Raw genomic sequence first — 474721 nt, 5'->3', positions numbered from 1 at the left:
CTTGAGAGTCCTTTTTTGACCCATGTGTTATTTAGAAGTGTGTTGTTTAATCTCCAAGTATTTTGTGATTTTCCAGCTATCTTTCTATTATTGATTTCTAATGCAGTTCCATTGTGGTCTGAGAGCTTTGTATAGTTTCTATTTTTAAAACTTGTTAAGGTGTGTTTTATGGCCCAGAATGTCTGTCTTGGTAATATAGTACATTTTTTACTTTTTATTATGTGAAGAAAATAGTATAATAAGTTATATTTTCATCACTCAGCTTCAACAATTATCAACACATGGCCAATCTTATTTCATTACCGATTTCTCACTTCTTGGCCTTTTAATTTAATTTAATTTTTTAAGTAGGCTCCATGCTCAATATGGGACTTGAACTCAACATCCTGAGATCAAGAGTTGCATGCTCTACCGACTGAGCCACCCAGGCGCCCCCTGGCCATTTTAAATCAAATTTTAGACACGATATAATTTTATCCATAAATACTTCAATACATATTACAATGTAGTCATCACCTTTGCAAATGCAATCCTTTGGAGTTCAACAAAATCAGCCCATACTGAGACCCACTGATACCCTGCTTTTATCCACCGCCCTCCATGCCCTCACCCTTGGCCAAAGCTAGATAAATCTAATTTGGTTCTGTGCATTGAGAAGATGCTAGAGACTGGTGATGTAAACACGCCTTTAGGTAGCTATTTTGGGTGGGCAAGGGGACAGTGTTGCAGTTGGCAGTCTGAATCCAGCTGTCACCACCTATGAACCATGTAAACTTGAGCAAGGCATTTAACTTTTAGAACTGTGTCTTAATTTTCCCCCCATTAGATGGAGATCATAAAACCTAGTTCAACAAATTGTTGTGAAGCTTAACTAAGATAGTAGAAGTGAAAACCATGTTAGTCAATATGGTTTATGTAGCAACAAAACCACGTTAGGGAAGATTTTCAATTAGCCTTTGGTACAAGAACCTCTTTTGTACACAGGAAGGCCTGTGCCTCTTTAGAGAAGAGAGTCCAAACACGCCTCCCCCCCCGCCCCCATGAAACCACAAGCTCCCAGGGCACTGATTCTCAGAACAAGGCTGAATTTTGAACACCGGACACTAGGCAACCCACCCACACCGACCATCATGAACTAAGGTATTATCTGATCCACTGAGTCATAAAGACGGTTTTATTCTCTTAGACTGGCTGCTCTTGGGTGAGGGGACATAACCACGAAAGTCCCAACTTTACATCTTCAGAGCGTGCAACCAGAGAGAAAACAGGGTTCTTTTCCAAGTTCTAATGAGAAAAATCCCACAGAAAAACTCTGATTGTCTGGATTGTCATGTGTCCATTGCTGGCTCAATCATGATACCTTAGGAATTAATGCCCAGCTTCTGCCATCAACCCTGACTGGTGGCCAGAAGCAGACTTGTGGCTGGGGTGCAGGGATAGTTTCCTAGAGGAAGGAGGTTGCTGTTACAAGCAGATGATAGAAATAATTATATGCCACACAGATGAAGGAAATACATGCCTGTGGAATAATTAGTATTTTTAAGTTCTGTTTTCTTTTTTTTTTTTAATGGTTGAATATCAGCAATTTCTTTTTTTTTTTTTAAATATTGTATTTATTTATTTGAGAGAGAGAGAGAGCAAGCACAAGGAGGGGGGAGGGATAGAGGCAGAAAGAGAAGCAGACTCCCCGCTAAGCAGGGAGCCTGATGCAGAACTCAATCCCAGGACCCCGGGATCATGACCTGAGCCAAAGGCAGATGCTTAACTGATTGAGCCACCCGGGCGCCCTTAAGTTCTATTTTCATGGTATCACTAATAATTGTCTTTTACTCAGAACAAGGTGTTTGTCTTTTAATATAAATAAGCAAATTACTTAATTCAAAGGTTCAGAATAAAAGTATTTTGATTCAGTTATTATCAGCAAATTACTGTGATTTTACAACATGGTTCATGTCCATGAGATGAACATTGGTCTCATTTACTTTGTAGTAACCTTTATAAAGGGCCTTATTAAGCCACGCTTAGGGGGAATAGACTTGAAGTCACCTTTCTCGTCTACTCCATAGTACATAGGGCTTCTTTCTTTCTGTGGCCATTAATGCCTATAATTGCCAGTATGATGTGAGATTGTCAAGTGAAAAAGTATAGCTGGAAGAGAAGACAAAAGAACTCTGAGGAACACTCCCTTCACGGGTGGAGCAAGCCAACGAAGCCAGGGAAAGAAGCAGAGAAGGAGGAGTTAGAGAGGAGGCAGAGGCTGGAGCACACCGTGACAGGTGTTACAGAAGAGTTGTGCGAAGGCGAGTGGCCTGGACTCTGGCAAGTCCACGATCGAGGTGCTGGCAGACTCAGTGTCTGGTGAGAGCCCTCTTCCTGGTTCGTAGATGGCCATGTTCTCCTTGTAACCTCACATGGCAGGAAGGGAGAGGGAGCTCCCTGGGGCCTTTTCTTATAAGAGCACTAATCCAGCTCAGGGGGGTCTACTCTCATGACCTAATCACCTCCCAAAGGCTCTACTTCCAAAGGCTATCACATTGGGGATTAGGTTTCAACGTATGAATTGGGGGGGGGAGGGGAGAGGAGGGATACCAACATCCAATCTATGGCATGTATCATGGCAATGGGCTCCATTAGTGATGTTGTCATTTGGGTGGGTGGGGGTCTTTTTGGAAAATACACCGTGCAACTTGCCTTGAGACCAGACAGGAGACCCCCTGGACTCTAGGCCCTGGAGAGACTTTGATATTAACCAGGTGGCTGACAGGCTTTTTTGGAGATCCTCTGACTTAGAACAGCATTTCCCTGCTCAGGGTTTAAAGGTTGGGTTGGGTTGTGACCTCTTCAGAGTCCTGCAGCAGCTGGAACTGCGGCCCAGAGCCTAAGATGTTGGGAGTAGGAGGCAATGACAGCTATAGTTTGCTGCTAAGAAAGTTGTTAGGCTAGGTAGGGGCAGCCAACATGAGCAGGAGGGCCTGGGATAGCCTGGCTCTACTTTTCCCACCCCTAAGGATCCAGTTCTTCTGGAACAGGGTTTTTTGTCTATGGGACAGCTGAGATTCAGAATCACTGCCCAAGAAAGCTATACTCTGAGCTGGGGCCAGGCTCACAGTGGGGTCTGGAGGTAAATGTTGTGCTGTGCACTGTGGCCACATGGGCATGCGCTGCCCCAATGAAGTCCAGGTGTGTCCAGTGAATGAAGCAGAGAAGAGAACATCACCTCGGGGAGGCCTCCATCCTTCCTGACTGAAGAAGCAGTACCATCTTGACTTGCCAGCAATGCAAGACAGGGACAGCAGGTCCTCCATCCTCTTTGTATCATGTGTAGGGCCCTGCCCCCACCTCCATAATGTCTGGCACAGTGTTCGTGGAAAGGCCAGAAGCTTTCTGTGACATGCTTGGCCCATGAGCAGTACTAACTGTGAGATGATAGAAAATATGTATATTAGTCTCTGCCCGTGGTTCCTGGCACATGGATCCTAAAACCCTTGTAATTTCCTAAGTAAGAGCACTAGGAGCATCTTTTGTTCAAATATTTGGACTTTGACTCTGGTTTCTGACACAGAGCACCAAAATCTCCTGGAATTTCCTAGGTGATAGGAATATCTTTTGTTCTAATGAGGTGACTCTTGTTGGGCTCCTCGTTAAAAACTGATCACCAGAAAGTCCAAGCTACAATTAGAAGTTTGGCATTTTCACATCAGAAAGGATGAATACCGAACTTTTACATCCACATGGATGGGACTGGAGGAGATTATGCTAAGTGAAATAAGTCAAGCAGAGAAAGTCAGTTATCATATGGTTTCACTTATCTGTGGAACATAAGGACTAGCATGGAGGACATTAGGAGAAGGAAGGGAAAAATGAAGGGGGGGAAATCGGAGGGAGAGATGAACCATGAGAGACTATGGACTCTGAGAAACAAACAGGGTTTTAGAGGGGATGGGGGTGGGGGGATGCGTTAGCCCGGTGATGGTTTTTTTTTTTTTTAATTTATTTTTTATTCTTATGTTAATCCCCATACATTACATCATTAGTTTTAGATGAAGTGTTCCATGATTCATTGTTTGTGCACAACACCCAGTGCCCGGTGATGGGTTTTAAGGAGGGCACATATTGCATGGAGCACTGGGTGTTATACGAAAACAATGGATCGTGGAACACTACATCAAAAACTAATGATGTATTGTATGGTGACTAACATAACATAATAAAATTTTTTTTTTAATTCCAAAAAAAAAAAAAAGTAGAAGTTTGGCCTTTTCAGCCCCACTCCTTGTCTTCCAGAGAGGGGAGAGGGGCTGGAAATGAAATCAATGATCAGTCATGCCTATGTGATGAAGCAAGCCTCCATAAAATCTCAAAAATACGAAGTTCGGGTTGCATCTAGGTTGGTGAACACGCAGAGATGCCAGGAGAGTGGTGTGCCCGGAGAGGGCATGAAAGTTCTACACCCCTTCCCATACACCTGGCCCTATGCATCTCTTCCATCTGGATGTTCATCTGGATCCTTTATCACATCCTTTTAAAAGAAGCTGGTAAGCGGTAAGTAAATGGTTTCCCTGAGTTTTGTGAGCTGCTCTAGCAAATTAATCGAATCTGAGGAGGGGGTCATGGGAACCTCCAATTTATAGCCCATTCGTGAGAAGTGCAGGTGACAGCCTGGACTTGTGATTGGCAACTGAAGTGGGGTGTGGGCAGTCTTGTGGGACTGAGCCCTCAACCTGTGGGACCCAACACTTTCCAGGTAGATAGTGTCAGAAATGAATTAAATTACAGGACACACAGCTGGTGTCAAAGAATATTGCCTGGTGGGGGCAAAGCTCATATGCATCTGGTGGCAGAAGCACTGTGAGTTTGGTAGTTGTGTGAGAGTAAAGGAGACGTGCAGGAGGAAGAGTGAGTTTTTTCTACACAATAACAAACTTCAGTGTGTATGGCCCAGTGTGTCATCCAAAGCACCTTCCCAGATTTTCTAACTCAATTTTTCTAACTCAACTTTCTAATTTTCTAAGCCTATAACATCAACGTTATTATTACTACTTTATGGATGGAGGCTTTTATAGGTCAAGTGACTTGCCCATCTCCAAAAAGCTAAAAATTAGCGGAGTTAAAATGCAGACTTGAATTCCCCTGCCCTACCAAGCTTAGTTAAAATGAGGTGCTGGGGTGAGATCTGGGGGTACATGTACAAGGCTGAGTTCCAAGAGCAATTTTTAGTTTGCTGCTTTCTGATGACAATCTCAAAAAAATTTCCTTAACTGTTTCTAATGACATGTCTTCCTATTTGCTGTGAAAAATCCCTGAAGTGTGCATAGAGTTAAGACTTTTTATGTGCTTTTCTCAAACTGGAAATGAGGAATCTGTGGGTCCACGAAAATAGTGTCAGGGGTTTAGTGGGATAGTTTTTGTGTTGAAAACAGTTGTAAATAGTATTCAAGGTGAGAAAGACTGGATCAGATGCTTATGAAGGGAGATTCTGGCTCTAACATCTATTTTGTAGATTTACTGTGAAGTAGGAGCTGAGTGACTGGTTAGATTCATTTGTTTAATTAACCAACATTTATTGAATGCCTAGTATGTCTCAGGGCTACCGAAGCCAGGAAGAATTAGATCCTATTCCTGACTTTGTGGAGCAATGGTCCATTAAGTGGGCGAGACATGAGACAAAAACATAATATAAAAATGAAATAATACGGTGCCCTGTGCACTGCAATGGAATTGTTTACAGAGTTTAGTGATGCACAGAAGGTGAGGAATTGCTTGTGCCTCAAGAAGGAGTCATTGATGGGGTAAAAGTCACAGGTAGGTCTAACAGGGGGAGTAAAGGATGAGTGGTATCAGGGCCCCTAGGATGAGGCACCCAGGGGACAAGACTCCCATGCTCAGGCATTCAGCTTGCATTTGCATGATCCTAAGAGGGAGTGCCTCTTTGAATTCTGCATCCTAAGTGCTTCCTAGTCACCTTGCATCCTCGTCATCTCACCCTAGGCCTAGCCCAAGTAACAAAGTAGAATTCTTTTGTGGTCTCCCCAGACCCCTTTTGTTTGGGCAGGACATCCAACCCCTAGCTACTGTAGGGTCAGTGGCGAAGAGCTCACAGCAGACCCTCTTTGAAGAGACTTGCCTTCAGCCAAATGGAAGCTATTATGCTTCTTGCTTCTTTCCCACTTGGGATATATATTATGCTTCTTTCCCAGTCCCCATCCAAGGACCCCCCCACAACCAAGGTTTACTGGCTTGGAGATATAAAAAGAGGGAACCTGAAAGAGGGACTCCTGGAGTGGACCCACTCCCAAATGAAGCTGGTGAAAATTATTTTAAATAAACCCCCAAACCACAGAAAGCCTCTGGAAATGGTCCTAAGCAACTGAAGAAATATTTGTTCAAGAAAACCTACTAGAATTCAGTATGAATAGCAAGAGTCGGTAGTATTTGAACCCAGGTATGCTCCTGGCCTCCACTTTCCCAACTCAAAGAGATGGAATCTCCACTCCAGACTGGTTCAGTCAAGAACACGGGGCTCCTACCCCTCCTCTCCAGCTGCTGGTTGGAGAGCTCTCTTCCCTAGCTGGCTCAGAATTTCTCATCCGGCCCCCAGCTACTTGTCCAGGTGAGAGTGGCTAACTGGTGGGGACCACCATCTTCCACCCAGCCCACACTCATGAAAAGGAAGCTCTACTTCAGTGGGAGATCCCAATTGCTCTTGTTGCCACTCTAAGGCAGTGATTTCATGCCAGGAGAGATAAGTCAAGGAGAATGAAACCTGGCCATGGAAGACATACTGGGTCCCTTCCACTGCATTCAAAGCATTCAAAGTCTAAATGAGTCAGAGAGCCAGAGAAGTATTTTTCCTTCTAGGTACATATTCCAGCAGCTCAAGCTCCTCCTGGGCTCTGGAAGTATACAGTCATCCTGACACCAGCATAATTTGCAGGTTGAGACCCTGGGACCCAATCCCTCTCCTATTCTTAACTCTTAGGAGGCACTGAGAAATATGAGAGAATTGGGGGGGGGGTTGTTTGTTTTTGCTTTTGTTTTGATTATCAGTATGGGAAGGCTGCTGGCATTTAGTGGACAGGAACAGTCCTATGCATCAAAGAATTATCCCACTGTTGTAGTCCTTTGAGAAAAAACCCTCCAGATTGTACCCCAAAAGTACACCAAGAAATTGAAGAAAGCAATACTAAATTTCCAGAATGTATATTTCTGACCTTGCTTTAATATGTAGCTAAAGATGGGGCACCTGGGTGGCTCAGATGGTTAAGCATCTGCCTTCGGCTCAGGTCATGATCCCAGGGTCCTGGGATCGAGTCCCACATAGGGCTCCCGGCTCAGCGGGGAGCCTGCTTCTCCCTCTGACCCTCTCCCCTCTCATGCTGTTTCTCTCTCACTCGCTCTCTAAAAAATAAATAAAATCTTTTAAAAAAAATATGTAACTAAAGATGGATTTGGTGGCATAGCTAATAAACCATCTAGCCCCAAACCCTTTTTAGGTATGACAAACCAGGTACCAGAGGGCATGCTAAGCCAATATTCCTGGACCTCCAGCATGGGATGGATACGGATGGGCATTATGTTTCTGTCTGTTAGGGTCCTCCATTCTCAGAACCCGCTTCCTGGTCTAATCTTGGAATGGAATGTGCCTCCCAGATCACCCTCTCTGACCCAGGTCCTACAGAAGGGGGGAACTTTGGGTCTAGCTCTTGTCACTTACATGAGGTAAGCTTCACTCTACTTGCCCGAAGATAAATTTTAAATGACAGAAGAATCATCCCTAAACCCAAAAAGCCTATAGGAAAGGAGGCAGAGGAGAAGGAGGGCCAGGGAGGAAGTGAGTCTTTAGGTTTGGAAGGAATGGGTACCCTCGTCTTTTTGTCAGGCATGGAGCAGGAACATATCACAGCCCTGGCTCAGATGACCAATGACCAGATAGACACCCTGCACACCCATCTCTTGGACACAACTTTATGGATCGGGACCCCAAGCCATGACTCCTGTTAGATTCTTCTGGTAGGCCAGAGACAGAGTTTAAGGTAAGGATGTAGAGGATGTAAACGGGCTTAGGTTTCTCACATACCTATGTTTATGGACTGAATGTCACAACTACTTGCTTGCTGAAGAGATTTTTTCAGGAGCTTAGGGGCCAATGATGTGAACATCAGCAGAAAATAATCCCTGTTGCACTCCCACCCCTAGCCTCCATGTGTAGTTCTGGTGATGCCTCTGCGGCTTTGTCTCAACACACTGCTCCCCAAACTCAGTGACGTGTCTATTAAATCCATGCCCCCCCAGCCGGTGCACAGCAAGCTGTCTGTAGCAGAAAGACAGTCAGAGGAGTGATGTGTTTCTCGTATAGCTATTTTTTAAATCTTCAGAACAGTGCCAAAGAGCATGTGAAATCTATTAAGAGAAACCAGAGGGACAGCTCTAGCCGTGGCTGAAAAGAAGTCTTCCCAGTTTATGTGAAGAGTTTTTGCTGACACTTCCAACTTCCCATCGACTTCCTAATTATGAAAACAAACAGTAAAAAGTAGAAGTTAAGAATAAGAAGAAATAGATAAAACTATTAAGATGATGTTACCCTTTCAAGCGCACGAAGGAATCAATGAAAAGGGGAGGAAAAGAATCATGGTTCAAATGCATGAAACAAATTCAAACCAAACAAAACCAGAGCTTAATAATTCATGTGGTACAAATAATGGCATGATTTAAATATAAATTTCTTTTTAAGGAATTTAAAATAATGTAAATATGAAAATGAATTCCAACAACAAAATACCAAGTGACCTTTAAAAATGAATGAATAAATCCCAAGCCAATATAATGTGTTCAGATAACAAAAGAGACTAACAGTTTAAGAATAGAAATTATGAAAGAAATAAAAATAAGGAAGCTAATTAATTAATTAATTTTTTATTGAAGTATATTTGACACACGATGTTATATTAGTTTCAGGTATACAACATAGTGATTCGACATTTATCTATGTTACACAATGCTCACCATGGTAAGTGTTGTTACCATCTGTAACCACACGTTATTCCAATATTAGTGACTGTATTCCCCATGTTGCTTTTCATCCCTGTGACTTATTTATTTTATAACCGGAATTTTGTTTCCCCTCTGGCAACTACTAGTACTCTGTATTGATGAATCTATTTCTGTTTTTTGTTTGATTCCACATAGAAGTCAAATCATTTGGAATGTGTCTTTGTCTGACCTATTTCATTTAACAGAATACCCTCTAGGTCTATCCATGTTGTCACAAATGGCAAGGCTTCATTCTTTCTTATGGCTGAAAAATATTCCATTGCACACACACACACACACACACACATCTTCTTTATCCATTTATCTATCGATGGATACTTGGGTTGCTTTTATATCTTACGTATTGTAAACAATGCTTCAATAAACATAGATGGCACGTATCTTTTCAAATTAGTGTTTTTGTGTTCTTTGGGTAAATACCCAGAAGTGGAATTACTGGATTGTATGGTAGTTCTATTTTTAATTTCTTGAGGAACCTCTATACTGTTTTCCACAGTGACTGCACCAATTTGGATCCCCACTAACAGTGCACAAAAGTTCCCTTTTCTCCATATCTTCGCCAATACTTGTTATTTCTTATCTTTTTGATACTAGCCATTCTAAAGTGTGGGGTGATCTCTCATTGTGGCCTTGATTTGCATTTCCCTGATGATGAGTGGTGTTGAGCATCTTTTCATGTGTCTATTGTCCATCTGTATGTCTTCTTTGGAAAAATGCCTATTCAGGTATTCTGCCCATTTTTTTAATTGAATGATTTTGGTTTTTTAGTGTTGAATTATGTAAGTTTTTTAAAAATATATATGTTGGATATTAGCCCCTTCTCAGATATATGGAAGCTAATTAATTTAATGTAAAGAATTTCTTAAAAATTTTAAATGTAAAAATTTTAAATGTAAAGAATTTCTTAAAAATTGAAACAAGTAAAACCAGAAGATCAAGAATATTGAAGATAAAATACTGACTGCTAAAGTATAGCAGGGTAAAAAAAGAAAAGAAAAAGATTAAAGGGAGAAAAACAGTTATAAAAAGGTTAAAAGGGGGAATCTGGGTGGCTCACTTGGTTAAGCAACCAACTCTTGATTTTGGCTCAGGTCATGATCTCAAGACATGAGATCGATCCCTGAGTCTGGCTCTGTGCTGGACATCAAGCCTGCTTAAGATTCTCTCTCTTCCTCTCCCTCTACCCCTCCCCCCCAAAAAAAAGAAAAGCAAAAAAAGATTAAAAATTAAACGCAATGTTAGAAAAATAAAATATTGTTTAAATGCATACAAAATAAAAGCTTAAAAGATTAAAAGCTTTAAAAGATTAAAAGCAAACAAATATGAAAACATCAGAAAGATAAAACTAGGAAACTGATGAAGACTTAAAGGGTGAAAAAATAATACCATTTAAAATAGTTCAAAGCAACATAAGTCAGAATAAAAAGCATACTAAGACAATACAAAAGTACACAAGTAAAAGGATTTCAGACTAAATCCTTAAGGAAAAATATCCTCATGACATATGGTCAAGGGTGAGTGTTTAAGCAGGAATTTAGGGCTGAAGCAACCCTACAAGGGAGGTGAAAAAGGGGTCCAGTGTGGGAGCAGGGAAAGGGGGCGGGACCCCCTCAAAGGATGCTCCAGGAGGAGCCACACTGCAGAAATGAGCAGCTGACAGCCAAATCTGTCAAACCAAGTGGGCTGCCAGGAGGCCCCCTCACCCCTTGTATGTGCTTGTCACAGCTGCAGTAGTCAATAATGGTCTGTGGTGGTGTCAGGCACCTTTTTACACTGAGGGTCACAGAGAGTATAGGACAGTGGTAAATGAACACACCACCTTTTGAATGCAGATTAACTCACTCTTCTTAGCTACATGCTCTTAGGTAAATTTCCTAACCTCTCTAAGGCTCAGGTTTCTTACGAGGAAAGTAGAAATAATATACCTACCTTATAATGTTATTTGGAAGATTCCATAAGCTAAAGCTTCCAAATTATGTTGCATACAAGCAATCAACAAAGGATAGCCTTTATCATTAACTCACTAGGAGGAAAAATGTCCATTTGTTTTACAGCTATACAGGAAATAAATTTTTTTTTAAGATGGGAAGATTTCTTGAAAGAGAACCAGAAAAATTTCAACCATGCCATCCTTTTTGGGGGGGCTTAAAATAACATAAATTTTTAAAAAGTTTTATTTATTTTATTTGAGAGAGAGAAAGAGAGTAGAGGCAGAGGGAGAGAGAAAATCCCAAGCAGACCCAGAGCTGAGTGCAGAGCTGGACATGGGGCTTGATCTCACAACCCTGAGATCATGACCTGAGTTGAAACTGAGTCAGAGGCTTAACTGACTGAGCCACCCAGGCTCCCCAAAATAACACAGATTTATTATCTTACATTTCTGGAGCTCAGAAGTCCTAAAATCAAGGTATTGGCAGAGCTAAATTCTTTCTGGAGACTGTAGGGGAGAATCTGTTTCCTTGTCTTTTCCAGCCTCTAGAGGCCATCTCTCTCTCTCTCTCTCCCCCCCTCTCTCCCTCTCTCCCTCTCCCTCCCTTCCTCCCTCTTCCTTCACCCCCAACTCTCACCCATTTCTGTAGTCACAATCTCCTTCTCTGACCCTCCTGAACCACCCCCCCCCATCCTCACACCAAGGACTCTTGATTACATCAGGTCCACCTGGACAATCCAGGATAATCTCTCCATCTCAAGATCCTTAACTTAATCGTATCTACAGAATCCTTTTGCCATGTAAAAAAAAAATAGATTTACAGGTTCTGGGGATTAGGACATAGATGTCTTTAGGAGACCATTATTCTGTCTATCATATCCCCTATAAAGATTAACCTAGTATCCATCCTAAGGTGCCCTAATTCTTTAAGCCCTAACTTGTATTAGGGGTAGATTATTCACATCTACCTCAGAGGAACTTCTACCATGTTAGATCTCAGCAGTTGAGAATATTCCTTTGACATATGCAAATGGGGTCCAGTGCCTAGTACCCAGTCCAGTGGCAAACAGAGAGCCCTCCCAAAAAAGGAGGAGTGGGGCCCAGTGGTTTGTGGTGAAAGTCAAGGGAATGCTGTGCTCTGGGTATGTTACTGCTCTAGTTCTCTAGGAATTCATAAGAAAGGTAAAAACAGTGAGAAGAACCTATTGGAGGGAGGAAGGAAATTCAACAGCGTCCTTAACTTTCACAGCTCCACTTATATAGATTCTTGTGTGTGCAGTAAAATTCACATAACATAAAGTTCACCATCTCAACCATCTTAAAGTGTACAATTCAGTGGCATTAGTATGTTTACAGTGTTGTTCAACTATCACCACTATGTAGTTCCAGAACATTTTCATCACTGCAAAAAGAAACCCTGTACCCATTAAATAGTCACTCCCCATTTCCCTCTCCTCCAACCTTGGGCAACCATTCATCTACTTCTATCTATGTAGAATGTCATATTCAGATATTTCATATAAATGGAGACATACAATATGTGGCCTTTTGCTTTCACTTAGCACAGTGTTTTCAATACTGTGTATCCATATTTGTAGTGTGTATCAGTACTTCATTATTTTTTGTGGCCAAATAATATTCCATCGTATGGGTATACCACATTTGTTTATCCATTTATCAGTTGATGGACGTTTGGATTGTTTCCGACTTTTGACTATTGTGAATAGTGCTGCTATAAACATTCATCGATGAGTTTTTGTTCAGGCATCTATTTTCAGTACACAACTAAGAGTGGGGTTGCAGGGTCATATGGTAATTATGTGTTTAATGGGCCATCTTTTAAAAACACAACATAAATAAAAACTTAAGTAAATTTAACAAAAACCATTATCATATTCCAGTGGGGAGTACATGCTCTCAAGGAGAAGATGACAAAAATGGAGAGAGGGACAAACAAGGAGAGGAAGAGAAGATGAAAGGAAAGAGAAAAAAAAAGAAAGAAAAGGAAAAAACCACGAATTTGTTGAGATATAGGTTTGGCACTGTACAAGAAACCAAAATAACAATAGCCTGAACAAAATAAGAGTCTATTTTTCAATGATGTGAGAGGGCCAGGGGTTCAACAGCTTCCAAAATAGCTACTCCAGTCTCTACCATCACACCTACACGTAGGGTGGCCAACTCGTCCCCGTTTGCCTGAGACCTTCCCAATTTTAGCTTAGAAAGTCCTGAGTCTCAGGAATCTGTACAAACAGGGATTGTTGGTCACCCTTTAGCACTGCATCCAGCAGGAAGGGGAGAGGAAGAAGTGGTGGTCATGCCCTCCCTTTAAAAGCATGACCTGGAGGCACAACTATTATTTCTGTTAGTCTCCTACTAACCAACACTTAGCCATATGGCCACATCTAATTAGAGGGAAGGCTCAGAAATTTAACCTTGAGCTGGACAGCTATGGGCCCAGCTAAAACTTGGAGATTCATTACTAAAAGAGGATAATGGATATGCAGAGACAACTAGCTGTCTCTGCCAATGTACATAACAAAGAGAGGTACAAGGGACACAATGGAAGTAGAGCTGTGCAAGAAAAACAGGGAAATATGTCATTAGGTTTGTCATTACTGAGGCTTGTAAGTCTAATTGTTAAGAGATTATTTCTTCTTTGTATACTTTATGATTCTACCAATTGGTAGTAGTACAACTAACAGGTGACTATTAAATTGTAACTCTTCCCTCCTTCCTTCCTTCCTTTCCTCTTTTCTTCCTTCTTTTTAATAAGGAACATCCTTTCTCAGTGAAGATCCTGGCAGCAAATGGCACGTTCAAGTGGGATAACTGAGGGGCATGTAATGAAGGGACTATCTACGGGATGAGGCCAGGGTTAAGTTTGACCACAAGGACAATACTCGAAGGCTAGCAATAAGGTAGAGCCATCATGGCTCTCCTTTCAAAGGGCAAGAGGAGGAAGGGGTTACTGGGGCCTGGAAGGAGCAGCTGTGGTTGTAAGAAAGGGCCACCCAGCAGGAGATATGACCTCCACTAAAGGAATGTAGTTAAATCAGGGCCCAGGAGGGAAGGAAGAGCCTGGGGAATAAACTCTCCAACTGCTCTCTCCTCCTACCCTCCAATCTCCTCTCCAATAGGAGGGTCAGCCTCCTGGGGCATGGAAGGAGGAGGAGGCAAATCTGGAGGGGCAGATACAAAATACCCACCAAATCAACTTTTCATTAAAACGGCTCAAGTGTACAGAGCTAATAAGCATGATTTAAATGAATTAATAAACAATAAATAGAAGTAATAGTTACTTTACCTTTTAAATTAGCCTTAATATTATTAATTGTAACTTCATCTAATGCTGGTCTCATATAGAGACCTTGATTTGCAATTCCCTTTGGAATTCACCTTCAATCTTATTTTGAAGCCTGCTCTAGGACTTCTGCTTATCCACCAGACTCACTTTGTAGGTTCCTAGCTCTGTTTTTAATAGAGTATTTTACCATATTGTGAAAAGTATTTTGTTTGCCCCTGTAATAATCCCCTTGACATGGCTTATGAACTAGGAATGCACCCCCCCCAATGAAAACAAACAAATAAACAGAACAAAACAAACCATTTTTTAAAATTTTTTATTCTTATGTTAATCCCCATACATTACATCATTAGTTCTAGATGAAGTGTTCCATGATTCATTGTTTGTGCATAACACCCAGTGCTCCATGCAGAATGTGCCCTCCTCAATACCCACCACCAGGCTAACCCATCCTCCCACCCCCCTCCCCTCTAGAACCCTCAGTTTGTTTTTCAGAGTCCATCGTCTCTCATGGTTCGTCCACCCCTCCGATTTCCCCCGCTTCATTCTTCCCCTCCCGAAAACAAACCATTTTTGTGTGCATGTGTTCATGCTGGGCTTCCAGTGATATGTTTTAAAATAGATTCAAGCTCACAGAAGGTCACTGATCTTTAAAATTCTAGCTTTCATTATAAAGAAGGCATGTAAATTAGTATGATAAGCACTAACTCCCTAACTGGTCAATGGAAAAAGGATATGAATAAACAATTTTTAGAAAAAGGATAAGAAATATTCAGCCTTACTAGTAATCAAAGAAAAGCAGATTGTAAATAACCAGATTCAAATTTGGTCAATAGCAAATTAGAATTTGTAAATCTTATCCAATACTATCAAGGGTGCAGGGCAAGAATATAACTTGTCCAATTTTTTTGGAAAGCGTTTTGACAATATGTATCAAGACTCTTTAAAATATTAATAATATTTCCAAAATTGAGCATTTACCATGTGTCAGGCCCTGCAGGGGTTTTCACCAGGTTTTCTTTTCTTTTTTTTTTTTTTTAAAGATTTTATTTATTTATTTGAGACAGAGAGAATGACAGAGACAGAGAGCACATGAGAGGAGGGAGGGTCAGAGGGCGAAGCAGGCTCCCTGCCGAGCAGGGAGCCCGATGCGGGACTCGATCCTGGGACTCCAGGATCATGACCTGAGCCGAAGGCAGTCGCTTAACCAACTGAGCCACCCAGGCGCCCTCTTCACCAGGTTTTCTATAGTTAACAAGACACACATTTCTTTTCTGTCTGGTGTGTGAAGAGGGGGTAGAGATGGATAATAAACAAGTAAATAAATCAACAGGATAAGTTCAGGAAATGATAAATTCCATAAATAAATGTGTTCATTGGAGGCAGGGGAAAGAGGAGAGGCAATGCAGAGAAGGACTTGTCAGGGAAGGCCCTTTCAAGAAATAAATGCTAAGTTGAGACCTACATGAATAGGAGAAGTCAGTCTTGGGAAGATCAGGGAGAACGGAGTTCCAGATTCGACTGCAGGTGGCACCATTCTACTTGGGAGCCAGGCTGTGCCTCTAGGAGGTGGCTGAAGGCCTGTGTGGATGGTACCAGGAGGTAGGAGAAGAGACCAGAGGAGTGTCAGGCCAGTGCAAGGGGATGTGTGGGCCATGATAAGGGCTGGGTTTTACCTAGAACAAGATGGAAGTCAGTGGAGCAATGGGAATTAGGAAGGTCACTCTATAAATCCATATCTACTAACTTAGAAGTATGTCCAGGATATACTGTTTTAGATGCAACCCTGCACTGGAGTTTATAGCACTGTGATAGAGTAGAGGCTTGAAACAGAAATGAGGCCAAATTATCAAAAAAGTTGTGTATGTTGCTTGTCTGAGTTGCCGTGTGCTACAACTCTTGTGTTTACATCAAGAGATAGTGTTTCTCTTCAGGCCCCTTTTGTCTCAGTGGCAGAAGCAAGGGGATAAAGAGGAGGTAATCATTTGGAAAGCCTGGCAATGAGACACACGTGTGGTGCTGCTGCTGTGACTTTAAGGTCTACCATCTTTAGAAGCTGACCTGTGGCAAGAATGGCTTCCCTGCTAAGTAGAAGAGAAAGTATAACTGGAGTGCTCAGGTTGAAAGATGAGGCACCCAAAGATTATATGCTGCAGATTGAGGCATGGATTCCATGAAGGAAGAACACTGAAACCCAAGAGAGCAGGTGTTGCAGGATCTAGTACATCTTAAGGATTTCAACAATTAGTCACAATATGTGTTCTAGTTTAAGATAATAATAATAATAACAATAATAAATAGTCAGTGTTACATATTGCTAGGGGTGCACCAAGCCACACTGCCCAGGTTTGAGGCCCAGAATCTCAGCAATCCTGCTGAGTGGTTAGATATGTCTCACTAATAAGTGAGTATATCAGTCAGGATAGGCTAGGTTCTGCTGCAGTAACAAAGGACTCCCAAATCTCAATGGCTTGTAGCAGCAAAGGTTATTTCCCCCTCATGCTACATGATTTTTGAGGACTAGGCTATGTCTGTATTCCATGTTCTTTTCACTTCAGGACCCATGCTGATGGAGCAGCCTCTATGTGGAATACTGTAGGCCATTGTGGCTGAGGGAATTGAGATGTGGAGAACCATGGGCTAGTTCTTAAAGCTTCTACTTCAAAGCAATCCACTTCCCTTTGCCAACATATTATGTTACCCCTGAGTTTAACAGTATGGGGTTGGGGACTTTCACAGAAGAAAGAAAAAGGGGAAAATTCGGGGAGAATAAAGGAGTTAAATATTTCAAAGTATCATGCAGCACCTAAGAACAGAAAACACCTGCTTCTTGTGGGTCACGTTAAGAGGATACTGAACATGGATCAATTATTTTGTGGTGATGTTAAAAATACCATAATTGGCACCATCAAGCTCAAATTCTCATGGAAATGGACTTTGTGGTTAACCACAGAAGTGAGCACAGCCACCAAGGGAATGCCATTCATGAAGAGCATCTGCGAGTAAGGTCACTGTGTAAAAATGGGGCAGTATGTCGGCATGGGTTCTGTCCGTGACTCTTCTCTTTCTTTCATACCTCACCTCTAATCATCAGCGAAGATTTCAAAATACATCTATCATCTGACTGCCTCCCACCACCTCCACTGCTACCTTCAGCTCCCACCTGGACCACAGCAATAGCCTCCTAACTGGACTCCAAACTTCTGCTCTTGCCCCAAGGAACATCCTGACCAAACATATCTCAGGTCATCTCTCTGTTAGTCTGAAAACCTTCCAGTGGCTTCCCATTTCACTCACACTAAAATCCAAATTCTTATAGTGCCTGTAAGGACCAACACTGGCCTCCTGTTACCTGTTAGGCCTTAGCCCTCTTTAGTCACTCTGCTGCAGTCACTCTGGCCTTCGTGGGACATGCCAGGTACACCTCTGCCTTATGGCACTTTCTGGTCCTTCTGCTGGGAACACTCTTCCCCCAGGTTACTCACATGCATGTTCCCACACATCCTCAGGTCTTTATCCAGATGTCACCTTCTTACTTAGAACCCCATTCTAGCCTCTTTTTCCCCTTCATAGCCCTTATCATCTTCTGATATTCTGTATAATACACAAATTTATTTTTCCCTATCTCCCCACTGAAAGCACCAGAGGGGCAAGAATTTTTTTCTGCCTTATTTTTTTACTGTACCCCAGTGCCTAGAACAGGGTCTGGCACACAGTAGATGCTCAGCTAATCTTTGTGAAACATTAAATGACTCCACTGTAGCTGAGAAATAAAAAAAAATTAAGCTGTAAGTGTCCTTAGATCAAGTCATATCTGCAATAAACCAGCTTTCTCACCTGTCTCCCACCTCATGGATAGGGTCACCATCCACCCCATGGCTCAAGCCAGAAAAACTGGAATCATCCTGAAGTCCTCCTATACTTTTAGCCCCTCTCTATGCATCACCAAGTCCTACTGATTATTCCTTACTGTTTTCCAAGCCCTTCCATTACCCTCCACCTCCTCTGTCAGTAACCTAGGTCATCTCCCCTCTCAATTAGGAGAACAGTCTCCTGACTTCTCTCTCTGCTGCTGCTCTCATCTCTTCCATTTTATAATTCAGGATCACCTTAAGCTTGCCTAAACCATCTAATGACTGCTGTTTGCTCTCAGCATAAAGTCCAAACTCCCTGGCATGGCTTAAATCCCCTTTCTATCTGGGTCAGTATAACTCGTTAGCCTCCTTTCTCTGGGCCTTTACACATGCTCTTCCCTTGGCAAAAAAAACTGTCTCTCCATCCCCTCTTTGCCTGGCTAACGTTGCAGTGTCACTTCTTCCACAAACCTGGGGCTCAGACAAAAGCCTGTACTTCGCCATCCTAGCATTCATCAACTTCTCTGTTGACTATTCCCCCACCCCACCTACCTACCCTAATCTCTGAGCTCTGAGGGCAGGAGAATGAAGGCTTGATGCTCAGCCTACTCTGGGAGGGTGAGAGAGGTGGCACTGGAGTTGTGTTTCAAAGGTGAACAGGAATTATTATTCCACCTTACTAACATTCCCCACAACCATGGTACATTTGTTACAACTGATGAACCTACACTGACACATCAAAATCACCCATAGTTTACATTATGTTCGCTCTTGGTGTTGTACATTTTATGTACAATGTATATGACGTTGTAGAATGACATGTATCCATCATTATGGTATCACACAGAGTATTTTCACTGCCTTAAAAATCCTATATGCTCTACCCATTTATCCCTCTCCCTGCCCTCCCAATCCCCAGCAACCACTGATCTCTTTACTGTCTCCATAGTTATGCCTTTTCCAGAATGTCACACAGATAGAATCATACAGAATGTAGCCTTTTCAGATTAGTTTCTTTTACTTAGTAATATGCACTTGAGAATCTTCCATGTCTTTTCATGGCTTCATAGCTCATTCCTTTTTAAGTACTGATTGTCTAGATATACCACAGTTTATTTATCCATTTATCTGCTGAAGGACATCTTGGTGGCTTTTAAGTTTGGGCAGTAATGATTAAAACTGATACAAACATCTGTGTGCAGGTTTTCGTGTAGTCATAAGTTTTCAACTCCTTCGGGAAATACCAAGGAGCAAATTGCTGGATCCCATGGTAAGAGTATGCTTAGTTTTTAAAGAAACTGCCAAACTGTCTTCCAAAGTGGCCATACCATTTTTCATTCCTGCCAGCAATGAACGAGAATTCCTATTGTTTCACATCTTCACTACCATTTGGTATTGTCAGTGTTTTGGATTTTGGCCATTCTAGCAGGTGTTTAGTGGTATACAAGATGGTTTTGAAGATGCCACATGGCAGGTAAGTGGACCAATGAGAGGATTTCACTTTTCTAGAGCCTCTCATCATGGCAACTATGTCTTCAAATCTGCCTTACTATTGGTTCTAACAGGCATGTTCAGCTAAGTCAAATAAGCCAAAATATGATTTTTTTTTGAAGTAAGAAGATGTTTAAACAGAAAAGATATTTAAGATGGTCTATTCAATAATTTGTTTTTTTCATAAACATTTCCTCGACTTTCCAAGGTTAGATATTACTTCCCTATAGCTCTTGTTAAACCAGGAACTGCAAGGATGAAACCTGTGTTTCCCTAAATATGGAATGGATAAAACCTGTTTTACTTTCCAGAGCTTTGTGATAAGAAATGAGAGGAATGCCTCTCTCACTTTAGGCAAATGAGATGGAGTTCTGAAAGGCTATCACTGGTAAAAATCACTGACAGTGAAAACCTTTTACTATCTTAATTTTCTTAACCTCTTGATCTCATCAGTTCAATGTGAGTCCTTGATGGTTTAAAATGTATGAGTCTTTGTGCCTTATGTACATGTTTCCTATTCCACAATGCAAACCCTGTCTCCCTTGACATATTAGGATAATTTTCCTCATTTTCCAAAGTGCTATGATACTTTGCTATTTTAAAATTAATTTTATAAATAATGTTGGGCATATGTATGCATTAAAATATGCATAACTAAACATACCTTGTTTCATGAAAATAATACATATTTATAATCTTAATTTCATTAATAATGAATAATGAAAGGTGAATAATAATGAATAATAATTTTCATCAATTAATGAAAATAACATTATATATAAATATATGAGTTAATTTATTTTATATATATATTTACATATATAGATAGATAGACACAAACATAGATATATATAACTCTGTGTGGTAGGTATTACTGGAGCAATCTTATCTGTGAGGAAACTGAGACCCATAGAGATTAGATAATGTGCTCAATCATCCAGTAAATGATGGAGCCAGGGCATGACCCAGGGTTATGCATGAGTCAAAGCCCTGGTTACTTCCACTATACCAGTGCCTCTCCTTGTGTCTGCTGTTTGATCAATGTAACTAGGAACTTTCAGCAGCACTCTTAATAACACCACAAGAAAGACCCTGTCACCCCCCAGAAAGCTCTTAGAAGCTAAAAAGCCTCCATGGGAAATGTATGTGATGACAAAAATAGGGACCTGAGGGGGTAAGACCCAGAAATGCAGTCAATTGGTTGTGGATACTTTGTCATACAGATGAAAAGCTTTGTAGAGTCTTTGGAACACCTCCCAGATGCTATTAATACAGGCTACTCCTAAGGCAGAGTCATTGAGTTGGATTTATGTTCATTTCATAGGTCATCAGCATTTCATTGGTCTATTTTAATGTTGTTTATTTTAAATCTATAATAAATCTATAAATATTTGATTAAAAGATAGAGATGTAAAAAAATAAGTTATTTTTTAAAAATTTTCTTAGTTTTCTTTTAGTACTGTTACAGTTTTATTTTTTCCTGCTTAAATCTTTCAACTTCTGGTGTAAAATATGAGGTAGGGATTCAACTTTACCTTTTTTCAGATGACTATCCAGTTTTTGCTGTGGGATCATCTGTCATATTTGTATCATTTGAATCTCATTTCTGTATTTGGGGCCGCTCTTATGTTATGTGCCCTGCCTCCTCAAAGTATGAGGCAACATTCAATTCCCCAACTTCTGTTGTGGGTAGGAGAAAGGCACATGACCTAGGCTTCATCATCTAGGCATGTACAAGTGAGGTCTTGATTTGGTAAAGAGCATCATGGGGAGGCAGGTACTACTACCCAAATGTAGTTCCTGAGGAGGGTGATGAAGCACAGCAGAAAGATAAGAAGTCAGCGGCAGCAACAGCACATCTATGCTGTAAAGTGTGTTGCCAGCACTAGAAATGGTGCGACCATTCCTGTGAGCAGTTGAATAGGCTAACTCAGTTTTCTTTTCTTTTTTTTTTTAAATATTTTATTTATTTATTTGACACACACACACAGAGAGCACAAGCAGGGAGAGCAGCAGGCAGAGGGAGAGGGAGAAGCAGGCCCACCACAGAGCAGGGAGCCCAACGCCGGGCTTGATCCCAGGACCCTGGGATGCTGACCTGAGCTAAAGGCAGCCACTTAACTGACTGAGCCACCCAGGCGCCCCCTAACTTAGTTTTTTCAAATGCTTCACCTCAATGCCCAACTCAATGACCGTTGTAGGAAAAATTTTAACCTACTTAATATTACTTGATACATTTCTGTTAAAACGATCTCAATTGGATTCTGTGATTGCAAATTAGAACCCTGATTAAGAGGTGTTGACTACATTTATTGAATAATTCATCTTTTTCTCCACTGATCTGAATTACATGTTTGGTGAAATTCTGCTTTTGAAAAAATGAAATATCAGGGACCAGATTTACTCCTTGCCTGAAACAAATAAAAAAACAGACAAGATATATGAAACAATGGGTTTCAAACATAACATTATGTGGCGCAAGGCCATGATTCCTGAAAGAGGGGAAACAAATGAGATGAGCCCTGCAATTGCCCAAGCTTAGACTTTTGAGAGTTTTTAGGCCACAGTTCAGGGAGTGGGAACCCAGGCAAAGCCTTGGGTTTCCTCGAGCTAAACAGATAGACTTAGGAGATTGGGGAGGCCAAGACAGCTCAAATTCACAGAGCAGAGTACCAGAGGGGAAAGAGCTGCACAAAGAAAAAGTTCTGGATAATTGTAAAAGGTTCACTTCAAGTGGTTAGCTAAATGCTCTAAATACTCAGAGTATATGACTAACTGATCTGCCCCAAACTAGGGAAATAACTGTCTGAAAGGAACACTATCACCAGAGCTTGCAGAGAGCCAGGAATAGCCAATGACTGTACCAGACAGAGTAGAATACAGCACCATTCATGGGGTGTTAGGTAAAGTTCTCAGAAGAGCAATATAAGCCTTAGACTAATTGCCTCAGTAGTGTGATGAAACACTATAACAAAGCTCAGTACTATTTGTAGGAATACAAAAAATATCTAGGATCCAGCAAAGCAAAATTCACAATGTCCAGCATCTAATAAAAAACCACCAGACATACTATTCACAATGAGAAGAAAAATCAAGCCACTGAAACAGACCCATAAATGTCATGGGTGATAGAATCAGTAGACAAGGACATTAAAATGGTTATAACCAGTATATCCCATATAATTGAGAAGGTAGAGGAAAGCAGAAACATGTGAGGGAGAGACATGGAAAATACACAAAAGACCCAAATTAAACTTCTAGAGATAATAAAAACCAATGTCTGAAATGAAAAATACCGTGGAACAAATTAGCAGAAGACTAGACACTTCAGAAGAAAAGTTAGTAAGCTGGAAGACATAGCAATAAAAATGATCTAAAATAAAACAGAGTGAGAAGATTGAAAAACTATTTAATAGGGCATGATATAGCTGTGGAACAACTTCAGGTGGCCCAATATATGTTCAATTGGAGTAAGAGAAAGAAGATAGAGAGGAAAACAAAACAAAACAAAATCTGAAGTAATGACCAGTTTTTTCAAATTATTTGAAAATTGTAAATCTACAGATCCAAGAAGCTCAATAACTTCAAGTGTAAGAACATGAAGAAAACTATCTCGAGGCACATGATAATCAAATTACTTAAATTCACCAGCATAGCCACACTATAAGAAATGTTAAGGGAAGTTCTACAGGCAGGAAAAAAAAAAAATGCCAAATGGAAACCTGGATAGACATAAAGGAATGAAAAACCCCAGAAATGGTAATTCTGTGGGTAAACATTAAAGATTTTTCTTATTATCTTAATCTCTTTAATAGATAATCTCTTTATCTTAATCTCTTTAATAGATAATAGACTTTAAACAAAATAATAAAATGTATTTTGGGGCTTATGATGTGTAAAAGTAAAATGCATGAAAATCAAAATATCATCAAGGACTGACAATAGCAGAGTAGGGAGGTTTAAAACTCTGTTCCTCTTTTAAAGCAATGACTATGTTCACAAAAGCTGTCTGAATGAACTTTAACAGAACTTTAGAACATAGTAAAAACATATAACAACCAGAGGAATGCTAAATGTAGAATTAAGCGGCTAAATTTTTGTAATATAGTATTGTTTGGCATTTTTACTTACATACCTACCATCTCCCACTTCTCAAATCAGCAGCAGTCACAAAATGTCTCAATAAATTTAAAAGCATTGAAACCAAACAAAGCATGTTCTTTAACCACAACAGAATAAAATTATAAATCATTAACAAAAGAAAAACAAGAAAATTCATGAAGTATGAATTAAACAACACTCTTAAATAATCACTGGGTCAAAGAAGAAATCACAAGGGAAATTAGAAAATATTTTGAGACAAATGAAAATGAAAACACAACATACCAAAATTTATGACATGCAGCAAAAACTGTGCACAGAGGGAAATAAAAGATCTCAAATCAATAATTGTACACCTTAAGAAATTAGGAAAAGGAGTACAAACTAAATCCAAAGCTAGCAGAAGGAAGAAAATAATAAAGATTTGAGATCATTAAAATTAGAAAAACAATAGGGAGATTAATGACCCCAAAAGTTGGTTCTTTGAAAAAACAGCAACAAATTTGACAAACCTTTAGCTGCACTAACCAAGGGGGAAAAAAAGACTCAATTAATAAAATTAGAAGTGACAGTGGGGATACTACTATAAATAAAAATAAAAATAGAAATAAAAAGAATTATAGAAATAAAAAGAATTATAAGAAAATACTATGAACAATAATACACCAACAAATTAGATAACATATGTGAAATAGACAAGTTCCTGGAAACATACAAACCATTAAAATTGACTGAAGAAGAAATATAAAACCTGAACAGACCTATAATAAGTAGAGATCAATCGAATCAGTAATCAAAAACCAGCAAAGAAAACCCAAGGACTAGATGACTTCCCTGGTGAATTCTACCTGGTTCATTTAGGCATATTGTCCTGCCTTCTCCCTTTTTTCTTTCCACGTTTTTGTGCCCTGTATTTGAATGCCAAGCCTCTCTGATTTTTTTCTATTGTGTGTATTTGTGCAGACTTTTCTGTGGTTATGTTGTATTCACCTGAGAAATCTGCCTGGCACATCTGCTGACCTCACAGATCTGCCTGGTATCTGGTTCCTCTCAGCCATGCCTGGTCATGTCCACTAAGCTGTAAATGGATCCTGGGCATGACAGAGAGAAAGGGAAGGATTCAGATAATCTGGGTAGAACTGTGTAAAGAAGGAAGTTGGTTCAGAATATACATGGAAGAGGAATCAGCAAGGAATTTGGGAACAATAGATTCAAACTGTCAAGGGTCAGCTCAATATTTATTGAGCAACTGCTAGTAACTAGTGCTAATAAGTATAGTTTCAAAGAAAAACAAGACAAGATAGAAAAATCCCAGGCAGGATCTTTGAATGAGAAGGTAGGCATGCCTAATTTAAATGCAGGGAATGCATAAAGATCGGGGTCAAGACTGAGTCAAAGGCAGGTGTATCAGAGATCATGGTGATCTGAGGGCCAGAAGTTTCAAACAGTGGATCAGAGTCAGCCCAGTTGTTATCAAAAGAGTAAAAAAACAAAGTTACCTTTTGCTTTCTACTTTAGGTGTAGAAATCTTCAAGAGAATGTTGTTCCCACTGTAATGATGAGAATGAGCTGAGTAATCTACAGAATCATGGTTAAGTCCATTAGAACCTCTCAAAGAAACCTAGTAAATGAAAATCCATGAAGTGGCAAGCCTTCCTAGGAGAAAGGAACCCATGGCTGATTTCAGTCATGGTAGAGTAGCAGAAACAGCAGAAGGAAGCATCTGTGTATGGAGGCAAGAAGAACAAAGCTGAATTTTAAATGAATTTTAAAGGCAGGATGTGGTCTAGAATGACAGTTTAGAATTCCTGGAATGTGAAGACACAGGGGAGTCTGAACAAAACTGCCAACTCTTTTCCATAGACTTTGTCGCTGACTTCTCAGAAGAAAGGTTAAGACAGGCCATTTGAGAGACACTCTCTGGGGTGCAGATGTGTTAGGCCTGTTGATGTCTGAGGGTGAAGTGAGAGAATGGAGAATCACTCTGGGCTTACACTGAGTATGAGGTCAAGAAGTTGCCCACCGGGGAGAGACAAGCTGAGAGATCCCCCTGAAGAAACCCCACAAGCATTTCCAGCCTTACACTGATTATCAGGCAGTATCTGCTGCTTGGAGGCGATAGAAAAGCTCTCAACAGGACCCCTGAAATACTGTCACATGGGATCTGCTGACATCTGTGGGTAGATGAAGAAAAAGAAGACGAGTCTTCCAGACACTCAGATTAGAAGTCCTGTTAAATGTTCTCACACCAGACGGTCAGGACTAGAGTGAGACCAATGAAGCAAATGAGGAACTTACCCTTGGCACAAAAAAGGGGTACCCAAAAAACTCAGCAATTATAATAAATGACATTTTAATGCAGTATTTACAAAACTGAAAGTTATGTAAAAAAATCCATAAGCAAAATCTAAAAATTTTAAATAATGACAGAGATGGTATTACTGATTTTTCCTTCTGCCTCAGGTTCCAAAATAGCTCAGCACAGCATTTATGGATCCTGTCTCATTGTGTGCCTCAGCAAATGCCTCACGTCTTTTACCTTAGTCCTGGTCTTGACCTTCTCTCAAATAATTCAAAGAGACCAAGAGATAATATATTAGCATCTTTTGTTTTTTAAGATTTTATCCATTTATTTCACCGAGAGAGATAGCGAAGCACGAACACAAGCAGGGGGAGTGGGAGAGGGAGAAGCAGGCTTCCAGCTGAGCAGGGAGCCTGATGTGGGGCTTGATCCCAGGACTCTGGGATCAAGACCTGAGCCAAAGGCAGATGCTTAACAACTGAGCCACCCAGGCGCCCCTATATTGGCATTTTTATTTTTTTTAATTTTTTTTTTTAAAGATTTTATTTATTTATTTGACAGAGACAGAGACAGTGAGAGCAGGAACACAAGCAGGGGGAGTGGGAGAGGGAGAAGCAGGCTTCCTGCCGAGCCAGGAGCCTGATGCGGGACTCGATCCCAGGACCCTGGGATCATGACCTGAGCCGAAGGCAGTCGCTTAACCAACTGAGCCACACAGGCGCCCCTAAATTTTTTTTTATATTGGCATTTTTAAATGAATTTTAAATGAAAAAAAAAAATCCTGTCAATCCTGAATTCCGTATCTAGCAAAAATATCCTTCAAAAATGAAGGTGAAATTAAGAGTTTTTAAACAGACAAAAGCTGAAATAACTTATCTACAGATCTGTACTGCAAGATCTAAAAGAAGTTCATTAGCATAAAAGAAGTGCTGGGCTGTATCTGAAGGCTGCAGAAATTAATGGTTTGGATATATTTATAATAAACTAAATTAAACTTTTTCTATAAGAAGAAAAATTAAGATCACTTATTTGAAAACAAAGATGAAGCTCCACCTTCCAATTTGCTTTCTTATTAGTTCCTTCCAAAGTAAGGTCTTAAAGCTGTGACTGACATTTTCCTCATAATGAATCCTCACAGAACATTGCTTAGCTTGTGGTAAGCACAAAGGGAGAGGAAGACATATTTAAGAGCTTTACTATCAGTATAATCCTTCCTAGCTGAATGTTGTCCTTCTCTTATTCCATTAAGTCAAAAAACAAATCAGCACTGTTACTCAGCTTCCAATATTTTTAAATGTATTGTTGTGAAAAGTATTCCTTATACAGTTGTGTATGTATTGCTTATATGACTCAAGCTAAATTGATGGCTTTGATGTATGCTCTAAAGCAGAATGAATAATGCAAAAATTAATATTATTACTTGTAACCATGAGACGAATCCTGATACCAGTGTTAAGTACCATTTTGTATTTTTCCCCTTATGTTCTCTATAGTGTACATACTCCCCAAATCATTGAGCTGCTCTTAAAAACAAAGAAGAAAAACAGCTTGACATTGTGTACATATTTTCTTCTTGTTGATCAAACCACACATGGAAACATGCAATGAAACTAAATGGAGTATATATCAGTCTTGTCTTAGTATTATAGGTGGGCAGAATTGCACAGTGAACATTATTACATTATTCCTTTGATTGGTCCTTAAGCTATCTAAATCACTAAAAAATTGTTAATCCATTTTAAAAGTTCATTAGGCTGAAGGTAAATTATATTGGATAGAAAGCTGGCTTTGAAGGAGGGAAAGAGGAATAGCAGAGTTAAAATATTAGAAAATATAATGGCAGGACAGATAAGACAAAAAAAATAAAACTTAGTAGACTTAAAGTCAAACATATTTGTAATTATATTATTCGTAATAGCCAAGAACTGAAAAATGGATATAGAAACTATGGCATATTCAGACAATGGAATACTAACTAACAATGAAAGGGAATAAACATGTTACAGATGTAATCACATGGATGGATCTCAAAAACATGCTGAGTAAAGGAAGCTAGGCACAAGAGTACATACTATATTATGTCATTTAAATAAAATTCAAGAACAGGCAAAGCCAATTTATATGGATAGAAATTGGAACAAAGGTTACTCTGGGCAGGAGTATTGACTTGAGAAAAGCACTTAGAAATCTTCAGGGGTGATGGAATGTTCTCTATCAGGGTTTGGCAAACCTTTTCTATAAGGGGATGGAGAGTAGATGTTTTAGACTTTGAGGTTCATACGGTCTCTAGTGCAACTGCTCAACTTTACCACTGTAGCATGAAATTAGTCATAGATAAAACATAAACAAATGGGTATGGCTGTGTTCTAATTTTATTTGGGTATGGGTTATATGGATGTAGGCCTTGGTAAAACTAATGAAACTGTTCGCTTAAGATCTGTGCATTTCTCTAGATGTAAGTGAACAGAAAAAGTCCTTATAAAAAAGAAACAAGGAGCTTACTTAATTCTGATGCTCTGCTTGCTTCATTAATTGTCACAGGTGCACTGCATTAGCAAAGAGCATAAGATATTTACATTTTCACACAAATACACCATTCTCGTGCAATTTAAGAATTTTTTTTTTTTTTTTTGAGAGAGAGAATGAGATAGCGAGAGCATGAGAGGGGGGAGGGTCAGAGGGAGAAGCAGACTCCCGCTGAGCAGGGAGCCCGATGCGGGACTCGATCCTGGGACTCCAGGATCATGACCTGAGCCGAAGGCAGTCGCTCAACCAACTGAGCCACAGGCGCCCAGGAAAGAATATTTTTTATTATTTTTTTTTAGAGAGAGAGTGTGCACACCCCAGAGAGTGTGAGGGAGGGGCAGAGAGAGAGGGAGAGAAAATCATAGTAGGCTCATGCCCAGGGAAAAGCTGATGCAGGGCTCGATCTCATGATCCTGAGATCATGACCTGAGCTGAAATCAAGAGTCTGATGCTTTTCTTTTCTTTCTTTCTTTTTTTTTTTTTTTTAAAGATTTTATTTATTTATTTGACAGAGAGACAGCGAGAGAGGGAACACAAGCAGGGGGAGTGGGAGAGGGAGAAGCAGGCTTCCTGCTGAGCAGGGAGCCTGATGCGGGGCTCGATCCCAGGACCCTGGGATCACTATCTGAGCCAAAGGCAGGTGCTTAACCACTGAGCCACCCCGGTGCTCCTTCTTAAAGTCTTTTAGAAACTTCTGATGTTCTTTGGGGTAAAATTCAACTCAACTGGTTAGTGACAGGATTTGACTGGAAGGTATGTGCTGGAGCTTATTAACCAGTAGAAATGATTTCTGATAATACCTCTAGGCTAAAATATATTTGTTGGAAATGTCAATAACCTGCTGCTCAGTTCTTTATCTGCCTTGACCTTAGCATATCCTTTGATCGCTCTGAATAGTTCTCCAAATTGGAATTCTCTCCTGCCTTCTTTCCAGGATGCACCTCTCTCCTGATTCTCCTCCTGCTTGAAACATCTCTCTTGGTCTTTTCATTATCCTTTGCAGGTCCTTGAATGAATGCTCTCCTCACCTTCCTTAGGCTCTAATACCCTGTGCCAGGCTTTCCCCCAATGTGGGCAGTCTCTTCATCCTGGTTGGACTCCAACATACCACACTAGGTGACTCCCATTCATGGATGCCCTCCTCACCTCACTTAGCCTCTAGATGTTCTTTGTTGGTTCATCTTCTGTGTGTCTACCCTTCTCACCCCACTTGAGCTCTCCCTCCCCATGTGAGGCTACAACTCCTTATTCTTTCTAGTTCAATCATTCCATGCCCAGGCAGCCTGTCCTTATGAAAATATACTTTGCTCTGCGCTCCTACTGCCTTTAGGACCGAAATGTTCAGGAAGAGGAAGGGAAATAGAAGGGGGAAGGAAAGGGAAAGAAATTTTAATTACTATATTTTTATTTAGCTCTTTGATCCATATAACCAATAAACCCTAAAGCATATATTGAATAGTTTATTCACACTCATTTGAAATACTGTGTTAATCATAAACTAATTTTCATATATACATGGCTCTGTTTCTGTATTCTCAACAATTTTATATTTCTATTTTGGTTCTTTCATTCATTGATATTGTAGCTTACTTTAAGAAGAAATGACATTTTTACCAAGTCATATAAGGAGACAGAACTTTTCAAATCTTCTTTTATGCCTGTCAGTAAAGTCTTACAGTTTTCTTCATATACATTTTATTGATTTCACCTTATGTTTTTTCCTTATGTAGTCTCAATTTTCAGGACCATAGATCGTTTCTTTTTTTCTATTGTACATTCTAATTGGTGCTTAAGGAATAGGAATTCTTTTAATTTTTGTTTGATCTTGTATTGCACCTCCTTTTTGACTCTTATATTAGCCTTAACAATTTGGCACAAATGCTCTTGGGTGTTAATGTAGTAGATACCATTCACAGGATTTGAAAATTAACTTTCAGGGACGCCTGGGTGGCTCAGTCAGTTGGGTGGCCAACTCTTGGTTTTGGCTCAGGTCATGATCTCAGGGTCCTGGGATCCAGCCCCATGTTGGGCTCCACGATTGCAGGGGAGTCTGCTTGTGGATTCTCTCTTCCTGCCCCTCCTCCCCGCTCATGCTCTCTCTCTAAAATAAATAAATAAATCTTAAAAAAAATTTAACTTTCAATAGTAACATATGAATACATTTGCCTTATAAAAATGAGAGAATTACAAATAATGCTAAATCTCCTTTGACCAATACCCCCAATCCTATTGTGCCTCCCCAATACCAGTAACTATTATCATGAATTTAAGTATGTTTCATAGAACATACGTAGTGTTATTTGTGTACATTTTCAAATATTACCAAATGCAACTTTCTTTTTCATCCAAAATGTGTTTTGCTAACCTATCCTTATTGGTACATCTAAATATATTTCATTCAAAAAATATAAACATATTTCACTCATTTTCAAATGCTCTACAGCTTTCTATTAGATGTATTACACTCCATTTATTCATTTTATCTATTCATTCCCCAACTGAAGTACATTTAGATTATTTTGAACTTTCACAACCACAAACAATGCTGAAACGAACAAACTTGATGCCTCCTAGTTCACATGCATGGATGTTTTTCTAGGGTAGATATCTCATATTCATAAGTTTCTGGGAAGTTTAACATTATTTTAAAAATAATTAGTATTAAATATGTGTGTCTCTTAACATTCCTAACATTCTAGGCAGTTCAGTGTTCAATATGAATGTTTGGTCTTTTTAGCCTCTACTAAAATGAACACATGATTTTTTCTCTTTTAACCAGTTTTGGTGAATTATAGTAATTTTCTAATCTTGAAATACCCTTGTATTCATATAATCCTAATTAAGCATGGTGATTATTTAAAAAAAAAAAAGACTTTGATTTGATTTTTTAAAAAGATTTTATTTATTTGAGAGAGAGAGAGAGCGAGCGCACACACAAGCTGGGGAAGAGGCAGAGGGAGGGGGAGAAGAAGACTCCCCCCCGAGCAGGGATTTCAACGCTGGGTTCAATCCCAGGACCCTGAGATCATGACCCAAGCTGAAGGTAGCCGCTTAACCAACTGAGCCACCCATGAGCCCCAGTTTGCTGATATTTTATATAAGAATTTTCCATCTATGTTCACGAGCCTCATTGATGTAAACTTTTCCTTTTTTGTATTCTCCTGATCAGATTTGATAATAGGGTATTGCAAGTTTTATAAAGTGCTTTGGGGCACCTGGGTGGCTCAGTCGGTTAAGTGTCTGCCTTTGGCTCAGGTCATGATCCCAGGGTCCTGGGATTGAGTCCTGCATTGGGCTCCCTCCTCAACGGGGAGCCTGCTCTCCCTCTCACTCTGCCTGCTGCTCCCCCTACTTGTGCTCTCTCTCTCTCCGTCAAACAAAGAAATAAAATCTTGAAAAAAAAATGCTTCAGATATCTTTCCTATGTTCTGGAACCACAAATAGGAATTATATGTTCTTTGAACCTTGGTAGAACTTATCCCTTTGTTTTTCAAATTAATAATTATGTAATCAAAGTCCTCCATACCCCCACTTATTTTTAAAATCTGAGATGCCTATTTCTGGGGTAGATATATTTGTGTCTTCTGCTTCTATTACAAATTGTCAAAAATTTCCCATAATTCTAATAGTCAGTCTTAGCTATGTTCTCAGAGTGACAATAGTTTAAGAGTGTATATTATCTTTGTGGACTTTTTCCTTTATTAATATAAAATCCTTTTCTCTTTTGATGCTTTTCTTTTCAATTATATTAACATTGCTATATTGCTTTCCTTTGATCACCATTTGGTTAGTAAATCTTTTAACCTAATATTTTCAAGGTTTCTGTGTCATTGGTGGAGCTTGCCTGTGGTCAAGTTATAGCTGGATTTTGTTTTTAATCCAGTCTGTCTTTTTAATTTATGAGTAAAATTAACCCATTTACATTTATTGTAAATACTGATGTTTGGACTTATTTTTCTCGTCTTATCTTTTTCTATTTACTATACTTCCATCAAGTTTCTTTTTCTTTTCTTGTTCTCGTTTCTGACTTTTGTTGGACTAGATAGGTTTTCTTTGTTCCATTCCCCCCCTTTTAATGGTCTGCAAATTATAAATCCAATTTAATTCTTCAGTGTTTAGATTTTTAAATTTATTTAATGTCACATATTCAGAACATATATGTTAAAGCTCAACACCTGGCATTAACCTGTACCTATAATCCCTTTCTGAAATTTTTTTGATTCTCAGTTTTCTGCAAAATTGGGACTTTGCGTTCTTCACTTAATTTGCTTAAATGTGATGCCATGTCAAGCTCTAGTCTTTATTAAGTAAGGGGTCTTCAATTCCTTCGTTCCATTTCGTCTTTATTCAAGCAAAAAACTTCAGGTCCAAAAGACACAATCGCCTTTTATCTCCTTTGTCCTTCAAAGTCACCTCTTCTTATTTCTTACATCATTATGGCCTTCATCTAGTCTTTCAATTTCTCTATAAGACTCAGAATATCTTCTCAACTTCCCTTTACATAAAAAAAATCCCATTCAGCATTGTACTGAATGGCCTCTTTTGCTCTAGATTCAAAGAACGTCATTTCCCAATGACTCCATGCCTTTCTTCATTTTTCCTTCAAAATGGCGGACTTTAGACGTTCTACGAATAACACCACGTGCGCCTGCGCCTCCCGCGGCCATTTCGCCCAGCAGCCCAAACTCCAGCCTCTGCTCCGCGAAGCGCCTGCGCAAGAGCCTCCAGAGCCCAGTGGCTCCTCCCCCTAGCTGAGTACGCTTGAAACCGCACGTTCCCGTCCCTTCCCTCCCCCGCTGACTCTGCACCGCCCTTACCCCTTTCCTGTGAGATTCTTCCGCCAAGTGGAAAACCCATCTTCCGTCGACAGCCTACGCAATTGAAGAGCAATCCAATAGGCACATACAGCCTTGGGGCTCGTCACTCAGTCTTATCTATGCACCCCTGCAATTTTCCTCTGGGCCCTAAAGTTGATAAGCGATTTCGCGGGACTTTTTTGCATACCGTAGGCAACAAATGGAAAGAATGGCTGTGGCGGAGGGATCTCTCGCTTACGCTCTGTGTACTTTAACCTAATGGGGGTCGTCCGGGAGTCGGAGGGGGAGGGGAGAGGGAGGAGGCAGCCAAGGAATTGTTTTTTTCTGTCGCCCCGCCTGCGCCAGGCCGGCCAATGGAGATGGGCTATTTACCCACGAGCCTCGCCCAGCTTCTTGGATTAGGCCAATGAGCGGCGGAAGCGGCTCCGAGGGGGCGGACCCAAGAGGCTGTGCGTGTCTTGTGAGAGCTCTTGAACCAAGTCAGAGCTAGAGCTGGGCGGCTGGAAACGGCGGCCGCCGCTGGTGACTCAGGGAGGCAGGAGGCGGGGTAAGAGCGCCGCGGCCTCGGCTGAGGGGAGAGGAGGAAGAAAGATGAAGGCGCCGAGCCCGCGGCCCTGCCGCCCCCGCCCCGCGGCGCAGGCCGGGGCGAGGGACGCCCGGGGGTCGGCGGCCGGGAGAGCGCTGTGTCGGGGCGGGGCGGCGGGGCAAGTGCGGAACCGCGGGCTCGCCCCTCCCGCGGGGCCGCCCGGGGCGGGGACGCGGCCGCCCCGGACGGGCCCTCGCTTCTGGCCTTTTCTTTCCCAGGGTGGGGGGGCGAACACTTTAAAATCCACTTAGGCTACAAAATAATTCTCCCGTCACTCCCTCTGCGTTTAGGTTTAAGGTTTTGGAAAAGCGAAACTTGGGAGAACGAGGGTCACGCGGCGCTTGGGCCCGTGTTTGCGGTGGGGGAGGGATCCGGGGGGCGGGGGAGGACGCCGGTGTAGAGATCGGGTGTTGGGTCCTCCCTCGCACCGGCCGCCGCCGCCGCCGCCTAGGGTCTGGTGCTCCGAGCGGGGTTAGGACCCATCCCTCCGTCCCCGCTTCCCCCGCGTCCTCTCTTCCCGGCCCCCTCCCACCGGCAGCCCCGGTTGCATTTTGTTTTTGTATTTTTGCAGGGAGGAGCCCTTCCTGCAGGCGTGGAAACCATGGTGCTCACGCTCGGAGAAAGTTGGCCAGTATTGGTGGGGAAGCGATTTCTCAGTCTGTCCGCAGCCGACGGCAGCGACGACAGCCACGACAGCTGGGACGTGGAGCGCGTCGCCGAGTGGCCCTGGCTCTCTGGGACCATTCGAGCTGTCTCCCACACCGACGTTACTAAGAAGGACCTGAAGGTAAAATCAGCTCCCGGGCCTCAGCTGTCGGGCGTTTTGTAGTTACCTTGGTAACGAGACAGCCAGGGGGGGCCCCCCTCCCCTCTTCTGAAAAGGGCGACCAGAAAGTTGGCATCTGATCTGAAGGTGCAGAATACTAGACCTTGAAAGTCTTTGAAATGGTTGTGTAGAACCGAGGTGTGTTTGGTTTCCAGTTGCTTGAGTTTAATGACGGCCTTGGGGTTGCTCAGACACGCTTCGTTACTGCCCGCTCTGTGCCCTGGTAGGACTGTATGGTTATTTTTCCGAAGGGGGAGTATTAATATTAGATTGGTCAGGTAGGTGATGTTAGGAATCCTTAAGAATTGAGAACTATCGCTTCCAGGTGGTTTTTTTGTTTGTTTGTTCCTCTTAATTTCTTCACCCAACTTGTTAAACTTTCAGACTTGATAGAAATGAAGTGCGTTAAGAGGGAGGAGCCTAGTTCTGTTTGGCATATTAGGGTGGGTACTTGTCCGTATATGGTGGGTCAGGGTGGAAGTGGGTTCCTGGTCGCCTGTGATCAGCCTGTAGGTAGGTGTGGGCTTTGACCATATATGGAGGGCAGGGGTGGAGCCGACCCTTATATGGTGTGTTAGAGGACCGGCTTTGAAATATTCCACTTTGGTGTTGGGGGGGGGAGGGAGAAAACGGGAACAAGTGTGGACAGTGATTTTTAATCAGAATGACACTCAGAACCTTTTTCAGTTAGATCTTTTCAAAAAGAGATGAATTCTAATTGTACTCCCTAATTGAAGTATTAGTGGCAAAGGATTGTCTGGGAACAACCAGTGAGGAAGCTATTCTACCAACAAAGACTCCTTTGTGCAAAAATAACTGGAGAAAGGTCCTTAACAAAGACTCCAAAGTGGTGATAATTTGAAGGAAGCTTGTTAGAAGAGATTTCCACCCTGGATAGTGGATATGTTTTAGCATCTTCACTGGATCATTATGGCTTTTTCTTGAAAACTGTGTTCAGATTGGAAAGCAAGTTTTAGCATTGGCAGTTGAATACATGTTGATTTCTGACACCCCACTCATTTGAACACTTTAAGGTGATAGTACATGTCCAAACCAGTTTTAGTCTGCAAAGGGTTGTTGGAAAAGGATATGTGGTCATATATTTTTAAAGCTTCCAGCATGCCTTGTCTTCATGTTGAAAAGGAGTGACTGTTGAGCACTTAGCCACGTGCCAGGCATCCTACTGAACACTTCTTAGCCATGATCTTATTAATCCTTACAGCAGCTCTTCAGGAGTAGGTACTAATATTGCTGCATTTTACAGACAAAAATATCGGGGTTGGGGGAATTAAGTATCTCACCAAGGTCACATACCTAGAAATTGGCATAGCCTGTGTTCTAACCTAGGAAGTTTTGATACTTGAGCCCACCGTCTTTACCATTATTCTCCCTGTGCCACAAAAGGACTCCTGTCATACACTGTGAAGTTTGGTTTTTCATTCCTCCCAGCAAACTGGATTTTGCTGTTTATAGAAAGAAAGTAGTGTGGTACAAAGATGGCCAACCTATTTGCTTCGGGCTAATCTTTCTCCATAAAGTGGGCTTTGTGTACCAGATTTCAGTCCTAGTTGTTGTGGTTTATTTCACCTGCCAAGTAGAGTTTTCTCTAGTGCGTTTGTTTTTATCTCGTTTGAATGGAAACAAGATTTAAGTCTTTAGTTCTTTGGCAGATGATGACAGACTAGGTGTTCTCTTCCCCAACAGGACCTAACTATAGACCCATTGGATTAGGAAGGCAGTCTAGGAGGTCCTTTTTGGATATTCTTTTTAATCTCCACTTTTCTGCCACCCCCAATCATTGAGGTGGTGGTAATATCTTCGTTTTCAGAATGAGAAGCTAGATTTGGGAAAAGGAGTGTTGTCCAGATTTGCATAATTAGCTACTCAGTGATGGAGGGAGGATTTGAATCTAGATTTGGCTTTGTCTTTTCCATTGCACTAAGGTGCCTCACCTGAAGATAAACAGGGATTTTTCATTTGAAGAACAATTTTAACTATATTTGGTTTTTGGTTTACCTGCAGACTTTGTAATTCAGCCTTCATATAAGGTGCAAATTACTTGATTTCTTTTATCTAATCATGATTTATCATTATGTTCCTCAATTGAGTAACAGATGGTTTAAGTTTTAAGGGCATCTTGTATTAGCAAAAACATAGACTTTCAAAATACTAGAACCAAATCCTGGTTGGGGAAATGCAGGCAGGAGCTAGTAACGAAGACCATGATTACAGTTGGGCTTAATGTATTAAGTTTTTGCGGGTAAAATGGGACTGGGGTCTAAGATGAATATAAATGAATAAAATTCAAGTAGTATGCAACTGGTTTGGTTTTAGAAGTACAAGTTTGTCTAGATTGATTTGCTGTTAGTTGAGGATGATGTTAATGAGGCCAAGACTTGTTAACTTTGTTTCACCTCGAGAGAGACTTTATAACACAGTCACTCATTCAGATACAATATGTCTAGTTGTTGATTACAAAGAGGGTGAAGACAAAGTAATGATTAAATGCTTATTATGTGGCACCTTATTTAATTCTCACAAACATCCTAGATGGTAAACCACATTTTTTAGTGTTAGAAATTGAGGCTTGAAGAAATTAAAAAACTTGCCTAAGTTTGTCTCTAGATCTTAAACAGAGGACTTTAATATTCAGGTAGAGTGAGATTAAAGCACTGTATTTTGTGGGCCTTTATATCTTTAACACTTAGAACACTGCTTGGCATGTAGTGTTTGCTGAAATACTTGAATGAATAAATGCAAGGAATCACAATTCTACATTGAAAAGCAGTTTTAGAAATAATCTACTGATGGAGCAGTGGCATTCTCTTGCTCTAGAATAACAACAAATCTTTATTAGTATGGTTATAAGAACCTCTTTTTATTTTACTCTTTCTACTTGAGTGTGAGACAAGTATCTTCATTGTACATGCTGGGAATGTCTTTCTTCCCCAACTTGTCTGTCTAGGTCTTTCTAGTTTCCTTTCTTCGAACCTAACTTATACTTGAGTCTTCTGCTGCTTCTTAGTTCTTAGGGATATCCCTAAGTAGCAGATGAGTAGTACTTGCCATCTCTGTGTACTATTTCCTGCTGTTAAAATTCCCTTTTTGGCAGTTGGGTGCTTTGACCAATGCCTAGCCTTTTCATCCTTACATGCAATTGGAATTCTGCTGCCAGTCAAACCATGTAAAATGAGAAATTCCTACCAGTGTAATAAAATCTGTTTACTCCCATAATTGAATGCTAAACTCTGTGATTTTAGGTAAGTATTTTATTTAGGTGTAAGAAGACATAAGCAGAAGCATAAAGTAATAATTTTCTAATTTGTGGAGACTGGAGTAAGTGGTATTCTGCATTATTAGTGCTGAGCATAGAATAGATATGTCATTAAAAACTTGACTAACAACCATGCCATTCTGTAAGTGCCTACTTTTAAACTTGGAAATATTTTACTTGGCCTTTCTGATGGTTTTCATAATCATATACTCAGGTGAGATTAATGTATGTTAAGAGCAGGAGGTTTTGAGATTAGCTTGATTAGATATAATATTCATGTATTAAAAAGATCTTCTGTTGGGGAAAAATTAACTTGAAATAATTAATTTGAAATATTCAACATCTGGTCCAGATATTTAATAGGCTAATAAGGTACACATTTACAAAATGTCCTATTAAAAAAATAGCAAGTTTGGAAATTATAGGTAGTGAATCATAATTAATCGGCCTCTTTTTGGCCTTTGGAATCAGACAGCATAAATAACATCTACTTTGTGTGCCAAAGGAACATGAAGGGAATAACACAATTTAAATGAGAACTAGTTACATCATTAAGCTTGCAGAAGCTTGGTCAGGTCACTTTAGTTCCCCCTAAATTTGAATTTTTATTGGTGTCCCTTTCTGGGGGGGGAGGGGCAGAGGGAGAGGGAAGGACAGAGAGAGAGAGAGAATCACAAGCAGGCTCCATGCCTAGCGCGTGAGCCCAATGTGGGGCTCGATCTCACAACCCTGAGATCATGACCTGAGTTGAAAGCAAGCAAGAGTCAGATGCTTAACCCACTGAGCCACTCAGATGTCCCTGGTGTGTGTTTTTATAGAAATTTTTGCATAGGAGGCTTGGGGGGGTTGGTCCCTTACATAGAGATCCTCAAGCTTCAAGGCACAAATGAGAGACCTTTGTGGTTATGATAGGAAACTTTTGAAAGAGTGAAGAGAGCTTACAACTTGTTGGTTTCATTCTATTTTTTTAAAAAGTCACCTTTTTTCAAGGTAAAGTTACTGTGAGTTTTTGACCAATGCAGCCTAAACTCCGAAGTGATAAACTAAGTTATTTTTAAGGAGCTAAACTTAATTTTTGAATCACTCAAAAATTGGGATATAAAGAAGAAGGGGCCGTGTCTAAATTCTGGTTTAGGGTTGATCATAAGCTTTATAGATATAGTGATAAGTTTTGGAAAGCTACTGAACATCTTAATCCTTTACTTTTTTTTTTTTTCTGAATAGATATTGGATAATCATATTTAGGATCTTCTCTCCCCCATTCCTAACTGAACTGATACTCTGATACAAAGTAAGATTTGAATTACCATGGAAGTCTTAAAGCTACCTGATCTCCTTGCCAGATACTTTACATACCTTGTCTTAAGATTTTACTAACAATTCAGTGAGGGGTAGGTGTTAGTATTTTCATTTTGGAGCTAGCAAAACCAGTTTCAAAGAGCTTAGATTTAAGCAGGGGTTCTTAACCTGGCATGCAGGCTAATTGGTTTTCTTTGTAATGCTACATATATTATTTTATGCAGGTAAAATCATTCTAAAAAAGCTTCAGCATAGCTGGGATTCAAACCCAGATTTCTCTGGTGCTGTAGTTTGTATATGCTCATTCCTCTTACACCACATTGATGGGAAAACTCATCTAAATCTAGTGTGGGTTTGAGGTTAATGTGATGTGGGGCAGAAAGACTACCCAATTTAGGGGAGCTATCATAGGACCTGTATTCTGTGACTGGGAAGGCAGGAAGATGAGCAGTCTCTAAACAGTTCTGTGAAGGACCATTGGATTGGGTATAGTGATGGATGGAATTCCTAGAACCAAGGAGAGTGACAGGGCCTTGTCACATAATAGGTGCTGACACATCGGTATGGATTCTGTGATAACTGGAAGATTAAAAGCCTGCCATACCAAGAAGAGCATCTTCTCAGGGGGAGTTGCCTGAAAGTTAGGGATGCAGATTTTACTGTAGCGGGAGAAGGGTAGGATGGGTTTTAAATTTCATTGATTTTTAAAGATTGATATTATAAAACCATAAAACTGGAGAAGGTTTGGGATTGGGACTAGTGGTATACCAGTTGGGAATGTCCTACCTGCTAAATGGTTGAGAGTAACAGAAGGTAAGAGGCTAATGCAGAGAGAAATTTATTCATTCAACAAGTATTTGAGTACTGACTGGGGACTGGATACCAGTGAAATACAGTGGTAAGTAAATACAGATGTAGACTTCGACCTATTAAAATTCATGTGAATCAGTTAGCCACAAATAAATAATTCAAAGTGTGGGTAAGTGCTAGGAAGGAAAAGTATAGGGCTTTGGGTACAATTAACAAGGGGAACTCTTTCTGTGGGGGGGTTGCTCATTGGTACGGGAAGGCTTCTTTGAAGAAAGGATTTTTTAATTTGAGTTCTGACAGATGAATGGAAGTTAACTCAACTTTTTTTTAAGTTAAAGCTTGGAAAGGGAGATGTGATTGTCTATGAAATTATGAACAGGGTTGATGTGTTCATTAACTGATTCTTTGAAGCCAAAACTGAGAGGCCTCTCTAGTAAGAAAAGGGATTTTAAGTCAAGTAAAAATAGTGATTTTTACACCAAATATTGAAGGAGTTTAGGGTCAGTTTATCAACCATTTGTTTCTATATTTAGCAAAGTAGTGTTTGACTCCAAACTCCCAGTTTATTCAACTGAAAGGGATGTTGAGGATGTGCTGTCTACTAGGCCTTGTAAGGCTAAATCCTATGCATACCAAAGGGATTCAAAACAAGTGGTGGATTATGCTGATGGTGGGGGGGTCATCTTAAGCCCACAGTGTCATTTTAGAATCACAATGACGCCCAATAGGTATTTTTTTTAGGGTTTCAAATTTCTTTCTTTTGATTCTCAAAACTCTGATGTCTGACATATGTAAAAACCTTCTACATGGGGGTTCTTTGCTGTATGGGCTTCCTAGAAGTTACTTTTGGGGCAGATATTGGCCTCCTTGACTGCTATTTCCCAAAATGATGTGGAAGCCAAAGCTTGATGGTTAGATTAACCTGTTAGGTTGGTTTATTGTGGACTGTGAAAGGAAGTAAGAGTGGGAAAGAGGGACAGCACATTTAGATAAAGATTCAAGTAGAAAATTAAGGGTATAATTCAACTTTGGCATTTTTCATGTTTATTTTCGTTAATTGAATCTGCTGTTTTTCACTTCTGTTTAGGTGTGTGTGGAGTTTGATGGGGAATCTTGGAGGAAGAGAAGATGGATAGAAGTCTACAGCCTTCTAAGGAGAGCATTTTTAGTAGAGCATAACTTGGTTTTGGCTGAACGAAAATCTCCTGAAATTTCTGAACGAGTTGTTCAGTGGCCTGCAATAGTGAGTACAGCTTGGGGTTATGAGAACAGGGTATTAAATCCATTATGAGTGAAACAAGGGAAATGTATATGGCCTTTAGAGAATAATATTTGGCCTTTGGAGAATAATAGTACAGATATATGGCAAGGTAGAGGAGTCAGAAGAGCACCCAGAATCTCCTGTCAGCCCTGCTAGGCACCCTATTACTCTGGGCCCCTGACTTTCTCCCACCTCATTTTCTTCACTTGAAAAATGGGGATGGAGGTAATGTGGGGAATGTCTAGGTCAGAGGTCAGAAATCAGCATATGTATATAGGCATACATATATATGTATATTTGACTTGACCTTTATAGAGTTTTAAGAAAATTTGAATTAGTTGTTTGCTTTTAAAATATGGAGAGTATACCTTAAAATCTGGCTGTTTCCTGGCTCCTGTAGGGGTTGCCAGTCTTGGCCTAATGATCTCTGAGGTTCTCTCTGACTCATAATATTCTTTGGCTCTGAAGGTGCTGGCAGTCAGTACATGATTATGCCATTTCCACATCGTAAATCTGGGTGTAGTTAGAAGATGAGAGTGATCACAGTGTCTGGAGAGGACAATTCAGGTTTTGTGAGACATAGGGCTTAACAGTGGAAGTGCCAGGTTTAAACAGTTGGAAAAGCTAGAAGGTGGCTGAAAGGCTGACTAGATTGTGAAGGGTCTAGCATGCTGTGCTAGCAAAGTTAAGATTTTGCCTGTGGGTGAGAAGAGCTGCTGGAGGTTTTTGAGTGGTATAGGGTTTTGGTTAAAGTTGTATTTTGCTCTTTGTATCCCCACCCCCAGCTATTAAGGATTTCCTAAAAACATGGCCCTGTCTCCCCAAAAAAATGTATACACACAATTTTTCACATAAATTTTGGAGAAGCCATGTATGTCTTAACCCAGACCTATATGTTAATGACTCCCAAATGTGTGTCTGGTTTAAATGATTGATTTTGGATGAAAATTGTGCAATCTTGTTGTGGTTTCATAAATATTTGTTAGTGAGATACCAGCAGTAAGTAAAAAACTTAATGGTTTTATCTCTCTGCATGTGTAGAAAATTGCTAGTCCCCATATTCAGAATTATACTGATGGCAATTGTGACGCCCAGACATTTTGTTTTGTTCTAGGTGTATAAGTCTCTGTTGGACAAAGCTGGTTTGGGATCCATAACCTCTATTCGCTTTCTAGGAGATCAACAAAGAGCGTTTCTTTCTAAAGACCTTCTGAAGCCTATACAGGTAAAAGATAAAAACAGTATTAAACTCTAAAGATAGAAATATAAATTTTTTAATATGAGAACTGAAATACTGATTCTGATTGCTCTAATTCTAGTAGATAACACAGAAAAGGACCCATCTCATCAGAAGTTAGTTGTTAGACATCATCCTTCAATGTTAACCATTGGGTTGGTGCTGCCCATTTGGGGTTGGAAGGACAGAGGTAGTACAGTTGATGGTGTGTGTTTATGTATGGAAACACTAGGTGATACAAAAATAATTTTTAAAAATTTGTATATATATACATGTACATATATCCATATCCATGTATGGCGGTCATTATTTATGTATTCTATGTGTGGGAAGTTGCCTGCTTGCTAGAATATATTTATAACCCCCAAATCAGTACTTAGGCACTTTCATGGTCATTCACAGACATTGGCAGAGTGGTGAAAAATTTGAGTTACCTGACAAGTCTTCCCAGCTGAAGTCAGATAAAGTGACACATTCTGCCTTCTTGTTTCATCTCTCATACTGTAAACTGATGTGCTTTTTGAGGTCTCTTTAGTGCTGAATTTTTGTGTTTTTTTTTGTTGGTGGTTTCACTATACCAAATGTAGTGCTGAAGTGCTATCTAGTGTTCCTAAGTGCAAGAAGGCCATGATGTGGTTAGGGAGGAAATACATATGTTAGATAAGTTTCATTCAGCTGTGAGTTACAGTGCTGTTGGCTGTGATTTCCAGATTAATAATGCAGTGGGATAAAATAATGTGTCTTCCACAGAAACCCACTTAAAACATGATTGTAGTATATAGGTTGGTTGATGAAACTGACCAAGAGGCTCAAAGGAACCTAACCCTATCTTTCCACTAGGAACAGTGGTTCACTATTCATTTGTGGTGACTTAGTGAAACATAATTATCATGAATAATGAGAATTGAGAGCACATGCATGTTTCCACTTAGCTTGCAAAACTCCCACCCTTCATAACATTTAGGCTCTTGGGTCTTGCTTATATGTGATTATTTTCTTTATGAAAATATTTGGGAGAGAGGGAAAGAACACACAGATTATCTCTAGCTTACTCCCTTAGGAGTAATGTTGGTCATATAATAACATTTGTCTTCTAGATGTCATTTATGAAACTTAATCTCCTTTACCCACTTGGATTTGGTGACCTGACATGTTTCTGTGGACTGTACAAAAATTAAAGTCACTTATTTGTTAAAAGGCAGTTTAGGGCCCATGGTCATTGCCATTGATGTGCCTGTATTGGAAAACCCAAAGCCCTGGCTTTCTCCCTACTTAAGTCTCATTTTCGTATCGTGGAAGTAAGTGAAAACAAAGTCCACATTCTGAACCTTCTTTTAATGTTTAAGTAAATAGGACAAAGAAGGGGTTTTTGCTTAAGTTAATTTCAGATGCAGGTTACCTTCGTGATGTCAGGTAGGCATGTTGATATTTTTCCTGCCTTAAAAGGAAGAATGACTTGCTCTTAAGGACCAAGGAAGATACAGGAGGGGCTTTGGATACCTTGCTTTACTTAGTGATAGAGTAGTTTTTACTTCTCAGCATTGTTTTCTGGACAGTTCTGCTTTACATCTTTTGTGTGTCCAAGCTTTTCAGTCAAAGTAGAACTTGTAGAAACAAGGTAGGAACTTTAGTTTCTTGAGATTGGAAATGCAAGGTCTAGATCAGTTAGTTTTTATTTGTTCTCAGTGAGATGCACTGTGGCTATCAGTATGAATATTAATATTAATTGAGGGAGATTATGATGTGTGCTCTTAACTTTTACTGATGATAATAGTGGCCAAAGTTCAGTGCTCGGGGCATTCTCTTATAGATATGATCATATTAGGCTTCTACTGTATGAAACTATGTTGAGGACTGTGATTACTGTAGTAGAATGCTTGCCCTAAATAATGCACAGAGAACCTGAAAATCATTTGGCATATGTAGAAGTTGGATTTGAAACTTAAGGTCTGTTTTTTGGATTGAATTTGACTTACCCACCTGTGGGTGAGAAAAAAGACAAAATACCCAGGTCAACTGTCTGGCGTTCAAACTCTCCTAGGCAGAGTAGAATTTTTCTACGTTGTTTTAAGAGCCATTTGTGGCTTTCCCCATTAATGTGCTATTTATCTTTTAGTAGGAATTGGAGCACACATTTACATTATTTAGAAATTGCAGCAGCATGAAGAAATAAAAAGCCCCCACCCATGGCCCATTCTGATAATTAATGTTGAGCTCTTCTGAAGACCCTGGGTTAAGTCTAATGTTATTTGGCTTAAGAAATGCATTTTTCCAGCAGGGCCTCTCTTAAAGACTAGTTATTCCCAGCGGGAGAGATGGATGAACTATTTTTGGCTACTATGTATCCATTTCACAGTGGCGGGCAAGCGAGAAGGCCTGCTACTAGAAGGGCTTCTGTGCTTTTAAGTTTGTGTTTGGCAGGTTATTCCTATTGACAGTTTCTGTATACGTTTATTGTAACTTAGTGTGCACACAAAGCCAGAAGACTATGGAATAGTGCCCCAAATGGAGCTGCTGCCAAGAATTGAGTGTTTTAAAACTGGCTTGCTGAAAACTTAGGCTGTTCCTTCAGATTGTGTCCCTCCCCATCCCCCCTTTATCATTTGTAAACAAGATTGCATTTGGAATTCAGTTAGGTTAAATCAGTCTGTGTGAAGTTATTTGTTAAAAACAGTTTCAGTGAATTGACACTACGTATCTGTGTGCTTCTATGTGTGTGTGTTTTGCCCCTGGGAATTCCCATGGGTTGACCAGCTTGTTTGTTTCCTTATTATATTTCCCATAGTCAAAGTTGTGTCATATTTAAAATTACGCTTTGAGCCACTCTTAGTATTTGTCATGCTCTTAGCTTGGGGTGACTTCACTTTAGTCTCCCCTATATCTGTGATTATTTAATGGATTCCTACTATATTTGACCTATTAAGTTCATTGGAGTTGCAGTGGTTTGGTGCCATCAAATGGCTAATGACAGTACTTTGACATTAAGCTGGTTGAAATGTCCACTGGAGTTTAAACAGCTCTTATTTGTTACCTTAAAATGTAATGCTCTTCCATTTTTCAGGATGTAAACAATCTTCGACTTTCCCTTATGGATAATCAGAATGTCAGTAAAGAATTTCAAGCTTTGATTGTGAAACATTTGGATGAAAGCCATCTTTTACAAGGTATGTAGCTTATTTGTTGGTGACAGTTCATGAGTTGACCAATGATTAGCTTGTAAGAAGGTACATTTTAGTCCTCACTCATTCTCTCATGATGAGATTTCTAATTTTTTAGAGATTTCCTTTTGCTTTCCTCATGCAGCTAGATGATTGAAGGACTTTATATATTCTGAAGTCTCTGAAATTTGGAAAGCTCAGGGCTTATGTGAAAACTAGTAAGGTAAATATTAAAAAAGCTCAGCTGTATTTTGACCTGGAATTTGATATGTTTGAAATTTCAGTCTTAAAAAATCGGTGAAACATGAATTTGGTAATCCTGATCCTCCCGTATATTACTGAGTTTCCTGGTCAGTTCCACAGTCAAGGATTTTAGAAGACTTACCATTTCTGTTGGGGTTCCTGAATTTGGATCCGCTAAAACTGCACAGGACAGTGAGTTAGGGCTCAGTGAGTTATCTGGTACTACTTGGTCTTATACAAATGCTGGAATAAATATATTGTTTCTTTTTATTCCATTTTCCTATTAATTTACCTAAAAGTTTAAAATAAAAAACTTAAATTTTCTCCTGGCTTTGCTGAAATGTCATCTTCTCATGTTTATAGCAGTATCTTTTAATGTTTATTTTTGCTTACTGCTTTTTTTAAAGACTTGAGAAAATATTTATCCTGGATGATGGTGTGTTGGGAAATAATGCAAATTGCTCTAAGGATTTTTTTTTTTTTTTTCAGGTGACAAAAACCTAGTTGGTTCAGAAGTAAAAATTTATAGCTTGGACCCATCTACTCAGTGGTTTTCTGCAACCATTGTAAATGGAAACCCAGCATCAAAAACTCTGCAAGTCAACTGTGAGGAGGTAAAACATGATGCTAATTGCATGTAAGATAACTTGACAGAGGAAGATAATTCTAAAAAGGAATTACAATATCTTATAGGAGCTAAACAGCTTTATTATCTTTATATTAAAATATTAGAGCAGAAAAATAAATAGAACTATTGTTTTTAAAAGAAATTATTTGTAAGAAGCTTCTGTTGTATGTTAACAGAGCTAATTTCTGGTATGTTTCTGAGCATTTTTAAGTTTTCTAGTGTCTTTGTTTTATTTAGATTCCAGCACTGAAAATTGTTGATCCGTCACTGATTCATGTTGAAGTTGTGCATGATAACTTTGTGACGTGTGGTAAGATACATTATTTGATTGAAGCCTTTGTTCTCCTTCCTATCTTTCCTCTTTCTCCTTTTCATGTTAAGAGAAACAGGAAGCCAACCTACCTATTTTTAAATATTTTAGGTAATTCTACAAGAATTGGAGCTGTAAAACGCAAGTCTTCTGAGAATAATGGAAGCCTAGTTTCCAAACAAGCAAAATCTTGCTCTGAGGTAACCTGACTTACGTTTGTCACTTATGTGAAAGTTTCCTTAATTCTAACGGTGCGTGGCCAGCTTGTTAGTGGTTTATTAAGCTCTCTTCTCTACTATTCTGTGCTGTCTTGTCTGCTCTTCTTTGCTGGTTCCAGATCTTGGCCATAATTTCTACACTCAAGCAGATGGAGATAATATAAGTTTCTGGTTAACTATTTTTTTTGTGTAAAACATGTTTTATTTTTTGATATTTGCTGAAAATTCTCAATAGATTTGACAATTTCACCCATAAGGAGTGTTTTTGAGGGTAAACTAGTTGTGTGTATCAAGCTGGAAGAAAGCCTGGCATGAGAGGAGGGGAAGAACCTTAGAAATCTGAGTAGGTATTGAAATGGGACTCCCCTTCCTCAGTAATAGAGAGGTTTGATTGATAATTTATGATTGGTTAAACAAACATACTAGTTTTTTAAAGGAAGTGGTTAGTTTACCATTACTAATTTATGTCCAGGACAGTATAGTTTGGTATGAATGCCACTGTGAGTTCAAGTACTGGATTTAATTCTATTCTGAATTGGTTAGGATTTAGATCAAGAAACTTAAGGCTGTTTCTCCTTTTAGGTGAGTTGAATCCTTAGGACCTATTACAATACAAATAATTTTTTTACAACTTAGGTATCCAGATGCGTTTGCGTTACCATGACAAAAACACCTTTATGGTGCTCTGCTCCAGGCTGGAGTCCAGAATTTTAAAATTGACCAAGTTGGTGTTAAGATTGTTGACAGCACTTTAGAGGGAACTTTGGGGTTTGTGGGAGTAAGGCAAGGAGAAATGGTATGGGAGTGGGGCAGAGTCAGTTAATGAACCTAGGGCTCTGGATCGGGGCAGACTGGACTACAACATCAGCTAGAACCAAAGTAAGCACTGTGCTACACAAATATATAAGAATCTGACTGCTAAGATGATTGGCTTTCCTGAGTCTTAAGCCTATGTATAGGCAACAGGAACTTTGACACTTGACCAAAAACTTTGTAAAGCAAGATATATCTCTCTCTTCCTTCCAAGTCTGTAGGCCTCACCTCAGGTTGTTCAGGAAAGAACGAAGAGGTTATTATTGGAAATTAATATTACTACTTTCATTTTTACCTTAAAGTTTACAAGGGAGAAGTAATGTAGTAGGGACTGTAAAGTGAGGATGTCAAGCAAGTGATTCTTGTATCTTGGAGTTAAACTCACAGAGGATATTTTCAAGTACTCCACAGTATCAGAAGCTGAGAAAGAAACAGAGTAGAATAATAACTTGTTAGGTTTCAACATTGGATAAATTGTTGGCAATCTAGGGTAGAGGTAATAAAGGCCAGTTTGGAGACGTTAATCGGGGGTAGCCTGTCATGGAGAATGCATCAGTGTAAATAGTTGGTGAGATGAAAAGGAGCACCACATGATGTGTTGAGGAGGGGGCTAGAGAATAGGAAATGGCATCCGGATGGATCACTGAAGAATCATCCTGGGGTACAGCCTGGACTGGGGTCAGGGAAACTCCTATGGAAGAAGGTGCCAGTTCTTCACAGTGACAAGTTTATCAGTGATGGGACACATAATTGAGCAAGTAAATGTATAGCCTTCAAGAAGGCATATGTAAATTGTGGTAATATATACGTACATAAGTGATCCTCCCTGCCTGACTCGTACTCTTCAAGGGTAGGGAGCATGTCTTTTTGATCTCTTGTCAGCATTTTGTCCAGCTCAGTAGCTTTGTGTGCTACTGATTATTGGGTACCATACAGGCTATTTTTGAAAAAAGCCTAAACTTTGGCTAGGAGATAAGTTCCCATAACCTATTTGAGCTTAATTTCTGCATCTAAAGTGAGAAACTGAATTTGATGTTTTAAAAATGTGTGTTTGAGCTCTTAAACTCTGTACTAGTCAAATTCTCATTCTAAAGGAAATTGGGATGATAGATTTGGCTGGAGGTGGGTATTGGCATTTTTAGAAATTCTTTTTATTATGGTTACTGTAAAGGTTATTCCCCTTTATATTTTACTTATTTGTCAAATAAAGATTCTCACATTAAAAAAAAGTTACTCTCATTTTAAAATTTTTAGTTAACCCAGAAAAACAAAAGAAACATCACTTACAATTATACTTCTCACAGACTCTCACTATTCACGTTTTGGAATACCTGCCCTCCTCCTGTCTTTTTTTGTTTTTGTTTTTTTCATGTATAATCATGGAGGCCTTTTAAAAAAACAAACTAAAAACCAAACTGTTTTATAGCCTCCTTGATTCCTTTCCAGTATGTTGTGAATATTCTTCCGTATCAGTAAATATTCTTTTTTTATCCTGGGTGGTTCTTGTAATCAGGCAAATTTTGGAAACACTGGCTGGGGCTAGATTCAGAGAGCTAGACAGGTTAAAGGAAGAGGTGGGGAAAGAAAGTTCATTTAAATATGGGAGGGAAAGGTGAGTACGGTGACATACTTGGCACACACCTCACTGTTAGCACTTCCCAGACATGTTGGACTGGCGTGGAGTTTACTTTTAGGGTGGTCTTTGGAAGACAGGTGTTTGGGACTAGGTAGTCAAGACTCTTGATTGCCTTGGTGAATACTTTTGCGTAGCATCAACCTGTTTGCCAGTAACGTCTGGTTCCTTGAAGGTCTTCTCTGCCTTGCAGACTATTCCTCAGAGTTAGGACATTGCTTGGTTAATTGAGAGAGTCTGCTGAGTAGTGTGAGCCAGCAGTGTCCTTTTTAGAATACCGTCATACACTCAATTATATTATCTCCGTCTGCTGGCAGGGAGGAACTATTGCCATGACTGGTATAGAAGACCTTCAGGGAAAACTCTTCAGGTAAGAAGAAGCCTTGACCCTTGTCAAGTCAGAGGCCAGGGCAGCGGTATGCACGTGAAGATGGGTTTTGGAATTGGAGCCCTATCCCTGTTGAGCTAACTCTTAGAAATTTCTAGAGTGATATATTTTATTCCTAAAAGGAAAAGCATCCTGAGTTATGCTGTTCGTAACACATGGTGACCATACTGAGAAAATTTTTGTATTTCTCTGCTTTGAGTCCGCTAATCTATATGCCAGGCACTGTGGCAGAGCGCAGCCCTATAAAAAGTATGCTTCATTATTCTCATTTTACAGTTGAGGAAACTGAACTCAGAGAGCTTAAATAATGTGCTAGGAAGTGTCAGAGACCAGATTCCAACCAAGGTCTGCCCAGTGCTCTTAACCACTGTGCTGGTGTTACCACTCCTCTCCAAATCTTTTCCTTGGTGTGGTGAGTCACCATTGTAAAAACAGCAGATTCCTACTTCCTTCCCTCTGTCCTTCTATCCGTCTTTCCAGTGAATATTTATTGAGTATGAAATATATCCTAGACACATTAGTGAACATTACTGCCTGGCTCTTGAGGGTAAGTCATAGGACTAACATAGCTATTTTGAAATAACTGAGTGCTAACAGCATTCATTCATTCATGTATTCCACCAGTCTTATTTGAGCATCTGCTATGTGCCTTGCTTTATAAGGTTTAACAGTGGACACAAGAGTAGGGTCTGCCCAAAGGAGTGTGCAATTCATTGTGAGGAGACTGACAATAAAAAAGTAATTTATAAAGCATAAGTACAGTATCCTAGTGCGGTGACAGTTATAAACATAGTAATATGATAAAGAGTAAGGGGGTGCCTTGTGGGGCACTGCTTTGGAAAGAGTAATCAGAGATTCTGAGGAGGTGACAATAGAGCAGATTTTTTTTTTTTTTTAAAGATTTATTTATTTGACAGAGACAGCTAGAGCAGGGACACAAGCAGGGGGAGCAGGAGAGGGAGAAGCAAGCTTCCCGCCAAGCAGGGAGCCCAATGCGAGGCTCAATCCCAGGACCCTGGGATCATGACCTGAGCCGAAGGCAGATGCTTAACTACTGAGCCACCCAGGCGCCCCAATAGAGCAGATTTGAAGAGTGAAGGGATAGAACTAGCCAGCCACATGAAAACTATCTAGAGAGGGAATAACAAGTACAAAGGTGCAGGCAAGAAAAAGTTTAGACCATCTGAAGACCTGAAGGGAAGCCGATGTAGTGGAAGCTCTGTGAACAAGTAGAATAACACGAGTGGAGAGGGTTGGCGACCAGACCACATAGAATTCTTGTAGGCAGTGAAGTGCCATGATCTGATTGATTGATATATATATATATTTTTTTTTCTTTTAAGATTTTATTTATTTATTTGACAGCATAAGCAGGGGGAGTGGCAGGCCGAGGGAGAGGGAGAAGCAGGTTCTCTGCTGAGCAGGGAGCCTGATGTGTGGGACTCGATACCAGGACCCTAGAATCATGACCTGAGCTAAAGGCAGACGCTTAACCAACTGAGCCCCTTAGGTGCCCTGATTGATTTATGTTTTATAAAGATTGCTCTGTGGTAGAATAAAATTCTCAATAAAATTGAGTAGGAGGCAGAACATTTAGGCAAAAAATGGAAGTCAGGCCAGTTAGGAGATACCTGATAGTCTAGGGGGAAATTGGTGGTAGTGGTGGCATGGAAAAAAGGCTAGATTCCATAAATATTTTATTTTTTATTTAATTTTTTTTTTTTTTAAATATTTATTTGTCAGAAAGAGAGAGTGAGAGGGAGCATAAGCAGGGAGCCCGATGCGGGACTTGATCCCAGGACCCTGGGATCATGACCTGAGCTGAAGACAGATGCTTAACTGACTGAGCCACCCAGGCGTTCCTCCATAAATATTTTAGAAATAGAGGCAGGACTTACTGGTTCATTGATTGGATATAGTAGATGAGATGAGATGGTTTTTGACTACAGCACAGTGGCTTTCATGGAGAAAAAAAATTTATTCAATCAAAATTTCTTAAGTGGGTTACACTCAGGAAAGTAATTTAAGAAAAGGTATTGTATATATTAGTGCATCAGTTCTATACAATTTGGAACAAGGAAGGATGATGCTTGGTGAAAGTGAGCCTCGAGTAAGCATTTTGAAATGACTTGGCAATTCAACTTTGGGAGGGTAGTGTTTTATAGGTGATTACCAGAATTCTAAAACAGAGTCAAAAAGGACTTTAGGACTAAACTTCTCTAATTACCTCAGCTTAAGGATTAGGAAACTGAGTGCCAGAAAGCTGAAGTTGACCATCCCAAGGATATTCTTAGAATAACCAAAGTCTCCCCCTCAAAAAAATTTTTCTGGGGAACACTAGGTTAATATTTAACCAAAATTGAGTTGACTAAAATAATATACAATCTGATAGTTTTGTATTTTAAAATAGTTTGAAGGTATGCCAAAACTTTGATGTGATTAAGTAAATTCTTATTTTTCAGATGTTTCTATTTAGCATACATTAGGCACTCTTTTCAAGGCTGCCAGAGTTAAATGTCTGAGAAAAAGATTCATGAATGGACTACATGTAAATACACTCAGAATTGTGAAGTTTTAAAAACTTGCTAAGTTTTAAGGTCAGGTTCTACCTCAAATTTTAGAAACTAATTCCTAGAGGATGAAGAAACTTTGAAGATTCTTCAAGTGTAGATTTGGTAGTAAGATAAATGTAAAGGTCATTGTGTGTAAAGGTCATTGTGGAATGAAAGAGTTGCAACTGGGAAGGGCACGGGACTTGATGTATAAGTGTGTACAAAGAGGCTGGTGAAAAGGGGGAATGATTTCCCCTTGTTTAGCCGGACACTGCCCATGTGGAGTTGAGTTTAATCCCTTCCTTCTTTTACCCTGATGGGAAGTTTACTTTTGTGGAAAGTGTAAATTGGGAAGAAGTGAGGTCCATTATTTATATTTTTGTGAAGATAAAACTACCTGAAAAGAGAACGTGTCCCAACTCCCATAGGTTTGTCATGACTTGATATTTTTTGTAGCTTGGGGTGGCCTTCGTGACTTGAAGAGCCATATAAGAGCAAGAACCGTGTTCTCAACCTTTATTGCGTTGTAAAGGCTTCTCTTGGTACCCAGTAGGCACCACTGCCTACAGGAGTCCTACGTGGTCTGGTCTCCTGCCAGCCAATGCAGTGAGTGTGTGGTAGGCACTCAAGTAATGCTAAACTGAATGCATGTGAAGCTGCTACCATCTGAAGACCGTCGTTGAAAACTCACTTTTGTGCATTGCATTATTAAAGTAATTGCCACATGGCTGCATTTTCCTGACATAATGATTCAGAGGTCTGTAAAAGATCAACTGGTGATCTTTTATAGGAAGACTCAAATTTTGTGAAAAGCTGGCGTGATTTATTTAACAGCCTGTGGATAGAAGTCCTTAATTTTGTGATTTATCACTTGTTTTACTGTCCTGTTCTTTTTATTTGGAAATGGTATTGTGCTTATTTAGTTCTAAACCAAGCAAATAAATTTGAATCTTGCTAGGGCTTCATAATTCCCCAACTAGGAACTTTCCTTTTAATAGCTGTTGGTTTGGTGTCTTTTAGGCCTCTCCCAGTATGTGTCCTGTACAGTCTGTTCCCACAACAGTTTTTAAGGAGATACTGCTTGGCTGTACTGCAGCAACTCCACCTAGTAAGGACCCAAGGCAGCAGAGCACTCCCCAGGCTGCCAACTCTCCACCTAATCTTGGAGCAAAAATTCCTCAAGGGTAAGTAAAGCTGTTAAAGGTGTTCATTTGTAATAGGAGGAAAAATGATTTTAGCCATGGTTCATCGTGTGTGAGCTTATCTTTGCTCAAGTGGCAAGAATTAACCTGCATTTGGTGTTTCATAGAGCGTTAGTATAGCTGTGTTTGATGTAATGACCAGCTATTCATCACATCTCAGGTTGTCCAGGGAGGTTTTTCATTAGAGTTTTCAAATTGGTCACTTGCCTTCAGAGGTAAAAAGGGTGATAGGCATACAGAACAATGTGGAAAACATTTAAAAAAATGAAAGAGATGTGAGAAAAGAGCAACTTTCTTGACTTGATAAAGTGAGAAGAGTCCATTGAAATACTATAGATAGTTGTAGAATAAATGTCTGCTTTAAGGAAAAGGGAGCACGTTGGTTGTATGTAGAAGACTGAGGTCAATGGGAGTGTGGAGAACCCAGAGACATGGTGATAGTGAGTGGTTCTTATCAGCCCAGATCTCAATTTTAGGTGAGAAACGTGGCTATGGAGAAAATAAGTCATGGAAATGAGGATGCAGTTGTAGGAGGAATAGGTTGCTAATTTGTAGGTGAAGAAAATGAGTAAGAAATGTGAAGTGTAACCAGAGATTTAAAGTGGCTACAAGGTTACAGAGACAAGACTTTTAAGGGAAGACTCTCTCTTAGAAGGGGTGGTGGCCTGTGCAGGCAGTTGATAAAAGCTTAAGATACAGGTCAGAGAGACAGTGGTATAGAAAGGTGGGCTTGGGGCACCTGGGTGGCTCAGTCAGTTAAGCATCTGCCTTTGGCTCAGGTCATGATCCTGGAGTCCCGGGATCGAGCCCCACATTGGGCTCCCTGCTCAGTGGGGAGTCTGCTTCTCCTTCTGCCCTTCCCCCTGCTCATGCCCCCTCTCCCTCTCTCTCTTTCTCAAATAAATAAATAAAATCTCAAAAAAAAGGTGGGTTTGGAAGAGCGCTGCAGTAAGAGGGGAGAGTGGCTGAGCACATTGGTTCATTGGGAAGAAAGTGGGCTGTCCGAGATGAGCTTGGAAGGTGGCCGCAGAGCAGTTAGACGGAAGGAGGAGCAATCTTCAGAGTAGAAGGAGGGAATAATAAGAAGTACAGTGTTACCCAAGTCTAATGTGAGTATTTAAATGAAGAAATTCTTGGAGTGCCCTAGCTGGATCAGTCGGTGGGGCATGTGATTCTTGATCTCAGGATTGTTAGTTCAAGCCCCAAGTTGGGCATAGAGCTTACTTAAAAAAAGTTGTTTTTTTCTTCTCAAGGATGAAATCCCTTATTAGAGACATGGGAAGAAAAGTTTAATAGGAAAAAAGAACTTTGTGTTTTGCTGGGGAAGCAACTTTAGGATGAATTTCAGAGAAACAAAAGTTCTTTAAGGATACCGCCTTTTAGGGTAGAGGATGGGAGATCATTCTATGAACAAGCAAGTAATCAGTTGGCTCTTCAGTTGCTTTGGGTCCTGATCACTAACCAGACAAGAATGGAATTACCCAGTGTCAGGGCTGGTTCCATGTTGTTCCATGTAGCCGGACCGGGTTTCGTGCTGCTGGTGGTTTTGGTTCCATATGATACCCAGTTTATTTTGAGGGAAAGCTAAGGTTCATTATGTTGTAATGTATAGAACTAACTTGAAGTAGTGAAGGATTTATAAGAACATACAGATAGGATTTAGGGTTATATTTTCCTGAGTGTTTAAGATGTTTTTGCAGAGCCATTGACTGATTATTTTTAACTCCAGCTCACAGAAACCTATCCTACGTTCTCTCATAACATAAGGATTTTTTTCTCTTTCATACTGGTTGCCTTAGGGTACCAAACAATTGTTTTTGAAAGGTAGAGGAGAGGTAGAAGAGACCTAGATGCTAGTTTTTCATATTCTTTGTTTCAGATGTTATAAACAGATTTTACCAGAAGAACTTTCTTCCTGTCTCAATACAAAGCCTGAAATACTGAGAACAAAAGCAGACGTTGTCTGCAAAGTAGGATTGCTGTCTTCAAAGTTCTCTCAGATTGGAACGGGAGACTTAAAACCCCTTAGTGAACCAAAAGGTAGCTGTACCCAGCTGAAGACCAACACTGATAAGGAAAACAAATTGGAATCTGTTTCTCAATCATCGACTGGCCTTCCTAGGAAGTGCTTACCTACAAAGCCTTCTACAGCAGAACTGGAAATTGCTAGTACTCCTGAACTGCAGAAGCACCTAGAATATGCACCTTCTACATCTGATGTCCTTTCAAATAAACCAGAAGAGAAAGTAGGTGTCAATAGTAATAGCCCTAATAGTTGTGTGGAAAAGAAGATAGAACCTTCAACTTTAGGATGCCAGTCACAGAATTTGAAGGAATCTTCAGTAAAAATAGATAATGAAAGCTGTTGTACAAGAAGCAACAATAAAATCCAGAATGGTGAGTGTTTGTACATGTCTTTATTGGTAGAAGGTAAGAGATGGTAGTGGGTACATATATATTTTCTTACCTTATGAGAAAATAATATGAAAATGGCTCTAGAAAAAGTTCATACGGGGCACCTGGGTGTCTCAGTTGGTTAAGCAGCCAACTCTTGATTTCGGCACAGGTCATGATCTTGGGGTCCTGGGATTGAGTCCCATGTTGGGCTCCTTGCTCAGTGGGGAGTCTGCTTGAGGATTCTCTCTCTCCCTCCCTCTCTTCCTCTCCCCCCCCTTCCTCTCCCCTGCCCCTCCCCTGGCTTGCGCACACTTGTGTGTGTGCACGCACTCTCATAAATAAATAAATCTTTAAAAAAAAAGGAAAAGAAAAATTCCATACAATTGGAAAAGTTCAAAGGAGAAAATAACATCCCAAAATCTCCTCAGAAATGATTACCGTTAATATCTTGGTGTACCTAGTCCCACGTATATTAGAAGTACAGACAAACTATTACACAAATGGGTTTATACCAACAGTTTTATCCTGTGAATTAGTGTAGGTGTCTATCAACATTTTAAAGGCTGCAAGGATTCCATTATGTATGCATTTATCAGATGACTTAATTGGTTCCTATTAGATGGGTAATTAGGTGGTTCCCAGTTTCTGGTTGTAAGCAAATAATTTTGAAACAAAATGTAAAGTAATCTGATGATTATTTCATCTTCAGCTTATCACTGATTTTTGTGTGATGGGTGGCTCAGTTGGTTAAGCATCCAACTCTTGATTTCGGCCCGGGTCATGATCTCTCAGGGTTGTGAGATCGCTCTCCGTTCAGGCTCTGCACTGGGCATTGGAGCCTGCCTGGGATTCTCCCTCTCCCTCTGCCCTTCCCCACTCCCATTCCCTCCCTCACTCTAAAAAAAAAAAAGAGAGATGGAAGAGATGATTGATACTTTATGCTCACGCAAGTAGTTCAGAGCTGCAATTTTCTTTTTCCTTTTTTTTTTTTTTTTTAAAAGACAGAGAATTATACCACCACCTCTAGATAAAAGGACTTTTGGTTAAAGATTTTAACGACAGACTGGAACACCAGGCAGAGTTTCTTTGCCTAAGGGGAAGTCCTACTGCATTCACAATTTAAAAACTGTGTACAAGCATACCTCATTTTATTATGTTTTGCTTTATTGCACTTTGCAGATAACTGCATTTTTTTTTTTTTTAACAGATTGAAGGTTTGTGGTATCCCTGTGTCAAGCAAGTCTCTTGACACCATTTTCCCAACAATATTTGCTCACTTGTAGTCTCTATGTGACATTTTGGTAATTCTTGTAATATTTCAAGCCCTTTCATTATCATTATATTATGGTGATTTGTGGTCAGTGACCTTTATGTTACTGTTGTAATTATTTTGGGGTGCCACAGACCGCACCCATCTAAAATGAGACTTAGTTGATAAATGTTGCATTGTTCTGACTGCTCCACCAACCAGCCATTTCCTCATCTCTCTCCCTCTCCTCCGGCCTGCGTATTCCCTCAGACACAAAAATACTGAAATTAGGCCAGGTAATAACCCCACAGTGGCTTCTAAGTGTTCACGTGAAAGGAAGAGTTGCACGTCTCTCACTTTGAATCAAAAGCTAGAAATGATTAGGCTTAGTGAGGAAGGCATGTTGAAAGCCAAGATAAAGCTAGGCCTGTCACGCCAGACAGTTAGCCAAGCTGTGAATCCAAAATAAAAATTCTGGAAGGAAATTAAAGAGTACTACTCCAGTGAACATGTGAATGATAAGAAAGTGGAACAACCTTACTGCTGATACGGAGACAGTTTTAGCAGTCTGGATGGCAGAGCAAACCAGCTCCAACATCCTTAAGCCAAAGCCTAGCCCAGAGCAGGGCCATTACTTTCTTCAGTTCTATGAAGGCTGAGAGGTGTGAGGAAGCTGCAGAAAAGTTTGAAGCTATCAGAGGTTGGTTCATGAGGCTTAAGGAAAGAAGCACCTCCATAACATAAAAGTGCAAGGTGAAGCAGTGAGTGATGGAGAAGCTGCAGCAAGTTAGCCAAAGATCTAGCTCAGATTATTCATGAAGGTGGCTACACTACACGACAGATTGGAGGAAGATGCCAGCTCAGACTTTCATAGCTAGGGAGGAGAAATCAGCGCCTGGCTTCAAAGCTTCAAAGAACAGGCTGATTCTCTTATTAGGGGCTAATGCAGCTGGTGACTTTAAGGTGAAGCCGTGCTCATTTACCATTCTGAAAACCGTAAGGCCTTTAGGTTATGCTAAATCCACGCTGCCTGTGCTCCATAAATAGAACAACAAAGCCTGGATGATAGCACATTTGCTTACAACATGGTTTACTGACTATTTTAAGCCCACTGTTGAGGCCTACTGCTCAGGAAAAAAAAATGCCTTTCAAAGTATTACTGCTCACTGACAATGTACCTCTCCACCCAAGAACTCTGATGGAGATACACAAGATTAATGTTTTCATGTCAGCTAACAGCACCCATTCTGCAGCCCATGGATCAAGGAATAATTTTGACTTTCAAATCTTATACGTTTTGTAAGACTATAGCTACCATAGATAATGTTTTTTCAATGGATCCAGGCTATTGCACACTTAATAGATTGCAGTATAGTATAAATACAATGTTTACATGCATTGGGAAACCGAATATTCATTTGATTTGCTTTACTGTGATACTCGCTTTATTGAAGTGGTCTGGAACCACACACCTGCTGTGTCCCCAAGGTATGCCTGTACTCTAGAGAAAATGCTACATTGTATTTCATACTGCTTCTGTTAAGTTTGAGGATGCATTACACTGATGGTAGTTAACACAAGTTCTCCTGTTAGAATTAGTAGAACTAAATGGCTTCGGTATGCAAAAGGTTCAGAGCTATTACAATTTAAAAATACCTTTGATAATTGTCAGCTGTGTGGGAAAATTAGCATGGATTTTGATAGCTTTTAAAAAAAACTTAATACAAAACACTATGCACTTTGATAAGTAGGAAACGAAATGTATGCACAATTAGCTTTTACCTCAGGCCTCTGAAGCTAGAGAGAAAATGGATGGATTTGACTGTTGGTCTTTGGATGCAGAGTTAAAGGAGTAGGAAAACCTGTCTTTGCCTGTAATAACTTCTAGCCCAGCTTCTACATTCTTGGGCTTAAGTTGTGATAGGGCTGTTAATTTGCATAAAATTAATTGCATAAGATTATACTGTTTCTCTTGAATTATATAACTCCCCAAAGAAAGTGAATATTCATAACCATATTTCTGTTCTTTTTTTTTTTCTTTTTGAGTCATCAGGCCTTACATTCAGATAGTTTTTGGAGGCAAATTAATGTTGTGTAAAGAAACAGTAAAAATTCTGTATCGATAAGCACATTATAGGTCTATAAATGAGTTACGGAGTCTCGCTTTGTCTCTTTATGTGTTGTACAACTGTACACCAGCTAAAGTGATTTTTAGAGAAATGAAAAACCTCATTAAATGTCCTGGTGCATGCTGTCTACTGGGACGTCTGGTTGAAGAGCGAGAGAGTGTGATCAGGATCTCTGTGCTGTGTCCACTGGTACTGCTTGTGGGTATGGAAAGACTCGACTGGAAGCTATTTTGTCCCCTGCGTCCCTCTCCAGTTTGGGGCTAGAAAACAAACGCAGGCTGAGTCGAAGAACAGCTGTCTTTTTTCCTGTTAGGTGAATGTGTGACTCCTTAGAAGTTGGCATATCTTTTTTCTCTTGGCTCTCCTCCAAATTTGTGAGAATCATTGATTGGGTCAACTATTGCTCTCCTCGCTAAAGAGCTAGATTTAGGTAGTTCAGCTTGCTTATTTATAGGTATTTCCTCTTGTAAGTGAGGGCAGAACAGATAACCTCTGGACTCTTTGCCCATGGTCTGTGAAAACGTGGTCCAACCTGGAGGGTGATGTTTATTTCAGTATCTGAGTGATAAAATTACATCCTTGAACTATTGATCACTTTTATTTTCTGTTCTTGCTGTACCTTTTCTTTCACTATAACTGAATAAGAATGCTAAAGGGATCACGGCCTGACAGCCAGCATCCATTTAGCATTTTGTAGTGTGCTCTGGCTCTACTTTAAAAGAGAGGTAAGATGGGATGCCTGGGTGGCTCAGTCAAGGATTTGCCTTCAGCTCAGGTCATGAACCCAGGGTCCTGGGATCGAGTCCCGCATCGAGCTCCCTGCTCAGCGGGGAGCCTGCTTCTCCCTCTGCCTGCTGCCTCCCCTGCTTGTGCTCTCTCACTCTCTCTTTCTCTCTGACAAATAAATAAATCTTTAAAAAAATAAGGGAGGCAAGATTAGAATACCGCTAAGGTCATTATTAAAGATGCTTATTTTATTTAAAGCCTTCTTTGCTTTGAGATCTTTCACTTTTCCTCCACAACTACTAATCTCTCCCAGCTTGTCTCTCAACTGGTTCCCCAAAAGTTGTTTCTTGGGTTTTGTTTTTGTTTTTTGTTTGTTTGCCAAATAATCTACATCCTTGCTCCCTTGTCTTTTCTGTTGCTTTCATATGAAATACTCCTCAAGGCTCCTATTATAAATAAATAAATAAATAAATAAATAGATTCATTTCTGTGTTATTTGGGTTGATGCAATTGACGCAAAGATCACTCTTCCTGTCAAAACTCTACTTTTTCTCCCCTTTTTCTTTAGAAACTGTGTTAACATTTCCTTTGAAGTTCTCCTGCCCATTACACGTTAAGACTTAAAACATGCCTTTACTTAAAATCATAATCCTATCTTTAGTCACTCCCTTCATCCTGAATGGAACATATGTGTGAAGGACATTGAAGAAGTATCAAGGGTCAAGTGACACTTCTTGGAAGCATTTAGAAGATAGTTCTTATTTTATAGACCCAGGGGCCTGTGTGGGAAAACTATTTGGCTGTTACTGTATTTAGAATGGTTAGCTTTTGCACAGTGCTCTAGAAAACACACTTGTGTGCTTTGAAACACAGCCTTTGCAAAGTGACAGAATTGACTTGCACACGGATCTCTGTTGAGGTGAATCTGTCTCTGGGCATTGTTAGTGTTGCAATGAGTTTAAGTATCTGATTTGGAAGTCTTCCTAAAATAGTTTTTTATCTAGGGTTGTGAATAGAAGTACATGCTACCTCGGAATTAGGAGTCTAGTTGTTGAATTTGGGGTTTTAAGTTGCCTTGCCAAAAGGATATTACCAAATGAGAATTATTCTATAAAGCTAGTAAAGCTTTCCAATTATTCTGTTGGTTGTTTTATGTTAAGCCAGTTTTAGAAATTACAGTTGAATCAGTATTTAAGGAGTTCTCCCTTTGGGAAAGCTGGCCTTCGGAAAAGAATTCAGTCAAACGTTGGGGTGACTTAAAAATTTGAGGTCTCATTTCTTTAATCTTCTGTTTTCCTAGCCCCCTCCCGGAAGTCGGTTTTGACAGACCCAGCCAAGCTCAGGAAGCTGCAGCAGAGCGGTGAGGCCTTTGTGCAGGATGACTCCTGTGTCAACATTGTCGCCCAGCTGCCCAAGTGCAGGGAGTGTCGCTTGGACAGCCTCCGCAAGGATAAGGAGCAGCAGAAAGACTCGCCTGTGTTTTGTCGCTTCTTTCACTTCAGGAGGTGAGGCATTCGGGGAAAAGCTCAAGTAATCCGGGCCCCATAGCATACTTTTCCCCCCTCCTTTTCTATCAACAGTAAATCTAGAACTTACAGAGGGTGAGGATTGCATCCTTAATCTCTGGCTTTGAATGTCTAGATCTTATCCCATGTTATTTCCTTCTCAATCTCCCTTTCAGTTTGCTTTTAAAGGAGAGAAGCCTAAACATACAACCTTCTCTTCTTAAAACTAATAAATATTATAAAAAATGCTGAAATTTCTAAAAAAAAAACAAAACAAAAAATGAAAAAAAAAAACAACCACCCCCTACAAATAAACACTGTTAACTTTTCAGTGCATTTTAGTGTTTGTATGGTCATAAAATATATTCAAGCATACCTATTTGGGTATATAGTATATACTGTGTGGAATCTTACTTTCTCAGTACATAGTAGGAACCCCTTGGTCATGGTAGCTTTTTTCTGCAAAAACTTTGATTACCTAGGTAGGAACCCATAATAGTATTTGAAAGTTCACTTAACCAATTTTCTTCCTGGTGTTAAGATTATTTTGTGGGGGGGCGCCTGGGTGGCTCAGTTGGTTAAGCGACTGCCTTCGGCTCAGGTCATGATCCTGGAGTCCCGGGATCGAGTCCCGCATTGGGCTCCCTGCTTGGCAGGGAGTCTGCTTCTCCCTCTGCCCCTCCCCCCTCTCATGTGCTCTCTCTCATTCTCTCTCTCTGAAATAAATAAAATCTTTAAAAAAAAAAATTATTATTTTGTGGGGTTTGTCACTAAAAATAATACACGATCATCCTGTCTCCATCTCTCATTGTTGACTTTGGAAGGATTACTGGAAGTGGCATTACCAGGTCAGAAGCCTTGTGTGTTTTAAGGCGTTGATATATATGTTCTGCCAAATTGCCCTACAGGAAGCTTGCACCTGTGGCCAGGCCCTCAGGCAGCATTCCTGTTGAAGCATTCCTGTCTCTGTGTACTTTTGCCAGCAGAAAGAGGCATATGTTTTTTTAAAAAATCTTTCCTAATTTTATAGGCAAAAACTTTCATTTTTATACTGTATTTTGTTAAGTCAGATTTTCTCTAAATTCTTCTATCCTTAGTGAAGACAAAAGCTGTTTCTTCTTTTTTGTTGTCATCTACTTTTTGATAAATGAGCAGTGTTATTCTGGGTATGTTTCACTTTCTCAGAAATGTAGATACTTTCAGGCTCGACTAGTCCTAAGCATAAACACAAGTGTTGACCTGAATTTCTTCCTATTCACCTCCACCCCTTTAGTTTTATCAAGATTAAAGAGTTGCTGAAGAACTGAATTAAATGCACAGGTATTTTAGGTCATTGATTATATCACTTCTGGTAACTTTTAGATTTGGGCTTATTTTAATGAACTCTATAGAGTCTTTTAGACGGTAGCTTGCCCCATTCGTTCCTGAGTAAATTGCAAATGTACCATGATGAAGTATGTGTCTAGTATTTAGAACTGTAATAATTGGTAGCATGTTAGCGTAGCCTTATGTTAACATAGCTTGAATAACACGTGGCCCAGAATAAGTTCTTAATAAAGGTTAGTTCCACTTCCTCTCCGGAGAATTTTTTACACAGGTAGATGTGTTAAGATGCATATGCCATGGGTTCTGACATATGTTTTGAAGAGAGCACAAAATGTTATGCTTTGTACAGATCTATGTATTCCTGTTACACACTTAGCCTCATTATGGTTCCTTTGCTCTGAAAGGTGTAAGTGGACTGGAGGGGAGAGATTGTTTGATTTTGGTTTTAAGTGGCAGAGGCCTTTTGAGGAGGAGACAATTAGTTTTTTCTTTTGAATATTACTAGAGCTTTTTTTTAAACCAGTATTTTGTAACCATCTAGAAATCACTGATTTTATGACTTAGCTGTTTTCCCATTTTTGACTTCTTTGAAGAGGAAAGTGCCTTTGCTTAATGTTGCGTAGTAGAAGCCAGTCTAGTGGAAATTAGAACAAATTCATTTCTTGGGTAAAAAGAATGTCATAATTTAGGGGCGCCTGGGTGGCTCAGTCGTTTAGCGTCTGCCTTCGGCTCAGGTCATGATCCCAGGGTCCTGGGATTGATCCCCGCATCAGGCTCCCTGCTCTGCGGGAAGCCTGCTTCTACCTCTCCTACTCCTCCTGCTTGTGTTCCCTCTCTCGCTGTGTCTCTCTCTATCAAATAAATAAATAAGATCTTTAAAAAAAAAAAAAGAATGTAATAATTTAAAGAATAGAGCCTTTTTTCCCCCCCCTGATGTTTAAAGAGAAGATTAAGGCTGTCATTATTAGCCTCCTCCCCAAGTTTGTTTCTTAATTACACTCCCTGCAGATAAAATAGGAGGGTTAGGGTCTCAGTCCTAAAGCCCAATTGCCAAAGCCTATTTGCCATCTCCCCCTTTGAAATAGCTTTCGAATTCGTTTTTTAGTATTGAAACTGTCTCTTAATTTGGGCTGTCGATTAAAAATTTGCATCTCTCCTTTGGACCGCTTGAAATTAATTCTCATCTGTTAAGCAACTCCCAGTGTCCTTCCAGTTCATTCTACACTCTTCTGGACAAATGGTTTTTCTAAAATACAACTTTAGTCCCACATCGGGCTCCCTGCTCAGCAGGGAGCCTGCTTCTCCCTCTGACCCTCCCCCCTCTCATGTGCTCTCTCTCTCTCTCATTCTGTTTTTTTTTTTTAAGATTTTATTTATTTATTCATGAGAGACAGAGAGAGAGAGAGGCAGAGGGAGAAGCAGGCTCCCAAGGAGCAGAGAGCCCGATGCGGGACTCGATCCCAGGACCCTGGGATCATGACCTGAGCTGAAGGCAGACGCTTAACCATCTGAGCCACCCAGGCGCCCTCTCTCTCTCTCATTCTCTCTGTCTCAAATAAATAAATAAAATCTTTTAAAAAATAATAAAATAAAATACAACTTTAGGTGTATCTCATGGGCTCGAAGACTTGGTAGCTGGCCAGTGACCAATGGAGAAATCAAGATCCCTGCATTTTTCTTTCTTTTGAATGAAATACTGTTTCCTTGACATGCTTCTCTTAGCTAATGTCTACCTTTTCTGGTAAGGCCAATCTTAATCACTATTTCTACTATGAAGTCTTAATATTAGTCCTACAAAACTCATAGTCAGTACTTCCTCCTCGGGCTCCTATAAGATTTAATGATTGTTACGATATCCTACCTATTTCACTGTGTATTTTATGTCTACTTCTGTGTCTCCAACTAGATTGACATATGTCATTTCGAATGAATTTTGAAAAAATTCAAAACTAATATGTAGCTTAGGAAAAACAGGTGTCAAAGATATTGAAAGAGAATCTTGAGAAAGTATTCTGCCTTTTTGCTCCACTTCAGGTACTTAGGTCCGTCTTAACACTGCCTCTCATTCCAGAAGCTTACACAATAATTTGCAGCTAGGATTCATATGGGTGCTGACTTCCTCATGGATCTGCGTGGTCATGGCTTCAGTGACTGCTTAGGGTTAGCCTTCCTTTGCTGAGCATTATTCTTGAAGGAGTGGTTGTATTCAAATCTGATCAGATTATCTATCACCTTCTGTTTTCCGTTTTCTTCTGTGGTGACTTGTGATTGTCCTTGCTGTTAAGTCCCAAGTCTGGAAGGTTCAACAGCTGCCTCTGGAGGCAGTATGATTAGATCTTGGTTGAAGTGCAAAACACCTCTCCCCTGCCTCCCTCCCCATGTCCTCCGAGGGAAAACTTGGAAATTTTTAAATCTTTTAAATCTTTCCCCTGACATTGCCAAGTAACAATTGGCTATAATTAGCCATTGAGATTACAGAAAACTGGGAAGGAATTCGTTGATCTTAAATAGTAACTACAAGATGTAAATCCAATTTCGTGTGTGTGTGTAACACACTTTTTTTCCTCCACTTCCTCTAGGTTACAGTTCAACAAACATGGTGTATTGCGGGTAGAAGGCTTCTTAACACCAAACAAGTACGACAGTGAAGCAATTGGCTTATGGTTGCCTTTAACCAAAAACGTTGTGGGGACTGATTTGGACACTGCGAAGTATATCCTGGCCAACATTGGAGACCACTTCTGTCAAATGGTGATTTCTGAAAAGGAAGCTATGTCAACTATTGAGCCACACAGTAAGAGCATCTCTTAGGGGGTAGGATTTTTGAGTCCAACTTGATTTTGTTCCTAAATGACACCTAAGTTCTAATTGTATGAGTTTCATTTTCACCCAGAAGTTTGGATGACTTTGGTATAATGAAGTTGTATTTTCCCTTTTATAACTGCCTGTTGGTTTCATCAGAGTCAGTCACCTATCTCTGGGGTTTATTTTGGGGCAGGTATCAAAGGAGTGAAACTCCTTTTTTTAAAGAAAGGTGAAGGTGAGGTAATGGTAGAATTTGCACAGCCTTTATCAGCAATGTGGGCTCATCAAAAGGGGATGAGGCCTCAGGTTGGGTTATTTTTAAGACAAAGGTTCATAATCAGGAATGCATTTCAAAGAAAATAAGAACGGACAGGCTCTGTTCTGTACCTACTAAATCAGAATCTGGGGGGCTGGGTCCCAGGCATGAGAATGGGCATAAGCTCAGGTGAAAAGGATTCTGTTAGAGTCAAGGTTTTAACAGGATACTTGGAGGTTCCAGCTGGGTGAATGCCGATGTCTTCTCCTCTTTAAGAGCACTCTAACAGTGATCCACAGGGATCACTGTGAGTGACACATGAGAACCGTATGATAACCTGGGAGAACAGCACACCTCTGTTTTTTATGCCTCTAAAAGTGAGGTATCCAGCCAGAAGCACCCAGGAGCAGCTGTTTTTAAAGTCTCATGCTTCCTTCCATCATTTTATCTTTCCCAAATGATTGAAACTTAAAAGTGAAGCCTTTTCATTTCTTGTATATATCTTTTCAGACTTTGCATAACCAAATATGTTTCGATACAAGCATCCGCACATACCAGTCTTGAGAAATTTGGTTGTAGGTACCAGAAACTAATTGAAGCTAGCTTCGCAAAAATAATTTATTGGATAAGTACGGATATTGTTAAATTTCCAAGTCCATGGAATGGGAACTGAGGCATTCGGAGGAGCAGGAATTCAGAGCTAGAAAGAGAATGGGATCGTGAGCTCTGGGGTGCAGCCAAAGTCATGAGCCAGAGTACTCGGCCAAAGTAAATCACTGTAGAATCACTCCATTCTGTTGGAGTAGTAGAGACTCTTAAAAATCAAGAATCTTATTGAAGTTGTTTTTCTGTAATTTTCTATTTAGGATGAGTGGCACTGGTTTCTAATTTTAGTAGAGATAAAGAGTTTCCTAATTACATACATTTAAGTAAAAGTAGTGAGGTTAAAGAAAAATTCTTAAGTAACTGATCTAGAGGTTATTTAGGTAGGTATATAAATGACTGGAATGTAGAAACACTTCTTTGAAATATATTAGTAACTTCACTCCTGAATTAGCAGGACTTGTTAAAAGCAACTGATGTTTTTTTCTTTGCTCAAGAGAAGTCATCTGAATAATGGTACAGAAAAAGGTACAGATGGGGCGCCTGGGTGGCTCAGTTGGTTAAGCGACTGCCTTCGGCTCAGGTCATGATCCTGGAGTCCCTGGATCAAGTCCCGCATTGGGCTCCCTGCTCGGCAGGGAGTCTGCTTCTCCCTCTGATCCTCCCCCCTCTCATGTGCTTGCTCTCTCTCATTCTCTCTCTCTCAAATAAATAAATTAATTAATTAAAAAAAAAAAAGAAAAAGGTACAGATAGCTGTCATTTAAGAGTATAATTAAGAAACTCTGTCCTTGAGGGTTTAAATAGGATTAACTTTTCCTCCTTGCCTTTTTGATTATCCTGTTCCTCTCTTTCCTCTGTGACAAGCTGGTCAGTTGAAGAGAGGAACTCACTGTGAATGGTATTGACAAATGCACCATAAGATGTTCCTAGAGGGCTTACCCTCTGATCCTAATATTAGGAAGCAGGTGTCAACCTTTATACATTTGTCCTGTCTTTTCAATGACAAATAATCATTAAATGGGTGGCTAAGAGATCTAAATACTCTCTAATAAAATAGTCTAATCCAGGTGACCAAGGAAAAGTTCATAAAACCTCATTTATAAAATGCCTAAAGCTCTGTGTATTGTACGCTGAGCTATTACATTATAATGAAATGGCAGAAGTTCATTTAGCAGTTGGATTAATTTGGTAAAAACTGAAGTTGATCATTTCTGTTTTGATCAGTTGGAAGAAGGAATGAATAAACCACAAATTGGATTAGGAAAAAGGTATTTTCCATAAAACAAGAATGTGACAGTATTGATCCAGTCTTGTTCGAGAGAGAGGAAAAGAGCTTTCTGGTTAACAAACATTGGGCTTTTCTGTGACCCAGGAAAATGTCTTCACTTTGCACATACTCCTTGAAGCTTTCTGATACCTGATTTGGCATTCCTCCATACTGGGGGAAGGGGTATGATGTCTTACCCAGTCCTGGAAGGCCCCTCCGTCTAGTTATCAGGGCTTGGCCACTGCTACAGAAGATACCAGTTTGTAGAATCTTGAATTATGCCTCAACCTATTGGTTATTTGGTTAGTGTGAGTCAGTCCTGGATGCCTGCAGCATCACTATTGACACTAAAAAAAAGTCAAGTTTCTGACTCTGGTCCATGAAGAAACCAACTTTGTACTATTGTTAAGTTAATGTGCTGCTCCCTCCAGGTTCCTTAACCCCCTGGAGTTCTTCATAGGCTGTGTGTGAGTGGATTCAGGGCCTGTGTGAATAATCTGACAATCTATGTTGGCTTTGTGTATCTGAGTCATTTTTTTTCCTTTGGAGAAAGCATGGTCCGTGCTGTCTTCAGATTCTGAAAAGGGCTCATGATCTGAAAGGTGAAAGAACCACTGCTGTGTAATACCTGTGTCTGAACTGCAGCTTCTGTAATTACTGCTGCTTTTTTCATTGATTTATTCTGCAGTACTTAGTATGTACCATCACTGTGCAGAGTGGGTGGGGACTAGGCTCAGCCCTTCAAGCAGGGATTCTGCTTGTACAGAGCTTCGTTTCCTAGGGAGAGGTAAAACCACACCTGACTGCATACAGTGTGAAGAAGCCTGAGTCTGAAGTACAAATACAAGTTGATGAGAGTGCTGAAGGAATCCAGGAGAGCTTCATGGTGGAGGTGGAAAGGTTGGAAAGGGGGAGCATTTGAGATGGTCTTTGAAGGCTGAACAGAGTTGATGAGAACTCCAAGAAGAGGGAGGAATGACATCAGTTTCCCTCCCCTTTCATGTTTTATTTCAAAAACCCTCTCCTCCCCCAAGACTAAGTGATTTATTGATTTTTTAGGACAGGTTGCTTGGAAGCGAGCTGTCAAAGGTGTTCGGGAAATGTGTGATGTGTGTGACACCACCATCTTCAACCTGCACTGGGTGTGTCCTAGGTGTGGGTTTGGAGTGTGTGTGGATTGCTACCGGATGAAGAGGAAGAATTGCCAACAAGGTGAGAAATGACTTGATTCTCCTCCAAGCCCCTCTTACACTCTTAAATTAAGCTTTTTATTGATTTGTGGTAAATGGATTTCTGAAATATTTGGGGCCAGAGTCCATGAGGAGCAGTTACTATAAATCATTTATTTGCAGGTGCTTCCTACAAGACTTTCTCTTGGCTAAGATGTGTGAAGAGTCAGATACATGAACCAGAGAACCTAATGCCTACGCAAATCATTCCTGGGAAAGGTATTTCGTGTGGTGCATTGATTTTCTTTCCCCCTTCTTTTGGTTAGCTTATAGGGTCTGGTCGTTTGGTTTTATTTTATGTAGTATAATTACTTGATAACTTATTTTAGTATGTACCATAAATTGTTCAAAGGTATATTAAATCATGCCCCAAAAACTTTTTGATTAAGGTCTTGTGAATGGTTTTGTAGAAGGAAGGAAAATGATGCATTGCGGGGCAAGGCATACTTAGGAAGAAAAGGAGAGAATCTAAGCACCATGTTGCCTAAAAAAAAAAAAAAAAAAAGTAAAGTAATTCTGTTGGAAATACCAGTTTCTGCTTTGTAATGTTGAGGTTGAAAGTACCTAATACCCTTGTTGAGATGTTTGTCTCTGCCCTTTTTTTAGCCCTCTATGATGTTGGAGACATTGTTCATTCTGTGAGAGCAAAATGGGGAATAAAAGCAAATTGTCCCTGTTCAAACAGGCAATTCAAACTCTTTTCAAAGCCAGCCTCAAAGGAAGACATAAAACAGGTATACTATTTATGCTAGATTCACCATCCTTGAGATTGTTGTCTGTCTTTTCAAACAACCCAAGGATTTCTGTAGTATATTTGAAAGGAACATGGGGACAGTGTTCAGTGGAAATAGACAACTTCTACATTTTATGTGACACTTCATGGACCCATTCTCACTTTTCACATTTTTGTGGACCTCATCTGTAGCCTCTTTTAGTAGGTTTTAATTTTTGTTCCTTGAAAAAGCAAAAAGTCTTCTATTTTAGTTTACTTAATGAGTTGCTGTTGAATTTTATGTGGGTTTTTAAAAAACTTCTCATGTTTTACAGAGTTAAGATAATCTTTTAAAATTATTGAGTATATATTATCTATATAAGATATATATTTGGGGGCGCCTGGGTGGCTCAGTCATTAAGCGTCTGCCTTTGGCTCAGGTCATGATCCCGGGGTCCTGGGATCGAGCCCCGCATCGGGCTCCCTGCTCGGCAGGAATCCCACTTCTCCCTCTCCCACTCCCCTGCTTGTGTTCCTGCTCTCTCAGTCTCTCTGTCAAATAAATAAATAAATAAAATCTTTAAAAATATATTTATATTTGAAGGATTAAAGGAAATAATATTGAAATGAACTTTACCACTCGCTCACCATAAAAAATGTTCATTTCCATGGTGCTCATGTGCCTCTTCCTGGTAGCTTCCCTTCACCTCCACCATCACGTCTGCCCTGCTCTCTCTCCCTTCTTCCCCTTCACCCCACTGTCTTCTCCCATGTTGTATTTGATAGCAGAATTCCACATTTTCATAAAGCTGTGGTGTGAAAGGCAGTAGAGGTAGAAGAGCTGTGCTTTTTAGATTCAGAACTGAATTTGAATTCTTCTGCCATTTTCTAGTTGCATGACATCAGCTGATTTACATATGCTTCTGCGTCCTCATCAGTAACAGAGGAATTGGGGCACCTGGGTGGCTCAGTTGGTTAAGCGTCCGGCTCTTGATCTCAGCAGCTCAGGTCTTGATCTCAGGGTCATGGGTTCCAGCCCTACACTGGACTCTGTGCTAGGCATGGAGCCTCCTTTAAAAAAAAATAAGTAACAGAGGAATAATAAACAATACTGATAATTGAGTATCACAGAAATCCATCACACGTAAAAGAAAGGCTGGGACCACAGCAGAAATTTGACTGTTTTTCCTTCTTATGTTTGTATAAACTCATCAGCTAAGTCAAGGCAGTTAAGTAACACAAAAATAAGTGGGGTGCCCTGTCTAGTTTTTTAAATGTTTGAGTTCTTTTAAGAGCTGTTCATCTCATTTTTAAAGCCTACTATGCTATGCTAAAACAAAAGAACATTGTTTTTCTCTGCATCTCATTTCCTTCTGAAATCATAGCTGTACCTTTCCTACCCTGCCTCACTCACTCACTCACTCACTCATTCATTCAGCAACCATGTTGTGAGTGCTTATTCAGGATACTGTGAATTCACAGGGGAGATAGGCACAAACTGGTCCTTTTAAAGCAACATGATAGGTGGAGTGATAGAAATATGTATGAGCAGGAAATGGTTGATTAAGGGTTAGGGAGGGATATCTTGCTGTATTTTGTTTTCACCAGTAATACTTAAAAGCTGAAAAAAAATTAAAATCTCTTCTACTTTAATAGTTTTGCTCTATTAGTATAAGATTACTGCAATTGTGATGTCCAGGGCTGTTAGGTGGTTTTGTTCGGGATATTTCTCTCTTACTGGTGAGCTGTTAGGGGAGAAGATAAGGAAAAGGAAATGTAATGTTTCAGCTTGTGGAAAACTCTCTTTTTAAATTCAACACAGACTTCTTTCGCTGGGGAAAAACCTACTCTTGGTGCCGTGTTCCAGCAGAATCCCTTGGTGTTGGAGCCAGTGCCTGTGGCTGGGGAAGCCGCTTCCAAGCCAGCCAGTAGCATGAAGCCTGCTTGTCCAGCCAGCACCTCTCCCTTAAACTGGCTGGCGGACCTGACCAGTGGGAATGTCAACAAGGAAAACAAGGGTGAGGGTTTCCTGCTTTCCTGTGGGTTCCTGAGAACTTGAGTCCATTCTCGGAGGGGATTGGCGGCCTCAGTTGCTGTGAGGACAGTGTGATTAGAAGTGTGTGGAATGGAAAGGAGTGGTTGCCTGTAGTCACCAGGGAGACCTGACCGAAATTCAAGTATTTTTAAAATGCAGCCCCAAGGGGCACTTGGGTGGCTCTGTTGGTTAAGCATCCAACTCTTAACTTCAGCTCACTTCTTGATCTCAGGGTTGTGAGTTCAAGCCCCGTCTTGGACTCCACACTGAGTGTGGAGCCTACGTTAAAAAAAAAAAAAGAAAAGAAAAGAAAAATGCAGTCCCAAAAGGGAGAACTTCTGCTGACAGTAGGACTCTAGGCTGAGACTTGTTTGTTTTAATAAATGATTTCTACTTTTCTGTCCTTACCCTGTTGTTCCTGTTTTGTCTAATTGGAATGTTCTGGCTTCAGTTTTATTTTTCTCATTTGTGCTGTTGTCTTAGGATACTGATGACAGTATAAAGAATACAGGCTTTAGAGTCAGGTAGTTAAATTAGAATTTATGTGATTCTGCTTTTTTAGCTATGTTATAAGAAAGAAAAATTGGAGGTTAATTTCTTTCATGCAAAGATCCTAAACAAAGTTTCAGTACTCTAGATAAAGGAATTCTACAGTATGACCAAGCAGGGCTTCAGAAGAAAAGTCATGTGCCAAGACACAGAAAGTAGTAAAATTCAATACCTATTCACGATTTAAAAAAAAAAATAACTTTTAAATTAGGAACAAAAGGGAACATCCTCAGTCTAATGAGTTTCTACAATAAAACTGACAGCAAACATCATAATGATTTTTTTTTTTAATTGGTTGAGTATTTTTAACAGTGTGCCTCTATTCAGCAATAAGAGGATACCTGGCATCACTATTTTATTAAACATTGTACTGGAAGTCCTGGCTATTGCAGTAAGGCAAACAAAAAAAGATGTTAGGATTGGAAAGAAAGTGATAAAGCTGTTGATATTTTAGACAATCTGATTATACCTGTGAAAAATCTAAAATATCTGTATTTAATAAACACAGATCTATCAAGTTTGCTAGTTACAATGTTAATTTATAAAAATTTTATTTTATATACCAGGAGCAAACAAATAGAAAATGGAAGTTTAGGGGCGCCTGGGTGGCTCAGTCGTTAAGCGTCTGCCTTCAGCTCAGGTCATGGTCCCAGGGTCCTGAGATCGAGCCCCGCATCAGGCTCCCTGCTCGGCAGGGAGTCTGCTTCTCCCTCTCCCACTCCCCCTGCTTGTGTTCCCTCTCTCGCTGTGTCTCACTCTGTCAAATAAATAAATAAAATCTTTAAAAAAAAAAAAAAAGAAAAAGAAAATGGAAGTTTAAAAAATACCATTTGCACCATATGATTTCATGCATGTGGAATCTAAAAAAACAAATGAATAAAAAAATCAGACCTATGATTGCCAAAGGGGGGTGTAGGGTGGAGGGGTGGGTGAAGGGGAGTGGGAGACGCTTCCAGTTATGGAATGAAGGTGACATGGGAATAAAAGGCACAGCAATAGGGATTACAGTCCATGGTCTTGTAACAGTGTCCTATGGTGACAGATGGGAGCTACACTTGAGTGAGCACAGTATAACAGAGAAGTTGAATCACAATGTTGTACACCTGAAACTAAAGGAACATTGTCAGCTATACTGGGGGGAAAAAAATTAAAACAAAAAAACCAATATCACCTTGAATGTTGGGTACTTACTGTTTTAATACCAGTGGAAAATCCTTGTCTAAATCAGTGATTTCATTAGGATTTATCCTCTTAAGTTTTTTGGTTCTGAAGTAAATGAAAACCAAGTTCCAAAGTAATTCTACTAATAGAAGACAAGTAAGGGATTTGCCTTTCAGAATGCTTTTCCATCTGGATGTTTTTGGTTTTGTTTCTAGAAAAACAACCGACGATGCCAATTCTAAAGAATGAAATCAAATGCCTTCCACCCCTTCCCCCTTTGAGCAAATCCAGCACAGTCCTCCACACCTTTAACAGCACAATTTTAACACCTGTAAGCAACAACAATTCTGGTTTCCTCCGAAATCTCTTGAATTCCTCTACAGGAAAGGTATACATTTGCCTTATTGTTTGTATTCCGTCTTGTAAAAATGAATAGAGTCAGAACAGGAAGAGACTAGAGAAATTGAAACAGACAGTAGAAAGAAGATACGAATCTTAGGCTTTCCACCTAGGTGCAGAAGGTTTCATTGGCAGGTGGGCTTCACAGGGTTATAGTACCGAGCTGGGCCATTTTTTCATTAAACTTTTTCTGTACCTACTTCTATGAGTTGTAATGTCAAGTGGGGGAAGGGAATTTACCTATTTGTCTTAGGGCCCTGACTTGGACTCTTCTGGATATTTGATCTTTATCCTAGCATTATAGGAGTGGGTTTTTTTGATGGTAGGCAATGACCTATTTAAAGACTTGTGTTCTTTCTCAAATTCAGACAGAAAATGGACTGAAGAATACACCAAAAATCCTTGATGACATCTTTGCCTCTTTGGTGCAAAATAAAACTTCCTCTGATTTATCTAAGAGGCCTCAAGGACTGACTATTAAGCCCAGCATTCTGGGCTTTGACACTCCTCACTATTGGCTGTGTGATAATCGCTTGCTCTGCCTCCAGGATCCCAACAACAAGAGCAACTGGAATGTGTTTAGGGAGTGCTGGAAACAAGGGCAGGTAAGAGGGGCCTCTGCTCCCCCAACCCAGTTCAGAGCCCCTTTCTCAGTTCTTTTAGTAGGCTTCTGACAGTCCTGCCCCCCACCCCACCACCCTTCATTTGTAAGTGGTATATACCTTATTTGCTCTTTTTGTACTTTATTGTTTAGGGTGAATATAATTAAGGCACTGTAGCTCTGAGTTATTTTTTACAGCAGACATTCCTGAGCTCTCTTCCAGTGAGGTTTTGACTGCTTCTAAACCAGTCATCTTTGGGTTTTTGATGAATGCTTTCTGGGCTATGTGATTCTTGGGTGATAAACCTCAACAGGAGGAGTGCGAGCAAGACTAACAGGCTGATGGGGCTTGGGGGATTAGACAGAATACAATCAAAATCACGTGTCCCTCTTCCCTGAATTAAAACGCTTATGCTGAAGGCAATTTTAGGTGTGCCAGAGCCATGTGGTGTCCTCTTGGAGCTGGTGTGTGGTCTCCAAGGGGCCTGCATTGTTCCAGCTTACATTTTGGTTGATGGTTTGGGAGATGCATGGCTTTGTGGACTTGCTCCTTTGCTTTCTTGTTTTGGTTTTTGTATTCTGGATCTTTGGCTTCTCTTTGGAGCCAAATGGAGTCCTCACTAAAGGGACACTATGTTCTTGGACAAGGCCAGGACTTGGGGAATTGCCAAATAGAGAAATGTATGTATTTAACCAAAAAAAAGTTCCTGCCTTTTTTTTCAGCCCTGTATAACTAACTAATAAGATTTGCTCATGATGACAACGACAGGCTGAGTATTATCCACCAGCCAAGTTTTGTTTGGATTCCATAATGTTTAAAAAAATTGAACTTCTCAATATTTTAGTTAGGCTGTTGCACATAAAGATTGGGATGGCAACCGCAGGTCCATGTTCCTGCCTGGCAGCAACAGGCTGGAGACCAATGGCAGCACCCCTTTTGGACAGGACACTCCTACCACCTTTGTCTCTCCTTTACATTCCCTGCCTGGTCCTGAGACTTGCTGTTGGTATTCTGTGAGTAATGGCCTCTGAGTCATAAGATGGGATCCTTGCTTCTGGAAGCTTACTAATGTAGTTTGAGAGCAAGGAGCACATGAAAACAAGAAGTGGTATGGCAGCTCAGAGCACTAAGCTGTCACCTCGGGATCTGCCACTGAGGACCAGCCACAGAGAAACAAACAAGCAGCAGTTTGAAAAGGGGCTGCCACTGGTTTGGGGACAGACCTAGAGGAGTTCAAACTAAAGTCTTCATTCTCTTTTAGCCAGTGATGGTGTCAGGAGTGCATCATAAATTGAACACTGACCTTTGGAAACCTGAATCCTTCAGGAAAGAGTTTGGAAATCAGGAAGTCGACCTAGTTAACTGTAGGACCAATGAAATCATCACAGGAGCCACAGTAGGAGACTTCTGGGATGGATTTGAAGATGTTCCAAGTATGTATTAAAGCCCTTTTAAGGGAGTTAGAATGTGGAAGGAGGGCTCAGGAGTAGCAGGAGTCTGAAGCCCCTCAGTGGCAACAACAGCATTGTCCGTGATCTTGGAGTTTAAAATTCGTGTCTTATCTCTTCTTCCCCTTTCTTTTTAAAAGTTATGCTTTCAAACCAAGGCAACATTCACTTTGTAGTTCCTTAGAGAGGTGAGGTTTTGGTCATCTGTACTCCAGGTGGCTCCACGTCTATCCCATGACAGAAATTCTGTGCTTTCACTTGTGCCCAGGGGGAGGGGAGCACAAAGCCGGGGCCTGTGACTCAAGGCTGGTGGTTTTATGTGTGTCTCACCCTCATACATCCTTTTTGCTTTTAAAAATTTTAACTACTGTTTAACAAGATAAGTAGACCTGAAGATGCCAGGGAATGTGAATGCATTTAACACGGGGTATCCTGGTCACTGCCTACTGCATCTGGGCTAGGGGCCGTTGAGGCAGTAAGGTTTGTGTGTCTAGTGCTGAGGCTTGGCCCTTTCTGTGTATTGGCCAGTCAATAAATTGTTTCCAGGAACATCGAGTTCATGATAGGCCCTAGGGATTCACATCAGCACAGGCCCCCATCCCCACTGGAGGGTTTGGCCAGTTCATTCATCAGACTTTCCGTAATTCAGATTCACTCATTCATCACTCTCATTTTTTTAGACACACACCTTTTAATCTATTGCTTTCTTATTCCATTTTACCCACATTTATAGATTATAGCTCATACTTTCAACAAACTTTATAACAAAGTTGTAGCTGACTTTTTTTTTTTTTTTTTGACAGAGAGAGAGACAGCTAGAGAGGGAACACAAGCAGGGGGAGTGGGAGAGGGAGAAGCAGGCTTCCCGCCGAGCAGGGAGCCCGATGCAGGGCTTGATCCCAGGACCCTGGAATCATGACCCGAGCCGAAGGCAGGTGCCTAACGACTGAGCCACCCAGGCGCCCCGTAGCTAACTTTTTAATACAAGGCATGATGGGGTTTTCCACAAGTAGATGCTAAGAATGGAGTTTCAGACAGAAGATGGTTACTTAGGGATCAGCATCTGTGAAACAGAGGAGAGAGCAGGAAAAGGAGTCAGCCACAGTGCAGACTCAACAAAGCCTCGGCCAGTCTTGCAGGGAGTTCTGAAACACATACTGCCCTTTGTTGTCTCAGGTTGGGCTAAAGTTAGAAATGTCAGGGCCTTTGTCCCCCTGCCTCCCTCAGTCCCTAGATACTGGTGCCCCGGGAAGGGACCTGACCTGGCAAGGCAGTGCTGTGCAGCTGACCCTAAACTCTGTGTCTGGGCAATAAGTCTTTTGAAGCTTTCCAGTGAGGCCTGAGTTCAAATCCTGTCTCTTGATATGTCCTTGTTGTGTATAGGAGCTTGGTAACTTAATTTTCCTGGGACTCAAACTTCCTCATGCTGGCAGATGGTGAAAACAGCTCCAAGTCAACTATAGCTTGCCCGTTCTATACTGATGATTCTGTTGCACACACCCCCAACACACCACCCACACTAACATACTGCTGGTATTCTGAACATACCCTGTTACCCTGTATTTTTCTGTTTCCTCCTGGAGTGTGCACTTATTTAAACTAGGTTATGGGACAGTACTTGGTTGACTACAAAACATTATACAGATGTTAGTCCTCAAGAGTACCGGGTCTGAAGTCAAACCTGGGTTCCAGTCCCAATTCTGCCACTTAGTAGCTGGATGACCTTGGGTGTGTCTGTCAGTTTCCTCGTCCCCAAATGGGAATATTAAATGGTGTCTAATCTCATTGAGATACTGGGTTTAGTTGTAAGGATTAAATGGTTAAGGCACTTGGCAGAGACTGGAGCACAGCAAGAAATGAAATAATAGTTGTCATTGCTGTTGATCATAATTACCAACATCTTTTTCGATTAGAGTTCCTTGGTTCTTGATTCCTTGCCATTACCTGCAACGGGTAACAGTTCTGACTGAACTACATGGTGCTATTGGCCCTACTTGTCCCTGGACAGAACGTCAGGTGGTTTCAGTCTCTTTGAACAAAACAAGTCATTTTTATTTCATGGTAGCCTTAGAAAACCTGGGCTACTAAACATCTGTGACCTCTTACTGTTAAAGTTCATTGCTGTTTATTAGTTAAGGAGCTGCTCACTTCTTCCAGAACACTGTATAGAAGGAAGATACTGGATCTGAGACAGACAACTGTCAAAACACCACAACTATGTATAATGGGCAAAGGGGGTGGCTGAAATCTCAAAGAATGAACTGCAATTTTAAGAAGCATCTAGAAAAGATTAGTTGGTAATTTTTATTTTGCTACCCCCGCTGCCTCCTGGGTACGAATGGATTTCTTGGCAATGTAAAAATAAAACAGTTGGCAGGAGGGGAATATTAAAGAAAATAATATTTGTGTACTAGGTGGTCTGTTTCTGAGTTATGAATAGTAAAATTCAGTAATTCTGGTTACCTTTCAGACCGCTTGAAAAATGAAAAAGAACCAATGGTGTTGAAACTTAAGGACTGGCCACCAGGAGAGGATTTTAGAGATATGATGCCTTCTAGGTATGATTATTGGCAGGGGGGAGGGATGATTCTGTCCTTGACTTGGTAGGATAAATTCTTCTTGAGGTGGTGAGAAAAGTTTTCAAAAGGGAAAGATGAAATATGGAATAGTTTTACTGGTGCTGATATTTTATTTTTAGACTACAGTCTTTGGATATGTGTGTTTTAAATGAGATAAAGAGGTTACTGACTTTGAGATTTGGCTGACTGATGGAATCTTCACACATTTCCACTGTAGTACGTGGCCAGAGAGAGGCCACATGAGCTGTGCGGCCTCTGACTTGGAGGCAGTATTGGGATTGGACCTCTCAGGGTTCAGTGTAACGATATTGCATTAGATAGCAAGACAGCTGAATTGGTAGATCCATTTTCCTAATTTGAGCTTGAACCTTGGAAAGGATCCTTAGAACTAATGAATAGTAGTACATTCCTGAGTGTCACTTCTTATCAGGAAGTTACTGACGTATTTCAGATCATTTTGATAAAGATGCATGCTGTGGGAGAGAAAGAAGATATCTTTGTTCATAACTACTATAATTCTACTCTTAAATATTGTTCAAGGAAAGCTTTCTCCATTTTTACAAGCACAGATATTTTTATTTGTTCCTTTTGGTAAGAAGGAACAAAACAGATCACACAATGATGGTTGGTTCTTTTGTCCTAGGTTTGATGATCTGATGGCCAATATTCCACTGCCTGAGTACACACGGAGAGATGGCAAACTAAATTTGGCCTCCAGGCTGCCAAACTACTTTGTGAGGCCAGATCTTGGTCCCAAGATGTATAATGCTTACGGTGAGGAAGAAATGGCTAACTTGAAAAAATTTTAATGGGAATAGAGCATGTCAGAATGTTTGGAAAATTGCTTTTGAGGGAGTTGGAGATGGAAGACCTCTATAGTCCTAACACTTCACACAGCAGTGGGCTTCAGTTTCGCATATTTCCTTTCATTCCTTTTCATGTGTAGGTGTATTTCCTTTTCATAGTTGCAGTTATAGGGCGTGTGTGATTTTTTATTTTTCTCTCTTCTACATCTTATGTTCTATCATAAAATCTTTGTGTTGTTTAATAGTTTTTAGTGTGATAATTTTTTAGTGGTTGTATCATTAAATTAATCTAATTTTGTTACTCATTATTTTTAAAATTTTTTATTATTTTTTTATTGTTGAAATTTCAGGTAGTTAACGTATAGTGAGTGCTATGTGTTTCGGGAATAGAATCCAGTGATTCGTCACTTACATATAACACCCGGCACTCATCATAACAAGTGCCCTCCTTAATACCTACAACCCATCTATCCCATCCGCCACCCACCTCTCTCCAACACCGTTTGTTTTTTCCTCTGTAGTTAAAAGTCTCATGATTTGTTTCCCTCTCTTTTTCTTCCCCTGCCATATGTTCAAGCATTTGTTTCTTAAATTCCACATATGAGATCATGTGGTATTTGTCTTTGTCTGACTTTGTTTCACCTAGCAAAACACCCTCTAGCTCCATCCATGTCATTGCAAATGGCAGGATTTCATTTTTTTGATGGCTGAATAATATTCCATTGTATATATATACCACATCTTCTTTTTTTTTTTTTTAAAGATTTTATTTATTTATTCGACAGAGAGAGACATAGCGAGAGAGGGAACACAAGCAGGGGGAGTGTGGGAGGGAGAAGCAGGCCCTTCACGGAGCAGGGAGCCCGATGTGGGGCTCGATCCCAGGACCCTGGGATCATGACCTGAGCCAAAGGCAGACGCTTAACGACTGAGCCATCCAGGCGCCCCACCACATCTTCTTTATCCATTCATCTGTTGATGGACATCTGGGCTCTTTCCATAGTTTGGCTATTGTGGACATTGCTGCTATAAAATTGGGGTGTATGTGCCCATACAAACATCACTATGTTTGTATCCTTTGGATACATACCCAGTAGTGCAATTGATGGGTCACAAGGCAACTCTGTTTTTCACTTTTTGAGATACCTCCATACTGTGTTCCAGAGTGGCTGCACCAGCCTGCATTCCCACTAACAGTGCAAGAGGGTTCCCCTTTCTCCGCATCCTCGCCAACACCTGTTGTTTCCTCTGTTGCCAACCTTAGTGATTCTGACAAGTGTGAGATCGTATCTCATCATGGTTTTGATTTGTTGTTACTCATTTTAAAGTCAGTCTGCTGGTTTTAACATCTGCCACACTTAAATACCCCCATGTTGGGGGTAGTAGTTTGTTACTTAAGTTAGTATCAGAAGCACTCTCTGAATTGGATTTTCATTGTTTAGACATGACTCAGTAAACTATCCAACACGGAGGATTGCACAGGATAGAGAATGATTTCCTCGGAATGATTTCCAGAGTTGTCTTTTATCATTATTGCTGTGACCTTGACCAATTTTCTGTTGGGTCTTTATTTAGATCTTGATTATAGTTGGCCATTTTGAAGGAATTGTTTACTGATTGATTGTTGAATGAAGTTTCAGTTGTTTGGATCATTTACTGACTGTTTTAGTCTTTTATACTATTTGGGCCCCATTTTTCCAGTCCTCTAGAATTACTTCTTTGATTTTATTCTGTCTCCCATAATTACTCTGACGCCCAGTCTCTCAGACCTGAGGGTGGCAGCCCTCCTGAAGAAAGGACAGAACCCTTTGGTATCTTTGCTGTGTTCTCCAGAGACTGTTGGGGGATGAGAGAAGCAAGGGCTTGCATCTCAGCCCCACAGTTTTTCTGTTATGGTGTCAGTCCGGGTATCCACCTGGAATGGGGTCAGGGAACATTTCGAGAAGGGAGTTTATATTGGGAAGCTCCCACAGCCTAGATGCCTGAGAGCATTCTGCCAGGGTAGGGTGAGAAATGGTCTGTGAGAGAGAGGACACAGCAGGCGAAGTCCCCCAGCCTATTCCCTTTACTTTTCAGGTCTCAGTTTAGAGAGCCCTGCACACGCTGTGGGGCTGCTGAGTTTCCTTCCCTCAAGCCCTTCAGAGCAGCTAGTTGGTTGGGGTCTCGGGATGTACGCTGCTCCCAGCGGAGATTTGCGATGAACCTATGTGAATGAAAGTTATGTTTCCACTAAAGTAAATGGTGTAGTGTTGCATAGTGCTTATCCATGCCTTGTAGGCCTCATGAAGCTCTATGGGGGAGAAGTGGTTACCTGAGAAGTTTCAGAATAAATTGCTTGGTTTAAATCGCTTGGTAGCATAGACACCAACAGATAGATGGCAGTGTTACTCTGTACAAGCTTTACCTCTGACAGAATTGTTCCCATCCGGAGTCAGCAGTTAGGGATTGAAAATGATGAAAATGTGTTCATTTTCAAACATCTTACACCTTATCATAAACAGTAAAGAGCAATCATTTTGAAAGGTTGGATGATTGATTGAGCTGGGACTCCTCAGGCAGAGTAGCGTGAAAAGGCTCTTTAGAGAGAGAGTCCGCATCTCTCCATCCCCCGTACCACCACCAGTTTTCCCCATGGGGGCCAGGACTTCAGGACAGTGGCAGGGACAGTGACCTGCTCAGGATGTATGAGGGGCAGTCAGTAGCAGGTCTGGGACTAGGACGTTGGGTCTCCTGATTTCCAGGCTGGTTCTACTGCTCTCCCTGCAACCCCAGTGCTGTCACCCAGCAGTCCCTGTTGTGTCAGCTCGTGTACTCTTCATAACTGTCCATGGTGTTATGTTCCAGGAATTTCTATATTCTGGGAATCCTTTCCCTGGGAGCTTTATGTTTTTATAATCTTGCTTCCGTTTAGGCTCAGGCTCTCTTCATTCAGAGACCGTTTTATCAGCTTGCAGTGGCCCGTAGCTGCCTGTGGATGAGTGTGGGGCTGATAGCTGGGGAGGTGTCGCTTCCTTCCTTGTTTGGCACAACTCTTTTCCTCCGTTTGGCACTGGCCAAGGAGCAGGCAGCCTGACAGAGCTCTGAGACCTGTTCGTCCTTCCCCCCTCTTCTCCCATCACATGTCTTCCTTCCTCCCGCAGGGTTGCCTGCTGTCCTGCAGTTTGTACGTTTGTAACGCCGCTGTATGTATTTGTATTCCCACAGAATATTCTTTCAGTTTTAACCTATGTTTGAGCTTTACATAAATAGAATCAGACTTTTGGATGATCATCCATGCTATCATTTATAACTGTCCATTTCATTCATTTTCTTTCTATTTTATTAATTGCTTTTTCTTCTTACATTTTAATTTTTTTATTTTTTATTACAGAAAGAGTTTCCAAATGCACTCAGAACTTGGAAGTCTAATACAGTGACTCCCCATGTACTTACCCCCCAGTTATAGCAGCTATCAATTTTTTGCCATGATTTCATTATTCCCTCCCGTTCTGTTTTTCCTTTACCATTTTAAAGCAAATCTTGGGGCGCCTGGGTGGCTCAGTTGGTTAAGCGGCTGTCTTCGGCTCAAGTCATGATCCCGGGGTTCTGGGATCGAGTCCCGCATCAGGCTCCTTGCTCAGCGGGGAGCCTGCTTCTCCCCTGCCTGCCGTTCCCCCTGCTTGTGCTTGCTGTCTCTTTCTCTCTCTGTGTCAAGTAAATAAGTAAAATAAAAACAACAACAACAAGGGCGCCTGGGTGGCTCAGTTGGTTAAGCGGCTGCCTTCGGCTCAGGTCATGATCCTGGAGTCCCTGGATCGAGTCCCGCATCGGGCTCCCTGCTCGGCAGGGAGCCTGCTTCTCCCTCTGACCCTCCCCCCTCTCATGTGCTCTCTGTCTCTCTCATTCTCTCTGTCTCAAATAAATAAAATCTTAATAAATAAATAAATAAATAAATAAATAAATAAAGCAAATCTCCTTTGATAATCCTTTAAAGCCTATCCTTTGATTTTGCCTAAATATTTAAATGTTCAGCCCTCTCCTAGGGCTGATAGTTCAGCTAAATGGAAAGAAAGGAAATCGCTACAGTACAGGGCTCTTAGGGCCACTGTCCCAGGGTGAAGTTACGGGGTGTCCTGTCCTGTGTCAAGCTGCTCCTCAGACTGCAAGGCTCTGGCAAGCCGGAGGGAAGTCCCTTGGCCTCCTCCAAACAAAACAGAGCTGTTTCAGGGGCTGGTGGGTTAGCAGACAGCCTCTGCCTGCCCCCTATGAGCCATGCTTCTCGCCCATTCAAGGGTCTTCACATCAGGGCGGGCCGTCCACAGTGAACACAGGGCTCGGTGAGCCTCAGCGTGACTGCCGAGAAGGCGAGTCTTTTTCTGGGGGTAAGAGATGAAAGTTTCAGACTATGAGCACCAACCAGGACTTCATGCTGTGGCTCACTACCCCCACTCCCCACTTTTCTTTCTTTCTTTCTTTTTTTTTTTTTTTTTTACAGTTGAAGGAACCAAGGAATGCGTTGGGCAGTGTTCTGTCTTGTTCTAAGTGTATAGCCATTTGAGGTCCCAGCTTTATGTGTATGTGAGGGGGCTTTCTGTTAGACTCCCCATCTTGAGTGGGTCCTGGGCCTTTTGTTTTGCCCCAGAGTACTCTAGGCTGTGACAACCAAAGCTTGAGAACTGGTCGAGCACATGTCCTTTTGGCAAATTCCAGCTCTAGGAGCCACTTTACCATTCCCGAGTCCTGCTTTCTTGTTTTTTGGCTTAGGAGTATTTCTTCTTCTCTCGCCAGCACATTGTTTCATTAAAAAAATTTTTTTCAATAATTTCATCCTGGACTTTTAGTTGCTCTTCACAGGAGGGTCTTTCAGGGACCTACTTTGCCTATCATCATAAATAAGTCCTAGTGGTAGGACTTGGTTTTTTATTTTTATAATTAAATATTTGATGAGATTATTTTCTATCAAAGTTGAAAGGTTAACATAACTTAATATTAAATATTGTTCTCTTACTTTTACATGATTATATAAGAGGCAGCTTTTAAATCTTGTGACCAGGTATCTCACAGGGAGTGGGAGAGACAGTGGCAGCCTTCGTCATCTCCGTAAATTTAAGGTGTTTTCTGTTGACAGGATTAATTACTCCAGAAGACAGGAAATACGGAACCACAAATCTTCACTTAGACGTATCTGATGCAGCTAATGTCATGGTATATGTGGGAATTCCCAAAGGACAGTGTGACCAAGAAGAAGGTAGGGTGCTAAGTGTAGAAGTGAGGCTTACTCTCTGAGTTGGAGACTGGGGTCTGATATTTGCTTTCTCTTGCTCTAGAAGTCCTTAAAACCATCCAAGATGGAGATTCTGATGAACTCACAATAAAGCGATTTATTGAAGGAAAAGAGAAGCCAGGAGCCCTCTGGCACATATATGCTGCAAAGGACACAGAGAAAATACGAGAATTCCTTAAAAAGGTGTGCTTTCTATCCTATGGCTTGTGAAGAGAGGCGTGGAGAATAGCACTGTTAGAAATTACTCCATGTTGAGAACTGACTGGCTACTGGGCAATAATCATAACCTCAGAAGTTTAATCTTTGCATATCAGATTGACTAGGCTGAAGCTGTTCGCTGAGGAACAAAGATTTCAAATGATCAGGCTCACACCTCTGAAAAGAGGAGGCCTTGTGTTATGACTGTGTTTTACAATATAGTGCATTTGGAGATTTTTGTGCTCTCCCTTCAGGTTCGAACCATTCCTCTGATTGTTTAGCATCTATTTGTTTTTATTGCCTTAAAAATCTAAGTACCTCAGAAGTTCATGTGTAATTCCTTGGCCCTTGATACCTGTGTTCTGAGTGAGTTACTTAGGTCCCTGTGGGTTTTGTCCACCCTCATTTAGTAGTAGGTCAGGAAAGCCTCAGGCATTACTTGTGGCCCTTAGCTTGCAAAGGGCCATTGGAAAGGGATACAGGGGCTTTTTTTTTTTTTTGAAGATTTTATTTATTTATTTGACAGAGAGAGACACAGCGAGAGAGGGAACACAGGCAGGGGGAGTGGGAGAGGGAGAAGCAGGCTTCCTGCTGAGCAGGGAGCCTGACGCGGGGTCGATCCCAGGACCCTGGGATCATGACCTGAGCCGGAGGCAGACACTGAACGACTGAGCCACCCAGGCGCCCCAGGATACAGGGGCTTTTACGATTCCAAGTTTCCAGTGGTTGTCAGGTTGTTCAGCAAGGGCTTTGTGTGGAAGTTCTAGGCAGCTGGAAAGATGGGTGCATCCAGTATCTGTGGCTGATACTCTTCAGTTCATAAGGATTAGATGTGAACACCCCTAGCCTGTTTCCTGGTGCCAAGTAGGTCCTTAAACAGCATTGGTTTGAATCAAGCTGTTTCTGACTTAGGATCATTTGACTCTTCCAAAACCTGCTGGTCTCCATACTGCTGCCAAATACTGTGTCTAGAATAAACCGATTTAATTTATAGCTGTCTTTGGGACTGCTCTGTAACTCGGGTTGTTAAATGAATATAGATTTTTAATAACGGCAGTACAACAGTCTGTTTCTAAGGAACTCGAGCCTACTTACATTCAAAAGTCTAGACCAAAATATTGTCCAAACATAGTATATCTAGAAAAATATGCAGACTGCCAGTCAGAGATTATTGGAAATGACAGAAGGAAAACCACATTTTCTTTCAGTTTTCTCTTGGTTCTTTCAGTTAATGTCTTTGAGTATCACCTGTCTCTTTCTGCCAGGGGGGTACCTGTTAAGGAAGGCCTGACATCTACTGACTGTCCACACTATTCGGGGGCCTGGGGGTGGGGTTGGGGAATGCCCTCATTGTGCCTCAATGTGTTGCTCAGTTTCATAATATTTCAAATGTGTTCTAGGTATCAGAAGAGCAAGGTCAAGAAAACCCAGCAGACCATGATCCCATTCATGATCAGAGCTGGTATTTAGACCGATCACTAAGAAAGCGTCTTCATCAAGAGTATGGAGTTCAAGGCTGGGCTATTGTACAGTTTCTTGGGGATGTGGTATTTATTCCAGCAGGAGCTCCACATCAGGCAAGAAACATTATTTTATTCTTTATTCTCTTTACACTGAGAACTTTTGCATATGTGTTACTGATATAACTTGTGTTTTCTAGGTTCATAACTTATATAGCTGTATTAAAGTGGCTGAAGATTTTGTTTCTCCAGAGCATGTTAAACACTGTTTCTGGCTTACTCAGGAATTCCGTTATCTGTCACAGACTCATACCAATCATGAAGATAAATTACAGGTAAAAATAGCACTGATTCTTGGCATTCTCTCTCTCTGGCTTCATGGCCCATTACTGACCTAAAGAGAGTCAGTGAACTTGGCCATGTCACAGTTGGTACAGTGAGTTGATAAACGGGCTTCATGTGTAGTTTCACTGTCTACTTAGGCCAAGGAGGAATGAACATAGAGGAAGTCTCACTTTGGTTTGTTATTGTTTATACTCTAAAGGACTATGCCCCAAGAGAAAGACTTTAGTACTGAAAATGAATAGATCTTTGAGGGGCCTGGGTGGTGCAGTCGGTCGAGTGTCCGACTCTTGGTTTCAGTTCAGGTCATGATCTCAGGGTCATGAGATTGAGCCCGATCTACACTGAGTGCAGAATTGGCCTGGGAATCCCTCTCTCCCTCTCCCTCTACCTATCCCGCTTATGCTTGAGTGCACATGGTCTCTCTCAAATCTTTAAAAAAGAAAGAAAGAAAGAGAATAAATAGATCTGACTTCTGATCCTGGCTCAACTGCCAGACATTGGTCTTGAACAAAGACTTTTAGTGCTGTGTTCTCATCCTTGAGTAGAGCAGCACAGAATCTCTGGGATCCAAAGAAGATCTCGGCGAGTGGGTTTAAAGATGCTTTCAGTAGTGAATTATGTAACAGTTTCATGTTTGGAAAACTAGGGGAACATAAAAGTTTTGAAAAATTGTACCTTGGGGCTTGCCTCTCCCTGTACTCACCAGGCTCAGGTTTATGGGACATCAAAACCTGTGGAAGGGGGAAAAGGAGGCATGGGTTTAAAGTGTGTATGACATACTAGCCTAAAGGAGTCTAGGTGCCTTTTAAGTACCGACATTTTGAATACCAAGTTTTAACTGAGAGAATGGTAGTAAAACTGGCAGGGGAAATGTTTGGTCTTAGTGACAGATTTTAGATATAGTGGTAAACTGACCATAATTTCTCCCGTTCTTTTAGGTGAAGAATGTTATCTACCATGCAGTGAAAGATGCAGTTGCTATGCTGAAAGCCAGTGAATCCAGTTTTGGCAAACCCTAGGGGTCCCAGAGACTCCTTAACCCCTGTACATTGGAAGTGAATTCCTGGCAGCTGATCAAACTCTTCAGGCAGGATTCCTGTGGACTTTGAGATTCATGTTACCTCAGCTTCTTTTTTAAACTGTACCCAACTGGTAAGGGTACTCTGTCTAATGTATATTTCTAGTGTTTACACACACTAAATGTGTATATGTAGGAACTATTTACAGAACATGCATCCTTAAACTGTGACTTTTCACCTAGTGCAGAACTTCTACCATACTCTGTAAAAACAAAACCTCTTATCTGCTCTGGAACAATACCTGCAGTTACTCCCCAGCTGTGGGGTTGGACAGCTTAGTCAGAATGGGTTTATAACTATTAGGAATCACTGCGCAGTTTATTTGGTTGTATTTTGTTTTGTGTGTGTCGGCGTACCCTCTCCCTCAGCCTGTAGGGCTCAGGTGAGCGACGGAGGAAGTGACAGCTAATGATGCAGTTCCTGCTGTGTTGCATTAGGACTGGCATTATATAGCAGAAATCAACTACTGTACAATTCTTGGGTTTAACCATCTTTATTTAGTTCAATGGAGTTTTAATTTAAATGAAGCTTTGCTAATTTTAAGTGTTAAGCATTTTGCATTAAAGTATTCATATAATATTTTGACTCCACTTATTGGCATTGTTATCCTCCGGTTGTAGGTTCAACAGACTTTTCTCAAATGTTACAAGTGTAAGAGGTTGCTGCAGGAGCTCATCTTAAAAGCAAAGAAATTAGATGCTGTAGTGATTTGTGGTTATTATAATGCTAACATGGAAATAAGTTTCTTCCCAGCCAAGTGGAAACCTTGTCACACCTCTACAAAGAAACATCACCAATTAGCTAAATTCAGAGTGGAAGTTAACAACAACAACAACAAAAAACAAATAGTGACTGGTTAAATGGTTCTTCTAAAAAGGTATTTCAGAGCGATCAAAACACATTGTTTTCTGGCCTTTCATAAAGTAAGTTTACAAAGGAAAAGGAAATTACTAGAAGTTTTAGAATAGTAGTATCTAAAATAGTCCTTTCTGATGGAAGAAATTCATCAAGAAGCCACCTTTCTGTATCTCCCTGATTCTCTTAGACAGCTATCGTTATACTAAATAAAAGGAATAAAGTTGAAATCAAGTAGTAGAGACAAGGCCTAGAGCCTGGGTTTTTTCCTATGTGCTCAGGTAGGAGGTCAAAGATCCCTGCCTAATGCCAGCCCCCTCTTCAAGCCAAAACCTGTAAAACATAAATTTCCTGGAAAAAATAAGTAGACATATCTGCCCATATCAGTGGGAAACATCTTCCCTGGGAATTTATCAGAAGCTCCTTTATACAGGTTTGGCTCTCAAATTGGCACTCCTACTTAGAAATCTCCCTCAGCTGAAATAGGAAGACTTGGATCCTCTGTAGAGGAAATCAGCTTCAAGCCAGGCCTCAAGGGAGTGACAGTTCCAAGACTGTTATTCACAATCAAATAGATTGTAAAAACAAATATGAAAACTGAAAGCCACCATGAACAAGAGTCAGCCAGGACCTTCAGATTGCCATGTTAAACCTGCAGAGGTTTACAGACTGAAATGATCCTGTATTATTTTATATTCTGAAATGTTTTCTCTGTTAAAAGAAATGAGAGTATAGGAATATGAAGAATGTGATTTCCAGAAATGACAAGATACAGAAGAAATGAGACATGTTTAAAATTAGAAACTTAGCAGATGAGTTAAACAACAAAAAAAGCTCTTCTATGAACTGCGAGATTGGTAAAAATACAGAATACAGCATTGAACAACAGGATTCTATAAAGAGGTGTTAACTGATAAGCAGAATGCCAAAAAATACAGATTTGGTAATCAGGGGCTGAAAAGAGGGATGGGGGGTGGGGGATGCTGTCCAGAGACAGAGTTTCCTGGTACTCGTGAAGTCATCAGATTGAAGAAGCCCATCTAAATCAAGCAAAGTAAATAAAAAATCCACATATAATAATAAATTAAAAGAAAGGCAGGCAGAGTGGGGAAAACATGATCCTCAAAGAAGTGACAGACTAACAGGTGACTTCTCCACGTCAACAGTGCAGGTCAGAAGAAAGTAAACGCTTTTCTCACTGTGCTCAAGACCAGAGCCTGAAACAGCAACACAGACACAGCCAAATTCTTTCCCTGTTCTTTATGGAAACTGTCAGACAAAAACCAGAGTTTATTTTCAGGCCCTTACTGAAGGAAATTTTAAGGATATCCTTAGGAAAGAAAACCCACAGCATGCCAGAAAAAATGGAGGACAAGGGAAATTACAAACTCCTGGATACATTTAAGCAATAATGGCATTAAACGATATTTTTAGAAGTCAGGATAATTTTTCTTAAAAAGTTAAACAGAATTATGATCCAGCAACTCCACACCTAGGTTTACTCAAAAGGATTGAAAGCAAGGATTCAGATACCTACATGCATGTTCATAGCAGCATTACTCACAAGACCCAGCCCAAGAGTTCATCACAGATGAAGGGATAAACAAGATGTGGCATATACATACAATGGAGCATTTTTCGGTCTTAGAAACAAAGGAAATTCTGGCATGTGCTACAACATGGATGAATAAGACCCAAGAGGATAAATACATGATTCCACTTATATGAGAAATAATCATATAATCTTAGACAAATTTCATAGAGACAAAGTAGAATGGTGTCGCCAGGGCTGGAAGGAAGGGGTAATGGGAATTCCTGTTTAATGGGTACAGAGTGTATCTGTCTGGGATGAAGTTCTGGAGATGGATGGTGGTGATGGTTGCACACATTGTAAATGTACTTAATACCACTGAATTGTACACTTAAAAATGGTTAAAATGCTCAATTTTTTATTATGTATATTTTACCAAAATAAAAATCAACTCCCAAGTAGGGAAAACCTTTGGAGTTGAATGAGAAAATGACATTTTTGTTTTTTAAAAACTGATTAGAAAGTCAGGAAAGAAGGAACAAATGGGACTTTTCTGAATATTCCAAATACAAGATAAAGATGGCTCGACTGTAATAAAAGACTTGACTGTTTGCTGCTTATGAAAGATACGGTTTGACTGTAGGTTAAAAGTACAGAAAAAATTATACCATGTGAACACTAGTCATATGAAAGTAAGTAGGGCTATATTGATTCCAATTTTAAGATTTTAAGATGAAGAGTATTACCAGAGAGAAAGTGTTTTTTGTTTGGTTTTTAGAAAAAAAAATTTTTTTCTTTTAGAAATTTTTTTAATTTGCTTATAGTTGACACAACGTTACATCAGTTTCAGGTGTACAACATGATGATCGGACAACTCTATACATTATATGTGCTCACCACAAGTGTAGCTGTATCTGTCACCATACAGTGCTATTACAGTATCATTGACTACATTCCCTATGTTATCCCTTTTATTCCTGTGACTTAATCATTCTACAGCTTGGAAGCCTGTTCTCTCCCCCTCCCCTTCACCCATCTTGCCCATCCCCCACTTCCCTCTCCTCTGATGATCATCAGTTTATTCTCTGTATTTATAGGTCTGGTTCTTTTTGTTTTATTCATTTGTTTTTTAGATTCCACATATGCGTGAAGTCGTAAGGTATTTGTCCTGAGAGAAAAAGTTTCAGCAATCATAAAAGGGTCAACTCAGTGGGAAGATATTGGGTACACACCTAATAGCAGAGCTTCAAAATAAAATGAAGCAAAATTTGACAGAATTAAAGGGGAAAAGAGTTGGTGATTCTCCCTCTTTCTGTAGTTGCTAGAATCAGATATAAAACCAGTGTAAGTACAAAATAATTGAACCTATCAACCAAATCAACATTTATTAGAACACTAAAGCCAGTGCTATAAATAACACATTTCTTTCACGTGCATGTTGATTCTTCACCCAGGAAGACCATACACTGTAAATAGATTTCAAAGGACTATGTAAATTGAAATTGTATAGAGTATGTTCTTAATGTGGTGATAATGGAATTTAACTAAAAATCAGTAAAAAGATTTACTTTTTTAATCAGCAAAATTCCCAAATGCTGAGAAAATAGGCAGCTTACTTCTAAGTAACCCATTGATCAAAGAAGAAATCAGAATAGAGATTAAATATTTGTAACTGAATAATAAAAATACAACACTTAAAAAATAGTGGGATTCAGTCACAGCAGTGCTTAGGGAGGAATGTATAGTTTTCAGTGTATATATTAGAAAAAGAAGGCTTAAATTACACATAAGTAATATAGAATATTTTGGAGATTTTTGCATCTTTGTTAATGGAAGGGTATTGGTCTAACATTTTGAAATGTCCTTGTAATGTCAGGTTATGATATCAAAGTGTTGTGATCATCTAAAACAAGTTGGGAAATGTTTTTATCTACTCTCTGAAAAAATATATGTAGTTGGCCCTTGAACAACAACAGCCTTTGAACTGCACATGCCCACTTACACATGGGTTTATTTCAATAATTATATTGGAAAATTTTTTGGAGATTTGCAACAATTTTAAAAACTCAGATAAACCTTGTAGACTAGAAGTATAAAAAAAATTAAAAAGGTCTGTCATAAATGCATAAAATATATGTAGGTACTAGTCTATTTTTTCATTTATTACCATAAAATATACACAAATCTATTATGAAAAGTTAAAACTGAGGCACATAAACACAGACTGTACATGCTGCCATTCCCAGTCAAGAGTAAACATAAAGATGCAGTCTGAAACTAACTGCACAAAATTAGTTGTAGGTATTGTACTACTTTAATAATTTTGTAACTGCCTCCTCTTGCTGTTGAGGTGAGCTCACCTAAAACACCACGTGACACTGGTCTCTGCATGAGCAGTTCATGTCTTCAGTAAACTGTCTATTACAAAGTGCTCTCGGAGTTGTCACGTATTTTTGTGTTTAGCGCAATACCATAAACTAACACCAGGGGACCCATATGAAGTGCCACTAATGATGTTGGAGGTGCTCCCAAGAAGCAAAGTCATGACATTACAAGGAAAAGTTGAATTGCTTGCTATGTACTGTAGACTGAGATCTGCAGATGCCCACCATTTCAGGATAAACGACTCAAGCTTAGGGACTGTTGTTAGAAAGAAAAGGAAAGGAAATTCATGAAGTCATGGTTGTGCTACACCAGCTTGTGCAAAACATTTTTTGTGAAATACCTTTTTAGCTTATTGAAAATAAGCATTTATGTGGGTGCAGGATTGCTATAAGAAAGGCATACCTATAGACTAATACCATTTGATGACAAAAGGAAGCAAAAGGAAGGCAAAGGATTTAAAGCTGGAGACTTTAGTGCCAGCAAAGGATGGTTTTAGTTTTAGAAGGGTTTGGCCTTAAAAATTCTAGAGGGGAGGGGGGTGGGGGATGAGTTAACCTAGTGATGGGTATTAAGGAGGGCACGTTCTGCATGGAGCACTGGGTGTTACACGCAAACAATGAATCATGGAACACTACATCAAAAACTAATGATGTATGGTGATTAACAACATAATAAAATTTAAAAAATACATATCAAGATAAAAGCAGTTTCTACTGACCAAGAGGCAGTAGAGGAGTTCCCAGGAGTCATTGAGAAGATCATTGAGAGAGGATATCTGCCTGAGCAGGGTTTTAGTGTAGACCAATGGCACTATTCTGGGGGAAAAGTCACAAAGGACATTTATTAGGAAGAGAAGGACCAGGATTTAAGGCAGGAAGGGATAGATAGGCTAACTCCACTGTTATGTGGAAATGTGGTTGGATTTCTGATCAGGACTGCCCTTACCTTTAAAGCTCCTAACATCCAAGCATTGAAGGGAAAAGATAAATACCAACTGCCAGTCTTTTGGTTGTACAGAAGGTCTGGACAAATGAGAACCCTTTTTCTGGATTGGTTAATTCATACTTTGCCCCTGAAGTCAGGAAGTACCTTGCCATCAAGGGACTGGGTTTTCAAGTTCTTTTGATACTGGGCAATGCCCCTGGCCTCTCAGAACTCTGCAAGTTTAACGCTGAAGGCACTGAAGTGTCTACTTGCCCCCAAACCCAACGTCTCTAATTCAGCCTGTAGATCAGGGAGGTATAGACATTTATGGCTTATTACACATGGCACTCTATGGAAAGGATTGTCAATGCTATGGAAGAGAACCCTGATCGAACATCATAAAGTCTGGAAGGATTACACCATTGAAGATACCATTGTTGTTACCGAAAAAGCTGTGAAAGCCCTCAAGCCTGAAATAATGACTTCTTGCTGGAGTAAACTGTTCAGATGTTGTACATGACTTAATGGGATTTATGACAGCCAATCAAGGAAATTATAAAAGAGATTGTGAATATGGCAAACATGGTAGGGGTTGAAGGGTGTCAAGATAAGGGTGTTGGAGAAATTCAAGAGCTAATAGACCCTGCATCAGAGAAATTATTGAAGACTTGATAGGAATTAACAGTGCCAGACATTGAGGAAAAAGATGCAGACAAAGCAATGCCAGAAAACAAATTGACATCAGACAATTTGCCGGAAGGGTTCTGATTATTCAAGACTAATTTTGCCGCCTTCTGTGACATGGACCCTTTGATGATACATGCACTGGAAATGAGGCAAATGAGGGAAGAAGGATTGGTACCAAAGAGAAACATTTAGAGAAATGAAATAAGTTAGACACTGTGATGTATACCCATAAAGTCACTCTGAGTGTGCCTGCCTCCCCTGCCTCCCCTTCCCCCTCATCCCCCTCTGCTCCCCCGAGACAGCAACAGCATCTCCTCTTCCTCCTCCTCAGACGACTCAGCATAAAGATGAAGACATTTATGATGATCCACTTCACTTCGTCAATAGTAAGTAATCATGCCACACAGTTAATAAGCTTATCTGTTGTGTCTGTGTCTGTATTCGAGAATATAATAACCTCATGGCAAGAATGGTATTAGGCGTTCTTGAGTCATCATCATCAAATACGCATTGCGTAGAACGTTACGTGTAAGACTTGTATGGAAGTGGACAGCCTCTCCTTACATAGGCATAAGGTGAGTAATATTTAATATGAAATTAATGTCTTAGTTTTTTTACTGTTCTATAACTGCTTTCAAAGACTTACATTACTGTATAGTATGCCTGTAATTTGAGAAACTGTGTATCAGCCCATCATCACAGGTAAATGGTTTTAATGTAACATTCCCAATACTATGAATATGACTATAATACTCTGTCATGAAAATTTTATAGTGATTCCTTCATTAGTGCGTAAGCTAGGGTATTGTGAAGCATTTGTATCAATTACACTAAGTGACCATAAAGCAATCATATTGCTGCTTCATTATCAATGCATGAATTGTTATACTTGTAAATATATATGAATTTTTCACAGCGTTTCATTTTTTATATCTAAAGTTAGTCATATGTATAACATTTACAGTGTTGTGTATCATATGAAAGAATATTGATGTAAGTTACTGACAAATGATCCCATCTTGTAAACAGATGACAAGTTTACAGTATCCATAAATACTGTATGGTACTGTAAGTGTATTTTCTCTTAATGATGTTCTTGACATTTTCTTTTCTCTTATTTTATTCTAAGAATGTAGTATAGAATACAAATAACATACAAATCTGTATTAATCAACTGTTTACATTATCATAAGGCTTCTAGTCAACAGTAAGCTATTAAGTTTTTGGAGAGTTGAAAGTTATATGCAGATATTTGACTGCTTGGGAGGTCAGCACTCCTAACCTCTGTGTTATACAAGAGTCAACTGTACTAGTAATATTTCTTTCTTGAATATTTAGTAGAAGCATTTCATTAGTGAAAATATGGGGTAGGAAGACTTTTTAACTATGGATTCAATTTAACAGATCTAGGACTATTCAGGTTTCATATTTTATATTTTTAGTGTTTTATTTTAGCTACTGGCTTGTCATATATGGCTTTTATTGTGTTGAGGTATATTCTCCGTATACACACTTGGTTGAGAGTTTTTAATCATACATAGATGTTGAATTTTATCACATGCCTTTTCTGCATCTATTGACATAATCATCTGATTTTTAAGCTTCATTTTGTTAATGTGGTGTATCACGTCAATTTGCAGAGGTTAAATCACCCTTGTACCCTTAGGATAAATCCCATTTGATCATGGTGTATGATCCTTTTAATGTACTGTTGAATTCGGTTTGCTAATATTTTTAAGATTTTATTTGTTTATTTGAGAGAGCTCAGGCACAAGCAGAGGGAATGGCAGAGGGAGAGGGAGAAGCAGGCTCCCCACTGAGCAGGGAGCCTGACGCTGGGCTCAATCCCAGGACCCTGCGATCATGACCGTTTAACCAACTGAGCCACCCAGGTGCCCTGGTTTGCTAATATTTTATTGAGATTTTTGCATCTATGATCACCAGGAATATTGGCCTGTGATTTTCTGTGGTGTCTTGTCTGTTTTTGATATCAGTATAATGATGGCCTTGTAAAATAAGTTTGGAAGCCTTCCTCTTCTATTTTTTTGGAAGAGTTCGGAAAGGATAGTGTCTCCAAAGGATAATCCTTTGGAAAGGATTATTAATTCTTCTTTGAATATTTGGTAGAATTCACCAGGGAACCCATCTGGTCCTGGACTTGGTGGTGTTGGGTGGTTTTTGATTATTAATTCAATGTCCTTACTAGTATTCAGTCTGTGTTGATTTCGTGATGTCTATTTCTCCATGATTCAGTCTTGGTAGGTTGTATGTTTCTAGGAATTTATCCATTCTAGGTTGTAAAATTTGTTGGTGAATAGTTGTTCATGGTAGTCTCTTATGATCCTTTGCATTTCTGTGGTATCAGTTGTAACATTTTCTCTTTTATTTTGGATTTTTATTTATTTGAGTCTTCTCTTTTTATTTGGTGAGTTTAGCTAAAGAAAGGTTTATCAATTTTGTTTGTCTTTTGAAAGAACCAGCTCTTAGTTTCATTGATTTTGCTCTATTGTCTTTTTAGTCTTTATTTCATTGATTTCCACTCATCTTTATTATTTCCTTCCTTCTACTAACTTTGGGCTTTATTTGTTGTTCTTTTTCTAGTTCCTTAAGGTATAAAGGTAATGTTAGGTTGTTTGAGATTTTTCTTGTTTCTTGATGTAGGCATTTATTGCCATGAAATTCCCTCTTAGTACTGCTTTTGCTGCATCCCATAAGTTCTGGTAGGATTTGTTTCCATTTTCATTTGTCTCAGTTATTTTTTGATTTATCTTTTGATTTCTTCTTTGACACATTGTTCATAGCACGTTAATCTCCACATTTGTGAATTTTCTAGTTTTTTTCTTACAGTCGATTTCTAGTTTCATACCATTGTCACTGGAAAAGAAGCTTATGATTTCAATCATCTTAAATTTATTAAGCCTTGTGACCTGACATATCTATTCTGGACAAGTTCCATGTACACTGAGATGAATGTGTATTCTTTTGCTTTTGGGTGGAAAGTTTCTGGTATATATCTGTTAAGTCCATCTGGTCTAATGTGTTGTTGAACACTGATGTGTTCCTTACTGATTTTTTTGTCTGGATGATATATTTATTGGTGTAAGTTGGGTATTAAGGTCCCCTTCTACTATTGTATTGCTGCCTATTTCTCCCTTGAGATCTGTTAATATTTGCTTTATATATCTAGGTGCTCCTATGTTGAGTGCATAAATATTTACGAATGTATATCCTCTTGTTGGATTGACCCCTTTATCAATATGTAATGCCCTTTTTGTCTCTTATTACAGTATTTTTATTGTGTAATATATAATTATTAATATAATATATATTATATCTATGTGTGTATTACATATAGATATATTTAAAGGGTAATATGACCATGTGCAGTTTATCCCATGGGTGCAAGACTAGTTTAATGTTTGAAAATCAGTGCATTAGCAGAATAAAGTGGAAAAACTATATTGTCAGTAGATCAGAAAAAGCTTTTGATAAAATTCAGCCTTTTTTGATAAAAATTCTCAGTAAACTAGATATGATAAAGGGCATTTATTAAAGACTACAGCTAAAATGATACATAATGATAAAATATTTTGCACTTTCTCCCAAGGGCAGGAATAAATCAGTTATATTCTCATTCTAACCATATACACTCAGTATTGTACTAGAGATCCTAATCAGTTCAATGAGGGAAGAAAAATATTTGAAAGTAAGAAGTAAAATTGTCTTTATTCACAGATGGCATGACTGTGTACACAAAAAATCCAAAAGAAACTATAAACTACAATAAATTAATTTAGAAAGTCATAACAATATATAAAAATCAGTTGTATTTCCAAATATTAACAATAAACAAGTTTAAGATGAATTTTTTTTTTTAAAGATTTTATTTATTCATTTGAGACACAGAAAGAGAGAGAGCATGAGCAGTGGGAGAGGTAGAAGCAGGCTTCCCGCTGAGCCAGGAGCCCGATGTGGGGCTCGATCCCAGGACCCCAGGATCATGACCTGAGCCAAAGGCAGACGCCCAACCATCTGAGCCACCCAGGCACCCCTAAGATGAAAATTTTAAATGACATTTACAATAGCAGCAAAAGAAAAGTAAAATTCCTCAGAAGAAATATAATGAAAGACATGCCAGATTTTTACATTGAAGACTATTAAGTATGACTAAAATTAGAGACTTACATAGAAGGAAAAGTATACCATGCTCCTGGGTTAGAAGACTCAGTGTTGTTCAGATGTCAGTTTCTCCCAACATTGTTAGAAGACAACATTTTCTGGTTCTCTCATGTTTCTGCATACACTGTGAGTGAGGCACTGACTGCCTTTGGGACTATCTTCTCAAAGCTGTTTGACAGTAAACAGCCTTATGAGAGACTGCATCCCTCTGGAAGAAAACTGCCCATTATAAAAGATTTGGATACCCTAAGCTCAGTATCCCTCTCCTATTAAACAAAACAAAACAAAACAAAAACAAAAACACCCCTCTGTATATGGAGGTATCATCTGGCCCTCTTGACATCACTGTAGGAATTGGGACTTGCACTGCTCCCCCCCCCCCAAAAGTGAATATTGAGTCTCAAATCCTTTACTAGCATCCATGAAAATGTGACAGGCTTACTTGTTAGTGTGTATATAGGGTAAGATGCTTGTAGAATGCAGCTGAATAATTACACAGAAGGAAAATATGTCACTTTAAAACACTTACTAGAAAACAAAAAGGACAGTAAAAAAGAAGAGTTAAACATTTAACTCAATAAACTAGAAAAATAAGGTAATCTCACAGTACACAAAAGGAAGAGGTTAATACAAGCAGAAGTTAAGAAATAGAATGAACGACAAAATTGAAGCTGAATTTGAGAAAAATTAGTAAAATAGACAAACTTCTGGCAAGACTGATGAAAAAGTACAAGTGAACAATATTAAGAATGAAAATGAAAATATAACTACAAATATGGAGATTTAAAAAATCTTAAGTGAATTATTGTTAATAATTTAAAACAAATGAAATAGTATTCTAAAAAAATTACCAAAATTGACTCTGAAAATCTGGATAAATAGTATTAAAATAACAGAATGGTTAATTAATAATTTTGCACCATCCATATGCCCAAAAGGCAGCAAGCACAGAGAGTTTTACAAGTGAGTTTGTACCAAGCTTAAAAAACAATCCTTATTTTATGTAAAATAGCCTAGAGGATAGAAAATGGAGAACACTACTTAGTGGATTTTATAAGGCTAGTATACCTGATACCAAAATCTGACAAGAGTGGTAAAAGAAAAGGAAATTAGAAGCCAATATTACTTATAAACATACTGGAAAAAATCCTAGATAAATTATTGGCAAGTTCAAATGTAGCATGTATAAAAAATGGTGTGTCATTACCAAAAAAAAAAAAAAAAAAGATTAAGGAATAAAAGTCTAGTTTAACATCAGAATATTTAGATATTAATTTACCACATTTAACAGAAGGCAAAAATCCATGTGATCATCTCAAATACACAAAAAAAAATTTAGTAAAATTCAACATAGATTTATATTTAATTGTACAATTGAGTGGCATTCACAGATCTCTGTAACCAGCACCACTTTCTATTTCCAAAATATTTCATCACTCCAAATAGAAACTCTGTACCCATTAAGCAATAACCCTTTTCTCCCTTACCTCCAGCCCTTGGTAGCCTCTAATCAATTTCTTTCTTTTTTTTTTTTAAAGATTTTTATTTATCTGACAGAGAGAGACACAGCGAGAGAGGGAACACAAGCAGGGGGAGTTGGAGAGGGAGAAGCAGGCTTCCCACCGAGCAGGGAGGCTGATGCGGGCCTTGATCCCAGGACCCTGGGATCATGACCTCAGCCGAAGGCAGACGCTTAACGACTGAGCCACCCAGGCACACCAACCCTCTATAATCAATTCCTATCTATGAATTTGTAGGTTTTAGATATTTCTTATAAATGGAACCATATAATATCTATGCTTTTGTGTGTAGCTTATTTTACTTCAGCATAATGCTTTCAAGATGCATCCATATTGTAACATGTTTCCAAACTTCATACTTTTGTATAGCTGAATAATCCTTTGCGTAACAGTTTCCACCTTTTGGCTATTGTGAATAATGCTGCTGTGAACACTTATGTACAAGTATCTGAGTCTGTGTTCTCAATCCTTTGGAGACTATAACCTGTGAGTGGAATTTCTGAATCAAATGGTAATTATATATTCACCTTATTGAGATACCACCAAACTGTTTTCCACAGTGGCAGTACCATTTTACATTCCCACCAGCAGTACATGATGGTTCTTTTTTTTTTTTTTTTAATCACCAACATGTGCTATTTTCCATTTTCTCGAAGTGTAGCCATCTTCATAGGTGTAAAATGTCCTCTCATTGTTTGATCTGCTCCTCCCTAATGATGTTGAGTATATTTTTGTGTGCATATTGGCCACTTGAATATCTTCTTTGGAGAAATGTCTACTTAGGTCTGTTGCCCATTTTTTAACTGGGTTGTCTTTTTGTGGTTATGAGTTCTTTATGTATTCTGGATATTAAACCATTAACAATTAAGACATGCCATTTGCATATATTTTCTCCCATTCTGTGGGTTGTCTTTTCATTGTCTTGCTAGTGTCCTTTGATGCAAACAGAAGAATAGGTCTGACTTACCTATTTCTTACTTTTTTGGCAGTGCTTTTGGTGTTATATTTAGGAAAACATTGCCAAATTCAGGGTCATAAGATTTGCTCTTACGTTTTCTTCTAGGAATTTTATAGTTTAACTCTTAATTTAAGTTTGATTTATTTTGAGTAAAGTAAGGTTCAAAGTTCATTCTTTTGAATATGGATATTTCAGTTTTCTAGCACCATTTGTTGAAGAGATTGTTTTTTCCCCATTGAATGGTCTTGACACCCCATTCAGAAAACAGTTGACCATAGATGTGAGGGTTTACTACTAAGCTTCCAGTATATTCTATTAGACTATATATCCTTATGCCAGTGGTGCACTGTTTTGATTCTTGTAGCTGTGTAGTAAGTATTAAAATCAAGAACCATAAATCCTCTCTGTTGTTCTTTAAGATTTTTTTTTTTTTTAATTCAGGGTCCCTTTAAATTCCACATGAATGTTGAGTTAGGTCTTTCCATCTCTAAAAAATAAAACCTGTCTTGAGTTTTGAAAGCGATTACACTGAACTGCATATATTGGTTTGAGTAGTATTATCTTAACAATGTTAAGCCTTGCAATCATCAACATGAGATGTCTTTCAATTTGTTGGTGTCTTCTTTTCCCTCCCAGCTTTTTTGAGACATAATTGATATATTGTGTAAGTTTAAGATGTGTGAGGTGTTGATCTGTTTACATATTCCTAAGTGATTACCTAGTGGTGTCTTTAACTTTTTTCAGCACTGTTTTCTAGTTTTCAGTGTACAAGTCTTATGCTTCCTTGGTTAATTTAATTCCTATGTATTTTATTCTATTTGATGTTATTAAAAGTGGAATTGTTTTAGTAATTTTCTTTTCAGATCACTCCTTGATAGTATATAGAAATGCAACTGATATTTCTTTCTACCAATTTTAGCATGATTTTGTATCCTGCAACTTTGCTGAATTCATCAGTTCTGTGTGTGTGTGTAGAATAGTTTTCTACATATAAGATCATATGAGCAAAGATAATTTTACATCTTCCTTTTCAATCTTAGTACCTTTACTTTCTTTTTCTTACCTATTTGCTCTTGTTAGAACTTCCAGTTCTGAGTTGAATAAAAGTACTTCAAAGCAGGCATTCCTTGTCTTGGGATCTTTTTTTGCTTCCCTGCTCATGCTCTTATATTCAGATAAACCCAAACAGCTCTCCCCTTACTCTTTTCCCTGTATTTTTGTGGCACACTTTCTTACCTATTTCAGACAGTTAGGAAGGCTGTTTCCCTGGAGGATTAACTCTGGACTCCATTTTGCACTTAACTTTGTAATCCCATAGTTTTTTTTTTCCTCCCAGACTTCCAGTTTCCCTTTTTTTAAAAAATTTTTTAAATTTATTTTTTGACAGAGAGAGGGAACACAAGCAGGGGGAGTGGGAGAGGGAGAAGCAGACCTCCCACTGAGTGGGGAGCCCGACTGGGGCTCGATCCCAGTATCCTGGGATCATGACCTGAGCCGAAAGCAGACGCTTAATGACTGAGCCTCTCAGGTGCCCCTAGACTTGCAGTTTCCCATCTTATCATCTTCATTTTCAGTGTCTGGTTAAACAATTTTCTTTCTCTAGGACCTGAGGCTGGGAAATTATTTTACTTTTTTCTCTAAAGGAAAACTAAGTTTGATCACTTAACAAGTGTGCTATGTGTGGAAGATGCAAGAGGAGTAACCTAGTTCAGATACTAAGATACTAGTTTATATACTAAGTGTGCTGAGTGAAATCAATAGCAAGGTTTTTTTAAAGTCCCTCATCACTTGTTTTATTAATTTTTGTTTTGTTCCTTTTACTTGTGACGTCAGATTCAAAAAAAAAAAAATCCTCGCCAAGACCTATGCCAAGTGGCTTACCACCTATGTTCTCTTCTAAACATTTTATGGCTTCTGGTCTTATGTTCTAATCTTTAATCCATTTTGAGTTAATTTTTGTGTATGGTGTAAGACAGTGGTCCAGTCTGATTCGTTTGCCTATGGCTGTCAAGTTTTCATGACACCATTTATTATATATTCATTTTTCATCCTTTTAATGACTTGGTTTTATTATTATTTTTTTCATATAAGCTCTATACCCAACATGGGGCTTGAACTCTCACAACCCCAAGATCAAGAGTCACATGCTCTACCAATTGAGCCAGCCAGGCACCCCAAATTAAAATTTCAGTCTGATAATAATATAGGTACCCCATAGTGTATCACATTTGAGTACTATTCATATGGATTATCTTTTTTCCATTTTTTGCCTTTTTTTAACATTTGTACTGTTCAACACAACACTGAGTTTTTTTCTTTTATTCCACTATAGTTAACATACAATGTTATATTCATTTCAGGTTTACAATATAGTGACCCAACAATTCCATCCATCACCCAGTGCTCATCGTAGGTGTACTTCTTAATTCCCATCACCTATTTTACCCATCCTGGTAACCATCAGTTCTCTATAGCTAAGAGTCTGTCTTGGTTTGTCTCTTTTTTTCCCTTTGTTCATTTTGTTTCATAAATTCCATATATGAATGAAATCATATGGTATTTGTCTTCTCTCATTGACTTATTTTGCTTAGCATTATACCCTCTAACTCCATCCATGTCATTGCAAATGGCAAGATTTTATTCTTTATTATGGCTGAGTAATATTCCATTGTGTTTGTGTATGTGTATGTATATATATGGCGTATCTTTATCCATTCATCTTATTGATGAACACTTGGACTGCTTCCGTTATTTGATATTGTAAATAACACTGCTATAATCACAGGGGTGCATGTATCTTTTTAAATTAGTGTTCTTGTATTTTTTGGATAAATACCCATTGGTGCAATTACTAGATCATAAGGTAGTCCTATTTTTAACTTTTTGAGGAACCTCCATTCTGTTTTACAGGGTGGCTGCACCAGTTTGCATTTCCAACAGTGCAAGACGGTTTCTTTTTCTCCACATCCTCACCAACACTTGTTTCTTGTGTTTTTGATTTTAAGCATTCTGACAGGTGTGAGTGATATCTCGTAGTTTTGATTTGCATTTCCCTGAATGATGAGCATCTTTTCATGTGTCTGTTGACCATCATCTGGATATCTTCTTTGGAGAAATGTCTGTTCATGTCATCCCATTTTTTAATTGGATTATTTGTTTTGTAGGTGTTGAGTTGTGTAAGCTCTTTAAAGACTTTGGATACTGGGGTGCCTGGATGGCTCAGTCGGTTCAGCGTCTGCCTTCAGCTCAGGTCGTGATCCCAGGGTCCTGGGATTGAGCCCCGCATCGGGCTCCCTGCTTGGCGGGGAGCATGCTTCTCCCTTTCCTTCTGCCTGCTGCTCCCCCTGCTTGTGCTAAGTGAATAAATAAAATCTTTAAAAATAAATACATAAATACATACATACATACATACATACATACTTTGGATGCTAATCCTTTATCTGATATGTCATTTGCAAATATCTTCTCCCATTCAGTAGGTTGCCTTTTAGTTTTGTTGATTGTTTCCTTCATAAAGCAGAAGCTTTATGTACAGAAGCTTTTTATTTTTATGTAATCCCAATAGTTTATTTTTTGCTTTTATTTCCCTTGCCTCAGGAGATATATCTAAAAAAATGTTGCTATGTCCAGTGTCAGAGAAATTACTGTCTGTACCCTCTTCTAGGATTTTCATGGTTTCACATTACTTCTTTAAACCCATTTTGAGTTTATTTTTGTGTGTGGTGAAAGAAAGTGGTCCAGTTTCATTGTTTTGCATGTAGCTGTCCAGCTTCCCCAACACCATTTGTTGGAGAGACTGTCTTTTTCCCGCTGGATATTCTTTCCTGCTTTGTCAAAGATTAATTGACCATATAATTGTAGGTTTATTTCTGGGTTTTCTATTCAGTTCCATTGATCTATGTGTGTGTTTTTGTGTCGGTACCATACTGTTTTGATTACTACAGCTTTGTAATATAACTTGAGGTCTGGAATTGGGATACCTCCAGTTTTGCTTTTCTTTTTCTTTTTTCTTTTTTAAAGATTTTAATTTATTTGACACAGAGAGAGAGATAGCGAGAGCAGGAAAACAAGCAGGGGGGAGTGGGAGAGAGAGAAGCAGGCTTCCCGCGGAGCAGGGAGCCCGATGTGGGGCTCGATCCCAGCACCCTGGGACCATGACCTGAGCCGAAGGCAGATGCTTAACAACTGAGCCACCCAGGCACCCCTGCTTTTCTTTTTCAAAATTGCTTTGGCTATTTGGGGTCTTTTGTTGTTCCATATAAATTTTAGGATTTTTTTCCTAGTTCTTCTAGATCTGTGAAAAATGCTGTTGGTATTTTGATAGGGATTGCATTAAATCTGTAGATTGCTTCTGGTAGTATAGATATTTTAACAATATTTGTTCTTCCAATCCATGAGCATGGAATGTCTTTCCATTTCTTTGTGTTATTTAGTTTCTTTCATCAATGTTTTATAGTTTTCAGAGTACAGGTCTTTTACTTCTTTGGTTAGGTTTACTCCTAGGTATCTTATTATTTTTGGTGCAGTTGTAAATGGGCTTGTTTTCTTAATTTCTCTTTTGGCTACTTCATTGTTAGTGTATAGAAATGCAACATATTTCTGTATGTTGATTGTATCCTGTGACCTTACTGAATTCATTTATCAGTTCTATTTTTTTGTGTGGAATTTTTAGGGTTTTCAATACATTGTATGTCATCTGCAAATAGTGAAAGTTTTGCTTCTTCCTTACCAATTTGGATGCCTTTTATTTCTTTTTGTTGTCTAATTGCTGTGGCTAGGACTGCTAGCACTATGTTGAGTAAAAGTGGTGAGAGTGGACATCCTTGTCTTGTTCCAGACTTTAGGGTGAAAGCTCTGTTTTCCCCCATTTGAGTATGATGTTTGATGGGGCTTTGCATATATGGCCTTTATTATGTTGAGGTATGTTCCCTCTAAACCTACTTTAGTTGAGGATTTTTATCATGAATGGATGTTGTACTTTGACAAATGCATTTTCCTGCATTTATTGAGACGTTCATATGGTTTTTTTATCCTCTTAATGCTGTGATGTATCACATTGATTTGCAAATATTGAACCACCTTTGCATCCTGGGAATAAATCCCACTTGATCGTGGTGAAATTTGTTTTAATGTATTGTTGTATTTGGTTTGCTCATATTGAGAATTTTTGCATCCATGTTCATCAGGGATATTGGCCTGTCGTTCTCCTTTTTTGTGGTGTCTTTATCTGTTTTTGGTATTGGGGTGATACTTGCCTGTGAATGAATTTGGAAGTTTTCCTTCTTCTATTTTCTGGAATAGTTTGAGTAGAATAGTTATTAATTCTTCTTTAAATGTTTGGTAGAATTCACCTGTGAAGCTGCTGGTCCTGGCCTTTTGTTTGTTGGGAGTTTTTTTGATTACTGATTCAATTTCATTGCTGGTAATCGGGTCTGTTTAAATTTTCTTTCTTCCTGTTTCAGTTTTGGGAAGTTACAGGTTTGTAGGAATTTGTCCATTTCTTCAAAGTTGTCTAATTTGTTGGCATATAGTTCTTCATATTGTTTGTATTTCTATAGTGGTGGTTATTTCTCCTCTTTCATTGGTGTTTTTGCTCATTTGAGTCCTCTCTTTTTCTCTCTCTCAATGAGTCTGGCTAGAGGTTTATCATTTTGTTGATTTTTTTCAAAGAACCAGCTCCTGGTTTTATTGATCTATTCTATTGTTTTTTTGTTTTGTCTTGTTTTTTGGTATTTTTGTTGTTGTTTGTTTTTGTATCATTTATGTCTGCTCTAATCTTTGTTATTCCCTTATTTCTCCTGGTTTTGGGTGGTGTTTGGTCTTTTTCTAGGTCCTTTAGGTGTCAGGTTAGGTTATTTGAGCTTTTTCCTGCTTCTTCAGGTAGGCCTATATTGCTATAAACTTCCCTCTTAGAACCGCTTTTGCTGTATCCCAAAGATTTTGGACCATTGTTTCTTCATTTTTGTTTCCATGTACTTTTTGATTTCTTCTTTGATTTCTTGATTGACCCATTCATTGTTTAGTAGCATGTTATTTAACCTTCATGTATTTGTGGTCTTTCCAGATTCTTTTTTGTGGTAGATTTCTAATTTCATAGCATTGTGATCAGAAAAGATGCATGGTATGACTTTGATCTTTTTCAATTTGTTGAGTCTTGTTTCATAGCCTAATAGGTGATCTGTTCTGGAGAATGTTCTGTGTGCACTTGAAAAGAACATGTGTGTATTCTGCTTTTTTAAGGGTGGAATGTTCAGAATATATGTGTTAGATCCATCTGGTCCATGTGTCATTCAAAGCCAGTTTCCTTTTTGTTTATGGATGATCTATCCATTGATGTAAGTGGGGTGTTTAAGTCCCCTACTATTATTGTATTACTATTGATTAGTTCGTTATTAACTGTTTTATGTATTTGGGTGCTCCCATGTTGGGTGCATATATTTATTTACAATTGTTACATCTTGATGGATTGTCCCCTTTATTATTATATAGTGTCCTTCTTTGTCTATTACAGGCTTTGTTCTGACATGTGTTTTGTCTGATAGAACACACTCTGAAATCAGTATAAAAGATCTCACTCCCGTTGTGCAAGCTATCACCTCTACATTGCCTCTTGTTGGGCTGTTGTCTCTTTCACTGGGCTGGGACCCCCAGCTGTCATTCACTCTCCCAGCTTGCCCAGGGCTGAGATGGCTGACTTTTAAAGTTCCAGGCTCCAAGTCACACTGGTTATACCAACTAATGGAATTCAGCCCCTCTGGTTTTCAAGGCCAGTCATTATGGGGATTCCTTTTCCCTGTGTGGGCTCCCTGGTGCTTTCTCCTGTGACTGCAGCTCTCTCCCTGCTGTGGGCAGCTCCCAACCACCATTTTCTGCCCTTCCTAACCTTTCTGATGGGGCTTCTTCTCTAGCTTTAGCTATGGAGTTTATTCTGCCAGTCTTCAAATCACACTCTGGTTTATTGACTTGGATGTGAGTGATAATATAGTTGTAATTGTGGGACAGTGTGGGCTTAGCGTCCTCCTACTCCAACATCTTCCCTGGTGGCACCCCCTCCATTTTTTTTTTTTTTTAAGATTTTATTTATTTATTTGACAGAGACAGAGATAGCGAGAGCAGGAACACAAGCAGGGGGAGTGGGAGAGAGAGAAACAGGCTTCCTGCTGGGCAGGGGGCCTGATGTGGGACTCGATCCCAGGACCCTGGGATCATGACCTGAGCTGAAGGCAGATGCTTAATGACTGGGCCACCCAGGCGCCCCAACCCCCTCCATTTTTTACTTTCAATCTTTTGTCTTTCTATCTAAAATGAGTCAGCATATAGATGTTTTTTATCTGTTCTCCCAAACTCTGCCTTTTAGTTGGAGAGTTTCATCCCTTTATATTTAATTACTCATAAAGGACTTACTTCTCCTGTTTAGCTGTTTTCTGTGTATGTAATTCAATTCCTTTTTTTCATACTTATCTGAAACTTTGTACTGTGCCATTTTTATTCCCTTGTTCTGTATTAGGTATAGTCTTAGTAGTTACTTTTGTGATTACAATTAACATCTTATAACAATCTAGTTTGAATAATGCCAGTTACATTTCAATAGTATCCAAAGACTCCACTTCTATATCTCTGTCCCTCTGTATTGTTATTGTCACAGCTTACATCTCTATCCATTGTGTGCTCATTAACATGGATTTATAATTATTTTATATGTATTTGCCTTTAACTCATACGAAAAAAGAAAAGTTATAAACCAAAAGTATAAAGCTGGCTTTTATTTTTCAATGAAGTTGCCTTTACTGGTGTTCTTTATTCATATGGCTTTAAGTTATTGTCTACTGTCTTTTCATTGCAGCCTGAAGGACTCCTGTTATCAGGGAATACCTTAATTTCTCCTTCATTCTGGAAGGATAATTTTGCTGGATATAGAATTCTTCATTTACACTTTTTTTTCTTTCAGAACCTTAAACAGGTCATCTCATTGCCTCTGACTTCCATGGTTTCTGATGAGAAATTAATCTGAGGCTCCCCTAGCACATGAGGAGTTGGTTCTCTTCTGCTGCTTTCATTATTCATTGTCTCTACTGTTAAACAACTTGACTATGTGTCTCAGTGTGGATCCCTTAATTTTATTGTTTGTAATTTGTTGAGATTCTTGGATGTGTAGATTGATATATTTCAGATATGGAAGGTTTTAACCATTCTTCCTTTAAATATTGTTTCTTTCTCTCTTCTCCTAGAACTCCCATAAAGTGTATGTTGGTGAGCTTGATGGTCTCACAGGTCCTTTAGGCTGTTCGCTTTTCTTTCTCCTCCTCAAACTGGATTTCAACTGTCTTCAAGTTCACCAGTTCTTTCTTCTGCCTACTCAAATCTGTTGAATCCCTCTAGTGTATTTTTGCACTTTAATTATTGTACTCTTCAGGTCCAGAATTTCTATGTGGTTTCCTTTTTATTTTTGAAGATTTTATTTATTTGACAGACACATCGAGAGAGGGAACACAAGCAGGGGGAGTGGGAGAGGGAGAAGCAGGCTTCCTGAGGAGCAGGGAGCCCGATGCGGGGCTAGGCAGACGCTTAACGACTAAGCCACCCAGGTGCCCCTGTGGTTTCCTTTTTAATAACTTCTAATTAATATTCTTTTGTTCATTGTCTTACTGGTTTTCTTTACCTCTGGAGTATTTTTAAGGCAGTTGGTTTAAAGTTTTTGTCTAGGAAGTGCCGTGTCTGGGCTTCCTTGAGGATGGTTTCTAATTAATTTTTTCTTTTGAAGGGGCCATACTTTCCAATTTCCTTGTATGCTTTGTGATTTTTGCTGAAAACTGGACGTCTGAATATTCTGGAATAATTCTGGAAATCAGACTCTCCCCCCTTTCCCAGGGTTTGTACTTCTTAATTTAAGGCTTTGCTGTGTTCCGTCAGTATTTTGACAGAGATCTCTTTGAATGCCAGGACCTGAAAAACAAACCAACAAAGACACCTGTCCCAGTCTTCATGGACTGGCCCTGTGCTGGGACATACTTAACACTTAGCCAGACTATTGACAATTCTGTCTCAGCCTTCAGTTCCTGTTTGCACCAAGCCTGCAGATCAGCCAGTGGTGAAAGTTTGGGGTCTTCTCAGATCTTTTCTGATATTTCCTGTGCTGGACATGCATGTGGCTTTCTACATGCTTTTGAATGTCCTAATATCCCAAAGAAATCCTCTCTCTGGCTTTTCCTCCCAGGTTTTAAGCAAGCTATTGTATGTCTCAACTGTAATATGTTGCCCCAGGTGGTTTCACTTTTTAAAAATTGTTTCCTTAACATGTTTTCAAGCAATGCTTGCTGCTTTTCCACCTGAGTAAGTTACAAGATAGGCAAACCAGAGATGAGCACCTTGTGTTAGCCCTTCAGGATGGCCCATAGGTAAGGGAATTCAGATAATTTGTGACTAAGTCTACTCTGTTTCACTGGAACTAGGGACCAGAATCATACACTGAGAAAGTGAGCTCCTATCTATCTTATCTTCAAGACAGCTGCCAAGTTGGGAGAGGGATTTGGCAAGGGCAAGTAAAATGCCATAAGGCTTTCTTACTGTTTTTTTTTTTTTTTTAAGATTTTATTCATTCATTTGAGAAAGTCAGAGATAGTGACAGAGAGCATGAGTGGGGAGGAGAGGGAGAAGCAGGCTCCCCGCCAAGCAAGGAGCCCCATGCGGGGCTCGATCTCAGGACCCTGGGATCACGACCTGAGCCGAAGGCAGATGCTTAACCAACTGAGCCACCCAGGTGCCCCTTTATTACTGTTTTTAAGTTTCTTTTTTCTAATACAGTGTTCACTTGGTTGAAGTAAACCCTTGCTTTCTAGTTCTGACAAAGTTGGTTGGTTCTGATAGTTTCTGGTACTTTTTTAAAATGTTTCTCTGGAGGTATGGGTGTACGGAGCTGTCTACTCCACCATTTTGCTGATGTCACTCTATATTTTTTAAAACTATAATTAATTACATGTAGAAGAGAAATTCATTAGCTTAAAAGTATTTCCGTACTGTGGTTTAGATTTGCATTTCTGAAAAGGTTTCAGTGGCTAAGGAAATGCTGTTTGGTATCTCAAAAGAAAACTGTTTTGGTCGAATAAATTTGGGAAAAGCATATGAAAGGCTCTGAAAAGTTGTAAAGAAACCTGCTTTATGTTTATTTGAACCCAAAATTTCCCATTTATTTCATTTAAGAGCCTTTCCTATTGACAATTAGCATCTGATAAATATCTGTGTCACTACAGTAGGACAAGAAAAGTGGTCCTAGTTCTTCAGCTGGGAGTTGGGTGGCAGGAAGAGGTCCAGAGGCAGGCATGGTTAGTACTATTTAGGAATAAATATAAGTCATAACCCCTTCTCTCCAGAAGTTCTGAGACAGACACGGAAATATATGAGGCCTAAGGTCATGTGAGCTGTACAAGTGGTAAGTGCTCAGGAAGGCATGACAGACAACATGGGGAGAGTGGGGAGGGATGGGGAAAGGGAGGTCACAACCTGTCCAGAGGGAAATGGTGAGTGATCATCACAAGCTGGATGGTTATTTTTAGAGTAAGCTATATTTCTGAACAAAAAAAAAAACATGGATTGGTGGTGTGGGATGTTATTTTAGGTACTCTTGACACTGATTATTTTTTTTAGGGCACCAAGTAGATTCAGTCTGCAGTTGGGGTGGAAAGAGTGGTAGCTGGTGCTGCTAGTTCTGGACCTAAGTTGAGAGGCTGAGGATAGAGGAGAACTTTTACTGCAGGTATTTACACCATTATTTCCCTTCCTAGATTGTGGACCTTCCAGGGCCAGGACAGTATCTAACTCTCCTTGTTTCCAATGATGCCCAAAAGAATACTGAGGGAAAATGGACTACAGGACATGATAATAAGCCAACAATGCTCTTTCCTTAATCTGAAAGCAGGAATGGAGAAAACAGGACCTCGTCAAACAATGAAAACAAACCAACCCTACATTTAGATCATTTTATTTGAATGGCTGGAAGAGTGGTTGTAAATATTCTGTCCATCCATCCACCTGAATAAATTTTGATTATCCACATTAGACAAAAATGCTCAGGGATTATGAGCATCCCTTAATTCCATTATCATTCTGTGAATAAACTAGCCAGATAAATGCAATCATGAAACTATATCCTGTCAATATGTCAGTTTGTCTCAAGTTGATTTATAGATTCAAAGCAATCCCAATCAAAATCACAGCAAGTTTGTGGATATTGACAGATGAATTTTAAAATTTATATGGATAGGCAAAAGACCCAAAATAGCCAACACAATACTGAAGAACAAAGTTGAAGGACTGATGCTCTCTGACTTCAAGACTTACTATAAAGGTACAGCAATTAAGACAGTGTGGTATTGGTGAAAAAAGAGGCAAACACATCAATGGAACAGAACTGACAGCTTGAAACAGGCTCACATAAATACAGTCAACTGATCTTTGAAAAAGGAGTAAGGACAATACAATGCAACAGTCTTTTCAGCAAATCGTGCTGGAACATGCAAAAAATAATAATCCAGACACAGACCTTAAGCACTTTACAAGAATTAAATCAAAATGGATCAAAACCTAAATGTAAAACACAAAATTCCTAGGAGATAACACAGGAGAAAATCTAGGTGACCATGGGTATGACCATGACTTAAGCTCTAACACCAAAGGCATGATCATGAAAGAAATCACTGGGAAGCTGGACTTCATTTAAATTGAAAACTGCTCTGTGAAAGATAATGTGAAGGAGAAGACAAGCCACAACTGGGAGAAAAATCTTCATGAAAGACACATCTGAGAAAGAACTATTACCAAAGTATGCAAAGAGCTCTTCAAACTCAACAATAAGAAAATGAACCATCCAATTAAAAATGGGCAAAAGACCTAAACAAACACCTCACCAAAACAGATATACAGATGACAAAAAAAGCACATGAAAAAACGTTCAGCATCATAAATCACTAGGGAATTGCAAATTAAAACAACGGTGAGATACTACTACATACCTGTTAGAATGGTCAAAATCCAAAACACTGATAACATCAACTACTCGGGAGGATGTGGAGGATTAGGAACTCTCAGTCATGGCTGGTGGGAAAGCAAAATGGCACAGCTACTTTGGAAGACAGTTTGGCAGTTTCTTACAAAAGCAGACATGGTCTTACCAGTGATCCAGCAACTGTGCTCCTTGGTATTTACCCAAATGAGTTGAACAACAGCAACAGCAGAGAAAAGCAATCCAAGGATGAGAGAATCCTAATCTCACAGCTGTCTGCTCTGGGTCCAACTTGCACTGGGAAGGAGGGCAAGGAAAACTACATACACACACCTGTTTTAGGACATAATACAGCCATCCAGACAACAGGACAACGAGTCCTAATTCTCGAGGATCCTTTTGCTTAAACAGATGACAGAAAGCAGAAGTGTGGCTCCCACACCACATCTGTGAGGCTGGGGAACAGCGTCCTCGGAGCAGAAGCCTCTTGTGCTGAGCTTCCACGTCCCGTACAACTGGCTGTAGCACCTCCTCTCCTTCCAAGGTCAACATATAACTTGAAACTGCAAAACACCTTGAAAATTCACTGCACATGACAAGCTACAATGAGACCAAGTGTTAAAGCAGAAATTTATTAAAATCCATTTTATATAATAGTGTTTTAGGGACAAAAAACGGTAGAGTCCTCAACATTCAGGCAGTCAACTCTATCCTCAGAAGTGCTTCGGGAGAAGACAGATTCCTTTGCCCTTTCCTCCAAAAGATACTTCTGTTTATATTCCTGAAAATGATGCATTGTGAGAAGACAGATTCCTTTGCCCTCCCCTCCAAAAGATACTTCTATTTATACCCCTGAAAATGATGCATTTATAACCCCACCTCTCAAGGACAATCCTGTTGAGATCCCAAAACCTCTGCAAAGAGTGAAAAGATAGGAGCAGAGAACCTTCTCAGAATGCAGTGCCTCATTTAGAGGTGTAGTGCAAGAGGTACAGAAAATGGTGCTGCTTCAGAGGGGTGTACCCGCTCCTGGCAGGTGGGCTGGGAAAGAGCCCGAGGGCCCAGCGGGGCGGACCCTAGCTGCGGAGTGTGGCCAGACGGGACTGCATGGCCTCCAGGGCCTCTTCCTCCTCCTCCTCATCTTCTGATGCCGCCATCGCTCCTGGAGGTTCAGGCTCTGGAAGGGCGTCGGTCACTTTACTAGGTGCTTTGCCCAAGGCCCCTGAAAAGAAACAGCAAATAAATTAACCAAGTATCATTTTAAAGAAGTGGTCCCTCATCCTCTCTGCCTTTCGTGCCTGGAAGAGTCCAACAAGAAACAGAAAAGGGGCAATAAAACGAGCTGTTTGCATGAGCTATATGCAAACACCAGCTTGTGATGAGACCAAGGTTACAATAACTGAGGATTCTGGTTTTTAGAATTTTGGTTCTGACACTCTTAGTCTAAATTCCTAAACACTACTGAATACTTAATTTTCAAGATGTTAAGTGTTAAGATGAAGATGTTAAATGTCTCTCAGTAAAACTAAATTGTTTCTAAACCTTCACAAAATGTTTTCCTGAAGCAACTAGTCTTTCTCCCAATAGTTTTAAAACAAAGAAACAATTTTAAAACAAATAGATAAAAATTAAATGTCACCACTTTTTTTATTAAGCCTAAGACCCAATATCCAGAAGTAAATAATAAAGTTTAAAACCTCATTAACTTTCAGAGATAACTACTATTTTTTGTTATTCCCTTTCCAGACTTTTTCTATAGGCCTAGTTTTTACACAAGAGTATGGATTGCAGTAACAAGGCTTTTCCCACACATTATATTGTGGACATCTCTCCATGTCAACGAATGTACTTCCACATTACCACACCTATAAAGTATTCCATTAAAACAGATATAACACAATACAACCACTACTCTATTATTAGGCATTTAGCTTGTTTCAAACTTTTCAGTATGATAAATAATACTACAGACATCCTTGAATTAAATCTTTCATCACATCCTTAATTACAGAATAAACTCCTGGAAATCAATCTGTTAGGTCCAGGGCTTTTGACAGCTATCGCCAAACTGCTTTCAAGAAAGTCTATCCCAATGTTAAGCTCCCAACGGCAGTGTTGTGAGAGCAGTGCTTCTCCTTACCATTTTGAAAACTCTAGGAATTTTTAAAAAGATGTTATGGATATTGTGTTTATTTTTCAAGAACTAACTTTATAATCTAAAAAATGTGGAAGTAAGAGAGTCCAAAAGAAAAAGCTACTAGATAACTTAGTGACTGCAAGAAGAATGACCACAAAAGGAGGGGAGAAAGAGGAAGAATCTCAGGGCCATACCTGCTGTGATTTCAAACAGAATTTTGTCAATTTCCATTTCTGCTGCTTCTTCCATTTCTTCCTGATCATCCATGCTTTCAAAAGTGTCCTCTAACATTTCTTCTATGATGCCAGCCTAAAGGCAGAACAGATCACATCAAATCTGTTCCCCAGAGACTCCTCTGTGGGTCTAGTTCCACCCGAGCCCTAGTGTCTCCAAGTCCAGACCACCCTTCTGAGGGCTAATACCTAGACAGATGGCCACTAGAAACACTGATGCTGTCTCTCCTCTCTGAAGAAAGGCAAAGGCCACAGGGAAATTGTTCTCCATATTCAGTACCAGGGCTGGTGGGGGCCCTCTCTCAGCAGAGCCTCACATAGTAACCCAGACTGTAATGACAGCACTTGAGGAACAACCTACTGAAAATGAGTGTGCTCTGGGCTCTCTTAGGAAGCATGTACCCTGGGGCGCCTGGGTGGCTCAGTCAGATAGGCGTCTGCCTTCGGCTCAGGTCATGATCCAGGGTCCTGAGACTGAGCCCCCGTCGGGCTCTCTGCTTAGCAGGGAGCCTGCTCCTCCCTCTCCCGCTGCCCCTTCTGCTTGTGCTCTCTCTCTCTCTGACAAATAAATAAATTAAATCTTAAAAAAAAAAAAATGGAGTGGAGTCTTCATGGACACTATGATTAACAAGTACTAAGAGCAGTTGGGGTTCTATGGACCCCTGAAAAGGCCTGAAGAGTACTTAGCGTGTCCAGGTTACACCTGCCGGTACAGGGCCAGTCCAAGGGGTTCTGGGAAGGATCAAACAATTCACCAAAGACTGATCCTCCATTCCTGAGAGAACTGATAAGGTTTCTGGACCCAACAAGGTAACGCCCAGACTTTACTGGAAGCCCCGTGCCTGGCAGCCGGAAGCCAGCCACTCAGCCTCCTGTGTCCTCAGTGTGGGGGCACAAGAAAACCATTCTCGAACACTGCCCAACACAAGCCGGACCCACAGTCTTCCCAAGTAAAACCCTACTGACGGTCTTTTGTTTGGTTTTGAAGCAAAAGGTCCTAACAGCACCCTCCAGTGACAGAAAGAGGCCCCTGGTATCCCTGGGTAGAAGAGATGGGAAGGGACTGAGAGGCAGAAGGAAAGTATGGGTTCAGGCTTCTGAGAAGCTGCCAGAAGAGAAAAATCCTAATTGCTTTGCCACTTGCAAGAGCTGAGCCCCTTGACCCAGGGGTTCAAGGAGCAGAGGGGCACTTGTGGCAGCTCTGGCCCTGGCTTCCCCGCACTTAGCAGGGCACTTAGCAGGGCATGGCGCTCAATGACCATGCTGATGGCATCAGATGTAAAGCAAGCCCTCTCTCCTGCCTGCCTTTCCTGTCCAAATGACATGAATCAGACTAATAACCATATTCTACCCCCTCTCAGATCCTTTCCTCCCAACCTAAATTTACAAATAAATTCAATTCACACAGGTGGAGACTTCTGACCTGAACGAATGGATGTCATCTTACTGTTGGAGGCTACCGTAGAGGAGGTTCAGGACATGCTCTGTAACTGGCTAAAAGAGCCTACTGGAATCCTGACTGTAACAGTCTTCCACATCCTGGAGGTAGAAGTCATTCACTCATTTATTCACTTATTCAGTCAGCAACCATTCATCAAATGCCTGCTCTGTGCCACACACAGGCCAGGGTCTGGGAACAAATGGAATGACTAACATCATGTCCCTGCCCTCAAGGAGCTGGGCCCCTACCAGAGGCTTCAGTTTGTACTTGGCGATGTATCCTGGAATGAGTTCAGTAAATATTTATTATGTATTACATGCAAGCCTTCCTCCCAATCTATATTACTCTCAGCATTCAGAAACCATTGTGGAAAAGACCCCAGATTCTAAAAGGGTCTTCCCCTCAGATTCTGGTGGCTACATAAGTTAGAATGAGCAGGCCTAAAGTCATTCTAAGAATTACCTTTTTATCCAGTTCTACATGGACAGTCATCACAACTTGGGAAAAAAGATCCACACACCACTTTTAAAGGACACACGCTCCTGACCCCATTTCCTCCCTACTACTGCCCAAGCACTTCTCGTTCCAAAGACCTGGGTTCTGGGCATTATGTTGTCGTTCCATCAACTTTCTCCCGTTCCTCTCTCCCACGCCCGAGAGCCCTGCGCAGAATTCAAGTTCACAAATGCAATTCCCCAGGAGGAAGAAAGGCAATTTCTATACGTAAGCTAATATAGAGGAATCTGAGGTGTACAAAGTTGGCTCTCAGGTCACAAGTCCAAAGTGAGAAACACAGCTGTCTGAGGAACTCACTGTCGCCACCTCTAACACAGCTCAGGCAATAAGGTCAGACGTGTGTGCTGCAACCCCAGGTCTGTCACTTACTGCCAAGGTCACTTAGGTAGATTACCTGGCAACTTGAAGACTCGATTTCCTCCCGTGTAAAATGGGGTAAAACCCAGCTCCCCCACAGGGTCACCGGGAGGACTCTCTAGGACAGCACGTGTCACACAGCACGGGCTGCAGGGGCTCAGTAACAGTGTCCTCCTGAGCCTTATCCCTGCCTGAAGGCCACCAGCAGAAGATCTTTCTAGGCCCTGATCCTGGGACACTGGCGATCTGACCCAGCCTCCGCTCTTGTCAGCTCAGACGGTCTCAACCAGTGTTAAGAGCTGCTCCTCTGTCTTCAAAATCATTCTGTCTGGCAACAGTGGTCCGTTCATTCCTGCCCACCCCTGGCCCTAGCCGCCTACCATCTGCTGGGAGTGACCTCCAGGAATGGGATGCAGGGGTGGCCCCAGGTCACCTTCATCATTTCTTTGGATAGTTCCCTCATGGTGGCCTGGATTTCTGGGATCTTCACAAGACTCTGCATGGCCTTCATCACTTCCGTGCTCTTCTGCAGGGAACCAGCCACTCGCAAAACCGCTGAGAGGGAAAAGTAACAGGACTCTTTAACAGAATGTGACGCAGAATTGGTATAAAGAGTAACAGTCATAAGGTATTCTTATAAAAGAGATCAGTAATAGGTGGACTCCCAAAGCTATTTATGAACTGGCAGACTACATTACTGTGCTAGTTGACCAAGAGACTGACTTTTCCAAATTGTATGTGACTTTGGCTACAATAGGTACACATTCTCTGAGCATGCACACAAACCGGCTGATCTAGAAAGCTGCCTGAAGGCATGCATCTGATCTTGAAGGAAGAAGTCAGCTAGGAATGACTGTGACACCCAAGACAAGTCACACATGGGAGGAACAGCTCTAGACCTTGCCAGGCCACAGTGGAAAATTCAATACCTTAGGATACCCAACATGGTGCTCCCCATAGACCAGCTTATGGATGGCGACTGCTCTGTGAGAGACCTGTCACTGGTCCTCAGGAAAATGAGAGAAATCAGGATAAGATACACAGTGAGTCTATGTGTTGCAGTATGGTGGTTACTGTTCCTTGTTAAGGACACATTTTTGGTAGTCTGATCATATCCATACTACATATTCTATCTAAGAAATCACGATAATAGCAACTGATCATCCCTCTGCCCTGCCCCCCGGCCACACACACATCTTTAACATGTCAAAACAAAGATTTAGCACCCCTCCAAATCTGTTCTGGAATTTCATGAGACTTAAAGTTCTGAGCTGTTCAACAACAGCTTTCACATCTAAAGGAAGATGAGAGGCAAGGAAACAAGAGTGACCAGGAAATGACTGTCTAACATACACACAATTTTATGATTTTTCCAAAGGAGTCAGGAAGTTTGCTAGTTGCAGAGAATACTTCATTTCCCTTAACATTAGAATGGAAAACTAAAATATTGATCTATTTATTAAGATTACTGGGGCGCCTGGGTGGCTCAGTCGTTGAGCGTCTGCCTTCGGCTCAGGTCATGATCCCGGGGTCCTGGGATCGAGCCCCGCATCGGGCTCCCTGCTCTGTGGGAAACCTGCTTCTCCCTCTCCCACTCCCCCTGCTTGTGTTCCCTCTCTCACTGTCTCTCTATCAAAAAATAAAATCTTTAAAAAAAAAAAAGATTGGGCACCTGGTGGCTCAGTTGTTTAAGCAACTGCCTTCGGCTCAGGTCATGATCCTGGAGTCCCGGGATCGAGTCCGCATCGGGCTCCCTGCTCAGCAGGGAGTCTGCTTCTCCCTCTGACCCTCCCCCCTCTCATGTGCGCTCTCTCTCTCATTCTCTCTCTCAAATAAATAAATAAAATCTTAAAAAAAAAAAAAAGATTAAGATTATTATAATTATAGCAGAAATACCAAGAATCTGTATGGTTGAAATAATTATATATGCCATTATAATGGTACAAAAAAGTTCTAAAATATTAAAGTTACTATTGATTATTGTAAAAAAGTAAGTGATGGGAAGAAGGGCAAAAGTAAAGCTAATTCCATACAGTTCTTTTTGAACTATAATGTTTGATGTCTACACAGGCCCATGTTTTATCCTAATTTGGATCCTGCGTCTATACCAGAGTGTGTGCCTGAATGTGACATGTGTTCAATAAACTTTTTTGAGCTGAGTTAGTAAAAACAAAAAGATGGGAGACAGAAAAAAATGGTGTGACAAGTGTTAAAATACTAAAACATTTGTACTTTGAAAGAGGTATAAATTTCTAATTGTTGAACAAGAAAGGGAAGAGTCAATATAGTGGGGAAAAGAAGAAGCAAAAATAAACTTAGAAATAAAACTAATTCCAAAAAATTTAATTTATAACCAATCAAGATTGGGGTAAGTGGATTTTTAAAAGACCAAAAATATATGTATGTGCTACAATGGAAACTCAAAGAAGATACGTATACAGAGAAAAATAAAAGACTAGACTAAGATGTACTTTCTATGTTCCACAAGGAAAGAAGCAGGTGAGGCAGATAAAAATTATTTTATAATAAAAATAGTCACCCCTACAAGAGAATGAGAAGACAAGCCATAAGCTGGAAGAAAATATTTGCAAAAGACATATCTGAGAAAGGACTGTTACCCAAAGTATGCAAAGAACTCTTAAAACTCAACAATAAGAAAATGAACAACCCAATTAAAAATGGGCAAAAGACCTAAACAGATACCTCACCAAAAAGATATACAGATGGCAAAAAACAAAAACAAAAAAAGAGCAAACCAAAACACAACCACCAACCCACATGAAAAGATAATCAACATGTCATCAGGGAACTGCAAATTAAAGAAATACCACTACACATGTATTAAAATTGTCAATATCCAAAAACACTGACAACACTCAATGCTGGCGAGGATGTGGAACTATAAAGGAGCTCTACTTCTTTGCTGGTGGGAATGCAAAATGGTAGTACAGCCACTCTGGAAGACAATTTGGCAATTTCTTACAAAACTAGACATATTCTTACTATATGATCCAACAATTGTACTCCTTGGTATTTACCCAAATGAGCTAAAACACATATCTACACAAAAACCTGCAGATTAGAAGCTTTCTTTGTAACTGCCAAAACTTAGAAGCAACCAAGATGTTGCTTGAAAGTGAACAATAATGGATAAAGTGTGGTACATACAGACAATGGAATATTCAGCACTAAAAAGAAATGAACTCGCAAGCCATTAAAAAATGAAGGAAACTTACATGCATATTACTAAATGAAAGAAGCCAATCTGAAAAGCTTACACACGGGGCGCCTGGGTGGCTCAGTTGTTAAGCGTCTGCCTTTGGCTCAGGTCATGATCCCAGGGTCCTGGGATCGAGCCCCGCATCGGGCTCCCTGCTCGGCGGGAAGCCCGCTTCTCCCTCTCCCACTCCCCCTGCTTGTGTTCCCTCTCTCGCTGTGTCTCTGTCAAATAAATAAAATCAATCTTAAAAAATAAATAAAAGGCTTACACACTGTATGATTCCAACCATATGACATTCTGGAAAAGGCAAAACTAGGGAGACAGTAAAAAGATCAGTGGTTGCCAGGGGTTGGAGGAGGAAGGGGTGAAGAGGCAGAACACAGAGGATTTTTAGCTATGTATATTTCACAATAACAAAAGAATCTCTGGGGCACCTGGGTGGCTCAGTTAAGCAGGGGAGCATGAAGCCTGCTTAAGATTCTCTCTCTCCCCCTCTCCCCGCTGCCCCCCACCCCACTCACATGCATGCTTACGCGCGCATGCTCTCTAAAGAAGAAAAACAACAAAAGGTTAAAACAATACAGAAAACATTAATAAGCTAGCATTATAAAAACTAGCTGACATCTAAAATTAGAAAGATCAAAGTCACACAGAAGGGATCAGGAAGTAAGCAGCATTTCCTGGTTGTAGCTCTTTCTGCTAGCCTCTCCCCAACCCACTGCGAGGCCTTCCACTGCTCTTCCAGTGTTCCAGGCTCCTCCCACTGTGGGGTCTCTGCACATGCTCCTCCCTCAATGTGCAGTGCAGGCCCCCACTAATAGCTCTCTGGAGTGGGGACTTGATGGATAGATTTCTTTCTTTCTTTTTTAATGGTATGCTACATGAATTTGTATGTCATCCTTATGCAAGGATCATCGAATCTTCTTCTCATTAAGGTTATCATTCTGGTAATATGTGCTTGCCCAAGAGAGGACAAGATTTCTTTTTTTATTTTAAATGGACTCATAGTTTTACTCCCGGTGCCTAGCATTGTGCCTGACACAGCTGACACTCAAATATTTGTTGAAGAAAGCAATAAATGAACTCAGAAGACACAAGGAAAACTATAATATTCAAATATGACTTTTAAAAAATGTTAAACATATTCATGTCTTAATAGCAAACAACACTGAGGTGGTTAAAAAAAAGACTCAAGTGCTTCTTTTATATATATATATATTTTTTTTCTTTTTAAGATTTTATTTATTTGACAGAGAGAGACACAGCGAGAGAAGGAACACAAGCAGAGCGAGTGGGAGAGGGAGAAGCAGGCTTCCCGCAGAGTGGGGACCCCGATGTGGGGCTCGATCCCAGGACCTTGGGATCATGACCTGAGCCAAAGGCAGACGCTTAACAAATGAGCCACCCAGGCACCCCAAAAGACTAAAGTGTTTCTACATACAATGACATAGTTAAGTCAGAAATGTGTTTCCTTTTTTGTACTGACCATAAAAATTCCAGAACTTTTTTTATAGAAATAAAATCAATTTCATATAGCAAAGGAAGAGGAGGGACTTCAACAAAGTAGTTCTCCCCAAGTTTTCAATTACAGACATAGAATGGCTACATATTAGTGACAATAACAGACCAAATGATCTCAGAAAAGAAACTAAAACCCAGAAATAAACACAAAAACGAAAAAAAGCATTTAAAACCCAGAAATAAACATAAAAAACACTGAAGTATTTAAAGGATTAATCTTTTAGCATTTCACTGTGGAAATTTCTAACATACACAAAAGTGGAGAAGTGTCATTTCACCAAAGAGGAGATATGGCTGGCAAGTAAGCACATGAAAAAAATATTCCTACTCATCTACCACTAGGGAAATGCAAATTAAAACCACGATCAGCTCCACACACCCATCAGAACTGCCAAAATAAAAAATAGTGACCAAATGTTGTGGAGGATGCAGAAAAACTGGATCACTCATACACTGGCATGTGGGAATTTAAAATGTACCACCACTCTGGACAACAGTTCCTTATATACAAACATAAAACCCAGTAATTGTTCTATTGGGCTTCTAGCTCGGAGGAAAGATTTATGTTCTTGCAAAAACCTGTATACTTTTAGAGCAGCTTTACTCAAAATATCTGATAACTGGAAACAACCCAGAAGTCCTTCAACAGGTGAATGGTTAAACTGTGGTACAGCCATACCACGGAATACTACTCAGCAATAAAAAAGGAATGAACTACTGATACAGGCAAACCCTGAGTTAATTTCCAGAGAATTACACTAAGTGGAAAAAAAAAATCAATCCCAAGAGGTTACATACTGTCTGATTCCATTTATATAACATTCCTGAAATGATAAAATTATGAAATGGAGAACAGATTAGTGGTTGCCAGAGATGGGCTGGGAGGGAGATGCCAGAGATTAGGTGGGTAGGTGTGGTTATAAAAGGACAACATGAGGGATCCTATCCTTGTAGAAATGGAAACTGAAAACATTCTGCAGCTTGACTATATCAATGCCAATATCCTGGTTGGGATATTGTACTATAATTGGGGAAAATTGGCAAAGGGTACACAGATCTCTGTATATTACTTCTCATAACTGCGTGTGTGTGAATCTACAATTATCTCAAAATAAAAACCTTAATTAAAAACTCTCATGGGGCACCTGGGTGGCTCAGTCATTAAGCGTCTACCTTCGGCTCAGGTCATGATCCCAGGGTCCTGGGATTGAGCCCTGCATTGGGCTCCCTGCTCAGTGGGGAGCCTGCTTCTCCCTCTCCCTCTGCCATTCCCCCTGCTTGTGCTCTCTGGCTCTCTCTCTGTCCAATAAATAAAATCTTAAAAAAAAAAAAAAAAAAAACCTTGGAAAACAATATAGGTAGGGGGCGCCCAGGTGGCTCAGTCGGTTAAGCATCTGCCTTCAGCTCAGGTCATGATTCCAAGGTCCTGGGATCAAGCCCCTCGTTGGGCTCCCTGCTCAGTGGGGAGTCTACTTCTCCCTCTCCCTCTGCCCCTGTTCATGTTCTCTCCCTCTCTCACACGCTCTCTCTCTCAAATAAATAAAACATTAAAGAATATATAAAAATAAAGCAATAATATATTCCCATGCCTGCCTACTAAAAAAGATATACACAAAAAATACAAGTTCTGCTATGAATACTACTATAATAACCAAAGATGGAAACAAAAGTAGCTAAATACAGGCTTCACTTCATAATCAGCAATGCAAAAACTAATGTAGATATTCTGAAAAGAATTTGACACCAATAATAAAAGCAACAAAAGCACAAAACTCTACGTATCATAGGTTCTTGTGGAAATTACAGTTAAATTTAAAAAACAGAAAAGGAAATTAAAATAAATATAAAAAAATGGCATCAACACCAAAATTCTGCAGCTCCTTGATATCGAGGGCCCAGGGAAGCAAGACACTCACAAACTGGACTGACTGTGATTATTAAAAGCCAATTCAAACATGGCAATCACAAACAGAACGAATACAATTTGGAGAAAATATGGAATCTTACAATATTTCACAATAACGACAAGTGAAAGCTCAGAGAAGTGACAAAAACATTCAAGCCTCAAAAATAAAAGTATCTTTGAAGAGAGTAAGATACTTCTTCCTTATAATAGGGTTCAGAAAAAGAGTTAAAAGATAAATGATTTATAAGAAACATCCGATACATAATAAGAAATAAAGAACAGAAAGATAAAAATTAAAAGGAAAAGGAGATAGTACACATTCTATAACATGGGAAACTCAACCAAAGGCCATGAAAGAGAATTACAGTCATTAAAAATGATTGGCACCATGCACCTTTGGGAAACTTTTAAAATTTAAAATCAAGTTTATTTATAATTTATATGCTACCACTTGAAAAAATAATTTGAAACGGTTTATTACAAAGACATTGCATTAGCAGGTATCATAAAATAAATAGAGAAGCAGGACTCCTGGGTGGCTCAGTCGGTTAAGCGTCTGCCTTCGGCTCAGGTCATGGTCCCAGGGTCCTGGGGTGGAGCCCCGCATCCATCGGGCTCCCTGCTCAGCGGGAAGCTGCTTCTCCCTCTCCTCCCTGCTTGTGCTCTCTCTCACTATCCCTGTTGCTATCTCTGTCTCTCTCTCTCAAATAAATAAATCTTAAAAAAAAATAAGTAAATAGAAAAGCTAAAAAGGGTGAGTTGACTCCACAAATGTAGGCCTTAAGTTTCTCAACAGTGGCACTGCTGAATGGTTTGGGCTGGACAATTCTGCTGTAGGTGGCTGTTTGATGCATTCTAAGTGTTTAGCAGCATCCCTGGCTTCCACCCACCACATGCCAGTAGCATTTCCCCCATCCTCCAGTTGTGACAACCAAAAATGTCTCCAAACACTGCCAAATGTCCCCTGAAGGGCAAAACTGCCCTCTGTTGGGGATCAGTAACCTAGGCTGGCAGAGCTACTACAACTGAGAATAAATTTAGCTTTAGCATCTCAACAGCTGGGGCACAAAGGCTAACCGTGTTCTGAGCCTTGGTAAGGAGGCTGGTAGAAGCATACTGTCTCGCTGGGAAAGATCATTTTTTTCCAGCACTGGGTTCTAACAGAAATTTCATACCCCAAGCTTTACTGACTATACCAGTAATTGTATAGAAGTTATAGAAATAGTCTTCATATAGCTGTCTCTTTTCCATCAAAAAAACAAGCAAAGGAACACTGCAAATATAGCTCAGGAAAGGCATTTCTGTGGGAAGCAAAGCTAAGAGGGATGAAAATGTGGCTTTCTGATGATCCAGCCTGCTACAGACAGGACCTTGAAAATTCTAGAACTACTATGTCATGTCATTCACTTAATGTCAATTATATATTCTTGTACACTCACAGCTCCGTAAAAGAAGTATTCATATCAACAATAACTAAAATTAAAAAGGAAACAAACAGAAGCAATCAATTTGTTAGGGAGGTATGCTTTTACCCTTTTAAAAATTTCTATTACTGTATTTTGTTTGTGCAAAGGAAAAATATTTCATCTGAAAAAGACAATTTGCTCTATAGATTTTGAATTTGTGCAAGTTTTGAAGGAAAACATTTAAAACCACTGAATAAACACATGGACAATACATGACACAGATACATATTTTAGAAGATTATTATTGTTCAGCAAATCTTACAGAAATTGAATTTTTATCTTGTATATGCTAGATCACATTTTAAACGCCAAATAAAGGGAAAAATCTGTTCCTATGTGTTTATTTATGGGCTTGGACTTGGAGACCTGGGTAAGAAATATGTATGTATGCATATCTATTACTGTATTGCCCATTGTATGTAATACGTGTAATTATATGTTTATGTAAGAACAGTATGTCATTATATATACATGTCATTTATATATAAAATGACACACTATTAGAGTAAACAAAGCAAACTGCCCGCCACTCCAGATGGCGCTGTAACAGTAGTTATTGGTGGAGAGGGCTGAGGCCAAAACAAGGGAATTGGTGAACACTTACTTTTTATTTTATATATTTGTGCAGTATTTTTTTTTTACAGTAAGCCTGCGTAACTTTTAAAAATTTTTGATTCAACATCAGTTTAAATTTCACAAACGTTATGTTTCACTTCAAAGATCTATACTTTGCAAACTCACTTTCAAGTGCTCCTATCAAAGCAAGGAAAACAAACAAAGAGGCCACAGAAGGAGATCGGAACAGGTCCCTAAGTAGAGAGGCTGCCCTAGCCTGACCCTCTCTTTTCATTGCCTTTCTTGCTCCTCTGGCAACTCTGCCTCAACTACCCATGGGCTCAGAGCTCCCTTTCAGTCCCTGCCTCCAGGACTCCACGATGGTTCAGCATCCAGGCCTGGCCCACCTTTATTTTTACTGTGACAAAATATGCATAACATAAAATTTACTGTTTTAACCATTTTTAAGTATCATATTCACACTGTTGTGCAGTTGTCACCACCGTCTCTAGAACTTTTTTCATCTTCCCAAACTGAAATTCTATCTCCATTAAACGCTCAATGTCCCATCTCCCCTCCTTCCAACCCCGGGCAACCACCACTGTACTGTCTCTACGCATCTGACTGTTCTAGGTACCCCACCCAAGTGACATCATATAGTTGTTACCTGTCCTTTTGTGACAGGCCTATTACACTTAGCATAACGCCTTCAGGGTTCATCCACATTGTAACAACGTGTCAGCATTTCCTTCCTTTTTAAGTTAAGGCTGAATAATATTCCATTGCGTGTACACACATTTTGTTTATCCATTCATCCTTCAATGGACACTGGGGTTAACCTTTACCTTTTGCCTACTGTCAGTAATGTGACAATGAACGTGGATGTACAAATATCTGTCTGAGTCCCTGCTTTCGATTCTTTTAGGCATACACCCAGAGACGGAATTTCTGGATCGCACGGCAATTCTATTTCCTGCCCCACCTTTGAACCTCTCTCTTGATTTACTCCAATTAAAGCATACTCATCATCTGTCTTACTCTGCAAGAAGCTGCTGTCAGAAAGCGATCACTTGGAAAGCATCTAACCATGACAATGTATTAATAGCTGACAAGGTTTAACATATTACCCTTCCCAAGGACATCTGCATTTTAACTGAAGAAACATCTTAAGGAAAATGACTTCATCAAATGGTGGCTTTTCCAAGCAGCAGCAGGCTGGGGGCGGAAGGGGGGGCGGACATCGAGGGCAAGACCCTAATATCTCAGGAACTCTCAGTACAGTATTCCTAATTTCCTCTTTTCTATTCCAAAATGTAGACTTCTCCCTCCTGCCCTGTCCTTGATGCCACCTTCAGTTACCTTCGCCGCTGTATTTATTAATTTGCCAACAGGAACATCCTACTATAGACCCTCTCAACAACCCTCCTTGGGGGTTCCTCCTACCAGGCATTGTGCTTAGGTGCTAGGGAAGCAGGGCGATCCTGCTGGAGTCAATCTGGTCAGCCCCAAACAGAATCTCCGTTCTCTCTTCAAAGCCGCCTCCTTCGCCTGGGTTTCCAGTGTCTTTTAATGGCCCTGCATTCTTCAGGCTCAAGGGCTTAGAGCATTTCCAGCTTATTTATACCTTCACTACGTCCATTTAGTCTGCATCCAGACTGGGTCTTCCTAGCGTCCTCTCCTCCACTGCATCCCGTCGGACTGAGCTACTCAGGCCCTGCCTGCCGTGGGGGCTCAGGTCCCCCTGCCCACCATCCCGCTGTGCCAGGCCCTGGCACACTGCAGTCTGGGCTCGCAGGCAGCCGCGGTGCTCCACTGCCTACAAGATGAATGACAGCTCCTCAGTTTAACTTACCAAACTGACTCCAAATTACCCTTGGAGCTTTACCTCCCACTGCCCCCCTTAATGTGCTCTTGTCAAACGGAATCAAGTGCTGTCTGCTGAACACAGCCTGAAAGATTTCACCTGTGCCTTTGTACATCCTAACCAATCAACTGAGAGGACTCCGATTCTCCCCAAAATACTTTTCCTCTGAACTCCCCTTGCATATTATCTCGCCATCACTACCGCCTGTCTCAACCGGAACTTGTCTCTGAAAACCCTTGCTCTCCTAACAGCTGTAAAAACCGTCTTCTTCACCTTCCTGCTCAGCCTCTCTGGCCATCCCTCCCCCTTGCTCTCAGGCACCCCAACCGCCCAGAACTTCCTTCAGTGCTTTAAGTGCACAGTTCTTTTTGGCCCCAGGGCTTTCCGGCAGTCTGGCTGGCCCCGCCCCCATCCGCCACCACCCACGTCCTCCAGCAGGTACCATCAGTCCCTGAAAGGAGCCATCGCTGACTGCAATTCCCTTGATCACATGAACAGTCCCCTGGTGCTTACTGCAAATTTGCAAGACATCCACTCTTAAATTAAATTCATTATTTATTAGGTATTTTTATTTTTATTAAATTTATCTGATTATTTGCTTTCCACCCCATATTCTAGAGGGCAATGACTGTGCCTGTAATGTTGATTATTTCATCCCCTGTGCCCAGCAATATATCCGGCACATAACAGGGGCTAAAAAAAAATGCATTTATTAAATGCATTATCATTTCGCTCTTTGTAGCTTCTATCTGCCTGAGAAGACTGGGGAAGGTCCTGACGCAGCCTACATTTAATCCAGCCTCCCCACCCTCTTCTCCCTCTCCCTTTCTTCCTTAAAAAAAGAGGAGACAGAGGGAAGAAAGGGGTGGAGAGAAGGAGCTCTGAGAAACAGTTCAAGGAACACTAGAACATTTCAGAAAGAAGACTGTCGATAGGAGGAAAAAACTGTGTTCACGAAATAAGAACAGGATGATTTAAAAAAAAAAAAAAAAGATCAGAGAGGGGCGCCTGGGTGGCTCAGTGGTTAAGAGTCTGCCTTCGGCTCAGGTCATGATCCCAGGGTCCTGGGATTGAGCCCCGCATGGGGCTCCCTACTCTGCGGGAAGCCTGCTTCTCCCTCTTCTCCCACTCCCCCTGCTTGTGTTCCCTCTCTCACTGTGTCTCTGTCAAATAAATAAATAAAATCTTAAAAAAAAAAAAAAAAGATCAGAGAACTCTTTTCTGTAAATAAAATTAAGACAGCCAAAATAAAGCATTCAAGAAAAGAAACAGAAAATAAAGTAGAGGAAATTTCTCACAAAGGAAAACGCAGTGACAAAATCAATGACAGTGATATTCTGAACCCACATATAAAGCACTCACCACGTGCCAGGCGGTGAACAAGCCTCACACCTCCCCTATGAGGAAGGTGCTATTATGATTTTCAAAATGGAAAACAAGAAAGGTAAGAAAATTCAAGGATCAGTCTGGGAAATCTGACAACTAAAATCTTTTGCTTCCAGAAAGAAACAGAAAACAAAATGACAAAGAAGTGATCACATGAACACATCCAAGAACTAAGAGAGCAGGGAATAGAAGGGACAGAACCCCTGTCTTTTAGGAATCCATGTGGAATTATTCACAGATGAAAGCGTGTGAGGTCTTGGGCTCCCAGGGGAAGATGCAGGCAGGAAGTGCGCGTACAGCTGAGGTCCGACCCGCCAAGATTTCGGTGCAGGTGCGGCAACTGTGCCATGCCCACTAAGAAGGGGAGATGCCACCCATACACGAGGTGACAGAAGTTGGGCTTGCACATGAAAATGTGGAAAGCAACATTTGGAGGAACAAGGTTAGGTGAGGTCACCTGGGGGACAGAGAACATGGAAAACAGCAGGGGATCTAGAACAGAGCTTCGGAGCACTTTGACATTTAAAGACCGAACAGCAGGTATTTTACTTTTCCGTTGTGATAAAACCACAAACAATATATATTTGAAACCAATGATAAGGTATATTATTATGGGTGGATAAAGGATAACAAGCTTCTGACTTCTCTACAGTACATACGAGAGCTTTTGTTACCTTTACTACTGAAAGAACATGCTACAGAAGAAGAGATTTTTCAGGCATATTGCTTGTGAGCTGTAACTGAAAAGGTTTTTAGGAATCAGTATACAGAAAGAAAAGGTGAACAGAAGACCCTGATCAAGTACACTAGTTCCCTGAGAAATGTTATCTGCTATTAACAAGGTAACATTTCTCAAAAATTACAAAGTCTGACAAAGATTGGTGAAGAGGTATGGAAAAAAGAACTCTCATCTGCTGCTGGTGGGAATGTAAATTAGTAAAGCCTCTTTGGATAGCAATTTTGCAATTCTACCAAAATTTAAACACAGTTATTTTTAACCCAACAATTCCACTTCTGAGTATATAACTGTCCTAAAGAAACCTTAATGCACGGGCGAAAGTGAAAAGACGTTCACAGCTGCACTGTAATAGCAAAAAATTAAAAACAGCCTAAATGTGCATTAATGGGAGAAGGAAAAAAATGTGACACATCAGTCGGATGGAACACCATAAAGTAGTTTAAAAATATATCATTATCGGTATACTTCAAAAACACAATGATAAATGGAAAAAAACAATGCAGAATTGTATATATAGTATAAAAACATTTCTACACATTTTAAGATTCATGACAGCGGTTACCCATGGGGAGGTTGAGAGAGAAGGGACTGGAACTGAGAAGGCATATTAAAGGAGCTTCAACTTTAGTAATACGGCTTCTTCTATAATATAAAACTGAAGCAAATATAATAAGATGTCAAATTTTATTGATTCTGGGTGACAGGTACCTAAGCATCTACTATATTATCCGGTGTACTTTTATCTTTGCAACTGGGGAAACGAAAGAGGCTGTGCATACAGTGCTTTATTCATGGGAGAAGTGGGGGAGCAGAGTAAGCTAGATGTTTTCTAATGTTGATTCAGTAAAGGAAATACTGAAAAATTTTAAAATAAGTTCACCGTGGTCAACTGAACATGTATCTTACCCTTACAGCATGTTGCAGAAAGAAAAAGAAGTAAATATAAAACCTTCCTTGCTGGCTATGAAAGGCAAGAGTATACTTAAGCTTTCAAACTGACAGGTTAAGATTAGATTATTTCTTCCCGGTACTCTATGGTACTCTGGCTTCTTCAAAGGCATGTATCTAGATTACATAGCCAGTATTTAAATTTAAAGAGTGTGTATGTGTGTGTGTGTGTGTAATTACTTAGAGCTTAAGTAACAGATTGTAAAAGTTAAGATGATGTGGTATGGTTGGGTTTTTTGGGTTTTTTTTTGGTCCTTCCCAATCCATTATTAGTGTCTTCAGTATCTGGAGAAAGAAACTGATGATATATTCATTACTAGGCATTTTTAACAACTACATCTAAATGTTAACATTGAACACAAAGGAATACCTTCAGAGCCAAACACAACCAAATAATGGATTAGGTACTCATTTGGCACCAGCCTCTAAACTGAAATAGTCAAGCCTCCTCGCTTTTGAGTGTGATATATCATCAGTGTCGTATCTGACAGAGAGCTGAAAACATTCCTTAGTGAAAAATTTCACTGTAATTCCTGAGTCAGTACTCAAGCCTAAATATCTGACAGTCACTTGCTGCCATTCTCAAGGAATGATACTTCTGAGTTAGGACTTCTTAATTTAAAACCAGAAACCAACTGGTTGTAAAATTTAACCTATGACTCAAGCTGCCACTGACCTGAAGACTGATTCATGTAAAAGATCACAGAAGTATTATACTGGACAATAAAAGAAAACTTAATTATGTTTATTTTAAATATTATAAAAATTTTTAGAAATTAAACTGATAATTCACATGTGTGCTGAATACCCATTACATAGTCTACAGATTCCTAAGATGTAAGGAAGCATTAGGTAGGCAGCCAGAGATAAGGCAGAAAAGGAGGTGGTGTGAAAGCCAAAGACAAACGTGGACTATTTTAAAATTCTGCCTAGGGTGGTCTGTACCCAGGTGGGGTGAACACTCTTCCTCCTCCTCTAACGCACTTCTTAACTCCCATGATTCAACGCTCAGGTCACTTTACAACGCTGTTCACACAAGGGAAAATATTCTAAGTAAAGGAGATTAATATGCATATTTTGCCATTATTATAACAACTCTGGCAAAAGAAAATGAATCCTAATATGATAGTGATAATTATATTTTGCATTTGTGTAACACCCCAACCAAGACAATATAAAGAACAAAAACCAGAGCTGAGACTGTTTCTCCTACTCGAGGAAACCAGCCAGTACTGATAACAAGAGCAAGAGCATCAGCATTAATGAGGAAGCTATAAGGTAACTGCTCTCTTACCTAGCTGGTTCTTCATCCCCATGAGCACAGAGTTCATGTGAGCTTTGGAAGCATAGAGCTTGCTCACAGCCTTCCTTGACCTGATCATCTCCTTGGCTAGAACCACACAGACGTCCTTCTGACCCTTCTTGGCAGCATCTTTCACTGACCGTTTCACTTTTTCTTCTTCTCTTTGGATATCTAAATTTAGATCATAACACAAAACACCAAAAATTAAAGGTAAACCAGGAAATGTATTGGCACTCAAATCTGTTCTTATGGTGACCTAACTGTGTCTATTAAAAGGAAAACAGGGGCAGCTGGCTGGCTCAGTCAGTGGAGCGTGCAACTTTGGATCTCAGGTTTGTGAGTTCGAGCCCCATGTTAGGTGTAGAGAGTTCTTAAAAATAAAATTTTTTAAAAAATTAAAAATACAAGGAAAACAGAGAGGAACATATAAACAAAATTAAAATAATTAATGTAATAGGTTTTCATTTTTTCCAGAAACATTAAAGTAACTTAAAAGTAAATCCTACTATAGCAAAATTTCAAAACTGCTTTGGTAAGGGCATCTGTTGGTACTGGTACTAAGGAACTTTAAAAATACTGTAAATGAATATATTCCAGAGCTTGCTCTAATAATCAACAGTGTTCCCACGATTATGGGAGTATAATCTCTACATTCGTTAATGATTTATAAAATCCTCCAACTTAAGGAAAACCCAAACATATTAAAAGTATCAAAACATCATCAACTAGAGGTAAGATAGGTCTATATTATGTGTTTGATGAACAGTAGAGAGATTTTTATTGTGGTAAACACACATAACATAAATTTTCCATCTTAACCATTTTTAAGTGCACAGCTCAGTGGTATTAAGTACATTCATATTATTGTGAACCATCACCACCATCGCTCTTCAGAACTCTTTATAACCTTCCAAACTGAAACTCAGGCAATGTGCCCAGGGTGGCGGGGATCTGTCTCTTGCTCCAACAGTGTGCGGACAGAATAGGCTCCAACCACCTTTCTAGTTGCAATCTTTGGAATTGTCTCTCAGCCATCCTCCACCTAGGGGACCAGCCAACATCATTATTTCGATCTTAGCTCTTTACTGCCATCAACCGTGAGTGCCTAGACTGGTCAGAATTATTCCACTGAGGGTCTGTGATTCATAAGAATTATTCCGCCGTCAACCTCCTGGTCAACATTCACCTGCAGGCCTCCCATACCTACCTCTCTCCTCAGCTTCTATTTCAACCACTATGATGTGGCTCAGCAGGGAGGGGGCCACTTCCTCCACAAGTGGGCACCAAGCATCTCTTGAAGATGCAGAACCAGTGCCCTCTTCAGGAGGTGCAGAAGCCACCCCAAGATGAGTGGGGCAAAGTCCTGGATACCACAGAAAACACCATGCCCCTGGAGAAAAACCCGAACCACGCCCTTTGGCATCTGCAAGCCCCAGCTTCTGCCCATGCAGACCTCCACTTCTGGGAGAACCACTTCCTAGATAAGGAGGTGACACTCGTCAAGAAGATGGCGACCACCTGACTCACCTCCGCAGGCTGGCCAGCCACCAGGCTGGGTGAGGATCTCTCATGTAAGACTAAGAGCCTGCAGAGCCTAGCAGCCTTTGAGGGGCCCTTCTTGCCCCCTCTGGTGTCTGGGGTTCTGCCTGAGCCTTTCCCTACAGGCACCTGGAGCCCTTGCCCAAGCCCTGGACCATCTGGAAACATTTTTCGTGGCAAAAACAAGACACCTGAAACTCACACCCATTAAACAATAACACGCCATTCCCTCCTCTCACCAGCCCCTGGTAACCATCATTCTATTTTCTGCCTTTATGAATGACTACTCTAGGTACCTTATATAAATAGAATCACAGACTATTTGTCTTTTTGTGACTAGCTTATTTCACTTAGCAGAACATCCTTAAGGTTCATCCATATTGTTGCATGTATCAGAATTTCTTTTCTTTCTAAAACTGAATAATACTCCATTGCGTGTATATACCAAATATCAAATTTTGTTTATCCATTCATCCATCAACAGACATTTGGGTTGCTTTGAACTCTGAGCTATTGTGAATAATGATGCTATGAACATAAGTGTACAAATATCTCTTGGAAGCCCTTTCAAATCTTTTGTGTACATACCTATATTACCATAGACTGGGTGCCTTAAACAACATAAATTTATTTCTGACAGTTCTAGAGGCTGGAAGGTCTAAGATCAAGGTGCCAACAACCAATCTGGTTCCTGCTGAGAGCCTGTTTCCTGGTATGCAGATGGATACCTTCTTGCTGTATCCTCACATGGCCAAGAGATACTAACATTCAGTCCATAGCATTCTGCCTCCACCCAAATTTATGTCCTTCTAAATGCAAAATGTATTCATTCCATCCCAACCACCTCAAAAGTGTTAACTCGTTCCAGCATCAACTTGAACTTCTAAAGTCCGAAGTCTCATCTAAATATCATCTAAACCTTACACCTGAAACTAATGTAACATTGTGTCAACTATACTAGAAAAATAATCAATCAATAAACATCTAAATCAGGTATGGGCGAGACTCAAGGTATGATTGATCCTGAGGCAAAATTCCTCTCCAGCTATGAACACATGACTGGCGTAAGATAGACATTTTCTTTTTTTTTTTTTTAAGATTTTATTTATTTATTTGAGAGAGAGAGAGAATGAGAGAGAGCACATGAGAGGGGGAGGGCCAGAGGGAGAAGCAGACTCCCTGCCGAGCAGGGAGCCCGATGCGGGACTCGATCCAGGGACTCCAGGATCATGACCTGAGCCGAAGGCAGTCGCTTAACCAACTGAGCCACCCAGGCGCCCAAGATAGACATTTTCATTCCAAAAGGGAGAAAAAGGAAAGAAGGAAGAGGTGACAGTCCCAAGCAATTCCAAAACCTAGCAAGGCAAACGCCACAAGATCTTAAGATTTAAGAATAATCCTCTTTGACTCAATGCTCTGACTTCCAGACCCACTGAGGTGGCAATATCACCCCCATGTTTTGGTGGGGCACCACCATGCTGTGGCTTTCTGTGGAGGCCCCACCCAACCTGAGGGTCTACCAGGCAGGGGGTCACACCCCCAGGGCCTGCCAGCAGTCCTTCTCTATGGCTTTGACTGGAGGCAGTCTGGATTACTAGAACCAAGACGGCAGCCCTGATGATCTCTGAATCAGCTTTTGGAACATTCTTTCCTTTCCTTGAAAATAGTGCAGGTTTAAAGGCTAATGGTTTGTTTATCGTCCTGTCCTGTAGAATCTAAGTCTGACAGCCTTCCTTCATTCCGACCTGTATCCATTTCCTTCAGTTCAAATTGGCAGTGATCTTGCTGGCGTCACTGAAGAAGTCCACGGTTAACACATGTTCTAATCTCCTTACCAAACAGTTGGTCATCCATACCCTTGTTGTCTTCTTCCAAACATGCTTTCTCATTTTCTGCAATATGTGCAGATTGAGGCTATGCCAAATCTTTAAGTTCTGGTTCCTTTTTGCTTAACAATTCCTTCTTTGAAATAATAAATGAATTCAGTAACATTGCAGGATATAGTACGCAGAAATTGGCTGCATTTCTATACATTAATAACAAAATAACAGAAAGAGAAAGTAAGAAAACAATTCCATTTACACTTGCACCAGAAAAAATAAATACCTAGGAATAAACTTAACCAAGGAGGTGAAAGACCTGTATTCTGAAAACTATAAAACACTGATGAAATCAATGAAGATGACACAAACAAATGAAAAGATATCCCATGCTCATGGATTGGAAGAATTAATATTGTTAAAATGTCTATACTACTCAAAGCAACCTACAGATTCACTGCAATCCTTATCAAAGTACCAAAAGCATTTTTCACAGAACTAGAACAAATAGTACTAAAACTTCTATGCAACCACAAAAGACCCTGAATAGCCAAAGCAACTTTGAGAAAGAACAAAGCTGGGAGTATTACAATCCCAGATTTCAAGATCTATTACAAAGCTATAGTAATCAAAAGACTATGGTACTGGCCACACACAAAAAAGACATATAGATCAACAGAACAGAATACAGAGCCCAGAAATAAACCCATACTTATATAGTCAATCTATGACAAAGGAGGCAAGAATATACAATGCAGAAAAGACACGATTTTCAGTAAATGGTGCTGGAAAGTTGGACAGCTACTTGCAAAATATGAGACTACACCACTTATACCATACACAAAAATAAACTAAAAATGGATTAAAGACCTAAATGTTAAGACCTGAAACCATAAAACTCCTAGAAGAAAACACAGGCAGTAATGTCTTGGACATTGGCCTTAGCAAGATTTTTCTAGATAGGACTCCTCAGGCAAGGGAAACAAAAGCAAAAATAAATTAAGACTACACCAAAATGAAAGCTTCTGCAAAGTGAAGGAAACCATCAATAAAACAAAAAGGCAACCTACTGAATGGGAGAAGATATCTGCAAATAATATATCCAAATAGGGGTTAATATCCAAAATATATAAAGAACTTATATAACTCAATGCCAAAAAACTCCAAGCAAACACAAACAAAAAACCACCCCAAACAATGATTTAAAAATGGGCAAAGGATCTGAATAGATATTTCTCCAAATACATACAGATGGCCAACAGATCCATGAAAAGATGCTCAACATTACTAATCATCAGGGAAATGTAAATTAAAACCACAATGGGGTATCACCTTACACCTGTCAGAATGACTAGAATAAAAAAGACAAGAAATGACAATTGTTGGCAAAGATGTGGAGAAAAGGAAACTCTCATGTACTCTTGGTGGGAATGTAAATTGGTGAAAATGGAGAAAAATAGTATGGTCCCTCAAAAACTTAAAAATAGAAATACTATATGATCCAGTAATTCCACTACTATTTACCCAAAGAATACAGAAAGACTAATTCGAGGAGACATATGCACCCCTATGTTTATTGCAGCATTCTTTACCATAGCCAAGATTTGGAAGCAGCCCAAGTATCCATTGATACATGAATGGATAAAGATGGGGTATAGACACACAATGGAATATTACTCAGCCATAAAAAGGAATGAAATCTTGTCATTTGTGACAACGTGGATGAACCTAAAGGTTATTATGTTAAGTGAATTAAGTCAGAGAAAGACAAATACTGTATTATTTCACTTATATCTGGAATCTAAAAAGTAAAACAAATGAACAAACAAAAAGAAACAGACCCATAGAGAACAAACTTATGGTCTACGGCCATACCACCCTGAACGCGCCCGATCTCGTCTGATCTCGGAAGCTAAGCAGGGTTGGGCCTGGTTAGTACTTGGATGGGAGAACAAACTTATGGTTGTCAGAGGGGTGGGGGGAAGGTTGGAGGGTGGGCAAAAATGGGTGAAGGGGAGTGGTAGATACAGGCTTCCAGTTATGGAATGAATAAATCACTGGGATAAAAGGTACAGTGTAGGGTATTTTAATAGTGTTGTATGGTAACAGATGGTAGTTACACTCAAGGTGAGCATAGCATAATGCATAGAGAAGCTGAATCACTAAGTTGTAAACCTGAAACTAATGTAACATCATGTGTCAACTATACCTCAATAAAAGAAAGAAAAACAATACTTCAGTTCCTTTCTTTCTCCTTGCATTTTACTATAAACAGGAAGAACCAAGCCTCCCCTCCAATACTTTGCTTAGAAATCACTTGAGCTAAATATACAATTTCATTGCTTGCAAGTTCTAACTTCCACAAAACACTAGACCCCAAACACAGTTCAGCCAAATTCTTTGCCATTTTATAAACAAATGCCTTTTCTCCATTTCCAGTAACATATTCCCCATTTCCAGCTGAATGGCCTTTAACATCCGTATCTTTACCAATATTATGTACACAGTTATTTAAGTGTTCTCTAACAAGATGGAGGCTTTCTCTCCAGCTTTTTTTTTTTTCCTAAGCCCTCCCCGGAATTACCGTTGAAGTTCCATTCCTGGCAAAGTAGGCTTTTCTTAGCTTGCAACTCAACACTCTTCTAGCCTCTACCCGTTCTGGACCCAGTTCCAAAGCTGCTTCCACATTTTTACATGTTTGGTACAGCAGCACCCCACTTCGTGGTATGAATATCTTATTAGGTCAGGCTGCTATAACAAATACCATAGATTTGGTAAATTAAACAACAGAACTCATTTCAAACCATTCTGGGGACTGGGAAGTCCGAGATGAATGTGCTGGCTAATTCAATTCCTGATGAGAGCCCTCTTTCTAGTTTGCAGATAGACACCTTCTTGCTGTATCCTCACATCATGGACAGAGATTATCTTTCTTGTGTCTCTTCTGAAAAGGGCACTAATCCCAACCATAAGGGCTCCACCTTCATGATCTAATTATTCCCAAACCCCCACCACCTCCATATTATCACACTGGGGATTAGGACTTCAACATATGAATTTTGGGAGCAAAACAAACATTCAGTCCATAGTAATACTCAAAAGTGTAATTGTGGAATCACATGGCAATTCTATTTTTAACTTTTTGAGGAACAGCCATACTGTTTTCCACAGCTGCTGTCCTCATTTTACATTCCCACCAACAGTGATCACTGGTTCCAGTTTCTCTATATCCTTGCCAACACTTATTTTGTTTTGTTTTGATTAATAGCAGCCATCCTAATGGGTGTGAGGTGTTCTCTCATTGTGGTTTTGATGTGCATTTCCCTAATGATTAGTAATTCTGAACATCTTTTCATGTGCTTACTGACCACTTATATATCTTCTTTGGAGAAATATTCTAAAAGGCTTGAAAGTCTATTTGAGCCCTTTGTCCATTTTTGAATAGGACGGTTTTTTCAGTTGAGTCCTAAGAATTTTATATATATATTCTGGATATTAATCCCTTATCAGATATATGATTTACAAATATTTTCTTCCATTTGGTGGGTTATCTTTTTATTCTATTTATTCTTTTTACTATGTTTTGCGATTCGTGAAGCTTTTTAATTTTCATGAAGTCCAATTTGTTCTATTTTTGTAACAACAAACAAAACCTGTGGCTTTGAGGTCATATCCAAGAAATCACTTCCAAATCCAATGTCATGATGCTTTTGCCCTATGTTTTCTTCTAGGAGTTTTACAGTTTTAGCTTTTACATTTAGGTCTTTGATCCGTTTTGACTTAATTTTTATATATAGTGTTAGGTAAGAGTCCAACCTCATTCTTTTGCTTGTGGATATCCAGTTCTCTCAGCACCATCTGTTGAAAAGACTCTTTTCCCCATCTTGGCACCCTTGTCAAAAATCATTTGGCCATATATGTAAGGGTTTATTTCTAGGCTCTCTACTCTATTTCATTGGTCTTTATGACTGTCTTCATGCAGGTAGTACACTGGTTTTATTTCTATAGCTTTATAGTAAGTTTTGAAATAAGAGGGTGTGAATCCTTTTTTTTTTTTTTTTCAAAACTGTTTTAGCTCTTCCTTGAGATTCTATACGAATTTTTAAATGGATTTTTCTATTTCTAAAAAAAAGTCATTGGGATTTTGATAGGGATTGCATTGAATATGCAGATCAGATTGGGTGCTATTGATATCTTAACAATATTAATTATTCCAATCCATAGACACAGAATGTACTTCCATTTATTTATACCTTTAATTTCTTTCAGTAATGTTTTTATAGTTTTCACTGTACAAGTCTTTCACCTCCTTGGCTAAGTAAATTCCTAAGGATTTCATTCTTTTTGTTGCTACTGTAAATAGGATTATCTTCATATTTCCTTTTCAGATTGTTCACTGTTAGTGTACAGAAATGCAACTGACTTTTGTGTGTTTTGTATCCTGCTAATTTGCTGAATTCATTTATTAGTTCTAACAGTTTTGTTAGAACTAATAGATTTGTTTGGAATCTTTAGGGTTTATACACATAAGATCATATTATCTACAAAGAGGTAATTTTACTTCTTCCTTTCCAATTTGGATGCCTTTTATTTTTTACTTAGTTGCTTTGGTTAGATCTTCCAGTACTCTGTTGGGGAGAAGTAGCCAAAGGCAGACATTCCTGCATTGTTTCTGACCATAGAGAAAAACCTTTCTATCTTTCACCATTGAGTGTAATGTTTGCTGTGGATTTTTCACATACGGCTTTTATTACATTGAGGCAACTTCCTTCTATTCCTAGTTTGTTGAATGTTACCATAAAAGGGTGTCAAATTCTGTCTGCATCAATTGAGATGATCATGTTTCTTTTCCTTTATTTTGTTGATATACTATATTACATTGGTTGATTTACATATATTGAACTATCCTTGCATTCCAGGAATCCCACTTTGTCATGGAGTATAATCCTTTTGAATTGTCTGCATTTTTTTTAATTTATGCATCAGTATTCATAAGGGATATTGGTCTATGGTTCTCTATTCCATTTTTTTTTTTTTAAGATTTTATTTATTTGACAGAGAGAGACACAGTGAGAGAGGGGACACAAGCAGGGGGAGTGGGAGAGGGAGAAGCAGGCTTCCCACAGAGCAGGGAGTCCGACGTGGGGCTTGATCCCAGGACTCTGGGATCATGACCTGAGCCAAAGGCAGACACTTAATGATTGAGCCACCCAGGCATCCTGGTTCTTTATTCCTGTGGTGTATCAAGGTAATGATGGCTTTATAAAACAACTAAGGAAGTGTTTTTTCCTCTATTTTTTGGAAAAGTTTGAGAAGAACTGGGGTTAGTTCTTTAAATATTTGGTAGAAATCACCAGTGAATACATAAGGTCAAGGACTTTTCTTTGTCAGGAAATTTTCTATTACTGATCCAATCAAGTCTGTTCAGATTTGCTCTTTATTTCAGTCTTGGTAGGTTTTGTGATTCTAGGAATTTGCCCATTTCAAAATGTGTTATCCAATTCATTGGTACACAACTGTTCATAGTACCCTTATATATATTTTTTAATTTCCGTAGAATCATAGTAACGCTCCCACTTTCACTTCCGATTTTAGGGACTTGAGTCCTCTCTCTCTCTGTCCTCCCACTTTTAGTCAATCCAGCCAAAGACTGGTTAATTTTCAAAGAAAATTAATTTTCAAAGAACTCACTTTTGGTTTCTTGTTCTCTACTGTTTTTCTATTCTCTATTTTATTTACCTCTGCTCTAATCCTTATTATTTCATTCTGCTAGTTTAGGTAAGTTTCTTGTTCTTCTAAATCTGTGAGATATGAAGTTAGAGGTGGTTGATTTGAGATCTTTCTTCTTTTTTAATGTTAGCATTTTTATAGCTGTAACTTCCCTCTGAGCACTGCTTTTGCTACATACCACAAGTTTTTGTTTTTGTTTTTTTAAGATTTTATTTATTTATTTGAGAGAGAGAGAATGAGAGAGAGGGCACATGAGAGGGGGGAGGGTCAGAGGGAGAAGCAGACTCCCTGCCAAGCAGGGAGCCCGATGCAGGACTTGATCCAGGGACTCCAGGATCATGACCTGAGCCGAAGGCAGTCACTTAACCAACTGAGCCACCCAGGCGCCCCATACCACAAGTTTTGATATATTGTGTTGTGGTTTTCACTCATCTCTAAATACTTTGTAGTTTCCCTTGTGAATTTTTTTGACAAATCTGTTGTTTTAAGAATGTGTTATTTTCCCAATATTTGTGAATTTTCCAGTGCTCCTTCTACTGATTTCTAGTCAACCCTTGTAGTCAGAGAAGATACTTTATATATTTTTTAAATTGATCGAGACTTGCTTTTTGAGTCAACATATGGTCCATTCTGAAGAATGTCCCATGATCACTTGAGAAAAATGTGTATTCTGTTGTTGGGTATTCTATAGTGGTCTATTAGATCTAGTTGATTTATTGTGTTGTTCAAGTACTCTTATTTCCTTATTTATCTTCTGCCTGGTTGTTATATTCACATTTTTAAAAAGACTTATTTATTTAGAGACTGTGCACATGAGTAGAGGGAGAGGGAGAAAGAGAATCTCAAGCAGACTCCACACTGAGTGTGGAGACCCACTCGGGGCTTGATCTCACAACCCTGAATCATGACCTGAGCCAAAATCGAGGCTTAACCAACTGAGCCACTCAGGTGCCCCTGGCTTTATACTCACCTTTGAGAGTAGGTTATTAAAATCTCCAACTATTATTGTAGAATTATTTCCCCCTTTAATTTTGTCAGTTTTTGCTTGACATATTTTGACAATCTTTTTAGGTGCATAGATGTGTATAATTAATTATTATATCCTCTTATTCTACTGAAACCATTAGTAATATAGCATGTCTTTTTGACTTGTAATCTTTTTGATTTAAAGTTTGTTTTATATTAGTATAGCAACTTCCACTCTCTTTTGGTTACCATTTCCACGGGACATCTTTTTCTGTCCTTTCACCCTCAACCAATTTCTACTTTTGGATCTAAAGTGAGTGACTTATAGATAGCATAGAGTAGGATCATTTTTAAAAATCAATTTTTCCAAGCTCTTTCAACTGAAGAGTTTAATCCATTTACATTTAATTACTGACAAAGAGGTGCCTACTTCTGCCATTTTGCCAATTTTTCTGTAAGCCTTACAGCTTTTTTGTCTTTTATTTCCTTCATTAATATCTTCTTTTCTGTTTACTTTTCTTCATAGTGAAACTTTTCAAATCCTATTTCATTGGCTTTTTTGTATAATCTATAGCTATTTTCTTTGTGGTTACCATAGGGATTACAGTTAATACACTAAAGTTATAACACTAATTTGAATTTATATGAGCTTAACTTGAATAGCATATAAAAACTTTATTTCTATATAGCTCTGTCCCTACCCCCATTCAGTTACTGATGTCACAAAAATACATCTTTCTGTAGTGTGAGTTCAAAAACATAGCCTAATGTATTTCTTCAAATGCCCAAGTCTCCTAAATCATGTAGAAAACAAAAAAAGGAGTTACAAACTGAAGTTACAAAAATACTAGCTTTTATAATTGCCCATGTATTTACCTTTAACAGAGATATTTATTTTTTCATATGGCTTCAAGTTACTATCATACTTTAATTTCAACCAGGACACCCTACAGGGGTGACACCCTGACTTCCTGCCAGGCTGGTCTAGTGGTAACAAACTCCCTCAGCTTTTGTTTATCTAGGAATGCCTTGATTTCTCCCTTGTTTTGCTGAATATAAGATTCTTGGTTGATAGTTCTTCTTTCAGCATTTGAATATATCAACCCACTGCCTTCTGGCCCTCAACACTTCTGGTGAGGAACCTGCTGAAAATCTTACTGAGGTTCCTTATATATGGTAAGTCCTTACTCACTGCTTTAAACATTATCTATCTAAAGTTTGACATTATAATGGGGCATTATAATGTGCATTGGCATGGGTCTCTTTAAGTGTACACTATTTGGAGTATGTGGAACTTCTTGGATGATTATATTCATGTCTTTCATAAAATTTGAGTTGTTTACAAAGTATCTGTTGAGTAAAATTGATCTCAAATGATCAAAATGATCTAAAAGTCACTAGTCTTTTAAATCATCTCCCTGCCCCTTTCTCTATTTTCCTTCTGGGACTCCCACAAAGTGTACGCTGGTCCACTTCACAATGTCCTACAGATCCATTAGGCTCAATTTACTTCAATTTTTTCCCCTTCTCTTCAGACTTGATAATTCCAACTATACTATTTTCAAGTTCACGGACTCTTCTGCCCGCTCAAATCTGCTTCCAAGTAACTCTAATGAATTTTTCGTCTCATTTATTGTACTCTTCAGCAGCAGAATTTCTTTTTGGTTTCTTTTCGTATTTTCTCTTTTTATTGATATTTCCACTTTATTCATGTTTAATTTTCTTGCCTTTGTCCACATTTTACTTTGGCTCTTTGTCCATCTTTAAAACAGTTGTTTACAAAGTATCTGTTGAGTAAAATAGTCATCTGGTCTTTCTCAGGGACATTTTCTGTTCATTTGTTTTCCTTTGGATGGCCATATTTTCCTGTTTGTACATCTTGTGATTTTGTTGTTGTTGAAAATGAGACCTTTGAATCTTACAACTCTGAAGTCAGACTCTCCCACTTCACCAGGGTTTGCTATTTTTTTGTTTTTATTGCTGCAGGGTATCTCTGTGTTGAGGATCAATCTACATTGTAAACTTAAAGTCTTCTCAGGTCTTTGCAGAGCAGTAGCTTGCCCTGGGTGTGCACAGCGACCTTTTCTATTCCACCATATATGTGGTTGCTTTTGAATGTCTTTTGATATTAGGAATGTAAGATGGTACAGTGTGCTATGGAAAGCACTATGGTGTTTCCTCAAAAATTAAATATAGAATTACCATTTGACCCAGCAATTCCACTAGAGTATATGGTACAAAAAAAAAAAAAAAGATGACAGCAGGGATTCAAACAGATACTTGTACACTCATGTTAATAACAGAATTATTCACAATAACCCAAATGTAGAACAACCCAAATGTCCGTATAAAGATGAATAAACAATGAAGCATGCATACAATGAAGTACTGTTCAATCTTAAAAAGGAAGTTAACTCTGATTCATGCTATATAACATGGATGAATGTTGAAAACATTATGGTAAGTAAAATAAGCCAGGCACAACGGGACAAATATTCTTGATTCCACTTATATGAGGTACTCAGAATAGTGAAATTATACACAGAGACAGAAAATAGAATAGTGGTTACCAGGGGACTTGGGTGTTGGTTGCAGGGGTGGGGTGGTGGGGGCAGACAGAGAGTCATTATTTAATGGGTACAGAGTTTCAGTATGGGATGAAGGAAAAGTTTGGAGATGGACAGTGGTAATGGTTGCACAGCAATGTGAATGTACTTAATGTCACTGTATACTTAAAACTGGTTAGTTTTAGGTTATGTATACTTTACTATAATAAGAAATAAATCAATGTGGGGCACCTGGTTGGCTTAGTCAGTTAAGTGTCTGCCTTCAGCTCGGGTCATGATCCCAGGGTCCTGGGATCGAGCCCCACGTCGGGCTCCCTGCTTAGTGGTGAGCCTGCTTCTCCCTCTCCCCACTGCTTGTGCTCTCTCTCACTCACTCTCTTTCTCAAATAAATAATCAATCTTAAAAAAAAAAGAAGCAATCAATGAAACAGCAACTAGAGAAGTATGAGCCATTCATAAGTAAGTGTGTGTGTGTAAATAGAAGTACAGACAGACCTATCTGAAGGGATGATTACCAAAATATTTATGGTATTATCTTTGAGTGGTAGAATTTCAGGGTGATTTTAACTTTCTTATTTATACTTTCCTGCATCGATATGTATATTATTACCTTTATACTCATGAGGGAGGGATGTAGAAATGAAGCTATTTTTATCTGAAGAGAGGGGCAATATAAATGATCAAAATTCATACTAATATTGCCCATCATGAGTGCTCTAAATGTGTTTCACATCTAACTGAAAGCTAAAAATATGGAATATCTTGAGTCCTTCATGAGAAGATGAGAACTACCTGTAGTTATACTTTGGTTTATTGAAGTTACTATTTTCTCTTTAAACTTTTTATTTAAGTATAGCATACACACAGAAAAGTATACTGTAGAGCTAAATGAATTTTCACAAAGTAAACACACTCATGTAACCAGGAACCAGATCAAGAAACAAAGTATCACAAAGTATCTCTTTATGTCCACCTTAATTCACCATGCCCCAAAGGGTAACCAATATCCAGACTTAAAGATCATAGGTTAATTTTGCAGGTTCTAGTTTTTACACTGGTATTTCTTTAAAAAAATCTATTCACCTTGACTGCTAATATAAAACCAAATGAAAGACAATAAAAGTTTCTATGATAAATCTTCAAATGGAAGTAATATTTAAAGCAATCACATTACTTCAAAGTCAGACTTTGTCTAAAGCAACCCCCTCCCCCCCCTTTTTTTTTTGGTATCACCATCAGTGTAGTAAACCCTACTTTATGCCAGGTACTGGCATAAACACTTTACATACATTTGCAAATTTAAATGTCATAACAATTCTATGAGATTCAAAGAATTTTAGTAGGGATGGATGGCTAATTGACAGCAAACACGGGGTTTAAATTTGGTAGTGTTGACTCCAAAACCCATGATCTTTTTCTGATACCATGTTAGAGTTAGTTAACTAATGAACTGCTACAAATGAAAAATAATAGGAAATATCATGAAAGAGATAGGGCTTAAAGATAATTTCATAAATAAGAATGTATAAAATGAGCAAATAATAAAGTAAAATAAAATCAGCAAAGCACAAAACAGGAATAAACAAGGCTTGTGAGACACTACCTGCATTTACAAGGTTTCTAAAGATGACACTGCAATTGTTTGTTCTACTATACATTTTATTTCTACCTGTTCCAAGCTTCACATTATTTTTACTTAAAACAGTAAATAATGTTTAAAGGAAACTTTAAAAAGAAAAAAAATAATATATTTACTTACATACCTAATATTTCCAGCATGCTTCATGCCTCTGGGTAGATCCCAGTTTGTATTGGTTATAATTTTCTTTCAGCTTACAACTTCCTTTACCATTTCTTGTACTGCAGATTTCCTGGCAGCAAATTCTCTTGGCTTTTGTTTAAAAATCTTTATTTCAGGGCGCCTGGGTGGCTCAGTCGTTAAGCATCTGCCTTCGGCTCAGGTCATGATCCCAGGGTCCTGGGATCGAGTCCCACATTGGGCTCCCTGCTCGGCAGGAAGCCTGCTTCTCCCTCTCCCACTCCCCCTGCTTGTGTTCCTGCTCTCGCTATCTCTCTGTCAAATAAATAAATAAAAATCTTAAAAAAAAAAAAAAATCTTTATTTCACCTTCACCTTTGAATGCTATTTTCATTGGATATAGAATTCTAGGATAATGTTGAGTTCTTTTCTTTCATCATTTTAAAGATGTTTTGGTTTACACTGCTTCTGAAAGAAATTTTTCATCATCCTTACCGTTTTCTGTATTTAATGTGTCTTTTTTTCTCAGACTGTTTTCTCTCTTCTTAACTTTCAGTAATTTGAATATGATATGCCTTGGTATGCTTTTGTTTGTGTTACCCTCTTTGAAGCTCACTGAGTTCTTGGGTCCGTGGGTTTACAGTTTTCATCAGCTACTATTTCATGTGGTCTTTTCCAGACTCCTCTCCTTCCGAGAGACTCAAATGAATGAGATGACTTGATATTGTTCTGCAGGTCACTGATGCTGTATTCATATCCATTTTTTTCCCCTCTGTATTACAGTTTAGATAGTTTGTACTACTCAATTTCACTGACCTTATTTTTTATACTGTCTTATCTGCTTGTTAAACTCATTCAGTGAAGTGTTCATTTTATTTCATTTTATTTGGTTTATTTCATTTTATTTCTAAATTCTTTAAGTTTCATGTTATTCTTTTCTACATCTTCTATTTATCTCATTATGTTCACGTTTTCCTTTAACTTCTTCAACACATTGATAATAGCTGTTTAAATCCTGTCTGCTTATTCAATTATCTGTTTTTTTCTGGGTCTAATTTACATTGCCTAATTCTTCTCCTGATTTTGGGTCAGACTTTCTTGCTTCTTTCTAGTCACTTTTCACTGGATGTTGGACACTCTGAATGTTCCATTTTTGAGTGTCTGAATTTTGGGGTCTTCCTTTTTTTTTTTTACTTGCAGTGTATTTTTTTTTATTAAGTTCAATTTAGCCAACATATAGTACATCATTTGTTTTTGATGTAGTGTTCAATGATTCATCAGTTGCATATAACACCCAGTGCTCATCAGATCACATGCCCTCCTTAATACCCATCACCCAGTTACCCCATCCCCCCACCACCCTCCCTTCTGCAACCCTCAGTTTGTTTCCCAGAGTCTCTCATGGTTTGTTTCCCTCCCTGATTTCTTCCCATTCAGGTTTCCCTCCTTTCCCTCCCTCCTATTGTTCTCTGCCCTATTCCTTATATTCCACATATTAGTGAAACCATATGATAACTGTCTTTCCATGCTTGACTTATTTCACTTAGCATAATAACCTCCAGCTCCATCCATGTCAATGCAAATGGTAGGTATCCATCCTTTCTGATGGCTGAGTAATATTCCATTGTATATATGAACCACATCTTCTTTATCCATTCATCTGTTGAAGAACATCTCGGCTCCTTCCACAGTTTGGCTATTGTGGACACTGCTGTTATGAACATTGGGACGCACATGCCCCTTCTTTTCACTATGTCTGTATCTTTGGGATAAATACCCAGTAGTGCAATTGCTGGGTCATAGGGTAGCTCTATTTTCAACTTTTTGAGGAACCTCCATACTGTTTTCCAGAGTGGCTGTACCAGCTTGCATTCCCAACAACAGTGTAAGAGGGCTCCCTTTTCTCCACATCCTTGCCAACATTTGTTGTTCCCTGTCTTATTAATTTTGGCCATTATAACTGGTTTAAGGTGGTATCTCATTGTGGTTTTGATTTGCACTTCCCTGATGGCAAGTGATGTGGAGCATTTTTTCATGTGTCTGTTAGCTATTTGTATATCTTCTTTGAAGAAGTGTCTGTTCATGTCTTCTCCCCATTTCTTGACTGGAGTATTTGTTTTTTGGGTGTTGAGTTTGAGAAGTTCTTTATAGATCTTAGATATTAGTCCTTTATCTGTTATGTCATTTGCAACTACCTTCTCCCATTCCGTAGACTGTCATTTAGTTTTGTTGACTGTTTCCTTTGCTGTGCAGATTTTTACTTTGATGAAGTCCCAAGAGTTCATTTTTGGTTTCCCTTGCCTTTAGAGACATGTCTTGCAAGAAGTTCCTGTGGCCAAGGTCGAAGAGGTTACCGCCTGTGTTTTCCTCTAGGATTTTGATGGATTCCTATCTCACATTTAGGTCTTTATCCATTTTGAGTCTATCTTTGTGTATGGTGTAAGAGAATGGTCCAGTTTCATTCTTCTGCATGTGGCTGTCCAATTTTCCCAGCACCATTTATTGAAGAAACTGTCTTTTTTCCATTGGATATTCTTTCCTGCTTTGTCGAAGATTAGTTGACCATAGAGTTGAGGGTCCATTTCTGGGCTGCTCTGTTCCATTGATCTATGTGTCTGTTTTGTGCCAGTACCATGCTGTCTTGATGATCACAGCTTTGTAATATAGCTTGAAGTCAGGCATTGTGATGCCTCCAGCTTTGGTTTTCTTTTTCAACATTCCCCTGGTGATTCAGGGTCTTTTCTTGGGTCTTCCTTTTTTAAAGAGGGTCAGCTTTATTCTGACAGGCAGTTAAGCTGTGTGCAGATCAGTGTTCAAGAACTATTTTTAAGCTTTGTTGGTGAGGGTTTAGGCAGCCTAGGCCTACCTTAGCCTTAATAGTAAAGGCATGATCTTTCTGGGTTCTCTAATGTCCAAAATGTTCAACAATGTCTCTTTCCTGTGTCTGATCAGAACTCTACCATCTCTCAATTCTTTGTTAGCTCTAAGAATTGTTCAGTTTATAGTGTCCTGGTATTTGTTCTGTCCCCAGTAATCATTCTTTGCCTAACCTCTTGAAATCTCATTCTAAGTTTGCACAGCTTAGTATTCAGCTAAGAGTCAATGGTACACTACGTAGACATTTAGAGCTCTTTCTCTGGGTACTGCCCTTCTCTCTGTTGTTATGCCCCACAAATTCCAGTGACTATAGCCTTCCTGAACCCTGATCTCTGTCTCCTCAACACCATGCTCTGCTTGGAACCTCCTTCCATGTGCTATGATCCAGAAAGTTTCTCCAGGCTGAAAATCAGGACCATATTAAGACTCTGTTTCCCTCTTCCTGGTGATCAAAATCCTTCACTGTCAGTTGTCCAAGGTTTGAAAGCCAATGTTTCACAGATTTTGTCCAGTTTTTTATTTATGATGGGAGTGCAAGTACAAGTTCAAAAACATTATTCCATCATGGCTGGGAATAGAATTGCCCTCTCCAATTCCTTTCTTAAGGTAGTGATGCTGAAAAATCCTTATGGTATTAATTTTTCTCTAATCATTAAAGTGTTAAAAATCATAAAAGTTTTAAACATTACTATCTCTGTGCAAGTCATCTTAATTTTAAATTGTACTTCCTAATAATCAACTCTATTTAGAAATGTATTTTCTTCAATTTATAGCCATGCTAAGATAAACAGAGTCGTGAAAATGGAATTGCATTCCTTATGTACACTTAGTTTAATCTGAATTTCATAAAACATTTCTTCTAAGTAGGAAGAGGTTTCTTTAGTTCTTTTTTTTTACAATGGCTTACAACACAACTGATTCTTTTACAATTCTGATGGTCAGAAGTCTAAAATCAAGGTGTTGCAAGGGCTGTTTTTTAGAGTCTTCAGGAAGGAATCAATTTGTTGCCTTCTCTAGCTTCTAGAGGACAACTGCATTCCTTGGCTCATGGCCTCTTCCTCCATCTTCAAAGGACATTTCCCTAACATCTGGTTCCATGGTCACATCTCCTTTTCTCTCACTTTTTCTCAACATATTATTTCCTTCTTGTAAAGACCCTTGTGATTACATTGGGCCCACCCAGACAACCTAGCATAGTCTCTCCACCTGAAGATCCCTAATTTAATCACATCTGCAAAGTCCCTTTTGCCACATAAGGTAACATATTCACAGATTCTTGAGATTAGAATGGGGACATCTTTGGAAGGCCACTATTCTGCCTATCACAGTATGTGAGCACCTGCTTTGTTTCCAACACTAACCTGATCTCTAGGAAACCAGAGATAAAAAAACATGGCCCCTCCCCCTTGCAGAGCTGAATTGCAAGCCAGAGGAAAGATTTAGTTCTTATAAAATGTAAAGGTTTTTCTTAAAATGATTAAAAAGCAAAATAATTAGGACAACTATAAATAATTAATGTACGAACAAACTATGTCTTACAATGGGTAGATGCAGTTTATTTTTATGAACTAATATAAAATTATCAAGAGGGTAAGGAATAGGAGACATAAAATTATAATTTACCTCTTATTTGCCTGTCAACAACTCTCATTTCCTTTCTTATCTTCAATGACCATTCATTGACCTGGGAAAAATTTTAGAAAATAATTATAAGAAAAGCCAACACTCCTAATGCACCAAATGTTAAAGTATTTTGTATTAATTCTACATTTATTCCAGATAAAAAATAAATAAATCCATTTTCAAACAAAAGCTTTAAGGCCAAATTCTTTTTTTTTTTTTCTTCATCTTTTTATTCACAGTACAGCAGTCCCAATCTATTTTAAGATTCTTATCTGAAGGCAGGCCGTAAGAAGTACTTTATACAAGACCTCGGAGAGAGTTCAGGACCCTGCAGGTACGTAAACATTTTTCCAGAGGTGCATGGGCATAGTAGAAAATTATGGTTAAAAGCCAAAAATCAGGGCGCTTGGGTGGCTCAGTCATTAAGCGTCTGCCTCCGGCTCAGGTCATGATCCCAGGGTCCTGAGATCGAGCCCTGCATCGGGCTCCCTGTTCTGTGGGAAGCCTGCTTCTCCCCCTCCCACTCCCTCTGCTTGTGTTCCCTCTCTCCCTGTGTCTCTGTCAAATAAACAAATAAAATCTTTAAAAAAGTAAATAAATAAAAGTTGAAAATCCTGGGGCGCCTGGGTGGCTCAGATGGTTAAGCGTCTGCCTTCGGCTTGGTCATGATCTCAGGGTTCTAGAATGAAGCCCTGCGTCAGGCTCCCTGCTCAGCGGAAAGCCTGCTTCTCCTTCTCCCTCTACTGCTCCCCCTGCTTGTACTCTCTCACTCTCTCTGTCGAATAAATAAAATCTTTAAAAAAAAAAAAAAAAAAAGTTGAAAATCTTTTGAAACCTATTTCAAAACCTATTCTGCCTGTGTCAAGAGTTCACCTTTTCCTTCCCCTTTTTACACAATAATGCTTTTTCATTTTACAAGGGACAGAAATTCTTCTGACCTATGTCTATTACCATGATATATTTCCCTCAGAGGCAAAAACCCCTAAAGCACTAAACATAGGGCCAAATGGAAATACCAGTGTAGGTGTTGACAAAGCACTGAACTACTCTAATGACTATCAAATTTGTATGCAACTAAAGTGTTTTCTAATTCTTCAGTTTCAAAAGAAATTGAAGGAAAATCTGAGTTGTCAGCTGATAATCATTAAAACTAAATTTACATTAACTATATGCTCTTTGCCATATGACACAGAATTACAAAGAACTGAGTGACAATGACATAATAAAACTTCCATTACCTTCTATTTATTTATGTTAATGTTTCTCAGCACTGGAGTCTAATAAAACATAAAACAGGGCTTTCTTCCAGTTGTAGCACCTTGTGATGAGGATCTCTTGTGTGTGCCCATAGCCATGCAGTCCACAGACTCTGCAGTTGGTGCAGGTCTTTGGAGGCAGGAAGATGGTCACAGCTGTGGCACACTGCAAATGGGGCAACAGCCTCATGAGGTGAATGGGTGATCCCTGGAGATGATCCAACTATGCATGCTGCAATACAAGCTACTGAAACCTGTTCTGCTTCTGGGCAAGGAGTGATTAGCTGGCACGGAACCCTCAGTCTGTATGAAGGGTGGTGATCATAAGGCACAGATTCACACATTCAGTCTACCTCCAAGCCATGGTGGCCTGTTACCAGAAATAGGTGGTTAGGCTTCCAAGAAGATTAAAGACATCTTCATCTGGTATGACTAGACGATGCTGGTAGCTGACTCCCATCACTGCAAATCCCAAAAGTTTGCCTGTGATCACTACCAGAAATCCAACCAATAAGCCCATCCTGAGGATCAGGATTCACCTTTATAAGAAACAATGATGGCGGGATTTAAAATTAAAAATAATAAAACAGGAATAGAATTGATGCTGAACCTTGTAGAATTCATCCATGGGCACATGAACTAAATAGCATTAAAAAATCTATACAATTGGGACACCTGGGTAGCTCAGTAGGTTAAGCATCTGCCTTTGGCTCAGGTCACGATCCCAGGGTCCTAGGATCGAGTCCCACATCGGGCTCCATGCTCAGTGAGGAGTCTGCTTCTTCCTCTGCTTGACACTCACCCCACTTGTGCATGTGCACGCACTCTCTCTCTCTGACAGATAAATAAAATCTTAAAAAAAACCTATATAATTAAGAGAAAGTATACTTCCAATAAATTTCACTTCTTAATGATTTCATTAAAATCCTTATTTAACAAAACCTATAAAAAACTTATTTTGCAACAGCTGTAATAACTCCAACCAGAAGAAATATTAAGGTACTTAAAATCGTATGGATATATAATTTTAAAAATTTTAACATTAGATTTATATACTTTTTTAATGTAAAATTCACATAACATAAAAATAGCCATTTTGAAATATACAATTCAATGGCATTTAATGCCTTTACAATGCTGTGCAATCGTCAACTCTCTTTAGTCTCAAAATCTTACTAACATGTCAGAAGACCACACTATACTCTTTAAATAATCTCTCCTGATTTCCCCTCCCCATTCCCTGGCAACCACTAATTTATCTCTTTTGATCTGCTTATTTTTACTATTTCATATAAAAGGGATCATACAATATGTGGTCTTTTGTGTTTATTTAGTATAGTGTTTTGGGGGTTCATCCATGTTGTAGCATATATCAATATGTCAGTCCTTTTCGTGGCTGAATAATATTTGTTGTATGTATACAACACAACTTGTTCATTCATACATCCTTTGATGGACTTCTGGGTTGTTTCCATCTTTCAATTACTGTGAATAGTGCTGCTATAAACATTTGTATACAAGAATTTATTTGAATTCCTATTTTTAATTCTTTGGAATATGTATCTAGTGGGAGTAGAACTGCTGGGTCATATGACGATTCTGTTTATCTTTTCAAGGAACTCCAGAACTATTTTACAAAGAAGTCTCACCATTTTACATTCCCTCCAGGAATGTTCAAGGGTTCTTATTTCTCCACATCTTTGCCAATACTTGTTATCCTCCAATTTTTTAATAATTGTTAATCTGTTGGACCAACTGAAGCAGTATTTCATTAGGGTTTTGATTTGCATTTCCTTAAAGACCAATAAAGTTAAATATCTTTTCATGTGCTTTTTGGCCACTGGAAAATAATTTTTGGAGAAATGTCTATTCATGTCTATTTTTAATTGTCTTTTTGTTGCTGGCTGTATGAGTTCTTTATACATTCTGATAGCAGAACCTTATTAGATATATCATTTACAAATAAATCCTCTGATTCTATAAGTTATCTTTTCACTTTCTTGATCACGTTCTTGATGCACAAAAGCTTTAATTTTGATAATTTTCCATTTGCCTATTTTTTCTTTTGGTGCTTGTGCTTCTGGTGTCATAGTTAAGAATCCATTGCCAGACAGGAGGTCATGAAGATTTACCCCTATGTTTTTATCCGAGAGTTTTATGGTTTAATAAGAGTTTTAATTTCTATACATGGAATGATGTAGGGGTCCAGCTTCACTCCTCTACATGTGAATACCCACTTGTCCCAGCACTATTTGTTGAAAAGACTATCCTTCCACTATTAAATGATCTTAGCACCCTTGCAGAAAATCAACTGGCCATACATATATGGGTTTACTTCTGAACACAATTCTATTCCACTGGTCTATATATCCTTACGCCAATACCACACTGTTAACATTACCATAGCTTCACAGTAACTTTTGAAATCAGGAACTGTGAGTCCTCCAAATTTGTTTTTCTTTTTCAGGATTGTTTTGGCTATTCAGGGCCAGTTGTATTCCATATGAATTTGAAGGTCAACTACTTCTTTTGGAATTTTGATAGGCATTGTACCGAATCTGCAGACTGCTTTGGGTGGTACTGCCATCATTAACAGCATTAAGTTTCACAATCCACGAATTTGAAATTTCTTCCAGCAGTATTTTGTAATTTTCAGTGTACAAGTGATTTGCTTCCTTGGTTAAATTCTTTCCTCGTATTTTGTTCTTTTAGATACTTTTGTAAATGATTTTCTTAATTTCCCTTTTAGATTTTTCATTGCAGGTATAAAAAACACAACTAATTATTTTATGCTTGTCTTAAAACCTGTCAATTTGCTGAATTCACTTAGAAGTATTTTGTACATGAGGATTCTTTGTGGAGTTTTCTATATATGGAATCATGCCATCTGCAAAGAGATAGTTTTACTTTTTCCTTTTCAATGTGGGTATCTTTTATTTCTTTTTCTTGCCCAAGTGCTCTGGCTAGAACTTCTAGTACAATGTTGAATAGCAGTGGCAAAAGCAGGTATCTTTGTCTTGTTCCTGATCTTAGAAAAAAAGCCTTAGTCTTTCACAATTTATTATAAAACTAGCTGTAGTTTTTCATAAATGCCCTTTATCATGTTAAGAAAGTTCCCTTCTATCCCTAGTTTGCTGAGTGTTCTAATCACAAAAGGTATGTACATATTTTGTTCCAAGTATAATAGGATGATTATTAAATTATTTAAAGCATAAAAGTGCTACATTAGGAGAAAGCCATATGGTGAAAATAGAATGGAAGTAAATGGCATTTCTCCTTTCAAGAAGAAAGAGAATAATTAAAAATGTCGGACTATAAATAAGAATGTGTGCATGTATGTTTTAAATGAATACTGATGGGGATCAAATTGCTGTGATACTTTTGAAAGAGTGATGTAACCATTTTACAATATTTACATTATGTCAAAAATTACATCCTGTGCAACTGTACTTAAAATTATGATAAAAAATATTAAATGTTGATTTATAACTGTTCAAAAGGGTACACGAGTAGTCAAAAGTATTTCAGGAGATATATGAAAAAATTTGAAGACACTGTTATAATCTAATCAGAACTTTCAGAACCAGCAGGAAAGGAAATTCAAGACTCATACAATTCAAATATTTACTGAGCATCTGCTCAATGTGCTAGTGATGCAGCAGGAAACAAAGACTCCACCTTATGAACTTACATTCTAATGAAACAAAGTAAGTAAATAAACAAGTTACTCTGTCACAAAATGAGTGCTAGGGAGAAAATGAAGCAAGGAAAATAGGATGAGGGCAGGTGGGGGGGGGGAGGTTTGCTATTTCATACAGGGTTGTGGAAGAAAGCTCAACTGCTAAGGTGACTTTTGAGCAGACTTCAAAAAGTCTGCAAGGTGGGGCACCTGGGTGGCTCAGTCGTTAAGCGTCTGCTTTCGGCTCAGGTCATGATCCCAGGGTCCTGGGATCAAGCCCCACATCGGGCTTCCTGCTTGGCAGGAAGCCTGCTTCTCCCTCTCCCACTCCTCCTGCTTGTGTTCCCTCTCTCATTGTGTCTCTGTCAAATAAATAAATAAAATCTTCAAAAAACAAAATAGACAAAAAGTCTGCAAGGGAACCATGTGACTATCCACTACGGTGGGTGGTGGCAGGGAAGAGGGGACTGTAACATTTTAATCAGAGTGAAAACAAACACCACTAAGGGACCTAAACAAAAGAGTGTCCTTCCCTATATACAGACCAAAGGGGTGCACAAATGGGGTACAAAAATGAATTTGGTTAAATAATTTCTGTTTGAACTAGCAACATTGATGGGTAAAGCTATTTGATTCAGGTTTATAGAAAAAATACTGGGACACCTGGGTGACTCAGTCAGTTAAGCATCTGACTGTTGATTTCAGCTCAGGTCATGATCTCAGGGTTGTAAGACTGAGCCCTGTGTCCAGCTCCACACTGAGCATGGAACCTGTTTAATATTCTCTCTCACCCTCTCCCGCTCCCCCTCCCCCAATGTGCACTCTCTCTAAAAGAAAGCAAAAAAAGAAAAAATATTTATCATCTTTTATATCATACCAGTGAGTCTTATAAGGCAACAAGTTACTCCTAATCCTGTTTATAATAAAGCTAAAAATAAATTTTAGATTTTTATTCTCATGAGTCAAAATACTGATTAGCTCCTATTATTTTTAATGCTTTCAACTGCTAATCCCTGAGGATAGCCAATCAGCTGGAAGCAATGCACCCATGAGGAGTACAAACCTGTAGCAGTCACTAGAATTCCAAGAACCACATGTAAGATAAGTTTCACAATTCAAATTCAAACCTTAAAGCGAGGCAGAATGAAACAGTGCAGTGATTTTTAAACTTGTTTTTAGTGACAGAATCTTTCAAATAAATCTAACATGGAACTCCACAAATACAAGGAGTATTATGCCAACACACACGTAGAATCAGATTGATAATAGCTAATCTGTCTTGATGAAAGATAAAATTTTAAATGAGTTGTTACAGTGTTATACCCACCTTAGCATCCAATTTATTTCCATATTTTGTTTACATGTCCAGTATTGAGAAAATTGTAGTTCAAAAAGATAAGAAGCTATCTATTTATTATTACAGCTATTTAACAGTTTGTCTTTCAACTTAAGGTTATCCATTGCTTAAATAAATCCAGAAGCTCGAAATAAAAGTCATTAAAAACTGGTTGTTTCAGGGCGCCTACGTGGCATAGTTGGTTAAACATCTGACTCTTGGTTTCTGCTCAGGTCGTGATCTTAGGGTCGTGAGATCAAGCCCCACAATGGATTCTAAGCTCAGCGCAAAGTCCGCCTGCATTTCTCTCTCCTTTTCCCTCTGCCCTTCCCCCCAACATGTGTGCACACTCTTTCTCTCTAAAATAAATACATCTTTTTTTAAAAAACCTGGTTGTTTCAGAGCTTCTCATCACAGTGCCTAACTGCTCATATTCCCTTTTTTTTTAATTTTTAAAAGATTTTATTTATTTATTTGACACAGAGAGAGCACAGCAGGGGGAGCAGCAGGCAGAGGGAGAGGGAGAAGCAGGTGGCTCCCCACTGAGCAGAGAGTCCGACAACATGAGGCTCAATCCCAGGACCCTGGGATCATGACCCGAGCCAAAAGCAGACACTTAACCAACTGAGCCGCCCAGGCGCCCCAACTGCTCATATTTCTTAAGAGGTGAGTACGCAATCTAATACCTTAGATGGCAATGGTGAAATGATTTTTGTAAAAATGCATTGTTGCACTGTTCGTAGTAGCAAAAGACTACAAAATAACCTGACATATATCAATAGAACACTAAACAAATTAGAGAATTTCCATAAACTGACATTATACTCTAACTAAAAAGAAAAAAGCAATGCAATGAGGACTACCCATGGAATTAATTCCCAAAATATAAATGAAAATGGCAATGTAAAGGACATTTACAGTATGACATATATGTTAGAGAAAGAAGGATAGAGAGGAGAAAGAGAAGGAAGGAACAGAGAGGAAAGGAAAAGAAAGGTGGAAAAAGGGAAAGACAGAGATATTTATATGTTCATATGTTCTAGAATATCAATGGGAGAACCCATAAGAAATTAGGCTGCTTTCAAGGATGGAAATTGAATAATTCGTGAACAAGAGTGAAAGATTTAGTTTTTAGTATACATAAAGATACACTTTGTTGCCTTTTGAATTTTATAATATATGAAAATATAATCTATTTCAAGAAATATTTTTTAAAAATAAGACATAAGATAAAAAAGAATAAGGAAAAATATCGGGTTCTGGATTGGAAGAATACTGTTAAAATGACCATACTACCCAAAGTAATCTACAAATTCAATGCAATCCCTATCAAAATACCAACATCCATTTTTCACAGAACAAGAACTAATACTAAAATTTGTATGCAACCACAAAAGACCCTGAATAGCCAAAGCAAACTCAAAAAAGAAGAAAGCTCAAGGTATCATAATCCCGTATTTAAAAATATACCACAGGGCGCCTGGGTGGCTCAGTTGGTTAAGCGACTGCCTTCGGCTCAGGTCATGATCCTGGAGTCCCGGGATCGAGTCCCATATCGGACTCCTTGCTTAGCAGGGGGTCTGCTTCTCCCTCTGATCCTCCCCCCTCTCATGTGCTCTCTCTCTCAAATAAATAAATAAAATCTTTAAAAAATAAAAAATAAAAAAATACCACAAAGCTATAGTAACAAAACAATATGGCACTGGTAGAAAAATAGACACATAGATCAGTGGAACAGAAGTGAGAGGTCAAAAATAAACCCAAGCATATATGGTCAGTTAATCTTGACAAAGGAGGTAAGAATATACAATGCAGAAAAGACAATCTCTTCAATAAATGTTGCTGGGAAAACTGGACAGCTACATGCCAAAGAATGAAACTGGACTATTTCTTTACACCATACACAAAAATAAACCCAAAATGGATTAAAGACCTAAATGTGAGACCTGAAACCATGGAACTCCTAAAAGAAAATTTTAGGCAGTAGTCTCTTGGACACCAACTACAGCGACATTTTTCTCAGGCAAGGGAAACGAAAGCAAAAATAAATAATTAGGATGATATTGAACTAGAAACCTTTTGCACAATGAAGAAAACCATCAGTAAGTTGGAAAGGCAACCAACTGAGTGGGAGAAAATATTTGCAAATGATATATCCAATAAGGGTTACTACTCAAAATATATAAGGAACTCCTATAACTCAACACCAGATACACAAATAATGTGATTAACAAATGGGCAGGAGACTTAAATAGAATTTTTCCAAAGAAGACATACAGATGGCCAAAAAACCCATGACAAGATGCTCAATATGACTAATCATTAGGGAAACGCAAATCGAAACCACGATGAGATATTATCTCACACTAGTCAGAATGGATTACATCAAAAAGACAAGAAACAAGTATTGGAGAGGATGTGGAGAAAAGGAAGTCCCAAGCATTCTGGTGGGAATGTAAACTGGTGCAACTGCTATGGAAAACAGTATGGAGGTTCCTCAAAAAATTAAAAATAGATCTACCATACAACCCAGTAATTCTACTTCTGGGTATTTACACAAAGGAAATGAAAACCCTAATTCAGAAAGATATATACACCCCATGTTTATTGCAGCATTCTTTACAATAGCGAAGATACAGAAGCAACCTAAGTGTCCATCTATAAATAAATGAATAAAGATTACACACACACACACACACACACAGAATATTGCTCAGCTGTAAAGAGGAATGAAATCTTGTCATTCGTGACAACATGGATAGACCTAGAGAGTATTCTGCTAAATGAAATAAGCTGAAGAAAAACAAGTATCACATGATTTCACTTATATATGGGATCAAAAAAACAGAATAACAAAAGAGAGAGAAACAGACTCATAAATATAGAGTACTGGTAGTTGCCAAAGGGAAGAAGAGTGGGTGGATGGGCAAAATGGGTGAAGGGGATTAAGAGGTACAAACTTCCAATTATAAAATAAATAAGTCATGGGAATGAAAAGTTCAACAGAGAATTCAGTCAATAATATTGTAAAACATTTATCATGGATATTCATAATGTTGTATATGATCACTGGATCTCTATGTTGTATACCTAAAACTAATTTAATATTGTATATCAACTATATTTCAATTAAAATTTTAAAATGTAAGACTTACGGATTTTTTTAAAAACCCAGTTTATAAATGCTTTAAATCATTTTTGTTTGGAAGAAATACTTTAAAATTCTCTCTCATAATATTAGGAAGACTCACTGAATCTCTTTTTTAAAAAATTGTTTTAGGGGCGTCTGGGTGGCTCAGCTGGTTAAGCGACTGCCTTCGGCTCAGGTCATGATCCTGGAGTCCCGGGATCGAGTCCCACATCGGGCTCCCTGCTCAGCAGGGAGTCTGCTTCTCCCTCTGACCCTCCTCCCTCTCATGTTCTATCTCATTCTCTCTCTCAAATAAATAAATAAAATCTTTAAAAAAAATTGTTTTAGATACCACACTCCCTTCTGTTTATACAATCACCCAAAACTTCAAAATAGTTAAACCCAAATTTTGTTTCAGTTTCATAACTGACATTTAATCAGCTTCTTCTAAAATAAAAAGTTGAAAAAAGTAAAATGCATGACAAATGATAACTGAAGATTAAAGTCAATCTGTCTTCATTACAGGGAAAAATAACAGTTGATGGATTACCTACACTTATTTCCAAACCAGAGCAAAATAAAGTCACAAGTTTTTTGACTTAGTGAAAAATAGATTTTCATCTCTAAAAAAGACCTCAGTGTTGGGGCACCTGGGTGTCTCAGTCGTTAAGCGTCTGCCTTCGGCTCAGGTCATGATCCCAGGGTGCTGGGATCGAGCCCCACATCAGGCTCCCTGCTCAGCTGGAAGCCTGCTTCTCTCCCTCTCCCTCTGCCTCTGCTTGTGTTCCCTCTCTCGCTGTCTCTCACTGTGTCAAATAAATAAATAAAATATATATATAAAAAAAAGACCTCAATGTCATAAGGACCAATATAGAGGGTAGCAATAGGAAAACAATACCAAGAAAGAAAATTGCGCAAATGACTGCAAAATGGAGAAAGATATAATATACACTTGTTGAAAAAATAAAAAACTTAAAGACACTTAAGAAACAGGTCTAGGGTGCTTTTGGGTGACTCAGTCAGTTAAGTGTCCAACTCTTGATTTTGGATAAGCTCATGATCTCAGGGTCATGAGATTGAGCCCCACATCAGGCTCTACACTGAGCATGGGTGCCTGGGTGGCTCAGTCGGTTAACTGTCTGCCTTCGACTCAGGTCATAATCTCAGGGTCCTGAGATTGAGCCCCATGTCAGGCTCTCTGCTCAGCGGGGAGTCTACTTCTCCCTCTCCCTCTGCCCCTCCCCCCTCATTCTGTCTCAAACAAATAAAATCTAAAAAAAAAAAAAAAGCAAGCTGTACTCCTACCTCCAATATATAAAAATTAAGATGAGTCAAAGACCTAGCTATGGGAGCTAAATCTATAAAACTCTCGAAGTATCAAATTTAGCAATGGATAATTAGAAATGTCCCAAAAGCATGAACAAGAACAGAAAAAATACACAAACTGAACCTCATTAAAATGAAAAAACAACTGGGGCACCTGGGTGGCTCAGCTGGTTAAGCCTCCACTCTTGGTTTAGGCTCAGGTCATGATCTCAGGGTCCTGGAATCGAGCTGTGATAGGCTCTGCGCTCAGTGGGAAGTTTGCTTCTCTGCCTCTCTCTCTCCCTCTACCCCTCCCCATGCTCATGCTCTTTCTCTCAAATAAATAAATCTATTAAAAACAACTGTGTAAAGAATATTATCAAGAAAGTAAAAAGATAACCTATAAAATGGGAGAAAATATTTGCAAATCATGTATCTGATAAAAGCTTACTATAAGTATGTAATGAAGTCCGACAATTCAACAACAAAGTCAGCCCAATTAAAAATTGTACAAAGGACATAAATAGACATTTCTCCAAAAAAGATATACAAATGGCCAACAAGCACATGAAAAGATATTCTACTTCATTGGTCACTAAAAAAATGCAAATCAAAACCATGAGATACCCCTTCACCCCCAGCAGATGGCTATCAAAAAAAAACCAAAAACCAAAAAACCACCCAAAAACAAAAACAAAAAACATTGTTGGCAAGGATGTAGAGACAAACAGACACATAGATCAATGGAACAGAACAGAGGCCTAGAATTTGACCCACACAAATATACTCAACTATATACATGAAAGTAAATACTTTTTTAAAATTAACTGAAGCAAACTCATTTTTAAGCGGTCTAAATTCAAATCTTCCAGATAATGTTGATTAAGCTCAATTTTCATTTTATTAACATCTTAATATGATAAATTATACCTTCTATTTATACTTGAAGTATTTCGACGACTAGAAGCACTGAGGCATGAATTGGAGCAATTTAATAACTATGTTGAAGGTGGCAACTACGGACGCCTGGGTGGTGCAGTCAGTTAAGTGTATGCCTTCAGCTCAGGTCATGATCCCAGGGTCCTGGGATCCAGTCCCACACTGGGCTCCTTGCTCAGCGGGGAGCCTGCTTCTCCCTCTGCCTGCTGCTTCCCCTGCTTGTGCTCTCTGACAAAGAAGATCTTAAAAAAAAAAAAAAAAAGAAGGTGGCAACTAGCTGATAGAACAATTTCATATGACCAGCAGGAAATATTTCTTTCACCAAATGTCAGCAGTAGTCAGAAAAAATAGTTAAAGAACATGTTTTCTGAATGTGTTCTTCAAGTCTCAGCTTAAATGATACTTTGAGGAGGCCTTCCTTGACCTCTAGGATGGGTTAAACCCCTTGCAATATAATTACACACAATGCTCTACCTCCCCTCTTTTATAAACCATATTATACTTATAAGTTACTTATAGACTGTCCACTCCAGAGGTCAAAGATCTTTTCTTATTCACTTAGCCTTTGCACAATGTCTGGCACAAAGCAGATGCTCAATAACATGTTGAATTCAACTGCATGGAATATGCGTTGTGAAGGGGCATAAAATTTGAGCCATTAGTAACAATGAAAAATCTAAAGAAACTTTCTATATTTGTTTTTAAATGTCAAAGAGAAAGTTTCATAAAATGTTGTCAAAAAGAAAAAAAAATTAACTTCAAATATCAAAAGAGATTTTGCAAAAGAAAAACATACCTAGGAGAAATGGGAACAACCAAAATTATCCAGCCATGTCCCAGGTTCTCAACCTGACTGTACATAGAATTCACCTCTGTACATAGAAGTCTCCCCCTGCTTGTGCTTGCTCTCTCACGCATGCTCTCTCTCTGACAAATAATCTTTTAAAAAGACAAAAATCGAGGGGCGCCTGGGTGGCTCAGATGGTTAAGCGTCTGCCTTTGGCTCAGGTCATGATCCCAGCGTCCTGGGATCGAGCCCCGCATCGGGCTTCCTGCTCAGCGAGGAGCCTGCTTCTCCCTCTCCCTCTGCCTCTCTCCCTGCTCATGCTCACTCTCTCTCTCTATCTCAAATGAATTAAAAAAAAAAAATCTTAAAAAAAAAAAAAAAGAGGGGCGCCTGGGTGGCTCAGTCGGTTAAGCGACTGCCTTTGGCTCAGGTCATGATCCTGGAGTCCCGGGATCGAGTCCCGCATCGGGCTCCCTGCTCAGCGGGGAGTCTGCTTCTCCCTCTGACCCTCCTCTCTCTCATGCTCTCTGTCTCTCATTCTCTCTCTCTCAAATAAATAAATAAAATCTTAAAAAAAAAAAAAAAAGTTAAAAAAAAAGAAGTTAAAAAAAAAGAAAAAATCGAGAGCATAAAGGAAAAGACTGATATTTTTAACTACACTGAAATTAAGAATTTCTATTCATCATAAGACACCATTTAAAGAAAGGGGAAAGGCCACAAATTTGGAGATCTTGAGATCTAAAGATATAAATGGTAACAAATAAAAAGCACTTATAAAGAGTTGGTATCCAGAATACATAAAGACATATTCAGAACAGAGATTTCCTAGGAGTCAATTTTTTTTCCCCGAATTCTGAATACTGTATATGAAAAATCCAGAGGATAATTTGTCTCTGGATAATGTTATCTCCTTCCAGAGAAGACTCACATTTGCTTTTGGCAAACACCTAGCCTAAGGGCACTGTCGATTGGTTTTTAATTAAGCTTAATAAATGCAATCAGGGATCTGAAACTGGACTTCAATATTTGTGAAAGCCAGTTTACTCCCAGATCACTGCCACTGCTGAAGCGTATCCTTTCAGAGTCGAACCAAGAGCCTTGGAAATTTACCTGAATCCCTTACCATTGGTATGCCCTGAACTCTAATCTCTGAACTATCTAACCATAGGGTCTGTGAAGAACTCCACTCAAATTCTCAGTTTCTTAACCACTGCATTAGGAATTAGAGGATCTCTTTAGTGGGAAAGTGGTCCCAAATGACTGGGCTCATGTAACTGAACTTCCCTTTTCTCTGGGATTTTGATTTTGCAGTTCTTTACTGCCTAGATAGTTTTAAGTGATTACATATAGTTATGCTTTTTATCTAGCTCTTCTAGTTATTTTTGGCAGAAGGGCTGGTTCAAAGCAACCTAGTCTCTAATCACCTCATGATTTTTTTAAAGAATGATTTCTGAGTTCTGTCCAATTAAAAGGCCTAGAAGGAAGAACACTTGAGCAGGGTATCTCCAGCACCAATTAAAATAAATATACTAAAAATCCCACTAAACAGTCAAGAACCAATTCACAGGAAGGAGATGTGTGGAAAACATGACAGTAAAGGGCCAAATCATTTCTGATCACCCCAGCCTGGGGGTGATCACTCCAACCTCTGAGCTCCTGTAACTTTATATAGTACCCAATCCAGACTTGTTCTTGAAATGCTTATTTTACTTGCTAGATGATACATTCCTTGGCTGTTTATTTCATCACTATGATATCCCACTGGCAGGCATACATATACATATATATGTATTTTTTTTTTTTTTTTTGACAGAGAGAGATACAGCAAGAGAGGGAACACAAGCAGGGGGAATGGGAGAGGGAGAAGCAGGCTTCCCACCGAGCAGAGCAGGGAGCCCGACGTGGGGCTCGATCCCAGGACGCTGGGATCATGACCTGAGCTGAAGGCAGACGCTTAATGACTGAGCCACCCAGGCGCCCCAGGCATATATATTTTTTAAAGATGTATTTATTTATGAGAGAGAGAGTAGAGGGAGAGAGAAACCCAAGCACAGAAACCCAAGGAGACCGCACTGAGAGCAGAGTCCCGCATGAGGCTTGATTTCATGATCCACGAGATCATGACCTGAGCCGAAACCAAGAGCTGGATGGCAAACGGACTGTGCCAACCAGGCACCCCCTGGCAGGCATATTTTAAAAACCAATCTCATGCATAACCCTAAAATTTTCTGGTGTTGATTCACTTTCCTAGGTAGGTTACCCTACTGGAAGAGTATTCTGACATCATGTTCTTAGCAATTATATTTATCATTTAAAACTACTCTAAGTGTTACGCAAGTAACACATATACAAGAGATCAGTTTAAATAGTAATAAGACTGTTTTCCCAGAACCTTATCTCATTTTATGAATGGCAAAGCTAAGGTCAAACACTGAAGGAAAATAATCTTTTCCTAACATCAAAAATACACTTCTACAGTAACAAGCATCTTTGAATACATACACACCACAAAATGTGCATCTATATAATGCTCTACAGCTTACAAAGTAATGTCACACAGTCTTACCTCATTTAAGCTCCACAATTTTTATTCTACCAGGGAGTAAAACTAAGTAAGTTGCCTACAGAAACTAATATTTATAGAGGATGTAGTGTTCTAGGACCTATGGTTAACAAATATAACCAACATTAACACACATTATGTGTCAGCAACTTCATAATGTAGAACATTGGTTTTTAAAAACATGCCTGCAAAAGCTGAACAGGTGAGATCATTTATTAAATGAAGGATTTCAGGGTGGGTTTTTTATCATTATGGGTAAATTTGTACTGGGTGTTGTAAAGCAATGCTTCTCAAACTTTAATGTTCACACAAATCACTGAAGATCTTGTTAGAATTCAAATTATGATTAAAAAGGTCTTGGGTAGGGCCTCAGATTCCGAAGTAGCTACCAGGTGATGCCGACGAGGCTGGTCTGCACTTGGGTGGCCAGGTTGTAGAATATATAAAGAATTAACCCTAACTAGCATTACTAAAAAACTTAACAGTCTTTCATCTTCCATGACTCTGAAGTGAAACTACTATCATTCCTACCTGACAAGACTAAGGCACAGAGAAATGAACTTTCTTAGATCACCATGTTTGGTCAATGGGGAACCAGGATTCAAACTTAGGAAGACGGACTCTGCAGGGCACTCAAACGCTACACATTATCCCATTATCTCTGTTTACAGGCAGATCCAGATGATTCGAAGCCAGGTCCTGAGTTCTCCTCAGTACCATTCCCACGAGTCGGGTCCCTTCTGTAATTGACGTGTCTGCAGTCCACATAATGTTGTAGGACAGGGAAAGAGGAAACAGACCCTCCCACTTACTACAGCGGGTTAGGTGGAAGGAGCGGCGGTGGCGGGGCTTCCAGGGCACCACTCTCGGGGTAGGGGCAGGTCCGCCAATTGTCCCGAGGCGGGCGTTAGGGGCGGGGCGTCGGCCAGGGAAAGGTTCCAGGCGGGACGCACCAACGCGCGCAGGGAAGAGGCTTTCCAGAGGCCCAGAGCGCCTTGCTACCTCGGCGCCCAGTGCCGGGGCTGAGAAACTTTATCTGGCCCTCGGCCCCCTTACGGAGTTCTGACGTAGCAGGGCTCTCTTTAGCCACAGCCACCTCCTTAGAGATTCTTCCTCTGGCCCCTCGGTCGAGTGGAAGACCCCGGAAATGGGGGCCGACGGCACCTGGCCGGCCGGGAGGGACAGTGACCAGTCGCTTACGAACTCCACTACGCCCCACGTAAATCCCCCGACTCTTTTGCCATCACCGTAGCCCTTACCAGCTCTTTGGGCGGCTTCTCCTGGGTTTTCCCAAACAGCCCCATGGCGAATGAACTCGTCTTGCCCCTTCCGGCTTTCCGTTCCCTGCGCCCAGGCAGGTCACGGGCAGCCGCCTGGGCGGGGCAGGCGATAGGAAAGGAGCCCAGACTCCCAGAGAAGGGAGCGGCCGCAGTGAAGGTGGTGCGCATGCGTCCGGCGCATGCGCAAAATTGGGAGGGGCGGAGTTTCGTCAGAAAGATTGTTGCAATTGCGCACCTTCTGGGAAGGCATTTGTAGATCCTTTGGACGAATTAGGCTTGTTTCAGTTAGGCGTGGAAGTGATTCCTTTGGAAGTTAGGAATTTACTAACTGCACGTGGTGATTACAGCTGCTCCTGATACTTCCACTAGACCTGTATGTTTTTGCACGGAAATCTTTATCTCCACCTAGACGAAGTCCATTTACAACCACTTTCCGAATAGCGTGTATCGCCTAGGCACGTCGCATGCAGCAAAGCCAGAAATGACCCCTTCTTCCTCCCTCTAGGCCCACTCCTCCCTTGTCTTGTCGCCACCATCACCTAATCATTCTAACCTGGGCATCATCTTCTCTCCCCCTCTTACCAAGTCCCAACAATGGTAACTTTTCAATGTGTTTGAACTCCAGCCCTCTTCTTTCGCCCAGGTGTCACGGTGTTCATCGTCATTTCCAGCGTGGGTGATTCCTACCTGGCATTTGTATGTGTGTCGTCCTATACGCCACATGGACCATGCCCTTAATCAAATTCTCAACGGCATCTGTGATTAAAAAGGACTAGACGCATTTTAGCCTGGCAATCTGATTAAACCTACGCAGTGAGCTGATGGTCGCTGTCATTACCAAACGTCTTGGTGAAGAGACCACTCATTTAGTGCCACAACCCCATACTCCATCTCTTGTGGGAATGTAAAATGGTACAACCACTTTGAAAATGTTTTGGTAATTTCTCAAAATGCTAAACATACACCTAACTGATGCCATTCCACTGCTAGCTAATGGAGATTAAAGCATATGTCTTTACAAACACTTGTAAATGGATGTTCATAGCACCCTTATTTGTAATAGCCAAAAACTGGAACTAGTCCAAAGGCCCATCAAAAGATGAATGGATAAATCAATTGTATAGATCCTTGCAACAGAATACTACTCAGCAATAAAAATTAACAAACTATTGATACATGCAACAACATGGATGAATCTTAAAATAATTATGCTGAAAGAAGCCAGAAAAAAAAGGAGTATGTACTGTATGATTACATATATATAGCATTCTAAAAAATGCAAACTAGTCTATAGTGACAGAAAGTAGCTCAGTGGTTGCTAGGGGACGGGTTAGTTTAGGAAGAGGCAGGAAGGAGAGACTACAGAGACACATGAGTAAGCTTTTGGGGGTGATGGATATTCTCTTGATTGTGGTGATGGTTTCACAGATGTATACAATGTCAAAACAAATGGATGCTTTAAATATGTGCACTATATGTCAATCATACGTCAATAAAGTTCTTTTAAAAATAGCAGTACAGGTTCATTGTAAAAATTAAAATCCCATTCTTAGTTCCTCAGGGGAAAAGATCTCAAAGGACCTTGTAATTAAATTATTATAATTATAAGAGCACCTGGGTGGCTCAGTGGGTTAAGTGTCTGCCTTCGGCTCAGGTCATGATCCCTGGGTCCTGGGATCAAGCCTGGAGTTGGGCTCCCCACTCAGTGGGGAGCCTGCTTCTCTCTATGCCCTTCCCCTGCTCATGTCCTCTCGCTCACTCTCTCTCAAATAAATAAATAAAATCTTTCAAAAATTATTATAATTATACATAGTGTGAATCGTTTGAGATCTTTTCCTTTGGAGAATATGCTTTTATATATTTTTACTTAGTTGGGATCATATTATACATATTGTTTTGCAATCTCCTTTTTAAAAAAATTTTACATAGATTTTCATTGATGTTAATATTTATAGCTAAGGGATTCTGTGGCAGGAATGCGCTAAATTTTTTTAGCCATTTCCCTATTGTGTGAGGTCAAATGGTTTCCAATTTTTCCTATTAAATAATAAATATAGACAGTTTTAATTTTAAAAATACTACCAATGTTCTTCATACAGATTGCACTAGTTTTGAACAACCAACAGTGTATGAGAGCATCCTATTCCCTAAGTCCTTGCTAGCAATGAATGTTATCAAAACTTTGCAATTTTACCAATCAGAGGGTATAAAATATTGTTCTTAATTTCCATTTCTAGGATTACTAGTCTAGATGAGCATCTTTTTGTATATTTATTGGCTATTTGAATTTCTTCTGTGAATTATTTCTTTTATCCTTTACCCATTTTCCACTGAATTGTTTTCCTTCTTTCCTTTCTTCCTTTCTTTAATGTGAAGGAACTTTGAAAACGAGAAATCTGTGGAAATGTTTTTAAGGTTTTCTTCACCATATCCCTCCTCTTCTTTTTCTTTCTTTTTGGATGAACTATAAGGCAGCACTTTTTCATATAGGAAGACACTGAACTTAAAATTAGTCAACAATATTTCTCAAATGCCTACTATGGGTCAGGCATTCTATAGGGTCTAGGAAAACTATAGTGAACAAAAAAGAACCTCATACAATCTGGTGAGGACAGGTATTAAACAATGGTGATCCATAAAGTTAAGTGAATTACTACAAATGTGCAAAATTCTGACCATAAGAAGAACATGGTGATTAGTGAATCCTCCCTGAAGGTGATATATAAGTGAGCCTTGAAGGGTGAGCCAGCAGAGATATGAGGAGTATCCCATACAAAAGAAACAGCATGTGCCTAAGACCCTTCCCAGTTTCTGGGTGTGGGTTTTGGGCCACAGGCACTTCAATTCCTAAAGCTGCACTTGTTTTAAAGCTGGTTATCAAGGGCAGAGAGGCCAAAGAGAGTGTGAAGGAAGGTTGGATTGGGCATCCACTGGCATCTAACTGAAATACAGAGCCCATAGCTACTGACAGAGCCCTATAAACACATCAGTGCAGTTTTCCTCGGTGACTAAAAGGGCACTGTGCATCCTCCACACATTCTCCAGTCTTCACCCTCAGAGCAACATATCCTCTGTTTATGTCCTGATACTGGTTTGGCACTAGACAAAACTGTGGCTGCAGCTATAGTTTGTCCTTCATCCATGGACCTCAGGAAGCATGCACCAGATCCTCCCACTTGCTAAGACTCACATCTGAGGGGGTGGGAAGAACTAAGTGAGCAGGCATTCTAGCTCTTTGCTCCTGCCAAACACAGCAAGTGTTTAACAGGATCACACTCCCTTGCCATATGTTCACAAAGACGTTTATTCACACACAATTTCAAAGGTTTTATGTGTGTTCTCCTGATCCCTGAAAAATATTATAAATAGATGCATGTCCTTCACTTGAAAGGTATTACAATGCCCAATGCTTTGAATATTTCCCTGAATTTGAAGTGAAAAATAGAAAGGACTCTTTTTCCTCCATTCCCCAGTTTGTCCTTGCTCATTTCTGTGATATTTCCCATCTTAGGGAGCATTGTAGCTCACAACTGCTCCCCATTCACCAGGTAGACTGTGAAATGAAATGCTTTAGGAAAGAAAAAATCACAACCCAATTCCTAGCAGGAATTTTGGCCTAATAAAACCAAGATACACTTTGTTTTATACAAAAGATGAACTCTGAAAATGTTAGATATAAACTGACCTTTGGAAAATTGAATTCCCTCCCATGCCTTATATAATAATTTGGGGATGGATTTATCTGCATTCCTGACTAACCTTCAGACCTCAGGGGCTTCTAGCCACCGCTTATGACTTGAGAGAAGGCAGAGAAAGACCTTGAGTCATCTGCCCATTTCCAGCATTCCTCCACCAACCTTACCATTACCCTGTACTAGTTTCTGAGGGCTGCTGTAACTAAGTACAACAAAACAGGTGGTTTAAAACAACAGAAATTTATTCTCCCACTGTCCTGGAGACTAGAATTCCAAAATCAAGGTGTCAGCAGAGCCACGCTTCCTCTGAGACTGTGGGTAGAATCCTTCTGTTCCTTTCCCTAGGTTCTGCTGATGGCTGTCAATCATTGGCATTTCTAGGCTGGCAGCTGCATTACTCCAATATCTGCTTCTGTCATTACGTGGTGTTTGTACCAGTCAGCTTGTGCTGCCATAACAAGATACCAAAAGTTGGCTTAAACAACAGAAATTTATTTTCTCACAGTTCTGGAGGCTGGAAGTCCGAGATAAGTGCCAGCAAGGTCAGGCTCTAGAGAGAGCTTTCTTCCTGGTTTGGATTTCTTGCTGCATCCTCACGTGGTAGAGAGAGCAAGCTGTGGTGTCTTTTTCTCTTATAAGGGTACTAAGCCCATCATGAGGTCCCTACCCTCATAACCTCATCTAAACCTAATTATCTCCCACAGGTTCCCTCTCCAAATACCAACACATTGGGGGTTAGGGCTTCCACATATGCATTTTGGAGGTGACACAATTCAGTCAATAACAATGTTCCCTCTGTGTCTTTCTTCCTCTTCTTATAAGCACACCAGTCACATTAAGGGCCCACCCTAATCCACCATGACCTTGTCCTAACTAATTATATCTACAATGATCCTATTTCCAAATAAGATCACATTCTGAGGTAACGGGGGTTAGGACTTCAACATATCTTTTGAAAGGGTACAATTTAAACTACAATTCTCATTTATACATGAGTCCTCCACTTTAGAGAAGAGAGAAGGTGATAGAGGATGGAGGGAGACTGGTTAGCTGAATCGTTTCAAAATAAACAGACTTCTATCCTCCATGAGCGGCCCCAAAGTAGGGACAGTTTCCACTTGGAAGGGGTAAGTAGATATCCGAGGCCTGACTCTAGCTTGAAGGATGACCTTTCCCTGGGAAATCACAGTAATCACTACAGCCCTCACATATTGCCCTCTAAAGCACCATTTCCACCATTAAAACTCTGATGGGAGATTCACATCACTTTTCTTATTTCTGCACAGCATAGCAGAGACAAAGCCTGGACTTTGATGAATCCAGCTGGAACATGTAAGCAATACTTTACTAAAGTTGCCAAAAATAGTATCAGAATATCAGAATTGGAAGAGTAGCATGTGACTCAACATTCAACATGATGTTAGGCTGAATATTCTGAAAAAGTCACTACAAACACATAGAGAGTCTTGATAAAATATAACCAGAACTATTTTTTGTGCATGGTTGATCTCAAAAAATGTAAGAGAATTTAGTAATATCTGCCAATAACAGAAACTTAGAACTTTGTTGGGTTTTTTTTTTTATTATATATAGTTTATAGATGGTAAAGTGCACAGGTCTTAAGTGTATGAGCTGATGAATTTTTACATATGTATATATCTGTAAAACCACTTGTAGATCAACATTTAAAACATTTCCAAAATCAAGGCACCTGGGTAGCTCAGTCGTTAAGCGACTGCCTGCGGTTCAGGTCATTATCCCAGGGTCCTGGGATCCAGCCCCGCATCGGGCTCCCTGCTCCGAGGGAAACCTGCTTCTCCCTCTCCCACTCCCCCTGCTGGTGTTCGCTCTCTCGCTGTGTCTCTCTGTGTCAAATAAATAAAATCTTAAAAAAAAAAATATTTCCAAAATCTTAGAAGGCTCTATGATGCCTATTTCCAGTTGATACCCACCAAACATAATCATTATTCTGACTTGTATCTCCATCTCTTCTTGAACGTCACACAAGTGAGATCACATAGTATGCTTGGTTTTAAGGATTGGGCAGAAGAACAGGAGGCAAGGCTTTTAAAGGCTGGGAAAATGGTGAAGCAAAATTGAGACCCCCTGACTATAAGATCCTTGAAGACTTCACCCTCAGTGAAAGGACAGACTAGGGAGAGAAATCTATCTGTTAACAAAGAGGGCTAAGAAGAAAATGTTTGTTTCAGGCCACATATCTGGTGAAAAAATAAAATTAGAAGGCTTCCTTAAGAAACCATAATTATAAGGTTGCCTTCCTGTGGGTTTAAATTTATACTACTTCCTTTGTGTTGCAAATCCTAGGCCTAGATATTCAATTAAACTGTTCCTAATTTAAACTGTTGAGAACTTCATGGGGACCTGAGCGGGGTGGGGGAACCAAACTGTTAACTTGTAATTGTATACCCTGCTAAATTATCATTCCAAAAGGAGGGCAAAATAAAGACATCTTCAGGAGTAAAAATGACTAACAACAGACAAAAAAAAAAAAAAATCCACAAACTGATAGATTAACACTAAACAAAAGTCTAAAGAATGTGTTTTACAAATAATAGTGACAATCTTAAAAGGAAGGCCTTAGATACACAAAGAAATGATAACAAATAATTTAGTGAATACTGTGGTCAATCTGAAAAGAATTAATTGAATAAATGATAATAATATTGAATTTGGGGAGATTAAAAGGGTAAAACTAAGACATTCCACAACAGTAATATGAAAAAATGGGTGGGAAGTCATTGGAATTAAAATGATCACAGGGGAATCACACATCTTCCTTTATTTCCCCACAACAGTGAGATACTGAAAACAAGATATACTTTAATATTCTTTGGGAAGGAGTAAAGATATTGAATAATTTTAAATATTAAGTAAATTTGTTAGAATTTTAAGGATAATCACTAAAAAGCAGTACTTCCAGAATAGTAGAGGAAAAAATGGAATTAAGAATATTAATCTAGGGGTGCCTGGGTGGCTCAGTCAGTTAAGCGGCCTTCGGCTCAGGTCACTGGGATCAAGACCCATGGCAGGCTCCCTGCTCAGCAGGGAGTATGCTTCTCCTCTCCCTCTGCCTTTCCCCCCACTCGTGCTCTCTCTCTCTCTCTCTCAAATAAATTAAAAAATCTTTAAAAAAGAATATTAATCTAAATAAGGTAGAGGGGTGCCTGGGTGGCTCAGTCGGTTAAGTGTCTGACTTCAGCTCACGTCATGATCTCGGGGTCCTGGTATTGAGCTCTGCATCAGGCTCCCTTCTCCCTCTCCCTCTGCCCTTCCCCCCACTCGTGCTTTCTCAGTCTCTCTCTCAGATAAATAATTAAAATTATTTTAAATAAATAAGGTAAAAAAAGAGACAGAAAAGTCAGGAAAAGTAGGAGACGCAAAAGACAATGATAGAAATAAAGATATATCAGTATTCATAATGAAATGCGCTAAACTCACCATTGAAAAGAGATTCCAGACTAGGTTTTTTTACATTTAGTTTTAAGCTACTTAAAAGGGACACAACTACAACATAAAATACAAAAAAAAAAAAAAATTGGAAGAAAGACTTGCACAAACATATTTACCAGGCAATTATTAACCAAAACAAAACTGTTATAGCTATATTATTATCGGACAAAATAGATTTTATGGCAAAATAGCTTTTTATGTATAAAGAAGTTTATTTATAATGTGCAAATTTCAATCTACCAGGAAGCTAATCATATAGTCTAAAAAAAAAAAAAAGAAGCAGCAGCAAGAACTGACAATTTCTTTTTTTTTTTTTTTAAGATTTTATTCATTTATTTGACAGAGAGAGAGCACAAGTGGTGGGGAGGGGTATAGGGAGAAGCAGACTCTCCACTGAGCAAGGAGCCCAACACAGGGCTCAATCCCAGGACCCTGGGATCATGACCCAAGCCAAAGGCAGACACCCAACCGACTGAGCCACACAGTCACCCCAAGAACTGAAAATTTCAAAGAGAAATACATAAACCCACTATCATAGGGGGAAATCTGAACTTTTCTTTCACTAATTGATAGATCAAGAAGACAAACATTTGATGAAGACAGAGAAGACATGAAAACAAGACATGAAGACAAGACATGAAAACATTTAATCTAATTGTCATATTTTGTGCACAACAGACAGAATAAGTTATTACATATCAAAGGTTTACCAAAATTGACTATGTACTAAAATATAAGGCAAGTGAAGAAACCGTTTTGATACACATCCCACTAAATGAGACCACATTTCAACTGGGTTAAAAATCAATGACAGAAAAGAAAACTTAAATTATTTTTGAAATGTGAAAACATATTTCCAAGTAATTCATAAGTCAAATAATAAATCTTAACGGAAATTGGGGAGCCTGAACTCCCACCACACCTGGTAGTCACAAGGCAACCCGCCCCTCTCCCCACTGGAGTGGTGTTAGAGGAGACCTAATGGAGACTCAGGACTTTCATCACCACCCAGTGATACTGAGACCACCCCCCATAGTGTCAGTGGAGAACTGAAACTCTCATCCCTACCTAGCATTAAAGAGGAACTCCTCTCAGGGTTCCTGGTTGGCTCAGATGGAAGAGTATGCAACTCTTGGTCTCAGGCTCATGAGTTCAAGCCCCATGTGGGGTGTAGAGATTCCTTAAATAAATAAAAACTTAAAAAAAAAAAAAGAACTTAAAAAAAGAGGAACTCCTCGCATGAGGAGTCTCACTGAATGAAGGTTAAGTAAGGAACTTGGACTCCTACGTTCACTTGTAAGTAATGAGGTGGTACCTCCACTTTTCCTACCAAAGAAGTGTCAGAAAAAAAAAAAAAAACCCAGCAGAAACAGGTTTAAATAAGATGCAGAATCTCAGAACATAATATGAAATGTTCAGGTTTCAAATGAAAATCACTCATCTTACCAAGAACCAGGAAGTTCTCAAACTAAATGAAAAAATATAATCAATATATGCTTTACTACGTTGAACAGGGTCTCCCAAAAATCCATGTCCACTGGAACCTTTGAATGTCACCTTATTTGAAAATAGGGTCTTTGCCCATAAATTAAATTGAGTAGAGATCATATGGGATTAAGGTTGGTCCTAAATCCAATAAAACTGGTGTCCTTTAAGAAGAGGGAAATTTGGACACAGACACATAATAGAGAAAACCATGTGGAGACAGAGGCAGAGATTGGAGTGTGTATCTGCAAGTCAAGAAACACCGAAGACTAAACTATCAAAAGCTAGAAGAGGCAAGGAAGGATTATTTCCTAGAGCCATCAGAGAAAGTATGGCTCTGCCAAAAACCTTGATTTCAGCCTTGATTTCACCTTAATTTCTAGCCTCAAGAACTGTGAGAGAATAAATGTCTGTTGTCTTAAGCCACCTAGTTTGTGGTCATTTGTTGTGGCAGCCCCAGTAAACTTAATATAGATGCTAAGAATGAGATAACAAAAATGTTAAAATTATCTAATAAAGATTTTTAATATCCATGATTTTTAATCTTTTTTTTTTTTTAAGATTTTATTTATTTGACAGAGAGACACAGTGAGAGAGGGAACACAAGCAGGGGAAGTAGGAAAGGGAGAAGCAGGCTTCCCTGCGGAGCAGGGAGCCCGATGCGGGGCTTGATCCCAGGATGCTGGGATCTTGACCTGAGTCGAAGGCAGACGCTTAACGACTGAGCCACCCAGGCGCCCCTAAATTCCATGATTTTAAAAATGCTTCAATAAACGATTTGTAACATGATTGAAACAAATAAAAAAAATCTCAGGAAAAAGGAACATACAAAGAAGAACCAAAGGGAAATTTTAGAATTAAAAAACACAATAACCAAAATAAAAAGCTCACTGAATAGGCTCAACAATACAATGAAGAAGACAGAAGAAAGAATCAGTGAGATGGAAAATAGAACAATAAGACAGTACCCAATCTGAATGACAGAAAATAGACTGAAAAAGAATGAACAGAACCTCAGAAGACCTGTGGAACTTTAACAAAAGATGTAGCATTTGTGTCATCAGATTCATGGAAGAAGATAAATATAGCAGGACAGAAAAAGTACTTAAAGAAATAATGGCCAGAGGCGCCTGGGTGGCTGTCGGTTAAGTGTCTGCCTTTGGCTCAGGTCATGATCCCAGGGTCATAGGATCAAGTCCCACATCGGGCACCATGCTTAGCGGGAAGCCTGTTTCTCCCTCCCCTTCCCGCTCATGCTCTCTCACTATCTTTGTCTCTCTCAAATAAATAAATAAAATATTTTTAAAAAAGAAAGAATGGCCAAAGAAAAGCAAAGAAATAATGATTGAAAACTTCTCTAAATTGGCAAGGGACATAAACCTGCACATTCAAGAGACTGAGCAAACCCCAAAAAAGATACAGCCAAAGAAATACACCCCAAGATGCATGGTTAATTCAACTTTTGAAAACCAAAAACATCTCAAAAGCAGCCAGAGAAAAATGACATCTTATCTATTGGGGAAAAACAACTCAAATGGCAATGGATCTCTTATCAGAACCATGGGAGATAGAAGGAAATAGCACAATATTTTTCAAGTACTAGAAGAAAAGAACTGTCAACCCAGAATCTTATATGCCAAGATAATATTCTTCAGAATGAAGGGGAAATAAAGACATTTTCAGTTGAAGGAAAACTAAGAGAATGTGTCTCCAGAAAACTACCTTAAGAGAATAGTTTCTTTTTTAAGATCTTACTTATTTATTTGAGAGAGAGAGAGAGATTGAAAGTGAGCACACGAGTGAGGAGTGGGGGGTAGAGAGGGAGGGAGAAGCAGGCTGGACGCGGGGCTGGACGCGGGGCTGGACGCGGGGCTGGACGCGGGGCTGGACGCGGGGCTGGACGCGGGGCTCCATCTCAGGACCGTGAGATCATGACGCTTAACTGACTGAGCCACCCAGGTGCCTCAAGAAAAGAGATTTTCTAAACAGGAAGTTCTCTAAACAGAAAGGAAACAATAAAAGAAGGAATCTAGGAATACTAGGGAGCAAAAAAAGAACAGACTAGGCAAAAGTATGGATTAAATGCAATGGGCTTTTACTCTCCTTTTGAGTTTTCTAAACTGTGTCCAACGGTTGAAGCAAAAATTATAATATTGCCTAATAAGATTCTAAATATAGATAGAGGAAATACTTAAGATAATTATATTATAAATGGGGGGAGGAAGCGACCTAAAGAGAAGTAAGGTTTCTATACTTCACTTGAACTGGTGAAATGATAACACTGGTAGACTGTGATAAGTTATGTACATATAATGTAATACTTAGAGCAACCACGTGTACATATAATGTAATACTTAGAGCGACCACGTGTACACGTACTGTAAAACTTAGAGCAACCACTAAAAAACTATACAAAGAAGTACACTAAAAAATACCATAGAGATATTGGCCATCAGGGAAATGAAAATCAAAACCACAATGAGATGACTTCACACACACTCTGATGGCTATAATAAAAAAAAGACAGACAGTAAATGTTCCTGAGGATACAAAGAACTGGAACTCTCATATCATACACTGACAGTGGGGATGTAAAATGATGCAGTAACTTTGGAAGGCAGTTGGGCAGTTCCTCAAGAAGTTAAATATGATACCATATGATTCAGCAATTCCACTCTAGAAACATACAAATCAAAATGAAAATATATGTCCACACAAGAACTTGTACACAGATATTCATAGCGGCATTATTCATAATAGTAAAAAAGTAGAATGAACCTAAATGTCCATCAACTGATAAATAGATACATAAAATATATTATCCATGTAATCAAATCTTATTTGGTCATGAAAAGGAATGAAATACTGATTCATGCTACAATGTGGATGAAAAATTGAAAACACTATGCCAAGGGAAAGAAACCAAATCCAAGGACACATAATTTTGTATAGAATCGGCAAATCCATAGTGAGAGAACATAGATTAGTGGTTTCCAAGAGATGGGAAAAATGCAGAATGGAATGTGATTGCTAATATGTATGGGCTTTCTTTTTGGGGTAATGAAAATGTTCTGAAATTACATAATGGTGATGGTTGCACAATTTGTGAATGTACTAAAAGTCATTGAATTGTACATATGGAGATGAAAAGTACAGCATAGGAAATATAGCAAATAATATTGTAATAAGTTGTATAGTGACAAATGGTAACTACACTTATTGTGGTGAGCAGTAAGTACTGTAAAAATTTTTAAGTGAATGAATCATATGTGAATTATATTTCAATAAAGCAGTTTTAAAAAACACTATAGATATGTAAAAATGGAATTCTAAAAAATGTTCAAGTAATCCATAGGAAGAAAGGAAAAGAAAACAGAGAGAACAAACAGAAAATAAAATATAAACATTCTATGTTCTCAGGCTCAGATGGTTAAACTGGAAAATTCTATCAAATGTTTAAAGAATAATTAATACAGAGATTGATGCATAAACACAGAGAGCAAACTGATAGTTGCCAAGGGGTGAAGGGGAATGGGAGGTTCAGGCTTTCAGTTGTAGAATGAATAATTCATGGGGATGAAAGGTACAGCATAGGGAATATAGTCAGTGGTACTGTAATAGTGATGTAAGGTGAGAGGTGGTAGCTACACTTGTGTTGAGCATAAGATAATCAATAGAGTTGTGGAATCACTATGTTGTATGCCTGAAACTAATGTAACATTGTGTGTCAACTATACTTCAATTAAAAAAAGGAAACAAGAAAGAAGAAAGAAGAAAGAAAGAAAGAAAGAAAGAAAGAAAGAAAGAGAAAGAAAGAACAATTAACACCAACTATACAAAATCTCTCCTAGAAAATAGAAGAGGGGCAAACTCTCCTAGAAAATAGCAAATCTCTCCTAGAAAATAAAAGAGGAGCAAATGCCCCAATTCACTTTATGCAGGTAATATTACCCTGATACCAAAACCAGACCAAAAAAAAAAAAAAGTATAAAATAAGAAAACTACGGACCAATATCCCTCATGAATATAGACACAAAAACTCTTAACAAAATATAGCAAAGAAAATTCAGTAATATGTGGGGCGCCTCGGTGGCTCAGTCATTAAACGTCTGCCTTCCGCTCAGGTCATGGTCCCGGGGTCCTGGGGTCAAGCCCCACATGGGGCTCTCTGCTCAGCGGAAAGCCTGCTTCTCCCTCTCCCACTGCCCCCTGCTTGTGTTCCCTCTCTCGCTGTATCTCTCTCTGTCAAATAAATAAAATCTTAAAAAAAAAAAAAAAGAATTCAGTAATATGTAAGAGGAATTAAACACAATGACCATGACCAAGGGGTTTATTCCAAGGATGTGGGACTGGCTCATTATTTGAAAATTAATCAGTATAATCCAATGTAACAGGCTAAAGAAGAAAAATCACATGACCATATCACTCAATGCAGAAAAAAATTTTGACAAAGTTCAATATCCATTTGTGATAAATAAATAAATAAACTCTCAAAAAATAGTAACAAGGGAAGTTCCTCAACTTGATAAAAATCATCTACAAAAAACCCTGCAGCTAACATTAAATTTATTTTTTAAAAGATTTCATTTATTTATTTGAGAGAGAGAGCATGAGCAGGGGTAGGGGCAGAGGAAGAGGGACAAGCAGACTCCCGGCTGAGCATGGAGCTTGACATGGGGTTCGATCTGAGGACCCTGAGATCATGACCTGAGCTGAAGTGTATATATATACCACATCTTCTTTATCCATTCATCTGTCGATGGACATCTTGGCTCTTTCCGTAGTTTGGCTATTGTGGACATTGCTGCTATAATCATAGGGGTGCACGTACCCCTTCTGATCCCTACATTTGTATCTTTGGGGTAAATACCCAGTAGTGCAATTGCAGGGTCCTACGGTAGCTCTATTTTCAACTTTTTGAGGAACCTCCATACTGTTTCCCAGAGTGGCTGCACCAGCTTGCATTCCCACCAGCATTGTAGGAGGGTTCCCCTTTCTCCGCATCCCTGCCAACATCTGTCGTTTCCTGACTTGTTAATTTTAGCCTTTCTGACTGGTGTGAGGTGGTATCTCATTGAGGTTTTGATTTGGATTTCCCTGATGCCGAGTGATGTTGAGCACTTTTTCATGTGTCTGTTGGCCATTTGGATGTCTTCTTTGGAAAAATGTCTGTTCATGTCTTCTGCCCATTTCTTGGTTGAATCATTTGTTCTTTGGGTGTTGAGTTTGGTAAGTTCTTTATAGATTTTGGATACTAGCCCTTTATCTGATATGTCATTTACAAATATCTTCTTCCATTCTGTTGGTTGTCTTTTGGTTTTGTTGACTTTTTTTGCTGTGCAAAAGCTTTTTATCTTGATGAAGTCCCAATAGTTCATTTTTGCCCTTTCTTCCCTTGCCTTTGGTGATGTTTCTAGGAAGAAGTTGTTGCAGCTGAGGTCGAAGAGGTTATACAAAGCTGTAATCATCAAGACAGTATGGTACTGGCACAAAAACAGACATATAGATCAATGGAACAGAATAGAGAGCCCAGAAATGGACCCTCAACTCTATGGTCAACTCATCTTCGACAAAGTAGGAAAGAATGTCCAATGGAAAAAAGACAGTTTCTTCAACAAATGGTGTTGGGAAAATTGGACAGCCACATCAGAAGAATGAAACTGGACCATTTCCTTACACCACACACAAAAATAGACGCCAAATGGTTGAAAGACCTAAATGTGAGACAGGAGTCCATCAAAATCCTAAAGGAGAACACAGGCAGCAACCTCTGTGATATCCACTTTCACCACTCTTACTCAACTTAGTGCTGAAAGTTTTACCCACTGCAATAAGATAAGAAAAGGAAATAAGAGACAAACAAATCAGAAAGGAGGAAATTAAATTGTTATTTACAGATGACATAATTGTCTATGTAGAAATTTTGAGAAATCTACCAAAAACCTCCTAGAACTGAAAGTGATTTCAGTAAGGTCACAGAATAAAAGACAAATGTACAAAAAATATTTTACATGATATTTCTATATATATAGCATTGAACATGTGGACACCAAAATTAAAAATACAATGCCCTTTACAACCACTCAAAAAATGAAATACTTAGGTATAAATCTAACAAAACATGTATAGGACTTGCATGCTGAAAATTACATAACACTGACAGAATCATGAAAGAATTAAAGATCTAAATAAAATGGAGACGCATACAATGTTCACAGATTGGAAACCCAACATAGTGAAGATTATCAGTGTTCTGCATATACACATACAGGTTTAACACAATTCTTGCTTAAAAAAAGCTATCTACAAAAACACATTCTTTCTATATACAATCAACAACTAAAAAATAAAAGTTGTTGGCCATAGCAACTTCTTACTAGATATGTCTCCCGGAGCAAGGAAAACAAAAACAAAAATAAACTGTTGAGATTATATCAAAATAAAAAGCTTATGCACAGGGGCACCTGGGTGGCTCAGATGGTTAAGCATCTGTCTTCAGCTCAGGTCATGATCTCCAAGTCCTGGGATTGAGCTCCATGTTGTGCCCCCAGCTCAGCGGGGAGTCTGCTTCTCCCTCTCCCTCTGCCTTGCCCCCTGCTTGTGGTCTGTCTCTCTCTCTCTCAAATGAATAAATAAAATCTAAAAAAAAAAAAAAAAAAGCTTCTGCACAGCAAAGGAAAGAATCAACAAAACTAAAAGGCAACCTACAGAATGGGAGAAGATATTTTCAAATGATATGTCTGATAAAGGGTTAGTATTCAAAATATATAAAGTCATAAAACTCAACACCTAAAAAGTAAATAATCCATTTAAAAAATGGGCAGAAGACATGAATAAACATTTTTCCAAAGAAGACATACAGATGGTTAACAGACACATGAAAAGATGCTCAACATCACTCATCAGGAAAATACAAATCAAAACTACAATGAGATATCACCTCACACCTGTCAGAATGTCTAAAGTCAACAACACAAGAAGCAGCAGATGTTGGTGAGGATGTGGAGAAAGGAGAACCTTCCTGCACTGTTGGTGGGAATGCAAACTGGTGCAGCCATTCTGGAAAACAATGTGGAGTCTCCTTGAAAAGTTAAAAATAGAACTACCCTACAATCCAGTAATTGCACTACTAGGTATTTACCCAAAGAATACAGAAATACCAATTCAAAGGGATACATGCACCCCAATGTTTATAGCAGCATTATCTACAATAGCCAAATTATGGAAAGAGCCTAAATGTCCATTGACTGATGAATGGATAAAGAAGATGTGGTATATAAATACAACGGAATATTACTTAACCATAAAAAAGAATGAAATCTTGCCATTCACAATGACGTGGATGGAGCAAGAGAGTATTATGCTAAATGAAGTGAGTCAGAAAAAGACAAATACCATATGACTTCATTCACATGTGGAATTTAAGAAAAACAAATGAGCATAGGGAAAAAAAAGAGAGAGAGGCAAACCAACTCTTAACTATGGAGAGCACACTGATGGTTACCGGAAGGGAGGTCAGTGGGGGGTTGGGTTAAATAGGTGGTGGGGATTAAGGAGTGCACTTGTGATGAGCACCAGGTGTTGTATGTAAGTGTTGAATCACTAAATTATACACCTGAAGCTAATATACTGTATGTTAACTAACTGGAATTTAAATAAAAACTTAAAAATAAAATAAATAAACTTAAAATAAAATAAATAAAATGACACTATTATTGATAATGTCATAAAAGTCAATTAGGAATAAATTGAATGAAAATATACAAAACTCCTTTATAGACAACTATAAAACACTGCTTATAGAAATTAAAGAATATCTAAATAAATGGAGAGATATACCATATTCATGAAATGGAACTCAGTACTGTAAAGACATCAATTCACCCAAAGTGACCTATAGATTTAATGCAATCCCAACACCTAGAAGGGTTTTCTGAGGTGAATTTTGATAAGCTAATTTGAAAATTTTATTTGGAAATGCAAAATACTAACATTGGAAGATTTATGCTACCTGATATCAACAGTATTATAAAATTCTAATAACTAATGTTGTGTGGTGTTGGTGTGAAATTATTATAGAGACTAATGGAACAGAATAGAGAACCCAGTAGCAGAACCTGGTTTATAACAAATACCACCACAATTCAGTGGAGAAAATGATATTCTTTCCATTAAATTCCATAAGGTCAATTTAGATACCCATAAGAAAAAAAAAAAGAACTTTGATCCCTACCTCATACTAAATTCATTTGAGATGGAGCATAGACTAAAATATGATAGGTAGGGGCGCCTGGATGGCTCAGCCGGTTAAGCGGCTGCCTTCGGCTCGGGTCATGATCCTGGAGTCCCAGGATCAAGTCCCGCATCGGGCTCCCTGCTCAGTGGGGAGTCTGCTTCTCCCTCTGACCCTCCCCTCTCTCATGCTCTCTGTCTCATTCTCTCTCTCAAATAAATAAATAAATAAATAAATAAATAAATAAATAAATCTTTAAAATATGATAGGTAAAAAAGCAAAGCTGCTAGAACAAAACAGGAAAATATCTTTACGACTTTGGGGTAGGCAAAGATGACTTAAACAGAACACAAATTTTAAACAGCTATAAAACAATCATTAAATTGGATTTCTTTAACATTAAGAACTTTTATTCATCAAAAGATGAGGGTGAAAAGGGAAACCAAAAACTGCTTTATATTTTCAAAATAAAAACACTCATATCTAGTATATATAAAGGACTTTTTCGTATTAATAACAATAGGCCCACCCCAATTTTTTAATGAGCAAAATACCTGAATAGACACTTCACAAGAGAGAACCTTCAAATTGCTATTGAGAATATGAAAAGATGATCCACTTCATGATTCATTGGAGAGATAAAAATTAAAGCCATTAAGTAAATACTAATACATCCCCACAAGAATGGTTAATATTAAAAGCACTGACAATATCAAGTGCTGGAAAAAAATATGGGGACTCATATACTGCTGGTTAGAGTATACGTTGTTACAACTAGTTTGGAAAATTCTTCAGCAGTAGCTACTAAAGCTAACTATATGTGTTAACTTTATGATATAACAATTCCATCCTTTATTATATACTCAACATAAGTGTTTGTCCATTAAAAGACATGTATAATATTCAAAGCAGCTTTATTCATAATGGCAAAAACTGGAAACAAACGTCCATCAGCAATCAAATGAATATATACATTATGATATATTCATATAATAATATACTAATTAATACAGCACTACAAAAAATGAACTGTAAATACATACAACATCATAGCTGAATCTCAGTGGAACTTCTCACTGTGCTTTGTTTGGACTTGAATTCTGTGTACTGCAGTCAAGAAATTGCCCTAGGCAGAGAGCTGAGTAATCATGGGGTTTTTCCCTGTCAGTTTCCCTCCTCTCAGCAATCTCAGCCTTATATTGCCTGTTGTCCACTTCCTGAAAATAATTGCTCATGTATTTTTGTCTGGACTTATAGTTATGGCAAGAAGACCAGTCCAGTACCAGTTACTCCATCATGGTCAGAAGTAGAAATCCAGAGTTATTTTAAGAAGTAGTAGGAACTGCATTTAGGAAAACTGGTTGAGACAGGTACACTGACTAGGTAACTGCAGGAGCTTTTATTCATAATGGACCTATAGACATAGGATATTTAGGTGAAAGGATAATCAGCAAATTTTGGATATGATGTGATTGACATGTTGTCATAGTTAAAGGTTAATCTGCTATCATAGAGAGGCCTCAAAATGCAATGACTTAAATTAAATGGAAGTTTGTTTTGTGGAAGAGTCTAGTAATCTCCATAGCCAGGTAGCTCTGTTTGAGGTCATTCAGAGACCCAGGTTGGTAAGGCATTTCTGTGCACTTATTTCACCCAACTTCTAAGTTATCACCATTATCTGGCAGGTTGGAAGTAGAGAAGAGAAAGTGATAACACATATACCCAATGTTTTAAGTCAAGATCCCAAAGTGGCACGTATCACTTTTGCTTATATCGTACTGTCAAGATTTAGTCAATTGGTCACACCTAACTACAATATGGGCTGAGAAATATTGTTGATAGCTGGGACTTTATTCAGCTAAAATTCTAGTGTAACAGAAGAATGGGAGAATAGATAACAGGGTAGGGGGAGAACAATAGTCAGCAAGTCTACCATGGATGCTTATGGGTCATCCAAGTGAAATGCCCAGCAGATAGCTCTATAAAGGGACCTGGTGTTGAATAGAGTGTTCTGAACTGGAGATGTGGATTCAGAAGCCATCAGCATATAAGTAGGAGTCAAGGACATGAGTATTGATGAAATCACCCAAATGAATTGAGAACTGGAACAGAACTCTAGAGGAACAATAACTCTGAAAAAGCAATGGAGGAAGATCCCAGGAAGGAAATTATTTTTTAAAAAGGATCAAAGAAGTAGGAGGAAAACCAGGTAGAGTAGTACCAAAGAACTACCTCAGTAGTTCCCAAACTGAGGGAAAGGAATTTCAAGGAGGGAGTGGTCAATAAAGTCACCATATGCAGAAAGCACAGGTACTATAAGCACAAAACGCATTCATTAATTATTAATTCAACTGGGGGTGTGTGGGTGGCTCAGACAGTTAAGTCCCGGACTCGTGATTTCTGCTCAGGTCATGATTTCGGAGTTGTGGGATCGAGCCCCTCGTGGGGCTCCATGCTCAGCGTGGAATTGGCTTGTCCCTCTCCCTTTGCTCCACCCTCCCACCGCCACCGTGCTTGCTCGTGCTCTCTCAAATACATAAAATCTTTAAAAAAAATTCAACTGGAATTAATCCAAATATATGTGAATAATAAACAAATGAATGTTGAATAAAGAAATAAAGGCCTAAAAGGTTAATAATGAAACAAAAGGAGAGATTAGGGCAATGCAAGAGAGTGATTTTATTGGGGATAATAGCTGAAATTGATTGGCCAGGAGTTGAGACTTGTTAAAATTGGCTACATGGGAATTCATTGTATGAATTCATTGTATGAATCTCTCCACTTTTGCATGTGATTTAAAAAAAATTTTTTTTAGTAGGCTCCATGCCCCTCATGAAGCTCAACACGGGGCTTGAACTCACAAACCCAAGATCAAGACCTGAGCTGAGACCAAGAGTTGGATGTCTAACCGAGCCACCCAGGCACCCCTGGGATTAAAATTTTCTGAGGAAAAAAATGGTTTATGGGCACCTAAGTAACTCAGTTGGTTAAGCATCTGCCTTTGGCTCAGGTCATGATCTCAGGGTCCTGGGATCGAGCCCTGCAACCCTGCTTAGCAGGGAGCCTGCTTCTCCCTCTCCCTCTGCCCCTCCTCCCTGCTCATGCACTTGCTCTCTCTCAAATAAATAAATAAAGTCTTAAAAAAAAACACACACAACAGTTTAAAAAAATCCCTCTCTTCTTCCCAAAAGGAAAGACACAGACTGAGAGAAAATATCTGCAATACATATATTTGACAAAGGACTTATATCCAGAATATATGAGGAACTCCTATAATTCAACAAAAAAGACAAACAGCAACCCAATAGAAAAATGGGCAAAAGATTTCACAAAAGAGGTAATTCAAATGGCCAGTAAACATAGGACAAGGGTCTCAGCCTCATTAGTTGTTGGAGAAAGGCAAATTAAAATCACAAAGAAATATCTCTATATACCCACCAGAATTTCAGAAATGAAAAAAATTATAACATCAAATTTTAGCAAGAATGTAGAACAACTGGGACTCTCATATACTGCTGGGGAGGATACAAATTGATACAACTACTTTAGGAAACTGCCAGTGTCTACCAAAACTGAACATAGGCATACTAATTCAGAAATTCTACCCTCAACAAAAATGTGAACCGAAGTCACATACAAGAATGCTCATAGTGGTACTATTTGCAATGGTCAGAAACTGGAAATAAGCTAAATGTCTATTTTAGTATATGTGCTGCTGAAGCGAGCACAAACTAGATGTCTATTTTGATAGAATGGATAAACTGTGGTATGTTCAGATGATAGAACACTATGCAGTAATGAAAATGAACGAAGTACTGCTGTACATAAGAGATGACACTCACAAATACAATTTTAAATGAAAGAAGCTATACACAAAATACAACATACTACAGGATTCCATTCACATATCATTCAAGAATAAGCAAAACTACCCCAGGATTTAAGAAGTTGTCATAGAGATTAAATTTGGGAAGGATGGTGAAAGTCGTGACAAGGAGGAAACCAGGGGAGGTTTCTAGGATGTGACAGTTACTCTGTTTCTTGATATGGGTGATGGGTTATGTGAGCGTTGAGTTTATGAGAAATTAATAACCTGCACATTAAATATTTATATACTTTTATGGAGATGTATTGCCTTTCAGTAAAAACTTTAACTAAATGGAGAAAAGAATGTATTTTCCCTGAATGACTGGAAGTGGTTAAAGAAGGAATAGATGGAGAAGGTACTGTCCATTTGTTCCATCCTTCTCTTGTCCTCCTTCTCCCCTTTTTAGTTAATCAATAAAGTTATGAGGCATCAAAAGCCTTTTTTGATTTCTACCTATGGTTCACCATTTGGGAATATTATTTCAGAAACACTAGTCCGCACTCAAACTATGTACTAATTCTCAGATAAACAAGCATCTTATAGCTAACACCACATTCTCCTGGACCAAGAACTCCAAGCTGTTTGAGTAAACTCTAGGTCTGATTACCAGATTCTAAATAAAATGCATGTATTTTCCCAGAATGGGTTAATTACATATATTCCTCCTTAGCATTAAAGGAATATAACTGAATTAATTCCTGTAGTCTTTTTTAGCTGTCAGAAAATTCTGAAATGACGGGTCCTTTCTCCAATTCCTATATAACCCAGTCTGGTGCATATTATGCCGTAAGCGATCTTTTACCTCTCAACCATTCCCCAGTCATGAAAATACAGTAGTCTGTGTAGATCTGCCCTGATTCAGTAACAGCAGAGAATATGTCAGTGGAAGTAGAAGAAAGCTGATCTCATGTCTCCCCTGTTCCCTGTTTTGGAGATAATTCAGGGTAACTGGATGAGTTGGTCGCTGAACTCATGAGGCTGGGCTTTAATACCTTACAGTTCACAGGTTTCTCTCTAAATAAAAATCGTGGTTAAATATGTGCCATTTTGATGAATAGATGTAGATATCATATTATATTTCAGAGTGAGGTTATATTAGAACTAGCTTTTTTTTAACAGATGAACTCCTGATTTTATTCTCCTTCCCATGGTGATGTGGAATGTATCCAAATCTGGGCATTCAGCACCTGTTATGGCTATATTGCCAGGTAACTGCATGATTTTGTGAATCCTGGCAGGTGGACTGTTTGTAGGTTTTTGCAAATGTAGCATGCCTTTTGTTAGATGATGAGTGTGCCAATTTATTCATGACAGGGACATCCACAACCTAAATTAAGGCAGAAGATTGGACAAAACACATTTGCTTCTGACACTCAGATTCTATTATTTTAAACAGGAAAACAAACAAACAAACAGGAAAACTGTTAAGAACGACACACTTCTTTCTTTTTTCCTTCTCATCAGACAAGATAAAGTGCTTTTAAAGCAAAGCAATATACATCAAGTTTGGTCACAGTCCACCATGTTGATACTAACAAATAATTTGAACAATACTGCTTTAAAAGCCCAAAATATTGCTGTGTTTGGCAAGAGGGCTCTCTTACCCAAGCCTCTGGCAACAAAGCTGGGAGTCAGCTTGAGGCATTTTGTTCCAGAAACCTACTGTTTTAGCCACTTGACTCAGGAATTAAGTAAAACTAAATGGGGAGCATTTAAACAATAAAGACAAAAGCAGCCCTGAAAATACCAGAATTCTAACTTCTGTTTTGCTGGCCTGAAACCCAACTACTTTGTTTTTGTGAAAGGACTTCATAAAACCCCAAATAAGTTACCCATGTGGAAATATATCACCAGACCCTGCTTTATCAACAAATATATGATGGTCTCAAAGTACATTCCCAAATGAGAAGAGCTCATAGAATTTTACCAACAGTAGTGAGGGTGACTAAATATACATTGTACATGAACATCATCTTTCGATTCTACAACTGGCAGCATGTTATGGATAATTGGTGAGACTGCCAGGAGTTAACCTTTTATAAGGGAGGCAAGGAACAAGATTTCTGTCTTTCCAAACCCATCTCCCTAAATGGGTTTTCCAGGAAACAGAAACTTTTTACTTTGTTGAAACATTTTAAGGTTTCAGAACATTTTAAAATTTAATAGTTTTAAAACAATTTTGAATATGAAAAAATGAATTTTTCTGACTTCTTGTGCAAGTGGCAGTGGTAAAATGTTTTTCTGGAGGAACACAGAATCGGTTGGTAAGATAGTGATATTCTCTCAGGAGACACTGTACTTACTGGCCACAAACTACTGTTTTGTGTTTGGGTCTTTTTTTTTTTTTTTTCTTAATACCTTTTACCTCTAACTGTCAAACTACTGTAACTATCACTTCTTTGCCTGCCCTGCCTCTAATAGGGTCTACCTCTTACTTCAAACTCTCTGTGTAGTTTCTATTCTATAGATTGGGAAGCTAAATCACCAAGCTCATTCAAGTTCTTTGTAAAGTAAGAATAAATTCTGAGTAAGCATCTGTGTGATTCTTCATTCACTCAGTAGATGCTTATAAGAAAACACTAAGTGTCCATCAACAGATATATGGATAAAAATATGGTATATATTCCACTGTATTTGGACCACCACATTGTATATACCACATATATGCAATGGAATATTATTCAGCCACAAGAAACAAGGAAATCTTGCCACCATTGACAACATGGATGGGTCTGGAGGGCATTATGCTAAGTAAGTTAGACAAAGACAAAAACTATACGATATCACTTATATGTGGGATCTACAAAAAAAAAAAAAAAAAGAACAAAAAAGCCAAACTCATAGAAACAGAAAGCAGAATGGTGGTTACCAGGGACTGGAGGGTGGGGGAAATGGGGAAATGTTTGTCAAAGTGTATAAACTTCCAGTGAGAAGATGAGTAAGTTTTGGGTATCTAATGCACAGCATTGTGATTATAGTTAAAATATTGTATTTATTTACTTGAAAGTTGCTAAGAGAGTGGATCTTAAATGTTATTACAAATCATGTGGTGTGATGGAGGTATTAGCTAATGCTACCATGGTCATCAAACTGCAATATATATCTATCAAGTCAACACATTGTATACCTTAAACTTACACAATATTATATGTCAATTTTATCTCAATAAAGTTGGAAAAAATGAATTAAAAAAGAAACAAACAAAAAAAGAAAACCCTCAGGTAGTACCTGACCTTTGACATCTGTTTGGGTGCCTCTCTACTTTTAAGCTTATTTTTGTTCTTATTAGGTAAATATGTTATAAATTCAGTTAGGTATTGTCAATTCTAAGAGTGTGTTTTAAAACAGACTATAAATGAGAATATTGAAGCACCATTTGTTCAGCATATAATATAAAGAACCTATCATTCCATCATTACATAAACTAAGAGAACTTGACAGTAACAAGTACACCATTTAGCATCAGCATAAAGGATAATGTAATTTTGACAAAAGACTATTCCTATTGTCTTTTCCACAAATGCACTTATTTCTAAGTGAAAATATGGTAGAGACTTGAACAAGATAGAATCTTATCCAGAGGTTTTAAAGAATCCACCACAGCTTTGACTTGCTGACGTCATCTTTTAAGAAAATATTTGGGTACGTTTAGGTGGAGCAAACACACTGTTACCCCCCCCACTCCTCCTTAAGCCTGTTTCACTGGGCCCTGAAGACGTTCAGATTTGGAAGCTGTGTCCTAGTCATATCTTTAACTACCTTGGTTGTCCTGAATTTCAATCACCTATTAAGTGGGGATTCCTTCTTGTCCACCTGTTGCACAGGGATGATTTATTATATACGAATCGATAAAAACTTTGGGTGAGTAGATGGCACAAAAAATTAAGCAAAGAGATTGCCTAAATTGAACATTAATCAGTATACTTAAATTTTGGCAACAAGAACAAGAATAGAATGATTAAAAGATGATTCAAAATGTCATTTTAACAATTAAATTTCCATTCTTTCTTCTCTAAATTTTAATCAAATCCAATAGCAAAAAGGACCCAACACTTCTGCTACCTTTTGTCCCTTGGATAGTTTTTTTTTTTTTTAAGATTTTATTTACTTATTTGACAGAGAGAGACACAGCGAGAGAGGGAACAGAAGCAGCGGGAGTAGGAGAGGGAGAAGCAGGCTTCCTGCTGAGCAGGGAGCCCGATGTGGGGCTTGATCTCAGGACTCTGGGATCATGACCTGAGCCGAAGGCAGATGCCTAATGACTGAGCCACCCAGGCGCCCCTGTCCCTTGAATAGTTTTAAGTAATAATAAAATGGTCAAGGGGAAAAACGTGGGAGCAAAGAGAAAGACTACATGAATAATCTTCCAGGCTCCCAAATAATCTGGAGATGAAAAGAGGTATGGGACTACACACACAAAAATAATAATAAAATAATAATAATAATAATATTTTTGTCTTGGAGCAGGCCATAAATACTGAGGTCTTTGTCAGTACTAATGGGTACTAAAAATATAATTTATCTTTTCTACCTACACTAGATGGGTGGTAAAAAGTTTGGTAAAGGGCAAAATTAAAATAGATTTTTAAAATTCAAGCCAATAATTACTGAATGTTGACTCTGGGTCTAATATGTTAAGGATATAACAGTAGATTATAGCATTACTCCTGCCCTCAGGGATCTCTTATCCTTAAAGAAAGACTTACACAAAAACATGAGAGAAGACTGTAGAAAAACTTTTGAACAGAACACAATCATGTATCCTACTATTACAGTTAACCAGCGTTCAGTAACTACAAAGCCCACATACTTGGAAAATTTAGTTCATTAAATTCAATAGGTTGCTCTACGAATTCGAACTTTCTTTTTAAACACAGTTCAAGTTTAGAGTCTGTCAACCTTGAATATTTCCTTCAATTCTCCACCTCCAGGAAAATCTGACAAAAGCATTATTTGCTATGCTTAACAATTAAGGGATGAGTCAAGCTTCCCTGGAGACCTGACCCTCTGGCAATTATTTCCTCCCCAATTTCATTATATTATTATTATTTTTTTTAAAGATTTTATTTATTTATTTATTAGAGAGCGAGTGAGAGAGAAACAGCATGAGAGGGGGGAGGGTCAGAGGGAGAAGCAGGCTCCCTGCTGAGCAGGGAGCCCGATGTGGGACTCGATTCCGGGACTCCAGGATCATGACCTGAGCCGAAGGCGGTTGCTCAACCGACTGAGCCACCCAGGTGCCCCTCATTGTATTATTTTTACTATGTGTCTAACATTCACAATGTGTATCTATTTTATGCCCTGCACTGTGGATATTTAGATTAGTGCACAGGTGCTCCCTTAAAGTAGTTCACCCAAAAGACGCACATGCATGGTTTCAAGACAATGCAGTTAAGTATGACAGACGTGTGCAAGGTATCAGTGGGATGTAAGAAGGGCATGTACCAAGAAAGGGCAAGATACCACTAAGATTAGAAGAAGGGCACGTATCAATCTGCTCCATTGTTGGTGATACTAAGTTTGATCACTTGAGTAAGATGACAGCTGCCTGAGCTTTCAGTGTAGATATCTTTGTCTCTTTATAAGCCTGGTGGGGAAGGAAAAGATGGGCAGGAGGGTGTAGAATTTCTGGATGAGGTGGGATCTAGCCAGACAAACCAGAGAAGGGATGAGAACACTAGGTAGAGGTGAGAGCAAAGCACCAAACTGAGAAAAACCAGAGCATGGGCCTGGAGAGATAAGCAGTCCAGAGTGTGATGATGTCTCTAAGAAGTCAACCAGGAAGATTATGAAGGGCCTTGAAAGCTGGTTGTAAGGAGATTGTGGTTTATGTTCTAGGGTAGTAGTCTCCAATGTGTGACGTGTGTGCCCCAGGATGGAGAAATTTTAATTGTCTTTTAAAATGTCTATACTTTTGTGTACATTTCATAATGGGACAATATTATGGGTCTATGACCCATTGACTGAAATCAGGACCCTAAGAGGACTGGGGGTAGGGGAGAAAATGAAAAGCTGTTTTACTAAGTACTGAAATGCACCCAGGAGAAGCTGTTCAGCAGATGGCTGAATATAAAACTGGAGACGTGGGAAGGGGACTTTGGCCATGTAGACTGGGGACATCCACTGAAAACATGAAAGAGCAGTGAACCAACGGTAGAACTCTAGGACATGATTACCTTTTTTCAAAAGAAAATTAAAAGCACAAGGAGCAGTGTTTGCATTTTTATTTAAAAATTTAAAAGAGCTCCCAAATATTAATAGCTGGTCCTTAATATTTTCATTAATGTATGAAAATGAGGCTCCGTCTACCATGAAACAAACAAACAAAAAAAGTTTCTGCTAGTAACCCAGCAGTAATTCAGAGTAAGAAAATTATATTTTCTTACCATTTTGGGGGGCAGTCAAGAAAAGATTTTAAAAGTGCACCATGAAACTCAGACCTGATCACAGTGCTGGGCCAGAGAAAATATAAAGTGAGCTTGGGACACCTTGTGTCAAAAAGCAAGCACTTCAAGATCGAAAGGGATAGGGGCGCCTGGGTGGCTCAGTCATTAAGCGTCTGCCTTCGGCTCAGGTCATGATCCCAGGGTCCTGGGATCGAGCCCCGCATCGGGCTCCCTGCTCCGCGGGAAGCCTGCTTCTCCCTCTCCCACTCCCGCTGCTTGTGTTCCCTCTCTCACTGTATCTCTGTCAAATAAATAAAATCTTTAAAAAAAAAAAAAAAAGACTGAAAGGGATATATCAATAGCACAGAAGAGCCTAGAGGGGCTCCCACTTACCAAATTTGGGATTCAGAAATCAAAAAGAATAATGAATTTTAACACATTGAATATAAAAAGACAGTAAGTCCAATAATATTCAAAGTATGTGAGAAAGAAAAATGGAAAAATAGCTGTTCTTCACACACACACACACACACACACACACACACACAAATGCCAGCTAAAAAATGTAGAATGAAGGATGCAATTAGAGAATCCCCACGTTATGGGGCGCCTGGGTGGCTCAGTCGATTGAGCATCTGACTCTTGATTTCAGCTCAGGTCATGATCTCAGGGTCGTGGTTCTGAGCCCTGAGTCAGGCTCTACGCTCAGCAGGGAGTCTGCTTGAGATTCTCTCTCTCTCTCCCCCTCTGCCCCTACTGACCCCACCCCATCCCTGCCCCCACGCTCAGTCCCTAAATCAACCATTCTTAAAAAAAAGAAGAAGAAAATCGCCATGGTACAACTCCTATTTAATAACTGATTTAGACTAATAATCATCAGTGGATGTTAAAACCATTGGGTTCCTAACATAACACTGAATGTTAACTATACTGGAATAAAAATTTAAAAAAAAATTGGATATTCACAAGCCTCACAGGTTCCCTCTTAAGTGAAAAAGTATCTTACAATGGAAACATATTACTTTAACCAAATTTAGCTTCACCAATGATGGGACAAACTGATACAAAATGTCTTCTGATGTCATACAAACGGGAGGTAGATACCACCCAGGCAGTATTAATTTAAATCTAATCATGAGGAAACAGACAAATCCAGAATGTAGAACATTCTATAAGCCAACTAGCCTGTACTCTTCAAAAATTTATCAGGAAAGACTTAAAAAAAAAAAAAAAAAAGGCAGGGAACTGCTTTTAGAGAGAAGGATGAAAGGAAGAAGCCCAAACCCAATGCACGAACCTTGCCTGAGGTTCACAATAAAAATAAAATGAAAACATATAGAGGATATTTTTGGAAGCAAGTGGGAAGTAGGGATTGGATATTAAATATTACTGAGTCAATGTTAATAAATTTCTTGGGTGTGATAATGGTATGGTGGTTATGTAAAAAGAAGTTCTTGTTCTTAGGAGATACATGGTGATATATTCAGTGGTAAAGAAGAATCAGGGTGACTAAAATTTATTTTCAAAGGGATCAGCAACAAACAAAAAACAAACCAGAGAAAAGAAAAAAGATAAATATACACATAGAGAAGATAAAGCAAAGGTAACAAAATATTAACACTTGGTGAATTAGAGAAATGGATGTTCACTGTACTGCTTCCAATTTTTCTGTAGTTTTTTAATTTTTCAAAATCAAAGTTAGGAAAAACATAAGTAATCAACATGTGGCTAACATGGTACAGTTGATTTTACTTAGATTAATATACTACTCATAAACGACTTAATACTTAAAAAAAAGAGCCCACCATGAAATTCCTTCCCATCAACGCTAACCAAGCTAAGAGGCTGACTAATGTCACCTCTGGCCAGTATAAGCAGCATACTTATACTTACAGTCAAGGATTCCATTTGACTTACCTGTGAAATTAACAAACCAGCAAAACACCTATAGCATTCAGTCACCTCATCAAAAACAATTTAACATTGGAAAAACTGTAATCTTCTGGTTTTAAAATAATTTATTTCATAGGTCTGTTTTAATTTCATGTCTCAGAGCATACATTATTTAACCAAGAGGTGCTGGACAGAGATTGTAAAAAGGGAGGAAACATTTAGGATAAGAAACTGCCTCAATTCCATTAGAATTTGATCCTACCTCGTAAAGTCTTGCTAGGATAAATTTCTATCATACTTCTTTTGTGCTTACAAAGAACATTAACTTCTGAATTTCCAATGTTGTAAATAAAAATTTTTACAATTAAGTATGCATTCAATTGACACACAAGGCAACCAAGTAATTATCAACATTAGCATAATGTGTATTTCCTGTCACTGCACTAACATTAAACTAAACTTCAAACCACAAAAACATTGTGACTAACATTAAAAAGGCAAGCTGTAAGATACTCAAAGCTTATAAAGGACAAATTGCACATGGTTAAGATGGGACATCATTTGACAAGGGCTGGTGTTGTGCATATGGCTGCTTTTTTTTATAAGAAGGCCACCGGCAAACAGGGCAACAGTGTCGGCCCCCAGCCAACCACATCACAATGCAATTCTGATGGAACACGTGACCACAAGGCAACCCCATTAGCAAACATCCATTTTCAAAATTCTCTAGGCAAACAACACATTCAGTACAGTGCAGCATATCAGCAGGCCAAGCTAACCAATCAGGTTCCATATCTTCATTAGCATTATATGATCCATATGACCTCCCCTTCCTTTCATATGGGCTGGTCTGACAATATTTATTGGCACATGAACAAGCCTCAGCATCACAGTGACTTGCTCTTCCTGGAGAATTGTGAACTATGCTTTGTTTATCTTCAAATACTTCCTTTTCACTGCTAAAAGTGTCTGTGCTCTCACTGTCTGAGTCATTTTCAATATCTTGAGAACCCTCCGACATTTCCTCTTCAGACTGGACTCCAAGACATTTAAATCGCCACATTGGCAAATTTTTTATATAATCAGTTGGTATCAGAGGGTGAAGCCAAAGGTCAGGGAAAGCTAACCGCTCCAAGAATAAGTCAGGGTCTTCGTCCCAATCAGATTCTACAGGAAAGTTCTGAAAAGAAGCAATCGGGTGGAAGAGGTAGCTGGTGTACCAGTCCCACAGACTTGATAACCATTCCAAGTTATTGGCATTGACTTCATCATTGTTGTTGCTGCGCCGTCTCTTCTTCTCAAAGTAATCGATTAGTAAACCATGTCCAAGGTACGTACTGAGAAACAGGGCCGGGTGTGAGGAATAGAACATCCAGTCTGCCCTTACCCATGAAGCCAGTGTGGTTGTATTGGAATATCGCAACAATTTTAAGCTATATTCATAAAAGCTATCTAAGTAAGGGAGCTGTAAAAAGCCCAACACAGGTAGCCAGGAAATAATTAATAGAGAATTATATGTCCCTAAAGTGCTTATGAGAACCACAAATCGCTTTATGGTTGCTCCTTGTGTGATAAATAAGTCCATCCAAGCCATAAGATTAACTAGAACCAAGCTCAAAACAAACAGATCATTTACTTCAGGTTGCAATGAGCGCAAAAATGAATCCATGGCCTGAAGGGATAAAAATTCACCTGTGTGGTTTCCGTATCTGTAAATTCCTTCAGGAGTTCTAAGAATGTATGATGGCATGTTATATACACCAATATCTGTCATGTAACTCTTGTTGTCCCAATTTTCCACATTAACAAAAATAAACTCAACTCTTCCGGTAAACTTTATACTTAGTGCAGAGAAGAAAGCTGGGGGTTGGTCAAGGTTTGCAAATAGGTATATTTTTACCCAATACTGATCACTTTTATTCCATTCTTCTTTCAAATGTTCAGCATTATAAATGGTTTTGATCCGAGAAGCTGCATGAGCAGTTATCCACTTAAAAATGTGTTCTACTTCAATTTTGCGTCCACTATATTCTTTAAGCATGACTTTCCCTTTAGAAGTGCTTGTTTGTGGGACAGACATAATGAGTGTGGATCGTACCCAGCCTCTTCTCCTGCAGTATCTGTAAGAGAGTAAACTGTAAGTAAAAGGTAGGCTCATGGATGAGCTAGCTTGCTCATCTTCACTATTGCACAATTTGTTTCCCCCTAACAAATTTCTTTGGCACTGAAAGATACTCTCTCCTCAAAACCAAATAACCTCCAAATAATCAAAAGTAATACCAATACCTGGCAGTCGTACAAGAACAAAAGCAAGCTCTCTTTTTGTAGTTTTGTTTCATATCTCTGTCTTTTTTTTTTTTTTTAAAGAAAAGGCTTTAGTCAAGGAAATCAGCAAATACTTCAGCATCTATTATGTACCTACTACTTCATTATGTGCTTATAAGATCCAAAAGAAAGAAAATAATTCCTGCTCACAAGGAATTTAAAATCCTATTAAGGAAACAAAACAGAAGTATAAAACCATATATATTAATTACTAAATAACAAAAAAGAAGTTCAAAAAAAAGGAGTATCACTGAGAGTTTGAGCTGGTGAAGATTTCCTGAAAGGTTTGGGAACTGAATGAGGTCTTGAAGGTGGTTAGATTCAAATGGGCAAAGAAGAGAGAATAGATTATCCTACATGCTGAGTCCCTGACTTGAATGCAAGTTCCTTGAGCGTAGGTGCCATGCTGTACCCATTTATTAACCCAAGCACCTACCCAATACCTGATGCACGCAGGCACGGTTACAAAGTAATCCATACAAAAGCTCACCTAAGAAAGAGCAAGTCCCATACTTTTTTGTATTCTTTCATCTCCTTAATGAAGATCATGAAGAAGAGTATTTAATACAGATGAAACAAAGTAAGTTTTCAGATTAAGAAGAGATTCAGTTAGAGGGTAGGTAAGTATAGAAGAATTTAACTAAAATTCAATCATTTGTTCAGACTTTTTAAAAAAAGATTTTATTTATTCACTTGAGAGAGAGAGCGAGAGCGAGAGAGAGCATGAGCAGGGTGAGAGGCAGAGGGAGAAGCAGGCTCTCCACTGAGCAGGCAGCCTGATGCGGGGCTCGATCCCAGGACCCGGGATCATGAGCTGAAGGCAGACGCTTAACAGACTGAGCCACCCAGGCGCCCCCATTTATTTAGATTTAACCAGTGTGGTCATGACTCCAATCCTTTTGGAAATGGACAAGTTCTTGCTATATTATTTGTGACATCACTCTCCCCCTAAAAAACTAGATGAGAAATGAAATACTGAAAAATAAAAAGTTGTTGTATGACAGTGGAGAGATTGTAAGTGCAACATTTCCTTTTTTAAAAAAGTATTTTTTTTCCAAAAACCTACCATGTGGAGTTTTATGATATGTAAATTTACCTCAATAAAGATGGGAAAAAGAAAATTTACCATGCAGGTACATTTTGTTCGTTACAGATTTGTAAATGGATGGTAACAAACGTTCAATTTCTTATTTTGCTATTCAAAATATAAAAATCATAAAATCATAAGTGTTATGCTTTACTTAGTAAACATGGATCGTGTGTGTGTGTGTGTGTATAAATATATATTTTAAGTTTTATTTATTTCAAGTAATCTCTACACCCAATGTGGGGCTCAAATTCACAACCCTGAGATCAAGAGTCGCATGTTTCTCTGACTGAGCCAGCCAGGTGTCCCAGCATGGATTATATTTTATTTAAAATAAGCACATTACACATTTATATGATCAGACTGAAAGTCTCAACATAGGTCATATGGTTTTATAATGATAATACAATTAGTTGTATCTCAGGAATTTTGTGATATAACTTCAGATAAATCAAGATAGCATGTTATGTCATAAAGACAAAGTTAGTAACAACTCTGAGAAACTATCTGGGTGACTCGGAATCACAGACCATGATTCAGCTTCTTGCTGAGTTGATTTGCTTCCTTAACAGCGTAGATTCCACTAATATCAATATTGCTTTAAGTGAAATGGTTTGAGAATTATGAATTCCTACAAAGACAGTATCTTTAAACCCTTAACACTGTATTTGTATAATGCAAAGTAATAACTCATTGACATGAATTCTATTTTTACCCTCCACCCCCAAAGCAACAAGTCAAATAGATAATTGCCTTATTTACATCTTAAATTTCTTTAAGTAGCTTTAATTTTTAAACTTAATATGATACTTGTGATGACACATTTCTACTCTTGATCATTCTTTTATCTTTCTATAACTACCTCAGAGAATACTGGCTTCTGAGTTGTGCCATAAATTAAATGCCAATCTTTCTAACAGAAAACCTTATTGTGTAAAACAGGCAAATAAGGTCTTAGTGCATACTTTTCTTCATGTAAGAAAACAAATGTATCATGTGCTTTCTTTTCAGTTTACAGTTAGGTGATAGCTTTAAGGTTTAACCTTCCACACTGATAATACCCTGAAAATAACCTAAACCTTTTGAGATCTCAGAGAATTTGAAGACTAAAAATGATAGAAAACATGTTTAGTGAGTTTGTTACTCCAGTTTCTTGTGTGACATTCAGTACTTAAAAAGAAACCTTAGTACTTCTGTTTACGTAATGTGGTTTCTTCAGAGGTTATTGGCCTCATTGGCCTTCAGGCCTGCTCTCCAATCTCCCCTTCACTTTCCCTTCTCTGTTTATGCCACAGGCCTTCTACCCTTTTACTCTCACCATAAGCCCTCCTGACCCACTTGCCACTCAGCTCCTGCAATTACAATGTTTTCCATCTGCTCTTTACTATCCCCCACCTCTCTAATTCCTTAAAGACACACCCCATCATGTTTTCTACTTTCTCAAAGAAAAGAAAAGAGAATAGACATACCAGAGGGCTTTTTAGCCCTGTAAGCTATATTGCTTGGTTGGGGAATGAGAGAAATTGGGCCAGGCAAGCTGAGTATGCGGGGAAAGAAATTAAAACTGTTGCCCAACAGAGTCAGGTGCTGCCCAGAGGTGGTGGTCCTGAATATTCTTAGGGGAGCTAACCAAGTCAGGAAAGTACTGTTGTACAATGCAACCAGCACACCGGAGGAGGCTGCCCAGAGGCCACCCCAGAGAAGGAACTCCGGTAAAGAAAGCAATATAAACAGTGGAGTAGAGAGTTTGGTGTTTCTAAAAATGTGAAATCAAGATGATGACTCAATTATTCAACATACGATTAAAACACTTGCTGAAAAACACTATTCCCTGCCCAGTTACACCCTGCATTGACATTCCTTTTTTTTTTTTTTTTTTTAAGTAGGCTCCATACCCAACATGGAGCCCAATGCAGGGCTTGAACTCACAACCCTGAGATCAAGACCTGAACTGAGATCAACAGTTGGACACTTAACCAACTGAGCCACCCAGGAGCCCCTGCACTGACACTCTGAACACACTTTTCTATATCTATTTTGTTCTTCTGTATCTCCAAAATCCTCAAAAGAAGAAAAAAAAAATCCTGACTAAGCACAGCTGTTATGGCAAGAATAGTTCTTACTTTAGTTGTAAGACCTTCCCAATAAAAGGAAACATGAATATGATGATATTGAAACTGATATGAGTAACTATGCATCAAAATCTTCACCTTTGTGATGAAAATGAAGGTGAAGTAAAAGTGTTTTTTTAAAAAGATTTTATTTATTTACTTGAGAGAGAGAGAGAGAGACCATACATGCGTAAGCAGAGGGAGGAGAAGGAGGAGAGGGAGAGGCAGAGAATCCCAAGCAGGCTCTGCGTTTAGCACAGAGCCTAACACAGGGCTCGATCTCATGACCCATGAGATCATGACCTGAGCAGAAATCACAAGTCAGATGCTTAATGGACTGAGCCACCCAGGCGCCCCTAAAAGTGTTTTAGTAACAAAAAATAATAGATGCAATCAACAAAAAAAATCAAAATTGGCTAAAAAATGACCTGTTCCATCATAAATAAGAGGTGAGATTATCTGAAGATGAAGGATTTAGAGGAAAATAAATGGAAGTTGCTTATATGTATCTCTTTACCATTCTTCAGCTAGTATAGACTCAGAGTTTTTCCAAAGAAAAGCTAGAAAAATTTGCATTAAAATCTGCTAGACTCAATTATGATACTTCTGATGCATCTTGCTTTATAAGATTACATCAAAAAAAGTCAAACACTACTATTTCCTTTAGTTTTTCATGTTAATAGATTATCATTTTCTGTTTTGCTTAGTTTATTTTTGAATTCTTAATGTTATGTAACAATTTATATTAGACTGTAATATGTGTTTAACCTTTATATTTTGTAAATTTATTTTTACTTGATATTTTCTAATATATTTGTAAGTTACAGTATTGAAATATATTAATTAGTTCACAGATTTTTTACAAAATCAATTCTGAATATTTTTCAAAAAAATAGTGATACTGACTTTCGGCATTACCTGAAAAAAAAAATCAAAATATTGGCATTATCATTTGTTCTGGTATTGCAATCACTAGTAAGGGAGAGAAAGATCTTTCACTCCGAGTCTATTTGGGAATGATGGGATCACACCAAATGCAATTGTCTTTGATAAACAAAGGACAAAAATAACAACGATTTCCTTTTCATTAGAACATTAACACTAAGGCTGTTTTGGACATTTCAACAAAAGGCATTAGAATATGATCAAGATTCTGTGGTGAAGAGAATGTGAATTTTGTGGGTAGATGAGGAGACTGTGAGTTAGTAGATACAAGAACTTTCCTTCTTATCTCCAACTCTTAGGGGATTCTATACCTTAGGGTGTGGATCACCCTAAGGTGTGGATCACACCCTGTAATACCAGCAAAACAATCTTGAGGTAAAATAAAGCAAACATGGGCTTAAAGAAGAAAGGAAAATCTGATGTTTAACAGTTTAGGAGGGTTTTCTACCACTAATGGGCTTCCCACTGGGGCCACATGTAAGGGACATAGATAAGTCAGGTGTATTTCTTACCTTAGAAACTACCTAATGTTGTGAGGTTTTCTTTTTTTTTTTAAACCTTTTTTTTTTTTTTTTTAGATTTTATTTATCTGACAGAGAGATACAGCGAGAGAGGGAACACAAGCGGCGGGAGTGGGAAAGGGAGAAGCAGGCTTCCCGCGGAGCAGGGAGCCCGATGCGGGGCTCGATCCCAGGACCCTGGGATCATGACCTGAGCCAAAGGCAGACGCTTAACGACTGAGCCACCCAGGCGCCCGTTGTGAGGTTTTCTACATATACATCATATGCCCCCTCCTCAGCACTAAACAGAACATGCTGTACATGCTAATCTTTTATGAACTATTTACTGAAAGAGTAATTAAATGAATGAATATATGTAAGTTAAAACTTGATGGCACTAGAAGTTGAAATAAAAAGCATTTCAAAGAAATAACTTAATAATGAAACAAGAAATAACACAACAGATGAAATACTGGAGATGATGACAAAAGAAAAGAGAAATGCCTGCAAGGATTCTTGTCTGAGAAAATGGGAAAACAAAACAAAACACAACAGTAAAGAACAGAAAAAGGAAAGGTAGAAAGGGTATCTGTCTGATTAAAGAAAAAAAGAATGAAATCTGAATTTGGACATTGGGTTTACAGAAAAGGACACATCTAGGGGTGAGGCAGATGGAAATGAGTGTCCTCATGCAAACTAGAGGTCAGAATTATGACAAAAGATTTCAATCAGTACAAAGCTATAAATGTGCTACAGTCTTTTGGGGAAGAAAATTGAAACCAAAAGTACTAAAGACATACTCAAGAGTCACCCCCATTAGAAAGAATATAGAAGAATGGAATAGAGAGAGAAAGTCTTCTCAGAAGGAAAGTAAGTACCTGCCAGTTTATCTATCAAAAACTATTAATCAAGCACCTGTGTAACTAACAGTGTGCTAAACATAATTAGCTTTCAGTTCAAATAGGCTTCTAATATCACTGTCTTCATTAGTTAAAACAATTCTGGTCAGAACTCAAATTCTAAGAAATGCCTAATCAACTCACCTGGGGTCACTGGAACAATTAAAAGTGCCTGTTCGTATTCCAAATCTTGACACCTTTTTCACCATTTTCTCCCAGTGGATTTTACCAACCAAGGGACTTCTGTCATTTGCTATGACCTATTTGCCCAGAAAAAAACAAACAGAAACTTTAATTACCTAAAATGAAGTCAAACCAACCAGTTATTATCTATAATACATCTTTATCTTTGGAAAAAGATTCTGTTCCCAGTTATATTACCACTGCAATTCTCGTAGAAGGAACAACTGCCCAACTGAAAAGGCTTAAAACACTGAATACAGTGCATTAAACTTCCACACTCTGCGGCAGTTACATCGAGGGGAATCAAAACCATATTAAAAAGCTAGCCACATTCTCCACCCTGTAGGCCTATTCTCTAGAAATAAGTTACACAGGAAGAAAATGGCCTTTGGAGGCAATTTCTATGCTCCAAAAATTTTAAACAATAATGTAAATAAAGCTTCCTAGAAATTATTACATGTGGGTTCAATGAGTTCAAATTTCACTTTTTAAAAATATAATTATGGAGCCAAGAGTCAAACATATGTTTTCTTTTAAACTATGCTTTAACTAAATGAATACTCTTACTTCAAAGGCTTTTTCTTAACAATCATGAAAAGGATCTAACACATAAAAAAAAAGTTACCATAATGAATTCTACACTCTTGAACTTCTACTTCAAACTTGCAAATAGCTTTCAAACACAATCAAGATTGGGAGAAGTAAAAGATTTTTTAAAAAATAAAAGGAAAAAGGAAAACTGTAAGTTAACCTTCAAAATGTGTCATGGCTTCTTAGCCTTTCTAATCGTTAACACCTTTTCCTTTTATTCCCTAATCGTTCTGCTCTGAATGAAGGCAGGACTTCAACAGACATACCAGTAAAAAACAAAATTATATGTTAAGAACAAAAACACAAAAACAACTAAATGGGAACTTAAAGGAAAGCCAAAATGTCTAAAGTCTTCACGAAACCATCTGTTTGATTTATTTTAAACCTAGGGTATATAGGCCAAGTTTATTTTCACAAAGGCTATGTAACTGATGTTATCTAGTCAAAATTACAACACTATACTCTGGGGTCCTTTCTGGGAAGAAGGGCCATTTTCATGTTCACAAAGCCTCCAGGAAATGAAATCCCAGGTGTGCGTGTGAAGTGAGTGCCAATATGTACCCCTGGGAGAAACAAGAGTGGTATAGCTACCTCATTGTGGCCCCTCTGCTGGGAAGCCTAATAAATTTCAAGGACAGCAGAAAGAGAGCATGTGGTGGTGACAAATGACTTGAAATTCACTTTATGTCCACTAACCCCTGCCATATACCATTGCTACCATCATCCCCACATCTACAGAGACATACATGCTACATGTAACATTTTGTAAGAACTCTGATGCTTCATAAATACATCAACGCATACACAATTGAAAGCATTAAACAAATGGTTTTGATGTGCTTTTTAAAAAAATTTTTATTTTATTATGTTATGTTAATCACCATACATTACGTCATTAGCTTTTGATGTAGTGTTCCATGATTCATTGTGTGCTTTTTAGTGAAAATAAAGGCCTTATTGAGGGAGACACGAATCATTTATTCAAATGCTCAGATGGTGGAGGTAACCGGGAAGAGGGCAATCTGAGGACATGAAAGCTCTTTCTGAGGAGGTTCACGCCAGTTACGGTACCCACTAAGTCCCTAGCTCTCATTTTTCCATGGTCCAAAAGGGTTGGATATATTTTATCTGAATAATCAGGAAGAAAAAGCAGGGCAAGCATTTCTTTTCTTTTTCCCCCTACTACTCAAGAGTCAATATGGTAATTCTTGTTTCCATCAAGTAATCAAAGAAATCTTGACTTATTTTTCAGATTAGAGAAGGTTTGAGAAGTCTCTGTGCAATCATACCACCATACTCCCTACTTTTTAAAAGAATTCTTAAAGAACTTCTTTTCACTCCCATTTCCTGATCAAGGCTGCAAATAACCCAAACATTTCAGATCAGTGTTTATAATGACATTGCATCAAGGGGTTAATTAAGAGGTTGTTTTAATCAATGTAAGGTATGGCCCTAAGTCTAGGGGCATCATCTATCCTGACCACTTTACAGGTATCTTTCAGACTTCCAAGAGCTCCAATGCTAGGAAAGGAAGTAGGAATGAGAGGGGGTCATTGGCAGGCACTGCTGGTTACAGCACAGAAAATAGAAGTCTGTGATCAGAGGTAGGACATCCGAGCAGGTACATGACAATGTTTAACCCCAGGGCCTTATTTATTCAGCAAGCTGTACCCACACCTGCTTTTGAAGAGTTTAATGATCCCTAACACAGAGAGCCTCACAAAAATGAAAACTCCCCTAGGCATTCATTGCATGAAAGCATTTTATTTGACTCTGAAGTTAGATTTATGCAATTAGAAATTGCTCTGTTCAATGCCCTATATAGTTCTATTATTCAACTTAAGGTTTAGCATAAATTAAATTTTGTAGAGGCTGAATTAAACCACTACTAAAAATGTAGTATTTTCACAAAATAACGCATCTGGCTGAGTCACATGGCACAATCAAATACTCTAAGCCTATTACTACTGTGTCACACCAGTAAGAGTTCCCAACTTACAGCTCATATCCAAAAGTATGCACGATGATTCCGAGAGGCACTCACATTGCTGGTCTTACTAAAAGCAGAGATATATTCCTCGGCAGTTCAGGAAAGATATTGTGTTCTCTGTGGGGAATATTTTCAGAGACTAGAAAAAAACTAGATGAAAGTACAGCCCAAGTTCCAAGTCTGGAACAGAGTTGGCAGCATAAGCTGGAAGTAAAGGAATCTTTCCCCCCTCCTTCCCTGGTATCTGCCTCTCTAACTGGCATCCCTACACTTGCTCACCATTGCATTTCCTGCAGCTAGTATAGTGCCTAAATCATTTGGGTACTCATTAAATATTTATCTTTAACTGAACTATTTCAGCTTTTTACAGCTTAGTAACTTCATTCTTCTACTTCTGACTATACAAGTTCTCTAAAGCCACCAAGTTTTTGGTATCTGTTATAAGTCTCTTCCTTAGCAACCTATCATCTGGAATACTTTCCGGACAAACATTAGCATAAATAGTACCTTGCTATGCAACTGCATATTAATGTTCTTTTTTTTTTTAAAACAGATTTTTTTTTTTTAAGTTTTATTCATTTATTTGACAGAGAGAGACACAGCGAGAGAGGGAACACAAGCAGGGGGAGCGGGAGAGGGAGAAGCAGGCTTCCCGCGGAGCAGGGAGCCCAATGTGGGGCTCAATCCCAGGACCCTGGGATCATGACCTGAGCCGAAGGCAGACGCTAAATGACTGAGCCAGCCAGGCGCCCCGCATATTAATGTTCTTGACCCCGGTCAGACATAAGGACTTTCAATTCAACGAATTTAAAAATATACTTTTTCCAGAAAAAAACTACCACAATTTTCCTAGGTCCCACTTCACTATCTAATAGAGTTCTTTAGGATCTCTCAAGATGCTAGCACCATCACGGGCCATCTAACTCAGCTGAAAGATAATCATATACTAAGATTTTTACTGGTCTACACATTTTAGTAAACCATACTATAAGCTGTCTTAAGGCACAGGCTATAGGTTATTCATCTTTGTGCCCTCAGTGCTAATCCTAAGGTTCAGTTGGCACACATTAGATTTCAATAAATATTTGTTAGATGGTTAGATGAATGGATGGAACCAGTGGTTTGCTGGGTAGAGGTTTAACAACTAGCTCTCCAAAAGAAAAAGGGACTTATTTCTATTACTTGCTGATTTCCTTGGTATAAATACTACCATATGGTGATTTCAAGTTACCAACGTGTTATCTTATTTATTTATTTATTTATTTATTTGACAGAGAGAGAGAGGGCACAAGTAGGAGAGCGGCAGGCAGAGGGAGAGGGAGAAGCAGACTCCCCACTGAGCAGGGAGCCCGACATGGGGCTCGATCCCAGGACCCTGGGATCATGACCTGAGCTGAAGGCAGACACTTAACCGACTGAGCCAACCAGGCGCCCCATCCAACATGTTATCTCTAAACATGGAGCTGGGAAGAGATGTTAACAATCACCCTTCATGAAGCAGTATGAGCTGGCTCCAGCACATCACGCATGGAACTGTGTCGAATAGTGTGTGATGCTAAGTGCCCATATTTTCTGATGTCAACCTTGTGTAGTCCAGTTAAACTTACAAAGAAAAACTAGGCCTCAGATTATTGTCTATTCCCTTCCACATGTATTATAGGTGTTACATTGGTATAAGAAAAAAAACCATATACTTTTGCCTAATTTTTAGAGGTGGGTTTTATTACTAATCAGAACATCTGCCATATAAATCTAGGCTAAATTAAATAACAAAACTCCATAGAACAGGAGTGCTGGGCTATGGTATTTTCTGCAGCTCTCAGTATTTCATTATTTTTTTCCCCAAGATTTTATTTATTTATTTGTCAGAGAAAGAGAGAGAGGGAGATAGAGCACAAGCAGGGGGAGTGGAGGGAGAAGCAGGCTTCCCGCTGAGCAAGGAGCCCAATGCGGGACTCAATCCTAGGACACTGGGATCCTGACCTGAGCCAAAAGCAGACACTTAACCGGCTGAGCCACCAGGCATCCCCCAATATTTCATTATTAATGGGGAGTTTCTACTTTAAAAATCACAGACCAACTTAAATAAGTATATGCAAATTGTATAAAATCATTAAAAGTGAGGACAAGTGATTGACAGAAACAAAATTCAATGGCATTTAATTATTTCCTTGGTATCCCCACTAGCTTTCTTTATGAATAAACAGAAATAAAAGTTTTTCACCATACAAAATAAATGATAAAATGGCTTGCCATGTATTTCACCTTCAGAGTAGTGTCAAGAAAGGAATAAATAGGTTAGAATCTCCCGGGACAGAACTATTGTCTAGAACAAAGCTAAACAAGTTTTAAGATAGCTATTAACTCTTTTTACCCAAACAGGAAATATAGTAACATAATACTTCAGTAAATATTGACCCAAAGCTTTACTTTAAATCACATGATGCTTTTCACTGCTACCTCAATTCCAGTGACAGTAAATTCCTTATGATGTGGATAAAGACAGTAGGGAACAAATACCACAATCCTTCATTGAACAAGGTCAAAAAGGAGAAATACAAATGTTAAGACAAGGATGAACCCGTAAAACCCAAAGAGTGTGCTAACTTTTCCATTTCAGAAGCCTAGCCATTGTTCCATCTGCCTCTCTAAGAGTTTTCTGGAGAGAAAAAAAATAATAACCGTCTTCAATTTGTGATGCTCAGAAGACTGGGTGGTGGTAAAACCAAAGAATCCAGAACACCAAAAGATAAATAACTGACGAGAGATATGAGCTGAGGTTAGGAACAAAGCAGGAAAACTTAGAATGTTAGAAAGAACTATTAGGAAAAAAAGAGGACTCAGTTGTTCCATGGGTTACATAGTATATTGATGATAAAGATGTCCCATATGTGTTGCTGCCTGGAAAACTAAAATTAGTTCTTTTCACCTCATATTACAGAGAATATAGGATAGACATGGAAAAACTTGACACGAAAAGGAGCATCCTAATACTCTGGTTCAATGTAAGGATAATTTATGAGCATTAATACATCTTAAAACAATTAAGAGAAAGATAAGAAGGCCATTAACATGTATCATGCAGAAAATAAAAGTATGAATTGCACAGAAGATAGAAATTATAAGAAATATAGGATGAATTAAATAAACTGTACAAATTCAATTTTTCTCATGTAGTATCACCATTCCACATTGGTGTCACCAAAAAAGATAATCAACCTAGATTACCAATCCATTCCAGAAAAATAATGAGCTGATCATGTGATGGAATAGCTAAGTCATATACCCATTTATTAAAGTCACATTTTCTCTGAATAAGTAAATCCAGACATCCTTTCAGTGACATGATTTATGAAGCCTAAAGTGCTAATTTTCAACTATATGCCATCTAACTACATTTTTTTCTCAATAAATACAAAAGAAAACCATAATTCATAGGAGTAAGGAATGATATTAGAAAAATGGGAGGAAAAGAAAGAATTCTGATGTGCTTAAATATTTCTTACACAGCATACCTAAAATAAAGGCAATCTGAAGAGGATTGAACTGGCCGGGATCTATGCATATTCAAAAATTAAAAAAAAAAATGACAGAGCAAACTGAAATTAGTCAGCTTCTTTTAAAATAAATAGAAAAGAATGATAATTCAAGTTACTAAGAACAGAATTTTAAAAGTTATCCTTCAAAAGAGATTAGATAAATATGACCTAAGCTGAAAGAATGACAAGCAACCAAGAGAATACTTAATCTTGTTTCTAACAGACATTTTCAATTTAAAAACAAAAAACCAACAGCCCTCTTTTAAGTGCTTACACCACTGTCTGTGCTGTTTAGCTTAGCTGGTGACTTCAGAATGCCTGAAGACAGGGTTTCAATCTCAATCTTCTCAGTTGTCCTGCCAGAGATTGTTCTTCTAACGCAAGCCAGCCATCTGACAGATGTAAGCGACTGGCTCCAAGAGACACAAGCCAGACACTGGCGATCAGTACAAATCCTGAAGGTCACTGGAAAAATTAAATGTATGTCCTACTACCGCGAACACATGGAAAACCACATACATTCCATTTTTCTTAGGAGTCATTTTCAACTACTAATACCTTGTGAGGCTTATTTAATATTTTCAGAGGAAAATAATTTAGTGATTAGAATTTATAATGCTAACATTCACTATCCTTCATTATTTGTTCTTCATTTCATTCAAGTGTCCCCTTATCAGAATTTTTTGCCACTCTCTGTCTCATTTTTCTTCTTAGCATTTTTTACTAACTTGATGCTATATTAAATATTTACTTATTTATTGCATACGTCTCTCAACTGGAATGTGAGCTGCCTGAGGAGCAAGGACTTAGCCTGGTGTATGTTCCTAGTCTATCTCCAGGGCCTGGCATACAACTAACTGCTAAATAAACTATTTGAATTTTGTCACCTATTAACAGAGTTTAATGCATGTTTATCTTTATTATTTTTTTAGATTTTATTATTTGAGAGAGAGAGTGAGAGAGCAGAGGAAGGGGCAGAGGAGGAGAGGGAGAGAGAATCTGAAGCAGGCTCCACGTTCGCATGAGGGGCTTGATCCCACAACTGTGAGATTATAACCTGAACCAAAACCCAGAGTCAGAGGCTTAACCGACTGAGCCACCCAGGTGAACCCCAGTGGGGGCGCCTGGGTGGCTCAGTCGATTAAGCATCTGCCTTGGGCTCAGGTCATGATCTCAGGGTCCTGGGAACGAGCCCCACATCAGGCTCCCTGCTCAGCCGGGAGTCTGCTTCTCCCATTCTATCTGCCCTGCCTCCCCTGCTTGTGCATGTTCTGTCTCTCAAATAAATAAATAAAATCTTTTTTTAAAAAGTCTTAAAAAAAAAAAAAAAGAACAGTATATCATTTATAAGCCTAGAATATATGTTAATTATTGAACCAGAATGTGTTAATTATCTATAGGTAGAATCCTATATACCAAAAGAATATACTTAGACTTTTGAAATGGCTTTTCCAAGTTTGGAAGGTGTTCAGCATCTATTTATTATTCATCTCTATGGGATCATTCAATGTATGGACAAACATTTAAACAGAGAACACAGGTAAATGGGACAGGCTATTCAACTCAACCTCAGTAAATAAAACTAAAAATGATCAAAGCCAACAAGTCTTTCTTGATCAGACCATCAGATATAAATATCTGGGAAAGGAAATGGAATAACTATTTACTTATAAATTAAAGCTTTGGAGATGCTAGTTTATTTTCTAATACCAATTAATTCACAGAGAAATAAAGTAGAATTTGATGGATAACGTATAGACTATACCCATAACCTCCCAGGTTCTCCCTTTGCTGAATTTAAAAATTACAGACTTAGATTATTTGGCAGGTAAAAGGTCAAACACAATAGGAAGACTGCATGTAAAGGGAAGTCATGAATAGTTAATGTAATCACCCGAAGAATTCCCAAACCTCAACTCTTTAATCTTTAGCTCCATGGACCACAGTATTATTCCATCCTCTTTAGAGGTATATGTTTTATTTGAGGCCAGGTACAACAGAAAATCTGTCTATCCATAATTATATTGCAAATCTATGACAGGACCAGATCTGCATCTAAGTTCTCTGAACTCCTAGCTTTTTCTACCATATTTTGACATCATTGTCCTCAGAAAGAAATACGAAGAAGCAATTTGGATTTTTATACCCTGAATCAAACAGCTAACCCCAGTGTGAAATGACAAGAGTACTGGACAAGAAATCGGGGTCCTGGGATTTGATCCTGATTCAATAATCATAATGTTAGCCAAAATCATGCTGTTAATTTACTTGATATTTTACTTTAAGTGATCTTATATTTTTAACAATTTAAATAACTTCAGCCTTGCCCTAAATCATATTTATGACATCTTCAATATAATATTGAATTTTCTAATTTGCATTAAAATCCTTAAATGATAATGTGTGCCCACTCATTTACCATCAGTGGTACATAAAGCACACTTTGCGAAGCATAAAAGACTATTTTTTAGGCCTTTCATAGCTCTACAACTCTAATATGCTAATTAATTTCCACAGTTTTGATATCACAAGAGTTTAGGGTTTAAAATTATCATTTCACCAATTTCATAAGCAGAGTAATGAGCACTCCCCACCACTCCCCACAATATCTCATCCTCTATAGTCACAAAGTTGGCTATTTCCCTAATAGCAGGATTTTCTTACTTCTATTTCAGGGTTCTTCCTTTAGATACAAAAATCATTTGGATCACTGAATTAAAAACTGGTTAACCAAAACTAAAACAGGGCAAATCACTCAACAAAAGGAATATATCCATGTTTCTTAACTTTAATGAAGATCCAGCAACTACAATGGATTTGTCGACTCTCTTTCCCCAAAGCTTCCTTTCCCCCTCTCTTCACTTCTCATTTTTCTTGGTCTGCAAAACCTCTTTCAGAGGACACTGGAGCCTCCCTATGAGGACTGAGTTATGTTTAAGAAACATGACACAAGTACACAGAAGTGTCACTAGCTGGTGAATACTAGTCTGGTAAAAATAATTTCACTTCTGTCACTGTTTCTGATACCTGAACCAGCCAGATGCCATCTTTTGTGTCTTCTACAAGCTCATAGAAGTGCATTTCACCACTGAAATTGGTACTAGAAATGGATTCAGATGCTTCTTCTTCCTTGAGTGCAGAATAGAGCTCACCTTCCATCAAGTCACCTGAAGAAAGGAAAAAAATAACACTAGTAAGATTTCAAAAATTATACATTCTCAGGGTTCCTGGGTGGCTCAGATCTGGGTTAAGCATCTGTCTTGGGCTCAGGTCATGAGCTCCAGGTCAGTAGGGAGTCTGCTTCTCTCTCTCCCTCTGCCTCTCCCCCTGCTTGTGCTCTCTCTCTCTCTCTCTCAAATGAATAAAATCTTAAAAAAAAAAAAATTCTACATTCCTAACTTCAATGATTAATTCCATTTTACACTGTTAAAAATCATGTCACAGTACTTCTATTTCAGTCTATAGAAAAGAAAAGTAGAACCTGAATATACCTACCCATTTAAGATTCACTCAGTAAAAATGTCATAAAAACCTACTACGTGTCAGGCAAAAATGAACAGACAAAAATCCATCTTCTCATGGAGCTTATATTCTAGTGGGGTCATCACATAATTTGTTAGGAAATTACTTAATTTCCTGGTCAGTCCAAAAAGCCATCACAGTATTATTTAGTTTTGTGTATAACATGCCGGGCTTCAAATAATTTTTAAACAGCATGATTTATATACTTCTGACTTACAAGATTTAGAAATGGGTTTACAGAATTTGCCATTTCCACTTGCTTAAAATAGCAATAAGGTTTATAAGACTTGAAGGTTAGATACAAAAGATTACCTATAAGAAAAAAACCCTCCACATTCATACTCAAATTTACTTTGTAAATTGAGAGTTTGTATCATCAAATAAAAAGTAAACACTAATGTCGAATTATTTTAATTTTTGCCTTAAATGTGAAAACAAGCATGACAGCAGCAAAATCGTTCACAACGAATATTTAAATGATAAAGTTAAATTGCTATACCAAGACTTCTTTGCTATAAAATGTGTGATCTGAGTCATACTTTTGTGGGCTGTGTGTATTCTTTAAATGATACGTGCATTCCTTGTACACCCGAAGCGACAAGTATTTTTAGGCCCAAAGGAAGCAACACTAAATAAAAGTCAAAAGAAAAAAGTGTTGTTAAATTTTTTTTTACCATGAGAAATGATTTAGCTTTGGCACTTAAGATACTTCTAAACCTAGAAAATTCATTTATTAGAGATCTTTACTCCATTTCTCATCCCCCACCCCTGTGGTAGAAGTAAGTCACCATAAACCAGTCAGTAAACAAGAGGCAAGAAAAAAAATGGATTTTATGTCTTCTCTTAAAAAAAAGCATCGCATCTACAGAGGGTTCCCTCCTCTACCCCCGTAGTGAGATACAAATTTGATAACCCTCAAGGTTGGCAAATATGTAGTGCTAAAGTCCTCTGGAGTTAGTATTCTCGTCTATCCCACAACAATGGCTATAGGGTACTAAATAAGGAAAAAAAAAACTGTCTTGTAAAAGACACAGCAGATATATTTGAAACAAAAAAGATAACCATCAGTTTCAACTGCTTCCTACAGCAACCCAGAATGTCTTTCTCAAGTTACAGTACATTCCCCTTCTAGGACATTTACCTAAACAAAGATATATTTTGTCCAGGGGTGAAAAAATTAACCATATTTCTTATTCAATCCTACCCCCAAACCAACAGTCACTGACAAGGCACTGCTTAAGATGTTAAATAAATATTCTCTTAGCACTATTTCCATTCTATTTCTCAAACCACTTAAGCTGATGCAGCTGTATCTGTGACTTCTAAAAGGAAAAAGAAAAGCTTACATCCAAGACGTAAGGATTTTTTTAAATGCTGAAAGAAATATAAACTCTTCCAAAACAAAACAAGATACGCATTCACAAAACATATTCACTTTATTTTCGCCAAACTTGAAGTATGAAAAGCTAATGCTGTACAGTTTACACTTTCTCTATATTTAAACTCATGATTTAAAATTTAAATCTTAGCCCTAAATTCCTCTTTAATATTAAGAATTCCAATATTTCCCCCTCCTGTTATTACGCTATGATTACTATCGTGACAAATACTGCTATCTACAGACAACTTTTTGGGGTTTTCCTTTTCTTATATCCCTGTGAATTTCAACCGACAAAAAGTGCTTTCCAGTTTGTCTGTAACCAGCTGACATTCCCTATTTTTTAAAAAATTGTTTCTTAGTAAACAATGCTAAGAAGCTGCACTTATATGTTATTTAAAAAACAAACACACCTTAAAAAGATACAGCAACACCCGTGCAAATAATTCCAGCCCCCTTCTCAAAACTGGGATTCATTTTCTTTTTCCCCCCAAGAAAACCTGGACAGCTCTCGGAGTAGTCTGCTTAACCCTTCCAGGTAATGCCTCATTCTGGAGGAACCACCAAGTACGAGGAAGTACAAGTCGCCCCCTCCACCGGGTGGAGGGGACCCCAGGGGCGCCCGATACTCGCCTGACTTTTCCACCAGCTCCCGGACATCCTTTTTCTCGGGCAGCCCCGAATATCCCAGCCCCCGGCACTCCAGAATGGTCTTCAGCTTCTTGAAGCTCAGCGCCACCGGATCCACCAGCTGGGTGGCAAAGATGCCAGTTTCATACCACACAATGGCCTCAAAAAACCTGGCCAGGACGAACAGGACCAGAAAATAGAGGAGCAGGAAGAAGAGCTTCAGCCACATCTTCCCCTGCGTCTTCTCTCTTCTCAGAGAGCTCGGAAGACGAAAAAGGGGCGCAGCGCGGGGGAGTGTGTGCTCACGCCCGCCGGGGCGCGGGCACTGTCCCAGCGTGGTCCGGCCTCGCCGCCCTCACTGTCGCGCCATCGCCGGCCGGGGGGCTGGGGGGTTGGCTATTTGTGCGAGGGTGAGGAAAAGACGAGGAGGGGCCGGGCGCAGAGCCTCGCGCGGGGCCTTCCAGTCAGGAGACGAGAAAAATAAAAGGGCAAAAACTAAAAAAACCCATCAAGCACCGAAAGGAGCGGGGCGGGGGAGGGCCGGCGGGGAGGAACAAAACGAGGGACGTTACCCGGGCGGGGGGCACTGACCGAGGCGGCGGGCCGGCCTTCCAGCACCGTAATCTCAAGAGGGAGGGAGGAGGCCCCCCCAAATCATTCAGATCCACAAAGGAAGCTGGGTCCTGGCGGGAGGTCGGGGCCGGAGGGGCGGCGAGCCGGGGAGGCGGTTGGGGCCGGCCGGCGGCGGCCGGCGGCCGGTCAGGAGGGCGCGGCGCTCGGCCAGGCCCCGGGCCCAGCGCGGGGAGGAGCGGCCGCCGCAGCGCCGCGCCCGGCGCCCAGGCCCCAGGCCCCGCGGGCCGCCCACGCTCCGCGAGAGGCGCGGCGGGCACGGCGACAGCGGCTCCAGGTTCTCTCAGGCCGGCGGGCGGCGCCTTTCAGGCGGGCGGGCACCGCGGCCCGGCCCGGGAGGGGGCGTCGCGGTCTCTGCAGGGAGAAATAGGGCGCGCGGGCCGACGGTCCTGAAGAAGAAAAGCAAAAATAGGCCCGAGACGGCTCCCTGGGCGGCCCCGGGGCGGCTTCCTAGCCACGGAGCGCCCGCCCCGCTCAGATGGGCGGCGCGGGTCTCGGCCGCCGTCCCCAACGCCCCAGCCACCTCGCGAGGCCGCGACAGTCGCCTCGGGAGCAGAGGACCAGCTGGGGCCCCTGCCCGGGCCGAGACATAACAACTGACGTCGGCGGCGGGGCGGGGCCTCGGGCGGGGCCGGGGCGGGGCCAAGATGGAGCGCTCGACCCGGCCGCTTAGGGGAGAAATGGGTGCGGAGGGGGAAGGAGGCGGCTAAGCCAGGGGGCTGGAAAGCAGTGCGGCGCCCCAACCTTGGCTGGGCTTCGGAACAGCTCCCAAAGTTGCTTCTCCGGTGTCTTCTCCGCTGTCTTTCCTTTTGCCCTGAAGATGTTTAGTACATGATTTTGGCTAAGGGTTGGACTTTGGACTGTCACTTTCTGTGTATTTTTCGTACAAATAGGGCAGTTAATGATCCTCTTAAAATCGGTAAAACTAGGGGCGCCTGGGTAGGTCAGTCGTTAAGCGTCTGCCTTCGGCTCGGGTCATGATCCCAGAGTCCTGGGATTGAGCCCCGCATCAGGCTCCCTGCTCAGCGGGAGGCCTGCTTCTCCCTCTCCCACTCCCCCTGCTTGTGTTCCCTCTCTCGCTGTCTCTCTCTCTATCAAATAAATAAATAAAATCTTTAAAAAAAAAAACCGGTAAAACTAGATGAGTACGTTTATGCTAGGTTCTGGTGAATTGGAAAAATTTGGGCACTCGTTTGAGCGGGTAGAAAACAATGATTTTCCGTTTCTCGGTGAGAATGTAGTTTGTGCACAACGTGTATTGGAGGAGGTTTGGCCGAACCAGGAGTTAGAACTAGGCCCACTTGTCCCGCCTGTTATAATTTTTCCTCCCCCTCTTCAGTGTTAGGGGTGTTAAAAGCCAGGTATTGAGGCGGTGAGTTTCCAGGACAAGGGTTGCTAAGTATTGATATGTCCCTGTACAAAGTTTATATGTCTTTTCTTTTGTTACCCTCCCTGAGTGTGGCCAGTGCCAACAACAGGAAGATATATAAAGTGAGTGATGTGGGTGACTATGCACTATCCAGTTTTGCATTTAACCTCAGTGGAGCATACTCTTTCTGCCAGTCGTGAGGGAGAAAAGGGTTGCATAATTAAACTGAGGAGGCTGGCTTCTACCAGCTCCCTTGATGAGGAAGGAAAAGACCCAGGAATTATAAGAGAAACGTTAGTCATTGTGCAAAGCTGTCAAATGTCCTGAACTGGGGGTGGGGGGGTGGGGGTGGGGGTTAGGAAGAATGGAGATGTGATCCTCCATCATGGAGCAAATGAGAAATGGAAAGCAAAGAATGGACCATGAGAATGTAACTTCAGAATGGCATCCCTTTAAAATAAAGCACACAAAGGCATTTCAGTGACCAGCTAGTGGAGGAGGACTTAGGAGGGGATGGGCCCAGGGAGCAGGGAGGAAGAATCAAAGGAGGAGGTGTAGGAATATACAACCAGCTCTAGGCCTCTGATCCTGTGTCTTAACCAGCCTCAATGTGGCCTTGTTTCCATGGCTGGCAGATCAGTGTGGGAGATTGTATTAAACAGTTCATTCTAACAAGGCTGTTTCTGAAATTTCGGAATCCTTAGGCATGTCAAGGTGACCCTGTTACTGGGCAATGTTGCTGTCCAAACCTTGACATATAAGGTGAACCCTCATCTCAAAGCAATGTGCTCACTAGTAAAGAGAGACTGACCCCTAATCAAATAATATAAAAGAGGGACAGGTGGGGAAAGTTGGGCTGTTAGCTGAGGATGGAACCATCCAGGCTAGAGTTTCAAACTGGAAAAGTACCAGAGTGTGGGAGGGGCTCCAAAGAAGGAATTAAAGAACTCTTTTGGCATTTCTTTTTGTTTCAACTGTGTCCGATCTCAACCCGCTTGCCTTGTTCCCTCCTGGTTAAACTCTTAGAAAAGGTAACAGCACTGATCAAAAAATGCACAGGGTTGGTGGGATACATTGGTACAGGCATTTACATCCTTTATCAATAGGATGTACAACTTTTCAGGAGGGCAATTTACAATAGGAGTTAGAAGGCACCCTGAATACATGCTCTTTGGCCCAGTAATCTCACTTCAGGGAAGTTATCCTGAGGAAATAATTGGACAAGTGCACAGAGATGTGTGTGCAGAGTTTTGTTGTTGCTGTAGAAGAATAATAATAGAACAAAAAAATAGAAAGAAATAATGGGAAAAAACTATTAATTGTTAATAATAGAAAAAAAGAGGAAGAACAAGCAACCCAAATATCTAGTGACAGAAGATTAGTCAAATACAGTAATCTAAATGGTGAGCTACTAGGCAGCTACTAAAAGAACCATATAGACAAATGGCTGTAGACATGAACCTATGCCCAAAATAGAGTGTTTGGGGGAGAAAAGCAGGTTACTAAGAAGTTTGCATCATATGATCCTATTTTTTTGTGTTAGTATTAGACAAAGGTAGAGATACATACACTGAAATGTAAGCTGTGTTCATTTTTAGGTGATGGGATTTAGATAATTGAAATTTTTTAATTTTGTGTTTTATCTCTATTTCATTATTTTTTTCTGAAATAATCACGCATTGTTTTTATAACTTTAAGATATGTTTTGAAAAATAAAACAACCACTAGGACTGTTTCCTTGGTCTGGAGATTTGCAGCAGGGATTCATCCTCTGAGACTCCAAGGGAGGGTGGGCTGTCCTCCCATGAGGGTGATTTCAGTTTCCACGATGCCTAACTGGGCAGACTAATTATAATTTCTGTTCAAAGACCAGTCTGACAAAAGGATGTTTGAATTATTCACTGGTTTTCATAATCTGTTTCTCTAACAGCCAGACTATTAACCTGAGTTCTTGATTTTGCATCTCAGGTTCTGTTTGTGGAATGACTTAAATCCTTATCATTTGATATTGTGGCAAGAGCATGGGAACCATCATTAGTGGGCCTGGTCCAGTGTCTCCTAGTATCTACTAGCTGTATCACCGTGTTAGAAAGTCACAAGATCTGTTTAAACCTCATTTTTATCATCTGTAAAATAGGATGGTATATTTATCCCGTAAAGCAGTTGTAAGGATTAAATGAGGCAGTGGAGGTAAAAAGTGCTTTGAAACAGACATATTGCTTGTATGTTTGTAGGTAGGTATTTTGCATTCATTCCTTTATTCAAGCAGTATTTATGAGCAAGTCACTGAGCTTTGTTACTGAGACATGTGCATGGATGAAGTCAAACAGGACCTTGTTGCCAGGTTATTTGAAGTCTAGTAGGGGAAACTTTCCAAAATTGAATATTTTTTAAAAATTAAAAAAAGGGGGCACCTGGGTGGCTCAGCTGGTTAAGCGTCTGCCTTCAGCTCAAGTCATGATCCCTGGGTCCTGGGATCGAGCCTGGCGTTGGGCTCCCTGCTCCGCGGAGAGTCTGCTTCTCCCTCTCCCACTGCTGTTCTCTCTGCTTGTGCGTGCGCTCTCTCTGTCAAATAAATAAATAAATAAAACCTAAAAAAAAAAAAAATTTAAATTTAAAAAAAATGTAGGCCTCTTGTAGACCTAATAGCAGAAATACAAGAAAAAGACAGATACAAATTCTCTAAAGCAATATAAAGTGCAGACTCTATTGAGAGGTACAAATGAAAATATAGAAAAAAAATAGAAGCTAGTTCCTGGCTTTAAAGGTTTCAATTCAATATATATCATAATTTGTTTTCTTTTATAACTTTCATTTATTTTTTAAAATTTTGTATTTGAGGGACACCTGGGTGGCTCAGTCGGTTAAGCATCTGCCTTTGGCTCAGGTCATGATCCCAGAGTCCCAGGATCAAGCCCTGTATCAGGCTCCTGGCTCAGCCGGGAGTCTGCTTCTCCCTTTGCCCCTCACCCCGCTTGTGCTCTCTCTCTCTCTCTCAAATAAATAAATAAAATCTTAAAAAAATAATTTAAAAAATTTTTGTATTTGAGTATAGTTGACACATAACGTTACATTAGGTTCAGGTATTCAACATAGTAATTCAGCTTCTCTGTACGTTATGCTGTGCTCACCACAAGTGTAGCTACCGTCTGTCACCATACAACACTATTATAATGTCATTAACTATATCCCCCGTGCTATGCCTTTTACTTTTGTGACTTCATTCCATAACTGGAAGCCTGCTTGTATTTAATTTAAAATGAAGAATTAATTTTAGAGAAAAGAAAATCAAAGTCTTCGGCTGAGCTGGATGAAATATGGTTATTTTATTTAGGATCCAAAGAGTTCTCTCTTTTAATTTTATTTTTATCAAAGTATTACCTATCCATAGTTTAAAAAGTCAAATAACAACAACAAAAAAGTCAAATAACACTTCAAGGCTTCATCCACATTGGAATAATTTTGAAAGTGAAAGGGACAATGGTAATAACATTATGCCAGACTAACAAGAATAAACTGGGACTCTTCCAACAAACCCTGTTTATGAAAAACACATCCTCTGCTTATCCTTACCCACTCCAAAGCTACCATGTCTCAGAGACACTACCTTCAATTTTTTGAAGCATTTTTCTCATGTTTTCTTTGTAAATCCCAAATTAGAGGTTTCTACTACTTTTCTTGATCTTTTCATTTGACACATTATCTATTGATTTCTTACTACAGAAAATGAGGAATGATTTCTTTTATGCCCTCCACTCACACACCATTTCCCTCCCTCATTCCCAAAGTGATTATATTCTCTATTCATTTTTATATTAATGGGACCACATAAATCTTGTTGATGGCTGAACCACATCATTTATATTTCCTTTCTTGTGCAATTGTTCATTTTCCCTGGAGTTAATAATTAACTCGGATTTTGGTTTGTTCTATCTTTGAAGGCCCTGTCCATTTATTCACCCCCAAATTCTCTGTCTGAACTATAAAACTACTCAAATGGTTAATGTATCAATTCCATATTTTATTGGAAATAAATCCTCTGTCTGGGTCCTCCTGCTCCGGGCTAGACTGGCTCCTCTCCAGACTATGATGCAGCTTCATCCCAGGACTTCCCTTTCACAACCCTTCTATGTTGGATTCTGTTTTCTTGATCCCATGGTTGCATGTTTGTTTTTTCACTTCCTTGTTTGCTTGGAACACATCTCATCCTGCAGTGACATATTAAAAAAGTGGACATTGAGATAAACTTTGGAGACCTTATACATCTAAAAATCCCTTTACTCTGGGCGCCTGGGTGGCTCAGTTGGTTAAAAATCCCTTTACTCTATCCTCATTCTTTTCTTTTTTCAAACTTAGAGAAGACTTGCAAGAATATTACCAAAACCTCCTTTATACCCTTCACCAATTCACCAGTTAATGTTTTTGCCATGTTTGCTCTCTATATTGTATATACATTTTTTTTCTTGAGCCATTTAAGAGTTAGTTGCAGTTACCCTTCATGTTTAAATGATAGTTTGGCCAAGTATAGAATTCTAAATTGGAAATCCCTTCCCCTCAGAATTTTGAAGGCATTGATCCATTACCTTCTGGCTTCTGTTGTGACTTGTTTTTTTTCTGTCTGTAAGCTCTCAGCTTTTCTTTTCATCTTTGGTATTCTGAACTTTTATGATAATGTGCCTAAGTGCAAGTCTCCTTTCCTTCATTGTGTTGAGTGCCCAGTGGGGCCTTTTAATATGGCAACTTGTTACCTTCAGTTCTGAGAGATTCTTTGATAATTTCCTTTGTCCGTTTCTCACTTTTCTGGGACTCCTGTTAATGAGATGTTGAAACTCCTACATTGATCCTATAATTTTCTTCTCTTCTTTCTCCAGTTTTCCTCTTTTTGCCTTTTGTTCTACTTTCTGGGAGTTTTTTTCAACTTCATTTTTCACCCCTTCTACTGAATTATTAATTTTGTCTATCCTGTTTTTAATTTTCAAAAGTTCTTTCTTGTGACAGGGATGTACCTTTTCTGTAACACTATGTTCTTTTTTTTTTTTAATGCATGCAATACATTCACATATCTCTCTGAAGATATTAATTAATAGTAATTTTCCCAAGTTTTCTTTTGCTTTTTGCATTGCCTCTTAGACCTGGGTTCATTTTCAATCTGTTTATTTTGGACTTAGTCTTTTGCCCTAGAGGCTGTCTTTAATTACTTGGTGATCCCTGGCTCTCTCCTTGTTCATAGGTTCATAAATGTGAGGTACTGAAAAGTTCTCTGAGAGTGGGTGGGGCTCACTCAAGGGTAAATGGTAAACATACAGCCATTTCACTAGGAGGATCTGTAAGTTTTTCTCCTCAACTGTTCACTTTCTTCAGAGAGGAATCCTGCCTGGAAAATTCAGGTATGATTATCAACATCCTGGGCCTGAGTGGGAGAAGGAGGCTGGGAATATCAAGTCTCAGCCATTAGGGTTCCTCATCTCCCTCACATGACCATGCCAGGAATCTCTAAGTCCAGAACCGGTATGTTCATTTCAGAAGACAAACCTCCCACCGTCCTCCGGGGGCAGAGAGGGGCAAGTGCTTGGCTGTACAGGGTCAAACTGTACCTCATGAAATTTTTCACAAATCCTCCAGTTTTCAGCCCCACCCACCACCTTTGGCTTCCAAAGTGTCATGCTTCCAATTTCTGAACCTTTCCTGGATTCTGTGGCACCAACTGTTTAGTGTAGTAGAGGTAGTGATGCAGGTCTCCTACACCATGGCCTCTGACCAGCAGTCTAGACAGAGAACAGCTTCTAGCCTTTCTTGCAGTTAGATTGGGTAAGTGACTGAACTGAAAGCAGGGGAGGCAAGTAGGGATGTATACCTCTTTCAAGACTGGCCCTCATAAGCAGCCTTCAGCCCTCTCCGGATTAGGTAGCCAGGGGGAGAGGTGACCAAGAGAACGGCCCTGAGACCTTTGTACTATAGTAGGCTCGGATTTGTTCTTATCTTCAGTTTCTATTTTTTATCTATACATCTCTAAATATGAGACACGATCCATTCCCCTGAGCCAGAGGAGCAAGAGAGGGGCTTGCAAGAATCTCAGAATTGTAGACAAGGAGCGTAGGAAAAGGGATGCCAACATTTACCAATTTACCTTCTGGTGAGGACAAGGAGAGTGGCCTATGAAAAGGAAATAACCCCATTTTCTTTGCTTTGATCTCTAACCCCATTATGAAGAACACATTTTGGTTAAAAAAAAAGGGGGCGGGAGAGTGGTAAAAATGGCCAGCAATGGTTTAAAAAAAAGACTAGAAATCTAAGTCTTATGTAGGCAGGTTAGGTGCTTATCATCTTCTGTCTGATTGATACACCCCGCTACGCACAGATTCAAGGCAGGTAAGGGAATCATTTTAAGTCTGTCTCCAGCATATAAACATATTTGATATTTCCCATTTCAGCACATAAATGTAAATTTCATTCATAACTACTAATAAAATGATGCTATGGGTAGCCCTTGACTTAGATCAGCTCACCTTTCAGATATGTCTTCTGGGAGATCTTTGCCCTGTTATGAGATGATGCCAAGCAGTGCATACGTACCACCCGCTGAAGCTACTGTCCCCTGGCGTTCCCCCTCTCTGTCCATAGCAAACAATTGTCAAACAACCAAACAAAGATAACTGAAATGATCTATTTCTTTATTGCCAGTCCAATTGATTCACATTTTGAAAGCTTACTATTGGACAGTGTACAATTATATACTTTCTAGCCGATTTGTTTATGGCATTTATGTTCATTAAAAGAGAAGCGTTAAGATTAAGGTTTTAGGCATGTAGCTACTACATTGTTTCCATGAGAAAAGCAGTTTCCCAAATGCCTCCCCCAGGAACATCCCCTGCTGTGATTGTGAGAACTGTACAGCCTGCCCTTTCTGTGTAGAGAGGACCCTCCTGACTATCACCACAGCACTGGTACCAAGTTGTGTTTTCCAGTGCATTAAGGCCATTATTTGCTGGAATGAAAGATGTCCCAAAGCAATATTCAGAGACCTATTTGGCACTCAAGCTGGAATCTTCAAAAAAAAAGAAACGTCTTTTCGCCAGAGAGATACCTGCAGGAAATAGCTTTCAATAAAGCTGAGATGAATGCACCCTGGGGCAGGCTGCTCCACACTGCCATCCATATGGTAAACAGCCCTTCTCCGCTGGCGGGCTGGCCAGCCAGCCAGAGTCTCCAGAGCCCCCATCTTCAAACCCAGGAACAGCAAGCAGTGCAACTCTAAAACACTCTGCAAGACAAAGGTAAATAAGGGAGGAGTAAGCAAATAGAAAGTCACCTTGCCTCCTGGAGTAAACTGTTCCTCCTCTGATGACCTGAAGCTACAATGACACAAGGTCTGACCATAGCACAGCAGGGATGGCTACGTAAGTAACACCCCCACCCCTACCCCCGCCCAGTACAAAATGAAAATGCATGCCCCTTGTTCAAAATGCAGGAAAAAGGCACCCTTAAGAGGCACTGTATGGGAGCACCTGGATGGCTCAGTCGGTTAAGTGGCTGGCTTTTGATTTCCAGGTCATGATCTCAGGGTCCTGGGATCAAGCCCCCCCTCTGGCTCTGCGCTTAGCAAGAAGTCTGCTTGAGGATTCTCTCTCCCTCTCCCTCTGCCCCTCCCTGACCCAGGGGGGTGGGGTGGGGAGGGCGCACCCTCGCTCTCGCTCTTGCTCTCTCTCTCTCAAATAAATAAATCTTCAAAACAAGGGTACTATATAAAGTTTTTCCTTTCTTTTCTGGTGGCTTTCTTGACCTGTCATGGTGTTTTTGATTTGCCATTTAATGTAACTCTTCCTTGGTCAGGGGCTACTCACAGGGTAAGTGCAGGTCTTCACAGGCACTCAGACTCCCTCTCTCCAGCTGTAGACCCCGCAGCTGACGGTGGGCCCCGAAAGGATTGCAACCTCAGCACTGGGACTTGCTCAGTACCTGGACTGGAGGTGGGCAAAAGGCCTGTCCCCCGCGAGTCACCCTCCAAACAATTACGGTGCTGCCAGCCCTCAGTAAGGATGGTTGCTGCCATGCCCTGCCTCAGAACACCCCAGGTGAGCATGCTGGACCCCAATCCTTGCCAGGCCTGAGTCCAGGGCCCCACTGGGTGCAGAGGGCCACAGCAGAACATGGACACCCCCACACCCCCTTCCATACTGTGAAAAAACAGCTCTGTTGCTGCCCCCTTCACAAGGGAAGGGTCGACCTGGGGAGGGGGTGGGGGGTGGGGGGGGACAGGGCCCCAGGCACCAGGTGACAGAAAGCAGACTGCCAAGGAGATGGGGAGCTGGCTGCCAGGAGGTGGGGAGCTGACAGCAGGCAGACCGCGTGTGAGCTGAAGGCTCCAAGGTCTTGGCACATGCTCTGATGTTCATCAGATTTCACTTACAAAACACAAATTCAAAGGAAAAATTACTTAGAATTTCAAGACGACAACTGCAGAACATTAAACTCCAAGTGTTCAGGGTCCTTCCGCACTTGGGTTCCTGTGCAACTGCTCTGTTCACACACCCATGAGGCCGATTGTGTGGGGCAGACTTACTGAATTCAATGAAGGTCCAGAAAATTCTACATTTTTTATCACATTTGTGGCATTTCTCATAGGCTGCCTGTACATAATTTTATTTCTGTACATAAACTGCTTCCCTTCCTGGATGCCATCTGCAAGGCTTAGCTTACCAGCTCTTCTCTGGCACATTACAGCCCTTCTCGAAGACTTATCTGTTAAATAGAAATAATAACAGTAATCTCATAAAATCGTTGTGAGTACTTAGTGAAGCCAAGCTTATAAGGCACGAAACCCAGGGAGTGGCACATGTTTTATACAAATGGACATACACACATATATGTATTTACTCACATACACTGATACCCATACATTTCTTCTGTAACAGTATCAGAATACCTAAAAGGTACTTAATAAGTCTATCTTTTTGGATAAAAGAACACAGTATAACATGATCTTAAATGTCAGTCTGGCTAATGGATGCTTTTGGTGAAATGCAATGCAAATATAACTTTATTATTAGCACCACGCTCTAACCAGCTGAGCTAACTGTTGGCCTGACTACCTTTATTATTTAAAAGAGAAACCAGAAAGCACTTTTCAAAAGTTCAAACCAGTTATGGTAAAATGCTTTAGAAAGTAAGCTCAATTGAGTTAAGGACATAGAGAAAATGAAGAAAGTTCTGAAAATCTTGATAAATAGAATTTCAGAATGAAAAAAGGGCTTGTACGAAAAGATGAAAGAAATTGGAATTGGTTAGCATGGAGAACAGAAGGATAAGAGAGAACTTTAAAAAAAGCAATATCGCTTTCAATTAAAAGTGTTTGTTTCGTTACTAAAGTGGTATGTGGTTATTAAAGAAAACTTAGAAGATGTATATTAGCGAAAAGAAGAAAATTGAAAATATGCCCAAACCCACCACTCTCACACAATGAACAAGTTTGTACTAATTGATTATCCTACTGTGAATATAGGTGGGATACCCTTGATAATACTGGACATTTTCATTTTAAAAAATATTTTCCAATTGTACACCTGAAGTGGCATCTAATTTCTATTTTGACTTAATTACTTCTTTTGAATAATATATTACTTCTTTCCTTACCTCTTATGTTTATTGTTCATATACATATTTTTTTCTTTTGTGAATTGCCTGTACCCTTAGACCATTTTTAATTAGGATGTTTGTTTTTCTTTTAAAAAATTAGAAATATTTAGGGCGCCTGGGTGGCTCAGTCGGTTAGCGACTGCCTTCGGCTCAGGTCATGATCCTGGAGTCCCGGGATCGAGTCCCGCATCGGGCTCCCTGCTCAGCAAGGATTCTGTTTCTCCCTCTGACCCTCCTCCCTCTCATGCTCTCTCTCTCTATCTCATTAAAAAAAAAAAAAAGAAAAAAAGAAATATTTAAAAGTACATATAAAAAGTACAGAAGATAGGGGCACCTGGGTGGCTCAGTCGTTGGGCGCCTGCCTTCGGCTCAGGTCATGATCCCAGGGTCCTGGAATCAAGCCCTGCACCAGGCTCCCTGCTCGGCGGGAGGCCTGCTTCTCCCTCTCCACTCCCCCTGCTTGTGTTCCCTCTCTCGCTGTGTCTCCCTCTGTCAAATAAATAAATAAAATCTTAAAAAAAAAAAGTACAGAAGATAATATAGCAGACACAGCATTTCAATGTGTTTTTCAGAAAGAAGGCCCGCTGAGGTGAGATAGGAGCTGTATTAACACAGTCTGCCATGTTGTTAGAAAAATAAACAAAATGTTTGTCTTTTATGCATACTGATGTGCAAGAGTTTTTAGTATATTAAGAATGTTAGCCTTTTTCTATGCCATAGAGCTTTTGCTTTAATATGTCAGACCAGTACATCAAAGTGACTGATAAGAACAGAACAAAAGGAAATTAGATTAAATAAAAAAAAATTTTTTTTAGTTGGACATGAGAAACAATTTCTTAACTGTGAAGAGAATAAATGCAAGAAAAGGAACTTGTCATAAAGGAATCTCTAACCCTCCATTTCTCTTGTAGGCCTTAGGTTACACTTAATTGACTGGGAAACAGAAGCTAGACCAAATGGTGGTTCACATTTTCTCCTAGTTCTATTTATTTTCTTAGATTCTAAGAAGCACTAATTTCAGAATTAGTAGCAAAAGGTCTGGGTTACTTGGCCAGTTTGATTTAAATTATAAACAACCAGCTGAATCTTTGCAGGACTTTTGAGTTAAGGGCTACTAAGTCTACTATTGTCTGTGGTTCTGCAAATGGGAATGTGAATTCTATTACGTAACAACTGGGGCTAGTGTTCTATTTATAAAAAACCAGTGCTCGCTTAGGCAGCACATATAATATTTATAAAAAAACAGCATGCTTACTGCTGAGTATGGTGCCTTTTTTTCCTTTCCTGATTGCACTGGCTAGACCCACTAGTACAGTGTTGAATTAAAGTAATAATAGCAGCCATTCTTTCTAGCTCCTTTAGATGACCTTTATGAAGTTGAGGAAATTCCCTTTTAATTTTAGTTTACTGAGAGTATTTATCAGGAATGAATGTTAGATTTTGTTAAGTCCTTTTTTGACATTTATTTAGATAAGCAACATGATTTTTATTTTTAATTTGTAAGCTGAAGTATATTGAATGATTTTTCAAATGTTAAACCACCTTGCATTCCAGGGATAAACTTCATTTGGTCACCTGATATTTTATCTCTTTAATAGAGCGTTAAAAATATATATATAGGGTTGAATTCAATTTGCTATACATTTTGTATGGAATTTTTGCTCATAAGGGATTTTGGTTTACAGTGTTCTTTTCTTGTAATGTCTTTGTCTTGTTTCATTTTAAATGTACTACTTTATCCTGGCTTCCTAGAATGAGTTGGGAACTATTCTCTTCTCTTTGCTATTTTTGGAAGAGTTTGAATTGGCATTATTTCTTCCTTAAATGTTTGATAGAATTTACTCATGAAGTCATCTCAACCTAGAGTTTCTTTGGAGGAGGTTTTGAACTATCCCATTTTCCTAAATAGATATAAGGAATATAGATATAGATATTTATCTCTTCTTGAGTAAGCTTTGATAACTTTTGTAATTCAAGGAAACTGTTTTTTTATCTAAGATGTCATATTTATTGACATAAAGTTGTTTATAATAATCCTTATTGGGGCGCCTGGGTGGCTCAGTTGGTTAGCGACTGCCTTCGGCTCAGGTCATGATCCTGGAGTCCCAGGATCGAGTCCCGCATCGGGCTCCCTGCTCGGCAGGGAGTCTGCTTCTCCCTCTGACCCTCCCCTCTCTCATGTGCTCTCTCTCTCTCAAATAAATAAATAAAATCTTTTAAAAAAAATAATCCTTGTTGTCCTTTTATATGTGTAGAATCTGAAGTGATGTCACCTATCTTGTTCTTGTTGTCATTTGTGTATTCTTTCTTTTTTCTCTTATAAGTCTCACAGTGTTTTATCTTTATTGATTTTCTCAAAGAAGCAGCTTTTGATTCTATTGATTGCTCTATTGTTTTCTATTTTATTGATTTATATTTTGATATTTACTATTTTCTTTCTTTTTTTTTGCTTACTTTTAGTTTAATTTGCCGTTTGTGTGTGTGTCTTAAGGTTATTGATTTGAAATCTTTCTTCTATTTTTTTTAAGATTTTATTTTTTATTTTTTTGAGAGAGAGAGTGAGAGAGAGAGAGCACAAAAGGGGGTAGGGTCAGAGGGAGGAGCAGACTCCCTGCTGAGCAGGGAGCCCAATGTGGGACTCGATCCCGGGACTCCGGGATCATGACCTGAGCCAAAGGCAGTCGCTTAACCAACTGAGCCACCCAGGCGCCCATGAAACCTTTCTTCTATTCCAAAAAGGTGTTTGATGCTATGAATTTCCCTCTCAAAACTATCTTAGTAGCACCCTACAAATTCTCACTTGTTATGTTTTTATTTTTATCAGTTCAAAATATGTTTTAATTACCCCTTTAATTCTTTCTTTCACCCATGTGTTATTTAGAAGTGTGCTAGTTAGTTTCCAAATGTTTGGAGGTTTCGCTAAGAAAAATTTCTGTTATTAGTATCTAATAATTAATATTAATTATAATAATTTATAATAATTCCGTTATAGTCAAAGAACATACTATGTAGGACTTGTGAGTTTTAATAGGAAAATTATAACTTAATATCAACCAAAGAGAAATTCTTATTTCTCAGGAAGCCCTCTCAGCCAACAAAAGTGCTGTAATCATCTAGTTCCCAGTTTAATTCAAGTTGACAAACATTTGTTGAGTATTGATTATATATGCTAAAGATCTGGGTAGTGCAGGCTACAGAAATAAAGCAAGCAGAGCTCTTGATCTCAAGGAACTTACAAGTTAGACATGAACTACTGATAGTAGGAAAGACATGGTAAAATCCCAAAGCTGATTAAACAAAGAACAGAGGGGACTCAAAGAAGAAAAGAATCAGGAAAGGCTTCATATAGGAGGTGGTATTTAAGAAGGGTCTTGACAAAAATGTCTAAGTTTGACAGGTAGAGATGGTAGAGACAGACCTCCATGCAGAGGAAATGGCATAATCTCAAGACAGGAAGACATAGCGCATGCTCAAGAAACTTCACTTTGACTAGAGGTTAGGGGAGTGGTGGGAGATTAGGCTGGAAGGATAGTTTGAGAATAGTTTATTAGGATCCCGACGTCTTTATACTTAGCTGAATAGGTATTTAGGTGCCACTGAGACTTTTTTTTTTTTTTAGCAGAAAAACCCTTTCCTTCACCACATTTGCTCCATCAAATCCTGTTGAGGCTACATCTACCATAGAGGTCTGGAAAATGTTGAGTGGGTGGAATACATCACTGACTCCCTTACTTAAAACACTTCACTGGCTCCCCACTGCACTTACAATAAAATCAAAACTTCTTTTCAGCCCTGCATGGTCTGCCTTCTGACTACCTAATCTCCTACTATTTTTTTGTTTTAACTTGATTTAGTCCATTCTACCTCCATTGGCTTCCTCAAACACAAGTAGGATGTCCCCCACTCAGAACCATTGCATTTTCTCTTTCTTCTGCCTTAAACACTCTTTCCCAGTTCTTTGTATGGTGTTGTAGGCAGCCTCTGAGATGGCCCTGACCATTCCTGCCTCCTGGTATTCATACCTTTGTGTAATCCCCTCCCCTAGAGAATGGGTTGGATTTAGTGACTTGCTTTTGGCAAGTAGAATGCAGTAGAAGGGATGGGTTACAGAGAGAAGGTGGTTCCCATTTGGGATGCACTCTTTCTCATTCTGTCACTGGCTTGCTCTGAAGGAAGCCAGATGCCTGTTGTGAGCTGCCCTACAGACAGGCCCATGTGGCTAGCAACTGATATTTCAGACCAAGAGCCATCAAGGACCTAAGGCCTGCCAACAGCCATGTGGGTGAAGTGGTAAGCTGATCCTTCCCCAGTAGAGCCTTGAGTTGACTGCCTGCCCACTTAATATCTGGATTTCAGTCTTGTGAGAGGCCGAGTCAGAGACACCCAGCCAAGCCACATCTTGATCATCAACCCAAAGAAATCATGAGGTAATAAACATTTATTGTTTAAAGCTGCTAAGTTTTGAGGTAGTTTGTTATGCAGCAATAGGTAACTAACACAAATAGCTGGATCAGTATCATCCTTCATGACTCAGCTCAAGTGTTACCTTGTTAGAGAGGCCTTTCCTAACCATCCTGGCTTAAGTAACTTTCTTCCCGCTCTGCCTCTTCCCCAAGTCACTTTCTAATATAGTGCCCTATTTTCTTTCTACCATAGCGCTTATTATAATCTCTAATTTATTCATTTACTAACACATTATCTAACATCCCACAACTAGAATGTAAACTCTTAAAGGGTTTTATTAATTAATTAATAAAGTTAATTAATTTATTTATTAATACCTCTTAAAGAGCTATTGCCTGATTTGTTCTCTGCTCTATCTCCAACAGCGAGAATGATACCTGGTTCAAATACCTGTTGAACAAATGTAAGGGGTTAATAGCTCTGTATTATTTACTCCAGAAATTTCCTGGTGCTTAACAGAGCCAAATCCTATGAACTGAGCATAATCTGTGCTTTGACAAGAACTTTGACAGCCAACAAGGTCCGAGGCTGTTTTCAGGTTTTAGAACAAGATCTGCTTTTATTTTACAGATCAGGAAAGTAACTTGCCAGAATCACAGAAGTAGGAAGAAGTAGACCTGGGATTCAAACCATGATCTATCTGAGTCCAAATGCAACACCCAGTTCCACAGAGCCTTCTTTGGAAATGTCTCCCATATCTGATCTCCTCTTTACATTCACCTTTACTTCCCCACATCTTAGCATTTCTTCAAACTATTTCCTTGGAATATCTTCCTCTGTTCTCCATTTGTCCACTCTAGAACCATTTTTAAATTTTCAGCTCTTTTCCTCTCCATGAAGCTACTTCAGGTCCCCATCATGCTGCTTCTTCTGTCACTAGAATCTCAGCTAATGGTATCACCCACTAGGAGATAACCTCTCCTGAAGTTGCTCCCAGGCCTGCTTCTTCCTCTACTGAGACTAGCTCAAGCCCCGTATCATCCAAGCCACAAGCAGCTGCTTCAGCCCATGCTGACAATCCCCTTTTCTCAACACCCATTGTAGGCTAAATCCATGCCTCTGAACTACTTATATATCCTTAAACATTTAGTTATACAATTGTGTGTATATGGGATGCTCCTTGTCTCAACTTGCTGTGTGGGGAGAGTTTCAAGGCAATGACAGGGAGGAGGAGCCCAGGGAGAGGCCAGTGGTCTGCTTGAATTGAGGAGATGAAGCTGAGTTCATAAAGACCAAAGGGGCTAGAGTTTGCAGGATAGAGTATCAGGAGGAAGTTTCACAGAAAGACTACTCTGAAGATTTTCAGAATAATCCCCTTGATTACTGATCAGCACATGTGTATTAGGGAAGTACCCAAAGTCAGGTAAAGAACCACCTACAAAGATTAATGGTAACAGTGACTGGCATTTTCCACCAAGGACTGCCTCTTTCCACCAGCCAGACTGAAAAACATCATGATTTACAGGGCATTGAGTAGCATACAAAGAAGGATGTTACCTCAATAGGGGAACACTTAACTCCAAACTAAGCAGTGGTCTGGTCCCACCTGGCAAATCATGAAAGTAAGACTCCAAAATATTAAATTGTTTCAAGTAATGTAACTGCATCCCAGAACAAAGCTTAAGAATATTTGTAGGGATCAAAAATATTCACCTGGGAAAGGGACTGAGGAGGGGAAATGAGTAAGCAGAGCACAGAGGATTTTCAGGGTGGTGAAAATACTCTGTATAATATGATGATGGATTTGTATCACTATACTTCTATCCAAACACATAAAATGTACATGAAAAGTGAATCTTAAGGTAAACTATGGACTTTGGGTAATTGTGATGTGTCAATGTAGATCCATCCTTGGCAAATGTACCATGTTGGTGAGTGATGTTGAAAATGAGGGAATCTATGCATGTGAGGGAACAGGGAGTATATGAGATCTTGGTACTTCCAATTTTGTTGTAAACTTAAAACTGCTTTAAAAAGATAAAGTCTTAAGAAAAATCTATCTCCCAACAAGGTGAAATTTCCAATGTCTGTAATCCAGTCAAAGATTGCCAGACATGCAAAGAAGCAGGAAAATATGTCCCAAAATGATGAGAAAAATCAATCAATCAAAAATGAACTGGAACTGATACATCTGTTAGAATAAGCAATCAACTAAATTAAAAGTTATTATAACTGTATTCTCCATGTTCAAAAAGTTAAGTAGAAACATGAAGATAGAAAACCACCCAAACTGAAATTATAGAGATGAAAACTACAATGTCTAGGATGAAAAATACATTGGAATGTGATTAATGGCAGATTAGACATGACTGAAAAAAGATTAATAAGATTGTGAAGATCTAGCACTAGACACCATTCCAATGAAATACAGAGAGGAAAGTTGAATTTAAAAAAAAAAAAGGAGGGTTCCAGAGAAGATGGCAGAGTAGGAGGACCCTAAGGTCACCTTATTCCATGGATATAACTAGATAACACCCACATCAGTGTAAATAACCCAGAAAATGACCCAAAGAATGGGAGACAGACTCTCCGTAGCTAAATGTAGAGAACCCACACTGAAAAGGATAGGAAGGGTGGAGGTATAGTTGGGAAGTTGAGGGGGAAGAAATAGACACCCCAGGCACCCTGGGCATGGGAAATATGAACCCCCATAAGGTTTGCCTTTGAAAACCAAAGGGCCAAATTTTGCAAGTTCTTAGTATTAGCAGGCCCTAACACCTGGAACTTTAAAAATCAGCACAATGAGCTCTAAGAGAGCTGGAGGGTGATAGGAAACTGAGTCCCCACCCTTAAAGAGATAGCACAACAAACAGCCCTGGGGAGATACAGTAGGCAGCAGTTCAAAAAACTCCCAGGATGTATTGGGGGGTAGTGGGGGGAAGATTTGTTTACTAATCTCAGTGGTGTGCTGGAGGAGCAGGAATTATTGGGAGACCACTTCAGGAACAAAGGAGCTGGGAGCGTCAATTCCCTCCCCCCACCCCCAGCCTAGACAAGTGGACACTTGCAAGAACAAGCCCAGGGTCAACACTCTTCACCTAACTGCTAACACCACTTGCTCTGCCCATGTGCTTCTGTGGATTTGCCACCTCCAACCTGGTGATCTTGACAGGAGTTTTGGGCAGGCCAGCACAAACCTTGCTGGCACTGCTGGCTATGCCCACCATGTTCTCCTGTGGACCTGCCCTCTCCTATATGGACTGAGCCTATCCAAAATGATGCCACATGCCTGGCAGTGTGCAAGCGGACTCAACAGGGCCAGAACCACTCCAAAGTGACTTCTATCCTGGAAAGAGGGAAAGATAAGCAAAAGCACCAGTCTGACTGAGATCCCCGCAGTGGGCTGGGAGCATACATCTGGTCTGACTGCAGGTCCCACTCAACGAAGAAAGCTTATCAAGGGAAAGTGCCCTGGAATTTGATGCTACTGCATCTCTGGCAAACATTTGATCTGACTCAACTCAAACATAAGGCAGCCCCAGACTGGCCCACTAACAACAAAGGACCAAATCCTGTCCACAACAGGCAAAGAGAGCCATTGTAGATGACTGAAGGCAAAAGCAGCTCAGCCACAACAGTAGGGTGCATGCAACACACATAGGAGACACCCCTGAAGCACCAGGTTCTCATGAACAGGGGAAACTGCACTGCAGGGTACTAGAGGACCTCTTCTCTGTAAAGTCACTACTTTCAAGATCAGGAGATGTAGCCAACTTTCCTAACACATAGAAACAGACACAGGGAGTTAGACAAAATGAGGAGACAGTGGAATATGTCCCAAATGAAAGAACAGGAAAAAAATCACAGCAAGAAACCTAAACAAAATGGATATAAATAATATGCCAGATAGAAACCTAAACAAAATGGATATAAATAATATGCCAGATAGAAAATTTAAAGTAATGGTCATAAAGATACTCACCAGACTTGAGAAGAGAGTGGAGAACCTCAGTGAGACCTAACAAAGGAAACACATAAGAAAAAAACAATCAGAGGTGAAGAACTCAATAGATGCAATTAAAAATACACTAGATGGAAGAAATAGTAGACTAGAGGAAGCAGAAGAATGGATCAAAAATCTGGAGGACAGAGTAATAGAAAGCAATTAAGCTGAATAGGAGAGAGAAAAAAATAATAATAGAGAATGAAAAGAGACTTAGGGAACTCAATGACACCAAGGAGCATAATATTTGCATTATAGGGATCCTAGAAGGGGAAGAGAAAGAAAAGGAGGCAGAAAACTTATTTGAAAAAACAATAGCTGAAAATGTTCCAAGACCAGGGAAGGAAACAGAATCTAGATCCAAGAGACACAGAGACACAACAAAATCAACCCAAGGAGGTCCATGCCAAGACAAATAGCAATTAAAATAGAAAAAAGTAGTGATAAGGAGAGAATTGTAAAAGAGTAAGAGAAAAGAAAACAGTTACATACACAGGAAACCCCATAAGGAAAGACCATAAGTAGGAGTAAGAAAAGTAGGAAGCACAAAAGCAATAAAAAAAGTATATCTATAAAAATCAATCAAGGGATTGACAAAATAAAAGGATGTAAAATAAGACATAATATACCTAAAACGTGTGTATGTGTGCAGGGGGAGAAGTAAAGAATGGAGTCAACTCAATATAGACTGCTATATGCAGAAGATGTTACATACACACTTAATGGTAACCACAAATAAAAAACCAGTAATAGAGATGCAAAAAATGAAGAGAAAGGAATTCAAGTATATCACTAAAGAAAGCCAGCAAACTGAGAAAAGTTAGCAAGGGAAGAAAGAAACAGAAAAACTAGGAGGAAAAAAACACAAAACAATCAACAAAATGCCAATAAGTACATACCTATCAATAATGACTTTAAGTGTAAATGGTCTGAACTCTCCAATCAAAAGACATGGAGAGACAGAATGGATAAAAAAGTAAGACCCATCTATATGCTACCTACAGAAGATTCATTTCAGGCCTAAAGATACATGCAGATTGAAAGTGAATGTATGGAAGAGCATTTATCATACAAATGGAAGTGAAAAGTAAACCAGGGTACCAATACTTTTATCAGACAAAATAAACTTTAAAACAAAGTCTGTAAGAAGAGACAAAGAAGAACACTATAAATCATAAAGGGAACAATCCAACAAAAAATATAACAATTGTAAATATTTATGCATCCAACATGTGAGCATCAAAATACATAGAGCAGCTAACAACAAACATAAAAGAACTAATTGATAGTAATACCATAATAGTAGGGGACTTTAATAACCCACTTAAATCGATGGATAGATCATCCAAACAGGAAATAAACAAGAAAACAGTTGCTTTGAATGACACATGGGACCAGATGCATCTAACAGATACATTCAGAACATACTATCCTAAAACAACAGAATACACATACTTTTCAAGTGCACATGGAACATTCTCCAGAATACATCACATATTAGGTCACAAAACACGTCTCAACAAATTCAAAAAGATTGAACACCCCACAGCTAACTTCACACTCAATGGGGAAAAACTGGGAGATTTCCCCCTAAGATCACGAATAAGACAAAAATGGCCATTCCTATCACTTTTATTCAACATAGTACTGGAAGTCCTAGCCACAGCAATCAGACAACAGAAAGAAATAAAAGGCATCCAAATTGGTAAGGAAGGAGTAAAACTTTCACTATTTGCAGATGATATAACACTACATACAGAAAACTCTAAAGACTCCACCAAAAAACTACTACAACTGATAAATGAATTCAGCAAGGTTGCAGGATACAATCAACATACAGAAATCTGTTGCATTTCTATACATTAATAATGAAGTAGCAGAAAGAGAAGTTAAGAAAACTATCCCATTTCCAATTGCACCAAAAATAATAAAATACCTAGGGACAAACTTAACCAAGGAGATGAAAGACCTGTACTCTGAGACTATAAAACATTTATTTAATTTTTTATTTATTTATATTTATTTATTTTTTTAAAGATTTTATTTATTTGACAGAGAGAGACACAGCGAGAGAGGGAACACAAGAAGGGGGAGTGGGGGAAGGAGAAGCAGGCTTCCCGCGGAGCTGGGAGCCCGATGCGGGGCTTGATCCCAGGACCCTGGGATCATGACCTGAGCCGAAGGCAGGCGCTTAACGACTGAGCCACCCAGGTGCCCCTATTTAATTTTTTAAAGATTTTATTTATTTATTTGAGAGAGAGAGAGACAGTGAGAGAGGGAACATAAGCAGGGAGAGTGGGAGAGGGAGAAGCAGGCTTCCCGTGGAGCAGGGAGCCCAGTGCAGGGCTCGATCCCAGGACCCTGGAATCATGACCTGAGCCGAAGGCAGATGCTTAAAGACTGAGCCACCCAGGTGCTCCAGAGTATAAAACATTTATGAAAGAAATTGAAGACGATGTAAACAAATGGAAAGACATTGCATGCTCATGGATTGGAAGAAAAAATATTGTTAAAATGTCCATACTACCCAAAACAATCTACAGATTTAATGCAATCCTTATCAAAATACCAATAACATTTTTCACAGAACTAGAACAAATAATACTAAAATTTATATGGAATAACAAAAGACCCTGAATAGCCAAAGCAGTACTGAAAAAAAAAAAAAACTGGAGGTATCAAAATCCCAGATTTCAAGATACACTACAAAGCTGTAGTTAATCATAACAGTTTGGACTGGCACAAAAATAGACATATAGACCAACAGAACAGAATAGAAAGCCCAGAAATAAACCCATGATTGTTTAGTCAATTAATCTTTGACGAAGGAGGCAAGAAAAAGCAATGGGGAAAAGATGTCTCTTCAACTAATGGTGTTGGGAAAACTGGACAGCTATATGCAAAAGAATGAAACTGGACCACTTTCTTATATCATACACAAAAATAAACTGAAAATGGATTGAGGACCTAAATGTGAGACCTGAAACCATAAAAATACTAGAAGACAGCATAGGCAGTGTTCTTTCTTTGACATTGACCATAGCAACATTTTTCTAGATATGTTTTGAGGCAAGGGAAACCAAAGCAAAAATAAAGTATTGGGATTACATAAAAATAAAAAGCTTCTGCATAGCAAAGGAAACAAAACTAAAAGACAACCTATTGAGTGGGAGATAATATTTGCACCAAAAAACAGACTCTTAACTATAGAGAAGAACCTGATGGTTACCAAAGGGGGAGACGGGTGGAGGATGGGTAAAATAGGTGAAGGGGATTAAGAATACTCTTACCACCATGAGCACTGAGTAACATATAGAATTGTTGAATCACTATATCGTACACCTGAAACTAAAATAACACTGTATATTAACTATACTGGAATTAAAATTTGAAGAAGGAAAGAGCATCACTAAGCTGTGGGACAATTTCACACCTAAGACATATGTCATTAGAGTCCTCAGATGAGGTGGAAAGGGAACTAGGGGAGCTCAAAAGTATCTGAAGAAATAATGACCAAAAAATTTTTTTAAAAATTTGATGAAAAATATAAGCCCACAGATCCAAGATACTCAGTGGACCTCCAAAACAAGAAATATGAAGAAAACTATATCAGGACACCATCATCAAGTTGCTCAAAAACAGTGATAAAGAGAAAATCTGAAAAGCAGACAGAGGGGAAAGCTACATCACAGGGGAAAACATATAAGGAAAATAGCAATTTTCTTGTAAAAAATAATATGAGACAATAACAGAAAAATATCTTTAAAGAACTATAAAAACAAACAAACACGCAATAACTGTCAGAATTGTTTACCTAGGAAAAATATCTTTCAAAAATGAAGGACATGGAGACAGAAAATAGATTAGTGTTTAGTAGGGTCTGGTAGGAAGGAAGAATGAGGAGTGACTACTAATGGGTATGGATTTGGGGGTGGTGGTGATGAAATGTTTTGGAGTTAGACAGTGGTAATAATTTTGTGTACTTTGCCAACATATGACTTTGTGAATATACTAAAAACCACTGAATTTTAGGCCATAGTGAATTTTATGGTATGTGAATTATATCTCATTTAAAAAAAACCTAAAAAAGGGAAAGAAAAAGGAAAAATCATAAAGACTTTTTCAGACATACCAGATGAAAGAATTTATCATGAGCCAATCTGCATTTTAAGAAATGTTAAAGAGGAGGGGCGCCTGGGTGGCTCAGTTGGTTAAGCGACTGCCTTCGGCTCAGGTCATGATCCTGGAGTCCCGGGATCGAGTCCCGCATCGGGCTCCCTGCTCGGCAGGGAGTCTGCTTCTCCCTCTGACCCTCCTCCCTCTCATGCTCTCTGTCTCTCATTCTCTCTCTCGCAAATAAATAAATAAAATCTTAAAAAAAAAAAAAAAAAAGAAATGTTAAAGAGGAGGAGGAGCTAAGATGACGGAGTCGTAGGAGGACCCTAGGCTTGCCTCATGCCTCGAACACAGTTAGATATACATCAGATCATTCTGAATATCCAAGATACTCATTCTGAATACCCAAGAAATCGATCCGAGAACAAACTGCACAACTAGAGGGAGGTAGGAGATGGAAGGGAGGAGGTGCAGAGACATGGTTTTGGGGAGAAATGGGATTGTGGGTGCTATGGAGGGGAGGGAGCGCTCCTCATGGTGGTGGAGCGGGGGGAGAAACAGATGGACACAGAGAGAGAGGGAGAGGAGTGCACAGGGGATCACACAAAAAAACACTTCCCCAAAGCCACTGACTAGGAAAACCAGAAGGGCTGATTTTGTTGAGTTTTCATAAGCAGCAGGGCTCAAAGACTGGAGTTTTAGAAGTCCCTGGTGGCCAGTGTGGAGCCCTGAGGGCACTGCAGTGCCCCTATGGAAAAGGAGGGCAAATAGCCCCAGGGCAAATGGCTCAATCCAATGATCCCCTGGGACGCACTGGAAGAGATAGTTTCCTCTTCTTGGAGCACATCTGGGAGAAGTAGCATTGCCTCTCCAGGGACAAAAGAGCTGGTAGGTGCCATTTCCCTCCCTGACCCAAAGTGTAGGTGCAGAGACATCTGCTGAGGGCAGCTAACCCAGACACTGGCTCTTTGCTGTGCTTTACTTCAAATTCCACATGCCTGTGCTTTGGTGCAACTGCCCTTCTTGGACAAACCTACATCAGTCCCAGCATGGCAAGACCCTCCCCCAGAGAACCAGCGTGGGTCCCTGCCATACCAGGTCCCTAGTCTGGAGTTTCAAAACTCAGCTGGCCTGCCTAGGATAGAGCCCAAGGAGTCCTATCTTGCCAGCGCCAACAGTGGTGGCCTAAACCGCTTACACCAAGCATGCCCCCCTGTGCCCTGCTAGTACTGCTTTTCTCTGGCAAGTGTGCCTGAGAACCAGTGCAGGAGGCCCCTCCCCCAGAAGACCAGCACAAACACCTACACACATGACATCTGCTGACCATAAAGTCCTGCAATGCTTCAGTTGCAGTGGAAATAGCATCAGGTCTCTTTTAACAAGCAGACCAGAGCACACCTAGTTAAAACTCACCATATTCTGGCCAAGGTCCAAACACTCCCACTGCAGTCAAGTAGAAACTCTGCAGAGGACTGACCTGAGGGAAAGAGCAGCCAAAACACAGCAGCAGAGTGCATACAGCATATACCAGAGACACTTCCTGAAGTGCCAGGTCCTGGACAGTATATGACCTCTTCTTCATAAAACCATTACTCTCAGGAGCTGGAAACATAAAAGGCTTTCTTAATACACAGAAGACAGAGACCTAGACAAAATGCCAAGACAGGAATTCATCGCAAAAGAAAGAACAAGAAAAGGTCACAGCCAGGGATCTAACTGAAACAGACATAATATGTAATATTATATATATTATATATATATTTATTATGTGTAATATTATACATATAATATGTAAGATGCCTGATCCAGAATTTAAAACAAGAATCAGAAGGATACTAGCTGGGTTTGAGAAAAGCACAGAAGACACCAGGGAGTCTCTTACCACAGAGATAAAAGACCTAAGAACTAGGCACGCTGAAATGAAAAATGCAATAACCAAGATTTGAAACCAACTGGATGTAATGACCACAAAGATGGAAGAAGCAGAGGAATGAATAAGTGATACAGAAGATAAAATTATGGAAAATAATGAAACTGAAAAGAAGAGTGGAAGAAAAATATTAGATCATGAATGTAGACTTAGGGAATTTAGTGACTCCATAAAGCATAATAACATTTGTGTCTTAGGAGTTCTAGAAGAAGAAAAGAGGGAAAAGGGGGCAGAAGGTTTATCTGAGGAAATTATAGCTGAAAACTTTCCTAATCTGGTGAAGGAAACAGACATCCAAATCTAGGAGGCACAGAGTATGTCCATCAAAATCAACAAAAGCAGGCCAACACTCAGACATATTGTAGGTAAATTGGCGAAATATAGAGATATAGGAAAAAATCCTAAAAGCAGCACGACAAAAGAAGTCCCTAGCTTACAAGGGAAGACAAATAAGGTTAGCAGCAGATCTATCCACAGAAACTTGGCAGGCCAGAAGAAAGTGGCATGATATATTCAATGTGCTGAATGAGAAAAATATACAGCCAAGAATACTCTATCCAGCAAGGCTACCATTCAGAATAGAAGGAGAGATAAAGAGTTTCCCAGACAAACAAAAACTAAAGGAGTTCATGACTACTAAACCAGCCTTGCAGGCAATATTAAAGGGGACTCTTTGACTGGGAAAGAAAGACCAAAAGTGACAAAGACTGGAAAGGAATAGAGAAAATCCCTAGAAACAGTGACAAAACAAGTAACAAAATGGCACTATATTCATATCTATCAATAACTACTCTGAATGTAAATGGACTAAATGCTCCAATCAAAAGACATAGGGTGTCAGAATGGATAAAAAAAAAAAAGATCCATCTATAGGCTGCATAAAAGAAGACTCATTTTAGACCTAAAGACACCTGCAGATTGAAAGTGAGGGGATGAAGAACTGTTTATCATGCAAATGGACATCAAAAGAAAGCCGGAGTAGCCATACTTATATCAGACAAACTGGATTTTAAACCAAAGACTATACAAGAGATGAAGAAGGACACTATATCATAATAAAGGGTTCTACCCTACAAGAAGATCTAACAATTGTAACTATTTATGACCCCAACTTGGGAGGACCCAAATATATAAAACAATTAATAACAAACATAAAAGAACTCATTGATAATAATACAATGATAGTAGGGGACTTTTAACACCCCACTTACAGCAATGGACAGATCATTGAAGCAGAAAATCAACAAGGAAACAATGGCTTTGAATGACACACTGGACCAGATGGACTTAATAGATATATTCAGAACATCCTCAAGCAGCAGAATATACATTCTTTTTGAGTGCACATGGGGCATTCTTCAGAATAGATCACATACTAGGTCACAAATCAGGCCTCAACAAGTGCAAAAAGATTGAGATCAAACCATGCATATTTTCAGACCACAACACTATGAAACTTGAAGTCCACCACAAGAAAAAATTTGGAAAGACCACAAATACATGGAGGTTAAAGAACATCCTACTAAAGAATGAATGGGTCAACCAGGAAATTAAAGAAGAAATAAAAAAATACATGGAAACAAATGAAAATGAAAACATGACCATCCAAAACCTTTGGGATGCAGCAAAGGCAGTTCTAAGAGGGAGGTATATAGCAATATAAGCCTACCTCAACAGGCAAGAAAGATCTCAAATACTACATTATACCTTATACCTAAATAAGCTAGAAAAAAGAACAATGAATGAAGCCTAAAGCCAGCAGAAGAAGGGAAATAATAAAGATCAGAGCAGAAAGAAATGATACAGAAACTGAAAAAAAAAAAAAAAAAAACCCCACAGTAGAAGCGATCAATGAAACCAGGAGCTGGTTCTTTGAAAAAATTAATAAAATTGATAAACCCCTAACCAGACTTATCAAAAAGAAAAGAGAAAGGACCCAAATAAATAAAACAACAAATGAGAGAGGAGAGATCACAAGTAACACCACAGAAATACAAACAATTGTAAGACAATCTTATGAAAAATTATATGCCAACAAATTGGACAATCTGGAAGAAATGGATAAATTCCTAGAAACATATAAACTACCAAAACTGAAACAGGAAGAAATAGAAAAGTTGAATAGACTGATAACCAGCAAAGAAATTGAATCAGTAATAAAAAAACTCCCAACAAATACAAAAGTCCAGGGCCAAATGGTTTCACAGGGGAATTCTACCAAACATTTAAAGAAGAATTAATACCTATTCTTCTCAAACTGTCCCAAAAAAATAGAAATGGAAGGAAAACTTCCAAACCCATTCTACAAGGCCAGCATTACCTTGATTCCAAAACTGGACAAAGACCCCACTAAAAAAGAGAATTACAGGCCAATATCCTTGATGAACATGGATGCAAAAATTCTCAGCAAAATACTAGCAAATCAAATCCAACAGTACGTTAAAAAAATCATTCACCACAATCAAGTGAGATTTATTCCTGAGTTACAAGGGTGGTTCAATATTTGCAAATCAATCACATTCTACATCCCATTAATAAAAGAAAGGTTACGAACCATCTGATCCTCTGAATAGATGCAGAAAAAGCACTTGACAAAGTACAGCATCCATTCTGAACAAAAACCCTTAGGGGCACTTGGGAGGCTCAGTTGGTTAAATGTCTGCCTTCAGCTCAGGTCATGATTCTGGGGTCCTGGGATTGAGCCCCACATTGGTCTCCCTGCTCAACAGGAATCTGCTTCTCCCTCTCCCTCTGCCCCTCTCCCAGATCATGCTCTCTCTTTCTCTCACTCACTCTCAAATAAATAAATAAAATCTTTAAAAATAAAACCCTTAACAATGTAGGATTAGAGAGAACATACCTCAACATCATAAAGTGGCAAGGAAGAAGTAAAACTTTCACTACTTGTGGATGACATGATACTCTATGTAGAAAACCTGAAAGACTTCACAAAAAAATTGCTAGAACTGATGCACAAATTCAGTAATGGCACAGGATAAAAAAATGAATGTACAGGTATCTGTTGCATTTCTATATACCAATAATGAAGCAACAGAAAGAAACCAAGGAATTGATCCCATTTACAACTGCACCAAAAACCATCATAAGATACCTAGAAATAAACCTAACCAAAGAGGTAAAATATCTGTACTCTAAAACTATAGAACACTTATGAAATAAATTGAAGAGGACACAAAGAAATGAAAAAATCTCCCACACTCATGGATTAGAAGAACAAATATTGTTAAAATGTCTATACTACAAGCAACCTACACATTTAATGCAATTCCTATCAAAACACCACCAGCATTTTTAACAGAGCTAGAACAAACAATCCTAAAATTTGTATGGAAGCGGAAAAGACCCTGAATAGCTGAAGCAATCTTGAAAAAGAAAAGCAAAGCTGGAGGCATCAAAATTCTGGACTTCAAGCTATATTACAAAGCTGTGGTGATCAAGACAGTATGGTACTAGCACAAACACAGAAACATAGATCAATGGAACAGAGTAGAGAACTCAGAAACAGACCCACAACTACATGGTCAACTAATCTTTGACAAAGCATGAAAGAATATCCAATGGAAAAAAGACAGTCTCTTTAACAAATGGTGTGGGAAAACTGGACAGCAACATACAGAAGAATGAAACTGGACCACTTTCTTATACCATACACAAAAATAAATTCAAAATGGATTAAAGACCTAAATGTGAGACAGGAAACCATCAAAATTCTAGAGAAGAACACAGGCAGTAACCTCTTTGACATCTGCCATAGCAACTTCTTACTAGATACATCTCCTGAGGCAAGGGAAACAAAAGCAAAAATGAACTATAGGGACTTCATCAAGATAAAAAGCTTCTGCATGGTGAATGAAACAATCAACAAAACTAAAAAGCAACCTACAGAATGGGAGAAGATATTTGCTTCAATGACATATCTAATAAAAGGTTAGTATACAAAATCTATAAAGAACTTATTAAACTCAACACCCAAAAAACAAATAATCCAGTTAAAAAATGGGCAGAAGAGGGCGCCTGGGTGGCTCAGTTGGTTAAGCGACTGCCTTTGGCTCAGGTCATGATCCTGGAGTCCAGGAATCGAGTCCCACATCGGGCTCCCTGCTCCGCAGGGGGTCTGCTTCTCCCTCTGCCCTCTTCCCTCTCGTGCTCTCTGTCTCTCATTCTCTCTCTCTCAAATAAATAAATAAAATCTTAAAAAAAAAAAAAAAAAAACGGGCAGAAGACAGGAATAGACATTTTCCCAAAGAAGACATACAGATGGCTAACAGACACATGAAAAAGTGCTCAGCATTGCTCGGCATCAGGGAAATCCAAATCAAAACCTCAATGAGATACCACCCCACACCAGTCAGAATGGCTAAAATTAACAAGTCAGGAAACGACAGATGTTGGCGGGGATGCAGAGAAACCGGAACCCTCCTACACTGTTGGTGGGAATGCAAGCTGGTGCAGCCACTCTGGAAAACTGTATGGAGGTTCCTCAAAAAGTTGAAAATAGAGCTACCGTACGACCCAGCAATTACACTACTGAGTATTTACCCCAAAGATACAAATTAGGGATCTGAAGGGGTACATGCACCCTGATGTTTATAGCAGCAATGTCTACAATAGCCAAACTACGGAAAGAGCCAAGATGTCCATCGACAGATGAATGGATAAAGAAGATGTGGTATATATGTACAATGGAATATTACGCAGCCATCCAAAGGAATGAACTCTTGCTATTCGCAATGACGTGGATAGAACTGGAGGGTATTATGCTGAGCGAAATAAGTCAATACATGATCTCACTGATACGAGGAATTCTTAATCTCAGGAAACAAACTGAGGGTTGCTGGAATGGTGGGGGGTGGGAGGGATGGGGTGTCTGGGTGATAGACATTGGGGAGGGTATGTGCTATGGTGAGCACTGTGAATTGTGTAAGACTGTTGAATCACAGACCCGTACCTCTGAAACAAATAATACATTATATGTTAAAAAAAAAAAAGAAGAAGAAGATAGTAGGAAGGGAAAAATGAAGGGGGGGAATCAGAGGGGGAGATGAACCATGAGTATTAAAGAGGGTATGTATCGAATGGAGCACTGGGTGTTATACGCAAACAATGAATCATGGAACACTACATCAAAACTAATGATGTAATGTATGGTGATTAACATAACATAATTTTAAAAAATGGCCATAACATCGACAGTACAAAAAAAAAAAAAAAAGAAAGAAAGAAATAGTACCAATTTACAACTCCCACTGTTAGCGCACATACTATGATTTTAAGACAAGCTCCATAAGAGAAGATTCATGCATTATTAGTATGTCATTTTTTATCTGTGAACAGCCACATACAATGCAAATGGAGTTGCTTTCTACTGGGATTAGAGTAGGCAGCTCACAGTAATCAGGGCTAGGCAGATGGATTTCTCCAGGGTTGGGGAGCTTGAAACATTAAACAATGGATAAAAATAGAAGAAATAGAAAAAAGGAAAATCCTACTCAAGGAAAGGCAAAGAAATCAATAATGTATTTTTGCTGTTGACCTTGTAAAATTGCTTTTATCAATATATTTTTTACAAAAGAACAAAGGGGCTTCAGGGAAGTCTGTCCCTGCCTTAATCTTGGACTCCTCAGCTTCCAGAACTGTGAAAAAGAAATGTTTGTTGTTTAAGACACCCTGTCTGTGATATTTTTTGTTATAGCAACCTGGATGGCCTAAGATACTAGCTCTCTTTTACATGTAGGCAAATACTATCCTAACTTACACAAATGATGAAATAATTTATAAAATTCCTAAGGGTTGGTTGTTAAATGAAAACAGTGAATCGTGGATCACTACGTCAAAAACTAATGATGTATTGTATGGTGACTAACATAACATAATAAAATAAAATTAAAAAAAAATTCCTAAGGGTGGTTGTCGCAAGATTTTAAATGAAACTTGGGTAAATCCTGTTAGAAGAGAGTCAGAAAGAGTCCGAAAGCATAGGAAATGCTGGTGTGCTAATGATAGAGCAGTGGGCAATGCTAATTAACTCAGAGAGAATGTGCATAGTGAAGAAAAAGGCCAACATTTTGGGGTAGGGCAAGGTCCAGGGAAGAAAGTTCAGAGGGGGAAGAAGGAATGGCTAGATACCCAGGCAGAAACCAGCAGTGGAGTCACTGGCTGCAGAAGGGAAGAAACAAGGAGAACACATGCAATGTTAACATATTTGAAGGTTTTCTGATGAAAGAGAGATTAAACTTACTTAAGTATTTATATAACAGAAGGGGCAAAACCAAACCCAGAGGATAAAGGGGCAGGTAGGGGAATCTTCTAATTCAACATGGAGTAGTATTTAGTGTTTTTATCTTTTTGGGATACCTTTGCCTTCCCACTTTCTTCTGTTAATAACCTGGTGCTTGGGCAATAATATTATTCCATCTCTCTGGCACAATGACTGGTTCAGAGATAGGCATATCACCTCAGCTAGAACAATCAGAATCTTTGTCCGAACATTTTCTAACTGGGCTGGTCTTCTTTTCTTCTGTTTGGTCACTGAATTCTTTGGCTGTGGGCCCAGAGATGTTTGAGGGCATGCTCCCTGCTGGGGATGGAGAGTCCATCTGCAAGAGGAGAACTTCAGCACAAGTTTTTCTAATCTGAATTAGTTATGAGGTGATTGATTAATTAGAGAACACGATCTTTGACATGCACCAACTACTGTTGTTATAGCCTCATTTAGAACTAGTGAGCAGAGCAGGAAAAATGTTGTTGGAAGCAACACCAGGTGCAATGTCTGAGTGATTTCATGCTTTGCTATCAAAGCTGTAGGTTGTAAAGTAGGTAAGAATATGTACAGATTGTGCTAATGATAATGATGGTGGAGATAGTAAAGGAAGGGTCACTACTGTTGATTAAGAGCCATGTATAATATGGAAATAGAAGATAGTTATAAACCTAGAAAGCTTTAGATTCATACAAGGTTAATATAATGATGGGAAGTATTGGAATAAAAGAATATAGGTCACTAAATGCTGTGCTTGTCGGTTATTAAAGAAAGAATCTTATAGGAAACCAAAGAGGTAGGGGAAAGTTTTATTTAAATTCAAATCTATTATATTACCCATATGAAATGACATTTTTAAGATTTTATTTATTTATTTATTTATTTGAGAGAGAGAGTGCTAGCAAGTGAGCAAGTGGGGGAGGGAACAGAGAGAGAGGGAGAGAGAGAATCTGGAGCAGACTCCACCCTGAGTGTGGAGCCCAACATGGGGTTCAGTCCTATGACCCTGAGATCATGACCTGAGTGGAAATCAAGAGTTGGACACTTAACTGACTGAGCCACCCAGGCACCCCTGAAATGCCATTTTTAAGTCAAAACTATCAAATAACAGCTATTCCAAATGATTTTTCCCTAATATATAGAGTCTGTCTTTTGCTATGTCAAATAAGAACCAAGACACTTTCCGACATAGTAAACAATTACAGTTTAATTCTAAAGTGCCTGTTTAATTTCCCAAGAACATAATCTTTCATCGCTACTTGTGAGATTTGGGAAAGCTTCAGGGAGAGGTATTTGCAATGGGTGTCAAAGACTGCTTGACTTAGTGATGGAGATGCTATAGAAACATATCCCAGACCAAAGACAGTAACATAAGTAAAAGGATGGATAGAACCGTGAGTCTACTATGCTATCTTTTGTGTAAGAAAGGGAAACAAAGTACATATTGTTTACTTGTATAAATGTTTAAGTTTTCTGTATACTCAGAAGAAACTAATATCAGTGATTTGCTATTTGGAGCTGGGAATGGAATCCAAGTGGAGGGGGGACAGGAGTGGATGGAAGACTTGGTACTAGGACTGGAAAGACAGTTTAGTGGACAGCAGGACTAGGGTGCTGTTAGATCACACAAGACCTTGAATGCTTTACTAGAGGGTTTGTATTTAGCTTCCTGGTAACGGAGAGCCGCTACAGAATTTTTTTTTTTTTAAGATTTTATTCATTTATTTGACAGAGAGACACAGCGAGAGAGGGAACATAAGCAGGGGAGCGGGGGTGAGAGAAGCAGGCTTCCTGCCAAACAGGGAGCCCGACGCGGGGCTCGATCCCAGGATCCTGGGATCATGACCTGAGCAGAAGGCAGACGCTTAACGACTGAGTCACCCAGGCGCCCCAGAATTTTTTTTTCACTACAGAATTTTAAAGATTTTATTTTTTTAATTATTATTTGAGAGAGAGAGTGAGAGAGAGAAAGATAGCCTGAGAGGGGGGAGGGTCAGAGGGAGAAGCAGACTCCCCACTGAGCAGGGAGCCCGACGCGGGACTCGATCCCGGGACTCCAGGATCATGACCTGAGCTGAAGGCAGTTGCTTAACCAACTGAGCCACCCAGGCGCCCCTATGGATATATATTTAATCAAATTACATATTATATAAGTTATATATTACATATTAAATAAAAATACAGTTTTAATCATTTCTTCCTGTAACCCAATGACTTTCAGGTGTGCATACACCCACTTTAGAAGCTACTATTCTAATCATAGAGTTTCAGACAAAACCCATACATCTATGGTCAATTGATTTTCAACAAAGGTGACAAGACAATTCACAATGGGGAAAAGAATAGTCTCTTTGAGACAGGGAAATTGAAGGACTCCATAAAAATCTTTTTGCTCCTTTTCCTGCTTCTATTCTTGCTAGGACCTGTATCCCACTGCACTCTACACATGCCTTTTTAATGCAAATAGCATATGTCCTCCTTGTAGGGGACAAGGAATTAATGATTTCCCTAGAATAGATAACATCTAAGGAAGGACGGTGAGAATGACTAGATGAAGAAATCATACGCATATTCCAGACCACCAGAGCTAGCCAACTTGATGCCAAGGCCTCCTGGCTCCTGGGCCCTGTCTTTGTTCTAACCAGTTCCTGGATCCCTGAGTGGATGTGTACACCAGATCACCATATCAGACCACCATTCTCAATAAAAAAAACCCAGACCCTGAACAAAGACAAGACTCCTGCTCCTTTCCTTTCTAGTCTCCTGGATGCTCTGTATATTATCTGCTCTCTCTATATCTTCAATAAACTCTGCTTTCACCTTCTGCTGGCTCACATTTTATTTCCATCTTGCGTGAAGCCAAGGACTCTCTTGGCCAGTCCTGCAAGACACCCTCTGCTCCCACTCTGTCCTTGGACCCAGCCTGCCGGCATCATCTTCAACAAATGGTGCTGAGAAAACTAGATATCCACATACAAAAGTTGAACCCTTAACTCACACCATATTCAAAAACTAACTCAAGGGCGCCTGGGTGGCTCAGATGGTTAAGCGTCTGCCTTCGGCTCAGGTCATGATCCTGGAGTCCAGGGATCGAGTCCCGCATCAGGATCCCTGCTCGGCGGGGAGTCTGCTTCTCCTCCCTCTGACCCTCCTCCCTCTCCTCCTCCCTCTCCTGCTCTCTCTCTCGTTCTCTCTCTCTCAAATAAATAAATAAAATCTTAAAAAAAAAAAAAACCTAACTCAAAACGTACCGAAGACCTAAATATAAGAGATAAGCCTATAAAACTATTAGGAGAAAACATAGGGGCAAATTTTCATGACCTCAGTCTGGCAATGGATTCTAGATATGACACCAAAGGCACAAACAACAACAACAAAAAATACATAAAGTAGATTTCATCAAAATTAAAACTTTTGTACCTCAAAGGACACTGTCAAGAGAGTGAAAAAACCCATAGAAAGGGAGGAAAATATTTGCAAATCATATATCTGATAAAGATCTAGTATCCAGAATACATAAAGAACACTTACAACTTAACAAAAAATAGACAAACAACGCAATTTAAAAATGGGCAAAGTGCATAAATAGTGATATAATAAGAAATATATTTGGAGTTTGTCCTGGGTTCCAGGTTCAAAGCATCTAAAACCCTGGGAATTTCCTAATAGGAGTGTCTTTTGTTATTCATATGGCATCCTTTTAAAACACACTGGAGTTTATGCTAATGAAGTAATTAGGGTGTAGCGCCTAGATAGCCTCAGGTTGGGACTGCTCACCAGAAAGATCAAGTGGAACTTTCAGCTCCATCTACCAACCTCGGGGAAGGGACAGCGTGGGGGCATGGGAGAGTGGAGTGGGGAGGATCTGCAGATAAAGCTCTATAAAAACTCTTGAACATATGATTTGATGAGCTTCCGGGTTAGTGGAAGGATCCACATGCTGGAGGGTGGCACATGCCACCTCCACAGGGACAAAAGCTCCTGTGCACAGAACCCCACAGGACTTTGCTCTACGAACCTCTTCGTCTGGCTGTTGATCTTTATCCTTTATAATACCCTTACAATAAGCTGATAAACCTAAATTAATGTTCCCTGAGCTCTGCGAGCCGTTCTAACAAATGACTGAACTGGAGGTGGAGGTCGTGGGAACCTCTGGACTTGCAGTTGGTATCTGATGGGGGAGCAGTCTTGTGCAACTGAGCCTTTAACCTGTAAGATCTGATGCTATATTCAGGTAGATAGTGTCAGAATTGAGTTAAATTTGTAGGACACTCTGAGCATCTGCTGAGAATCAAATTGCTTGAAGGCTTTGAGAAACACTCCAGAATGGGCATTTTTCCAAAGAAGATATGCAAATGGCCAACGAGCACATGAAAAGATGCTTAATGTCATTAGTCATTAGGGAAATGCAAATTAAAATCACAATGTGATACCACTTCACACATGGTGGGATGGCTATAACAATAATTTAAAAAAAGGAACAACAGGGCGCCTGGGTGGCTCAGTTGGTTAAGCGACTGCCTTCGGCTCAGGTCATGATCCTGGAGTCCCGGGATCGAGTCCCGCATCGGGCTCGCTGCTCGGCAGGGAGTCTGCTTCTCCCTCTCCCGCTCCCCCCTCTTGTGCTCTTTCTCTCTCTCAAATAAATAAATAAAATCTTAAAAAAAAAAAAAAGAAACAACAAAAAACAATAGGAAAATAGCAAGTGTTGGGAAAATAACAAGTGTTGGCCAAGAATACGGGTAAAGTGGAAACCTTATACATTACTGGTGGAATGTAAAATGGTGCAGCTGCTATGAAAAAGAGTTCACAAGTTCTTCAATAAGTTAAAAATAGAATTGCCACGTGACCCAGTAATTCCACTCCTGGGTATATACCCAAAAGAACTGAAAATAGGTGTTCATTCAGAAACTTGCACTTGAATGTTCATAGCAGTACTATTCATGATTGTCAAAAGATAGAGGCAACCCAACTATTCATCAACTGATGAATGAATAAACAAAATGTGATATATCTATACAATGGAATACAATTCAGCCATCAAAAGGAATGAAATATTAATACATGTTACAACATGGATGAACTCTGAAAACATTTTGCTAAGTGAACAAAGCCATTTACAAAAGGCCCTGTATCATATGATCACATTTATATGAAATAAAATCCATAGAGACAGAATGCATTTATGGTTGCCAGGATCTGTGGAGAAGAGAAATAGGGAATGGCTGCTTAGTGGGAATAGGATTTCTTTTTACAGTGAGGAAATTCTCTGGAATTCTATAGTGGTGATGGTTGCACAACATTGTGAATGTACCAAATGCTCCTGATTTGTACACTTTAAAGCTGTTAAAATGGTGACTTTTATATTATGTGTATTTTACCATGATTTAAAATTATATAGAGGAATAGCATTCCTGGCAGAGGACATGGCAAGCACCAAGGTCCTGAGGCAGGAATAAACATGGCATATTTAAGGCAGTGCATGAAAGCCAGCAAGGTGGGAAAGGTGTAATTGTAGAAGGTATAAGGGTAGAAGATGAGATCAGAGAGGTAGTAGAGAGGCAAGCCTTGGATGTAGTGCTAGCTCATGGGCTCCAGGGAATGAAAAGCATCTCCTATGTCATAGCCAGGCTCCTGCTTTGAGCACAAGGTCTCAGTTGGGACTAGATGGAGGCCCTGCACACTAATGTGCTTGACTGAATCCTGGTACATGGCCACACCCTCATCCAGAAGTGCCTCAGTGTCAGACAAGGATAATTGACAAACATGCCTGGTGTGCCATCCTCACCAGATAGCAGCTGCTTTGGTTTCACCAATCCTATCCCTGTATTCTCCTCCTTCTGTTCCTCTCAGGTAGTGTTGAAGCCCCAGTGTGACTTGAAGTCCTGAAAGTGTGCTATTCAGGAATGAGTGCTAGCAGGATATAGCTGGAGAACAGAGTGCCTAAAAGGATTTGGTTGCAGACAATGACAGAGAATCGAATGCCAGGGCAGGTGTGGTACAGGAGGTGGGGAAGCACAGAAGGTGTTTGCAGAAAGGGATGAAATGTATTTTAGGGCGCCTGGGTGGCTCAGTTGGTTAAGCAACTGCCTTCGGCTCAGGTCATGATCCTGGAGTCCCGGGATCGAGTCCCGTGTCGGGCTCCCTGCTCGGCAGGGAGTCTGCTTCTCCCTCTGACCCTTCCCCCTCTCGTGTGCTCTCTCTCATTCTCTCGCTCAAATAAATAAATAAAATCTTTAAAAAAAATGTATTTAAGAAATATACTTTTGGTAGCATTTTGAAGGATGGAGCAGGAGAGAGAAATGGAGAAGGGAAAAAAGAATTCCTAATCATAGAATATGCATATATTCTATGGATTAGACACTAATCCATATGCTGGATTAGTGTCTGAGTGATGGTAATTGTATTATTTTCCCATTGCCACTCTAACAAATTACTACAAACTCAGTAGGTTAAAACTCAAATTTATTCTCTTACAGTATTGGAAGACAGAGATCTGTAGTCAAGGTGTTGGCAGGGCTGTGTTCCTTCTGGAGGCTTCAGGGGAGAATATGTTTCCCTGCTTTTTTCAGCTTTTATTTATTTATTTATTTATTTATTTATTTATTTATTTATTTTATTTTATTTTATTTTTTTAATTTAATTTAATTTTATTTTATTTTTAAAGATTTTATTTGTTTATTTGACAGAGAGAGAGAGAGAGCGAAAGAGGGAATACAAGCAGGGGGAGTGGGAGAGGGAGAAGCAGGCTTCCTGTGGAGCAGGGAGCCCGATGCAGGGCTTGATCCCAGGACCCTGGGATCATGATCTGAGCCGAAGGCAGACGCTTAACGACTGAGCCACCCAGGCACCCCCTTTTTCAGCTTTTAGAGGCTGCCTGCGTTCCTCAGCTTGTGGCTCCTTCCTTATACCTCTGCAGCCTCTTGCTTCCATTGTCACATATCTTACTACTCACCCTGATTCTTTGGCCTCTCTCTTTTTTTTTTTTATGTTATGCTTATCACCATACATTACATCATTAGTTTTTGATGTAGTGTTCCATGATTCATTGTTTGCGTATAACACCCAGTGTTCCATTCAATACGTGCCCTCTTTAATACCCATCACCAGGCTAACTCATCCTCCCACTCCCCTTCCCTCTAGAACCCTCAGTTTGATTCTCAGAGTCCATAGTCTCTCGTGGTTCGTCTCCCCCTCTGATTTCCCCCCTTCATTTTTCCCTTCCTACTATCTTCTTCTTCTTCTTTTTTTAAACATATAATGTATTATTTGTTTCAGAGGTACAGGTCTGTGATTCAACAGTCTTACACAATTCACAGTGCTCACCATAGCACATACCCTCCCCAATGTCTATCATCCAGCCACCCCAACTCTCCCACCCCCACCACTCCAGCAACCCTCAGTTTGTTTCCTGAGATTAAGAATTCCTCATATCAGTGAGATCATACGATACATGTCTTTCTCTGACTTATTTTGCTCAGCATAATACCCTCTAGTTCTATCCACATCATTGCGAATGGCAAGAGTTCATTCTTTTTGATGGCTGCATAATATTCCATAATATTCCATCGTGTATATATATATATATATATATATATATACACACATACATACATACCACATCTTCTTTATCCATTCATCTGTTGATGGACATCTTGGCTCTTTCCATAGTTTTGCTATTGTGGACATTGCTGCTATAAACATCGGGGTGCACGTACCCCTTCAGATCCCTACATTTGTATCTTTGGGGTAAATACTCAGTAGTGTAATTGCTGGGTCGTACGGTAGCTCTATTTTCAACTTTTTGAGGAACCTCCATACTGTTTTCCAGAGTGGCTGCACCAGCTTGCATTCCCACCAACAGTGCAGGGGGGTTCCGGTTTCTCTGCATCCCCGCCAACATCTGTCGTTTCCTGACTTGTTAATTTTAGCCTTTCTGACTGGTGTGAGGTGGTATCTCATTGAGATACCAATGCCGAGCAATGTTGAGCACTTTTTCATGTGTCTGTTGGCCATTTGGATGTCTTCTTTGGAAAAATGTCTGTTTATGTCTTCTGCCCATTTCTTGATTGGATTCTTTGTTCTTTGGGTGTTGAGTTTGATAAGTTCTTTATAGATTTTTGGATACTAGCCCTTTATCTGATATGTCATTTGCAAATATCTTCTCTCATTCTGTCAGTTGTCTTTTGTTTTTGTTGACTGTTTCTTTTGCTGTGCAAAAGCTTTTTATCTTGATGAAGTCCCAATAGTTCATTTTTGCCCTTGTTTCCCTTGCCTTTGGTGATGTTTCTAGGAAGAAGTTGCTGTGGATGAGGTTGAAGAGGTTGCTGCCTGTGTTCTCCTTTAGGATTTTGATGGACTCCTGTCTCACATTTAGGTCTTTCAACCATTTTGAGTCTATTTTTGTGTGTGGTGTAAGGAAATGGTCCAGCTTCATTCTTCTGCATGTGGCTGTCCAATTTTCCCAACACCATTTGTTGAAGGGACTGTCTTTTTTCCATTGGACATTCTTTCCTGCTTTGTCGAAGATGAGTTGACCATAGAGTTGAGGGTCCATTTCTGGGCTCTCTATTCTGTTCCATTGATCTATGTGTCTGTTTTTGTGCCAGTATCATACTGTCTTGATGATGACAGCTTTGTAATAGAGCTTGAAGTCCGGAATTGTGATGCCACCAGCTTTGCTTTTCTTTTTCAACATTCCTCTGGCTATTCGGGGTCTTTTCTGGTTCCATACAAATATTAGGGTTATTTGTTCCATTTCTTTGAAAAAAGTGGATGGTATTTTGATAGGGATTGCATTAAATGTGTAGATTGCTCTAGGTAGCATTGACATCTTCACAATATTTTTTCTTCCAATCCATGAGCATGGAAAGTTTTTCCATTTCTTTGTGTCTTCCTCAATTTCTTTCATGAGTATTTTATAGTTTTCTGAGTACAGATTCTTTGCCTCTTTGGTTAGATTTATTCCTGGGTATCTTATGGTTTTGGGTGCAATTGTAAATGGGATCGACTCCTTAATTTCTCTTTCTTCTGTCTTGTTGTTGGTGTATAGGAATGCCACTGATTTCTGTGCACTGATTTTATATCCTCCCACTCTACTGAATTCCTGTATGAGTTCTAGCAGTTTTGGGGTGGAGTCTTTTGGGTTTTCCACATAAAGTATCACATCATCTGCAAAGAGTGAGGGTTTGACTTCTTCTTTGCCAATTCGGATGCCTTTTATTTCTTTTTGTTGTCTGATTGCTGTGGCTGGGACTTCTAGTACTATGTTGAATAGCAGTGGTGATAGTGGACATCCCTGCCGTGTTCCTGACCTTAGGGGGAAAGCTCTCAGTTTTCCCCCATTGAGAATGATATTCGCTGTGGGTTTTTCATAGATGGCTTTTATGATATTGAGGTATGTACCCTCTATCCCTACACTCTGAAGAGTTTTGATCAGGAAAGGATGCTGTACTTTGTCAAATGCTTTTTCTGTATCTGTTGAGAGGATCATATGGTTCTTGTTCTTTCTTTTATTAATGTATTGTATCACGTTGATTGATTTGCAGATGTTGAACCAAACTTGCAGCCCAGGAATAAATCCCACTTGGTCGTGGTGAATAATCCTTTTAATGTGTACTGTTGGATCCTATTGGCTAGTATTTTGGTGAGAATTTTGGCATCCATGTTCACCAGGGATATTGGTCTGTAATTCTCCTTTTTGATGGGGTCTTTGTCTGGTTTTGGGATCAAGGTAATGATGGTCTCTGGCCTCTTCTTATAAGGACCCTCATGATTACATAGGGCTCGTTCAGATAATCTGGTATAATCTCCCCATCTCAAAATCCTTAAATTAATCACATCTGCAAATTCCCTTTTACCACATAAAGCAATATATTCACAGGTTCCAAGGATTAGGGTATGGACATATCTGGGAGGCTATTATCTAGGGTAACAGTACCTATTGTGGATGCTGTGGGGTTCTACCCAGAACCCCAGGAGGACCAGGGTGCTCATGGCCTCAGCTACTGTTTCATGCTAAGGGCTCATAGTTGAGTCTCTCTCTAGAAATTATCCTTGACTGAAAGGGGCCACCTCACCCAGGATTATGTCCCCTCTTCAGGGATAGCGCATATCTAATAACTGGTCCACACAAAGATACAAAGTCCTGGCCCCCTTGCCTTAGGGCCATTCTAGCTCCCAAAATCCCCAGTGGTTTTAGCTGGGCCTCTTTTGCAATTGTATAGCGGTTCAACTTCTTTTTCTGCTGAATGCTACTTTTCTCCCTCTTTACAAGAGTTGTTCCCAAGCACACTCCCCAATAACCCTATACAGATTTCTGTCTCAGAGCCTGTTTCCTAGAGAATCAAGGTATATCATTACCAGTTTATGCTATTGCTAGCAGAATATGAGAATTCTTGGGTTTCACATCCTTGCCAACACATGGCATTATCAGATTTACTAACTTATGCAAACCCAAAGATGTAAAATGGTCTTACATTGTTTTATTTTGTGCTCTTCTGATTACTAGTGAGGTTGAACATCTCTTCAGCCCTTTATTGGCCACTCCAATTTTTCCTCTTGTCAATCAACTGGATACATTTCTTTCTTTCTTTCCTTCTTACTTTAAGTTTTCTAAATTTCATTGCATAATTTTTTCCCAAATACTGCTTCTATTACAAAGTAGCATATGTTCTTTGCAGAAAATGTAAAATACACACTCACCCCACAGAGAAAGAGATAAATAAAAGTTACCTGTAATCCCATCCCCCAATGATAACTATTAAGTAATATTTTGGCTACATCATTTCCTTATATATATTTATGAGTGCAATATCTTCTTTCTCATTTGGGTCTTCTTAATTTATGTACTTTCTGTGCCTTTTAAAAAGTAGTTGGGCTGGGGTGCCTGGGTGGCTCAGTTGGTTAAGCATCTGCCTTTGGCTCAGGTCATAATCCTGGGGCCCTGGGATCGAGTCCCACGTTGGGCTCCTTGTTCCGCAGGGAGCCTGCTTCTCCCTCTGCCTCTGCCTCTCCCTCTCTCTCTCTCATGAATAAATAAATAAAATCTTAAAAAAAATTAGTTGGGCTGGTGGTTTACTTGCATTTTAATGAGTTCATTTGTAGTTTTATTTTTCATACTATCACTTTTTTTTTAAGAGTTAATTCATTTATTTGACAGAGAGACCTAGAGAGAGAGAGACTGCACAAGCAGGGAGAGCGGCAGGCAGAGGGAGAGGGAGATATCCCTGAGAGATAAGAAAGAAATGAGATAGGCACTACAATTGCTAGGGACTTGGGTCTAGGATATATAAATACTCTCAAAACCATTAAAGTTTTTTTTAAAAAAATCTGACAATGTGAGGAGTGCCTGGATGGCTCAGTTGGTTAAGCATCTGCCTTTGGCTCTGGTCATGATCTTGGGGACTTGGAATCCAGTCCCATGTTGGGCTCCCTACTCAGCAGGGAGTCTGCTTCTCCCTCTCCCCCTCCCACTTGTGTTCTCTCTCTCACATAAATACACAGTCTTTAAAAAAATCTGACAATCTGTCATAGAAATGGATAAAAGAAGACACTTCTCCACCGAAGATCCACAGATGGCAAATAAGCATATGAAAAGATGCTCAAAATCATTAGCCATTAAGGAAATGCAAATTAAAAACCACAGTGAGATACTGCTATACCCCAATTAGAATGTCTTAAATTTAGAAAACTGTTCACACCAAGTGTTGGGAAGGATGTGGAGGAAGGATGTGGAGATAGGAGTGAAAAATGGTACAACCACTTTGAAAAACAGTTTGGCACTTTCTTAAAATTTAAGCATACACGTAGTGTATAACCAGTCCATTCTATTTCTAGGTATTTACCCAAGAGAAATTAAAGTATATGTTCACACAATAATTTTTACACAAATATTCATATCAGCCTCATTTGTAATAGTGTCAAACTAGAAATGACCCAAATGTTCATAAGTGGGTGAATGGATAAACAAATTGTGGTATATCCATATAATGGAATACTACTGAGCAATAAAAAATGGATGAACTATTCATATATGCTATAACATGGATGAATCTCAAAATAATTATGTCAAGAGGCCAGACAAAAAAGAGTACATACTATATAATTACATCTATATAAAGCTCTAGAATATGCAAAGTAATTTATAATAGCAGAAAGTAGATCATGTAGATGGGCAGAAGGCAGGGCAGTATAGGAGAGAGAGATTATCAAGGGGCACAAGGAACCTTTTGGAGGTGATGACTTGTGCTCATTGTGTGCATTGTGGTGATGGTTTCATGGGTATATACCTATGTCAAAACTTATCAAAGTGTACACTTTATGTGTATTTTATTATATTTTAACTATACCTCAATAAAGCTAATTAAAAATTCCATTATTATATTCTGTGTTTCCTCTCTGAATCTTTTTAAAAATAATGTTTTACCATTTTCCTTATGGTTGGGTAGTTTAAAAATTTGAAATTATATAAAGTCATTTATAGAGTGAGGCTATTTATGCTTATTGTGTAGTTCTTATAAAAGATTCCTTTGAATTTTTTCATTTGAAAGGAAGTACATTTACAGATTTTATATCAGTTACATTTTATTCATTGTATCATTCAAATCTACTGTGTCTTTATTAACTTTATTATCATAATCTTTTGAAAATGCAGATTTAATCTCTAATTACAATTATGCTTTTGTTTATGGCTTCATTTATGTTGGATTATTCTTTCATATTTGCTTGACTAGCAATGGAGAGTGGTGGGAGTCTTTCTCTTGAGGATTATTCTTAGAGACAACTTAAATTTTACCTGTATATTAAGTTTTGTTTTTGCTTCAGAATTTTTTCTTCAATTATTTCCTTAAATTGTGAATTTTGCTTGACTTCACTTTATTGCATACCTCTATGTCTTGCCAATTAGAACTTAGATGCACAGAGCCACATCATTTTAGAAAGAGATCTCAGATACCATGATTTTCCAACCTCTTCAATTTATAGATGAAGAAACAAAGTCATAGAGAAGTAAATGTTTTACCTAAAGCCAAACGACCAAGAGAACTGGGCTAGAACCCCAAACTTTTGATTCCCTGTTTCTTGCCCTTTGAAATATATCATCTTCCTTTTTCTATAATGGATGGTCAATTTCTTTTTAATGGCTTTCTGCTTAATCTTTCCATGATTTGTGACTGATGTTTTAATTTTTTTGTTTATTATTTGCTACATTGCTGCTGTGAAGATTAAGGAAATCTTGTTAAGGTGTACATGGGTGAAAGCTCCCCCTTCAGGGCTTCCTGACTCCATTATATATGAGGTTTTCTTAAACAAAACAAAAAGGCAACCTAGTTAATAGGTTAACTTAGTTATGATATTTGCAAATGATATATCTGATAAAGGGTTAATACCCAATATATATACATAGTAGTTATACAACTCAACACCAAAAATCCCCAAACAATCTGATTTAAAAAATGGGCAGAGGACCTGAATAGATATTTTTCCAAAGAAGACATACAGATGATGATATACATACAACATACACATGACACATCAAAAGATGCGGGATATCATTAATGATCAGGGAAAAGCAAATCAAAACCACAATGAGATATCACCTCACACCTGTCAGAATGGCCAGTATCAAAAAGACAAGAAATAACAAGTGTTGGGAAGGATCTGGAGAAAACAGTATGTAGGTTCCTCAAAAAATTAAAAATAGAAATACTATACAATCTAGTAATTCCACTACTGGGTATTTACCCAAAGAAAATAAAAAAAATAATAATTCAAAAAGATATATGTACCTCCTATGTTTATTGCAGCATTCTTTTTTTTTTTAAGATTTTATTTAGTTATTTGACAAAGAGAGACACATGTGTGCGAGAGAGGGAACACAAGCAGGGGGAGTGGGAGAGGGAGAAGCAGGCTTCCCACTGAGCAGGGAGCCCGATGCGGGGCTGGATCCCAGGACCCTGGGATCATGACCTGAGCTGAAGGCAGACGCTTAACGACTGAGCCACCCAGGCGCCCCTTATTGCAGCATTCTTTACAATAGTCAAGATATGGAAGCAACCCAAGTGTTCATTGATAGATGAATGGATAAAGAAAATGTGGAATATATATACACTGGAGTATTACTCAGCCATAAAAAAAGAATGAGATCTTGCCATTTGTGACAACATGGATAGACCTAGAAGGTATTATACTAAGTGAAATAAGTCAGAGAAAGCCAAATTCCATAAGATTTCACTTATATGTGGAATCTGAAAAACAGAAATGGACAAACAAAAACAAACTCTTTAATGCAAACTGGTGTTTGCCAGAAGGGAAGTAGGTGGGGGGTGGGTGAGATAGAAAAAGAGGTACAAACTTCCAGTTATAAAATAAATAAGTCACAGAGATGAAAAGTACAGCCAAGGGAGTATAGTTAATATTGTAATAATGTGTAGTGACACATGGTAACTACACTTACCATGGTGAGCACTGAATAATGTATAGAATTGTTGAATCAATATGTTGTATACCTGAAACTAATATAACATTGTATACTAATTATACTTCAATTTAAAAGGATCAGAAATCAATTGAAATGATAATGAAACACATGATACATTCTAATTGAGTGTAACATTCATGTAAAATAAAATGTGCTTACTTGTTTGCAATTCTTTCTTTTTTTTTTTAAGATTTTATCTATTTATTTGAGGGGCGCCTGGGTGGCTCATATGGTTGTGTCTCCCTTTGGCTCAGGTCATAATTTCCAGGTCCTGGGATTGAACCCCATGTCGTGCTCCCAGCCAGCGGGGAGTCTGCTTCTTCCTCTCCCTTTGACTCTCCCCCTGCTTGTGCTCTCTCTGTCTCTCTCTCTCAAATGAGAGAGACAGAGATAGCGAGAGAGAGCACAAGCCAGGAGAGGGAGAAGCAGGCTCCCCACTGAGCAGGGAGCCCGAGATGAGATGCTGGCCTCAATCTCAGGACCAGGGGAACATGACCTGAGGTGAGGGCAAGATGCTTAACTGACTGAGCCACTCAGGAGCTCCACTTGTTTGCAATTCTATGTATATATTGCAATTCTACATATATTATATATATTCTCTGAATATATATATATATTCAGATGCTGAGCCAGAACCACCCAGGTAAGCCACTCTTGGATTTCTAAACCTCAGAAACTATGTGAGATAATTAATGTTTGTCATTTTAAGCTGCTAAACTTTGGGATAATTTGTTATGTAGCAATAGAAAACTAATATAGCAACTCTATCATGACATTTACTCTCAACTAATTTTGGGTCCAGAGGGCTGGATATTGAGAGAGGAAGACCAGCCTAGGAAATTGTTAAGAGTTTTCATTCTTGGGAGTTGTTGGATCAATGCTTTATCACTTCTATAGTATGTTGAGTCATGGATTTTAGGCAGTCCATTAATTAATTTTTATTTTTAGGCACTCCGTTAATTCTAAAGAAAGAACTGAGGCTCAGATCATAGCAAGAACATGAATTGTTTGAGAGAGCCTTTTTCTCTTTTTGTGTGTGTATAGGGCAATGTGTTAAGAAATTAAGGAGTTTCACTGTCTTAAACCCTCATTATCAGATATTTAAAATGTAATTTGTCAAATTGCTAACTATACATTAGTCTTAAAATTAAAAATTTCATTTCTGGCAAATGAAATTTATAAAATTATGGTTAATATTAATGGTAATTAATATAGGGGAAGACACCTAAAAACTTTTTTTTTAGAAGATTTTATTTTTTAAGTAATCTCTATACCCAACGTGGGGCTCGAACTTACAGCCCTGAGATCGAGTTGCATGCTCCACCAACTGAGCCAGCCAGGTGCCCCTAGAACTTTCTGTAATAGTCAATATCCTGACATATTACAATTTTTGTATTATGAACAGAATATTAATTCAGTACTACTGTACTACTTAAACACTTGTGCTAAGTTGGGAGAGGTTCAGGAAAGAGAAAATTAAAAAGAAACCTACAATTTAGTCATAGAGTGTGATAAAACCAGCTATTTTTCTCTTCCCCTGAAAGGCAGACTGTCACTTTAAATTTAAGATGAAGCAAACTACTGAACCAAGACACACACACACACACACACACACACTATAATTTTCCAGGGGAAACTGGCAAAAGTTGTTAAATTGGTAACTTAGGTCTGTAAACAAAAATTGCCAAACTGGCTCCTTGCCTGAGATGGCCATGGGAGAGGGTGAAATTAAGATGGTTTTTCATAAGTGGCTTAGAACTACCTTCTGTTTGGTGGAGAATAGACAAGCAATTTTGGCTGCTGACTGTAAAAGTGTTTTGTGTATTTTATATGGAGCAATGGATGGAGAGCAAAGTAAGAGAGATAGGAAAATTATGTGAGAAGCCACCCAAGGAAGGGTAAAAATCCCTGTCACTCTTAGTACAATTTAGTTCAGAAGCATGTAGATATTAACTTCTGAGCCTCAGGAGTAGCTGCATAAAATTCTTGCCAGAAAAAGTAGCAAACTTGACAAAATGACCACAAACGGACTTAGTTTTAGTCAATATTCAGGAAAATCTGAAAATTAAAGAGGTTTTAAATATAATTAAGAAACCATGAGGAGAGGAATCCATATGTCATAGAATACAAACATACAGATGCATGTGCATGCACATGCACACACACATTTTTTAGTATGATGCTTTAAAGATATATCGCCTTTAGGTGACTGTGTAATTGCAAGTTGTTTTAGTTTATTTAGGCACTCTGATTTGAAAGTCTGAGTTTGATATAAGGTCATGCAGAAACCCACTATTTAATTAGGGAAAAACACATTCTTCGTGGGGTCCTGTACCTTTCTTTTTTTTTTTTTTAAGTTTTTATTTATTTATTTGACAGAGAGAGACACAGCGAGAGAGGGAACACAAGCAGGGAGAGTGGAGAGGGAGAAGTAGGCTTCCTGCTGAGCAGGGAGGCCTACGGGGCTCCATGGGGGGCTTGATGTGGGGTTCGATCCCAGGACCCTGACACTTAACGACTGAGCCACACAGGAGCCCCTCCTGTACCTTTCAATTTCAAGAATATGCAGCACTGTTTACCACCATTTGGTATCATTGTACAGCATCTGTAGGAATAACTGACACTTCATAACCCATTAATCTCCAAAAGTCTAAAATTGCAAAACAAATATCCTGACACTATAGCTTTCGGATAGATGCTCACTCATGAAAAGGTTATATGATAACTAAAAAGAGGGAATTTGATTAGGAAACAAATTAAGCACTGAAAATTCTATCTATAAGAGAAATCCACAGGGGCACCTAGGTGGCTCAGTCGTTAAGCATCTGCCTTCAGCTCAGGTCATGATTCCAGGGTCCTGGGATTGAGCCCCACATCGGGTTCCCTGCTTGGCGGAAATCCTGCTTCTCCCTCTCCCACTCCCCTTGCTTGTGTTCCTGCTCTCGCTCTCTCTGTCAAATAAATAAATAAAATCTTAAAAAAAAAAGAGAGAGAGAGAGAGAGAGAAATCCACAGAAGGGAGATCCAGGACAGCTCTCATGATGTGGGGAGGCTTTGAGGAAAAATCATCTGGGCTCTGAGGCATAGGATGACTTCAGGGGATTGAGAGAAGGGCATTAGATTAGCAGGGGGACGGGGACAGGAGCAACAATAGTGTGAACAGAGGAAAGGAAGAGACTGATTTAGATTAGAACTGAAAGTTCATGCTAGGAAGTAGTTTTGAGAATAAACAGGTCAGTAGTGAGCAGCACAAGAAAGGCTACTGGATTTAATAAGTGCAAGGAGATCCCTAGAAGCTCTATTTCAGGAGACTGGTGGTCCATGGACAGAACTATTTTTTTCTATAATACATTGTTTGATTTTTTTGTGAATAATATCCTTCATAGTTTCTCATGAAAAATAACACCAGTATCCTAAAGATCCCTACAGGTTTTTTGTTTTTTTTTTTTTAAATAACTTTCTGGGGGCAGGAATAATAAGAACAGGGTACCAGGATCTTTAGCGGTATTAATGAAGTAATTTGAAAACCTCCTGTTATTTAGATAACTTAACTCTACAAACTTAAGCTAAAATCCCATAGTTTTTAGAGAGAAAAATATGTTTTCTGGCCCAATGGACTGGGAACAAGAAAAATAGATTTTAATTATTTTGCCATCAAAACATACACTTTGTTGCCTCCAGGTTCAATTCCTTCGGTTTTCCTCATGGCATTGAATCCAGCTCTTCATAAAAAAAATCCCCTTCCCCTGTCCCTTCTCTCAATGTCCTGCTCCAACAGGCTGCTGAGGGTCGAAGGAGAGGCTCCAGGGCAAAGCAGTTGGTTCTGTGGCTTTTGCTTATACCTCAGAAAAATGTGCATGATGAGAAGAGGGATAAAGACAAAGAGTCACTTGGTATGGCATATACCTACTGTGTTTCTTCCATATCACAGGTGAATGCAACTATAGTTAGAGATTGGAGAAATGCCCTAGATAAGGGTGGATGAGAAAAGTTCTATTTCAATGCCATGATATGTTTTAATTGGTTGTACTTTATTGGACATCCATGATCAGGAATTGATTTGGAAAAAGGAGTTGAAAATATTGACATTCTTTGCTATCATGAATCCAACTGTAAACAGAGAAGATAAACAATATATGGATGAACTTATAGAAATTTAGGATGCAATATTAGGTTTTGCTTTCTGATTTCTTGAAATATCTTCACACTCAAACCAAACATGGAAATGAAATAAAATGATGAATGCTTAAAATCTGTGTAGTGATTAAATTCTCCAACAATTTCAGGGCATTCAAAATAATAGCTAAGAGAAATCTTTCTCTTTTTTAAAAAATTTATTTACTTATTTGAGAGAGAGAGAGAAAGAGAGAGAGTGAGTCAGGAGGAAGGGGCAAAGGGAGAGAAAGAGAGAATCTCAAGAAGATGCCCTACTGAGCATGGAGCCCGATGCAGGGCAGATTCTCATGATTCATGAGATCATGACCTGAGCCAAAATCAAGAGTCAGATGCTTAACCGAGTCACCCAGGTGCCCCCCAAAATCTTGTTCTTTATTACATTTTTATTTATAGAATTTTATTCATATGGCTTAAGTTTTAGTGACATGAGATTCTCTTCTTTCATTACAAAGAAGAATATTACCTTTTTTCTTTTGATCAAATCAGTAAAAAAAAAAAAAAGTGGCTGTAGTTACAAATATGAGTAAGATATAGTCCCTGCCTATACTGGGATGAGACTTTTGGGAACTTTGGGAGGCAATGAGTATATTCTGCATGTGGGAGGATGGGAATAATTGGGAGGCAACCTCTAACATGGCTCCTAATGATCCTGCCTCCTTTTATTCTTGCTCTTGTGTAATCCCTTCACCTTGAATGTGGGCTGGACCTAGTGACTCACTTCTAACAAACAGAATGCAGGAAAGGTGAGGGATGTCACTTCTGAGATCAGGTTATAAAAATAGGGTGACTTCTGTCCTGCTCAACCTCTCTTGCTTGTTCATTCATTGGAAACCAGCTGCCATGTTGTGAGCTACCCTATGGAGAGGCCCAGTGGCAAGAAACTGAGGGTGGCCTCTGAGGAACTGAGGCCTCAATCCAACAATCCATGAGGAATTTAATCCTGGCAGCAACCATGTGATCCTTCTCAGTTCAAGTCTTGACTCAGGGGTTTATGAGTTCAAGCCCCATGGAGCCCATTTTAAAAAATCTGGGTGTGGAGTCCACTTAAAAAAATTCTTTCTGGTGTGACAAATTCTCTTAGTTTTCCTTCATCTGAGAATTTCTTGATTTTCCTTTTATCATTGAAGAATATTTCACTGGACATAGGATTCTTGGTTGACAATCCTTTTAATACTTGAAGAATATTGTGCCACTTCCTTCTGGCCTCCACAAGACATTAGGTGATTCATATTGGTGTTCCCCTATAAGTAAATGTCATTTCTCATTGGCTGCTTCCAAAATATTTTCTTTGTGGTTAGTTTTCAGAAATTTAATTGTTGTATGTTTTGGAGTGGATTCCTTTGGGCTTGTCTTTTTTGCAATTTAACTTCTTGAATTTGCAGGTGTATGTCTTTTGCCAAGTTAGGGAAGTTTTCAGCTATTATTTCTTTGAATATTTCTTCAGTTTTCTCATTCTCCTCCAGGGATATTGATTGTTACCTTTTTTTTTTAATATCCCATAGTCTTTGAGATTCCATTCATTTTATTCCAGACAATTTTATCCAGTTGTTCAACTTGAGTAAGTTCCATTGGTCTGTTCCTCAAGTTCACTGATTCTATCATCTGTTATCTTCACTCTGTTATTGAGCCCTTATGGTAAGTTTTTTATTTTACTTATGTATTTTTCAGTTCTATAATTTCCATTTAGCTTTTTTGGTAATTTCTATTTCTTTGCTGAACTATTTATTTTCACCTTGTTTCAAGAGTATTTGTAAATGATTGATGAAGTATTTTTATGATAGCTGCTTTAACGTAATTATCAGACAATTCCAACATTTGATTCATCTCATTATTGGCATCTGTTGATTGTCTTTTCTCATTCATGTTGTGATTTTCTTGGTTCTTGGATGAGTAATTATTTTTTGTATCTTGGATATTTTAGATATTAGATTATGAAGCTCTGGATCCTATTTAATCAATCAATTGATCAATCATTTATTTATTTTTAAAGTAGGAAGTCTCCTGTTGAGACATGGGCTGCTGGGTGTGTATGTTTAACTTCTCTCTGAGCCCTGCCAACACCACCTTAGCAAAAGTGGAGCACTGATTCACACTGCCTTGTTGCAATTGGGTGGGGTGGAAGTTCAGCTCCCCCCTTACTCCACCAACAACTTCACAGTGAAAGTGGGGCACCAACTCCCTCTGTCTTGTTGCATCTGAGTGGGGATATAAACTCAGCTCTCCTCTCAATCTGCTGATACCACCTGCTGAGGAGAACTGGAGCACCACCTGCTTTCACCAGGCAGAAGATGGAAGGTCAGCTCCCTACTCCAGCCCTGCCAAAACCATCCTGCAGGGGAATTGGAATGCTACCTCTCATGTCCATGGATTAGGGAAGGTTGAATGGGAAATTAACTCCTTGCTCAGCTCTACTGAAACTACGCTGTGATTAGAGGGTGCAGTTTTCTGTATTTGTCTGGAGTAGGACAGAATTGCCAATAAGCTTTCCATTGTTAGGCCATTCTTTTTTCCATCCTTTGCGTAGGGAAAACGGACTTTTCTTGGAGTTTTTATTGTCTGTGCCTGTTCGTAGTGCTGGGTTGGAGGATTTTGCATTGCCCTGAGATATGAGAGGAAATAAGGGAACCTGGAAACTTATCATCGTGTCATTCAAGTCTCCAGATTCCTATGTAGCCCAACTTCTTTCTACCTTCCAAAATATTATTATGCTTGTTTTCTGTAGTATGTCTAGGGCTTTTTAGGGACAACCTAAAGGAATGGGATTACTTCATGTTAGTTGAGCTGGAAGTCGCCTTAAAAGGCCATTTTTTTAAACATTACCTTAGTTTACTGCCTGGAATCTCCCCAGGTTGTCAGAAGTCATGAATCTTGTATTTTAGCAATTTACAACCTAGACTCTGCACTGAACAGATGCACAGAAAGATCCATAAACAGATGAATCAAATGCATACATAATAAGAGGAAATAACAGCACCCTAAGCTTTTATAGGGCTTAATGGTTTACAGAGCACTTTACATATATAATGTACATACACAATGCTCTTATAGATTTACAATTAAATATATACATTTACTATATAAAGTATATTCATGTTACTTTATAAATATATATGTACATATTACTCTCAACAATGTTGCAAGGTAGGTGGAGCAGATATTGTTATTTGAAAAAAATAAAGGCTGTTTGGTTAAGGTTCTTGCCTGAGGTTGAAAAGCTGGTAAGGAGAAGTGTTACAATTTTTGTGAATCTTAGCCCTGAGCTCCTGATACCAAACCACACAACCTAGGGTAAATAACCCTCCGTTGTAGTAGAAATCCTCTGCTTAACAAATAATCACAAAGCATAATTTTGCCTTTTTGAGGTATAGTGGCTTGTTGGTTATAGAGTCAGATTCAAATTCAAATTCTAGCTCCACCTGTCCTATTTGCGTAATCTTGGAGAAATTACTTAACCCCTGCATACCTCAGTTTCTTCATCTGTAAAATGGGGATAACTATAGTAATATTTATTTCAAAAGGTTGCTTTGGATAATCACACATTTAAAGCAAAGTGCCTGGCATATTGTAAGCACTCAATAAATGGTAGGTAGCTATTATTATAATTAGGGATAAATAAAGCAAAAAAAAAAAAAAAAAAAACAAAAACACAAAACAAAACAACACCACATTTCCACGAGGAAATAATGATTCAGACACAAAGCTTTCAAAAGCAGAGAGGGTGCATCTGTTCATTCCTGTTTGGTTGTGTCATACCTCACGTATTGCTTAATAAACATTGGCATCTCTATAATTTTAAAACTGGAAGGACCTAAAAGGTCATCTATTTCAAGCTTCTCACTTTATAGATAAGGAAATTTAGGTTGGGAGGGGTTGAATGAATTACTTTGGTGTTAGTACACTTCTTTCTACACCTAGTAAAGCACACAAAAGAGTGAGCAGGACATAAAGTATAGAAAGACACCCCAGAATCCAGAAAGGAAAAGATTTGGGTCAATAAAACCTGGAGAGGTGGGGGACAGGTCCAAAAGGTATAAATACTTCCCTACAGGTTGGGTACCATATAGGTACCATACCATACAACAAGATTTTTGTTTGTTTGTTTGAAAATGATGAAAACTGACTTTTTTTAAGTGATGAGGAGGAATATATTTTGTAACTCAGTATGTCATTACACATTTTGTCAATTTACTCTTACTTTTATATTAGCTGTGAGCTAGAACAGTCAGTAAATTAATAAGCTCCTTTCTACAAGGTCTTTTTTAATAAAGTCTTTCTTACCCTTATCAAAAGTGTATTTTGCATAAAAGTACATTTTTAAAGCAGTTTTTAAAAATAGATTCTCAAATCTGAAAGATGAAATTTTGACTTTTCCTATCTTGCCTCTGTGTAATTTCAGATTTCTAAGAATAAATGAAAGTGAAAAGTATAAATATGACATATGTTGAATAAGGGTGAGTGCTAAGTTCTAGTAATGTGCAACAGCTATTAAGCATTTCAAAAGATGTCAAAAGCAGTTCTAGGGGTGCCTGGCTGGCTCAGTCAGAAGAGCGTGTGACTCTTGGGCACCTGGGTGGCTCAGTTGGTTAAGCGAATGCCTTTGGCTCAGGTCATGATCCTGGAGTCCTGGTATCGAGTCCCACATCGGGCTCCCGGCTCAGCGGGGAGCCTGCTTCTCCCTCTGGCCCTCTCTCCTCTCATGCTGTTTCTCTCTCTCTCAAATAAATAAATAAATAAAATCTTAAAAAAAAAAAAAAGAAGAGCATGTGACTCTTGATCTTGGGGTTGGAGTTCGAGCCCCACACTTGGGTGTAGAGATTACTTAAAAAAAAAAAAAAGCAGTTCTAAAGACTTTTGTTGTTGTTAGAGAAAAGTTGTTAAGTGGACAACAAAAGCAGTTTACAAAATGTATATAAAAAGAGCTATCTTTTATGAAAATGCACATATGGGTATATGTGTATACATAGGAAAAACTCTGGAAATTCACCCCAAATGTTAAAACTCATTTTTTTTCTGCTTCTGGGATTTCATGAAATTATTATTTATGTACTGTTTTTTTCTAATTTCCTTATGATGAATATGTATTTTAGTCAGAAGACAAAGGGTTTCCTCTTTCCTTTGGATTAATATTAGTTAAATGTTACAGAGAATCAAATTTAAAGTTAAGGGAAGGACCAGAGCAAAGTCCAGAATGATTACAAATTGAGAGGTTCTCTAGATTGAACAGAATATGGGGACAGGAGTCCATTTGATACTGGAGTAGGGTTTTGTTTGTGTTTGTGTTCGTGTGTGAATTTTTTGTTGTATGATGAAAATGCAACCACAGAAAAATAATTTGCAGTTGTTCTGAAAACTGATTTTTTTCCCTCTTGCTTCTAGAGACCCTCCTCTGAGAAACCAAGGTATGGGCTTAAAGCAATTATGCACTGGATAGGAAGGGCCAATACAAACTAAAGAGGGAACATAAAGATCTCTGTCCTTACAAGTACTGTTTTTCTTTCCTCGGTTAAATTCGAAACCTCTTCTCTCTCTCTCTCTTTTTTTTTAAGATTTTAAGTAATCTCTAAACTCAACATGAGGCTCAAACTCACAACCCCGAGATCAAGAGCCCCACGTCCTAATGACTGAGCCAGCCAGGTGCCCTGAAGTCTCTTCTCCTCTTATTATGGTCTTTCCTTTAACAAATACCTAAAGCACTTTTTCTATTCTGATTAAATCATGTGAGAGAAAAAGAACAGTCAGCCCTGACCTAGGAGCTAACAATCTAATTGAGTAAGCAAATTGGAAAAGTTAACCAAGAAGAGAAGAGCACTAGGCACTTAGGAATTAAATGACTTAACCCAGAGAAGTCATATAGCAGGTCAAGGAATGGCTGGTAACTGTACTGTGGTCATGGTCTAGATCAGCACTATTCAATATAACTTTCTACAGTGATGGATTAGCATAGTAGCCACTAGCCACATGTGGTTAATGAGTACTTGAAATGTGGTCTGTACAACTGAGGATTTTAATTTTTAATTTTATTTAATTTAAAAAGCTACGTAGAGTTGGTGACTTACCATATTGGAGAATGCAGGCCAAGATCTAGAAGGTATCAAGAAAGTAGGACTTGTCTTGTTACTTGAAGAAAGGGGAGGGTTTGAATGGCTTTGGACAAAGAAAGGCATTCCAAGAGAGGAAAAAGCATGGATGAACTGTGCTCACTTCACCCTGAAAATGTGAACGTGTCCGGTATTTGGATGGGGGATTATGATGGGTTGCTACACTGGGCAGACCATGCAGCTGGGAATTATGATTTGAAGCTGTCAATAATGGGGAGAAATTAGTTCTTCCTTTTTTCTTAATTGAGGTATAATTGATATATAACATTATATTAGTTTCAGGTGTACAACATGATTTGATATTTGTATGATTATTTCTGATCAGTAGATAATAAGAGCTCTTACCATGTGTTAGGCATTATGTTGAGTGCTTTAGATAGATTATCTCATTTAACTATAATAACCTTTTGAGGGGAATGAAGATTCATTTGGTGGCACTGTAGGAGTAAGAGAAACAATTATAATCTTGGAAATATCTCAAGGTACTGATGATGAGGATGTAGAAGTTAAAAAGCCTCATGAGGACATTAGGAAGTCATACTCTATAGAACTTGATGTCTGACTTCATGTGGAGGATGAATGAAAAAGGGACAAGACAATCTGCATCCCTAGGGATACTGATGAGGACAAAATCCGGAGGAACACCAATGATTCTGGGGTGAATGAAGGCAGTTGAATTAGCAAAGGGATCTTGGGAAGGATGTAAAGGGGTGGCAATGGAAACAAGTTAGTAGTCGAGGAATTTGATAAAGGGTTTTTGAGAGTCCTATAGGTAAGTTAAAGATGAGGATGGAGGGGCATCTGGCTTTAACTGGTGGAGCATGTGACTCTTGATCTTAGGGTTGTGAGTTCAAGCCCCATGTTGCGTGTAGAGATTACTCAAAAATAAAATCTTAAAAAAGATAAGGATGGAGAAGTGGCAGCTGTAGCTGGGAGTTAAGGTAATGCTGATAAAAACAGAGAAGTCAAAGGGAGGATAGTCAATTTTGAAAGGAAATGTGAACTTTTTTTGACATGTTGACTAGAGGTAGTCAGTCTCTGGATGATAATGTCTTACTGGTTGGAGAATGTGAAGCTAGAGCTTATGAGGCACATCAAGGCTGGAGAGGGGCAGATTGTAAAGTGCTATCTCAGGACAGCAGGTATTGAGGATAAAACCTGGAGCAAATGCCCACTCACATAGAGGGCTAAATGAGAAAGAAGAGCCAGCAAGGGAGAAGGGGTGACTGAACCATACTAGGACAATATCAAGGGAGAATTTTACAGGTGAAAGTGAGTCAGAATTTTCTCGTGTGGCAGTGAGGTCAAAGAAAAAAAAAAGACTGAGAAAAGAATGAGCTTATCAAGGAGATCAGGGAGGAAAAAGTGTAAAGAATTTGGGCAGTTTGGCCATGAAGGGACTGAGAGGAAAAGGGAAACAGCTTGAGAAGGGATAAATAAAGATCATCTCTCCCCCAATTCCCCAGGTAGGTCAGTCCCATTCAGTCTGAAAGCAGAAAGGAAGGACCTAGTACAAAGGAGGGGAAGACGTCTGGAGGGAGGTGAGATGAAGCCAGCAAGCCAAGGGTTGGCAACTTAGAAGGGAGAAAAGACTCTTGTTCCTTTAAGTACACAAAATAGATGGGACGGACAGAAATACTTTGAGAAGAGTGGCAGAGGATGCTGGAGCTGGATTTTTTTTTAATCTTCTCAGTGAAAAAGCAATCAGGGCCATCTGCCAAGAAAGAGGAGAAAGGAAAATGCGTTAGGTGGGGAGGAGAAAGATTTATAACAGCAACAGCGAGGGCAGCCCTTGAGAATCACCTGAATGAAAGGATTGCGGACTAGACCAACGTGATTCCATTTTAGGCTGCCATCTCAGATTTACTTATGGGAACAGACAACTAACAACCAGCATTTATCATACGGCTATTCCCTGCTTACTATGAGTGTTTACATGTATTATCTCACTTAATTTCCCAAGAAGCCAATGAAATATTATTAATTGCAATTATTTCCAAATTACAAAAAGGGAAATTGAGACTCAAAAAGATTTCGCCTTAATTAAAAAAAAAAATTGCCTACTATGTTGCCAGGCACCGTTCTTGGGCAGAGAATTAGACAAAGGCTTGCCTTTATGGAGATTTACTGAAGAGGTGCAGGCTGAAAAGTAAACGAAAAATTAACCAGATCACTTCAGCTTTTAATAAATGGTGTGAAAATAAGAAAACTGGTGATACGGTTGATATAATTATGATAAATACGACACAACACTGGAGGAGTGAGGCAAGGTGGAAACTCTCTTAGTGTGGTCAGGGGAGGGCCCTCTGAGGGGGCAAGTGAGCTGAGAAGTTTAGGATGAGAAAGGTGGACGGGTTTTCCAGGCCAACGAAAAAAAGCTAAGTGCAGACGCCGTGAGGCAATTACTAATGTGGCTTTTGGAAGAAAGCTAACATTAGCGCAACTGCAGCTTAGTGAGCAAGGGGATATGGGCCAAGGTTGGAGGCACCACGGCAGTCCGGGAAGAATTTACGCAGAGGAGGTAACTCAATTCGTATCAATGGAATAAGGCGCCCGAGAGCAGGGGCAGGCTGTGCCGCTCCTCCCACGCGGGTTTCCATTGCGTGAAGCTGCCCGCACACGGCGCAGAGAGGAGCTACCTGTCGGGAGAGGTTCCAAGCCCCGGAGCCAAGGAGCTGAGGCCCGCGGGGGGTGGGGAGTGTGACCTCCCCGCGGCACCAGCGTCCCGGCAGCACCCACGGCCGCGCGGGACTCTTCCCCGCGCCGACTCCGCGCAGCTACCGAGCAGCCCTCCTCCCCCGCCCTCCAGCATCGCCCCCGCCTGGCTTCTTGTCAGCGACCTCCGCCCGCCGCACTACCGGCCCCGCCCCGCCCCGCCCCGCCGGGCTTGGTTTTTCGTCCGGGGCGGCAAGTCCGTCTTCCAAAACTTCGGAACGACAGTAGCCCTAGGAGTAATGGGGAGATGACATAAATTGTGACCAGGGCGAACTCCTGTAGAAAACAGACCTTTTAGTCTCTGCCTTGTTTTCCCTCATGGCTTTCCAGAAATAACTTGCTTCCCACGATGCACTCTAAGTCACCCCCTCCAACAGCGAGACTATTGGTTTGGCCCCTATACTCCGATTGGCTGAAGGTTTACGCCTCGGTCAGGGATTGGAGAACGTTGGCTCCTTACGTATTCCCCGCGCCCATTGGTTCTTTTTCCCCTTTTCTGGGCGGAGTGGTTAGGGACGGTTTCCACCCTCTTGTTTACGGGGAGCGTAGTTGTAGCGCTCTCTGAGCGCCGGGGCTGTCTCCGAAGTTCCCTATTTAGCTCCTCGGACCAATTGGGTTCTTGCTCCACCCTCGCCCTCTCCCTTGCACGCTTCCCGCGTGGTACTGCCCACACCTTTAGAGCGGCGGCGCGAGCGGACGCTCGTCGCGTTCCTCCGCCCGCATTCGCCAGGCTGCTCCCCCTCGAGGGTGCGCTTGGTACGGCCCGCGCCGCCTCTTTCCCTTGCTGGGGTGGCTGCCCCCCCCTCGGGTCGGCGGCGCTTGGTGCCGCCCGGGAGAACCAGGTCATCGGTCGGTTCCCGTGAAAACAAAAACAATCGGCGGCGCCGCCGCGGGCAGCCGAACGCGGCGAGTGAGGACCAGGGGTGCGGGACCGGGTGGGGAGAGCGAGCGGGAGCGGCGGCGAGTATCCGGGGGCCGGGGGGCCATGGGGCAGGCGGGCACGGGCTGCGCGGGACTCCCCCGGCGCCGCGGCTAGCACGCCCGCTCTCTCGGCCGCCTCAGCCGCCCGCGCCGCCCGCCTGGGGGACGAGGAGCAGGACGCGGCCTCGGCCGGGCCCGGGCCGAACGGCTGCGGACACCCGGGCGCCAGGGAGCCGAGCGCCGCCGTCGCCGCCGCCTCCGGGATGGATCAGTGCGTGACGGTGGAGCGCGAGCTGGAGAAGGTGCTGCACAAGTTCTCGGGCTACGGGCAGCTGTGCGAGCGCGGCCTGGAGGAGCTCATCGACTATACGGGCGGCCTCAAGCACGAGATCCTGCAGAGCCACGGTAGGGCGGCCCGGGTGGGCGCGCGGGGCAGGGCCCGGCCCCTTGGGCCACGGCGGGCCAGGAGGGGTGTCCCGGCGCCTCCCCCACCCACCCCAGCCCTCTGTGACTTTTCTTCCTCGCGATTTGCCTCGAACCTGCCCCGACTTCGTTGTCAATTAAGAGTGAGCGCGATCCACCCGGAAACCCAGCCCGGAACCACGGGTTCCAGCCGGGTTAAACATGTGTGGGGGCCGGTCCGTGGCACCTGCAAACTGCCGCCGTCCCGGGGTGGGCGCCCCCCGCTCCCGACCCCGTGCTTTCTGGTCCCTGCGGGCTGAAGGTGCGCTGATTGCGTTGGACCGAGGGTCTGGGTGATAAGAGGGTCAGTGCAGGAAGCCCCTTCTTCCTCTCCTGCCCCAGATCCTTGGCCCGGGGACTTACTTTCCAAGTCTTTCTTTTTTCTTCTTTCTGTTCTTTTTTTTTAAATTAGAAAGTCGAGTGTTATTCTTAGCTGTGGGTTAGCAGAACAGCCGCTGCTGCAACTTCACGATTTGCTGCTGTGTGGAAGCAGCTCTTCTTCAACGTCGCAGCAGCGCAGACGATTCCTAGGAAACGAGCTCAATCAAATTGTTCGGCTCTCCTTGTAGCCTGAGGAAGAACAGGCAACTTTCCTGAAGCAAATTGTGGCACAAGTAGTTAGTTACTTGCCTTACCTGACCAAGTTTTTACTTGCTTTCCTTTCAGAAGACAGATTTTCTATGGTAGAATGTTTTACCTAGATTATTTCATTATTGCCCTAGGATCCGGGGGCAGATACTTTGCCGAAGTTAACTTGTGGAAGCTGGTTGAGAAGGGGTTTTGGTTTTGGTTTTTTAGTAACAGGTTAAGGTCTGGTGTCCTTAGACTGACATATTCATAGTGGTGATTCCTTCTGGTCAAGAAAGAAATGACTTTATTTAATGGATTCATTCAAGAGTTTGAAGGAGCCTTCTCAATCCCTAGGCTGAACAGCAGTTTATGGAAAGGAAAGTTTGGTAGCTGAGGTGAAATGCGGATACTTGGGCAGGTGAGGTGAAGGCAGTGGCGCCATCTGAGCTTCTCCCCTCTTCCACCTTTCTTTTCAGACTCCTTTCAGTGGGGGAGTAAGTGCTAGCCCGTGATAAGGGAGTCTTAAAACATCTTATTCTGAACATGGCAGTCACTTTTGAACTCGGGAGAAGAAGCAAGCCTGCAACCATAATACGAAAAGGAGTTAGAATATTAATATGGAAAAATAAACAGACATAGATGGCTGCTTGGGAAGGGGAAGTGGAGGTGGAGTTGGGTGGGAATCCTGGGAAGGCTCTGGTGAATTGGGTTTTTGGACATGCGGGATAAAGCTGAAGGGCTGATGAAGACAGAGCCAAGGGCTAATGTGTACTGTTGGCTAAAGATGCAGTTAGACTTGGGGGGGAAAGTAAGGTCTCAGATGGTTTCTTACCGAGGAGACTGAAGGAGGTCACGTAGGCTGCAGGGAAGAAAGATTGTAGGGTCCACCCGCACCTTGAACTCCTCTTGGAGAGTGGAGGGCCATGGAGGAGCCAAAAGAAACAGAAAAGGCAGGAGCTTAGAAAAAGAGAAGTTGGTCAGCTGGTATTTGGCTGTTGGGAGTCAGTGACCGTCTGCTTGCAGCTTCATAGAGTTAAAATAAACTAGATTAGTGGGGATTAAGAAAAATATGCAAACTGAAGTGTAAGAAGGCCCAAGGCTGTTTAAGTACAAGGGTGGGAGGTGCGTGTGTCTGTGTCCCTCTGTCTCTGCCTGCCCACCCGCCCATCCGTTCCAGGAAATCTATGTCTTGTTCAAGGCTGAAAGGAAAAGAATGAGTGAAGGGTCTAGACTTGGAGAGGTGGAAGGAGCATTTCCTTTTTAAGGACCAGGTCAGAGATTGAGGGGTTGGATAGGCAGAATTTGAGAGAGAAGATGGAAAGTAAAATACCTTCCTATAAGAGGGAGGGGGGTATTAGTTGATGGGGGAGTGTGATTGCAAGCCTCGTTTTAGGGAATTTGGGGCCCATCTCAGATGGATAAAATAATTGCCAGAAATTGCTGAAGTACTAGTTTGCTTTAGACAAATTGTTTTTTGCTTGGTATCGGGGAACTTTGCAAGGAATGTATGGTGTGAGGGTATTAGCCACAGATAATGCCATGCTATTCAAATGGTCTGACTTGGTGAATTGCATGTGTTCCTTTCTCAGCCTCCTATTTTTTACCTTCTTGTCTACCAAATTGCAGTTTGATATTGGTATTTCTTTGATTTTCTTTAATTCTTTAATAATAGGATTAAGTGACTAAAGGCAGTTATGAAACATGAAAGAAAAATAAATACCACAAGTGCCGGGTCTAGTTTCCAAAGTAAACTCTTTTTTCTAATGGTGTCTTATGTGTGGAGGCAAACATCATGCTTTGGTATCTTGGTTATGGTAATTTTCAAAGCAGATAATTTCTAATGTTCTTTGCCAGCGATGATGTGGATATTACATTTGTATCTTAAATATACCCTTCCTAAAGTTATGCCTACTGAAATCTGAGTTTGGAACTCCACTTTCAAGTTTGAATGTACTTGTTTGGGCAATTGATCTTGTGGGCTCCTGTGACTTGAGAGAGGAGCTCCAACTGGGACCATCTGTCAGGGCTTTGGATCTCATTCTCTGGGGTTATTTGTGGTAATATTCTTGTAAGAATGTGATGTGAATAAAGTAGAATCTTGGGAACCGTATAGATCCCCCAACATGGCATCATACCATGGTGAGTAACTGCCTGATTCGGAAGTATCTTTTTAGCTAGGGTCAGGGGATCAGTTCAGTTTTTGAGGATGATTTATATTTCCTTATGTTTAAGTATCTTTGTTCTAAAGTGAGTGAACAACTATACTAAATGAGGACAGTTAGAATAGTTTGTGGTGGAAACATCATACGTAAATGAAGATTAGTAAGCCCATTGACAACCCATATCCACTCTCACCACTTTTATTCCAGATTGTGAAACTGCCCAAAGGGGGCTAGCCTGGCAGCTGGCTTGGAAGTAGTCCTGCAGTGAGCCCTAACATTTCTTTCATCGGCTCTAAATTGCCTCTATATAGCCTGAAATTCTTTCATATAAACTTTCCCTAGTTATTTCATTTAAAATGTATTTTTCTTAATTCACTTACCTTTGGGAGAATAAAGGTGATGTGGATGGTCACTTACACCTGGTGGATTAGTTGATACTCTGCCATTTAATCCACCTCTAACCAACTCCAGCCTGGGAAAAGGAAAATCTTTTTTTTACGTTAATTTATTTTTTTAGTGGGCGTGAGGCCAAAGGCAGAGGAGTACTTTCAGAGTAGAAGGCTCTGACTGAAGGCCCCAATTGATACGTGCGGGCTTTGACTAGGTCACAGCCGGCCATGCAGTTGTTGGTGGTTGAGGGGCAGCATAGCAGTAACAGAAGAGCAAAGGGGTAGTAAAGAATCACACAGAATACTAAAAAGAAGTTCTGTTGAAGCCTGATTCATTCCTCTTCTGGTGACTGACTTAAAGGCTTTCTTTAGGTCCAAGAACTGCCTGGGAAACCTTAGGGTGGTAGATTGGATGATGGATGGGAGAGTGATCCAGAGCCTGCTGAGTGAGGTATCTGAGGTAAAAGGGATTAGAGATGACTGTTCACAGCAGATGAAAGGTCTGTGCTGAGGTGTTTGGGCTGGGAAAGGAATACCTTTTTTTTTTTTATATATATAATTTTATTATGTTATGTTAATCACCATACATTACATCATTAGTTTTTGATGTAGTGTTCCATGATTCATTGTTTGTGTATAACACCCAGAGCTCCATTCAATGCATGCCCTCCTTAATACCCATCACCAGGCTAACCCATCCCCCCACCCCCTTCCCCTCTAGAGCCCTCAGTTTGTTTCTCAGAGTCCATAGTCTCTCATGGTTCGTCTCCCCTTCCGATTCCCCCCCTTCATTTTTCCCTTCCTACTATCTTTTTTTTTTTTTTCAACATATAATGTATTATTTGTTTCAGAGGTACAGGTCTGTGATTCAACAGTCTTACACAATTCACAGCACTCACCATACATAGCACATACTCTCCCCAATGTCTACCAGTTTTAAGCTTAATTTGCCAGAAGTTCAAGGATTGTACCAAACTCTGAGTCTTACCCTTAGTTACTTTGATTAAATTTCAGGTTCACTTAATTTCCTCAACTCTTGGGAAAGAGGAGAGCACTGTCATATAGTTGTACCAGCTTTTCAGTGAGTTTCCCTGTGCACATGAAGTTTGGTCTAATTTTCTGTATGGTTGATGCTGTTTGGTGATCATTCCCAGTGTGCCCTTGATCTAATTTGGGTAATGCACTAGTGCTTCTCAAACCTCACTCACAAATGTGCACTCTTATTTTTCAGATGAATTCATGATTTCTCTTAAGTGGAAGTGAAAGGCACTGTAGGCACTGATATTTGTGAAATCATAGGTTTGGTGTATTAGATATAATAAACTATTAAAAGCAAATTCATAACTATTAAAATGCTTCACATACAGCTAAAATCACTATTCATATCAGTGGTGTGGGAACCACACTTTGGACAACCCTCAATTAGCAGGCAGATAGTATGGATAAATGTTCGGGATTTGACTTGTGATTGTTTATATGCTTTTTAGCTTTTTTTTTTTCCTATTGGCAAATATATTTTGTTTCCCATTAGCACTTCTGTGGTGGAAGGAGAACAGAAGAGAACTATATATCACGTATTGCTGATATTCTAATTTCACATTTGGTAAATGGAGATTAGACTGAAACAGTAGGGTAGCATTTATGACATGATTGACGTGTACTGGGAAAATTACAATCTTTGTTAAGAGGCAAGGGTATGCAGTTTGTTTAAAAGTTATTTCTAGGGTAGGGGCACCTGGGTGGCTCAGTCAGTTGAGTGTCTAACTCTTGATCACAGTTCAGGTCTTGATCTCAGGGTGGTGAGTTCAACGCCCATGTTGGGTGTGGAGCCTACTTTAAAAAAAATTTTTTTTAGGCTATTATAGGGAATTGTATTATAGTTTCTGAAAATGATTCTCAGTGACTTTTTTAAAATGAATTTTCTAAATTTAAATTTTATTTGTTTTGAGTAGATAATTTGTTCAAATGGTATAAATTCAAATGATAAAAAAAGGATACCCAGTAAGAAGTCTCCCTCCTACTCTTATTTGTGGGCCACCTAGTTGCCCACTTCACAAAGATGCTAGCTTCCAGAAAAATTTTTAAGAAAAATCAGGGAAGTAATAATTTGTCACTATTCATTTTTACTTTGAGGCATTGGACATGTAGTTCTACTTACTGTGATTTAGGCTTAGTATTATTGCAATTTACAAGTTGGTAAAGACAACTTAATTTGTAGGAGTGGTCAACACATATATTAGCTTCTAAAACTCCTTTTTTTGTGCGGGTATGTGGTCTGACTCCCAGTAAAACTCATTTAAACCATAATCCTCCATCTTTCTTTCTTTGGTGAATCAAAGAGAACTTAGTTACTAGTTGCAGAACCGCTTCCAGTTTTTAAAACTTGAAGGTAACAAGAAGGTAAATAGGCAATCAAGCATGGAAGAGAAAGCAAATTGTGGCCACGTTTTAAACTAATTTCTGTGGTATGGTTTTTATCAGTAGACAGAAAACAGAGATTCAGGGTCCTATGGTATGGATAACTCTTCATTCTAAAATTTGAGTTGTATATATTATATATACTTAACTGAAAAGTATGCTTATTTATACGTATAAATCCCTGTGCTTTTCAGAGCCTCCCAGGGTTGTGAATGTATTATGTTGAATGAATATTAAAGGATCAGGGTTTGGTAGACAAGTGATTTGCTTATTCAGCCTTTTTGTTTGGTGTACTTGAAGTGGGCTACAGTATCTGGTCTCTCAGTTGTCAATGAAACTTTTTGCTAAATATTAACAAGACACTATTGGGAGAGAAAAGGATTTTATTTATGTATGTATGTATGTATGTTAGCCACTGTATAGTACATCATTAGTTTTAGAGAGAGGAAGGACTTTAAATTTTTAATTGAATAAAATTTGATAGCTACTTTTAACATCTAGTCTGGAAAGTAGCAGGTAAGTAGGTCAGAAAAGTTTGGGTGGATAACAGTAGTCATTGTTCAAATACTCTAAGAGAAGAATAGACCACTTAGCAAGCTACTTGGGCTGTTTTAGATGGTGAGAATAATAGGTTAGTGTGGGCATTTCCAGTTAAGGTTTAGAAGCTGATTTAACTTTGTCAGCCATTCCTTTCCAGGCTCTTTTAGGAGATAATTCTTTATTTGACACCTTATTCATTGAGACTAGAATCTGTTCAGGATTCTTTTGATTGCAGGTGGCAGAATAGTTTTAATTAAAATGGACTTTGTTGACTCATAACTAAATAGGCTGAGGTAAAGCCAGCTGGCTCCAGAAGCAGTGAGGATGTCATAAGGATTGATCTTTTTCTCTTCCTCACTCAACTGTGCTTTCCATGGTTGGCTTCATTCTCAGAGGAGCTTTCTCCACATGGAGGTAAAGATGGCCAGTGGAGTTCATATCATTCTTAAATTGCTAGTGATCCCAAAGACAGGAACATGCCTTTTTTTCCTGCATTTTCAAACATAAAATTACCAGGGAGTATTCCATGCTGTTTTGGTTCGGGTCTAACCCTCTCCCTGAATCAATAACTGGGGCCAGGGCATGGAGTTCATTGGCTACCTTGGGCAGTGCTTATCCCATGTCAGAAGATGTATGGCCATGTGATCATAGAGAGGAGAGAGTTCTAGAAGGGAAAACTTGTACCCAGATTAAGGTGATAGATGTCTATTATAGTTGAGCAGCTACCAGTTACACCAATAACAATGTTCTTTGAGGTGTTTTCTTGACTAGCCCAACCTTTATTTCTTAGTTTTTGCCTTGCCTCCTAACTATAACGTTCATACAATTCAAATACTGAGTTGCTGGTGCAACTTAATTTGTAGACTAAAAAAAAAAATACAATTTGGTTCATGTTACCTTTGGGAACTTACTTGAAATTGCTTGTATGCTTGGCATAGTAAAATCATTTTACTAAGGTTATTTTATCTTTTAAGTAGTTTCTAATTCTGGATAATAACATTGGTGAGGGAGAAACTTGCCAACGCTTCTGTGATACGATACTAGAAATTTCCATTCTTTCCATGTCTTAGTCACTTAGTTGTTAGGATAGTGAAAATGGTGTTTTGGTAAATATTCACTTAGGACCTTAAAACTGATTGTTTTTATTTGGGTTCCTGCTTTTTCATCTGTAAAATCTTTGAAAATAACCCCAAAATGTGGGATAGGGGAGAATTATGGAAAGCTGTAGTCCTGAGCTATGTACTGGAGCGCCATGGTGCTCCATGTAATCCCCAGAAGTTGATAGATACCAAGGACCTGATGCTCTCTAAACTGGGCATTTTTTTGAAAGCTTCAGGAGTTTGTAGAAGAATGGCAAAATGTTTGGCCTTCCTCTTAGATTAGGTGTAGTCTAATCCCTTAAAGAACAGAGACTAGAATCTCCAGCAAGACTTGAGACTTTTAGAAATATACTTCCACCTTATTTGGGTTTGGTGATTGTATGGCTCAGCTCAGAATGGTTCTTAGGGAACATTGTTCTCAGAATCCATAAGGCTTTAACACTTAAGATTGAGCCTGAATACTTTCTTCTCATTTTGAGGTATAGCATCTGGCTGTGTGTTATCTTTGATGAGTTTGCTATATCTGTGGGATCCATCTAGATTTAATATCTCATTATTGATTATATGAAGGTATTCAGGAGGAGATAAGGAGTGACTTAAAAGAAACATTATATATGGCTTTGGCCCTCCAGGAACTTGGAGGCTAGTTAGGGAGATAAAAAAATGAGTCTGCCACTTGGAGAGTAGACCACAAAATTTTGTCCTTGAGCTTAGGAGATCTGAGTTTGAGTCCTTGCTCTGCCACTTTACTGGTTCTATAATCTATAATCTTGCTTAACCTATTTCCTCTTCAATAAACTGGTAACTTATATCACAGAGTTATGGGAATTAAATAGGTAGTAGATGTAAACTGGCTTTAAAACCTGAAAACAAGGTATATTTGTTATTTTTAATGTCTGCCTTTTTTGTTTGTTTTTATTTTTGTTAAGGTCTGTGCCTTTAAGCAGTGTTAAGCACTATGGAGACACTTTGACTATTAGGTATCTTTTGCACTGGTATATGTTAGCTGCCATTCTGTGCCCAGTAGTCTGCCTAACACCATAAGGAATTTTCAAAAGGCATAAGATACAGTCTTCAAGGAACTTTAGTTGGATAATGAAACCAGACTTTTACATTTGAGAGGGGAAAAAACCATGGCCATGACACAGTATAAATAGCAGTACTTCTGGTTGGTATGAATACTAGCAGTTCAGAGAAATAGGAGAGAAAAAGCCCTTAGAAAGAACTGCTCGGGGGTGTGTGTGTGTGTGTGTGTGTGTGTGTGTGTGTGTTATTTCAATTGAACTTCAGAGCACCTGGTCAATAGTTATTAATTGCCAATTAAATGTAGAACTAGGCTAAATCTTGTGGGAGTTAACAAAGGGCAAGCAATCGTTCTCATGCTCTAAGAACTTTCTGTCTAGTTAGGGAGATGTCACTGGTGTGTTTTTAACCAACTATGCCCAGTAGTGCAAGGCCATGTACATAGGCCAATGCTGACTGAGTGGTACAGGCAAGAAGGGGTGGGATTTGAGACAGAGTCCTTTAACCTGTCAAGTTTCAATAATAGAGATTGAATGTGGACAGTAGGAAGATAGGATGGGGCGCCAGAAGTGGTGGTTGGCAAGAACAAAGGTACAGAGGAGTGAGAGAACAAGAGGCATTCTGGGAACAGGGAAGGACCAGAGCAGGGAGAAATAGAAGAATTAAAATTAAATTGGAATCAGGGTTTATAGAGTCACACATACCAGGGAAAAAGTAGACTGGGAAAATGTTGAATGACTTGGGTGGGGAGTACATTTTGAACAGGGACTGGACAGGGACATTATATTGAGACCAGTTAGCAGCATTTAGGTTGATTGGAGTTGGGAGTGCAGTTTGGCTAGAGGCAAGAGGACTAGTTAAGTGTCAACTCAGACCTGATGAAAGAGGGACCTGTCTTTGGGTAGTGGTGGTAGAGATGTACAGGGACCCAGGCATGGGATTTCCTGAGGGAAGGAATTACCAGGACTTGTTGTGTGGATGTAGTCTGGCAGGATGGGCGAGAAGGGTCAGAAAAATCAAAGCTTAATCTAAGGTTTGAGCATGAGTGACAGGTAGACAATTATGGAATCAGGAAGAAAATAATTTTATGAGAGGGGAAGGTAGAAATTTGAGTTTGATTTCTAAGTATGAAATTTACATTTAAAGACTACAAGAAACCTCATCTGTTTCAGCCATTCATTTCAGAGATATAGAAGGAGATAGCTAGAGATTAATTCTCTATTTTGAATTTGAAGGGAATGACTAGGCTCTCTAAGGAGGACTGTTTAGCAGACATTTGAAAACTGGTGCAATGTGTCCTCTTCTTCTTCTGTCATCTCCCTCAGTTCTTGCCTCATCATGTATTTTTGAAGCCTTCCCTTTCTTCCCTATGCCAGTCATTTTGGTCTAGCTTTCTGCTCTAGGCGCACTATCAGTCTGTACCATGTAATTTAGCTTTTATTTTTATTTTTTAAAGATTTTATTTATCTGACAGAGAGAGAGACAGCGAGAGAGGGAACACAAGCAGGGGGAGTGGGAGAGGGAGAAGCAGGCTTCCCGCTGAGCAGGGAGCCAGATGTGGGCTCGATCCCAGGACCCTGGGATCATGACCTGAGCCGAAGGCAGACGCTTAATGACTGAGCCACCCAGGTGCCCCGTAATTTAGCTTTTAAATATAAACTTTCTTTTTTTCTTTTTTCCCCCCTTATGGTTGGTTTTGCAGCGCACTAGGCTGTGATTTGGTGCACTGGATCAGAACACACCTGTCTGAATCTGTGTTCTGTTCTGGAAGGTCAGGGGTTGACCCCAAAAATACTGTGCTTGGTAGATTTGCCACCTATTAATATACTGAAAAAAGTTTGTTTTGTTTTCAGTGTGTACTGCCCGTAGAAAAAAAATGAGTGTGTTCTCTTTGTGTGTTTTTCTTCCTCTGAGTGTTGAGCAGCTGCTGTGTCCTAGGTGCTGAGGTAGCTGATCAGAAGCCCCAAATGCCAATAGGCCACAATTTAGTTTGTTACTCACAGTATGAAACAGTCCTTTTATTATTATTTTTTTAATACCAACCTTACCTTTTCAAGTTTCAGTTTTTTCTATTTTAATATTTTGCAGTCTTTTCCATGTTCAGCTTGCCAGTGACTTCTTTAGGATCAATCTTAGACCCTTTTATTCTTTGTCTTCTTTTATTCCCATCCTAAATTTCTTAATCTGTCTAAAATACTTGATCTGTACCCTGAACACTGCCGACAGGCATTCAGCACTCAGTAAATTGACTCTGAGTGTCATGGTTCTCTCTTCCTTTTGACTTTAGTCTTTTTTCCTGTTTTGTCTTTGTCTAGTCTCATTTTGTTTAAGATATTAAGACTTCTAAAAAAATAAGAGCGGGATAAGGGAGCCAGGGTGGTTCAGTCGATTAAGTGTCCCGACTCTTGATTTCAGCCCAGGTCCTGATATCAGTGTGGTGAGATCAATCCCTGTGTCTGGGGGGGGGGAGGGGTGCGGGGAGCAGAGAGCCTGCTTAAGATTCTCTCTCTCCCTCTGCCCCTCCCCCCCTTAAAAAGAGTGGGATAATGTAGAATTTTTTTTCCCCTTACAGAGTTCTTTTGACTTTTTCTATTTTAACTTTTTTTAAGGAATTAATCTAGAATGTATTCTGGAATATAGCTCTATGTGGCCCCAGTTTTCATTTAGGTATAGTTAGGATTATGTTTACTAAATGGATTTTTTTGCATTCACATCAAAACTTGTGTGCCATTTTGTTTTCCACTTAATTCCAAATTTAAGGTCTCTGTCCATTTTATGAAGCAGAGTTAACTTTTTTTTTTAAAGATTTTTATTTATTTGACAGAGAGAGATAACAGCGAGAAAGGGAACACAAGCAGGGGGAGTGGAGAGGGAGAAGCAGGCCTCCCGCCGAGCAGGGAGCCCGATGCGGGGCTCGATCCCAGGACCCTGAGATCATGACCTGAGCCGAAGGCAGATGGTTAACGACTGAGCCACCCAGGCACCCCCAGAGTTAACTTTTAATAATGCAAAAGAGCTCAATGCAATATGTGTAATATTTATAAACTTGGATATTTAAAATGTTTTCTGTCTCTGTGATGTTCATAAGATTGTTAAGTCAGGTCTTAGTGATTTCTGGGGAATGCTACTATTTGCTTCTACCAAAATATTCTAATCCTAGGTGGTGGTGTTTTCAGCCATTTTGGACATCTGAATAATAATCATCATAGTAATCACCTTTCTGTGTTGTGCCTCACCATTTTTTATAGAGTGCTCTTAATTATAGGGGGTCTCATCTCTCATGTGTTTGACTCTTAGGCAGCATGTACTTCATGGTGTAATTGACACCTTTAAACTGCCTTTGGGCGCCTGGGTGGCTCAGTTGGTTGAGCGACTGCCTTCGGCTCGGGTCATGATCCTGGAGTCCCGGGATCGAGTCCCACATCGGGCTCCCTGCTCAGCGGGGGGTCTGTTTCTCCCTCTGACCCTCTTCCCTCTCATGCTCTCTGTCTCTCATTCTCTCTCTCTCAAATAAATAAATAAAATCTAAAAAAAAAACAAAAAAACCCTGCCTTTTACAGGCCAGATTAGAACTTTTGATTATCTGTCCATGAGCAGATAAATCAAGCTACCCCATTATAGTGCTGCCTGCCAACCAGCTGTTTAATTTGAGCAACATTATCTTTAATAGTGTGTACAATTATTTGAGGGGTTTCTTCCCTTCTGATATCCTAAAAATAAGTGGCAAACAAAATTGCAAATGCGAACACTGAGTAGGGATGAGAATATAGTTTTCAGTCTTAATTTCTTTGTCTTGATTGTGTTAGATGAGCCAAAATGATGAGTAAATGTTGTCCCATAATTGGACATATGGTTGTTTTAAGCCGTGTGATTATGAAGGAAAATAATTGAACAAATAAATGTACAAAATGATAGAACTGTATTGAAAAGCTATTTATAAAACCAAGGTATAATTAGGAATTTTGTAATTTTTCCCTGTGTGGGGATTGGGCACTCCTTTTATTGTGTAAGTTTGTTCTACCTTGCCACATTCTGACTTGGGGTATAATTTTACAGGAACACGTTATGTATGAAAGTTGAAATGTATTTCCTTTTTTTGACACACTTTAGCATAGTTTTCTTTTACAAACACAGAAACTGTGGCTCAAAACACAAACCTGTTAATTTTTTCCCCAAGTCTTTACCTACATATTTAAGATTTTAGAGGGGAGGGAATGGTCATTATTTGGAAAAGGGAAGGAACTTACAACTGGGGGGACTCTGTTCTATGAGTGTGTTTTATTTGGACCTTGGTGTGTGTGTGTGCGCGTGCGTTATTTATTTGGTATTTGGAAAATTTAGGCCATAGTGCTTTGCATAGTACACACTAAATACCCTGGAAGGGAGTAGAAGGTCAGTGAGCTGCTGAGTGTGAAACTGCTGGCAGTTCAGAGGGTATTGGTTCAGTGTGTTGGCAGGGCCAGAGTCTCCAGTGCTGGGCTTGAAAAGAAGAACATGTAATTTACTAGGGGCCCTTGGCTGGCTCAGTCAGTAGAGCATGTGACTCTCGATCTGGGGGTCGTGAGTTCAAGCCCCGCACTGGGCGTGGAGCTAAACACCGAAGATTAAACAATCATTATTTCCTATCTTCAAGTAATTTCATGAGGGTGATAGACAAATATTTACAATGAAGTGTGAAACTCTAATAGAGAAGTACAAGATGGTATGGAAACAAACAATTTATTGTTTCTTTGAAACTAATGGACATAAATCCTGAAATGGCTAGGCAGTGAAGCCCAAGGGCAGAGCTTGAAGTCTTAGCTGGGCTCTCTAAAAAACGGTTTAGGAGTTAACTCAGATGAAAGAAGCCAGTCTGAAAATGCTACATGCTATATGATTCCAACTCTCCAGCATTCTGAGGAAGGCAAAACTATGGAGACAAAAGGATCAGTGGTTGCCAGGGGTGGGGTGGAGGAGAAAGATGAATAGGCAGAGCACAGAGGATTTTTAGGGCAGTGAAAATACTCCGTATGATACTATAGTGATGGATATATGCTGTCAGAATCCATGGGTGCAACACCAAGGGTGAACCCTCAGGTAACTATGGACTTTGGGTGATAATGATGTGTCAGTGTAGGTTCATCCTTGGTTTAAAAAAAAAAAAAAGTACCATTCTGGTGGGTGATATTGATAGTGGGGGTGGGAGGGCCAGTTTATCGGGAAAAGCACAGTAAACAAAAGTAAGGACTGTTGTGCAGATAGAAGTCTGAACCTTCTTCACTGATAAGTTTCATATGATTTAGAGCCATTCTTCTCTTCCTGGTGTAGAGAGACACTCTTACTAATGGAGATTTCCCTCATAAATGTAAATTTCCCTTACAAAAGGGTGACTTCTACTCTGTTTTTAGAACTTTTCCTGTATCTGCTGTTTCTCACAGTAACATGCTCAAAATAATCCTCATGCCAAAGAAGCATATTTTGGGGTGGCAAATTCTGCTACCCTTCATCCCCACAGTAGCCCCATGGCTGGTTCCTTCATTTCTTTCAAGTCTTTGCTGAGATACCACTTTCTCAGGTATATGGGGAATCTCTGTACCTCACCAGTTTTGTTGTAAACCTAAAACTACTCTTAAAAAACAAAACAAAACACAACAATCTTTAGGGCGCCTGCGTGGCTCAGTCGATTAAGTGTTTGCCTTTGGCTCAGATCATGATCCCAGGGTCCTGGGATTGAGCCCCCATTGGGCTCCCTGCTCAGCAGGGAGTCTGCCTCTCCCTCTCCCTCTCCCTCTCCCCCTGGCTTGAGCTCTCTCTCACTCACGCCTTCTCACTCTTAAATAAATAAATCAGTAAATAATCTTTAAAGAAAAGTACATGTGGTCACTGTAAGTGATGAACACTGCCTCAGAACTATTTCTTTCATGCTTATGTATGGGCCATGAGTTCAGGGAAGTTTATTGCATTGAAAGACACAGTTGGGGGCACCTGGGTGACTCAGACTCTTAATTTCAACTCAGGTCATGATCTCAGGGTTGTGAGATCCAGCCCTGTGTTGGGCTCCATGCTGGGCATGGAGCCTGTTTGGGATTCTCTCCCCACCCCCCCTCCACTCTCTTTTGCTCTCTCTCCCTTTTAAAAAAAAAAAAAGAAAGAAAGAAAGAAAGAAAAAAAGACACAGTTGGCACAGGACTTCATCCTGGGTGAAAAGTGATCACCGCAGTGGCCGACTGGGATTCTGACATTGACCTCACATCTAGTTTAGTTATGGTAAAGACGGCTGTTAGTAATTCCCCAGCTTTATTTCTAGGAACTGAATCCATTTAGATTTCTTTCACAGAAATGTTCTTCTAGAAGCGGGTTTTGTTTTCAGACAGAGAAATCAGAAGAACATTAGAACTCTCCCTTTAGGACTTAGAGATTTGGTCTCAGTTTGATTATTACAGTGATTTCTAAACCTGTTTTTACCTTGGCCGCTTTCCACTAAATCCATTTGAAAATGCATTAGTGGAATCTTTCTCTTTGAACAGGGCTTTCCCAGGGTTCTCTTTCAGATTATTCCATTCTACTTTTCTTACACTTCCGAATACAGTGTAGAAATTTTTCCTTGGGGTGTACTGAGAATTCTCAGTGTTAATTAATTGACCTTATACTGCTAGTATCTGTCCTTTATAAACTTGAAAACCAGAAAGTGTAGGGTCTTATAGATGGTAAAGGAAAAAGAAATGATAGCAGCACCAAACGACAGACATTTAAGTTGCTGAGATTTGAAAATATCAATGAATTTTAAGGTTGGGGCATGGAAGTTCAGTTGGTAAATTCCAGATGACCTCTGTCCTCCAGCTTGGTGTCTGCTTTTTTGTTCTTTAACCTTTTGTTTACTTTGTTGTCTACTGACTGTAGAAACAAACATGCTAGAATGAATAGGACTTATGGCTTGCATTTTTAAGATTTTTTAAATTGAGAAATAGTTCACATACCATAGAAGTCACCCTTTTAAAAGGTATGATTCACCAGCTTTTAGAGTATTCAGAGATGTGGAGCCATAACCATTATCTAATCCCAGAACATTTTCATCACTCCCAAAGAAACCTCATACTTACTAACAGTCACTCTCCGTTCTACCCTTTGCCAGCCGCTAGCTCCCATGAATTTACTTCTGTCTATGGATTTGGAGATTTCATATAAATGAATCATACAATATATGGCCTTTTGTAACTGGCTTATTTCAGTCAACAGTTTTTGTTTTTTTTTTTAAAGATTTTATTTATTTATTTGAGAGAGAATGAGACAGAGAGAGAGAGCATGAGAGGGGGGAGGATCAGAGGGAGAAGCAGACTCCCTGCTGAGCAGGGAGTCCGATGCGGGACTCGATCCTGGGACTCCAGGATCATGACCTGAGCCGAAGGCAGTTGCTTAACCAACTGAGCCACCCAGGCGCCCCTCAGTCAACAGTTTTTTTAAGGTTTGTCTATGTTGTAGCATGTGTCAGTGCTTTATTCCTTTTTATGGCTGAATAATATTCCATTATATGGCTATGCCACATTTATCCAGTCATCATTTGGACATTTGGATTGTTTCCACTTTTTGGCTATTATGAATAATGCTGCTGTGAACGTTTGTGTGTAGACATATGTTTTCATTTCTCTCAAGTATGTACCTAGCAGTGGAATTCCTGTGTCATATGGTTATTCTCTTTAGCTTTCTGAGGAACTGTCAAATTGTTTTCTTCAGCCACTGCACCATTTTACATCCCACCAGCAATGTGTGAGGGTTCTAAATTCTCCACATCCTCCCCAACTCTTTTTGTTGTCCATCTTTTTCATTAGAGCTATCCCAGTGGGTGTGAAGTAGTTTTTCATTTTAGTTTTGATTTGCATTTCTTATTTATTTATTTATTTATTTGAGAGAGAGAGAGAGAGCACATGAGAGGGGGGAGGGTCAGAGGGCGAAGCAGACTCCCTGCAGAGCAGGGAGTCTGATGTGGGACTCGATCCAGGGACTCCAGGATTATGACCTGAGCTGAAGGCAGTCGCTTAACCAACTGAGCCACCCAGGCGCCCTGCATTTCTCTTTTGACTAATGATGTTGAACATCTTGTCCTGTGTTTGGTTATTTGTCTTACCCTCTTTGGGGAAAAAACGTCTATTCAAATTCTTTGTCCATTTTTATTTTTTAAAGATATTTATGTATTTGAGAGCACGAGCAGGGGGAAGAGCAGAGGGAAGAGCAGAGGGAGAGGGACAATCAGACTTCTGTGCTGAGTGCAGAGCCCAACATGGAGCTTGATCCCAGGACCCTGAGATCATGACCTGAGCCAAAATTAAGAGTCGGACACTTAACCAGCTGAGCCACCCAGGCGCCCCTGCCCATTTTTAAATGGGGTTGTCTTGTTGGGTTGTAACAGTTCTTTGTACATTCTGGATACTAGACCCTTATTTGACATATGAGTTGCAAATAGTTTTTGTCATTCTTTGGATTGTCTTCTCAATTTCTTCGTAGTATTTGAAGCACAAGAGTTTTTTTGATAAAGTCCAATTGAATGATGAAGAAGTTATCTATCTATCTACCTATCTGTTTCTCTATCTACCTATTTATTTATTTATTTATTTATTTTTAGATTTTTATTTATTTATTCATGAGAGACAGAGAGAGAGAGAGAGAGGCAGAGGGAGAAGCAGGCTCCCAAGGAGCAGGGAGCCCGATGCGGGACTCGATCCCAGGACCCTGGGATCATGACCTGAGCCGAAGGCAGACGTTTAACCATCTGAGCCACCCAGGCGCCCCTACCTATTTATTTTTGTTACTTGTGCATTTGGTATCATACCTAAGAAACCATTGTCCAATAGAAGGTCAAGAATACACCCATGTTCTTCTAAGAATTTGATAGTTTTGGCTCTTACATTTAGGTGTTCATTCCATTTTGAGTTAATTTTTGTATATGGTATGATTCTTTTGCATCTGGGTATCTGCTTATTCCAGCACCACTTGTTGAATATGGCATTCTTTTTAACTGTTCTTTCCTTGCTTTATTTACCATCAATCCAAAGACTTATATTAATAGTGCATGAAACTCTGCAAGGCATGTGATAAGACTGGAATATGTAGTTTACAATAAGAACCTATCTTCCCTCAGGACTTACATATCTAGTTGAGACTGATGATGGAATTATACACAAAATTGTTGAGTGGGATACAATTCAGTGCTAGAGGAATGGTGGAGAGAACAGAATTCATTAGAAATTGAGAAGACTGAGTAACTCTATCAGCAGAGAGGTTCATAGAGGAGATGAAGGTACTGAGGTTGGGTAAGGTTTAGATACAGAAATGGCCAGAGTAGAGCTACTGAAGCAGTTAGATTCATTTGGCTCAGGGTATGGAATACCTTTTAGACAGATTTTGAAATTTTCCTGAATTACCAAGTCTTCTCTTAGCCTAAATTATATTATTAGAAGTTGGAAGCACCTGATACATACGTTGTGCAATTGTATCTAGAGAAGAGGGCAGTTTTTATTTTGGTTACATGATATTGGATTGGGTATCTTATGGGCACTATCTTCTGTTTGCTTATCTTTTTACTTCTCTCAGTGGTTGTCACTGAACTAGACTTAAATTCCCTCTTCACAGTCCCTACAACCTTCTAGGTTTCTTTTCTTGAAACTTTAGAGAAACTCTTTGTCATGGTCACTGATAACTTCCACATTGTAAATCCAGTGGTCAGTTCTCAGTCTGTATCTTACTTGACATAGCAGAGCATTTAACAGTTACTTCTTCCTCCTTGACACATTGTCTTTACTTGGCTTCCCCAGCACCCTGCTTGATTTTCCTCCTACCTCACAGTGTTTTCAGTTGTCTGTTAGTCTCCTTTTCCAGTTCTACTTCATCTTGGTCTCATAAACTTGGAGTTTCCAGGATTCCCATCTTTTATCACTTCTTTTTGTCTGTACTTACTGCCTCTTTTGATGATTTCATTTAGCCTCATGGCTTTATGATTTTTTTTTTTAAAGATTTATTTGTTTTAGAGAGAGAGTGCAAGAGAGTGCAGGGAGGGGGGCAAAGGGAGAGGGAGAAGAATCTCAAGCAGACTCCCCATTGAGCACAAAGCCCAACATGGGGCTTGATCCCAGGACTCATAAGATCAAAGCTGAAACCAAGAGTTGGACACCCAACTGACTGAGCCACCCAGGCACCCCTAACCTTCTGGCTTTAAGTATCATCTACATGCCAGTGGCTCACAAATTTGTAGATCCAGCCCCATGTTTGCTCTTGAACTCCATTTTTATAAATCTAACTCACTCCACATGTGTACTGGGGTAACTACTCACATACCAAATTTAACAAACCCAAAAGTGAACTCTTTCTCTCTTCCTTCCTCTCATACCTGCTCACCTTTTAATTTTTATCATTCTAATTGAAGACAACTCCATCTTTCCAGTTGACTTAAGCTAAAATGTTTGGAGTCGTCTGTGAGTCCTTTTCTTGCCTCATACTCAGTCAGGAAATCCTATTGGCTTTACCCTCCGAATATATCCAGAATCCAACCACTTCTCACCACCTCCACATCTAAATCCCGGGGCTGATCGCTTCTCGGCCTTTTGGCTAAGATCAAGTGTAAAACCCTGGGCTGAGCCACTGCCCTCTTATCTGGATTGCTGCCACAGCCTCCTAACTTCTCTTCCTGCTTCTGTTCTTGTACTTCTGTCTTGAGCTAGAATGACCATACTAAAATGTGTTAGTTTATGTATCTGCTCTGCTCAAAACCTTGCAGTGGATACCCTTTCACACAAAATAAAAGCTAAAGTCTTTACAGTGCCAAAAAGGCCTGCAAGATCAGGACCCCCATTATCTCTTAAACTTTTTCTCCTTCTGTTTTTCTTTGCCAGACATCTACTTTAGCCACACTGGCTTTTTTGCTATTCCTTAAATAATCTGGGTATATTTCTGTAAGGGCTTTTGTCCTCTCAGCCTGGAATGCTTTCCCCTGAAGGGGAGGAGAAATAATTTTTCCTTTAACCTTGTGAGTTCTTGGCTGAGACCCCTGTAATAAAAGGCAGATTAACAAGAGAAAAACAGCTTATTAACATGTATACCTTATGTATACAAGGGAAGTTCTCAAAGAAAAGTGAGTAACTCAAAGAGGTGGTTTAGAGTTCAGGCTTAAGTACCATCTTCAGCTAAAGATGAAAGAAAGGTGTGGGGAGGCCAGTTTATCAGGAAAAGCACAGTAAACAAAAGTAAGGTTTGTTGTGCAGATATAAGTCTGACCTTTCTTCACTGATAAGTTTCATATGATTTAGAGCCATTCTTCTCTTCCTGGTGTAGAGAGAGAGACACTCTTATTAATGGAGATTTCCCTCATAAATGTAAATTTCCCTTACAAAAGGGTGACTTCTACTCTGTTTTTAGAACTTTTCCTGTATCTGCTGTTTCTCACAGTAACATGCTCAAAATAATCCTCATGCCAAAGAAGCATATTTTGGGGTGGCAAATTCTGCTACCCTTCATCCCCACAGTAGCCCCATGGCTGGTTCCTTCATTTCTTTCAAGTCTTTGCTGAGATATCACTTTCTAAGTGAGGCCTATCATATCCATTCTGTTTAAGATTGTAATTGTTCAGCTCACATACACTCTCCATCTCTTTTACTCTGCTTTTTTCTCCCCCAGTAGAATATATCCTCTTTTGTCATAGTATATATAATTGACTTATTGTGTTTTTTATCTTGCTCATCAGAAGGTATCTTGCTCAATAAATATTTGTTGAATGAATGAACATCCTAGGGCTGTTGTACTTTTGGGGTTGTTATTGTTCAGAATCTTGAACCCCATCCCAGACCTCTTGAATTAGATACAGGGGGTGGAGGTGCAACTCCTTTGTCTTAACTAGACCTTCAGGTGATTCTGATGTAAATTCAAGTTTAAGAACCACTGCTATATCATAGTGAGTAGTTCAGAAGCCAGGCCTGTTGCTCACAGGTGGGGATATATAGATGTATGAGGTAATTGATAAATGTTTGCTTTTCTTCCCATCTTCTTCTCTTCCCTTTTTCCTGAGGAGATAGCACTGGGAAAGATGATATAAACTGTAGCAACTTTCAGTTGATTTAGCATGTGTATCAAGGTCCCCAAGACCACCTTTAGGTTCCAGTTATCACTAGGAGGACACACAGGAATTAGCCTGTAGTCACACTCATGGCTAAGATTTGTTACAGCGAAAAGGACACAAAGCAAAATCGGCCAAGGGAAGAGGCTCATGGGGCAAAGTCCAGAGGAAACCAGGAGAAAATTTCCAGGAGTCCTCTCTCAGTGGAGTGTCACACAAAGCAGGATACATTTAATTCCTCCAGCGTCAGATTGTAACAAGTGTGAAGTGTTGTCTACCAAGGAAGCTCATTAGAGACATAGTGCTCAGGGTGTTCATTGGGGACTGGTCATATAGGCACCCTCTGCGTAGCACATACCAAAACTCCAGACTCTCAGAAGGAAAGCAGGAATTCGGCTTAAACCTCATTGTACAGTTTAGGCATAATGAGCCACTCCTATCAGTTAGAGTGGTGGGAACCCTGATAAGAATGGCTCACTGTGCCTTATAGATGGGGATATGTTAACTCTTTTTCTGCTATGTTCACTCTTTTCATCCTGGTATCCAAAGAAGTTTGTTGGGTTTTTTTCCTACTTCTTTATATAGATTATAAAGCATTTAGACTAAATCTCTCTTTTAGGAAATTGAGTAACAATGAAAATGTTTTGAGGATAACTTGAACAGTTTACTTTAAGTGGATTGAATAACTGAGTTTATTCAGTTAGACATATTTTCTGAAAAATGCCTTGGCAGTATCATTCACAGTCTGTGCTATTTTAGTAATTACAAAAGTGGCTTATTTCATAGTAAAGTTTTCTTATTTATTCCAAAAAATAAGATAACTTTCTTAGCATTCACTTGAAAAATGTTATCTATGAATGTGACCATCTGTTTCAAAGCAGATATTTGTTTTTCTTCACTTTTCTTCCAACTTTCATGTTCTAAAGGGCCTATTTGAAATTTGCCATCTTTGGGTTTGCTTTTGTGAGTAACCAATCTTTCTTTCTTTCTTTCTCTCTTTCTTTTTTTATAGGCCAAGATGCTGAATTATCAGGGACACTTTCACTTGTTTTGACACAGTGCTGTAAGAGAATAAAGGACACTGTTCAAAAATTGGCCTCAGACCACAAAGACATCCACAGCAGTGTTTCTCGGGTTGGAAAAGCCATTGATAAGGTATGGTGTTGAAGGAAGTGTCTGGGACTTTTTAACATCATCCTTCATCTCCTGTCACTGCTCTGATAACATTTGCTTTCTTCAGTTCTTTTATGCTATTCCTTTCATCCTGGCTTTTATTAATTTTTTCAGATTTGGTTTTACTAGTTATTCTTAAAGTTTGCTCTTGATATTTAAAAAAACAAAAATAAAAACATTTGCTTATATGACTACAGTTCCTGGTATGATGAGTGAATTTCCAAAGAAATTTTAACTCCTGTGAGGGAGCGTGTTTATAGAAGTAACTTCCTACTTCCTGAATAGTTCCCTGGTAGTGACTCTGTCTCTCTTATGGGGCGATTAGGATAATACCCTTGCATCTGTCTCCCCTGCATCATCCTGTTGTCTTCCTGTGTGCATGCTAGTCGCTTTTCTCCAGTGTTGCTTTCTGTGTGAGTGAGTGGGTTGGTTGCAGTCTGCTTCTGTTGGGTGATCGTTCCAGTGACATCTCTTGAATCTTTGACTTAGTGGTTTACTTATAAGTGGTTATTATTAGCACTGGGCCAGTTTTGCCCTTTGAGTTCATAGTGGGGCCTAAGAGATAGGGCCTAACTACCTCTGTGTGATACCTCTGACTACATCAGCCATTGGGGAATTTGTAACTGTTTATGGATGTTTCTTTGACACAAACTTGTGGGAAGGTAGGAAGAACTTTTGGGAGAGCTCTTTGTAGAAAAAACGAGTCCTATGAGTTGCTTAGTCTGAATGTAGGAGAGCTAGTAGCTGTGATGTAGATAGAAACTCATGGAATCCAGAGGGTGACTTTGTCTAACTCACGGGTAAGCCTACCTGTTAGAAATTATTCTGTAGAGCAGTAGTCTTGAAGGGCTAGTCTCCAGGCAGTCTAAGGCGGAACTATCTGCTTCTAAGGAGTTATTGCTAACTGGTAGGTACAGTGTGACTGGACAGTGTGTGGCAGGGGCTCTAAGGATTGTTTGGGTAGCTGTGGTTTACAGAAGTGTTAGTGACCTTTCAGAGAGCTTTCACCACTCCCATAGTGCTGAGGGTTTCAACTTGGCAAAAGAGGCCTGAGAAGTAGTCTTGGCAGCAGCAACACGATATTTGGATTAGTGATGGCATTTGCTAGCAAAGGCTGGGAAGGCAGTATTCTCTGAAATAACTTTGAGGTTGTGATGCCTGTTTGGTGACTCCAAGAGCGTGAACAAGCTTTGGAAGTGGCTTTGGCATCAGACTTTTTGGGGGCTATGGCATTGGAAATCTTCAGTTGGTATGTACTAGCTTAAGGGCTTACTGGAATGGTGGTGGGGCACTTTAGAGAGGATCTTAAATCGCTGTGGGTGAGGGACCTTCAGGTTCTCTAGGTGGTGGTTAGGAAGCTTTGGGTTTTGGTGGCTGACAATGACCAAGGCAATCTAGTGATTCTGATGGTTCAAGCCCTTGGAGGTAACAGGAGGCATCTGCTTGACCACCAGGCTGCTTGTAGTTATGACAGAGGGTGGGGACAGCAAGACCAGAAGATGCCATGATAGTGGGAAGAGCTGAAGTTTTCATAGCAGCCAATCAGAGAAAGTATCTGAGAAGAGATCCCAGATTCAAGATAGGTGAGGATGGCCTCAGCAGCCATATCTCAAGTGTGTGGACTGCTGGCCACTAGGATCTAGAGCATTTGGGCCAGTAATTGACCAGCTTTGTATTCTACCACTGATAGGGTGACCGTGTGTCCCCATTTCCTAGATTGTGCCTGTTGTCCTGTCACATTATTAGAACCTTCTTTTTACTCTTGTCCCCCTAGTTAATGGTGACTTGCAGAGCATGTCTTCCTGATCTAGCAAGTCTTTACAAATACTCATAATTGTTGTCAAATATTTTGGCTAATTTTGAGACAAAGCATTTAAGTGTATTTGGTACTAGAAACAAAAGAATCCCTTTGAGAATGGATACCAAGGGAATGCATAGTGAGTAATGTACATTGTGGCTTTTTTGGTGTGAATATGTTTGAAGTGAATGTTCCTAATTATATATTTTAATTTACTCATTTCTCTTTGGAGGACATTTTTGTCATGTAAGTTATAAGGGCTTTTTCAAGTAAAAAAATTTTTTTGTGTGATTTTATGTTGCTGTGAAAGTAGTTTAGGTTCTAGGTGACCTGGATTCCAGATTCTTCTGATCCATCCTATGACACTCCATTGTTAAGTTGATACTGTTAAGTGTTTGTTGAATTATGGTCCTGGGGCACAGAAGAAAGCCTGGATCTTTTAACCCAGTTCTGTACCATTTTTCAGTGCATTTTCTCCCTCCCTCTTCTTTGGGATGGGAACATCTGTTTGGCCTGAGCTATAACAGGAAGCTGTTACCTACACTAGAACTACCTAGACACTGTGCTTCTCACATACTTGAGGAATTCTGTGTAGGCTGTTGTCGTATAGGACTCCACTGACTTGTAGTTTGGACCTGGTAAATTTGTACAAGCTTCCAGGGCCACCCATTGTAACAAGGCTGGGTGGACTCCTATGGGCTGGTGGTGAGCAAACAAGATGAAGCTGAAGCCATTGTGGCACACAGGCCTTTATGTACCACAAACAGACTTGAGTAATAAACCGGAATGCTGTCCAGCAGCCTGTGAGCACCTTGTTCTGGACACATGTTCCCACCCTGCCAAGAGGAGGACAGAGAAGCTGGTGACTCCTTTATGAGCAGGCTGGTTTTGAGTGAGGAACATTAGTAAATTTTTGACATGCTTAATGATTTTTTCCTTTAATGTTTTAATGCTTGTTTTAAAGTTCTTTAGTCATCGCTTAATGTAAGCATAAAAAAAGTTTGTGGTGTTAGCCAAGACACTTTCTGGCTTTTAATTTTGTGAACATAAAAAAATTATTGAAGATTTCTGCCTTAATGTGTTGACTATTTTCAGATCATAGTATGATCACTATTTAAAATAAATAATATCAGCTATTGGGTTCTGTGGCAAATCATTTTTAGTAAAAACAATGTGTTGGCCTATTTTTAATTTTCTCTCCCATTTTAAGAACATCTAGAATTCTCTCCTGCTTAGGGCTTTTACTTCAGTGTTTAAGTCTTTTGACTTTTTTTGAGTTTACTTCCTAAGTAAGAAAAGTCAGTAAAACCATTACTGCTTTAGATATGTGTGTGTGTGTTTATGTTAAAATAAATAGTGCTAAGATTTTAAATTGTCTAAATTTAGACACAGTTGTGGGATAGTTGAAAGCACAATACATAGTCCATGTTCTCTAGAAGAGGATGGTCTAGTTCGGTTATGTAAGAGTGCTGCTTGTACATGTGAAAGAGCTGGGAAAATTCTGAGGCAACGTAAGATAAATTTGCATGGGATGCACTCTGTTTACTGTAAAGTAAAGGGAAGATCATTGTGCTCTTATTTAGTCTAAGTTTTGTGGAGTTGGTATCTTAAATTTGAATTGGGGGGCGCCTGGGTGGCTCAGTTGGTTAAGTGTCCGGCTCCCCTTCGGCTCAGGTTGTGATCCTCGGGGTCATGCTCATTGTGGAATCTGCTTCTCTCTCTCTCCCCCTTTTCCCCTCCCCCTGCTCACATGCATGGTCTAAATAAATAAATAAATGAATAAATAAATAAAATCTTTAAAAAAATTTGACTTGGAAGAACAGTTAAGATTTCAAACAGCAGAGGTGCAGTTTTCTGTAGGACTGAGGAAGAGGCTAAACAACTGAGAAATGCTGGACTCCTGTGAAAGATCCTCGGGGACTGACTCTATTGGAGTGGCTGCCTAATCAGGAATAGGGTTGATGGAAGGCCTAAGGATTTGATTCAAGGAGATTAGGGAAAAAGGGGGTGAATGATATAAACAGTTGAGGATTTGCTTGCCCTCATTAAATAGGATGAAATTAGACTAAGGAGAAGTCCGGAGTAGGAAGATAATAGCTGTCATGTATTGAGTGTTGACCATGTTCCAGCTATTGAGCTGGGCGCTGTACGTATATTTATATTCTATGGTATAGGAACATTGTTCCCATTTTAAGACTCAGATATTAAGTAACATATCCCAGGTGTACAGCTTGCAAGTGGTGAATCAGGATTTGGAAAAAGATCTCACTCATGAGTGCTACACTAGGAAATCAGGCCATTGCAGGGCTGGTAGTGTTTTAAGGGGGGAAATAAGGGTTAAAAATAGTTTTTAAAAAGCATCAGCCTAAGCTGATCTGCCAGTAGATGGAGCATCTACATGGGTGAGTTAAAATGCTGACTGTGTTAAAAAATGGAGTAATGCCATAAAAAGCAAAATATAGAATATTTAAGATAGTTCTGGGTGAGCCATCTGGAACTTCCTTTTATGTAGGTATGACTGGGGTATGAGAGGAGAAGAAGATACCAATGGGAGAAAAGGTGTTGGATTTGGCCTTAAATAGTAGCTGAGATATAGAGTGGGTGAGATCAGGTATGTACTAGCTCTGAAGTTCTGTTATTATGTAATGGATAAATCTTTATATAGTAGAGCGATGTTATTGTTAATGAAAGAAAAAGGAAATTAAATGACTAGAAATAGAAAATACACTCTGATTAAGAAAAAGAGCTAAGTTGAGTTCTGAAATACAGACAGATAATTTGATAATATATTTTGAGTATTGTATTTTTAGAATTACTGAAAAGGAATGGTTAACAAAGTTATAAAAAAGACAACAATGATAAAAAGCCAGGAACATATTCCCTAAAAATAAAATAAAACATGTCAAACTAACTCTTCTCCCTGAACTACTAGTGAGTAATCCAAGAAAATGCACTAGACTTATGTGTCTAAATTTTTGGGAGGCATTTAATAAAAATCTCATATCTTTGTAGTCAAGATGGAAGGCGTTTCTTTTTAAATTATGTGATTTGGATTAGGAGCAGCCACATTCTCAATACCTTGTTGGGTTTGGCCATAGTTGCATGGTCTGAGGATCGATCTGACCTACCCAGGCTTGGCCACAGTTGTTTGCTCCAGGGTGGGTACCTCAGAGTCCTCTCTAGGATCTTTCTCATTAGAGCTCTTATGGAAAGAAGGGCTGGGAATATGTGCACCTAGATGTGATTAGTAGTCCCTGAAAGAATGTGGTCTGTTGTGGGAAACAAAATTCTTCTTCAGAGAGAAACAGAGCAAGAGGTGGGGGAGGGAACATCTTTTGAGGTTCAGCTACCCTCTTACCTACCCCTGGTTACCTGAGCCTTTCTTCAAATCCAGCTTGTTTGGGCAAAGGAGATTTCTGTTTGTAGGAACCAAGAGTCCTGACTCATACAAGCAGCTAGATGCTCTCTGGGTCTCTTCACTTATATCAGGCTCCAGTTTCTGTGAAACAACATTGGTTTTGTCTTTTTCAGTCTGAAGATCATTCTCAAAAGAGAAGATGAGTTAAGTTCTGGTTTTTTTTGCCATCTGTTACACAACATCATTAGCTCTAAGCTCTGGGCCTATCTTGTTCTTATTCTGCTCTGAGCTGAATGAAACTACATTCTTTAGTTGATAATGATAATTGTTTGCATTATAGTCTAGTCCACAGAAGAAAGCCTAAACCTTTGCAATCAGGTGTCATATTAAGATGCAGGATCAGAGAATCCCACTGGGCCTGGAGGTGTTATGGACCCACTTTTGCCTGAGGCTAGAAGATGAAATAGCTTGCTTAATCTAGCATCCCAAGTCAGGTTGGGTTGAGAGGGAAAAGGGACCTTACAACCCATTAAGTTGTGCCACCTAATGCAGTGTGTAATTGTATTCGAGTGATTTTTAAATTAATGAATTTGTTCTTAATGCCTGTGTTAATGTGTTTTTTGTTTTTATTTATATTTTCTAAAATGAAGACTTTTCAGTGTAGAATCAGAAGATTTGGTGGCAAGGCCTGGTTCTCCAATTCAGCTACTGTTGTATTGAAGGCTTTCTGTGGGATAAGGTCCTGGTAGATATTTTGGTGTACATTATTTAGTTAGTCTTTACCAACACTTTGTAAGATAGGGATTATTGTCCACAGATACAGGTGTGAAAACTTTGATCAAAGAACTAGAAAGCAGATGGAGGAACTGGGTAAATACTAAGATTTTATGACTTTGAAGAAACTTCCTTAACTGGAGTTCCTTGAGAGAATTAACTCCCGGTGAATGTCCTTGGTCATCCTCTGTATGTATGAATTTCTCTCTTATGCATCTAGAGTGGTAAGAGGTATGTGCCGTCTTTGGGAAGATTAGTAAAATAGTTCCTCAAATTTCTGTCATCTGTTCAGATAAGGAGGCAGTTGGGAAAGCAGATTGACCAGAGCAGAAAGGTATGTAAAATAATTGTGAGGGGTAGGGATGCAAATGTGACAGATGGTTAGATTATGGAGCATTTTAAGGATTTTAAAAGCCCAATGCTGGAGTTTGGCATATCTCTGACCATGTCACGTTGCTCTCCCCTTTGTTTATAAAGTAAGAACTTACTAGGATGCCTCCCCCCCCACCCCGCTCCTTCCTTGATCTGGCACAACCTGCCTCTCTCTTAACTTTGAAAACCAAAATAGAAGTATGAATAGCATACAGAGGACAGAATGGAACGTTTAAGAAGGTAGCATCTCCATCTAGAAATGCATCTACAAATGCTGATTATGACACACTACTGAATTTATTTTCCAACCAGTTTGCAAGGCACCGCTGGCTGGTATATGCCCAAATATGGATTATTTCATCTGAGACCATGTGCCTCATCATCAGCTTTACCAGGTTTGCTATATTTTTCCCTGAAGGGCTTATACTAAATTACCGTCCTACCAAACATGTATTAAACACAATTCTGTTTCTCATCTACACTTGGTACTATCAGACTTGAAATTTTCTGAATATTTCACATCCATCTGATTAATTTATCTAGTTGTATAAATTTGCATTTCCATCATCATCTTTGGGGTTGAGCATCTTTTCATGTTTTTGACTATCAGAATTTCTCCCTTTTGTGAATTTCTTGCTCATCTTTTGTCCACTTTTTTTCAATTAGGTTGTTTGTCTTTATTGTTTGGGAGGAATTTTGGTTGTTTTGTTCTCATATTGGGAGGAATTAAAAAAAAAAAACACACCTCTTTTGGATGTATGTAAAGTATGTATGTATATATGTATGTTAAGTAGATATCTTTTCCCAGACTGAGTGGAACCAGAATCCAGGTCTTCTTAATTCCCTGTTAAGTATCCTTTGTGGTCTACCTCTGTCCCTCACTGCTAAACCAGATTAATTGGATGCTTAGAGAAATTGATTCCTGCTAGGTGTAACAATAGCACATTGTTAGGTTCATACACCAATTTTTCTTCAAAAGTAGGTGGGGGAGTTTTTTTTTTTTTAATTATTAACAGTATTAAAGAATTGACACTTAAGAATTAAAATAATTACTGAGTTTTTTCTTGTATTGTTACCATTGCTCAATAATTAAAATTTCAGGGGTGCCTCGGTGGCTTGGTCGGTTAAGTGTCCTACTCTTGATCTCAGCTCTGGTCTTGATCTCAGGGTCGTGGGTTTGGGCACCATGCTGGGCATGGAGCCTACTTTAAAAAAATACATAATTTCATAAACTTTATTTCAGAAATGTATTGGTTTTGAATGGTGAACAATCAAAACCAGTCTTCAAAGTCTAACCAGTTTGTAAGCATGTTCATGATGTGGCCAAGGAGATAGGATGATCTGTTTAGATTTCATAGTTTCATAATGTTTTATTAAAGTTATTTACTCCTTCTCTGTCTCAGTTTCCAGATTTTATTTCTTTATTTCTTTATATATATATATATATATATATATATATTTTTTTTTTTTTTTAAGATTTTATTTATTTGACAGAGAGAGACACGGCAAGAGAGGGGATACAAGCAGGAGGAGTGGGAGAGGGAGAAGCAGGCTTCCTGCCGAGCAGGGAGCCCGATGTGGGGCTCGATCCCAGAACCCTGGGATCATGACCTGAGCCGAAGGCAGACGCTTAACGACTGAGCCACCCAGGCGCCCCTCTTTATATTTTTTTTTAAAAAAGGTTTTATTAGTTTATTTGCGAAAGAGAGAGCAGGCATGTGGGCGGGGGAGATGGGAGAGGCAGAGACTCTCAAGTAGACTCCACACTGAGCACAGACAGTTGCGGGGCTTGATCTCATGACTCTGAGATCGTGACCTGAGCCGAAAACAAGAGTCAGATGCTTAACCAGCTGAGCCACCCAGGCACCCCTCAGCTTCCACATTTTTAAACTTAAAATCGTCAAAAATATGAATGGCACTGAAAGTACATACATGAGATAGTGTACGAATTAATGTATCATTTCTAAGCTATAACATCCTTGCCAGGCAGACACACCCTTGAATGTGTGCTTTTTTGTTTTTGATTCTTGTTTGAATTCTGCTTTCACATTTAAGAACATCTTTTCAAGTTTTTTCTTGAAAAATGTAAAAGGAAAAAGTACAGTAAAACAGAAGTACTAATAATAGATATTTCTTTTTATTAGCCACTTCTTGGCTTGTTTGCAATGCTACTGATTTCCTGCAGCCATGCAAACGAGTTTGGTCACCTAGCAACAGAAGCTGGAACTGATCCTAGCACTGAAGCAACAGAAAGAACATACAGTTATAACAAAAGGAGTAGCACTATGCTGCATTTCCTCAACCTCTTTATACAATTTTAACTTTGATTTTTACTACATGTGAGCAGAAAATAAGCTGTGAAAGTAGTTTGTTTTTCTACCTTGATAGTTTAAACTGGAAAGTCAGAATGGTAGAAGGGAGCTCAGAAAATTTCATCTAATGCATTGCTTATTCATGTTTAGTTCTATTTTCCAAGACTATGGAATTAGAATTTGAATGCAGTAAAGATATCCTGAGCGTAAGGGTGTTTGATTTTTTCCTTACCCATATAGCAGTGACTAGGGTATACCTTATGGAAATAAAGGTATGTGAGGAGCATAGCAAAATTGTTTAAATTTGTTTAAATATTAAACTCTTACATTTTAACATTTTCGGATGATCAAAATTAACTTTTTTATGTATATTAAGGGAAGATTTGAAGGAATTCTTTTCTTGAGCAGTTATTATCTGATGGTAGCTATTAAAATTTGGACTTAGTCTATACTGCCAAATAAAATAGTCTCTTTTAACATGCTCTGTCCTTTGAGATGACCGTTGTGTCTTCCAAAGTTGTTTCATTTCTTTCCTGCAGAACAGGAACCTTATAAATTTGTTAGGGGTTGATGGGATTGGAGTATAATTATTAAATGAATAAGTAGAAATCTGAAGGCTATGTTTGGATTGAATGAGGTCACTAGATCAGTGAGGAATCTTTCTTACATAGTCTCAATGATTCTTGCTTATACGGTACACTTAGACATTGAGAGAAATACAGGCAGATGCTGGAGTTTGTTATAAATTGTGTCATCTTCAGATACCCATTCCTTTATTCATTTGAATGGCCATTTGTCTGGGGCAGAAAATATGGGACAGTGTCTATGACATCATCACCCGTATGGCCTCTGCTCTAGTCTGGAAGAGGAACAGAGTAGCACCATCTCCACTTCCAGCGTTCTAGTGGTCATAGATGGCATAGAGATACAATAATCTACTCAAAAGCATTGGTGAACTGTTATAAAGTCATCTCTCAACAGGCAGAATCTGATAATCTGATTTGAAATTAGCCTTATGCAAGCAGTTGTGGCTTTTTCTTCAGTGCTAGAGACAGCCTATTTAGTATTTGTGTGGTAGCTATTGCTTTAGAATCTAGGTACTTGGTATTATTAGTATTCTTTAGGTTAAGTACTAGACCAAGAAAGAGGTCTATAAAAAGCAAGTAAATAAAATTTAAGATTCTGACGGTAATTTTGCTTGTTCATTTTTGGTTTTTGCCCAAGTAATTCTGAGTCTTAATGTATGTGTTTTGTTTTAGGCTATTGGATTGACATCCAAAATAAGGGTAGATAGCTCTTTAAAGAAAAATGTGCTCAATGTTGGAGAGGAAAACTCTCCTGCATTGTGGTCATTGTAAATGGTGGGTGCTTAGCAGTTTCTGCCTGTTCTTGTATGTGCTATAAAATAATCCTATGTTACTTGGTCTGAGTTAAGCAGCGATTGCCTAGGATTGTAATTTCAGTTAAATCTAAATGATCTTGTCTAATTAAATTTATGTGCTTAAAAAAATGCAAGAGGTTTATTGGGGGGTAATGCCTATGTAAGATTTAGGGAGTGAAAGTAAAATTCGTTAGGGAAAGCTTTTATTTTTTATTTTATTTTATTTTATTTAAATTTTATTAGTTAACATATAGTGCACTATTTCTGGAGTAGATTTCAGTGATTCATCACTTATATATGACACCCAGTGCTCATCGTAAGTGCTGTCTTTAATATCCATCACCTATCTAGCCCCCCCCCCCACCTCCCTCGATCAACCTTCACTCTGTTCTCTGTCATTTAGAGTCATTTATGGGTGCCTGGGTGGCTCAGTTGGTTAAGCGACTGCCTTCGGCTCAGGTCATGATCCTGGAGTCCCGGGATCAAGTCCTGCATCAGCCTCCCTGCTCAGCGGGGAGTCTGCTTCTCCCTCTGACCCTCTTCCCTCTCGTGCTCTCTGTCTCTCATTCTTTCTCAAATAAATAAATAAAATCTTTAAAAAAAAAGTCAGTTATGGCTTGTTTCCCTCTTTCCTTTTTTTTCATTTCCCCCTTCCCAAATGTTCATCTGTTTCCTTTCTTAAAGTCCACATATGAGTGAGATCAGATGGTATTTGTCTTTTTCTGACTTATTTCACTAGGCACAATATACTCTAGCTCCATCATGTTGTTGCAAATGGCAAGATTTCATTCTTTTTGGTGGCTGAGTAATATTCCATTATGTATATATACCACATCTTCTTTATCCATTCAACAGTCACACTTGGGCTCTCTCCATAGTTTGGCTATCGTTGATAATGCTGCTATACACATCAGGGTGCACATACCCCTTTGAATCTGTATTTTTGTATCCTTTGGGTAAATACCTAGTAGTGCAATTGCTGGGTTGTAGGGTACTTCTATTTTTAACTTCTTAAGAAACCTCCAAATGGTTCTCCATAGTGGCTGTACCAGTTTGCATTCCCACCAGCAGTGTAAGAGGGTCCCCGTTTCTCCGCATCCTCGCCAACATCTTTTGTTTCTTGTCGTTAATATTAGCCATTCTGACAGGTGTGAGGTGGTATCTGGTTAGGGAAAGCTTTTAGACCACAAGGTAGACTTGTTCTTTCTTCACTTTTGATGTTCAGAATTTACTTTTGGTATCATTTCCTTTCTATCTCAAGAATTTACAACAGTTCTTTTAGAGCAGGTCTTCTGGCAACAAATTCAGCTTTCTTTCATCTGAGAATGTTTTTTTTTTTTAAAGATTTTATTTGTTTATTTGACAGAGAGAGACACAGTGAGAGAGGGAACACAAGCAGTGGGAGTGGGAGAGGGAGAAGCAGGCTCCCTGCAGAGCAGGGAGCCCGATGCGGGACTCGATCCCAGGACCCTGGGATCATGACCTGAGCTGAAGGCAGTCGCTTAACCAACTGAGCCACCCAGGCACCCAAATCTTTTTTTTTTTTTTTTATAGATTTTATTTATTTATTTGACAGAGAGAGACACAGCCAGAGAGGGAACACCAGCAGGGGGAGTGGGAGAGGGAGAAGCAGGCTTCCTGCCGAGCAGGGAAGCCCGATGCGGGGCTCGATCCCAGGACCCTGGGATCATGACCTGAGCCGAAGGCAGACGCTTAACGACTGAGCCACCCAGGCGCCCTGAGAATGTTTTTATTTCATCTTCGTTTGTACAGGATATTTTTACTTGACATAAAATTCTGGGATGATCATTCTTTTAGTACATGAAAAATGTTGAGTGACTTCTTTCTAGTCACCATGGTTTCTGTGAAGAATTCTGTAAGCAATGCATCACTTTTCTCTAGCCACTTTCAAGATTTTTTTCTTTGTCTTTAGGTTTTCAGCCATTTGATTGTAAGGTGTCTGGGTGTGGATTTCTTTGAGTTTATCCTTTTACGAGTTTGCTGAGCTTCTTGAATCTGTAGATTTACGTCTTTTGCTAAGTTCAGGAAGTATTCATTTTTTCTCCATTACTCTCTCTTCTTCTGGTACTCGGATGACATACATATTAGATGTCTTGTTGTCCCACAGGTCTCTGAGGCTCTGTTCATTTCTTCCAGTCTTTTTTATTGTTTAGATTAGATAATTTCTGTTGATATTTACTGACTTTTTGTGTTGGCACCTCCATTCTGATATTGAGTCCAATGAGTTTTTTATTTTGATTACTGTGTCTTCTGTTTCTTTGATAGGACTTTCTGTGTTTTGTTCGAAAGTGTTTACTCTTCCTTTATAAAGCAGTTTTATAACTTTAAAGTATTTGATAACTTCAATACCTTTGTCATTTTGGCATTGATGTCTGTTGAACCATCTATTCCCATGTGAGTTTAGATTTTCTTGGTTCTTTGTATGCCAGATGATTTTGGATTGTATCCTGGACATTTTTAATACAGTTGACCCTGGAACAACACCCTGCACAGTTGAAAATCTACATACAACTTTTGACTCCCCCAAAACTTAACTACTGATAACTTACTGTTGGGTGGAAGCCTTACTGATAACATGAACAGTTGATAAACACATATTTTGTATATGTGTTATATACTATATTCTTATAATAAATTAAGCTAGAGAAAAGAAAATGTTACTAAAATCACAAGGAAGAGAAAATACATATACAGTACTGTGGTGTATTTATCAGAAAAAAAAATCATGTATAAGTGGATCTGTGCAGTTCAAACCCAGATTGTTCAAGGGTCAACTGTATTATGTTACAAGACTCTGGGTCTTGTTTAAATTCTATGGAGAATGTTGATATTTCTGTTTTAGCAGTCAACCTGGTTGAGTTCAGGCTACAAGTTCTGATCAGTGTTCTCTGAGTTGTGGTTTCAGTGTCAGAGCTATTCAGATATGTCTTATTTGTCTGCCAACCAGTGGCCATTCTGGGACCTGGAATCTAGTTCTGTCCCCTAGTTCAGTTTTTAAAGTCTGGTATGTTGCTTAGGATCGGCCCTTGCATGTGCAACTGGAGAATGAGCCTAGGAGTTCATAACAACTTTAAGGGGTCACTTTTCTGATTCTTCCCTCTCTATGATCTCAATGGGACTATATGGTTCTCTGGGGCCACATTTTTGGTCATTTGGCCAGAAAACTGGGGCTTTGTTTTACCCTACTCTTCTGTACACTTACTATGACTATGCCTGTATCTGGGGCTAGGTGGTGGAACGACAGAAAGCAAAGATGCAATAGAGGTTTTTGCCCCTTCTTGGGACCACAGCTCCTCTGGAGAGAAAGGACCCCCTCTGCCAGAGTTTTAGGTTGCCTGCTGTAGTAGGCAAAATTCTAAAAATACCCTCCCAAGATTCTTGATCCCTGGTTATTCAGACATTTATCTAGGTACTGCTTTGAAGGGATTTCACAGGTATAATTAAGGTTACTAAGCAGTCGACCTTAAAATGGGGAGATTATCTAGGTGAGCCTGGTATAATTTTACAGGAGCCCGTAAAAGCAGTGGAGGTTGGTAGAAAGAGAAAAAACAGATTCAAGAGTGTGAGGGATGTCACCTCTGTTGTTGGCTTTTGAACATAGAGGGGGCCATGAGCCAGGGAATGTGAGTGGCTTCTAGAAGCTGAGAACAACCCCTACAGCCAATTAGGAAACAAGGACCATGGTCTTAAAACTGCATGGAACTTTATTCTGCAACCTGAACGAGCCTGGAAGCAGATTCATCTTGTATTCTCCCAGATACGAGCCTAGGTCACTGACACCTTGATTTCAGCTTTGTGGGACCTGGAGCAGAGAAACGGTGTGAGCCTATTGGACTTCTGATCTGTCAAGCTGTGAAATAATAAAATTGTGTTGATTTAAGTTGCAATAGAAAAGTAATGTACCGTCAGACTGCCTTGAACTAGAGGTGCAAGAAAATGGAGGGAAAATACATGTGATTTCTCTTCTTCTCTGGGTGATAGGAGAAACCCATTCCTGTTTCTCATGCTGGAACTAGAGGGCTTCCCCTGGAACACTGTGTCCACATTCTGGATGCCTAGTTCTGTGTTTTGGCTGTATCGCATCCAGGCTGAGAGGTATTGGAGGGAGAAAAGTAGTAAACTCACCACTAGTTCTGTGACCCTCTTCCCAGTCCACTTACTACTGTCGATGGTCCCCGACTTAGGATGATTTGACTTACAATTTTTTTTTACTTTATGATGGTGTGAAAGCGATACGCTTCTGGTAGAAACTGTACTTGGACTTTTGAATTTTTATCTTTTCCAGGGCTGGCAGCACTATGCTGTATGTTACTCTTGTGAATCCTGGGCAGCAGCACTGAGCTGCAGCTCCCCGTCAGCTACATGATCACGAGGGTGAACGACCAGTACACTTAGCAGCGTTTTAATGCTCGTATCACCATTCTGGTTTTCACTTCATTACTGTATTGAGTAAATTACATGAGATAGTCAATACTTTGTTATAAAATGGGCTTTGTGTTGATGATTTTACCCAACTATAGGCTAATGTAAGCATCTGAGCATGTGTAAGATAGGCTAGGCTAAGCTATGATGTTTGGTAGGTTAGGTATACTAAATTCATTTTCAGTTCATGTTATTTTCAGTTTATTTTATGTTTATCAGGATTTAACCCATCATAAGTGGAGGAGGATCTAGAATCACTTTTTAGTGTCCTCAAATGGCTGCTGCCTTCACTCTGCTGATTTTATAACTGCATTCAGTGGGATAGACAGGGTGGAATGTGCTTACATGTAAATCTTACCCAGAACTGGAACTCTTAACGTGTGTTTTAAGAAAATCTTTTAGTTTATCATAAAAGGAATATTTGCTCTTTTTGTGGAGAGTGGTAATCTCCAGTGATAATCTCTGCTAATACTTTAATGTATATTCTTTTGGATTTTTTTCCTAAGCATTTGCAAGTATTCCTTTTTTAAAAAACAAAAATGGGGTCATAATTTTGTAAAACTTGCTTTTTTCACTTAAGGTGTCATGGCCATTTTTCCATATTAGTAGATATAGTAATGAACCTCACTTTTTCGTTATGAATAGTAATATTAGAATATTAGCAACTACCATTTCATTTAACCAATAAAGGAGTATATTAATTTGCTAGGGCTCTTATAACAAAATGCCACAGACTGGGTGGCTTAAACAGACCTTTATTTTTCCACAGCTCTGGAGACTAGAAGTTCAAGATAAATGCTGGCAGGGTTGGTTTCTGCTGAGGCCTGTCTTCTTGGCTGGTAGATAGTCACCTTCTCCTGGGATCTTCACATGGGGTCTTCATCTGTTTGAGGTGCCAAGACAAAATACCATAGACTAGGTTGTTTAAACAATAGAAACTTATTTTTCTTACAGTTCTGGAGATTGGGAAGTCCAAGATCAAGGCGCTGGCCAACTCATTTCCTATTGAGGGCAGACAACCTCCTTCCTGGCTTATAGATGACTGCCTTCTCACTGTGTCCTCACAGGGTGGAGAGACAGAGAACACGCTGGTGTTTTTCCCTTGTCTTAAAAGAGCACCAGTGGTATTGGATTAGGGCCCCACCTTTATGACTTCATTTAACCTTTATCTCCTCCTCGCAGACCATCTCCAAATACAGCCACATTGGTGGTTAGGGCTTCAGTGTAGGAATTTGGGAGGTGTGTGGGGGGGTGGACACATACAGACATTCAGTCCCTAACACATGGGTGTTTCCTCTGTACTTACCTGTGTCCTAATTTCCTCTTTTTATAAGGATACCAGTCCTATTGGATTAGGGCCCACCATAATGACCTCATCTTAATTCAATGAGGTACTGGGAATTAGGACTTCAACATGGGAATTTTAAGAAGATGCAGCCCATCATAGGAAGGTGCTGTTATTTTCTCCACTTAAGATAAGGAAGCTAAGGCTCAAAGACCTTGACTGATTTGGCCAAGATCACACAGCTAGTAAAAGAACCAGGATTCAAACCCAGGTAGATTGGCCTCAGAGCCTGCTCTCTTCATTACCTGGCCATTCTCCCACCCCCAACCCCTACCTTGGCACAGCAGTTGTTGGGCTGTGCCATGATTATTTAATCCTGTGTTGGGCATATGGGTTTTCTCTCTTTTCCAATTAGACAATGCTGCATTGAATATGTTTTTCTAGGTAGCACTGTACACCTGAAAATATTGCTATATCGTGTAGAAATAAATTTATTTGAAATGATTAAATGTATTTTCCCAAAATACCCTCTGAAAATGTACTCATTTACTGTTCTAGCAATAATCAATCAACGAGAGTGACAAGTTTTAGAACGGAGCAGTGGAAAAACGACTTCTTTCATAGGCTGCAGATGATTTGAATTGGGTCCTTACTGTGGATATTTGAGCAAAATGAAGGGCACTCTTTCTGTTAGGTGGGGTGAAAATCCTATAAAGTGATCTATCCTAGCCAATTCCTGATCCGTTTTCTTTTTTTTTTTTCAGAATTTTGATTCTGACATTAGCAGTGTGGGAATAGACGGCTGCTGGCAGGCAGACAGTCAGAGGCTCCTCAATGAGGTGATGGTGGAGCACTTCTTTCGACAAGGAATGCTGGATGTAGCTGAAGAGCTCTGCCAGGTAACAGTGTGCCGGTGTGTGAGGACATGCAGCGCAGAAAACGAGGGAGCTCCTTGGGGTCTTTGAATCTTCTGCTGGCCATAGAGAGATTTTTAATATCAGGGCTGACCTCATTGTACTAGGAGGTCTTTTTTTTTGGTGAAAACTACAATTCTAGAACTTCATATTTGAATTGTTTTTTCCTTATCCCTGCCACATCGCATTGGTCCCAGGTCATCAACCAAGGGGTCAAAAGTGATACTACTTTCTCCATTTCCTCTTTTAATAGGGAAGGTAGGATAGCAGAGAAGAATCTGGCCCAACTTGTAGCATTTTGTTTATCAGATGAGTTTTAAGCTAAAATTTACTTCAGGTGAGCAGCTTTTGTTTTTTATTGCTAGTAGACATAAGGTTGGGGATCTCAGAATAGTCCACCAGTATCACCTAGTTGTGATGGTGCCAACTGTCATGTGTTGAGTCCACAAGCCAACCCCTGCCTTTATTCCTCACTGCAATCCTGTGAGATAGAAATTGCTAGAAATTGCTTCCATTCTATAGATAAGGAAGCTGAGGTCTGGAGAAGTGGTTTGCCCAAGGCCATACAAATTCCTTCGTGAAGGAACTAGGATTCAGTCCCAAATTGACGTCTTCAAACTGTATTCTAAGCCACCATGTGCTATTGTGTTTTCTGTTTAGAAAAATGAAGGACTATAAAGATTAAATAGTTTAAAGCCAGTCTGTAAACCAGACCTCTAATCTAAGCCTTTTCTATTTTATTTTATTTTTTATTTTTTAAAAGATTTTAAGTAATCTCTACACCCCATGTGGGTCTCGAACTCACAACCCCAAGATCAAGAGTTGCATGCTCTACCGACTGAGCCAGCCAGGCACCCCTTCTATTTTAAACAATTCAGAAAAACAGTAACTCAGGTCTTTCTCTGTTCCTTACGGGAATTTTGTGTGTGTCTGTATAAATTTCCTAAAGGCAGTTATGTCAGTTAGGATTAAGCTTATTTATAAGTAACAAAGACCCAAAATACCAGTGCTTTAAAAAAAAAAATGAAGTTTATGTCTCTTGCACAGAATTAGGAGGTGGTAAGCCATCCACAGCAGATATAGTAGCTATGCTCCATGAGGCTTTTAGGGACCTAGCTTCCTTGTAGCTCTGCTGTTTCTAAGGTGTCCCTGTCCTTATGGTCCAGGATAGCAGTCAGAACTCTAGCTACACCTTTTGGTATTCCAGAAAGGGGCAAAGAATATATGTTTCTGTTTCACTGGCCAGAATTTACAACTCACAAAGTCATATCCAGCTTTATTCCATACAGTTATGTACCCGGCTCTGTATGGAATACAAAGGGATTCTACTACTATTAGAAAGAATGATAGTAGGGCTCAGTCATCAGTCTGCACCATAGAAATACATGTTAGAAATTATTTTTAATGGATTGACCCATATTTTATAATTTAGAATATGTTTTTATCATATCTCTTTACCTTATTACTGCTAACAAAAGTTCATTCTATTTTTGTCAGGAATCCGGTCTTTCTGTAGACCCAAGTCAGAAAGAACCATTTGTGGAGTTAAATCGAATATTAGAAGCATTAAAAGTCAGAGTTCTGAGACCTGCTCTGGAGTAAGTTTCTGTGTTTGTTTTCTTTCAAATATTTGGGGAGAACTCTCTATAAGGAAACCTAATTAGAAAACACATTTGAGATTTTGATATACACACACACACACACACACATATACATCTGTACCTCTCACCTGGGGTAGACTTCAGAGAAAGCAAGGAAGAATTATTTTCTTCCTTTTAACTTAAGTAAGAACGGGGGATGTACAAAGAGGATAAAATGGTTTGAGCTTTCTTTGCTTATCAGTTGATCTGAATTCTCAAGAGAGAAAAAGGGTTTCCTATATCCAGACTATTCCACTACTTTAGACTAGCATTATAACTGAAGTACTATTGTTTAGGTGGTCTGAGTTTGATATTTGAACTTCCATACTGTGCGGGGTTCTCTGCTAGCATTCTAAAAAAACAACTTAGTTGGTTATTGGAACTAAATGGTAGGCATGAAGACCACAAATACTGTTACGAAGGAGTTCTATGCTAATTACCACCATAAAATGTATTGATTCACTGTGAACTTATCATTGATATAAATTATCTTGAATTACTGAGTAAGCTGTGATAAATAATACCCTAAAGCAGGAACAGCAAAGTTTTTTGTAAAGGGTCAGAGTAAATATTTTAGGTTTTGCTAGCCATATAAGGTCTCTGTTGAATATTCTTCTTCGATTTATTTTATAGCCCTTCAAAAATGTTAAAAAAAAGAGAAAACAAAAAAACCATCTTGGCCATCTGGTGTACAATATGGGCAGCAAGCCATATTTGGACCTTGGTCATAATTTGCGGACCCCTGTCCTAGAATTTTTTAATGTGAGGATTACCAGGTTTTAAAAAGAAAGAAAGAAAAGCTCATAAAATAAAGGGAAGAAACTGGATGATAGAAACAGTGATACTGGTGTGAGGTTCTAGCCATAGAATTCTGGTACTTTAAAATTGGAAGTATTTGAGATCATTGTTTTCAGGAAAAAAAAAAAAAATAGTTGGGAAGATTCTTGTTGATTTTTATAAAATGCACCAATTTTTTCTTCCATTAACCAATTTAATTCTTCATAGCTTAGTTTTTTTTCTGATCATTTATCAGTTTTTTTAAAAATTTTCAAAGTTCTGAAACTAGCTCAGATGAACATGGAGAGATAGATTCCTGTGTAAGTTTATAAATGATAAATTCCTGTATAAATTATAAATATGAGGCAGGTAGGTACTGTATCTTTAAAAGACATCAAATAGTACCATTGTGTATGGCGCACATTACCTTTACAGTTTGTTTGTTTGTTTATTTATTTATTTATTTTTAGCAAATGTTAGATTTTCACACATTGGGAGATTAAATTCTGCCAAGTACCACTAATAACTCTTCAGCAGAACATAGCAACCACTCTTCTGTCTACTTTCATATTTTACCTATATGATTAAACATCTACAGAGAAGAGCGAGGGAGCCTAAACAGAGAAATGTATGGGTTTCCCAGTTGTTTTATAGTGATTTGGAAATAATATTTGAGCTGTTCAAGGAAATGGTCATTTATCCATTAATTTCTCAGGCTTCTCATCCAGCTTCTGTTGAGTGCTTACTCTGTGCCAGAGACTGTGCTGAGCATTTAGACCACCTCAGCTCTCAAAGTACTGAAGGCTCTTTCTTTTGGAATGAAGAAAATTTACAACACCCTTTTCACTTTGTGCTTTTTCTGTAAGATCTGTTTCTTACTGATAACTATATCATATATATCAGTTTTTCTATAAATGTTTCCTGTTATTTGGAGTCTCAAGCAGTGCCTCTCAGGCAAAGGGAGGGCTCATTCTGTCCACTAGGTGTAGTAACAGTGGGAATTACTACAAAGTAAAAAATTTTTCAAAATTTCACTCTTCTGGGAATATTGGCATATTAAATAGTATCAGCATAGGGGAATATAGCGGCAATTATAGTTAACTCTTCTTTTTTTTTTTTTTTTTTAAAGATTTTATTTATTTGTTTGACAGAGAGAGACACAGCGAGAGAGGGAACACAAGCAGGGGGAGTGGGAGAGGGAGAAGCAGGCTCCCCGCAGAGCAGGGAGCCCGATGCGGGACTCGATCCCAGGACCCTGGGATCATGACCTGAGCTGAAGGCAGTCGCTTAACCAACTGAGCCACCCAGGCGCCCTATAGTTAACTCTTCTTGAGTGCTTATTATATACCTAGCATTGTTTTCAGCATTTTACATGTATTCACTTATTAAATCCTCATTATAACCCTGTGAAATAAGTACTCATTTTATAGAGCAGGGATCAAGGCCTGGAAGTGCTTTGTGGAAGAAAAGGATGTGGAGTCAAAAGGTCACATGAAAACGCTTCACATGATGTCCCCCTAATACTCTTCTCCAAGAGACCTTAGCACATTCCAGGGGCCATCAGTAAAGAAACTCATTTAACTTTGCCGAACTCTTGTTTCCCATGCATATTTGACCAAAGAATCCTTGTTCTTGTCCCCATCCCCCCAAAACACTAAAACCCACAAAACTGGAGTTCTGCAGAACCAAAGTTTTGAAATGATAGCTTAATAGAAATGTCTGTTACAGCAACTCAAACTTTTCCAGTTCTTGCCTATTCCTGGTAGATACAAAGCAGGTATTTCCTCAGCATCCTTAATGTGCAAGGTACAGAGAATTCACTTCATTCAGCTTGTAGCAAAAGTTGATAAATATGGGACATCAGTTTGGAGAAATCTGGTTCGGATATAAGGCAGAGAGTATCTTTCAGTCGTGTGGCACCTTCTGTTTGCACATGCTGGGAGGCTGTGTCTTGGAACCCCCATGAGGGGCTGCATCAGTTCCTCCAGGCAGCCTGAACAGTTGAGGAGGCAGAGGCCAACCACAAAAATTAGTATGGATAGAGAACATGGAAGGAACTTTGGAGAGCATTAACTATCATTTACAAGTAGTAGACAGTGGAAAGAAGGCAGAAAAGAATGGTGCTAAGGCAGAAGGCAGAGAGAAGTGGCAGAACAGCTAATTATATACACAGCTCTAGTTAGGACACAGCCTACTCTTTTGTTCCTGCCCTTTATATTTCTGAGTTTGTGTACAGATTTTTCTTCTCATCCAGATTGCTTTATCTATTTTTTAAGTTCTTTTTGGCACCTAGCATGGTACTTCCTTAGATAGCTTATTGCATACTTCAATAAATGATGGAATAGTTTGAAGGAGAACTTTGAACAGACATGACCCCCTCCTTCATGTGGTAGATAGAAGTAAAGCCAAAAGTAACTAGTTCAACGAGAGATTAATAGTAACTTAATACAGAGAGATGGAGAAATACTAGAAGAGTAGAAACTGTCCTTGCAGGTATGTGCCAGTTATTGACATTTTGAAAGTGCTGTCTTCAGAAGCCAGTTGGTTGCCTTCCTAAAGGTGTTTCAAAGAGCAGTGTTACCTTGGTGGATTTGCCACAGCCTAGGATCTGACTTAGAACTTTGCAGACTTGGAAACCTGGTTTTTCAACACTGAGAAGCAGGCCCAGGGGCCTCCTAGCACTCCTTTAGAAGAATTTGCAGTTCTGTTTGGAAAGCCTCAGTAGAATGCTATGAGGGAACAGAAAATGACTGAATGGTTATGAGAAAGAGAGAGAGTGAAGTTAAAAGAATTTTTTACAGAAGAAAGAGGAAGATTTTGTTAGTTTAGACCACAGAAGGATTTTAGATTAGACAGGCCATGAACAGTATCAGACAGGCTGTTGAAAAATGAGAGGACACCCCCTCTCCAAGCCTAGTGATTAGGTGGGGCTAGAAATAAAAACCACAGAGGGGTGTGGGATGAGCTTGCCATTGTGGTCTCTTTGTGGTGTGAACAGTGGCTCTAAGGAGAAGAAAATGCTTGCCAGACTTAGAGAAATTGTAGTATCAGTGAAGAAAACAGTTTATTCATGGAGAAAGGTTTTAGAACATGAAAATGAAGGGAGCAAGCTGTAATACCTGATCAGAGAGCCTTGACTACCACTGGAAATGGGGGTAACAATGATTAAGCAGTTTCTGGTGTCTGTTTTGTTTTTAGTTTTGGCTTCCTGTAGGTGGGCAGTCTTGCTGACCCAGGCATTTTTTTTTTAATAGCCATATAGAGCCACAGAAGAAAGAAGGCTCTGATAGATATACCATTGGAGAAAAGGAATCAAAGTTTGAACAAGTTGGATTTTTTTTTTCCAGAGTTTGAGTTTTTGTTTTTATTTTTGTTCGTTTTGTTCAGGGTGGTTCTTAATTCTGAAAAGGCAGAAGAGGTAAGTGAAGGCATGCATTTTTAACTCACTGTGCCCATGCACTAAGTGTGGTGGTGAAGGAGCTACTCTATTAAAAAGAAGCTAATTGAAAATGGAAAGAGGTACCCAGTGGAAAGGATACAGAAGATAGTTCAGTGGACTATAAAGGCCAAAAGGGAAGAAATACTTAGGGTGGTAACATCATTTTCTGTTACCTGTTTTATGTTTGTTGCTAGCAAAAGTTTATATGCAGTTCCAACACAAGAGGTATTCTTCAGGAGGAAGAGTACAATATGTCCTCACTTGAGGATATTGGAAACGAGTGGGTGAACCAGGACTATAGAGGAATTGGGAATCTTCTTAAAAAGAAGGGCAAAATTGAAACAAACTGTCCCTGAGATTAAGTGTTTAAGAGAATAAGGAGCTAAACTAGGCCAGGAATGGGAACCAAGAGGAAAAACTCTGGAGTTTATGTTTGTAAAATGCTGATCTCTTATTTAGATTGATTTAGGTTGTAAAATCTTTTGGGGTTTGTTGTAGGAAATTAGCAGTAAATAAAGCATGTCATATTTAAGTACTTTTTTTTTTTTTTTTTTTAAGATTTACTTATTTTATTTTAGAGAGAGCGTGAGTAGGGGGAGAGGGAGAGAGAATCCCAAGCAGACTCTGCACCCAGCGAAGAGCCTGACGTGGGGCTTGATCCCATGGCCCTGAGATTGTGACCTGAGCCGATACGAAGAGTCAGATACTTAACTGACTGAGCCACCTAGGTGCCCCATATTTAAGTACTTTTTTAAAAAAAAAAACACTAATCTGTAGAACCGTGCTGTCCAGTATGGTGGCCACTTTCCACATGTAGCTGTTGGGCACTCTTACCAGACACTGCATTACTCAGAGGTTCAAGTTAGAAATGTGTGTGTTGTTTTCTTCAGTAGATGCAAATGTGTAATACTGTAGTTTGTGGTGTTTTTTTTTGTTTTGTTTGTTTGTTTGTTTTTTTAAAGATTTTATTTGAGAGCGAGAATGAGAGAGAGAGAGAGAGAGAGCATGAGAGGGGGAGGGTCAGAGGGAGAAGCAGACTCCCTGCCGAGCAGGGAGCCTGATGCGGGACTCGATCCCGGGACTCCAGGATCGTGACCAGAGCCAAAGGCAGTCGCTTAACCAACTGAGCCACCCAGGCGCCCTGTAGTTTGTGGTGTTTTTAAAATAGCATGTAAGAAGGACAAAGATTCTCACCAGTTCTGAGGTGAGTAAAATGTTTGTAGTCCCAGTGATGGACTCAATCCGTGGATTATCTGAGAAACTGCCATTTGAAAATATCTCAGAAATGAAATGTTAGCCATGGTCTCTAAAGCAAAGTTATAGGATTCTAACCCTTTTGGGTGAACTTTGATTTTTGTCATTTTTGCCATTCTCTGAATTTTTTACGCACTTGACTTGGTCACCAGTAACATTCAGCCAAGTCCACACCTGTGGAGTAAAGAAATGTCATTAATTTCCCAGAATTTCAGCTTTTACCCCCCAAGAATGTGCCCGTAAAGGAGACCAGAAAAGAATATATTTGTAAGCCTTTAAAAATGCAGTGAAAGGTGTAGTGGAGTGTCTGTGGGAATTGGCAAGAGGTATTTTTATTTCATTATTACCAGAAATAGGCACCAACCCAGATCGGCAAAATTATGAGCGGAGAGGGGTAAATAAGAGTCTCATGCTCTACCGACTGAGCTAGCCGGGCGGAGAGGGGTAAATAGATGGGGCTGTCAGCTAGGTTCCTGCAGGACAACAGCTAACTGTGGAGGTGGGATCTTGTTTTAATTATTTTTGGAATAACATGGAAATTCTAAATATGGAGCTAACAATGTGCCAAGTCTTTTCAGAGGCCTGGCAGTTAGGATAATTAATGCTTAATGCTTCGTGGAATAATTGTGTGGATGTGGGTTGCTTCTAACTTAGTCACCTAAGTCAGTAGTATTGTTTTGAGGTCTTTTTATGGAAGAGGCACAAAAGATCTCTTTATTAGAGAATATAGTGGCAGTGAACAGAGATAATTGTGACATCAGTGACCTTACTTACTGGTGGCTTTGTTAGGGGGCGGGGTTCCTCCATCCTACGGTGTTCCTTTAAACAAGGAATAGTTCTAAAGCTGATGGTGCTCTCATGGCCCACATTGGAGATTTGGGAACAGAATTTAAAAAAAAAAACGGGAGCGCCTGGGTGGCTCAGTCGTTGAGCGTCTGCCTTCGGCTCAGGTCATGAGCCTAGGGTCCTGGGATTGAGCCCCGCGTCAGGCTCCTCGCTCAGCGGGAGGCCTGCTTCTCCCTCTCCCACTCCCCCTGCTTGTGTTCCCTCTCCCGCTGTGTCTCTCTCTGTCAAATAAGTAAATAAAAAATCTTAAAAAAAAAAAAAAGTGAAATTATAATTTAATTGAATGTTTAGCTAGCTTGTTGGTTGTAGTATCATGCTAGTTGTTTTCTTTTAAAAATTGAAAGTTTTCTGCTGGAAATGCCATTATCCAGAATACAGCACTCCTTAAGATTTCCACTAGTTTTTTTGTTTTTTTTTTTTTTAAGATTTATTTATTTATTTATTTGACAGACACAGCGAGAGAGGGAACACAAGTAGGGGGAGTGGGAGAGGGAGAAGCAGGCTTCCCAATGCAGGGCTCGATCCCAGGACCCTGGGATCACGACCCGAGCCAAAGGCAGTGCCCAACGATTGAGCCACCCAGGCGCCCCTTTCACTAGTTTTTTATGTGTCTTGGTCATGTGTCTTCTGTTGCATTATAGACAGTGGGTTAAGTTTTGGGGGCCAATTATATTTCATGCTTTTGTAGTTTCCTGTGCTTTGTAGTATTTGGATTTGGTTATTACCAGGTTAATTAAGGCTATGACTGCCTCCTACCCTTTATTCCTGCTCAGCGAATCAAATACCCAAATATTCAGTGTGACAAATTTTGGGACACCTGGGTTGCTCTATCAGTTAAGCGTCTGCGTTCAGCTCAGGTCATGATCCCAGGATCCTGGGATCTAGCGCCCGCATTGGGTTCCCTGCTCAGCGGAGAGTCTGCTTCTCCCACTCTGTCTGCCTGCCGCCCCCTTGCTTGTGTGTGCGCGCACGCACGCTCTCTCTCTCTCTCTCTGTCAAATAAATAAAACTTGACAAGTTTTTTGAAGAGGATATCATCGTATATTGCATATCATCGTATTTCCACACTGTTGGTGCTGTAAAAATCAAAACAGCACTGAATACTACATGGAAGTGCCCAAATAACTCTTGTCTTTTAAGTATAATTTTCTTATGAAAAATGATGACTTTGAAGAACTGTTAGAGTTCATTCATTCAGTAAATACAAATTAAGAAGCTTATTATTGAGTATCTGTCTGTGCCTGTCTCTGTGCTCAGTGCTTTAATTAGCCCCTCATTTGCTGCCCCCAACCCTTTGAGGTACCACTGTGTTACAGTAAGGAAACAGATTTTGGAGAATTGAGTAACAGATTGCCCAAATTCATACTGCAGAGCTAAGATTGAAGTCCATGCATAGTTGGCTCTACTAATCTGTACTCTTTATCAGTAGTCCCCCTTCAAAGTAAGGGGTTGTGCCGAGATGAGCAAGACAGAGTTCCTGCCATATAAGAGACTGGAAACTGCCCTACCAAACAGATTGTGAGATGAGCCATGTGAGAAGTTCAGATAAAGGACATCTAGAGTTCTGTGGATGGAGAGATTACTTAGGAAAGCTGTAGAAAATGTGGTAATTGAGCCTGGGCCTTGAGGTTTTCAACTCTGTTCTCAGCTGCTCACTTTCTGATTGTACTTTTGCAAAAATTAACCAGCACCTACATTGGGAGGTAGGATCATGGCTTCTAATGTCATAAAGCAAACAGGTCTTCTATCTAGACTAACTTTAATTCACCTGGACACGTCACTCGACGGTAACAAAAGTTGCTGGATCAAGTTACCTGAATATGTTTGTATGTTTTTCTTGGCCTGCACCTCTATCTCCATTCTATTCTCAGCATGGCTATTTTCCTCCTCTGATTCTTCACACCACATGACAAACACCTCTAGTTCATCCTGTTGGCCAACCATTGCTTTCTTCCTCGACACCCACCCCTATGTTGCATAACTTCCCCTCCTGGCATAAACCTCTTGGTTTTCCATCCGAGCTCTCTTCCTCTCAGAAGAGAAAAGCGGAGGGACAGGGATCTTGGTGAGAAAAAGAAAACTAGTTTTCTTTCTGATTCTTTAAGAGTTGTGCCATAGACACGTGGACTTGCTCAGTTCCTCAAATATTGCGTCTGTCTCCGTTGTGCTGCTCTGGGCCTTCCTGGTATCTACAGAATAACCTTCTCCCTGTGAGATGCTCTTTCTCCCCTCTCTGCCTTCTCTCTTGAGCCTATGGGCTGTCTTCTCTGTACAATTTCAGTATGCCTGGATTTCAGTTACCACATTTGAGGTTCCCCCCAACAACAATGTTCAGATTTCAGTTACCACAGTATATTAACTGTAAGTAATTGCATAAACTACAAAGGGTCCTACCAGCTCTTCGGTGCACAAATCACTACATAAATAACAGATGTGCATCATGATCACAGCCAACCATATCACTTTTTTCCAGGTCTGTCAGTGGTTAGTCACTGAGCATCTGTTACCCTCAGGCAGCAAGCTTGTAGTTGTCTTGCCTGCTCATCTCCTAGAGGTGAACCCACAGCATATTACAGAAATGGATAGTTGAAAGAGGAGCTTGGTCAACAAAGATGAATTGCTAGAAGTGAAATTAAATGTGATTAGAAACTAGATTTGAAAAATGACAATGGCAGGGAGAAGCTAGAATGAGACGTAGGCCTATATGAAGTTATGATATAAGCCATACTGAAAAAGCCCAATGAATATAAAAACCAAAGTAGAGGCACTTTGACATCTTTTAATTTAAATTGCACGAGGAACAGAAAGCTGCCTATGGTTTAAACGGAGCATTTACTACTAGTCCAGATTGAAGATTGTTTAAGGAAGAAGAAAAAGCCTCCATCAGTTTGGCTGACATTCAGGTTGTGTTGAAGTTAGTTGCCTCCATGAAAGAAAACAGTGATTACAAGGAGAGTGAAGAACTTTATTGCAGTCAGAGATGGTTTCATCAATTCAGAAGCCATCATGAATTGACTAATGTTGAACTCTCTGAGAGGCTGCTAGTGTGGCTAAAAATGCTGCTGTGAAATTTGTATCCAGACTCCAAAGATTAGTTAAGGCAGGTGTTATGATGATTGTCAAGGAAGGCAACCATCAAGAACTTAACAAAAGATACAGGATTGTGAAGTGATCATGAAGGATATAAGGGATAGATGAACTCGCTTATAGGAGACAACACAAGAGCGTGACTTTAAAACCAATGTTTACCTGGCCAGTTAGCTGTGGCCGAGGAATTGGGGTCAGGAAAATACAAATGTGGGTACCTGGGGGTACAGTCTTGGAGTATGAGGGAGAGGTACCATAGGGCAAGGTTTTTATCTTAGTCCTTAAATGTTACTTACATGTTTGGGGGCAGAGATCCTTAGTTTACAAGATGACATTTTTCCAGAAAGGGAGAAGCTTAGAAATGGTTAATCTGATCCCTTGCTTTGTGAGATTTAGGCTTAATATATGAAGATATACATTGATACATTGATATATCTTAATAAATGAAGATAATACATTGTTTAAGGATAGAATGTCAAGAAATATGATTTTAGAAACACATGATAATTTATATTCTGTGAATTTGGATTTTGCATTCTCCCCATATTCCTCCAACTCCTTTTTGTAATGGAATATCTATTTACTTTCCTAAAAATCTCATGGTGGGGGTGGAGGTCAGGAACTAGCAATGTTAGTTATTTCTGATTATTTTGTAGCCTTGTTTATAGCTAAATTTGAAAGGTGGGTAAAAATAAGTGGTTAATTAGGAACTATGTTGTCTAAGTAAATACCTCTCCAAGTTAAATGGGTTACATATATTTAGAGTTTGCAGAGCTTAAATTCATAATTCATGGCTTGAATTACTTTTAGGAAATGTAATTTGCAATTAGTCTAAGTTCTGATAAAAAAAAAGGAAGTTAAGAAATTTTGTTTACTTTTGCATTTGCTTAAAGAGTTATTACCTTCTTAACTATAAAAGTAATATATGTTCATTATAGAACATTTAGAAAACATTAGACAGCATAGAGTGTGTGTTAAATCACTGTCCTCTGGACTGCCTACTACGCGTGGTTAGCTAGTTAGCTACTACTCCGTGGTGTGTCCTCCCGTTGTTTCTAGCCTCCTGGTGCTGCTCTGATAGTTGGTGCCCTGTTCTGGGTTGTCCCAGCCCGTGCCAGAGCAGTTGGTAAATAATGTGTGCAATCCAACTTCTTTGGGGTCATAGTTAATTTTCCTACATATCACAACTCCCCCCCCCCCCCCCCGTAATATATCCTGAACATCTGGGAAGATGAAATAGATTTTCTTCCTTTGTGAATTGCCTACTTAAGGACTTTGCCCTTTCTCTGCTGGCTTTCATTGTTTATTAAAATTTGTAGTTACTCTGTTAGGTCCCTTCTTTGACTCTACAAACTTTTACACATGTACCTCATATCAGAAACAAAAAAGAAAAAGCTTGCTGCCTCTCCTTACTTGTTAGTAGGAAAACATACTCGTGCTCTTATGAGTGTGAGGGAGTAGGATAAACTTTGGTAAGTAACCTGATTTAAATGTACTCCTTGGTCCAAGTGTCTTTCGATAGATGAATGGATGAAGAAGATGTGGTATAGATTCATAATGGAATATTATTCAGCCATAAAAAAAGAATGAATGAAATCTTACCATTTGCAGTGACATGGATGGAGCTAGAGGATATAATGCTAAGTGAAGTCAGTCAGTCAAAGACAAATACCATGTGTTTCCACTCATGTGGAATTTAAGAAAACAGGCAAAGGAAAAGAGAGAGATAAACCAAAAAACAGGGATGTCTGGGTGGCTCAGTCCTTAAGCGTCTACCTTCAGCTCAGGTCATGATCCCAGGGTCCTGGGATCGAGCCCCACGTTGGGCTCTCTGCTCAGCGGGAAGCCTGCTTCTCCCTCTCCCACTCCCCCTGCTTGTGTTCCCTCTCTTGCTGTCTCTCTCTGTCAAAATAAATAAATAAATAAAATCTTTAATAAAAACATAAAATTAAAAAAAACAAACAAACCAATAAACAGACTCTTAACTAAAGAGAACAAACTGATGGTCACCAGAGGGGAGGTGGGTGAAATAAGTGATGGGGATTGAGGAATACACTTGTCGTGATGAGCACCAGGTGATGTATGGGATTGTTGAATCATACTGTACACATGAAACTCATATAACACTGTATATTAACTGTACTGGAATTAAATTAAAAAAAATAAATGTACTCTTTGAAACTGGAAATCAAGAAGGTGCCTGACAAACTTAGAGATTGCCAAAAGCACAATACTTTTGGTACTGATGGTTGGTTGGGCATTCATGAAAGATTGCTGCCAAAAATACCTTGTTTGTGTCAGCGGGATTTATCCCAGACTTGGTGTTGCAGCTTGACTGCATTTGTGTTAGTGCCAGGCAACGATTCAAGGCTTATTTACATTTAAGTAAATATTTCCAAAGTTCAGGTGATTAATATTTTTAACAATCATTTATTTTTAGGTCACAGAAGCTTCATGATTGGACTCTTAAGATGCGGATGCATCCACAAGTTGATTAGAATATTCATGTGCGTGTGCAACCCTTAGGGTAGGATCCTGTAAAAGTACAGTTCTGTGAGGTCTCATCCCAGTCAGCCGATCCATTATGAATAACCTGAGACGTTTTACTTTTGTAGTTTGTAGAGCTACGCCAAGTTTATATTCATACCCAGTTCAGGTTCCAGTGGTCCTTGGTGAAATGGGTTAGGAGGGGACTATTAAAGGAGAATATGATAGTAACAGCTTCTACATCTTAATATGTGTACAGAAATAAAGTAATGCTTCCTTACCACTTGATTGCAAAGTTGATTTTAACAGCTGGCCTGGTGTATGTTCTGCTCTAGCACCCACCTGAAGTGGTAGCCCCGGCTCAAGATTGGTTATCCTGACTGTACTGTAGAGGCCTGAGTCCCTGTACTTTGGATCACTCAAAAATGAACATTGTTCTTCCTCTCATTAGCACTGTTTGTACGAATCATTTTGGCACATATATATGTAGTTTTATCTGCCTGATGGGACTGAAAGCACCTTGAGGCAAATACCGGTGTTTGCTGTTTTTAATCTCAAAGTGTGTAGCACAAAATGTTGCACCCAACAAAAGTCTAAAAATAGATGGTTCCCATTCAGAATCTTGTGATTCATTTATAAATATGCCAGTTTAACAGGGAAAGAGTAGTGGATATGGGCAATTGAGTAGTGAATCTCTTGGCTGACATCTGCTTCAAGTGTGGGCTTGTATAGTTCCAAAAATATCATGTGACTCATCAGAGTCAATTTTGTCTTGGTGTAAAACCTTACTAAATATGTAACTGTCATCTGACTTAATATTTTTTTCTTACTTTCACTGGCTGAAGTGCCTCTCTGGGTGTAGTTCTGTTTATTTTCTGTACAAGTCTCTGGGTCAGGGGGTTGATGTTACCACTGATTTCCACAAGATGGCAGACCAGACCCTTTTATTGTATTGCTAGGTTTCAGACTTTTTGACGCTTGTCTCTGCTCTTAATTGCATTAAAATCTTTTCCGCTTTTTCTTTAGATGGGCAGTATCAAACCGAGAAATGCTCATAGCCCAAAACAGCTCCTTGGAATTTAAACTACACAGACTGTATTTTATTAGCTTATTAATGGGTGGAACTACGAATCAGCGAGAGGCATTACAATATGCTAAAAATTTTCAGCCATTTGCCCTAAATCATCAGAAAGGTGAGTCTGGAGTCAGATGTTTTTGATATTTGTTTTTCTGTTTGTTTGGGCATGGAGCCTGACATGGGGCTTGAACTCACGACCCTGAGACCAAGACCTGAGCTGAAATCCTGAGTCAGACACTTAACCAGCTGAGCCACCCAGGCGCCCTGAATGTTTTTGATATTTGAAACAGACCTAAAGCCACCACTGGGATTTGAGTTTATCTTAAGGAGATGTAATACATATTTGCTAATGAACTGAAAGAATTGTAGATGGTAATCACTTAGGAAAAAGGTTTGCCTGGACCTAAAGCAAAAAGTAAAACATTGAAGCCTCTAGGATGAAAGAGACATTGCATTTTTGGGATTCCATATGTAAGAGACATGAGAAAGAGCAAGGCCACCCCCCATGCTGCTGATACTGCCCCCACACAGTGTCTGAGGGCACACCAGGGTGACCGTGACACTGAGCGCCAGTGTGGGGGTACCAGTGTTCTGGCCCCTTCTACGGCCAGAGATCTGTGATGGCCTCATTTATGATGTCATCTTTACTGCTCTAGACAGTGGTAGTTATACTGTGCTATATATAAGAATAAAGTAACTTGAGGTTCATATTTAATGTTTTCCTTTTCTTCCCCTTTCTCTCTATGCCATTTCTCTAATTTAGGTTGAAGGGAGAAACCAAGCTTAAGGACGAGAATTTTAAGAGACATTGTTAATAATTCAGGCTATGTCAGTTGGGGGAATTTTTGCGTTTCTCAGCCCTTATTTTGGGTGTGATCATTCACACTTACAAATTGCTGCTGTTTTTGCGTAGACATTCAGGTTTTGATGGGAAGCCTTGTGTACCTGAGACAAGGGATTGAGAACTCGCCGTATGTTCACCTACTTGATGCAAACCAGTGGGCTGACATTTGTGACATCTTTACAAGGGATGCCTGTGCCCTCCTGGGGCTCTCGGTGGAGTCCCCCCTCAGCGTCAGGTATGGAAACGGGTTGGGCTCTTGAAATATGTGCTGCTTTGTTTTGGTTTTTCTTAATTTCTTGTCTAGTTCTCAGTGTCAAACTTGAAGAGAACGTTTGTCTTTCTGAGGGACGGTACAGGTGGTATTTCAAGAGATGGTCACAATCGGCAGTGAGACGGTTTTAGAACAGCGTGACCCGTGAACCTCTGGGTGTCCCTGAGAACCTTTTCCACTGTGTTGATATTTGCACAGATGGTGCGGAAATAATAGTGGATTAAACTGCTCGAGCCTTAAGCACAGGTCAGTGCAGTGGTCCCAGACTCCAAAAGGACTCGCTGTATTCCTCACATGCTGTACTCCACCACACACTTGCAGTTTAAGACACACTAGCTTTACTTCAGACTGTTCTTTAAAAATTATTAGTTTTATTACATCCTGACCTTTAAGCACACATCTTTTTAATATTCTTTGTGACAAAGTGGGAAGTTCTCATAAAGCACTTCAGCGTCAAGCCATATCATGCTTGTCTCAAAAAACACCTGTATGTTGTTTGAGTTTTATGAGCCAATAAACTAGTTTTTTTTTTTTTCCATGAAACAGTTCTTGAATGAATCACTAAAAGATAAACTACAGTTAATTATACTTAGGTTTTTGGCAGATGTTTTTTCACATGTATGAAGTGAGTCTGTCATGTCAAGGAAAGCAACTATCTTTTTGTATCTTTTAAATTCATAAGTTTAAGTTAAAATAGAAATTTTGGGAAACTTGTACCTGCCACCGTGGGCTTGACAGCTTCCCAGTACTTTTCTGATGAGATAGGTGATATTAATGAATTTGAGTTCTTTGATATTGTATAATGAAATGTGTTAACACTTAGAGGATCTAAATTCACTGTGATCTTACAAAATCATACGTGAGTAAAAGATTCATTCACAGTATGAGACAGACAATTGGATTTTAATGTAGCAGGGTACAAAAAGATTCAATGATAAGGATTCAGATTTCATTTTGCAGCTAACCTTAAGAAACTATCCCTTGGGGCGCCTGGGTGGCTCAGATGGTTAAGCATCTGCCTTCAGCTCGGGTCATGATCCCAGGGTTCTGGGATCGAGCCCCACGTCTGGCTTCTGGCTCAGCGGGGAGCCTGCTTCTCCCTCTGCCTCTCCCCCTGCTCGTGCTCTCTCTCTCTCTCTCTCTCTGTATCTCTGTCTTGAATGAATAAATAAAATCTTAAAAAAAAAAAGAAACTATCCCTTGTTGAGTTTTGGTGTGGCATTAAAGGGGAATGTCACAATTATCTGAAAGGGCAGTTAAATTACCACATATCTGTTTAAAGCTAGATTTTTCCCCCCGTTTACTTCAATTAAAAGAACAGATTGCAGAAGAAGATAGAAGAATCCATCTGTCTTCTATCAAGCTAGGCATTAAAGAGATTTGTTAAAAATGTAAAGCAGTGCCAGTCTTCTCACAAATTTATTTTTGGTTTGGAAAATATAGAGGTTTTTTTTGGGTAAGGATGTTACTTATAACATGTAATATATTTATTATTTTAAATGAATTGAAATTTTAAAAAAATTTCTCAGTTTTAATTTCTAGTATAATAATGATAGATATAACCCACAAAAACAAATGTCTTTTGAGATTCTTAATATCTAAGCATGTAAGTGGGTTCTGAAGCCAAGAAGTTTATGAGCCTGTTTTAAGAAAATGACCTTTAGCTCTCTCCTCTTTAATTCCTCAAGTGTTTTGAATCCCTGCTACGTACCAGGCATTGTGTGGGCTACAAAAATGAATAAGGTACTGTCTGCATTCCATAGGGTGTTCCACCTGAGCGTAGGAGACACTGGTCCAGTTAACTCTAAGGCATGACCAGGCTGCAGGTCAGGTTCTCTGGGGGAACAGATTGTGAAATGGTGGATATCGACATGCAGGAAGTTCGTTAGGATCAGCCCTGGTGGAGAAATGAAAGCAGCAGGATTAGGCAGAGGGTAAGTTGGACTGCAGTGTCTTATCAAAGACCTCAGCCCCTCCCCGAGGAGCTCTGGAGCTCTGATGGGACTGTGGAATCGTCCCAAATTGGGGCAACAGAGCTGGGCTTCTGTGTCCTCACACAGAGCAGTCATCACATGTGACCCTGGTCAGGTGACTTGCTTCAAGTGAGGACAGTCCTGAAGAGGGACTCAGCTGAGTGTTGACTGTCAGCACTTCCAGATCTGAGAAATGAGCACTTCTGCCCTGGGCGGGGCTGTCCTGGTCTGTATGCAGATTGTTTCAGAGTGTCATTCATGACTGATCAGCAGAGCCTGTTGAATCGGGTGGTTTTGTAAAATGTAAAGCTTTTTTGGGGTGCTAATTCAGCAAAGCAGAGGGCTCTGTGCCCTGTCCAGTGGCTAGCGCCCTCGGCACCTGGAGTCTGGAGGAACTGACATTTCCCAGGAGCAGGCTGTCTGCCACCTGGCCCGGCACTGACGTTTCCTCTTCTGCTCCCCCAGTTTCTCAGCAGGCTGCGTGGCGCTGCCGGCTTTAATCAACATCAAAGCCGTGATTGAACAGAGACAGTGCACCGGGGTTTGGAACCAGAAAGACGAATTACCCGTGAGTTCCACTTTCTGTTGGTTGTTTGTTTGCTCCTGCCTTTAGAAGGACATGGATGGTAAGGGTTTAAAATGCGTGTTTTGCCTTTTAACCTTTTGCCTTTTAACCAGAGAACATTATTACAGCCGTTCAGCCAGGATTCTTTTATGTTACGTGTAGACATGATTAAACAATAGAAATGGGAAGCTAGTACACTTTGGAAGCACTGGAGTTTTTTTTGTTTTTATTTTGACTTAGAAAAATAATAAAATTTTGACTTAGAGCGGCAGTGCGAACTCATGAAGGAAGACGTCACAGGTGTGTGGGGGATATACACTTAGCATGCACTGTGTTCTGCAGTGTAGTTGACAAACCGCCTACACCATGATTCTTTGAAAATATAAAAGCAGTGAGTCAGTTGGTTAAATTTAGCTTTGTCGTAAGCATTGATATTTATGAGATTATGGATTTGTACTTACTAAAATAGCACATAGCTTTTAAAATAAAGGTTGTCCCTGGGACACCTGCAGTCATCAGTGGCCTTCCAGTGCTGTGTCCACTGCTGTCATGGGACAGACCATGATTTTAAACATCAGCTCCAATCACTTGCCAGCTCCACTGCTTCTCTAAGCAGTAGTTGGTCCATCTCTAGACTGGGGACCATCCTTCTCTTTATGGGACTATTAAAGTCTAGAGATAACATTGGTATGCTCAGAAGAACATGGGACGCATAGTAGGTACTCCAGTTTTGCTGCCCTAGTAGTCATGACATGGAGTGACAAAGGTCATCGTATGTGAGTTCCCACCGGACCTCTCACTAGTGCCAGATCAGGCACTAAAACTCTGACTAGCATTACCATTCCTGTTGTGGTTCCTGTTGAGATCCTAAAAGGCTAAATATGCATTTAGAGTTTCGCTTCTTTTTTGCCACACCTGTGCACAGGTTTATCTGCAGTTACCTTCCAGCTGGTGACTGTCAGTTGGTTGCCCCAGCTTCTCCTCGGAGATCTGTTTTGGTTAAAGACACAGGTGCATTGGCAGTGCTGGGTGTGGTCAAGATACAGGCAGCTGCCCTGCTTCATTGCTGCTCGTTTGAACACGGGAAAAGAACTTGAGCCTTCACCGGCTTTGCTGAGGCAGGTGCCTGCAAGAGTCTGGCAGTTTCCCAGCGGTGGTACGAGCATCTCTGACATTGGCACTAGCATAGGGCATACTGAAATCTGAATTTGCCTGAAAAGCCTGTGTGTCAGGGTAGTCAAGCAATGGGAGGTGCTGATCTGGCCGTTTTTTCTCAGGATTATTCTGTTACACTTTGTCAACATTCTTGAAAGAGTCTGGGTAGTAGACTTTATACTGATAAACCATTTTAGATGGAAAGAAAACCGCGGACGTCTGTGGAGCCACTGTGTGGCTCCCAGTGGAGTCACTGTGCGCTCGGTGACTTCATAGCTTTTGTTTGTTTTGCTCACTCTGAAGAGGAGTAATCGAGACACCTGCCGTGGGCTCTGACGTACAGATTGTGGAAGGTCTTGCTGAACTCGAGCGTCAAGTCCTTGTTTCAGGTGCTTTCTCTGGACTGTTACACACAAAACATGGGAAACTCAGATCTGAAGCTTGCACAAAAGTAAACCTCGTTTAGTCTGCCTTTAAAAGAATTATTATCACACTGAATTTTATCACCCACCTAAGTGTGCTACAAAACAGGGTTTCTGGTGGGTTTTGCTCTTAGGGTATATCCTGACAAATTTTCAAGAGTGTTTGACTTCTAGAGCATTGCCTTCCCTTTGACTCCTCAAACCTCAGAATTCGGTTTGAAAAGTAGTGTTGTAAATAATTTTGAAGGTTAACTAGAATTGTGAAGTAACACTTGGATCCCTAAGACTACCCATCTTTGAGGTAAGAGTGCTGTAAAAGTTAAATTCAGATGAGTAGCCTGATAAATGTTTTTGCTGCCCAGTGCATATTAACATTGTAGATGGTTTTCTGAAATATAACTTGAGCCTTTTTACTGTTTTTAAGATTGAAGTGGACCTTGGTAAAAAGTGCTGGTATCACTCTATATTTGCCTGTCCCATTCTTCGTCAGCAAACAACAGATAACAACCCACCCATGAAATTGGTCTGTGGTCATATTATATCAAGAGATGCCCTGAATAAAATGTTTAATGGTAGCAAGTAAGTGTCTGACTTTTTAAATGTTGGTAAAAACATTTTTCTTTCGGAACTTAGTGGGAGGGTGGTATCTGATTTTTTGTCAGTCTTTTTATTTATTCATAAATTTGGTGATTAGATTTATAAGCATGTTCTTTAATCTTAACTTTTGGGGTAGGCAGTACATTGTCGTTGTGCCCTGCCTTTACACGAAATGTAACACACTATATACGGTTCTAAACTTTGCTTTTTTTACTTAATGGTATATCTTGGAGGTCTTTTATATGCTACAGAGAGAGCCCTCATTCGTTTTTAAAGCTGCAGAATATTCTACCCTATGGAAATGTGATAATTTATTTAACCGGTCCCTTATCAATGAACCTTTAACTTCTGTTGTTATCAAGTGAATTATTTTATCTACATGTGATATGTAAATTGTAGAATTGGAATTGTTAATTCAAAGAGTATATACATTTAAAAGTTTTTTACCCATAATGGGCCCACCTTATTAAAAAAAAAAGTCTCAAAAGCCTATTTCTAGTTTAGGCAGTTAGAACATTTTTCATTGGAGTTCATTTCAGACCCGTTATGGTAAAGTCTTTCTTTTGAAAGAAGGGCCTGGCATGTAATGAAGCTACTTGTGCCCTTCCCAGCCCGTGCAGCAGCCCTGCTGGTGCTGCTGCATGGTGCCTCGAGCTTGCTGCTCCGTGCCGCCCTTCTAGGCTCCGCACCTCGTGTCACGTTTGCTGCACGTCCCTGCGTTATGACCAGTACCTTTGAAACTTGTTTAAAGACAGGGAAAACCATGGGGCGCCTGGGTGGCTCAGTCATTAAGCGTCTGCCTTCGGCTCAGGTCATGATCCCAGGTCCTGGGATCGAGCCCCGCATCGAGCCCCGCATCGGGCTCCCGGCTCGGCGGGAAGCCTGCTTCTCCCTCTCCCACTCCCCCCGCTTGTGTTCCCTCTCTCGCTGTGTCTCCCTCTGTCAAATAAATAAATAAAATCTTTAAAAAAGACAGGGAAAACCTAAACTTTGGAGGAAGAATTGGATTGACTTTTAAAACCGCAAAAGCAGTTTTCAAAACCGTTGTCTTTGTCTGGTTTACGAAACAGTTTTCACTAATTTCTGCAGAAGAGGAGCCTTCAGTTTAGTGTCTGGCTTGGTTGGTGTTTACTTGTGACCCTTCAGAGCTTGGCTCTTATATTAACAGAAAGCACAGTTAACTCTCAAAACAAAATACAGGTGTGTGTGTGTGTGTGTGTGTGTGTAATTGTTAGAGATATTCTATAGATGAGAATTGAATGCTCAGTACTGATCCTGTTCCTTGATTCAGTATTTTCTTTTTTGTCTTTAGATTAAAATGTCCATATTGTCCAATGGAACAAAGTCCAGGAGATGCCAAACAGATATTTTTCTGAAGAAATAACTTTAATTTGCAATTTGTAAGTGAAACTGAATTGTGGCGCATTTCAGAAGAGAACCGTTCCATTTAATGCAGCTAACTGAGGACTCCCGTGTTTATATAAGCTAATGCTCCAGAAACTTTGCCAACATTTTAGTGTACACACACTGAGGGGAGTGCTCCAGATGAATATTATCATAGGGCTTTATTATATTCTTGGTCTTCATTTTTGATCAAGTAAATACACCAGCAGTTGTCATTCAATGCAGGTTTTTGTACTTAATTATATGGTGATTTTTTTACTTTTTAAGAGCAGAAACAGAAATCAACCTCCCTGCCATGTGTTTAATATCTCTCCTGCTTTTACTTTTGTCATTTCTTGATAATTGTAAGGTTTGAGAATGTTTGTGAAAAAGTTTTACTTCCTGTTATGTATACATAATTAAATGAAAATTCTTCAGAAAAAGTTTGAAAAACTGAATTGTGGTTATAAAACTAATTTGCATTTTTTTTGCTTAAGGAAGAAAGCTGTGATAGATTCCCAATTTGCTTTTTGATGTTTTCCTCTGCTCCAGCTCTCACCAAGAAGTCAGCAGATGTGCATTTGAGCTCTGCTTGTAGCCCCAGCGGGCTGCCTGTTTCAAATTCCATCATGAATTTAGCAGGTTGGTGTGAGAAGTCTTCCCCTAGAACAGAGTGGAAGGAGTACTATTGTTTCTTTGCTTTTATTGCCAAGAGGTGCTTGTTTTAAAAGTGTGTTCAATAAAATGAAATTCTGAAGTTAGAGGTGTTCTTAAGTTAATATTTGCTCTCTTGGTCTTGGTAGCCCTATTCTCTGAAATCTGCCTTCAGGACTTGGCTGTCTGTTTCATTTGTATATCATTGCAGACACAGTGTTGTTTGTGTGTGTATATATGTGCACCGGCATCAAACATTGTGCATCTGGAAGGGAAGAAGCATGTTCCGGTCCTAATATGCAGTTACCAGACTCGTTACTTTAAATCCTTAAAGTTAGAAGTTAGCATATTTTCTGTAGTGCAGAGTATGTTTATTGCTGTTTTTGTATTGCCTCTCTTCTGCAAAGTGTATCATCTCATTGGCTGTGAATCTGTATATTACTCTGATGGATACAGATGATGATCTTTTCTCTTGTGAGGTATCTTCATTTAATGCACTGTCCAGAAATAGCCATGTGTAAGAGTCTTTCTCTGTATGATGAACGAACTACATGGAAAGGATTCTGTGGACATACTTCTGACTTACGCCCGTTAAGTCACTTCATTATGAGAAGAATGTTACATGGAAATCACCAAATATTTTGCAACTTTATTTCATCTGACATGGAACTGAACATCACTATAGGAAAACTTTGATAAGAAAACAAAGAAAGAAGAAAATACAGAAGGAAAGAGGACCCTGACACTTTGCATTTTAAACTGCAGATTGGTTTCTTTTGCAGGGAGGGAGAAAGCAGGTTTGGTGCTGAGTTCCCTAGAAAGTGTCAGCAAGTGCAGTCGTATACCAGCCCGCATGGTTTGTCCTGAAATGTTTATCTGGGAGAGCAGGGATTTTTGTCTCAGAGGAAAGGGGCACTGCAGGGAAGCTCTGCTTGACTGCTGTGTGTGGTCAGGCTTCCTCTGAGCGCTGCTGTGTACCGGGTGGGTTAGCCAGGAATGACGACTAGCCTGCTCAGAGTGCTTGCTCGGTCCGACCTCTGTCTTGCTGGCCCCACCGGGACTTTATCTCTGTGTTTCTGCTTTCCTGTTGAAACCCTCCCTAAAGTTTCCCCTCTCTCCGCTAAAGCAATGAAGGCGAAGAGCAGAGAGAAACTCCTTGGACTCTGTAAGAGAAGGTAGAGAATTCCAGGCAACTCTGGCTGAGGATGTAAACCTGGTTTATGACCTGTATTTCACTTTGAGTTACAATCCAGAGTATGGTTTTTGTTTTTACTTTTTTTCGCACTAGGCCAAATTTAGCTTTACTCACAACTTAGTCTCACCTTTCCACCTCAAACACTTAAAAACATTCAGGCTTCACATAAGATTTATACAATGTAGATGTCGCTTAAGAGGCCGGTGTAAATATTTTGGGGGCCAGACACTTCACATAGTCGGCTCAGGCCACTTTTAAGGACGAAAGCCAGAACTCTGCTTTGTCGCTCTCCCAGTGTTGGGAATCCTGTTGACAGTTTTCTGTGCAGCTCATGAAGCTTTAAAAAGAGCATGCTTTTAACTGAAGCATTTGATTTTACAGTTTCCTATGTAAGGTCCTTGTAGTCCTACTGGGCAGGGTAGGGCCAGAAATTTGAAACTCTTGATTTGACAATTTAACATGAAAATTACGCCTTGTGACCTTTAACTAACTGCATGGACTTAAACCATTGGTGACTAAATGTGAAGGAGAGGTGGATTTGAAAAGGCCAGACCTTAACCAAAGATGCTGAAATACAACATGTTGTCCTTTCGACTGTAGAAACACCTTCAGCAGTGGTGTCAGGACCTTATCGCTGAGGCTGTGTATGTCAGCAGCGCAGGAGGATGCTCTTTGTCACGCTCTGGTCATGATAGAGCCAAGGTTTTTTTAGAGTCAGACTCATTATAATAATATACATTGCAAACAGAGTTTCAGAGTGGTTTCCTCAATTTCCTTAGGAACCATTCCATTTACCAGTCATGGACAAAGGCCATGGGACTATGCTAAACCAATAAAACCTTATTAGAACCTTAGATTCTGATTTAGCCAGAGCGTCTGTGCTTTCAAGTACAATCTGAAGTACAGTGGCTAAGTTTGTCTTTCAATCTTTTTTCTCCTTAGTGTGATCATCACAAATACCATTTCTGTTATTTTGGTGGTGATTATGTGAAACTTCTAATACAAAAATGAACGGGTATTGGTGCCTCTTGATTTTAAAAATGTTGAAGAGAAGAGCCACCTCATGTTCATAGGGTGTGTGAGTATTTTGTGAGTGTATGAGCATTTAATTGAAAATAAGAAAGGTATGAAGTTAATCTTTTGATTTTTCTGTAGCAACTGACGTATACAGAGACACTAAAACCCACACCAAATTATGTGGGGAATGAGGATCCTTTTTCTCTCCAGGTAGTCCCACAGGTATGTAGTTTGTTCAGTATTCTTTATGTTGTGAGTTATTTCCACCTCAGTGGTTCAGCCTTTGGGACAACAGATATTGCAAAAACCAAGGACTCTTGGGTTATTCGCACAAGACAAGCTGCTGGTAGACATTAGCCCTCTGGTTTTCCAGCTCAACTTCTGATGAGTGGACTGACAGTAAAGCTGGTCAGTTTGCTTAGTCAGCAGACTCAGGTTATTTTCAGGGAAGGCATGGTTTGGTTAATTTCATCACTAGGATGTGTAAGGTGAAGACACAAACCAAATAGCTTTCATTACTTAACTCTACGTACATTATCCTTGGTAACACTAGAATGCTGTGGTCTTGAGGGAATGTTGGCAAGGAACACATACATAGAAGGTCTGGTGCTCCATAAGCCTGTCCAGCTGTGGTGGGGTTTTATGTGGTACCATAGTGTTTACCATAAGCAGGTACAAACTTCATGAACTGTTCTTACTGAACTATAATTGAGTAGATACCAAAAATAGAGTGACAAATGTATTTTAATAGCAGATGAGGCAATTAGTTTTAGGGTGAGTTTTCCGCTGTTGATTTTACTTCAAGAGATAGGGAGAGAAAACAAAGATTTGTTTTCAAGACATTTCCGTCTACAGTGCTAAACTGTAGTGAGCATATGCTTCATTTACTTCCAAAGAGGCAACAGCAGCTGGAATTGGCTGACAGCACAAGCTTTGTTTCGTGTTGTGGGTGAGGATTTACACTCTTATTTTAGCAGTCACTTCACGTTCTCCAGCAAGGCAGATGTGGGGTTCACTAGGACTTAGTGCCTGATCTTTTCTTTTGGGAAGGGGTGGGAATGAATGTAGCGGGGATGGGAGGGAAGCAGGAGAAGAAAATGGGAGTGTGAGTGAGCGTGCATGTGTCCGAGACTCACCGTTCCCCGCCCCCACCTGTGTCCAGCAAGGAACAGGCATTTAATGTATTTTGCTCACGACTGCAGCGTGCATGTATTTTTCTTTTTCCTCCTCCGTGTTTTCTAAACTTACACTAAAAGGATTCATCAAATCATCTTGTTCAGATGGCTCAGGATTGTATTTCTTTTGCTTACGCTGTGCTCTTGGGTTCTATAGTATTTCTATAATTATGTAACAAGAATAGTGTTGCACTGTAATCTATCATATAGAGCTATATGTATGGAAAATTTTGATCAGTTTTTTAAGAAATGTATCCTGTTTGCAAAGGCACAATAAAGTTGCATCTTATAGACTATAGGCAATAAAGCTAACAATAAACCTTATTTAACACAAACCATATTCATATTCTCTGTTCATTTGATTTTGGACAAAGTCCACCATATCCAGTAGTTTCAGGGATTTCATTTTGACTTAAAAAGTTCTGATATACCTAATTTATAAATTTCAGACTGATATAATAGAGTTTTGGAAAACTATAACAGATGCTTTGTTAATGTGTGTATTCCTATGTAAAACACATGGCTTCTCCTGTGTATATTTTTAAAAATTAAAGAAATGCACATTTAAAAAGTGTTTTGTGGAACCAGTCTGTATAAATGTGACAGGTCACAGAGGCATGAGGGAGGGAGTATGGAGGTGTCAGTTGTAAGAAGAGAACATTGCTGCCTGTGTTTGCTAAGGGTCTGAGTGTAAAGAATTTAAGAAAATAGCTTTGTCTCCATCCTGTCCTGTTTCTGTGCCACCAGCAGTGGAAGCCTCGGAGGAGGTGGCTGGGCACCATCCGCAGTTTCTAGGAGATTGCATTCATGTTTACAGGCTCCTGCACCCTGGGCATGCTGCGTCCTGTGGATGGCTGGGACCCGCTGGCTGGGGTGATAGCGTGTGACTGGGAAGAGAAGCCATGGAGCCGCTCCCGGGCTGCTGGTGGAGTGGGGCACGTACGGTCGGCATTGCCAGGGAGAAAACCGGGCTGAGCTGTCTATCCTGTTTAGTGACAAGCTAATGTGGTGGAGACCAAGAATCTGTTTTTGCTGCTTTTGTATATATTTTTTTAGACTCATTCTTACCTGAGATTTAGAATGTTTCCTACGTGGGAACAAGTGTGGGCCCCACCCAGTTGCATTTGGAGCCAGTGGCCCAGGTGGTCGAGGTGAGGCCTGGCAGGCCTGGCCAAAGATCTCCCCATCCATCCCTGCAGCATTTGGGGCTCTCTGGGACTCAACGTGTGATCTCTAGCAGCAGCAGCAGCACCTGAGAGCTTGTGGGAAATGCAGAATCTCAGTCCTCAGCCCAGACCTGCTGAATCCGAATCTGCACGCTTGTGAGAAAACTGGCTTCCCTTACAAGGGGCCTCTTGGATGCTCCCTATTTTGTGAAGTGTCCTCCCTCTTCAATGACAGGTAAGGATCACGTCTACCGAACAAAATTTACCCTTGATGACTAAGTCCTGAGTCATCAAGAAAAGTTAAATTTAGTGTGCTTTGAACTCTGTTTTAGTACTGTGATTTTAAAAACCAGTGCATTTCTTTAAGCATCCAGGCATTTGAAGGGGGTGCTGTATTTGCAGCATGGCAAAATACATTTCCCATCCCCTCCCCACCAAAATGGGCAAGGATGATCACCAAAGATGAAAAATAATGGATTTTTGTAATGGCAAGATAAAGACTAAAAATGCACCCTTAGACCGAACAGTAGCTTAGTGCCCTTCACCCCCTGGTAGGGGCTTGATGATAGTATCCTAGCAAACAGAAATGTCACTTCACAGAGGACCCACCTGACTTTGTTTTCTGGCACCCAGTAAGAAAATCTCATAACCCTGTATACACAAGATTTATAGTTCTGAAACACGTTTTACAAAACGAACGCTTCTAATTTGTTTTAACACTGATTTTTTTTTTTAAGATTTTATTTATTAATGAGAGACAGAGGGAGGCAAAGGGAGAAGCAGGCTCCTTGCTGAGCAGGGTTTTAATTTATTTGTTAATGTTCATCAAGACTCTTAAGTTAATTTTATGACCTGCTAATGGGTCATCGAGATCCACAGTTCAAAAAACCTTGCATTAAGGGACAATGGTAGAATGATCCATTCACAAAGCTACTTTGGGAAATCTCTGTCAAGATATCTATGATAGAAAGTATTTTATTCATTCTTAAAAAAAAAAAATCCAAAAACCTTTCCTTGTTGTGGAGTGTTTCTTAAATCCTATGAGTCTTCTATGCTAACAGATATACCTAAACATTATTAAGTACTGTCTAAGCAAGAGCTCCTGTGTTGTCCGAGAATTTTGAGTTTCCTTGGGAAGGTCAAAGTGCTTTGTACTAATTACTTAGAATCCTTTCATTTAATAACTCAAACAGATGTGTGTATGTTAAATGCAGAAAACATTTAACATACCATGGTATGGCACCTTCAGTCATTCAACATGGGATTTTTTTAAGTGCCAGGCATTGAGATAAAAGAGGGTACTTGGCGTCCTGGACCTTAGGGACTGCTTGCAGATAGAGAAAAGTAGAGCACCAAGCACCAAGGCCCTTGTAGGGAGGTTAGTTCCCACCAGTGACCTAACTACCAGAGGACGATGGGAGAGAAGAGAAGGGAGACATGCAATAAATTGTGTATTTTTAAGGGCCACTCTGGCTACAGTAGCATGAGAAGTGGTTGGGGAGGGGATGAGGTTAGAGCAGGGGAGGTCAGTACAGTAGGTAATTAAAGTGAATGTTGAGTATTTTAGGTCCTGTGTAGTATTGGGAATAGACAGACTTGGTCTCAGTAAGGACCAAGATAATGTATTAGTGAGTAATATAATGAAAATCTAGCAAAGATGTTTTTGTCATAAAATGTCAGTGCTCCGAACCCTTCTGTAATTCAGAGAAGCAATAAGGTGGGGATCTCTTAAGTGATGGGCTTCCTTGCTCTAGTGTTCTAAAATATATTCCCAAGTCTTTTTGTTGTCTACATTTTTTAGAAGGGTGAATTTTTTTCTTCTCTTTTTTTGAAGATTTTATTTATTCGAGAAAGAGCACATGAGAGCACGAGTGGTGGGGGAGAGGGGGAAGCAGACTCCTGACTGAGTAGGGAGCCTGATGCGGGACTTGATCCCAGGACCCTGGGGTCATGACCTGAGCTGAAGGCAGGCGCTTAACCGACTGAACCACCCAGACGCCCCTAGAAGGGTGAATTTCTAACTTCACACTCTCCTTCTGTTAGTCTCTACACTATGTGGGTTGTGTGATTTTCTGCCAATTTCTAGTCAGGAATGGATCTTTTTAACTCCATTTGAGGACTGCATTCAGCCACCGTGCAAGGGCCGCTGCGCAAGTAAAGGTCTTTGATGTCGTTTCCCCTCTAAAAGAAAAGTGTTCTTTAAGAGGAAGCCTGTTATTTGTCAGTGTTCAAGACTAATCATTTCGGGAGCTTTCTCCCCTTCTGAACAGGTTAGAAATGCATTTCAGGTTTCCTTCCATTCTTAAGACCATGTTGCTTTTGGTTGTTTTAGATCAGTGAGCTAATCAGCCCCAAAGAGGAATTTCACAGGAAATTATTAAATAGTCCTGAAAGCTTTGAGAAGTAGATCAGGAACTCTGGGCAGATGTCCTTTGACTTTACTGCCTGCCCGTGAGGAGTAGGCAGTCTAGGGTTTGTGGGCTGGCTTCATGCCGTCAGGGGCCCAGGCTCCTGTCATTCTCCACAGCCTTCATGGGTGGCCTCAGTCTCACTTCTTCGTAACAGTGCTCCAGGCAGGAAGGAGGAGGAGGGAGTGGGAGAAGCAGCGGCTTCCAGTTGAGTCAGCCCCTTTGAACGGGTCTTTCCCAGAAGCTCCGTGCAATGACTTCCTAGCTGCAGTTGGCGCAGGGAAGCCTGGGAAATGTCTGGGCACAGCGCCACCTGTCCCACCACGAGGGTTCTGCTGGTAGGGAAGAAAGGGCGACCGGTTGTTGGAAAGCAACCTGCAGTCTCTGGTACACTTGCCCGTGCCTCGGAGCCAGGAACAGATGAGATTTCGTTCGTGTGAAGGAATTAAGCCATTGGTACCAAGCAGTTGGTGCAGCCTTCCACCTGCCCTGAGAAAGGAGACAGGTGAAGAGTTAGCTGTCACGGAACCATCCCTTGAGCGGCATTTCTCGGCCCCTCATGGTATTCGCGTTAGAAGCAGGGCCCTCACCCTGACTGGAGACAGGATCCCATTTGTTTGGTTTCAGAGCAGGTGGTGACCTTTGTTTTCTACCTTGGCCTGCATAGGTGTAAAAAAATGGTTTTGGGTCCTTAACACTTGCGGTGGTACAGCATAACATGCACAGCTGTTGAGTCACTACGTCGTACCGTTGTGTGTCCACTATGCTTCAGTTAAAGAGAAGCAGATGATATTCAGGAGAGCAGAGCAGCTAGGCATTTGGGCTGTAGGATTGGACCTGAGTTCAAATCTGGATCCCACCACCAGGCTCTGGTGTGATCTTGGGCAAACGTTCAAAACTTCCGATGCCTTAGTGTTCTCATCTGTAAAGAAGAATGGTAATCGTGCCTACTTCAGAGTTCTGATGAAGCCCAAATGAGGCACCCAGGCCCATGGTGAGTGCTAAATAACGGGTAGCTATTATTTAAGTCACTAAAACATAAGAACAAATGACACCTACAGATCACAGCCACCTAAGGGAGAGCGGAAAAGGGGAATTAGGAACTGGCATGCAGAAGTGAGGTTGTCCAAAGGGATGGGGACTTCAGTAGGTGCTGAGAGGACAAACAGTAGGGCGCATGCTTTTTCTACTCTGCCAGCCTTATCCAGTTGCTCTGAGGATGGTAGAGCTCTCCCGCAGCAGGGGATGGGGGGATCTAGGGGGTGGCCCTCAGCATGTGAGGCTGAGGGGAGCTTCAGTGACAGAACAAAGGCTGTGTGTACCTGGGACTGAGCTCTCGAGGTGAGATGCGTATGAAGGGTTGTTCTCCTTAGCACTGGGATGCCGAGATCCCTGCGTTACATACATTAATATGTTGTCAGAAATGGTTACCCTTTCTGAGAACAGAAATTGGGAGAATCAGACAGAGGTGGCTGCATTCGGAGTGCAATAGATGCTATGCATCTATTGAAAAAAATGCAGTACGTTTTTTTCTTTTAAGATTTTTTATTTTTTATTAGCGTGCGCGAGAGAGTACAAGCAGGGGGAGCGGCAGACAGAAGGAGAGGGAGGAGCAGGGCCCCCACCCAGCAGGGCCTCGATCCCAGGACCCCAGGATCATGACCTGAGTTGAAGGCAGATGTTTAACAACTGAGCCACCCAGGCGCCCAGTATGTTGGTTTTCAGGATACATTTTGGTACTGTGTTCCAGGAGCTCTTCGAGGCACTTAAAAATACACAGAAACTCATATATTCTTCCCAACAACCCTTTGAGGTAGGGACTATCATTACCCCCATTTTACAAGCGGGGAAACCGAGGTTTTGAGACTTTAAGTCACTTGCTAGCGAACACAGGGTAAGTAGCAGAGCCAGGAAGCTGCTTTTAGAACTCTGCACTTAACCTAATCTAAGGCAGTTGTGGCCTCTGTCAATTCCTTTGGTGGAGAAACATAGCTCAAGCCTGCTTTTAGGAGCAGAGTAAGTGTTGCCTGCCCCTGGTGGTCACAATATGAGGGGGGGTGGAGGAAGCGGGGGGTAGAGGTTTGCACACGGCCAAGGGCAGGACGGAGGGGCAGCTTCTTGCTGGTGAAAAAGAGACTTCTTCCTGCCCCACTAGTTGAAGAGTCATGGGAGATGTTCAAGTGCAGCAGGGGTTCTCTGAAGGGCAGTTTCACAACTGGAGAACAAATGACAAAGTTCTTTCTTCCACAAATGGAATATGTTTTTTGTTAAATGAATGAATATTTATTCAATGAACCCCCAAGTTAACTGCATAACAGAGAAGTCGTTTCTCTACTGCCGGCTTTTCAGGGTCCAAAAAATGTGTCCTGGGCATCTTCCACATGGGGAAATTTGTAGAACCAATGCTTCAGGCTAGAAGCTGGCAAGTGAAATATGACTTGGACCTGAGGCTGCCAGCTTTGAATTGTCAGGTGCTCCTTCTATGTGTGCAGAATGAACAGTTGGATGTTTGTGGTCACTAGCAAGCCCTGAGCCTAAATTCACAGCCACCTTTAGCATGCTTTCAGCCTCGGCCTGCAGCTTTTTTTATTTTCTCCCTGGTCCTGAGGGCCAACTCTAATGAGTACCTTTTCCTATATTGATTTTTTTTAAGGATTTTATTTATTTGACACAGAGAGAGGACAAGTAGGGGGAGTGGCAGGGCGAGGGAGAAGCAGGCTCCCTGCTGAGCAGGGAGCCTGATGCGGGGCTTGATCCCAGGACCCCAGGATCATGACCTGAGCCGAAGTCAGACGCTTAACTGACTGAGCCACCCAGGCACCCCCTGATTTTTTTTTTAAGTAGCCTCCACCCTCAGTGTGGAGCCCAACACAGGGCTTGAACTCACGACCCTGAGCTGAGATCAAGAGTCGGACACCCAACGGACTAAGCCACCCACGTGCGGCACCCCCCGTGTTGATACTTTTAATCTCCAAAATAGCGTTTACTATTTTAGTTACGGTAAGTGAAACTTTTTAGGGGGTATGAGAAAATCAGTAAGTATTGGACCCTCTCCAAGCCTCCCCAGGGTGGCTTCCCAGCCACTCATCACCTGTGCTGCAAGTTAAGGAGGAAAAGCTCTTTTCCTGTCTTCACCCTGGCCCGGGTTCTTTGAGATGGGCCCTCCACAGCCATTCCCTCGAGTGTCTCCCATGAGGAGACTGGCTGTTCCTTGTCCCGCTTTCCAGGGAGCCCAGGGCACAGCTCCCACAGGAAGCCTCAGAGCCTGGAGCCTGCCTGGAACTGCGTCTCAGTCCCTGGAGTGGCTCCGGGTTCTGGTCACCGGATTGGTTTGGGGAGGAAGGGAGCAAGGGCAAGACTTTGTCTCACGGGAACTTTCTTAGCTTTCACTTCTGCTTTTTCACGCTTGAGGCACTTTTTCCTCTTGATACCTGTTCTTTTAAAAGTGCCTTGGTTTTAAAAATTAAGGTAGCAAAAGCAGTTTCAGGAGGGCAGGGAAAGTTCTCTGTTGGCCTGGTGCTGGCTGTGCGAGTGTGTTCACTTGATGATGTCTTGGAGGTGCTGTACACCTAGGATTTGGGCACTTTTCGGTATGTATCTTCTACCTCAACAAGAGTGAAGATTTTACGATTTATTACGAGAGGAGTATCAGCCCACCTGTTGCCACAAAAGAACAAAAGACAAGGTGATGCCAAAAGAGGCTAATCAGTTTAAACTGATGGGAAAATGGGGAGTCCACAGTGAAAGTGGGGACTGACCCAATAACTTTACTTATAGGGTTTTATCCTGAAGACACAAAGACGTGTGCAGAGTTTTGGCAGTGGTATTAGAGTAGTGAAAAACTGGAAACTGGAGAATTAAATGCTGAGTGATAGTTAAATAAGAGTGGGCACAATCGAAAATGGCGTGCTATTTTGTCGTGAAAAAGGACGCTGTCAATGTTTGTTTATTAAAGCCATTTATGAAAAGCAGAGCGCAATCTCATTTTTAAAAATCGGAAGTATATACTTCACATACATGCATAGAAAATCATCAGGAAGAATGTACACCACAATATTAAGAACGGATTACGCCTGAGGTAAAGAAGTATGGGTGATTCTTACTTCCTCATCTGAGTTTTTTCTGCCAGTGAGCGCTCGTGGCTTGTTCAGCTCCATACGAGAGGAAAGGCGCGGGTCGGGCAGCAGGTTTGGCTCTCCGCCTCCTCACCAGAGTCCGTTCTGTCGCAGCCCCACGTCTCCCGGTCGAGGGGAGGCCAGGGCCAGTGCTGGCAGCTCTGTAACAATCCCGCCTTCCCACACTGTCAGAAGTCCCTGATGTTCCAGGAGCCCGATCAGATATGGTATCGCAAGTTTGGAGGCTCAAGGGGACTTCTGTTCAACTGTACCGATGCTCAGATCATACTTGTCAAAGGGGGGGTGTCTCTCCTCTTTCATGGGCCCCTCTGCACTGTAGGGGCTGGGAGAGCAATTTTGCCTCCACTTGGGGATTTCCCACAGATTGTCTTTAGAGATTGAGTTTTTCATTTTCCAGGATTCAGTTTATCCCTTCCACTTTGAGGACTTCCTACCCCACGTAGTTCCACATTTCATTATAAAAAAGTCTGATATTATTCAACGACATTACGGAACTCTGTGAAAGGCAGAAGTTCTCTTATTTTATAACCTCCTTGGGGCTGCGGGTGCAGTCATGGGTCTATCACTGCTGCTCAAGAAATCACTTGTGCCCTTACGGATTGAGACACAGCACCCCACGCTGAGACAGACGCCTCCAGAAGCAAGACCTGAATGCTTGGAGGAAGAGCCCTGAGACTTGCTGTGACTCTCTTCAAGCTGCTCCCCATCCCTGGATGTCAACTGAAGAGGTCTCGACCGAGTCATGCTGAGCACCCCCCCACACCTCCACCCCCAGCTCTAACCGCCAGATTCTGAGAACATGGCTCGCGGTAGCTCTGGCCTGCCCACCCTTTACCCCAATGCGTGCACACAGTGGTATCGTAACCCTTGTGGTGTACTGTAGAGGTACAGTCTTGTTTCGTGTCAACTAAGGAAAACACATAAAGAAAAAAAGTCACCCTTCCCACCCCACCCCACCCCACCCCCCAAAAATAATAGAATGGATATATAAGGAAGGAAGGACTGTTGCTATTCTCTTAGAGTGCTGTTTGGTCTTGTGGTGGCTGTCGTACAGGGCCCATCTCCATGTTAGACGTATTTCTCTGAAGGGCTGGGCTTGCCTCCTGGTCTGACCATGGGCCTGAAAGAGAGGCAGATGACCGACCGTGATTGCAGCAAGAGCCCCCACAGCATGGTACTGTATCCATCCATGTCTCTCCGCCCGCCCCAGCCTCCCAGCCCCTGCAGGGTCTGTGAACTTGTTCCTGGAACACCAGCGTGGGACTGGGTGAATGACGTCAGCAACTCTGTCAAGGGCCTTACATTTGCCATCTTGCTGTCACAGCAACCTGAGGGTGGGGGGCACTGGGAAAGAGAGATTAGAGAACTTGCCCAAGGTCACATAACTAGGAGGCGATGGAGCCAGGATCTGAACCCAGTTAGTTTAGCTTCTGGGAGCCTTTGTCAGGGCACCTATGGAGGTGAGAGAAGGAGGCTGATAACCAAAGGTCATCAGTTGAGCTGATTCTCAGCCCCGGGGAGGATGTGAGCAAACCACCACCATCAGCCAAGCAGAACTACTTTATCTCACACAGACAACCAAAATTTGATGTCCCACTAAAAATGTGTGTTAATTCAGGACTGGGCTAGCACCTCCTAAATGGGCTGATTCATCATGAATGTCATGTCTATGCACACCGTCCTCCAAACCTCTCTGGAAGCTGAGCTGCCCTCAGTCATCACTGAGTATGTTAACTCAGGCATGTGGATCCCTCAGATGTGTTTACTCTGTATAGCTTTGTATTCTAGGGTTTTGCTCTCTGTTCATTTCAGAATGAGAATTTTCAGAGAAGATAGATAAGGGATGATTCTCCTCCAAAATCTCCCAACTGCACCCCAAGTACTTGCAAATGCTAAAGATCTTTCTTTGTTTTTAAAGGGTCTTTATCCCCTTGTTATACCGTTTATAATACAGGCATTGGAAATTCATTACATTTCCATTGTTAAAAATGATATGTATTGGGCGCCTGGGTGGCTCAGTTGGTTAAGCGACTGCCTTCGGCTCAGGTCATGATCCTGGAGTCCCGGGATCGAGTCCCACATCGGGCTCCCTGCTCGGCGGGGAGGCTGCTTCTCCCTCTGACCCTCCCCCATCTCGTGCTCTCTCTCTCTGTCTCATTCTCTCTCTCAAATAAATAAAATCTTAAAAAAAAAAAATGACATGTATTTTGGGACGCCTGGGGGGCTCAGTCGGTTAAGCATCTGCCTTCGGCTCAGGTCATGATCCCGGGGTCCTGGGATCGAGTCCCCGCATCAGGCTCCCTGCTCAGCTCTGCTTCTCCTTCTGCTCCTCCCCCTGCTTTTATTCCCTTTCTCACTGTCTCTCTCTGTCAAATAAATAAGTAAAATCTTTTAAAAAATGATATATATTTTTAAAAATAATAATGCTATATGAGATATTGAAATTGGATTCCTGCAGAGAAATACCAAGGAGTGTGAAATGCAAACCCTAGGTATAAAATTTGAAATATTCTCATCTACTGAAAGGAGCTGGTTATCCTTAAACATCCCCATCCCCCAAGCAGCAAGGAGCCTGAGCTTGGATAGAAGTTTCAGTTCTGATATTTGCAGTCAGTGTGGCCTTAGACAAGTCACTAAATGTCCTAATCCTCAATTTCCTCATCCAAAAAAATGGTGGTGGTGGTAACTACTTGAAAGATTGTTATAAAACTTGATATTTAAAAAAGAAATATATATAAAAAGGAACTGGTACTCTGTAGGCTTTTATTAAGTGGTGTATTATTTTGATAATCTGAGAGTCATCATGTCTCTGCCGTCTTGGGTAGATTTCCTGATCTGAGCCGCTAATCTGTGAGATGGGGCGATGGTATCTATCACATGGGGTTGCTGTGTGGAGAAGAGAGATCCTGAGTGTAACCCCCATCGCGGTGCAGGGCTAGAGTAGGGCTAGTTAGATGTTAGCACAGGCTGTCTCAGCCTAAGTTCAAAGGACAGAGGAGATTGAGGCTTCTCTTTCAGGCACTGGTCTTTGTTTTGCTTGTTTTTTCCTGATCATCTCAGAATGATCATGGGCTGGAATTGGATCAGGAAGTCACTTGGGCTGCCAGATAGCTAACTGCTCCTGCCTCTGGGTCCCTTTTCTTCCATTCTAGTCCTTGGTGGTAAATCAAGGCACTACAATGGCACAGGGAAATTAGGAGCCTAGGCAATTGTTTATTTGGTTCCCTGAAAAAGACTGGCTCTCAAAACACTAGTCTCTCAAAATCTACAACAAGGAAATAGAAAAAAAAGTTTTCTTAAGAAAACAACAAAACCAGTTGGATTCATCCAGATAAAGAGACCTCAGGTCTTTTGAGGAGCTAGGACCAATGGGGGGAATCCTTCAGATGGGATTTTTGGTGCTAGGCCAGAGAAAATTGAGATTTACGGAAGTCACACTGCTCTCCCCATCAGCCCAAACTGTGCTTCCATTTCCTTACCTTGCCAGCCTTGTGCCTCTCTTTGCTCAGGACTCTCTGCCCCCAGAATTCTACTGCTATGGCCTCTCTGGGAAAAGTTCCTGCCAACTTCAGCTTGGGAAGCTAGGACCTGTGCATAGGGTTGCCCAGGGTTAACAGGCCCAGGGGTTATAAAAGATTCACCTGGGACATTTGCAGACCCGTCTTCGGTTCCCTGAATAAGAAAAAGAAGGAGTAAAGTGACTGCCTCCCCAACACCGATAGTCCCCAAATAGATTTCCTCCTTCCCTCTTCCTATTTCTTTAGGATTAATAACTCTTGAGAGCCAGGTTAAGAGCTGCCTTTCCAGGGCGCCTGGGTGGCCCAGTTGGTTAAGCGACTGCCTTCGGCTCAGGTCATGATCCTGGAGTCCTGGGATCGAGTCCCACATCAGGCTCCCTGCTCGGCAGGGAATCTGCTTCTCCCTCTGACCCTCCCCCCCCCATGCTCTCTCTCTCTCATTCTCTCTCTCAAATAAATAAATAAAATCTTTAAAAAAAAAAAAAAAAAAGAGCTGCTTTTCCAGCCCTCTTCTCATCAGTTCTAAAAGCATTGCAAATAGAGATGTGGGTTAAGATGGGTTAGTACAGTCACCCACAGTGGGACCCAAAGTAGTAGGGGGTTCACTGGGAAATGGCCCAGGGTAAATCTCAACCGGTCACGGTTTTGACCCAGTCTTCCTGGGCACTAGTCCCAGGGCCACAGGGGCACACCCTCTCCCGCTGGCGTTTGTAATAAACCAGAAACTGCACTCCCTGCAGCCTTCGCTTCACCAAGGGAACACAATTCTGCTGCCGCTCCTGGGATAAGGGCTCTATCTTCCTAAAAAACGTCCCAGAGAGTGGAAAGAGGAGTGGAAAGCGGTTTCTCGAGTTCTGTCTCCAGGAAAGAAATGGACTGTGCCTGACCCCACAGTGCAGCTCAGGTCCCAGAAATTTCCATCCTATCTCCTGGCAAGGGCTGCCTGGAGCAAGCAGCGCCCGAGGAGGAAGTGGGGCAAACCGTTTCGCCCCACTCCACGCGCCCCTAGAACTTACTGTGGTTGCAGATGACGGTGATGACCAGTGACAGGAGAAGGATGGCGCAGGTGCTGGCCAGGGGTGCCCAGATGTAGATTTCACAGGCGAAGTCCAGCCCACTTTTTTCCACTAAAGACGCCGACGTTTAGGAGCTGGCCCGGGATCCTCCAACCCACACCACCAGCTGGGGCCTGTCCCTCGGGTCGGGTCTCGGTTTCCCCACCATTTGGACAGCTTTCGGCTCTACCTCCAGGATCAGGGCTGAGCCTGGCAGGGGCTCTCCCCGCGGTCCGCACCGCCCCTGGCGGGTCCCAGTCCCGGCACCCCTGCGCCCGTCTCACCTGCGCTGCCCGCCGCAGGCCGGCAGATTCTCGGGCGCAGAGACATCGGCTGCGACGCGTTGGTGGGCGCCCGCGTGGGTAGTCGCGGCGCGGGCGTCGGGGTGGGCTTGACTGCGGGAGAAACAGGGCGTGGTTGGAGTCGGGCAGGGGACATCGACGCTAACCCTCCCCACCGCTTCGCGCGCCTTTGCCCAACGGGACGCCTCCTTCGCCCGCGCCGACCTCTGCACTCAGGGAGGGGAGATGAATTGGGGACCTCCAGGATTCGCGCTCACCCCTTCGCGGCGCGCGCCGCAGCCTGCTGGGTCCCGGGCCCGGCCAAGCGCACCAGGCGCCTCGGACCGGAACGCAAGAGCCCGCTCCCCGTCGCCCAGCCTCTCTCCGGGGCTCAACCTGCAAGCTTGTGGGCTTGGGTTGATAGCCGCATTGTAGTGACAAGCCAAGGCAGGCCCACAGAATTTAAGTAACTGCCCAGGAGCAGACAAGCCCCCGAACTCGAGCCTAGATCCGCCGGACCTAAGAAGCCATCTTCAGTACCCCCAGCCGCATCTTAGCCTCAGTTTCCTTGTCTGTGAAGCAGTATTAAGTAGCCGCCACCCCCAAGGGCGCTAAGAGGTTCAAAAGCGGGACGTCCGTGTCAAAAAAAGGGGTTCAGAGGTGAGCCCTAAAACCCACACCGAGAGGTGCCGCGCCCCGGGCGCCCGGACCTGGCAGGAAGACCGGCACGAAGGGGCTGAAGTACAGCATGGAGTTGTTCAGGACAGAGCAGAAATAGTAGCCTTCGTCCTCCTTGCGGAAGCGCTGCAGGGTGAGGTTGTAGAGGTTGTTATGCATCCTCGTGCCCGAGATCTGTTTGGGGTCCAGCCCTTCCGCCAACTTGGTCCGGCTTGGGGAGAGGTACATGAGGAAGACGGGGCGGGCGGCAGGTTCATTCTTCTGGTAGAGCCAGGAACAGCCCAACGCCTTGCTGGGCAGCAGCACCTCGCACTGCAGCTCCACCTTCTGAATGTCCAGCTGTGCGACCACCGTCGGCGGCGACATGCGGAACTGGATTGGCCCGGCGGCCGCGGCGGCATCTGCGGGCGGCAGGCATCGAGGCTGAGCCCGGAGCCCCGCGCTCCTCGTCTGCCCCGCCCCCCGCCCTCCCGGACGGTCGCAAACTCACGGAGCAGCAGGGCCAGCGGCAGGAGCAGGGCGGTCACCCGAGAGGCCATGGCGCGCTGCGCGCGGCGCGACGCGTGCGGACTCGCGCTGGAGCGGGTGGGACGCGGAGGGGGGAAAGTTGCGCCCTTCGGCCGGCCGAGGAGCCCCATTTCGCGCTCGGAGGATGTGATGTCACCCGAAGCCCCGCAGAGGAGAGTCGCCCTCTTTTTCGCGGTTGCCACCTTCCAGCCCAGGGAGGAGGCTGGGGTCCATGATCTGGGCCGTCAAAGCGGGCTTGCAGGGCAGCTGGGGACGGTTAAGAGCTGCGGGCTTGAGGATGAAGAAAAAGGCTCGCAAATGACCTTTGGAAAAGGCTCTCTTGTGGGGACGGCAGAGACAGAGGGTAAAGAGAGATTACAAGAGGCGAAGAAGGTGAGAGTAAGCAGGAAAGCAGGGTGTCCACTGCCTTTGTAGTCACTCAGAATGGCTCTAGCAAGATGGGCACTGAAGCTTGGGGAGGGAGAGGCGCTGGTGACTTGCACAGGTCCCCAGCAGGGTAGTCTGGTGTTCAGCAGGAGGGAGAATACCAGGGGGCAGCAGCTACCTGCCTTGTGTGGGACTGGAGTCCTCTGCTGACCACACCCTTGGAGATTCCTCCCCACCGCTAAACATCACCATACAGCCTCACATTTTTTCTTGGGGCCACTGCAACAGCCTCCACATGAGTCCATCTCTTGGCCACACCTTCAGCCACCCTGCCATGATCATGATTCTCACAAAGGGGATCTGACAGTGTCACTCTTGCAGCCTCCTGTGACTTGTAGGACTGGATGGAAGCTGAAACATGGCTTGGCTCAGAGCCTCTGGGTGCTGGCTCCTCCTAGCCTCTGCCCAGTCCCCTGGCCCTGCATTCTCACTGAACTTGACGTTGTCTAAACTCTGGACTCCTTGCCTTTGCTGTTCCCTTTGCCTGAAATACCATTCTGTTTAACCCCTGGCCCCAGCTCCAGTGCTGTAGGACGTGGACCTCATTCCTCTGTATCCTTGGCTTTAGGCGCTTGGCAGGGACACGTGTGAAGCCTGGGTGAATGCCTGGGTGGAGGCAGTTTTCCCTCTCAGGCTCCGGCACATCATACCCCCTTCCTTCTTAGCCATTGCTATCCTGAAACCTTCCAGCCCCAGTGAATACCTGCCTCTCCTTTCTTCAGGGTGCCCGAGCCTTCCCACTTCGAATCCTATAATGAATACACCTCACACTGTTGCTACTTGATTCTAGAGTCAAGCCACGTGGCATTATCTGTTCCATGTGTCTGCCCCATCTGTGGGTTTTGCCTGATGAGGACTGTGTTGCAGACACCCCTCCCCACCATGTCATATCATAGCTTGGGCTGAGCTGTGTTTGTAGAACTTAAATGTTGGATGGGGCTTTACAAAAAATTATTACCATTTCTTTTATTTCAATGTGTGCTCCCCCCCCCCTTCTCAAATCATTCAAGGTGCTTACCCCTATGTAAGGGGTAACATTTAACATATTTTATTTTATTTTAATTCCAGCGTGGTTAATGTACAGTGTTGTATTAGTTTCAGGTGGACAGTAGAGTGATTCAACACTTCCATCCATCACCCAGGGCTCATCACAAGTGCCCTCCTTCATCCCCATCACCTGTTTCGCCTCCCCTCTGGTAAGCACTAGTGTATTCTTTATAGTAAAGAGTCTGTTTCTTGGTTTGTCTCTCTCTCTCTTTTTTTCCTTTGCTTACTTGTTTTGTTTCTTAAATTCCACATGAGTGAAATCATATGGTGTTTGTCTTTCTCTGACTGACTTATTTCCCTCAGCATTATACTCTCTAGCTCCATCCATGTCGTTACAAATGGTAAGATTTCATTCCTTGTTATGGCTACTAATAATACATGTATAAATATACCACATCTTCTTTATCCATTCATCTATCGGTGGACACTTGGGCTGCTTCCATAATTTCGTTATTGTTAATAATGCTGCTGTGAACATAGGGGTGCATGTATCCCTTTGAATTAGTGTTTTCGTGGTTTTTTATAAGGACTATTTATTTTAGAGAGAGAGAGAGAGCGCGTGCATGAGTGGGGGGAGGGGCAGAGGGAGGAGAAAGAGAATCTCAAGCAGACTCCCCACTGAGTGCGGAGCCTGACACAGGGCGTGATCTCACAGCCCTGAGACCATGACCTGAACTGAAATCAAGAGTGCTACCACCATTCACAAAGATAAACTCAAAGTGGATGAAAGACCTCAATGTGAGACAGGAATCCATCAAAATCCTAGAGGAGAACATAGGCAAGTAACCTCTTGGACATCGCCCACAGCAACTTCTTTCAAGATACATCTCCAAAAGCTAGTGAAACAAAAGCAAAAATGAACTTTTGGGACTTCATCAAGATTAAGCTTCTGCACAGCAAAGGAAACAGTCAACAAAACAAAGAGGCAACCCACAGAATGGGAGAAGATATTTGCAAATGACACTACAGATAAAGGGCTGGTATCCAAAATCTATAAAGAACTTCTCAAACTCAACACCCAGAAAACAAATAATCAAGTCAAAAGTGGTCAGAAGAGATGAACAGACACTTCTCTGAAGAAGACATACAAATGGCTAACAGGCACATGAAAAAATGTTCATCATCATTAGCCATCAGGGAAATCCAAATCAAAACCACACTGAGATACCACCTTACACCAGTTAGAATGGCCAAAATGGTCAGGGAAAGAAACAACAAATGTTGGAGAGGTTGTGGAGAAAGGGGAACCCTCTTACGCTGTTGGTGGGAATGCAAGTTGGTACAGCCACTTTGGAAAACAGTGTGGAGGTGCCTCAAAAATTTAAAAATAGAGCTACCCTATGACCCAGCAATTGCTCTCCTGGGTATTTACCCCAAAGACACAGATGTAGTGAAAAGAAGGGCCATATGCACCCCAATGTTCATAGCAGCAATGTCCGCAATAGCCAAACTGTGGAAAGAGCCGAGATGCCCTTCAACAGATGAATGGATAAAGAAGATGTGGTCCATATATACAATGGAATATTACTCAGCCATCAGAAAAGATGAATACCCAACTTTTACATCAACATGGATGGGACTGGAGGAGATTATGCTAAGTGAAATAAGTCAAGCAGAGAAAGTCAATTATCATATGGTTTCACTTATTTGTGGAACATAAGGAATAGCATGGAGGACATTAGGAGAAGGAAAGGAAAAATGGGCGGGGGGAATTGGAGGGAGAGATGAACCATGAGAGACTATGGACCTGAGAAACAAACAGGGTTTTAGAGGGGAGGGTGGAGGGGGGATTGATTAGCCCGGTGATGGGTATTAAGGAGGGCACGTACCGCATGGAGCACTGGGTGTTATACAAAAACAGTGGATCGTGGATCACTACATCAAAAACTAATGATGTACTGTATGGTGACTAACATAACATAATAAAATTAAAAAAAAAAAAAGAGTGGGTCACTCAACCGACTGAGTTACCCAGGCGCCCCTGTATTTTTTAAAAAATATTTGAGAGAAAGAGAGAGCAGGAGCAGGGGGAGGAACTGAGGGAGGAGAGAGAGAATCCCAAGCAGACTCCCCACTGAGCTTGGAGCCCAACTTAGGGCTCGATCCCAGGACCCAAGACCATGACCTGAGCCGGGGAAATCAAGAGTCAGAGCTCAACTGACTGAACCACCCAGGTGCCTCTGTTTTTGTAATTTTTTGGGTAAATACCCAGTAGTTTGATTATGGGATCATAGGGTAGTTCTATTTTTAACTTTCTGAGGAACCTCCATACTGTTTTCCACTGTGGCTGCACCAGTTTGCATTCCCACCAACAGCACAAGAGGGGAACATTTAGCATTTATATATTTAGAAATGTTTTTTAAAGTGTCTTTTAAATTACAAGAGTTATGTTTTCTTGAAAAACTTCAAATAATACAAAAAAACCCCCACAAAAACAAAAACAGGGAAAATTCCCTTAGTTTTCCTCACTGTCATCCATTCTCCAGAGAAAACCACTGTGACAGTTGAGTGTGTCCCTCAGCTATGGTCTGTGCATAAACAGATGTTTATACGTCATTTTATTTTATTTATTTATTTATTTATTTATTTGTTTATTTATTTATTTATTGAGAGGGAGAGAGAGCATGAGGGGCTGGTAGAGAGAGAAGGAGAGAGAGAGAATCTCCAGCAGGCTCCCCACTGAGTGTGGAGCCTGAGGTGGGGCTTCATCTCACGACCCTGAGATCATGACCTGAACTGAAATCAAGAGTTGGGCACTCAACCAACTGAGCCACTCAGGTGCCCCTATATGTCATTTTAGACACATGGGGTTGTACTACACATGGATTTTTTGCAACCTCCCTTTCTTAGCTAATAGTAGAAGAATGAAAGCTTTTCATATCAACACATGTAGATCTACCTCATTCTTCTAAACGGGTGCATTTTCTATGGGTGTTCCATAATTTAATTTTCCTGTTAATGGACATTTAAGTGGGCTGTAGTAGATACAATATATCTGTATCATTGAGGACTTGCTCAGTACATGTTACATTTTCAAATGGAAGATGAGGGATGCTGGGGAAGGAAAACCCTTTGTAATGATAGTTATAACTGTGACTCACAGCATATAGCATATAGATGTATGCATGCACGTGTGTGTCCCTGGCTGTGTAGACACAGTGCTGTCCCTTAACCCACATGACTGAGGGTGACAAGGAAACAGTCAAGTCCAGGCTGGCCATCTTGGTCTGCTGAAAGAGAGCTGCAGCTGGCTTGGAGGCCTTCCTGCCTTGCAGCTAAGAAAAGTGTCAGCCATGGGGGAGGCAGTCCCTTTGTACAGAGCATGACAGAGGGTGTGTGTGTGTGGGGGGGGGATGCCAAGACATGTGAAACCTACCAAGGAGGTTTTGTGACCCCAATGATATTTTTTACAGAATGTGGTGGATTCTCAACACAACCACAACGACATCCGCCTCGCAGCAGGTGGGAGAGCAGATGCAATTTGTGAAAATTCTGGGGATGCTTGCTTGCAGTAGGGCCAGGTGTGCAGAGGGCTGGGTGGGGCCTGCTCCTCACTGCCAGGTGAGCTCCCATGCCGCATGCTGCGGCACTCACGTGGGAGGGCATGAAGGCATGGGAACTCCTGCATTCTGTCAAGCAAGGCCCTTATTTTTAAAAACATCCAGAGAGAGATAAGGTAAGAGAGTAACCAGTTTCTGTGCCAAATTTAAGCAAGTCTTTGTTTCTCTTGAGGTGTTTGTTCTTAAAATATGGAAATAAAGTAATCTTAATTTACATGAATTGAAGGCATTCGGAACACATAACCTGGCAGGGCAGTGGTATGAGATTCATCAGGGCTCTGACCCTCGGCTCCTAAGACACTGACTGCAGGTGCAACTTGGAATCAAGGGCCTGCTGCCTCCTCTTGCCAATCCTAGACTGTAGAGACAATACTGTCTCCTTGGAAGGAGTTAGCTTGTTTGGGTCTAGAAAGGCCCTTGAGTTCTAGAGTTAACAGGGCCTTGCTTTATCTCCATGACAAATACCTGTCAATTCCACCCAATTGTGCCACACCCACTTTTTCTGGAGAATGTTTCAATATATAGAAACATTGTCATACTGTATGTCTTTGAGTTGTGTTGATACATATAGATTTAGTTCATTTATTTTAAATGCTGTATAGTAGTCTTATCTTGTGAATATTCCACAGTTCAGTGGTCCTCAAACCAGAGTATTCATACCCTGTGGGAACAAGGAGTCTGGCTGTCTTTGGGGATACACGTTATTTTAAGGGGCTCATTTCCCAGAACTTCAACTCCCATTTGTTCTCTTTCCTAAGACGGATCTGCCCAGGAGCAAATGTCTGTGTCTAGTCTTCGTGCTGATTTTCTTTCCCCACCTCCCTTTTCATAATTGCTCTTCTCTTGCTTTAGAACAAAAAGGCAGACCTGCTACCCTCCTGTTCGTTAATTTGGTGTAATGCCCAGGAGGTGCAAAACTCTCTGGGGCAACAATCAAAGGGAAACACCCAGATATTTTTCATTTCATGTCCATTCCCTTAGTTGTGAATAAGCATTTCTCCTGAGGAAAGTTCCCGAGATCCTGGCAAAGAGGTTGTCTGGGAGAAATGCTGGAGCTGGGCCACCTTATGGCCAACTCCTGGCCCTCATCACTTTACTCACCTCTCTCTGTAGAGCTAGAATGCAGAAGCCAGATGGTTATTATGGGATGTGTGCTCATTCCTAGCATATTCATCAGCATTGCAAAAGGAAACACACTTTCTTTTTTAACACAAGGTCTGATTTGCTAATTGGTTTGACACTGAAGACTGACTTTGCCAATGAGGTTAGTTGGCAGCATTTTTATTTGCAATGAATCAAATGAGGTAAAACCTTAGCTCCAAATTTGTTTTGATGAAAACAAAGTTTAAAGTCTATGATAAAATGAAAACATTAAATTAAAATATTGTTTGGCAAATTTGTGTTGAAATTAAAAATATTTCTATTTCCCCCAACCCCTTCTAAGTTCATCAGTGAAGGCAGTTGCTTCTAGGTGAGGTAAGAATGGTACAGTTCATAACTGCCGAATAGACATTGGTAAAGCCTATTTGAGTCCGCTTCCAGAAACTGAGAAGTGAATAATTCTAAAGATGGTAGTCAATCCACTTACAGGTCAGTGGTTCCCAAGTCTTTGCTTTCAACACAATTGAAAGAAGACCTACTAGAGTTGGCAGCTGTTATGGATTGAATTGTGTGTGTCCCCCTGAAAATCATATGTTGAAGTCCTAACGCCCAATACCTCAGAAAGTAACCTTATTTGGAGATTGGGTTTTATCGGAGGTAAAGTCCAGTTAAAATGAGGTCACTAGGGTAGATCGTAATCCAGTATAACTGGTGTCCTTATAAAAAGGGGAAATTTGGACACAAACACATACCCTGGGAGAATGCCATGTGAAAATAAAGGCAGAGATCAGGGTGATGCTTCTATAAGCCAAGCAACCCAAAGATGGCTAGCAACCTGCCAGAAGCAAGGGGAGAGGGACGGCGCAGATTCTTCCTCACAGCCCTCAGAGGGAACTGACTCAGCGCCTTGTCTCAGACTTCTCAGACTGTGAGACAATACATTTCTGTTGTTGAGTCACCTAGTTTGTGGTACTTTGTTACAACAGCTCTAGCAAACTAATACAGCAACTAATAGATCATTAAGATGAACTTCTGATGGTAGCTCACTATCATGGTTTTGTTTTGCAATAAATAAATAAATAAATAAATAAAATTTTGGGGAAAAGTTAAAAGATGTGGTGACTCTGCTATAACAAAACCAACTATTAATTTATAGGGACAAGATTTCTCAGTGCTTATATTGTATGAAAAAAAAGGTAGGAAAGTAATTGGTGTTGTACCCTGTCTTTTTTAGCAATAAGTAATAGTTTTCTATGGGTTCATTAACTAACTGGGCCCTATCCATCTCTTTAAGAGCTGAATTTTCCCTCAAAGTTATTTTTTTATAAAAATTCTTATTTTCAGATAATTGTAGGTTGATACTGCAGTTATAAGAAATAATACCGAGATCTCATATACTCTTTAACCAGTATCCCCCCAATGGTAACATCTTGCAACTATTGTACACTATCACCAAATGCTACTTTTTAGGTTTAACCCTTAATTTTCAATGTTCATAATTTATATTATCTTTAAACCATCTACACTACTCATAGCAGTAATGATGGCATAATCTAAATAAATTTTTAATACTTACAAATTCATGGTTACAGGAAATTAAAATTACAATTTATGAAGTATGAAGTAATAGAGAAGTATGATCAATAAAAGGTCTAGTATGAAGTAATAGAGAAGTATGATCAATAAAAGGTCTTCAAGCATAAAAACATATCACATTAGAATAAACTTCTAGGCAGGAAGATGGATAGAATTCTAAGTTAGAGAGGACAAAGGAATGATGAAGAATTTCCAAAAGTTAAAGAACTTATTCTTGCTTTTATTTATTTATTTTTAGTCTTTTTTTTTTTTTTTTGACAGAGAGAGACACAGAGAGAGAGAGAACACAAGCAGGGGGAGTGGGAGAGGGAGAAGCAGACTTCTCGCCGAGCAGGGAGCCCGATGGGGCTTGACCCCAGGACCCTGGGATCATTACCTGAGCTGAAGGCAGATGCTTAACGACTGAGCCACCCAGGCGCCCCCTTATTTTTGCTTTTAAAAACAGGTGATGGCTGAAATAAAATTGATATTTATTTACATTCTATCAGAAACAATTAAAAAGAGTGATGTAAAGGTTTTATCTTAAAACATCAATATTTACAACACATTGGAAACTATATATTTTACAACTATTCATGATGAAAAATGCTTGATGTCAAGTTAAAACTGAATAAAGGAGCACACCTATATTCATAGCAGCATTATTCACCATGGCTACACTGTGGAAGCAACCCAAGTGCCCCCCCCCCCAGGTGAAAGGATAAGCAAATGTGGTATATCCACACAATGGAATATTATTCAACTTTAAAAAAAGGAAGGAAAGAAATTTTGACCTATACTACAACATGGATGAGCCCTGAGAACCTTATGTTGAGTGAAATAAGCCAGTCACAAAAAAACAAGTACCGTATGATGCCACCAACATGAGTTATATCGAGTACTCAAAGTCATAGGACAGAAAGTAGATTGATAGTTGCCAGGAGCTGAGGGCCGGGGGGATGGAGAGTTATTATTTAATAGGTGCAGAGTTTCAGTTTTGCAAAATAAGAGTTCTGGAGATGGATGGTGGTGATGTCTGTACAACAATATGAATGTACTTAATACCACTGAACTCTACACTTAGAAGTGGTTAAGATGGTAGATGTTATGTTATATGTATTTAACCACAGTAAAAACGTTAAAAAAAAAAGAGTGAAGGAGTACATAGTCTTTCATATTTGGGGGGGATACAAGAGCAATAAGATGTGATGAGAACTGCCACTGTTTATTCTTTCCTTTGTTAATGGATCTTTAGGCTGTTTCTAGTCTTTGCTGTTATAAACAACACTACAGTGAACATCCTGGTAAATATTTCCTACAGTCTATGTACAAGATTTTCCCTAGGGTATCACCTTGGAAGAAGAACAACTTCAAGAGGATATTGACCTTGAGAGCAGTGACTAACTTGGAATATGAGCTTCTCTTCAACCTCCATAGCTATTGGCACATTTTTCTCCAAAGTGATGGTACCAGTTTATCCTCACACCAGCTGTGCCCGAGTTTCCATTTACTCACATGCTTTATATAATTCTTAGTTTTGTCAGTCTTTTCAATTCTGTCACTCTGAATGTCAATTTGTTGGTGCTTAGAGAACCTGATTTATTTCCGACCAGTTGTCCAGTACTAATTTCCACAATAAATGAGACTTTAGCTCCTCTTTTTGTTTCTGCGCTGTCCTGGGTCCTGCTGTACTCACAGTTAAGGCTCTGGCAAAAAATACTCAGTCACAACATAAACCTATAAAAAGGCTCATTTCTCCTTCCTTCTTCCCTCCCTCCTCCCTCCCCCCCCTTCCTTTCTCTCTTTCCTTTTCTTTCTTTCTTTCTTTCTTTCTTTCTTTCTTTCTTTCTTTCTTTCTTTCTTTCTTTCTTTCTTTCTTTCTTTCTTTCTTTCTTTCTTCTTTTCTTTCTCTTTCCTTCCTTCTTTGTCTCTCTCCCTCTCTCTCTTCTTTCTTTCCTCCCTCCCTCCTTCTTCTTTCTTTCTTTCTCTCTTTCTCTTTCTTTCTACAATTTGTTGTCTTGATACAGTGTATCCAAAATAGAAACTTTATTTTTTTAAAGACTTTATTTATTTATTTGGGAGAGAGAACGAGAGAGAGCGCGCAAGCAGGGTGAGGGGCAGAGGGAGGAGCAGGGAGCAGAAGGTCAGTGGAAATTTTTCTTTCTACACAAGATGGTTCAGTCTTTCTTCGGGCGCTGGCGGAGGATCCCTGAAGTCACCTCAACTCAGCCATAAAGCTTTCACTCCCACGTCCTATACACTGTGACCTTGCCGGCGGGAAGCCCCCCGGGCAACTTTCCGAGGGCACCTTAGCGCTTCTCTTCAGGCACCTGGGCGGTGAGCCGTGGAAGCGGGCGGGCGCCGCCACGGAAACATCGCCAGAGGAGGGCGATTGGTCGCCCAGCTCCCCACCAGCGCCGCCGCGCAGGCGGCAAGGGCTCCGACCGCTCCTGCGGCACCTGACCCATTTGGAAGCGTTTTCTCCTCGGCGAGCGGGGGGAGGGAGTTGTGAGCGCGGAGAGGGGAAGGCGGAAGAGGCGAGCTTGGGAAGGCGAGCGAAGACCGGGAAACCCCGGGGCTTTGCCCTCGCTCCCTCCGCCTCCAGCCCTCCAGCTTCTCCCCCCTCCGTCTGTTGTGCGGGCGGAATGGAGGGCGTTAGAGGGCTTCTCAGGATGGTCTGCACCTTCTCAGTCCAGCAGGGATGAGAGAAATGAGCTGCCTCTCCATACCTCAGACACCGAGGTGAACTGTCCATCAGGAATGTTCCTACATGTGCCCAGAGGCGGAGCCCTGAAATAGGACCCCCCTCTGCCCCATGGCCAGCTTCTCCCTTGGACTGGGGACAATGTTTCCATGGCCCCCCAGGTAGTTGTGCGGGGCAGAGGAGCTACATGGAGCTGGGGTACGGGTGGGGTGTGCAGTTGGTGTCCTGTTTCAGGGGACCTCTTCGAGTTCTGCAGGTCCCCGTGCTGAGAGACGCGCCAGCAGTGGGGACAGGCAAGGAAACACGTGACGCCAGATGGGGGTGCCAGGATGTGGTGGGTGCAGCGAGGACAGGAGCCCAGCCAAAGTCACCATCCTTGGGGGCGCGGGGAGCAGAGAGAGGCTGGGGGAGGGCGACCAGGGCCATGGGCACAGCTGTGCCTTAACCCAGTCTTAAAGGAGGCCAAGGGCAGAGCTGGGGAGCCAGGCTGAAGGCACACATTGTTGCAAAGGCAAGGTGGCCAGAAGCGGCGCAGTGTGTTTGGGGAACCCGCACCAGCCAGGTCCTTTGAGGCAGAGTTGATGATGGAGAGGAGGTGGGGTCATTGTAAGGACTGCAAATCTTCTTCTCTTCTCAGTTGCTCATTCTGCATCATTTTCTGGGCTAACCTTGGCAGAAGTCTAAAATACCCACCCTGGTTGAATCAGAGCCTGAAGCCCTCCCACCATTTCCCACAGAATTCATTTTTCTGTGCACGGCAAGGACCTTAACAGGGCAGCCAGCACATTTCCCACTCTTACCCCGGAAACAGTGGCCCCTAAAGAAAGTCAAGGCCCCGTTTTCTTACAGCATACACAAAAATAAACAAAAAATGGATGAAAGACCTAAATGTGAGACAGGAATCCATCAAAATCCTTGAGGAGAACACAGGCAGCAACCTCTGTGACCTTGGCAGCAACGTCTAGCTAGACACATCTCCAAAGGCAAGGGAAACAAAAGCGAAAATGAACTATTAGGACTTCATCAAGATCAAATGCTTTTGCACAACAAAGGAAACAGTCGACAAAACCAACAGACAACCGACAGAATGGGAGAAAATATTTGCAAATGTCTTATCAGTTAAAGGTTTAATACCCAAGATCTATAAAGAACTTATAAAACTCCACACCCAAAAACCAAACAAGCCAGTCAAGAAATGGGCAGAAGACATGAGCAGACATTTCTCCAAAGAAGACATACAAATGGCCAACAGACAATTGAAAAAATGCTAAACATCACTTATCATCAGGGAAGTATAAATCAAAACCACGATGAGAGACCATCTCACACCGATCAGAATGGTTAAAATTAACAAGTCAGGAAACAACAAATGTTGGTTCGGATGCGGAGAAAGAGGAACCCTCCTACACTGCTGGTGGGAATGCAAGCTGGTGCAGTCACTCTGGAAAACAGTATGGAGGTTCCTCAAAAAGTTAAAAATAGGGCTACCCTATGACCCAGCAATTGCACTACTAGGTATTTACCCAAAGGATAAAAATGTAGTGATCTGAAGGGGCACTTGCACCCCAATGTTTATAGCAGCAATGTCCACAATAGCCAAACTATGGAAAGAGCCCAGATGTCCATGGACAGATGAATGGATAAAGAAGATGTGGTATATATGTACAATGGAATACTACTCAGCCATCAAAAAATGAAACCTTGCCATTTACAATGACATGGATAGAACCAAAGGGTATTATGCTAAGCGAAATAAGGCAATCAGAGAAAGACAAGTATCATATGATCTCACTCATATGTGGAATTTAAGAAACAAAACAGAGGATCATAGGGGAAGGGAGGGAAAATAAAATAAGACAAAATCAGAGAGGGAGACCAACCATAAGAGACTCTTAACTGTAGGAAACAAACAGGGTTGCTGGAGGGGAGGGGGGGGGGGGGGGTGGGAGAACTGGGTGATGGACATTAAGGAGGGCACTTGATATAATGAGCACTGGGTGTTCAATGCTACTGATGAATCACTGAACTCTACCTCTGAAACTAATAATACTCTACATGTTAATTAATTGAATTAAAAAAAAAAAAAAAAGGTCAGGTCCTGGCCTTATGCCCTTGCTCCGGAAGGGCACAGAGCTCAGCGCAACACAGAGGCAGAAACTGAGGTGCCAGAGTAGGCTGGGCAGGACCATGAGGTGGGGGTGGAAAGAGGAATGAGTGCCTCAGGGCCTCTGGCAGGGGAAGGAGAGAGGAGGGATCTAGAATCTAGAGTTGGGAGTGAACTCAAAAAGACCCACTCGAACCCATTTATGTTATAGAAGTTCCAGGAGGGTGAGCATTTTACCACAAGTCACTAAGGAAGGCCTCACTGAGCAGGGACTAACGGCCCAGGACAGTCGCTCGCCACGAGGCCCGCCCGTCGCCCACCTTGGATGAAAGCTCAGGGTCACTGGGTCCAGCAGGGGGCGATGTTGCTCTAGTTTTGACCCTGTTGGGGGTTGGGTGGGTGGACGGAGGGAGGTAACCTGAATTCAATCTGCGCCGGATCCCAAGCAAAACTGAAGCAGGTGCAAACTCCCGCGCAGCCACGCGGTGCCCAGGCCAGTTGAACCTCGCCACCTCGCCCCAGTATCCCCCGCTGTAGCTCCCGCCCCTGCCTTTCTCAGGATCGCCACTCCGACTCTCAAGTCCTCTTACGGGCTCCTTCGAGCCCGACTTTTTTTTGGTGACCGGGATTACTACTGGGGAGTGGGGTGGGGTGGAGGGCGGGATTTGTCTTTTTACAGGGGATCAAATGACTAAAGATGGAATTTCTGGCCCACCAGTGGGCGGGGAGATACCTGGGGTAGACTCTTAATCGCCCCCCAATGCTTCAATAGCTACCTTTAGTCTTAAGCCATCTGTGCAATGCCTCGTCCCTGGAAATAGCTAGAATGTCAACGCTTCATCGGTGTGTGTGGGGGAAATCCCCATTTGTAGCACCCCTCTTCTTTGGGCCAGGCTAGGGTTTCTCCGAATTCTCCATCCTGAAAAGGGACCGACTGAAGATCCTGGGCCGTTCCAGGAGCCGGGAGGCCCGGTCGGAGGGCTGACCTGGTCGCTCCCCGGGGGTCCCCTAGCGGGGACCGCTCGGCCGAGGCGCGGAGGGGCCGCGGGCGGGGATCCTCTCGCTCGCGCCTTTGGACCTGCAGCCCCCAGAGGGGCCCTGGACCGGGGGTTGGGGGGAAGAGTAGGAGGAGGGCAGCACAGGGCAGGAAGCGGATGGGGTCAGTGGGGGGAGTCCTGGCGGCAGGGGGAGCATCCGGTCCCCTGCCTCCCGCGCGGGACGCGGAGGTCGCTGTGCCGAGATGGGTCCCGGCGGCGGGTGCTGGGAGAGGGAAAGCCTCGGAGCACTAAGGTGGGAGGTTCCTTTGGCCTTTTCACCGATATCATTCCGAGTTTGGTTTTAGTTTACTTGGAAGGCGGGGCTTGGAACCAGAGCCCCTTGGTCAAAATGCGTCATGCTGTGAGCCACTAACAAGTCACTAGGCCCAGTCTGTTTCTTCTGGTGACAGGAATCCTCATTTTTGATTATTCACGTGGATCCAGAGCTGATTAGACCCAGGGGGGCAGGGGGTGCAGTGTAGCGGGGGGCGGCTGCACTGAATTTGTGGCTCGGCAGATCCCTGAATCTCTCTCTGCCTCAGATGTATACAATCAGTACAAAGTTTTGCCTTCTTTTTTAGGCTAAAAATATTTTGGAAAATAGAAAATAGAAAAGAAAAGGAAAAATAATCACCATGGTGCCAATATGTAACTCTAGTCATGCTCAATAGTTTTTTTTTTTTTTAAATATTATTATATTTTGTCCTTTTTTGTTCTAAGCCTATACTGATGTATTTTTTAAATTTTTTTCTATCACTGTCATCGTATTTTCTATTCAGGTTTCCAGCCTGCTTTTAAAAATTCTTATGCCATACACATTTCTCTTATAACATGTTTGTCATGAATATCACCTGATATCTGCATAATAGTCTGTTCATATTTTGTCCAATTAGCCCCAATTAGTTGGACATTTAGATTGTGTCTACTTTTTCATTATGATACAGTGATTTCTAAATAGCATGTGATTTCTTTTTTTAAATTATTTTTTCTAAATAGTATGTAATTTCAATTTTTATTTCTTAATTACCTCTAGAGTTCTTAAAAGGGGTTAACAATTATTTAATTGGATAGATTTATTTTTAATTTTATTGTCCTGTGGTCTGAGAATGTGGTCCATATTTAAGTTTTCTGGAATTTTTTGAGCTTTTGATTGGTGATTGATTTTGTAAATTACTTTAAGCATAGTGTTGAATGAATGAGTACAAAATTCTATATATTAGATCAAGCTTAGTAAAATACGTTATCCATACCTACTATGTCCTTTATTTTTTATCTATTTGATCTGCTAATTTCTGAAAGAATTGGAAGTTTTCAAACTATGTGGATTTACCATTTCCTTTTTATATTTCTAACAGTTTGTGCTTCACATATTTTACTTATTTGTTAAAATGTTTTCCAGCTTTATTGAGACATAACTGACATATAACATTGTGTAAGTTTAAGGTGTACAATATGATGATCTGATATATGTATGTATTGTGAAATGATTATCACAATAAGAAGAGTTAACACATCCATCACCTCACATAGTTACATTTTTTTCGCCTCTGTGTGTGAGTTGAGAACATTTAAGATCTACTCTTAGCAACTTTCTTTTTTTTTTTTTTTAAAGATTTTATTTATTTATTTATTTGACAGAGAAAGAGAGATAGCAAGAGCAGGAACACAAGAAGGGGGAGTGGGAGAGGGAGAAGCAGGCTTCCCGCAGAGCAGGGAGCCCGATGCGGGGCTTGATCCCAGGACCCTGGGATCATGACCTGAGCCGAAGGCAGACGCTTAACGACTGAGCCACCCAGGCGCCCCTTACTCTTAGCAACTTTCAAACATACAACAGTATTGTTGATTATATTCACCATGGTGTACATCACATCCCCAAAACTTACTCATCTTATAACTGGATGTTTGTTTCTGTTGGCCATTTTATTTCCATATTTTAAAGTGATGTTATGAAGTGTACGAGGACAAACAAATAAACAAATTGGCATATATATCTTTTTTTGGCTTTTAAATTATTTTCCTGGGGCACCTGGGTGGCTCAGTTGGTGGAGCAGCTGCCTTCAACTCAGGTCATGATCTGAGGGTCCTCGGTTGGAGCCCCGAGTCGGGCTTCCTGCTCAGTGTGGAGTCTGCTTGAGATTCTCTCTCCCTCTGCCCCTCCCCACCGCTTGTTCTCTCTCTCTCTCAAATGAATAAATAAAGTCTTTAAAAAAAAAAACAAAAAAATTTTATTTTCTTGGTCTGGATTTTTGGAGGGAAATGACGTTGAAAGCCAAACTGGCCTCCGAAGGACTTGACAAATGCACACGGTTGGCTACCACATGGGAGTGCTTGCTTCATTGAACTCTGGTCCATAGCAGGTGTCAAATTAACAAAACCAAAAGCAGGACAGTTTTATTTTTGAGATAAGAAATGGGATACTTCTAAAAAATTTGCTTTGATTTTTATTGAAGTTGCCTTTTTTTCCCCTGCAAGTCTGATGATCATTGAATTTTCTCTGTCGTATGTGGGTTGTTTGTTCTTGTCCTTTTGTACTTCTGTTTTCTGACTTGTAATGTGAGGAGGTTAATCTCTTTTAAGTCTTACATCCTAGGAATTATGCTTATGTTTATTCTCCTGCAAAACACCTATTGAAAAAGAAAAAAATCCAGCCCATCAAACCAGATACCATGAATTCTCCCTCTCACTCTGCTGCCCCCGGTCCTGAGCAGAACTTTCAGTGTGACACACAAAGCAGGTAGGGGTACTGTGGAGCCTCAAGCTTATACAATCAAGGGGTGTGTGTGTGTGTGTGTGTGTGTGTGTGTTGCTTTAAAAACATTTTTTTTAGAGTGGTGAGTTCTTAGGGTAATTGGGCTGAAATATGGGGGAAAGTGATGTCTAGTGAGATTACATGATTTTCCTGGTATTGATAGATTCCTGTTTCATTGTCCCCAAGATAAAGGGAGTTTGATGGAGACGGAGGGGAAAGTAAGGTGTAGGAAGCTGGAGTCTTTTGCTTTTTTCCGGGACTAACCAGATGAGGAATGGCCCAGTCTGTCATATACGAGTAGCCCCATCCATTTATAGTATACCTTCAGTGTCCTTTTACTGTCCATGTGATCAGTAGAGATGACCCTTCTTTCATTTCTGATATTAGTAATTAGTGTCTTCTCCCTTTCTTTCTTGGTTAGCCTGGCGAGCAATTTATCAATTTTATTGATCTTTCCTAAGGACCAGCTTTTAGCTTTATTGATTTTCTCTATTGTTTCCCTGTTTTCCATTTCATTGATTTCTGCTCTCATTTTTCTTTTTTTTCTGCTTGTTTGAGGCTTAAATTCCTCTTCTTTCTCTCATTTCTTAAGATGGAAGCTTAAGTTATTGATTTTAGATCTTCCTTCCTTTTTAATACAGGCATTTAATGCTGTAAATTTCCCTCAAAGCACCACTTTTGCTGCATCCCACACATTTTGGTAAGTTGTGTTTTCATTTTCATTTAGTTCAAAATATTTTTCCATTTCTTTTGAGATTTATTCTTTGACCCACGTGTTATTAAGAATTTTGTTGTTTAATCTCCAAATATTTAGGGATTTTCCAGATATCTTTCTGTTACTGATTTCTAGCTTAATTTCATTGTAATCTGAGACCATACTTTGTATTATTTCTATTCCTTTAAATTTGTTAAGGTCTGTATTATGGTTCAGAATGTGGTCTGTTTTGGGAAATATTCTGTGTGAGCTTGGGAAAAAATTGTATTCTGCTGTTGTTTGATGGGGTATTCTATAAATGTCAACTAAATCAAGTTTGTTAATAGTACTGTTCATGTCGATTAGCTCATTACTGATTTTCTGTCTGCTGGACCTATCAATTGCTTAGAGAAGGATTTGAGATACCCAACAATAATAGTGGATTTGTCTCTTTCTCTTTGCAGTCAGGCCAGTTTTTGTCTCAGAGATTCTGACACTCTGTTGTTAGGTGCATACATGTTGGATTGTTAAGTCTTCTCAGAGAACGGAACTCTTTAACATTATGTAACGCCCCTTTTTAATCCTGATACTTTTTCTTGTTGTGAAGTCTGCCCTATCTGAAATTAATATATCTATAAAAGAAACACCTTTCTTTTGATAAGCATTAACATGATACAGCTTCTCCCATCCTTTTGCAACCCATCTGAGACTTTACCTTTAGGCTTCTTGTAGACGATATATGGTTGGATCTTGTTTTTTATATCCTGACGATCTGTCTTTTAGTTGGTGTATTTAGACCATTGCCATTGAAAGTGATTATTGGTGTGGTTAGATTAATATCTATCGTATTTGTAACTCTTTTTACTTGTTGCCTTGTGCTATCCATATAAATAACTACTTCTCAATGTTTTTCCAGCATATGCCTGAGCAACATTGTGACTGGCTATGTGTGCAGCAAAATGTGCTTCCTCACAGCTGTACACAATGAGGCAGTTATAAAAACACTCATGAAGCCCTGCTTATAAAGTGAATTTTTGGAGAAAACCCACCGTTCATCAATGCGGCGGTGGGAATTTAGATTACGGTTCACTGACCTAAAGGAATACCATGTAACAGTTAAAAGTAAGTCTATACATTCATATGTTCTGGAATAAAACAAATTCTAACATATATGAAGTGAAAAATGAGTTGCAGAACAATATATACATTATGATTCTTTTATATAAAAGTTACGTGTGTGCATGTGGGTGTGGGCATGTGTATGAACGCACAGAAAACGCTGTGATATTATGCCAGCTGATGTGGTGATGGTGGATTTGGGAAACAACTATTAGTTACGAGTAGCAAACTACTAGTTTTTCTGACAAAATCGTATGGATAGTATTTTTATTAAACTTTAAAACAATGAAAGGAGATTAAAGGTGCTTTTCCTCAGGAGGTCACATGACGTAAGCAACTTCCTCTAACCTCAGCACTTGGGCTGCTCATCTGAAGTGAGTGAACCATCCCCGTGGTGGCCCCGGGGCCAGGGCTGCAGGAACAACAATGTCCCCAAGCACTTTCCAATTCCAGCGCTGCCCTTTTCCCCATCCTCTAGGACTCTGGGCAAATTTATTAAAGGTGAACACTCTGTAGGTCACCAGGAGAGGGGTCACAGCTCACCAGGGCAGAACTAGAGTCGCCTAGGATTTGGGGTGGGGGTGGGGTGCTGGAACACCCTGATGGGACGGGGAGGGAATCCGGTGAAAATGTGAAGGATCCACTCATGTGGACCTGCCCTTTTTGCCTCTGATTCTCGGGGACCCTGGGGCCAAGCAGCTTTGGTGAGGTCACAGCATGGCTGTACTTTGCAGGTAGGCATCATGAGACGGGGATTACTGAAATGCCTTCCCCTCGAGGCCCTGCAAAGAACAGGAGGGCTCAATACATGCCCCAAATGGGCAACAGGCTATGAGGTACTTGCTAAGGATGAGGGATGATTTACTCTGTGACTCAGTTAACCAGTTCCATGCAGTGTCACCTTCCATGGAAGGAGCCAGGATTGTAGCAACTCCACAAGCCTGGGGAAACAAGAGGATTGACCCTCAATTAATTTAGGACCCGAAGCCAGAAAAGACAGTTTCTGTTTCTTCTGAATTCTCCTCAAAAGGAGGAAATCACACACACTGAATCACTTATTGTGATTATGCCCTCAAAGTAAGCTAGTTCATCTCATTTGGGAGAGTAGGGTGAGGATTTTACCCCTCCCTCTCGGGTGTCATCGTGGGTTTCATCCCGTGGTTAGTCAAGGTGAATTTCAGTAGTGTGTGACCTGCAGTTTAGTTCCCTGACATTTGGGATCAAGGGTATAAGGGTGTATACGTGCAAGAGACATCCTCATGCTTTCTTTTTTAAAAATTTTTTTAAAGGTTTTATTTATTAATTTGTCAGAGAGAGAGAGAGAAAGAGAGCACAGAGGAGGAGGGGCAGAGGGAGAAGCAGGCTCCCCGCTGAGCAAGGAGCCCGATGTGGGGCTCAGTCCCAGGACCCTGGGATCATGACCTGAGCCGAAGGCAGACGCTGAACCAACTGAATCACCCAGGTGCCCCAAGACATCCTCATGCTTTTAAATTTTCTCCCAGCTGAGTTGTGAGGTGGGTTGGTCTTGTCATCTCAGGCTGGAAGACAAGCCAGTCTGTCCCAGATGTTAGTGAGCTTGTTCTGACGGAAATGTCCTCTCCGAGATACACCATATTAGACACAAAGACACAGCTTCAAGATGTCAGTGTTCCCCAGTTACCATACAGGGTCCGTGTACTCTAATCTCAACTATTCTTAACAGACTGACTATAAACATTCATGTGGAAGTCTAAAGGAGCACAAAAAGCTGAGATAATTTCACTGAAGGGTAAGGGGAGAACCCGTTTTTCCAAATATCAGGATTTATAAACTGTAGTAATTTTAACAGTAATAAACTGATAGAAGAGAGTAGAAGGCCCAGAAGAAATATATATGAAAATGTTGGGGGTGGCTGTACACATCAGTGGGTAAAAGATTTAGTCACAGTGCTGTGACCACTGACTTTCCTTGGGAAAAATATAAAATTTGATCCCTATCTCCAATCATTTGCAAAAATATATTCCAGATGGAGTGGAGGCTAAATGTGAAAATAAATGCTTTAAAATTTTTTGAAGAAAAATATTTTTATGACATAGGATAAGGGCAAGATTTGTTGATCAAGACATAAAAACACAAACCATAAATGTCTGACAGTATATTACCACATTAAAATTTAAAAAAAGAATGTGGGACAAAAACTAGTAAATACAAAGTTCAAGGACAGATCTCAGATTAAGAGAAAATATTTGCAGTGCATAGAAGCAACAGAGTATCATGATCCATAATATATAAGACTATTACAAATTAAAAAGAAAAAGACACGTGACTCAATTAAAAATGAACAAAGGACATGCATCAACCATTATCCATATAAAAAGACCCTAAACCTTAAGTGAATAAGGGAAATGCAAATTAAAACAACTAATATCATTTTATACCCAGATTAGCAAAAATTAACAAGACTAATCATATCAAGCATGAGGAGAGGGCCAAAGAGCTCTTATGCAGTGTTGATGGGACTGTAAATTGGTACATCCACTTTGGAGACAATTCAGCAATATCTAGCAAAAATGAAGCTACTGACCATTTCCTCCAACTCACCCTCCCTCTCCGACCCCAGCACCTGCACTTTCAGGTTCATCACTCAGAGAAACTTTGAAGTATAAGAATGTTCATGGAGGTAACAAAGAGCAGAAACTGGAAACTTGTAATAATAAAAATTGGAATAAAGTTAAATATCGAATAATAAAGGAATGGATAAATAAATGGTGCTAAATAACAAAGTAAGTGAACTAGATCCACAGGCATCAACACAGATAAATCTCAAAAATGTGCCATTCAACGAAAGAAGCAAATTTCTAAAGTGTACATACAATCTGACATCATTTATAAAACATAAAATCACATGCAAAATAATGGTCTTATTATTTCTTATTATCATTATTTATAAATACATACTTATATAATAAACATATTGTGATAAGGTTGGGGCCAGGTGGAACTCACAAACTTGGGAGGCGGATTGCTTTGGCGGTGAGTGGTAGTGGAGGGTGGAATGGGGTGAAGTAAGTATTAACATTTTGTATCTTGAAATAAAGAACTGAAGAAAATTTGGCGAAATGTTAAATTGTATAAATCTGACAGTGGGTATCTGGGCATCTATTGTATGACTTTCATTACTTTTCTTTATATTTGAAATATTTAATAATTCAAAACAAAATATTTAAAACTTCTGTCCTCTTTGGAAGGTTAATAGACTAATCATGTAATGAGTATCTGCTGTGTTCAAGGCACTGTTTAAAGTACTAGAATTTCCAAGTTAATGAAACAGGCTTTGCCGCCACAGGGTAAACTTCAGGCTATTCAAAAATAGCCAGGCAACAAAAGATGTAACTTACAACTGTCTATAATAAAAAATATAAAATTTTAAAAAAATAGCCAGGCAAATTATCTATCTGAGAAGGGGCTAATTTCCAAAAATATAAAAAACTCACACAACTCAATAGTAAAAAAGACCCAAACAATCCTATTTAAAAATGGGCAGAGAAACTGAATAGCCATTTTCCCAAAGGAGACATTCATATGGCCAAGAGTCACATGAAAGGGTACTCAACATCACTAATTGTTAGGGAAATGCAAATCAAAAATGAAATATCACCCCACACTTGTTAGAATGGTGATCATCAAAAAAACAAAAGATAAAAATGCTAATGAAGATGTGGAGCAAGGGGAACCCTTGTGCACTATTGGTGCGAATGTAAATTGGTGAAGCCATTATGGATAACAATATAATGATTCCTCAAAAAATTTAAAATGGAACTACCATATGATCAGCAATTCCACTTATGGGTGTATATATATATATTTGGTATATATATTTGGTACATATATATATTTAGTATATACTTCTGGGTATATATATATATATATATATATGTGTGTGTGTGTATATATATATATACCAAAGGAAATTATTTTTTTCTTTTTTAAAAAATTTTGTTTATTTTTTATTTATTTATTTATTTATTTTTTAAATTTTATTATGTTATGTTAATCACCATACATTATATCATTAGTTTTTGATGTAGTGTTCCACGATTTATTGTTTGCGTATAACACCCAGTGCTCCATTCAATACGTGCCTTCTTTAATACCCATCACCAGGCTAACCCATCTCCCCACCCCCCTCCCCTCTAGAACCCTCAGTTTGTTTCTCAGAGTCCATAGTCTCTCATGGTTTGTCTCCCCCTCCAATTTCCCCCCCTTCATTTTTCCCTTCCTACTATCTTCTTCTTCTTCTTCTTCTTTTTTTTTTTTTTGACATATAATGTATTATTTGTTTCAGAGGTACAGGTCTGTGATTCAACAGTCTTACACAATTCACAGCGCTCACCATAGTACATACCCTCCCCAATGTCTATCACTCAGCCACCCCAACCCTCCCACCCCCCACCACTCCAACAACCCTCAGTTTGTTTCCTGACATTAAGAATTCCTCATATCAGTGAGATCATATGATACTTGTTTTTCTCTGATTGACTTATTTTGCTCAGCATAATACCTTCTAGCTCCATCCACATTGTTGCAAATGGCAAGATTTCGGTTTTTTTGATGGTTGCATAATATTCCATTGTGTATATATACCACATCTTCTTTATCCATTCATCTGTCGATGGACATTTTGACTCTTTCCATAGTTTTATACCAAAGGAAATTAAATCACTATCTTGAAATGGTATCTGCATCCCCATGTTCAATGCAGCATTATTTAAAATAGCCAAGATATGGGGGCGCCTGGGTGGCTCAGTTGGTTAAGCGACTGCCTTCGGCTCAGGTCATGATCCTGGAGTCCCGGGATCGAGTCCCGCATCGGGCTCCCTGCTTAGCAGGGAGTCTGCTTCTCCCTCTGACCCTCCTCCCTCTCATGCTCTCTGTCTCTCATTCTCTCTGTCTCAAATAAATAAATAAAATCTTTAAAAAAAAAAAAAATAAATAAAATAAAATAAAATAGCCAAGATATGGAAACAACCTAAGTGTCAATGGATGGATGGAGATATATCTACATCACAGTGAAGTATTCAGCCATTTAAAAGAAGGAAATCTTGCCACTTGTGACAACATGGAGGGACCTTGAAGGCATTAGGCTAAGTGAAGTAAGTCAAGCGGAGAAAGACAAATACTGTAAGAGGTGGGTGAAATGGGTTGGAGATGGGGCGCCTGGGTGGCTTGGTCGTTAAGCATCTACCTTCGGCTCAGGTCATGGTCCCAGGGTCCTGGGATCGAGCCCCGCATCGGGCTCCCTGCTCTGCGGGAAGCTTGCTTCTCCCTCTCCCACCCACCCTGCTTGTGTTCCCTCTCTCGCTGTGTGTCTCTCTTTCTGTCAAAATAAATAAAAAACATCTTAAAAAAAAAAAAGAAATGGGTTGGAGGTATTCTTTCTATTTATTCTCAAAAGGTACAAACCCATATATCAAAAGGCACAAACTTCCAGTTGATAAATAAGTTCTGGGGATATAATGTACAACATGGTAGCTATAATTAACAATACTTTATTGTATGCTTGAAAGTTGCTAAGAGAAGAGATCTTAAACATTCTCATCACAAGAAAATAATTTATAATTATGTGAGATGATGGATGTTACCTAGACTTGTCGTGCTGATCATTTCATAATATATACAAATATCAAATCACTATGTTGTACACCTGAAATTAATATAATGCTGTATATCAGTTATAGCTCAACAACACTGGGAGAAACAATAGCCAGGGGCACTTGCCTGGGGTCACAGGCAGCCCAGCTCTGCTGGACACCGGCCTTTGCCCTAAGCATCAAGCTGCACTGTCTGTCTCTAGGGCTCCGGATTCACCCCCTCCGGCCTCACCTCTCCCCCTGAACCATTCAGTATAGCTGGGTTTACCTAATTTGAAAGGGCCAGCTTAACTTTTTTTTTTTCCTCAAATAATCCAAAAATTCAGACTTTTTATCACTTATTCCCCCAAGTGTTTCTCCAAACTCATTGGGCTCGCTGTTCCTCCAAGTCTGAGAGGAACAGCTCTGCGATGTCTGGCAAGTGTGGGGAGTAGGTAAAGTGTTGGAGTCAGGCTGCCCCGGGGTGGAAACCTAGCTCTCCGATTTAGTAACCGCTGTGTGACTTCGATCATGCTGCTGAGCCCCTCTGGGCCTCAGTTTCCTAACCTGTTAAAGGGGTTAGTTACTACCATCCACCCTGTTAGCTCTCGGGAAAGTAAGCAAGAAAGGGAATGCACCTGTCACAGCACTCAGCACGGGGGAGCTTTATTATTCTTGTTTGTCTTGTGCGAGGAAGCAGATGGAGTCTCGCCCGGCGGGCACACCTGGGTTAAAACACAAGGGCCCTTCACGCCCTGGCCCAGGCTGCGATGCTGGATGTGATGGGGCCGCCGCAGCAGCGCCTTCGTCACAGAAAGCAGGTGGAGGGATTGTTTTTAAGCCAGTGTGGACCCTCAAGTGGAACATCTTCCCTCCCAGGGCAAACCCCTTCAGAACCCCTGGAAAATTATAGTTTCACTTTTAGCAAGACCCTGCCACAGTAGGGGGAGGCCCCCACAGCAAGCAGTCCTCTCCAAAGGGGGGCGGTCCTCCTGGCAGAGCCTCACTCGCCCTGCCGGCTGCACTCTTGCCTTCCCTCTGCTTAATTCCTTAGCTCCGTCCTGTCCTGCCTGCTTTATCCTTTTGCCTTTTCCAGCCCCGCTCCTTTCTCACTTTGGAGGGCTGATGGAGCCTTGGCCGTGTCTGCCGTGGCCTTGGTGAGGAGCCTCTCCCCAGCAGCCACAGAGTGTGGCACTGGGCTTCGATAACTGCTTCCAAGCAGCCTGCCCTGATTCATCCCCAGGCACAGGCGATGAACCAGGTACCCGATCCGGGGTTTTGAGTTCCTGCCCTGTTCACAGCATAAGCTCTCTACTTGAGCTCTATAACACAGCAGGCAGGTCTGTGTACTACAAGGAAAGGTGTTCCACTTGGGAAACACAGAGTTTTGTTGTTTGTTTTTTTTTTAAAGATTTTATTTATTTATATGACAGAGAGAGACAGCGAGAACAGGAACACAAGCAGGGGGAGTGGGAGAGGGAGAAGCAGGCTTCCCGCTGAGCAGGGAGCCCAATGTGGGACTCGATCCCAGGACCCTGGGATCATGACCTGAGCCGAAGGCAGACGCTTAACGACTGAGCCACCCAGGCACCCGGGAAACACAGAGTTTTAAAATGCTACATTCTTCCAAGGCTTGAGCCATGAAAGAAATAATAATCTGGACTTCATTATGATCAAACACTTCAGCTCAGCTAAGACAATGTCAAGAGAGTGATTAGACGAGCCACAGTCCGGGAGAAAATATTTGCAAAAGACATATCTGAGAAAAGCCTGTTACAAAGCACTCTTAAAATTCAACAATAAGAAAACAAGTGACTCACTTAAAAAATGAGCCCAAATCTTAGCTAACACCTCACCAAAGAACATATACAGATGGCAAGGAAGCCTAAGAAACAACACTCCACATCATATGTCATCAGGGACATATTAACACGAGACACCTCTTCACACCAACTAGAACGGCCAAAATCCAGAACACTGGCAGCACCAGATGCTGATGAGAATGTGGAACAGAGGAACTCTCGAGCGTTGCTGGCATGGCCACTTTGGAAGACAATTCGACAGTTTCTTACAAAGCTAAACACACTCACACCTTGGTATTTACCCAAAGAAGTTGAAAACTCACGTCTACACAAAACCCGTCATAGATATTTATGGTAGCTTTGCCAGAAGCTGGAGGCGACCAAGATGTCTTTTAGTAGGCGAACAGATCAATAAGCTGCGGTTCTTGTAGGCAATGCAATATAATTCCGCACTAAAAAGAAATGAGCTATCAAGCCACGGAAAGGCATGGAAGAACCTTAAATGCACATTACTAAGTGAAAGAAGCCCATCTGAAAAGGCCACATACTGCCTGATTCCAATTATGGAACATTCAAAAAAAGCGAAACTATGGAGATGGTAAAGCGTAATGGTTGCCAGGAGTTAGGGGGCAAGAAGGGATGAACAGGAGGAGCACAGAGGATCTGAGAGCAGCAAACTACTCTGTATGATGCTGTAATGATGGAGACATGTCATCACACATTTGTCCAAACCCATAGTATGTACACCAAGAGTGAATCCGAATCTGAACTCTGGACTCTGAGTGATAATGGCGTGCCGGTGGAGGTTCATTAGTTGTAACAAATGTAGCACCCTGGTGGGGATGTTGATCATGGGGGGCTGTGCACTTGTGGGGGCAGGAGGTGTATGGGAAATCCCTGTACCTTCCTTTCAATATTGCTGTGAACTTAAAACTGCTCTAAAAAAGAAAGTCTTTAAAAAAATGTAGTAATCTTCCAATACAAAATTACCATACAATGCTGAAAAAATACTTCCCACCTATACCCCGGCAGGAAAAAAAAAAGGTGATACATGTTGTGGGTGAAAGTGGGGTGAAACTGGTGCATGCTGGTGGCCTGGAAAACATTTAAAGCTATAAAATGTTTATACCCATGTGCTCAGGAATTCCAGTCTGGAACATTTGTCCAGTAGATATAATCTTTGATTCGGTACAATAGGGTATAAATAGAGATGTTAAATGTTGGAAACAATTGAAATGTTTAGAAGTAACAGATTATTTAAGTAAAGTATGATAATCCACTCAAAGCAATTTTAGACATTAAAGTTTCAAAGTATTAGAATTATGAAAACTAGGTAGGAACAAGAAAAATGCTTAGAGTAGACTTTATAAAAACATACATTCCACGTGAGTACAACTATGTAAGTATATCTAAAAAACATTAGAAGAAAATGCATCAAGATTCCTTTCCCTTGCTCTTTTTGCTACTGTCTAAATTTCTGTAACATATAGTACCACAGTTCTGTTACTTTTACAAATGGAAGGCTTGAAAATAACTCACTTCCCTTCTGGGGGTGTGATGCTCAGTGCAAAGCTGTACTCCGCCCCCCACACAGCCCTCAGGGCTGGACGTTTTTCTTTCTAGGGGCTGGACCGAGCTCTGTGTGTCAGTCCTCGCCTGATACGGTCTGTGCCATTTATTCAGACATTGTCTTGTCATTCTCCAATAGTTCACTATGTTTATTTCTTTCTCCATAATTATTTAAAACAATTTTTAATTGTGGCAAAATAGATATAACCCTGAGCTAACCATTTTAACCATTTTTTTTAAAGATTTTATTTATTTATTTGACAGAGAAACAGCAAGGGAGGGAACACAAGCAGGGGGAGAGGGAGAGGGAGAAGCAGGTTCTCCGCTGAGCAGGGAGCCCGATGCGGGGCTCGATCCCAGGACCCTGGGATCATGACCTGAGCCGAAGGCAGACGCTTAACAACTGAGCCACCTAGGCGCCCCGTTTTTTAACCATTTTTAAGTGTCCAATTGGGTGGCAGTAAGTACATTCAAAATGCCGTGCCACCCTCACCACCATCCGTCTCCAGAACTTTTTCATCTTCCCAAACTGAAACTCTGTCCCCATTAAACACCAGCTCCTCCTTACCTCCACCCCTCTCCCCCTGGCCTCCATTGCTCTGCTTCTGTCTCTTCTGTCTCCGTGGATTTGCCTACTCTAGGAACCTTGCATAAGGGGAATCATACAATATTTGTCCTTTTCCCACAACCACTCTTAAAGCTCTTTGGGGATAAGGACCAAGTCCCTGATTTGTTTTCATTTTAGACACAATGTTTATTTGCTCATTTATTTAATATGTATTGTGCCAGGCAGAGGGGCAAGCGATGCTCAAGAGACACATGTGTTCTCTGAGGTTGACAGCGTGGTGGGACAGAGGTAACAGGGAAAACAGATGAAGAACGGCAGAGTGTGAGGAGTGGGGACTGAGAAGCCCGTGGGGTCTTGTGGATGGATGGGGGAATGATCTGGGAGGAAGGCTGAGAGGGAGCCCTGAGGATCCAGGCAGAAAGAGGGGGAGGGACCTTTTCCAGAGTGTGTGTGTTTGTGTGTGTGTGTGCGACTGTTCTCTCCAGTGTGTAGACGTGGGGACTGAGGCCTGGGGGCAAGAAGCCACTGGCCCAAGGTCTAGGAGCAAGTAAGTGAATGCGGAGTGAACCTGCCACTGAATGAGCAAATGGGAAGAGAAAATGTCTGACCCCATCCTTACCCCCAACGTTCTCTCCTGAGGGCCTGAAGCAGGGCCCCAGGGAAGAGAGACAGAGGCCTGAGGCCTGTGGTTGGAGGCAGGAGCAAAGGAGGGAGCAGAGTCTGCCACAGAAGATGACAAGAAGATTCCCTCCAGAGCACACGCAAATGTGCTTTCTTGTGCTTCTTTCCTGAGCCCTGTGTTGACCTTACTTCCTGCAAATGCAATGTTAGGTCCTGTTTTTCCTTGATTATTTGCATAAACATTCTGAGTCTCTTCCAAAATCTTTATGACCTCCATTTCTGAGCTTTGAATAATCGTCTACCAAGTAAATGGACCACAGTTTATTAAAATTGCCTCTTACTGTCAATCATTTAGGTTGCTTTCGATATTTCTTAAATACATAAATAATGTTATTGAACAGTGCTGATAACACTGAGAGTCATATTTCCTGAGGATTAATCTCCAGACTGGGTTTCCAAAGTCTGAGTAGTTTCTTTGGGCCCCGTCAGTGTTGACCCTCCACGGTGCCTCCGGCGGCTGTGGGCAGGCCGAGGAGCAGGGATGACACTGCGTCTGTGTTTGTAAATGAACTTGTTCTTTCAGGCCCAAGCAGTGGGGTAGGGGTGGGGTGGGGGGCACTGCTGGAGCAGAGAGGGGCTGCCCTACATAGCGTCCCCACATAAAAGGGCAGGTGTGCACGGGGGACCTGGGGTGACAGCAGTTCTGCCTGACTCCCCCTGCTTGTTGGGGGCAATTGCCCGCATCAGCTCCTCTCCCGCCCCTCCTTGGTCTATTCCCTTTAACTCCTTTGGGAAAAAGTCCCACGTTCGGGGATTCTTTGCACATTTCAATCTGACCCCATTGGAAGCGCAGCCCTGGCTTCTGTAACCGTTGCAGCAAACCCCAGGCACGCAAAAACAGAGGCTTGTGGCTCGCTTGCGGTTGCTGTGATCACACCAGACTCAGAACCACTGCCGTGGCAGGCACCACTCAGCACGTCCCAAGTGGGAAGAGCCCCGTGCCAGGTGGATGTCCCGAGGCTCTGAGAGAGACCCTAGCCCTGGCAGCCTGGGCTCCAGCCAACTAGGCCTCCTATTGGTTGATTCCCCGGGGGGCCAAACACCTCTAGAAGGAAAACAGCAAAATTCATGCAGAAGCAACGCAGGAGAAGAAAAGTGCAGTGATCCACTCTCGCCTGCCACCTCCAAGTGTGCATGGTCAGCAGACCGTAACCAGAGGGGCAGAAGCTTCCCAGGAAAGGCCACTCCCTTCCTAGCGGCTAGCCTCCAGCCCATCCCCCCCCCCCAGCCCTTTATCGCCCGTTCCCTGACTCTATCAGGCTGGCTGACTCAGCATGTGCGTGCCAGCCACGGCCAAAGACACACCATGGAGAACAGTGCCGCCCTGTCCTCAAGGAAGGGACACCGGGCACAATACAGTCACGAATGGGAGCACGTACCTGGATGTGTGGATACCGACGGCTGGAGTTTTTGGAGGAAAACATCCAAGACAGCTCCTCCAGGCTTTGATAAATCTGTAGACCAAGCCGACTCAGACACCTGCATTTTTTGGTGGTTTTTAGAAAGTCTCATTTATGTTATATTGAGGTACCCTTGAAAGACTGAAAGGAAGTGTGGTCTTGTGGGGGAGCGCTGTGCAGGCAATACCAGGGCCCATGTTGTCTTCTTAGCTCTGCCCCTTGTTGTCAGAGGAGTCCATCTGGGCCATGGGAATGAAGGCAGGTCACACCTGTCCCCTGGGCTAGCCAGCGACGCCTCCCCGAGTTGTGGGGCAGGGTGATGGAGTTATAAAGCCAAATTGCTCCTTCTAATAAACAAAACAAAACAAAACAAGGAGCAGTTCTAGAATAATGACTTTCTTGCAAACAATGAAATATTCTAAGAATCTGTGTGATAACTGTGGGTTTGTAAATGAAGAGGAAACAGGAACTGCTGATCGTAATGATACCATTAAAAGCGGCACTGGTTCTGGGCCAGGGGCACCAACAGACATTCTGGGAAAGCAGATGACACAGGAAGAGAGGCATTGCCTGGGCCCTGTCACCTGGAAAGAACCCCAGCTTACCTTCTTAACCTTCTCTGTGGGGGTACCTTACTTTGTCACTGCCGGGTGTGAAGTGTAGCAATTAGAAATACCCACTTCCTTAAAATCAGCGGAGCGAGTTCAAGGCTATTACCATAACATATAGCATCACTTGCTTACTTGTATTCAGGTAGCTTTCCTCGAGTGGACTAGAAAGAGAGGGAACTGGCCATGGAAAAGCTCACACGTGGATGTCCATGTGAATTTTGTGGCAGCAGAAAGCTCATCTTGCTGCACTAATGATTTGAAACTGCGGTCAAGTGTAAGCCATTGAGTAGACTTGCTTTAGAAGGGGTTCTTGGAAGCTCACTGGGACTTTGAGAAAAACACTTTGCGGTAGAATTAGAGAATGTGAGTTTTACGAATTTAAATGTGGGGAGGACGAGCATTTGGCAGGGCTGTCACTGAGGGTCTCCAAGTATCATTTTGGGAGCTGAATTAGACTAACTTCTTTTCCCAACATAGAGATCTAAATTCTAAAGGATCAGATTTTACCAATCGCGAAGAATTTTTCATTTCAGTTGCAGTTTGCTGTTGCTTCGGCCACAACCGGAGTAGAGACAGAGCCCAAAAGGATGGCTATTATGTAACAATCATGAACTCTGGGCTTTCATATGGTGATAAGACTAGGCGAGCTTCTGCAGGACCTAAGATGAAATTGCTCTTTCTTTTGTCCCCACGGGTTGGGGTGCGGGCACAGGACATCTCACTGGATGTCACTGGGTGGTGGTTGTCAGGAGAGTCCTATCTCTGCCATTTGCTTTATAGCCTGGTGGCTTGATGATGCTTAGGCTTAGCATCTTGCTTGTACAATGGCAAGAGTGCATGCGTGCATAAGGGATTAACTGAGAGAATGCAGGTAAAACCATAGATTACCAAGCACATGACAAGTGTTTGATAAATAGAGATGGTGGCTGGCAAGTGAGGGCAAATGTCAATAAACAATGTGTGAAGATATGGGTCATCTGGTCACTTAAAACTTTTAGTGAGATTGGAGTGGGCTACCCTTCTCTGGAAACAAGTAGAAACGTGTGCATACGTGTGCACGTGCGTGGTCAGACCCAGGACAACTTTTTAAAATAGTTGTACAAAGGGGGCGCCTGGGTGGCTCAGTTGGTTAAGCGACTGCCTTCGGCTCAGGTCATGATCCTGGAGTCCCGGGATCGAGTCCCGCATCGGGGTCCCTGCTTGGCAGGGGGTCTGCTTCTTCCTTTGACCCTCCTCCCTCTCATGCTCTCTGTCTCTCATTCTCTCTCTCTCAAATAAATAAATAAAATCTTTAAAAAAAATAAAATAAAATACAATAAAATAGTTGTACAAAGTAGATCGTCTCATTTATAGTTTGGAAATTTAAAATTTATGTTTATCGCTTGTTATTTGATGATAATTTTTCTCATCTCAGAGGAGATTTTGCAGCTGCAGGAGATGGTCTGGATGAGCTCGCCTCTGAAGCTAAGATGCCTTTCGAAGGGCCCTGGACTCAGAGTGAAACCCCCAGAGCAGCTGGAGATGATGAGCCTGTGATGTTCGGTGGCAGATCACAGGTAACTTTTACCTTCTTAATTTTTTTTTTAAAGTATTTATTTATTTGAGAGAGAGAGAATGAGAGAGAGCACATGAGAGGGGGGAGGGTCAGAGGGAGAAGCAGGCTCCCTGCCGAGCAGGGAGCCCGATGCGGGACTCGATCCCAGAACTCCAGGATCATGACCTGAGCCGAAGGCAGTCGCTTAACCAACTGAGCCACCCAGGCGCCTCGACTTTTACCTTCTTGTCCGTGCATTTGGATTACTTGCATCTGTGTGTTACATGTATAGTCAGACAAAACCATAAAGCAATTTCAGTTTTGAAAAAAAGATATATATGAGAATGTATAATGACAAGGAAGGAATTACTATTTTATTTTATTTTTATTTATTTATTTTTTTAAAGATTTTATTTATTTATTTGAGAGAGAGAGAATGAGAGAGAGAGAGAGCACATGAGAGGGGGGAGGGTCAGAGGGAGAAGCAGACTCCCTGACGAGCAGGGAGCCCGATGCGGGACTCGATCCCGGGACTCCAGGATCATGACCTGAGCCGAAGGCAGTCGCTTAACCAACTGAGCCACCCAGGCGCCCGGAATTACTATTTTAAAAAAGTTATGGGGGTGCCTGGATGGCTCAGTCAGTTAAGTGTGCAACTCATGACTTCGGCTCAGGTCATGATCAACATATAATATTATAGTATAACCCTACTATAATCATAGTAACCTTTTCATGAGAGACTGATAGAAGTGAATTTGCTGGGTCAAAAAGTATACACCACTCTAAGGCTCTTGATACCTGTTACCAAATTGCCCTTGGCAATGGTGACACCATTTATCAGTACTCTCATCTATCTGAAATATTATATTTGGGATAATCTATCTGGTCTAATGCCTTTTTAAAAAATGCATTCCTTTTTAAAATTTGTTGTTTAAACAACTCCAATCTGTATTAGAAACAAGTTCATATTTAATTTTATTTTTTTATTTTTAAAGATTTTATTTATTTATTTGAGAGAGAGAATGAGATAGAGAGAGCATGAGAGGGTCAGAGGGAGAAGTAGACTCCCTGCTGAGCAGGGAACCCAATGCGGGACTCGATCCCAGGACCCTGGGATCATGACCTGAGCCAAAGGCAGTCGCTTAACCAACTGAGCCACCCAGGCACCCCTCATATTTAATTTTTATTAGAGTTTATTATTCATTCAATTACTGACCTCCTGGTTTCTTGCTTTCAGTATATTTTTTAAAATATTCACTTATTTAAGACACCTGGACTTTCTTTCCATGTGAGATGTGAAGGGCTAAAACTTAATTTTTTTCCAAATAGCTAACCAGTGATCTCAGTACCTTTATTATATAACCCATTCTTTCCCCTCGTACGTGAATGCTGCTGGTGTCATGCACTCCAAATATTCTAATGGGGTCTATTCTCATATCACTTTATTTTACTTATTGGAATCAGTAATTATAAATTGGCCGGTATGTATCTAATAGCTGATAAGCCTATTGGGAGGAAGAGGCTCTTGCCTTTGAGAAAGAAAACCTTCTTGATTCCAAAAAGATGGGTGAGTCACATTCCTCCATCTCTGCAATTTTTCCCTCCGTTACGACCTAAGGATGGGAAACACAGGACATCACCATGAGGATGCAGGAATCCAGAATTCAGAACCTAGGTGACCAGGAACAAAGCTTGTGGGAAAACTGCACCCCCCACCCCCGGGCAGGGCGGCGGGAGTGGGTCACAGTAAAAACTGAAGATCAGCTTCTGGGATTCTGACACTTTGAGAAGCCAGCCAAGTTCTGGGACCTTGAGAAAAAAATTAAAAACCAAGAGTTTGGGGAGGAGAAGGAAGTATTGTTCTCATGCTTTTCAATAAATTAATTAAATAACAAAGTGATCCATAGGGTCATGCCGGAGGAAGTCGATAACCTTGTTGTACCTATGCTTGAAATGACATCTTTTTAAGTGTAGGAACTGATAATATGTCTAGCTACTGCACAAACTCTACTTCCTTGAAAAAAGTCTAAACGAGTGGAGATTGCGTGCTCTCACATAAGTGTCCTGCTCAGCAGCCTGGGTGGTCACACCACGAACCCACAGCCAGAGCAGCATGGTGGCGCTCGGGTGGTGAATGGCAATGTTAGGCAAACAGAGAGGAGAAAATAAATTACCTGGAGTGATTGGAAAACGAAAAATAGAAAGAGGTGATAACACATCAGGTAAGATGAAGGACGCAGTACCATCAAGTCTTGACGTAGAACCAAATGACTCGGCTCGAGTGGAAATGTGTGTTGAACGCTGACAGGTGCTGTCCCCACCCTGATGGTCCTGATTATTGTGATTTGTCCCCACTCCCCATTCCATTGCTGCTTTGCCCTTTTGTACTGTTCCCTTTGTGTGTGTCGCTTTGTCACCTGCCCCAAATCCTTTTTGAAATTAGGGAGTGCAAGAATGAATAAAAATACGGATTCTTTGGTGTTTTCCAGTGTACTATAACTTTGACAGTTATTATTGAACTTTAACAGTCAAGGTAATTAATAAAAAATAAAAGGAGGAATTCTTTTGTTTCAATTTCTCCTTACTTCAGTAAAACTAGTTCCTTTTCCAAGGAAACATTTGCTTCTTAGCGCTCATGCCCAGTATTGGCGGTGAGGCGTGTCTCCTTCTACGGTGGCATTGGCTTGTTCACGCGGTCATGTGCCCTCAGCCCTAGCCAGGTATGTGGTTTTCTGCAGGGGGATTACTTGCCTTACAAAAATAGGATCATATTTTAAATTCTTCCCTGCATCCACCTTTTCCTCCCTAGGGATTTCCTGGCAATCTCACTAAATCATTCTCTTGAGTCATTCTTTTGATGGCTACGTGATATTATTTCAGGGCATGTATAGATCACATTTTTATTTAGTAATTCCCTATCAATGCGCTTGGGGTTGTTTCCAGTTTTTATTTGTCCCAAATGAAATGGAAAGAATCATCTTTGTATACTTACTCTTTTGCAATAATGCTTTTATTTTATAGGGGCGTATTCCCTGGATTGCTGAGGTAGAGCGTGTGATTTATATTAGATGTTACTAGATGTTACCAAATGGTTTTTCCAAAAGGAAAACAGCTGTAGTGTCTCGTGATACCATCAGCAGCCCCTGTGAGTGCTCTTGTCCACGTCCTCTCCAGCACTGAGGGCCGTCCCTCTTACCTCTTACATTTTCACATGCCCAGGGGCATTTGGATGCAAATGACAGATTTCCCTTTTACTGGAAAATGTATTCTTAACGCTGACTGAGTCACCACTCATTCTCTGAAGTTGAAACTTCAGTGTAGAGGTCATGGCAGGAGGGATGAGGCCATGCGAATCAACCATCCTCTCAGACACACTCAAGGGTCTTCATTTATTTGGATTCTAAAGGCAGGGCAGGGAAGACAGTGGGGAGGTTTTGAGTTTTGAGTTAACATCAGCAGGGGCTGTCCAGGCTCAACTGTGGGATAGCTGTCCCCTGAAAGGCCCTGTGTGGCACAGTAATCAGGAATAGTTTACGAGGCAAACACGCAGGGGCACGCTCCGTCTGAAGTGACACAGATGAAACCCCAATAGCGTCATCCCTCTTCCATTGCTAAGCTCCGCACGTGGCAGCTAAGCTGTGGAGAAGTGTTAGGCAGGCACTGCCTCCCATGTGAGCCCCAGCGAGCCTTCCTTCCCACCGCCTTCACCCCCAGCGCCTCAAGGTGGGCTGTGAGAGATGGCGTGCTGAGCTTCTGGCCAAGCGGGCTCTGAGTGCGGCCCAGGAAGGGGCTTCCACAAAGGCCAGACCTGTCTTTTGCGCTGGGTGAGCCTCCCAGTGCTCTCTGCTCCCTAGGCCTCCCTGGCTCCCCAGGCGTGGCAGAAGCCTGCGGTGGAGTGAGGGTCGAGGAACAGGAGAAATGGCCTCCCTTTTGCCTGGCCTGGCCCCTTCAGCATCCTGTGTGCCAAACGCTCACCCTAGGCTAGACCTAGACAGCAGGTCTAGCCAAGCAGCCAGCTTTCGGCCCACAGGATGCTGATGGGGGGCTGGGGAGAGCTGTGTGGGGAAGATGGGCCTCCGCCTCCCCACCAACACTTCAAATCTTCCCCTCTTAACTTTGTCCCCACCCAACCGCAGAGACCTCCACAAAATCTACTGTGAAAGGCCTCATACTCTTCCATCAGCACAGCACAACTTCTTGTGAGGTGGCAACTCATGCCTTCTGCTTGTGTTAACATCATCTGGGTATTTACGTGTCTCCCGTTTACCGTCTGTCCAGGGCTGGCACGAGCATGCGGCCCCGAGGGCGCTTGCTCTTGGAGTCACGCAAGTGCTGGGCCTGTGTCTCTGTCCCCCACGATGCTGTGAGCCTATGGAGTTGAGAATAGTGTCTGCTGAATGCATCGTTAGTGCCTATAGCTCTATAGCTGCTCGGTTAATAACTAGTTCGTCGAGTGTATGATCTCCAAGGAGTTTGTTGACGGCACCTGTCAAAGCAAACAGTGAGAAGTGTGGCTAAGTCGAGTCCTCACATCACTGGGGCCCAGACAGGCTGGGCTGGGGAGCCAGCGGAGAGGGCTGAGGGGTGCCTCGGGCAGGCTGTGCCTCTGGCTCAGTAAGTGGGCTTCTTGCTTCACTCATTTATTCATATACATTCTGGCCTTGAGACTTGGGAAGGCTGACTGTGTATGTGGGTGGCAGGACAGGGCTGGAGGGCTCCCACTGGCCTTGGTCCCCCCAGGAGATCAGGGACTGGCCAGTAAGGAGGGATCTGGGGGGCCGGGCTGTGTCTGTCCTGGTTCCCCCAGTCCCAGCGCAGGACCAGCCAGGCACACAGAAAGTGCCCAAAATAAATACATTTACACTGGCATCGAGAAGCCTGAGGAAGAAGAGCACTGCCTGCAGAGAGGGGGCAGCTGATTAGCTCACTTGTCAAAGAGGACAGGATGGGAGATAGTCTGCAATTAAAAATATATGAAAAGTGACGCCTGGGTGCCTCAGTCGGTTAAGCGTCTGCCTTCGGCTCAGGTCATGATTCTGGGGTTCTGGGATCGAGCCCCACGTCAGGCTCCTTGCTCAGCAGGGAGCCTGCTTCTCCCTCTCCCTCTGTCCCCCTCTCATGCTCTCTCTCTCACTATCTCGAATAAATAAATAAAATATTAAAAAAATATATTTTTTTTTTCAAAGAAATGTAGACTTTTTTGTTCAAATTCAGAAGCCCAAGCTAAGCTAAAGATGGGTACTTGCACATAAAAGGCAGTAAATGAATGGGAGAAAACAGGATCCAGGACAGCCAATGACACTGCGCAGGAATAGGGTCCTTTTTCAGCACTTTGGCGTTCAGCATGACAAGAATCACCCGCGCCAGGCTTACGTCTGTGAATCCCAAACTGATGCGGTGTCGAGGGATGCGGTTTCCTTCTGTTTGGGCTGAGGCACCCGGTTATGTAGCCCGCAGGACTCCAGGAACCAGTGACTCACGGTCACCAAGGAGCGTCAGTGACGCATCTGAGGAGGTTTCCCAAGAAGTGATGGAGGAAATCTCTTTCGTCCTCCACACCTGGAAAGGCCTCTGAAGACAGGGCTCTTTCTCTCTTTCCCTTTGACTGGGCGGTAGATTCGATCAGCTTTGCAGCCCACACAGGACCAGGGATCACTTTGTGAAAACAAGTTGCCCACTTCCTACAGGTAGAGAGACACAAGCTGCGGGGGCAGGGGTGGGGATGAGTAAGGATGAAAGGAGGGGGTGGTGTAGGAGCCCCCTTCCTCCTTTGAACTCGTGCTGCTGGTGCTACACCTGCAGGCTGGTGCCCAGAATTCACTACCCTTGCTTCCCGCTGAGGGGGGACCGGCCCAGGGAAGCCGCGCTGGCCCCAGACCCTGCTATGGGCGCGCCCCACAGCAAGGCAGAGAGAGAGACAGTTGTTGCTCCCACTGCAAAGGAGGGAACTGAGGAGCACAGAAGTTACAGGTTTGCACGACTGGAGACTTCGGCCCTGCAGTCCGGCAGCCCCCGCACGAGTCACGTGATTTCCATTGCACGGATTTTTAGAAATTGTGACTTGTGAACAAAATCTCCCATCGACGGCTACTGAAGCAGATTCCAATTTTTTAATATTACGATGATCAGAGCCTCTTTCTAAAAAGAGGCCGTTTCTTTTCTCCAAAGTTTCCTACCCCCAATTATAAAAGTCACACATGATTGTTGTAAAAATTCACGCAACACAGACATGTATAATGCAGAAGTGGAAACTCCCCAGAGTAACTACCATTAACAGCTTGGAGTATATCCTTCCGGATCTTTTTCTATGCATACACAAATATGTCCAGAGGCATTGATATATTATTAGAGAAAAAAAAATCAAATTTGCAGAATAATAAGATTCGATTTTTTATATTCTGTATCTTAGGTATTACGTATTACATTTTATAAGATTTCAATTCTCTGTTTAAAAGAGTACAGGCAGGAAAAATCTGGGAGAACAAGAAAATTTTAATGCCAATTTTACATATTTCTGCAATGTTCTGTACTTAGATGTTCAAAACATGTCTTTGTTGGAGTATAATCTATATCTATTTCCATATGTACACATGAAAGTTGACATATCATGAGTGTATAGCTCAGTGTTTTCCACAAACTGAACACACCCGTAGGAGCAGCCCCCAGATGGGGGACAGGACATGCCAACTCCCAAACTTCATACTCCCTCCTATGGAGCACCCCTGCAATAAGGGTAACCATATCCTGACTTTAACGTATATTTGCTTTGCCTGTTTTTATCGTGTTTGAATTTTAACAGTGGCCATATATTGCACTTCAAATGAGGATAATCCATACAGATGTTGTTAAAATATATGCAGGTGTAGTGGCCATCATTTGAAGCCTGCATGGATGGATCTCACTCATTCCCTAATCGCTGCCATGAGTCCCTTGTCTCACAATTGATTTGTCTTTTCTTGATGGACATTTGGACAATTTCCAATTTTTGGCTACTAAGCAGCACGACAAAAACCGATTTGATGTGTATTTCTTTGTGCATGGAACCTTGAGATGTGTTTTTTTTTTTAAAGGCAATTGCCTAGAGGTGGAATTGCGAGTTAAAAGATAGCTAGATTAAAAAAATTTTTTTTTTAAATATTTTGCCATAACGGACCTCCAGAAAGTAGTAAATGCTCAGTTCCTTCTGCAAAAGAAAAGTCAGGTGCTGGGTGCAGACGACTTCACCGCAGCCCCTGCTGCTGGCAGCCAAGCCTGCTCCAGCTCTCTGGGCAGACCGAGCTGTAGCACGGACCTGCTGCATAGAAAAGAGACAGAGGTGCCCCACCCCCGCCCCCTTTCCGCGGCCCTGGTCCTCCAACCTCACCTCCATGTGAATTTGCAAACAAAACACAATTGCAAAGACAGCAATGGGGAGATGCTGTCACACAGCCAAGCCTAAAGTGGGGAGAGGGGCCTGGAGGCCAGTTCTTACTTCTGCTGTGGACTGGGTGTGAGCCTGCAGGGAAGGCAGGTCGCACATCTGGGCTTTAGTCTCTCTCTCTCTTTTTAAGATTTTATTTATTTGAGAGAGAGAGTGTGTGTGAGAGAGGGAGAGAAAAAGAGAGCAAGCACGAGCAGAGGGAGGGGCAGAGGGACAGGGAGAGGGAGAAGTAGACTCCCTGCTGAACAGAGAGCCCATGTGGGGGCTCCTGGGCTGGATCCCAGGACCCCGGGATCGTGACCTGAGCCGAAGGCACTTAACCAACTGAGCCACCCAGGCATCCCCTGGGCTTTAGTCTCTTATCACTAAATGGGATGTCTCAGAGCAAGAAGCCCACCTTAAACCTGAACCCTAGAGGAGTCTGGCTCAGCCGCCCTGGCTCCTTCCCCCCTCCCTGGGGCCCTGGGAGGCAGCCTGTCCTGTCGTCCTCAGAGCTGATGGGCAGAGAGCGTTTGCTTCTCTCAAGCATCTCCTGCACCAACACCCTTCTAACTCCCACCCGCCACACCTAGTTCTGCCCCCTTCACTCCACAGGCAGCTCTCAGATGCCTCCTCCCCTCGAGCCATCTTCCTTTCCTGTTTTCTGCGGCTGCCAGAGGTCCCTGAGCAGAGCCTGGTTTGCCACTGCCCTTCTTCAAGGGCACCTCCCAGCCGGCTGGGAAAAGCAGGTGGGGCTCTGTTCTCTGTTGGCCTGCACCTGGTGCTTCTGTTAACGCAGCCTCAGGCTGCAGTCATTTTTGGCTCAGTAGCTCTCATACTGCCAAAGCCCAGGGTGGGAAGCTAAGATCAGATCCCCTTGGGCTTTTTCAGAAGGCACGAGCTCCTCATCTCAACTCCCTCTTCCAGCTCAGCGTGTTCCCCTTGCATTTGCTTTTCCTGTCAAAGCTGAGAGAGAGACCCTGATGCCTCCCACCTTCTCTTTAGTACAAGGTCAGCAGTCTGTGGCTAGGAGTCCCTGGGGTTCCACTCTGTAGAACCCAACAGGTGTAGTGAAGGTGGCTTGGGGTGGCCAGGGGAGGCCAGCCCCTGGGGCCCCTGCCGCCTGGCGCTGGGTGCCTGGGGTGCTTCCCAACTTCTGAGACTCTCTCTATGCCTACAACATGGACGACAGCATGTCACAGGGGCGAATGAGGACAGGCACGTTTTATCCTTGTTATTTCTTTTCAGCCGAGCATCAACATCTTTGCCGTACAGATGGGCTTTGTGCTTTTCCATCACAGGACCCATTTGCATCTTTTATTCAGGACTTTATTTTTACAACCAAGACATTTTCATAAAAAGAACAGAAAGTGAGAGAGAAATATACAAGCCATGGGAGAGCAGAAGTGAAAGTCGGGGAAATTCCTAATAGGAGATAAAGTGACTTCCCATTCTCAAAGCCACAAATCCCCAGCCCCAAAAGGACATCCCCGGAGACTGAAATCACTACAGGAGTCAGGTCAGCCCTTCACAGAAAGCTGGTTTCCAAGCTGGGTCTGGTCTCTGGGGCTCTCGGTGAGGGCAGTCAGCCCCAGCCTGGGAAGACCAAGGAGAAGCCAGCCCAGCGCCATCCCATGAGAGACTCAGGACTCCACGTCAGTGCCCTACCAGGGCAAAGCAACTTGCGAGACAAGGGCTGGACAGCCAACACAAAGGTCCCAGCCCAGCCCAGGGGGAGTATGGGAGCTGGAAGTGGTGTCATGGCAGCATCCTCCAGTGTGCCCCCGAGTTGCAGGAAGTGTTCGGGGGCTCTGAAGCCTTCTCGCTGTGGCTCCCGATGACCAAGTAACACGTTGCTCCCATGTGTGAGGCCCACAGAAAGAACTTGCAATAGTTAAAAGCAGGCAACTTCGGCAGGCCAGCGAAATTTCCACTGCAGAGTGAGTTGAGCGTGGCTCTTCTCTCTCATTTTTCCAGATCTCGCTCGTTACTGACCAAACGTATTTTTGTAGCAGGACCCCAAAAGCATATTTTTTGCTCATTTATAAAACCTGAAAACAACAGCAAGTTGAGACCCCACTTATTGTCAGGGAAATGATATGAATTTCCTGTAACAAAGACAAATGACAGGTGAGGATGCAGGGTTGCACTTGCAGTAAGGAGCCCCGGGCCAGGAGTTTTCTGTTAGTATGTTTTTAGGGCCCAACTTAGTCATTAAAAAAAAAAATTTAAGAAGCTCAAAAAACAAAGTCCAAAGCACTCTAGCTTTGAATAGTGTTACTTCCTGTAGTACCTTCTAAGAGAAGCTACTCACAAATCTACACTAAGGGGCCAGAAGAAGGTGGTTTGCTGATGGGAAGATTTTCCAGGCTCAGTTTCGGGCTGGGGAGCGTCTGCCCCAAATCGCAACTTGAGTTTGGAATAGCTGATCCGTGAGGCCCATGGACTCTTTCGCCCACACCTGGATCATGGTAGCAAAACGAGACGGGATTTCCAAATTTTGTTTTAGCCACAAACCCTTTTGTTCAAATGATGTCTCACTGGCGAGCGTAACTACAGGTAGTCAATGGCAGCAGCACCGTGAGCAGAGGGTGAGCAAGCTCACCGCTCCCATGTTCACCCCCAACTCCTTCCCCACCTCAGTGGATCCTCAGAGGTCCCCTAAAACTGGCATCAAATCACTGGGGAACAAGTTAAAATGAAGGGCTGAGTGGGGCCAGTACCCCGATGGGGACTCATTCTCCATTAGAGGTCACCACGGGGAAGATGTTGAACAGAACATTCTGCAGATCTAGGCTCAGACAAACACACTCAGGTTACCGTCTCTTAGGTAGGGGCTAACTTCTAAATCCAGCACATAAAATTGTGAAAACTGTACACAATCAAAATTATCATTGAAAATCACCCATAAAAGACAGCAGGCATGTTTCAGTGACTATCTTTAGTCAAGCAAATATATAGACAAATACCATGCATATAATAATGTCGAGAATATAATACAGAGTTTATCTGGAGTTTAAATTTTCAAGTATTTAGGAGTACATTTTGTTCCTTGGTTGTTTGGATGGTAGAGTTGACTTTTTGTAAGTGACATGCGTTTGTCCTTCGACTCCGTGGGACCAGGGCTGAGCACTTTATGGGTACTACCCCAGTAAGTCCTCACAAGAGCCATGAGGTTGGTACTGTTAGCCTATTTCACAGATGAGGAATCAGAGGCTCAGAGGGGTGAAGTGACTCGCCTATGGTCCCACGGTTGAAGAGCGGCAGACAGGATTCAAACCCCCCAGCCCGAGCTCTTGAGCACCAGGCCCTTTTGCCCTCTTCAATCTAGAGGCTTGATGGGCTTTCTTTTTCCTCCAAACACCTCTAGATGGAGGGGATTGTCATTAATGAGAGAGGTAGATGTGGAACGGTATTTTGAGGACGAAAAAGCAATCCAAGAGCACTGCTCATGGTCTGGCTGAGGCCTGGCACTCCCTGAGGCTGGAAGCAGCCTCTGGCCGCCGGCCTCTGAGGGCCTCAGCCTCTGGGTATCTGCCTGTGCTTACGCAGCTCAGTGGCCTGCAGAGCCGGGGCTTTTTAGCTCCCATGTCCATGTGCCTTTTGATTTGCCAACTCCTGGGACACAGGTGGGGTCCAGGGTGGAAGACAGGACCAAGGCAGCCCAACGCCCCACATGAGCAGGGAAGGAAGCAGTGAACCAACTTGTCTTCCGATCCAGTCCTGCTCTTTACTATCCCAAATGCTTTGAGCAAGTCTTTCAGCTGGTCTCTAACAGTAACCCTCCTATGTCCTTGCAGGACCAAGTCAAATGAAATGCTGGGAGGGAAAGAGTTTGGGGCATCCTACTGTATTCTATGCTTGAAGAGTTGATTGTGATCATTAGGAGAGCTAAGAGCTAAGTCTCTCCGTGCTTGAAATACCCAGTATTTTCATTTGTTTAGACGATCTCTCCTCCTGAACTCTATGGCTCCATCTATTTATACAGTCTGAGATTTTTTTGCAGGCGGGGTCTGGCTTGGGATCCCCGCAGGTAGAGGCTGTGGCAACAGCGGGGGCTGAGGAAGCCAGGACCACACCCAGGGCCGCGTCACAGGCACTTTTTCGAGGCCCCAAGCACTTACTGTTTCAGGAGGCGAAGCCGGGCTCTCCTCTGCAGGCCTGGAAGAAGAAAACAAGGACGTGGGTTGGTGTGGGCGGTGGGCCGCTGACTCCCAGCCCCAGAGAGCGAGGAGGGAGATGACGGGGGCAGCCAGGACCTCAGACCACTTCCCTGGCTCCAGGCTGTGCTCCAACTTTATGTGCTTTAACTCCCTTCACGCTCACAGAAGCCAATGACTACTCCTCTTAGTACCTCCATTGGGTATATGGAGAAACTGAGTCACAGAGCATGCGTGGCACGGAGTAACTTGCCCAAAGTCGTGCAGCTAGTAAGCAGTAAAGCCAGAATTCGAACTTAGTGAATCTACTCCGGTCTGTGTGTCCTTAAACGTGACAGTTTGCCCTTTCCAGCAGGTCAGGAATGAGAGGTGTGCAGACAGATGGTCTCAAGCTAGAGTGTGTGCATTTGGGGGAATCGCAAGGGATGCCGGAAGGAAGTGTAAGCATGTTTATTTACAGGTCTATCTCATCTTTTATTACTTTTCAGTTATGAACCACATTTGATAACATACTTAATATATGAAATAAATACACCTAATTGCAGTTAGAGTTTAAAATTCAACTTTTTTTTTTTAAATAATGAGATCTATTTGCAGCTGGGGTTCATAATTTAACAATTTTTTACCAATGAGATCCTTGATCAAAAAGGTTTGCAGAGGGCGCCTGGGTGGCTCAGTTGTTAAGTGTCTGCCTTCAGGTCAGGTCATGATCCCAGGGTCCTGGGATCGAGTCCCACATCGGGCTCCCTGCTCTGCGGAAAGCCAGCTTCTCCCTCTCCCACTCCCCCTGCTTGTGTTCCTGCTCTCACTATGTCTCTCTCTGTCAAAAAAATAAATAAAATCTTTAAAAAAAAAAAAAAGGTTTGCAGACCACTGAACTTTAATGGGGGCAAATGGATCCTGTCCTGAATGGTAATGTTATGCAAAAATGTGCACGTGACACATTTCTTTGGGGAGAGGGTCTGTAACTGCTATCACAAGTTTAAAGGGGTCTGCGACCTATAAAAGCGTCACTGATCTAGTCCATGCCTCTGCGAGCCACCCTCTCCTATTTTATTGAAGCCCAGAGAGGGTCAGTGACTTGCTCGTGGTGGCACAGGTGAGCAGAAGGGCCAAGGGTGGAGCCCGGGGCTCTTGGGCAGCCATGCGGGCCTCCCCTGCAGCTCCCCCTTTCTGATGAAGCCTGGGAGCCCAGAGCAGGACATGATCTCATCTCCAGGGCGGCCCGGAGAGACAGTCATCAGTCTTCCTGCAGCCTCGCAGAGGAGGAGGAGTTCAAGCTTCTGGGAACGTAACCCAAACCCCAGGTCAATGTCTTCTTTGTACTGCTTGCATCCCGACTGCTCATGGGAGTTCCCACTGACTGAGCTCATACCCCACGTTGGGCCCTCGGGGCAGGACCTTACAAACAGCCACCCTGGGCGGTAGGTAACACTGTTACTCCTGGATGGGGCGGCTGAGGCTCAGAGAGGCCACGGTCCCTAGATGGGCAAATAGTGGGGTTGGCTTCAAACCCAGGTCTGTCTGACTCCAGAGACAGGGTGGTCTCTGATCCCCGCACCTCTGCAGCCATGGGCTGGGGGCAGGTGTAGACTTCTGCCATCTGTCCGTCTCCCCCAGAGAAGGATGGACGCTCAGGGACACCTCCGACAGCAAAAGGAGCCACTATGGTGGCCCAAGAGGGCAAAACTTACAGTGTAGGTGGATGGCCACTCCCAAGGACACCAGCAGAAGCAGGACTCCGGCCACCAGGAGGCCGAGGGTGAGGGGGCCACAGGAGGGGCCTGGAAAAGACACACTTACTGAACATCCGAGGCATGCACATAAAAAGACAAAGAGGGAAGTCAACCGGAAGTCCCACCTCCCAGAGAATACCACTGTTTGCACATTTTTCTTCTCTTTCTTTCTAGGTACTTTAAACACACTGAGATAATTTTACATGGAAAATGTTATGTCCCGCATCATCATTTTAAAAATTAATTAAACTCAGGAGCTACTTATGTTGAAAGGAGATAATTTTCATGCCCGGTAAAGAGATTTTTACTACTTATTTTTAAAGCTTTTATTTTAACTATACAAGAGATTGCTGAATATATTTTCCTTGTAAAGGATTCAAGTATATGGTTAGAGTGCTCCTTGGCATGCTAGCTCCTTCACAGGAAAAAAATGCCATGGTTAATTTGGTACCTTTCTCTTTGCATTTACACATGCATAATTTACACAAACACATACAGGTTTTTTTTAAAGCATACAGTGGCTTATACTGTACAAATTGTTTGGCAAACCATTTTTTTCTTCACTTAAATATATCAGGGGGCGCCTGGGTGGTGCAGTCCATTGAGCGTCTGACTCTTTGTTTTGGCTCAGGTCGTAATCTCAGGGTCGTGAGACTGAGCCCCGAGTCGGGCTCCACGCTCAGCGCAGAGTCTGCTTGAGACCCTCTCTCCCTCTCGCTCTGCCCCTCCCCCCACCTCTCTCTAAAATAAACAAATAAAATCTTTTTAAAAAAGTATCTCAGCACACACTTTTCCTAGCAGAGTAACATTTGCAGTTTGGACATACCATGGATTATTCAGCCATCAGATGGGCATTTTGTTTGTTTCCTATGTTTTACTTTTACAAATAACTGCAGGGAATATCCTGGTACATTTTTCCTAATGTACCAGGCAGCCTGAGGCAGACACTGAAAACAGGAACCACCAAACCATCAACCATGTCTGTTTAAAGTTGTGATAGACCCTGTGAAGAGCCTTCCAAAAAGCCTGCACTGCTTTTCATTCCTAACCACCAGCTGTGGCCCTTGCCGACCCTCAGTATTGCCCAAGTGTTTAGTTTTTGCCAGTGTAGTGGGTTTAACATGATACTTCACTTGCATTCCCTGATGATTTGTCAGCGTCAGCCTATTTTCATATATTGGCCGCTTGTATGGCTTGGCCTGGCCTTTCTTGCCCTGCTCGGGTTTCGGAGTCCCCTGAAGCCTAGAGGCTACCACACCGTTGCTCTCAATGTCATCTCCAGGGACAGCCCGAAGCCTTGGGGAGCAGGCCCTTCCCCAGGGTGGCCGTGTGGTTTCATTCATGACGACAAGCTGTGGGCTCTAGCTGGGTGCCCCCCTCAAGATGAGCGCCTGGGGTTGTTTCTTTACCTCACCGGGGGGGGCAGGGGCGTTGGTGCCAGGGTATTTGGAGTATTCCCTCTGGTGCAGCTGGCTTCGCTGCTTCTCTACTTCTCTAGAATCCCAGCACACACAGACCCAGTTTCGGCACCCGCAACTCAGTGGCCCTGGTGTATTTGCCTTTTGTGTCATTTTTTGTTGTAACCGACCTGAGATCCTTTAGGCCAAGTCGTGGGGCATAGATACTTTACCTCATTCTATCTCCACCTCATGCTCCCCAAGACTGTGCCCTTCTGCGTATGGACTCTGGTTTCCTTTACTACTGTGACCCCGTGGGGCAGCTTCCTGCTCTGATCCCCCGATCCCATTAGGTGCCTCTCCTCAGGCTCTTTCTGTTACTTGACGTATTTGAGACCGAGCAACCCCAGTAGCGCGGGCAGCTCTAGCGTGCTGGTTTGCCGCCATTTGTTCTGTGGGTAGGAGCAGATGACGCTTTCTGTTTGTCACCAGTATCTTCTGGGGGACAGGGCTCAGTATTTTTCCAGAAACACATTTGGGTTGATGGTTCAAGTGAAGTGTGTGTGTGTGTCTGTGTGTGTGTCTATGTCTGTGTGTGTCTGTGTGTGTGTCTGTGTGTGTCTGTGTGTGTCTATGTCTGTGTGTGTCTATGTGTGTGTGTGTCTATATCTCTGTGTGTCTATGTGTGTGTGTGTCTGTGTCTGTGTGTGTATCTGTGTGTGTCTATGTCTGTGTGTGTGTGTGTGTGTGTCTCTGTGTGTCTATGTCTTTGTGTGTGTGTCTGTGTGTCTGTGTCTGTGTGTCTCTGTGTGTGTCTGTGTGTGTCTATGTCTGTGTCTGTGTGTCTCTGTGTGTGTGTGTGTGTCTATGTCTGTGTGTGTGTGTGAGCACACGCCGCGCCCTCCAGCTGCTGTCTCTGGGCATATAGCACAGAGACGGAAGTTTGTTCACTCATTAACAAACACATATTAGCACACGCTGTGTGTCAGGTCCTCTGGTAAGCATCCAAACTGAGAGACTTTAAAGTTTTGGTCCTTTGGGTTCGGTACTTTTGTTTGCTAACAGCTTTACTGAGATAGATTTTACATATAAAGTTCACCTGCTCCAAGTGTATAATTTGATGGTTTTGGGTATATTCACAGAGTTGTGCAACTATCAATCACCACAATCTAATTTTAGAACATTTTCATCTCACCCCACAAAAAATCCTGTACCTATTAACAATCATTCCCCATTCCTTCCCAACCCCCCAGTTGTAGGCAACCATTCATCTACTTTCTGTCTCTGTGAAATGTCATATTCTGGACATTTCTTATCAATGGGATCCCATAATACAGGATCTTTTGTGTCTGGCTTCTTTCACTGTGTAATATTTTCAAGGTTCATCCATATTGTAGCTTGTATCAGTAATTCACTGTTTATGATGGCCAAATAATATTCCATTGTATGGATATTCCATATTTAGGTAATCTATTCATCAGTTGGTGGGTTTCTGAGCTTCTACTTTTTTGGCGATTATGAGTAATGCTGCTAGGAACACTGGTGTGCAGGTTTTGGGGGTGGACATAGCCTCCATTAGGTTTTGCCCTGTGATGATTTGTAAGCGTGTCCCCCACTAGACTGTGAGCTGCTGGAGGGCAGCACTGTGGTCATACTCAACTTCCCTTCCGACCTCAGCTTGGGCGGGGCCAGAGAAACAGGCTAGAGTCCACAGGTGGGAAGGGCTTGCGGAAGGAAGGAAGGAAGGAAGGAAGGAAGGAAGGAAGGAAGGAAGGAAGGAAGGAAGGAAAGGAAGGAAGGAAGGAAGGAAGGAGGGAGGGAGGGAAGGAAGACATCCTGCTGTGCTTCTGAAGGTCCAGGAAGATGGGAGAACTCACCCTTCTGGGTCACAGGGTTTGGGGACGGGCACACTTTCTTCTTGGGGGTGGGCTTCTTGGTGGGCTGGGCAGTGGTGGGAAGGACATCAACTACAGAAAGCAAGCAAGACATGTAAACAGTGGGTGGAGTTCCAGACAAAAGTTAAAATCTCATGTCTTCCATCCAGGTACTAAAGCCTCTATGACTAGGCTGCTACAGGGCTCCAAGGTTACAGAGCGATAGAATTTTCTAGGTGTTTTCCCAACTCTCAGACCTAACTGAGGGCCTAGGCAGGGGGTTGTTTTGCTGTCCAGGAAAGAGAGGGGCTCTGCATCCATATGGTCCTGAACAGAGCCCCAGCAGCCCTGATTAACCACTGTGTGACTTGGGGCAAGTCCTATTACTTTTTTGTGCCTCAGTTTCCCCATCTGCTGAAATAAAGATGACTCCCAGTTCCTTCTCGGGATTTTCATCCCGAGATTTGCTCCCCCTGGCCTCAGCAGGCTCCCCCTGGCCGAAGACCTTGAGAGGAAGCCAGAGTCCCCAAACCCTTGACAAGACCAGCCCCTCAGCCAAACTGCTAATTCCTAAGTGGTTGGAGGAAGCTCATGGAAAGGAGGTGGGTGCCCTTTCCCATATGTACAATAGCATGCAGGTTGCAATGGGGATTTTCTTTCCTTCTCAAGTGTCTTTACAAATCATATACTATCAGAGCTGGAACGACCTCTAGTCTCAACCTTTAATTTCAAAGATGAACACCAGCGATGTGAGGGGCTGGCCCCGAGGCCCCACAGTGCAATGTGCCTGCCTGGCCCCACCAACCCCTCTCCTGACGCCTGGGTGGGTCACTCCTCTCTTCTGTTCTAATCCAGTGTCACACTGTGATGTGTTGGGGCAGGGCAGGGGGACAAGCACACTGAGCCAAGGGAGGCACCGGAGGCTCTGAGGTGCTAGGAATGCTGTGAGCACCGGGTGCTGCTGAATCCAACCCTTGTCTCTGTGAGGTGAGCAAAGACGTTTCACTGCAATGACTTTCTGCAAAACGGTAGGAGAGGGAAGATAGTGACACCATAAATTTAAACTCTAGTGTCAAGGGGACAGAGAGGGGCCGCCAGGAAATGGCCATTTCGGGGCTGGCATCTTCCATAAGAAGTGGACACTGTGGACCCTCGCCAGCCTGAGTGTCCTCTGGAAAGTGGAGATAACACGCATCCTCTGCCTGCTTCATGAGGTTTCTGGGGAGAACCAACTAACTAGAACGGACCCCTACTAAGTCTCACCATGTGCCAGGGGCACAGCCAAGCACTTGAGCTTAAGCTTAAGCTTATTGAACCCAACAACTTTGGGACAGGCACTAGGACCCCCATCTTATCCCCAAGGAGGCCTAGGCTCAGAGAACTGGAATAGCTCGTCTAAAGTTCAGGAAGCCTTAAACAGCACTACCAGGATCTGAGCCAAGAGACCCTGATTCCAGGCTCTCACGACGCCACCCTTCCTCAGGTGCAAATGCTTTCTAACAAAAAGTTAGGCACATCAGGTCAAGGCCCTCAGCCATGGGAATGCTGAGGGAAACTAGCATAAGAGGGAAAAGGACACTGGCTATGGTGCTCCCAAAGTGTGCGGGAGCACGGCCCTCTGCCCAGTGGGGGCCCAGCATTGTTTCCTCCTTTCCTCCTTACGGCCCCGGAAGTGCCCCTTCCCTTTACTTTATACATGAGGAGGCACAGAGGTCTCTCGGCTGGTCAGTGGGAAGCCTGCAGGGGAGCCAGTCTATAGCACCTCAGCGTCTTGGTTGGGCTCGGTGTCTGTGTCTGATGAGGGGTTTGTGGGGAGGCTTGTTCCATTTTAGTTTCTTCTTGCCCAGAGCTGGGTCCCCTTGATGACTCCTAACTCCCCCTGTCCCCGTTCTAATCTCCCCACTTCTCTCCTCTTTGAAAAGGACAGGACTTTTGAGCCCATGGTAAGGTTAAGCGGCCCCCAAAAGGCCCTGTCTTTCTCCAATACTTTCTTTACTACCTGAGGTTCCTCCTTCAATATGTGCTGACCTCTGGCAGGAAGGGCGGGGTGTGGCTCTGGATACCCTAATTCTGGCGAGGTGCAAGCACATGCTTTGGGAAGGGTCCGCTATTCTCAGGGAGCTGAGCAGCATGAGGGGTTTGGAAATATCAAAGCCAGGAGTGAGTGGGGGTGGTGTAGGTGGAGGGGAAGCTTCTAGAAACCAGCTTTGTTTATTTCATCATCTACCTTCCTCAGACCCCGAAATCTCATGAGTGGGAAAATGTGAGGCTTGTAGAGACAAAAACAATAAACCAAACCAAAACCCCAAACCCCCCAAAGCCCAAATTTCAATATAGGAATCAGTCGACACCCTACTGAGCATGCCTCGGCTTCTTGCCCAGAGATCTCGCCCCCACCCCTACCTCCTGACTGAAGACCCAAAGCTGGTGAGATGAGACAGCTGCACCCCTGTTTCTTTCTTCCTAATGGTGCTGCTGCCCCAGCTGTCTCTGCATCTTCCCATGCTGAGTGGTCCAGTTCCTGGGAAGGGGGGGTCCCCTTGTCATTCTTCAGCCCCCAGCCTGAGAAGAACCCAGGTGAGAGGGAAGCAGGACAGTGGGAGGAGCGCAGGGGGTCGGCCGGCCGTTGGCTAATGTGGGGAGGGGGCTAAAGTCAGGTGCAGGCCTTTGAGAATTTCTGCCATGATTCCCTCACACCTCTCAGAGCTTACTCCTCACTGTCCAAGAGTGTGGCCATCTGCTCTCTGTGCCACTGGCCAGTCTCACTCAAGGTGTGCGGTGGGTAAGAAACACATCGAACACTTAGTATGAAAAGGGAACGCAAAATATTTCAATAATAATTTTCATATTGATTACAAGTTAAATGGTATTGTTGATAAACTGGTTAAAAATACAGTATTGAAATTAATTCCACTTGTTTCTTTTTACTTTTTTTAACGTGGCATCAGAAATTTTTAAATCACATCTGTGGCTTATCATCTCTTTCTATGGGGCGTGCTGACTTAACTCCCAGAACTGCAGCTTCTCGGGGTTGGAGGGGGTCATGGAGGCCAACGGCAGCCCCGTGAAACAGATGGGAAACCTGAGGCCCAGGGAGCAGAGGGACCCCAGTGCAAAGGCACACAATGAATATGCAGCAGAATTTGCAGCTAGGCCTGGGGTCCAGTCTCCTTCCTCCCTGTACCTCTGGGTGTGGGTATGAGCCACAGCTTCCCCCAACCCATTCAGTATGTAAGGGCATCCTCCGGCCCTAGAAATGCTCTCACTGGGTATGTCCAGGCAGTGATGACCTTCTTTCCTGGTGTGCACACTCAGTGGGAATTTCTGAGACCACTGTTAGGCCCCAGGACTCAGCCCAATCTAGGCAGAGCCTCAGGGAGACCTGATGTGGCTGAAGGACAGCACCGCCTTGTCCCCAGAAGAAGCAGCAATGCTTTGAGGCATCCCATCTGCAATAGGAATCAGCATCTTACCTCCCAGGGTAGATGGCAGTGGGGACTGAAATGACTACACAGAACACTTGCCTCTGCCTGGCTCTGGGTAAGTCCGTTCCTACCAGCTACGGTGCTAGCCGGCACTCTCTCCTGCGGGGCGGGGGCAGGGGCGGGGGCGGGCGGCTGAGAGCGGAGGCAGCTCCGGTGCCTGGCACGCACCCAGCACCCAGCAGGTGCTCCATGCTCATCGACAGCATTGAGCTAGATTCTTACCCACACTCAGCTGCGTTCCCTTCCCGAAGGTCAGCTCAGGGGTCCCGATGGTCATGCAGAAGTAGACGCCACTGTCTGCTGGCTTCACTCTTGTGAGATTGAGAATGGACCTCATTGCATCCGGAAACACAGTTAGCTTCTCTTGCTCCACCTTTTGGCCGTACACAGTCCCTTTTACGGAATCCCAGAAGGCCAGGAACTCATGGTGACTGTCCGGGCTCGGAGCTTGGCGCTGTCTCAGCCAGTAGATGCGTGTGCTAGTGGGGGAGGTTTTGGCTTCACAGGACATTATCACCCTCTGGTTGGTCTGAACCAGTATGGACCCAGGGGCCTGCTGGAGCACTGAGCTGCCATGGAGAGCTATGAGAAGCAGAAGAAGCAGAGATCACCAACACGTTTTCCCAACCACAGTTGTGGGGCTTCAGAGTCACAGAGTCAAGCATCGAAGTAAAGCCATGGGAGTCCCTGCCCAGTTGCAGGGGCCAGGGGCTGTGGCAAACGCCGCTGGTGGCTCCCGGACTCGGAGCTCGAGCACCCCACCTCCCAGGAGACCATCTGCAATCAGGTGTTTCCTATGGCCGGTTTTATGGAGGGGATGGGGAGAGAGCTGCCATTTATTGATTGCTTGCTTATATGCCTGGCTCTTTGTATAAATGATCTTAATCCAACCTCAAACTTATTGGGGGATTTTTATCCCCATGACACTGATGAGGAAACTGAGGCATGAAGTTACTTGTTCAAAGTCCCACCAAGTGGGACAAGCTAGTAAGTGACCTGGGATTCAAACTCAAAGATTCAAAGCCTGAAGTCAAAGCCGGTTGCCTTTCTCCTTGTCCTGCTGCCAGTCTAGGGACAGGCCTTCAACAGGCTCCAAGCAGGTGGCGGAGACTCAGGCAGCCCGGAGGAGCCCCAGATCAGAGGCAGAGCTCGGGGCTGGTCTGGCCAATCTAAAAGAGGGCCAGCCACTCTTTCTGCAAGACATGCTCAAGCAAGAGGAACTCACTGTTGCCATACGAGCCACCACGGCCTTCAAATTCTTAGCCTAGCAAGTGATAGGTCACTGGATCCCCATCCCCGAAGGGAAGGTCAGACACCCCAGAAGCAGCCCTGGAATTTCATTTTAGTCTCAAGTTGGGAAGCATCGATAAGTAGGGGATTGTTCATGGAGAACTAGACCAGAACTCCAAGACCTGGCCTTGAACCCAGCTTCTGCCCCTACCAGCAGTGGGACTGCAGGAAGTCAAGGAGTCTGTCTCTGCCCTTTAGGAGGAGGGCAGCTGGAGGCCTGCTTGCCTGCTCGCCTGCGAGGGTTAGAACATCCAAGAAAACCCACTTCAAACTGTAAAGCGCTGTACACGGGTACTTCATTGTCTACGTGTCTCACACACCAGGGGATGTTACAGGCAGCAGATGACATCTTAGGAAAGATTTGAATGGGTCCTTCACAGCCAAGTCCAACACACCAAATCTGACCTGGTGAGCCTTCCATTTTAGCTGTGGGGCAAAGGGAGATCCTACAGACCGGGGCAGAGACCTAGGAACTTCGAGGCATGGGAGGGCACGGGAGTCCAGAGGGTGTGTGTGTGTGGTGTGTGTGTGTGTGTGTGTGTACCCAAGGGGAGCTGGCCTACTGAGGCAGCGGCCTAGAGTCACAATCCTGACAATGCTTGTGTCTCAGGCTTCATGGCCCCATAGCGGGCCACAAACGTAAGCTTTTTGGTTCCACTCACAGGCCACTCCGAGCTTCGGCGCACACCAAGAATAACATGGTACCTGGTGCCCACGTGCCTACTGGGCCTTCTCTTTTCTCCCTAAACACCATCCTGCCTTTTCAGCAGAGCAGAGCTTCTTCACTGTTTGGGGGTCATTGACATCTTGGGGGAGATAATAAGAAACAATGATGCCAATCTGTACTGAACTGTGCCCAGCATGGTACATGCATTATGTCACTTAATCCTCACCAGATCCTGTTTTACACCCATTTTACACATGAGGAAACAGAGGCTCAGGAAAGTTATGGGCATGCTCAAGGTTACACAGCCTGTATGTGGTGGATCCAGATTCAAACCCAAGTCTGGGACCACAGAACCTGAGCTCTGAGTCACTCCCTGAATCGAGGAGACCTGTGATCCTCTCCTGGATCGCTGTCCTGTCCCCCTGTGCACATAGTGGGTCTGCAAATATGCAGACTCCTGAAGTTCTTGCAAGAAAGCCTAGAAGTGACTCCTTAAGGGGTAAAGGGTCCCAAAAGGATCCTGGGCTTTGTGTGTATGTTCCCCTTCCTGTGTCCTGACATGCAGGCTTGTTGCTGCGACACACCCTGGTCTCTCTCTTGTGTCCCCGGAGGCTGAATACCCAGCATGGCCAAGCCCCATCTCGGTGCCAGACACAGAGCCAGGCCTCGATACCCATGCGGTCTCGTGGAATTCATTTGACCCTCTCCCAGTGATTCCATACTCAGAGGGACCTGCTGTTTCTAAAACAATCGGCAATAACTACTAGTTTTGAATGGCCTGGACTAGCTTCTATCTGAGATGGGGTTGAGCTCACCAGATCACAGTAGGGGGCTGGCAGACCTTGTCACTGTTGGCAGGATGACCAGCTTTGGGCTTTTTGGGGAAAAGAGCAATCAACCGCAGGGTAGTGGGCAGTTTGGGGTGTGGAGGGGCTTCTTCCAAGAGGCAGTCTGGTTGGGCTTATGAGAGGGACGGAGACTCCCCGCTACATTCCGACTGCAACATTCCAACTCCCGCAGCTGGTTCTGGGAGCTGCACCACAGAGCTCCCACAAGCCAGGGAACCCCGAGGGAGTCCTCGGCCACACCTGTCCGAGAGCGGGCAGTAGCTTGGTGTTTGGCAGATTGTACCACAAGTACTTCCCCGGAAGTACTAAAAATGTCTCAACAGAACCCTGGGCCAAGTATGGGACATCAAAGCCAAACTGAGCCTCTGGAACCTTCCTGGGGGCACATCCCTGTGGGAACCCTAGACAAGGGCGGTTTTTTCTTTCCTCTCTGTATATCCTTCCCCTTTCTCTTTTCTTCCTTCTCAAATCCTCCCCTCCCCGCCTCCTCTCTTCCCTCCCCTCCACGCTTTTGGGGGAGAGTAGCCTCAATCCTAGGGCTTCAGGGATCCCTGGAGTAATGAACTGGGGAGATGAATTTCTTTTCCACGCTCAGGGTCTGTGCCTGCCGCGCCGCCTCCCGGGGACCCCCACAGCCCCGGCCTCTGGGCTCTGCATCCTCCCGGGACAGCCTTTTCTAAACTCTAGGGCTCGGGCTCTTCCCGGGTCCAGGGCAGACCACCAGCTCCAGCCCCGCGCGCCCCGCGAGTCTCCCCGTCTTACCTGCGAGCTGCGCGGCCAGGAGGAGCCAGAGCCCCGGCTGCATCTTGGCACGTCCGGGACACCTGGTCCCAGCGGGACGCTGCTGAGACCGTCCAGGCTGGCGGCGGGTGGGGAGCGGGGCGGGGCGGGGCAGCTGGGGTGGGTTGTGGGGGGAGGGACAGGAAGGACAGGACCGGGCGGGGTAGGGGAGGGAGTCCGGTGTGAGCTTGGCAAGGTCTCCGCCCTCATCCTCCGGCATTTCAAAGGTCTTGCGTGCGTTTCCAAAGAGCCCGCTAGGACCCCCTGCTTTCCGGTGAAGAGGTGACAACGCTGTCCTGCGCCAAGCAATTGCACGCGTGTGGTCGCCCCCTGCCCTGGAAGGGTCATGACTCCCTGTGACAGTTGAGGCGACTGAGGCTCAGAGAAGTCAGGATACTCAAGGTCCCCCGGGTATGCAGGGTGGAGCTGGACCCTAATTCTGGTCACTCTTTTCTCTTCCTCCTTTTCCTCCTTCTGCCTTTTTTTTTTTTTTTTTTTAACTTCTTTTCTTTTGGAGAGGCCCTCCGGCTCAGTGGGGCCTTGAGTGACCAAGACCCAGCCTTGCCCTCAGAAGACATGAGCAGACATTTCTCCAAAGAAGACATACAAATGGCCAACAGACGCAGGAAAAAAATGTTCCACATCACTCAGCATCAGGGAAATACAAATCAAAACCATAATGAGATACCACATTACACTGGTCAGAATGGCTAAAATTAACAAGTCAGGAAACAACAAATGTTGGTGAGGATGCAGAGAAAGGGGGCCGCTCTTACACTGTTGGTGGGAATGCAAGCTGGTGCAGCCACTCTAGAAAACAGTATGGAGGTTCCTCAAAAAGTTAAAAATAGAGCTACCATATGACCCAACAATTGCACTACTAGGTATTTATCCGAAGGATACAAACATATTGATTTAAAGGGGCACTTGCACCCCAGTGTTTATAACAGCAATGTCCACAATAGCCAAACTATGGAAAGAGCCTAGATGTCCATCAACAGATGAATAGATAAAGAAGATATATATATGAAATCTTGCCATTTGCAATCATGTGGATGGAACTAGAGGGTATTATGCTAAGCGAAATAAGTCAGTCAGAGAAAGACAAATACCATATGATTTCACTCATATGTGGAATTTAAGAAACAAAACAGATGAACATAGGGGAAGGGAAGGAAAAATAAGATAAGATGAAAATTGAGAGGGAGGCATACCATAAGTAAGAGACGCTGAACTCTAGGAAACAAACTGAGGGTTGCTGGAAGGGAGGTGGGTGGGGGGATGGGGTAACTGGGTGATGGGCATTAAGGAGGGCACGTGATGTGATGAGCACTGGGTGTTAAATGCAACTGATGAATCACTAAATTCTACCTCTGAAACTAACTAAAAAAAAGACCCAGGCCTTGACCTCAAGGGTGCACACTTCTAAGGGAGGAAGGCCTGCTCCTACAGCCCAGTCAGAGGCTAGAGTCTCCCTCAATATTTTCCTTGTTCTCATGACCAACTGTGAGGCTGAGCATACACAGGGCAGATAGCCCTGGGGAGACCCACACTAGTGTGAGCTTTTTTTTTTTTTCTTAATTGAAGTGAAATTCACATAACATAAAATTAACCATTTTAAAGTATATAATCCAGTGATATTTAGTACATTCACATTGTCATGCAACCACCACCTACTTCTATCTAGCTTCAAAACATTTTAATCTCCCCAAAAGAAATCTCCTATTTCCCCCCTCCCCATATCTTCACCTGGTCTCTGTGGATTTACCGATTTGGACATCTCATATAAATGGAATCATACAATATGTGGCCTTTTGTGTCTGGCTTCCTTCACTTAGCATGACATTTTTGAGGTTCATCCATGTTTTGGCATGTATCAGTACTTCATTCCTTTTTATAACTAAGTAATATTCTGTTGTATGTATATAAGACAATTTGCTTATAGATTCATCTATTAATGGACATTTGGGTTATTTCTACTTTTGGCTATTGTGAATAAGGCTGCTATAAACATTCTTGTACAAATACGTATTTGAGTACTTGTTTTCAGTTCTTTTGGGTATATACGTAGGGGTGTAATTGCTCAGTTGTATGGTATTTCTATGTTTAACTTTTTGAGGAACTGCCCATCTATTTTCCATGGAGTTGCACCATTTTACATTCTTACCAATAATGTATGAGGGCTCTAATTTCCCATGTCCTCGCGGACACTTGTTACTTTTTTTTTTTTTTTTAAATATACCCATCTTAATGGCTGTGATGGGATATCTCACTGTGGTTTTAATTTGCATTTCCCAAATGATTAATATTAGACCTCTTTTCATGTGCTTATTGGTCATTTGTATCTCTTCTTTGTATGTCTATTCAAATTCTTTACTCATTTTAAAAATTGGGTTGCCTTTTTGTTATTGAGTTATAAGAGCTCTTTATATATTTTGGATACTAGACCCTTCTCTGATACATGATTTGCAAATATTTTCTCTTGTACTGTTGGTTGTCTTTTCACTTTTAATGTCCTTTAACGCACAAAACTTTTTAATTTTGATGAAGTTCAATTTATGTATTTTTCTTTTGTTGTTCATGCTTTTGGTGTCCTATCTCAGAATCCATTGCTAAGTCCAAGGTTATAATATTTACTTTGATGTTTTCTCCTAAGAGTTTTATAATTTTAGCGTTTATATTTCAGTTCCTGATCCATTTTGAGTTTGTTTTTGCTTATGGTGTGAGGTAGGAATCCAACTTCATTCTTCTGCAAGTTGTCTTGGCATCATTTATTGAAGAGACTCCTCTTTCCCCACTGAAGTCTTTGCACCCTTGTTGAAGGTCAATTGACCATAAATGTGTGGGCTTATTTCTAGATTCCCAATTCTATTCCACTGATCTACATGTCTGTCTTTATGGCAGCAGTACACTGTTTTGATTGCTGTAATGGGATGGTTAATTTTATGTCAACTTGGCTAGGCCACAAATGCCCAGATATCTGATTAAACTTTATTTCTGGGTGTGTCTGTGAGGTTGTATCTGGAAGAGATTAGCATTTGAATTGGTGTACTGAGTAAAGTAGATGGCCTTTCCCAATATGGATGTGTATCCTCTAATTCACCAAGGGCCTGAATAAAACAAAAAGGTGGAGAAAAGTTAGATTTGCCCTCCCTCTGCCTGTCTGCCTGAGCTGGGACATCCTTCTTCTCTTGCCCCCCACAATCCTGGTTCTCAGGCCTTTGAACTTGGACTGGAATTTACATCACTGGCCCTCCGGCTCTTAGGCCTTCAAACAATACAATTTGCTCTCCTGGGTATCCAGCTTGCAGACAGCGTTTCATGGGACTTCTCAGCCTCCTTTATTGCATAAGCCAATACCTTATAATAAATCATATAATATATATGTATATATCGTATATATCCTATTGATATCCTATTGATTCTATCTCTCCTTACTACTACATGTAGCTTTGTAATAAGTTTTAAAATCAGGAAGTGTGAAAAGAAATCGGCAAGTATGGGTTGTTCAACTTTGTCCTTCTTTTTAAATGTTATTTTATGGGCGCCTGGGTGGCTTTTAAAAGTTATTTTATGGGTGCCTGGGTGGCTCAGTCTGTTAAGCGCCTGCCTTCAGCTCAGGTCATGATCTTGGAATCCTGGGATTGAGTCCTGCATCAGGCTCCCTGCTCAGCGGGGAGTCTGCTTCTCCCTCTGCCCCTCCACCCTGCTCTGATCTCTCTCTTTCTTTCTCTCACACGCTCTCTCTCTCAAATGAATAAATAAAAATTTTAAAAAAAAATTTTAGTATCTAGGGCCCCTTATATTTTCAATATGAATTGGAAGATCATCTTTTCCATTTCTGCAAAAAAAGCCTATTGGAATTTTGATGGGATTGCATTTAATCTGTAGATTGCTTTGGATAGTATTGCCATCTTAACAGTATTAAGTTTTATAATCCATGAACACAGGATGTCTTTCCATTTATTTGAATCTTCCTTAATTTCCTTCAGCAATATTTTTTAGTTTTCAGTGTACAATCCTTGACCTTCTTGGTTAAATTTATTCTTTGGTATTTTGGGGGGAATTCTATTATAAATGAAATGTTTAAAAATTTTCCTTTTTAGATTGTTCATTGCTGGGGTATAGAAACACAACTGATTTTTGTGTGTTGCTTTTGTACCCTGCAACTTTGCCGATTTTATTAGCTCTAGCAGTTTTTTTGTGGATTGAGATTTTTCTATATATAGGATCATGCCATCTGAGAGTAGAGATAGTTTTTTCTTTCCAATTTGGATGCCTTTAATTCTTTTTCTTCTTTAATTGCTCTGGTAAAATTAGAAATATAATATTGAATAGGAGTGATGAGAGTAGGTATCTGTATCTCATTGCTGATCTTAGAGAAGTTTTTAGTCTTCTGTCATCAAATATGGTGTTAGCTACGTTTTTTCCTAAGTATATTTTATCATGTTGAGGAAGTCCCATCTATTGTTAGTTTTCTGAGTATTTTTTTACCATGAAAGGGTATTGGATTTCATCAAATGCTTTTTCTGCTTTGATTGAGGATTTTTTCCCTTTGTTCTATTAATGTAGTAGATTGATTGATTTTCTTATGTTGAACTAACCTTGCATTCCTCGAGGGGGGTCTCACTCCTTGCATTGAATGGAGACTTTCTCCCTGCAGAGCACATGGAGGGAAAGAGAACAAAGTGAGTAACCTCCTTGTGTCATTTCATGGTCTGTGCATTGCTTAAAGTAACATTTGGAAACAAACGTGGGTGGAAAGAACAGTGGGTCAGGTCTCAGAGAATCTTGATTAGAATACTTTCTTGGTTCTTCCAGCCCTCAGGCCTTGATTTCCTCATCTGATAAATGGGGTTAAGATACCAGCCTTGCCTGCATAACTGGGTTGTCATCAGGGACAAAGGAAATCAGGGATCTGATTTTAAACTCTCAGTTGAACTTCCAGGAGCTAAGCCAGGCTTTCTCAGAGTGAGCAGGAAACTCTGGGAGGGGGCATATTTTGTAAATTTATGGGGGCCTATGTTGATTGTCTCAACATTTAGGTGGGGAGAAGGAGCTACTGGCATTTTGTAGGTGGGGATTAGGGATGCCAGATGTTCAACAACTGTGGGATGGTACCAATCAGCAAACAATGAATACTCCGACAACCTCCAAGATTCTCAAATTCCTTCCAGGCCTACATCCAGGTGAGTTACCTGCTCATCATGACGCAAGCCCAGAAATGAGCTCCATTTTATACATCAACAAAGCCTTCCTTTCTTTCCATCTTTGTATCTCATTTGTATTTCGTTCTCTGTTTTATCTCAGTACCTGGAACAACAACTGGAATTTAGTATTTGTTAACTAAATGTATAGGTAAATGCCTATTTTTCTGTTGAGTTGTTTATATTTTCTTATTAATTGGTAAATGCTATTTGTCTATTAGGGCTTATCAGTTAGGGCTCAATCAGAATGCAAACCATCCTAGTAATTTAAACAGAGAAAATTAAATATAAAAAAATTTAAACTAATAAAATGTTGTTAACTACCAAAGTGGTACAAGTAGACTCTGAGGCAAGGGATTGGCAAACTTTTTCTGTAAAGGGCCAGGTAGTAAATATTTTAGGCTCTGTGGAATATTTATGTATAACAATACAGAATATAAATCTCCACAACCTTTGTATTGATAAAATTAAAAATATAATAGTAGGGGTGTCTGGGTGGCTCAGTCAGTTAAGCGCCTGACTCTTGATTTCTGCTCAGGTCATGATCTCAGGCTTGTGAGATGGAGCCCTGAGTGTGGTTCTGGGGTCGGGGTGGAATCTGCTTAAGATTCTCTCCCTCTCTTCAGCCCCTCCCCCAATTTGCACTTGCACTCACACACTCTCTCTCAAATAAGTAAATAAATAAAATCTTTAAAAAATAATAAATAAAAATATAATAGTAAGTGAGTATAAGCTTTGGAATTAAGTTCTTTAATGAGAAGAATGGGATCCACTTCGTTGGGATAACCTTTTGCTTAGTTGGGGTTCAAATGTAAGAACTATTCTTAGATGGAGGGCAGTACAAAAACAGGCAGGGGGCTGGATTTGGACTGTAGGCTGCAGTTTGCCTACCCTTGACCCTTGAGGGAGGTGAACATGGGAGAAAGAGAGAAACTTGGAAGAGGGGCTCCCCACATGACTGAGATTTGGACCGCTGCAGAGAGAATATGGAACACACAGATCACACAGCCTACCAGACACAAAAAATTTGTCACAGGGCGTGGACTGCAGCTACATCACACACACAAAGGCAAGGACTTGCTGCTACGGGAAACCAGCAACCTCAGGAAAAGGAAAGGTCCCTCCTGCTCCCAGTTTACAATGTCCCTCCAGCGCCTTCTACTGGCTAAGAATAACATCAAGCTAGCTGGCAAAGGAGACCAGTTTCCAGGGTCCAGTTTAACAGAGGGCCAAAGCAGCTGTTTGGAGATAAGAAGCAATAATTCGATAACTGACACAAGAGATATTAATATAGAGTGTTGCAAATGTTTTTTCCCAGTGTGTTGCTTGCCTGTAAAAAATATTTGCTTAGCGGGCGCCTGGGTGGCTCAGATGGTTAAGCGTCTGCCTTCGGCTCAGGTCATGATCCCGGGGTCCTGGGATCGAGTCCCGCATTGGGCTCCCTGCTCCTTGGGAGCCTGCTTCTCCCTCTGCCTCTCTCTCTCTCTCTGTCTCTCACGAATAAATAAATAAAATCTTTAAAAAAAAAAATATTTGCTTAGGGGCACCTGGGTGGCTCAGTCGTTAAGCGTCTGCCTTCAGCTCAGGTCATGATCCCAGGGTCCTGAGATCAAGCCCCACATCAGGCTCCCTGCTCGGTGGGAAGCCTGCCTCTTCCTCTCCCACTCCCCCTGCTTGTGTTCCTTCTCTCACTGTGTCTCTCTCTCTCTCAAATAAATAAATAAAATCTTTAAAAAAGATATTTTTTTAAAAGGTAATGATCTTGGCGTACCTGGCTGGCTCAGTGGGTGGAGTGGGTGACTCGATCTCAGGGCTGTGAGTTCAAGCCCCAAGTTGGTTGTAGAGATTACATAAAAATTTAAAAAATCTTAAAAAAAAAACAAAACAGGTATTAGATACTACCAAATTTAAAAGAGAAAGAAAAGAACACTGAAAAGTTAGTCTACCTGCCACCTCTGTCCCCCACCCACTTGGTTTTTGCCCCCAGAGCCAACAGTTCAGTGTATCTCTCTGGAGGTGTTCTATGCATATATACAACACTTATCTTTTAATTTGTTCTAAGAAAGTTTACAAAAAGATGTTCTGTTATACAGATTTTAAATGTTTCTGCAATTACATTTATTATTTTTTCATCTTCAGGGATCCCGAATAATGTGTCTCATTCAGAAATACCATTCACACTCCAAAATTAAACACAATCTTCCTATATTTTCTCCTAACAGTTTCATATTTTAGTTTTTACACTGACATTATTAAGCCATCTGTGTTTTATATTTGAATATAAATCTGAGGTGGGGATCAAATTTTATTTTCTTCCAAGTGTTGGTCACAGAATTGCTTCAATGTCATTTTTTTTTTAAAGATTTTATTTATTTATTTGAGAGAGAGAGAATGAGAGACAGAGAGCATGAGAGGGAGGAGGGTCAGAGGGAGAAGCAGACTCCCCGCCGAGCAGGGAGCCCGATGCGGAACTCGATCCTGGGACTCCAGGATCATGACCTGAGCCGAAGGCAGTTGCTTAACCAACTGAGCCACCCAGGCGCCCGCTTCAATGTCATTTAATCCAACCTTTCCAATATATCCAAATCATTTAATATTGGGGGTCCCAAATCCCCACCATCAGTAACAACTGCCGAGGATAGCTTCATCCCACAAGTCCCTCTCCTGCGTGCTTTCTTTGCCAGGTTGCTTCTCTCTCTGGGATCTTCGTCCCTCCTTTGTGGTGTCTTGGTTACACTTCTTTCTGTGTTTGGGTTTCTCTGTGCTGACTGGCTGCACCTTGGCCTTTTTCTTGTTCTCTTTATGGGACTCTCCATCCTCAAGATGCTTTGTAGTCCCCCTTCCCCACTCCTCCTTGTCGCGTCCTCCTCTTCCCTCCACCCTGAACCTTCTCCCCTGGCCTTGATCTTGATCTCTGGCCTGATGGGCTCTGGTGGGACTCTTTTCCCAGAGGCGGTTGGTATCTTTCCTGCGTTGTGCAGCATGGGGGTCAGGGGTCTTTCCTTGCACAGGTGGCCTTGTAAGCCACAGATTCTTGGAGAAATGACCATGTGTTTTCTGACAGTGGCTCAGAGGTTCCAATCTTTGTCTGGAGTGATGACGTTTGGGCCATGGGGCTAACTGGTTTTCCGCTGTTCTCTGCCTTGTGTGGGAACTAGAGAAAGTGTGGGTCCTCCTGAAGGAGGGTCCCTGCTCCAGCATCAGACATCTGGGTGCAGTGTGGCCCCTTTCTCTGTACGCAGAGTCTTCTGTCACCTTTCTAAAGCAAACTTCTGGTTGTAATCCTCTGGCTTTCTGCTTTCTAACATAATCCTCAAGTTCATGTTGAAAAGAGTCATAGGGCGCCTGGGTGGCTCAGTCGGTTAAGCGACTGCCTTCGGCTCAGGTCATGATCCTGGAGTCCCAGGATCGAGTCCCGCATCGGGCTCCCTGCTCGGCAGGGAGTCTGCTTCTCCCTCTGACCCTCCCCCCTCTCATGTGCTCTCTCTCTCAAATAAATAAATAAAATCTTTAAAAAAAAAAAAAGAAAAGAGTCATAAATCTTAGGATTTTCCATTATGTTGACTATGGATGAATCTCTGCTAGGAAAGACGGAGGGAAAAGTTTCTGTTAAATGTATCATTTTGCTACAGATGTGTTCTTTGTCATTGAAAAGGTCAGGCTCTCAAATTTCTAGTGGAGATTATAGTATGTTCATATACTAAAAACCGTGTAGCCATTGATATTGAAAGTGTACACTTTTGACATAGGCTGAGAATCATAAAATATAATAGACTAAGAAAGTGAGGCTTAAATCACTGTAAATTTGAGGATTAGAAATATATAGTTAATGTGTAAAATTTATCCCTAGGTTTGGGGATTATGGATAATTTTTGTCTTTCTTACTTAATTGTATGTTATGACTTTTTTTTTTGCCAAAATACTATTACTTGTATGATGAAAAAAATCAAGTTACTTATAAGAAAACAAACAAAAAAAATCATGCAACTAATTTAAACTAAAATCATTCATAAATTCTATAAAAACAGAACTGGCTTGTCCCCATGCTTATGCACCGAGAAATGATAGGGGTCATCAAACATTCTCTCTCACACACGCTATGTGTTTGTACATACGTGAACGTACACACACACACACACATACACACACACGTATATATGTCTTAACTTCATAGCTGGCATGAAAGAAGAGGAGGATGCTGTTAATTGTGGTAAAATCTGGACCTATCATGATTCCTTTTTTTACAAATGAGGAAACTGGAGTTACAGAGAGCTCAAATAACATAAGGTCACGAGGCTAGGCAGTGGAAGAGCCAAGATTTGAACGCAGGCAGAGAGGGTCCAGAGTCTGCTCACTTAACCACTCCAACATTGGTACCAACCTTATGGGTGTTGTGAGGTTTAAAGAGTGATTACAAACGAAGGGCTTGGAATGGTGCTGGGTACAGAGAGTGGCCGTAAGTGATTAATGCCCTCAGTGGGATGCTGGAATGATGTGGCAGCATCTAACGGGCTACCAGTGGTCTATTTGGAGAACTTGTGTCCATTTTACCTTATTGTTTTTGTCTTTCCATTTAATCAAAATAAATACCTGTTTGTGCTAAAAGTAAAAAACAAAACAAAACAAAAACAAAACAAAAAAACTCACAAAAACCCCAAAACAAATAAACAAAAAAACAAATCACAGTGACAATTATACACTGTAAAATCAAAATTTCCCTGGTTTCCCTTTCCAGAGATAACTACTGTATTCCTGCAGGCTCTTATCTAAACTCATCCAACAGGGGCGCCTGGTGGCTCAGTTGTTAAGCATCTGCCTTTGGCTCAGGTCCTGATCCCAGGGTCCTGGGATCGAGCCCTGCATTGGGCTCTCTGCTCGGCGGGAAGCCTGCTTCTCCCTCTCCCCCTCCCTCTGCTTGTGTTCCCTCTCTCGCTGTGTTTCTCTCTGTCAAATAAATAAAATCTTTAAAAAAAAAAAAAGAACTAAACTCATCCAACAGGTGTAAGATCAGATGGTACATTCTGGTTCTGAACTCAGCTTTTCTTCCCAAACAATGTATTTAGACCCATTTTCTATTTCAGTGCACAAAGGGTTTACTTCATTTTTAAGAGGGCTGCTTGCTGTGACAGGTGTGGACCGTGATTTAAAAAAAAAAAAATCAAGGGCGCCTGGGTGGCTCAGTCGTTAAGCGTCTGCCTTTGGCTCAGGTCATGATCCCAGGATCCTGGGATCGAGTCCCACATCGGGCTCCCTGCTCAGCAGGAAGCCTGCTTCTCCCTCTCCCACTCCCCCTGCTTGTGTTCCTGCCCTCGCTATCTCTCTCTCTCTGTCAAATAAATAAATAAAATCTTTAAAAAAAAAAAAAAATCCCTACAAATTCAGGTTCTCCTAGTTTTTAGCTGACCGACAAAGCAGCAGTGTTGTATATACACCTAGCGTTCTGGGCCCACTCGTGGCTGTGGGGGACCCACCCAGACGGAGAGCTGCGGGCCGGGACCCTCATCCGTGGGAAGGTCTGGCCGGTCTGGTCCTAAAACGTCATTGGTCAGCAAGGAAACCTTCTTCCTTAAATTGAACCTAAAATGAGACTGTATTTTCCATAAGAGGGGTCCAATGTTTGGTAGAGGTTTTTCAATCGATTCTGGATCCTAGCGAAATAATAATTTCCAGACAGGCCTCAGGTCACTTCCTCAAGATGGAAGGATTTGTTAGTCCAGGCTGGTGGTTAAGAGCCCAGGGCGCCTAGCCTAAGAGAGGAAGGTGCCAGAGTTCGCGCTAGGGTGCCTATCCCCTGGGAGGACTCGCCCCACCGGCCAGGGCTGGGGCCGGGTTTCACCTCCGGTAGGAGTGCGTTCGGGCAGGTCACCATGGTGGGCAGACTTGGATCTGCAGCCGGGCTGGCTGCTTCCTCATGTGTTGACTTGCATCATTATCTTATTCCCTCAGGGCCTCTGTTTCCTCGAGTGTAGTGCCCCCTGTGGTGTGAGGTGTGATATTGTTCTCTGCCCACCTGTGACACATGTTCGTTGAGCACTCACTCTGAGCCAGGTGTTATGCGTGCTATTGGGCACGTATGGGAACTAAACAGACATGGTCCCTGCCCTGGGGAAGCGGACAAGAGCCAAGAAAAGTGCTGGTAGGGAGAGCGAGGTCCTGGCTGTGTCCTGGGAGGCGGATGGGAGGACACGTGAGCAGGGGGAAGGCATGCTGAGCAGAGTGAAACGGGCCCTGCTTAGAAAGGTCTCAGGTGTTGGCAGAAGATGTATCGTGAGATCCATCAAGTCTGGCCTATTTTACCTCCGAAACACCCCTGGAATTTAACCCCTGCCTTCCATCCTCGCAGCTCCCTCCCCTGTCTGAGCCCCGTCTTCTCTCACCTGTGCTACAAATCAGCCTTTGTCCACTTTAACACACCCTTGAGTCATGGTCCAAGATGCAGCCAGAGGAATTATATATTTTTTCAGAGTCATTTTTTTTTTTAAAGTCAGTCTGATTATGCCTCCTCCAGCCAAACCCCTTGTGTTTCCTACTGTTTTAAAATAGTCCTTAGTAAGTCCCCCAGGGCACCTGCGGCTGGCCTGGACCTATTCCTCAGTCTCCAAGTACCAGCCACAACTGCTGTCCCCCATTTTTTCCAGCCTCTCTATAACAGCCATGCTCCCTCAGGCCACGGAACCTCTGCTCAGGCCCTTCCTGAGTCCTTACCTCAACTGCTACTTTTCTCCATAGTCTGCTAGCTTGTCACAGCCCTGCCTACTTCTCTGCCTCATCTCTGCCCCTCTGGCTTTGTTTTCTTAGTTGGGGTGCTGTCTATTAAGGTAAACATGGCTCACTACACAGTAGAAAGCAGAATTTGCAAACTAACGTCCAGGTGAAATCAAGTTCCCTAAGGCATTTCCTTCTGCATCGAGCTCTCGCCCCAGACCCAGAAGATTCCAGTCCACGCTTCTCCCAGGGAGCTTGTGGGAAGCTTGGGGAGCTTGCTCTTCCTGCAGGCTCTTCATCTCCTTCAACCCCTGCTCTTGCTTCCATTGCTCAGACCAGAACCGCAGGAGACACGCGCTGCTCCCTTCCTGGTTTCACAGGGTTCATGCAGCACCATCAGTGGGTCCTGCCCGCTCTACACTCAAAGGACATCCAGAATCGGATCACTTCTCTCCACTCAAATGGCTCCTGCCAGGGCCAGACCACATCTCTGCTGAATCAGGCCTGTCGCCTGCTAACTGGTCTCCTAGCTCCCGCTTACTGAGTCTATTTCCAAACTGGCAGCCAGAAGAATCCTTTAACTATGATGTCGTCCTGCCTAAAGTCACTCCTTCGCTCAAAACCCATCAGATGTCTGCCCTCACACAGAAGGAAGGATCCCCCCTGGCGCCTGAACGCCCAGACACTACTGGTCGTCCACACGGACGGGAGGTCTCCGGGCCACACTGCTCTCCAGGCTGGAGGGGAGCAGGCACACCCTGACCTTAGGGACTTTGTCCTTCTCCATCTGAAGCCTACAAAGCTCTTATCTACTTACTCTCCTCTGAAGGCTCCTCCTTCCAGTCCGAGGTGGAATGTCATCTCACAGTTTCGACTGACCCCCTCAACCCCTGGGACAGCCTAGGCCCCTTCCCTACTTTTTCTCCAAGGCACTTTCTATGACCTAACACAGTGTTTCAAGATAATTGTGAAAATGCTGACTCTGAATCATTGGTCTGGATGGGGCCCGAGATTCCGTATTTCTACCAAACCCTCAGCTGATGCTGATGCTCCTTGTACCCGGGCTACACTTTGGAGAGGCAAGCACCTAAATACAACTTAACTTGGAAATCTGGTCTATCTCCGACCCTGGAAGAGAAGTTCCTTGCCATATCAAACTGTGTTTGACATAAAGTCGATGCTTAATACGTACTGATGAACATGAACCTCTCCTGACACTTCAATGTGCGGGCCCACGAGGTAGCCCAGACCCAGGAAGTCCTACCTGCGCCCCCCCCCCCCCTCGGGTTCACACCTCAGCCACCTTCCCTCCCAACTAGCACTCCAAATGCCACCAGAGCAACAGACAAACATGTTTGGTTCACCTCTTACCTGGAATGTACTAGTTTACTGAGAGAAATTTCCATAAACAGATGGAACCCTCACTTCCTCAAACTTACAAGTCTTTGAGGCCGTGTAAGGAGAAGTCCTGTGGGCCCACAGAGAGCAGAGGCCGCTTGACTAGAATCTCAAGAAGAAGTAAGGAGCCCTAGTGGAAGGTGGATTTCACTCTGAGATCCAGGAGAAGAATCCCAGCTTCCTCCTTGCTCAGACTTCTCAGCCAGGCCCCTGGGAGCTGGGAAGCAACAAGCCACGCCCGTTCCTTTGTCTCGGGCTTTTGGGTTTTAGACCTCATTATCCTACAGATCCAGGCTATCAGGAGAAACAAATCCTATCAAGTTTTTAAGGTGATTCAGGAACACCTAAGCCACCCAGTCTCATCACCTTGGAATGCGATCTCTCAACCTAATCAACATTATTATATCTTGTTTGAAGTTTATCATGAGAAAAATTTTAAATAAAATCCACCACTCTTAAATTGTAGATTATAGCACACATGCAGAAATATAAAGCACAGGGGTGCCTGGGTGGCTCAGTCGTTAAGCGTCTGCCTTTGGCGCAGGTCATGATCTCAGGGTCCTGGGATCGAGCCCTCCATCGGGCTCCCTTGCTCTGCGGGAAGCCTGCTTCTCCCTCTCCCACTCCCCCTGCTTGTGTTCCCTCTCTCGCTGGGTCTCTCTGTCAAATAAATAAATAAAATCTTAAAAAAAAAAGAAATATAGGGCGCCTGGGTGGCTCAGTTGGTTAAACGACTGCCTTCGGCTCAGGTCATGGTCCTGGAGTCCCGGGATCGAGTCCCGCATCGGGCTCCCTGCTCAGCGGGGGGTCTGCTTCCCCCTCTGCCCTCTTCCCTCTCGTGCTCTCTGTCTCTCATTCTCTCTCTCTCAAATAAATAAATAAAATCTTTAAAAAAAAAAAAAAGAAATATAAAGCACAATGATTTATCACAAAGGAAACGTCCACCAAACCACATTCAGGTCAGTAAATAGAACACTGCCCACACACCCCAGAAGTCTGGCTCCTTCCCCTTCACATCTTAACTGTGTGGGGTTAGCTTGACTTCTGTGGTAATCTCGTTCTTCTGACATCTCAAAATAAGGTAATTTAGTTTTTTTTATTATTTTATTTATTTTTAAAAAGATTTTATTTAGTTAGTTGAGAGAGAGAGAGAGAGCAAGCATGAGTGGGGAGGGGGTGGGGGTGGGGAGGGTAGAGGCGGAGGGAGAAGCAGGCTCTCCACTGAGCGAGGAGCCTGATGCAGGGTTCATCTCAGGACCCCAGGATCATGACCTGAGCTGAAGGCAGATGCTTAACCGACTGAGCCACCCAGGCTCCCCTGGTTTTTTTGTTTGAACTTTACATAGGTGGAATCATACAGCATGCACTTCTTTTGTTCAGCTCACTTCTGAACTTCACCACAATGTGTTCCTTTTCATGGTTGTATGGTATTCCATTCTATTAAAAAATACATAATCACAGATCATTTATCCATTCATGGGCTTACGAATGTTTCTAGTCTAGGGCCATTTTAAACACTGCTGTCACGAATCCTCAGAGATGTATCTTCTGATATCCATAAGTCTGCATCTCTAGAGGCTGTTTGCCTAAGAGCAGAATTTCTGTGTAACATGGCATTGCACATTCAGCTTTACCAAACAGAGTAACACCAAATATTTTTTGAAAGAGGTTCTACCAGTTGAAATCCTCCCCCAGAAGTGTTTGATTGCTTCCCATTCTTTCTAATGCTTGGAATTATCAGACCTTAAATTCTGTATCTAATTGTAATAGTTAAAATAAAATTCAGAGTAACCAAAACCAAAACAAACCAAACCAAAAAAACAGGCATTTCCCGGTTTCCAAGGAGACTGAGTACCTTTCCTAATATTTACTGGCTTTTTGGATTTTTCTCTGTTGTGAAGTTCTGGTGGAGGTCTCTTGGACATTTTCCTACTGCCTTGTTTGCCTATATTCTGCCAATGAGCCCTTTGCTGGTTCTTCGGGTGTGAGATGTCCCACTCTTTGCCTTGTGTTTTTATTCACTTTGTGGCATCTTTTGATGGACAGCTAATGATAAAGGGTGAAATTTCTTGGTGCTCGGCTCCATTCTCCCCATTTGGAGGGGGACCTTTGAGACGAACCAGTCCAATGCCCTCTTTTTCTGCCTAAAAACAGCCCATCACCCCTTTCCTATCAGACCAAGACTATGACCTCACTTTTCTAGGCCCTCCAGTGCCTTCTGTGCCCTCACGTTCTCTGCATATTCTCTCATATACGCTGAGGTGACTCCCTCCTCCCATTCACGGTCTATAGTAAACCTGTTTCCTCACTCTTGGCCCCTCCAGGAAGCCCCTAGATCCTGTGAAGTCCAGCCAGTACCCATCTGCCAGGTACCCACCCCCCACCACACCTCCTCCTGGATTCTATCCCAGCTCCCTAAAAGGCTAGGGTTCAAACCTCAAACCTGGAAGGAGACAGGGCTGGGCTCCAGTGTAACCCTGGACAAATTACTTTGAGTGATTCTCAGAGTCTCAGCTTTCTTCCATGTAAAATGGTGGGAGCAATGGCAGTTGCCTCTATGGTAGCTCTGGGGATGAGATGTGCAACAATGTCAAATGGGCCCAGTGAGCATCCACTGTTATTGGGGGCTCTGGTCTCCAGGCAGTCCAAGACACATTTGGATACCCATGCCTATGAGGGTTGTCCTTCTCTTTGGTTTATTTCCTGTCCATGGAGGTCCATACTTTTTGCTCCTAGAGGGGCCAGCTGGGATGCTGAGTGCCCTTGCATCCATCGTTTCCAGGGCAGATAGCATGGGGGTGGGTGGCAGGGAAAAGCCTAGAGTGCAGCCCCTCTCCTCCACGATTGGTGCTGTGACCTGGGGCATGCACCCACATATCGTGGCCCCTGCTGCCCCATCCTTCCAGTTCTTTCACATGCTTTCCTCTGGCATTCTAGGTATGAGGACTGCTTACAAAGTACTAAAGCAGTGTGCTCCAGCCTGAGGGCTGTCCTCGTTCCAGCCTGGGGAGGTTGTTTTTATTATGTTGAGTATTTATGTTGTGCCAAGCACTTCGCATATATCCTCTTATTTAATCCTCAAAATAGCCCTGCAAGGGTACTTGTCTTATCTTCGGATTAAGAAACTCACCTAAAATCATGTAGTATATAAGTTAGCTTTTGCTGCATCATAAACCACCCAACAACTTATGATTTAAAACAGCAAGCATTTATTTCTCACAATTTTGTGAGCTGGCTGGCCTGGCTCAGTGGGGGTTGGAAGGCCAAGGTGCCTGGTATGTGGGAAGAGGAAGAGTTAGTTCAAGGTCAGCTGGGTGATGGAGACATGGCCACGAGTCCCTCATGATTCAGCAGGGCTTGTACAAGGTGGCTGAGTTCCAAAAGTAGCATAAGGGCAAACAGGGGCACTTTCCAAATCTCGCTTGCTATTCTCCCATTGGCCAAACCAAGTCCCATGGCCAAGTCCAGCAGTATGGGAAGGGACCACCTCAGGGGTGGTACAGGGAGGGAGAATTATTGCTGCCATTTACCCCAACAAAGAATGTACCATACATACTTGGAAGTGTCCAACTGGAGTTCAAAATCAAGTTTGTTAGATCTGAAAGTTCAAAACTATCTTGGGAGTTATCGCTCAGGGTCTGAGAGTCCACAACACTCTATGCGTTGCCTAAACAAGTCCACAACATTTTGCATGTACACCTGCAACTGTTTTGCAAATGTATATACATAGTGCCATTAATAAACACAAATTATACCTCAATAAACACAGTTTTAAATGTTTGTTCTGCTTCATTGCATGTTTTCTTCTTTAGAGCCTCCAAGTATATTTGAGTTTCCTTTGCTTACTTTGTATCTTTATCACCTTCTTGCAAGTCTTTTGTATTATTTTCCTTATTTTTTTTGCATTATCTTCATTATTCTCCTTTTTACCCTTTATTTCCTTTTTCTATGTTGTCTATACTCTCTTGTATTCTTTTTATTTCTGAAATGCTTTTTTTCTTTTGCTGATTTTTTCCTGTGTCTGTTGGGATCATTGTTTTGTAACCATGTCTAGCTGAGCTCCATGAATATTTCTGACTGAAAAATAGAATTACTTTTTTTTTTTTACTGCACTACATTTTATTTTCCCTGAAATTAATAATTATTTTTCTTTTTCATTTACATAGTTGCCTGGCCATTTTATTCCAGAGCTATTTTTCTGGTTGATGCATTCTCAAAGCTTTCATCATTGTCTTATTTCAGCCCTTTCTGAAGTGTTAGGTCAGAGTTTTCATCTGTTTTGTGTCTACATTTTTCTGGTGTCTTTCTGTCAAAATAGTTCACAGTTCATTTTTCTCTTGTAATACCTTACATGTGGTGAGATCACATTCTCCTCCTCTTTTCCAAAATTTAAATGAAATGTGTTAACCCTGACTACTGGAAGGACATTTCTGAGGACAAGGGAATGGCCTAGGGTACCTTTCCCAGCTTCACAGCTCAGGGCTCCCTCTTTGTTACTGTGAAGGGTGCCAAACATGGTTATTTCTCTGCCTCTCAGGGCTAAGCCTGCTTCAGAAAAGTCTGCTCTATTTCCCATTGGCCTACAGGTCTTGCCTGCCAAGGTAAGAACCTTTGATGTTATATTTTGCTGTTACAGTTGTTTCTGGGTTTTGCTTCCTCTGGGACCTTTCCCTGCTCCCTATTTGAACCTTTTCTTTTCCTTACTCCTACTGTTATTTCCCTGCTCGATTTGGTTTCTCAACCTAGCAGGTTTTTTGTTTTGTTTGTTTTGAGGCATGGTCTGTCCTTCTGAAGGAAATAGTTGCTGGGTATTTCTGAAATCCTCAGGGCGTAGATGATCATAAGAGCAGTGGATCACTGGGTGCCTCTGTTGCAGCTTTGCACTCACCAACTCAGAACATGTGATGAGTTCTTCCAGTTTTGCTGGAAGAAACCTCCTTTTGAAAGGAGGTAGCAGTTCTCTTTAGACTTGTTTGTCCTGTTTGGTACAAGGATAAATGATGGTTTGGGACGGGATGGTGTCAATGAAGGTGCAGAGAACTGGACAATAGGAGAGCGAATTTGATGATATAACCAGGAGGAATTACTGATGGGTCTGATGTAGGAGAGGAAGGGTTGAACAATTTAATTGGTGGTGTTATTCACAGAGATGGGGAAACTGGACAGGGAGGAGGTGGGAGGAATGACTGGTGATGAGGGAAGCAAGTACTCTTGAGTTTCTAATATTAACAAGTGTAGTTGGATATGAGTCTAGAACTCAGGGAGAAGATTTAGTCTAGAAATAGAAATTTAGAGGTCATCAGCTGTCTTAGACAGTTTGGGCTGCTATAACAAATTACCATAGGCTAGGTGGCTGAGCTAGCTCTCTGGCCTCCGCACCTCCATATACCATGACATTGGGGATTAGATTCCAACATATGAATCTGGGGGGTTGGGAACATGTAATCTACAAGAACATACAGGTAAATTAAAGCCATGGGCCTGGATAAGATCACTTAGGATGTGAGATTACAGAGTGGTGGTCTAGGATTGGTCCCTGATACACCATACATGATGACGTATTTAGAGGTAGGTAGGGGGAGGAGGAACCAGGAAAGGAGCCCATGAGCTGGAGGGGCTACAGAGGTAAGGAAAATCAGGAGAATGTGGTGCTATGACGGCTGAGGGAAGAGCATTTCAAGGAAGAGGGACTGACAAACCAGATGGGAGTTGCTAGAGGCTGAACTGAATCCAAATAAAAAATATCCATTGGATTTAACATCGAGGCCATTGGAGACCTTGACTGACAAGAATAGCTTCAGAGAAGCAGTAGGGACAGAAAATTAGATGGAATAGGTGAAGGAGAGAATGAGGGGTGAGAAAGTGTAGACAGCTTGTGTAGGCGAGTTTTGATGTCACGGAGAAAGGAGGTAGCTGAAAAAGGATATGGGGGTCAAGGGAGTTGTTTTTGTTTTTTGTAGAGGGGAAACAGAAGCATGTTTGCATACTAATGGAATAATCCAGTAGAGGAGGAGAGATTCATGGTGCAGGAGAGATGAAGACCTCAAGAAGGTGAAAGGATGTAGGATCCAGCACATGAGGGGAGACTTGTCTTTAATAAGAGCAGGGACACCTTTGTTGTAACAGGAGGGAAGATGGAGAACAGAGTTCTTGAGGGAAGTTTATAAATCTGGTGGTACAGCAATGAGTTAAGGCCCCTTCTGAAGGCTTCTATTTTCTCACTGGAGTGTGAGGTGAAGTCATGAGCTGAGAAAGGAGGCCTATATGGAAGGTGCAAGGAAGGGAAAGATTTGAGGAGAGAGGAGAATATAAAAGTGGTATCTTTGAGTGGGAAACTTACTATGGAAACTTGATGGATTGGAGGTTTGTGGTCATTAGTTTAAAATAAAATGGGTCATCTACCCTCTCTCCCTCCCTCCTCCCCTTCCTTCCTTCCTTCTTTGGCTATTTGGGGCCCAGGGTGGTAGGAGGCTAGGTGATGTGACCCAGAGAAGGGTCAGGGCTGAGTAAGGCAGCAGCTCAGCAAGGGTAGGGAGACTGGTTATATGCAAAAGGATGGGTGGGAGGGAATAGATATATTTATATATTTTATTTATATATCTTTTAGCATATAAGTTAAAAACGCTTTTAGCAGAATAACTAAAAACACTTTTAGCAAAATAATCCTAAAGTTAAAATATTAAAATAGATATGTAAACACAGCATTGTGAATGCAGAGAATTTTCATATCACACAATCTTATTATCCAAGGCATTTTAGAGGCCAATCCTAATCATATTAGATAATGAGGAAAATGAAGTTAAGTGACTCCCCCCAAGTCACATAACAACTTGATGGCATAGCTGAGACTAGAATTTTGGGATTCAGATTCCTAGGCCATAGGTCTTTCTACAAGATATTGATGCTCTAATACTCCATATGCTTATCATAAAAAAGGGGGGATTATCAGAATGAAAACATTGGTTAGGAAAGAATAATCTGCTAGCATTTTATTTCTTATAAATTCCTCTCTCTTCAATTTCAGCTATTTGGAAAAATTGTGGTCATTAATAGAGTTCTATCCTAAGAAGTGGGTTTAAATATGAATAAGCAAGGTACAGTAAGAATTTTTACAACTGCAAAGTGTGATCTTGCCTCTTAAGTACAAGCTGCTCAGTTATTTCTCTTCCAAAAGAAAATCATTATTGAATGGGAACAGATCATTGACACAGAACAAGAAAATGTAGAAATCAGAACTCTTTATTATAAATATTTCCAGAATATAAACTGATTTTGTATCAAGACTCTTTGAAACTTTTAAAACTATATGTAACCTTAGCTTATTATTATTATAATGTATTTCGTTCTCCACCTTCCAATCTAGAAAATACACTGCAAGTTAGATCTAAAAAGGAAAAAAAAACAGTCTAAATTGTCATAGAGAAAACTAATGAATATAAAAATACCCCACCCAAAACTAAAACAAACCCAATCAAGAAATAGATTCTGCAAAACCTATTAATACTCCAATTTAAAATAAATGACCTCCCAAGGGAAAAATACTTCTACCATCATCGCAGTTTGATGAGTAAAAGCAGAGCCACTGTCATTAAGGGAAATCACATTATATGAGAATGTAAGGATGCTTTTAGAAAATGAGGAAAAGTAATTTCCATGTTGGAGAGTAAGCGTATTAAATACTTTCTGTTCACTTGGCCTGTTGTTAGAAGTTGCAGTACCTGTTCACAGGAAAGAATCGATATGAACATGAACGTCAGAAAACCAGGCCCCTCAACTATTTTTTCAATTTAACCTCAAGAGAACCAACTCAAGAGCTTCAAAATCCAAGGATAGACTGGTCCCAAAGCATTTCCTCCTCTGTCCTCTCTTTACCTTGTTCCTTTTTCTCTTTTCTACGCTTATGTTCCTCTTTCTTAGAGGCTCCATTTCGGCTTTTTTTCTCCTTTCGATTCTTAAGCTTTTCTGTACTGACCCTGACTGTTTCCATCTGTGTTTTGTTTCTTTGGAAGTTCTTGTGTTTATCTAAATCTGTTTCCTCGCAACCTTTTTTTCTCTTATGCTTGGGCCGCTCCTCCTCTGGTTTTTCTCTGCCTTCCTCCGGGTGCTTTTTCCCCTTCTGATGTAGCTGTTTATGATTGGCTGGATGGCCACTGGCACTGTTTTCTGAGGAGAGGTGCTTGTGAACTCCAGATTCTACACTGTATGAGCTACAGTTATATTCTCGCTGACTAAGGTTAAGGGGTTCTCGTTTTTCTGAGAAACAGTCCCTGGTGAATTGACAGTAGCTCAGGGAGTCTAGTCTTAGCCTGCTGTCATGAGCTGGTAGCCACTGAGGTAACCGGTTTTCCACTTTTTGTGAACTAGGGCATGATCTTGGGTAGGTCTGCCCGGTTTCAGATGAGAGTCTTTGATCAAACATTCTATACCTTGGTCGGTAATCAAGCTCTTCTTTGTATCTACAGGTTTCCAAACAGTTGTCTCTCATCTTTCTGAAACAAGTCCTTGGCTCTAAGCCTCTGGCTTTCTGCACTTTGATATAATCTTCAAGTTCATCTTGAAAAGAGTCATATGTCTTCTTTGAATGCTTCATTAGGTTGACAACAAGGGATTCTCTGTAGAGAAGATGGGAGAAAAGTCTTCTTACTAGATTATTTTATTCTGAGTATTTCCTTTGCTCTTGAAGAGAGCTTCAAAAAACAAAGAAGCCCAAACAAATTAAAACCTAATTCAGCATAAAAGTTAAATACCATGACACTGTATGTCAAAAAGGTACATGAGGATAGTCAAATATCTCCCAAGCCACTTACAAGTAGCTTTATCTTTCTCAGAAGTGGGATGAAGAGGGCAGAAAGGAGATGGAATATAGGGTTCTGTTGTATGGCTGAAAATGTAAGACACAGGGATGTGTGGATAAGGACTATAGATCCCTGATAAGTGGCCTGATAAAATGCTCATATATTTTCTAAAGTTCTGATTTAATCAGTTTCTTGTATATTGTTTTCTAAGAGAAGTAATAGAACCATAGAAAACTAACTTAATTTTTAAACTCTTCAGTTTACTCAAACAAAATAAAATAAAGATACATACTTACCTGACTAGAGTACTGTAAGACTTAATAAAAGGATGTTTACAAAATGGTTTGGGAATGCTGGAAATTAGAAATTCAGCTATAAGATGAAACCACTCTTTTGTATAGGGCATGAGAGAAGATGAGGGAACAGAGTTCCATACCTTCTGTATAGGGCTTGAATTTCATTCTGTTACTTCTGATTGGTGAAAAAAGCATTCTAGAATGTCTTTTTGGTTTGTTCTCTATTAAAACACTGGTGGGAGGGTTAAGGGAGGAAATGGAGGTGAAAGCTGAGAGGGGGTCAGATTGATGCAGAGAAAAGTTTCAGAAGAAATATAAAGTAGATACACTAGTTTTTTGTTGGCTTGTTTGATTCTTTTGGTGGGGGTAGCACCATTCCTGATTTCTTTCTTTCCCCTCCCTCAAATCCTGCATAAGTGCAAATATCTTACTACAAGATGATAATGCCCTAGATATTTTTGGCGACATACTCTGTCTCCAAAAATCAGGAGGCTGCATACCCCATGTAGAACAGAACATTTCTTCCCTTTAACAGAAAGAAATAAGCCTGACAACAGCAGTCTAGAGTCACTAATGATCAGCTATCTTTTCTGGAAATTTGAGATTAAAAATAATGTCTAAATGAAGCCTCATTTGGTGAGTCAGAAAATTTAGCTCCTATTCAACTTAAATAGTATAAAAATTCTAACTAGAATAAAATAATGTAACAAATATTTGATTAAATATAGGCAAAAGATTTGAACAGACACTTCAGAAAAGAATATATACAAATGGCCAATGAACACATGAAAAGATAACATTAGTCATCAAGTCAATGTCCATTAAAACCACAATGAGACACCAGTATGAGCGCTCACTAGAATGAGATCAAAAGAATGACATTATCAGTGTTGTTGGTGAGCATGTGGAACAACTAGAATTCTCATACATTGCTGGTTGGCGATGTAAAATGGTACAACCACTAACACACAGCCTGGTAGTTTCTGAGGAAGTTAAACATACGCCTACTGTATGATCTAGTTCTTCCATTCCTAGATATTGCCCCCAAAAGAAAAGAAAGTATATGTCCATACAAGGACTGATACATGAATGTTCATGGCAATTTTATTTGTAATAGCCCCAGAAAGGAAAAAACCAAAATGATGATCAACAGGTAAATGGAACAATCAAACAGTGGTATATCCATACAATGAAATACTATCAGTGATAAAAAGGAATAAACCATCGAAACAGCCAACAATATGGATGAATCTCAAAATAATTATGCTGAGGGAAAGAAACCTGACAGAAGAGTACATAATATATGATTCCATTAAATAAAACTCTAGAAAATGCAAACTTATCTATAGTAACAGTGTTTGCTTGGGGATGAGGCAGGGAGCGGTGGGCGGGATGATTATAAAGGGTACTTTTTGGGGTCTGGATGTATGTTTACTATATTGATCATTTGATGGTATATACATCTGTCAAAACCCATCAAATTGTGTATTTTAAGTATGTACAGTTTACTATATGTTAACTATACCTCTGTAAAGCTGTTTTTACAAAGTCACTAACGAGATTAAAAAGACGTTGATAATCGTTGAAACTGGATGATGGGTATGTGAAGGTTCACTATACTATTTTCTCTACTTTTATGTTTAAAATTTTTTGATACTTCATACCCACATAGATGGCTATAATAAAAAAAGGCAATGATATTAAGTGTTGGCAAGGATATGGAAAAACTAGTAACTTCATTCATTGCTTGTGGGGATGTAAAATGTACAGCTATTCTGAAAAACAGTCTGGACTTCCAGCCCTGTGCCCACAGTTCTGAGCCTACCCAGAGCCAGGTAGATGGTCACCATGAAGTTCAATCCCTTCCTGACCTCAGATGGCAGCAAAAACCCCAAATGCCACTTCCGTGTCTCCTTGCACATGCACGGGAAGATCGTGTCTTCCCCACTCTCCAGGAGCTTTGGGAAAAGTACAACATCTGCTACATGCCCATCCGCAGGGATAATGAGGTCCAGGTGGTTTGAGGACACTATAAAGGTCAACAAATCAGCAAGGTTGTCCAGGTGTTAGAAAGAAATAGGTCATCTACATCAAGCGGGTACAATGGGGGAAGGCTAATGGCACAACTGTCCATGTGGACATTCACCCAAGCAAGGTGGTTATCACCAGGATAAAACTGGACAAAGATCTGAAAAAAATTCTTGAATGCAAAGCCAAATCTCAACAAGGTGGAAAAGAGAAAGGCAAATATAAGGAAGAACTTATTGAGAAAAATGCAGGAATGAATATAATCTGTTGTGCAACCATAGCCTTAACTGTAGATTTTTAGCCTGATTATGTATTCCTTTGAAACTTTTCAAAATGTCTCTTGAATATTTCATTTCCTTCCTGTTTTGTTACTGATATGTGGCTCTGTGAATCTACTTTTGCTGTTTTGATTAATAATTTTATGAATAACCACTGGAAACATTTTCTAATTAAAAAGAAAAAAGAAAAACAGGAATGGCAATTCCTCAAAACGTTAAACACAGTGTTACCTTATTACCCAGCAATTTCACTCCTAGGTATACACCCGAGAGAACTGAAAACCTATGTTCACACAAAAACTTGAACACAAATGTTCACAGCAGCAATATTCATTAACAGCTAAAAAGTAGAAACAACTCAATGTCCATTAACTGCTGAATGGGTAAATAGTGTGCAGTATATTCATACAATGGAATATTACTCAGCAATAAAAAGAATGAAGTGCTGATACATGGTACAACATGGATGAACCCTGAAGGCATGATAGGTGAGAAAAGTCAGTCCCCACAGTCCACAAATCATGCAGAGATCAATAAAGAGGTGAATGGAAACTTACCCTTCTCAGGCTGAGAACTTGGTGAAGAAATCTGATCATAGTCACCCATTAATTTCTTCAGTTTTCTAGCATGGATTTTCCCACATGGTGAGACTGTGCAACAACCAGGGAGCTAAAAAACACGATGCAGAGATCCCCAAATCGATTTTGTCTAATACTCTATTCCCAGTCATCTGAAACCAAGTGAAATCTTGTTATAAAGATTAAATAGTTCAGGGCGCCTGGGTGGCTCAGTTGGTTAAGCGACTGCCTTCGGCTCAGGTCATGATCCTGGAGTCCCAGGATCGAGTCCCGCATCGGGCTCCCTGCTCGGCTTCTCCCTCTGACCCTCCCCCCTCTCATGTGTTCTCTCTCATTCTCTCTCTCTCAAATAAATAAATAAATAAAATCTTTAAAAAAAAAAAAGATTAAATAGTTCAAAGTTTAGAATTATACCATCAACAGAGATTCACCAACTGAAAATTCACAAATCCATCTCCAATTTCTTATCATTTTACTTCCTGTAAGTCTGAAAGTTAGGCTAACTCTTTGAGCATATATTTTACCCCAGAAAAATAAATAATATTTTGTTTTAGAACAAAGTGACCTCAAATTTCCACCTCTAAATTTGCAGATAGCATTCATGATTTTTAATATATTTAGTCTGAACTAAGAGTTTAAGAATAGAGTTTTGCTTGCTTTCAAATAAAAGTCAGCTTCGTAGAAATAATCCTTTGATCTAGAAGATCTCTATTTTCAACCTACCTCATAATGTGAAATCCTTTGCAATTCAAACTATATCCCTACTCCCCATACTCCTTTTACAAAGGGTAACTATAAAAGTTGAATATTTGTTCATTCAACGTGGTATCTATGAATAAAATAAAGGGAGGTAAGATAGAAGATCATATTAAACATTTAAGGTAATATTTTCAATCTTTAAATAGATATCATTTCATATACCATCTCATATTTTAATTTCCTGAGTGCCTGCAAGGCTATATACTAGCTTTTTGCTAATTAGAATGAAATTTCAGTATGAAAACATTTAGTAAGTCTTTAGTGTTTACTTTGGTAATATATGTTTATTCAGTCCAGAAAATACCATTCTAAAAGAGAAGTTACTGGGTCACCAGTAGGAGTCTGGACTTTATTGAAAGATTGGGCTAAGAAATCTGGCCTTGGCATTTTTGTGTTTTATAGCAGACAATTTCAAGACATGCAGTTTATTTTAGGATAGTCTCTGATTCTAGCTATATCCCTAATGTTATCTGGGAATCACACAGACTAACCACAAACCATCTTTACCTGTGGTGGGCAACAGTCCTCCATAGTTGGTACAAACATGATCACAAGCAAGGCTCACTAAACAAGGTTCAGATAAGCCACTCAAAACTATAGTCATATTCAGGGGAGGGGGTGGGTGGATGGGTTAGCCTGGTGGTGGGTATTGAGGAGGGCACATTCTGCATGGAGCACTGGGTGTTATGCACAAACAATGAATCATGGAACACTTCATCTAAAATTAATGATATAATGTATGAGGATTAACATAAGAATTAAAAAAACCCTATAGTCCTATTCACATATTAATTTCCAGAACTTTTGTTCAAAGCATTTCTCACCAGAATAAATAATCTATACCAAAATGACCACATTTACACTTTAGGTCTATACTACTATCTAAAAGTTACTAACAGTTGAAATTTATTTCATGGAAATTCACTAGTTTATAAAAATGATACCAATCATGGAACATCAAAATTTTACTTCCTATGCAGCCATTTAAATGAATGAGTTGGAACTACATGTACTGTCGTGGAGAAATGTCCATGATACATTAAGGGGGAAAAATGATGTAGAAGTCTGTCTACCTATTTACCTATCTATTGATCAATCTAAAATCCAATTTTAGTGTAAAAACACTTAACATACAGAACCAAAAAACTAATTATATTCATATATGTTTATTGTAAGGAGGAGTTAAAGGAGGGGGCCTGCAACCCATTTACTTCCTTTCCTGGGGCCGGGGGGAGAGGGAAGAAGGTAGGTGACTTCTGGACCTCTAAAGAGACGAATGATACTAGCTAGGAGAAAGGGAACTGGGACGCCTGGGTGGCTCAGTCGGTTAAGCGTCTGCCTTCAGCTCAGGTCATGATCCCAGGGTCCTGGGATCGAGTCCCGCATCGGGCTCCCTGCTCCGCGGGGAGCCTGCTTCTCCCTCTGCCTCTGCCTCTCTCTCTCTCTCATGAATAAATAAATAAAATATTTAAAAAAAAAAAGAAAGGGAACTTATTTTTGACATGCCCTTAGCAGGATGTCCCTGGCTAAGGATTATCCGTAGTAAATAAATTCAGGATCTATGAGGCATAAACTAGGAAGTATAAAATGGAGATGGTTCATAACTTAAATACTCCCACTGGGAGAGGTGACCCTCACTTAGAAACCTCATCTATTATTTTGGGTCAGAGATGCATGACCAGTGTAGGAAAACATGGTTTGAGGAGCCATCTTTCATGTCCTAGATATCTCTGCTTCTTTAGAGTTGCGTGATTGATTGTATCCTTGAAATACTTAAACTTGAAACTAGGTAATATTACTGATTTGTGTTAGTCTGATTTGACAGTCTGATCTTGCATATTACAATATCCATAGGAAAAAATCAGAAAAGATATACACTAAACTTAATGGGGATTGGGAAATGGGCTTAGGAAAGGAGTAATAGACAATATTTAACATTTTGCTCTCTGCACATGTCTATATTGTTTTAATTTCTGCAAAAAGCATTACTTTGTAATTAAAAACTCCATAAAAATTTGATTTAAAGGTTCTACAGGGTATCTTCAAATTAAGCTTAATTTTCAGTACCAGTATAAAGATTAAAAAGGTTTGCTTAAAAATATTATGAGTTTCGGACGCCTAGGTGGCTCAGTCGTTTAGGCGTCTGCCTTTTGGCTCAGGTCATGTTCCCAGGTTCCGGGGATCGAGCGCTGTGTCAGGCTCCCTGCTCAGAGGGGAGCCTGCTTCTCCCTCTCCCTCTCCCCCTCCCCACTCACTGCTCGCATGCTCTCTCTCAAATAAACAAATAAAATCTTAAAAAAAAATTATGAGTTTAAGAACTGTAAGTCAGAAACATTTTTAAAAGGATGATGAATATTTAAAAATATTTATTATATAGAGTATCTCTCTAAATTATTTCTGAATTGTTGTAAGGTATATAACTTAATTACATATGACTCTAAAGTTAAAATGAAGAGCAAGCTATAAAATAGAAAATATTCCCATCTCACATATCAGACCAAGGACTTATATCTAGAATATATAAAGAACTCTTATGACTCAATAAGACAAATTCAAATTCAAATGGGCAAAAGATTTGAACAGAAACCTCAAAAAATAATTTATATATATAAATATGACTTGAAACCCTACATCATCACTGGAAGTCATTAAAATTAATAGGACTGAAAATACCAAATGTTGGTGAGGATGGTGAACAACTGGAATTCTCATACATTACTAGTTAGAATTTAAAATGGTACAATTTACAAAGCAGTTTGATAATTTCTTTAAACATTAAACATCTACCACATGACCCAGCCATTTCACTTGTATTAGTCCAAGAGAAATGAAAACATACATCCATGCAAAGACCTGTACATGAATGTTCATAGCAGATTTATTTGTAATAGCCCAAACCTGAAACAACCTTAATGTCTGCCAATAGGCTAATGGATAAACAAAACATGGTATATCTATACAATATAATTATTCAGCAACAAAAAGAAGCAAAATAGCAATATATACATAACATGGATGAATCTCAAAACCATGCTTAGTGCAAGACACAGGAGTACCTACTGTATGATTCTATATTTGTAAAAAGTTCTAGACATATAAACTAATCTATAGTGATAGAAAGCAGATTAGTGGTTGTTGGGAACAGGGGTAGAAGGTGGGATGGATTATAAAGAGGCCTGAGAAAACTTTTGGTGTTGACAGAAATATTTGGCATTTTGTTTACAATGGTTGCATGGGAGTATACACCTGTCAAAAACTGATTGCCTTACACATTTCAAATATGTGTATATTTTAAGTAAAGTATATCTCAATAAAGTGTACCAGAGGAGCTTAAAGATCTATAACAGATGTTTTGGAAAAAGAAATAATTTTGCCTTAATTTGTTAAACTGGATTTTTTTTTTTTAAGATTTTTTTTATTTATTTATTTGAGAGAGAAGATGAGAGGAGAGAGAGAGCACATGAGAGGGGGGAGGGTCAGAGGGAGAAGCAGACTCCCCGCCGAGCAGGGAGCCCGATGTGGGACTCGATCCTGGGACTCCAGGATCATGACCTGAGCCGAAGGCAGTCGCTTAACCAACTGAGCCACCCAGGCGCCCCTAAACTGGATTTTTAAATGTTGGCTTTGTTTCCAGAAAAATTATCCACCTATCAAAGGCCAATTCACCTATGCAGAACTACTGCCAGTCATATTAGGTCACTTACCTCATTGCTCTTACAAGCCAGACGTAGGGACTCTGGAGTCAGTTCTGGCACTTAATTAGCTGTGTAAGCCTGGTTAAATTCTCAACCTCTCTATGCCTTAAGTTCCTCATCTCTAAAATAGGGATATGATCTATACCTCAAAGAGCCGTTGTGAGCCTTAAGGAAATGAATACATGTAAAATGCTTAGAAGAGTATATGGCGGGCGCCTGGGTGGCTCAGATGGTTAAGCGTCTGCCTTCGCCTCAGGTCATGATCCCAGGGTCCTGGGATCAAGTCCCGCATTGGGCTCCCTACTAGCTGGGGAGCCTGCTTCTCCCTCTGCCTCTGCGTCTGTCTCTCTCTCTCTCTGACTCTCATGAATAAATAAAACACTAAAAAAAAAAAAAAAAGAAGAGTATATGGCACATGGTAAGTGCTGAATGAATGAGCTACTTTTATTGTTATTCAGGATTTCATCTATTTAACTGACATCGTGAAATGTTCTCCCAACCAATTATTCTAGTAACTACAGAAAGCCAAATAAAGGAAAGATTATGTGTAAACAGAGCAAGAGTACCTGTCAGGAGTACCTAATTTTTATTTCAAGCTAACTCGTGTTTCAGAGGGACTTTTTTAAAAATGAAAACTTAGGGGGCACCTGGGTGGCTCGGTTGGTTAAGCGTCTGACTCTTGACTTCAGCTCAGGTCATAATTTTGGGGTCATGAGATCGAGCTCTGAGTCAGGCTCCCAGCTGCTTGGGATTCTGTTTCTCCCTCTGCCCCTCCCCCTGCTCTCTCTCTCTAAAATAGATACATCTTTATTTTTTCAAAAAGATTTATTTATTTGAGAGAGGGAGAGGGAGCCTGTGAGAGAGCACAAGCAGGGGGAGGGGAGGAGGGAGAAGGAAGCAGACTTTCCACTGAGCAGGGAGGCTGTCTGGGGCTTGATCCTAGGACCCTGGGATCATGACCTGAGCTGAAAGCAGATGCTTCACCAACTGAGCCACCCAGGCACCCCTAAAATAAATAAATTTTTAAAAATAATAATAAAAATGAAATGAAAGTTAGACTTGATCATTGTCTTTTGTGATTGCTCTGATTTTGAACCAATTCTTTGAAGATTTCAGTTCATATTGTGTTAATGTGTGCCATGTATAATACGCAAAAGAGTATGGAGTATCAAGCAGAGACACCCAGGACACTAGCTAATTTTACTATTTATAGGCTGTATTAGGTCCCAAGCAAGAAATAGTTTGTCTTGACCGAAACTCATCTGGAGTATTTTTTAAAGATGTACCTTCTAGTATTTTCAGAACAAATCTAGCAGAATTCTGAAAACTTGAGTTCCTATTTATACTGCACATATACTGCAAGCCTAGTTATAGATGAACACCCACATTGTTCATTTACTTTTTTTTTTTTCATTTACTTTTAGGAAAGATATCATAGTGAAAAGAGCAAGAATATGGAATCTTTTATTTTGGAGAAATGAAACTGTGTAGGCTATTCAATAGCTGGAGAAGGCTTGGTCTTTTTTATTTCAGTAAAAATATGTAAAGCCATTGTGAAAGTTAAATAAAAACATTATATATCAACTATTGTGTTAAATATGAAACACGAGTAATATGAGTTACTCATAATTCAAAACTGCCTAAAAGAGCTTCATATCTTAATAAAAAACTAAGAACAACTCTACTTTAATTCTAGAATTGTCAGAGAATTTGTTACATTCCAACCACCCATTTACAAATTGCAAAACTAGAACTTTTGCATTGTATAAAATGTTTTTAGTAAGTCTGTTTGGTGAATAAATCAACTTAAGTGAAAAATCTAAGAAAAAATTTTATGCCCTACAGCACATCATTTGTGTTGTGGGGTGGCATTTAAACATCATACAGCATGGTCTTAAAAAAAGTTTATTAAATACCTCTGAAGAAAAAATGGGCAGAGTAAGAATGTTAATCTGGTTAGTTTTAGCTCAATTCTTCCCCTTTAAAAAATACACCAAATAAATGGCATAGTCTTATACTTTTAAATCTAATTCACTGAGAAGCATTAGGAGATGTTTTATATTTTTCCATTATTTGCATCTTTCTCTCAGAGATGTAGCCTCTGTATTCCATTAAAGCTATCTGAAAGTATTTTGTTTTTTTGATGCAGTAGTAAATAGTATTTTTTAAAATCTAAACTTACTAAACGTTTGTTGCTAACATTTAGAAATACTGATTTTGTATATGGGCCTTATATTTTACCCCCTTGCTAAACTTATTCTAGTAGCCTTTTCCTAGATTCCTTGCTCTTTCCTACATACATGATCATATCATCTGTAAATAGAGACAGTTACTTCTCTCCCATCTGAACACCTTTTGTTTTTCTTGTCTGACTGTACTGGCTAGGACCTCCAGTACAATACTGAATAGAAGTGGTGAGAATGGATATCCTTCCCTTGTTCCTGCTCTTGAGTTTTGCAATCTTTTAACATTATTATAATTTCAGGAAAGACTAAGCAGAGCATCCCATTAAGTTTTAGACTAGGTAACTGATCCTGTTGTCTTTGCTCTTTTGTAACTATTTGTTATCTTTGCATGTTTTTATTTCTTTTTACCTATTTAAGTGTTTTTTAGAGATCTTAATTGTAACAGAAATGCAGCCCTTTGGGGAGCCTGGGTGGTGGTGGTGGCTCAGTTGGTTAAGCTCAAGCGTCTGCCTTTGGCTCAGGTCATGATATCCGGATCCTGGGATAGTCCTGGGATCAAGCCCCGAGGCTCCCTGCTCAGCGGGGAGTCTGCTTCTCCCTCTCCCTCTGCCCCTCCCCTTGTTTTCTCTCTCAAATAAATAAATAAAATCTTAAAAAAAAAAAAAAAGAAATGCAGCCCTGTACCTGTTTGCATCATAAATACTCTTAGCTATGTTGGTTATTAACCTTGCCTTTTCAGGAAATGAGATTAGTATCTGATCTATAAGTTTGCCAAGCTCTAGCTATTTTACACCAATACAACAATCACAAAAATAACTAAGGGTTTACTACTATGGCATATTTCCAATGATAAAATACAAAAGAATTAACAAAATCATTAATTGGGAGTACTTCACATTTAATATAACATTTATGTCTTTATCTAAACTAAGTCTTTGAACATCAATAATCATAAGTACTCTATGGCTAGCTAATTCAAGGATCATGCTCGTGAAGTTAATTTTACTCGGTTCAAGGCAGACATCCTACATCAGAATGCCAGCAAATACACTCCATTTCTTCCAAAGGGTTAGTAAATGTGAATGGGTCTGTAAGAAGCGGGGAGAAACCCCAATGCTCATGTCCTAATATATATTTGATGAATATAGTAGGGGAAATCTTAGTTGTTTTAACATGCTTAGTCAATATTTTTACATATTGACACCTAATAAAGGCAACAAATCTGAAACTCACAAATCATTAATGTCTCTCCAGACATCTTCCTCCCCAACCATTCTATCCAGCTGTCAATATATTTACATGTGGTGCTCTCGTGTGTGTGTGTGTGTGTGTGTGTGTGTGTGTGTGTGTGAACTACTCCTGATTATTCCAGGAGTCCTGGCTGATCTACACTTACAACTGCATTTTCTCTAATGTGCTCATCCTGCTATTTCTTACCAGTTTTAGAGGTTGTCAAATAACCTGTCTCCTTCCCACCCCCCATGGAGAATCTGCCTTACACTACTTAGCCCACATTTCCTCTGCAGCCATTTCAGACTCAGAGATGGAAGCTGTGTGTCAGCAATGGCAAAGCAGCCATGCCAGCTCTGGAGCACTCACCTTTACTGTAATTTGAGAGAGAAATAAACTTAAAGAAACCCCAGCATTTTCTCCACTTTTTCTTTTTCTAATTTCACTAACAAACATTAATACTAAGCTCTTTAAAGGGCTATGCCTAATTCATTTGTACGTCCTTGGTACTGAGCAGAGTAACTGGTATATAGCAGGAGCTCAATAAATGTTTTCTGAATAAATGTTAACATGTTAGCTATTAGCTAGATTTTGTCATTTGGATCAAATGACAAAATCTCTGCTTAATATCATGAAAACAAAGGAAAACATTTTTAGGCAATTGCTATGTGAATGGGTTAGATTCAATAAGGAGTCAAAAATGTCCTTTTGTTCCAAAACTGAGTCCGTTTAATTTTTTTTCTTAGAGAGAGGCAAATATGCAAGAATTGTTTGTTGTGGTTTTGTTTTACTGATTCTTCAGGAATATCATTACCAGGTGAAAAATTTTTTAACGGTCAAAAATACTTGAGAAACATCACTGAATGAATCACAGTGTCCTGGAAAATCTTATGACAACTTCACCATAAATTCTATGTATATTTCTTTTCATATAAGTCTGGTAACGTGGTATTTCTTTGTTTTTTTTTTGTGATTGAGTTTACTTTCTCAATTTCCTACTTGTAATCTTACACCTTGTATATATTCCCTGCTTGCCAATATTTAATCCTCCTCTTAGAAGTGTTACAGCTATAGGTGAAAATGGATAGAAGAGGTTCTTCAAAGCAGTTTTAATGGTCCTATCAGGATCTTGAATGTGACTGGAATTTTAGTAACTGGATGCATGATAATTCTTTCATACATTTTACATGAATCTCCTTAGTCTTTTTAGAAAAAAAAAAAATACTGGGTAAGTAATTAAGCAACACTCCCCTCGCCCCCCCACTTCTTGTTTATGAACTCTCTTGATTGGCAATTACTTAAGTCTTTTACAAATATCTCAACTAGGGGTGCCTGGATGGCTCAGTCGGTTGAGCGTCTGCCTTCAGCTCAGGTCATGATCCCAGGGTCCTGGTATTGAGTCCCGCATTGGGCTCTGAGCCTGCTTCTCCCTCTGCCTGCCATTCCCCCTGCTTGGGCTCTCTCACTCTGACAAATAAATAAAAACTTAAAAAAACCCCACAAATATCTCAACTAAAAATATATTGACTCAGGGTGCCTGGGTGGCTCAGTCATTAAGTGGCTGCCTTCTGCTCAGGTCATGATCCCGCAGTCCTGGGATCGAGCCCTGTGTCAGGCTCCCTGCTCAGAGGGGAGCCTGCTTCTCCCTCTCCCTCTGCCTGCTGCTCCCCCTGCTTGTGCGCGCTCTGTCAAATAAATAAAATAAAATCTTTAAAAAAATATATATTGACTCCTATCATTGTTTTAAATAGTATAATATACCAATATTGGCCATTTGTTAGGTAGCAGTTAACTGAACAGTTAATGAAGGATATTTACCCAAAATAAAGTGACAAGAGGTAATCTCTTAGGTAACGAATTATATCTTTTCAAATCCTAGTGAATGGTCTGTATTTCATCATCTTTTGAATGTCACCGGATAACCATTATAGGTCAAAGTTTCATGTTTTAGAACTGCTGTTCTAGTACACAGCCAATCCATGGAAAGAACATCAATAAGGACCTGTAAAGTCAGTTCATAATTTTAATGCTGTCAAGGACCTCAGAGTTCGGTTGGTGTAGAGGTCCTCAACCTTGACACTACTGACATCTTGGGTAGGAGAATCCTTTGTTGGGGTAGCCCTGTCCATTCTAGGATGTTTGCCAGCATCTCTGCCCTACATCAAATAGATGCCAAGTAGCACCTGTGCTCACCATGCCCTTTCTTGCCCAGTGGTGGAAACCCAAAAATGTCTCCAGAAACTGCCAAATGTCCTCTGGGGTGGGGGTGTAAATAATCCCTGGTTGAGAACCACTCAATTGGGCTAATCCAATTTTCCCTCCCCACAGACGACAAAACTCAAAAAAGAAATTTGGGACTTTGAGTTTGAAAGAAAAGTTTGGGACTTACTCAGGTCCTACTGCTAGTGGACAAACTAACACTACAATCTATTACTTCTTAAGATTCCTATTACAGTATTCTCATTATACCATCTTGAAGTTGCAAAGAAAGGTTACTGCTAGCATTGTGTGAACTGACACTGTATAAAGTCTTAAGTAATTGCACACATTCAAAGTCATCACACACACAAACAAAAAATGTCATCTGGCAAAAAACTGTTTTTCCATGAGAAACTGTTTCCAAATCTTCCTGTGATCTGGATGTAAGAGCCAAATTGTAGTCTCGACACCTATAAACTGCTCAGGCTTACTTGTTGGTGACAGGCAGTAAGTCTGGTATGAAAACAAATAAATCCAGATTTTATTTTTTTTCTCAGAACAATGATAACCTAGGCTGACTGAAGACACTAAATCTAGTCTTCCAAAGGTTGCCTTTACTAAGAGACCTTTAACAGAACATCATTTGGTTGCATTGACTAATTCCATTTTTAGTGTATGGAATTTATATAAGGTGCTTACAGAAATGTTTTAAGAAATGTGTACTTTTTTTTTTTTTACTACTTTGCCATTCCTCCAAAGTGGAATATGTAAAATAGCACAGAAAAATGGAAAATATCACGAAAAGAGGGTGAAAACGAAGTTATTTTCATTAGGTTATTATATTTATTAATGTCTCTCCAGAAAAAAGGAACCTAAATTATTCTACAATATTTTGGCTTCCACCATCTTTCACTCTGGAGACAAAAAAGCAATAGAAGGCAACACAGTAAATACTAAAAATTATGAAACTGAGGTTGGTTGAATGTTTTACTGAGATCTGCAATGTGATCAAGCTCCACCATCTAAAATCATTCCAAAACTGTCTTACAGCCTTACCTCCTAGTTTGGAACAAGCAGGCTGTTCACAGGCATATAGTACTTGTAAGAACTCAAACATCTGTTAAATTGAGATGATCAAGAAATAGCTTTTTGTGTTAGGGGAAACGTGTTGGTGAGAACTGTGACAACTTTGGGCAGAAACCCTCCTTCCAAACTCCTGCACGAAGACTTGCCCAAAGTGTAACATGGCCTCCAGCAGCTTAAGGCGGAATCCCTGGGATGACCCAGTCCCCTTTGGAGCTCCTGCTAGAAAAAGCTCAAAGCTGTCAAAATAGATGTACTGTTTTTAGAGCCAACACCTGATGACAGGCCCCGACCTCTCTTTCTGAGAGTGTTTAACTAAAAAGGGCTTTGGATTGTGAATCCTCCCGGTCTGAGACGGATGTGTACCTCCTACAACTCAGGAGCCTTCTCAAAGGCTCCTCAAAGACCTGGAAGCCATTCCTCTCAAGTGTAATCATCAGGAAGGATAAGCCTAGGTCTCCCAGCGGCTGTGGGAGGATCGATCCTGACTTCCCTACTTGCCAGCACGCAGACACAGCTGGCCTAACAGCATCCACAAGGCACAACCCTTTGTAATTTCTCACCTCCCTGACTCTTCTTGAACTCCCCCTCTCCTCCAGTCCCTCATTTCCCCTTTAAACTCCCAGCCAGCTCTGAGCAAATCCGAATGGAGCTCAGCTCTTTCCCCTACTGTCGGTAGTTTCTGAATAAAATCTGTCACCGCTCTCACTAACGTCCGCTTTGCTGTCTTGACACTGGTAGATCCGTACTGAACTCAGACCACTAACAAGAGAGCCCTATAAATCTTAGAAGCTGTTTTACAGGGTGCTACCCTCAGAAAAACCTAGAAAAACTCTCCACTCAAAACTCTCGCCCCTCTCCTCTCCCTCAGGGCCCCCGCAGTTCTAAGTTCCCGGGCCCCTTCCTACACTCGACCAAGTCCTAACTCCGCTTCTGCCTAAGTACCCGCTTTCCCGGATGTGGAATTCGCACCCAGCCGAGGTTTCCTCGCTCGCACGTCACCGGCCCTTTCCTTATCTCGGAGCTTCCTCATCAATCCCGCTTCCCTTTCCCTGACAGTCCCAGGGCCCCCAGGCTTCTGCCTGGCCACCTCTCTGCCCCCTCAATCCTTAGCTTCTTCAGCGTGCTGAGGCTCCCTCTCCCCTCCACGCTCCACCTGGGGACCGTGGCGCCTCTTTGCAGGGGCGGCGGGTGGTGAGGGGGGCCGACGGACTCCGGCCCCGACCCGGTCGGCCATGGCGCACATTCGGGGCGCGCCCAGCCGTCCCTGGGCCGCGGAGTTGAGGGGCTGAAGACGGGGCCGCCCCCGCCGCCGGGGCGGGAACTCACCTTCTCTGAGGCAGGGGCGGGCGTCTACAACTACTGTTCCCCCTCCCCGCCAACGCCGCCGGCCGGGGAATAGGCCGGGGTGGAGGTGGCGGAGAGGCAGGGACAGCCGCTGCCGCCACCGCCGCCTCCGCCGCCGAGCAGGCGGGGTGAGAGGAGGAGGCGGAGACCCGGCTTCCTGAGGGGAAGTCTCCGCCACCAACGCCGGCTGACTGGATGGGGCCGGCGCCATGGCGGCAACGCGCGCTACTGCGCGTGCGCGGGTCGCCCCGCTTCCACAGAGGCCCTTTAGCTCCGCCCCTGCGTGCCCCGCCCCCTCCCCCTCGCGTCTTTTCCGGGGCTCGAGCCCTTCGGTGCCGCTGTTCTCCCAGATGCTTTCCCCTCGTCGTTCGAGGGAAGGGAGAACGCGTGCGGCCGCTCGCCCGGGGTGAGTGAATCTAAAAGCGACTGAGTAAGAAAAAGTCTGGAAACCTCTGGATTCTGCCTCCATAGTATCTGAGAAATACGTCATCTCCTTTATCTGTTCATCTTTTCTTTGTTAGGGTCTTTAATGTAGAGAGTTAGAGTAAGCAGAAGCCTTAGTCATGATAACGTTGTCATATTGGTCCATAAATGACCTTTTGTCTCCCCTCCTTCAGTATATGCGTATGTTTAAACACACATACACAACCTCACCTCATCTCATTCCCCATCTCCCAAAGAATCAATATCCTGACTTGTAGTCCTTATTTCCTTTCATATATATATCTTTCTCACACACATGTGTAGCAAAATGAAGTTTATTTTTGAATTTCCTAAGATTTATATCTTCCTCTATGCAGTATGCTGGAACTTGTTTCACTCAACACTTGGAGGATTATCCAAGCTGTTGCATATAGGTGTTATTTATTTGTCTCACTGCTGTACAATATTCCACCCATTTTCCTGTTGATGGGCAAGTCTCCTGGTATGCTTTGCAAAAATTTCTCTTGAGTAGACTCTCCTTTCCTGCCACACTGCCATTGCTTAGTTTCAGGTGCTCATCATCTCTTGGTAGAATCATGGCAACAGATGCCTCACTTACCCTTCTGACTTCAACAGTCCAATCTACTCTTAAAAAATTACTACTGCCAGAGCATTCTATCCAGAAGTCATTCCTGGCTCTCCATAGTCTGTTGAAGAAAGTCAAAGACAAGTACTCCTGGGCTTCTGTGCACCTTGATCTCATTATCTTCCTACTGCTGTAACCTCCCCACCCTGCTTTCACTAAGATTTAGCAACATTAAACCTTTACTGATTACTATAAATACCAAACTGTTGCATGACTCAGTTTATTGTATATGCTGCTCCTTCTTTTGAAATGCCTTCTCCCTACTTCCTAATGAACTCCTCCCTCCAGAAGTAAGTTGTATCCTGAATTCAGCATTTCTCATTCCTACTCATTTCTTAATGCTTTTGTTATGTATGTATCTATCCCTAAATAACATGAAGTATTACTTTGCATGATTTAAAACTTTACATAAATGTTATTATACATACTGTTTATTCCCGTGCAACTTACTTTTTTCACTTATCATTATGTTTTGATACTCAGATATGCTGAGATGTGAGGTTCTAATTCATTCACCTTCACAGCTCTGTAACATTTCATTGCATGAATACACACACCGTGAGCTATCCATTCTTCTATTGAGAGACATTGAACTTGTTTCCCATTTTTGCTTTTATAATAGTGCTGCCTTAATGTTCTTATGTAGTCTTCTTGTGCACACATGTGAGAGTTTCTCTGGGGTTTATACTTAACAGATGCTGCTGCTTTTTAACTAGAAGCCTCAATAATACCCACTTTGAAGGGTATTATGAAAACCATGAGGTAATGTTAATAAAGCACAATTTCAGACATTCAAACATTTATTGTTAGAAAACTTTCAAATGTATATGAAACACTGGGACATAAAGGCAGTAGTCTGGTGCTCGAATGGTAAACAGAATATGTGTGCTTCTATAGCTCCTACGATACCCAGCCTATCGTAGCATCTGCACATCGTGCTCTTTCTTTACCTCCACATCTCTGTTCATGCTGCTATGTCCTTGGGGCTAAAATGGTCACCTCTAGCTCTGGTTCTCTCCCTGCCTTCTTATCTTTGTCGGCTACTTTTCTGAAGCCTTCCCTGACTTCTCAGGCTGCCCTGGATATCCTTTCCCCTTTGCGCCTATATCTCTCTCACCATCTTTACATGCTCTTCCATAATCGTCTCTAAATGGTCAATGTCTTCTTAAAGACAGGGCTCACATTTTATTCATCTTGTTTCGGGTCACTGAGCACAGTGCCTGATACATGTGCCAATAAACGCATGTGGAATAAGCAAATTTAGGAATTCTTGGGAAGAAAGAAGTTTGCAGCCAAGGATTTCTTGGGGCCAAAGGAAGAGGGATGGAAGCAAGCATGTTATTTTATTAAGAACACAGAGCCCAGAGTTTGAAGTTTTGCCAGTGATGTAGTTATACAGGATATAATGGACTATTAAGGAGGGAGCCTGCCCCTGTCATTCTGGAATGTGAGTACTAGAGGTGCACATCTAGCATATTTTCTTTGATTCTGTCACTCATAGTGATTACAAAATAAATGAGTGAATCAGCCAGTGAATTCACTTGAAAGTAATGAGCAGCTCCTGGCTAATTTAATGTTGCTAGGCATTAAGTTATTATTAGTTTAAAACAGGCATTGGCAAACATTGTCTGTAAAAGGCCAGATAGTAAATGTTTTCAGCTTTGTGGGCCATATGGTCTTTGTTGCAAGTATTCAACTTCGCTGTTAGAGTGTGAAAGCAGCCATAGAAAATATGTAAACAGATGAGTATGGCTGTTTTTTTCTTTTTAAGTAGGCTTCACGCTCAATGTGGAGCTCGAACTCACTACCCCAAGATCAAGAGTGCCATGCTCCACTGACTGAGCCAGCCAGGCGCCCCTAGTATGACTGTTTTTTAATAAAATTTTATTTATGGTCACTGAAATTTAACTTTGATATAATTTTCATGTGTCACAACATACTCTTATTTTGACTTTTTCCCTCAGCTATTAAAGAAGGTACAAACCATTCTTAGTTCAAGGTCTCAAAGAAAACTTGTTGACCCCTGGCTGAAATGAACCTTAACTCCAGGTACAAAGGAGGTAGAATCCAGTGCTGTTCTTTTACTAAATAAATCTTTCAATTCTCTTGATTTGCCACTAGATGGTGTTCCCTTGTAGGTGTGTGGCCCAGAGAGCTGGTCTTTCCAATAGCAAGAATGATTGGAGTTTTTCCGTAGAGTATGGTAAATGAGCCACTGCCATGTTAATGCGGGCATACAAACTGTCCCAGTGTTTCAAAACCATTCCTTTGGGTTTCATTTATGTCTCCACCTTCACACTTACTTGTACATATTCCCTCTATTGCAGCATATCCAACTGAAGGGAACACGACCACTCTCAAATTTTCTGAGATTATTTGCTCAAGGGCTCAGGAGGAAAATAATGTGAATACAGGCTATGGCTAAAGATCTGGGGGTTGCAACTTGGAATCTGGGAACAGCTGCTACCCAAGATACAGGTTAACAAGTGGAACTTATATTCAGAGGATACTTGAAGCCCAAGTGTTGATACACTTAAAACTCCAAAATAGCCCCCATTCTTGGCCTCTTCATGTCACCTTCTTCTACCCTTAAGGTGCATGACAGGACCTGACATTACCCTGGCCCCACACCTTCTGCAGGTTTCCTCACACCTTTTTAGGGTGTGGGAATACTTGATAGCCATAGTGATAATCTTGGCACGTATGTGTGGCCTGAGGTGCAAGGGAAGTTCAGCTGAAATAGAGGTAAATAGAACCATAATAGTTATTCCTGTCATCCTCTTGTCTGAAATCTCCCAGCTCAGATCTCTCTCCCAGACTAGGAGTCCTCTGGCTTGAGCTGTCTCATTTTTCTCCCTTTGTAACCACCCTTCTTTATCCAGACACACAAAAGAAAGAGACTGGATGGCTATGAAAATCATTAACAATGGAAAGATCTTCCATCTTCTTGGAGCAGAAAAGGGCTCGACAGAAACATGACTTTCAAGGTCTGTGAAGCTCAAGTCTGTCATATGGTTATGTCTACTCTGGCTCCGAGTTTGATCTCTCGGGAAACATCAAATAAATCTGTTTTTTCCATACCTCAATATATGACGTTGAAGAAAACTCTTATGTTCTTTCTGAATCTTTTCTGCTAAGCATCTCCAGTAGGGCAATAAGAAATCCTTCTAAAACTCTAGATGGGTTTTTCCTGATAATGAAGACCAGCAGTTCTCATGAAGGCAGTCCTACCACTTAGGGGGCATTTTAGAAATATGTGGTGGGGGGGGACTTTTGGTTGTGCAGTGCTGCTGGCCTGTTGTGCGCAGGACTGGGGTCACAAAGAAGGGTTTGGATCCCAGTGGGAAAAAAAAACTGGAGGGGGGAAGGTGAGCGAAAATTTTTATATAGGATTTAGGTTGATGGGCAGTGCAACAGGGCCACGTGCCCCCTTCCGTGTCACCAGCCTAATAACTAGAGCCAACATCCCCTAGCTCACTGATCCTGGCCAGAAATGCAGGATATCCTCTGAAGCAAGAACAGCCTTATGCATTGAAGATTCTTTGCCTGGCCCCTCACAATCTCAAATATACAGATGTACATTTTAGGCAGGTGAAACTTTGTTTATAATTATCAGAGTCTAGAATTCTGTTTTATATGTAACCATAGAGTCTTTTTAATATATGCTAAATCTTCCAGGAATGCAGCCTCTTGTTAACTGAAGGATTGTGTTTCCTTCCGTTCAGAACTTGACTAATAGTCATTCACCGTTTCAGAAGAATCATGTCACAGACAACAGTGCCCTGTGTGGTATTTGTATCTCCAAAATCAATCTACATTTTTAGCTGTCACTATCACAGCGATTCTGCATGGAGGCGCAAACATCTGACTACTTTATCATGTTTTCTACTGCAGTTGTGCCCAGTATACGTAGTGAGTTCATTGATATATTTAATTTACCATGAATATATATTTTTTTATTATAAGCAAACTTTCATTTTATTTCTCCCTTATTAGGTTAGGGAAATATTTTAGTCCATTCAGGCTACAATAACAAAATACCACAGACTGGGTAGCTTATAAACAACAGAAATTTATTTCTTACAGTTCTGGAAGCTGGAAGTCTGAGACCAGGGCACCAGCACGGTTGGGTGAAGACTATCTTCCAGGTTGTTTGTAGTCCTCACATAACAGAAGGGCCTAGGGACCTCTCTGGAGCTTCTTATTCATGAGGGCTCCACGTTCATGATTTAAGCACCTCCTAAAGGCCGCACCTACTAAGACCATTACCTTAGAGGGTGAGGACTTCCAACATTTTGCAATTTGGGATGGGGGTGGAGGGGAGTGAGATACACAAACATTCAGACTACAGGATTAATAATTTATATTTTTTAGGTATAAGAGCTAGTAAACTATATTATGTATGCCATTTCATTTCAGAGTAGCAAAAGGGATGTTATATAATATTTACTAGAATGTGAAATGATAATATTTTATATGTTTGTTTCCTGTTGTTGCCATAACAAATTACTTGGTGGCTTAAAATAACATAAATTTATTATCTTACAAGTTGTGGTCAAAAGTCAGAAATGGGATTCACTGGGTTTAAATCAAGGTGTCATCAGGGCTGTTCTCCTTCTAGAGGTTCTAGGGGGAGAAGCTGTTCCCTTGCCTTTTCCACTTTCTAGAGACCACCTGCATTTCTTGGTTCATGGCCCATCCCTCCATCTTCAAAGCCAGCAGTATAGTATCTTCAAATGTCTGTCTGACTCTGACCTTCTTGCTTTAATTGTTACATCTCCTTCTCTGACTCTGACCCCCTGCCATCCTCTTATAAGGATTCTTAGGATTCCATTGGGCCCACCTGGATAATCCAGGATAATCTCCCTCTCTCAAGATCATTAATCACATTTGCAAAGTTCCTTTTGTCATGTAAGGTAACATATTCCTGGGTCTAGGGAGTAGGACCTGGACATCTTTGGGGGGGTCTTTATTCTGTCTGTCATACTTTTTTTTTAAGATTTTATTTATTTGTCAGAGAGAGAGAGCACAAAGCTGAGGAAGCTGTAGGCAGAGGAAGCAGGCTTCCTGCTAAGCAAGGAGTCCAATGTGAAACTCGATCCTAGGACCCTGGGATCATGACCTGAGGCGAAGGCAGATACTTAACTGGCTGAGCCTCCCAGGCATCCCTATCACACTTTAATACTTGTTCTGATAAGGTTGAGACTCATAGATATAACTAAAGCATTAGGCTAGACCTTCTGACTTGGGGCAGCTAGATTTCTTTCTTGACCTTGGCTGGGGCTGAACCTGTTCCAGGGCTAGAGTGTCTCGAGAACCACCTAATCCCTCCCAGGCTGAGCCACTGGCTCCTGAGGGAAGACCGGTTGCTGCAAGGCCCTGAGTTGCCAGGCAGTGTGGGTCCAGGTATTCATTTGAAGCTAACCTGGATTGAAGAGCTCCTTTTAATTCTTTTTTTTTTTTTTTTTTCCATTGGGAGCATGTATTACTCTTTGGGGCACCCAACTTAAATTTTATTTAATTAATTGTTCTTAAAAAATTGTTTTATTTTTATTTTATTTTTTTAAATTGAAGTAGCATTGACATGCAATGTTATATTAGTTTTAGGCGTACAACGAAGTGATTTGACAACTCTATACGTTATGCTATGCTCGCAAGTGTACTTACCATCAGTCACCATACAGAGCTATTACAATACCATTGACGATATTCCCTGTGCTGTACCTTTCATCCCTTTGACTTATTCATTCCATAACTGGAATCCTAGATCTCCCCTTCCCCTTTTGCCCATCCCCCGACCCCTCTCCCCTCTGGCAGCCACCAGTGTGTTCTCTGTATTTGTGGGTCTGTTTCAGCTTTGTTTGGTTGTTTTGTTTTTTAGATTCCATAGTAGGTGAAATCATATGGTATTTGCCTTTTCAACTTTAATAACAGCTGTCTGGCAATTAAGAAGAGTGGCATTTAGGGGCACCTGGCTGGCTCAGTAGGTAGAACATGTGACTCTTGATCTCGGGGTCGTGAATTCAAGCCCCACATTGGGTGTAGAGTTTACTTAAAGAAAAAAAAAAAAGAAAAGTGACATTTAGGTCAATGGACATTTTAGAATTGCCCCTCCAATGTCCCCATTCCTGGGAAAGAAGAAAGACAGAGCATGTTGGTATTTTCCTGGCAGCAGACACATGTTTAAGGGAGATTTGATAAAAAGATAGAAATGAGGGTTTTCATTTTCAAAGCCTGCCTCCTCTCCATAATACAGCCTGCATCCAGCACACCTGCATCATCAGGGAGCTCCCAGACCTCTATGCCCTGGGTGGGGGTGCTGTGGGAACCCCAGGTAGTACTGCAGAAGAGGGATGCCCCTTGCAGTCTAAATAATCCTGTTATGTATATACCAAGGGGGTCAGTTTGGCATCTGCTGTATTCTGCAAACAGTCTGCCTTTGGGGGAGGAGGGAGGAGGGACAAGGGGCCCATCACACTTGAGAAAGTATAAGCCTGACAGCTGAAGGTTCCCAGAGCAGCAAGCATCACCTCTCCTCTTGGACAATTTCAGCTGTCTGCTTTGGATTGACAGAGGCATCTGGCTGCTAAAAATATCCTACTGACGAAGTGCTCCCTATTCCAACTAAAGCTGAGCACAACTGCCATCCAGGACTGAACTTCTTGCAAAGGAACTTTTCAAAGTTTTCAGGCCCAATTCGAGAGGCACACCAGCCCATGGTCATTTCTGCCTTGTCAGCTTTGCTGGGTGATGAATAAGACCCTTGTCAGATCACTGTCTTCTCGTCTGCCCCATTCCCACCTCCAGGAAACGTGATAGAGGGGGAGATGAGGGCCCAGTGGCTGAGAGGGGGTAGGGAAAGGGGAGGGGCTTGTCCATTTATAGGCTTGCTCTTTGGGATGCTGAAGGTGCTGAAATAGCAAGGACAAGGGACGTGGCTCAGTGTGAAATATCCACGGAGCTGCCTGAAGGACTCTGAGATGACAGTAGGGAGAATGGAGAACGTGGAGGTCTTCACTTCTGAGGGCAAGGGCAGGGGTCTGAAGGCCACTAAGGAGTTCTGGGCTTCGGATGTCATCTTCGCCGAGCGGGCTTATGCTGCAGTGGTTTTTGACAGGTATGGAATGTGGGGTGTTGCTGCCTTTTCTCTGTTGGTGTGGCTCTAAAATCTTTTGCTCTCAAAATCATCAGGGAAAGGGATAGAATCCTTGTGATCATTTTTAACAAAATGGCACTTCTGACAGCTGCTTTCTGGCATCACTTTTTCTGGAAAGAGTCATTGCTAGTGTGATTTGTTCTGGTCCCTAGGAGGGTTGTAAAGGTGAGGAAAGGCTTTGGGGCATTTTCTCACAGTACTGTTGAACTTGCCTGAGTGGGTGTGCTGTGTGTGGGGAGGGCAATGGGAAGGGGAATGGAAAGGTGGGTGTGGTGCTATAGGAAACAATTTCTTACAGAAGCCTCCATGTTTTTAGCTTCTTGAGTATAATCAATATTTTAGAGCAGAAAGTATTTGCAGAGACTTTAAAAAAGCAATTGTAAATACACAAGTAACACTGGAATCCATCTACATTTGAAAAATTAGAATATCACCAATGAAGCTGAAAGCCCTTTTTACCTCTCCCACCCCCAATCCCAATCTTCTCTGTCTTTCCTCAGAGGTAATACCTGTTATGATTTTAATGTGTTTCCTTCTAGAATGTTCTTGTATGATTACATACATATATCTGCATTTATCAGAAATGGATAGCTGTAGGGTTTTTTTTTTTTTAACAGAAGTGGTATTATACTTTGGATGTCATTCTAGAACTTGCTCTCTTCACTAAACAACATGTTTTTGATATGTATTCTTATGGGAACTGTACATTTATAAATAATTCTTTTAAATCCTCAAAGATTCGTTTCTTTTACCCATGTGTAGATCTATCCATGTTGATCCATATGCTAGGTGGATTGCCAATTTTGACTGCTGTAGATATTCTACCCTATAAATACATGAAAGCTTATTTATCCACTTCCCTATTGAGAGACATTCGGTGGTTTACCGTTTTTCATGAAAACAAACATTTCTGCAATTAAAATCCTTGACCATGCCCACTTGTACACACGTGTGATTATTCTCCAGGATATATGGCTAGAAGAGGAATTGTGCCATAAAGTGTGCTATTTCTATTTTAATAGGCTCTCCAAAGTGGCTGCATTAAATTTACATCCCCATTTCCCCACAACCATGTCTGTACTTGACTACCAAACTTTTAAATTAGTATTAAATCTTTATTTAAAAAAAAAACAACCCGGCCAAGTGATTAAATTATAACACTATTCTCCGAGCCCAAACTTGGGGTGACCTGCCTGACATTGATGTGGTCTGAATCAAGATGGCCTCTGATAATCTAGGCTTTGTGGTTGGCTCACTGTACTCACCATCCTGAGAATGGGCCCTGCTTTTCAGAGATAATTTGATTAGTATTTAGCTTTCCTTTCTTCCTGTCTACCAGGCCCTTCAGGGAGAAGGCAGTGAATGGAGTATATGGCTGACTGTCACCTGAGGAATATAAGGTGCCTGAGGTGACAGTAATACCACTTCAATGGAAGCTTGTCTTACTTGATTAATTTACTTGTGTATAGCGTCATGGCTGGAGGTGAGTGTAGTTGGGGAGTCACTTGGATTTGGAATTAAGACTAAAAAGCTAGAAAACAGAAACTCTGAACCCTGATCTTGGTGCTGCCACTGAATGGCCACATTGCCAATTCCCTAAAAGCCAATATAGCCAATTAGTATCCCTTTTAAGAGTGTTTGGAATTGAGTGGGTTTTCCTTTCCATTATAAAAGTAAAACTAAGGAAGAAAAAATATATCTTCACACAAAGATACTAACCCTAAACATTGTTGTGTATTTCCTTCCAGCTTATTTTAAAACAGAGGTTTCATTTATACTACACAGCTGGGGTCTTATTATAGAAATGATGATGTTTTACATTTAATAATTTAGCTACTTCTTTGTTACTAAGTTCTCTTCATAAGCATAGTATTTAATGGCTGTGTGCTCTCCTACCACTTCTTTATGACTGAACATTTAGGATGTTCACATGTTTTTCTTACCATAAATTAAACCATCATTCATTTGAAGTAATAACTACAAAACAACTTTAGTGTACATTTCAGATAACATGCTAACAAAATGTTATATTATTATTACAATAATAAAAATGGGGATGATTGGGGTAAATGATCTTTAAAATGATTGAAAAAAATCTCAAAGAGATACTTTTAAAAAGTGATTTTTTTCCCCAAATTTGTCACTTCAAGGATGAGGGGGCTGCTCTTTGGGTGTACCTGGGATAGCCTGGAGAGGCAGCAAAGGAAACCTTTGCCCATTGTGTCCTCCCATTTTAACCTCCTGGTGGAGACTCAGCCACTGTAGATAAGAAACCCGAGTGGGGAGGTAGGACTGAGTCACTCATAAAAGAGGCACATTCTAATCCATGTTATTGCAAGCCAGGCTTTCTGCCCTACCCTCCAACACAAACACGAGGAAAGATTTTATTTTTAGTTGAGTGCTATATTAAATGAAAATTCTTTCCAACAATACATGGCATATATTGTATATATGAATGTTATGAAGCATAACAATAAATGAATACCCAGGAAACATAACAATAACTGAACACCCATGAAATCATCATCCTGCTTAACTAGAGCATGCCGTTATATTGCATCTTCTCTATCTTTCCCCATCCAGTCCCTGGCTCGTCACAAAGGTAACTAGTATCTTGAATTTTATGTTATTATTCCCATACCTTTTGAGTAATAATTTTATCACATGTGTACATATTCCTAAGCACCATATATAATTTAGTTTTTGTGTTTTATTTTTGATCTTTGAAACAATGGTATAGTATTACATATGACTTTATGCTACTTGCTTCTTTGACTCAATTGTTAGTTTTATTATTCATCCATATGGTTTTGTGTAACTAAAGTGTCAGTTTGTACCACAGTTTGTTTTTCCATTCTTCTGCAGGTGGTTGCAATGGACATTTTTCATTTTATTTCTTGGTAAACAGATACATCAGGTGTGTATCCAGGAGTGGAAATACCCGATCATAATGCATGTGATATTCAGCTTTAAAATATAATGCCGTAGTGTGTAAGACTGACTTGCAAGTTTGCATTGTCTTTGTTAGGATAGACTTAGTTTAGCATTAACAGCAACAATCCAGGCCCTTATAATATAGTCCTTAGTCAGGTTAGGATCTCTTGAATTTTGCTGGTTGGAAAAACAGGTGGTCTCCTTAACTATAAAGGAACAAGAATAAAGTAGAGACAATCTTTTTAGGGCTGGCAAATATGTAACACTTGGGCTACCACGATCCCTGCTAGGTATAGTTAATCAATTGGGCAACTCCTTCCTGAACTCCAACTTAGCATAAGGATTTTTTCTATCAGGGTCCTCCAAGCAGCCCTTACTAATCAATCAAAACTGTCATTTCAAAGAACAGCTATTTGCCATCCCTTTTAGGTGTTTGGTTGGGTGCTGGAAAGGGATGAAGGTGAAGTAGGTGGGTAAAGTCAATTTACCAAGAAGCTGTCTTTAATGGACATGGTCTTTTAAAGTGGACGAACCCCCAAGGGTGGTAGATGAACTGTTAAAAGTTGCTCTCGACCCCTCGTGCTCTCTACTCTTAGTGTGCCCAGTTTTTGGGAGGACAGAGAATAGGAGCCTATGATATCTTAGCTTGAATGATCCTGCTTATTTCTAAATGAGATTGGACTAATCTGGGAATTCATGATGTTGTCTTGTTCAGATTTTTTAGCTTATTTTAGAAAACGTAGAAATTATAGAAAAACCAAAGTAAGAAAATAAAAATTCTCTGCAATCTTAACATTCAGAGAAAACTACTGTTAATATTCTGGCATATATCCTTATGATTGTTTGTTTTGTTTTGTTTTACTTGAAATATAATTGGCTCCTTATAATTGTTTTATGCAAATATGATCCATATGAAATATTTTCTTGATCCCAATGATTTTAGGTGGGGTAGTGGTGGTGGGAGAAACACAACATTAAATGTACACCTTGATGGTAAAATGCTTCCCTAAAATTAACATACTGTATTAAAATATGGGGGGCAGTTTATTTTACAATTAAAGGAATATGACACAGTATAGTATTTTATTAATCCTAGGATACATCATGAAATCATGATGTATTCTACAATCTGTGGCTCATGGTTTAATGGGGAGCATTTGTTTGTTTCTTAATGGAAAAAAAATGATATATTTAATAATTGACAGTATCTCAGATTCAATGTAATTAATGTACACATTTCTTCCTTTCACAAAAGTGGGTTATTGTGTAACTTCTTTACCTTAAAATATGTTATGAGCAAATTTTCAAACCATTATTATCTTCCTAAAGCATTTTTAATGACTATATAGTATTCCTTTTTTTGACTGTTACATATCAGTTTAGCAAGTGCCGTATTTTGGATATCAAGGTTGTTTCCTACTTTTCCTAATAGATCTTTCCATACATCTCTGATTATTTAAGGTAAACTCCTAGAAGTGTACATTTTGGATTCAAAAGTCAGTTTTAAAGCCCTTAATATAGATTTCCAAATCACCCCACCAAAGAGGATTATACCAGTTTTCTCCATGAGCAATATAGCATTTGCCTCCTTATCCCAGCACTGGCCAACACAGAGAGCTAACTTTGACTTTTATATTTTCCAACTTCATCTATAAAAACTTATTTTAGTATTATTTTGTTTTCAATCTTTGTATTATTAGGGAGGTGAAAGGTTTTTAAAAAATATATTTATTGGTCATCACCTTCCTTTTTTTATGATTTGTCTGTTTTCTATTGATGCCCTCATTTGAAAACTATATGTGTAGCTCATTTGTTTATTACTCCTTAATGTTCAGAACTTCTAAATTGTTTGAATCCTTCTGCATTATTTTGGTTTATTAGCTTTTTTGATTTTACATCTTTTGTAATTCTCAGTTACTTTTATTTTAATTAATCAATCATGTATTTATTTATTAAGTAGGCTCCATGCCCAGTGTGGAGCCCAGTGTGAGGCCTGAACTCACAACCCTGAGATCAAGACCTGAGTTAAAATCAAGAGTTAGATGCTTAACTGACTGAGCCACCCAGGCACTCCTTGTCCTCAGTTACTTTGGACTTTAATTTTTCATGTTTTTTATTTTAAAAACTATTCATTTTTCTATCTTACATATATCTTTTAAGATGATATCCAAGCCTAAGTTTCTTTTTTTTTTTTTTAGTTTCTTTTTATTTCAGTTACTTATTGTCATTGCATTCTTTCACTTTCCTTTTTATAGCTTCTTTAGTTCATTTTATGTCAAGGGGAATGAGAAGATAAATGGTTTTAGCCTTAAGAGTGTCTGAGGCCTTCAGCAAGATTAGATCCTTATCTTTTTTGCTGCTTCATCTTGGAAGGACTCTTCCACTACTCTGAGTAGAATCTCTATCCTTTCCAAACTGTAAAATCGTCAGTTAACCCTACAGACCAAGGTCCATGGGGCATAATTTATCAGACTATGAATAAAATTGTATCACCACCATCACCATCATCATCGTTATCTTCAAACAAAACCCACAACCAAATAAATTCAGGGCCAATCTGACATGGAATCAGATTTGACCACGGTAGGAATTTGAAGCATGTTTTACAGTAATATTGGAGAGCTGCTTCCCCTAATAGCCATCTACAAATAACGTCTGAACTTTTTTTTTTTTAATTGACAGAAGGGTGAGAACTGAGCACCTTGAGCAGAAGTTACAGAGTCATATTTCTGTTCAAAATGAAGTGTGGAGGGGGTAGTCTAGTTAGAGCTCAAGCCATCTAAGAACTAAGTAGGCCTTGGAAACCTTTACCTTTATAGGTACCACCTTACAATATATAAAATGTAGTGTTTGCTTACCACTTCTGAATGAATTTTTATAACTTAGCTATTGTAATTGTTATTGATTTCCATTTTGCATTTTTTTTTGTTTTAAGAAAATTTTGGGACTATTCAAAGGTGTTAGGAGTCCCAAACCTTTTCCTGGGTTACCTACAAGCTTTTAGGCCCTTGACACTGAGCCTCTATTGCCTAATGGGAGACTAGGGCTGCCAGTGCTGTCTGGAGATGGAAAGGCTATTTCCAAGGTTGTGTAGTTCCTGATAACAACCTGGCAGAGATGATGTCCATGGGGAGTGGGGCAATAGAGGGGAATTGGGTCGTTTGACCCTGAAGATCCCTTCTAGCGTGAGATTCTATGGGTTGTATGATTTCTTCAGTACATGTGAAGGAGTCCAGTGCAGCACCAGAGGGGTGCTGGGCTAATATAGAAATGGAGCATATTCTGATTATTATTTTATTTTAGCATTAAACACAAGAAATGACATGGAAGTGGTGCTCATGAGCAGTTCTAGGAGCCAAAAATACTATTTGATGGTTCCTTTTTTTAACAATCCTAGACATTGTGAATTTAGAGTGCATCTAGCTTTTGGGTTCATGGATCCTTAACTAGGGAGAGACCTGTATTTGGAGGATCAAAGTTTATGTGGATGTGCATCCATGTTTTTTACTTCCAGAGAGAAAGTCTATAGCTTTCATCACTTTCAAAATCACTTTCAACCCAGAAGAAGGTTGAGACCCATTGAATATATTAAATCCTCTCTTACAGATTGGGAAACAGGCTTAGTGAGATGACAGGCCGTCCCCAGGTCATATGCAGACAAGTCATAGGGCAGGACTGAGATTCCTGGGATCTTGCCTAGCCATCACTTTTCACTGCCCCCCCCCCCCCCAGGTGGGTCCAGCATTGCCTACTTAATTTCTTCTTTTCTTGTCAGTCCCGTTAATAATATTTAGTTATAATAAAAGAAACGGTACCCATCCATAAATTTCAAAACAATCAGAATCTGGTTCTGGGACCTGAGAAGGGTTAGATCCAGAAACTAATAGGTAAAAAAACAGGAATATACATGTGATTACCCAGGAAGAAAAGTGCTTATAATAACAAACCAATGTATTTGCTTCCTACCATTGCTGTAACAAATTGCCACAAATTTTAGTGGCTTAAACAACACAAATTTATTACCTTACACTTTTGAAGGTCAGAGATCTAAAATGGGTCTGAAGGGTTATGTTTCCTAGACTTTTCCAGTTTCTACAGGCTGCCTGTATTCCTGGGCTCTATCTTGAAAGCCAGCAGCATTGCATCCTTTCCCCTTCTAACCCCCTGCCTCCTTCTTAAAAGGACCCTTGTAATTACATTAGACCCACCAGGATGCTTCAGGATTATCTCCCCTTCTCAAGGTCCTTAATCGTAATTACATCTGCAAAGTCCCTTCGGCCACGTAGTATAAAATATTCACAGGCCCTAGGGATTAGGACAGTGACATTTTTGGGGGGCTATCATTCAACCGATCACAACCAATAAGATGAATTTTCATATTAATCCAACTCATCACAGAAGATGTTAAGAAGGATCAAGGATAGTGGATTTTTACAAAAAATTTCTATAAATAGAAACTGGACTGGATCCTCACTGATTCTGCTGAAAGAATTGGAAGTGCGCAGGAGATCATGCATATGTGTGTAGGAAAAACCAAATGTAAGAACATAAGAAAAAGTAGAGTACTTTAAAAGAAATTAATGCCAGCCAGGCTTTTTTGAAAATTGGAGAAGTTATGAGCGTCAGATCCACTGGAGAAAGCTGGGCTTTTAGCCGCTATAATTCTATATGGGCCTGTGGGAACACCAGGATTAGCGTGGCATACATTCCAACACACTGTGGCCTTGAATCTGATAACAGCTGGTGGGTGGGTGGGTGGTGAGGGCAACTGGTGCTATAAATGGAAATCATTTAATAAAGGGATTAGGGAAATTCCTGAACAGTTAGTTCAGAAAATGAATGAATCACTGTTTGTTATTCAACTTAACAGTGTTAAACATTTACACTTGATGTTCAGAAAATGAATGAATCACTGTTTGTTATTCAACTTACAGTCGTTAAACATTTACACTCCATGTTGAGGATAACCATAGCAGATTTAGAAATATGTCTTTATTTTGTTTTATATTTAAGTAAGCTCTACACTCACAACCCTGAGATCAAGAGTCACGTGCTCTACCGACTGAGCCAGGCAGGCACCCTTAGAAATATGTCTTTAGTTTGGCACTTTTAGTTGCAGAGATAAGACACAGTGAAATGTCACATGACCTGTTACGTGCTGTATTGCTAAATTTTATGAAATAATCCTTAAATGTAGAAGTTTGAGAATAATTGCTTTTTCAATATAAATTAAATCAAATGCCAGGTTGTCCCCACAATGATGTCATCTTCAGTCATGTGCATCTGAAGATGTGTTTTGAGCATGGGAAATGTGGTTCCATCACAGCCCCAGTGTGGGAAATGCAGACAGGTCTGAGTGGGGTGTGTGAACTTCGTCGTGTGAGTTGTGGCAGAGAAAATCTTGAGAATTGCCACTTTAATATAGAAGAGATGTTAAAAATAAATAGGCAATACCTAGATCTGACCTAAGGAAGCAGTATCACCTAACTTCTTATGCTCAGGTATGTATAGTACAAACATGAATCCAGCAGTGCCCTTATGGGTTGACATAGGCCATTTAAAAACAACATTAAGTAGATGCCATGGGGAAAAGGAAAATGAGTCTCCCAACCCTGGGCATGTGTCTCCTCTCTGCAAAAGTCTTCAGTGGCTCCCCTTTGCCTGGAGAACAAGGACATACTACTGAGAGTAACATTCCAGGTCCCCCCGTGTCTGGTCATTGTTCCAGCATTATTTCCCAGTGTGGTGTATCCTATGATCTTGTCAGATAGCTACTCCTGTCTCCTATTCATGGCTGCACCCCCCACATGGACGCCTTGACTCAAGCCAGTGCCTCTCCATGGAAGAACTTGACATTGTCTGAGTACAAACTCAGCCCATGTTTAGAGAGTCAGAACAGTGCCTCCTTCCCTCGTAGATGACTGACTTCCCAGATTCCTCGCCTCCCCCACCTCAGTGTCAGTTCGGTCTCCCTCCCTTGAACCGTGCAGCAAGTTACCTGCATTCCTGAATGGCATGCCTTACCTTGCTTATATGTGTTTATGCCTCAGCTCAGCCTGGGGCCTGCTCGAAGGCAAGGTTTGTGTCTTGTTAATCTTTAAGGCCCTCTATTACCAAGTTCAATGCACAGTCCATAGTAGATGCCCAATAAATTCTTGCAAAAGGAAGGTAGAGTGGAAGGAACAAAGAAGGAAGGAGAAAAGGAATTGAAAATATTGTAAAATCGTCTGGGTACTTGAGGGATGGGGTGTTCTTTAAGACCTGCTCCTTTCCCCTCCACTTTTGAGGGAAGAGCCCCTGGCAGGTCGAGAGTTTTTTTTAGCAGTCCAGAAAGCCAGAGTTGTTGGTTCAGTCCTTTCTGGCTCTGTTTTTGGAGGGCTTGTCCACGTTGCAGGCACCTTCTCTTTGCATTTATCTGTCCAGTAACTGGTTGTTTCCATACAAGGAGCTGAGCAGCAGCTGCCCGTCAAGCCTCTTGACTCTGACAGATGACATTACCCAGGACAGGACTGCAGAGCAAGGAGTGAGTGGGGACCTGCTAGCCAGGGCTGCAGGCAGAGCTCGAAGGTGGGCTTTGACAGCTTCCTTTGTCCTCTGTGCTGGGCACAGTGGCAGGCAGCAAGAACCCCTATAAGAATAATACCCCTGTGAGGACAGGGATCACTATTCTGTATTGTTGTTGTGAAGGTTTAACAAAGGAGAATTGCTTACAGCATCCCTTTGAAAATTGTAGTGTTGTGAAAATGGGAGTTAATATCCTCGGAAGAAAAATGGGACTTTCCAAAGGTCACCTGGCTAAGCCTGGCTGGAAGAAGCATCTTTCTCTTGGAACCCAAAAAGTGGTTTTAGGACTTCCTGTCTTCTGGATACTCTCTCTCTCTCTCTCACTGGGGGAAGTAAGTAGGAGGGGAGGTATTTTTGTCAGAGAATTCCCTGCCCCTCCAGCAGGGATTCTCCTCCAGCGGGGAGGTCTTAGTGGATGCTGGAGGAGAGCAGGAGCTCTGAGATCACCTGGCCTGACCTCTTCACGTGACAGATGGGCAGGTGGACCAGGCTGACAGCTCCTGAGCACTCATCTTGTGCAAGGCTCTTTGAGCTGGCAACTTTACATTTCATTTAATCTTTAAAATCACTCAGAGTGGTGGGATTTTGGAACTTCTTTGTAATTTTCTTCTTGCTTGAATTTCTTAAAATAGTAAGCATCTTTCATTAACAAGTAATATTCATCTGTCTAAAAGATTTCAAGATCTAGGTGTTGTTATTCCCATTTTCACATAGGGAAACAAAGGCTCATGAGGTCACACAGCTGATAGCTACTGGAATCAGGAGTTGAACCCAGCTCTGACTGACTCCAGGTCTGACCTTCCATAATACCCATTCTGTCACCAATCAGGGAGATGGAGACCAGAGGGACAGGCTTTTTTTTTTTTTTTTTTTTTTTTTTTTAATTAAACTCTCCCTTCCAGGGCAACCCCTTCAGGTCCCCTCCCTCCTTGGGAGCTTTGTACTATCACTTTGCTATCACTCAATAAACCTTGCTTTGCTGCCCCCCCCAAAATAAATAAATTAATAAATTAATAAATTAAACTTCCCCTTCCTGCCTGCCTGATACTTTCGTGCATACCCCACCAGAAGGAGCAGGTTTTCTCTCATCTCTATATTCTTGTTACTCAAAGTTACAGCTCAGCATCATCTAGGAACTTGTTAGAAATGCAGAATCTCAGGCCCCACTCCAGACCTACTGAATTGGAACCTGAATTTTAACAAGATCTCTGGTGATGTGTATGCACACCCAAGTTCCAGAAGCTCAGCTCTGCTTCACACACGTCCCCCTCCTCCTTCCCGGTTCCAGCCTCATGGCTAAGCCTTATTGGCAGGAGATGTGATAGAGAGAAAGCTCAGCTTCATCTCAAGGAGATCTAAATTAGGAGATAACTCACAATGCTTTTCACCAGGATTTAAAACTTGACTCTAGGCCCTAGCAAAATTGTAGGATGGATTATAAAACGAGTGTGTGAGCCTGTAGAAAATAGTTTGGATAGTTTGGTGGCTAACATTTGGAACCAACTATGAGTTCACTATTAAGAAAAAAAAATCATGCCAAATTAATCACATGTTCTTTTTATGAGAAGTAATTAAAAATTCATTATAGCAAAGTGTTTGTAAAGACTCTCGTGAGACAATATGATGGTGAAATGTTGTTGAACTGATAGCTGAGTTGATTAAAGGACTGATAACTATATATATAGTGATTGCAGAGGTCTCTCCATTACCCATTTTGGGGTGAAGTCTTTACACTGCAGAAGAGGGGCTCTGTCTCCAGCCTTCTCCTGGTCACAGTGGTTGTTAGTGACTTGGAAGACATGAGGGGCTTTCCACTAGAATTTCTTGTGTACATTTTATTGCTATTGTTTATGGCAGATAGATTATAATCAGGCCCCATTAGAAGTATATTAAGTCAGTTCTTGGGATCCTGGAGGCAGGCTCCAGGACAGATGCATTGTCTGCCTTTGAGCCAGGCTAAGAAAATTTGAGCTTCGTAAGCAGTGTGGACCAAGGAGAGGGCAATGCCAGAGGTCCATCTCCAGGGCAGACAGTAAGGAGGTGTTGTCTGAACAGAATTTAAAAACAATAACAAGACTGACTTTTAAAAACCCGACTAAAAGATTTGTGTTTTTATTATCACCATGCACCAGCAATTCTAAACAATGTCAAGGATAAAATACTCTTCCTTGGAAAAAAAAAAAAATCTACGTTGGTCTCAGTTCAAAACAATTGCTGTTGCATAAACTTCAAATTAGCACATTTTAAAATCACATATCCCTCAATAAATATTGTATTCTTCCTGGCAGTTAATCTGGAGGATTCTCAGTCATCTGGTCGACCCCTAACACCCATGCCCTCCACCACGGGTTTGTTGCAAGAGCAAGTTCTAAGGTTCTCAGTTGCTTGAGCTTGCACAGGCCATGATTCACGTCTCCAGTCCCTGTGCGACTACATCTTCCTGAAGTTTGAATATATTAGAAATAAGTAGAGCCCACAAAGATGAAGCAGCAGGAACTTCTGTTATTCTAGGTGACCACCTGGAGTTTGTGGTTCTTTTTAAAATGTGAAATGGGGCGCCTGGGTGGCTCAGACGGTTAAGCGTCTGCCTTTGGCTCAGGTCATGATCCCAGAGTCCTGGGATCGAGTCCTGCATCGGGCTCCCTGCTCCTTGGGAGCCTGCTTCTCCCTCTGCTTCTCCCTCTCTCTCTCTGTCTCTCATGAATAAATAAATAAATAAATCTTTAAAAATAAATAAATAAAATGTGAAACAGAGAAATAGTGTGAGAACTGCAAAGCATAATATTTGGTAGGTGCAAATTTCAGTTTCCACATGAAATGTGTCTATGAATGTGCATATATCTGTATGAATAAAAATATGAGGATATTATGCTTGAATATTCTAAAAATATCAGTTTGGGTGTAAAATGGTAGAGCAGTGGGGGTTTGTTCCCTGATGGGCACACCTAGAGCAGATAGGCATGGAGCTCCATCCAGCATGATCATGCTTACTTCTAACTCTCCCCTCTCCAGGCTATTTCCCTTTCTTTCCTGCCTTGGATTTGTATTCCTGGTCTAGGTCCTGATACCCCAGAGATGGGCATCTGCTCCTCCTTACCCTTCCCAACCTAAGACTTGCTCTCAGACTTGTAGATGACTTAGGGCTCAGCATACCGATAGAAGTGATGGCAGAATGAAAGTTCAAAATGATCCGGACCATCTGGAATACTATCAGCTAGGGATAAAGGGGAAGGCCCCCACTTCAGGTTAAAAAAATTCAACGTCATGAAGAAATTTTGGGGAGTGGTGGATAGGTTCACTGTCTCGGTCATGGTGATGGTTTCACAGGTATGTGCATATGTCAGAGTCTATCAGATTAAAGGTTTTGGTTATGTATGTCAGTCATACCTCAAAGCTATTTTAAAAAATGCAGCATCATATGGACACATCGGGGGAAGCTCTACTTGGCTGCAGCACCTTTAAGAAAACTTCTCGTGACTAGATTTGTTATTTGATCTTAAATAACTGTGAATTTTTTGCTGAAAAAGTTAATGGAATCACAATGTCCAGATCCAGAAAATGTGAATAGCACCACACCTGGATGCTGTACTCTGTTCTGGGCACCATAATTATAAAGCACTGTGACCCAGCATCCACCCTTGAGTAGCCAGGAGACAGAATTTAGAGCCTCATTGGGGTCCAAATTACTTGGCTTCTTCAGCAGTTCAGTCTCTGCTGATGAACTTCACATTCCTGCCAGAGAAGGCCATCTTGACTTGAGGCAGATGTGAGAAATTCATAGCTTCCCATCTCTAGGGGTTTGTTGATGCCCCTAAATGGTCAGGGTCCCTGCCTGTGTGTTGTGCTCTGCTGGAGTGCTCATAGCAAATGACCTTCTCAAGCAGGGGAAACCCCCTGTGGCATAGCTATGATGCGCTGCTAGTGTAATTCTACCCTTCCTCTCTCATTGGGAAAGCTTAAGGGATTGCAGGGGAATGAGGAAGACTTTATTATGGGGATAACCTTGAACCTGCTCTAAACTTGTAAATAACCACTAACCTTCCATGCCTGTGAGTATTTCATGATTAATAACAAGTTATTAGCAATGCACCTCACAGCAAATGGGGACACGGCAGTGTGTTGAGTTGGCCACCCAGAGACTGAAAACTGGACTCCAGGAAGCCCAGGACCTAGCTGAGAGCAATAGCCCATGCAGTGCCTTCAGCTTGGCTCTCTGTCTCTGCATTTCTTTCTTTCTTTTTTTTTTTTAAGATTTTATTCATTTATTTGACAGAGAGACAGCGAGAGAGGGAACACAAGCAAGGGGAGTGGGAGAGGGAGAAGCAGGCTCCCCATGGAGCAGGGAACCCGATGTGGGGCTCTATCCCAAGACCCTGGGATCATGAACTGAGCCGAAGGCAGACGCCTGATGACTGAGCCACCCGGGTGCCCCATGCCTCTCTAGTCCTTAATACCATCCTGGGACCACAGGGTCTGGCCTTTGGGCTGATCCTTGAGCCTGATGCCCTGGCATTGGCCGCTGGATTTTGCTTGATTGCCCTGCTGCACCCACCTTCCTTTGGCTGCAGGGACCCACTGTGGGCACACCGGGACCAGAATGGGACTGTTGAAGGGACTGGGAGAGTTTTCAACTTTGAGAGGGGAAATGAAGGGGAGTCACAGCAGCGGCCTTCAAATTCTTGAAGCACTGACCTGCCCAGGCCTGTTCCGCAGGACAAGGATCCAGACAGAGAGCCAAATTAGATGACCGAGTATGTTTCTTGGGAAGGCAAATTCGAGCCTATCACAAGGAGGAAATCTGCCGCAATTAGGACTGGCCAACAATGGGCTAACTGTTCTTGGATGCAGTGCGCTCTTTTTCACTATGGGAATTTCAAAAGGGCATGGTTAGGGACGGACACAAGGGATTTCTGCACTTGTATGTTCTATTGAAAGTTCTTTTTTCAGGTTCTAGAATTCTGTGATTCTAAAAGCCCCTGTTTTCCTATACTTTTGTGATCCCTCTTTAGACTGTAAACTCCAGCCCAAGTTTACATTTCCCATTTTTCCCTGCTGAGCTTCTTTTCATCATTGCTCTGCTTCAGTGGCCAGGATTTCTTTTTCACACATTGCAGAGATATTGAGATATTGCGTATCATACCAGATTTCACTCACTCTGGGTTTTTGGTTATGTCTTGAAGTACGTTTCCTTCATGTTAACCTATGCCCTTTTCTGCCTGAAAGACGGCTCTCACCTGGGAGACACGCAGCTCTCTCTCGGGAACACTGGGGGCTGGAAGCACGGGGTAGGGAATGTCATCTTCCTACACCTCTCTCCCTCTCCCACTGAGTGGGCAGGCACAATCTTCTGTGTCACTGCCACTCGCTCTCTGAGCCAGGAGAATGCAGTGGATGACCTCGCTGACATCAGTGACCTTGTAATTGTTACTCTTGCAAAACACACAGAACTGTGACATATATCACAACACGCGGACCTCATTTTGTGTAAAATATATCATGTTTCATGTTCCCTCATATTGTAGATAGTTATGAGTTTTATTCTTCGGGGAAAGGGTCATTGCGTTTCAAGAATGAGAAGGTTATGTCACACAGAGCACTCCCTCCCATGCCATGGTGCCAGGGACCTGTGGCTTTTGGCGAGGGGACCATGAGGAATTTTCACCCAGTCCCTTGGCCTGGAAGACTTCCTGGGCTCCTCAGGTGTCTGCTCCAGTGTGTTCCAGGAACACCCCATGGGTCCACTATCAAGCCTCCTCATGCAGGTTCACTTGCCTCTGGTGGCTTGTGTATTCCCAGTGCCTACTGCGTATGGGTCATAAATCTACACTTGCTGAGTTAAATTGAAAGTCTTATAAGCAGGGTCTAATAGTGTCTCCCACGTTGGGGCCCAATGTCTAGTGCAGTCCTTTTTTGCTGTGCCACCCCAATCACTTGTTTCTCCCTCCATTTCCAGCCTGGTTAACTTTGTGTGCCATACCTGCTTCAAGAGGCAGGAGAAGCTCCATCGCTGTGGACAGTGCAAGTTTGCCCACTACTGTGACCGCACCTGCCAGAAGGATGCTTGGCTGAACCACAAGAATGAGTGTTCAGCCATCAAGAGATATGGAAAGGTGCCCAATGAGAACATCAGGTCAGAGCTGGGCCCTGGGGTGGTACTTAGGATTCCCAAATGTCAGGTGGAGAAAGGCCTTAGTGATGAGCATTCCCAGGTCCAAGGAGGTCAGGCTGAGCGCAAGTCAGGATAGAGCCTCAAGGAGACTGGAGGGGGCACTTCTGTGTCTGGGAGCCCATCTAGAACTGGGTGTCGCAGCAGCCATTCCAGTCCACGGCGACTGGCTGGAGCTGGCTGCAGACCTGTTCTCAATCCCTAGTGTTTAATTAAAAAAAAAAAAAATTGATCTGCCAGTGTTTAAAAAACTGGGAAATTCCACATTAAAAAAATTAGGATTCTATTGAAAAAAAATCTGAAGATTTGGCAAAATGAGCTAGAGCTCAAGAGCAGCAGCTACCTTTAAAAAATGAAGAGCTGTTTTAAAAAAAGTTTTTATTTAAATTATAGCTAGTTAGCATAGAGTGTAATATTAGTTTCAAGTGTAAATATAGTGATTCAACACTTCCATCCATCAGCCAGTGCTCATCACAACAGGTGCCCTCCTCAATCCCTATCACACATTTTCCCCGTTACCCTCCCTCCCCTCTGGTAGCCATCAGTGTGTTCTCTATAGTTATATAGGAGCATATCTGCAATCATCAAATTATGGAAGCAGTCCAGGTGTCCCCCAACTGAAGAATGGACAAGGAAGATGTGATATATATATATATATATATATATATATATATATATATATATGTATGCATGCGCGTATACAATAGAATATTACACACCCATAGAAAAGAATGAAATCTTGTCGTTTGCAACGACATGGATAGAGCCAGAGAGTATTATCCTAAGTGAAATAAGTCAGAGAAAGACAAATACCATATGATTTCATTCATATGTGGAATTTAAGAAACAAAACAAATGAGCAAAGGGAAAAGAAAGAGAGAAGCAAACCAAGAAAAAATGCAGAGCTTTTCAAGCACCATGGCCCACTGGTCCCTGGGCTTGTGCACACTGCCCTCTGCACTCATTACACGCAAAAGGCATTTGCAACAGTTAGTGGCGACCCTGGGCAGCTGTGGCCAGAAATCTTAGGGCCGACACCGCCAGGTAGGGCTGTGGGTCAGTGCTTGGGAAGTGAGAGTGGAGAGCAGAGGAGATGCGGAAGGTCAAGTTGGGAGCATTTCACTGGGTGTGTAGGGTGTGAAGTTAAAGTACAGAATGGAATCATCATATCCTAGAAATTTTTAAGAAACTACAAAATGAAATGGCTCAGTCAGCCTCCCCATCCCCCTTAGTTCCATCTGTTGAACTCCTGCTTCTTTAAAAAAATGTTCTTTTTGGGGCGCCTGGGTGGCTCAGTTGTTTAAGCATCTGCCTTTGGCTCAGGTCATGATTCCAGGGTTCTGGGATCAAGTCCCGCGTCGGGCTCCCTGCTCACTGGGGAGCCTGCTTCTCCCTCTCCTTCTGCCTGCTGCTCCCCCTGCTTGTGCTCTCTCTGTCTTTCTCTGTCAAATAAATAAATATTTTTTAAAAATGTTCTTTTGTAATTTTATTTTAATTTTTTTAAAAGATTTTATTTATTTATTTGAGAGAGAGAATGAGAGAGAGAGAGCACATGAGAAGGGGGAAGGTCAGAGGGAGAAGCAGACTCCCTGCTGAGCGGGGAGCCCGACGTGGGACTTGATCCCGGGACTCCAGGATCATGACCTGAGCCAAAGGCAGTCGCTTAACCAACTGAGCCACCCAGGCGCCCTTATTTTAATTTTTAAAAAAATTCAGCTTTGTTGAGGTATAATCGACATAAAAGATTCTTTAAGATATTTAAACTGTACATCATGCTGACTTGATATATGTGTACATTGTGAAAGGATGCCCCCCCATCTAGTTAATTAACATGTCTATCACATGACATATTCATCCTTTTTATTTTTAAGGGAAAACCTTTATGTTCTATTCTCTCAGCAGATTTCAATGGTACAATACAGTGTTATCAACTATAGTCACCATGTTTTATATTAGATCCTCAGACCTTATTCATCTTATAGCTGAAAGTTGGTGCTTATACTAGCCTCTCCCTGTTTCTTCCACTCCCCAGACCCTGGCAGCCACTTTTCTGTTTCTCTGAGTTTGACTTTCTTTCTTTCTTTTTCTTTCTTTCTTTCTTTCTTTCTTTCTTTCTTTCTTTCTTTCTTT

At 40.8% G+C, this 474721-nt stretch overlaps 7 protein-coding genes, 1 long non-coding RNA gene and 3 pseudogenes across 18 annotated transcripts in view; 6 read left to right on the top strand and 5 right to left on the bottom strand.

Annotated features, from left to right (window-relative positions):
• Positions 1-16272: 16272 nt before the first annotated feature.
• LOC118007532 lies at positions 16273-16520 on the top strand (annotated as a pseudogene).
• A 17317-nt stretch (positions 16521-33837) lies between these two features.
• KDM3A (lysine demethylase 3A) lies at positions 33838-88526 on the top strand. The gene is made up of 26 exons (XM_035001116.1): positions 33838-33926; positions 34537-34752; positions 41262-41417; positions 42550-42660; positions 45734-45836; positions 46563-46687; positions 46939-47011; positions 47123-47211; positions 53636-53799; positions 55697-56214; positions 61619-61823; positions 65729-65943; positions 69142-69294; positions 69435-69530; positions 69918-70045; positions 71846-72041; positions 73984-74156; positions 74536-74772; positions 76031-76202; positions 78688-78775; positions 79440-79570; positions 84710-84829; positions 84909-85048; positions 86464-86640; positions 86724-86858; positions 87807-88526. Exons 2-26 carry the CDS (start codon positions 34567-34569, stop codon positions 87885-87887), a joined length of 3972 nt encoding a protein of 1323 aa, XP_034857007.1. The 5' UTR covers positions 33838-33926; positions 34537-34566; the 3' UTR covers positions 87888-88526.
• Positions 88527-113592: 25066 nt separating this feature from the next.
• Positions 113593-217203, bottom strand: LOC118007890 (charged multivesicular body protein 3). Of its 5 annotated transcripts, XM_035001115.1 has the most exons (7): positions 216463-217203; positions 213957-214096; positions 151454-151514; positions 132565-132744; positions 118099-118220; positions 115313-115427; positions 113593-114203 (listed from the first exon to the last, which is right to left on the bottom strand). In XM_035001115.1, the coding sequence occupies exons 1-7, from the start codon at positions 216686-216688 to the stop codon at positions 114058-114060; spliced, it is 990 nt and encodes a 329-aa protein (XP_034857006.1). In that variant the 5' UTR covers positions 216689-217203; the 3' UTR covers positions 113593-114057. The 5 variants fall into 5 exon arrangements, with proteins under 5 accessions (XP_034857006.1, XP_034857004.1, XP_034857005.1 ...); XM_035001113.1 differs by lacking the exons at positions 213957-214096; positions 216463-217203 and adding an exon at positions 167708-167876; XM_035001114.1 differs by lacking the exons at positions 151454-151514; positions 213957-214096; positions 216463-217203 and adding an exon at positions 167708-167805 and having other exon boundaries at positions 113600-114203.
• LOC118007487 lies at positions 152505-153158 on the top strand (annotated as a pseudogene).
• Positions 217204-221835: 4632 nt separating the features above from the next.
• LOC118007889 lies at positions 221836-276775 on the bottom strand. Of its 3 annotated transcripts, none has more exons than XR_004678516.1 (6): positions 276584-276775; positions 273536-275291; positions 236478-236513; positions 226300-227197; positions 225543-225719; positions 221836-222666 (listed from the first exon to the last, which is right to left on the bottom strand). It is a non-coding gene; the product is annotated as an uncharacterized LOC118007889 (long non-coding RNA). The 3 variants fall into 3 exon arrangements; XR_004678517.1 differs by lacking the exon at positions 276584-276775 and adding an exon at positions 276217-276418; XR_004678515.1 differs by lacking the exons at positions 236478-236513; positions 273536-275291; positions 276584-276775 and having other exon boundaries at positions 226300-228223.
• Positions 276776-277137: 362 nt separating this feature from the next.
• Positions 277138-342193, top strand: RMND5A (required for meiotic nuclear division 5 homolog A). Its single transcript, XM_035001110.1, has 9 exons — positions 277138-277618; positions 298966-299108; positions 315614-315748; positions 317261-317361; positions 330320-330486; positions 331285-331450; positions 333925-334027; positions 336026-336180; positions 337511-342193. Exons 1-9 carry the CDS (start codon positions 277477-277479, stop codon positions 337572-337574), a joined length of 1176 nt encoding a protein of 391 aa, XP_034857001.1. The 5' UTR covers positions 277138-277476; the 3' UTR covers positions 337575-342193.
• A 6920-nt stretch (positions 342194-349113) lies between these two features.
• On the bottom strand, positions 349114-355951 carry CD8A (CD8a molecule). The gene is made up of 6 exons (XM_035001109.1): positions 355355-355951; positions 354897-355265; positions 354190-354300; positions 353867-353977; positions 352974-353004; positions 349114-350452 (listed from the first exon to the last, which is right to left on the bottom strand). The coding sequence occupies exons 1-6, from the start codon at positions 355500-355502 to the stop codon at positions 350401-350403; spliced, it is 822 nt and encodes a 273-aa protein (XP_034857000.1). The 5' UTR covers positions 355503-355951; the 3' UTR covers positions 349114-350400.
• Positions 355952-396007: 40056 nt separating this feature from the next.
• CD8B (CD8b molecule) lies at positions 396008-411335 on the bottom strand. 2 transcript variants are annotated; one of them, XM_035001107.1, is made up of 6 exons: positions 410901-411335; positions 407556-407915; positions 403852-403941; positions 400536-400625; positions 398806-398842; positions 396008-396732 (listed from the first exon to the last, which is right to left on the bottom strand). In XM_035001107.1, exons 1-6 carry the CDS (start codon positions 411136-411138, stop codon positions 396720-396722), a joined length of 828 nt encoding a protein of 275 aa, XP_034856998.1. In that variant the 5' UTR covers positions 411139-411335; the 3' UTR covers positions 396008-396719. The 2 variants fall into 2 exon arrangements, with proteins under 2 accessions (XP_034856998.1, XP_034856999.1); XM_035001108.1 differs by lacking the exon at positions 403852-403941.
• Positions 411336-431449: 20114 nt separating this feature from the next.
• KRCC1 (lysine rich coiled-coil 1) lies at positions 431450-448824 on the bottom strand. Of its 3 annotated transcripts, XM_035001106.1 has the most exons (4): positions 448685-448824; positions 436927-437032; positions 436183-436294; positions 431450-432840 (listed from the first exon to the last, which is right to left on the bottom strand). In XM_035001106.1, exon 4 carries the CDS (start codon positions 432816-432818, stop codon positions 432045-432047), a length of 774 nt encoding a protein of 257 aa, XP_034856997.1. In that variant the 5' UTR covers positions 432819-432840; positions 436183-436294; positions 436927-437032; positions 448685-448824; the 3' UTR covers positions 431450-432044. The 3 variants fall into 3 exon arrangements, with proteins under 3 accessions (XP_034856997.1, XP_034856995.1, XP_034856996.1); XM_035001104.1 differs by lacking the exon at positions 436927-437032; XM_035001105.1 differs by lacking the exons at positions 436927-437032; positions 448685-448824 and having other exon boundaries at positions 436183-436441.
• Positions 435168-435769, top strand: LOC118007885 (annotated as a pseudogene).
• A 7838-nt stretch (positions 448825-456662) lies between the features above and the next one.
• Positions 456663-474721, top strand: part of SMYD1 (SET and MYND domain containing 1) — a 35879-nt gene continuing 17820 nt past the window's right edge. For both annotated transcript variants that reach the window (XM_035001103.1, XM_035001102.1), the window contains exons 1-2: positions 456663-456888; positions 472379-472555. In XM_035001103.1, coding sequence (XP_034856994.1) covers positions 456752-456888; positions 472379-472555 — 314 coding nt within the window. In that variant the 5' untranslated portion in view covers positions 456663-456751. The remainder of the gene's footprint in view (positions 456889-472378; positions 472556-474721) is intronic.

Source organism: Mirounga leonina, unplaced genomic scaffold (assembly GCF_011800145.1).
Source record: "Mirounga leonina isolate KUSES-001 unplaced genomic scaffold, KU_Mleo_1.0 Mir_125, whole genome shotgun sequence".
In the NCBI taxonomy this organism is placed as follows: domain Eukaryota; kingdom Metazoa; phylum Chordata; class Mammalia; order Carnivora; family Phocidae; genus Mirounga; species Mirounga leonina.
This window is presented reverse-complemented; position numbering and strand designations above follow the sequence as displayed.

Bases quoted from the DNA above. Each gene is read 5' to 3' on its own strand.
- KDM3A (XM_035001116.1), top strand. From the start codon at position 34,567: ATGGTGCTCACGCTCGGAGAAAGTTGGCCAGTATTGGTGGGGAAGCGA. The intron at 70,046-71,845 runs GTATACTATTTA...AATTCAACACAG, and splicing joins CAAAGGAAGACATAAAACAG to ACTTCTTTCGCTGGGGAAAA. The intron at 86,641-86,723 runs GCAAGAAACATT...TGTGTTTTCTAG, and splicing joins CAGCAGGAGCTCCACATCAG to GTTCATAACTTATATAGCTG.
- LOC118007890 (XM_035001111.1), bottom strand. From the start codon at position 216,688: ATGTGGCTGAAGCTCTTCTTCCTGCTCCTCTATTTTCTGGTCCTGTTC. The intron at 214,097-216,462 runs GCGAGTATCGGG...TCCTTTCTTCAG, and splicing joins GGAGCTGGTGGAAAAGTCAG to GTGACTTGATGGAAGGTGAG. The intron at 204,887-213,956 runs GTATCAGAAACA...CTGGGCAAATAG, and splicing joins ATGGCATCTGGCTGGTTCAG to GTCATAGCAAATGACAGAAG.
- RMND5A (XM_035001110.1), top strand. From the start codon at position 277,477: ATGGATCAGTGCGTGACGGTGGAGCGCGAGCTGGAGAAGGTGCTGCAC. The intron at 317,362-330,319 runs GTAAGTTTCTGT...CTTTTTCTTTAG, and splicing joins GTTCTGAGACCTGCTCTGGA to ATGGGCAGTATCAAACCGAG. The intron at 334,028-336,025 runs GTGAGTTCCACT...ACTGTTTTTAAG, and splicing joins ACCAGAAAGACGAATTACCC to ATTGAAGTGGACCTTGGTAA.
- CD8A (XM_035001109.1), bottom strand. From the start codon at position 355,502: ATGGGGCTCCTCGGCCGGCCGAAGGGCGCAACTTTCCCCCCTCCGCGT. The intron at 353,005-353,866 runs GTAAGTTCTAGG...TTTCTTATTCAG, and splicing joins CACCGTCATCTGCAACCACA to GGAACCGAAGACGGGTCTGC. The intron at 350,453-352,973 runs GTGAATCTTTTA...CCTCTCTTTCAG, and splicing joins CGGGTCTGCAAATGTCCCAG to GCCCATGGTCAGACCAGGAG.
- CD8B (XM_035001107.1), bottom strand. From the start codon at position 411,138: ATGCCGGAGGATGAGGGCGGAGACCTTGCCAAGCTCACACCGGACTCC. The intron at 403,942-407,555 runs GTAAGAATCTAG...TGCTTTCTGTAG, and splicing joins GGGAACGCAGCTGAGTGTGG to TTGATGTCCTTCCCACCACT. The intron at 398,843-400,535 runs GTAAGTTTTGCC...TTCTTCTTCCAG, and splicing joins AGTGGCCATCCACCTACACT to GCCTGCAGAGGAGAGCCCGG.
- KRCC1 (XM_035001106.1), bottom strand. From the start codon at position 432,818: ATGAAGCATTCAAAGAAGACATATGACTCTTTTCAAGATGAACTTGAA.